At 45.8% G+C, this 576716-nt stretch overlaps 1 long non-coding RNA gene across 2 annotated transcripts; it reads left to right on the forward strand.

The window, feature by feature from the left end:
- Positions 1–22090: 22090 nt before the first annotated feature.
- On the forward strand, positions 22091–352777 carry LOC138467798 (uncharacterized). Of its 2 annotated transcripts, XR_011268146.1 has the most exons (4): positions 258049–258355; positions 261549–261834; positions 351289–351331; positions 352615–352777. It is a non-coding gene; the product is annotated as an uncharacterized lncRNA (long non-coding RNA). The 2 variants fall into 2 exon arrangements; XR_011268145.1 differs by lacking the exons at positions 258049–258355; positions 351289–351331; positions 352615–352777 and adding exons at positions 22091–22220; positions 255034–255080 and having other exon boundaries at positions 261549–261667.
- The last annotated feature ends 223939 nt before the right edge of the window (positions 352778–576716 follow it).

Genomic DNA, 576716 nt, shown 5'->3' on the forward strand with positions numbered 1-576716 from the left:
ACTGGCCCGGTCCTTCACGGCTAAAACCAACCGCCTCTGCGAGGAGGTCTCGGGCCTCCGGCAGGTGCTAGGGCACATCGCTGATACTTTGGGGGCAGGTCATCCCGCCCTACATCCCCAGCAGGAGGGCACACCATCCACCAGCAGTACGACACAAATCAGCCCGCTCCGCCGGTCTGTCCGTGCAATGCGCCGACGGGACATGCCACCCCCTGGCTCTGGGAGTGCTGAGTGAAAGTACTGGCAGCCTCGTGTAGGCTTCATGGACTCTATGGGACGTGTGTGGGGGAGTTGCGGGGGGAGAGGGGGAGGGAGTGTGGGGGAGTTGTGGGGGGAGGGGGTGAAGGTGTGTGGGTGAGTTGTGAGGGGAGGGGGAGGGGGTGGGGTGTGTGGGGGAGTTGTGTGGGGAGGGGGAGTGGAGGGAGGGTGTGTGGGGGAGTTGTGGGGGGAGGGGGAGGGGAGTGAGGGTGGTGGAGGGTCTTTACACTTACGTTAATATTGTTACTTTCAATACACCGGTTGTGTGAAAAAGAAGACCAGAGTGGACATTCATCATTGCGCATGTGTCATTTAATCATTCACAGTGCATAGTGTACATGTACCCCCACACCCAGTGCCCTATGTTCAACCATTATGTCACCCTCTGCTGACATGTATGTCAGAAATATTGTGCGATCACTGACTGGCACACAGCACGTCCCTCCTGTGCATCGCCACCGTGCTGATCTCCTAGCACATCTTCCTCATCCCCTTCATCATCATCAGGTGGTAGCAGTTCCATGTCAGGGGGCAGGGTCACGTTCCGGCGGATGCACAAATTGTGCAGCATTACACATGCCATGGTGATCTTGGCCACCTTCTCATGCCTGTAGAGGAGTGCTCCACCCGACCGGCTGAGGCAGCGAAATCATGCCTTCAACAGGCCAAAGGTGTGCTCGATGACCACACGTGTACAGGTATGGGAACAATTGTAGTCCTCCTAGTGCCTGTTCTGTGGGTTTCAGACAGGGTTGAGGAGCCACGGCTTCAAGGGATAGCCACTGTCACCTATATGAGATAAAAATGAAGGTAAATATCAGGGGAATCATGAAGGACAGCTGTACTAGTCACACATGCCTGCAGTTTATGGTTGCCCATATGCACATGTCCCAGGATGCATTGACGCCATTTACTGTCCCTCTATGTGTCCTGTGCCATGGTCTAATGGTGTGGGTTTTATCTTCATGATGATGGTGTGCACTGACGTCTAGTTGCACATGCATGGTGTATGCATACAGCTGTGTAAAAGTCAAAATAGTGAGGTGTTGTATCATGTGAGATTTGGCAGTAGTCTGTGCAATATTGGGCAATCAGCATTGGCATTCCCATGGTGACATGTAGCACTCCTGTGATTGTGCTGGCCCTGTGCCGGACTGTGGATTCCCTTGTAGGTTCAGTATGATGCACTCCCAGGGATGCTTGTCCTGTGTGGTGATATGCTGGAGACAGCAACATGGTGCATATGCACTGCATGGTGCAGGATGGCCTTACGGAGGGTGAGGGTCGCTGATGGGTGGTGGACGTGTCATGGGATGTGGGGTGGTTGTCCTGTTAGTCATGTTGTGATAGGTGTGTACCTTACTTCATTCATAAGGGAATTTTGTATCTTGTATGGTATGTGATGTTTTGGGGCACTATTTGGTGATGTGCACATTGTGCAGTCTGATCAACATTGGCAGCATGGTGGTGTGTGCATCTATCCCCCCCTTTCAATGCCATGTGCCAGTCCTGCTACTTACCAAGCAGCCAGGCACGTCATCCAGCATGTCGCTCCATGTAGCGTGGTAGCATGGAGTTCCGCAGGACCAAAGAGTCATGAGTTGATCCAGGATATCGGGCACAGCAATGTGTGATGATCTTGCTGGCGTCGCATACCATCTGCACATTGATGGAGTGGTATTGCTTGCGGTTGCGGTACACCGCCTCCATGGCATGCGGGACCACCAACTCCATGTGGGTGCAGTCGGGGGCACCTACACAATTTGGCATGCCTGCCAGTGCATGGAAGGCAACTTTTGTATCAAATATCTCCTGGGGAGTCCGTGGTAGGGATATGTAGTCCCTTGTGTGCTTGAGGAGGGCATCCAGCACTTGGGTCAGGATCCGGGAAAATAAGGGTTGTGATATGCCATGCATGTGCCCTACTGTGTGCTGATAGGTGTCTGTGGCAAGGAAGTGGAGTAGAGACACTACCTTCAGTTAAGGGGGAATGGCTGTGCGTATTTCAATGAGGCTCACTATGTCGTTGTGTATCAGGTCCACTATTGTGGTGATGGTGTCCCGGTCCACATGGTACAGGGTGTGGATCTGCTCAGGGGTTAGGTTGAAGGGAGTGGCTCTGATGCGAGGGATTGGGGGCTGCCGGCGTGGTAACTGTGGCTGCACTGGTGGGGCATGCTGGGCCTGTCTCATCCTCCTTCTCCTCCTGCGTCTACTCTGTGGTGCCGGCTGTTGTTGTTGTAGTTGATGTTGAGGCATTGCAAGCAGGTCCTCCAGCTCCAGTAATGCTACTACTATTGGTATTATCTTGGTGTGGGAGGGGGTGTGGTGTGTGGGTGTGATCCTTTTGTACTTGGCCAGACTCCATTGCCTCCACCTGTGCTTATTGTGTGCACCTGTGGCAGTTGGGAATACTGCTCAGGGCTCTTTAAGGCAGGTCGGCGATGCCGGTATTTACGCCATGCCGGTAGGCACTTTTTCCGCCTTCATGAGGCTGTTATTTGCATGTCCGCATCACTTGTGATCTACTCCGGTTTACGCATGGTGGGTCGCGTGCGCACGCCCAGCCCACTATTAATGGCATCGTACTTATGGTGCCGTTAATAGCGGTCTGGTTGGTCAGAATAGCCCGTAGCGGTAAGCGATGCCGGTAATCCTTTATCGGCATCGTTTTTCCCTTACCTCCAAACTCGGAATGAGGGCCAATGTGTCTAGACTATATTCCAATAAAAACACACTTATAACAACCACAGCGATACGCGTGAAATCCTTTCATAAAATGGAGGATCATAATGTTATACTCCAATTGCAAGGTAACCAGAAATTCCATACACATTTTCTCCACAAGAGGTATTGGGTTTACCTCTTCCAACCAGTGACACTGCAAAACCAAATAGAAATTAAAGAAAACCACTCACCACTCAAAGAGCTCATCACAGGAGTGTTCGCAATCTAGAACCCAACCCCCTTCTCTGTCCTCATAAAAGGCCTCCTGTTTTCCCTGACCAAAGCCTCCCATGTAAGTAGATATCTCAAAGTTAATAACTTGGCTTTAATTAGGGCTGGTCAAATTGGTGACACTTATTTGTATGCAACTATTTATCGTTGTGTGTTCCGTTGGCAGAAGCCAGTCCTTCGATTTTAAGTTCTCTGGCGTGTCCTGTTGAGTGTTGCGGTCAAAAAAGCCAAAAAAACACCCAAAATAACTTGAAACTAACAACGCTCATGCTCAGTGTGTTATAGCTGGTATAGCCCATAAAGACTTGGTTTACTGTCTCTGAAATGCTTGACTTCCACATAGAAAGGGGTGGGGGTGTCCATCTTCCCAAAAAGAAGTAATCCCTAAAACACCACATTTCAAGTCAGTGTGGAGGGTGTAAAACGAAATTCCCCATTCCTTTTAAACCAGAATTACTAAGTACTGTATCCAATCTGCATGTGTGGTGCAAAATGAACATTTTCATTTGTTTAATTTTTCTCTGACCTCAAACTATCAAGTCCTGCCTTTTATTTTCAAGTGTGTTGAAAAACAATTTTCATTTGAGTTCCTTTTTAATTTTAAGTTTTCTTTTTTTCCTTGCCTTTTAAACAAGCACAAAACAAATGTTCTCATTGAATTCCTTTACCAAACAGCCCCTTTTTTAAATCAGCAGCATAACAACTTGTCCATTGTGTCTGGGGCTCTCCGTCGGCTGCATGACTGATCTATAACTTATCCCGATTGCGACTGTCATCCACAAGGCTTATGTGAGAGCTTATCCACATCCTTACCTGGACCCTCTATAACTAGCACTAGTGGAGTTCCCCTTCCACACCGTGTTTAACAAGGTTTACATGATACAAACAGGATACATCACTCACTGTCTCTCCACTCATTTCTCTTCCGTCCTGATGAAGGCCAGCCAACCTTAAGCACCTAAGATCTCCTCAAAGTGGTCGAAACACACCAGGGTCAACAATTCTTTCTACAGTGTCAAACACTAACACTGTCACCTTGAAGCTGTTTGAATCTGCCAATGTTATAAGAATCTGGTTCCCAATAGATGAAATGGGACCCACCTGTTTTGTACAACATGTTTTGTGAAAATTGTTTCTGTTGTTTTCCCGTATATGCATTGATCATGTTGCCGATTCTATCAGATCATATATGTGTAATGTTTTCATTTGTCCTGTGCAACTACGATGAACTTCTTTTTTTTTAATTAGGCAACTGATTTTGTTATGACCAAACTCTTCTGGAAACTCGTCATGAGTAAAGCATTTTATTAAACGTCTCTGAGTCACGACCGTTTTTCATCCATTTGGGATGCCCTGATGAATTATATACATTATCACTTTATTCACCTGAGCAGATCAGGGTGGGGGCTGCTCTGAGAAAAGTATTGTTTTAAAGTAAGTCATTCCTGTGGACCCTGTATTATATTGTGAATGTTTTCTGTTGGTTAAATAGAAATTAAATCTGTCTAAGTTGTTATTACATGCTTCAAAATGTCACCTGCGTTGTTTTATATAACCGAGTCATAGTTGTGATTTTGACTGTTGCCACATCATTGGTGGCTGATGTTAGTCTGTCAAATCTTCATTAAATCAATTAATAAACATATATTCTTAGTACACACCGGCCTGCTTCCTAGTCCGTTGGTGACACAGGGTATTTGTTGGGGTTGGTGCGAGACGGGTTGGTGGCCTCACCAAACTGAACTTGAATAAAAAGTGCTTTATTGTGCGCCGCCTTGCTTGGGGGGAAAGGGACTCCCTGAGTTGAGTGTGACCTCATAATAAACCACAACAGGATGAGGCAACCCAGAAGAGCCAGCTATGTTGTCAGTGGGTTGACCCCCTTTCCACCCATAAAGACAGCCCAATAAGTTACTGAGAAGGGCTGACTGACTGCAGTAGTCGCCCCTATGTGACATAGTATATGTCGTTTGTAATGTGTGAGTAAATAAATATTTATATACTAATATATATAAATATATTTAAGGTATAAAGTATACGTATTGGTAGTTCACAGATTTATATATAGTGCACGTATAGTTGGAATTCGGTATAGAGTAGGTTAATGTTAAATCGGGAAACATTATGTAGGGGTAATGTTATGTAGGTGCAGGATTATAGTGTTAAGCAAAAGGGATAGAGTAGTTATGTACGTACAGTAAGTTGGGCGTGCCTGAGACCACTTACGGGGTGGGACCATTCACAGAGGCCATCCTATGGCCTCATGCTGGTGTGGGTTGTAACAGGAGTAGGGCCGGAGTCTGTTCAATCAGTCTGACCCTATGGGTCTCCCTGTGAACCCTCTAAGTAAGGGTGGGCTGACGGGACAGATGTATTTTTAGAAAAATCTCACATCAGGTGAAATGTACAGATAGAAATGTTCAAGTGTTTTCTTTTTTTAATAAATAATGAGGGGGTCCTTTGGGACCCTCTAAAAATGTACTTTGGTGCCTGTGTTTTATGGTGGAGTATTGTAAGAACTCCAGGTGTAGCAGCTCACCTCCTGCTGACTGCAATTTGATTTTGCAAGTGCAGGGCCCCTCCCTGTCCAGCTGATGTGGGGGTTGGGAAGGGTTGTTTCAGTGGGGACTGCCTGTGGTTTGGGATAGGGGAGGTGCACGCCTTTCCCGGACCAGGGCCAGAAATCAAGGGCTACACTCGGAATTAAAAAAAAAATATTGTGAAAGGAAATAGTTTAGGCTTTTTATAGTGATAAGCTAAGGAGCATATTTCTGAAAGGCAAAGAGGGTGTATAGTATAGTAAGAAAACGAATTACATGGGCAGATCAGACATTTGCACAACAGCCAACCAAAAACATATACATTGCAGAAGGCCATAGTCTGAGAGTACAAAAGACACTTCACTGTTATGTTCCGCCCTGCGTCCCGCTACGCGGTGACGCAGGGCGTCTCTAATAAAAGCCCCGCCCCTGCGTTTGGGAGGCAGTTCCCGGGGCAGACCAGCAACGCGTGCGGGTGTCTGTCTCTGCAGCTCGCGCTGGCGCTGCGCCACAGGCCGTGCGGCCTAGCCCGGACACTCCAGCCCCCGCGTGCGCACACCGCGGGCTGGAACACAACAATGGCGACGAGGCGGAACGAAGTTCAACACGCGCTCGGCGTGTAAAGCATACCGATGGCCCACAGCCATCGCGGTGAAATTTTTGGACACTCGGTGGGGGGTGGATCACTCGCGTGACCCCCCACTCTACGATCTCCTGCTGGGCATGGTGGAGCCATTTCAACATCTGGCACCCCCCATTTGAGTGCAGCGACACGAATTGCCAACCAGGACAACGTGGAGACACCAGGTCCTGCGCTTCATCACTCAGTGGCTGGGGACCGCAGCACGTCCAGAGAAGGCCCATTTCCACGGCACTGGCGATGATCTAAGCGAATCACGACAACACCGACAAGGTACACGTCGACATGGCGGCCGGCACATCAACCCCTGGGCCCACCACGCCATCCAGAATTGCGGCAAACCTGTCGCTGTCATCCCCCCAGCCGCGCACGCAAGGAGGGTCGTCAACTCTAATCCAGCCGTTTGACCCCTTCACGGACCCATCGTCAAGCGGACCCAGATGGCAGCTGTGGATCCAGAAGTTTGAAATGGCGATGAAGTGCAAGGAGATTACGGCGGCCAGGAAGATGAAAGCACACCTACTGCTCAGTGTGGGTGACGAGGTATTGCGCATTTTCAACTCCCTCAATGTTGATGAATGCCAAGATGCATACCAAAGCGCGAAAGATGCCCTCATGGCTCACTTTCTCCCTCAACTAAACCCGGACTACGAGACTTTTATTTTCTGCACCACCATACAGGCAGCGGACGAAACCTTAGACGCGTATCACACCAGATTGAGAAAATTGGCTATGTCCTGCGAGTTCACAAATGTGGAGAGGGAAATCAGGAGGCAAGTTATCAACGGCATACACTCAGAAAAACTAAGACGCCTGGTCCTCAGCGAGAGAGGTATTCCCTTCCAACGCATCCTTGAACTCGGACGCCAAAGGGAACTGGCTCACACCAGAGCGGTCAACATGGAGGCCACGCTACACAGATTGCAACCTACCCTCAACACAGCCATGGTGGCCCAGATTGCCAACAAACCATCCTCGAGGGATGATCACAGTAGGGGATATGGCCAGAACAGGTGGCAACCACGCATTCTTGGGCCCACAGAGTGCGGCTGGTGTGGTGGCCCACGACATGGCCGTCGCAACTGCCCCGCACAAGGAAACACGTGTGGAGCATGCGGCAGGAAGGATCATTATGCGAATGTATGCAGATCAGCGGGCAGCTCCATCCAGCCCCTACAAAATCTTCCTGAGAAGAATGCGACCAAGAAAAAGAAGCAAGCCAATGCAAGGAGGGTCGCAGTGGCCAACTCCTCCACGGAGGAAGAAGGGGATGACGTCTCGACGATGCAGCAGAATCCCAGTAAAGACAACGACAGAAAAGGAAGGAAGGTATATCTGGTGCATGCATTGAGCCAAGGTCAAGGACCGCAAAGAAAATCTGCCCGAAGGCGCAAATGCATGGGCACTGTCCAAAACCAGAGCATCCTTATGACCATTGATACAGGCGCCTCAGTGAATGTGATGCCCACAAGCACATTCCAGACTCTAAACCCTCCACCAGAGCTGAAAAGCACAGACACGCTGCTATACGCATACGGCAGCCGGAAGCCCCTACCAGTGATTGGCAGATTCCGCACCATGCTGGAACACGGTGAAAATAGACTATGGTCCAAAGTCTATGTCGTGAGGGCAGGAATTGAAAGCCTCCTGAGTGGGGACGCAGCAGAAGATCTGGGAGTGGTTAAATTCGTCTGCCACGTCGATGAGGGCGAGGAGGTGGAGAACATACTGAGGCAATACCCCCAGCTGCAAGAGGGAATAGGCTGTCTGAAGGCAAAACCATCAAACTACACATTGATGAAACAGTACAGCCCAAGGCCGTAAGACATCAGAGAACCCCATTCCACATGAGAAAGCAAGTGGAGCAGGAACTCAAGGCTCTGGAAGAAGCCGGCATCATAGAAGAGGTCACAGGACCCACACCATGGGTCTCGCCAATGGTGGTAACGAGGAAACCCAAACAGCCTGGAAAAGTGCGGATCTGTATAGACATGCGCCTCCCGAACACTGCCATTAAAAGAGAGCGCCACATCACACCAACAATCGATGAAATCGTGGCTGACCTCACGGGTTCCTGTGTATTCTCGAAGGTTGACCTGAAGGCGGGGTATCACCAACTCAAGATCCACAGGGACTCTCGCTATATCACGACATTCTCGACGCATTTGGGGCTGCGGAGATACAAACGCCTGAGCTTCGGGATATCGTCGGCAGCTGAGGTATTCCAGCAAACCATTCAAGAGGTCATCAGGGGCATCCCTGGTGTCCTCAATGTGAGCGATGACATTTTGATTCACGCCCCCGACACGGAAGAGCACATCAAGAGGCTTCGAACCCTACTGGACAGACTACAAGAGGCTGGGCTCACCATACACCGGGAGAAGTGTGAGTTCCTCAGATCAGAGATCACCTTCTTTGGCTACAAGTTTGGCATCACGGGCATCTCCCCTGACCCCCAGAAGGTCGCAGACATTCAGGCCGCAAGCCCACCGATGACCCCCATGGAAGTACGCAGTTTCCTAGGCATGGCCACCTACTGCGGGAGGTTTATCCGAGACCTGGCCACCCTATCTGAGCCATTACGGAACTGACGAAGGCCAACACCAAGTGGGACTGGGGGCAGAAATGCCAGGACTCATTCGAAAGCATCAAAGACTCCCTGTCTGTCGACACCAAAATGGCATATTACAACACCGAGCTGCCCACTGAACTGTTCGTGGATGGAAGCCCCGTTGGGCTCGGTGCCATCCTGATGCAGGTAACAAAGGAAGGGGAGAAAAGGCCGATAGCGTACGCATCGAGAGCCCTCACGGAGACCGAACAGAGGTACTCTCACATCGAAAAGGAGGCCATCGCCGTCTTGTGGGGGTGCCGGCATTTTCACCTCTACTTATATGGGCGTCGGTTCACGACAATCACCGACCACAAACCCCTGCTGCCCATCTTCATGGGGACATCGTCGCACCCTCCGGCACGAATCACCAAATGGCTCCTACACCTTCAGCAATACGACTTTGATCTGATCTACCAGCCAGGCAGTGGAAACCCCGCGGATTTTCTCTCGAGACATCCGCGAGCGGCGACCCACCAAGAGATCCAAGTGGCCGAAGAGACTGAGGAACACATATGCCAAGTGGTACGCGCAATGAGGCCTAAGGCGGTGAGCATCGAGGAAATTGAGTCGGAAACCCACAAGGACCCTTGTTGCGACTTGGTGAAAGATGCATCATCTCGAGTGAGTGGAAGACTTTCATGAGACACACCCACAACAGGACAGAGGAAGCGAAAGGGTTTCTGTCCGGCATGTTCACCGTCAGGCAAGATCTGTCGATCACTGAAGGTGGGGTGATACTCCGAGGAAACCGCATCGTAATTCCTCTCAAACTATAAGCCAGGGTTGTGGCCCTAGCACATGAAGGACACCAAGGACTGGCTAGAACAAAGGCCCGCATAAGGCACAGGGTATGGTTTCCCCAGATCGAGGAACGTGTAGAGGCACTAATCAGCACGTGCCTATCCTGTCAGATAACGGGAGCCCCGCCAGAACCGGAACCAATTCTATCGGCTGAACGTGGCCGCTCTCGGTGGGAGGCAATCAGCATTGACTTCTGTAAGCTACGAGAAGGCCTCTACCTACTGGTGGCCATTGATGATCACTCGCGCTATCCTGAAGTGGAAATAGTCGAATCCACCGCGGCGGAAGTGGTCATTCCGGCCATCGAGAAGATGTTCGCAACTCACGGATTACCCACCTCCATCAAAAGCGACAACGGGCCGCCGTTCACAGGGGAGGAATTCAAGAACTATTTGCAAGAACTCAATATACAGTATCACCACATCATGCCGGGATGGCCCCAGGCAAACGGAGATGTGGAACGGTTCATGAGAACAATTGACAAAGTGCTAAGGGTAGCCAAGGCGAATGCCAGTCCATGGAAAGTTGATCTGTACCGTTTCCTCAGAAACTATCGGGTCACCCCCCACAGCACAACCGGTATACCACCGGCGGACCTTATGTTCGGCACCATTATCAGATCCTCGATTCCGCACCATCCGAGCAGGACCCCAGACGGGGTCAACGAAGAACGCACAGAAATGAGGAGAAGGAGGGCCAATGCCCACATGAGCGGCAAGAGGAGAGCCAGGCCGTCCAACCATCAAGTAGGGGATCAAGTCATCATGCTACGCAACCCCACCAAGGCAAAACTCGACACCAGATACGATGAACTGCCATGCACCGTCATGGAACCATGGTGACAGTGACACGAGGACGCCGTCAAATGACGAGGAATTCGTCGTGGTTCAAGGCGGTGCCCCACACCATGTGGACAGACAAAGAGGACCACCGGGAGGAAGAGGATGCTCGGTCCAGCGAAGAGGAGCCCGGATCCATCCCGGACGAGACAGGATCGGGGGACAGGACTTGGGAACCGCCGGATGCCCCTAGCCTCGAGGATACCACCAATGAAGGTGAGCCAGATCAGGGGCCAAGGGGGGGTAGTCCCCGAGAAGGGCGATACGGCCTGAGAACTGCCACAAGGCCGCCAGCCAAGCTAAGTGACTATGTGTGGTAGCCAACACACCCCGTAGACTAACGGTGAACGTCCAGTTGATTGCAGTTGTATTGTGTTTGTTTGTTTTATAATAAAGGAGGAATGTTATGTTCCGCCCTGCGTCCCGCTACGCGGTGATGCAGGGTGTCTCTAATAAAAGCCCCGCCCCCGCGTTTGGGAGGCAGTTCCGGGGCAGACCAGCAACGCGTGCGGGTGTCTGTCTCTGCAGCTCGCGCTAGCGCTGCGCCACAGGCCGTGCGGCCTAGCCCGGACATCCAGCCCCCGCGTGCGCACACCGCGGGTTGGAACCCAACATTCACTGTCACGTCATTGTATTATTTTCAGTTTAGGCCCGCAAATGGCCGCCCATACCAGTTCTCATCCTGTACAGTAACGATCGCCACTTCCCCCGCGCAATAAGCCATTCCCCCAACCACGGGAGAGCTCAGGGTATCCCAGTTGCGGAGCCTTTTCTCGCAATAAAATGCGGCAATGGCTGACTATGGGGGCTCAGAGCCCGCCTCTGGCAGATACGCAGCTATCAATTTAAATAAAATGACGCCTTTACTGCTTGACCCTTGCCTTGGGTCCGTGCGCATCACGATTTGCATATCAAAACATTCAAAAGAAGCAGCCGGTGCACCCGCTTCCCTGAAGTGACCACGGCATTATCTTTCCCCATCCGAAAGGTCATTGGTAAGTGGCATGTTCTTTATTGCTACGGACATAAATAACATGCCTAATGCGCTGACTCTTGCAATTAACACTGAACCCAGCGTGATGGGTGGTGGGCAGTGCTTCCGCCAAGAAAGAAGCACGGACCACGGGTGTAGCATCTGAATGGTGCCGTGCTGGCTGTTCCCTGCTCATTCAACTACACTTCACACGCACGCTACTTTCAATCTCGCGTTTTTACAAAGGTTTCGAGATATCACATTTCTGCCAGGCTTCAAAATGCTCCCCAGAAGTGGCGCCAGTCTGAACAGCTGTAGAATAGCCTGCTTCTCCTCCGACAAAGAGGCTCGGGTTGAAACCGCGAAGAGTCTCCACAGCAGTGCCTCGGCTCGGCCTCTAAATAAAATATCATGGCGCGTGTCGTGTGTATTATTGGCCTGCAGCGGCCTACGCCAGGGCTGGCAGGGGTCAAAGGGTATGCAGATTAGTAGACCAGCTGCTTCATAATTGGCGCAGGCAGCTCCTTCGAATTGGGAAGACGCTGCCTCTCCTGCAGCTGGATTTCTGGTTGCTAAGGGATACATCCAGGTAAAGAAACCCCCATTTGGAAATGACTGTAACTGCGTACAGTGTGTCTCTTTGAAGCAGCGAAGTGTATATTTTTGAGGGAAGAGATATAGACCTCTTGCCGTGTCATTAAACTCGTATGTAAAAGTCACGTTTTTTGGCCTGTGCAGCTGTAGTCCTCGCAGGCTTCATTCAAAGCGTGGGTTTAAACCGTAGGGCAAACATCATGTGACCCTTTCAGTGCATTCGCTCGCTCGTGCTTGTAGCAAATTAAATGAAAACAATAATATGGCAATGATTAAATATAATTGTGCCCATTGTGAAAACGGACAAACATGACAAAATATGACTTCAGCTTCAAATGCCTGCCCTCTTACTTAAAGATGGAGTTGAAGTCAGCTTTTTTTAAACTGCCCAAATAATAGAGGAATTAAATCTTGGAGGCACACCCTTTACATGGAAGGACAATGCTTGGGCGATGCATGATATCTGAAAATATATTTTGTAAAAATGTCATAAACTGAAGTATTCACTGCGGACACCAGGTACAGTGAGAATTATGTATTTGTAGATTCAATTGTTTCCTTATAAACCCCACCAGCAGATCCCAATCTGGGGTGCCGTTGCCCCAAAACAAGTCCCATTGAAAGCATAGGCACTCTTACGCAGATTGCCTTTCCCGGTGCGCAGATGGTATTTCCTGTGGAGGGGCAGGCCTGGGCCCTGGAGCACCCTCGTCATCGGCGCCCCTGGTTCTAGCTTCTGCGTTCCACAGTCTAGCCTCTACATACCTCACTTGGAACTGCCAGCATACTACATAAATATTTTCCTCTAAGTGCCTTTGTGTTATTCATTAAATCAATTGATATTCGCATAGGTTAGAATGTGTGGAATTAGGTGTGCAAATCGAAATGTACGTGTGTGCAACCTAAGCCCCAATTGTGTACACTACTCACATGGAATTGGCATTAGTGGGCATCCCAAAGGCAATGGACCGGGCAAGAAGCAATTCAGAAGGGGAGAACACCCAATCAAGGATAACAAAATGGGCATTGCTAAATCTCTTGTAATGCAGTACCCACACATATATGCACATCACACTTACACTAGAGTCATGTGGGTTTAGGTTATGTTGTGTTAAGTTGTGTTAGTTTGCTGTTTTACTGCACCTGTCACCACCACAGAGGTCTTACAGCACAGAGTCCTTGTCTTTGAGTGAGCGAATAGTGACCACGCCCATTCTGTGTAACCTGACCCTAGTCTGTGTGAGGAGCGGAAAAAAGGGAAAATGAAGGCAGGAGAGAGTAAGTTGGGGGAGAATGGGTGAACAACATGGAACAAACTTGAGTAAAAAAAATGAGGGTAAAATAACACAAGCTAGAATGAAGGTGTAAGCAGGGATGCATGTAAGATATATGTAGCTGTTTGTTGGGAAATACATGGTAAATAGTGAGAAAGAAAGAACAACCTTAAGGACAACCTTCTCTTTTGGTGATTTGTGATATCTTGCGCGTCTTGAGGTCATTTATTATATTGGTCATGGATGCGTGCTGGCCTTGAGAGCTGCTCAAGAGTTCCAGATAGTTTGGGCGGCTATTTATACCAAATTGTAATGTCAGACCTCTCCCCTGATAAGAGCTCCTGCAGGCTAGAAGAAGCAAGTCCAACTGACAGAAGTGTCTCAGTGCTAAGAGTTGGCTATGCACTGAGGGTAGGCACAGGATACAATGGGAAAAGGAGACAAAAAGGCATTCCCCTCGCAGCCAAAATGAAAGGCCTCGGGTGTGAGAAAGACAAACATCTCTATTTTCAAAGGACAGGGTCCTTAGTTTCATTAAATATCCTTCAGAGACATCGGGTCCAAGCACCAGTTGTCCAAGAGGCATTACTTAGCTGTGTAAGGTTGGGTGTGATAAGTCGTACAACGGAAGTCAGTTGCTTAACCAATCAAGAGACAATGTAGACAGTGGACTCCAAGCAGTAACAATTATTTAATGACACAGGAGAGGGTGCCTATACATTCCTATGGGTGCAAAACACAGGCAAAGGACAGTCACAACCCTTGTGGCATGGCTATCTTAGGGTGCTAGTCACCTTTAGTAGACATTTGTGGTAAATGCAAAGGTGCATGATTAAAAAGTGTAAAACACAGAAGAAGAATATCCGCTACCAACAGCCCATCCTAGGCACCTCCTTAGGATAGTGTGCATTTAAATGTTTTTCTCTTTCCCATCTTGTGGCTTCCCACTCCGTGTGCTTGTCGGCACAGGCCTGCCTTTCCCCAACCACTGCCCTCCCTTACTGGGGCTGATTGGCTCTCCATGCATCACATGATCGGTTGCAGCAGTGCTCATCTGAGCTTTATCATAATTGCCATCTCGACTGTGAAGTGCCATTTCTCCGCAGCCGCCTTGGGTAAGCGTCATTTTAAATGTTTTCCTTGGTTTCTCTCTTTCCCATCGCATGCCTTCCCACTCCAGGTGCTTGCAGGCACAGGCCTGACTTCCCTCCACCAACTACCTGCCCCTAATTGGGCTGATTTGCTCCCCCATGCATCAGGTGATTGGATGCAGCCATCCACTGAGAACCGCTCAGGGCAGCCTTGCCTGGGCAGCTGGCTAAGGGCTAGCGGCAAAGGGCAGCTCCCATTCCTTGTTTGCCCCTGTTCGCCCGTGTGAGCCTGACGGGACATCCTACAACTACATTCAGGTAAGGTGGTATGGGCAGGGAGCACAGCCATTACTGTGCTCTGGTAAAACCCTACCACTCCTACATTACTACCACCTACTTTTAAAATGATGCTGTCTTGCACTGTGTTCTTTCTTTTGCCATAATTTTGCATATAGATGAATTGTGCGGGTTAGCCTATGTATTACATCTAGAAGAAATGTGAAGGTCAGCTTATGTACTGCACTTAGATATATTGTGCAGGCTAGCCTATGTATTGGATCTAGAAGAAATTTAAAGATCAGCCTATGCATTGCACTCAGATGAATTGCAAAGGATAGACTTCTAGTTCACCTGTTGAGTCTTGTAGGTTAGCCATTTCTTTGTACTTGGAAGAAATGTATTGGGTAGCCATGTACTGTCCTTAGAGGATTGTGAGGCTGGCCTGTGGATCGCACATAATAGATCTGGGAGGATGGCAAAAGCACTGCATTTGGATGAAGGTGCGAGGATGGCCAATGTTTTGCACTTGGAGCATTTTGATGGTGGCCCATGTGTTGCATGGTATTGAATTGGGATGTTTATTGGGTGTGACCAATGTGTTAAACCGGGATGTTTTGCAGGCGGCAGGTGCATCGAATCTAGATATGTACTGGGGCAGCCAATGTACTGAGTTTGGATGTTTTTTGAGGGTGGCCATTGGGTTAAATTTGGATTTTTCTTGGAGGTGGCCAATTTAGTGAATTTCGATGAACATGATACAAATGTCTACGTCCCCCCTAACAACCCTCAAATATTCTGCTTACTCACCCTAAAACACAGAACAATATACTACATACCTTTACCATAACAAAAGATAAGATCATCACAAACCACAACCAACTACAAACTACACTGAACAGGAAACCAAAAAAAACAAACTGCACATACAGCCACACACCAAGCATAACACAATGACCACCAAAAAACACAAACCAGCACACTGTGACAGCACATCAAAGCGCTTGTGCTTTTCCATCTCAATCCCACTAACAAAGCTCCCCCAACCCTCCATCCTTTCCAGATCCGCCTGAGCACAAGGAGACCACGTAATTGGCAGCCGTGTATGGTACAAGACCAAATAACATAACATAACACTGTAAATGTACCCAAAAAGCCATTACAGAAAAAGTTATGATACAAAGTAGCCTAACCGCACTTCACTTTAGGGTGTCTGCAAATGTAATAATACAAGACATTCACGAAGAGAGACATAGGGACTGATTCACAGAACATTTTCCAATGGGATTGCATTATTATAAAACGCTTCTGTGAATCAGGCCCATAATCTCTCAGCAGTTATAGTCTGAGTGACTAGTTCATTTTCCCATACGAATGAGTCAAAAGACAGGGGAAGTAATAGCAGAAGGCTTTACTTATCTCCAAAAAGTCAGGTCAGGATGGCAAACAAAGCAAAAAAGAAAGGGTGTCCCATAGAAGTCTATGGGAAGAAAGCAGCAAAAAGACAATATTTTCTAACCTTTCAAGGAAAAGTGTGCGTAAATGTCCCTTTGTCACTGGATGTGTATGGGAAGAGAAGATATTCATTGTATGATATCCAGCTGTATGCCGGTCCCGCTGACCTGGTCGGATCATTTTTTTATTCTGTTCTTGGTCTCGGTTCCGCTCAGTCCTTTAAAGGTTTCTCACGCTGTTCAACTTCGTAGGAGTTGGCATAAAGTCGGCTTGATCGAGTTTACTGGGTTACTTTCTGAGGAATGCAGACACCATAGGGAGGAGGGTGCTGACCCTCTGTACCTCTTTCTGAGTTCGTTGGAATAGGTAGCTGACAGAGTGGCTCCTAGCTTCCCTTATTTTGGCAGACTGAAACCGCCTGAGGCATGGTATACTCCCGAACTCAGAGCGCTGAAAAAGTTGTGTAGACGTCTTGAACAGAATTGGCACCTGAGCTATAATACAGACGCTTGTAATTTGTTTAAGCAGGTAGTGCTTTCAATTCATCAGTTGATCCACTCAGGCAAAGCGAGATAATATACTACTCAAATTACTGAAGCACCCTGTGCTTCTCGTGAGCTGTTCGCAGTAGCTTAAGAATTCTCAGTTTGTCCAGTGAGTAATTATGTTGAACCTCCTGACGCCCAACTTAGATGCAATGAAATTAGTACTTTTTTCTTTGAAAAGATTGTGGATATCTGCAAGTGCATCAAAGTTTGTCAAGGAGGAGAGGATATTCGGCAACCCTGTCTAACCTATGGTACAGACATTCTAATTACTGTAAACAACTTTAAACTCGACCCCATATGTGGAGAAACTGTTCGGAAAGCTCTTTTGGGATTTAAATCAGCTTCTCCTTTCGATGCAGTCCCTCTTCATATCTTTAAAGCCCTCCCTCAGGAGGCCATGGGCCTGCTGACTGATGCAGTACAAAACTCTTTTGCTATGGGGATTGTGCCGTTGGCTCTTAAGCACGCTGCAGTACTTCCACACTTAAAAAAAGCCAATCTGAACCCTTGGGTGCCTGATAATTACACGCCTATCTCTCTTCTTCCTGCTATAATGAAGCTGCTCAAGGCAGTAGTTACACCTGAGATTTCAAGATATCTTGAAGACAACAATTGTCTTCATCCTTTTCAATGGGCTTTCGGCCCAAAATGGGGATGAAGTACGTCATGATATCACTGCTGGATGACCTTGCACTGCTCTAGGACCGCAGAGAGACCGGAGTTCTTATTCTCCTGGATCTCTCTGGGGCCTTCACTACAGTCGACCATGAAATTCTAATAACTCGACTGGAGCAAGCTAGTGTTACTGGCATGGTTCAGGTATTTTTTGAAGGGTCATTCCCAAACAGTATCATTCCAGGCATGTCTCTCCTCTCTTGTGGAGTTGTCATGTGGAGCCCTGCAGAGGTTGGCTTTATCTCCTCTTTCGTTTAATTTATATGTTCGAATGTTGTCCAACCTCATTACTGAGTGCAGAGTACTCTTTTATTCCTATGCAGATGATACACAGCTGATTTTCCAGCTGGACTCTTCCCATGCTGATTTACCTAAGAAGCTGCATGACTGTCTGGAGAAAGTGGGCTCCTGGATAGCTGCAAATTGGTTGCAGCTTAACAGAAATAAAACTGAGGTTCTGGTTGTGGGGCCTCAGGTAAGGGACCACCTTTGGAATTCCCAATATTGGCCGGAATCTCTGGGCCCTTGCCCTTTCCCTTGTGCTTCTGTTAAGAGCCTTGGAGTGAAACTCCTCCCTAATGGATCACGGGAAGGCCAGATTTCCCCTATCTGTGGTGCTGGCTTTGGAAAATTGAAAGCTCTAAGGAAAATCCTACCTTTGCTTCCTCCGGAAAATCGTATTACATTGGTCACATCCACTATAATGGGCTCCTTCGATTATTGTAACAGGATCTATTTGGGGCAATCGAAGTACCAGATCCAGTGGCTGCAGGTTCTTCAAAAGGCTGCTGCGTGCATGGTACTCAAAGCACCTCGCCTGACTCCCTCTGCTGTTCTTTTTCATCAGTTGCATTGGCTCCATATCAGAGCACGGATCGAGTTTAAGATTTTGTGAATTGTTCAACAAGCCCTCCACAATGTAGGCCCCCAATATTTGTCAATGAAAATGGAAAGATACTGCCCTGTTCGCAGCCTCCGTTCCGAATCGCACGTCTAGCTTAAAATTCCTAAATTTCACCGAAAGCGCTTAGGTGGCAACTCTTTCTCAGTGCTAGCCCGCAGTTTGTGGAACGCTGTTCCGCTACACTTGAGAGCCCTGGATGATTATTTTCCATTTAGGAGGGATTTGAAGGCTCATCTTTTCAGCTTGTCCTTTGCTGTTTAGCATTCCTGAGGTATGTTTTATTGTATGTGAGCTGCTTTTTCCTTCCCTCAGCGCCTAGATACAGATACCTTCGGGTCATAGTCTGTGCTTTATAAATCCTATAATAAATAATAATAATTGTGAGTATCTTATTATAGAAATAAAAAAGTATTCCAAAATGAATGGTAAAGAGCACTATTATGTTTTATCTGCTCATGAGTACTAGATCCTATGCATAAGCTAATGACACAGCGGGAGTCTTTTTACATGCCCTGGTAAAGTGGATGTGTAGTAATTTACTGGTGGAGACGAGCTCTCGGCTGTCAAAATACCATAGGTGCCATTGAATTTCCATGTGGGCAGTAATGATGGAATCCCCCTGGATTTTATCTGTTATTTGCACCCGCAAAAACCAGGCAGAATCCATAGGGAGTCAAATGAATGCCACCCTCTGTCCCCACAGACCATCCCCACCCCCTGTGGTCCCCTGTGATGTTCTGTGTGCCCCACCTTCGCACACACACAGGTGTTTCCTGTTTTGCTTCATTATTCTACCCTGCTCCCCCTCACACCCTCTCCAGCCTACTTCTGCAGGAGTCTGTTTTCATACATTCTGGTTTCACCATCACCGTCTTGTGGCCAATGCTGGATTTGACGTTTATGGACTTCATTCATTCACGGTGCGTCACCCTTTCTCAGCTCTCATGCTGAACCTCCTTTCTATCTTGTAATCATGGTGCCACACTGACATGTAACTTAGTGATGTTATGTAACTAGGTGATGTTCATTCTCTGTAACAAGCGCCACGAGGCCTCTGGGCTGTTCTGAGCTCTACAAATGTGAATAAATAAAACAATGGTGGCCCTGAATCATGCTGTTCCCATCTTCATCGTGTATCCTGGCTTGCAACATTATGAGTTACTACAGACTTCTGCAATTGTATTCGCTCTCCCCTCTTGCTTCTCCACTCTTTTTGACTGCTTACTCTCTGTTCTTGCCTCTTCGCCCTTTCTCCCTTTTCCTATCTCCTCCTCTCCTCCCCTTACTTTCTTCTATGCTATCAGAATTGTCCCTGGCTCTACCAGAAATGTCGTCAGGCCTAGTACGGTAGTCGCCTGTCTGTTTCTATTTCCTACCCACTCTCCCCCTCCCTTCCTTATCTATGTCTTAGCTCTTGCACTATCTGAAATGTCGTCAGGCCGAGTATGATAGTCAATTTCACATCCTTACTGTTCATGGCCTGTAAGAATGTGGTTGTATTTTCCCTTGTTCCCTCCCTTGCCTTGAAGCGGTTTGAAACACATTGTGTATAGGCGCTATATAAATAAAATATCATATCATATCACCCGCCATATATGTATACAACGGGCATCATTAGCTATTGTTTTTGGGAACGGGTGAACCCAGAAACACTGGGTTTTCTGTCGCTTCCCAAAAACAAACAAACCTTCAGAATGAGGTTTTCAGACACCTGTGTGTTAGTGGTTGTGGCCCTCTCAGAGCAATTTACGGCCATTTTTTAAATGACCCGGTCAGGTTTCCAAAATAAACAAGCGTTAGTTCAGTTTACAGGAACACCACAAATGTTTGCAGGAAAACTATAAAAGGAATAATTTACTTATGTCTACTCTGGCCCAAAAGCTTTGAGAACCATCAAAACAGTTTTAAAGAGAGGCCTCTGTGTGCATTATAATTATCGTAGTTTACACACATATATATGCGTGATTGCTTTTTCGCTATTACATGCATGCCAACATTGTCCATTCAATTCGGGAGACTCCTATGCAATCCCCTTTTAAACTTTGCATTCTGGGGCTTGTAGTTCAGGAGTTCCCCATTATAAACCAAAGACTACAAGTCTCAGAATGAAATATTGAAAGCAGGACTGGACAGTCGTCTCCTAAATGGACTGGAAAATGTTGGTCTATGTATGGAATTTACCCCAGTGTGTTTGAAAGGAAGACAGATTGTGATTGTTAATATTGGCAACAGGCCATAGGCCTTTGAAAGCATTTTGGTTTATGACCTTACCTGTTCCCAGAGTACAATAGTTATGTTACATTAAGGTATGCGTCTACTTTTTACTATGTGCCCGATTCATGGAATATTTGCCCGGTTCAAACTGAATTTGCACTGCTGAAAAGTGACTTTTGCACTGACAACACAAACCCTGATTCATGGAACTGTGCAAAGTGTATGTTTGCCGTGCAAAGTCCAGGCAAAGACAGTGCATAGTCATTGTTGCAGTACAAAATGACTTTGCCCGGACTTTGCAGAGCAAAAATACACTTTGCACAGTTCCATGAATCAGGGTTTGTATCGGCAGTGTAAAGTCACTTTTCAGCAGTGCAAATGCACTTTGAACCGAGACAATATTCCATTAATCGGGCCCTGCGTTTTCATAGGTTGTACATGCACATTCCAAACCAAGGGCCTAATTCACAGAAACTATTTTTTATAATGGTGCAATCCCATAAGATTTGAATCAGGCCCCAAATCGGGTAGCAATGTGCTCCTTGCACTATTTGAGCTACCCGTCCAAACCGGGCACCTAGGCCTTCCTTGCACTATTTGAGCTACCCATCCGAACTGGACACCTAGGCCCTCCTTATTTGTGCTACCCGTTTTGCTTTTTGTAAACAATGTATTTATTGGGCCATATGTGAGAGCTTTCCTCTGGCAAATATGTTATTTCCGAATGCGGGTATTCTTGCGGTTGAAACGATTGCCATGCCACCAAGAGCTCTGCAGGTGGGCGCGTCATAAACAGAGCGACACGGCCCAAGCGGCCAGCGGGTTTAACTTTCAATGGATGAAATGGCGTTGTAATCGCCTCTTTCTTACAACCAAACGGTGGCTGAAATCCTGCTTTCTTTCTCTCACAAAAACCATGGGCTCTCGAGCAAAGAGGCAAGGGAAAAAATCAATACTTGCCATGTACCATGTAACCAATAGAATAAGGGCAATGATTTATGTATGGATGGATGCAGGCTGAATCAGCTGTGGCCTCAGTGAGAGGAAGGGAGGGAGAGAGAGGGAGAGGTGTGTGGGGTGACTTGCACTGCAGTGATTATTCCGGTGGTCAGATTTTTTTTCCTCCAACAGCAGTCCCCCCCCCCCCCTCCCCGTCTAGCACCCCCGGACCTGGGGGGCAACAGAAAAGCATCTGCCCATTTCTAAAATGGGTCGCCTTTTCCCCGCCGTGACTCAGATTAATGAAGCTGTATTAAAATTAAGGTGCAGTCATAAGAGGGACGAATGATGCCCGGGCTTCGCTCCATCAGCCTCCCTGCTTCCTTAACGATTACGAAGCAGTCCTTGGGTTTTGAAGAGAACGATTCGAAGGAGGCTGCGATATTCAACAGGACAAGTGTGCACCAGCACGGCCCTCCTACAAAAAAACCCTGGTACCAGCATGGGGGTGGCAGGAGCGCTGCAGTGAACAAGAGAAGACAGGCGAGTTCCCACCGACAATTCAGCTTTGGGTGTCTGGACTACAAGGAAACAAATGTATTTCGCAAAGGATGTGAAATAATGAAGGTAAATATTGGGCTGTTTCATCACTCAATGTATTTTCGTGTTAAGCCTTTGTCATGCAAGGCGTCTGCGCGTGTGCGTTTGCGCGTTAACAATATTTGTTTCGGCTTCTGTACCTGAGACGAGTGTGCTAGACACGGCAGTTGCCTGTTATGTGTAACTTGATTCTGTACACATATTATACGCAGCTTGGAAATGTGACACTTTGATGCCGCAACATATTGATGATGTGCCTTAAAAAAGCCTCAATTTCTCAAAAAAGGTTGCGGTGCCATAGGCTGCCTGTGGTCTTCTGTCATTGGTTCCTTTGACGCTGTTTACTGGGCATTGTATTATTTCGTATTTACTTTTTTGTAGGTGTGCATACATACACCAATGTGTACATACGTACCGATCTATGCTAACTTAGTTCAGGGGATGTTTTAGTGTCAGCACAAAACATGAAAACCACTCACTGGTTATGGTTCGTACAACAACCACAACTCAACCGCCGCAATCGTAATACGGCCCTTTCCCTGCCACCACCATACTGTGCTCAGGTGCCCGCAATCTGGTGAACATCATGCAACATCGGGTTTTGAAAATAATCTTTGTGCTGTAATTCTTGGTGGCTTTTTTGCATCGATCCTCCCATTTAATTTACAGCGACTCTAACCAGTTTGGGATGCAACTATTTTTTTCAGCCATTTTCCTGCTAAGGCGCGTGTCACTATTATTGGCATTTGTGGGGTCATAGGAAGTGTACAGCTGTGGCCGCAAATGGTTACTTGACGGTGGCAGTGGCCGAGTTATGGTTGCTTTAGTAACCACAGCTGTGGAATTGGTGGGTTTTTGTTGTTTTGCGCTCCAATTATAACGTGACTTTAATTATTATATTTTTTTACTGAATTGCAAAGCTTCTCTTACACTTACATGACAGCACTTTAACCAAAGATTTCCACTCAATTTCAATGTTTTCTTTTAATATAAGAAATCCTAGCTATGGTGTACACTGGCCATGCCATGCCACTGGACACTTTGCCTGGGATATGGCCTTCATCCACGACCCAGACGCTTCACAGCCACGCAATGTGCCCAATGGGCATTGTCTTTGGCCATGCCACTGGACACTTTGCCTGGGATATGGCCTTCATCCACGACCCAGACGCTTCACAGCCACGCAATGTGCCCAATGGGCATTGTCTTTGGCCATGCCACTGGACACTTTGCCTGGGATATGGCCTTCATCCACGACCCAGACGCTTCACAGCCACGCAATGTGCCCAATGGGCATTGTCTTTGGCCATGCCACTGGACACTTTGCCTGGGATATGGCCTTCATCCACGACCCAGACGCTTCACAGCCACGCAATGTGCCCAATGGGTATTGTCTTTGGTCATGCCTTGAATCCAAGTTTAAAGGGGATGGCCTTTAGCCATGCAGTGGCACCTGAGAGCCACCCTATGGTGCCAACTAGGAAACGCCTGTGGCTGTGTCTAGTGGCCAATTTGCCCCTGCCTGGATCTTTTGTCTGCCCCGTGCACCCATAAGCCACACAGAAGGCTAATTGGACATAGCCTTGGTCTGTGGCTAATGGCCACTGTGCCCGGGTCATGACCCTAGCACACTCCAACCACCTGATGGGCTCATTGGGCAGTGCCTCCAGTGAGCACAATTCTTACACCCCAAGGCACTCATAGAAGCAACTGGTCATGACGTGTTGCCTTGTCATTAGCCACTTTGGCCAGGACATAGAGTGCCAGTGGCCACTTTGTTTGGGAAATGGCAGGTAGCCATGACAATTCCCCAGTCTCCCAAGGTGCCGGTAGTGGCAGCTGGCCACCATAACCAGGGCATCAGCTGCCAGTAGCCACTTTTCTCAGTCCATTGCCTTTGGCCATACCTTTGGCCATGCCCCATGCCCCATGAAGTGACCACTGGGGGTTGCATGTCTTTTCACCAAAACCAAAAAGATGTTTCAACGAATATTTTCATTGAAAACCTTGTCACCTATTGTAGATTTATGACACTATTCAACGAAAACCTGTATACCGATTTTTTTAATTGGGGGGAGGCTCCCCCTAAACCCCTTTTAAAACACCCCAAACATTCCCAAATATATATATTTTTTAATTTGGGGGTCCCTCTCCAAACCCCCGTTTTCAAAATGTAACCCTTTACCCCACCCAAACATATATACATATATTTTTGATAACAAAATTCAGTGAAATATTTTTTCTATGAAAAATGTTTCAGTGAACATTTTTCGGTGAAACATCTTTTGATGAAAAATATTTCAGTGAAAAGACTGTATACCACCACTGGGTTTAGCCAGCAAGCAAATCCAGTGGTCACTTTTTCCTGGGACCCTGTGCCACTGACGATGGCATGCTCTCATGGCCAATGGCCGCTTTATTTGAGGCATGGCCAATTTGCCTCATTGCAGGTCGCCACACCAGTGACCATGACCTACGTCTAGGCCCAGTGGCTCCTTTTGTCCTGTGTTTGTCTGCAGGCCACAGCCAATGCCTACAGCCATTGCCAGTCGCCACGTTGCCCATGCTTTTTCCTTTGGTGTTGCCTTTGGCCATACCGTGGATCCCACCAAGCAAACCAAAGTGGCCACTGGCCATAGCCCAGTGGTCCCTCTGCCCCAATGTGGGTTCACTGGATAGTGGCCATGGTGTTCTGCCAAGGTCAGTGGCCACTGTTCCCGGGGCATGGCCTTTGGTCATGTTGCAGATGCTGTTAAGCCACCTGAAAGTGCCACCCACCAGAGGTCTGTGTGCATCTGTGGCCAGTTGCAACTTTGTCCAAGTTATGACTTTCAGCCAGGCCAAAGGCCTCTCCACCCTACCTGAAGTTACCACTCAGCCTTACATGTGGCCACGCCCAGTGGTCACTTTGCTCTTCATGTAGATATAGGGGCTACCTCTAGCTCTGAAAAAGGAGTCAACGGCTCCAAGGAGGGCCTAATTCCCATCATGAGCTCACAGATGCGGTTTGTGGTCTGCAAGTCCCACTTGCCCATAGACCCATGCTGCAGGGCTTCTGGTAGCCTAAACGCCAGTACAGAGGTCCCTTAGTCAAACCTGTTTTTTTCTGGGCTATAATCCACCCCTTTTGCTTTCCAAAAATAATTTTAAAACATCCTTTTGTTTGCCCAAACCCAGAGACCAATTCCACAGGCCTCAGTGTGGCGCCTCGGCCCTGTGAAAAAATAGTTTAGTGGGAATTCGTTCAGTGATTTGGGCTGCAACACACACTCTCTCTTTCTCTCTCTCTATCTTAATTTTCGGTTCCTGCACCTTGTGTAGTATCATGGCGCTTTGATGATGCCAATAAAGTGTTCTTACCAGCATTTCTGCCACCCTTATTAGAACAGATAGGGTAGTGATTTTGACATTTAAGAACTTTTGAATTATGCCGAACCGTCACAATGTGTTAATATTATTAAAAAGAGACAGGGTTTCAGTGCAAAGCACCAAACTCTTGCACTGTGTGGGTGTACTCTAAGTACTGTCATTAAATGTAAGTAAACGTGCAGTGATTGCACAGAGGGTGGAAAAAGCTAACAGGGGCCCATCCACAGCATACTTTACAGATGGGTAGCTTTCAACTACAGGATGTATTGCCCCTCTGGTTTCCGAGTGACATCCCAGACAACTTGAGCTTCGCTCTCATTTTCTATCAGATTGTGATAGTTTCAGTGAATGCTGTTAATATCACAGCCACAAAAAGATAGGTCAGGTGTATTGAGGTAAAATGCAGTTGTGAAATATCACACGTTACTTCGATACAAAGTAGACTAATAAGTGGCAATATATTCAAAATCCTTTATTCTCATTCATTTTCTTTATTTAATGATCAAAAAGGCATAATTTATTCACATATATAAATCACTCCATATAAAAGAAATAATTGTTAAAGGTACAGAACTATCCTGCAACTTGCATTAATTGTCTAAAGTGCTAAGGTGACTACAACATCCATATCAATCTTAGGTCTTTTCTAAATAACAGATCAAATGACCTCTGTTGGTTACTAGGCACATAGAATATTCAAGAGATCCTGCTCGACATGTTTCTGTTCATATTCCCACTTAATGGTGACCATTCCTCAGGAGCTACGTTCCTAGTCACTGGCCACCATTCAGTACAGTTCTTTTATTACCGTTTTTTGAAAAAAAAAATATTTGCTCACAATTTCTTCTCAAGAGAGAGCGCAATCCCCAAACTGCAAAATAAAACTTGAAAAATTGCCATTAGTGCTATACATGTATGGGGTGGATACATTTGACCAGCCCAAAACCTCTATGAGGTTAATATTACCTCTCAGGGTATTTTTGGCAGTTTCTCCTGGACCCGGCATTTGAATTGCAACTTGTTTAAAAGTCCATATCACAATTTGTAGAAAATACACAAAATGTGTATTTAGAAACGACATCCATTGTAATAGTTCACAACGTATCAGCCCTAAAATAGCACACACTTTTCATAAAAAATTACTCACCTGTACTTCCCCTTTATAACTTTACACAGATACCATTCCACAGACCAAAACGTCCTAATAGTTGACTGTGGAAGTTGCCAGGTATCTTAAGAGATACCTGGCAAGGAGAGATCTGTGCTCTCATTGCCTGCAAAACCATAAAGGTACTGATTAGCCCTCCTTGTTGTTACATACGTTCTGGTAGCTCGTGCCTATTAGCAGGCTCATATTTCACATTCATACTACACCACGGCTTTCTGCTCACCTGAGGGCATTATCTGTAATGCCTAGGTTTGTTTCTCCCCAATGTAACCAGCATTGCTTACAACCGTTTGAAACCACTCTCTTACTCAGAGCAGGTCATTGCTTCGGAGTTGGTGACTAACATTCTCAATACACTGTGGTGTTCTTGACAATGCACCATGGCGTCCATACATCACTGATCTCAGTCTTAACATCCCATAGAGGGCCCCGCTGATGCAGGCCAAGAAAGGTGTCATAGAAATTAAAGGCAAAAGATGATTGGGAAAATTTAGAAAAAATGTGTACACAGGACGTTACTGAATCTTTCTGTGAGTTGGGTGTAGGAGTCATTGGAATGAGATTTGGGCCAGTACTTCAGGAGAACCACTGAAATAATGAGTCCACATAATGGTTCTAAATATGGAGTGAGTTAAAATAAAGGGTTTGAAATGTCCCACTTTTGGATAGATACCGGTGGCAGGTGGGGTAGCCTCAGGCCAATAGATCTTTAGCAGTCTTAACACTATATTTACTGGACTCTGTTTGTTTGTGATTTTCTTCAAGCATTATTCTGAATATATTTTCATTATTAAGAATGAGCTAAAAAACAAGCCTGCGTACAATACATTTAATAAGTGCACCAATGTTAATGTACTCTGTAATGTCTAGGCAAATATTTAAGTGTCCTTTATTTTTGTTTGAAATATTTTGGCATCAAACTTGCTTCAGGACAAATAACACAGTACATGGGCAGGGGATTGGATGGATATGCATTGCCCAGATCTACCTGTTATGATGTCTTTTGTGTTAAGCAATTAACTTATGTAATGCTCAGCCAGAGTCTTCAGAGATGCAAGTTCACCTCGGCTTCTGTGTGCCCCTGCATTGAGGTAATTGTTGCATTTTCTGTGGCCTAATGCCAGTGCAGAGATCATTACATCACAGTGGAAGTCAATAAGAAGAGAAGAAAACATACCCTGCAGCAGTATGCATGTTGATTTCAAATGCCCCCAAAATAAAACATTGCTTCAGGATCATCTGTTGGTGAACATACATTGTTGGAGGGATAGAAGCAAATACAAAATACACCTAATTTGAATGCACCAATGGGCAGCGAGGCCAATCAACGTGGCAGATGGGTGCTATATAAGACCACAGAACTTTACTAATCCTGAAAGACCACATGCACTCATTCTGAAAGAACGCATACTAATGTTAATAGAAATACACATATAGTAGCATCAAATAATACTCAATAGAAGAGACCCGAGGCACATGACACGACCAATCTGGTCCTTGTGCAAATTCAGTGGCAAATGAATACATTAGTGCTATGCATTAAACACATCACTGCCACCACTGAAAATGCCATTCCCAGTTATGGCACCACCAGAGAGCTGTACGAATGCCAAACTGCTTATCTCATTGCATACTGTCCTCTTGTATAACTACTATAGTGCGCCAACGTTTGTAAACGGTTCTGGCATTATAGAAATGGTATACATAAGTACTGGATGTAGATCATGACATTTCCAGTGGAAGCTGCTATGTAAAGTGCAGCAGTCCTGGCGCCATAGAGTCCCAAAGGTCAACACTGCCACACGTTATGTAGCGGCTGTCATGGGACGTTTAAGGCCCTGATTCACAGAAGCGTTTTATAATGGCGATTTGCCATAGGAAAACGTTCTGTGAATCAGGCCCTTGATGGTTTACATCCCATGCTGCCTTAGATTCACACCACTAGAATTAGTTAACAAACTATTATCACAGGCTTTTATTTTTTTCATTGATGTTTAGTTCAGGTTTTATACTGGTTACCCCCACAGACTGTATACATCGAATTTCTCGCATAGGATACACTGCACGGATACATTCATAAAAAACAGTCCAGAAAATTAAATAATTTCATTGGTCATTTCCTGTGGGATAACAACGGATGGTTAGAAGTTATTTCCAAGGTTTTTGGGTTGTAATCCAAGATGGTCACCATCTGCTTTCCTGGGATGTAGCTGAGTGATCAAGCTCCTGCTATTAGTAGACACTGTGCATGCCACCCTGAGTGCAACGGGGCTATCCTGACTTTGTAGCATGTCAAGCAGGACTAATCCTCTGGAACTCTACTACAGGACCTTCGTCCTCTCTCTAAATCGTCTTATACATGCCCTCATTTTTCCCTCCCTTGTTCCCAGTCCAACTACGGAGGTGTACCTTGACATGAATGTACCATTTTCTGCAGTGGGGATGTAGATAAGGATTGACAGCCTCAGAACCCAGCTAAGGCCAACTATGCCCTGTATTGAAAGCTTGGCAGAAGACAGTTGGACATTTTGCCAATACCTGCAGAATTCATTGCACTCAGCGAAATTCTAGTAGATTCATAATGGACATGCCCACAATCTATGAAAATACCAAAGAGAATGGAGAGAGACAGAGGGAGAAATAGCAAGTGGGACAGCAAATCTCAATGGCTTGAGATTGGTACAAAGAGACCGGTTCCTGGGTTTGTCAGATGTCAGAGGTCTCATATTACACTCCATCAGAAGTTCTTGAAGCATTACCACACGTTGAGAGTATAAACGCAGAAATTCTTAGCGCATCACCCTCTGATAGCAAGGCTGGAAATGCCCTTCAATTCAGAAAAGAAAATCCAGTGGTAAGGAGAATGACAGGGGACTTCCACTCAGAATATTTCTTTTAGAAGAGACTTGTCAAAATAAAGACGATGTGTGTGACAAAATGACTGTTCCTCTGCAGGAGGATAGGGATGAGTAGTGGCAAAATGCCTGCTCAGGCCGGCACTGCTACCAAACCAGCATTGATTCCAATGACAAAGGTGAAACAGGCAAAGGTATTCACCTTCTGCCTCTTTTGGTCACACAGGCCGAGGGCAGGCTTTATTTCTTAGGAGTGGTGTGAGATGATAACAGTAGGAACCCAGACAGCTTTAGTACAATGGGACCAAAATATAAGAATGCCCAATGAAGGTGCTATAAGAAAAAAAATGCAGATACTTCAATAAAACAATCAATTAAAACTAGCCAAAAACACTGAAAGCAACCCCCTGTAAAAGAAACAGAGACTGCAGAACTTCACATCAAATAGCACTCTCGTCGATAAGCAGAAGTAATCAGGCAAGGATGTATGCAATTTCCAATGTGCAAGGATATGTTTTTTGCAGAAAAGGGTAAAGAAGGAGTCTAAAAATTCACTATGGACCAGAAAAGTTGACCAACAGGAGAGGGCCTCTTCACAGACACTTTGAAACCTGTCTTTGTTCAGTATCACGCTGGGCCTCTGAGTGCTTTAGCTGCAGTCGAGCTGATGTCCAGATGCTTAAGTCGATATGATCCCACTGGCTCTTGGTGTTTAGTCGATTCGAAGGTATGGGCTCCCGATAGATAGAATCAGCATTCGCAACAGTGAGATGATGGCTTCCAATAGTTTGAGCACCTGTCAAGTTGACAGTGAGCCGATGGCTCTTCTGGCTCCAGTTGGTTTTGAAGATGGGCAAGGTTGATGGCTTCCAGCAGTCTAATCAGCCCTCGAGTCAATTACCCCTACAAACCCCCCATCATCAGGTGGAGATGAGTCTGTCTGCTTCAATGGGTCAGGTCATCATCTAGAGGGCTGAAGTTGCAGCATGTGGTTGGAAGTTCTGTGGAGTTCCACAACTAGCACCACAGGTCCTGTGGTGTCTCAAAGGAAGTTGAGCATGTTCAATAGTGTTTGAAAATCTCTCGAGGCTATGCAATAGGATTCTAGCAGATTCCGATCTTCTGGGTTGTTTGGAGGTTCATTCCAGGGTCTCAGAACAATTTGAGTCCTTCAATTCTGAGCTTCCACTGCAGGTGAGTTGGCTGGTAATTATCAAGGCTCCTTCATCTCTAGTGCAGAATCTTGTTTCAAGTTCCACAACCAACAGAGTGCCTTGGTCCACAGTAGTTCACCTCCACTCTCGCCTGGTATAGTTAGGGAACAGACCTACCTCTGCCTTTGATGCTGTTTGTCTTCACCTCCCTTGCAGATAACTTTGGAATAGGCTGTGCCCCAACAGCGGTCAAGTGAATCCATCTTCTTGTCTTGAGAGTCCAAAGATGGATCAAAGAAAGAGTGGGGTCGCCTCCTTCTTAAGGCAAAATGTCACAGGGGGATTGGTCCCAAGCAATTCTGCTGTAGGTGGCCCACACCAGGCTGTTCTAACAAGTGCCATTTGCCTTCTGACCTCATACCAAGAGTGCCCTGTCCTGCAGGAAGTTAGTGGGCAGGGAGAGAAAATTGCAGAGAGCCCCAACACAAACCAAGATGGTGTAACCCTGCTCTCAGCCTACATCGCCGTTCTGGTTGCTTGGACTCTGCCCCCTTCCCATGCCTGTTGACGTCAAAGGGACTCCTGTAGTCAGCACCCTTGTGTGAGTGTGGCTTTATATCAGTGATGCCTTTGTTGTACAGGTTTCCAGGAGATTTCCTGGTGAGAGTTCCTGTGTCCTCCAAAGGGCAACTTGTTTCCCTTCCTGCAGGAGGATCACATGCCAGTTGTAGAGACCATCAAGTGTGATAGCAAAGTGCTGTGACTGTATGATTGAGTGATCCTGGTAGCCACCATCTCACAACTGGGCATGGCTTATATTTATAGATGTATGTGCAATGAGGCTGACGGTGCTACAAATTATTATATTTTAGGTCAGAGCTGCAGACAGTTAAATGCAAACTTTGCCTGCAGGAACCTTCTATTCAGCAGCAGCCAGGAAGGCACATGTGATCTTTGAACCCGCTCTGTGTCACAGCAGGGCTGGTGTGGAACATGCCAGAATGCTGTCCCAGCAAAAGCACATGTGTGCACTGTATTTATGGATTAATGCATTTATGAAAGGGGGCGTCTGTTTAATTTTCGCTTTCAGAAACAGAATTACCAGCATCATTTTATGCAATAAAAATAAAAAAGCTAGGGCTTTTACACCCTCACAATGGCCCTCCGTCACACTGTGAACAATCTAGCATCCAAAAAAAAGTTCATTTGTCAGGTTTTAGTTTATGCTGCAATCTAAAATGTCCATGGTTCTTACATGCAAAATCAGTGAAATGACCTCTGGCTAAAGTAGCAGTTGGTTGATTGTCAGTGGAGGCATCAGTTCAGTTACTCTGGCTTCATTTGAATCACCGTAAGATTGTGGGTTACTGCAATGCCAAAACACCTTAAATAGATCAGACCAGTTCTAAGAGGTCTCTTAGATCTGATACTCAGGTTTGTGTCGGGATTAGTGTAACCTTTGTGGTGACAACCACCGCACAAGAGATTCGGGCCCTCATTATCTGTTTGCTGCACTTTGCCCAGGAATTACTGCATGTGGTAATTACCATTACTTCATGCGTTACCTCTTGGAATCCACCTCATTGCAAGACATCTGACAGGTCGCTTGTAACAAATGAGGATTTCCAAAAACACCTCATGCCGTTTTTCCGAAAATGTGCATGCATTTTTGTTGAAATGTTTTAAACCATTCTTACCCTCGTTTTAAGGATGGAAATGCATTGTATACAGTAGTGTATCATGCGTTTCTGTACATTTTTTATCATTCAGAAAACGGTAATTTATTTACCCTTCTCTGGATTCCATTAAAATGATGGTGGAAAGATGAGCATCACAGATGACATTTTCACACCCTAAAGGGCAGAGACATCATTTGGGGGTTGCCAACTGGAAAGTCCTCAGTACTGGAGGAGCGGGGGTCCCGGCACACCATATATGGGGGGCCCTGGTCCAGTCCTCACCCACCAGTGTGAAGGCTGGGCCGGGGCTTGCAGTGTGAGAAGGAAGCGCTCAGTGGAGTGAGCTGACCATGACATGTGGCATGTGCCACATGCCATGATCAGCTCCAACCTCTTCTCCTCTGGCTTCCTCAAGGCTCATATACAGGAACCAGGAAGCTCTCCCAGCTTCCTAGTTCCTGTTTGTGAGAAGCACGGAGGAGCCGAGGGTGGCCTGGAGAGACGGACTGAAGGAGGGAAAACAGGTAAAAAGGCTTTTATTTTTTAAGTGATGTCTATTTTGCATGTTTGAATTGCATGTCAGATGTATGTATGTGCTATGTGTCGGTGAGTGTTGGGTGAATGAGAAGAAATGTGCTAGTGTGTGTGTTTGAATGTTCTGGGTTGGTGTGTGTCTGTGTGAAGAATGCAGTGAGTGTGGATGTGTTTCAAGGTTCTGGGTGAAAACACGGGTGTTAGACACATCTGATGGTTGTGTGCCATCACTTCCCGTGATGTCACTTGGAGGTGGGGTTAAATGGCATCACTGTCATCAGAGATCAACCGTCGTGATGTCACTCCTGCTAGCCCTGGAATTTGGTGAAATGACATCCCTGCTGAAGCTGTCCCCTCAACAAGGAAACCACTTGCACTTCCCTTCACATAAGTGAAAACATTTTAAAATATTGTAAGGCTTTTACAATTTTAACCTTACCTTTTCAGTGAAGATAAATTTGAGGGAGTTTTCATGAGGCATTTACCTCAACATGTGTCAGTATTTACTGCATTTGTGGTATTTGGGAGAATATTACATGCAATCAATACTCCTTACGCCATAATTTGATGAAGTGAAAAAACAGGTCGTGTGTGCAATTCTGCCTAATAAAAACAGTATCACCAAACATATCAGAGGGCCAGGGAGATGAGAACAAGTCAATAAAAAAGGTTTCCATAATTTGTCAAGACAAAATGATTCTCGTACAGGATTGTTTAATATTCTGAAGATATTAAGTGTGCCAGTGTCGACACTGGGACTAGAAGAGTTACCAGTTATTAATATATACAGTTACAGTACATTTGCACATATCTTTTTTTTTTAAACAGGCAAATCTGCCACATCGTCTACACATTTCAATTCTGCTTGGGTCTCAACAAATCTATGATACCTTTTTAGACATTTTTTATCATTCCAACACTAGGTGGCTCCTCGCCATTAAAGAGGTTTAGAGCCACCTACATTGTCATGTGGGTCAAAGCCACATGGTTATGAAGAAGGTGTTTGTTCACCCATCGTTCACTTTAGCAGAAATTGCAGCGGGTTTGAATGTATGGTCTACTTGAGATAGAATGGGGGCCAGGGTTCAAAACTGGCGTGAGCCTCATCAAGCTGCGAAGCCAGCGGTGATGTGCCGAGTGATAGAAACACACTAGCTGGGGGCTGCTACCTTGACCGAGCAAGCAGCTCTGGTCAAGGGGAAGGAGAGGACAGAAAGCCAATAATCCTCGTCGGTGAGTTGACCACTGATGAGCAGTGGTAGGTCTGGTGCCCAGCCACAAATGCCGAGACCCGAAAGAAGAGAAGAGCCTGAGGTCCCGAGGCCATGCCGACAAGCACCTTTCAGACAGTGAAAGGTACGGATGGTGGAACGAGATGCCCCGGGTGTGTGGAGGCGAACAGACATATGACTGCGGGTTTCCAGCAGGAGCGAAACTGACCCAGGTACAAAAGACAAAGTGAAAGTAACGTGCACCCAGCTTCACTAACCCAGAGAGAACGGGATATGAACAGTGTGATTAATTACTGGAATTACTGCAAAACACATGAAAGGTCATGCAAATGTAACAGGCACTCAGCCACACTAATCCTGTGAAAAGGGACATGAATATTGTAACTCTAGGCTGGAATAGCCACCAAAAATAAAAGAAGTGAAGAAAACAGCCCCAATAAATGGGAATGGAAAAGAGGCAGCAACCATTATTAGTATCAAGGAAGCACAGACACAGGGTCTATGTTGAAAGATAGTGAGGGGGGGAGGTGAATACTCTGAAACCCTGACCGCAAAGTGCATGAAATCAAAGGAAACTGTATTCCCTGTCTGGGTAAAAGCACTAAGCTAAGTTTGTACGAAGAAATAAGATACTTAACCACAGAGCTATCAGACTTTGGGAAGTCACAACACTATGAAGGCGGGAAAGGAGGAAGTGTAATTTTAAAGTATCCTCGAGGGATTGGAACATTTTAAAAATCAGAAACTCTTTCCTTATCGCAGGGAGAGGGAAACCCAGACTGACAATATTTGTTATTTTTTCAAAAGGATTTGATACTAAAGCTGTGAAGACAATCTGCAAGAACTGTGAGAATGAGAACAAGATTAATACAAGTGGGCCAAGCTGAAGTCCATACCTAGGCTATTCTACAAGCCTCCCTTTTCTTTTAGTTTGATATTTTTCTAAAGTGGTAGGGTCTGTTAGGAACTTCGTATTCAGACTGAAGACTTTTTGTTTGGAGTTGACGTGATGCAGCCTCAGTTTTACTTGTGTTAGGTAGGCAACTCCCCTCAGAGCAATAGGGAAAGTTAGGAGTTTTCTTTCAATTTAAATAAAACTCTTTTTGAACATGTCACTAAGTTGTCTGACTCCTTCTGGTTCTCCACATATGGTATCAGAAGTGGGTAAAAAAATCAGAGCCTCGTCCCTTAGCCCATGGCCATCCTATTGACCATCTCCTGCCTATAAGATGTTTAGGGATAAACCTATCACAAGAGCCAGCTCCCAGACGCACCAAGATAGAACAACCTGAGCAAAATGCCCTCCATACAAAACTCCCAATCGATTCTGAGGCGCAAGACCTTGACTTCCCTGCCTCAGAAATGTTTTAGGACCGAGAGATCTTTAGCCAATGAGTCACTATGACATCACTCTAGGATCTCCTGCAACGGCTAATATTAAATCAGGACAGTGCCAAACAACGCCACCAGCAGAGTCTCGACCAAAAAGGGGCAGGACAAATCCACAGGGTCCTCCCTCATGGGGTCTTCCAACCGTACCATGAAGGAGAAGAACTTGGTGCGTTCTATACCAATTTTAAAAGGCTTGCCACCCAATTTCAGTGGGACTAAACCCTAAAGATTTGCTATTTGGCCCCTCTACTGAGGGGAAGCCTCCAAATCTCATACCGCAATATCAACCCTGTTGGATTTACCCCCCTTCTGAAATAAAATTAGCCCTATTAGAAAGAGTGGGACAAGCTGAGTCCTTCTTTCGGATTAAATGTAGGAATTCACAGCTGCTTCCTTCTGAAAGCCCTTTAGAATTGGCCAGCCACATTCAAAACACTGTCAACCAGTGGCCATGGAAGGAAGGTCCACCTGAGGTATTGGAAGCTGTTGTCTTGGAACACTTCAACCACGCTTTACCAACTTTCCACCAAAAAACCATATTCCAACAACCCCAACTTCACTAGAAACGACAATACAAATAGTTCAAGTCCACTTAGAGGCATATAAATATCTTATAGCTGATGGGAAACAGGTAGACTACTGAAGGGATTCTAAACCCCCTTTTAAACTCCTGATAGTGGAGACCCTTAGAAAACCTGAGAAACCTATCCCTCGCAAATTCTACCCGAGGAATAAGACTGTACGTAAGACTGCCACTTTCCTGACAGTCAAACACCAATTAACACTAGGAGAGGAAATGAGATGGGCAAAATCTCTTGTTCTGACCTCAGAGACTTGCTTCCCCTGTGGGGAAAAGGGACACTTTGCCCGCCTCTGTCCCAATAATCAGACAGAGGAGCATATGGAAATAGGATAGGTGGGGCAGAAGAATGGTAGAGGGAAGAGAAGGAAGACCAGGAAGATAGAACAGAAGTGGTTGAGGTTTGGTACTGCAACCCCCAACCCTTCGAAATGCAAGGAAATCATCAGGGTTAACAACATCCAAGCTGAAGCCCTGATTGATACTGGGATCAAACAGACTTCCATCTGCTCTTACCTTATAACTCCCAAAGATCTAAAAGGGGTAGGGCCGTTAAGGATTACTTATGTCCGTGGGGATGTAGAGACCTATCCAAGAATATTCCTCACACTAGTGGTTAGAGGTTGTTCCACGAAAATAAAGACTGCAGTAGCCCCTGCCCTACCAGAGGAGGCAATCATAGAGACTGACTTCCCGCCTTCCCAGACCCTTTAACCATCTTCTTGAAATAAAATCCCACAAATACTGTCCCTTATCCTCTTGGGAAACTTTTTCAGGAAAAGAACCATCTGTATGGACCTGGGAAACCAATATCAAACCAGGAACTGTAGATGCCGAGAAAGAAAGATTCTCAGGGAATCCACAGGATATGAAAGAACAAGACAGTCTGGACTTTGTTTTTCTTTTCCCTCTTCCTAATCAAGGGGGAGATTATCATTTAACAGAAGGAGTATGTGATGAATCTGGCCAATTCCTCCCTTCTCCCCTGGGGGGAGCCACCCCTTTTGAGTATAGGGAGGTGAGCCCATGAGGCAATAACTTCCCTAGGGGTCTGGGCAAGTGGGACCTCAATGAGAGTGACTCCCCTCTTAGGGACATCGACTCCCATTCCAGCATGGAACTCCCTGTCCAAAGCACCCTTTCTGCATATATGAGTGTCAGAAAAACTGTTGCATTCCCTGTCACAACTATAATGCATGAAGATTCTTCCTTGACTCTATTGGCTTCTGGTAATGGTGGACCTCGCTGAGTGCCAACATCAAGGAAGATGGACATCCTTTCATTGATTCTAATGACGTATATAAGAGAAGAACGAACTATGAATGTAGGAGGAACTCACCCGCTGTGAGGAGAGCAAGTGCTATGTAGAGGAGAGCCCCTGGAACACTGACGTCCTGGAGGGGTGGAGCCACATCAAGCTTCGGAGCTAGCAGTGATATGTCAAGCGATAGAAACCCACTAGCTGGAGGCTGGAATGCTGTTACCTTCATTTGTTTTATTTTATTTATTTATTTATTCGTAGGGCGTAGGAGCCCACAGGCATCAGGACATGCAAAAGCAGACATAGGAAACTGCAACAAAAAAGACCGGACAGGCTGTTACCTTGACTGAGCAAACTGCTCCGGTCAAGGAGAAAGAGGCGACAGAAAGCCAACCGTCCTCATCTGTGAAGTAACCACTAAGGAGCAGTGGTGGGTCTAGCGCCTAGCAATCAACATCGAGACCCGAAAGAAGAGAGGATCCAGAGATCCCGAGCTCCTGCCGACAAGCACCTTTCCCACCATGAGAGATACAGATGGGGATATAAACGCTTTGGACGTGTGGAAGTGAACAACACACATGACTTTGGGTTTCCAGGAGGAGCAAAACCAATGCAGGTATGAATGACAAAGTGAATGTAACGGGAACCCCACCATCCCAGAGAGAAAGGGATACAAACAATGTGATTCAAGGCTAGAATAGCTGCCAAACATATGAAAGGTCATGCAAATGTATCATGCACCCAGCCCCACTTAGCCAGAGAGAAAGGGATAGAAACAATGTGATGCAAAACTGGAATAGCCACCAAACGTATAAGAAGTGAAGAAAACAAGAAGGGCACACAGCCCCAATAAATTAGAGTGTAAAAGCTACAGACAGGGTGTATCTAAGCTAAAACAACCATTACGAATATAAAGGAAGCACAGACACAGGGCCTATGTTGAAACAGAGTGAAAGCAAGGTGAAGACTCTGTAACCCTAACCGCAAAGTGAATGAAATCACAGGAAGCTGTATTTCCCATCTGGGCAGAAGCACTAAGCTAAGTTTGTACTGAGAAATAAGACACTTAAACACATAGCTATTGAACTTTGGGAAGTCCCAATGTTACAAAGGTGAGAGAGGAAGAAGTGTAATTTCAAGGTATATTTGAGGGATTGGAACATTTTAAAAATCAGAAACGGTTTCCTTATCAAAGGGAGACAGACCGACGATATTTGTTAATTTTCCAAAAAGATTTGATACTAAAGCTGTGAAGACAATTTGCAAGAACTGTGAGACTGAGAACAAGATGCATACAAGGGGGCCAGGCAGAAGCAATAGGGCAAGTTAGGAGTTTTATTTTAATTCAGGTAAAACTCTTTTTGAATATTTCACTAATGTAGGAGTGGACGCCAAATCACCTTAACCCAAAGAGGACCCACCACTTAAGAAGCGAGTGCATGTTTTGTATGTAAAGCAAGTTTATTGTACAATCATCCGTTGGGGAGCTGGATGATGCTGAAGAGTCAAACTAACCTGAGTCTCCCGGAACCACATAAATTGATAGATTACATACATTTTTGCAACAGTTGAAACACTCCCATACATCTTATTAGAATCCACCCCCCCACAGGTGATTGGAGAAGACATATACAATCGTTTTCCAATTCTCCCATTCTCATTGGTTGACATTATCTTAACTACCATCTTCATATCACAGTCCGTGGCAGGTCCGTGGCAGGTCATGGCAGCATCACACAGTTACACATTCACATACAAACATAATTCATTAAACGTCACAGCTAGTCTGAGACCTATTAACCCTAGATGTAATGGCAAATGGTTTGCACAAATACTTCAAACAACATGAAGAAGAGTAGAATAAACAGGTCCCCTTTGAACTGTCCATAACCATCTCATCCACCCTGGCTTACTGCCGTCATTGGAACATTCTAATTTATACAACTACCAATTCAACACACATGGCCTCTGGCCACATCCTGAATAACAATCGAAACACAATGAGTATCGGTCACTCTGGCCTCAAGCGTCACCCCAACACTAAGTTGTCCGACAGCTTCTTCTGCTTCACCAAAACACCCTCCTGATTTTCCAGTGCATATATTGGGCATACTAGTATGTACTACACAACACATACAATCTACTTACAGTATACTTCTTAATGAACTCTCTATCCACTACCTTATCCAAAAGCGATGTTCTGCTCAAGCTGCCTTGCCCTCTCCCAATCCCCTTCTCCAAGCTGTTCATATCTAACAGGATGCTGATGACTAAAGATGTGTACTCATCACTCGACAATAAATGGCACTATAGCACAGCAGCTGGGCCCCATGTTAAAAGGTGCAAAGTGCAAACATCCTGCAAGAACTCAGAGGTGGTATCAAAAAATCTGCAGAGGTTAACATTTCCGTCAGTGAGCGTTTTCGCCCCACAGCCACCAATATCCAAAATTCAAAGTAAGTATAAAAAAGGCAGGAAATGAAAATCGGCAGCCCAAACCATAGTGTGCCAATAGAATAGGCAAAAGTGTATGCTAGTTGAGGGAGAGCTGCTGAGACGCAAAACCCATTGCAATATTCAAAGGATATTCTTTTAAAAGGTGTCCCAATGTGTTGTTGATTTTGATTACATCAGAACCAAAAATGATGTTGCTTGTAAAGCAGTTCTGAACCTGTGCTATGTCATATCTGGAAGGAAGATGTCACCAATGAGGCAATTTCTTTTCTGCACCCGAAAATGCCTTACCCAAAATATTCTAGAACTGGTGTTATTTACTATTCTAAACTCCAGTACGAGAATTTGAGGAGCGTGCTTAATTTTATTCAGAGTGCAAATTTGGGTAAATATCGCCCCGTGATGAGAGTTCTACTTGCCGATTTTATCACTGGATATCATTTTAACCTGTTCTGGGTATTTTGATACATGGATGGACTATCTACAGTTAGCAAGTGAGTACACAGAACCTCTTGACGAACTGAGCCGCAAGTATGATTGCTGATCCAAGCAAGCTACATCCCCATACTGTATTGTCTTGTTGGTGCCCTAATAGCATTTTACTTGTTTGTTACTAGTACTTTTCATTAAGCAACCAAAATACGTTTTAAAAAGGCCAATTCCAAAAGACATGAAGTGAGAGTCAAACTCAGCACCTTTGTTTTTGTACAACTGAAGGTAAATTCTCTCACATCCATGATGTTGAAGCCAGAGCATCAACAGATCCTCATATGTCACAAGGCACTGAGTCCCAAAGTGACAATCGCGCTGCACCCTACTATATTAGGCATGGCTTATTGCCCGTCGAGCATGTCTGTTTCTGTTCATAGTGTTACAAAAGCAGAAAAAAGCACGGGTTAGGCAAAGCTTGGCAAATGGGCAGCACTTCTTCCACTGGTACATGTTGGCCCTGACCATAAGCCAGATTTCATCGCTAAGACTAAGGGGTTCGAATTGTGGCATAGCATGCATCATTTGTTGGTCGCTATTTCAAATATCGTTCATTCATTACATATATTTTGGTAGAAAATACCATAAAATCCAATCGCAATGTACATACAATAAAAAGGACATAATACAAAGTCATAAAATAACCAAGGCACTCATTAAATCTATTCAAATTTCAAGACTTGCCATTATAGCATGTTCATAACAAAGCAAGTTAACAACAATAAAGGACCGACTAACCTGTGTTTTATAAAGTGCCACAGAATAAAATTAGGTGATAATTAAACACATTCCCTTTATAGCTGGTGCAGTTCTCGCATAGGAAAGTAACGTCCATGAGATCAAAGGTGTGTCAGCTAACAAGATAAAGTGCATTGCATGTCTACACTGGTTAAAATTAAATGTGTGCAGTAATGGAATTAAAGTGTGTTCCGGACGTGATCATATGTTGGACAAAACAAATGAAAAATGTAACATCTCTACACAGGTCACAAATAAAGTTATCGAGAGGAAATGAGGCCCGTTTTGTTGTAACAGTCTTCAAAGGAAGTACATTAAAACTGGCTCTAGTAGTCAGCCATACGTACAGTTAAACATTTTGAAAATGCTAAATATTTTTGAAAACTCGTGGAAATTAATAAAATATGCTGTTGATTCACACTTTTTCGTAAATTCAGCGTGTTCCATATGTGCAGTCATAATCTCACAGATTCTATTATTGTACATTTGTATCGACCTCCCATAGCTCACAATTTAATATTTTTGACAGCTTACTAACAAGTCTGAACCAGAGGATAGACCTAATATTCTTTTCAGATTTTAGAAACCAAGTAATAATGTGTTGAGATAAGTACGCCTTAGAATTTTCCCAAACGCGTAAGCTATAGAAAGAATGGCTCTAGGGGGAGTTCCTCTTCCAAGTAGGAAAGGTCCAGCTCCTGGGGAACCAGAAAAGTTGCGAAAGACAAATGTAAACCCAACAACTGTTTGAAAAACTTGTTTTCCTGCACTTGCAATTAAGACAGATTTCCAGTGGCCCAGAGGCCCATTCCATATTTAGCAGTAGCAGTGACTTTAGTGGTGTATATTTTTTAACATTAGTTCAATCAGTGAGCATCTAGACGTTTAAGCAAAACGAAAAACACCACTAATAACCTGGGCCATACTATTTGCTCGTTTCATTCAGTGGTTAGTACCTGATGAAGAGGAAGTAAAAGTAATTCCTAGGTAATCATACGAACCAACTTGGTTTGGTACCGTTAACAAAGAAGAAAGGGGAAAATCCAGCTCGCCTTTTGGGAGGATTGGCCTGACATGTCATCACAGCTAATTTACTGACATTAATTCCAGCTCCAGACTATTCCAAAACTCAGTGTTAACATATACGAGCGGTTAAGCCCGTCGGTGTAAAGGGTGATCTACAGACGCTGTTTGCTGCTCTTGTGCCTCCTGTTGCTCTTGCTGAGCTTCTGTTATTCTGTGCCCCTGAATACCTTGAAGCGATTCCCTGTCACGCTCCGAATCGCGTCAGACTGTGGCTGGAGCCGTAGCAGTTTGAAGCGAGCGTGCCTAACAACCAATGTGCATCACGTGGTAACAACAAGCCACGCCCCCGGAAGCACAGACAAAAGAAAGACCCGACTGCCCTTGCGGCGTTAAGCCTGTCGGTGTAAAGTAAGATCTACAGATGCTGTTTGCTGCTCTTGTGTCTCCTGTTGCTCTTGCTGAGCTTCTGTTATTCTGTGCCCCTGAATACCTTGAAGTGATTGCCTGTCACGCTCCGAATCGCGTCAGACTGCGGCTGGAGCCGTAGCAGTTTGAAGCGAGCGTGCCTAACAACCGATGTGCATCACGTGGTAACAACAAGCCACGCCCCCGGAAGCAAGGACAAAAGGAAGACCCGAGCCCGTCGGTGTTAAGGGCGATCTACAGATGCTGTTTGCTGCTGTTTATGGCTGGTGACGCGGTAAGCACAATAACTTTTTCTTTCAACACAATTGTATAGTGTTGATCTAATTGCGAGATAGAGATAATGGATTCCACTAAGCCCCGCACTAGATTACAGGAAAAATTGGAAGAGACATTAGCTAATGCGCCAAAAAAACCCATATCTACTGTTCCAGTTGCAAGCCCCAGTCAAGATCAACTTAGCACTCTTGACAACACATAAACAAGACTGACCAACCGCCTCTTGCTGAGTCAAAGACAGAAGGTAAATTAATCACGGCCCTTATACACAACTCAACAGGAAAGGATGAACAATCTGATATAAAACCTGCAACGAAGCAAGACAAAAATAAAACTAAGCTGATGCTCTAGCAATTCAAAACAGCGTGCCTCCTTCACACACTGTGACATCCACACAAGCTGCAAAAAATTGTTCTAAGACATACCCGGATTTACCCTTTACCCCATCTTTACAGCAAAGAGCACAAAATGCAAAACAACAATGGCAAACGTCTTATTACCTGCTAGACTCCCCACAACGAAACACAAATAAACAACTGGAAAACCGTGTGGCCCGCCTATCTCTTGACTTCACGGAAATAGATGCAATTATGGACTCACAGTAACGAAGAAAAGAATTTATGGAGGCCCAAAGATCAATAAAACAATGGCAACAAACAGCACATCCACGCCAATCGACAATAAAATCAAATCCATGCACATTAAAACCTCTCCCCCCCATGCGTCCGCATCAAAATCCTCACCAATGAACAATACTCGACCTGCAATAGACGAGATTACAACAAACATTCCCACTGAGACTCCAGAAAGAATTCCAACCACAATGCTGGATCTCCAAAACACGCTAGTGGCTGTTCTCTCATTAGCCATGGTACCCTTCCTTAAGATCCAAGAAGCAATGGTAGATTCTACAAAAGATCAAGCGACCCTATTGGCTATGATCTTAACAAAACAAATCAATATTGAAGCCTTCATAGGTACGATACAAGAACGTCTCAACTATGAGGCAGAAGCTTCCAGGACCTGGCAAAGCCGACTGGCAGAAATCGCAAGAAGTCACTGGGTTGATAAACAAAACCTTACAGATACCCTGACGACGATCACAAAGAAAATGTTGGATGACAAATCAAAAAAACATCTTGGCACAGACAACAAACCAGATCACTTCTTAACACAACCCCAAAGTGATAAACCAGAAAAAGCTACATCTGAAGTCAAAATCAAAATAAACCAAACTACTCAATATGAAATTCAAGTAGACTCTGTAAAACCACCTATAAGTATGGCAAATACTGAACCCTCATCATGCACCCCTTTTGACATCTTTGACCTAACCAAACGAGACCATCTAGGAAACCAACCAATGCCAAAGAAAAAAAATGCAAAAAAACACCAGACAGGCCCCCGAGCGTTCCTAAGAAAACTCCAGGTGGTCAAAAAACAACAAACGACACCTATAACATCAACTCAAAAAAATCCTGCAAATATGAGGGAACAAGCTCGACTAGACATGAGGAAAGCCTCTACGACACCAAGATCAAATCCCAAAGAAGTAACAACTGGCTCGGAACAAACATTGATGCATAGAGAGGATGAACCACTCGATGCACTACTAGCTGTCATTGATCAAGACGCAGTAATCGATTTGACGAGGAACCGTCCTGGCAATCCTATAGTGCCTAATACTCCTATCGAACTGGATGACACTCTGACTGATCCTCAAGATGAGTTACTAATAGTCCTAGATGAATGTTCTGAGAACTCAACTGTCAATTCAATCTCAATTAACACATCCACCAATATCTCCTTCACATATTCTACAGTATCGATTGAGGAAAGTTGGACTTCAGTTGAAACTGAAAACTCCTATAAAAGCGAGGAAACGACTATGGGACAAGGCGAATGCACACCCATTCGACCAATCTTTGTGGATCCGAGGAAAGTAAATAATATCTTCCGGCTATCATTGTCTGCAACCAACCTAAATACTCCTGAATCATTAATTATGAACAGATCAAACATTTTACGTCTATTCACAGTTATTCCACAATTGACCCAAATAAAAACCAGATGGACCGAGTCCACATTGACTTCTACAATCAAAAGACGATGATGCATGTCCTGTCAACAAAGAATCACCTAATGAAACTGGGATTTACAACAGAAGAAGTCCTTGTAACCAAATCTATGGCCTCAAAAAAACTAAAAATAACTATGAACCAAGAGTATTCGAATCAAAATAAACAGAAGATTATCGAAAAAAAGCGAAACATTATGCAGTTAACACCTTACAATGACCTGCGGGACAAAGATACGCAATCAAGTTATCATCCGATCCGCAGGACAGACCAAATGCATCTCGACATGTCTTACAATGCTCAAATTAAACAAAAACTAACACAACAAGCCGACACTCAAAACTCAAGAATTAAGACCTACCTATAACAACCAAAAACTAAAGAAACAAAGATAGTAGAGATAACACTATGCTCCTGGAATACCAGAGGTTCAAACCATCTCTTCGAAGAAGGTTCTTTAAATCAAAAAAATTCAACTATAATCTGCCTTCAAGAAACTTGGCTGTCTAAAGAGGTAATATGTGAAGGCTTTTCGACCTTCATGAATCCAGCGATTACTTCACATCAAGGTAGACCGTCATCAGGCATGCTGATTATGACCAAAATAAATCCATCTTGGTCAATCGTATCAAAGCAAAATCTACACTCCTGGGCTCAATACATTATCATCTGTATCCAAACTCCAAAAAAGGAATCCAGTTATCTAACAGTCTTCAATATTTATTGGAACCCAACATCAATGAATGAGAACACATTCCTCGATTCAATTTTTGATGAATTCGACGCAATTGCCAGCTTATTTAACTCGACAGAATTTATAATTGCTGGTGATTTGAATATCCATCTCTATAGCCCAGAAGGTTTGAGATTAAATTCCTCCAAACTATCCCCAAAAGCAAAAAAATGGTCCAAAGAAACTTGGATTAGAAACCTAACACTTACTGAGCAACCACAAAATGATCAAGATAAACCTCCTCCAACATGGACCCGTGAAAAATCCAACTCAATTATAGACTATGGGCCTCATTACGAGTCCGGTGGTAACCGAGGCGGTAAAACCGCCTGGTTACCGCCAGACTCGTATTACCATTCTGCCTCCGTGAGTCCCGGGAATAGCAGGGCATTACGACCCTGGTGTCCCGGGAATTCCGGAGGCGGAATTAGGTAAATCCACATGGAATGGGGAAGTGGAAACACCGGCACCATCTCGTGATGGTGCTGGTGTTTCCACGTCCGCCTGCAGGCGGGCGGTGTTAAAACCGCCAGGTCAGACCTGGCGGGAACATCACCTCCCGCCTGCAGGACTCGGGATCGGGCGGTCCGGAATTAACAGTGGCGGCGGGTTTACCGCCACTGTTATTTCCAGACCGCCCGACCTGTAATGAGGCCCTATATCTTCATCTCAGAAATGATACTAAAAAACCTAACAGCAGCTGCAAATCATACACAAATAAATAGGGATCACCACCAAATTCTAATAACATGGACTGCTGCACAAACTCAAATTCCACGATTAAATCTCCCAGAGTTGGAACTAAACAATGGTTTAAACAAGCTTCGAATAAACCAACATCAAATGGCCGATCTGCTGACAAATTTTGAGTCCTCAAATTTACCAGACCACTCAAAACTCAACTATGAGTGGATCCTGCACAAATATCAGCAACCCAAAAAAACTTGTGGAAACCACCAAAGCAAACACAAACATCAGTTTAACCACGACATTAAATCAATGAAAAAGAACTTATATAAAAAAATTCGACAACTCAAAAAACAGAAAACAATAAGCTCTGCTGTAGAAATAAAAAAGAAAAACAAAAATATTCCAATTTCATAAAATCACATAAAGCTATAATGCGACAATCAGATGCAAAAGTGATTCTGGCGGCTTTAAAACAGAAAAACACCAGACAGCTGTGGTCGCTTCTAAACGAAAAATCTAACGGATCAACCATGATACAAGAGGTAGAAGCTGAAGAATGGTCACAGCATTTCAAAAACCTTGACTAAGTGAAAACAGACATTTCACCAGCAGAAAGCTCGAATAACCAACATGCCTCGGTCCTACAATGGGATAGAGATGAGATCAGAAAAACTATCATATCCTTAAATCCATTGCGAGCACCTGGTCCTGATGGGCTTTTCAACGCCAACTTAAAATCTGCCCCTGAAGAATGGGCTATCTTTTTTTCAAAACTGCTTAACCTAATAGGAGAAAACTAAACAAATTCCTCGCAGCTGGACCCTTGCGATACTGATACCGATCTATAAAGCTGGTTACAAGAAAATGGCAACAAACTATAGACCCATAGCCCTTCTTGATCCATTGGGAAAACTGTTCGCGGGATTTAGAATGAAAAAAATCAATTCATGGGCAGCAGAAAATGGTTTTCAAGAGAAGAGGCAGACTGGTTTTGCTAATAAAATCGGCACAAATGCCAATCTGCTACTGCTGAACATGATTAAGTATGAAGCAACAATAAAGAAACATCAAGTTTATGCTGTGTTTATAGACCTAAAAACAGCATTTGATTCGGTGAATAGAGAAAAACTATGGTTGAAGCTGACATCATGGGGTTGCCCCCCAGCCATTCTCAATCCATTTAAACAGCTCTGCTCTAATACATCGATCAGAATAATATTGACAAAAGACGGTGCAGTAACCGATGGAATTACCACCTGGAACGGCCTGAAACAAGGGTGCCCCCTTGCTGCTTGTCTATACAATTTATACACTTTTGGCTTTGTACAAGCGATTCATGATCCACTCTCAAATCCACCTAAGATCAATAACGAACTGCTAAAGACCTTAATTTACGCAGACGACATCATTGTCATGGACCAAACGCAATGAGGTCTACAAAAAACGTGAAATAAAGTGGGCTCCTTCATAAAAGAGAACAACCTACAAATTAATATTCCTAAAACCAAACTAATGAGATTAACATCTTTACATAGCACCAGACGAGAACATGTGAAACTACAACTAGAAGATAAGGAGATTGAAGAAACCAAAACACTCAAATATCTTGGTGCCTTGATAAATTTGTCACCAGTTGAGCAAGAATGGAAAGACCACATTGAGAGAAAAGCAAGATTCCTAGCTCGATTGGGGCGCTATTTTCATTGCAAATTTTGAACTTTTTCAATAAAATCAACAATCCTATTGTATAGACAAAAAGTGGTCCCCATCTTAACTTACGCTGGAGAAACAATAATCAACCAAGACACAATGAAATGGCAACAATATGAGGCCATATTCTGGAGAAAAACTCTTGCTTTACCTAACTCATTTCCAATCCCAAGAATTTGTTTCGAATTGGCCCTACAATCTCTAGAATCTATAATTACCTGGAAAAAAATGGATCTCTACAGAAAAATAATTTGTCAGGACAAAATTCCATCTTTAGAAATACTCAAGGGAAAAAAGATCCCTGTGTGTGTATTTACATCTCTTCAATACTGGACCAATGCGATAAAAAAGAAAATGAAGGCCGAAGACTTTAGTGAAGACATGCTAATAAACAGACCACAATATGCTAAAAGGAGAGTTCAACAAAATGATTGGATCAAAACAATAGAGGAACAATCAAAATATAAACGAGTGATAAACTGTTCAATAGAATCAAGAGCTCTTAACGAATTACCACCATATTTAGCATGCTTTCCAGAACAATGAATACGAGATCTATTCTTACGATTTCGCCTAAATATATTACCAACCCGCGATTACCTATCTAACATAAAACATCCAACAACAACGACCACAGATTGCTGGTTTTGTAAGATTGACAATACAAGAGAGACTCTCTTCCATGTAATCATGGATTGCCATGCTCTGACGGACAAAAGAAACTTGTTCAAGGACTTCTTTAAAATTTCCCAGAAACAGATGAGTACACAAGAACGATGGGCCCATCTCTTAAAAGGACACAATAAGAACTTAATTCTAACAGTAATTACATTTTGGACTGCGATCCTGAACAACAGCACGTCTTGAGAATCAGAAACATAAATGTCAATTATTTTATTTTTTCTCTTCTCTTTTTCTATTCTGTAAATGATATAATGAAAAGTTTGTATTACCAAACAAAACATTTATAATAATTAAAAAAAAGAATATGAGCGGTTCTGAGGTCCATAAAGGCAAGGTAGATCTGCTTCCTCTTTAACCACACTGAATTAGCCACAACCAAGAACAGATTCAATGTCTATTTAGTAGTCACAAGAGCTTCTCTAAATTCATGTTGGAATTTAGATAGTATAATATTGCTATTTACTCATGCTTGTAATTTAGCCTGATGACTCGACTCTGCCAAAGATTTTAAACTGCGAGTTAAGAAGAGAAATGGGCCTATATGGGTTAGAGAGGAATTTTGTAATCTTGGTGATAATAGCTTCACAGTTTTCGAGCGCTCCATGATAATGTGCATAATTACTTAGTTCCAGCATGGTTGAGGAGGCAGAAAACACTATTGATATGATATGATATGATATGATATGGAATTTGTAACGCGCCTATACACAAGTGTTTCAAGGCGCGACGAGGCAAGGGAGGGGGAACAAAGGGAGGACGGAAAACGATCCTACTAGGCCGGTGTCATTCAGATTGCGCAAGTGCGTGGGAAGGGGGCAGGGACAGTGCAGTACAAGGTAAAATTATAACAAGTAAAGTAACGGGCAGCATGTGGCAAGTGCATGGGTAAGTGCGAACATCAGGTGTCAAGGGCTGGTGGTGGACTGTGGGGATACAGAAACAGTCCCCAAATGCGGGGGTAGCCTGGTGGGTAGTGCAGGTGTGTGACGCTGGCGGGGGAGGACCTGGGCCCGAGATCGGAGCTGTCCAGGTAGCCAGGAGGAGAAATAGCAGAAGCAAAGAGAAAGGTTTTGAGGTGCTTCCGGAACCAGAGATGGTTCTCCTCAAGTGTAAGGGAGGTAGGGAGGCTGTTCCAAAGGGAGGCACCAGCCAAAGAACGAGATCTACCACCAACTCGTTACTTGGAGAAGCGACTGACCCTGAGGGAGTTGGAGGCGGATGAGCGAAGAGCTCGAGAAGGAAGATATTTTGGAAGAGAGAGTTGAAGGTATTGAGGCCCTAGGCCCCGGAAGGCTTTGTGGACGATGCAGAGAGTTTTAAACTTAATCCTCAGAGCCACTGAGAGCCAGTGCAGTGATTTCAGTCCTGGAGAGATATGATCCCTGGATTTGAGGCCAAGGACAAATCTTGCAGTCCTGCTCTGAATAAGTGGAGACAGTGGAGAGTGGAAGCAGGCAGATTTAGAAAGAGGCTGTTGCAATAGTCCAGCCTCGAGAGAACCACAGCTCTGGAGACAGTGAGCTTCTTCTGGGGGAAAGAGAGGAAAGGAAGAATACCTCTGAGGAGGTGTAGTTGGTAGTGTGACTTCTTAGAGACGTCAGAGATGTGAGGAGAGAAGGAGAGTGTGGAGTCGAAGATGACCCCGAGGGTTTTTGCCTTGCAGGTGGGAGCAGGAAGAGGGCCAAGAGAAGCCAGCCAGAGAGCTACAGGGAAGGAGGGAGCGGGTGTGCTGATGAGGAGAATCTCAGTCTTACTGGCATTAAGGCAGAGGTCATTGGCGGCACACCACTCCTGGATAGCAGGCAGCCAATCAGAGATGAGGGAAAGAAAGGAGGAGGCCGAGGGTAGCCTGAAAATGAGCTGAGTATCATCCGCATAGCACTGAAAGTTAGGGCAGAGAGCGGCGATGCGGTGGGCAAGGAGTACCAGGTGTTGGTTGAACAGCCAGGGAGAGAGGTTAGACCCCTTGGGGGATACCACAGGTAGAGAAAATGATAGCAGAGAAGAAGGACCCAAGTTGGACCTGGGAGGGTCGGTCAGAGAGAAAGGAAGTCAGCCATGCCACAGCCTGACCAGTGATACCCAGGTTATCACGGAGATGGTTGAGGACGATGGCATGGTTGACAGTGTCAAAGGCAGAAGAGAGATCAAGCAAAATGAGGATGCAAGGGGTGTTAGAGTCAAGGTTGGAGAGCAGGTCTTCAATGATGTTCAGCAGTGCAGGTTCTGTGCTTCTGGCAGCTCTGAAGCCAGACTGATTGCCATGAAGACACTCAACAGATTCAGTGTGGAGGTTAAGCTGGGAGATGGGCAGTTTCTCCAGGAGCGTACTCAGGAAGGGAGTGATGGAGGTTGGGCAATAGTTGGCCGGGCAAGAGGGGTCAGCAGAGGGTTTTTAAGAAGAGGGTGCACAAGGGAGTGCTTCAGGGGGGACGGGAAGACTCCAGTGGCAATATTGTCTCCCGTTATCCATCACCAAACCTCACCCCCCATGTACCCTGCACTTGAATTCTCTCCCCTCTCTGCCTCTGACTGGTCATGCTGCAAAGTGGCATATTCATTTCTAACTTTAATCTAGTGATGCAGGCATGAACTTTAATAATGTCCCTTGGGCAAGCCTTTATTAGTGAAGAGTTGCAGGTCAGGTAGCACAGACCTTTCCCCTCCCCTCTGACGCTGAATGCTATCTGACCAGCATCTTCATTTTAGTCTCCAATGGAAGTGATTGTTTTTATTGCTAGCATTGGTCTACCTGTTTCCCCAAAAACATTGCAGTTTCTATGGTTGCCAGTGGTCCTCAATAGTTTCCAATCAACTCATTGATTAGTGGCTGCTCTCAATAAACAACTGTGGTTATAGGTGGTGTGGGTTTAGAGTAGGGGTTGGAGACCAGCTAAAGCAAAATGCAGCTTTAGTCAGAAAAACAGTGAGTAGGCCTAGTTCACCAGTTACATAGACAGTGTAGGTCATTACTAGGTAGGAGGTAACCATGCCGCTATTAGCGGCATGGCTACCCCCCTTACCGTGTACCGGGTCTGGGTTCCTTGAATGAGGAATTACTGGGCCATTCCGACCTTGGAGAACCCGCTAATTCATCATTCAAGGAACCCATCCTCATTCCCATTCGAGCCCCCATAGGGCTCAATGGGAATGGGGAGGGTGCTAACAATGGGCCTGTTAATAACAGGGCTGTTGTTAGCACCCTTGTCTGCTCGCGGGACCCGCTAAGGACGCCTGGTAGTACATTTACGTACAATACAAGATTTTACTTTGGTGCATTATAGGCTACAGCAACTATTTGAAGCAGGTGCTCCTACACTACTCTACTTCCATTTAGCTGCTATACAACATTAAATAAAAGTGGATAACCACATAGTGGTTATTATTGCCAACTGTGATCTCAAGCACAGGGTGGCTGTTACATCAAAAAATTATTGTGGGGAAGATTTATAGCATCTGCATAGCAGAACATGCTGCTGTTCAGTGTTATTTAATTGTAGTACTCACAGGCCGAACAGCAAACCTTAACCATTAAAAAAACAATCCTACCATTATCTTTAGACCTTTCTTCCTCTTCAGGCGCTACGTTCGACAAGGCTTCTGACAGGAAAGGATCATTTCACTGGGCGAAATCTAGGTCAGGAATAACTTCTGTCTCTGGGTGTTACAATAGAATGGGGCTCCTCATCAGCTTCTTCAAAACCCTTAGTAATCCTTTCTGTGAGTTCTTGTTCCTGAACCTCTGTGGATATAGGAAAAAGGGCTGCTTCTAAAATTCCTTGGGCAACTTTCTCTCCAGTTTTTATATGGTAAGTGTGTTTCCTATTGATCTGCATTAATATATTTATATCACCCCTGTATTCTGGATCTATTACTCCAGCCAATACGTCCAGACCATATTTCCAGGCTAACCCGGATTTGGACATAACGCGAATATAAGTACCATTAACGGAAGACTGAAACGTGTTCCATAGGTCTAATCCCTAAAATGTTGTAAGGGTTGAATAGGATGTGTTAGACACATTTATAATTAACCATCAGAAAACATAACAAAAAAAACCTAGATAAAATAATGTCCCCCAGTTTATAAAACCTTCCAAATAGAACCATAATATCTAACATCAAAATACACATTTAATTGGTGGCAGTACTGAATGTTGCCAAAGCAATGCCAGAGGTTAGGATTAATTCCAAACATTGCAGCCATCACCTCTTTCGTTTTGCATAAATCACCCCGAGTGGGACAGGTATGCCCAGACGAGGGCCCAGGTCTGCTGGTTCTAGAGACCCAAGCTACTCCTCACTGATGATACCAATGAGGGCGAAACATGTCTGGGGATGCTTTTGGCCTTGATGTCCAGAAGGGATGTGACCTAGAAGTTTAGGCTGAATTTCCCCTTTTAGGGTGGGACCACACCTGATTTGCATATGGTCTTTCCCCTTCCGTAACATCTTGGCAACCTGAAAAATGATGGCTTGGAGGGTTGCCCAGATCAATGCCAGAGGTGATGATTAATTCCAAAACCTTCCAGCCATCACCTCTTTTGTTTTGCATAAGTCACCCCGAGTGGGACAGGTATGCCCAGACGTGCGCCCAGGTCTGCTGGTTCTAGAGACACAAGCTACTCCTCACTGATGATGCCCAATAAAGCCGAAACATGTCTGGGGATGCTTGTGGTCTCATACTGAATGAATGTGACCTAGCAGTTTGGGCTGGACTTCCCCTTTTGGTGTTGGACCAAGTCTGATTTGCATATGGTCTTTCCCCTTCTATAATGGCTTGGCAGGCTGAAGAATGATGGTTTGGATGGTTGCCCGGAGCTGTGCAAGAGATTAGGATTAATTCCAAACCTTCCAGCCATCACCTCTTTTGTTTTGCATAAGTCACCCCGAGTGGGACGAGTATGCCCAGATGTAGGTTCTGAGCCTGCTGGGCCTACAGACCGAAGCTTCTCCTCAGTGATGATGCCCAATGAGGCCGAAACATGTCTGGGGATCCTTGTGGTCTTGTGCAGATGGGATGTGACCTAGCAGTTCGGGCTGGATTTCCCCTTTTGGGGTGGGACCAGGCCTGATTTGCATAACGACTTTCCTCTTCTGTAACAGCTTGGCAACCTGGAGAATGATGGTCTGGAGGGTTGCCCAGCGCAATTCCAGAGGATAGCATTAATTCCAAACCTTCCAGCCATCACCTCTTTTGTTTTGCATAAGTCGAGTGGGACGGTTATTTAGAAAGAGGCTGTTGCAGTAGTCTAGCCTAGAGAGAACCAGAGCTCTGGAGACAGTGAGCTTCTGGGTGAAGGAGAGCAAAGGCAGAATACCTCTAAAGAGATGCAGCTGGTAGTGTGACTTCTTAGAGATGTCAGAGATTTGAGGAGAGAAGGAAAGTGTGGAGTTGAAGATGACCCAGAGGTTTTTAGCCTCATAGGTGGGAACAGGGAGAGGGCCAAGAGAGGCCAGCCAGAGAGTGACAGGAAACGAGGGGGCGGGTGTGCCAATGAGGAGAATCTCGGTCTTACTGACATTAAGGCAGAGATCATTGGTGGCACACCACTCCTGGATGGCGGACAGACAGTCAGAGATGAGAGAAGGAGAAGAGGTGGCAAAAGTGAGCCTGAAAATTAGTTGAGTATCATCTGCATAGCACTGAAAGCTGGGGCAAAGAGCGGCAATGCATTGGGCAAGAAGTGCCGGGTATTGGTTGAATAGCCAGGAAGAGAAGTTAGACCCCTGGGGAACACCAAAGGTAGAAATAGAGATAGAGGAGAGGAAGGACCCAAGTTGGACCTGGGAGGGCCGGTCAGAGAGAAAGGAGGTCAGCCAAGCCAGGGCCTGATCAGTGATACCAAGGTTATCACAGAGACGGTTGAGCAGGATGGCAGGGTTGACAGTGTCAAAGGCAGAAGAGAGATCAAGTAGGATGAGGACACAGGGGGTGTTAGAATCGAGGTTGAAGAGCAGGTCTTCACAGATGTTCAGGAAAGCAGTTTCCGTACTTCTGGCCGTTCTGAAGCCAGACTGATGGTCATGGAAACAACCAACAAATTAAGCTGGGAGATGGCTAGCTTTTCCAGGAGTTTGCCTAAGAAAGGAGTGATGGAGATAGGAGGATAGTTGGCCGGGCAGGAAGGGTCGGCAGAGGGTTTCTTAAGAAGGGGTTGCAAAAGGGAGTGCTTCAGGGGAGGGGAAGACTCCAGTGGCGAAGGAGTGGTTGCAGAAATCAGCCAGAGCAGGAGCCTGGGTGTCTATGTGGTCCTTTTTGGTTTTGGAGGAACAGGGGTGAACCTGTTTTGACGAGACTTGCATAGATCAGACTTTTCTATAAACCTCAGGGGAAAGGCAGAAAAGGAGGGAGGAGAGGTCGCTGAAGAAGGGCCAGAGGAAGAGCAGGGAGTAGAGGGAGGAGGGGGTGAGTATGTCCTGAGTTTTGGAGATAAAATGAGAAGCCAGGGCCGTGCAAAAGGTCCGGGAGGGGACAGGAGAGGTAGAGACTGCAGCAGGATTGGCCAGCTCCTTGCCGATTTTAAACAGTTTGGCAGAGTTGTTAGATGCCACAGAGACGCGGGCTTGGATGTGGGCTCTCTTCTTGGTGCGGGCGGAGAGCCGGTATTGCCTTCTGTAGCAGACGGCAGGCAGTTTGTTAGAGGATGTATCTGAAGCACACAATTTCCTTTCAGCCACCCTGCATTTGTGTTTAAAAATGACAAGGTCTGAGTCGTACCAAGAGTTGCACTTGGCTTTGGGCTTCAAGCGGATCCTCATGACAGGGGTAAGAACATCGAGAGTATCAGATATATCAGAGTGGAGCATGGAAAGGGCTGTGTCAGGGTGTGAGTCAGCCAAGGTAGTAGGGGTGGTGAGAAAGTGTCGGCAAAAGCCTCAACTAACACACGCTTTATGGGTCGGATAACCGAGAAGGTAGGTGGCAGTGCTGGAGTTGGCTTGGCCTGAGGGGTAGAGAGGGTGAGATGGGGGGAAAGGAGAAAGTGATCACTCCAGGAGAGAGAAGCGGTGAGAGGGATAGAAAGGGGAAGGTATGATATGATATGATATGATCGATTATTTATATAGTGCCTATACACAATGTGTTTCAAAGCACTTCAAGGCAAGGGAGGAAACAAGGGAAAATACAACCGCATTCTTATAGGCCTTGAACAGTAAGGATGTGAAATTAACTATCATACTCGGCCTGACGACAAGACGACAAGAGCTAAGACATAGATAAGGAAGGGAGGAGGAGAGTGGGAAGGAAATGGAAACAGACAGGCGACTACCGTACTAGGCCTGACGACATTTCTGGTAGAGCTGGAGAAAAACAAAAGGTGAGGGAGAGGGGTGCAGAAAGGGAGGGAAGGAACAATACAAGCGACTATCATACTAGGCCTGACGACATTTCAGATAGTGCTGGAGGGATGGTGGGGAGGAAAAAAACAGTAATGGGCAGTGGTCGAAGTGGGTGGGAGCGGTCGGGAGCGGTGCTCCTCTACTTCTTTTAATTAAGTTTTACCGTTCCTATACTTTTATTTTAAAAAGAAACCGTTCCGGAATGGTTTCGTTTTAAAATAAAAGTGTAGGAAGAAGTTGAAACTTGTACTTTCAGTGCACTGCACTGGACGTTCCCTTAAACATCAGCCATGTGTGTTTTAGGGTTTGAATTGTGCATGGGAGGGGGTTTAGCAATGGGGTTTGTGGGAAGTGTTGCAGACCAATAGGGAACATAGTTCCACTACTTCTTTTGGTACAATTCGACCACTGGTAATGGGAGGGTGGAGGAAACAGACGAGGTTGCTATCATATTAGGTCCAGGGACAATTCTAATAGAGTAAGTGCACAGAAGAAAGTAAGGGGAGGAAATAGGAAAAAGGAGAAGGGAAAAGAGGAGAGAAAAGAGTAAGCAGTCAAAAAGAGTGGAGAAGCAAGAGTGGAGAGCGAATACAATTGCAGAAGTCAGTAGTAACACATAATGTTGCAAGCCAGGATACAAGATGAAGATGGGAACAGCATGATTCAGGGCCACCATGAGTACAAGATGCAAAGGAAGTCCAGCATGAGAGTTGAGAAAGAGTGACACACCATGAATGAATGAAGTCCATAAAAGTCAAATCCAGCATTGGCCACAAGACAGTGGGCGGGTCTTAGGCCAGGTGACCTAGATCCACTTGCACCTGCTCCCCATCTGCAAAGGAAAAGAAGCTGGAGGGCTCCTTAAGTAGGGAAACAGAGCGGCAAGCAGGAAGGCACCAGGTGGGCATGGCTTGCTAAGTGGCCTCTGTCATTCCTACGCAGGCCTACTCCTCTTTCGAGTGTCTCGTCTGCAGGGTCTCTCTCTCTCTCCTAGCCATTCCCTTACTATGGCTACCATATATCGACCACCTGGTCAGATCTTCTCCTTCCTCTCTGAGTGGGCGGACCTCTCCTCTTCCCTCCAGGTCTCAACCACCTAACTCCTCCTTCTTGGAGACTTCAACATCTACCTGGATTCTTCATGTCCTGAATGATGTATGAAGAGATCAGAACATCCAGTGTGTGCCCTGCAGAGTGAGTCGGGCCAGAGGGGAGTATTGAGAGTGAGAGAGAGTCCCAGAGATCACGAAAGAGTCCAGTGGGAGGACAGGAAATTGTTTGTGTCACGTATTTATAAGTGCAAGATTTCCCTTTTCAAAGCAGTGATATTTTAATTTAAACATTGAGAATGAGTGATTTGACCATGATCGGAACATACCCAAATGGAGAAAGTGGGATCGCAATCCACATTCCTTGACTGAAGATCCTATGCTGAAATCGCTAAACTATTCAAATAGATGTAAATTGCAATGAATGATGTGCTGTTAGTTCCAGGAGTAGGCAGAGAAAGTATTTCACAAAGTCACAGTGTTCTTGTTATAAGGCTCCCCCATCAAATTTGCATTGTAAAAGAAGCTACTGAACGTGAGAAGAGAACTTTGTCTGAAATTTGGCAGCATTGTTCCGGTCTGCAAGTTAATTAGCAGGTCCCAGAGATCTTCTAGGATGAGCACACCTTTAACATGTGATGCGCTTCACAGTTCAGCTTTTGTTACAATTGTTGTTAAAATGTTAAGTTTTACCTTCCACCACTTCTCCCGCCAGCATTAGTGACAGCCAGTAGCAGCTGGAGAATGTATTAATTGGAGGGGTGTAAATAGTCCCTGCAAATGTTCCAGAGCAACTGAGCATATCAAGGGAGCACAAATCAACCAAAGATGGTTTGGGGTCCCCACCGAGAACATGTTGGGCATATTAGGTGAAAATGGTGCATTTTTTAAGGTAACTCCAATCCAAAACTGCAAACGCTGTAAGTCACCAACAGGGCACACAAGCATTTCCCAATGCATTTTCATGATTGCCTTCACCCATAAAATATGCCAGTAGAAAAACATTTTCACACTGTGCCCATACATTTCCATGCTGTCTGCACCATTATATTCCAGAATTCCTATATAAGAAAATACTTATGCTTGCTTATCACATAATGGCAGTAATGATACTATAAGAAACACGTACACACTGACTCTGCCAATATATGGCAGTATCCCCCCTAAAAGAATATACTCCTGTTGGTATTGCAATAATAATTACATAAACAGTGTGAAAACATGTCCTAACTGGCTGTACAATGTAGTCCAGTCCAGACACATAATAAAACTTGCTTGCATTAACATTGATGCCCAGAATAAAAAGAAAAATGCACAGTAAGAAAGAGCTTGACTGGCTGCCCCAAAATGCGAGTCTAGCCAAGTAACACATATTATGCTTGCTTTATTATAGATGACCAGAACTACAGTCATGCCACAGTAAGAAAGGGCTAGACTGGCTTCCCTAAAATGCCAGTCTAGACAAGTAATAATACATATCATGCTTAGTGTATCATTGCTATGCAGTAAAAATGTCATGCCACAGTAAGAAATGGCTAGACTGACTGCCCCAAAATGCTAAGTAATAGCACATTATCCTTTCTTTCATCAACCGCTGTTTGATGAAAGAAAGGATGATGATATTTTACTGGGCATTTATGAAAGATGCCCAGCAAAATAAAACATTGTTGCGAGCCACCACCCTACCCCCATCTACTCAGATACACATAAACATGATGCCTCAGGGCTGGGTTGCGCTCTATAAATGTATAAATAAATACATAAATAAACATTCACACAACACATGCACACACTAACATCATAATACAAAACTATAAACATCTTACCTGCATACATCTCAAGTCCAAGTCAGCTCCACCAAGGCCTTCTCTCCCGGCTCTTGCTTTTGCATCGGCAGGAACCAGGAACCAGGAAGTAGAGCACTTTCTGCTCATGTGCGAGCCTTTAGCACCAATGACGTGGCACCCTGCTCAGTTTGTATGTGTAAAGAGGCGCAGGAGCGTCCCCTCGCACATACAACGCCCCCGGCCTTGCATGGTTCATTAAGCATGCGCGGCTGGGGAACTGAATTGTTAAAGGGAAACAGCTTTCCATTTGACAGTTCAAGCCAGCCAAGGAGCGCTCCCTCTGCTGCAACAAGAAGTCGAGAGAGTGCTGCTGGGCTGATGCGGCTACTCCCTAATGGGGCAGAGTTCTGGTGGGTCGGTGACCTCTCGCCCATTATGGATGAGCCACCCCTTGTGACAGCTCCTCTCATTTATCTCGTTCCTTCTTAAATTAATTCATCATTGTCTCAGTTGTCTGAACCACCACTAAACCAGCTCCATTAAAATCAGTGGGGAAAAGCAAACCTCTTCTGCCATTCTTGTTTGACACTCATAGCAACGTTTAAAACAGGCAGTACATTTCTGTCCACACAGTAATAAGTTTAGACTAATAGGGACGTCAGAGGTCGCCATAATATCAGTCTTTAAAATACTTTAAAATTGTGTTTTTAACCTTACTTTAATTTCAACAGAATAAACGCTGATGTGCCTGGATTTTAGACCTCATTGATTCCAGTGTAATTCTTTTTCTACTCATTGGTTTCCCAAATCTATCTCTGTAGGGCAATTTATGGAATCAGTCTGAATTCTGAACTTGTAATGTGTGGGTAGCATGTATATTAAAGAAATTAGGAGTGTGGTGGGGATTGGGCTAGGGAATATAAACTGGTAGAAACACCATTGCACCCAGAGAAGTACAGTGCACCACATAGTCACTCATACATGTTGGACCAAGTCAACAGAACCACTTCGTAGCAAACAATCTCCAAATGAAATATTGATCCAGCACTTCAGATGATGTAAGAAAGGCCCCAAGTATTAGTATGGTACTTAGACATGCAGTCTGGGAAGCTGCTACATGAATATGCAACAACTTTAATCTAGTACAATCCTCCAGATAATAGTATTAGATCAGAGCTTGAGAGAAAAGCTAGGAAGTGTCAATGATATACCATGAGGCAAGTTAATTTAACAGCAGATGCCACCACACTTCTGGGTATAGTGACACTGCCCAGCATATATAATGAGTTTAGCTTATTGCTGGTGAATCAGATTAAACACTGCCACCAGTCTTGCAAAGCGGCCTCACCTCCATAGCCTCAAATGGGGTGGCTCCCCCCTGGGGAGAAGGAACAAATCCCCTCGATTCATCACATCACACATATATTAACATTTACAGATTGGCAATGTAACCTTAGAAAATTTGGGAACTTTTAAAGGTAACATCAGTTGCATGTAGAACTTTATCTATTATGAGAATTATGATGAACTAGAGGAATGGGAATGTAGACTGCATCTTGAGGGACGGTCAAGAATAGTTTGTAATGGTTAATTATTTTACCTAGCTCTTGTCAATTCTGGAGAGTCTGGGGAAGCTTTAGTTCCTGCAGTTAACAATTTTTCTGCCATTAGTGGGCTCCCGTCTAGAACTTCTGACTCTTTTCAGCCTTTTCAGTTCCTGTCAGCACTCTTTTCTTGACACTAATTTCCCTGTAGGCTCGTCCAGGTTTGCATTTATTAGGGTTTAGCACGGTTCATATTTTAAAAGTTTTGCAAATGTGGTTGAGAGAAGATTCCTCTGATCTTTCACAAGGTTGGAAATGTTCTTGTCTTCATTCTATTGCATGGTAAGCTTTTGTATTTCAGAAAGCTTCTTGGACTCACACTCTTAGGGATACAGAGGTTGGTTATGTTGCAAGGCTTTTGTTTTGTGAAGACATTTTGCATCTAATTCACGCAGCATTTTCCAATGGGGAGTTTCCATTATAAAACACTTCTGTGAATTAGGCCCTTTATGTCACAAGTTTAGGCAGTATGTTCTGTAAGTTGTTGTATCGCTTCTTTTCATTTTCCTCATGAATTAGGCATAATTGGGTGAATGAGATGGTAAGGGACTCTGATTTTCTCTGGGAGTATGGATTGGCTAAATCTGTATTTGTAACTATTCAGTCAAATTCCACATCAACCAAATTTTGACAGATTCAGGTGTGTTGAATTTTCCAAAACCACCTTAGAGGTTTAGGCAAAATTATTTTTGGGAATTCTACCTAAAATCATATACCTAGTCAGTAAATGTGTGGTTCATATTTGTGATGAGTCTTGTAGCAAAAGACAAGAAATTGATAGAGACGTGGAGGAAGAGGTAGAGCATTGAAATAGGATTTAGTTGAAGGTGCTTTGGGAAACATAAATAGTATTTTGATGAGGGTGAGCTTGAAAATTAAAATGGGACTACGTTGATGATGTAGACAATTGGAATGGATTCAGTAGAGGGAGAAGTAAACATTAAAATAGGATTTAGTCAAGGCAGATGTTGAAAACCAAAATAGGGCAGGACATATTTTTGTGTGTAACAAAAGAGACACTCCCAATGTCCACCTTGTATGACATACACACATGGTATTACTTGTTGGTTACTATGGAGGGAAGAGAAATCCCAGAATTGTTTCGAATCATGTAGGAGCACGCATACAGGGCTGTGCCATCTTTTTTTGGTGAGGCAAAACACTAGTTGTGAAGTGAAAAACCAAGTTCTGTTTTGAGGCAGGAGATTACTTACAGTGGTTATAATTGAGTATTCCAATTGTTGGTGATGGACAAGGCACAATATCAGCTGTGACTAGAAAACCATAGACTTGTTTGGTTGCAGGAGATTACAGCCATGACATGTACTTAAGTGTTTACATTTTTTGTGATTGTGATGTACAGGACAAATACTCATTGCAAATAGAAAATCACATAATTGTGTGGCAGCACTAGATTACTCGCAGTTGTTTTAACTACATATTGCATCTATTTGTGATGGATGAGGCAGCATATTATTTCCAAAGAAAGCATCAAGAAATTGTTAAGAAGCAGGCAAAGTTTCCATTTTTGTAACTGAGTATACCAATGTTTTGTGATGAAAAAAGCAAAACACGTGAAGAAAAATGATTTGAATCATTTTAGGGCAGTATTCTACATTACGAGTCTGTAAGTTTGCCATCTGTTTGTGATCAATGAGGCAAACTAATAGTTGTGAAGAAAACATCTTAGAACTGTTGGATGAAGGAGATTACATTACACTGAGTGTGTCACCTTTTCATGATGGTGAGGCGGCCGTTTGTTGACTGTAACTAGAGCACACCTCGAGTGGGACACTGAACAGCAGCCTCCACAGGAGCACCACACGGTCGTGCATCCCGCTCTTTATTTGGACAAGTTGCAACATCATCTGGCATTTGATGAAGCCTTCGGTCAATTTTTCTCGAACGGGACTACTTTTCCCTTGCAACCCGTTGCTGCAGGTGATCAGGTCACGGCGCCAACGGTATATCATGCACACTCTTCATCAATGTGAAAAACAGGAATCCAGTCATGATGAAAACTAGCCCACAATGTGGTTGTGGTTGAAACTAGGAAGAAAGAGAAGTTCTACACCCCTTTCCTTTGAGCTCAAGACATTGTCTGATTGAAGACAATCATCGTGATTCAGATTGTCTCGCCTTTAAGCTATCTTGACTTTTGTTAGTTTGCCTTTTTCCTAAAAATGTCCTCATGATGCTAAATAACAGTTGACAATAATGTTGTAGGGTCTTCCTTTATGTTGAATTTATTCTATCAAATTAGATTGTGATTCAGTAGGTGCATCTGCTCCTGAACCCGAATGAACAGGAGGGGAAGCTGTTTTCCTAGTCTTTACCATGATTGTTTTGCTCCCTATCCTTTACAGACTCTTATATTTCCCTGCACATTGCCTTTCTATTTCTGTGTGTATATGTTTTGATATATTGGTATATGTATTTCATTTGTGTTTTTTAACCTGGTTGTGTCAAAGCCAGCAAAATGCAGCTTTTATTTATGCAAATCAATCCTTTTTTTACTTTATTTGACCTTCATACCCCCACCCTTTTGTAGTTATCTTGATATGTATTTTGCCCAGGGAATGAGGGTAATGGGCATGCCTACCCTGTGTGTTTGTGGGTAAAATGTTTATGATGAAGATGACAAAATACTTTACTAGTTGTAAAGAGAAACTCATAGAATTCTTACCCTACTAAATACAGATGCAAACTATATGCAAAGGTTCATGCAAACAGGATTCTTGAAGTGCATGGCCATCTCATCAAAGAAGAGCAAGTTAGCTTTGTTCCAAGCAGAGATGGGTTACGCAGCACCAGCCTTCTCCAAGATACACAACAGCTATGTAGCGATATGACCAAGCCCTGTGCCACTGACTCTGTGTTGCCTCCCCACATCAACGTGGCCCCACGTGGGTTTGGCCTCGGAGGGCTGAAAAATGCAGGCGGTACATTGTGTGCTCTTGTCCGTGATTACCAGCCACCTGATTGGCTGAGCGCTCATTCCGGGGTGCACATATAGTATCAGACCCACCATGCTGGGCATGATCATACAGAATGACCTTGAAATGTGTGTCCATGCAAAGAGCAGCCAATCCAGCTGTATCTGGTTGAAGAGCAGAACATGCTAGGACTGTCCGCTCTCCCCACTTCTGTTTGACCTGGCACAAGATATTAGAAAGAAAACAGACATGAGAGATATTAGCGGTAAGGAACTCATGGTGGCAACCAGTAAAGACAGACACATGTGATCACAGTTCAAGGGTGTTCATTAAACTGTATAATGGGTAAGACAAACACCTAATCTAAACCTAAATCTAAGATGGGAGCAAGCTACGACCATCAAATTATAATAAGGCAGTTCCAGTGGCATCTTGTCAAATAAAAAGGGCCTATACTAAAAGAAAATATTGCCAATCCTTACCACTAAGTTACAAAATAGTGTGGGATAATGTTCAGAAGAAAAGAAAGAAGTGTTCACCAAATGATAAATCAGGATGCTATGACTCTGGTCTCCCTTCCCCATGTTTTTAGCATGGGACAAGGGGGCACCTCTGAGCACAGCACACTTCTGTGTCTCGCCAGCACGAGGTTACAGTTCTTTTCAACAATGCCAGGACCTTATGGTACCAAGTCTCTTCGCCCCTTCCATCCCTCCCAGCCGGGCTCTGGTCCTTCTTGCAATGTTAGCCCCCCTCAATCGGATTCACTATGGCCTTTAAATCCAACCGTATCATTCAAAAGTCCCAATGTCTTTTTAAACAACTATTCATTGTGGACATCCCTCAGCCGGGTTCACACTTGTCGCCACAATGTTCACCAGTATATCACTATTTACCCCCAATTCGCAGGCATCCCTACATCGGGTTCACATTTACCAATTTCACAGTTCACTCAGTTTTCTCCAATGGGTCAAAGAACTTTGAGTGTACGTGGGGTTTTGCTCAACCCTCGTAGGACTACTTTGACTCTTCATGCCGGCCTCTCCTAAGGCCTCTTGGTTCTCGTAGTTTCCAAAAAACAACACAACCCAAAAAGGCTCCAGTCAGAGTCCTTTGAATTAGTTCCCCGAGATGCCTGCAACCATGGGCTCAGCACAGTTTGCTTTACTATCAGTCTTCTGTGACTCACCGGCTGTGCTCAACAGTTGGAGTTTCTTGTCTCTGGAGTCTAGGACGGCACCACAGCACCACACGCTTCTCCCTGCTTTGGCTCTCAGCGTGGGAGGGCACAGTGTGCCGTTGACACCTGTCACACCACACGCCAGCTGGACCTCCCAGTCTTATGATTTCCCTTTCTGAGTTTTCGCGGGTCTGAGTTGAAAAGGGCAATGGCAGTTCCCTCCTCATAGTCCCTCCAGGTCTCGCCACCTTTCTTCTCCATTTGAACTGTCGGTGCGGAATAGCTGCTTCCTCCTGTGTTAGGCCTGGCTCAAAGTGTGCGTTTGTGCTCTGCCTTTTATCCCTGTGGGGAAGGGAAAGGGCTAACAGGTGTGCGTGGGTACTGTCAATTTGCCTGACTCTGCCTGACCCTTGTGTTGGGACACATCAGGTAAACGGCTCTGTTGTGAGTTTGTTATCTTTCACAGTGTAAGAAAGTGTTTGTGTCAGAAATGGGGAGGGGTACAACTTCGAAATATCCTAAAGGGGAAGATGAGGTAAAGATGTTACAAGGAAGGGGGTACCGCGTCTCAACCTTCAGTGTCTCACTTCCACTCCTCAAAGACCCCTGGTCTAGCTGATCCTCCCCCATTGGTCCTCCCCCAGGAACTGGATGCAGCAGCGATGCCCTTGTCCTGGCCACCTGGCCGACAAATCTCCAGGGACTAGCCAGTGAGACACCTTCAGGTTTCTCACATCCCTTCCTCCATGCGATGTAGCCGCATCCACTCCACAGGGGAACCGGGACAGGAAATCTACATTCCCCTACTCTATTCCTTTCCAGTGTTCCACTGTGAAGCAGTAGGGCTGCAGGTCTAGAAACCATCGCATGACACATTTGTTTGAGTCTTTGCGTTGGCTAATCCAAACTAGGGGAGAATGGTCAGTGACTAATGGAAACTTTCTGCATAAGAGGTAGTTTCTCAGATGGATAATGGCCCACTTAATGGCCAGGGCCTCGAATTCCAGCACAGAGTATTTTTTTTCACGTGGGAAGAGCTTGTAACTTCTGAACAAGATGGGATGTTCTAATCCATCGCAAACTTGAGATAATATTGCTCCTAACCCGGTAAGGGAGGCGACATTCTGTAATATAAAGTCTTTGGAGAAGTCTACTACCTTCAGGATTGGGTTCTGGCACAGAGTTTGCTTTAAGGTGTTATAGCATATGTCATTCTCTTCAGACCAATAAAGTTTTTGGGGTTCAGCGTTCTTAAGTTTATCTGTCAGCCTAGCTGTTTTGTCTGAATATTTTGGGATAAACCTATGGTAATATCCTATTAGCCCTACAAAGGCTCTACGATCCCTTTTAGTCTTGGGTGTAGGTTTATCTAGGACAGCTCTCACTTTCTCACGTTGGGGCTGTACGTTCCTGTTCCCTATAAAAAAAACAAGATATTGTGCGGCTGACTATACCAATCTGCATTTAGATGAATTAGCAGTTAGGCTGGCTTGTCTGAGGACTCTCATAACTGTTTGAAGGTGGAAAAGGTGGTCTTCCCAGGTTTTACTGTAAATTACGATATTGTCAATATAAGCTCCACAGAGATCGGAATAGCGACGTAAGATTTTATCCATTAAGCGTTGGAAAGTGGCTGGTGCGCTGTGTAAGCCAAAAGGGAGGACTTTGAATTAAAACAGTCCTAAGGGTGTTGAAAATGCTGTCTTTTCTTTATCTAGCCCATATACTGGTATCTGCCGGAATCCTTTTGTTAAGTCTAGGGTGGATAGAAAAGTCACTGCTCTGAGTTTATCAATTAGGTCATCGATGCGTGGCATGGGATAGGCATTGAAATCGGATATTGCCTTGACTTGACAGAAGTCTATACAGAACCAAAAACAAAGGGGTGATGGCTGGAAGGTTTAGAAGGAATCTTAACCACTGGCATTGCTCTGGGCAACTCTCCAGACCATAGCTCTTCACCTGCCAAGCCATTACAGAAGGGGAAAGACCATATGCAAATCAGGCTTGGCTCCACACCAAAAGGGGCAGTCCAGCCCAAAGTGCTTGGTCACATCCCTTCTGCACGAGACCACAAGCATCCCCAAACATGTTTCAGCCTTGTTGGGCCTCATCAGTGAGGAGTATCTTAGGTCCCTAGGCCCAGCAGGCATGGGACCCATGTCTGGGCATAACCATCACACTCGGGATGACAAAGAAAAAACAAAGGGGTGTTGGCTGGAAGGTTTAGAAGGAATCTTAACCACTGGCATTGCTATGGGCAACATTACAGACCATCATTTTTCACCTGCCAAGCCATTACACAAGGGGAAAGACCATATGCAAATCAGGCTTGGCCCCACCACAAAAGGGGCAGTCCAGCCCAAACTGCTAGGTCACATCTCTTCTGCATGAGCCCACAAGCATCCCCAAACATGCTTCAGCCTTGTTGGGCCTCATCAGTGAGGAGTAGATTGGGTCTCATGGCCCAGCAGGCATGGGACCCATGTCTGGGCATACCCGCCCCACTCGGGGTGACAAAGCAAAAACGAAGGGGTGATGGTTGGAAGGTTTAGAAGGAACCTTAACCACTGGCATTGCTCTGGGCAACCCTCCAGACCATCGTCCTTCACCTGCCAAGCCATTACAGAAGTGGAAAGACCATATGCTAATCAGGCTTGGCCCGACCCCAAAATGGGCAGTCCAGCCCAAACTGCTAGGTCACATCCCTTCTGCACAAGACCGAAAACATCCCCAAACATGTTTCAGCCTTGTTGGGCCTCATCAGTGAGGAGTAGCTTGCGTCTCTAGGCCCAGCATGCACGGGAACGACGTCTGGGCATACCCGTCCCACTCGGGGTGACAAAGAAAAAACGAAGGGGTGATGGTTGGAAGGTTTAGAAGGAACCTTAACCACTGGCATTGGTCTGGGCAACCCTCCAGACCATCGTCCTTCACCTGCCAAGCCATTACAGAAGTGGAAAGACCATATGCAAATCATGCTAGGCCAAACCCCAAAAGGGGCAGTCCAGCCCAAACTGCTAGGTCACATCCCTTCTGCACAAGACCGCAAACATCCCCAAACATGTTTCAGCCTTGTTGGGCCTCATCGGTGAGGAGTAGCTTGCGTCTCTAGGCCCAGCAAGCATGGGAAACATGTCTGGGCATACCCGTCCCACTCGGGTGACAAAGCAAAAACAAAGGGGCGATGGTTGGAAGGATTAGAAGGAATCTTACCTTAACCACTGGCATTGCTCTGGGAAAGCCTCCAAACCATCGTTCTTCGCCTGGCAAGCCATTACACAAGGGGAAAGACCATGTGCAAATCAGGCCTGGTCCCGCCCCAAAAGGGGCAGTCCAGACCAAACTGCTAGGTCACATCCCTTCTGCACGAGACCACAAGCATCCCCAAACATGTTTCAGCCTGGTTGGGCCTCATCAGTGAGGAGTAGCTTGGGTCTCTAGGCCCTGGAGGCATGGGACCCACGTCTGGCCATACCCATCTCACTCGGGGTGACAAAGCAAAAACAAAGGGGGGGATGGCTGGAAGGTTTAGAAGGAATCTTAACCACTGGCATTGCTCTGGGCAACCCTCCAGACCATTGTTCTTCGCCTGGAAAGCCATTACAGAAGGGGAAAGTCAATTTGCAAATCATGCTTGGCCCCACCCCAAAAGGGGCAGTCCAGCCCGAACTACTAGGTCACATCGTTCTGCACGAGACCACAAGCATACCCAAACATGTTTCAGCCTTGTTGGGCATCATCAGTGAGGAGTAGCTTCGGTCTCTAGGACCAGCAGGCATGGGACCCACGTCTGGGCATACGCGTCCCACTCGGGGTGACAAAGCAAAAACAAAGATGTGATGGCTGGGAGGTTTAGAAGGAATCGTAACCACTGGCATTGCTCCGGGCAACCCTCCAGACCACTGTTCTTCACCTGCCAAGCCATTACAGAAGGGGAAAGACCATATGCAAAACAGGCTTGGCTCCACCCCAAAAGGGGCAGTCGATCCCAAACTGCTAGGTCACATCCCTTCTGCACGAGACCACAAGCATCCCCAAACATGTTTCAGCTTTGTTGGGCCTCATCAGTGAGGAGTAGCTTGGGTCTCTAGGCCCAGCAGGCATGGGATCCACGTCGGGCATAACCATCACACTCGGGATGACAAAGCAAAAACAAAGGGGTGATGGCTGGAAGGTTTAGAAGGAATCTTAACCACTGGCATTGCTGTGGGCAACATTACAGACCATCGTTTTTCGCATGCCAAGCCATTACAGAAGGGGAAATACCATATGCAAATCAGGCTTGGTCCCACCACAAAAGGGGCAGTCCAGCCCGAACTGCTAGGTCACATCTCTTCTGCATGAGCCCACAAGCATCCCCAAACATGTTTGAGCCTTGTTGGGCCTCATCAGTGAGGAGTAGCTTGGGTCTCTAGGCCCAGCAGGCACGGGACCCACGTCTGGGCATACCCGTCCCACTCGGGGTGACAAAGCAAAAACAAAGTGGTGATGGTTGGAAGGTTTAGAAGGAATCTTAACCACTGGCATTGCTGTGGGCAACATTACAGACCATCGTATTTGGCATGCCAAGCCATTACAGAAGGGGAAAGACCATATGCAAATCATGCTTGGCCCGACCCCAAAATGGTCAGTCCAGCCCGAACTGCTAGGGCACATCCCTTCTGCACAAGACCGAAAACATCCCCAAACATGTTTCAGCCTTGTTGGGCCTCATCAGTGAGGAGTAGCTTGTGTCTCTAGGCCCAGCAGGCACAGGAACCACGTCTGGGCATACCCGTCCCACTCGGGATGACAAAGCAAGAACAAAGGGGTGATGGTTGGAAGGTTTAGAAGGAATCTTAACCACTGGCATTGCTCTGGGCAACCCTCCAGACCAGCGTTCTTCGCCTGGAAAGCCATTACAGAAGGGGAAAGACCATATGCAAATCAGGCTTGGTCCTGCCCCAAAAGGGGCAGTCCAGACCGAACTGCTAGATCACATCCCTTCTGCACGAGACCACAAGCATCCCCAAACATGTTTCAGCCTTCTTGGGCCTCATCAGTGAGGAGTAGCTTGGGTCTCTAGGCCCAGCAGGAATGGGACCCACGTCTAGGCATACCCGTCCCACTCGGGGTGACAAAGCAAAAACAAAGGGGGGTGGCTGGAAGGTTTAGAAGGAATCTTAACCACTGGCATTGCTCTGGGCAACACTCCAGAGCAGCGTTCTTCGCCTGGAAAGCCATTACAGAAGGGGAAAGACCATATGCAAATCAGGCTTGGCCCCACCCAAAAAGGGGCAGTCCAGCCCGAACTACTAGGTCACATCGTTCTGCACGAGACCACAAGCATCCCCAAACATGTTTCAGCCTTGTTTGGCATTATCAGTGAGGAATAGCTTCGGTCTCTGGACCAGCAGGGACGGGACCCACGTCTGGGCATACCCGTCCCACTCGGGGTGACAAGCAAAAACAAAGAGGTGATGGCTGGAAGGTTTAGAAGGAATCCTAACCACTGGCATTGCTCTGGGCAACCCTCCAGACCATTATTTTTCACCTGCCAAGCCATTACAGAAGGGGAAAGACCATATGCAAATCAGGCTTGGCTCCACCCCAAAAGGGCAGTCCAGCACAAACTGCTAGGTCACATCCCTTCCGAACGAGACCACAAGCATCCCCAAACATGTTTCAGCCTTGTTGGGCATCATCAGTGAGGTCGGGTTCACACTTGCCTTATTTCTCAGTTTGCAATCTTATTAGAAAGTGGGGTTCCCTTCCCCTAGCTTTCGCTTGACAGAGAGTCAGACACTTTCGATTGTACAAAGGATTTGACGTGACCTTTGTAGGACCACTCTGACATCTCAGGTCGCCCTTTCCTATGGCCCTCTGGTACTTGCAGTCTTTAACACAAAAGGGACCAGCAAGAGTGCTACGGCACCTGACCACTCTGCAGCTGGCCCTTCTCTGATCTTTCACAAAAGTTCAAACACAAAGAAGTTCTTTGCACCAGGTTCCTGCGTTCATCTAATGTTGCCACTTGCAACCTGGGGCTCAACACATGACGATTTGCTGTCAGCTTCCTCCGACTCACCGGCTGTGTTGAACCTGTTGGCTTATCTTGCCTCTGGAGTCAAGGGCGGTACCACAGTAGCCAGCATGCCTCCCTGCCTGTGCTATCAATGCGGGAGACACCTGTGCACCGTTGACATCTGTTCCTACACATGCCAGCTGTAACTCCTGGTCTTATGATTTCCCTTTCAGAGGCTTTGCTTGTCTGAGTTGAAAAGGGCAAGACAGTTCCCTCTTCATCGTCCTTCCAGGTCTCGCCACCTTTCCCTCCATTTGAATGTCTGGTCCGGTAAAGCGGTGTCCTTGTGCGGTCGGCCTTGCTCGTCATGTGCTTTTTATCGCTGTGGGGAAGGTAAAGGGCCGACAGTTGTGTATGGTTATTGTCAATTGCCTGACTCTGCCTTACTCATGTGTTGGGACATGTCAGGCAAACGGCTCTGGTGTTAGTCTGCTGTCTGTTACGGTGTAAGAAAGTGTTTGTGTCGGAAAAGGGTGGGTAGAGTTTCTAAATATCTTACAGGATAGAATGGGGAAAAGGTGCTACAAGGAAGGGGGTACCGTGTCTCCACCTTCGGTGTCTCACTTCCACTTCATGAAGACCCATCGTCCAGGTGATCGTCACCCACTGGTCCACCCCCAGGAACAGGATCCAAGAGCGATGGCTGTGTCCTGGCCACCTGGATGACAGATCTCCGGGGACTAGTGGGTGTGACACCTTCAGGTTTCTCACAATGTGTCTTTAGGTTCTGCCTTTTATTCGTATGAGGAGAGCTAATTGGTTTCAGGTGTATGCACTTAGAGTTAAGTGCCTGACTTTGCCTGACCCTATGAGCGGGACATGTTCAGTTCAATGTGTGAAAGTTAATGTTGTTACTCGCAGTCACCCGCTTCCTCAGCCCAGTTTTTTGTTAAAGGAGGGGTGGGGGTTGGGACCTCAGAGTATCCTAAAAAATAGGATGGGTTAGATAAACAAAATAGGGGGGGAATACCGCGTCACAACATCGGAGGCCTCAACCCCATGCCCAGAAGACCCATCACCCAGGTGATCCTCCCGCACTGGTCCACCCCCAGGGTGTGGATCCAAAGGCGATGGTTGGGCCCTGGCCACATGAGAGAGAGATCCCAGGGACTAGCGGGTGAGACACCCTCTGGTTTCTCATATATCTTTCCCCTATGCGGTGTAGCCACATCTGTTTCACTGGGAAACCATGAAAGGAAATTGAAGTTCTCCTGTTCTTTACCTTTTCGGTGTTCCACAGTGAAACAGTAGGTTTTCAGGTCTAAGAACCATTGCGTGACTCGAGGGTTAGAGTCCTTTCGTTGACTTATCCATACTAAAGGTGAGTGGTCAGTGACAAGTGTGACATTTCTACCTAGAAGGTAGTATCTTCGATGGACAATTACCCATTGATGGCAAGGGCCTCTAATTGCAACACAGAGAAGTTCTTCTCACGTGCGAAGAGTTTATGACTAGTAAATAGGATGGGGTGTTCTAATCCATCGTATATTTGCAATAAAACTGCTCCTAACCCTGTGAGAGAGGCATCAGTTTGCAACACAAATTCTTTTGATAATTCTGCTACTTTTAGGATTGGGTTCTGACACAAGGTTTGTTTTAGGTTGTTGTAACATGCATCATCCTCATCAGTCCAATGAATCGTCTGTGGTTGAGCATTTCTTAGTTTGTCTGTTAATATGGGTGTTCTATCTGAAGAATTTGGGATAAACCTACGGTAATAACCAATCAATACTAGGAATGCCCTGCAGTCTCTCTTGGTCTTGGGTGGGGGGGCATCTAGGACGGCTTTCACTTTTCCTTACTGGGACTGGACACTGCCATTCCCTACAAAGAAGCCTAGGTATTTCAGGGCCGATTGAGCCAGCTTACATTTGGATGGATTGGCAGTTAAGCAGGCCTCTCTGAGGGTTCTCATACTAGTAGAAAGATGAAAAAGATGGTCTTTCCAAGTTTTACTATAAATGACCATGTCGTCAATATAGACCCCACAGAAATCAGAGTAAGGCTGTAATATCCTGTCGATAAGTCATTGAAAAGTGGCTGGGGTCCCATGCAGTCCAAAAGGAATGACTTTAAATTTAAATAGTCCCATTGGTGTCAAGAATACTGTCTTTTTCTTATCAGGTCCATGTACTGGCACCTGCCAATATCCATGGTTAAATCTAGGGTTGACTGGAATGTGGCATTTCCAAGTTTATCTATTAACTTATCGATGCGTGTCATAGGATAGGCATCGAAGGCGGAGTTGATATTAACCTGCCTGAAATCTATGCAAAACCTCCAAGAATGGTCGGGTTTAGTTACCAACACCATGGTCTCGAAGAGGGCTTGATAATGTTTACCTTCAGCAGTTTTTTTACTTCCTCAACTACTATTTGTTTTCGTGCTTCTGGGAGTCTATATGGTTTCAAATGGACCACTTTTTCCTTTGGAGTTCTGATATAATGATAAGTACCATGTACTCTTCCTGCTTTCTCGCAGAATACATTGGGGAATGCCATAATAAGGTTGTTCAAGTTTTCTTGTTTCCTGTTTAGATAGTTCTTGGGGAATACGTTCAGAGTTGTCTTGGGGAATACGTTCAGAGTTGTCTATCTCCTCGAGTACCAAACAAGACAATACAGAGAATGTGGCAGCGGAAGGATTTTTTTGTCCACTCCTTTTTGCATGTTAGAGGTGGTGTTTTGCTTTCAAACAGGTTGGGCTATTTTATAGGTAAATGTTCCTGTGTGCTCTAGCCCCTCATAGAGCCCATACCACTTTGAGACAAGTTTATTTTCAGAGGAATGTACGAGGACTAATACCTTTTGTCGTACTGAAAAAGATCTTAAATTCACCTTCTTGTCATAGGTGGACTTCTGTTGGGTTTGAGCATTCTCCATGTGAGTGTGGACTAGACTCCCGACGAGTTTCATGTGCTCTCGTAATCGGGTAGCTGTCTGTGAGAGGGGAATAGGTGCCTCTTATCTCTCTTCCCAGGTCTTCCTGACCATGTCTAAGACATCTCTTGGTTCTCTACCATAGAGTTACTCAAAAGGGAGAATCCGGTGGATCCCTCAGGGGTCTTTCGTACTGCAAATAGGCCCCATGGGATCATACGATAACAGTACTTCCCATCCTCATCTACCCATTTTCTCAAGATAATTTTAAGGGTTTTGTTAAATCTCTCCAGCAATCCATCCTTTTGAGGGTAGTAAACTGAGGTTCTTAAGGTGGTAATGTGTAATAATTCCTTGTCTTCACCCATAAGCTTACTCATGAAAATAGATCCCTGATCTGTCAGAATTTCCTTGGGGAAACAAACCCTAGAAAATAATAGAAGTAGGTGTTTTAAAATTTGCTGGGTTGTGTTGTGATTGGGGAAGGCTTCTGGGTACGGGATAACGTAATCAACGATTACAAGAACATATTTATTACCCCCCCTAGAAGTTTCTAACGGTCTGATGATATCCATCCCGATTCGGGAGAAAGGGACATCTATTATTGGTGGGTTTAGAGGGGCAGGTAAGGGAATATGTGAGATGGTTTTCTGGCATATTTCACATGTTTGAATGAAGTTCTTTATGCCAGCATGGATACGTGGCTATTATAATTTCCCACTGATGTGAGCATGGATTTTAAACTGTCCCAAATGTCCCCCTCTCAATTGAGTGTCTGCAATCTCTACCATGATCTTGCAATGGTTTTTGGGTATTGCTAACTGAGTTTACCTTAGGTCTTCTCTGGAGGTTTCCCTTCTATATAGTAATCCCTGCTTTAGGAAGAAAAAGGGGCTCCTCTTCACTTGTCCTTCTCCCTCAGGAATCACTTGTAAAAAAGCCTCAGCAAGTACTGGATAATTTTGTTGAGCGAAGGCTAGATCGAGAAGGATGGTAGGTTCTTCTTCCCTTTTTGCCTCAGTGATACATTTCTCATCGGCCTCTCCAAAGCCTAAGCTACCTCTCTCTCTGGTTCACTTTCTTCCTCAAAACAGGGAAATAGAGCCTTTTCAAGAATTCCCTGTGCAATGTTATCCCCACAGTGTATTTCAAGCAGCGTTTCGACATGGTTGTGTAAGAGAACCTTCATGTCTCCCTGAAAGTCTGGATCTATAATAACTTCTAGGACATCTAGGCCAAACTTCCAGGCCAGATTTTGGGGCCAATCTTATATAACATCTTGCAGGGGTTATTAGGACTAGGTCTGTGGAATCATCCCTCTTTTCCCGGGAGGGATAGTGGCTTCTCTGCTGCTACAAATATCAAATCCTATGGGTCTTTTGTGACGGTAGAGGGGATTGAGGCTCTGTGACTACGTTTCTGGAATTTTAGGGTCCCCCAATTTGTCTCAATTAAGTTGCATCCCACTCTGACACCATATGTAGAGGAGGCCTATTATAACAGGTATGACACTGACACAGTGGGCCTCATTACAACCTGCCAGTCCGGGACCGTGCAAAATCCGTGATGGCGGTAAAAACGTTTCCGTGTCCGCAAGGGTGCGGAAAAACCGCCCGATTACACGCTGTCGGTCGCGCGCACCACACGGACTCGGAAACGTTGTTACCGCCGTCACGGAATACCCCACGGAAATGGAAATAACGAAGCCACAAGTGGCGCAAAACCCGTTTCCGCCTCCGCCGCCACGGACACGGAACCGGAAATACCATGATCGCCAAAACAGGAAACAGAGAGGCGGCCATCATATAAAAGCACAATCCATTGCCATCCAGAGCCAGCACAAGCACAATCCTGACTCTGAGAAGCCAAAAGGGACCACAAGCATGTCTGCCAGGATTCCTGCTCAGAGGCAGCGCAAACAGCGCTTCAGCGAGGCGGAGCTAACCGTCTTGGTGGAGCACATTGTGGACAATGCTGAGATGCTGTTCAGCGCCGACCAACGGCGTGCCACACAGCAGCGGAGGAAGGAGGTGTGGGCCGAAGCTGCACGCAAGTGCACCGCTGTGGGCGTGGCAGTGAGGAGCGTGAAGGACTGCCACAAGCGTTGGGACGACCTGAGGCTGAGGGTACGCAACCTCATTTCCACGCACCGCCAACGCAGCAGTGGGACAGGCGGAGGACCCCCTTCCCCACTGAGGCTGCAAGCATGGGAGGAGCGTTGCAGCAGCGTCCTCCACCTAGAGGGAATCCATGGGATTGGGCAGGCTGAGGCAGGAGTGAGCCCACCTGCAGATGCCGGTAAGTGCCCAAACATGAATGCCACATGTAAATATGCAGTTGTGAGTACTGGGCCAAAGGACCCATTAACAACCCCCCCCCCCCCAGGCAGTGCATGTGTGGGCCAAAGGACCCATTAACAACCCCCCCCCCCAGGCAGTGCATGTGTGGGCCAAAGGACCCATTAACAATCCCCCCCCCCCCAGGCAGTGCATGTGTGGGCCAAAGGACCCATTAACAATCCCCCCCCCCAGGCAGTGCATGTGTGGGCCAAAGGACCCATTATGATCCGTATGGCAACCAATATCACTGAATGCAGACACCAGCAATCAGATGCATGTGACTAACACTATTCAATGTACAATCTTAATGACGCATGTGATGCACCCATCTGCCACCACAACAACACTAATTGCATGCCCTTTGTGTCCCCACAGCCGTTTCAAGTGACAGTGATACTGCACAACAGGCCAGCCAATCAGCATCGGCAAGTACACTAGCCACCGCCACCACACAGGAGGATGCTGCCGGCAGTTCTGCACCTCTGGCCACATTACCAGCCACTACAGATGTGCAGCACACCACCACCAACATCCCCACCATCTCCACACTGGCTGAGTCCAGACAGGTGCCACAGGAACCTATCATGGCCACCCAACACAACACCGAAGGCAGCAGCACTGCAGAGGGGGCGGCCTGCAGTGATAACAGTGCCCCGCAAGAGCACTCGGAAACGGGGCCACAGGGGGAGATGCCCACATTGGAAGACCTGGGCTCCTTCCATGAGCTGGGGTTCAGCCCCACTTCACTGGGGAGTCCCATGAGGTCGCCCACCCCATCCATGGCCGAACTGAATGCCCGCATGCAGCGGATGGAGGACCAGCAGGCTACCCTCACCCAGCTGGTGGAGAGGCAGCTAGAGGAATCCAGGCTGCAGAGGGAGAGCTACAGCGCCTCAGTGCGTCGCCTGTCGAGGTCCATAGGACGCTTTGCGAGCACCATAGTGACCCTTGCACGCCATGTGCGGGAGGGCAATGACCACACCTCCAGGCTTGTGGAGGCCATGTTGGTTGGCCAACAGGCAAATCTGGCACGGATGCCCTCAATCCCTGATTCTGGCCAATCAAACACTACCACCCCATCCAGCTCCACTACTGCCAGTCCAAGGAGGCGCTCGAGTAGGCTAACGGGTCCCTTGGGCAAGGTTGCACAGAAGCGCACACGGAAGTGATGGCATGTGTGTGGGGCAGTGCAGGACACATGTGGACTACAAGGGTGTGAGAGGGGTGGTCACGTTTGGGTGGTGGGGTAGGTAGTTTTGGGGGTTTGGACAATGGGCTCTGGGTGGGGGTGGGCACGTTTGGGTGGTGGGTGGCCCCGGGTGTACACCTTCCCTAACCAATGCACCTTCTTCCCTGTTGTGATTACATCAATACATCACCATTTCAAATCAAGACATACATGTGTGGACATTGATCATTTATTTTGCAGTGCAACTATTAATTCATTGTCGTCACCATGTTTGTGCATTACTGTGAATGTGCTGTGACTCAAAAGTAAATGCGAATCAGGGCATCCCGTGCTCTCTGGCCATCATGTGCACCCCCAGGGGGAGGCGGTGCCATCCCATCCCCATCTCCATCTCCATCCCCATCTCCATCCCCATCCCCATCCCCATCCCCATCTCCATCCCCATCCCCATCCCCATCTTCCTCATCTGCGTCTGGTGGCATTGGGATGTTCCTGCGCAGGCATATATTGTGCAGCATGGCACATACCAGCGTGATTTTGCCCGTCTTCACTGGGCTGTACAGCAGTGATCCGCCAGATCTGCTCAGACAGCGGAAACGGGCCTTCAGCAGTCCAAATGTCCTCTCAATCATTCCACGTGTGCGGATATGTGCCCTATTGTATGCCTCTTCATGCCTGTTCCTTGGTCTCCGTACAGGTGTCATCAACCATGGCGTGAGTGCATATCCCGCATCACCTACATGGGATGTAGATGGGGGAACATGTCAGTGTTTGTGGCATCATGTCCTCATCTGCTGCTGTGCATTCTTGTATCATCATTCATTCATGCATATGAACCATGCAGTGTCTGGAGGTATGTTTTGGCCATCACGAGGAATGTCGCTGACTGCATATGGGCCTACACATTAACTTGCATGTTTGCTGTGCCCTGCGGGTGACATTTGATTGTGTGCATGTCATGGTGCAGTGCTGTCCACACATGGCAGAGTGACTCCACTGTACGGAAGTAGTAAATACTCGTCGTATCATTTACACGCCTCTCGTGCTTTTTGGGGCAGTGTTTCAATTGAGGGTGGGTGTCTGCAGTGGCACAGGGTTCATGGGACAGTGACGGGATTGGCTGTGGCAGCGTGTGCACGGGCACATTGTGGTGCCCTGTCATGTCTTCCGTCATGATGTTTGGCATCCGCTGTGTATTTGGTAGATGGAAGGGGGGTGATGCATGTGCGGTCACAGCGGCACACTCACAATGCTCATTGCCTGGACACACACACACCACTCCGACAGGGTTGTAGCATCGTCAGCTGTACTCACCCAATAGCCATGTGCTTTGTCCGGCATAGCGTTCCATGTACCGTGGCAACGTGGAATTCCGCAGTACCATTGAGTCATGTGATGAGCCTGGGAAACGTGCGCAGCAGTGTGTAATCAGTTGCATGGCATCACAAACCATCTGGACATTCAAAGAGTGATACTGTTTCCTATTGCGGAACACCGCCTCAATTGCATGTGGTACTGTCAGCTCGACGTGGGTGCAGTCAACTGCGCCTATGCAATTTGGCATGCCTGCCATGGCATGGAAGGCCAACTTGGTGGCAATGACCTCGGGGAGGGTGCGGGGTAGGGCTATGTGTTCCGACACATGGCGCAACAGGGCATCCAGTACCTGTACCAGGACTTTTGAGAAACACGGTTGTGATATGCCGTGCAGCTCACCAACCGTGTGTTGATAGGTGCCAGTGCCAAGGAAATGCAGAACTGAGACAACCTTCAAGAGGGGGGGATGGCGGTGGGGGTGTCAATTAGGCTGCTGATGTTGTCCTCAATCATGGCGGTGATGTGCATGATTGTTGCACGGTCCAGCCGGTATAGGGTGTGGATCTGTCCTGGGGTGAGGTTCCAGGGTGAGGCCCTGATGCGTGGTATTGGTGGCTGGCGGCGGGGTCGGGCTGGCTGGGCAATGGGGTTTGCCATAGCTGCAGGGTTGGCTGGTTGCCGCCTGCGCCTCCTCCGCCTACGCCTCCTCCTCTGCGCCATTGCTGCCACCATGTGCAGTACTGCCTGTTGGTTGAGTAGGCCCAGTCCCAGTGCTACTAGCCCTGCTGCCTGCATGGTTCTGTGTTGTGTTGGGCTGGGTGTGGCCCTTTTGTAGGCTCCCAGTGGCCTGCTAGGTCCAGCTGGGCTGATTTGGTGCACCTGTGCCCTGATTCAGTTCAGCCAGCAGTGTATAACGCCATGTTCGCGGTGGCGGCGGTTCCGCCACCGTGATCACGGTATTTCCGCCATTTTTTTCCCGGTATTTCCGTGTCCGCGCTAGTTGTGATGCTCACGGTGTTTCGTGTTGCCGGTAACGGAGGGGTTTCCGTGCAGGCGGAATTAAGGGGAACCCTATTTCCGCGGTGGCGGTTTAGGGTGGTGCTATTACCGGGGCCGCGGGTCATGATTGCGCGGACATGCAAACGGTGCCGGTATGGTTTTACCGGCAGTGTTAATTCCGGACCGGAGTACTTGTAATGAGGCCCAATGTATACAATTTTTAAAACTTTTATTGAAGTTGTTGGGGCTGGAGAAACTCCTACTATGCCCTATAACTAAGATGATATGATATCATAGGTTATTTATAACGCGCTTACTACCAAGTGGTTTCTAAGTGCGGACCCGGGCATCAAACCTTTTTGCTCCATGTCGTCTTGCTTCCCAGGCGAGTAAGTTGCCCCTGAACTATCCTCCCAAGACAGATGGGAGTAGTCATGACCATCAAACCATAAACAAAACAGTCCTATTGTAGCCAGTCAAATCAAAATGGCCTATGTTAACAAAACCTAATTCCTGCCCTATCTCTTGTACAAAAAGTGTAAAAAGGAGAAATGTATGCAAAGGAAAAATCTGTATTCGAAAGAATAAAAGTGTTTGAACCAGCTCTCTCCCCCCATGTTAGACCTCACGGAGTAAGGCTGTTTCTTGCAGTCAGGATGTCACACTCTGGCTCAGTTTCTGACCCAATGAGCAGATCCAAAACTTGGACATTAAAGTCTCTTTTCCTGACTTCCAAATATTTTTTTAAGAAAGCTTTCACATAGGTCCCCCTCTGTCGAGCTCAGACCCTTCAAAATAAAGTTCACTAAGGTACCCCTCTGTCAGGCTCAGTCCTCTCACAACAAAGTTTGAAAAAACTTGCAAGGGGGCTCCCTTCCCCAAGCTAATTATACTTCGGGTTTCCCCTCTGTCGGGCTCGGACCACTTTCAGATGTCGAAGACTTTCAAATAATATGATATGATATTTTATTTATATCGCTCCCATAGACAAGTGTTTCAAGGTGCGACAAGGCAAGGGCGGACAAAACAACGATCTTACTAGGCCTAGTGGCATTGAGAATGTGCAAGTGCAGGGGAGAGCGAAGGGGGACAGTTGAAGGGGCAGGGGAGGAGTGGAAAGTGCTGAGCATGTGATCAAAACAACAACAGGTAGCACAGCCAGCAGGTTGCAAGTGCAAGAATTAATCTCAAGAATTAAGCGCAGACAACGGGTGTCAATAAGTGCAAGTAAGGGGGCTGTAGGGTTGCAGCTACAGACCCAACTACAAGGGTGTCCAGGAGGCAGTGCGGGTATGCAGCTGGGTGGGTAGGGATCTGGGCCCGAAATCAGTGGGTAGCCAGGTGCCCAGTGCAGAAACAGACAGAGTTCAGCAGGGAGAGGAAGAGAGAAGGCAGAAGCAAAGAGGAAGGTCTTGAGGTGCTTCTGGAACCGAAGGTGGTTCTCCTCATGTTTCAGAGAGGCAGGGAGGCTGTTCCGGAGCGAAAGAAAGAGATCTACCACCAACTCGTTGCTTGGAGGAGCAACTGACCCTGAGGGAGTTGGAGGTGGAGGAGCGAAGAGCTCAAGTAGGACGGTATTTCACAAGGGAGAGTTGAAGGTATTGTGGACCCAGGCCCCAGAAGGCCTTGTGGACAATGCAAAGGGTCTTGAACTTAATCCTTGCAGCCACCGGGAGACAATTAAGAGAGTTCAGGGCTGGAGAGATACAATCCCTGGGCTTGAGGCCAAGGACAAGTCTTGCAGTCCTGTTCTGGATGAGTTGCAAAGGGCGGAGAGTAGTAGCAGGCAGATATAGAAAGAGGCTGTTGCAGTAGACCAGCCTAGAGAGAACCAGAGCTCTTGAGACAGCGAGCTTCTGGGGGAAGGAGAGGAAAGGAAGAATACCTCTTAGGAGGTGCAGTTGGTAGTTTGACTTCTTAGAGACGTCAGAGATGTGTGGAGAAAAGGAAAGCATGGAGTTGAAGATGACTTCAAGGTTCTTAGCCTCACAGGTGGGAGCAGGGAGAGGGCCAAGGAAGGCCGGCCAGCGAGTGACAGGAAAGGAAGCTGCAGGAAAGCCGATGAGGAGGATCTCTGTCTTACTGGCATTAAGGAAGAGGTTGTTGGTGGCACACCACTCCTGGATTGCAGATAGACAGTCAGAGATGAAAGAGGGAGAAAAGGTGGTAGAGGGAAGGCTGAAAACGAGCTCAGTGTCATCCGCATAGCACTGAAAGTTGGAGCAGAGTTCAGCAATGCAGTGGGCGAGGGGTTCCAGGCATTGTTTGAATAGCCAGGGAGAGAGGTTGGACCCCTGGGGAACACCACAAGTGGAGAGTGAGATAGAGGAAAGGAAGGACCCAAGTTGGACTTGGGAGGGTTGGTTGGAGAGGAGGGAAGCCAGCCAGACCTGGGCCTGATCAGTGATACCCAGGTTATCACGATGGTGGCTAAGCAGGATGGCATAGTGGACCGTGTCAAAGGCAGAAGAGAGACTGAGTAGGATGAAGACAGAGGGGAGATTAGAATCAAGGTTGGAGAGCAGGTCTTCATGGATGTTCAGTAGAGCAGATTCCATGCTTCTGGCTTCTATGATGCCAGACTGGTGGTCATGGAGACAACCATCAGAATCAGTGTGAAGATTAAGCTGGGAGATGGCCACCTTTTCCAGGAGTTTGCCCAGGAAAGGAGTGATAGAGATCAGACAATAGTTAGCCGGGCAGGAGGGGATAGCTGTGGCTTTCTTGAGAAGAGACTGCACAAGCGAGTGCTTCAGAGGGGAGGGGAAGGCTCCAGTGGCAAAGGAGTGGTTGCAGAAGTCGGTCAGGGCAGGAGTGAGGGTGTCAATATGGTCCTCGATGGTTTTGGACAACCAGGGAAGAACCTGTTTTGACAAGACTTTCATAGATCGGACTTGTCTAGAAATCTTGTCTGGGAGAACAGAGGAAAGGAAGAGAAAGAGGGAGGAGAGGCGGCTGCAGGGGAGACAGAGGTAGCAGAGAGAGAAGCGGGAAGAGAAGGAGACGGTGGACAGGAAGTCCTGGGTTTTAGAGATGAAATGAAAAACCAGGGCCGTGCAAAGGGCCTGGGAGGGGACAGGAGAAGTAGACACTGCAGCAGGATTGGCCAGCTCCTTGCCGATTGTAAAGAGTTTGGCCGAGATGTTAGATGCTGCAGAGACGCAGGCTTGGATGTGGGCTCTCTTCTTAGTGTGGACAGATTGCCTTCGGAGCAGGCAGCAGGCCAGTTTGTCAGAGGATGCACAAGATGCCCGCCATTTCTCTCAGGTACCCTACACTTTGCGTTTAAGGGTGACAAGGTCAGAGTCGTACCAAGAGTTGCACTTGGCTTTGCGCTTCAAGTGGATCCTCATGACAGGGGCAAGAACATCGAAAGTATCAGAGATAGCAGAGTAGAGCTTGGAAATGGCAGGATTAGATTCAGCCAGAGGTGGCAGAGGGGGAGAGAAAGTGGCAGCGAAAAGAGCTACAACTGACACACACTTCATGGGCTGGATGACCGAGAAGGTAGGTGGCAGTGCTGGAGCTGGCTTGGCCTGCAGGGGAGAGAGAGGGAGAGATGGGAGGAAAGGAGAAAGTGATTGCTTCAGGAGAGAGGAGTGGTGAGAGGGTTAGCGAGAGGGAGGTCAAAGGAGATGAGAATATCTAGAGTGTGCCCTGCAGAGTAAATCGGGCAAGAGGGAAAAATAGAGAGAGAAAGAGTCGCAGGGGTCGCAAAAGAGTCCAGAGGAGGGACAAGTAGCATCCAGGTGGATGTTGTGGTCTCCAAGGAGGAGGAGTTGAGTGTTCGAGGCCAGGAGGGAGGAGGAGAGGTCAGCCCACTCGACGAGGAAAGATGTAGTCTGACCAGGTGGCCGATGGATAGTAGCAATGGGGTCCATGAGGGTTTCCCACCGGGTGCCATCGTTAATGGGTGAAGAGGTGAAAGGAGAGAGCACAGAGACCATATGAGGAGTCCAAAGGTCTGGCGAAGGAACGACAAAGACGATGTCGGTGAGGGTCTGTCTGGAGGATGCTCTGGTGTAGCTGTCAGCGATAGGGAGACCAGGGTTAGAGACCAAGATATCCTTTTTGAACTTTTTCCTACCAGACTTAGTGAGAAGGGTAGGATATTCAATGGAGAAACAGTTAGAGAAGATAGGAGAAACAGAGAGCGCCATAGGTGATGTGAAGCAGGGGGAAGAGGAGAGGGAGGGGGGAGGGAAGGGAGTGAGAGAAGAGCTTAGGGGGGAGCAGAAGATGCAGAACAAGACAGGAACAGCAGGACAGAGTAGCACAATGCAGTCACTGGGCACAGCCAAAATCGAAAACACAGTACAGCCACAGGGCACACCTAGATTCACATATTAGCAAAAGGTGAAACACAATACAGCCACAGGGCACAGCTAGATTCGAATATTAGCAAAAGGTGAAACACAGTACAGCCACAGGGCACAGCTAGATTCAAATATTAGCAAAAGGTGAAACACAGTACAGCTACAGGGCACAGCTAGATTTGAATATTAGCAAAAGGTGAAACACAGTACAGCCACACGGCACAGCTAGATTCAAATATTAGCAAAAGGTGAAACACAGTACAGCTACAGGGCACAGCTAGATTTGAATATTAGCAAAAGGTGAAACACAGTACAGCCACAGGGCACAGGGTGTTTCCCTGGGGAGACACAGGGTTGCATCCTTGTTCCTCTTTATTTAGTATCTATGAGGAGGAAATGATCCCCGCCCTTATGACTGAAAGTTTGGATCCACCAAAGATGGGCAACGAAATATATCCTGCATTGTTTTATGCAGATGATGTCCTTTTGTCAACCTCCCTCCAGGGCCTGAGGGTTACATTAGTCACGTTTCTAAAAAAAAGTGTGAAGATCTGAGACAATCTCTAAATGTTCCCAAAACTAAATGTATGTTTTTAAGCCTACATTTGCTAAACAACAAAATGTAGAGGTCTGGGTAAGGGACAGTAGATTGGGGCAGGTCCCTTCATATGTTTATTTAGGGTCTGGATTTAATGAGACTGGCCAGTGGACTGCCCAACTTACTAAATGATGTGTTACATTGAAAAAAGCACAGCAAGGCTGTGAAATAATTTTTTAATAAACATGGTAGGAGATCTATTGCCCCTGCCCTTGAATTATATAAAGAACAAGCATGTACTTCTACATTATTCGGGGCAGAAATATGGGGCTTTTCAAGTGTCAAATCACTTATGAAGGTCGAAAATGAATTCCTCAAAAGCCTCCTCATGCTTCTGCAGAGCACTCCTAGCATTTTATCACAATTTGAGACTGATATTTCCCCTATTGCTGATGCGGTCATGTTTGGCCCGCTGCTGTACTGGCTCTGCCTCTATACAAATGAAGGGCTTGTGAAGTATCGGGATGTATTGAACCATTTTAAGAGCCTGCCTTGGGTAAAGCACGTCAAGGATACACTTTTCACGCTCAATGAATCTGCATTGTTGACAGATCCAGCCAGTGTGGACCAAATTGTAATTGGAAGAGTAAAGAGGGCCATTGTTTCCTATACAAGATCAAAGATGATGGAAGAGTCTTGTTAACTGAAATTAGGAACAAGTTATCAGGTCACTAAGGGAACTTTTGGATATGAAGGGTTATAGTCAGGCCACCCTTGGCATAAGCACTTTTTTTGAACTTTAGGTTGAGAAATTTGAGGGTTTCCTCATTTACAAAATCATGGGATTCGGGGTGTTCAGGCAATTGCCCTCTCTGCCACCATGAGGAGGAATCCATGGCACACTTTATGTTTCTGTGTCACATTTTTCTATATTTTGAGACATTATATAAAGCCTATGCAAAGAAAAGTGGGTGTGCGTACTATTGCGGAAGCATTGTTCTATTGCAAAAATTCTAATAACTCGCACACCATGATAGCTGTGGTGAAGTATGTTCCATGTAATAATGTCGCCACAAAAATCTCGCCATGCAAAAATATCGGCGAAAAATTGGCGTTTTTTGTGGCGACATTATTGCATGGAACATGCGGGGGACACCCCCGAAACCGCCAAACATCTTTTTTTTACATTCTTTTTTTTGCCCCTGTCCCCATATATATGGTCACCCAAATAATATTGCCATGACATTTTCCCAGCGATATTATTTACGCCGACCATATATATGGTGATATTATTACCTGATACCGTGAAGTATATTCACAGAGCATGGCTAGTAACATCGAATTTTTTAATAGGACATGCATGTTAAAATGGGCTGTTGTTGAAACATAAGGTATTGATTTTTACTTGTGTTTTATCGCATGAGTCATAGTTAAATTTAAAGCTCCAAGTCATATTACTGTTGCTGTTAATAATTTTAAATAGGAGGTGCAAGGTATCTCTCGCCTTCTGTTTCTTTTTTGAATCAATTGCATGTTCATCCTCCAAACTATTTGTATGTCTATGTTTTAATATATGTATATTATCTGTAATTCTTATACATTTTTTATAATTTGTATATATTGTACAGTTTTTGACTTCATGGCTAAAGCCAAATAAAATTATTGTAAAGTATACTGTTTGGAAGCGGGATATTACATTCACTGGTTGTGATTGAATGTGCAACACATGCCTGATCTTCTTATGGTTGCTAGCTTTAAGGAGGAAACATCCTTGCATGGCAAACACGTATGTAATCAGTGACTACTACTAGAAAGGAGAAACCACATAGTTGGAGATAGAAGATTATATTGGTGGATGTTACTGAGTGTGCAAGATATGTGCAATATTCTAGTCATTATGGAGGATAAGTATACGTTTTGAGTGCCAATATGTCTGAAGCACCTAACCATGTCAGGAAAGAGATAGGCATGTGGATAGAGGAGGTTTTGCATGAGGCACAGCAGTTGCTTTGTGAATTAGTATTCAAGGAGTGTGTGTGTGGTAAATAGAAGCATCAATTTCATACTCTGTCTCAGTAGCAGTGACTTCTGCCACACATCACTCTGACATGCAAGATAAAGTAGCACACACTCTGTATTGAAACTGGGGGACAAGACGGTTGACATCAATGTTACCGGTGTAGAAGGTGGAGAGGGGTTGCAGAATAAATCTAATGATGTGGAGCTGAGAAAAACATCACACAGTGTAGAGTAAGATGATATGGGAAGATATAGTCTCCAGCACCACCCACACCCATTGATGAGTCACAGGATAACAATCATGAGTAAGATAAAGATTATGGCCCATGTGTGTCCTGGACACAACACATGGTTTTGTAAACCAGTCCTAGAGAGGAAGAGGAGACAAATGCCACAAAGCTACTCCTCTAACGTTGTGGTGGCAGTTTGGCAGATCTGAAAGTGTAAAACATCAGCCTGTGACAGCCACACAACAAACTCCACCATTGTCACTTTGTTGTGCACATATGGTCTCACCAAAAGAATCAAAATGTTAAATCTCTTCATGCACAACAAAGAACAACCACCTCTTCCCACCTGCACTCTGTGCAGGCAAACTGTGAGCTGGGGATAAGATAGGACCACATTGGGTAGTGCATTTGTGTGCTCCCATATGATTCAACGCCATGTACAGGACTGGGATAATCCCAGAAGACATATAATACATCCCTATTATCAGCAGGCAATTACCATACTAACCCCAGTGTACACTGTCACCCCTAAAAACACTGTTGTACCATGCCTCTTGAGACTGAATGTTGGTGCTTCTAATTGTATGTGATGGAATTAGCACTTGTGCTGCTCCTATAATGTTCCGTGGCACTCAATGAGAGACGTTGAAGAATTGAAAGACAATGGTCTAAACCTCTGGGAGCAAAGAACCATCTGGCTCCTACACAGATCATTTGATGATCTTCTGAGAAAGGTCATTTTGCCACCTTGGACTGTATTGCCTTCATAGGCAAAAGTCCCAGATGGCCAATGAACGGAGGTTAAGGCAGCTCTCACCATCCTGCAATCCAACATACTAAGGAAGGTGACGTATTTTCTCTGTACTAAATGTCCTTGCCCCCCATAACCCCTAGCATAAGTAATGAGCGGAGTCTCTAGACTGCCTCATTCTCTCATCTGCCAATTTCCAGATCCTTGCTGCATATGGGGTTAAATGTGTCTCCTTGAAACTGAGAGAGAATAAGAGAGAGAGTGCGAGAGAGAGAAAGAAAGAGAAGCAGGGATCAACGGTGGAAATAGGAGAAAGGGAAGGCAGGTCCCATGCCTGCAAGAACCCAATGTTAGGCATTGAAAGTGGGCACTAGGTTGCATTGCCTTGTAAGGCCTACTCCCTTTTCCCCATTGAACAGGCTGTAAGCGATATTCAATCAACACTACAGCTAAGTCAATGCCTAGTCTGGGATGCTGAGGAAAACCCTTATTGATGTATTTTTATGTCCAGTTCAGTATTCTGGATGACACCCCTTGTATAACACCCCCCTCTTACAATCCCCCTGACCCCACTGAGCCAAGAAGTAGGTTTGTTTTGCAAATTAAAAGGTTTATTTGAAAATGTAAACAATATATATATATATCACACTTCTATAAATAAATTGATAATGGATATTACACTTGTGAATATGAGCAGTAGTCAGCAAGAGGTAACTATGAATAGGAACAGAAGAACAAGGTGGGAAAGAATGCTTTATATGGTTCAAGGAAACGCAAGGTGGAATAAAATGCAGTACAGAAATAACTTGTTATGATTTTAGCAAAAGGTAATATGATCACTTTTTCTTTTGACAATTCACTCCCCCCCTATGCAATGTAAGAAATGGAAGGAGATGGAAAGAGGAGCACACAGTTCTCAGGAATGCAATCAAATACAATACGAAATTCAGTTCCCCCCCAGCAAGTTTGGAGGAAACAGGTAGGAGTTTGAAACACAGGCCCAAGATGCTTTTAAATGTGATGGCAATGGATGGGAAAATGTGCCAACTGATTTTAATTCCCTCTAGAGATTCAGGGTGAGTGGGAGATGCGTGTTGGTATTAGTTCAGGCTCACTTTAGCAATGCTCTATGAGTTATTACCAAGTTGCAAACGGATTTTAACAAAAGAAAGAATGGAGCTGCTATTTTGACAAGTGGAGAAATTGAGCCAAAATCGCAAATCGCGGTAAATTTCGCGAGTGCGTGAATCGCGATTGCGGTAAAAGCATAAGGAGTAGCAGGTCGGTTCTAGGCTTTCAGATGAAAGTTAAATTTCGTTCCTAGCCCAAACGGTTCCAGAGATACGGACGATTAAATAAAGGTAGTTTTTCGGATTTAAAGTAAACTCAAAATGACAGGTGACAGCATGCAGCTGCAGAATTGACAGGTGACAGTTGTGCAGCTTTAAAAATGACAGATGACATGATTTCTATGAGGCAGTTCTACTTAGGTTAAAATAGTTTGGATTAGATTATTTTAACTAAGAGATTGGTTCTGCACAGTTCTGCTTGGTACTCACAATATAAATTTGAACTAGGCCTCGTCACGGATCTGGTCAACACGTCCTGCTGCGGTTCTGTCTGCTCGGCGGGTCAATCAGGCACCGGTTCTGCTCACAGCGATCTGGGTCAGCTCTGCTCTGCTGGTCTAGCCTCTCTGGATTCTGGATGTAACACTGCTTTCTGGGTACTGCTACAGGTTCTTGCAAAAATTCTCGGCAAAACTTCAAACAGCTCGCCCGGCTGTTGAATAGTTTGGTTAGTTTTGAGGCCTGCTGAAGAGGATTCAGCTGGTGGATTCAGGCCTCTCTGCTACAAATTCTGGAGTTAATTTCTGCTACAGGTTCTGGAGATTGATGGATTTGAAGTCTGGATCTCTGGATGTGAAGTCGTCGGTCAGCATGCTCCGCAGCAAATGGAATTGAATGTCTCTACCTGTCCCAGCAGTCTCTTTTTATGTGTTTTGGAAAGTGGGTGTGTGCGTTGGTCATAACTAAACCTGCCCCTCTCAATTATCATTGGCCAATTCCTCCTCTCTCCCTTGAGTTGGGGGAAGGAAATGTGAGTCAGAGTGATGCTGTAGGTTTTATGGTCAGAGGAACCTCCCCTTGTCAGATTGCACACAAATCTATTTCTTACCCAAATACATATTTATCTATGTACCATTTTTCTAATATTATAGGTCCAGTTAACATATTTTCTGTAGCACCAAACCATCCGATCCCTGTCTTTGTACGATGTCGTGTCAACTGATGACAGAATCCTCCCCTTTTATTCCAGATAACGACCTCTAAACCTTTCCAGATTTTACACAAATGTGAACGGGTGATATGGGTTACAGATGAAAAAGTGTGAGATTTTTAACATGCATACATTTGGAGTGAGACCCTATTTTCTGCTAGCAACCCCCCAGAATACACCACAGGGTCCTAACGCCTCTTAAAATGTTCACAGAAAAATCACAAAAATAATGATATTACTTATATAATTCTGACAAGTCCGCACTATGAGTTATCTATCTTTTTAAAATTATGCTCTGGTCAAAAAGGGGTGTGGCTTCCCACATCACAGGGTGGAATAACTAGGTTATCCACTTCCCCCAAGCCAGCTTGTTCACAGAGGCACAGCTGCCCCCCAGTTTCTCCCAAGAGGAAGCTATTTTACGACGCCCCCAATATAACATTTGCCTGAGTCCAGGACAGGCCTTTGTTCAACTCCCTGTAGTCCCCAGCTGCTCCACCCCTAATCTAATCAGAGAGGTGTTAACTCCTTTTGGCCAGGGGCAGAGTGGCTGAGCATCCAGTTTCAACTCCTGTCGGGGGTAGTTGTCAGGCAGAATTCAGTTTCATTAAGCCAGGTTTCAGCTAAATGTCACTTTTTGTTCCCAGTTTTCTACATTCAAATCAAACTGACAATTTTTACCTATACATTAAATAATTACTTCCTTCAAGTCATTTCAGAATATAGTTTTACATTGTATCCACCTCTTAGCAAGTCTTTCCTTGGTCCGGTTTTGTTTCATTTGTTCAGTTTTAAACAAAAGTCTGGTGGTTTTAAAACGCCGGCTTTCTGATAGTGGTGAGTACTGGTAATGCAACCATTTTTGGGATTAAGAAAATGAATTCCCCACAGTTCTGAGTTGCCTTTTTTGGCAATCAGCATTGCCATTCCCAATGGTTTCAGGCTACTGTGTGTGTAGCCCAATGGTGGTTTTAGGCAGTGCCCTCCTGTGCTCACAACATAGGCAAAAATGGGTGGCAGCCTATTCTTCATGTTTTCCCTGTGCACCCTCTGGGGAGTTCTGGCCATCATGATGTTTTCCATGCCAGTACTGCACAGTTTATGGTAGGGCTTGTATGCATGGGTAAAAACATCCCACAAGCCCCCCCTCTTGCGATGGCCATTCTGTCCTTTCGCTGATGGAACTCGCAAGATCTGGGATGTTCGCCTCCTCTTCTTCCAATTCCATGGATGGCACAGTTCAGCATCTTTTCCTCCCTCCAGTCGATCAATCATTTCTCCTTGCTGGTCCTGATGGGAGGATTGGGCGGTCCCCGGTCGTCCTCCTTGGTCAGTCTCCATGGTTTCATCTCTCCTAGGATGATAAAGCAAAGTGGCAATACCTATTCGTAGACATTTCTTCACCACTATTAATGGTGTGGTGAACATATACATTTTATGAATCAGAAGATATGAACATATACATTTTCTTTTTTTAAATTAGGAGACAAGAACATATAGATATATACAAGGATCACAGAATTTTATATGCTATATGTGGAATATTTTAGGGTTGGAACTGAATTACTCGGGAGCGGCCCCCTCTGGGATTCCAGTGGATTCCTCCAGTTGTTGCAGAGTGTGCCTGGGATGGCAACACTTTAGCTGATTTATATGTACCCACTTGTCTTCCCCTTCCGCCAGACTGCCTTTGGGGATGCAGATCTTCTAGGCAACAGGGGAGATCTTGTCTATAATTTCAAACGGTGCCTTCCATGTAGGCAAAAATTTTCACTGTTTGGCCTGGTTCCTTTGGAAATTGTATAGATAGACCCGGTCCCCCACCTTATATTCCTTTCGGGTAGTTTTCAAATCATAGTGGGTCTTCATGCTCTCGGCTGATCTTTCTAGATTCCGCTGAGCATAGGCAAAAGCATGCTGAAGGTGTTTCCTTAAATTCTCCACATACTCATGAGTTGTGGAGGCATTTATCAACGTTTGCTCTTGGGTTCTGTAGAGCAAATGCTGGGGAAGCACCATCTTGCGTCCAGTCATCAACTCAAATGGTGACATTTTGGTTGCAGATGAAGGGGTAGATCTGATGGCCATTAGGACCAGAGGTAATCGGATATCCCAACTTGGCCCAGAATCTGCCACAAACTTTTTTAAGATGCTCACAATGGTTCAGTTATATCTCTCCACTGCTCCAGAAGAAGCTGGCCTGTAAGCAATGTGTAGCTTCCTTTTAACCCCCAGTATCTCCCACATCTTTGTCATTACTTCACTGGTGAAGTGGCTACCTCTGTCTGACTCAATCCTTTGAGGTAGACCAAAACTGGAAAAGATGTGGTTAATCATCAGGGCAGCTGCTGTTTCTGCCTTGCAATTTGGGGCCGGGAGACATTCCACCCACTTGGTAAACAAGCATGTAACGGTCAACATGTACTTGTTACCTCTAGACGAGCGAATCACAGGGCCTACAAAGTCGATTTGTAAATCAGACAGTGTCATCCCCCTCTTTTGGAGTGGCGCACGGTGTGTGAGGGATGATGGCTGAAATTGTGCACACACAAGACACCCCTTCAAGTATTGGTCGAGGTCCTGCCCCATGTGTGGCCAGTATGCAACCTCTCTTAAGATTTCCAGTGTTGTGTGAAACCCCCTATGACCGGTGGTGGCCGCATCATGGGCGTGACTTAACATCAGGCTTCGGAATGAGGTAGGAACCACCCACTGGTCGTGGCAAGCTTTGGATTTCCTTACCAGCAAACCGTCTTGGATTCGGAAAATTTTTGGACATTTCATCAACACTCTTAGGTCCTCTTTCCCAATGTAATCGGTATCCGTCAGGGGAAAGTTCTCAGGGTCCTCAAGGTGTTGGTAAAACTTACCAATAATTGGATCCCTCTTCTGAGCTGTAATTAAATCAGCATTAGGGGTCTCCTTACTCCATTGGGCAGTTGAAAGATCATTGTGAGCATTTGTCTGGGACCTAGTGATAGCAGTGACCTGGATTTCCCCCAACAGGGACTCTATTTCTATTAGATCCCCGTGGATGGCCCTGATTTTGGCCAGCTGATCAGCTAAGTCATTTCCAGTTTTGTCTGGTCCCTCTACTTTGGAATGACCCTTGATCTTTTTCCAGTAGATGGTCATCCCATTCGATGTGACCAGATCATCTATGTTTTGGATTAACTTCCCATGTTTCAGGGGTTTGTTATTAGCACATAACATGCCTCTGGTTTTCCAATTAACCAGGTGCTCCACGAACCCGTTCCGTACATAATCCGAATCTGTGATTATGACCAGTTCGTGGAGTTGATGTTGGACAGCAGTGAGGATGGCCTGATGCACAGCCATCAATTCTGCCACCTGACTACTTCGGGGACCAATTTTGTATCCAGCGGAGGGTTCTGGAAACTCCTTCACCCATGCATTCCCTACGCCGGCCACCAGTTCTTTCTCCCTGTTGTTGTCAACATGGTAAGAGCATCCATCCACATAGACAGTGGGCATTCCCTCACATTTGTCTTCTTCAAAGACTTTGTGTGGGGAATTAAGGTATGCCTCCATGTTGTCCTTGATTTTTAGACTTTCGTCCTCGAGACAGTTTTCTCTGGCACAATCATGCAAGTCAGCCAGACCTTGCGCGAGGGGACTCTTCTTGTTTTGGCCATATCTGACCTCTACAGGAAAGCCTTGCATTGACAGAATCCAGGAAGTAATTCGGGAATTACTCACATTTCCGGCCCAGATTTTGTCACTTTGGAGGTATTGCAGAGGCTGGTGTGGAGTCTCCACTATGATGTGTTCCCCCTGGATAAACGGGCGGTAATTCTTCAATGCCCACACCGTTGCCAGGAGTGCCTTCTCACAATCATTGAATTTTTCCTCCACAGAGGATAAAGTTTTGCTCGCATAGGAGATTACTTTATTGACCTTGTCATGCTTTTGGTATAATACTGCCGTCAAGCACGTATTAGAGAACCCTGTCTCCAGGAAGTACTCCTTGTTTCTGACAGGGTAAACTAGGCAAGGCGCTTGTGAGAGGCTTCTCTTGAGTTGTCTTACTGCCTCGGCTTTTTCTGGACCCCATTCCCACTTGACCCCCCCTTCAGGAGATGAATCAGGGGTCTAGTGATCTCTGTGTAGCCCTCAATGAACTTTCTGCTGTAATTAGTCAGTCCAAGGAGGCTCCTTAGTTCCCGCAGAGTTGTGGGATCCTTCAGTTTCTGGAGTGCTTCCACTTTCTTTTCTTGGGGACAGAGACCCTGAGGAGTAATCTCATGCCCCAAGAAATTAACACGGGTTCTACACCACTGTGCTTCGGAAAGGAAAGTTTTGCTCCGGCGGCCCTCAACTGTGTCAGAACATAACGGATCTCCGCTATGTGTTCCTCCACAGATGAACTTTTGATGAGGACATCATCTACATAAGCCAGGTTACCCCTCGCACCCAGGTCGGGCATGGCCTTATGTAGGAAAATGTTTAATTAATTGCCAAAGTTGAGGTATCCGAAAGGAGTCTGGGTCCATGTGTACTGCTGGCCCCCAAAGGTAAAAGCCAGTTTGTATTGGTCCTCCCTACTGACAGGCACGGTCCAGTATCCATTGGTCAGGTCTATTGCTGTGAATACCTGTGACCCCTGAATCTGGGCCAGCCCTTGGTCAATGTAGGGCAGAGGCCATCGGGAAGTATGGACCCGTTTGTTGAGCTCCCTAAGGTCGGCACAGAGTCTCCACTGGCCGTTTGGCTTCAATATTTCCAGCACCAGATTATTGAAAGTGCTGTGGACTGGACGGATTATTCCCCGGGACTCAAGGTTCTTAATTATTTCAGTAAGGGACTCCATGGATGCGAGAGGCAAGCGATATTGCTTCACAAACACTGGAGTCATTCCAGGGTCCGTGGGAATCGTTGTGGTGTGGATGTCGGTGCGACCACAGTCATATGAGTCTACCGCAAAGAGATCTTGGAAATCCAAGAAAACTTGTTTCAACTTTTGCTCCTGTTCCAGAGTCACGCAGGCGTCAGCTAGGTTGACTCTCTCTTCCACCATCTGCCTGAAGCCTGGAAAGACTTCTGGTTTGGCTATCTCAGCAGCCTCCTCCAGCTGGGTGGAGAAGTCCATGGTCAGAGTGCTGATTTGGACTGGAGGCTTCAGGTGGGAAAGGCAGCCTTCATGGACCTGGAAAATCACCTCATCCCTCCTGAAGTCACAAGTCACATCTTCTTTACCATAAGGGCAAGAAGTGTACACCAGGAAGTCCCCCCCATGCCGGGTGAAAATCCTGTCTGGTGTTGGGTTGTCATCACTGTCAATGTCAAAACAGTCCTTGGGGATTGGTCCTAACAGTTCATTTGCTAGATCAATGGAAAAATGTTGGTCATCAACCGCCATTCCAATAATGGTGCCTGCTGCTAGAGTAATACTCTTTAAGCCGCTGTTATCCACCTCTATTGGAATGGTGTCATGTTCTATGTTGACTAATGGTGTTGGGTTTACCCCTAACCCTTGCTGTTGGAGAGAAGCATTTAGATGGATATAAGCATCAGGGTTTTTTCAATTTTTGTCCTCTTTTAACTTTCACTTCCAGGGAGAATTGTCGGGTCCTTTCTGGGATGGTGACTTCCTCTGTAATCTGAATTTCAACTGCATAAGGCAGCAATTGAGCTGACCTAAATGCTTTTTCTGAATCATCAAAGCCCATGGGATTATCCGCTAATCGGGACCAAGCTTTGAAGTTTATTAGGTCCAAAGTAATGGCAAAGCGATTGAGAATGTCACTGCCTAAGTAAAAGGCGGAAGTGACGTCTCGCACGACCCATCAATTGTGGACTATGCTCTTGTTGCCAATGGAGATTTTGAGCATACACCTGCTTGGCAGGAGATGTTTGGAATTAGGTGCCTCCAGGTCCATTTCCCATTTGTCTATCAGTTTGAATGTGGGAATGGCTGGATCTTTTGGGAGTTGGCGGAACATGGCTTTGCTGATGAAGCTCTTACCGTTGTTCACACACACTCGAGCGAGAACAGAGTCCTTCCCATCATTTAACTGAACAGGGATGAACAACTGATCTCCAATTTGCTGAATATCAGCCAGGCTCTGAGCTGATTTCACCTCTTTCTGGACTATCGGAGTGGGAATGTCTGATTGTGGATTAGTAAAGAATTTCAGAGTATTTCCTTCCAGTGTGGAGTACCACCTTAAACTGGAGGGAAGGTTGATTTTCAGAAATAGAGAGGACCCCCCATCACCAGTCTTTTGTCCTACTGCTATTACTGTCACGTCTAGAATCTGGTTGTTCTGGAAGTGAAATTCTACTTGGTCAGATTTTTGTTCAACCATGTGGCAGGTGCCGTTTAAACTAACATGGTTGACACTCTGTTTTAATTTTATTGGTCGGCTAGTCTGGGTCCAGAGGACCTTGTTTACACAATCTATTAGGGGTGACAACCTTCTCAGGAGGTCATTCCCTAGTAAACAAGGGGTGTCCTCTGGAGTCACTACTATGACCGGGTGTTTCACCATGTGTCGCCCAATTTTAATGTCCAAGTCTGCAGTCCCCTCAACGGAATTTCCTTCCCGTCAAAGTTCTGCAGTTGTCCAGGAAGAGAGGTGAGAGGAATTCGGTAATTCTCCCCCCTTCCTGCATTTAGTTCATCAAAGGCCCCTTTGGACAGAAGGGTAGCTTGGGATCCAGTGTCCACCAGTGCCAAAATTGTACCCTGCCCCTGTACTTGTACCGGGGCATAGTATCTTCCCTCCTTCTCCTCAAGGGGGCACAGATAATGCACATTTTTGGACAACTGGTGGGCTAACTTTCTGGTTTTGTACATTGCTAGTGAAGAGATTTGGGCAGAATTCTGTGGAGAGCCTGGGGAATCTGAAAGAAAAAGTTGGCAACTGGAAATGGTTTCGGGTTCTGGGCCACCCCCCCATTTTTGGAGGCAGTCCTCAGGATGGGTTTGACCCACGGGATTTTGGTATTGTTGGTTCTGGATGAGATGATGGGCGGCGGTAGCACAGTCTCCACATCTCCCCAGTCTGAATTGGCATCCCTTGGGACCCATCTTTCCTTGGGAGGAGTTCCCCCATCTCTGAATGAGAAGATCCTTTTCCCAGGATCTTCCGAGGATCCCTCTCCCTCAAATTGGAAGACCTGTACCTCCTCCACAAAGTGGGTCTGTTTGGGTCCTTTGTTTCTCCTACCTCCTCTCTGCTCCTTGGGTGGCAGACTTTCAGGGGTAGGGGATTTTCTTTCCGGTTCCTGGTTTTCCAGGGGCTGTTTACAAGTTGGGAAGGAAGCTTCCTCCAGGGCTTTACACCCCCCTTCCCCTTGTGCCTCCTCCCTGGGAACTGGTGGGTTATCGGGGTGCTGCCCCCGTCATTGTTCTGGAGCACCAGGTCCAGAGTTTGGGGCATTCTGCGGTGCATTGCTCATCTGAGGGTTCTGTTGAGCCCCCAGTATGTGACCCAGATCCCGTGCCATATTTTGTACCTGGCGCCCAAGTTGTGAAACCTGCTCAGGCTGATACGGGGCTTTATTTTCTCCCCTGGGCTGATCCCGGGAAGGGTAGCTATCCCTTCTCTGGTAGTACCCCTGGTTGGGAAGATTTTGGTACCCCTCCACCCTTGGCCTCCCCTCTCCCGGATTAGGTTGTCTGGGCTCAGGGAATTGGGGAAAGAAGGATGGATGATTTTGGGGCTGGAAATTGGGTGGATACCTGGGGAAAAGGTTCTGCCCAGGATTTGGAGAATTTATGCCCTCCTGTGGGAAGTTGGGAGGGAAGTTCCCTGGGTTAGGTGCTTGGCTGGATCCCCCCCCTTGGGCTGGAGGAGTCCACACATAACCCAGGATTGGTCGGTTTCCCTTGTAGCGGGGACTTACATAGTCAGGGGAGCGGGGGATCCTATTTGTGGGACTATCTCCTCGACTCCCTGTCTGTGACTGGCCCGAGGGCCTACTGGGCTGTGAATTATTTGGTGCAGGCAGGTTTTTAGGCCCCCCCATCTCCAAATCTAAAACGGGGGCAACCTTTACCTCTGCCACCTTGGCAGCAGCAGGGGTGCTGTTGGTTTTGGGGTTTTTCGGCGCATTATTTTTATTTTCGATGGGCTTCTGCACCTCATAGATCCGGGTAGCCTGTTCAATGACCCAGTCTAAAGATCTTTTCTCATGAAAATCTCTCACGAGCTGGGTCATTATGTATTTGGGTAAGGCATGGAAAAAGGTATTGATAAATTCTCTGCTATCCGTGCGCACCCTTCTGGTGGTCTGCGCAAAAGCACACTTTAATTCTTGCACAAACTCTTGTGGGGCCTGATCCTCCCCACATTGCAAATTGTAGGCTGCCTTGCGAGCCTCTTGAGGATTTCCGTGCACAGAAAAATGTTTCAAGATGGCCGCCCTGTATGTGGACCACCTTGAATGGTTTTGATCCTCCAGCCCCGCAAAGAAACTGGAGTATTCTGGTGACATGGTCCACTTTACATATTGAATACAGCTTTGGCTGTCCTCAAATGGAAAGTTTCCATCATTTTCTCATAGAGCTCCAAGTGTTCCCAAACAGAATACTTGCCGTTCTTATGATAAGGGGTGATGACACTCCTTATTGCCTTTATTTGTTTCAATGGGTCCTTAAGCAAGGCCCTTTTTGCCTTATTGGCCTTTTTGGTTCGGGTAACCCTGGTCCATTCATCCTCCGACTCAGAAGCGCTGCTCCCAGAGGTGCCCGTCTGATCTTCCAGGTTTTCCCAGATTCTGCGAGTCTGGGAATTGCTGGCAGAATGTGGGGACCTGGTCTCCTGTGTCCTGTGACACTCAGAGGAGTCTTCAGATCCCTCCTTGCTACCAGGATTTACTGGGTATCCCCCCCACTGACCTAACTGGGCAGAGGTTTTCAGGATGCCCTTAGTGGGCCTACTCTCCTGGGGTTCCCCACTAAATTGCACTGTGCTTTGGTGCCCATACCCGGATGCCCGCCCATCCATTCCTGGGAGGTACTGGCCTATGAGCCCCATACTTCTAGCTGGATAGTAATCTGCCATCCCCGTGGCCCTGGGCTCATGTGCGCGAGGGGACATGGGGGTGGCAGAGTCCAGGGACTGGGAGAGATGAAGGCCTCTGGTACTAGGGCTCCTGAGGTTATGCTCAGGAGTTTCTCTTTCCCAGCGAACCTCATCTCTATCCGCCCCTGCTTCCTGTTGCAATGCAAGAGCCTGCGCTTTCAGTTCCTCAGTTAAGGCCTTACTAGACCCTATCAGTCTCTCCTGCATGGCTACCTGTTGCTGGAGCCTATCATTGTGCTGACAGAGAGCCTCATTTTCTCTCTGTGCCTCCTGATTGGTCCTGGAGTACTGGGCCAGTCTCTGCTGCAGGAGGGTTACCTCCTGAGCTGTGTCCTTATTGGCCTGCTCCTTTCTTGCCAGAGCATCCTCCACCCTCCTGGTGTGCTCTAACAAGTTCTGGTGTTCTTTTTGGAGGTCACCCAGTCCCTGGAGGACCAGGTGATTTTCTTCCATTTTCCTTTTTAAGTGGCAGACTTCCTGGCCTAAGGTATCCCTTTCCTGACTAAGAGCCTGCATCTGTGCCGCCAGGTCGTCCCTTTGCCTTTGGAAGGCACCAGCTTTCTGGCGCTCCTGGTCAAACTCTGCCTGGGTATCCAGGTCTTTCAAAATCAGTTTATTGCTCTCTGCCTTCTCCCTATCTAGGTGGCTTTGCAGGGTGACTACCTGCTCGGCACATGCCCTATTGAAATCTAATTGTTGCTCCAGCTTTTTCTGGCTCTGCAGTAGGGAGTCCAAACCTTCTTGGTACTTGTTCTGCAAGGCCAGAAATCTGGTATCCTGGTCCGACTTTTCCTGTTGCAGCACATCCATATCCTCCTTTATTTTAGTGATGTACTGTCTGCTGTCCTTTTCTGACTCCTGGCTCCTGAGCAGCCTCTGCTCAGAAGAGTCCAGATCAGATTGGGCCTTCTCTAACGCCATCTGTTGCCTATTTGCCAGATCTTGGCCTTCAGCACATTTGTCCTGCATGGCTCCCATATCTAGATACAAATATGCCGCTATCCTGGCAATCTTATTATGTTCATCTTTGGCTTTAGGGGCCATATATAGCTCACTCAGGGCCACATGTAGGGGACCCTGATCTCCCCATATATCTGACCCTGTTTCAGTGACCTGTTGCGCGATTGCCTGCAACCAAACCGTTTGGTCCTGATGAGTCCACTCACCTCTCACAAATAGCTTATGTAAGAAGTGCTCTCTGGCTATTTTCATATCTACCAAGGTCGTCATTCTGGAATTTGAGTTCCTTCCTGACTTACAGAAGTTTGTATTTTATTTTGCAAAACAGACCGTTTCCTTAGAGCGTTCCTTTGAGGGATGCTTTCACAGTGTAAAACAGCGTGGTGATCTAACCGGATATGTGTATCTGGTCAGTTGGCACACTGTATTAATCTGCACAAGTGGTAAATCTAACCCAGAATATCCCGGCTCCGAGCCCCCACTTTTGTAAGCGATAGTCAATCAACACTACAGCTAAGTCAATGCCTAGTCTGGGATGCTGAGGAAAACCCTTATTGATGTATTTTCATGTCCAGTTCAGTATTCTGGATGACAACCCTTGTATAACACCACCCTCTTACAATCCCCCTGATCCCACTGAGCCAAGAAGTAGGTTTGTTTTGCAAATTAAAAGGTTTATTTGAAAATTTAAACAATATATATATATATCACACTTCTATAAATAAATTGATAATGGATATTACACTTGTGAATATGAGCAGTAGTCAGCAAGAGGTAACTATGAATAGGAACAGAAGAACAAGGTGGGAAAGAATGCTTTATATGGTTCAAGGAAACGCAAGGTGGAATAAAATGCAGTACAGAAATAACTTGTTATGATTTTAGCAAAAGGTAATATGATCACTTTTTCTTTTGACAATTCACTCCCCCCCTATGCAATGTAAGAAATGGAAGGAGATGGAAAGAGGAGCACACAGTTCTCAGGAATGCAATCAAATACAATACGAAATTCAGTTCCCCCCCCCAGCAAGTTTAGAGGAAACAGGTAGGAGTTTGAAACACAGGCCCAAGATGCTTTTAAATGTGATGGCAATGGATGGGAAAATGTGCCAACTGATTTTAATTCCCTCTAGAGATTCAGGGTGAGTGGGAGATGCGTGTTGGTATTAGTTCAGGCTCACTTTAGCAATGCTCTATGAGTTATTACCAAGTTGCAAACGGATTTAAAGAAAGAATGGAGCTGCTATTTTGACAAGTCGAGAAATTGAGCCAAAATCGCAAATCGCTGTAAATTTCGCGAGTGCGTGAATCGTGATTGCGGTAAAAGTATAGGGAGTAGCAGGTCGGTTCTAGGCTTTCAGATGAAAGTTAAATTTCGTTCCTAGCCCAAATGGTTCCAGAGATACGGACGATTAAATAAAGGTAGTTTTTCGGATTTAAAGTAAACTCAAAATGACAGGTGACAGCTTGCAGCTGCAGAATTGACAGGTGACAGTTGTGCAGCTTTAAAAATGACAGATGACACGATTTCTAGGAGGCAGTTCTACTTAGGTTAAAATAGTTTGGATTAGATTATTTTAACTAAGAGATTGGTTCTGCACAGTTCTGCTTGGTACTCACAATATAAATTTGAACTAGGCCTCGTCACGGATCTGGTCAACACGTCCGGCTGCGGTTCTGTCTGCTCGGCGGGTCAATCAGGCACCGGTTCTGCTCACAGCGATCTGGGTCAGCTCTGCTCTGCTGGTCTAGCCTCTCTGGATTCTGGATGTAACACTGCTTTCTGGGTACTGCTACAGGTTCTTGCAAAAATTCTCGGCAAAACTTCAAACAGCTCGCCCCGGCTGTTAAATAGTTTGGTTAGTTTTGAGGCCTGCTGAAGAGGATTCAGCTGGTGGATTCAGGCCTCTCTGCTACAAATTCTGGAGTTAACTTCTGCTACAGGTTCTGGAGATTGATGGATTTGAAGTCTGGATCTCTGGATGTGAAGTCGTCGGTCAGCATGCTCCGCAGCAAATGGAATTGAATGTCTCTGCCTGTCCCAGCAGTCTCTTTTTATGTGTTTTGGAAAGTGGGTGTGTGCGTTGGTCATAACTAAACTTGCCCCTCTCACTTATCATTGGCCAATTCCTCCTCTCTCCCTTGATTGGGGGAAGGAAATGTGAGTCAGAGTGATGCTATAGGTTTTATGGTCAGGTGAACCTCCCCTTGTCAGATTGCACACAAATCTATTTCTTACCCAAATACATATTTATCTATGTACCATTTTTCTAATATTATAGGTCCAGTTAACATATTTTCTGTAGCACCAAACCATCCGATCCCTGTCTTTGTACGATGTTGTGTCCACTGATGACAGAATCCTCCCCTTTTCATCCAGATAACGACCTCTAAACCTTTCCAGATTTTACACAAATGTGAACGGGTGATATGGGTTACAGATGAAAAAGTGTGAGATTTTTAACATGCATACATTTGGAGTGAGACCCTATTGTCCGCTAGCAACCCCCCAGAATACACCACAGGGTCCTAACGCCTCTTAAAATGTTCACAGAAAAATCAAAAAAATAATGATATTACTTATATAATTCTGACAAGTCCGCACTATGAGTTATCTATCTTTTTAAAATTATGCTCTGGTCAAAAAGGGGTGTGGCTTCCCACATCACAGGGTGGAATAACTAGTTTATCCACTTCCCCCAAGCCAGCTTGTTCACAGAGGCACAGCTGCCCCCCAGTTTCTCCCAAGAGGAAGCTATTTTACGACGCCCCCAATATAACATTTGCCTGAGTCCAGGACGGGCCTTTGTTCAACTCCCTGTAGTCCCCAGCTGCTCCACCCCTAATCTAATCAGAGAGGTGTTAACTCCTTTTGGCCAGGGGCAGAGTGGCTGAGCATCCAGTTTCAACTCCTGTCGGGGGTAGTTGTCAGGCAGAATTCAGTTTCATTAAGCCAGGTTTCAGCTAAATGTCACTTTTTGTTCCCAGTTTTCTACATTCAAATCAAACTCACAATTTTTACCTATACATTAAATAATACTTCCTTCAAGTCATTTCAGAATATAGTTTTACATTGTATCCACCTCTTAGCAAGTCTTTCCTTGGTCTGGTTTTGTTTCATTTGTTCAGTTTTACACAAAAGTCTGGTGGTTTTAAAACACCGGCTTTCTGATAGTGGTGAGTACTGGTAATGCAACCATTTTTGGGATTAAGAAAATGAATTCCCCACAGTTCTGAGTTGTCTTTTTTGGCAATCAGCATTGCCATTCCCAATGGTTTCAGGCTACTGTGTGTGTAGCCCAATGGTGGCTTTAGGCAGTGCCCTCCTGTGCTCACAACATAGGCAAAAATGGGTGGCAGCCTATTCTTCATGTTTTCCCTGTGCACTCTCTGGGGAGTTCTGGCCATCATGATGTTTTCCATGCCAGTACTGCACAGTTTTATGGTAGGGCTTGTATGCATGGGTAAAAACATCCCACAAGGCACACCTCTAAAATCTGCCAAAACCTTATACTATGTACATGCATATCTGCAGAAGGCCACCACTGCCTAGCTATTTGCACATCAACACTAATTAAGTTATTATTACATTCTCCTCTTTAGCTCTAGCACACTCCCACACATCAGTGTCTAACCAGACCAGGGAGATATTGTCTATGGGCCTCATTACGACCCAGGCGGATTTCGCGGTGCTAAATGCACCGCGAAGCATGGCGGAAAGCCGCCGATAGCGCCATGGGGGTTGGCGGATTTACCGCCCCATTCCGACCTTGGCGGGGCGGTAAATCCCCAATCCCCATTCTGCCCTTCCCCATTCCCATTTTTGCCCCATAGGGTATAATGGGAGTGGGGAAGGAGTTAATTACGCCGCCGTAAAGTACGGCGGCGTAATTAACAACGAGGTCCCGTAGCGCCATGGTTTTCTCCGCCTGGTAAAACCAGGCGGAAAAGGCCGCCATGGCGCTACGGGAACTCGTAGTATGGCGGAGAGGTACGCCATGCACTACGCTGGCGTAAAACCCTCTCCGCCAGGGTCGTAATGAGGCCCAATAACATCTTGGGCTATCACTTTCAGAAACCTACTCCCAAGTATCTCTGCAAATCCACAGAAAGGTGTTTGTTACTCAGGACATAGGTATTTCGGATCAACACCCATCACCCTCAAAGGTTTTACATCTGCCTCTCCCACTATCCCATGAATAGCCACCCTCCCTTTTCTTCACGGCAATTTGCAGCAAGGCCAACACAAATGGCGGGTAAATGCTATAGAAGACGACTTCACATACTGGTGTCCTGCTTCTGCTATTTTACAATCACAATACTGCATAGAGAACCATGTTCCAACAGGGCACCCCCAGTGCCTTTTGCAATTGTTCAGGTTTTCCTTGTTAATCAAGGTTGCAAACATGAGAATGTTCTCGCTTCTTCCTGTTACACGAGATCATCATACATGAGAATATTTCGGGTTTTCCCTACTAAAAGATCTGCCAACAGCTGTAAACGTGTTTTTTTTATTTTGGTTCTCCCTGCCACAGTACTGCCGGAAACATGCACCTTTGATTGCACATTGAAGTTTGTGTAGCACTGAAACACATACAATTTTTAGTTGGAGCTCTTACAAGCTTGTTTTCACAACATGTGGCAGTCAAATATTCTCAGCCAAAATGACCTGGCTTTAAATTCCCGGAAGGTTACACTGCTATCATTCTCTGGCGTGCATTTTCATGTTTTACAGTATCTATTGCTTTCAATTGTGCATCAATTGTGCAAACATCTGAAACGTTCGTCAAACATGTCCTCAGCCTCATGGCAAATTTGAACAAATAAAAAAGTTTGTTGTTCGAGCAACCTTTATGGACTAACTGGTTTGGTTTCTATCATCTTACATTCTATCCTATTCAAAGTGCTGCATGGTTGATTTCGTCTTTATTTGGCACAGTTGATATGACTGTTTAATTCAGTGGCCTGATACCTACGGTATTACCTACGATAATTAGACTACACAATTTCAACATACATTGTACTTTCTTATATACATGCCAGAAGAGTAATGAAATGGGCCCATTTCTACCTGGAAGCATTTTGCCGGCTTTGGGTGAAATTAACAACTATTTGAATACAGGTGAAATGCAATTATTTGGATTTCTGGCTTGAGAAGCTAATTTATAGGAACCACAACCATTTGTTGGCATGTGATTGTTTATATCGATTCGGGATTAACACATTTTTCAGCTATGTCCATATTGGTGCAACTTCTATTGTTGGGTATTGCTGAATTGTTTTACTAAAAAACAGGTGGCATTGAAAGAGGAATTTGCAATGAATTTGATTTTTACCCTCAATTGAAGTAACTCTCCTGCTTGATGTATTTTGCATAAAGCGCTATAGAAACACCAGTATATACCAATACAAATGCTGCACAGTCACATTTGCAATATTTGGAGACCAACTGATGGCCATCTGCCAGTGCAGGCAACATGACTGCTTGCCAATCAGTTGGTCCCTCCTTGAATGCAAAATTAGGGCCACACCAGCAATGCAGCTATCACAACCACCAACAAGCCGCTGCATTGGTAGAAACACAGCCATGCTGATGGACAATGCCACAGGTTCGGGATCTGATATGCTATGCACAGAGGTGCCTGGGTAGGCTTAGAGAGTGGATGAGCTGATAGCTGCTTGTGCTGATGTGTTTAGTGATGATCATATGGATCCTTCTGAGAAGGCACCATATGCAGTCACTCTTTGCTGTCAATACTGCTGGAGGGTGCAGTGGAAGAAGGATATTAGAATGTGAAGTGTGCATTCCGTAGTCAAGAACAAACCACCGTTGAATGTAGGTGTGCATTGCTGTGTATCCAAAAGTTTATCTCCTCTCAGTCCTTGCCCACTTGTCCACTAGCTTCTTTCACATGCTGCATTCTGCAATACATTCCTCCTCGTAACAGTCTTACCGTCCAAATATATAAGCTACTCCAAGGCAAATGATGAGATGGCCACTATCTCTCAAAATCTGCAGATGGTCCCTCTTCTACTTCCTCACCTGTATCTTCAGGAGATTCTTCTTCTAACTCACTCTTCTTCTTTCTTCTTCTTTGTCCACTCTTCTTCTTTTTTTTGTGAAGAGATAAGGACGAGCTCCTCCAGAGGCCACTTTGCCTGGTTGATCCACAACCCAGGCAGTATGGGCCCTGTAGGACCAACCCTCTCTAAACAGGGAAAATGTTTTGTAGCAAAAGACCCTGATTCTGATGATGTTTGACAGAATAGGATGGTCCGTAGCTGTACGTTGAAACCTATAGGCTCCAGGGATAGCACCTTAGATGGAACAAGTCCTTGTTTGAATGACAGATCCAGTAGGTGAGATGGTGAAGCGTGACTAATGGATTCCGGCAGCAGAATTAAATGACTTGGAAGAAGACAGGAACAAGGAATATGAAGCAGCGATGCAGAACCGTGACCAGCAGGCAGCAAACGGAGGAAAAGCAGAGAGAAGGAAAGCAGAACACAGCAAGCGGGTGAAAGCATGGGAGGAAGGCAGCGGCCGTCAACGTAAGGCAAGTTGAAGGTAGCACAGGAGAAAGGCAGCAACGAACAAGGAAGCAGCAAGGAAAGCAAAACCAAAACAAACTCGGCAGTGTATTACCCGGGAGAGAAAGAGGGTTGCAATGTTCTGAGCGTAGAATCGGGTGCTGGATAAACAGGCAGCAGCCTTGTTGGAAATGAACTAGACCATTAAGGTCCGTTCAAGTGGATACATGATGGAACATGAACTATTCCGCCAATGTCTCCATAAACTCCATCGTCGAGTTCCCTGCCCTGCTGGAAACCTGAGAATGGATGGCTGTGCCTGCCTTGCAAGGGCGGGCACAGGTGCAGCATCCTTAATCTCTTTCCTCAATAGCATCTGATGGGGGAACCACTTCTGTCTCCACCACCTGTTGCTCTTCAGTCTCCTGCAGCATCCCCACCCCCATGTGCACCCCCTCCTCGTCCTTCTTTGCCACACCTTAACATTTCTGAGTTACCACTACTTTCTCCCACACTCCAATCCAAATCTGTTCCACTAAGAGACATTAGATTGTTTACACATAGAACAACCTCCTCCAGCATTGCCATGATAACTGCAAGCTCCACATCCACCTCACTAATTCCTTCCACCATTCATCTGGAACAAGGACTCTGCACCATGGGGTCCCCTCTGATGTTTGCGCCACTTCCACCCCCACCTGTTCCTCCTCTTCTTGCTGCATACCGTCCTTTGTGAAAGCTGTCTCCTCTCCTCTTGCTGACTTGTCTCCCACTTACTCTCCCACCTGTGGCAACACCTGGTTTGGCTGTGGGTACTAGCAGTTCGACCTGCCCCCACAACCATAACAGGCATATTATCCTCCTAAAAGACGTAAAAAATCACCATCCTCAGAGGAGTGGACCGCCTCTTCTTGTCCCACCTTTCCCTTAAAATATAACACCTACATCTGCTTCATGGTGTTACTGAATTTCTGTAAGAGCTCAAATAATAAAAAAACAGAGACAAGTGACTATGGTTAACAAATGTACTCACATGAGATTCACACAGAGACATGGAAAGGGTTCGTGGACACACAAAGACAAAGGCAGGTGATTAAAACAGAGGAAGGATTCTCGGGTTCATACACAACTGGGAAAATATTTTTGCTATCGCACACCATAGGGGCAATGGCTTTTTGTTATGCATTTGTAAACTTTACTGGGTAGAAAATGAAGAGTTGTGGCATGTTTTTTGATAGCTTGTCCACTTTGCATGAAGGAGAGTAACGGTGAAAAAGGAAAACATTCAAAAAGGAGTACATTAGGGCAATAAACCGGAAAAAACTGCTAAACATCATCATCATGTTTTTTTTCCGACAGTTGTCATAAAAACACAATACAAAAATCAATTTCTACATATTACAAAAGACTTCAGATTAACAAAATAAACGCAAAACATGACAATTGGAACAATTTCCCTTCAACAATAAACTCATTACGTCAACATCGGAAATAAAAGTCAAGATATATGAATAATTTTAAAAGACCTATAAAATCATCTTGACCAATTTGGTTCTCCTACACAAAGCATATAAAATATACGCCGAAACCGCTAACATGCCATTTGGAATCAATAATATGCAGTGCAACAAAGGGAATATAACATTGTGAATTCCATTATTCCTCAACCACTGGGCCACATATCTTTTATGAATGTCGGGCACAAAAACAATAAATGCTGGACGCTTTCACTACTTAACTAACAAGCAGGACATGAATCTGAACAAGTTGGATTGCATTTCTTCATGTTTATCAAAAGGCAAAATGCCTAACTGCACCTTAATGACAAGGGGTCCACTAAAATGTGGTAACAGGTCCAAATACTGCTCAAATCCAATAGTTCATTTAATTGACATAATTAGAAGAATTACCACTTTTTGAACAGTGATGAGAATTCTCCTGGCACCAAGATATATGGTTCTCCTTAATAATTAAAGCAGTTCTCAGTTGTAAATTGGAGGGTATGTCTCACATGCCTGAACAATGGAAAAGAAAAGGATCCATTTTGATTAGGCATATCATTCACGACGTCCAACAATTCTAGAGGAAGGACAAGAGCAAAGAAGCGTCCGTGAGGGAGAAAGGGTATGTCCATGTGTGTATGAGTGTGTGTTTGTGTGTGTGTTCTGTGTACATGTTTGTGTGTATGTGTTTGTGTGTGTTTTGGTGGGGGTCTTGAGAGGGCAGGGAGGCGGCTGGTGGTGAGGGAGGGAGATTCAGGGAGTGAACCCCCCCCCGCTTCTGAATAAAACCAGGAAGAGAGGGTGGGGGCTAAAGAAATGCCATTATTTCCATTGTTGTAGGCTGGCTAAAATCGTCCAAAACTAATCTGTCTTTCGTTTTGGCGACCTACAAAAATCGAAATAATGACAGAACCATTCAAACACCTTGTGCTTGTTTTACCTCTTTAGGTATCTTAGGCTTGTGCCAAGGCTGGTTGCCTTGTAATATACAGTTGTGCTTCAGTCACACGTGTCACACTTTCCTGACATCGTAGTGTGGCTGGTTTCACCACCTTGTGCTTGTTGTACCTTCTTGTGTTTCCCTACAATGTACAGTTCTTGCACTTGCTTGGCTGTAGCCAGTATTAGATCTCTCATATGTTGCATTCAACTCTTTGTACTTTCTTGACTTTGCTAGCACTTGTTTCACTTAGTCTAAGAGTGCGAAGTGCCTCACTATCTGCGCTTCCAACCAGTGATTATGTGAATAGCCTATGTCAGAATAGGTATTTGTACCCGTACCCGTGATGTTTTCTCTGTGAATTAAATTCTTGTAACAACAAGTATAATACTGCTGTCAGCCATTTTACTTTCTAAGTGAAACATACGGGTACAAATACCTATTATGACATAGCCTATTCACATAATCACTGGTTGGAAGTGCAGATAGTGAGGCACTTCGCACTCTTAGTCTATGCTTTCCTACAAGGGGTACTGCGAAATTACCCTTCCACGCCCCACTACTGCAGCAAACCCTATAGATTACCTTTTACTCAAACCACACTATTTGTCAGAGATTGTGCGCAGCTACCCATATCGGGGCCATTTTGTCGGACATTCTCTTGTTTCACTTAGTGTATGTAGTTCATTATTTCCATGCAGTTCACGACTTTCCTTTCAGTAAATTTCACATTCTTTCTCTCACTCCTTTCAAGATGCCAGAGTGTTTTCAACGTGTTCTCAATTCATTCAATATTCACAATACCTTTACTTATCTTTAACTGGCTTTCAATTCGTCCAGTATTCAGTGATATTTTCATCTGCTTTCATTGCTTTCATTGCATTTGGTATTAAAAATGTGTTTAATCTGTTTCATTGCTTTCAGTCTTCAAAATATGTTGCATTCACTTCACTTCATTTCTGTCACCGCCTGCCAGCAAGATGTTCCCCCTTTTGCTGGTTTCACACACTCACATCTTCTCCCAGTTGTCTTCTTGTGGCTCGCACACACCCAGCAATGCTTCCACGTCCGCCACCTTCAGTCCTACCGGCCATGGTCTCACGGCTTGCTATAGGCTATAAGCTTCTTCTGTCACCACTTCCTGCTGTATACACTCTGCACTGCTTCACAGGCTTCCAGCGCTCATCCTGCCACACCACCACACCAGAGAGGTCTCCATGCACACAGATGACTGTGCTTACGCAGGTCGCCGTGTTTCCTCAGCTGACCTCATTTGTTTTGTGCTTCCTGCTTTTAAAGCTCCTGCCTTCAGTTTCATTACAAAAAGGACTAGATCGCTCACCAGAAAAGCGGTAGTCCTGCCTTCATCTTGGTGTCCTCCTCATCCAAGTACTTGGTTGAGGCTGACAATTGTTCGTTTTCATAAAATGAAGATGTGTTGGTCCAGTTGTCCTCTTTTTCACCCCAGTACCATATTGATGCATTTTGAGGAATATTTTAGGAGAATCACAGTGACAGGGCTGACAAAAGCCTATGAAGGCTTGGGGGATACCATGTCTCACATAAGTACCTCCTCTCCCCACTCCCCAGGTCTCCTCCGCCCAGGTGATCCTCCCTCGCATATCCACCATCAGAGTTGGGATCCAGGAGCACTGGCCTTTCCCTGGCCCTCTGAGCAGAGGATACTGGGGTGAAAGAAGTGAGGACTCCTTCAGGTTCCTCACAATACTCATACACCACACGATGTCTACCAATTAAAAACAAACCATCACACAGTGACAGTTTTTTCTGAACTGAATCTACCAACAGCACACCAAAGTTCTCTTGTGCTTTCCCTCTCAATCCCACTAACTAAGCCCTCGCAGCCCTCCTTCCTTTTCAGGTCTGCCAGAGCACATGGAGACCATGAAAATGGCAGCAGTGTGTGGTATAAATCAAAATAACATAACATAAACATATGGTACAATAAATGTAACAAGATCAGGGACGTCGTAATGCTTTTTTCTATGGCTCTGAGTATTTCCTCTGTTGTATGGCTAAGGTTGCATTCATTTCCCCTAGTGGACCTAAATCCCCATTGATACTCGTTTAATAGTGTATTCTCCTCATTGTCAGTCTGGGGTTGTTTTTGTACTAGATTTTCTAATATGGTACCCATGTATGGGATATTGTTGATGAGTGGACATTTTCTGGTATGGAAGGATCAGCATTAGGTTCCTCCAGAAGAGGCATAAAAGTTCTTTGTTGGTTGAGCTAGTATTTCTATATTTTCTTTCATTACATTTTTGGGATATGATTTACATGATCCTCAGAGGCCTTGAGAGTTTTCACAGCATGCCATAAATCCGTGGTGAATTGGCTCATTGTGAAGAAGATACCTGGCAAGTGATCTATGTTGAGTTATGATGGCTGTCTGAGTCTGCTAGATCTTCTCCTGAAAGAAGGTTGTCTAACTCATCTATGAGTTTGGGCTATAGTCTGAGAGTGTGCTGGTATTTATTGTGAGTGTCCGATATACAGTTGTGGTAGAACTTTCTTTTTTCTCTCGCTACTAGTAAATCGTTTCCTCTGCATTGCTTTCATGCTGGCTTGTCTGATGCAGGGTTAGATTTTCTCCATCTCCATTTACGATTGTTATTGTTCTGACATTTCATGAGGTCTACATCTTCTTTAAGCCATTGTGGCTAGTTTTGAGCAATTAGGTTACTCATTTTGTGGGTAATTCTCTTTCAAGATACATTTTGTTCAGAAACATATTGGTGAGTTTTGTTTTTCCTGGTGAAAGAACAGGGTGTTGAAACACAGATGAATACTTCATCTATAGCTTCTGCCCCTCCCCAGGTCAAAACCGCACAGGTGAGAAATGTTACTAAGACAACCATGTCACCCTTATCACAGGCAGGTACAGCAGGAGATGTGCATGATCTAAGCTGAATATGGCACCAATAACCAAACTAACATTGTGACATGTTCATGCATTAGACACAAACAAATGTGCACTCATTGTGAAGAACCCAGACACTAGGTAATATATGCACTTATACATGAAAATATTAACATAGCATCTGTAAGACATGAAGAATACTAAGATAAGCAATGTATAGGTTGAATGCAACATGAACAGCATGCGAATATAGCTCACTAACATAGAAACGCAACAGTAATGGGCAGCCATCTTTTCCAAAATGGAAGCCACAACATGCTTCTAAGTAAACAAAAGGCCTTGAGGCTTCATGAGAACTCAAAATACTGAAATAACAAAATACAGATCCATGCAGAGCTCACTCAGTAGCTAACAACCCAAGTCAAGGTTAGCTTGAATAAGGGACGAAAGAAACGGCAGAGAGAAAATACGAGATACCGATTTCCAAGACGCAAGCCATACATTCTTAGATTAATTTAGAGTACAACCAGCCTTTGTAAGCCAGGTGCAGGGCAACTAAAAGCCAAAAGACCCCATGAAGAATAACTCAAGAGTGTCCCCAGTGGTCAAATAAAGCATAACACTCACATTAATATTAGCTTAAATCCTAATAAATGAAGGGCAAAATAATTCCAAAAACTGTCCCATCACATGTGTACCATAATTGAAGAACACTGTCTATTCATTAGTAACCAAAAACACAGATAGGACACCTGCCTTACTCATTACACATATTCCCAGACACAAGATGACACACAAGGCCAAATACAAAGGGATCAACATCGCCTAGAGTGGACCTCTCTCCTCCTACTCCTGTTTGGTTCATGTCTTGAAGACCTGTCAGTTGTCCAAGGTTGGTTAGTAAGAAGCCAACCAATTAAAATCTCTAATGGTACTCCGCCCATGAAGCAAGGTATCAACCAGTTACATATTGTAGAGATAATGGGCCTCATTACGAGTAGCCCAGTAAAAACGGATTCATTACCGGCATGCCGGTAAGAGCGGGTCCGTGCTCGTATGAACCCGCTAATAGCGGGTGATTACGAGTGAGCGAGCACGCGCAAACCCCCATGCTGGTAATGGCAATACTGGCATGCCGCTAAAGGCCCTCCAACCCCCCAATAGTGGCATCACGGGACCCGCCGTTACCGGCACCACCTCGGAGCAACGCCTAAATACCGGGCCGGTAATACTGCCATGCTAATACCGGGTTCGCAAAACCGGACCCGGAAATAACGTCATCGCGCAGGAACGGGAAATTGGCCGGCGGCCATCTTTAAAAACACAATCCATTGCCATCCTCCCTAACCACCAGTCTTTTCGTGTCGTGTTGTGTTGGAAAACCCTGAGGATGTCCAAGGCCACCCAGAAGATGACCCCCCGGCAGCAGAAACAGCGTTTCCCTGACCCAGAGCTCAATATGCTTGCAGACACTCTGGCTGCACATGCAGACATAATGAAAGGCAACAACATGAAGCGTGAAGCCCAGATTAGGAGAAAGGAAATCTGGCAGGAGGTTGCCCGGAAAGTGTCGGCCGTGGGGACCACCCCACGTACTGTGCGTGACTGCCGCAAGAGGTGGGACGACCTCCGCTTGAGGGTGAGAAACATCCTGTCAAGCAACAGGGGGGCGGCCATGGTCACAGGTGGGGGTCCACACTCACCTGCTAAGCTGATGCCCTGGGAGGAGACTGCCAGCACATTTATTGACCCTGAGTCAATAGAGGGATTTGGAGAGATGGAGATGGGTGCGGCATCATCCCCAGAAAGAGGTGAGTGACCCTGCACATCCCTGTAGGGGAAACCATGACTTAGCACAAGTGACGTGGAAGTGAGACTAGGCAAGGCAATGCATGTCCCTACACCCACATCAACATATCCAAGTCAAGATTGCGGCCAAAACCCTGCCACACAGAAATGCATGCTGAGTGCCAATCCCAAAACCAACACACTGGCAACATACCAGGGCCGTGCCCATGTAACCCAACACACAACCCCCATATCAACGGCATGCCACCTGCCATGCATTGGTTGTCAATATGCTCCCTCAGAACACCAAATGCCACACACCTGTAAGACATGGATACATGAATGTATGAATATTGAACAGCACTATAGTATGTTGCTGGCCTGTGACACCATCACTGATGACCTGCATCTCTTCTAACCCCCAGGCACTGATGAGGAAGATGCCAGTCAGGAGCCGCGGCAAGGGCATCTACATCACACCATAGGCCAAGGGCCACCACCACCCCCCAGCCAGATAAACAGGCCAGACCCACAGGCAGTGTGCCTGACCGGGTGGAAAGCCAGCAAACAACACCTGCTGCCAGTGTGGACCAGCAGCACACACCCACAACAGATGGAGGGGTGTCCCTTCCTGCCCCACCAACCACCGCAGACGTTGTGGATACCAATGTGGCCCCAGAGGGTGTCACAGTTGTGTCTACTACACCCACCCCAAGCCCCCTAAACACCCCCCACAACCCATATGGAGGCCTACAGCAGTGATTATCCCTGCCTCCATGACTCCGACCTCAGGGATTTGGACGTGTGCCTCTTTGAGGAGGACAGCACCCAGGATGCAGGCCCCGTGCATGCACCATCCACCACTCCAACTACCACCACTCCAGCTACCACCACTACAGTTCCCACCAACACCTTGGAGGCACGCCTGTCGAGGGTGGAGGCACGGCAGGAGTCAATGCTCGACCTCCTGCGGCAGTATTTTGCCGATGGGGAGGACACTAGGAGGGCCATTGCTACTTCCATTGCGTGGACGACAACTGCCATTGGGGAGACCACAGCGGCCATTGCTGCGAACACTCCTGCCGTAAATGCGTCGGCTGTCCTCATGAGGGACTGTCTGGGGGGAGTCACCCAAGTCTTAACCTCCATCCTGCTCCATATGCAGCGACCACGCCTTGGAGCAGGCGTGGAACCTGCCTCGGACACATCCACTGCTACAACACCTGCATCCTCTGTCCCCGCAAGCCCTGCCACCCACGGACAACAAAAAAGGCCAGGAAGTAGAGTGCCCAGACAATGGGAGTGAGACACATGGTTGTGGGTGAAGGGAACCATTTCTTGGAAGACATTTGGGGATATTTGGGGTTTGTAGGGTGGGTTGGGGAGTTCACTGGGGGTTTTTGGGGTTTGTAGGGTGGGTTCGGGAGTTCACTGGGGGGTTTTGGGGTTTGTAGGGTGGGTTGGGGAGTTCACTGGGGGGTTTTGGGGTTTGTAGGGTGGGTTGGGGAGTTCACTTGGGGTTGGGGGGGGGAGTGTTCACATTTTTCCCTGTTTGAAAAAATACGCCTGTTGTGTGCCAAAAAAATCAATGTCTGGACATTGTTCATTTTGTGCATATCCATTTAATGTGTGATGGTGTTCAGTGGCCAACTCCCAACAATCCAAGTGTGCATGTCCACATGGAGCCAGTGTGTCACTGACACATGTGTTTCGTAGTCCCTGTGGTTCAGAAGTATTCGTGAATTAGTGCTTAGCGTACAACATGGCCATCCCGTGCATCACGTACTGGCAGGGGGGCTACTTCACCTCCATCTCCATCCTCATCATCCTCACCCGGGGCATGCATGTCAATGTCAGGTGGCAGTGATACATTTCTCCGGACGCACATGTTGTGCAGCATGACACAGGCCATGGTGATCTTTGCCACCTTCTCAGGCCTATATAGGAGTGCCCCACCAGACCTGCTTAGGCAGCGGAAACGTGCCTTCAACAGGCCAAAGGTCTGCTCAATCACATCACGGGTGCGGGTGTGTACACAATTGTACTCCTCTTCATGGCTGTTTTGCGGGTTCCGCACAGGGGTAAGTAGCCACGGCCTCAAGGGATATCCTCCATCACCTGCAAGCAAATACAAATAGGTGTGTGTCACTCTGAGCTGCCACCTTCAGGCAGCACAGTCATGGCAGCAGCTATTTGGTGTGGACATGCATATGCCCCTGTACGTCTCATAAATTGTCAGCTAGATGCATTCTATACTGTTATGAGGTGTGATAGTCTGGATGGCGTTCAATAGATGATGCAGGGTGTAATCATGCATGCTGAGGCGGATGTACTGTGGTAGTACGACAATGTATTGCCTCCCACTAAAGAAGTTAATTCTACACTATGCATGGTCACACTAGCCACATTGGCACAGTTGCAGTCCGGTACAGTCATGCATTGCTTGCCATCACCATGGTGGCCTGGTTGTGCCTCTTACTTGTTGTCATCGATATGCATTATTTGTTTAATTTGCGTCAGTGATGTGTCATGTTCCATTTGGGAGGTTCAGGTCTGGAGTGTTTAGCTCTGCATGCATTCTCCAATCACCGACAATTGCCACCCAAGTGGAGTATGCACCCCCCTTTCCCAACCAGGTGGAGTATGTACCCCCCCTTTCCCAACCAGGTGGAGTATGCATCCCCCCCTTTCCCAACCAGGTGGAGTATGCACCCCCCCTTTCCCAACCAGGTAGAGTATGCACCCCTATACATCAGTACCCCAAAGCACTGCCATGGGCCAGTTGTGCAACTCACCAAGCAGCCAGGTACGTGGTCCAGCATGTCACTCCATGTGACGGGGTAGCGTGGAGTTGCGCAGTACCATGGCATCAAGTGTTAATCTGGGAAATCGGGTGCAGCAATGTGTGATGAACTTGCTGGAGTCACATACCATTTGCACATTGATGGAGTGATATTGCTTGCGATTGCGGTACACCGCCTCTATGGCATGGGGGACTACCAATTCCACATGGGTGCAGTCGACGGCACCAACACAATTGGGCATGCCTGCCAGTGCATGGAAGCCTACTTTGGTGTCGGCTATCTCCTGGGCAGTCCGTGGTAGGGATATGTGGGTGCTTGCGTGCTTCAGGAGGGCATCCAGCACTTGGTTCAACATGCGTGAAAATATTGGCTGTGAAATGCCATGCAGCTGGCCCACTGTGTGTTGATAGGTGCCTGTGGCCAGGAAGTGGAGCACAGACACCACCTTTAGTAGCAGGGGATGGCAGAGCGTATTTCTATGAGGCTGGCAATGTCGTTGTGTATCATGTCCACTATGGTGGTGATGGTGTCCCGGTCCAACCGGTACAGGGTGTGGATCTGCTCAGGGGTTAGGTTGAATGGGCTGGCTCTGGTGCGAGGGATTGGTGGCTGCCTACGAAGCACTGCTGGCTGCGCTGGTGGTAATTGCTGGGCCTGTCTCACCCTCCTTCTCCTCCTGCGTCTCCTCTGTGCTGCCTGTTGTTGCTGCTGTAGTTGTTGTTGTAGTTGGTGTTGTTGCTGTAGTTGTAGCAGTATTGGCATGTCCTCCAGCGCCATGATTGCAACAGCTAGTGGTAGCATTTTGATGTTGGAAGGGGTGTGGTGTGTGGGTGTGCTCATTTTATACTGACCCAGCCTCCATTGACTCCACCTGTGGGGATTGTGTGCACCTGTGGCAGTTGGCTTCTTTCCTGATTGCTGTTTGTGGGTGGTCCGCGATGCCTGTATGGCCGGCATCGTGCAGCTCGTGATTACCGGCTTCGCGATGCCATTGCATGTCCGCGTGGGTTGGGATGTCCTCCTATTACAGGCATGCCGGTATTTGCTCCCCGAAGGGGCGCGTGTACGCGCCCATGCCGCTATTAGAGGCACCGTTATTTAGGGTGCCGCTAATAGCGGGTTGCAGGGTCAGAATACACCGGAGCGGTAAGCGATGCCGGTAATCCTTTACCGGCATCGATTTTCGCTTACCGGCAACATCGTAATGAGGTCCAATGTCCTTTTACTGATATCAATTTAGAGGTGGTTGTAAGAGGAGCCATCAGACAAGCGTTACCCGATTAGAAATCTAACCCCTATAGAATGTATATGCAATCATCACTATTCGCTAATCCCCGTACCCTGTAGGTTTTTGGAAACTAAGATTACTATTATGATGTCAGTAATGCAAATGTTGGATATACAATCCATTGTTTGTTATGTAACCAGCAAGAGCACCGGGGAAATAGATGTGCATGACTTTCATGGTTCCGAAATGTAATTTACATCTTGCACTGTACATGACTGTATATTTGTTGCACTGTTTATGCTCGCTGTTTATTTATTTGTTTATGTATTTTGTTTCTGGCACACTGGACATCGGCCACCATTGACATTGGGGCTCATTTCAACTATGCCGGTCTGGAAACAACGGTGCAGGTAAGCTTACCGGCACTGTTGTTTCCGGACCAGCATATTACATGTCTGTCTACCAGAGCCACTGTGCGAACAGGTCGGTCCCTGCCGGGCACAGCGACCACAATAGGCAGACTGTTACGGAAGCAACAGCACCGTTATTAACAGTGCCGGGGCTTCCGTGTTGCCCATTCCCATAGAGTCCTATGAGACTTTACGGGAACAGGGATTTACAATTTACCTGTGCCTGCCTTTCCGGAACGCCAGAGTTGTAATACTGCCGGACTCGTAATGAGCCCCACTGTGTCTTTAGTGTGTGTGTGTGTGTGTGTGAGAGACCCTGACTTGTATGTGGACCTTTGTTGGGTTTCTGACATTGGGTTTGGTCTACTCTGTCCCCTGCAACTGTGGAATGTGGGCGGGATTTGTGGAATTCCTCCAGCCCTGTGAAAGTACTACGCAAAAAAGTTACCCCTGTCGTTAAACCTGTTCCCCGCTGTGAGAAACCTGAGGGCATTCTCCCAAGTAGACCTGGGGAATCCCTTATTCAGGTGGCCAGGGGAGGGCTAGCGCTCTCAGATCCCAACCCTAGGGGTGGTCGAGTGAGGGAGGATCACCTGGTTAGGGGAGCCCAGGGTGGGGCTCGGGGAAGTACCCCAGGTGAGACGCGGTACTCTACCATGGAAGAAGAGAAGGAAGAAGTCCCGGAGATCTTCTTTGGTTATTCCACAGCTACCTCCCTTCTGCCCAAAGAAGTTCCCTTAATAAAATGCTGCCATCCCGACAACTCTGCGAGACCAACTAGGAACCCCAACAACTCCCAGAATCATTGTTTTCCTGTTTTCCGTCTGCATACTCCCAACTGTTCTTTTCCACGGCCCTATGATTATTCTTCACCCGAACACCCAACCTAACTGGACAAAACACTACCATACCCACAATTCCCCCTGTTCCTTTACTGATAATGATCCTGGTCAGTCCCGTATGTTTCACAAACCCTATCCATCTCATCATTCCGAGTTAACCAACCAACCCCTGTCTTTTAATACCCATTTCTCATCTTACCATGTAATATAATCAGATACACTAACCCTCCTTTTCCGACACAAACACTTTCACACACCACGGAAGACAACAGACCAAGTCCAAAACGGTTTACCTTACATTTCCCAAACCAAGGGCCAGGAAGAGTCAGGCAATTGACCAGAATCACACACACCTGACAGCCCTTTCCTTTCCCCACAGGGATTAAAGGTGGAGCAGGAGAGCATACTACGAGCAAGGCAGACCAGACGACATGAGAGCTAAGTCAGCACAGCAGTTCAAGAGGAGCAGAAAGACGGTGCAAGTCAAGAGGATACCACGGGTAGAAGTGAACTTGTCCTTATCGACAGAAACCTGTGAAGCCTCAAGAGAAGGAATCGTAAGGCCGCGAACAATAGCCAGCGTGTGTTGCAGCAGATGTCAACAGTGCCTAGGCACCTCCTCCACTGACAGCCAAGCCGGAGAGAGACGCATGGCCAAATGGTACTGACCCTGACTCTACAGACAAGAAAGCAAAGCAGTTCATCACAACCAGTTAGTCGAGGGGAGAGTTGGTAAAGAAACCGAACTGTGTTGGACAAAAGTAGCAAGCAGCTAATTGAACTTTGAATAAAGAAAGAACTGTTGATAAAAGAAAAGGGGAAAACCCCACATGGGTGTTCACTCGAGAAACACTAGGCGATTACCCCGCTATTGAATTACAGTTACCAGAAGGCCTTGGGAGAAAGGCGAGAAGAGTGGTCAAAGTGGTCATACAGGGAACTTGTAAAATCCTCTGTACATTCAAAAGTCTTTTACCGACGGATGATTGTGAAGTGAAGGGAAATGAATCCCACATGGTGAAAAGACATTAAGACTTGTGAGTGCAAGAGTCTAAAGTTCTATGAACAGTGTGTTGACATGAGTGAACCCAACAGAGGCATGTCCACAGCGAACTGTTTTGCAAAAGTTGACAAGAGTGAACCCGAAGGAAGGAGGCTGGCAACTGAAAAGGGGGCCGAACCCGAAAGAGGGAGACATATGTGGAACAGAACTTTATGTTTGTTTATTGACATTATCAGGCCCTTGAAGTCAAGAAGCTTTTGATTAAAAAAAGACTTAACCATCGAAGGACCTGATAGCTGGAAAAGAACTGTCAGCTCGTGCTGGGAAAGCTCAAGTGTGTGCTATGCTCAGGAAACCCACCTTGTCCTCTGCTAAAAACCTGGGCAAGGGAGAACCCTGGCAAACACATCCGGACTTATTTTTTGTGAACACTTCCTTCTTTATTGAAATTCCTATCCCACACTCTTTCTATAATTAGTTGTAAGCATTTGGCAATAGTTTTTTATTAGTATAGGCCTTCTTACTTTGACAAGACGACACAAGGACTCGATTATTTTTCATTTGATGGTCGATGCTTGCTCTCATCTTAGATTTAGGTTTAGGTTTAGGTTAGGCATTTTTCCAGCCTGCATATCCTTTAAATAAACACCCTTGAATCGTGATCACTTATGAACAGTGTGCTGACAGGAGTGAACCCGACAGAGGGATGTCCACAGTGAACTGTTTTGCAAAAGTTGACAAGAGTGATCCCGAAGGAGGGAGGCTGGGAATTGAAAAGGGATCAGAACCCAAAAGAAGGAGATCCAGGGGTGGAAAGTCACCACTCAAAGTTCATTGATAAATTGTGTTGTCTGAGACAAAGGTAAGGGGCCTGTGCCCGGAACAGGGGGACCCAGGGGTAAAATCATCACCCAAAGCCATACGTGGATCAGAACATTGTTTGTTTGTTGAAACTATCAGGCCCTCGAAGGCAAGATACCTTTTATTGAAAAGAGACTTAACCTTCGAAGAACCTGATAGCTGGAACCGAACTGTAAGCTCGTGCTGTGAAAGCTCGAGTGTGTGCTGTGCTCAGGAGACCCACCTTGTCCCGTGCTAAAAACATGGGGAAGGGAAACCCCTGGCAATCACATCCTGACGTATATTAGTGAACACTTCCTTCTTTATTGAAATCCCTATCCCACACTCTTTCTATAATTAGTTATAAGGATTTGGCAATAGGTTATAGTATAGGCCTTTTTACTTTGACAACGCCATGAGGACTGCCTTATTTTTCATTTGATGGTCGATGTTTGTTGCCATCTTAGATTTAGGTTAGGTTAGGCATTTTTTGAACCTGCATATTGTTTAAATAAACACCCTTGAATTGTGATCAATTGTGTCTGTCTTTACTGTTGCCATGAGTTCCTTACACCGACCAGCTATCAGAATTCCAGAGCTTACAATCTGGCCTGACCTTTTTACCCACTTCTCCTACCCTGCAATATCCATCTAGCCTTTGTCCTGTCCTCCCTGACCCCTGCAAAAAGGGTTCCACTTGTGTGTCCATCAAGGGTGGGGAGGCGAACTCTGGAAAACCACTTGTCCCATACCCGAAAATTAACCTCCCCTCTGGGCCCCAACAGCCCTGTACTCTATAAATTCAACTCCCCTTACCTGGGAATCACACAGATTATAGTTCCCATATTGTGGGAATGGGTGGGAGCAGGCTATAGAAGGACACTTGTCCTCCACCCTGTAATTACCTGAAAATGCATGCCCAGCTCTGCATCCCATCTCTGGGAAACCACACAAACACATGTCCCTGGCAACAGCCAAACAAACCAGTTGCACATGTGTTCCTGGGTGGGGGGAAGGCCCTGGAGGGGGCGAGAGTGACAACCTTATATAAGCCTGTGGAGAGAGGACTGGGGGATCTCTCTTTGGTTGCTGACAGTGGTGTGCTGACTGGGGACAGCAGAGCTCTGGAGGCCCCCTCTAGAGGTAACCTTGTCTTCCCTCTCCATCCTTCCGCTTCTTTCTTCCTCAAAATGATCTATTTTCCCCCAGTAGGGCTACTTCCCTGTCTGCCTTGCTAGCCCTGCCTCTCCCTCCTTGTGCCTGTGTGTGTGTGTCTCTCTCTCTCTCCCTGTGTCTCTGTCTCTCTCTACCCCTGGTCTCTGTCTCTCTCTCCCTCTCTTTGTATCTCTGTGTGTGACTCTCTCTCCTTGTGTATCTGTCACTCTCCCTTAGTGCCTGTGTCTCTCGCCCTCTTCCTGTGTGCCTGTGTCTCTCTCCCTCTCCCTGTTTTTCTGTGTCTTTCTCCCTCTGCTGGTGTTTCTGTCTGTCTCATTCTCCTGGTCTCTGTCGCACTCTCCCTGTGTCTGTGTGTCTGTCTCGAACTCCCTGTGTCTCTCTGCATGTCTCCCTCTCCCTGCGTCTCTGTGCCTGTCTCCTTCTCCCTCCCACTCTTTCTCTCTCTCTCTTCTGTGTGTCTCTCTCCCTGTGTGCCTCTCTCCATGTGTGCCTCTGTGTACCTTCCTCTCTCTCTTTTTCCTCCTCACCATCTGTACCAGCCCCCTCCTCCAACTCCCTCTCCAACCCTTCCCTTTCTCTCTTGGGGTCCAATCTCCCCCTTGCATTCAAGGGTACTCCCTAGGCCCCCGGGTTCATGCCAGTGGGGGTTCCTAGCTATTATGCCTGCCATCAGTGCCCTGCCTTGTGCCCACAGTCCAGGCCAGACAGTCATTTAGGTCCAGTGTGCCTAACATAGCCTGCTGGCAATGAGCCTATTTCACTTCCTGTAATACATCTTTTCCTGGTTTCTACAAATACTTTGGTGCCTTCATTGTGCTCCCACGTTTCAGGGCCCAGTCCCTCTGCATACACAACACCCCCCCACTGGGTCTGTTGACCCCCTGGTGCAAAGCTGTGGCCCTGACTGGGGTCTCCCACATGGCCTCCCCATTTTGGGTTGCCTCCAACTTCAACAGCACCAAGAATTCAATGCACGTATGCTGTCCCTGCTGTATTTTGATGATAATAAAGCTGGGTTTTGCCTTGAACTTTGTCTATTCCCATTATTGAGTCCGGTTGGAACTGGCTCGAGAAGCTCTGTGTAATGTAGGACTTCCCAGGCCATCTTAACAGATGGTAGCAGAGGCAATGGTTTGCAAGGAGTTGTTGCATTGTTGAGGGGTCCCCACCATGGTTCAAAGACTGTGGAGGAGGCCTGTGGAGAGCGGCATTTACGTGTAATGAGAAAGGTCGACGGGAGCCCCTTTGGAGAAAGTCCTGTCCGGTCCCCGCAGAGGACCCAGTAGGACAAAGGGCAACCGGCTGGTAGGGGAGACTCGACACCGAAGACCTTCAGCAAATCTATGGATGTAAGAATGACATAGGCCTGGCAAAACAGGGGAGGGGACTGTTCGTATATTGTAGGATTGTGATGAAATACAGAGATACATGATAAAGGAGATAGCTTCTGACAATGTTCATGAAAGTTCACATGATAAACCTCACTACAGGGTAATAAGAATAAGAGACAAATACCTCACCAGGAATTGGGAAGACAGGCACAGTGTATTTATTTGTGTAGTAATTGCTGTCGCCAACCTTATGTTGTAAAATAGTTTAGGCTTTGTAAAAGTGAACATTTGTGTATATTGTTATATACTGTGGAAGAGGTGAAGTTGTGGTATGGACCCGAGGAGGTGTGGTGTGGGAGTAGCAAAGTAGGGCTGCTCAGAATGTGATTGATGTGTGTGGTGTCACTAAAAAGGTTTGAAGGGGACAGCGAGGTGGGACGGTTCGGAGTGTTTTTGGTGGTGTTGTGGTGCCTCTCTGAAGTATTGGGTGACGACGGAGGTATGGTCTCAAAGAGAGAAGCAGAAGTATTATTTTTTTTAACAAGTATTATTGGGGAAAGGGGGCAACGGGCGCAAATGAGGGTGAGTGGGAATCGAAATAAAATTTGCTAAGTATTGGTATGTTGAGCTGTGGCGTATTATCATGGGAGACATTCCCATTATCCACCTGTGCAAAGCATTAGCTCGGTATAAGGACACAATTATTAAATACCACATACAGTGGGTGCAAGACACAGCATGCAAAATGTGTATGCCCTGACCACAGGAAAGTACTCACTCAAAGGCAGTACTGCAACACATGCCGAGTAAAAGGGAAAACAGCTATAGAATTGACTAGCCATTCTGGAACTATGGAAAATGTATGGGGAAGAGATAGAGGAGCCACCCGCGAATGGATGGATGCTTAATCAGCATGACAAAGGGGAAGTAGCACCCATGGCTCCTCCTCCTCTGTCCCAGAGAAATGATCCGTTTTAGGGAGCACAGAGATTATATCCATTACAAGCATTAAAAGCAGAGATAGGGTATACTCATCCCACATATGCGCCCCCCGCATATATTCGTGAAGACATTATAAATGGAGAAAAAATAAATAAGCAAAGATCAGTGTCCACACATGTAGAATATGACGAGTGCCACAACTTACAAGAAAAACAGACAGAAGTAGGATAGGAGGTCCAGAGAGAAAGGCAGGGTAACAGGCATGAGACAGCGATTGTACCGATTGAATGGGTAGGAGGACAGATAATGCTCAAGTTGTATGGAAAGGGTATGGAGGATTTTAAAGAAAGAGAAACGGAAGTTAGAGAAAGAGCTGGAAAAAGAGAAAAGATAGTAGAGAGAGAAAAAAGAACGAATGAAGACAGGGAGAAAGAAAGGAAGTAAGAGGCAGACAGAAAAAGGGAGAAGAGACGAGAAGAAGAAAGTAAATATGAGAAACAAAGAAGTGAGGACAGGGAAAGGGAAAGGAAAAGAGGAAGAAAGGGAAAAGAAGAGACAATGTGATGGGGAAAGAAGTTGGGAAAGCCGACAAAAAAAGTTGATATTATTGGGGAGCGTACGCTCCGAGACAGAGAGATAGACAGGAAACAAGAACAGAGAGAAAGAAAGCAGAGCTTAGAGATATGTTGCAAGGAAGTTGATGAGATTCTTAAAAAGCATGCTCTTCCAGATGAAGAGGAGGAAGGTGCTATATAAAGCAGGATTAGCAATCTGTACAGGTGCAGGAAGGATGGCACCAGTAGCATAAAGGGGAATAGAGGAGGATCTCTGCAAGATGGGGGATGGAATACATTGGAAGCAGTGGAACATATATGATGAGCCCCCTTGGAAGACTAGATTTTGAAGACAGAGAAGACGATAAAGGTGATGACAGTGATGACGCTATGTTGGAAAATGAAGAGAGAGAACAAAGCGGAAAGGAGGAGGCCACACAAGCCCATTCTACAAGCATGGGGATAGGGCAAGAGATAGCATGGTTATATTTGGAAGCAACAGTGAGGAGGCCAGAGCCAGTTGAATATCAAAGATGCCCAGAGATGCTATCAAACAGTTTAGAAGAGAGAATCCTAAATGTGAATAGATTGAGGAATGTATCAGGATGGAAGATAAATAGTATGACAGACACAGAGACAAAGACGAAGGGTTCGGCTGTACTCAGACAGGGCCACAGGTTCACACAATTCCCTGTAATTGAGAAAGGGAGAGGCCTGCAGCAATGTATCAGGTGGCCACAAATGAACACAAATAACTTAATTTGTAAATTGCCATCACTTACTTCAGGGGTAGGTAAATGGATGTATGAATTAGGGAGAATGATAACTGGGATAACCTTAGCAGTAGGTGATATAAATGTGTGCTTGCTGCTATATTAGAGGAGCAATCTAATGGCATTTGGAAGCAAGCGGGATATGCTGGGGTGACATCACAAAATACTAACCATGATGGAGCACCTTTTAATATTTGTCAAGCTGACAAATGGAGGGCACTTAGGGTCCAGTACCCACACTCATCAGACATGAGCGCAATTATGACTCATACAAAATGAGAGCAGGCGAAGATCCAATGGCTTATATTCAGGATATACAAGAAAAATGGCGGTCAGAAACTACAAAACCGTTGGACAAAAACATAAAAACATTTTACAACATTTTATGCCAGGGACTTCCTGGGGAAGTGCAAAGACAATTGAGAACAATTGTGGGAATGGAAGCGAAGCCCTGGACGGATATACAACTTACAATTGTTCACCCTTGGCGGTTGTAACAAGAGAAAGACAGAAAGAAAGTTGAGGACTGGAAGATTAACGAAGCAAAGTTAGTTCAGACGAATTTGTCAACGTTTTCAGGGAAAGGTGCAGTAATGACAAGGAGGAGAATGTTTTAATGCACAAAGGAAACAGCAGGCACAGCCAGCAGCGAATTCACATTTTGCAGGAAGGGGAGAGTATAATTATTTTCCATTAGGGCCAGGGTTTGCACCCAGAGGGAGAGGGTTCAGATTTCAAGCTCCACAAGGAGGATGGTTTAATGGGAGGCAACCTAGATTTGGAAGGCAGCCACAGAAGTGTCGGACATGTGGGAAGATTGCACACATTTCACGTGTATGCAGAAGTAGAGGAGGAATGCAACAGAATTGGCAAGCAGCAGATCCAAGAGGAGGTGCGGACATACACCAATGCAGACACAGGCACTACGTGTGAGGAATTTGACCATCTGCACAGGGAGTGTGCACTTGCCTTTGCTGTTTTGATATCGTTTTTTAAGAAATGGAGTTTGGGTAGATAAATCTCTGGGAAATGTGTTTGGCTAATCCGCACACATTTCCCAATGCTCACAGAACAACAAACACATAGTCAAGTGTACTCTGGGGGACAGAGCTTACCGGCGCAGTCCTCCTGTCATGTTCAGCTGGAATATGACAGCCACTGGTACATCAAAGCATCTCAAGAAGGGGGAAGGTGACACCTTCCACCCACCATGGCCACCCTAATTAAAATATCAAAGGTTCCATTGAACCCTGCCTATTGTTGAGTTCTGTGTGGTGGCAGCACATACTGATGAGAGTTAATTGAAGCAGGCATGCAAAGATGCCTGTTCACAGAACTAACAAAGGGCAGGAAACACCGTTTTGATATGCAATGTGTCAGCTTGAACCTAGCTCCCACCCCTCTTTATGAAGGCCAATGAATGTCATGCCAGAGACAACTATTTACAGTAGGCAACCCCTGGAGGGCGAACTCCTTTCAAAGCGAAGAAGTACGTGATTTGAGGGAGACAGAAAGTCTGTTCTTCCCACAAACTTCAAGGGAGACCTGCTCTTTGATCAGGAGTCACAGAGAGCTCAATTAACCAGAGAGAAACTTTGATCCACAACAGACAGGAAGATGGGTAGGACCTAGTAATACATGTTGTCACCCCTTACCTTTCCTATTACAAAGCACTCTGGTTATGACTTCACACATAACAGAAGATTGTTGGTGGGGACCCAGGATTGGTACATTAAGGTAGGCTTAGCCTGCACCAATCACTGAGGCCGATTTGGCTTTAAATGGGGGTTCAGCCCCTCTTTTGGCAGATCATCCATCGACTTAGAAAGGAGTAAGAAGAAGGACTAATTTGGACCCTGGCTGAAGGTACAGTCTACCTTACAGCTTCCAACAGTGAAGCTGACCTTCGTCAGGATTTACAAGAGGGAACCAAGATCCCTCCCCTAAACATCTCCCAGGGCACATATAACGGACTGAGAAAACCCATCCAGCAGCTCCAGAACCGGTACCCAGCCAGCACACAGCATGCCCTGCTAGGTTCTGCCAGCAAGCTTCCTAGGTGGGAAGTGTCAGAGAGTCTCTGACCAAAGGACAAGGCCGTTGCCTGCAAACACTCTCCTCAGCTTTGAGCCATCCACCTTAAAGGATGATACAAGCCCAGTGAAGAAGCTAGGAGCAGTGTCACAACAAGCATCATCCAGCGTCCATCATTTAAGGACATTTTCGAGGCGGTCGAGCCCTCCATCCGTGACCTTCCGCAACATGGACAGTTGTCATGCTGCAATCACCAAAGCCATCTGAGATGCTTTGACCAGCGTTCCAGATCCGCCAACCAGCACAGAGACAATGATTCTTCACCCCAAGCCACTGTGTAGGCCAGCCTGCAGCCATCCATCCAGACTCACTTGCAGAACTGCCTGCCGCCTGATAACCACAGCTGTCTCCCATCTTGAACTCTGTTGCAGGAACTGCAGAGTGTCCTGGAACTGACTCAACTCTGTCGAACATCAAGATCATCTCAATCACTGGGTGCATTGTAGTCTGTTTTCAAAGGTCCCTAGTGACATTTATGACCCCTTGCTCCCTTTGTGCTGAAACCAAATAACCTTGAACAGTTAAGACTGATTGCTTTACCAACTACCCTCCTGTCAGTATACAGAGTGCATCCCTTTCCTTCGTGAAACTGTCTGTCCTCTGTGTTCCTTTGTAGCGCGGGCTGTATTTTGTAGTGTGCTAGACTATCTGCTGTAGTAAATAATAAAGTACATATTTTTATTCAACCTTGACTGGACAGTCCCTTTTATCATTCGGTAATAATTGTATTTTCACTGTGTGAAAACTAACCATCGATCCATGACCTTGTGGAGATAAGCCTGCTGTTCCATCCAAATTACCAAAATTGAACAAGGAAGTTTATAATTTACTTGTTTTTCCAATCTGTCTGGATCCCTTCTTGTGTACTAGAGGTGTGGGCCTGATTGACGGTTTAGAAACCGATATTGATCCCTGGACCACTGGTGCCCTGGAAATTGATTTGTCATACTAGCACAGCAGAATGCACAAATGCTGTGGAACATGAACATATTGCCACATGCACCTACACCTAGAATAGTGTGTCTGACAGTAGTGGGAGGGAAACCTTTTACTGGAACAGGACTGGGCATGTATCCAAAATAGGACAGCCTGCATAAAGACTTGATGTGTTCCATCCATACCAGACCCACAAGAGGAACCGAGGGTAGAAGTGACCATAGGTGACAAAAATGTTTCCTTCTTAGTAGATACAGGGGTGACTTGATCTTGTGTTACAGAGGGTAGGTTCACAATGCCAGGCATTGCCATAAGATGCACAAGGATTTTCTGGGGTAACAACTACTGTTCCTTTTGCAAATGCTTTAACCATTACCAAATGAGAACCCGACATGTCCATGCCATTGTTGTATTCTCGTAAGGCACCAGTGAACATATTGGGGGGAGAGACTTGATGAGTAAATTAAACATGAGAATATTTTTTACTGACCAGGGGATAATATGTTCTACCCCAGGAATCCATTATGTGAATGCACAAGAATTGATAACTGCATTTTATGGTCATGAAGTGCAAAGAGGAGTGCCATTAAACCCTGAAGTATTCCTTTATGGGGTACACATATTGTTTGCATGCCCTAACAAATATTGGAAGGGGGTTAAGCAGGGCTGAGTCCTCACCCCTGTTCTGTTCAACCTCTGCTTGGCAGACATGGCAGTTGCCTCAATGATATTCATGATTTTGCTCCTAAATTAGGCCGGGAAAGTATCCCTTATTTAGCTTATTCTAATGACTTGGCTATTTTTGACTTTACTTACATCGATATTAGTAGAAGTGCTTATGCATTGGTTGTCTACACAAAAGCAAACGATCTCCATATCAACTTTGAAAAATCTAAAGTTATGAGGTATGGAGTAAGGAAAAGGAAAAATCAGAGACATATTTACCCCTCGAGGGAAATTTGTCACTGTTCCTTACTATCATTAACTGAGCTATGAGGTGACCAGGAATATAAAGGAACAGTTTGTTCAAAAAGCGACACTCTAAAGCTGTCTCCATAATGCTTTCATTGAAAAACATTATTTTTAAAGCAGGCTATAACGTATACATTGTAGCAACGATATATAAAAGTTGCCCCACATTATCTGAGTTTGAAAAGTTGAATGTGAAATTCTTTGAGCTAATTGCAAGGTCTCTGGATTGGGGAGAGAATTTAGGTGTCCTCTTAAACCAATTCAAGAAATGATCGCAGGAATGGGATTGGGCCAATAATCATGACCATGTGGGTCGTTTAACATCTTTAAATGATTATGTTGGGCTACACTTTCAATACTGTTGTCCACAGAAATATGTCTCACAGTTCCCATGTCCTGAGCTTCATAGGACATTTATGAAGATCAGACTAAATAAAAACCTGGTATTGGACATTACGGGTGCCTGTGTTGGCATGCCTAAAGAAGAGCATACTTGCCATCTCAGCAAAAAACTTGGTGTTTATAGAAACACTCAGACATGTGTGGACTGATTGCAGTGCCATGTACAAGTATTATATGAGATACTGTTGTCACTGTGTAGAAGGTTTTCGAGATATCCAAAGTGATCTATTTTAGAGGAATTGTATCTCTGGCTGCAGCATGCCAAGGGCTATTGCCTTTTCATATGTGTGGGTAGCCTTTGAGAAAGAATTGACATCAGTAAACATTGCATAGTGTGGTTTACCATTTGCTGTGTGGTTTGAAGTCTTCTCTAATGAATTGTTTGTTGATTGTATTCTTAATGTTATCAACAAAGTGGGGTATTTGGTGAATTGAGAAAGTGATGAATGTTCATCTTTTAATGTTTGTAGGTTTTTTGTGTAAAGTTTTAATGAATTACATCACATATATATCACATAAAAAAGAAAACTTTAGCATGGCTTCCAAGAATACAGGACAACACTATTGTGGTTACCGACAGAATTTCTCTTTTGACCAGAAGTACCCATGGACATAGAGGAAGGGCAGATAATAACAGTTGAGTCAGCAATAGTAATGGGAGACTGAGTAATTTTACTCAGAGTTGATGAGGAGGGCGCACACTGGACAACAGTGACAACTCTTGACAATGACATACATTGACTGACTTAACAGATGAAAGCTTGTTTACAGGTGACGACTCAGATGACAAAGTAATGTTTAATATATGTCTTGCATATCAGTTAAAAATTGAAAATGGGGAGATATCTCAGAGAATGCCACTAGTAAAGAAAGCATTGTCTTTTCTCCAGGAAGATTTGGAATATGTACTGAGCACATTGTGGATGAGCAGTCCATATGACGGTCTATTAAAAGGACTCGGTGCAGTCAAAATTAAATTATAGCAAGAAGCTTTTTTACCAAGACTAAGACATTATCCCATGTTAATAGAAGGTGACAAACTTATCTATGATACTATTGCTGCCTTAGTGTGGCAAGGGATATTAGTGCCTTCAGAATCCACATGTAACACAGCTGTGTATTCAGTGAAAAAAGCAACAGGAGCGTCGTGGAGATTTATCCAGTACTTATGCCCCCTGAATAATATTGCTAAGAGATCATTCCCATTAGTTCTAAACCCAGCCAAAATATTATGCAACAACCCATCCAAAGCTAAATATTTTACAGTGATTGATTTAAAGAATGCTTTCTTTTCCATCCCCTTGCATGAAGAATTCCAGCATTTGACTTTGTTAATTTACTGCAGAGTTAAACTAAAACTTACTCTCTTACCCCAGGGTTACTGTGAATCCCACTGGCTCTTTAACTGAGTGCTGCAGATGGACTTGGGAAATGTACAACTTGACAGCACAATAATACAATATATAGATGGCATGCAAGTGTGCAGCAACAAGGAGGAGAAGCGTGTAGGAGAGACTCAATAAAGCTGATGACAGTATTGGCCAAGAAATGGTACAAAGTTAACACAGAGAACATGCAATATTACCAGGAAGAAGTAATATATATATAGGCCAGCTAATATCAAAAGACGAAAGGAAGGTGACACATGAAAGAGCAGAAACAATCATGAAGACACCCAAGCCAGAGGCAGTGAAAAGTTTACAGCAATTTCTAGGGCTTTGCAATTATTGCAGGGCATGGGTTTTTGACTATAGCACATATGTAAGGCCACTCTTAAAAGGACTGATGGAGGTGCAGAAGGATGACAGTGATATATCGTGGACCGGCGAGATGATAGACGCCTTCGATGAATTGAAGCCTTTGATGAATTGAAGCTAGCAATCAGCAAAGCTCCTGTGTTAGGGATCCCAATTACAATGAAGCATTTTTATTCTCCCATTCAAATGGAGTAGTGATGACGGCTGTCCTCGAAACAGAAAACTACCATGGGACACAAACCATTAGCATTCTACGGTGGGATTTTAGATCCAGTCATGTGAGGTCATTATCCCAGCAAGCAAAAAATGGTGGCAGCAGCCTTTGTGATTGAGAAAACTGCCAGTATAACTATGGGCTGCACAGTTACATTACACGTTGAACATGATCTATGTGCCATACTTGAAAAGCCCACACGCACATTCACCACACAGAGAGACTCTGGTTATGAAGTAATTATATCAAATCCATCAATTAACATTGTCAGGTGCTGAGTAGTAAATCCAGCCAGATTGATAGCAGAACCAGTTTAAGTACACTGAATACCATGATGGAATACCACATGTCAAGGAAAATGCCCTAGGAGGGGGAATAATTCTCTTCATTGATGGGTCATAGTCAATAGACCAGAACACTTGTGAAAGGCACATTGGCACAGCAGTAGTGAAGGCAAAAGAGAATAACAGTTTTGAGACAGTGCCAAGTGCAAGATTCCTGCACATTTCTCAGCACAAGCGGTAGAATTGGTAGCACTGATTTTCAAACTTGACTTGCATGAAGATGAGGTGGTAACAATGTATTCGAACTCCACCTACAAGACATCAACAGTACACGCAGGACTGTCATGTGGAAGTAGGAGGGGCTTCCTGCACACAGACAGCACACCAGTGCAGCATGCACCACTATTGGACAGGCTCATAGACGCACTGCAACTCCCATCAGCCATCACCATGGTTAAGTGTGCAGTACACACCAGCGGTGTGAATTTGACTTCTCATGGCAACGAGGTCACTGAACTTGAAGAAAAAAGAACAGCATATTTTCTCAAAATATCTGACACTGTGACTGCACCAAATACACACGTGCACACAACATGGTGATGAAGGAGGGTTTTAATATGCTACCCATAGCACAAATTACCAAACTTCAGCGAAGGCCACCTCAGAAGAGCAAGAGTTATGGAAATGAAGGATGTGCTCATTGTCCCTCATAGATGCAAAATGGAGACAGGACAGCACCAGGGAACCAGTCATGCCCCTAGGGCTGCTTACAATAGCGCCAAAACAATTGCACTATCCAGAACACACATCAAGAGAGTGTTTTGCAGGTATGATTTCAGAGGATTGGTTTGTCCCGAATTTGGGAGAATACATAGCTAATGTTTTTGTAAATTTTTTTACATGCCAGAAGTTCACTGCTGGGCATACTATGCAAACAGTGAGATGAGCAATACCCCATCCTACTGGACCCTTTCAGCATTTGCATATCAGCTATGTAGATATGCTACAAATGTGTAATGGCTACAGGTACAGGCTAGTGGTTGCGTGTCCCTTTTCCTCGTGGATCGAAGCAGGTCCATGCACACATCCACATGCCACATGTGCTGAGAAGTTCGTAATATGTGAAGTATGTCCAAGATGTTCGAAGTGTTCTGGTCTGACAATGGACCCCACTTTTTAAATGAGGTGTTTGAGCACATAACTATCCTGTTGGGAATAAGGCTCAAATACTTATCATCTTATTAACCACAATCAAACTGAATTTGTGAGCGCCTCAATGGTCTCCTAAAGGAGCGACTTGCAAAACGAAAAGAGACTCAGAAAAAAAGTTGGCCCTATTCCCTTCCTCTAGCTCTGTTTACATTACACAATTAACCCATCTCTGACTATCACCTGACTCCACATGAGCTGGTGACGGGATGCCAAATGCATATGCCCTTTACTCTGCCCACGCAAGCTCAAACTGATGCAGAGAATGTTGCTGTTGTATTAGGGAAAGAAATGCATGATTATATGACAGCTATGAGAGCTATGACCTAATGTGTCGACAGGTAGAAGCACGGCAGGAGGGTTCAAAGAAGACTAATAAAGCAAATGAACAAATAGATCCAGATATCGTGTTGAGACCACTGTCATTGTTTCCTGCGGACAAGGACCAATGTAGGTACTTTACATGACAGTGGCATAAACCCCACTTCGAAGGACCGTTCATAGTAGAGGCGGTTACAAATTCTGCAGTGAAAGTTCAAGGAAGGTGTTTCTGGTTGCATCTCGGCAATGTCAAACTCTACAAAGGAGGGACCCCTGTCTGCCAACATTGAGCCCAAAGTTGAAGAAGACATGACAAGAGTCCAAATGAGGTCAATGATGAGAGCCAACCAGCAACAAGAAGAATAAAAGACACATTTGTTATATAGATACACAGACAAGTTAGTTTGACCTCATTCAATGATGCTTGCCTAAAATAAAGTGTGCTACTTCTACAGTAAAAGAAAAATAAGAGCTGTTCCCTATAGCTACTTTATTTTTCTTGGTCTTGTCCTTTCTTATGACCACTTATCCCTTTTTAGGAGCTTGGAACCTTTGCATAAATATATTGCTGTTAAATAAAGAGACTTACAAAGTATTGTAAAGACATTTTTTCATGATCTTGACAAGGTGTTTCTTGTGAACACTTGTTTTTAGGGATTCAGAGAAATGCTTCTCCTGATACAGGAATGCATATGTTGAATAATATAACATATTTTCTTTCAATGCCTAGAACAGATTTACTCAGAGAGATTTGCAGAAAGTAAATACCCTAGCAATAATGATAATACCAATGTTCTTTACACTTTGTAGTCTTTATATAATAATTAGTGCTGCAGCAAGAGAAATTATGATTTATAATACTGCTAGACCAGTAAACATGAGCATAAGTACTATAACAACGATACATGAACTGGCACCAGAACAATTCCCTGTAGTAAATATACAGATGAGGAGACTACAAAGTGTGCTAGATAACTCTAGGTACCTGAGTATATATATATATATATATATATATATATATATATATATATATATATATATATATATATTACTGATTCGGCCCACGTTACTAATAATTTGTGGTACTAGCACATGAGCAAAGTAGGGAGAAAGACGTTTGATGAGAGCTATTATGTGTGTTCCCTTATTCCCTACCGCATGAGCGCTTCCAGGACATTCGTGACCACAGAAATACCTGCACATACAGCACACTCTCTAACACACTTAGCACAACTAGGGGGCAATTCCAAAGAAGATGGGCCACATTGCGATGGATGACAAAAAAGGTATTTCCTTATGAGGATAGCTATGTAAAAGAGAAGGGTATGATGGATGATCCTGGAAGAAAGGGTAATGTGATGCAGTACAAATTAGAAGGTCCGAGAGGTTAGAATAATGGACCATAAGTTATTACAGTGCATAAATGCGGCAGGGAAATAGATATCTCGGTGCTGGAAAAGACCCCAGTTACTAATATACAGACCTCAGAAGGTTAGGCTGAAGGCATGATGGGGTGCAACGCACAAGCACTCCTGACAGTACCATTAGAGGTGGTGTAGAATGCAAATGATATACGCCTCAAATGATTTACTGAATATTCCAAAATGCTCACATGGGTAGAGGATGAAGCAGGCCCCCTACCCATAATACCTGTGAAGAACACCACATTATGTTTCAGGAATACCGGCCCAGTAAAAGTAGGCAAAAACAAAGGATGCAAATGCATTTTCGATGTGCCAGGCATGAAAATAGTTACTGCAGTATTAATGGACCACTATTGGGTCTATGGTTCAGGGGTTTATATGCAGCTCCCTCCAAATTAAGGAGGCGTGTGCTCCCCGGTGATAATAAGTACAGATTGGTGATTTTCCCAAAATAAAAACACATAGAAGGCATAAGAGGTCCTTCATATTTACGCATGAGGAAGAGCAACTATAACTCAATGAAGATGGAAAATGCATATGACGCTATACCAGATGAGCATAAATTGTTTGGTAGAGCTGAGATGTTCTTTGCATCCTTCTTAACTGCTAGGTTGCAAGCCAACATGAATGCAAAATGGCTGCAAATAACCTGCTGGGAGCTGTTGCAGACAATAAACATAACAGGAAAAGGCTTTAATGCCATAAGAGAAGAGCTAAGGGCAATAAGACGCATGACCCTCCAGAACAGGTACATTCTCGATCTGATAATGGCCAAGGAGAGGACATGTGCACAAAAATGAGGTCTTCTTGCTGCACATAGATACCCACCCACGATGAAGAGAATGGAACCCTCACAGAGGCCATAGCTACCTTAACAGAAATACACACAAGAATTATGGAGGAAGTAAATGATTTTGCTGATATTGACTGGTTTAAATACCTGTTCTTGTGTATTGCCTCCTAGTTGGCAAATGCATTCAAAGTACTGACGGCCATTTTAGTACTAGTACTATTTGCCTTCTGTGTTCTAAGAATTGCAATAAGCCAATTCAAAAAGACTGCCAAAAAGGCAGTAGGACTAAAATGAGTAATAAACTTGGATGCTTTCGCACACAAGTATACTCAAACAGATGACCTCCCCTGTGCCTGAGGAATGGAAAGCCTGATCACCCCCCAGGATCAATTTGTCCTCAGGCACCTCACAATTACACCGAGCACTGGGTATATTGGAATTCTAATGCTGCTATATGACCTGGAGTGTGGATGAACATGTTAGCCATACAGGCTGCTTGAGGGGGGTGACTAATTTATGGATACCCATGGCACCTTATCTGGGAGTGAGCAGAAGGAAGAGTGTGGTCAAGGACTCGACCAAAGGGGGAATATTGAGAGGCAGATGAATACGTCATCCATTGCTTCTGTCCCTCCCCCAGCTCAATGCCGCACAGGTGAGGAATGTTACTTGCTAAAACAACAGTACCTCCCTTATAACAGGCCTTTACAGTTGGAGTAACCAAATTAACGTTGTAACAATACATATGCATGCATTAGACGTGAAGCAAATATGCACACAACATGAAGAACACAGATACTAGGTAAGAGTTGCACTTATACATGAAAAGATTAACAGAGCATCCATAAGACATGAAGAATACTAACATAAGCAATGTATAAACTGAATGCAACATGAAGAACACACGAATATAGCTCACTAACATAGAATTGAAACAGTAATGGGAAGCCATCTTTTCCAAAATGTAAGCCACATCACGCTTCTAAGTAAATGAAAGGCCTCAAGATTCACGAGAACTCAAAATGCTGAAATAACTTAAGACAGATCCCTACAGAGCTCAAACAGTAGCTATCAACCACAGCCAAGGTTAGAATGAATTAGGGTGGAAAGTAACGGCAGAGAGAAAGTATAAGATAACGATTCCCAAGACACAAACCGTAAATTCTCAGATTATTTGAGAGTACAACCAGCCTTCGTAAGCCAAGTGCAGAAAAACTACAAGCCAAAAGATCCTTGAAGAATAACTCAAGAGTGTTCCCAGTGGTAAAAGAAACCATAACACGCGCATTAATATTAGCTAAAATCCTAATGGTTGAAGGGTGAAATAATTCCAAACATGGTCAAATCACATGTGACCCATAATTGAAGAACACTGTCTATTCATTAGCAACAAACACAGATAGTACACCTACCTTACTCATTTCAGGTATCCCCAGATACAAGATGCCACATAAGGCCAAATACAAAGGGATCACCCTGGCACATGGCCTAGAAATGAGGGATTGTATCACCTTTAATTGAAAGGAAAGCAGTCCGTGGACCTCCCTCCCCCTACTCCTGTCTGGCTCGTTTCTTGATGATCTGTCAGTTGTCCAGGGTTGGTTAGTAAGAAGCCAACCAATGAAAATCTCTAATTTTATGCCGCCCATGAAGCAAGGTGCCAGCCAGTTACATATTGTAGAGATGTCTGTTTACCATTATCAACTTACAGGCGGTCGCAGGAGGAACCATCAGACAGGCGGTGCACAATTAGAAATCTAACCCCTATATGTAATCATCACTATTAACCAATCCCTGTTCCCCATAGGTTTTTGGTAACTAAGGTTACAGTATGATGTCAGTTATGACAACTGTTGAATATATGAACCATTGGGCCTCATTATAACCCAGGCGGTACGGAGTTAACGGCGCCGGTAAAGGTGCTGGTGCCGTCAACCCCATACTGCCTGATTACGAGGTCCCCTCACGGGACCCGGTCTGCATGTCTGGTTTCACCAGATGTGCAGGGCAGGTCCCGCGAGGGGAGGAGGGAGCAAACAACGGGCCGCTCGTAAAAAGCCCCTTGTTTGCTCTCCCTCCCATTCCTATTCAGACCTATGGGGGCTGAAATGGGAATGGGGAAGGTCCGGGCCCGGGTTCCTAGAAGGAGGAATTACCGGGCCCTCCGAACTCGGAATGGCCCGGTAATTCCTCATTCTGGGAACCCGGACCCGGACGCTACCGCCAAGATCGTAATGAGGCCCATTGTCTTTAATGTAACCAGGGAGAGCGCCAAGAATTCAATGCTTGTTTACTGTCCCTGCTTTATTTTGATGATAATAAATCAGGGTTTTGCCTTGCACTTGTCTATTTTCGTTATTGAGTTTGGTTGAACTGGCTCCAGAAACAAGGGCCTTCACTGGTCTCATTGAGGTTAAGTTTAGTGACTCTTTTTAATGATTCTAAAGTGACTTCAGTTGCATTTGGGTTGTCTTGTTAGGTAAATTAGTAGGAGTGGTTCATCTTAATTGTATGTAGATGGTGGTCTGACCAGAACAGTTGGAGTCACTGGATGGAATGAGCCTAAAGTTCAGGGTAACTATTATGTATTGTATAGTTGTTTGGTTTTATTCACATATTGATAGAATTTTACAAAGGTAAGTTCTATGGCCCCATTGTGATTTGTGTCATCCAACCAAAGATTGAGGTCTCCCATGGTGGTGATTGTTTATGTAATGTACAGGATGTTGACCATCAATTTTAGTGATGCACTGAGGAATTTTGCATTATAACCTGTAAGTGTAAGACATGGTTATAGTTACTACAAATATACATTTGCAGGTTGCATTCTCAAATGGGGGCACATAAATGTAGTGGGAGTGAATTTCATTGGAAAGTTTTAGATAATCCAGAATTGTACACAATTCCCTAGTTCTGACTGAACAAAAGTGAATGGATTGGCTTTAAGGGGGGAACAGGAATTGTAAGAGTGATTGTCCACAGAGCATGATGGGCCTTGGAGTGAGAATGAGCCTAGAAGCAGGGATAGGCTGGGCCTCAGGAGCTGGGCCTAGGGCGCTAACGGCAATCAGCAAAGAGCATGAATGTTCCTTGGCTGAAGTACTAGGGCAGGCCTAGAAAGAAATATGTTTTACGGTTGATATTGGCTGGGGAGAGATGTGAAACAATGAAATGAATTGTGTTTACGATGTGAAGGTGCCACAACTATCCGATTATATTATAAGCAGATCGGCGTAATGCTGTAACTTACTAATTATAACATTATTTTGAACTGTAAATAATATTTCTATTATGTTACATTATTGCCATGTGGTATTTATACAGAGCACTTCAGCCATTTATATATTCTCATGATCTTGATGGTCTTCTTGAGTGATCATTAAGAGTGATGATCCTAAATCACCACAGCCCAGTCTGTGTTCCTCTGATCATAGTATTTCATTACATGCTGCAGGTGAAAGCTGAGAAATAGTAGGGTGGAAGAGGCTTTAATGAAACATTGAGACCACGCTTAACATGGGCATTTCCTTCCCCCGCTCAAGATGACCCATAGCACATTGATTATTTTTGTTTAGCTAGCCCTGTCTATGAGTTATATAGAGCCATGTAGATCCATCCCCTGTGCCAACAATGAGCCAAGAACCAGGCTGTTGTATAGAAAGAATAGATATTTATTTAAATTATAGGTTCAATTAACATTTGCCTTAAATGGTTACATACGCCACCTTCCCTTTGGCACAAAACAAAGCTTCAATACAAAAAACATTTGTTTTCCTTTTTGTCTCAGTTTCATGGAACACAGGCCAAATAAACAGGTCAAAACTCTTGTCCCACAAAGCCCTTTGATGTCAAAATTAAATAACATCTTGGAACATTACTTGAGCATAAGCATTGGCATTTCTGGATAAGGTTTTCATTTTAAAAGAAATGCACAGTTTTGGTTTTCAAAGCAAGTTCGCATGCACCAATTTGCAGATTTTAGTTTCCCTGATCACTTAAAAATGCTAGCAGTTTTGAAATCACACAGACTTTTGAGACTACTTTTGATTGATAGAACCCCTCTTCCTTCTTCACCCCAAAGCAAAACAAAATCTTTCTGCTATCAGGGTCACTTACTAACTCTCAGGAATGCGTGTGCATTGTTCATTGGAGTACTACACTTGGATTCCCTTGGCAAAGCACTCCTCTGTTTAAAGGCAAGGTCTGGGGAGTGGGGACAGTTAGGAATTTCATTTTGGGACATGGACACCCCTTTTCTTGAGAGAAATCTGTGGTTGATAGGAAAAATAGATGTACCCAATTACTTTAAATGACTATAACTTAACTTCCTGCTAGGAAAGAGGACAGAGATGTCAAACTCCCCAAGCTCCCCATTTGTCAATCTATATGGGAGTTAAATTAATATTCAGTAAAATATGCTAAGGGTCTATACAGTTTCACACCACCCACTATTCAGAGAAAATATGAAGGCAGGTAGATCCCCTACACACATGGTTTAATTTGGATGAATCCTCTTACATTGGAAATCTCCGTTTTTGGCACTCAGAAAAAGACACCAGCATTTCAGGACCCTCTCTTGGAAAAGCACAGAGATCTGGTCAGGGACTTCAGTCAAAGACAGCGACCATCATGCATCCCTCTGTTCCTGCTCTCCTTGTCAAAGTCCCAGCTTCTTGTTTCCTTCTCAATTGCTGTGCCCCATGCAATGTTAAATCTCCATCAATTTTTAGGCCTTTCCAACCCAGGTAATATCAGGCAGCATTGTCTGTATTCACCTAGGTGGTCTTAAGGCAAGTCTCCTTCAATATGTTTAGGCAACTCTCCCCTGTCTGGCTTGTGCGGAGAATTTTTAATGCCTAAATCCCAACCCCGAAAATATTGAGATGAGGAGGTGGTAACTTATTAACACTTAATTTCCATTGGATCTTTATGGTCCTCTCCTCCTCCAAGGTTCAACCCCCCTCTGACGATAGGTTCTGGGTGTTCTGAAGTGGAATTAATGCAAAGGATGGACCCCCCACCAGAGTTACCATTTAAAATGTTCAAATGTTTCACCCAAAAAATCAAAACATGAAAAAAATGTGCAATTTACAAATAAACATCATACTATCTATGTATTAATGTTCCCTAATCATGGTGGATCTATGAACATTATTTCAGTTTCAGCAGGACATTGCGGTTTTTCTCCCTTTACACAAAAATTATAATAGTTATAAATGTGATCTTTTCTACCCAGATATCTAATTTAATAAGCTACCAGCTCCCCAACTTTCGTCTTCAGAATATTTTCAGAGAAGCTAGAAACTAATTTTAGGTTGTAACTGAAATTCTCAAAATCACATTTTATTCAGAATTACATCAATGTGTAGGCCTGTTCAGCATTTTTTGGTGATACCTGAACCATTCAGTGTGACTTATTGTTCCTAAGAAAATCACCAGTTATGATAGACCATTTAAACTAATAGGAATCTTCACCATGTTTACAAATCTTGACTTTTACTTTACAATTTTCCTAAATTTCAGTTTCCATTTCCTTGAGACCACGTGTGTGCTGCAATGTTGATTTAGCCTGGAGTAAACTCATTAGCCCTTATTCTTGCATGGGTAATGGTCAGTGTATTACTTTTGCCAGAGACCAGGCCCTCATAATGTTCTTTAATCACTGCCTGAGTGTTCTCCCTAGCAACTGACTCTTTTCTCAGGAATCAAACCCTACAGTCTTGCCTTTCCTGGGCCCAGATGTACATGTTGCATCTGAAAGAAAATAGCCTTTTCAATCAGTGGCATCAGTGGCATGTATTCTTCATTGGAAGCCTTTTATTTATTTTAATAACTTGCATCTTGCTATCACTATTCAAGACCCTTCTCATAAGGCGTTCATTTTAGCAAGGGAATATTTTTCTCCATGCCTTTCTTTCAGCTGCGAAATGCACATGTAAGGCCTGTTTGAAGCAATTTCTCTTGCCCACATCATCTATTTTTCAATGGCCCACCCGAAAGTGAAACGCTGATGTTCATTTTGTCATTCACAAGGTGCCTTTTCAATTCATCTCTGCAATCTGGCTTCTCCTTTCACATACTCCTTGTTTCAACTGCAGAAGCACATGTACTTTAATTTGCTACGCACCTTGGGTGTGTTAAAGTTTGAGGCTGGCTTTTCATTCTGCCAGTGTGCCTTTCCAATAGAAGAATTTATTTTGCATTAGAGGCCTAACCTGGCCTTTTTGTTCATTTTCCTGGGCAAAAAATATCCCACAAGGCTTGCAAGGAGTTGTTTGTCATATTAGCCAGTGTCCAAGATTGCATATGCAGGGGTTCAAGGGGGAGTGGCGAATAGGTTTTAGTGCTTTCCTGAAGGTGAGGTGGCCCACTATGTGACAGATGGATACAGGGAGAGAGTTACAAATTGTGGGTACTTGTACTGAGAAGGAGGTACCTCCAATACAAGTTGATTTGGTCAGTGGAGTTATTAGTAGAAGTGCTGTGCCCGATGTGAGGTTTCTGTTTGGTCTGTAGTGAGTACATTTCTGCTGCAGGGATTCAGGCCCTTTGTTGTAGAAGGCTCAATGAGTGACACACAAGCCCTTGAAGTAAGTTCGCTGACAGACTGGAAGCGATAGAGAATTCAGAGGACGAGAGAGATGTGTTCTCTAGGACTTCATTCTAGAAGGAGTCTTGCAGCAGTATTTTGCACTCAGTGGAGTTTTGTCAATTGTGAGGTGAGAGCTCCCAAGTTTAGTCTGTTAGCATAATCTAGGTGTGAAAGGATGATTGAAAGAATAGCAGTGACTGTGTGGGAAGGCCAGGAAAGAAAAAATGCAGCAAAGGATCCATATGTGGAGGAAACCTGTTTTTTTACCACCAGGTTTATGAGAGGGTCAGGTCTGAGTCCATAATGCAACTGAGATCTTTACTCTATTGGAATTGGGGGGGTGGTGTGCCTAAAGAGGTGGTCCCGGACGTGAGATGGGGGAAGAGGTTGGTTTTCCCACATAGCATGATCTCGGTTTTGCCTCTGTCGAGTAGAAGGTGTTTGGCCATCATCCAGCTTCAATCTTGAAGAGGCAGGATGCGAGATCGGGGGAGGTATAGGAAGGCCTATTTGAGATTTTGAAAAGTAGTTGGGTGTAGTCAGCGTAGTTGTAGCGAGATAAACCAGGAGCTCAAATGAGGGCAGGCAACATGCTAGGGTAAAGGTTAAAGGGGAGAGAGAGGCACCTTGTGGTACTAACCTGTGGGGGACTGAGAGGGTTACCGAGGAGAACGGAGGCAAATTAATGATTTGTGATCTGTTGGAGAGTAAGGAGAATATGCATTTCAGAGCTATACTCCTGGTGTCTGGAGTGTGCAGTCTCTCGGTCAGGTTGGAGTGGTTTGTGGTATTGAATGATGCAGAGAGGTTGAGTAGAATTAGGGCAGTACATCCATCTGAGTCAGTGGGTCTTTTTAGATCGCCCCAAATGGAAATGAAGCAGGATTCGGTTCCTGTTAATGGTCTGAAGACTGATTAAGCAGCTTCTAGGATCTTGTTGGATTCTAAAAAGAGGCATAGTTATGAGCAAGCCACTCAGTCCGCTAGTTTGGCTATAATGTTTTTTTAATTGTTGACAAATTCTGACCTCTCTAAGTTTTTGTTTTACCTTTGTTGGCCAGTCTCTATTCCCAGCTTGTGGTCACTCAGTATATATTTGGTGAGTGAGTGCATGTGTTTTGGAATTATTAGTAAAATTACATAACCTGAAATGTTAAGGTTTTGCACGACTGATATGTAGTATACTAGCTCGTTGTGCCTTTCAAGTTTTACTTTGCAGTATATTGTATAATGCTTCTTTGGGGCCTGTACTACGTTCCTAGCCAATTCCGCCTCCTGTTTTTGGTTTGCTGTGCTCTCAAACTGTGATACACTGCTGCTGAATTAACACAATTCTGTAATATATTAAGGGATTGTCTCAAGTATTTTGCTGTTTAGTCTTGCAGTGCCTGTTAGTGGGGGGAGCTTGGTGTCTTGATATGGAACCATGATTTGAAAATGTGCTTTTGGATGTTGAGCAGCAGGGGGAATCTCCCTACTTCCCTCTGTGCCTATGATTCGGGCAGTTTCTAGACACACAAAGTACGTGTTTGCAGTGCTAAAGTTGGGAGATTTGCATAATTCTGCATAATCTTTTTTTTGTGTTGACCCTACCACCGCTCCTCACTCTTTTAAAGTAGGATTCAGTGATAGTGCTATGCGAAAGCATGTTACTGGCGGTTTGAAGCATTCTAGTTGCTTGGAACAGAATGTACAAAGGGCCTTTTCTTGAAGTGCTTTTATTACCACTTTTAAACTTCCAGAAGCACTTCTTCTGAGATCTAGTTAAGTGCAGTTTGTAATGTGCTGAATCTCTGTGCCATTAATGAAAGGTTTGAATATGTTGCTGTTTTTTGTTTGCTCCTTTTTTGGAAACCTTGATTTTGGCCTTTGTTAGCTTCATTTCGAGGTCTTGCAATATTCTTCGGGGAGGTTGAGAGTGAATTCTAGTCTTTCCTTGGAAGGTGCCAGCGTGACCATGTCATCTGCATATAGCAGGTATTAATATAGATATTGATCATGGTTGGGTTGAGGTTGCACTCTTGCCTCTCACCTCGTTCCTGTTTAAAGAATACAGTTTCATGTCAGTAATGTTCACCGGGTAGCTGATTGAGTTGTGCATGGATTTTGCTTTATCATAAGCCCCCCTCGCCCACCATGCAGAAATTTATGGTTTTGTGAGGGATACCAGATCAAATTCAACACTTTTAGGAAATCCAAAAACCAGCAAGTATTTTGTCCCTGCTTTGGTTTTTTACATATTTGATGATCAGAGCCTGCAAGGTGAAGATATGGCCGCACCTTTCTTCCATGCTCATTCTACATGACTTCTGCATTTTTTGACATGGTGGGCCAGCCCTACCTCCTTCCTCCCTATCCTGCCTGGGTTTCATGGACACCACCATTGATTGGTTAACTTTCTAGCTCTCAGAATGATCCATCTCCAGTTCATGGAAATCAAACACCCCCTCTCTGCTCACCTCTTACAGTGGGAGTCCCTCAAGGATAAGTCTGTGGCCCACTCCCACTAACTCTCTACAGCTTACGTATCACCTCTTTTAGATTAAACTACTGCCACTTTTCTGATGACACCCATATATTATCTATTTTCCCCACTTCACCCCTGCCATCAAAATGCAGCTGACTCACAACTATCCATCACTAGATGGATCTCTGCTGCTTGATGCTTATCTCTTCCAATATTGAAGTCCTCTTTCTACCTGCCTCCAATGTTAACTCAATTTTCCCATTTCCCAACTTCAATCTCTTCTGACCTCGGGCCTCATTACGAGGTTGGAGGTAAGGGAAAAACGATGCCGGTAAAGGATTACCGGCATCGCTTACCGCTCTGGTCTATTATGACACGGCAACCCGCTATTAGCGGCACCCGAAATAACGGCGCCTCTAATAGCGGCATGGGCGCGTACATGCGCCCCCTCGGGGAGCAAATACCGGCATGCCGGTAATAGGAGGACATCACAACCCACACGGACATGCAAATACCGGCATCCTGAAGCCTGCAATCAGGGGCTGCACGATGCCGGCCATACAGGCATCGCGGACCACCCGCAAACAGCAATCAGCAATCAAGCCAACTGCCACAGGTGCACACAATCACCACAGGTGGAGTCAGTGGTGGCTGGGCCAGTATAAAATGAGTACACCCACACACCACACCCCTTTCTACACCAAAATGCTACCACTAGCTGTTGCAATCATGGCGCTGGAGGACATGCCTATACTGCTACAACTACAGCAAAAACACCAACTACAACAACAACTACAGCAGCAACCACAGGCAGCACAGAGGAGATGCAGGAGGAGAAGGAGGGCGAGACAGGGCCAACAACTACCACCAGCACAGCCAGCAGTGCCTCGTAGGCAGCCACCAATCCCTCGCATCAGACCCAGCCCATTCAACCTAACCCCTGAGCAGATCCACACCCTGTACCGGTTGTACTGAGAAACCATCAGCACCATAGTGGACATGATACACAATTACATTGGCAGCCTCATAGAAATAAGCACTGCCATCCCCCACCATTAAAGGTGGTGTCTGTGCTCCACTTCCTGGCCACAGGCACCTATCAACACACAGTGGGGAAGCTGCATGGCATTTCGCAACCACTATTTTCACGAATGCTGAACCAAGTGCTGGATGCCCTCCTGAAGCACGCAACACGCAAGCACCCACATATCCCTACCACTGACTGACCAGAAGATAGCCGACACCAAATAGCTTTCCATGCACTGGCAGGCATGCCCAATTGTGTTGGTGCCCTGGACTGCACCCATGTGGAATTGGTAGTCCCCATGCCATAGAGGTGGTGTACCGCAATTGCAAGCAATACCATTCCATCAATGTGCAAATGGCATGTGACTCTGGCAAGATCATCACACAATGCTGCGCCCGTTTTCCTGGATCAACACTTGATGCCATGGTGCTGCGTAACTCCACGCTACCCCGTCACATGGTGCGACATGCTGGACCACGTGCCTGGCTGCTTGGTGAGTTTCCTGAGTGGGCCATGGCAGTGCAATGGGCTACTGACGTGTAGGGATGCATACTCCACCTGGTTGGGAAAGGGGGGGATGCACACTCCACCAGAGTGGGTAAGGGGGGATGCATACTCCAACAGGGAGGGAAAGGGGGGGATGCATACTCCACCAGGGTGGTAAAGGGGGGATGTATACATCACCAGGGTGGGAGGGGGGGTGCATACTCCACCAGGGTGGCAATTGACGGTGATTGGAGAATACATGCAGAGCTAGACACTCCTGACCTGAATCTCCCAAACCCAAAACGACACATCACTGGCAAACACTTTACCAATTATGCATATCGATGACAACAAGTAAGAGGCACAACCACGCCACCATGGGTATGTCAAGCAATGCATGACTGAACAGGATTGCAACTGTGGCAATGTGGCTGGCGTGAGCATGCACATTGAATAATACAGAGCATAAATGGGAGGCTAAACTTCATTGTACAACCACAGTACATCCGCCTCAGCATGCATTACTTCATCCTTCATCATCTATTGAACGCCATCCAGACTACCACACCTCATAGCAGTATAGTATGCATCTAGTGAACATTCTTGCATACGTACAGGGACATGTGCATGTCCACACCAAATAGCTGCGGCCATGACTGTGCCTCCTGAAGGTGGCAGCTCAGAGTGACACACACCTATTTGTATTCGCTTCCAGGTGATGGAGGATATCCCTTGAGGCCGTGGCTACTTAGCCCTGTGCGGAACCCACAGAACAGCCATGAAGAGGAGTACAATCGCATTCACACCCGTACCCCTGTTATGATTGAGCAGACCTTTGGCCTGTTGAAGGTGCGTTTCCGCTGCCTAAGCAGGTCTGGTGGGGCGCTGCTTAATAGGCCTGAGAAGGTCTCAAAGATCACCATGGTCTGTGTCATGCTGCACAACATGTGCGTTCGGAGAAATGTACCACTGCCACCTGACATTGACATGCATGCACCGGGTGAGGATGATGAGGAAGGAGACGGAGGTGAACTAGTCCCCCTGTCAGTATGTGATGCACGGAATGGCCATGCAGTACGCCAAGCACTTATTCACAAATACTTCTGAACCACAGGGACTATGATAGACATGTGTCAGTGACACACTGGGTCCATGTGGACATGCACAAAGGGATTGTTGGGAATTTGCCACTGAACACCTTCACACATTAAATGTATACACACAAAATGAACAATGTCCAGCCATTGAATGTTTATGCACACAACGGGTGTATTAGTTCTAACAGCAAAAATGTGGCCACTCCCCCCTAATCCTCAGTGAACTCCCAAACCCACCCCACAAACCCCAAAAACCTCCAGTGAACTCCCAAACCCACCCCACAAAACCCAAAAACACCCCAATGTACTCCATAGAATGCTCCCCTTCACCCCCCACCATGTGTCCCACTCCCATTGTCTGCCCACACTACTTCCGGGAATTTTTGCTGTCCGGGGACGGCATCTTGGAGGGCCGTGCACTCCTTCGGGTCTGGCGCACAGGGCTGGTGGGGACGGGGGATGCAGGTGTGGTGGGTGTTGATGAGTCGGAGGCAGGTTCCATGCCTGCTCCAAGGCGTGGCCGCTGCATGTGGAGCAGGATTGAAGTGAGCACTTGTGTCACTGCCCCCAGACAGTCCCTCATGAGCACAGATGATGCATTCACAGCGGCTGTGTTTGCTGCAATGGCCGCTGTGGTCCCCTCAATGGCAGTGGCGATTCCCCACCTGCTCTCCTCTCCATCAGCAATGTACTGCCGCAGGAGGTCCAACATGGCCTCCTGTCGGGCCTCCACCCTCGACAGACGTGACTCGCGGGTGTTGGTGGGAGCTGGAGTGGTGGGTGGTGCACTGACGGGGCCTGCATTCTGGGTGCTGTCCTCCTCGATGGTACTCAGGTCCGAGTCATGGAGGCAGGGATCACCACTGCTGTAGGTGGGTGAGGGCTTGATATGGGGCTGGGGGTGGACCGGGGGCTTGGGCTGGGTGGACAAGTCACTTCTGTGACTCCCTCAAGGTCCACATTGCCATCCAAGTCATCCTCAGTGGTGGCCGGCGCATGTAGGGACTCCCCTCCAACTGGTGTGGGTGTGGGCTGCTGGGTCTGATGTGTGTCCGGCACACTGGCAACAGGTGTTGTTGGCTGTGTTTCCACTCGGTCAGGCACACTGCCTGTGGGTGTGGCCTGCTTGTCTGCCATGGAGGTGGTGGTGGCGGTGGCCCTTTTCTTTTGGTGGGACGTGGATGCCCTTGCAGTGTTCTCTTGCCTGGCATCTTCCTCATCGGTGCCTGGGGGGTAGAAGAGATGCAGGGCATCAGTGATGGTGTCACATGCCAGAGGCATACAATTGTGCTGTTCAATATTCATTCATTCATGCATTCATGTTTTACAGGTGTGTCACATAGGGTGTTCTGAGGAAGCATTTTGGCATACACTGCTTGAAAGGTGGCATGCCGTTGATTTGGGGTTTGTGTGATGTGTTACATGGGCACGGTCCAGGTGTGTTGGCCATGTGTTGGACATGGGATTGGCACTCAGCATGCATTTCTGTGTGGCAAGGTTTGGGCCGCAATTTGGACTTGGATATGTTGATGTGGGTGTAGGGACGTGCATTGCCTTGCCTAGACTCTCTTCCACATCACTTGTGTTACGTCATGGTTTCCTTTACAGGGATGTGCAGGGTCACTCACCTCCTTCTGGGGATGATGCTGCATCCATCGCCATCTCCCCGAATCCCTCAATCGACTCTGGATCGATGAAGCTGTTAGCAGTCTCCTTCCAGGGCATCATCTTTGCAGGAGAGTGGGGACCCCCACCTGTGGCCACGGCCGCCCTCCTGTTGCTTGACATGACATTGTGGACCCTCAAGCGGAGTTCGTCCCACCTCTTACGGCAGTCCTTGACGGTACGTGGGGTGGTCCCCACAGCCGACACCTTGCGGGCAACCTCCTGCCTTTTTCTTCTGCTGGACCTCACGCTTCATGTCATGGGATTCCATGAGGTCTGCATGTGCAGCAAGAGTGTCTGCCAACATATTCAATTCTGCGTCGGAGAAACGCTGTTTACGCATCTGCGGGGTGGTCTTCCGCGTAGCCTTGGACACCCTCATAGTATTGCCACAGTGCTCAACAGGTATCAACTGGTGGTTAGGGAGGATGACAATGGATTGTGTTTTTAAAGATGGCCGCCGGGTCATTTCCCGTTCCGACGCAATGACGTTATTGCTGGGTCTGGTTTTACGATCCCGGTATTAGCATGTTGGTGTTACCGGGGTGGTATTTAGGGGTTCCTCCTAGGCGGTGCCGGTATCGGCGGGTCCCGTGATGGCGCTATCGGGGAGTTGGAGGGCCTTTTGCTGCATGCCGGTATGGCCATTACCGGCATGGGTGTTCCTGTGTGCTCGCGCACTCGTAATCACCCGCTATTAGCGGGGTCATACGAGCACGGACCCGCTTGTTCCGCAATGCCGGTAATGACCCTGCTTTTACCGCGCTACTCGTAATGAGGCCCCTAGTCTCTACACACCATTAACCAAGGCTTGCAAGCTTGGAGTCCACTTTGATAGCCACACAAGTCCCCATCAGTTCATTATGACTATAGCACCTGCAGCATGGATTAACCTTCTCAATATAAGGAAAATAACCCCTTCCTTGTACACCTTTTCAGCCAAATCTCTAATAGCCTCACTTTTGCTTAGCAAACTACACTTTTATGCTAGCCTAATCCTTGATCTTCACCTCTGTTCCTTCTCTCCCCTTAACAAATACATAAACTTCACTACACACACCTTCTATAACCTACCCAGGTCCTTTGCACACTGACATCGTGCTGGGTGGCGCTGCATGCATAAATGTTATCTCTTTAAATCCATGCTTCTAATCAACAAGTCTATATACTTGTGATCCCATCTACCTTGGTGACTGCATCCCTTTCTTCTCTCCCTGTACAACATTGTGATACTCTTCTCTTCCCAACCTCTCCATCCACCACTGTTTCTGCACCTCCTCAAACATCTGCTCTTTCTCTCTTCTCATCAATCCACTGGAATGCCCCACCCCCTTACATTAAAGTCAGGCCAATAGTTGAACTATTTGTATATAGGCATAAGCTCTACGTATTAAAAAAGGAAATGGTTTCTCCCATTCACTTGCTGCCCCTCACTATCTCACACAAATAATGTCAATATGTATATGTGGGGCAGAAATTCAAGTTGCATGCTGCTAGATAACCATAAAAAAGTAATTTGCCACATCAATTCTATATATACACACTTTGCACTGCAAAGAGCAAAAACAAAGGTGTAAGGGCAATTACACCTGCATTTACACCTTTGTTTTGCACTTCAAAGTACAAATGATTAAAATTGCACAGAGGGGACCTGTTTGTACGTATGTGTAAATATAAAAGGTCCCCTCCGTGCAATTTACAAATTCTTACAAATTGAGATCCTTTCAGTAGATACAATAACATAGAGCTGAATCACAAAAGTAAATGTGAACATTGTAGGGGTATGCTACCCTTCCAAGATGTTGCCCATGAAAGTACTGTTTTAGTTAAGCTGCAATGGATCAGTAAATGTCACTCTCTGCATCAAGGTTGATTGTTGTGGATCGTGAGCCTTGGTATTTTATGTATAACACTTGAAACACTTGTGTATAGGCACGTTAGAAATGCCATATCATATCATATAACCACACAAACAGTGGCAACCATAGAAACATAAAAAACAAATGCCAGTAGCAACAATAACAGAAAATACTTCAATCTTATATTTGCAGAATAAAGTAACGTTATGTTAAACAATACACACATCATGCCCAATGAGGCTCAGCACTAAAAACACTACAATGCCTTTATTAAAGACCAATCCCCCTGTAGATTGTTCTAAGGCTTTGGGGGAGACAAATGATTAGTTCTGGAAGAGAATATTGCCAATTGATGGAAAATGATTTATTAATTTGTGTGATCTTAAATTAAATGCTATACTGATATGTTTCTTACACTGAGCAAATGGTTTTTGGTAGGCATGATATTCGTCATTTGTATTGTGTTTGATTATGCATTAGCATTTTAGGTGTAAATCTGTTAGGGATGCATTTGCACTTTTTTGGGCAAAAGAGATGTCTTGTTTTTTAAATACTGTCTAAATGTTGTATTTGATCATGCAAAAGCACCTGGGGCACAACTAAAAGTGTAATCTATTGTTCTTACTTTCCTCCCATTATGGTCGGCATATTTTTATCACTGTGGAGCATGTATCACCGGTGAGTGGTCCTCACCGAACTATTGTCATTGAGACACACAGATAAAAACTGTCCCTATTCGGAAGCCCACCCTGACCCTATCAAGGCAAGCTCTCCCTAGAAAGAACGGTGATGCACCACCGATCTAAAAGGGATAGTAAGAGATCTTTCCCTAATCTATAAACCACATAGAAGTAAATCACAGATACTAAAAAACCAGTACAGGTAAGGTAAGGTTGAGATCATGTCTCTTGTATGTTATATCTATGGGAGGTAGCTCCTCATAGGAATTTATCTTTAAAGTTTTAATGACCAAATACGTGGAGGACTCCTCAAATAACATACCTAGTGCTGGATCGTTAAAACGAAACAAGTCCTACGCATGTAAGGCATGTAGGACCTCCTGATTACAAAAACCAGTGGGGGCTACTATTAGTTCAATTGTGTTCGCAACATCAAAACTGGTCATGAGATGCCTCATGAACCTAAGGTCGACCGGTTTCGATGACCATTTGTATTGGGATCATCTTCTTCAGGACCAAATGATCTGTCTTGTGTGTCACTCCATCAAAGGTCCGCAGGTGCAGATCTGGCAGGATCTCCATCCTCTAGGGAAAGAGAAAAGACAAAGGGGAACATAAGAAGTCCTCCCAGTTAAAAAAAAAACACTAGGTGTTTAGGACTGTTAGGAGAGCAGTCTCTGTGCCTGAAGATAAATAATTAATTTTTGCGCCATTTAATATTGGCATGTTCCACAGTTGTGAGCTTCTTGAGTGCCCAATTGTGGAAGTACAGAGAAGGGCGGGTGGGGTGGAGTAGTGGAAGGGATGAACCCAGCTGGCCCGATAATAGTCTGTGTGTTCTATGCATGCAAGCGGCAAGCGGTCACCTCGGTGGAGTGGGGTGTGAATCGCATGCAACTCCTTTTACATTATCACCACGTACCAGAGTTACTGCTTGTTAACAGCTCCTGGCGATGAAAGTCACAAATGTATCATTATTTGCGATGGAAGGTCCTTGCTTGACGTGGTATCTGGGTAATTAATATGTCCAAACACCAGAGTTACAACACGTCTCTGTATACATTATTTTATTTTAGGTAAGGCTAACACTGTGAATTCATCTTACCTTGAGTGCACACTTTTGGAACATGCGGTGCGCCTGAGGGGTGACTAGCTGTTTTTCTTCCTTATCTATGAATGAAAGACAAACGCAAAATGAACGAAGGTCTCGATCAAGCCTTACCATCAACGGTCACGGACAAGTTGTGTCAGGCTGCCTCAGCTCCATGCTGTAAGTCTGTGGCTAGGAGGTATATAATTGAACGTATATACCCCCCCAGAATGGGAGGCAACTACCACAACTTGCTCCTGCGTAGGGAACATCAATGGATTTTCAGACTTAATACCCACGAGACAGGTTTAAATGAGGCCACACAATGGCACGAATTGGCCACTATGAACCCTTGACTGTGGCACTTGTGATTAATGTGTGCCCTCTCTATTACTAGAGACCTCACGCACCAGCAGCGGCCCCCTCCCTACATCTACTGACAGCGGATTCCTTGATAGTGCAATATTCGCCCATTGTGGGCTTTTCTTATGGCTACACTTATCACAGCAGCACATATATTGAAAATAAAAGAATCACTGTATAAACGAACTTCAGCATCCCTCACTGAGGCATACAAGAAATTGCTACTAAAAACCACAAATGTTACGTTTTCATTCTCGCATAGTATTTGGGGTATAGGTAGAACCCCAATATGTGTCCGGTCAGGCAGCAGTTGATGTTAAGCTCCGACAGCAGCAAGGTTTCGCAGCCTAGGTGTGTGCAGATGCATGCCTGCTTAACAATACCCAGAGGTGCTAATGAGGCCTGCCTCCACTGCCTCAGTTTTGCTGCTGGCTCAATCAGAGAATCACTAATGGCGTAAGATCCGGGAGAGTCCTGTCACCGATCCTGGCAAGCTTTCTCTTATATTATTCCAGACTGCTGGCAGGTGGCGTATTGGGCACCAGTGTTGAGCTTGCTGTGCCCTTACTGCGTATAAGCAGCCATACGATTCTCTTACATCTTCGAAGGATGATGCTGCATATTATTTATACCAGGACGTATTCCGTGTTTCCTCGAATTTCAGCCGTAATTGAACACAATGGTTGATGGATAAAAACATGTTCACATTGCTAGCCTACAGCTGGTACCAAAGGAAACGAGCAATGCCTCGTTCCTATTCTCGCAATGTGCTGCCTGCAGAAACTGCAAGGGGCGGCTCGTTTCTGGCAGCACATGCCGTGCATCAGGCCCACGACATGCCCTGTTGTCACATTGTCTAGTCGCCCGACGCCATCTTGCTCCAGCTGTTTCTTGTAGGGCGCTGGCAGCGTTAGTGTATTTTCTACCGAGGCAGCGTGATTTCACAAGGTCACTGCAGAGGTCGAGCTGTATGAAAAGATGTAATGGTCCCCTGCTGGCCTGTTCCAGCTCCCCACAACCCCATTGCCAACCCCACAAGCAATACACACCCCTAAAGAAAAGCACCTGTTATTTAAAGAAAACGTCCAGTGCACTGAAGTGCAAGTTTCAACTTCTTCCTACACTTTTATTTTTCAAATAAGAGTATAGGAACAGTAAAACGTGATTGAAAAAAAAGTAGCGGATCACCGCTCTCAACTGCTCCGGTCCATTTCGACCACTAGGTCACTGGTGTGTTGTGTCTGACCTTTGGCTGTGTGCGCCAAGAGGGCATTTACTTTAAGTGGATTCCATTCGAAAGCGCGCAATCCCAGCTCCAAGTGTCATTGTAGGTTCAATTCCGCAATGTCCTGTGTGAGTATTTCTTTTATGAGGACAGAAGGTGCTTGGAGGGGTTATTGGTGAGAAACAAGGGTGTACCGCCCATTGCACCAACAATTCAATGCTCAGTTTTTTTCTGGGGAGATCTTTTGACATCTAGGGGTGTGTGGTCTACTTTTGCTCGGCATTTCTTTTAACCATCCTAGGGATATGGAGAGTGCAATAAATAATTGCTAACACACTACCGCCGAAAATGTCCCTGCCATTTGATATCTTTTAGCATAGTCTAAAATGCATTCAGGTTTGTTGTACCACCATGTCCACACTCTTCCTGACTCAAAGTGTTGTAGTACTTGACCCTTAGGTATGAATTTTGAGTCGGCTTTGCCACTGTGATGGTGTTTCAACCCTTGAATATGTTACCTTCAAGCGTAAGCATTAATTTGGGGGAAGTGAAAGTGGTGCAGACAGAGGGTCTCCACCACTTTAATGATGCCCAGGTATGCCATGACCCGTCATAGCAACAGGTTGTAGGTACGTAGTGTTTGTAGCAGCCACGGTACGCAGAGGACGACTTTGCCAAAAGACTAAATATTATTTTGAAACTACAATACACATTTCCGCTTATGGTCTCCTGATACTTAGGTCTGAACATTTCCTTATGTTTGAAGGCGAGATCCTGAGAGTAAAGCAGACGCAGGGATCCACGGTTAGCAACTGCACACTAATTACTCTTTCCTCACTGCGGACTGTTTGAGCGTACTCCATTCACATTCGCTTACAATTGCTATGGAACCTGGAGGTTTTCTGAAAAGGTAGCCCAGATGTGGAGAGTAAGGAATCCCCTATTCACAAAGGTAAGCATTCATGAAGGAAAGGACGTGTCTGAATGAATCGCCATATTGCAAGAAATCTAAATTTGCCCATATAATCGCAAAATCTGGCCTGCAGGGTCATGAGTTAATTTCTTTCCTAAGGCATGAGAACTGCACTTTGAAAATTACCTTTGGGTAATAAAATTACATATTATTGCTCTTAGAAGCGGGAGATTGCTGCTGTGGAACAGCTACATAAACAAAGACAGGTCTTGGTAATTCAGTTCTTATGGTTAAGCAATCCTTTATTTTAACATCGGGATTTTAGCTTGTGCTTCACCCTAGGTTTCCACTACTTCTTCTTCAAACTCTTTCTCTCCTTGGCTCCAAGGGCAGCATGCTCGATTGGTTATCCTCCCATCCCTCTGGCTACTCCTTTTCCATCCACGGGACTCCAGCACCTCCTACTCTACACCCCTTCCCATGGATGTTGCTCAAGGGTGAGTCATAGGCCCACTTCTGTTTAGGATTTAATCTCCTCCCTTGGCAGACTCATTTGCTCCTTCGGCTTTAACAATCACCTCTTTGCTGACAATACTAGGATCTTCTTCTCCTTTCCCTCCCTCACGCCTGCAATCTCCGAACACAAAAACAGCTGCCTAACCACCATCCATCACTGGATGGATCTATGCTGCCTCATACAAAACCCTTCAAAGACAGAAGTCACCTATCTCCCTGTCTCCAATGGCAATCCCACTTTCCCCTCTCCCATATCTTTCCTCCATGTCCTCCTCACTCCTTCCCCCATGGCTTGCAACCTTGTGGTTCTCTTTGACAGTGACCTGAAACTCTACCAGCTCATCATGGCCACAGCCACCGCAGCCAGACTCAACCTATTAAACATTAGAAAAGTGTGCCCATACCTTACGCAAAACTCAACTAAAACCCTTATCTCCACTCTTTTGCTCAGCAAACTGGACTAATGTGCTAGCCTACTTCTTGTTCTACCCCACTCCTCTTTTGCTCCACACAACAAAATCCTCACATTTGCAATATGTGCCCTTTATGAACTATTGGATCCGCCCTCATCTCTAGCTCCCATCAACATGCGGGATGGCTCTCGATGCAGAATCTCTCTCTATAAATTCCTGCTATTTGTCTATAAATCTATCCACAGACTTGCCTCTATCACCTCGCTGAATGCATCTCACTGTAATCTCCCTCTTCACCACCCCAGTATATGCCATTTAATCCAGCAATGCTCTTATATAAAGGCACCTTACACTCAGACTTCCTACTTTTTAAGTCACTTCTTTTCAAAATGACACACTGTTCTTATAACAGGGCTTGCGGTAGGGGCCCTGTAGTTATGGTTAAGTTTCACAACTGATAGAAAGAGCACTTTTTGGGCGGCTTATAACTTTAGCCCCCCCAGCCCCTGGACGAATCCTCGCCAAAATGCAAAAAGAGTAAATGACCCCCTCAGAATGACTTTGTATAAATATAAATGTACAAAAACCTAGATGTCATGATTACCCAAATATTTAGTACACAATTTATTCAAGTAAGAAGGATGAAAGGCTAAGTCAGCTCTGCTAGGATTCGAACCTGCGATGGCTGGTTTCAGAAATCTCTGGAGCATGACTTGCTAACTTATTTTCCCTGAGTTAACCCCCTGCTACAGGAAACATATGTAACGTAGGCAGAGATAAACATGCAATTGGAATGCTGTTGTCAGATTTTCGCAAAAGCCAATGTAAGGAACAATCTAACAGCAGGCATTTCCTGTCATTGCAACCGTGGTATTTCTGCTTTCATTGTGTAACGGCGAACCGTGGGACCAGAACGAGGCTGCAGGTTTCGATTTTTCTGGTCTTTCCACGAAGGTTTGTAGGGGTCATGCGATGTCAAAGGTTAATTATTTTCCCTTAAGAGAGGTGAAGGCAACCAGTTTGCGAGATGCATGGTTTATTGTTCCATTAATCATCAAATGTATTCGACCTTTGTATTGCCACCCTGCGTCCAGCCTTCCAAAATGTGGGTGAATCCCGCCTTATACTGGAAGAGAAACAACAACGTAGCAAAATAGGTTCTCTCCATTTCTTCTTATTGAAATATGTATACTAGGATGGGAAAGCCAATCCAGGACTCGTCTTCAGAGGCCAGGAACGAGTGTGAAGAGCATACCTAATAAGTGCACATCTCAAATGAGATGTTTTTCCGCTACTCCCCACTTGACCGATGAACACATTAACTGTTTGCCATCACCCAGGAATACCGTAGATAATGGGCGCATGTCACAGACAGAGGAAAAAACCCCACCAACACAATGGCACAACCTGTAAGTTATTCTGTCTGCAGCCACTTTTTGCCATAATTGTATTCGTGAACTCTCACAACAAGGCATACCAATAGGACATGGTTCACTCTCTCACTTCCACAGTAAAACATGTAAGTAAAAGATATAGGGCCTCTGTGTTTTCAGTGCCCATCGACTTTCAGCTCATCAGTATTCACTAAATGCAGTGCACCACAGGAATACCACACCTGGTAAACACAGCATGCCTGTAAGATTCACTGATTTGTCAGTGTCGTAACACAAAATGTGGGGGCCCCCCTACGAGCCATGCTGAGGGCCACACCCCCAACTCAGCAACAAATCAAGGGTCACACCACACTCTGTGCCGGCCTAGATTATCACACTTGAGCAATACGCACAAACGTGCTGCTGAAGGGATATGCCACACACTGCACTAGGAGAAAGATATAAATATGTGTTTTAACATTGCAATTGTTTTGTAGGGTAACACCAATCCAATACAAGCAAGTCACCAACAGTGCACAGGAACATTAATGCTTTGCTATTAAAAATGCCATGCCACAATGAAAACATGTCCCACTGGCTGCACAATGTAGACCATTCTAGACACGTAATCACAAAATAGTAAAGCTTGCCAGGCCACATTTAGACATATCTAGACTGGTTGCACCAAAATGCCAGTCGAAGCAACAACACACATCAAGAAGAGAACACACATTCAAGCCTGTGTCTCTGTGGCCTCTAATAACATGGCCAAACTCTTTAAAATCTGAAAGTAACTGGTCAATCCTGTTGCAGTCTTTACCTCTCCTGTTCCCTCCCATGCCCTCTGTAGGGCTCTGTCATCTCACTTCTCTGCTAAAACTCAGGACATTCTGTCCTCCATCTCCTCTTCCTCTCCCTCTTCCTCTCTCGGCCCCCCTTTGGCCATCTCTACCTCTCTTCCTCCTTTGTCCTCTTTCTCTCTGACAACACCTAACAAGGTTTCTAGACAAGTCCGATCTATGAAAGTGTCATCCAAACAGGTGCTCTCCTCCTCCACCAGAACCGTCAAGAACCATATTGACACCCTCGCTCCAGTCTTGACCGATTTCTGTAATCACTCTTTCGCCACTGGAACGTTCCTCTCTCCCATTAAGGACTCCCTTATGCACCCACTCCTCAAGAAGCCGTCTGACGATCCTGCATGCCGGGAAAATTATTGTCCAATCTCCATCACCCCTCTCCTGGGCAAACTGTTGGAAAAGCTGGCCATCTCCCTGCTTATCCTCCACATGGAATCTGTTGGTTGTCTCCATGACCATCAGTCTGGCTTCAGAGCTGCATAGGCACGGAAAATGCTGTCCTGAACACCTGTGAAGATCTGCTTTCTAACCTTGATTCCAGCATTCCTTCTGTCCTCATCCTCCTTCCTCTTTCCTCTGATTTCGACACGGTCAACCATGCCATCCTGATCAATCCTGATCAATCGACTCTATGAGAACCTGGGCATCTTGGATCAGGCGCTTGAGTGGCTGACCTCCTTCCTCTTGGACTTCCCCTCCCAGGTCCAACTTGGTCCCTTTCTCTCCGCTCCATCCTCTCACTATGATTTTTCAACCTCTACGTGGCCCCTTTGGCCCACCTGATCTCTACATTCTCCTCTAACTTTCAGTGTTATGCGGATGACACTCCGCATTCCTTCGGACTCCCCTCAGAGTCCTCTCCTCTCTCGCTCATTCAAGACTGTCTATCCGCGATTCAGGATTGGTGTGCCTCCAACGATCACTGCCTTCATGTCAGTAAGATGAGATCCTTCTCATTTGGATTCCTGCCCCTGCTTTCCCTCTCTCACTCTGGCCGCACGCCTTGGGCCCTCTTCCTTCGCCTTCCTGTGTGGCAAAAAACCCTGGTGTCATCTTTGAAGCCACACTCTCTTTCGCTCCTCACATCTTGGACGTCGCCAAGAAGTCCGACTACCAGTTGCTCCTCCTCAAAGGGACTCTCCCCTTCCTCACTTTCCCCCGAAGCTCACTGTCTCCAGAGCCCTGGTTCTCTCTAGGCTGGACTACTGTAACAGCCTCTTTCTCAATCTGCCTTCCTCTACTCTCCAGCATCTGCAACTAATCCAGAACAGGACTGCAAGACTTATCCTTGGCCTCAAGCCCAGGGATCGTATCTCTCCAGCCCTGAAATCTCTCCACTGGCTCCTAGTTGCTGCAAGTAGAAAGTTCAAGACCCTTTGCATTGTCCACAAGGCTTTTTGGGCCTGGGGCCCGCACTACATCCAACGCTCCCTTCCAAAATATCTTCCTTCACGAGCCCTTCGCTCAGCTACCTTCAACTCTCTAAGGGTTATACACTTTTCCAGGCAGAGAGTGGGGGTAGATCTCTCTCCTCTGCAGGTGCCTCCCTCTGGAATAGCCTCCCTGCCCCTCTCAAACTTGAGCCAGACCACCTGAAGTTACGGAAGCAGCTCAAAACTTTCCTCTTCTCCTCTGCTTTCTCTCTCTCCCTCCCCTACTGGCCTACCTGACCTACCTGTCTGCTGTACCGACTGGTTTCTTGGCTACCCTCATTGTCTCACTGAGTCCAGACTCTTTCTTGATCAGTCACCCTTGCACTGCCTCTAGGCTTACCATGCACTTATTGACTGTAAATGTAATCCTACAGTCCCTTGTTCTCCTTGCACTACCCAGAGCCATGCTGCCCTGGCCGCATTTACTCAGAGCATTGCTGCCCGGTTTTTACCTCCCCTCTGCCTTGCACTTCCCCACTCCCTTTCCCCTTGCACTTCTCGTTCTCGCACTTGCACGATCTGAATGACACAAGGCCTAGTAACATTGTTTGTCTTGTCCTCCCGCTATCTTCCCTCCCTTGTCTTGTCGTGCCTAGAAACACTTGTGTGCAGGTGCGTTATAAATGACTTATATCATATCATTTGATCACAGATGCCCAGAAAAATATACAGTGCCGCAGTAAGAAACGGCTAGACTGGCAGCACCCAAATGGCAGTCTAGCCAGATCATTCACTTAGCAGGACTGCTTTATCAAAAAGGCCCAGTTAAAAAAAAGTCATACCAAACTGAGGAATGACTAGACTGGCTGCACCAAAATGCCTCTCTAGCCACTAATACCACATATCATGCCTGCTTAGACTGGACTTGGACAGCCATTATGATTTGTCGTCCAATCCTTCCCTCCCTCCCCCCACAAATTCCCTCTTCCTCTCACCCCAACCTCCAAAATCAACTCCTTGGCCCACAATTACCTCCACGTCCATCTTCCTTGCCCCAGAGCTTACGGTTGAGGCTCCTTGCCTCATAGTTAAGTACTGGGATGAGGAAGAGTGGGACTAGTAGTAATGAGGATTACAGGTAGCTAAGTCAGACATTACCTGCATGTACCTCTGCCTCATCCCAGTACTTGTGTATGATGCAAAGTGGCTTATACACAAGAACTGTCTCATACACGCTGGGACAAGGAAGAATAGGGATAGGAGTAATGAAGATTACCAATAAGTAATCCAGGCATTAAACACAAGCATTGGTGCAACACCATTGAGTTGACTGGTATTCAGCACTCCTCCCCACCCCCTGAAATGTTGGGCTATGTTGACTCGACCTGGCTGACCTTCAGAGCAGTTGCCAGACAGAACAGGACACAGATGTTAAACGGCACCTGGGTTTCGCTGTTAACAAGAACCCAGCAATTAATAACATAAAGCATGTCACTGTTAGTACCTGCATTCAAATGCCAAATGTTTTAGGCAATTGAAATCATGATGTGGGTTTAATACTTGCATGCCAGGGGAGTGATTGGAAGGGTAGAGAAGAAACAGGAGACCACTCATTCTCACAGCAGTCCATAAGTGGGTGCTTTCAACCTTAAAGGAGAGAGTTAACTGCTTGTAACATTGCACCTGCACTAAAATAGTCTCATTAAAATGCGTAAAGAAATTAGATGCCCCAAACAAATAAGTTTGCCCATCCCCCACCGCCCATGAAGTTAGCGCCTCTCCCAACATTTGAAGGGTTAGCCCCCGAAATGTAGGTTTTGTTGCGCCCCTGAACGCAAGCACACACACCATTCACCATATACACACACGCACACCCAGCCATCCGTACATTAAAGTGTGCATTCTTTCACCATACTGGCACACCCAGGCAGCCATCCATGTTTTAAGGGTGCACCTTTTCACCATACAGGCACACCCAGGCACCCACCCATACATTTAAGTGTGCACCCGTTCACCATACACTCACACAAGCAGCCACCTATACATTGAAATATGCACCCTTTCAACATACACTCACACATGGACACGTCCATGGGGTTGAGGGGAGCCCTAACACTTCAAAAAGAAATTGGGCCTCATTACAACTACGCTGGACTGAAATCAACGGTGCCAGTAATCTTACCAGCACCGTTGTTTCCGGGGTGGCATATTACAGCTCTGCGGGCGGTTGCCGTCCTGCCCGGCAGGTCAGACCTGCCAGGCAGAATGGCACCCACCCGCATAGTTTTCACTGAAGCACCGGCACCGTTATTAGCGGTGCCGGTGCTTCTGTGGTCCCCATTCCCATAGAGTCCGATAGGACTTTATGGAAATGGTGACTTACCATTTGCCAGCGCCTGACTTCCCAGACCGCTGGGGTTGTAATACCCCGGTGTTACCGGGAAGTCGGGCGCCGGTAAATCATTACGGTCCGGCGGCAACCTGCTGGTAGCACCTGCACGGTTACCGCCAAACCCGTAATGAGGCCCATCGTTTCTTTTTGAAGTCAGTCTGACTTCATAAAGAAATTATTTCCGTAAAGGATCGAACCATAACCGAAATAATTTCTTTGTGAAGTCAGAGTGACTTCAAAAATAAACTATTTCTTTTTGAAGTCATAAGGCTCGCCCAACCCCATGGCAGCCCTTAGACTTCAAAAAGAAAGTTTATTTTAGTAGCCACTCTGCATTCATAAAGAAATTGTTTCTGTTGCAGAAATAATTTCTTTATGAATGCAGAGTGAATTCCAAAAAGAAAGAAAAGTGTGAAAAAAAAAATACTTTTTTTTCTACAAGTGGGGCACTCTCCCAGGACATGTGCTGGCAAGGCCCCCCGCACCGCCGGGGCACCGGGGGCCCCTGTTACGCCAGTGTGCTTTGTGAACTAGCACTGGCAGTAGCAACAGCTCAGGCTTTTGTGTAGGCATGGGAAAGGCACTTGCCAGGCACTGCCGCAGTGGTATTAACTGGCCATTGATGGTACAGGGGCATGTAGTGCCAGGCAAATGCCTAATACTTATACACAAGCCAACACTGTTGGCTTTGATTGTTTTTAACAGGACTTTAGTGGCGGATGCATGGTGCTTATAATTTGAGGGGCTCAAGGCAGACCTGGTTTAAACATTTCTATAACACCAGTAACGTGTTTACAGCTCCAATTAAGTCATTATCTCTCATAAGACTATGTTGAAAAAACACTAGATGACACTTCTAGTGTAACGTTTGATAGTAAGGCTTGAATAAAGCGAGTTCCAAGACTTCCCATGATGGGGTCTTTTGGGGGCGGAGGGGCAGGAACTGGATGGGAATGACCATCGGGATTAGTATGGCCATGGCCAGTAAATGGGTGGGCAAATAACCAAACAACACTTATAAGCTTTTTCTCCCTCCTCATATGCCATTTCTCCCTAGCTGTACCATAATGCCATAGTTTCGGCTTATGGGTGGCGCAAGTGTCACCTGATAGTCCAAACTAAAAATTGCCCTATTTTTACCTTCACATTTTTAAATGTATTAGGTGATTTACATAAACCTTTAATAAGCTGTACAAAACACTCATTCACAGTAAGAATATTTCATAAGGAATTTAAAAACATGCTTTGGCCCTGAGCAATCAGGCAAAATCATGGGGAATAGCGGACTAGGAAAGCTAGACTATGAAGGAAATTGAGTATTTTAACAGGAAGTGATAAACCCAAGTTTCCTCTGAAATACATGACACTACCTCTGGCACACTAATGCCCATTTTAGAATATATAGGGCCTCATTACATGGTAGGCGGTGAGCCATGGCGCTATTGGAAACACTGTGTAAAATACCGGCACCGCCAAGGTTGGAGGGGCGGTAAATCCCCCTTCCATCATTGCCCTTCCCCATTCCCATTTCTGCCCCATAGGGCTCTATGGGAATGGGAAAGGCGCTAATTACGGCACCGCAATTTTGCGGTTCCGTAAATAGCTCCGAGGTCCCTTTGCGGGTTGGATTTTAAAAACATTTTTTAAAAAAAAGCAGGCGTTAAATCCCCCAACCCGCAAAGGGACCTCGTAGTAAGGCGGTAAGGATTTACCGGTACCGGTATTTTACCGGTACCGGTAAATCCTTACCGCCATCCGTGTAATGAGGCCCATAGTGTGCCAAAAGGCAGCCATGTTTTGGGATTTTAGTATCCCCGCCATACGCCAGTTATCCCTGTTTAAACGGTTCACCTTAGCGACCCTAAGATATTGTTTGTAAGTGTACTGGATTTGTTTTTTCCTTACCACTTATCTTTCATGAGACATCCATTTCTGAGGTTGCTTAGTTGTTTTCTTCTTTCCCGTTTAGTCATAGAAATCCCCACATTCACGAAATGCAGCTCCCCCCCCTGAAATAACCTTGTTCTAACCAGCACCACCCGAGACATCCTCTTATCAGCTAATTACATTTTTCAATTGTGTTAGCCCCCTTCAGGAATTCCCCACTTACAGTCGCAACCTGAAGGGCCTTCAAAAAAGCAGAGCAGCTTGAGGTGTTCCAATTTATAGTCAGCCCTGCTCTACCTACATTCAAGAAGGCCAATGGAAGGTGAACTGAAGGACCTTCCACCCAGAGGTTACAAGAAAGATGCGAGGTCAAGTGGTTGCTAATACCCAGGTCTGTCAAAACTAGGGGCGAACAGTAGCCTTCCAATTCTCTGGAAACATAGATATAATTTATTCACGACTGTGTTTCACCATGATGCCAACTAAAAGTGGTCCCCTCCTCCAATGGGACTTCTGGAAGACAAATGCTCAAACTCCAGTCTGACAAAATCGAATGCCACTTCTGACCTGTCTAGACAAACTACCAACACATTGCCCGAGGGCGTGGCTATTTCAGAACACTGCCATCTAAAGGCTGTGTGTATTGCTATAACTAGAGCCCCCTGACACCCCACTCAGCCAACCTCTACTTTCTCTCCTTGTGTTTTTAGAGAAAAAAGTCACAAAGCCATTGATGTCCACATGTTTGATGGCCATTGTTCCTTGCAGCATAAGAATATTTTAGTCCTGAAATATATTGTCTCTTTGTGCTGCCATTAGTAGATTCTTGGGACCACAAACATACCATTACACAATAGACCCTTTTGCTGTTTTGTTCAAAGACAATTCTTAGGGTTATCATTTATAGCACTTGCCTCTCCTCCCCAGGTCCTTGTCCTCAGGACTTGGAGAAATGCTTAGATCTCTGTTGAGTTGTTTAATGCCTATATATTGAATCCCAAAGTTCTTAACATGTCTCTCTGGTCCCAGATTAGGCGTGCTACTAGGTTGGAATGGAGATTACAGATCAAGCTGTTCCCCGCCACTTCAGGATAAACCACTAGTTGTATATCATTCAAGTGTAACAATCTCAGTGCAGGGATGATTGAAAATATCTCGAGTAGTTTTCCCCTGTTTAGGATAATATCCCCACAGATGATCGGGATGGAGGTGATCACAGGACCGAGTTTTCATTCTGGAACCGGGTCGTTTACTTCACACCCCCCTTCCAGGTCTGTAGATGTTTATTTACCCACATGGCCAGCCCCCTGTCCAGCCATTTCCTGTAACAAATCTGTTTAAGCATTGTTGAATTCCTCAGTTGTGATTTGTATGGGGCAAGTGGGTGAAGGTAGTCTGTTTTTTCACTTTCTTCCAACTGCTGTCTATCTCTGTATCCCTTCCTTCATCTATGGTAGTAGGAATATATGCACTCTTAGACATGAGAGACACCTTTGCGTGTGTCAAATCACAAACCTCAGGAGCATTGTTTGTTTTTCCTGGCATGGCCCCTCCAAGATCTCCCATCCCCGATTTTCCAAAGTTCAGTGGGTGAATCAGAGGGATTTCAGAGAGACCACCCTCCAGAACTCCCAGCAGCTACTCACTGCAGACCTGCTGCTCGAGAGGAAAAAAAAGATGGGATCAATAACCGATAGCAAAATAGCAGGTGGGGACTAACTACAGACTTGCCACGCTCAAACAGCTGTACTTATCCTCGGGGAGAAGGAAGCCTCGCCTGCTGCAAGTGCGGTTGGCCTGCAGCCCAGCACAGCCAACCAGCTGCTCACTGCTCACTACTCTCTGTCTCCAACCTCCGTGAGCTCAAGCTGGAAGGAGGGCGAGGGCGAAATCTTCATCGAACATAGAACACAGATACACAGGCGCAACTGCAGCTCTCCACAAGTCGCTGCCTACACCTTGCTCCTTGCTGCATGCTACTCACTCCTCGCTGACCATGCAGAACACACACAGCAGCGCATCCCCCAGCTGGCTGCAGCTCAAAAGCTTGATTTATTCATTGTGCTTTTACTTAGTTTACACTTTTTAGCAAATGAATTTTAGCTTCTGTTTTAAAAAATAATTTTGGGGGCAATATATTTCAAATTTGTCTTGTAATTAGGGACAAACTCAGAAAAAAGTGTAGCGCTGTATTTTAAGGGGGGACACCCGGGGGGAACGTGAAGCGTTTCCTCCCGGGGTGATTTTTGGCACTGCACAGGCCAGCGAGATGGCCAGCACGTAGAGCGCCTCCCCTGGGGTATTTAAGGGGTCAGGGAAGGTTCGGGAAGCAGGCGACGGTTGGGACATGAGATTGAGCAGTCCTGGTCACCTGCTCCTGAGCCTTCCCTGATTTGGGGCCTGTTAGGTGTTTTGTGAGGTGAGGTGTTGATAGCATGGTTTCTTAGGTGGGTAGGTAGTTAGCATTATATATATATTAAAAAAAAATTAAAAAAAAGAAGTTTTAGCTAAAGTTACCGTAAATAAGGTACCTCATTTTACCTTGGTTGAGGCTGTTCCGTCGGGTCTGGTGCGGCCGGATAGAGGGTAGGTCCAGGGGGGCAGGGGGTTTTGTGGTCCCCTGTGGGCTGGGTATTGTTAGTTTTTGGGTTTTGGCACTTTCTTTCATGCCTTAGGGAATTTGTAGTGGGAGTTCAGTGGGGGTTCAGTGTGGTGGGCATTATTGGGTTTTCCGCTGGTTATTCTGTGTCAGCCACACGTTGTCCATTGCACATTATTTCCGCGGTGCAGGGCGCCTTGGGTTTCGGTACAGCAGGTCCTTTCCCCAGCCAGCAGGTGCTTTGCGGCTGTTTGGGGACCACAATCTCTCCCAAGCTCATTTCCTGCTACGTCGCGCTCCGCGTGGTAGTAGCTGTTGGTCGAGTGAGGCAGTGCGGATCCCTTAAAGGGACTGCACCGCATTTCTGTGTTGCTGGCCATTTAAGTTCGTTTTCCATGGCCTACTAAGGGGGCAGTGTTGTTACTGTCTTTTGGTCACATTGTGTGAAGGTAGCTTTGCCTTTGAAGGTTATTGGACACTCTGCTCAATATTGTGGGCCAGTATAGGGGCTACCAGGTAAAGAGGGGCATTTATATAAAAATATATATATATATATATATCAATTTGAAAATATTTTTACATAGGTTTTAATTAGTTATTAGTGATATAGGAAGAGTTCATTTCTCTTCTTATTAGGGTTATATTATTTGGCGTGCCCCCCTTTATTCTTGGGCATTCCTGGTTGTGAAGTTGTCCTCGGGTAGGCACTGGCTCGGGAGTATTAGGGCAGCAAGGGACTATTTAAGGGGCATATCTCAGGGTGCTTCCATACTATTGGGTGCACCATGGTGGGTCAAGGAGCCAGTAAAAACGGTTTGATGGATGCCAGGGCCCTGAGGGAGGCCCTAGAAATTATTAGCAGGGCATCTAAGGCCCAATTGGAAGGGGCGGTGGTTGAGGTCACAGGGGTGAGGGAGGTAGATGGGGGTAGGCCACAGCGTAGAGCAGCGGCAGATGGGGCCCTAGCGGCAGTGGTGGCTTGCACCCCTGCGGCTGGTAGAGGGGAGTTATGGGAATCCAGGGGCAGGAAGATGAGAAGGGAGATTGACAGGAGAGGATCCAGGGGTGAAATGCATTTGGGTGGGGAGTCAGTTAGGGAAGTGATCAGTAATGACCAAGGGGAGGTAGGGGATGCTAGGGGTGTCCAAAAAGGGGTAGGACAGAGGAGCCATAGGAGGTTATAGGGCGGTAGGAAGGAGAGGAAAGAGAGTAGGGGTTTTATTAGGGATTGGGAAAGACAGGAGCCAGGTGGTTGGGGGGCAAGAGGTTGGGGTTATAATTGGCTGGGTGAGACTGCTGATATGCTTTGTCCCCGCAGCAGGGGCCCAGTAAGAAAACAGATGAGGAGCGTCAGAGTGGAGGCCAGGCCGCAGACGGGAGATGGCAGGGCGGAAAGAGGTGAGTGGGAAAGGGACTGGTCATCTGCATAGCAGAGGGGGGGGACACAAGAACTGGGGTAGGAAATGAAGGGTCTGGTTTGCAACGGGTAAGGAGAGAGATTGGTGTTCAGGCTATTGGAGCCTTGGTGGGTGATTGCTCGGTGGAGGTACAAACGGACAAGTTGAGTGAGCCACTAGCGCTCGAGGTACAAGTTTCAAAGGAAAAAGAGGTTGAAGTGAAGGGCAAGGAGAAAAAGCTGCCTTACATGGGAACAACGAAACCTTTCGGTGCACACTTGATGGCAGTGACTAAGGATAAGATTCAGGCAGGGGAATTTGTGTTTTTAAGCTGCTTCATATGGAAGTGAGAGCAAAGGAGGGTTCCAAGGAAGAGGAGAGAGAACTGGCCTCACGCCCAAGGGTCCCAGTGACAATTGAAAATTGGACGTCAGCATTTATTATTTATACCAGTGTTTATTGTGAGAAATCTCCAGAGCGATGCGTGGTTTTACTAAAAATATGGATGTGATTAGGAAGGCGTTTACAGGTTTTGGAGGTTTTGCATGGGTGCGTTACGACAAAGTATTCAGAGCAAGAATGGCAGAGGACAGTCAGGCTGTCTGGGGGGAAATAGACATGGATCTATGGCTGCAGTGGATGGCGCCAACGAGGCCTTCCCTGACATTGCACACAGCAAGTAGTCTGCCTGTGCCTTTCCAGCCCTTTCTTGGTCGCCCTGCCCACGAGGGGCTAGTGGGAGGCGGCAGAGGGCAGACCTCAGCAGCGTGTTGGGCATTTAATAAGGATGGCTGCACAAGGAACGTATGTAGGTTCAGGCATGAATGTAGCAAATGTGAAGGAAAGCACCCTCTCACACAGTGCTTCCAACAAGGAGACAGGGGGAGAGGATCTGGCAGGGGGGTTGTGGGGAAGGATTTTACTCCAATTAAATTGGATGTGCTGGAGAAGTGGCTGGAATTTTATCCGGACAGGGAAGGGGCTCAGATTTTGAGTGAGGGTTTTTGTCATGGTTTCAGGCTGGGTTATCAGGGGCCAAAGGTGCGTTGGTGGGCAGAAAATTAGAAGTCAGCCAAAGAAAATGTTGAGGTGGTAAGACAAAAATTGGGCAAGGAAATAGCTGCAGGGAGGATAGTATGGCCATTTGAGGATCTGCCGGGTGATTTAGTTGTATCCCTGCTGGGTGTTGTGCCTAAGAAAGCCCCGGGGAGTTCAGATTGATACACCACTTGTCATGGCCCGAGGGAATGCCCGTCAATGATTTCATTGCCCCTGAGGAATATGGGGTTGTATATGCAAGTGTGGACCAGGCAGTGGATTTGGTGAGGAAAGAGGGATGCAGGGCTTTCATGGCTAAGTGTGACATCAAGGCGGCTTTCAGGTTGTTGCCGGTGCACCCGGAGGATTTTTGGATGTTGGGTTTGCAATTTGAGGAGCGCATATACATCGACAAAGCTTTGCCAATGGCGTGCACAATTTCTTGTGCCTTGTTTGAGCATTTCATTTCCTTCTTACAGTGTTTTTTTTAATACAGTTCCGGTTGGGAAAGTGTTCTGCATTACTTGGATGATTTTCTGTTCATTAGCGAGGCAGAAAGAGAGAGTGCGAGGAGATGCTAAAGTTGTTTCAGGATTTGATGTGGGAGTTGGGTGTGCCTCTAGCGGAAGACAAAACAGAAGGGCCGGCGGTGGTGTTGACATTTTTAGGGATTGAACTGGATTCAGTGGCCATGACCTCACGCTTGCCGCACAACAAGGTGAGCAAACTGGTAGGATTGCTGAAGAAAGCGGTGGGGGCCAAGAAAATGATGCTAGTGGAAATGCAGAGATTGGTGGGGCATTTGAATTTTGCATGCAAGGTGGTTGCCCCAGGGAGGACTTTTTGTAGAAATATGGCACGGTCTATGGCGGGAGCAAAGTACCCACATCATCGGATAAGAGTATCAGGTGCAGTGGGGGAGGATTGTAGAATTTGGCTGCGCTTTGTGGAGAGCTTTAACCGAGTATCCATGTGGTTGCAGGGTGATCCGGTGTCATGGGAGGTGCAGATATTCTCGGATGCAGCAGGGGCGGGAGGTTTTGGAGTCTTCTGGGGAGGAAAGTGGTGTGCGGAGAAGTGGCCATCGCTTTGGTTGAAAGAAGGAAGGACATAGCATTCCTTGATTTTTTCCCTTTACTGGTTGCATTGGAGTTGTGGGGGAAGGAGTTGCAAAACAAGAAAGTGAATTTCAACATTGACAACGAATGTGTGGTTCATGTAGTGAACAGGCAGTCAGCAAGGGATCAGAGGGTGACAAGACTGATAAGAGAGTTTGCTCTGCGTTACATGGAATGGAATGTTGTGTTTAAGGCAACACATGTGCCAGGGAAGGAGAATGGCATCGCTGATGCATTATCTTGTTTTAATGGCAGAGATTCCATGGATTGGCTCCGGATGCGGATCAGGAGGGGCAGCGGATTCCGGAGGAGCTGTGGAAAATAGGAAGCTGAGAGCGCTTGCATTGGTTGAGGGTTCGCTTGCTCCGGCATCTAGAGAGGCGTACAGGAGAGCCTGGGAGGATTTTGTAGGAGGGGGAGCTTGTAGTTGGAAGGGTAGGGGGGATGCGGAACAACGGAGAAGGGATGATGTCACTAACTTCCTCTTGAGGTGCATGGATAGGGGCTGGTCTAGGGCAACTATAACGGGGAAATTGGCAGGGATTGCTTTCTATGGGAAGTGGTTTTGGGGTTTTCAACTGAGCGGTGGAGAAATGGCAAACAGGATGTTGGAAGGATGGGCAAGGGAAAGTAAAAGGGAAAAAGATAAGAGGAGACCGGTATCGGCGGATTTGTTAAAAAAATTGTGTCAGGCTGTGGGGGGGCGGGGGGGTTGCTGGTCAGCCTGGGAAGGAGAGTTGTTTGCGACTTGCTTTACTTGGCCATTCTTTGGGGCCTTTAGGGTTTCTGAGCTGGTGGGGGGAAAAGTGGGGAAGGTGGTTTGCGATGGGAAGATGTTAAATTTACTGAGTTAGGTTTGGACATCAAGATCAAGAGGTCTAAGAGAGATCAAAAAGGAAAGGGCTCTTGGTTTTTACTGGGTCGGGGGAGCAAGGATTTATGCCCGGTTCAGACAGGTTTGGTGTGGAAAGAGCGTTGTGGGGGGAGGACAGGTTTGGTTTTTCAGCATGAAGATGGGGCAGCAGTATCAGCGGCACAAGTTCTGTGGGTACTACGAAAGGTTTTGGTAGGGTAAAAGGCAGAGGATTTTGGAACTCATTCATTTAGGATGGCTGCAGCATCTGAAGGTAGTAGGCTGGGCTTATCAGAGGATGAGGTGAAAAGTTTGGGGCGGTGGAAGTCAGGGAGATTCAAAGGGTACGTGAGGGACCTGGGTGAAGGGGACGTTTGAAAGAATTTTTCAGAGGATATCAGGAGAGTGGCATGTTGTAGGATGGTGGTGATTTATAAGTGATTTTGTAATTTCTTTTTCAGATGCTGCTCGGAGGCCAGGGGAGTTGGCGCAGATCTGGATCGTGGGGCACTCAATTGTTAAGTGGGCAGGGAAGGAAGCAGAGAAAAGGGTTTTTGGCAGGCAATTGGGTTGCAGCTATAAAAAGGTATTGGTAAAATGGTCTGGTTTAGGGGGGCTTCGCTGGGATCAGCTACTGCCTATGTTGGCAGGATTGAGGGAACGCTATGGGACTCCAGAGGGGGTGATCATTCATACGGGGGAAAATGACCTGGTAAGAGATACAGGTGTGGCTATCCTTAGAAAAATTAAAAGGGATTTGTTATGGGTCAGAGAAATGTGGCCTCAAACATGTGTAGTTTGGACTAAGTTGCTGCCGCAGAGAGTTTTGAGGGGAGCGAGAAGTGAGGGAGCGATAGAGCGGGCAAGGAAGGGGATAAACAGAGAGATGGTAAAATGTTGTGCTTCGGCGGCGGTACAGGTGTTGGACCACAAGGAAATAGTTTATGAAGGCTTCATGATATTTAGAGAGGATGGTGTCCATTTGTCCGTTTTTGGAAATACTCATTATTTGTCGGAATTGACCTGGTGGGTGAGAGATATGGTAAAGAGTTGGAAGTAGAAAGGAATGGTGGGGGGTAGGGCAGAAAGAAAACCTCGGTGGAGGGTTTTTCTGTTGCGGGGGAATGGCCCCTTTAGATGTTGGGGGAGGGAAGCACAATGGGGGGAAGGCGCAGGAAAGGATGGGGGTGGTGCTGTTTGCACAAACGGGCTACCCCGGGGGAACAGGTATTGAACCTGGAGGGGCATGGCCCCGGGGAGAAAACAGGACGCCTTGAGAAGTGTTTAGGAGACAGTAGGGGCCAAGGGATAGTTAGGGAGGAAGTTGAATTATTTAATTATTTAATTGTTGGGGGAAATGAAAGTGTTGTAGTATTAATTGGTTGTTTAAAATAGTTTGTTAGTCTGTACGGCCATGGAGCCAGGTAAGCAGTTATTTGTAAGCTTTGGCCTGTCACATTAAAGCAACCTTTTTCCACCATAGGCGAGTCTGAGGTTTTGTGCAGTAAGCCAAAATGTCTCGTAGCTGCAATAGGAAAGTCTAAGCTGACATTCGATTTGTTTCATTTTTATCTATAAACTACATCTCCAAGCAGCATTGTAGTCCTTGTGACTACTTTTTTGCTAATCAGGCATGGGAGTGCCGGCGCAGGAGTAACAAGGCAGTCAGTACTAGTATATAATGCTCTAGGAGCCTGTCTGCTCATCTTTGATTTATTCCTTGTGCTTTTACTTTTTTTTTGCAATTATATTTTAGCTTCTGTTTTTAAAAATAATTGTGGGAGCAATATATTTCATATTTGTCTTGTAATTAGGGACACCCTCAGACAAAAGTGTTGCACCATATTTTGATTCCTCGTTGCTGCAGTAGGAAGGTCTAAGCTGACATTTGATTTGCTTTGTTTTTATCTATAAACTACATCTCCCAGCAGCATTGTAGTCCTTTGGACTACTTTTTTGCTAACCAGGCGCTGGAGCACTGGCGCGGGAGTAACAGGCCAGTCTTTGCCGGTCCGTGCCGACCGTGTAGCAGTGTAGCTGTTGTAAGGTCCTAATAGTTATTATACTATTGTGCTGTGTCCACCTTTTAATGTACATCCCCTTTAAGCCATCAATTTGAATAAGAGTAAGGTGGGAACGAATGAAGCAATTAAGTTGGCCAGGAGTAAGGTGGGAACAAAACAGGGAGAAGATAGTAAAGCGTTGCATGGCACTATATGCTCCTATTATGCCATGTAACAACGTGAGCAATCTGCTTTTTGAAGCCCATGATGCGGACACTACCACTTCTGTACTTAATTCCAGTACATATGATTGTGAAGATAGGGCTTCTGATGTATGTTAAGGTTAACGCTCAGTGGAACAACTCACAGAAATCTCTGCTGCCAAGCTGGATGGCTACAAGGCCTAACTGGTCTCTTGCCAAAGCAAACAAAAAATCATGTAGATGACTATACATTGGACGGGAAGAATGGAGGCTATACCCTGCTCCTACCAAATATGGGAGATATTAAAATTGCTCTCCTTAATACACGCTCTCTTGTGAAACATTCCACTGAGGTAGCAGACCTGATTGTGAGCATGGATTTGGATATTCTTTGTTTAACAGAAACATGGCTTAGTGATACTTCAAATCATGATGACCCTCTGGCTCTGCACTTGGACTATATAAGCTTCATACCAGACTGTTAGACTGGAAAAGGTGGTGGCACTGCTATCATTCTAAGGGAGTCAGTTAGAGTGCACACTTGCACATTATCCAATCTGGATAATAGTGAATATACCCTATTTAAATTGGGTATACATTTTAACATCACAATTAGCTTGCTGTATCGGCCACCAGCATGTACACCGCTCTTTGAGGAACAACTTCTTACTTCATTAGAAGACTTTCTTAAGACTACATCTTTTGCACTTATTCTGGGTGACGTTAACCTTTGGGCCTACCATAAGGATGACCCAGAAGCAGACTGTCTGTTTACTGCACTCCAGGCACTTGAAATATACCAATTGGTTAAGAACGTGACGGATAAAGAAGGGCACATCTTAGATTGGGTGCTTACTGATAAATTACTTACCACTCCTAGGATGATCACATTCTGTCCTTGGTTAGACCATTGCTTGATTACCTTTTCACTTTCTTTCCCCACTAAGCTGGAAAAAACTAACAACCATATAAGGATAGAACCTAAAGTGAGGAACACCCATAGGGTTACTCCTCAAACCTTTGCGGAACTGGCTGTGTACCCCTTTTTGAAGGTCTTGCTCCATCTAACAATCCATGTGTGCTCGTAGAACAATTTGTTAAGATAACTTCTATGGTTATTAACACTCTTGAGCCCATAACCATAAAACAAATTAAAAAAGAAACCTCAGGCAAAAATGTGGTTCTCCCATAACACACAGAAGGATAAAAAGACTTTTGGAAAGGACATGGCGTAAAATCCCTTCTCAGGAGAATCTCCCTCAATACCAGAGTGAAAATCGGACCAAAGAGAATTGTTCACTATCTTAAGGGAAATGGACTGGAAAACTAGTACTTTTCTCGTCATTGGCAATAGTGATGCATGGTGTGCTAAAATTCAGCATGGTTTCGCTATGAAAATTAATTCCCACGAGCCACCATTGATGCACACTGGGCTGTTCCTACTTAAGCCCATACTGACATGGTTAGCACATCTAAAACCTCTACTAAAAATATAAAACATTCCGCCTAAGTTTCACCTTAATCAACTAACTGAGATGGAGGTCTTAGAGATTGTAAAGAGTCTGAAGCCATCTACCTGTAGTGGAGATGTCTGTCCAGCCAGTGGTATTCAGGATGCCATTAATCCCCTTCTCCCTTATGCTACTAATAGCATTAATCCCCCGTTTGTTTCCTCCATGGTGCCTCCTATTCTTAAGGATGTATGGATGAATCTCATTCTTAAAAAAGAAACACTGGATCCTGGTTTGATGGGCAATTATCGTCCTGCTACCAATGTCCCTTTTTTATTAAAGATTCTGGACAAGGCAGATTAGTTTCAGAACCACATGATTAAGCATGGCTTATTAGGTGAACTACAGTCTGGTTTCGGTGGTATGCACAGCACCGAAACTGCCATGCTGAACCTGAGAAACAACTTGGATGGCATTGTGGACTCTGGTAGGTTGGCTTTGTTGATGGTCTTGACCTCTCTGTCACTTTTGATCTCATCGATCATACTCGAGAGGCTGGAAAAGATTGCTAATGGTTCCCCTTCCTCACCGCAATGGATGGCCTCCTTTCTTGGATAAAGGATAGCACGTGTGACTGTCCAGGGATATCAGGCATCTCCAGAGCTGCTAACCTGTGCAGTACCACAGAGAGCTTTTCTCTCTCCTTCCTTATTTAACTACTATACCCGACCGCTCTTTGACATTCTGGGTGGCGCTGGCATTATATACACCAACTATGCAGATGGCACCCAGGTGGGCTTTGAGCTGTCAGGTGTCTACGAGAGGGATACCCAGCTAATCAATGAGGTATATGACCTGACCCAAGGATGGATGGATGCCAATTCCTTGGCTTTAAACCACTGTAAATCAGAATTTCTGCTGGTTGATTCAAGTCAACGTCTGGGTAAACTGGAGACTAGATTCGGTCAATTCACAGGAGCTGACTGTATTATTCCTGTGAGCCCCTGGGTGAACACGCTTGGGCTGCATCTGGATTGTAGTCTGAACATGAAAAAGCATGTAATATCGATTAAAGTCTCTTGCGCCTATACAACAAAGCTTATTATGCAGATCAAACCCTACTTGTCTCGTAACAATGTTGCTATGTTGGTCACGGCTCTTGCTAATTAAAGAATAGACTACTGTAACAGACTTCTTGCAGGTACCTCCAAAAATAATCTGAAAATTTTACAGGTGGCAGACAATTATGCAGTTAGAGCTGTTTGTGGACTGGCAAGAATTGCTCATGTCACCCAGTCACGGAGATCTCTCTACTGGCTACCGGTTTACCACTGGATCAACCACAAAATCCTTACATTGACACATAAATGTTTGGCAAGGAAAGCTTCATCTTACCTAGTGAAGAGTTTGAAGAAAGCCCCAGTTACATGCTCTTTATGTTCTTGCGAATTTGACCATCTATACATTCCTAGACTTAATCTCAAGCCCTTTGGTGGCACGCACTTTGCTGTTCTTACCCCTGGTCTTTGGAATTCTATCCCACTGAAACTGAGAAATAACCCCTCTCTCCTTGGCTTCAAAAAAGCCATTAAGACTTATCTATTTAACTCTGATGATTAGACCTCTCTGATTTTTTTACCCTCCAGATCTTGATTCCTGATTCTGACCTACCTTCATCCCTTCACTCTGTTTCTTTGGCTCTCTCTTCGGTTTCTTCCTCACTTGTGCACACTGAGGCCTTTGGGCAGTTTGCGCCCTACAGGAATTACTTAATAATAATAATAATAATAATAAAGTAAAACACCTTGTGACATCAAGCCGCACCGTAGGAAGGAAAGAATGAAAGAAAAAACATCTGCTTCTGACACCACTTAGTCCAAAGCACAAAACAGGAATGGTGGTAGGTCTTCAACGGGAGGAGTGGGGAAAGGGTGGCAAAGGGGTCAGGGGAATGGGAATAGAGATAGAATTGGCAGGTAGAGGGAGCTAGCAGGAACAGACAGTCTGAAGGAGTAGAAGCTGGAGCAAAGAAATGCTGTGAGTGGGGCAAAGTTTAAGAGAGTCAATTAGAGGTGAAGTAGGGTCCCTTAAAACAAGATCACAATGAAGAGATGGTTGACGGAGGATACCCTTCAAACAAAGGGAGCCGTCCGTGGCTGGAGCCTCACCGTGGAAAAAGAGGCACGCTTCAGTCCCGCCCTCGAAAGTCAATGTGGGAAAGGCATGGAACCAACAGCTCTTATGCTTCACTTCATTCCAAGAATTGTGATTGCTTTTAAATTCAATAACAACTTGTATGTGCTAATATGTACTTCACCTATATTCCACATTGGCATATCTGATGTTTGAGCAATAGTGGAGCATCAGAACCTGAGAGTGGTTGCAGATAATGACAACAATCTTCTCTTTCTCAAAATTCATGACCCTCAACAGGTAGTTGGGAAATGGGGTGTTTGATCTTCTTTCTTGTATCAATGGGGCAGGGCAAGTGAACTTGTTTTTATCATGGGCAGTAACTGGTACAGTAGGGTGTAAGGAGGAATCAGAATGGCTGATGAACCCATGTCTGGTACACAGCTAGTGTTGGTGTAAGGGAAGCTGTCAAGGGTAATGTTGTCAAGGGGAGAAGTATCATGGTACATGTTGCATTGGTACCATTGGGTTCAAAAGCCATGTCTGGTATTCAAAATGTGAAGAGGAGGAGTTACGCAACGCAGGGAGACATTCAAAGGAGTGGAGGAAAAGACAGCGCTGAGCATGAAGGTGCCAAGGTAGAATGCATGGAAAGATGGGGTTTCTGAACAAGAATTGTGGGACACAATTTATTGTTAATGATACAGTAGATATTTTAAGAGGTGAACACAGACAGCACCCTCTGTTTGCCTCCCTGATGCATGATCTGGATCGACAACTCTTCGTGCCTCTTTTCTCAGTCTCTTTTATCAAACACATAGGGCACCATTACAGGTTTGGCAGTATTACCACAGGTACTACAGCAAAACTTGTTTACCATTACCAAATGCAGTAATAGGAATGGTTTACATGACTACATAATACAGACCCTTTGATTATCCACCATTTGGAGTCACATTGGACCCCATTGGGGACACATAATATTATATATATATATATTGCAATATGGTGAGAAGGCATCATGAAGCAAGACACAGACAGCTAATTCAAAGTTCAAAATTAAATACTTTATTAAATCAAATGTCAGGTTGGTAGAACGCCTAATTTGCCCTATGCCAAGGTGGGATTTCCCTACCTGAATGAAACTAACAAAAGTCTGTGTCAAAGAGTTCAACTTAAAAGTACATCTGTGTCCAAAACCTATCCTTACCCACACAACTTAAGACAACCAATGTGTAGCGATGTCAATGATGAAAGAAATGGTGATTAACACAAGGTTATTTGCTTCGTCCAGCTCTTAGCTTCCTTTTCATCTCCCCTTCCCCAAGTTCAAGAACGTTCCATAAAAACCTCAAGATTACCTTTCTCAAGTTCAAGGCACTACAGTTCCACACAATCCTCAGGGATCCCTTCCCCAAGTTCCATGCAACACACTTCAAAAGAAAAGTGTCTTGAGGCTTCGATCTCAAGACAACACTTGCCGTTCCTGAAGTCTCAGGGTTCCCTTCCCCAAGACTGTATCTCGACCACTGGTACTTGTTTCAGTCTTTTTCAAAAAGTTGAGCACAGCTCTAGGTCAACCTGACCCTCCTTCTTGATTGCATCACCAGTTCGCTTACAGTGCTTCTCCTTGGCTTAGTTCACAATGCTTTGGTTTTCACAATTTAGGGCTCACTGGTCTAGGCACAGTTATCAGACCACACGGTCCACCCATCACAGGTTGCGCAACCTGGATCCCTAAGCTTTTCAGCACACACAGGTTCTTCTGTACTTGCCCTCTGTACAAAGTCACATTCACTTAGTTCCTCTTTGTAAGCCTCTTGGCTTTTGAGTGTTGTTCTACACTCTTCTGCCTTCTCCTGGTTAGTCTCTTGGCTTTTCCATAATGTGTCACACACCCCTTGCCAGTCATTGGCCTTGCCGCACTGCATGTATTCATAAAGTTCACTTTGTGGTGGTCTTGCTCATGCCTCACCTGTTTGTGACACTCTTTCACACTTGCGGTCCTTTCCGTAGGTTACTTTCACATGGGTACGTTCCCCTTGGCTGTCATCTGTTATTTTCTTTGCCTATAAAGTTTTATTCAATTCAGTATTCAATGTGCTTAATTTCAAGTTTTCATTTAGTTTTGTATTCAATATGCATACTTCAGCTTTGTTTCACATGTTCATTCAGTTTGGTACTCAACATGCATAATTCAACTTGGTTTCAGGTTTTCATTCAATTCAGTACTTTGTTACCTATCTGTAGCCCACTAGGAGTGCCCTGGCTTCTGAGTGGCTTTCCCCGACACACACCAGTCCTCGGCGTTCACCCGGCGGCTCTTGCGGCTTCCTTCTGCTTCTCAGGTCAAGGGGCAAGCCTCTGCGAGCCCTGCTAGCATGCCGGGTGCAGTCTTGCACACGCCGGCAACTACGCTGCCTCTGTACGGACACGGACAGCTTCCTGCCTTCTGTCATGTTCGTTCGCAGCTCCAGCTGCTTGTTCTCACATACGGAGGCTCCCACGCCTGTGGCAGCCTAACAATCCAACTAGCCTTGGCCTCCACAGGTCCTCTACGATGTTGGCTGGCATCCTAGCTGCTACTCAGACCCTGCCATGACTGCCTCCTCACGGAATGGGTCCCCTTCTGGTCTCTCCCACACAGGCCTCCCTGTTGCTTTCCTTGCAGTTCTCTGGTTCTCCCTTTATACACCTGCAACCACTTGACAGGTTGTAGATGTGAATCCTCAATTACGCTTGCATGACTATAATTTAAGGGACATGTCCGACCCTCACAGGACTCTGCAGGCATCTTCCTCGTCCCAATAGTAGAGTGGTGAAATAGGTGTTTAGTGTTCATTCCTCTCAGTCGCCTCTTCCTCGTCCCAGTACTGTCAGAGATAAAATGTGGGAAAATTAGGGGGCTGGCTTACAGTAGCCTATAAAGGCTGGGGCAGTGTTAGGTTGGTCTTCAATAGGGAAAGGGGGATACCATGTCTCTCCTGGGGTATCCCACTCTCTATCCCAAGGACCCTCCACCCAAGTGATCCTCCTTCGCTTCTCCACCCCCAGAGTCAGGATCCAAAAGCAATGGCCTTTCCCTGGCCACCTGAGAACAGGATCCAAGTGGAGTAGGAGTGAGGATACCCTCATATTTCTCACTATGGGTAATATTGCATGTTGTGATACATTTTTGTGGCGGCAATTATCTTTACATAAAATGTGGCACTTTTTAAGCGTTTCGGTTCTTTTTTTGGCTGAGTGGACAAACATACAGGGCCTCATTAGGACCCTGGTGGTATGGGTTTAACGGCGCTGTTAAACCAGTACCGCCCTATTACGAGGTTCCCTCGCGGGACCCGCTCTGGACGTCTGGTCAGACCAGACGTCCTTTCCGGGTCCCGCGAGGGGACTAGTTATTAACAGGCCCGTTGTTAGCTCCCTTTGCATTCCCATTGAGCCCTATGGGGACTCAAATGGGAATGGGGATGGTCCGGGTCCGGGTTCCCTGAATGGGGAAATACCGGGCCCTCCAAGGTCGGAATGGCCCGGTATTTCCCCATTCAGGGAACCCAGACCCGAGTTTGGAGGCAGCCATGCCCTTATTAAGGACATGGCTACCTCCAAACTCCTAATGAGGCCCAAAGTATTTGGAAATGCAGGATTTTTTACAACTGCAGCCAAACTCGAAATAAGACCCAAAGTATTTCTCAGTAAGCACAAATGCCACTTCTAAGTGCACAGTTTAATGAACATCCTCTGCATTCAGAGGTATGGGGAGAGGACAGCCCTGCTAGTGGGGTTCTCTGGGGGCAACCCAAATTCTCATTTCTGAATTCAAAATATTATTCCACTCACTTTCTGCAGCCTCCTAAAGTGTTTGCACCTCTACTCCATCAATATATTTGAGGTCAGGTTGCTCTGGCACTGTACATTGTCCCACTTGATTGTGTCATTGTGAAGGATTGTCAACTGTGAGAATGTGAAAGCCCTGTTTCTTTTATTTAAATTTTAATAAAATGATGCAGGTCATTTTGTTTCCAAAAGGGGCATGTGCTAATCACACTCCACTTTAAAAATGCATGACTACACAAGCTCTGCTGTGCCACAACACTGGTTCAGATGTCACCTGTGCATCCCTGACAGCTGCTGGGACACAAAGTCATTGCAGGCAGAGGTAGTAATGTAACATTGGCAACTCTAATCTATTTTATAATAGTTGTCTGCCTTCAACCGTCTGGTGACAGGTAAATCTCTACTTGTACTTTATTAAATCAGATTTCTCATTAACATCACATAATACACATAATATGAATATAACAAATAAGACCTTTCAAAAGACATCTTGTGAGCAAAGCAGTAACCTGCAATGACAGCATAGGATAAAATACCTAAAACACTAATATCAATTAGATAAAATTAGAAAGCATGACTTCTAGTTAGTTCTTCCCAGAAAGGTAATGCTTCTCTAACATACTCAAACAGTTTAAAAATTAAGTTCTCATCATTACAATTCAATATTAAAAACAATGAAAACAATGCTTCTACATAAGATCTAATATCACACTTCAAGAAGTGTCACTTCAGCTTCTTCTGTACAGCAATATATTTCTTGAAAATTAATATAAAATGCCTCACGTCTTCATCAACTCCAATTTCACAAATGTGACAAAGAACTCCCTTCCCCTTTCCTAATCCTCAACATTCTTTTCCTACAATCATGTGAATTTATTTTGCATATCTCCAAGGACGATTGCATTGTGTTATATAACTCAGGCTTCCAGTTTTATGGTGCTTATTTGTCTGTCATTTCTGTATGAATTTATCCTTATTTATTATTTGCCTTTTTTCTGTATTTATCCACATTTATTTTCTGTCATATAACAAGATCATTCGCAACTAGTATTTTTCTGCATTAATTCTAATAAAAATGTCATTTAGCAAAGCATGCATGCAGCTATATAGGAAATAAATGCTAGCTCAATGTTTTCCATAACAACAAACGGGTGCTCCTGTGACTGCTGCTGCCTTAAGATATATGCTGTCAGCAATTTGAAGAACTCTACTGCTATTTTTATACAACTTTTACACTCTCTATGCTGCCAATCTGCCTTGTGATTGGCCTGCGATGTATGAGTGACATCATAGAGAACCAGGCAGTATTTTTTTTCCATTTTTATAAATAAATACAGAAACAAAGCAGATTCATTTCCATCTATATTTATGTGTAAAAATCAGTAAACATAGATAAATGTAAGCCTTATAGATAACTAAGGGATGGTAGATGGCCCATCTCTTCCCTATCCACTTCCCTGTCATGTAGGGGAACTGTTAGCATTAGTTTCTTTTTTAACTTTATAAAATCAGGAAGGTGTAGTTCCTTCACTTAATAAAAGACCCACTTAGTAAAGAAATGATTTGCAACCTTTGTTTTACCATATATATGTATTTGTGGGTACTGAATTAGCATTTTGGAAATGTTTGATTCACTGTGGCTGAAGGTGGATTTGTTTTGGCAAAGACTGACTTTGTTGGACTCTGGCCTGGGGGGCAGCAGAGGCCGTCTTAAAGCAGCGGCCGCAGTTGAGCTTCTGTGCAATCTATGTAAATGCTCCACTACTGGGAGAGTGCTTCTGGCTAGTGCTTTTCTGCCTAGTGTCTCTGCTGTGACGGCAACACCACTGAACGTGAAGGACTTTCTTATATTCATCTCTTTAAGCTCTACTGCTACTACTACAATAATTGACTGAAGCGGCACCCTTGCTCCCAGCAGCCCAATATATACACGGGCACACGCACTTCTATGCGCGTGTGTCTGGAGAGTGCTTCTGGTGAATGCTGTTCTGCCTGGTGACTCTGCTGTGATGGGAACACTACTGAACATGAACAGCTTTCCTACATTTGTTCTATGAGCTCTGCTGCTGCTGCTACAATAACTGATGCGCTACTTTACTGAATACAAACCCTATCTGCGATTTAAAAGCATTGCTTTAACACTGAAATGCTGCTTCTGGCGAGTACTGTTCTGCTATTCAGCTGAGCATCTGACAGCCCTCACCTACACTCTCCCAATCAACTTTTGAATAACCCTGTTATTTCCCCTTGATCACTTTGCTGTAATATGACCATGTACAATTTTAAAACGGCAATGCCCTTCAAAATGAACAATCCATTTGAAGGAGTGAATGTTCTTAATGAAAGTGGAATACCTTGCCCTAATAAGGGCAACAAAACACTGAAAACAATACGATCCAAGTCAATGAGTGCTGACATTAGAAAATTCTGGCCTGCAACGAATAATGATCCATGCCCAGACACGACAAGCCTGCCGAAACCTGCCTCGTTCAATATTGACACCAATACGAATGCACTAGAAAGCGAGACACAACGGCCCCCTATTCCTGTCTTCACAACCGACAACACCACCTGCAACAATTTGCCACTGCATCTAATATCGGACGAGGAACTGCTAATGTGCAGGACACAAATCTCTCTCAGTGACAATGACCTGAGGCAATTGGACTGCCACCCTCTGACTGACCAACACACAACAGCGCAACTGCTAAAGCGTAACACCATGAAACATGCTGAGCTTTCTACAACCTCCATTAAACTTTTTTCTGAGATAGCAAAAAACACTGACTGCCTGATCCTAACTGGAACAACATTGCGAAAGTCTGACGAGACAAACTTAAAAACAAAATGCCCAACCCTGATATCACCCACAAGAAACATCATACCAAGGAAACATTGACATTTCCAAAGACAAGGAAACAAGAAATATTCCTCAGTCAAATACTGTTCTGGAAACACAACTACAACCAAGTGCCAACAGAATATTCAATCTATCACAATCTCCAATAATGCACCCGGATTTCCCCAACCACGCACTTAACTCAACTGTTTCATCAGCCATGTCCTTTATAAGACCCACGCCAAGGACATCTTTTGGTTTAAAGCAACTACCCATACCGGCCTATAAGATAACACTTGCGGCCATGAACAATGGTTTATTTTCGCTCTTCAAACTGTACGAACATATGGATTCAAAAATAGAAATAAAACACCAACCTGCTAAATAACATAATTTTGCAATTTGATCATATCTTTGCAGAACTCAACCAGCAAAACTTGAGACTTCAGTGAGTTATCTTAAAGAGAAAAAGTAGCAGAGACAATCACCTCCCGATCCCAACAAAATAATACCCCAAATTGCGAAATTAACAACTTTGATGCATCAAACAATGGTGCAAACAACGAGGCACTTCCAAATATAATTAACCATTCTGAAGTGGCCATCTACACACCCCAAATAGAAAAGGAAGAAAATCAGATTGACTGCAAAGGGGAACCAGGCACAATTATTTGAAGTATTCCTAAACTAAAAAAAGAAAAGAACATATATTCTGAATAAAGTAGAAATCCAAAGAAAACGAAGAAAAACTATATGGTGAAGGGAGCAAAAAAATTCATCAAAAGCTTGACCACCCCGCCACCTCCTAAAACCATCAACTCATGTGCTAAACCTCCTCAGCTACTAATAAGCACCGGCAAAGACACGAACGAGAAAATTAAAATTATCACGCACATAGATCCACCCTCGATTGACGTAATTCCACAAGTTCAAGACGAAGAGCCAAATAACATCATGAACTACTCGATGTAGTTCACCACATCTCCGAAATAAGCAAAAAAGAGGAAACCGCACAAGACTTATCTTCTGATATAATGAAAGCTCTAGCAAGAGATTATAATGGTGACAATACCTGCTTTAAAACCCTGGAACAAAGACTAACACCTCTACATAAAATTCCTAAAAAGGAAGATGAAAAGGCTCATATAAAAACATGCAATGAAAAAAACACAAGGGAAGACAAGAAATCTAATAACTTCAGTCAAAATGGTGATACGGTTGCACGACCTAAAATTAAAGAAACTGATGATTTCAATCTCAAAACTCAGGACAAACTATTTGTAACTATGTCCGACAGTGAAAGAAGGGATCCTTACCCTATCTGAATCACCTTACTTGCACTGTTTGGAACAATTCATAGTCTTAGGCAAATAGGATCAAACAACATTGAGTCTATATGTATATTTCTAAAAATAAAAAAATGGACTCTGCTACTTTGTCAATTCCATCACTTATCGTGAAACAAATAATATGGAAAGAAAAAGAAAGTCTAGCTAAGAAAGGGATAAACATCACAATTATAAAAAGAAAGAACTACAGAGGCCAGAACACAGAGAGCTGAACGATCATATGAAAATGCATCTAACACAACTCCACACAAACATAAAGACATCTCGATCCGATGTCATGAATCGACTGGCTGATATGAAAGATGAGTCTATTTTGAAGAAGAGAAAAAAAGACACAGAGAAACTAAATAGACATGGCTGCAAGAAACAATAAAATCAAATGCTCAATGACTGAACGAATAATGTCCAGCCATTCTAGACAGTCATGATTTAGGAATTGCATTACGGAATACCAGAGGTTTTACTCACCTTCTGAAACCCAGCAAAAATCATTAACTCGACACATATGACTTGATATTATTACAGGAAACATAGATAACCATGCAACCTACATGGCCTAATTATAAAATATGTTGGATCCCTGCCATAAAACAAGACAATGGGAGACCTATGGCCAGCCTTCTGACTGCTTTAAAAGTCGATACACTCAGGAAAATAGCTCCATGGCTATCACCTCACCCATACATAAAACGATTAAAATTAGATTTCAACAATAACCTCCATCCCCTGGCTCCACGCATAGTTATAATCAATGACTAAATGCCTAGACATGATAGCAAATGATTCACAAATTCAGACGACAATTATAGCAGGTGACTTGAACATAAGATGTATATCACAAACTGGGAAATTGATTGCCTCAAAAGCCAAAAGATGGATGAATCTCATGGCAAACAGAAATATGACTGTACTTAACGGAAATATTGAGGGCAATATACTCCCCACGCGACATGTAAAAGGAACAAATCCAAAGCTATTCTAGACTATGTATGTATGTCAAAGAACAAATTAAACATTGTCAAAAACTTCACTGTCATTGAAAAAGATGAAAGTGATTGTAACATCTTAGAAAAGACATGTATGTCACACCACCAACCAGTAAAAGAATACTACAAGAATGCCATGCACATTTCAGAGGGCAGAAATCATATTAAATAGCCGATACCTAAAATTGAAAAACTGCTGAGTAGGATAAAGCTAGCCCAAGACACTACAGATGATGATAAGAAACTGCAAGTTCTATACACGGAAAACCTCCATTTTTTTTCACAAACTCTGGCCCCCACCCATCGCCTGATATTTTCTGCATGGCAAATAAATGACCCGATCATGGGCCTCATTATAAGTTTGCCGGTCCGGGAACTACGGTACCGGTAAGCTTGCAGGTACCGTAGTTCGTTGACCGGCAAATTACGAATTGTGTTCGCAGGTGCCTTTCTGCCCACCAGGTCTGACCTGGCGGGCAGAACGGCATCTGCGAACAAAGCATGTCGGATGCACCGGCACCAGTGCCGGTGCATCCAACCTCTGCATTCCAATTTGAGCCCTATAGGGCTCAAATCGGAATGGGGAGCATCCCATTCCGGTGCCCGCGAATGGGCCGTAATGACCCGATAATTGCCCATTCGCGGGTGCCGGAATTATTCAGAAGTTTGGCGGCAGCCTGCCAGTTTTACCGGCAAGGCGGCTGCCAAACTTATAATGAGGCCCAAAAACTTTATAGTTCAACACAAAAATTGGAAAACACAAAGAAGAAATGCTCAGATTCATAACAAAAAAATCCAGCGCTCAAATATGGAGTCTGCTCAAAAAAGGAGCCAAATCTGGAACACCATTTCACTTTGTGAGCAGCATAGGTGGACCTATATGTAAATCCCACTTCACTGCACTATTCGCTGGAAATAAGGCACCTTCTAGTATACCCCCACTGAGGGAAAATCATGCAGATAAACTAACAATTGATATTCTGGACATAAAACTTCAAATAAAAAAAAAACTAAGCATGTCCAGGGCCCCAGACCCTGATGGAATATCAAATGTGACCATCAAAGCACACCCTGATCTATGGTCTGAAGTCTTGTTATAAATCTATTGAAACATAGCCAGAATAGGCACCATACCAACATCCCGGAAACAATCCATACTCATACCTATATATAAAAAGGGAGACCGATCAAACCTAACAAACTACCGGCCTCTAGCTTTGCTTGACACTACGGGCAAAATAAACGCAAGAATGCTCTTAAAAGACCTGACAACTTGGTTAAAGAACATGCTTGATCCCCACCAGTCGGGTTTCATTAGTGGAATAGGCATGGCACCAAATCTACTCATTATATCTTCACTCAAAAAAGAAGCGATAGCGAAAAAGCAACACCTGTTCCTTGCCTTTATCGACTTCAGACAAGCATTCGATTCAATATCAAGTGACATACTTTGGAAGAAATTAGAATTAGACGAATGCCTCGCTTATATAATAAATCTGCTAAAACAATTCTATAGTGGAACAACCATCAGGATTAAGCTAAATGACGAGGGAATACTTTTAGATGCCATCAACACACACCATGGGCTAAAGCAGGGATGTACACTTGCATCGACCCTGTTTAATTTCTATATAAAAGACATTGGAGAACATCTTGACATGGTGAGACACTTTCTGCCTAAGCCAAACAACAGGGCGGTGGCATGGTTGCTATACGCCAACAACCTCATTCTGCTGGACCAAATACCCATTGGCCTACAAAGACTGCTTGCTACTTTGGAAAAGCATGCTCTACAAAATTAATTTAAAAAACATATTTCAAAATCAAACATACTAATAAAGATTGAAACTCTAAATAAAAATAAAAACCTGAGGTTCAAATGGGTGATCAACAACATCCCTCTGCCGATCGTACATGAATATAAATACTTAGGAATAAACGCAAACAACAGCAAATCAGATGCCCAATACAAAATGGAAATTAAATATAAAATGACAACACTACGACTCCAAGCTTCCTTGATACACTGCAAATATGGCAAATTTTCTTGCATACCAATTCTTATATTTTACAAACAAAATGTTATTCCAACCCTGACATGTCAAGCACAATCGAAATTCTTAGCAAACCGAAGTGGGAATATCTAGAAGGCTATTTCTGGAAAAGATTACTTAAACTACCCAAAAGCTTTCCAATTCCTGATATAAGATATGAATTAGGACTCATATCTCGGAAGGCAATTGTTGAATGGAACTCAGTCACTCTATACAGAAAGTGCCTAATGAAAGATGAACACAAAACAACCATCATACCTGGCCTAATGCAAGCCCTGGAAAACAGCTCAAGAAGCGAGTTAAAAGCCTGGAACAGCGCTTGCATGGAAAATATGGAAAGAGCCAGCATAGATGATGATACTTTAATATCGAACCCACAATGAGCCAGGTGCACACTATGGTATAAGGATTGGGCTGAAACTGAAGAGTAATGCAAAAACGATAAATTACACTCCCATGGCATATTAATACCGAAAACGATTAATGAAATACCAAAATATCTACAAAAATGTCCGAACCATGTGTACAGATAGCAAATAATGAGACTACCTTTTAACTTATGGCTGACAAGAACTGTAATAGCACGAATAAGCAACAATCACCACAAAATAACAACATGCAGATTTTGTGGCAATACAAATGAGAAAGAAACTCTTGAACGTTTCATTGAGCAATGCCCTGAACTCCCAGAACTAAGAAAAGAATACTTTGGCAAATACCTCCAGTCTTTCCGCACCTTAACCACTGCCACTAGGCGGTCAATGAGTTTAAGTGCACGATATGTATCTTTGAGTATAACCACGATGAATTATCTTGTAAAGTTACAATTATGATGGAATACAATATCATGGAATAATTTAACACAATTTTAAATGAAATTAATCCATTTCACCATATGCTAATGCACATTTTTAGATTTGAAACAAAAAATATAAATTGTGATGAAATAAGAAAAACAAGTATATATATATATTCAATGAAAAAAAAACATAGTTAAAGGGACATTATGGTTAAGTTGCGCTACTAAAAACCTATCAAATTCAGTGAAAAAACTTTGTTAAAGGGACATTATGGGTACAAGTAAAACCGAAAAACCCCTGAAATTCGCCAGTTATGGTAAGCTAAGCAACCATAACTCACGCCACCACCGTGCACTGCTAAGAATAACTCCCATGACATCAAAGATGACATCACAAATATGATTGATGACACCAAAGGTATATTACTACTTTTTGTACCTACATCATGACACTTGTCAAAAAAACTTTCACAGGACACCGGCCGATGTCCACGAATCCAAGATGGCGGGCATTTCCAAAAATCTGATGCACCTCATGCTTCAAGCCAACTAATCAGCAAACACGTGTGCCCGCAGACATGACGCACGTCTATTAGCCAATCGGTGTCCTGTCCGCGGAGCGAACCGGGAAGTGTGTCCGTGGAGCGGACATAGATATAACTAAATTTTTTGCCTTATGTTTTGGTCACTTAAAAAAAAATAATGGACGGCTTTACACCAAATTAACAAAAGCACACTTTCGGGACCAAGCCGCCACTCCTGCCGCAAATTTGGTGAAAATCCGTCCAGCAGTTTGGGCTGTAGGCGTGAGCAAAGTTTTTTCCCATTATGTCTATGGGAAAAAAAATACATTTTGGGACCCCCCCTATAACTATACCCCCCCCAGACCAAACATTGCAAAAAAAATCAGAGTGGGCCATATACTTTTTTTGCAAAGTTTGATGAGGATTCGTCCAGGGGGAGCGAAGTTATAACCCACCCAATAAGTGCTGTTCCTATGGACTTAACCATAACAACATGGCCGCTACCGCTATTCCATACCAGTTCTGTATTTTCTGTATTATTTCCAAAGGCGTGGATTTTGTTGTTGTTTTTAGTTAGTTCGCTGCATTTTTGATTGTTTAGACTATGTAAACAATCTTCCATTCTCAGGCATACCCCAAAATACGTGCAAAAAACTATTCCACAGGCAAATGGCCATCTTTGCACGAAACAGGGGATTTATTAAACTCCCATCAGCTGGGAGAGCAATTAAGAAGCTATGGGGGCAAATTCGAAAGCAGCCCTGCGGTGGGCTGAATGAAAAGTTCTCAACTCCTCCTTTACAAAAATAAATTTTATAGACATGACTCAAATGGAATTAAAAAAGAATACATTAATAATAATATAGACACATCAAGCAAGCTGATTGGTTAGGTCATTATCAATAAAATACAGTGGGCCTCATTCCGAATCCGGTGGTAGCCCTGCCGGTGCTATCGGCGGGTCGCCGCAGGACTTGGGATTAATTACCGGTGCCTGACTTCCCCGTGCCACCGGGTTATTCCAAGTCTGTCAGCCAGGAAGTTAATTCGTTAATCCCCATTCCCATACAGTCCTTTGGGACTCTATAATAATGGGGACATAGGAGCACTGACACCATTAACAACTGTGCTGGTGCTCCCGTCACAAGTCTGCCTACCAAGGCCGCTGAGTCCAGCACGGTCAGATCTGTCTGGCACAGCGGCTCCGGCAGGCAGACTTGTAGTTCACTGGTACAGAAACAACGGTGCAATTAGGCTTACCGGCACCGTTGGTTCCAGACTGGCACACTTATAATTAGGCCCATTGCCCTCTTTTTACTGAACAAACACATTTCTTGGCATTGAACATACACCACCCATTTTCTAGCATCATACTTTGAAACCCCCTCCCTCTTATTGACATCACTATCTGCTGATCAGCAGAATTAGCTGGAAAGAATACTGGTTTCAACTAGATGTTGTTTGCCGAAACTAGACAGTGCCTGGTACCTCAAGGTCAAAACAAACTAAGCCATTGTCTTAGTGCATTCAGATTGATTCTCCTGTCTTCCCTAGCTCTTCCCTCAGTTTGTGTCAAGTCTAGTTCATAAAAAACTCTCCCGAAACACTGCTGATACCATATTTCCTACCATTTTGATTCTGTTTTTAAACTATATTTCAATGCCACTCTGAGCACCTGGCTTCTTCTGGGAAAACCACTCCCTAATTCCTTGCCTTAGGCACCATTGAAATCAGCACGGCTCTATTATTTAATTAATTTCAACATGTTGTACTCTCTGAAAGTCTGTAGGGAATTTATGTATTAAAGAGGCTCCCTGTGGTTTTCATTTTGGACAAAATGGCTGCTCATTACTGTTGCATTTCCATGTCAGTGAGCTATATTTGTGTATAGTTAGTGTTGCATCCAACTTGTACATTGCTTATGTTGTGTTCTTCATGTATTAAAATGGATGCAAGGTATTCTTCGTGTCTAAATGCATTTATGACCTATTGTCTGTGTATTTTCATGGTGAGTGCATTTTGCTTAATGCCTAATGGGTGTTCATTTTGCTGTGACATTGCTTATTCTCGCCATCTTTAACTCACATCGTGTTCAGCATTTGCTGCACCTGCTTAGAATATGGGTGCTACGGTTGCCACAGTGAATAACGATTCTCACCTTTTCAATATTGGACTGGAGGAGGGGCAGGGCAAGAACTCTGAGTGATTTGTTCATCTGTCCATTAACAGGAGGAGGAGCAGTATCTATTTGTCTACCCATTAACATTGCCTCCTCTGGTCGAAATCTTTGACCACACTGTCCTTTTTTACCCTGCCTCACATGAGGCATTTTATGTATCCATACCTTAGTCACCCCCCTCAACACAGTGCTCATAACAGGATGTGACATGGAGAGCGCTCCTAGAGGATTTGTAGCATATTGAACCATGTTGTTTTCTGTTGTTTTATTGTATTTGTCTTTTTTTTAGAGGTATGGCATCATTTGTCTTCTTTTATTATTTATATATTTTTTTTTTAGAAAGTGTCATCATTGTATTCCACCTTGTTTACACCTCCCTTACATAGTTAACCCCATCTAATATATGTACTGAGTGGCCATTGCAACCACGAGAATCGGACTGCCATTAGATGACCTTTAAAAACTTTTGTGGGGACCCAACAGCCCATTGCTAGTTCCACTTCTATGTGCCTATTTTTATTCTCTTTTTTATTCCATCCTAGTCACAATTATCATAAAGAGTGGTTAACCTCAAGAGCAAAATGTTCTTCCTCAACCCCAACAACCTTTGCCTTGATGCAAGGCGCACGCAGAAGTGTAAATCTGACAGTCAATTTTGCTGAAACTTCGATAGACCAACTTCAATCTGCTTCTCTGTTCTTCTCCCTGTCACGTTCAGGGACCTTTCATTAGTCCATTGTTCTCTCTGCTGCTTTGTGACAAGTTCAGAGGCCCCCTTAATTTGTATTAGGGCCATGCTTAGGAATGCTGGATCTTTAAGACGTGATAGTCAGTGAAGGTGACAATGTCACAATGAGGGACACAAGGGCGGGGGAGCACGTGAAGAAGGATCATTTTCTTCTTGGCCCGGTTTGATGACAGTTGGGCATTAGCACGGGTCCCACGGGCCCCTTTTATTTTCATGGGGCCACCATCCTTGCTCCTTACTTTGGGTGCTTTGGTCCTCCAGTGAACGTTCTCTCTATCTGAAACATAAAGACAGATGGGTGAGTTTCCTGCAGTGTAAATGCATGTTATTATCATCACTCCTGGCTAGGTTCTTGATACTGTTCATGCATACTACTACCTCCTCAACAACTACTAATAATATGTATTCTTTTCATTTAATAACTTCTTACATCTAATTAATTTTCTAATCGCTTAATCTTCAATCCCCCCCCTGCGGCGCCTTTATTCAATGCGGCAATACATGCTCGTCCTACTTAACGGATAACCCCATGTGCCCTGTGGCGAAATACTACACCTCCCGCCTCTGTTACCTATTTTAATGTTTATTTCTTTTCCATCTGTAACGTTCTTTTGTGTTTACATGATATGTGACATGGGAGAGCACATGCAACATGTGTCATTTTGCCCTCTTCTGCCCCACCTCCCTCACAAACTCTCACCACAGACTTCCTTGCCAAGCACCATGCCTACCTCGAATGCCATCTCCAAACAAATCTATCCTTCAACCCCCTCTCTCTTTTTTCTGACACAAAATCAGTATAAGATGTTACAATATTACTCCTACTGGAGATACTGGGGATAGATACACGGTCCCCTTTCTTTTTTAACCCAAAGGGGAAGAAAAACAAAGAATAAAACAAAAACAACAGTAATAAACATTCCGCTGCCTTGGAAGGTTGAAGCAAATGTGAGGAGCCAGGAATAACACACGGACACAGAGAACTCATGGTTTCGGCCTTACATGTTTATTGAAACAAAAAGGGGCTCGAAAAGGCCTCACCATCCCTATTCTAAGATGTATTTCCCTGCCTAAAACAAAAGCCAATGGCCTGTCCAATGTCAAGATGCCCAAAGCAAAAACGTCCTGTGTTTGAAATACTATTCTGGCCCTCACACACTAAAAATGATCTCCCTCAAGAGGAAATTGCCTGGAGGACAACCACACACACTTCCTGTTCACAGTGGAAGCAAAGAGGTCAATTTTCCTTTCTGCACCACCTCTGCTTTTTCTTCTTGGTAGGTCCATGGATAGATGTGGAGGGTCCCGAGCCCTGGTGCATAGGTAATTGGAGTGTTACCTTATTAGCGTTCAGTCTAGCCCTCTCGTTGGCTTGTGCATTGGGTTCTTGATGTTTTCTCTGTGATTCTTAGTACATGTTCTCCTGGGGTGAGAATATCAGCAGATAAAGTACTATAAACTGACTGTCTAATGCATGTACACGGATTTCTTTTTAGAATATGTGACATTTTATAGTTTTATAGCTTTTGCAATGGAGTATTATGGGAAACTGATCCCGAGATAAATGTTATGATGATAACGAATGCCCCCTAAAACAAGGACTATTTGGTGGTGTGATGTGGTCCCATAAGATCATCACTGGATGTTTTCAAGATGAAAAAACCGAATTATACCTATTATATTCCTTAAGAATGAACATGATAAAAAAACTCGACAAGCCAGCCACCTGTACTTTGCAGGCAAAATCGTTATATTCAAACAAAAATGTTTAAAAATATTCTCGTCTTCTTAACATCACAGTGCTGTCCTTTGAACTAGAGTAACGCGCCAGGTGTGATTACCACACGGGTCTAATCATCAAGCGAGAGACCTTGAAATGAATGGGCGAGTCTATTCTTAGCCCCTTGTATTTACGCGTGATAAGGGACAAAGCTGCATGAGTGACATATTTGACTCTACTTTGATAAGATAGTTAACATCCACCTGTGAGTAAAGGAAGGTTTTCTGTTATGAACTTTTCTTTGAAATGCCACTGGACGTAACAAATTACACATTTGAAGTAAAGCTCACGTTTTATGCACTCCCTACTATTGCAAACATTTTAAGCATCCCTCTTCCTTGCAACCACGCCTGTAGGGAAAAATAAAGTGTACAAATAATCGTAATATTTGCTCATTCAACTTTACTTTTGTTAGGATACATGAATGGGTGATGTGACCAAGTGGCGTTTTAGTCCCATTTAATACCCAAGTGATGAAATGGTAATGAATGGTAAAAGAGTGATGCTGCAAGGTGAAGTCAGAGACTAACAAACTTACTCCGAGTGTGGATGCTTGCTGACTAAAACAGCATGAACACAAACAGCAATGGAAGCTGGTACAGCAGATTCTGACCACGCCCTGCATGCGCCCATGATTATGTGCAATACGTCCATTAAATGGGCTAACACAGAATAATTCAAATGAATTCTCCAAACCAGAAATACTCAAAATTAGCCCACAGAAATAGCGCTGGGCTTGCATTACTTTTACCAAGCGAAAGCATGTATAAAAATGGGTACAACGTTGTTTCATCAACACCCGTTTTTTCGACTGGTGTTTTTACAAAGATTCTTTGCCGAAATAACTCATCGAAATGATGAAATTACACTATTTTTCTAATCATTTAGGCTCTTTGGGCTCCTTTCACAAATCATTGGCCCAGAGATCAGAATTGGGCTGCTATTAGGATTGCTATGATTGCAAGTGGTGGGGCAAGTGGGCAGATTAGACAGAGTGGTCATCATTTTCCAATAACATCGTCGGTAAGATTGGTGCCACAAGCTCGATAATCAAGCATTTGGCATTACGATTAATAACGCGCATTGGGAGGAAGAATCACTGCTTTTATGGGCAAAAAGGGGGATAAACTTACAAACAATTAGCAATGTCCTTTCTAATATGACTGCCACATCTGTATGTGGATACAAAAAGGTATGCAATGAGCAGTTGCCCTGCCCAATGGTCTTTAGCGGAAAGTACAATCCGGTGTGGATAGGAAAAGCATAGGTGGGGTTATCGTCAAAAGGCTACTTAATTCTAATCTGCCCTCTGCTGCCCAGCCCTGTGACCCACATCTTGCTGCTGCATTGGAGGGGGTACCGTCATGCCCTTTGCTAAGTCCTCCACCAACATTGCCAGCCAGTTCAGCCTCCGTAGCATCCTAGCAATCATCTATCCACCCGGAAGCATTGAGAATCCCTGATTTGATAGAACATGGCCCAGGGTACTGGGTTGCATCTAGGCAAAAAAGAAAACCCTCGTCTCATTTATTCTTTGCTCTTCTACTTCTTCCAGCTAAATTGAATGGGGGCAGTCATGCCACCCAACTGGCCTACAATCACAACCTGCTGAAGCCTCCGTGACATCCCCTAACGAGAACCATGTAAGAGCCTTGATTGGGTACAACATGGTGCACACATCTGTCTAGGGATTGAATGGGGGCTGGATATGCCAATCCACGAGGCCTCCTCTCCACCACCACCAGCAGCTGCTGTATCTGCAGCATGAAAGCCGCCTTCCACCCACTCAGGCACAGGAAAGATCAATTACAGTTATAGAGCACAATAGGCCCCACGTGACTAGCCCACGCCAGTTGAAGAATGATGAGGGTTGGACACCCAGCACCTGGGCTGCCAGGCAAAGGACAGCTTCGGCAAAAATTTAAAATATTTTACTGGCACACCTGTCTAGCCATATGTCAAGGCCGCTTTGAAGATGGATGCCTCTCACTCAACCACTGATAGGACTTAACATCTTTGCTTTCCAACGGGTTCAACATTCTCAGTTCTCAGTGGTCTGACTCTATAACAATGATTCTCAAAAGCAGGATGGAACTGCTGCAGTCACTCAAGATTGCAGTCTCGCTCTGCAACAGATGCTCCCATAATTAGGCATGATCTGCTGTAATCTTTCTTGCCAGTCGTCTGGATCCACATCAGTAATTCCTGTAAGCAGGCATGGGCTGCTGCATTCACTCCCGAGTATTCTGGATCTGCTAGGGCTGCTCCAGAAAGAAATCAGATCCCAGGATAGCCAGCTGTTCCAGTGGATTCTGTGTCTTGTAATGACCTAACTGCGGAAACACTATGTTCCTTAGGACCATGATAATTGCACTTTTCCACTTGGAGATCACCTACTCTGCCTTGCTTCACGGCAAAACTAAATCTCCTTGAAAATCAAATACCATACTGTACAGTCAAACATAAAAGGGCCAGGTGATGTAACCCTTTGTACATAAAAATAATGACTTGATACCTTTCATTTGTAATATAATATACATACAAAAGTTGAATTGCCAGAAACAATAGCACTGTCATTGAGAAAGTGGATAAGAAGCCGTATCAAAAGAGAACCATTGGTGTTTTGATAAAAATGAAGAAGGAAATAAAATGTATCATTAAACTTAGACTAATGTCTCGGAGGTGGGCTTTTTCTAACTTTGGGCTCAAAGAGAGTGTGACTGCCTGATCAAAGAGCAAATTAATCATTTCTGTGTTTTAATAGAGATATATAATGTAATGTAATGAAATTGTCATTGTTATAGCGCCTTTCACCATTGGTATGGTCCCAACGCACTGTAGGATGAACGCCCTTGGGGGACAGATGTCCAAGTATGGGAAGTTTGTCATAGAGGTATAGAATGCGTGTGTGCATTTTAGCCAATACGAAGGTAGGTATGGATGGCCAGGACCCTGCTAGTCACCCATGTCAAGTAAGCATGTAGATGGGTAGTCTGTAGATTATGCAAGAGAAACATTTGTGCAGCTAAAACAAAGTTTTATCGTGGGGGATAGCTGCCTTCTAATGGCATAGGTGTTATGCAATGTGTCTTCGAGTAGTGCGGGCAGTGGAAGGGTGCTGGTAGGTAGTCAGTCTGGAGAGTATGCAAGAGCAGGAGAAACGTGTCAATTTGCAGTGAACTAGCCAATCTCAAGAGAGAACGGATTTCACGTGGTATCTTAACTAACGTGTTTAGCCTCACTATAAGGCAGGCTTATTCCTTTCCGAATTTCCATTCATTAAACACTAAAACATTTGTCTTACTGTTTGTTGATTGTTTATTGTTAAAAAGTGTGATCAAAATTAGGGCAGGTTTTGGATCTTAATTTTACAGCATAACACAGGGGCTAGGATTATACAAGTCACTGACTTCCTGTTGGGCACCACATCTCCTCCTCTGCCAGGCTTCTGGGCCTCGTCTTCATTACCTCTAGGGTGATGTATCGGAGGCCCGTCCATTATCATACCGTGAAACACCTCAAGGGTTCCCACCTCAGGTGCTGTTGCCGTACTCACAATCCAGGTCTCCATCTCTGCCAGATTTGAGGCCTGTTTATGGCTTCACCTTATGTTCTGGAATGGCTATGTTTCTCCCTCTGCCTTGGTCTTGTAGACCAATACAAGCCAGGCAGTTTGGGGAGTTTCCTGCAGGACGAATTGTACTAAGGGAACCCGGAGTGCATCATAGTTGGAGCTGAACATCAATTCCTTGGAGCACCTTGCAGCACTCATGGGATCTCCATTTTCTTGAAGATGGGCAATGTCCGGCTATACATTATGTAAACTGCAGATCTACGTGATATCTCCATGGCAGATTTTCCTGCGATGGAAATGTTTGCATGGGAAATGCACGAATACAAAATGTTCGTACATTTCCCATGCGAACATGCAGGGGTGTCTCCCGCAACCCCCGCTCACTATACTGTGTAGTATATAAATACATAAATACCATATCATATCATATCATATCATATAGTGTGAGCGGGATGTTGCGAGGGATACCCCTGCAGCCACTATTTTTTGTTTTGTTTCTGTCGGGATTGTAACCCCCGCTCACGGTAGTGAGCGGGGTGTTGCGGGGGACACCTCCCAGCCCACCGCAGCCTTTTATTTTGTTTTACTTTTTCTCACACCAACCCCACCAAAACACCTAAACACATACCACGAAAAGTTCGAACTTTTGGTGATTTTTATTCAGACATTTCGTCCTATTCCTAAACTGCTAGGAAGGGCCTCAATCACAGGACATAGCAAGCTGTCCCACTCCTGCTGGCACTATTGTCTGTGGTAGAGCATGCACGTTTCTGCTCTATTCTTGCAAGGTTTAAAAAGCCATATTGTATATTTCACTCTTTCCATTCAGTGGCCACTAGTGAATGGGGGCAAAACAGGGATGTCATTCTCACCATCTGGGACTCAGGGAGCCCCTTTAGTGCCAATCTCTTCGTGCTCCCTTCTCAACTCCCTGGTCTGCCCTTTTTCAGATGGTGTCCAGACCCCAATACCAGTGTGGTGGATGTGTTCTCCCAACACTGGTCTACTCTTCACCCTATAGTCCCCCTCCCCTTTTTTCTGATCCCTGCCTCCACATGATGGTACAGGATGGAGCTTCTCGCTAGCAGCGATTGTCCGCTTGTGGTGCTCCTAGAGCAAGTTCCCCTCTGTTCTCCTCTCCGGGTGGATGTCCTCTTCCTTCTCCCCCTGATGGATCCGTCTGTCTCCCTACACCTGCTGTGTGCCCAAGGTCTCTTGGCCATGGCCGCTTGGAAGATTTTTAGGAACATTGGTCTATGCTGGGACTTTCTTCACAGGCTCAGGAAATTATCTGGTCTTCATGGACAAAGAGCACAATCAAGTACTATCGCTCACATTAACATGCCTGGTTTTAATAGGACTTTCATTTGAGCCTTGATAGGTAGTAAACTTGCAAACTAGTATCTTCTCATATCGGAGATCCTAGCATGCCCTCAGTCTTCTGGTTGGCCATCACGGTTGGCTACATGCAGGTCACTGACCTCCAGATAGGCTGGGACCCAGTGGTGCCACTGCTCCAGAGGAACATCCATTTTCCCAGGCCCCATTACTCCCATCTGTAGTGTGGGAGTGGTTCTCCATCTCCTTTTGTCTCTGGATAACAACCCCTCTGTTTGCCACAGGGATCTCTCCGCAAGCTTTCTACATGGATCTGCTTGGTCTAATTGAAGAATACAGTGGACATCACGGCCCTGTACTGGCAGGGCTTAAAACCTGGAGGCCATCTGCTTTTACATCTCCTGCCATACTAACACGCCCTCCACCTCGGTTTCTCACCCAACCTTTCTGGTGTGCCCCAAACTCTGCGTGGTACTCTGCCTGCATGAACTTGTGCCTAAGATGGCTTCTCTTTACACCCTCAGTGTCTCTTCACTCCTGCTATCTTTCTGGCAGCCCTTTCAACTGGCGTCTACCCCCATGCTTGCATGGTGGCTATGCTGCAGCCTGGAATAGGCTGAGGTGAACATCTTAATTTTCTGACACACTCCTCAAGAAGGAACATAGTTTTTAAGGCTTTAGGTGCTTTTGGTAGTTTGGCAAATTTCATGAGATCCGTGGATCGGGCTCCTGGATTCAATGTTTAAGTGATTTCCCTACTGTCTGATCGATAGAGTGTCATCTCTGATGATTGCAAGGCCATACGCTTGCCTAGTGCCAGACTCTTTCATTCTCTAAAATATAGATGCTCCCTCATAACTAGATAAAGCACGAGCATGGGTAACAAAAGCAAACTCTCTTCCACCACCAACAGTCAAAATAGTCATTTTTAAGAGGTTACTGTGCTCTAAGCTTATGAGACCGCTGGACCAGTGCCAGAGACATGAGCAGGGGTCAAGTCCTAAAAATTAAAGCGGGGGAACTCACCAACAAACACAATGGGATGTCACAGCACCAGAAATTAGCATATCAAGGTGAAATATGCACATTTAATTAAATTGGATTTGCATAACCCCCCAAATTACACAGGACTAATGTCTTTTTCCTTTCATAAAATCAACACACACACAAAACCAAGAGAGGATATTTTCTTCTAATAGTGTTTCTGAAAACATTAAAAGGTGTGCATGTTTTAAACTCCAAGAACTAATAGCAATGTTTTCCCTGGAACTTGCAGTACTGAAATGGCACATTGCATCTTTAGTTGTTTGTTATTTTTCATCAGGTTATATAGTGCAGTAGTTAAGTGTCTGGCCAGCTAACCTGAGAACTGTAGCTCGATCCCTGAGGTCAGCTTTAATTCATAAATTCAAAAAAGGACATTTAATGTTTCTTATATTAGCTTGGGGCGGGGGGGGGGTCGACCCTCTGAAAAAAGTGGGTGGGCTGTGTCCACCCGCGTGTGCCCTGGACATAAGCCCTCATATTAGACTCAAACACTTGCTGGGTCTAGGGGTATGTAGACCAGCATTATACCTTCATTATTCCTATTTAGCAATACTGGCCTTTTCCGCAATGATGGGGGGAGGTGACAGAGGGGGTGAGTCGTCAATGGAAGGGCCAGGTGCTGTGCCAACATCATATTGATTTCTCTGAAAGTATCCGCTGAAACCTTCCCAGCTAGCCCTACTCCTCCAACCGCCACCCCCCGCCCCACACTCAATTCAGCAACAGACACTATGCTCCCAATACAGCATTCTTGTATTTGTTTCTCAAGCATCATTATTGACAAATAGAAAAAGGAGCTCACATTTCTCCTCAGCTGTACATTGAATGTGATTTCAAGGAAGCTGTGGATGGGCAGTTTTAGTCAGGCACGAGCTCGTTTTATGTGTGTAGTTAATTGCAAAGCCCTCCTCATGAACATTTGGGAAAGGTCAAGCGGAATGTTCCTGTTTTGCTAATGTCATGAAGGGTCAAGTGAGTATTGGAGTAGTTGATTTCTAAACGACAAAAAGCAACGCAAGTGCAATCAATGCATCAAGACCAGAAGGGCATTCTGAGAGAGTGGTGGGCTTCTTCTGTGTCGTTCTCCCACGAGCTCGCCCATTTTAGTGCCAGAGCTGCAGATGGAAATGCACGCGGAGACAACGCCACTTTGAAGAAGAGGAAAATGTAAAATAGCTCGGGAAAGCTGAGAAAGTCAGGCGTCATGTATGGCCGCTCTGCAAGCGACAGGGTAAGAGTTCTTTTGTGAATGGAACTTGGGACTGCATACCTGCAAATAGAAATAGAAACCTTTTATATTTTCAGCACACTTGGAATGCATACGTCTTTACTCACAGACATCTCCTGCAGTGTTGTATGTATTAAATTGTATTGTGATCCTTAATGCAGGGTTTATGTCGAAAGTATATTTAATTTTCAAAGAATGCTGTTTCCATTTTTTTGAAACTTTTAAAAACGTATTTTGGAAGCGATTTCGTATGCTAGGTTACATATGTTCTTTTCAGCACATTCTGCAGTGTTCACATATAGTTGTTCACACCTGTATCAATGTAAAATGTGTGCAATTGCTAGCCTGAACCATCCTCTTTGTTGGATTTCCCCATCTGTATCAAAATTGGCATAGGAACTACAGAATCCTTATTTTTAGTTATCTAGTGAATTATCTTTTAACGAACCTGCATATCACATTGAACATGTTCATCTCCCTACCAAGCGATACTTAGACACCACAAACCAATTCCACACGTCGCACACCTATTAGGAGGAAGTCTGATATCTAACAGGGTCCATTTTTACTTGTGTGAAGAATTTGCAAAGGCATAATTTTAGAGGGGAAGAACAGTGTTTGTACCCTCGCCACACTTTTTGGCACACCATTTTGTCCCACTCATTTGGCCGGGCCCCTTTCATTTAGATGTCATGTCCCCACAAAAATGTTCAGCAAAGTTACTCCACATTTGGCTCCAGTCTGAAATGATCCCTTTTACCTGTGAAGGCTTAGAGCTACAAATATCAAAAATGCAGAAATAAGTATCGAAGTCCGAGTCATTAGAAGTTCAGTTTATGTTCCTGCAAAATAAACCCTTCTGAACAGGGAGATTGTACATTATTTACAATAGACTGAAAAAAGGGGTGACCAACCCAGAGTAAAATTTCTAGTTATTATAAAACTGGTGTTCCTATACAGAGAGACTATATTGTTCTAACATGGGATAGCAAGTATTAGAAAAGCAAGCAGATTTGGCATTTGTACAGACATGGAAATTGCCTAGTTACACAACATTTCACAGCTTATGGCCTGGTAGTACCATCACTTGCAATGAATTGCCATGATATGCCCAGATAATCATATCTAATGATAGGTATTGTTTGTATTTGGAGTTCAATATTGCAAACTTAATTGGACAGCAACAAAGCACTCGACAATATTGATTGAGGATTACAACAAAGCTGTTAATCAGCCCCAGAGAGGACATGTTCTAGCTGTGGCTGTGGGTGGTTCTAGACCACAGTGATGATTTTCTCCTGGGAGCTGGAACTGTAGGTCCTAGGTGTTCCCGAAGTACTCACTGAAGAGCATGGTTTTGTGCATGGTGGTTTTGAGTGCCATCTTAGATAGCATGTCGGTTTTGTGGTGGAGTAGGTGGGCATCTGGGCACTAGTTGCCTTGTATATGATACAGGCTACCTTGAAGAGTGTCCTGGCTGAAACAAGAGAGAACTGCAGATCTCTTTGGGTGGGGTCATTGAAGCCACATACCAGGCATTTTAATCATTTACTTGGGTACTAACATCATTGGCACTTATTGCCACTGAAAATGAAGACACTGTTTAAATTGCATTGTCCAAGGGAGCGGTCCTTTGTGTCACATTGTGTGCTTATTGCTGTAAAATAACTCTGTCAGTATTTTATACAGGATAGACCATCAGTTCCTAATAAATAGATTCACTCGATACCCCGCCACCACCAGTCATCTGAAATCTGCCCAAGGACTAAAACTAAAATGGAATAGAATAGCAGGCAGTGCTTTCTTGGTTGTGGAGGCAACAATCTTTTGAACTTGTCATACATGGTCATATCCTCTTTTGTATATATATTAAGATGGTTAGCCCATGGAGAAAAATAAAACTCCAATAAATAATAGCCTAATAAGAAGAATAAATATGTCAATGCTGGTTGTAGACATTGATCTTTCTGAATTTTGTGTGTCTCTCATAACCCTAGAAGTATAATCCCTGCAGTGTTACTCTAGAGCACAGCTCCAAAAGAGAACAATTTGGTGGTGATCAAACATTGCTTGGACTGACCCGTAGTTGGCGAGAGGGATCAATAAGCAGCTCAATATAAAAGTTCAACAAGATGTCTTTATTTTGGTGACACCAGTTGGCCAAACCCACAAACGTAACCTAAGACCATAAACCTGGGAAAAACCTAAGTGATTCTTTTAATACAGTGGAAAACTTCTCCAAGATTAAAGGGGGTTCCCTGGACGCTTTGGTCCCCTAAATACTCAGGTCAGGATGAGGGTCTCCTGCACCCTTCTTCATCATGTTAACGGGTTCCCACACACTCATATCCTTAGGCTTCATCTTAACTGGTTTCCATACCCTTCTTCTCCGTGCTCCATGGGGTTCTGTTACCACCCAGAGTCTGGGTCTCGGGCTTAAAGGTTCACCACTCTCTTCTTCCCCCATCAAAGGGCCACTTCTGTAGTCTTTAAACCAGGTCAAAAGGGACACATGCAACTTGTTCCTCCTAGGTCTTCCAATAGTTACCTCTGGTCAGTCTCACTGTCGCATACCTTGGCTTCTCACTCCACTGTCCATACTTGTTGCTCTATCTCCACCCCGAGCAACAGGTGCAGGCAGAGCTTTTCCTTGGTGTTCTGATTGAGGCAACTGGAGTGGCTTTCATCTTGATAATTGAAATATGCTGATTATGGGAGGCCCGCAATACGTTATGGACCATCTGCAAATTTTGCAAAATATAGCTGCCAGAATAGTTATGCATTCCACAAAAAATCCATACTTTACCCCTGTGCTGCCTAGACTGCATTGGCTTCCTTTTACAGCTAGTGTATAATTAAAAGCATTAACGATTGTTTACAATGTGCTTCAGGGAACCAGCCCAAAATACCTTTAGTGGAAGATTAAATTCTACTTCCTGTCCATATCCCTTCGATCCTCTGGCGATAGCAACCTTTGTACCATTCATTTTAAATGGACCAGAACACTCAGCAGAGCTTTTCAGGTGCTAGCATCTAGGCTCTGGAACTCATTACTGAAAGACCCTGTAACATCAGCACACTTACAGGGTAATTCATAGAAATTCGCACAAAAGTGGCGCACGCGACTGGCGCACAGCATGCCCGTGCGAATGTCTGCGCCAGCCGCGTGCGCTAAAATCGATTTCCGCGCACAGCGTATTCATGGATTTTCGCATCCAAAACCAGCCGTGGCGCAGCGTGGCGCAGCGACCCTGCAGCAGCGCCAGTTACGCCCCCAAGAATGCCCTCGCGCAAGGAAAAGCCTTCAAAATCCCCAAATAATCGCAAAGGGCTGCGCCAACCCTGGACCAGTTCACAGGGCTGGCAAACAGCAAACGCCAAGCGGGGAACGTGTATTTCAGTGGTTCGCGGGAAGTTCCACACGCGATTGTCCTGTGTACGTGTGCATCAGGGGTGCGCGGGAAGTATCACACGCAAAATCAGCTGGGTACGTGTATTTCAGGGGTGCGCGGGAAGTTCCACATGCGATTTCAGCAGGGTACGTGTATTTCAGGGGTGCGCGGGAAGTTCCACACGCGATTGGCCCCGTCCGAGCAGGGTACGTGTATTTCAGAGGTGCGCAGGAAGTTCCACACGCGATTTCAGCAGGGTACGTGTATTTCAGGGGTGCGCGGGAAGTTCCACACGCGATTGGCCCCGTGCGAGCAGGGTACGTGTATTTCAGGGGTGCGCTGGAAGTTCCACACGCGATTTCAGTAGGGTACGTGTATTTCAGGGGTGCGCGGGAAGTTCCACACGCGATTCCATCAGGGTACGTGTATTTCAGGGGTGCGCGGGAAGTTCCACACGCGATTTCAGCAGGGTACGTGTATTTCGGGGGTGCGCGGGAAGTTCCACACGTGATTCCATCAGGGTACGTGTATTTCAGGGGTGCGCGGGAAGTTCCACACGCGATTTCAGCAGGGTATGTGTATTTCAGGGGTTCTGGGGAGTACTACACGTGAATTGGCCGTGTAGGTCCTCCCAGGTGTCCGCTCTACAACCTCCACGGCCCCTGCAGGCAGCCCACACCACGGGGGACTACCCTGCACCCCTGCTCATGTCCCGCAGGCAGCCCATCCACCATGGGCATGCCCCCCAGCCAACCCACATGTCACCTTGCACTACTGATCAACAATGCATGTCTCCCACCACCCCCACCCCCCAGCAGTGCAGGGGCAGCCTCCACCAGGCCCCCACCCTTGTCTACCACCACCCCCACCCCCCAGCCACCAGGGGCAGCCTCCACCAGGCCCCCACTCATGTCTCCCACCACCCCCACCCCCCAGCCACCAGGGGCAGCCTCCACCAGGCCCCCACTCATGTCCCCTATTACCCCCACCCCCCAGCAGTGCAGGGGCAGCCTCCACCAGGCCCCCACTCATGTCTCCCACCACCCCCACCCCCCAGCAGTGCAGGGGCAGCCTCCACCAGGCCCCCACCCATGTCTACCACCACCCCCACCCCCCAGCCACCAGGGGCAGCCTCCACCAGGCCCCCACTCATGTCTCCCACCACCCCCACCCCCCAGCCACCAGGGGCAGCCTCCACCAGGCCCCCACTCATGTCCCCTATTACCCCCACTCCCCAGCAGTGCAGGGGCAGCCTCCACCAGCCCCCCACTCATGTCTCCCACCACCCCACCCCCCAGCAGTGCAGGGGCAGCCTCCACCAGGCCCCCACTCATGTCTCCCACCACCCCCATCCCCCAGCCACCAGGGGCAGCCTCCACCAGGCCCCACCCATGTCTACCACCACCCCACCCCCCAGCCACCAGGGGCAGCCTCCACCAGGCCCCCACCCATGTCTACCACCACTCCCACCCCCCAGCCACCAGGGGCAGCCTCCACCAGGCCCCCACTCATGTCCCCTATCACCCCCACCCCCCAGCAGTGCAGGGGCAGCCTCCACCAGGCCCCCACTCATGTCTACCACCACCCCACCCACCAGCAGTGCAGGGGGAGCCTCCACCAGGCCCCCACCCATGTCCAACTCATGTCTTAGAACCACCACCACCCCCAGCCACCAGGGGCAGCCTCCACCAGGCCCCCACTCATGTCCCCTATTACACCCACCCCCCAGCAGTGCAGGGGCAGCCTCCACCAGGCCCCCACTCATGTCCCCTATTACCCCCACCCAAAAGCAGTGCAGGGGCAGTCTCCACCAGGCCCCCACTCATGTCCCCCTGCTCCCCCACCCCCCAGCCAGCAGGGGCAGCCTCCACCAGGCCACCACCCATGTCTCCCACCACCTCCACCCCCCAGCCACCAGGGGCAGCCTCCACCAGGCCCCCACTCATGTCCCCTATTACCCCCACCCCCCAGCAGTGCAGGGGCAGCCTCCACCAGGCCCCCACCCATGACCAACTCATGTCTCCCACCACCCCCACCCCCCAGCCACCAGAGGCAGCCTCCACCAGGCCCCCACCCATGTCCAACTCATGTCTCCCACCACCCCCACGCCCCAGCCACCAGGGGCAGCCTCCACCAGGCCCACACTCATGTCCCCTATCACCCCCACCCCCCAGCAGTGCAGGGGCAGCCTCCACCAGGCCCCCACCCATGTCTCTCACCACCCCCACCCCCCAGCACTGTGGGGCACCTGCCAGCAGGCCCCCACCCATATCTCCCACCACCCCCACCCCCCAGCACTGTGGGGCACCTGCCAGCAGGCCCCCACTCATGTCCAACTCATGTACCCCTGCACCCCCACCACCCAGCACTGTGGGGCACCTGCCAGCAGGCCCCCACCCATGTCTCCCATCACCCCCACACCCCAGCACTGTGGGGCACCTGCCAGCAGGCCCCCACCCATGTCTAACTCATGTACCCCTGCACCCCCACCTCCCAGCACTGTGGGGCATCTGCCAGCAGGCCCCCACTTATGTCCAACTCATGTACCCCTGCACCCCCACCCCCCAGCACTGTGGGGCACCTGCCAGCAGGCCCCCACCCATGTCCAACTCATGTTCCCCAGCCAACATGTCATCACAATCTAGATCCCAGAAGGCCAAACTACTGCCCCCCAGAGCCCCGAGCACGCTCCCACCTGCCATCTGCTGCTGCCTGACTGCCTGCTGCCCACGTGCCCTGCCATTTGCTGCCTGCACATCAGCCAGGGGTGCTGTTGCTGTGACCACCCCTGCTGGAACCGAAGACTCCAGACTGGGATTCCATCGCTCCACAGCCCAGCCCCAGGACCCAGTTACTCACCCACTCCTGCCTCTGGGGTTGTCATGTCAGGGCAAACACCATCTGAGACCACTGACAACTCCCGGCCAGAGAGGCAGAGGGGCACCAGCTTCAGTGCCACCGAAGTTGGTGTCCTGGTGGAGCAAGTCCTGGGGCAGTATGATGCCCTCTTCGGAAGTTCCCGCGCCGACAAGGAAGGACGAACTCGGATCTGGACTGACATTGTGACTGCCATCAACGCGGAGGGGGTGGCAGTCCGCGACTTCCAACATGTCAAGAAGCGCTGGGAGGACTTCAGGTCCAGGACCCTGAACAAGGCCCGGTGCCTCTTGAAGGCAGCGGATGCCAAGGGGCGCCGGGGCCACTTGTTGGAAGAACATATGAGGGTCCTGGAACGCATATCCCCAGGGCTCCACGTCCAGGTCCTTGAGAGGCTGACCCATCTGGAGTCGAGAGGTAAGTGTACATGCCTCCTGATTGTAAGCTGTGCGTGTGGTGATTTTTCAGTAGTGTGCAGGTTGCACATCTGTTTGTATGGGGTTGAGTATGGGTGGGGGTGTAGAGGGCCGTGGGGCTAACACATGCGAGGGCTGGAATGTGTGAGACATGGATGGTGCTTGTGTGTGTAGGCTTGCATGCCAAATGCAGTTGTGTGGGCACACATGTTTGTATGAATGTGTATGTAAGTAGACATGTCCGTAATGTCACGCATGTATGTTGTTTTCAGCTGCATGTATCAGCACTGTGTACATGTGCATCTGTGTGTATTTGACAAGGGTGCAACAGTGATGCAACATGGATGCATGTGACAGCGGTATGTGGAAGCCTGATGGGCAGATGTGACATGGATGCCCATCTGAACACTGCGATACTTGGCAGAGGTGTACACATGCATGCAAGTGTGGTGGTGTGTGTACATGTGTGGTGCACTTCCTGTGTTGCATGTGATGTCTGGCTCACCTTTGCCTGCTCATGCTGTTGTATGTGTATGGATGGTGCTGGCAGTTGCGATATGGCTGTGGTATGGCTCATGTGTGCGAGTTGAAATGACATGTGTGTTGGGGATTGTGATGACATGTCTGAGGTTTGCCAATGCCACTCATGTACAACTTTCATGTGTGTATGTGTCTATTGTGCAGTGCCCTGATGCCTGTGTTTTATTTCTCCCTGTCTGCAGCGTCAACTGATGAAGAGGGCGGAGAAAGTGCTGTGGAGCACAGCGGCGGGGATCCCACCGCCAGCCGGAGACGCAAGGCCCGGCTCCCCTCCCATGTTGTTATCTCGTCGGGGAGTGAGGAGTCCGGTGCCGCGTCCCAGGCCGCAGCTGCCGGGGGGAGGTCCAAGAGGCGGAGGTTGGAGTTGGACTCCTCGGCAGCAGAAGGGGCAGCTGGGACCCCACAGGGCCCAACGGGGGAAGATGGCACGGAGTCATCCAGGTTGGTGGGGGGTTTGGTGGAGGAGGAGGCTGTGCAAGCAACAGAGACGGGGTCTGGAGGTGGGGATCCCACTGGTGCTAGTGGTGCAGTGCAGGACCAGGGACAGGAGGCAGCACAGGCCGCCGCGGAGGTGCCTGTGTGCAATCCTGTCCCTGATCCTGTCCCTGCATCATCTTGCACCAGCAGGGATGCCTACGTCCAGACCCGTTTTCAGGCAGGGGATGAGCTCACGACAACTGGCCTTCCTCTGCCTGCGGACGTGGCTATCCGGGTCCGGGTTGAGCCTGTTCTGAGTGGTGTGGCGTTGCGTCAACGGGCCATGCGAGGTGACCTGCAGTCTTTTCATGAGGAGACTGCACGTCATCTCGAATGGCTCGTTAACCACGTCAGCCTGCTGGGACAGGTCACCCAGGCCGGATTCCTCCGTATGATGGGGCTTGCTGCGACCCCCTCCTCAACTGAACCCCCTACGCGCTCTCGTCCTCCGTGCCATCTTCCCACCCATCAGTCACCTGGGTGCCCTGTGGAGCTGCATCTGACGGTGCGGCCAGGCTGGTGCAGGAGGCATCCCTGCCACAGTCGGGAGTCGGACGTCCAGCAGGGGTGGCCACATCAACGACTGCACCCCAGCCGGCGGAGGATGTGCAGGCAGCAGGAGGCAGTGCACGGGCAGAGGCACAGCAGCAGCAGCACCGTGGTGGGAGCCATGAAGGCTCGGGGCCTTCAACATCGGAGGGGCAGGCATCGGCCGGAGGGCAGGAGGACCCAGGACAGAGAGTGTCTTCGTGTGGCAGCGGTTGGCCACTCCATAGATGCGGAGCGGCAGCGGGCGGAAGAGGCATGGCTCACAATGGTCAGGGCGGAGAACTCCATGCGGAGCGCCCTGAGGCGGGCCGAGTGCCTCGAGGCAATCCGCAGGGGTTTGGAGGTGGGCACGTCGACGGCCCTGCGGACCCTCCGGGCCATGGAGGTGGACCGGCTCCGGGACATTGAGCAGGAGTTCGATGATGCCCTGGCCCGGGACATCCACAAGTGAGCCGTCAAACTAGCCCGCTGCCCTTGTACATAGTTATGTAGGTAGTGTTAGGTTTCATTTTTTTTGGGATTTATTTTGGACCTTTCGGACAATGGCCACATTTTTGTATATAGTTTATTTTATTAGTTAGTGTAGTTAGATAGGTTTGCTTTCTTTTGTTGGGATGATGGACCCTGGCTTGTTCGTATGTACATAGTTCATTGTTGGATTGTATTTTTGTTTCACATTTTAACCATGGAGCAATGGCTTTCAATTTTATTTCCCATTGGATTTTGTTTTCTGGACAGTGACTTTGGACACCATTACTTTGGATTTTGATTTTTGGTTTTGCTTTTTTTCACGAACATGCTTCTTTTCATTTATTTACATTCCCATTTCTGTTTCTTTATTTTTGATTCTATTTATGTTTCCTTTAATACCTATTTTTTTTATCAAACTTCAATGTGTAGTATCATCTCATTGGTTTCATGCATATCATGATATGGGTTTTGAGATTCACTGACACCCATTGGGTGTATGTGAGGGAAATGTGTTTGTTTCGGAACTTGCAATTGGTGTTCTGTCATGTAATTGCCAATTATGAGTGGGTGGATGCACTACTCGGGTGGGTGTTTTGCATTTGGAGGCTGACCATAGGGACCAGGGATCTAGATTGTGATGACATGTTGGCTGGGGAACATGAGTTGGTGGTGGTAGACATGAGTGGGGGCCTGGTGGAGGGTGCCCCTGACTTCTGGGGGGTAGGGAGTGGTGGGAGACATGGGTGGGGGCCTGGTGGAGGGTGGCCCTGCACTGCTGGGGGGTGGGGGTGGTGGGAGACATGGGTGGGGGCCTGGTGGAGGCTGCCCCTGGTGGCTGGGGGGTGGGGGTGGTGGGAGACATGGTTGGACATGGGTGGGGGCCTGGTGGAGGCAGCCCCTGCACTGCTGGGGGGTAGGGGTAATAGGGGACATGAGTGGGGGCCTGGTGGAGGCTGCCCCTGGTGGCTGGGCGGTGGGGGCGGTGGGAGACATGGGTGGGGGCCTGGTGGAGGCTGCCCCTGCTGGCGGGGGGTGGGGATGCAGGGGGACATGAGTGGGGGCCTAGTGGAGGCTGCCCCTGCACTGCTGGGAGGTGGGGGTAAAAGGGGACATGAGTGGGTGCCTGGTGGAGGCTGCCCCTGGTGGCTGGGGGGTGGGGGTGGTGGGAGACATGAGTTGGACATGGGTGGAGGCCTGGTGGAGGCTGCCCCTGCACTGCTGGGGGGTGGGGGTGGTGGTAGACATGAGTGGGGGCCTGGTGGAGGCTGCCCCTGCACTGCTGGGGGGTGGGGGTGGTGGGAGACATGGGTGGGGGCCTGCTGGCAGTTGCCCCACAGTGCTGGGGGGTGGGGGTGGGGGTGGTGGTAGACATGGGTGGGGGCCTGGTGGAGGGTGCCCCTGACTTCTGGGGGGTAGGGAGTGGTGGGAGACATGGGTGGGGCCTGGTGGAGGGTGACCCTGCACTGCTGGGGGGTGGGGGTGGTGGAAGACATGGGTGGGGGCCTGGTGGAGGCTGCCCCTGGTGGCTGGGGGGTGGGGTGGTGGGAGACATGGTTGGACATGGGTGGGGGCCTGGTGGAGGCAGCCCCTGCACTGCTGGGGGGTAGGGGTAATAGGGGACATGTGTGGGGGCCTGGTGGAGGCTGCCCCTGATGGCTGGGGGATGGGGGTGGTGGGAGACATGGGTGGGGGCCTGGTGGAGGCTGCCCCTGCTGGCTGGGGGGTGGGGGTGCAGGGGGACATGAGTGGGGGCCTGGTGGAGGCTGCCCCTGCACTGCTGGGGGGTGGGGGTAATAGTGGACATGAGTGGGGGCCTGGTGGAGGCTGCCCCTGCACTGCTGGGGGGTGGGGGTAAAAGGGGACATGAGTGGGGGCCTGGTGGAGGCTGCCCCTGGTGGCTGGGGGGTGGGGTGGTGGGAGACATGAGTTGGACATGGGTGGAGGCCTGGTGGAGGCTGCCCCTGCACTGCTGGGGGGTGGGGGTGGTGGTAGACATGAGTGGGGGCCTGGTGGAGGCTGCCCCTGCACTGCTGGGGGGTGGGGGTGGTGGGAGACATGGGTGGGGGCCTGCTGGCAGTTGCCCCACAGTGCTGGGGGGTGGGGGTGGTGGTAGACATGGGTGGGGGCCTGCTGGAGGCTGCCCCTGGTGGCTGGGGGGTGGGGGTGGTGGGAGACATGAGTTGGACATGGGTGGGGGCCTGGTGGAGGCTGCCCCTGCACTGCTGGCGGGTGGGGGTGGTGGGAGACATGAGTGGGGGCCTCGTGGAGGCTGCCCCTGGTGGCTGGGGGTGGGGGTGGTGGGAGACATGAGTGGGGGCCTGGTGGAGGCTGCCCCTGGTGGCTGTGGGGTAAGGGTGGTGGGAGACATGAGTGGGGGCCTGGTGGAGGCTGCCCCTGGTGGCTGGGGGGCGGGGGGGGTGGGAGACATGAGTGGGGGCCTGGTGGAGGCTGCCCCTGGTGGCTGGGGGGTGGGGGTGGTGGGAGACATGAGTGGGGGCCTGGTGGAGGCTGCCCCTGGTGGCTGGAGGGTGGGGGTGGTGGGAGACATGAGTGGGGGCCTGGTGGAGGCTGCCCCTGCACTGCTGGGGGGTGGGGGTGGTGGGAGACATGAGTGGGGGCCTGGTGGAGGCTTCCCCTGGTGGCTGGGGGGTGGGGGTGGTGAGAGACATGGGTGGGGGCCTGGTGGAGGCTGCCCCTGGTGGCTGGGGGGTGGGGGTGGTGGGAGACATGAGTGGGGGCCTGGTGGAGGCTGCCCCTGCGCTGCTGGGGGGTGGGGGTGGTGGGAGACATGAGTGGGGGCCTGATGGAGGCATGCCTCTGGTGGCTGTGGGATGGGGGTGGTGGGAGACATGAGTGGCGGCCTGGTGGAGGCTGCCCCTGGTGGCTGGAGGGTGGGGGTGGTGGGAGACATGAGTGAGGGCCTGGTGGAGGCTGCCCCTGGTGGCTGGGGGGTGGGGTGGTGGGTGACATGAGTGGGGGCCTGGTGGAGGCTTCCCCTGGTGGCTGGGGGGTGGGGGTGGTGAGAGACATGAGTGGGGGCCTGGTGGAGGCTGCCCCTGGTGGCTGGGGGGTGGGGGTGGTGGGAGACATGAGTGAGGGCCTGGTGGAGGCTGCCCCTGCACTGCTGGGGGGTGGGGGTGGTGGGAGACATGAGTGGGGGCCTGGTGGAGGCTTCCCCTGGTGGCTGGGGGGTGGGGGTGGTGAGAGACATGAGTGGGGGCCTGGTGGAGGCTGCCCCTGGTGGCTGGGGGGTGGGGGTGGTGGGAGACATGAGTGGGGGCCTGGTGGAGGCTGCCCCTGCGCTGCTGGGGGGTGGGGGTGGTGGGAGACATGAGTGGGGGCCTGATGGAGGCATGCCTCTGGTGGCTGTGGGATGGGGGTGGTGGGAGACATGAGTGAGGGCCTGGTGGAGGCTGCCCCTGGTGGCTGGGGGGTGGGGGTGGTGGGAGACATGAGTGGGGGCCTGGTGGAGGCTGCCCCTGGTGGCTGGGGGCTGGGGGTGGTGGGAGACATGGGTGGAGGCCTGGTGGAGGCTGCCCCTGCACTGCTGGGGGGTGGGGGTGGTGGTAGACATGAGTGGGGGCCTGGTGGAGGCTGCCCCTGCACTGCTGGGGGGTGGGGGTGGTGGGAGACATGGGTGGGGGCCTGCTGGCAGTTGCCCCACAGTGCTGGGGGGTGGGGGTGGTGGTAGACATGGGTGGGGGCCTGCTGGAGGCTGCCCCTGGTGGCTGGGGGGTGGGGGTGGTGGGAGACATGAGTTGGACATGGGTGGGGGCCTGGTGGAGGCTGCCCCTGCACTGCTGGCGGGTGGGGGTGGTGGGAGACATGAGTGGGGGCCTCGTGGAGGCTGCCCCTGGTGGCTGGGGGGTGGGGGTGGTGGGAGACATGAGTGGGGGCCTGGTGGAGGCTGCCCCTGGTGGCTGTGGGGTGTGGGTGGTGGGAGACATGAGTGGGGGCCTGGTGGAGGCTGCCCCTGGTGGCTGGGGGTGGGGGGGGTGGGAGACATGAGTGGGGGCCTGGTGGAGGCTGCCCCTGGTGGCTGGGGGGTGGGGGTGGTGGGAGACATGAGTGGGGGCCTGGTGGAGGCTGCCCCTGGTGGCTGGGGGTGGGGGTGGTGGGAGACATGAGTGGGGGCCTGGTGGAGGCTGCCCCTGCACTGCTGGGGGGTGGGGGGGGGGTGGGAGACATGAGTGGGGGCCTGGTGGAGGCTTCCCCTGGTGGCTGGGGGGTGGGGGTGGTGAGAGACATGAGTGGGGGCCTGGTGGAGGCTGCCCCTGGTGGCTGGGGGGTGGGGGTGGTGGGAGACATGAGTGGGGGCCTGGTGGAGGCTGCCCCTGCGCTGCTGGGGGGTGGGGGTGGTGGGAGACATGAGTGGGGGCCTGATGGAGGCATGCCTCTGGTGGCTGTGGGATGGGGGTGGTGGGAGACATGAGTGGGGGCCTGGTGGAGGCTGCCCCTGGTGGCTGGAGGGTGGGGGTGGTGGGAGACATGAGTGAGGGCCTGGTGGAGGCTGCCCCTGGTGGCTGGGGGGTGGGGGTGGTGGGAGACATGAGTGGGGGCCTGGTGGAGGCTGCCCCTGGTGGCTGGGGGTGGTGGGAGACATGAGTGGGGGCCTGGTGGAGGTTGCCCCTGCACTGCTGGGGGGTGGGGGTGGTGGGAGACATGAGTGGGGGCCTGGTGGAGGCTGCCCCTGGTGGCTGGGGTGTGGGGGTGGTGGGAGACATGAGTGGGGGCCTGGTGGAGGCTGCCCCTGGTGGCTGGGGGGTGGGGGTGGTGGCATACATGGGTGGGGGCCTGGTGGCTGGGGGGTGGGGGTGGTGGTAGACATGGGTGGGGGCCTGGTGGAGGGTGCCCCTGACTGCTGGGGGGTAGGGGGTGGTGGGAGACATGTGTTGGTGATCAGTGGTGCAAGGTGACATGTGGGTTGGCTGGTGGGCATGGCCATGGTGGATGGGTTGCCTGTGAACATGAGCAGGGGTGCAGGGTAGTACCCTGTGGTGTGGGCTGCCTGCAGGGGCCGTGGAGGGTGTAGAGGGAACACCTGGGGGGACCCACATGGCCAAATCACTTGTAGCATTCCCCGGCACCACCGAAATACACGTACCCTGCAGAAATCGCGTGTGAATCTTCCGCGCACATCGGAATACACGTACCCAGGCCAATCGCGTGTGGAACTTCCCGCGCACCCCCACCTAGCCAGGCCAATCGCGTGTGGAACTTCCCGTGCACCCCGTAGTACACGTACCCAGGCCAATCGCGTTGTGAACTTCCCGCGCACCCCGTAGTACACCTAGCCAGGCCAATCACGTGTGGAACTTCACGCGCACCCCTGAAATCCACGTACCCTGCCAAATCGTGTGTGAAACTTTGTGCGCACCCCTGAAATCCACGTACCCAGCCAAATCGCGTGTTAAACTTCCCGCACACCCCTGTAATCCACGTACCCGGCCAAATCGCGTGTGGAACTTCCCGCGCACCCCTGAAATCCACGTACCCGGCCAAATCGCGTGTGAAACTTCGCGCGCACCCCTGAAATCCACGTACCCAGCCAAATCGCGTGTTAAACTTCCCGCGCACCCCTGAAATCCACGTACCCGGCCAAATCGCGTGTGGAACTTCCCGCGCACCCCTGAAATCCACGTACCCGGCCAAATCGCGTGTGGAACTTCCCGCGCACCCCTGAAATCCACGTACCCAGCCAAATCGCGTGTGAAACTTCCCGCGCACCCCTGGAATCAACGTACCCAGCCAAATCGCGTGTGAAACTTCCCGCGCACCCTGAAATACACACACACGTTATTTTTCAGTCAGCGGGTGTCTGTGTTTGTGAGTAGCCCTTTGCACGTCATTTGTCCTGGAGGGCCACAGTATGGGACATTCATCATTGCTGTATATCGGTGCTATTTGTTGGCGCACCTTTTGGCGCACATTTATTACAGGCGCAGGGACGCTACCGCCTGCTTTCTTGTGGCGGTCGTGTTTGTGCCTGTGCGCTGGTTTGACCGTGCGCTGTTTTGCCCTATTCGATTCCATGAATACATGTTGTAGGCGAGCGTGTGGGCGTTCCGCGCACTTGCACCCTGTACTTCCCTCGTGACTCCCACATTTTGGCAAGTTGTTCCCCATTCCGAGTGTTACGCCCCGTGTTCCGCCTATTTTTGTTGTGTGCGCCGCGCTATGTGCGATTTTCGCTGTGGCCTGTGCGATTTTCGCTGTGACCTGGCGCACGCCGTTAGATGGCCTGTGCACCAACGTGCGCCGCGCACTTTTTTAGCGCACATCCGATGGTTTTCTCGCGCACGGCCTTCCATGAATCGATGTGCGCTGCTTTTCGTGCGAATTTTGCACTTGCACTGCGATTTTCGCTATTCCACTGTGAATCGCACGTTTTTGGCCACTTGCGCCGCGCTAATTATTCCATGAATCGGCCTCTTAGTCTTTTTAGACAAAACATCCTTACTGAATCATTCATATCACACTATATCCTTGTCTTGGCGTTTAGATGACGTTTTAGATCATAGGATCATTACTAATGTAAATGATTGATTGATTTATTGATTGATTGATTGAGGCTCCCCTGATGTTGGATTCCCTGTGAGGGTCTGCACCTGTGAAGGTAGATCAATACGTTTTGATTACTGATAGCTTCTAATGGCTTCACTGATATGTGATTTGGGACCTGGAGGTTTGACCATGCCTTCCTAAGGGGAAGCTGCCATTTTGAACTTGAACCCCACCCATTGTGTATTCTAGGTCCTTTCACCACAGTTCCCTGAATTGTCTGTGTCTTACACCCTGAGCTCTTGGAGAATGGGAGTTTGTATTAGTGGCAAGTAAAGGCAAAGAACTTGAGAATATTGCACAGTTTTCCTGTAAGTGATCTGTATTTTTCTTTTTGGGGAAATTAGTAAGTGTGCTTGGATCAAGTGGGCTTGCGGTGCAGCTGCTACTGGCAATTGTAGTAGCCCCTTTTGTGTGTTCATAGAGCTGGTAGCAGTGAACAATCAGTGATTCTCATGTGTTCTCTCTCTGTAAATTCTCTGATCCATCGCACAAACAAATGAAATGTGCTTGGGTGCCTTCCTCACATGCCTCTGATGCCCAAGTGGGGAACAGCTGTTCAGATAACAATACAATATTTATACATTACATGTTTGCTTTGATGCTGGAAGATCTGTTCACTTAAAGGGACAGTGTCAATAGCATCATCAGACTGTTGAACAAATTAATAGGTTATCTTTGAGTCCAGAGGAAACATTGTATCATTGCTGTCATGTGTGTTTCCCTGTTTCAGAGTAGATTGTTTTTAATGAGATACCTCCTACCCAAAAGAGTTCTCTTTTCGAAGAGGTGGGGCAGCTTATTAGCTATTAACCGGTGGTCAGGCCATCCAGGAAATGGGAGTTGTTTCTGTTAAAGGGACAGTGTCACTGACTGAGGAATTAGTGCTTGCAGGGAGAGTAATGTCATATAATGGTAAGGCCGGTGGGAGCAGGTTGTACGGAAAGTCCTGTTGAATAAAAGTCCAGCTAAAGGCAACCTGCTGAGGAGTGGGAGGGAAGCTGCATGTCACTGTCCCATACCCGGTGACAGTTTCTAAGTGAGGGTGACCTGGGGATTCTCCAATACCACCCCAGCCCTATCATCCACAAGCTCTGGGATGTGTCTGGTCCCCATCGTCACCCCACTACAAATCTCAATAATCATGCAGGGAAGGATTAGTCAAAGAACATGAGAACAGTCATTATCACAACCCTTTTGATTGGGAATTTATTAATACAACTAACTCCTTGTAATGCTAGTGTGAAAATTGCAAGCAAGAATAACATGGTGTCGATGCGCAGCCATTTTGAACACTCATCTCCCATTACAGTAATAAAGTCTGCATTTCCGCGGGCCTCACAGAATGAGCAAGTAGCAGGGAAAACAGAGCAAAGTCACGAAAACAGTATTTCAGTGGGCTAAATGCAGAGAATAGTTATTGTATTGTCCATTGAAGGACAAGTACAGAAAGGGAGTCAGAGCACACTGCAGGTGCTTGATAAGGGGTCTGGGAATGCATGTGAGAGAGAGGGGCGCTGGGTTTTTCCACTTCTGACTGGATTTTTCCACCCCCTGTCCCCTCGACTTGTAATCTGCTTTTTGGCTGAGAGCAGAGTGCAGTTGGGAGGGGCAGGGGGATGCCCCCATAAAGGAGAGAGCATTATATGGAGAAAGTTAGTTGGATCTTGAAACCCCGGGTGATGCAGTCTCGCTGAACAGGAGGACGCTCCGCTTCAGACCCTGTTGGATGCAATGATCTCTTTGCCTACCTGCTGAGGGACTAAGCAGTGTTGCTGGTGGCCAAGATGAAGGTTTCTTCTGCCTCTTTCCTAACAGTGAAGTTCCCTATATTCTAATTTCTACCTATCTACACATATATATATATAGATATATATATATCTATATATATATATGTATGTATATTTATATATATATATAGATATATATATATATATGTGTTCAAATGTGTAGGTTTATTGGTGTCTATATATTTACATGGTATAAATAAAGGGCCTGTAACAAACCGTTTTATAACTTCATTTGATGTATGCGTGTGTTTTCTGCTAGTCTGAGTCCAATTACTTGTTTTTGTGAGAGGGGCTGGGGAGACGTAAGTATTACTGTTTTCCCTATAGGGTCAAAACAACGCAAAAAACTCCTTCAGCTTGAAACATCTTAATAGAACCTGGTGTGGCACTGTGCCATCAGTGTCTGAACACTTTTCTGTCCCTGTGCAATACATATGTTTGGCAACAACGAAGCCTTTCAAAGGTTGTGCTTTTTATCTGTAGGTTGGACAGCACTATAGTCACTTGGTGCTTAGAGCAATTGAGCTATCTTGATTTCTATTTTCAAGACCTTGTGTTGCCCATAGTTCCAATACACCTGCCTTACCATTTTAGAGAGCTTCAACAAACAAACAGTAACAAACATGTACTCAGATAGAAACAATGTATAGTTCCAAAGCAACCTGTTGATTTTGGCATGTTCAAGGCATTATATGGCATGCAGAATGTACCCTTACTGGCCATCCCCTAGGCCAGGAAAGCCAATCAAGGGATGGTAAGGCACCCTTTGCAACGGAATGATCAACAAAGAGTGCTGTGTGATCTTGGACATGCACTTCTCTGCCTACTCCTACTACATACAACTGATGGGCTCTGACACCTGCTTTGTTAGTGCAATTGCTGCTATATGAATTCACCCATTTTCATTAAGTCATAATTATCATCATTAAATTCTTGTTATTGTACAAATGCTATAAAGGTGACCCAGCAATCATAAGGTAATACAACATAAAACGAGAAGAGAAAAATCGCAAAATCGTATAAAACCACCTATCTTGAATAAAAAGAGTTTGGCAGAAAAACCAAACATTATCTATCAAGCACGTTGACATTTGCCCTACTTGATATCTTCAGGGCCGTTTTACAAGCGGCCACACCACAGTTGGGTTGGGTTATAGTGTGAGATGCAAAAGCACCTTACAGTGCAATCTAAAACAGTGCAACCTCAAAGGCGCAAGGAGCTTTGAAGCACACGTGGGCATATTTTGGGCATGGAAGTAAGGAGTGTATATCTGATTCTTCCCAAGCTGGGCACAATGGGCAAATGTCTATTCCTTCCTTTGATTTTCCCCACAATACCAGTGTTTCGCCAAAAGGGAGCACATTGAATTGAAACCGTGTTAGCCAGGGCCTTGCTGTGTCTCCCGTACCCATACTAAATATCCTTCTGTGTGAGTATAAGTACTGATGCTAAAATGTAGCCAATGTATTGTGTTGACCAGCTCACCCTCTTCCTTCATGGCTTGATATTTGTTGTGTAGGAGTTTGCAAACCCTTTTGCTGTGACTGACCACCATCGTCTTGGGTTCAGAGAAGAGTAAATAATATATACACATAACAGGCCTGGTGCACATAACTAAGCCAGGTTATTCTTCTCGAGCATTCCTTGGTGCAATGATCTCCTAATATCCATCTTGAGAGTGGGGCATGTTGATTCGCCCACAAAGACAGCCATAAGGTGGCAGACCTGGGATTAACCAAATCTAGGGTGTTGTCTTGGCCAAATTTGCTGTGGGCAGGAAAGTTAGGTGTCAACATTGGTAGACCAAGTATTTGCTTAAATAATGTTTTTGCCATAGCCACAGCTAGAGAAAACATCCCCCAAAATGTGTGCATTGCTGTACTAACTCTAGCTTTATATCATCCAGATAAAAAAAAGATTACAGGCACCCCCTCTTCCCACCAATGGCCACGCATTTAGAATGTGTAACAGTTATGCGGAGATCACTCTACTTCATAGACTCGCCATAAGTGTTAATTACTCCCTAAAAGCCCTCCTGGGGTCCTTGTTTCCAGGCATGTGTCACCCGCACAGCTAAGAAGTGGAACTGCAACCCCCTCCAAATGGTGCATCAAAATGCTTGTCTGTCAGTTCTTTTACGAGAGAGTTGGTATACAGGTGAAACAGGAGGGAAGCCAAATCAGCCCTCCTTCCTCCCCTCCGCATGGCCCTAGTCACTCATTTAGTTATTGTGCCCTTGTTTTGGTTTATTTTGCCAAGCAAATAATTAGGAGCTGTTTCAGAAAATGTCATTTAGCAAGAATAAGCCACTTATTTTGGGAGGTTGGAAAGTGTTGGGGTAATGGCATTATTGACAACTGGCAGGGCATTCCGAAGGGTGGTTTTAATGCCACAGTTGAGCACATCATTACAACTTTCTACAAATTAGAGATTTGGCAACAGAGGAACACGGTACAACATGTGGTTTTCTTTTCTGATGACTCACTGTGTTGACTGCCTGCTGCAGAAATGTGTATGTATCTGACATGTTGAAGTTTGGAATCCATTGGGGATGGCTCCACACGTCCCATGTCAAATCATTAAGACCTATTACATTTGTTACGACTAATACCTATTTTACTGTGCTTAATTATAGGAGGAAAACTGTTAATACAATTGCAGACAATACTACATGCGTTTAAAGTATTTCTAATGTTTTCTTATCTGAAAATAACTTGCAGTACAGCATTTTATTCCACAATTCATGTGGTATTACACATCTTACTGCGTGTATACAGCTCAAATACTTCCTAATGTATATACTGTACAAAAAACGGCCTTAGTCATATATTGAATATAAGAATAAAACATTGCAAAAAACTTGGATAAGCCAAATTGTCCTTTGATTCATAAATCACACTCATTGGGCCTCCTTACAAGTTTGGTGGTATTTTGTCGGTACATCTGCTGAGTAACCACCAAATGGATTTTTGATTACTGCCACTTGGTCCGGCCGAGTTACCTTTGTAGCTTTTATGTTTAGGTTCCATGTGAAAAAGGTAAAGAATGTAACGCTCCAGTCAAAACACACCCCAAACTAGAAATTAGGTCAAGCTGCCGGGTCATGTCTGCTTGGCACAAGACAACATGTTATCCAAATAAGTGTTTGCTTCAGTTTACCTTGTTAATGACGTGTGAATGTAGTCATTTAAGCAAGTGTGTGTCCGATCAGTAGACAATGGCTTCCATATTGTTGGTGCACTGTTATGCTGCCCCAGCAATGGGACATGAAAATAATTCCACACCAGTGTACTGGCAAAACACCAGAAAATGACTCTCTCTCTCTCTCACCTCTCCCTGGGCTTACTGTTGGGAGTACTGATTGACTCTATAGGAATCCTGGGAGCCCAAAATGAGTTAGCGAGTAACCGAAAAAGCGCTTTTGTGGAAACTCTGTCTACTGATGCTAGCTCTTCCTATGCTGTGCATGTTAGGAGAGCATGGCAGCATGTGATTCGACCCGAAAGGGTCAGACGGAGAGAACAGACACTTTTCACTTTCTAGAAACCTTTCTTGCATCCTCATCACTAAATATGCACCCCTTAAGCACTGCACTTAAATCAGGAAACATTCCCCCGAACTGCACATCATTTAGGAATCATGGGGTCAAGGTCGAACCGGGACATGAAATCAGGTCCATGCATCAATAGAATAGTGGCCAACAATCATTTTTCAGAACAGATAGTTTCAGGACTACCCAAGAGGGGGTGTACGCTAAAAATATGTTGCAAATAAAGCACATAAAAGCCTACTCTGACCACAAACGTGGCCCATTCTGGCCAAAGAAATGGCCCATACTGGAATCCTGGACTGCGCTTTCTGCACTGAGTGGAAATACATTTCAAAGAAGGTAGCAGGCGCTCCTCTCCAGAAAGAACATGGCATGATAACCTGTTCTGAGATGAGAGTTTGCAGCACACGCTTTTTGCTCACTGTACCTTTCACAGATGGGAAATATTCATTTGCATATCAGTCTTTCTCCCGGAGTGGAAATACATCCGTTTTTTTTTTATAAATGGAAAGGTTGATGGATTTGTCAACACTCAAAATAGGATCCAGTTTGGTTTTTCAGAAGTACTAACATGTTTGGAAATAATAATCCATTCAGAAATAATGCGGATTCACTGTGAATACCATGAAAACCTGAATGGAATTTCCTTTTTGGTGTAGCAACAGACTGGGTCCTAACTGGAATGAATTCATTTAATTATGTCATAGGCACATGGCGACAAAAATGCAGACAAATAAATTAATCAGAAGTTACATTGTTAAGTACATCTGAATGTTAAAGGTCTGCTTCAGATGGCTGAGGATTTAGGGAGCACGTGTGATTTTCACATGGCTTTGGTACCAGTATATGTTTGATTTTATCCCATGTCATCAATTGGCGGTCTGAAAATTACAAAATTCAAGCATGGATATACATTGGAATGTTGTGTACTTCACTCGTCCATTTTTTTTCTGACACATAGATTTTAGGAATACATGTTTTTGAAGCCTACAGGACGTTCACTTGAAAAGGTAAATTTATATTTTGTTAAACATCCTGGAATGTTAAAAAATGTGAACTAGGAATCAACATTGACAGAGTGCACTTAATGATAACATTATACGTCATCAGTATTGTAATCTGGTATGAAGTCTGCTTTGTGTGTACAACATGATGCGCAACTAACGCTTACATTGGCAAGTTGCACGTTCATGGCTGATAATGCAAGTAGCAGACTGTAAAGGAATGGCGCTGACATACTTAGCCTAATTTCCAAAGGTTTGCCCTGAAACAAATAAGGGGAGGACAGAAAACATCTCTGATCTGCACATGCTACCACAAAGCCTAACACTGAGACACATATGGTGAGCCTGCAGCATCTGTGAGATGCTCACATGAAAATGGGATTCACAAAGATTTGCTCACGGGCAGCTCCGGGTTGCCCCATTCTTAGTATTTGTTAAACTGTTAAAGAGGAGCAGGTGCAGATCTCTGATGTGCACAGGTATACCCTCGTTTTCCCCATTGGAAATCTTGGAGAATGAGGCCCACTGTATTACTTACATGATTGGACAAATGAATTGGACTTGTTTTTATAAACTGGTGTAAAATTAGTATTGATAGTAGCATCTAGAAAGAGGATATGTGTGACATTTGCCCACTAAACTCATTATCTGCGTTTGTGACTGTATTACTAAGCCACCGATAACTTCTCACAGAGGCAGTAGGTATCAATCGTATCATTTCCTCCTTTAAAACAGGTTCCTTAAACATTTGCACAGTTCTGCCACATTGCCCGTCTGCATCATGGTGTGGAAATTCCACAGCAAAACGCACACCCTGTCAGAGCATCCCCTTTAATGTTTATCAATCCATCACCATAACATCCATTAGCACCCTGCCTGGGGGCTAACCAATTTGGTGCTAACCAATCAGAAAGCTCGGATTCGGAACGTGAGATGAATCCTCTTCTGTAATCCCGCGTTCTGGGCTCACCAGTGCCATGCGTCCCTCTCCTGGTGCCTCACTTGCTCTCCCTGCCTCCCCAAGACAAGGCTAGGAAATTACTTTAAAACAATTAAAAACGTATCTTTCTCCTGATAGGCACTGCCGCATCTGCAACGGGAGTGTGCTTTTTGTGTTTATTACGGCATCGACATGAACACTGAAAACGGACTCCTGTGGCAGACGAAGCATCACTGCACAAGAGAAAGGTACGTTTTCCCCTTTTTTAAATTTACTTGGCCATTAGCACCCGTGGGTGTTTACTTGCGGATGCTAATGCCAGTGTGACCCTTGGCGGCTGGCCGACCCTGATTCTAATGGCAACACCACAATATTGCAGACAGAAAATAGCCCATACTTTTATCCCTCCTAGAGGCAACCAACACCCAGCAGCAAAAGGACTGACAGAGACGGCTCTAGAAGGACAAAACAGCTCAACCAAATCAGGTTCCAGTGGCTTGGTGGGCAAAGGAAGGCAGCACCCCAGTAGAAGTGGTTCCAGCACAGAGGCAATGAAGGAGTTATCCAAGGACAGCCCAGAGGAGCAGTTGAAGGGGTTGTTGGGATCCTAACATCCTTCCAGGCGAAGGCAGATTCCAGCACCAAGGCAGGAAGTCCTAGGGGTAGATGTCAATATGAAAGGCCTGCTCCATGCTGATAAGAAGGACTAAAGGGAGGATGAGGAAGGTAAAGGAAGGACCTCCAGCAGCCGAAACCAGAAGGCCAGAGCTTAGCCCAGGACATATGGTCCAGCCAGATTCACCAGTTCTGGCTATAAAAATGCAGCAGCAGCCCAAATGGAAACATTCCTCCAGCAGGTAACTAAAACTGCCCCCCTCCAGAAAATGTGATCGAGTTGAGGTAGGGAGCATCGACACTGACAGGTGTAGATTTACAAGAGTTAGCCACATTGGGGGATTTAAAACAAATGTTTCTGCGGCCAGCCAATCATGTTGTCTCCAATAACTGCCAAACACCCAGAGCCGCCCCCGAATGAGTTGTGATGGCCACTAAAGAGGGTGCATGGCTGAGCTAACAATGAGTCCAATGTCCCTTTTAGGCCTGCTTCATGGTTCCCCCAAACAAAGGAAGCCCATGAAATAAAAATGACCTAGGGTCGGACTTGTACCGCAATGCCTACCATACAGGTACATGGGACTACCACTGTGTTAAATTAGCTTTCACCCCTCGTGAAGTGAAAGCTAAATTCCAGCTGCTATCAGCCTACTCCATAAAACCATTATAGGGTGATTAAATCACCTTTGGGAAGACGTGGCTGCTTAAACAGCACGGCTGGCCTAGGAGCCTTATGGGCAACCCAGGATCAGATTTTTTCAAAAAGGACTAACAGACTTAAAAATATTATCACTGCATAGGATTGTCCGAAAATGAATGATAGAAGAGTGGGATATAACATGTGCATGCAACAGTTTTTAATTTCTCTTTGTTCATTGGCATCTCTGGTTCTCTCTGTATTTAGTATCACCTTTTCTAATTTGCATATGTCTCTATGCCTTTTTCTTCTGCTCCTGCCTTACTTCCCCAGAGACGTTTCCTGAAAGTCAATGGCCCTCATTACAACCCAGACGTTAAGGGGTTAACGGCGCCGTAAAAAGTGGCGTCGCCGTTAAAGCCTTAACGCCAGATTACGAGGTCCCTTTGCGGGTTGGAGACTTTAACGCCTGCTTTTTGCAGGTGTTACAAACCAACCCGCAAAGGGACCTTGGTGCTAAGTACGGTGCCGCAATTTGCGGCACCGTACTTAGCGCCTTCCCCATTCCCATTGAGCCCTATGGGGCAAAAATGGGAATGGGGAAGGGCCATGGCGGCATGGGGAATTACCTCCCCGCCAACCTCGGAATGGGGCGGTAATTCCGCCATTCACCATGGCAGACCCCGGCATGGACCATGGTGCTAATAGCACCATGGTCCAACGCCAGGGTCGTAATGAGGGCCAATGTGCATTCTTCGCTTTATTTTAAACTTCCTTGTATGCAATTTATTTACAAATCCTGTTATTCTTTTGATTGTGTTACAATATTATTTAATTTGATTTTTATTTTGAAATAGCACTTGTATACCTCCTAAAAGACGTTTGGAGGCAGCTTTATGCAGCTATGATAAATATCAAGGTACAGCAAGAAGCATAATAAAAGACAGGATCAAAGACTAACATCACAAAGATTTCCATGGTATCTGCCAGAAGTCACGAAACCCGCATATAGATGTACAGTATAGAGAGAAAATTCTATCGGTTGTCCAAATGTATTGTAGTGGATTAGAAGAAGGATATAGACACAAGGTGGGAATGTTCACTTATTTTATTTAAATGATCAAGAAAAACAGACCTAACTTTCACTATCGCTATGAGTAGTTAGTTCCCTGCATCACCAACTAAACTAAAGGTTCTCATCTGTCGTCCGGAAGTCAGTAACAGAAATTTCCTCTGTCCAAACCTATATCTATCTATCCCTACCACTAATAACTGATAACTAAACTGGGCCAGATGATTGTCTGTCGTTATGTGGCCTCCCCTTAGCCTTTTTGTTTTGCGGCTTATTCTCTGGGTTTCTTCTTTTAACAATGTTTTTGCAAACACAAATGCCTCTCTTCCTCAATGTATCTCTTTAGGGTGATCACTTGAAATAAGACTGTCAGGTGTGATCTATTAGTTCCTGTAACTCTTTCGAACAGTCACTATATCTTAGACTCCAAATCACATGACTCTTGTCCTTAATGCTTTCCACATATGCTTTTTACCTTCTTCCTCTTACTGTATATGGTTTGAGCTTTTGATAAGCTTCGAGATTTCTGCACTCTTGAGAACTCTTTGATATATCCTGTCTGTCTTGTTTTATTTCACTCAACATTTTAGTACACACAGTGCCTTATCATTCTTTATTAGTGGCTTATACACTTGTCTTCCAGTAACTTTCCTTGCGATCTCTCTGGGGTGCTTCTAACCCCAAATGTCTTTCTACTCTCTGTTAATACTTCGCACTCATCATTATTCTTGAATATTTCCTCTAAAGTCTCAATGACTAGACTTGGGTTTCTCTTCCTTTATCACACTTATGACTTTTATCATCCCAACTCGGTAGTACAAGTCTTCCCGGTGGCCTCCCGCCACTTCAGCATACCCTGGCCCCTGTTTTCCTCTGGCTTAAGCTTGAAGGGCTCGGCATTTGCTGAGGTTCCTTGGTCAGCTCTCTCAACCGTCCATTCGCAATGGTTTCTCGCTCACCTTTCTCCAGTCTGGATTCTCAATCGCCCCCTCTCCAAGGCGTTATGACAGGCTTCCTCATCCTACTTTCGTGGTGCTTTGTTCTTAAAAGAGTATGCTTGAGGCAGCATTATCTGCATCAAAATAAGAGTAAGACACATTGGGCCTCATTACTACCCAGGCGGTAGGGGGTTAACGGTGCCGGTAGAGCTGCCGGTGCCGTTAACCCCCTACCACCTCATTATGAGGTCTGCTCGCGGGTCCCGCTAAGGAAGTCTGGTAAAACCAGGTGTCTATGCGGGACCCGCTAGCAGACCAGGATGCTAACAACAGGCCCGTCATTAACGGGCCCGTTGTTAGCATCCTCCCCATTCCCATTGAGCCCTATGGGGGCTCAAATGGGAATGGGGTTGAACCAGGTCTGGGTTCCAGGAAAGGGAATTACCGGGCTCTCCAAGGTCGGAATGGCCCGGTAATTCCCCATTGCTGGAACCCGGACCCGGTATGGGGTAGCCATGCCGCTAAAAGCGGCATGGCTACCTCCATACTCGTAATGAGGCCCATTGTTTCTGTTATAAGGCAGTCCCATATATGTGGAAAATGTGTCTTCCAAAGGGAGTTCACCTTGGGAATGGGAGCCCTTGTCCCCTAAGGGGAGTCTCTCCCAGTGAGGTCCAACTTGCCCAGACCCCTAGTGAGGGTCTTGCGTAGTGGGCTCACCTCCCTAGCCTCACAGGAGGTGGCTCCCCATTGGGGAGAAGGGACGATAATCCAAATGTGTGGCCATATCCAAGGACACATGGTACCCACTTCTGAAATAAAGACAATAAAATGAAAAAAAAATGGCCTGAAAAAAAGAGGAACCCCGGGTTGTTCGGCATTCACTATGCCACCTTCTAGAAACAGGTAACCCAAAACTAAAAATTGGCAGGTGGTTGAAAGAAGGTAAATCCATGGACCTTGTCTTAAATGAAGGCCTTCCATGTTACCCAATCACCTCACTGATGTCAAGTGGTGCTGAGAGTCCAAATTTACAGCCTGATTCATGGAATTATTTGCGTGAAAAACGCAGATTTGCGCGCCTTTTGCCCGAAAATCCCCATACTTCAAACAGGTATTTTCGGACAGAAAGGTGCGTAAATTGCATTTTTCACACAAATAATTCCATGAATCAGGCTGAAAATGTCAGAAACTCTAACAATAAGAGGATGGGGAGTCTCAGGATGAGATAAAAGGAAGGGGCTATTCATAGCACTAGGAAAACCCATGTAACAGACTCTACCCCTCTCCTTCCTTTAGAATGACCCAGGGATTATTGGCTCCAATGTGATTCCACAGACCTATGTGTAAGTCGCCATCAGTTCTCAGGTAAGCAGGATGGCCTTAATAGGCAGTTTTCCACTGCATATCCAGGTGGATACCCCAACGCTATCTTGGTTCTTACGACCCTGGCGGAACGGGTTAAACGGCGCCGTAAAAGGCTGCGGCGCCGTTCAACCCGTTCCGCCACATTACAAGTTCCCCTCGCGGGACACGTTAAGCACGCCTGGGAAAACCAGGCGTGCATACAGGGTCCCGCGAGGGGAAGAGGGAGCAAACAACGGGCCAACTCGTAATGGCCCGTTGTTTACTCCCTCTCCCATTCCCATTCAGCCCTATGGGGGCTGAAATGGGAATGGGGATGAACCGTGTCCGTGTCCTCGAGTGAGGAATTACCGGGCCATCCGGACTCGGAATGGTCCGGTAAGTCCTCATTCCGAGGACACGGACACAGATGCGGTTCTGCCGGCAGCCATGCCGCAAATTGCGCCATGGCTACCGGCATAACTTGTAATGAGGGCCAATATGTCCATAGTAAGAGTCCGTATGTATCCATATGCAGATTGGATTTCACCAAATCTCTAACAGGCTCTTTCATCTGATGTCTCCATCTTGGCTATGGCAGCAAACAGTTTGTCACTGCATTCGTGGCTCCCACCAGATGCCTGCCCACTGTCCCCAATTCACAGCTACTTCTGCACTAGCATATCTACACTCATTGGGCCTCATTACAACCCAGGCGTTAAGGGGTTAACAGTGCCGTAAAAGGTGTCAGCGCCGTTGAACCCTTAACGCCTGAATACGAGGTCCCTTTGCGGGTTGCACTTTAACGCTTGCTTTTAGCATGCGTTAAAAAACCAACCCGCAAATGTACCTAGGAGCTAATTACGGCACCGTAAATTACGGTGCCGTAATTAGCGCCTTCCCCATTCTCATTGAGCCCTATGGGGCAAAAATGGGAATGGGGAAGGGCCATGGCGGCATGGGGAATTACCGCCCCGCCAACCTCGGAATGGGGTGGTAATTCCCCATTCCGCCATGGCGGAGTCGGTAAGTTACCGGCATGGACCATGGTGCTATTAGCACCATGGTCCAACGCCTGGGTCGTAATGAGGCCCAATGCCTTTCCAACCCAGATCAAGAGAGCTAACCTAGCAAGAGTTCAGCACATCTGGCATCAGAGTCAACTTTCTACACCATCCGTTGGCTTGCTAGGGTCTCTCTGCAGTGACATTCATGACTTGCTCCTATCACCATAAGAGCTTGATTGAACACTGGCATAGCACAGCATAATGTGGTTGCACTTACTGAAAAAAACTGACATTTAATTTCAGTAAGATTAAATCTGCATCCATTCGATGCTGTTTGAGGCATTTTAGTCAATTAATAAATAATAAGGGAAAATAGAAGAGTACATGATTTGCAATGTGTGTTCACATTCAATCTGCAATTTTTAAATCCATTATTGAGTTCTGGGTTTTAGAACATTTTGCCTGATTCTCTAATATTTTAGCTGTGGTGTATGGACTTTTAACATTTGTGTTCAGAAGTTCAATATCCGGAAAGACTACTTTATTGTGAACTCTGATGACAGTTTGGCCAACTCATTACTGGAGAGATGATCTAATGGCAATAATGAACACGCATTGGTAAAGACAACAGTTTATTCTTTTGCAGTTTTCTATTTTATTGGACAACTTTAGGCATGAATTTGCGCCAACCACACAAAGAACGGTCTTAGATCAAAGAATGTGCAACCTGAATGGCAAGTCATCAGCTGACTATTACTAGATGCCCTGTTAGCATCTGATGGTTTTTTTAACTACTTTTAACATTTTACATGGGCAGCTGGCTCATGAAGCCTGCAGCTTCCACACAGCCTGCTACGGCAGCCCATAACATGATTTTGATCTTTGTACTAACCGGCATGGCATTACCAATAATGTAAAAACATGCCTTTGGCTCCAAGTATGCAGGGCAAGGAATAATGTACAGCAGAACTGTGTAACCCCTAACAATCCTTTCAGAACAGGTCCAAAGGGTAGGTTAATATGACTCTAAAATAGAATACAGTCATATATGACATATGAGCCCATGTGTAGGAGGGCACATACTACTTGGTAACTATCATTTGACGAAAGTTGATGATATTGTGCTGTACCAAGTCCCAGCACCAGTTTCCAGATACGCCCATGGAAACAGGGCCTTGACATTCATGTCAATTTGCTATTTATAATTGTTATAAGGAAGATCATAGAGCACTAAAGCCAAATGCCAATTTCTTGCAAATGTTTGAGAAATATTTGAGCAGCATGCACTCCTTACCATTTATCTCAGTATCAACTGAAGCAGCTGCTCTACTCACATATTGCCTGCAAGTGCTGTACCTGATATCAATGCTTATGTTCAATGCATACATTGGACATTTCACTTCATTTGTGAAATGTATCAGTACCACTCACATATCTCTGTGCTGGCTTGGAATGTGGTTGTTTCAGCATAAACAGGGTGACATTCTCTTAGATTACATCATTTTAGCATCCAGCACTCTTACAAACACTCCATGGAGGCTTGTATTCTTACTTCACATTCTCCCACTCCATTTCCACTGGGGTCATCACCACACTACCCTGTGACGACTAGGGCTAGAGACAGAAACAGAGGGAAAACAAGAGAGAAATTAAGACTAAGAGACAACTAAATAAGGACTTGTTTCGGGGGAAACAGGGGAAGCTGTGACTGAATGGGACATTGTGCCTGAGGGACTAAGACACTATTACAAAGAATCTAAGAGTGGGATGGAGACTGGGACTTGGATGAGAGTATCGGACTAGGGAAGGTGGAAAAGGGCAAAGGACAAAGATGAGGCACTAGGATTGGCAATAAGGAAGAGGGACTAAAACAAGAAAGAGTGAGAGGGACTAGAAGGAGGAAGTGGGACCAGATGAGGAAGATGGGATAGGCCGAGGAAGAGTAAGAGGAAAAGGGGATACAACATTAGACTGGAACAAAGAGGAAGACATGGGATGGATGAGCAAAATGGGCAAAGAAGAGAAAGGTGCCCTAGGATGACAAAGATGGACGAGGATGAGGGACTATGGAGAGGAAGAAGGACTAGGACGAAAGCTGGATCAACGAAGAGGGAGGTGGACTAGGCCAGAGTTTCAGGAATAGGAAGAAGGATGAAGAAGAGAAATAAGAAGAAGGATTAGTCTGAGGAGCAGGAATAGAACGAGAACTAAGGAGTAGGAAACGGAAGGTGGACCAGGATGAAGAGGATGAATTATGAAGAGGAGGGTCTAGGATGGGGGATAAAAATGAAGGAGAGGAAGAGGGACTACAGTGAGGGAGAGCAACTATGGTGAGGAAGAGGAAGGGAGACTAGGACAGTAAACAAATAAGATGAGGAAGAGAAAGAGAAGTACGACAAGATAGTACAACTAGGACAAAGAAGCCGAGCTACGAAGAGGAACACATGCAAGGAAGAGCGATGAGGACAAGGAAGATGATGAGGAAATAAGACCAAGAAGAAGGTGTAGTATAAGGAAGAAGAAGAGAGTTGAGGAAGGGGGACTAGCAAGAGACAGAGGGTATAGAATGAGGATGAGGTACTATGATGGGGAGGAGGAACTAGTAAGAGGCTTAGGGACAAGGATGAGGGACTAAGAGGGATGAGTGTGATGCTGGAAATGCCTCATGGAGGGACAGGTCCTCCTGTCCTTGTCCTATCACTTCTCTCTGTGTGTTTCCTCTATGTCCCGCCTAAACCTCTGGCAGTGCAGCTCTTCATTCTTATCGTTTGGTGAACATAACCTATGGGATACCCTTATGGCACCCATGGGTGGGGGTACAACCTTGTACCCCTGATGCGTGCTATTGGGCACCTGTGTGTTGCCCACAGAGCAGGGTATGGGCATGTTGAATGCTATATGCTGACTTGGCTATGGCTCGGAGTGACACCCATGGGAATCAATGGATTCCTGTTAGGAGGCAAGATGGCCCCTGTGGTCTCTTGGTTTCTATTGACTTTTGCCTTTTTTCCCAAAGTCCTTGGAAGCCCTGAGTATGTCCCTTCCTCCTGAATGGCTGTTGGGTGAAAGCACCATATGTGTCGCTGTTGTTGCCTTTCCCCCTGAATGGCTCTGGGGCTGCCTCCTATCAGACTGACTGGAGTCTTCCCAGGTGTTGTGGGGTGTGGGTACACCTTAGGAGTGGGACCTGTGTGAGTGGAGTCTGAAGTGAACATCCTCTGTCGACTGTGTGTCTGGTTTCTGTGTGTGACACAATGTATGAGACAGCCCTGTCTGAAACTGACATGAATGCAGTGTAGCGTGCCGAAAGGCTGGGTACTTGCACCAATCAACATCTTTTGTTATGGGTGTCTGGGTGGACTGAATGGCCTGATTGGCTTCCTGCCTGCATAAATGCCCTACTGTGTAATTGGCTGACTGAGCCTGGCTCAGGCAAAGTGAATGAGGGACCGATGTGTATATCTGGGGACCTCTCACTTAACAATTTGTTCAGTAGCTGAAGTCGAAGCTTAGCAAGAAGAAGCTGCTCCTTTAAGCCCAGCTGGAAGAGAAGTCTGCAGCTGTGTTTCTTCAACAATCCGAAAGCTGTTGTGTCTCCCAAGTACTGATCCAGAGAGGACCTTCAAAGGAGACCTCTCCCTGAGCTACAAGGGACCCTCATGCAAAACTGCTGCTCTTCATCAACGTATCCTGGAAGCCAGTCATGTGTGTCTGCCATACAGAGAAGGGATCTTCGAAGTCTGGAAAGGGGAGTGGCAGACATCTCGAGTTGGAGAAGTCCATTGGTTTCACCCAGGGTCCGGAGGTGCGTTTTGTGACTGCTGGAAGCAGTTGCTGTCTACCGCCCAGAAGAGAGGGGTACCCTGGCATAGTGCTGCTGGACACCCAGAGCTACGAAAGTTCCAAACTGCCTAAGGAAATTTGAAAGGACATCCCTGCAGTCACCTGACCACTTTTCACGCCAGAGAGAGTCCAGAGTCGTTGGGTGCCGTGGAAGGTTCGCCAGTGGCTTTCCCGCCACCAAAAGCTATCAAAGTCATCCTGAGGGTCCAGACTTGGTGAGGGTCCAAGGTCCACTGCAGTGATTGAGTCCAGGTTGCCAGAAGCCGTCCAAAGGTCCGTGCTGCGGCTGCAGTACCAAAGTACCAAAAGTCGGAAAACCAAGATATTCCGAAACCCGACACCAAAAGTGACCTATGCACCCGTTCCCGCCAGAAGTCATTGAAGGGTCCCAGGGGTGTTATCTTCATCCACCAAGCATTTAAGGAGTCCACAGCAATAGATTTAGGGATTTTACATTTGTCCAGTACCGTAATTGAGTACCAAAGTTTTTTCTTCACAGGACTACTACAGTCAGAGAAATCGTTGACCAAAGGAGAGCACTGCGAAGAGCCAATTTGCAAAAGACTTGGTTTCCTTTTTGTTCTTGGACTTAGCATCACAGTGGCTCCTTCTTCCATAGGGGGTCCATCCTCAGAGGGAATCGTTGAGTAAAGCCGATAAACTCTGACACTTTGCCTGCCAAGGCACCAAAGGTACTGTGACGAGGAAGAGCATCTTCTAACCTCAGGAGTCATCCGGGGGCCCCAGGTTCCTCTTGAATACTGTTCTACTGTGGCCTCTCAGGTACTTTGGGGGGGGGGGGGTAAAACCAAAGAAAGCACAACATTATTGAACAATATTGGACTGGACCGTAAAAGATAACATAAATTACTCCTAACTTTTCTATTACAGGTTGCCCAGGTGAGGGGATCCTCACTCAGAATTACTTGTCTAGTCTAAAGAAAGCATTCTGCCACTGTTCATAACTAGCCTGCATTTCTTCCCTATTCTATGCTGATTACACCTTATTAAGAATTCACCTGTCATTTCCAACTGTCTGCTGTCAGAGCAGTTGTTACTGAATGTAAGTCGTGTGTGGTACCACATAGATTGTATATATTTACCATTCTTTGAATAAGTCATTCCATGTCCAAAGTGTTATAATTTATATGTATATTTGGTAGAGGTAGCAAACCTTATTTTACATTAAAAAAGCAGTGTTATCATCTAACATAGTGTGTGGACATTCCTTTGTGGGGGCTTTGGGAAAATATTGTACTTAATAACCTGCCTACATCACCTCCTGAAAGCTTAATCCTTGCTGCTATCAAGGCATACCAAATTGAGAGCCTTCCTGTGGTTGTTATGTGCCTTTACTCTACCATAACGGGGGCAGACGTACAGATACCCCCCTCCAGTCTTTACAATGAGGAAAAGGAAGACAGACCAACATGAAGCACTGTTATGAGGAAGAGGTAATGGGCAAAGAAAGAGGAAGAATGTTGGACTAGTTGGGATAGGGATAAGGAAGAGGGACACAAATGAGGAAGAGAGACTAGGACAAGGAAGAAGGATTAGGGTGAGAAAGAGGGAGGAGGAGAAAGAAAGACTATCATGTGGGACTAGCATCAGGAAGAAGGACGAGATTGTTTTTCCCTTGTTCCAAACTGTAATTGCCAACATGTGCACATATTTCACAATCCGACAATGGAGCGATCTTCTGAGAGAAATTGTTATCAGTTTCCTACATACCCATAATGTTGCTGCATTCCAAAATTGCTTAGTTTCGTGCTTATTTATATCAATTGTTTAAGGCCAACATGTGCACCTGGTGACAGGGTTCAGTTTGGTGTGTGTGTGTGTGTCCATGGTGGGATAAGGCAATACAATTCTGGACAAGCCTACTCTAATATAATGGTGGAAAAGGGTACCTTGGCAGAACAAAAAGCTGTTTAACAGTTGCCCAACTGTTTTCTCATCTGCTTAGAAAAGTTGTCAGAAACACAAAGGGCCTAATTTACAAATGCATTTTGCAATGGTAAAATCTCATTGAAAAACACTTTGCAAATCAGGCCCAAAGTCAATAAGTTCAGATAGAAATAAAACACATACGTTTATTCCTATCAACATCTTTCAAAGTGAACTTGTTTGAGGTCTCAAGTGTTTCAGCAAAAATATAAAAAGGTCCGATAAAGATTGGACACCTTTGACAACAATTAGGGTTTTGACTGTGCCTGAGCTGCTTATTCTGACAGAAGGACATCTGACAAGTGTGTGTAAGCTCTAGCTTTTTCTATTTTTATTTACATAAAATGATGCAGATAAATCTGTTTCTGAAATGGGAGTTTGTTAATTAGACCCCACTGTCATAAAGCAACATGCCAAAAGCATAATGCTGCTATGTACTTTTATTGAATCAGCCTCCTAACATCTGCAGCCCCTGCTCTTCCGTGGCATAAGGCAGGTCCAAAGGTCACATTTGAGTCCCTGAAAGCTGCTGTGACCCAAAGTCATTGCAGGCAGAGGTGTCAATGTAACTCCTGCATCTCTTATCTAAAATATAATAGATGTTGCCCATCTGGTGGCAAGGTAATCTCTAAGAATAAGCCATGCCTGGTTATGTTAGTGACTGATAACACCACACAATTATAAACGCCACAACTATTTGATATCATACTAGTACCAACTTTGTCACCTCAGTTCAGTGATGTCAACATCAATGCATATTTATGGCTAGCCTGGCCATCTGTACTACTTCATGTGTGACAATAGCCAAGATGCTGTCTTCCTTTGATTCTCCATGAGAAAGGGTAACGCCTTACCTCAGGCACACAGACTTTCATTGGAAGATCTCATAGGAACCCTGCTTCAAATGGGCACTCACAAAATAAAGACCATCCTCACTCCAGGGTGCTGCACTACAGAGGGCCTTTGAAGTCAGCAGGCGTGGGAAAGGGGTGGAGTTAGAGTAGCCAGAGAAGGAAGGGTGGATCTCAGAAGTAGTTCCACCATCTTGCTTTTCTGTTTCGGCTCTTTCCATTCCTGTCCCCTCCATTTCCCAAGGCCAATGTACTCTGGGTACGATGTGATAAGGCAAGGGTCACTTGTTACTGCAACAGGGGTTGGTCCCCTTACAGCAGGCTTGTGTTTGTCCAGTCCCCAATGACAACTTGCTTTTATAAGGAAGGGGTCTTCCACTCCTTCCCATCTGTGGACTTTCAAGAAGACAAGTAGAATCGATGCAGTGCTTCTTTCGACACTCGATGATATTGAACTGCTTCCTGCCTCTTTGAACTTGCTAAACAGCACTTTACACCAGCAGCGCTCAGTACTACCCTGACATGAACACCGGCTCACTGCTGTGGAAGACTTCAACTTGATGCTTCATCGAGCACTGCATAAAACCAACAGGATCTCACCTCAACCCAAATCCAGCACCTATTCGAACTGCTGGATGCCATAGTGTCACACACTGACTTGACCCAGCTGTAACATTGCCTGAACCGACTGGACCACCAATACGAGCCTGTTGAGCCCTTTAAACCACCCTGCATTGAACTATGACTCATTCTGCATAGAGCCCTGCCTTCATGCGAACCCAGTGCTTATTTGTCACCTGAATCAATGTGACTTTCTGTATCTGGAACCTTTTTTGACTGCAAGGGAAGTACAGAGAAGCTTAGTTTGATGCTGTTGAAGCAACCAAGATTAGGAAAAAGGTACTTTTCAGGGGTCCTGTACCCCTGGGTCACTTTTGTGATGAAAGTGATGTATAAGCCCCTTTTATAACCCCTCCCTTGAAATACATAGCCTTTGAACAGTAACGTTGCTGCAATTGCTTGTCTGATCACCCCTGCTCAAGCATCCAGGGTGCTTGCTTTTGTATACTATTTCCATTTCTGTTTCTTTCTTGCAGGGTTTGGTTTTTGCTTTTGTTTTCTAGATGGGTATTTGCATTTTTATTGTTGAATTAAAATCTATCTTTTTATAGATCCTTGACTGGGCATTCTTTTATTTTGGAGTCTTTGTACTATTGTTGTTTGGATTGCTGCTGTTATAATTTCACACCCTTCCTAAGGGTATTCCCCTGCTCTCGGCCAAAGTTAGCACAAAAAGCAAAGGAGGTATATCCATTGTGCTGTGTCCATTTGACCTATATGAATGGGATCACTGCTGGTTTAGCAGTAGTTTGTGTTGACGAAGCAGTTTAGCCAGCCACTACTATGTACTCCCTCTACTCCTGCAGTGTAGTAGACATTTGGTCACACGTACATAAACATGCAACTGAAAGGTTAAAATTGAATAAAAGGCTATCCACCTGAAAAATTATTACTGCGTGTTTAATAGTCCACACGCATCCTGAAAATGCTTGTACTATCCTGGTCAGTCACTTTTTTGGCATGTGACCAGGGAAGGTTACAAACCTACAAAGGCAGAAAGACCTAACTACCTGCCTTTCTTGATGAAATACAAGGTGGCGATGAAAGGAGGAAAGAAAGTCCCTATCAAGACTAGCCACGCGTATGACAAAAGCGTGGTTGAAAAAAGAAGAATCCTGAGGAAACTGAAAACAATTGCCACTACGCTTAACACAGAAAGGGCCTGGTTTACCTGGCACCAGGAGTCAAAAATCTACAAATCATGGTTAAAAAACGACAGACACAACCTTTACCAAAACGATGCTGAGGTCATGCTAAGGACACTTAGCACCAAGAGTTCTCGTGACTTCTGGTCATTTTTAAAAAAAATCTGTCTCCTTAGCCGCGAACCAGCTTTCCAACTCAGTTCCAGAAGCCAATTGGGTAAATTTATTCTCAGAACTGTTTGCTGTTCCTCCCACTCGAACTGCGAATTTCGAGTCAGACACAGAAGTACCCTGGATTGACTTAACAAGCGAAGACGACATTAGAGGAGCAACATTGAAACTTAAAACATCAAGAGCACCAGGCGGCCTAACGAACATCGATTTAAAATCGAACATCGATTTAAAACAACATACTGAGGAATGGACCAACTTTATCAGCGAGATCTTCACTCACTGCAGGAAAGCAAAGTTAATCCCGAGCTCCTGGACGCAAGCAGCTGTGGTCCCAATTTTCAAGTGGGGCAATAGAGAAGACCAGGTTAATTACCGCCCGATTGCCCTCCTAGACATTATCGGAAAGATATTTGCCACCTTGCTACTTAAACACTTCAAAAACTGGGCCAGAACATCGCCAAGCTCAGATCCCTTTCAAATGGGCTTCCAAAAAATGCAAGCCTCGCAGTAAATATTCTACTTTTGAACATACTCAAACCAAACATCAAGGCAGTCGCTCCAAAAGTCTTTTTGGCCTTTGTAGACTTGTCTCAGGCATTTGACAAAGTGGACAGACTCATACTGTGGAGTAAAATGAAAACGTGGAACTGCCCCTCCACAATTTTAGAGCCGGTGGTCGCTCTCCACACAAACACCAAACTACGTGTCCGTCTAAACCGTCAAGGCTTACTGTCAGACGAAATACCTTCGGAACGTGGAGTAAAGCAGGGCTGTCCTCTTGCACCTGCCCTCTTTGTCACCTTTCTGGGTGACTACAAGGATTCAGAAACCACGACGAGGGCCTTTCCCCCCACAATAGGCAAAGTGACTGTATCGCGCATCTTAAACACTGACAACCTGATCTTATTAGATCAGACACACATTGGTCTGCAACGTCAGCTAACAAACGTAGCGTATTACATGGAAGCAAACAACCTGGAAATCAACCAATATAAGACAAAGATCCTGATCTTGGAAAAACACCCTTCTAAGAACAAAAAGAACTTAAACTTGTTTCTGGACAGCACCAAAATTGAAGTTTTGCCTTACTTCAAATACCTCGGGGTGTTAATTGATGGCTCCGGAAAGGAGCAGAAAATGCAGCAGATCCTTTGGGAAAAAACTAGGAACCTAGCAGCCCAAATGAGAGCCATCGATAAGAAATATGGCAGATTACTCCCTGCCATCCATTTCTACAAGGAAAAAGTGGTGACGACTTTAACATATGGGATGGATGCTACTCTAAACATGCCGTCCTCACTCTGGCCTAAACTAGAAGGCCACCCGTGGAAATCAGTTCTCGGCCTGCCTAATTCTGTCTCAATAGCAGCAATCAGGCGAGAACTTGGTCTTCTGTCCCTAGCTGCAACAGTGGAGCAGAGTACTATGCAACTATAGAGGAAAACTATGCTGCCTGACAGCTTACCTATATACAGGTTGATTGCTGAAGAAATTAAAAGCTACTACTGTAAAATACTGAACACATGGGTGGAGGGCTAAAAAGCCAAATTGATTGATATAGCTTGTACTGAAGACAACCTGAAAGCAAACCCACAAAGAGTCAAATTCAAAATGGAATGCCAAGACTGGATTGCAACATCTGAAAAAGCAGAAGCCAACAAACTTCTAAGACATCTGCCAACAAACTTCAACAGATTAAAAACCCCTTTGGCCTACTGCATAAAATTTCCAAACAAACTGTTGATGAAAACCTTTATGAGAGCACGTCTGAACTTGCTCCTAACTCATGAAATTTTAGCCATTAGGCTACAGACTAACATCAATGAGTGCAGATTATGCGAGACTCCTAAACAAACAGAAACTCTAAGACACCTTCTGATGCAATGCCCCCAAATGAGATAAGAGAGAGCACCGTACCTGACTCCGCGATGTGCAGACCTTTCTGGGGAAAACACAAAATGGACCATTGCCATGGCGAAGCTGCTTGAAATTGCTTGTTAAAAAGATTAAATCACGACCAAATTCGTTGGACTAAACGCTTTTCAAAACTCCTGGTGACTTTGTGTCGATGTTTGACACTTTCTCTCTAGACCTATCTGTTCTGCCTTTGCCCCACCTGCTGCTGCATTTTGTTCCCTTTTCTTCTTCTGTTTGTTTTTGTTTTGTTTTTTCTTCTTCTCAATTATCTTCATTGACTTCGTCGAGATCTTGTAAAAATCTTATTTTCATTATACACAAGTAAATAAAAAAAATAAAAAAAGAAGTGATGAATACCTGAATATGATGCAGTTTTGTTCCTATCAATCCTCCCAACCACAGTGCATTTCGAGTATGCTTCTTTCAAGTCAAAACATCCTAAATTTGAAGTATTTGACGCTTTCAATTCTGCGTTACAGGCCCAAGTGAAGTGAGGTCCTTAACATAAGCCCCCGGTCATTACCTGACCATTATTGCCTTTCCAAGGAGGAGTATAATGCTATTGGCACCCCAGCATGATTTCCGGGGTTCCAATAGTGTACTTTTTTAAGTCGAGGAATGGAACGGTTGATGTTTTTCCAATTTCAAAAAAATATAAAACCAAATGTCTGCCATGGACATAGGGAAAAGGGAACTTTCACTTTCTATGATAGCCATTGCTGCAGCTGGAAATTGCTGGAGCAGAGAGTGTTCCTGGTGCCAGCGGCGGAAAAGGCAGCCACAGGCAAGTGGTTCAGGGGTTAGCATGGGGGAGGGGCCTGGGAGGTGTAAAGCAAGAAGTCAAGGGAAAACCTACCTTGCACCCAGCAGGGAATATGGTTGCCTCCTCCTTGTGAGCATGCTCAGAACATGGGCAATACTATGAGGCATTCCTGGCTTTCTGACTGGTGCGGAGGTCTTATCCCTCCTTCTCTGGGCTAATAAATCATATGATGACTTAATTAACAAAAGCACTAGCCAGGGTCACTTAGGTTGTACCCTTATTTACCCGGAGTTGGGGGTGAGGGATTCAAGCATGTGATGTGGGGTGTACTCCTTATTATTCTAGAGCCACTAAAAAAACATAGCTACATAGGTGCACAGTGAAGTGACCACAAGATACCTACCTATCCAAAGGTAAGAGTCTGGGACCATCCATGAGAGAAGTGACTTGTGCACAATTCTGATCCCCTTGCCAGGAGGACAATGCAAAGCTAAGTAAGCCAAATTGTCGTTAGGCCCATTATCTGGGAATGTGTGGACAGATTCCCTGCCAATATTCCTAGGGGATGAGATGGACACGGCTGATCCCACAACGGTAGTTTATGAGAATGAGGATACAGTTGATGATGATTAAAAGGATGACTAAGGGAAGGGCCTGTTGGGTTTGCAAGTTGCCCATCGGATGCCTATGTTTGACCCTAATTTTTGGAACACCGTCATTGTAGGGACTGGATCACACTACAAATTATATATAAATATGCATACAGTGTTCTATGCAGCAAGATGGAGCCTAGCACTAGGAACAGGATCTAGGTAGAGTGCCAATATGCCAACCTGCCAAAGATGTCTGACATTTCTCCCTCCTACTGAGGAGCTCTCTGTTTTTTCCAAATATAGAAGGGATATGTCTACCGGTGTGGCTCAGGCTTAGCGCATGTGCCAAGACTGACATCTTAAGCCTCGGGCCCCTTGGCAAAGATATTCAATCTCACAAATGAGACCAAATTACAGGGAGTGCTGTTCTTCTTAGGCAGCACGTATTAGTCAATTGCCCAGGTGCAAAGAAAGGGTATTTTATTAAAGATCAACTCCAAGCCAGAGGGCTTAGCTGAGTCTTCGTAGTACATTTATGTCGAGAGAAATGTGTTTCTAATATCGTTTTGAATTGCCTTGAAAGCATATGATTACTTTCACATCACTGGTCAAGGCTCAAGCATCTATGAGGAAGATTATTTCCTGGCATGTATCTTCTAGTGCAAGCCTGAGGAGGGGATCACTCAGCCATTAATCATCAGAACGGCAGCTATCAATTTTTAGGCAGAGAATTGGAGGACAAGTCTTCAAACCCCCCAACCCAATTTTATTCCAGCAACACTAACAATACTAAAATAACAGAGGTGAAAGGTTGCAAGAGGAAAGTTTGCTCTGGATAGGATATTGCCTAGATTATCACCCAGATTTTTATTTGGGTGGAAAAAATTCAAAAGGTTTTGAAAAATACACTTTGGTTTCACAGATTGTTTAATGTTTTGTTCTGGAGTTTGTGCAGATGCCATTCCAGCACTTTAGGAAATGCAAAGTTATAGTATCTGCAGAAAATAATGTGCTGATTTTTAAGGAGGTGAAGGATTTGTTGCCCAAGGATCCAAAAGAGAGATGTTAATGTTAATGTTAAAGGTATTTCTACCGAGCATCGTCAACACCGGAGTGGGCCCCAGATCTCAGTTTCATCCACAGGTGATTGTGTGCAACATATTGCTGGTACAAAAGAAAGGGGAAGGGTTTCACCCAGTTTAAAACTCAGGAAGCTCAACTGATTTCTCATCTACCATGATTTCATGATGCTCACTTGAGAGACATGTTGCATCCAGGAGATTAGCTTAGTAGGTTAGACCTGACGCGTACATACATCATGGTTTCGATTTACAAAGCACATTCCCTCAGTCCTTCTTGGCAACGTTAATTTACCAGATCTCAGCCCTTTGCATGTATTGCTGTTTTGGGCCTGTTAACTGTATTTTGGTTGCCTATAGCCTAATTCTGGCAAAACTCAGGACATGCATCTGCTTCTCCTTAGTCATCCATCAACACCGTCCCTTACTGCTCACCCACCTACCCTTTCTCTCTCTTGGCCTGCATCCTTTCTTCATTGTCTTCACTTACCTATTTCTTTGACTTCGCTACATTGCTCCTTCTACTTACTCTTCTCCTTCCCTTCTCTCAGAGCCTTCAGCCTCAACTTGGTGTAACTTCTTCATCACTCTCATCCCTCATCTCTTTCCTTCCCCCCTGCACCAACACTCCTCAAATAAGATACTCTTGTATTTCCCGAATCTCCAACCTCATCTATCCCCCTCACCTACTGCCAAGACCTGCTCCTCATCCCCACCTCCTATCCCTCTTTTACTTGGCCTCTGAAATGCACATTTACTCTGCAACAAGTCTCCCTACATAAACCTCAACTTGCCCTTCTTGCTATTACAGAAACCTGCATCTCCTCTCATGACTCTGCTACACTAGCAGCTCTCAACACTGACTCTGCTACCTACTCCCACTCTGCCTGACCTGTTGGGAAGGGTGTTGGAGTGGCGTTCCATATCAATAAGTCCCCCAATACTGCACCCCTACCCCCGTCTGACATCAACACTTCTTTTTTTGAATATGCCACTACTCATCTTCTCCATCCTACTCCTTTCACGGTTCTGGCTCTCTATGAACTCCCTTGTCCTATAAACTCCTTCGTCTCTGATCTGACCCTTCTTCTCAAATCACTTCCTACCGACAGTCCCATTGTCAAATTGGGGGAATTTTACCTCCCCAAGCCCTCTGCAGTCACCTGTCTTGAATTTAACTCCCTCCTATATTGCCACTTCCTCTTCTCCCTCCATAACCAGCCTATCCACTCTGGTAGGAACTCCCTTGCTTTTGGCGCTCTCTCTAATTCACTCTGCTCCCCTGACCTCTCAATTGACTTCTCTCCCTCTGATCACTCCATTGTTCACTTTTACAATCTCAGCCCCTCCACCTTCTACTCCTCCTGTACCCACTTCAATGACTGAAACGAATGTCATGCAATACTTTAGTGCTCCTTATCTTAAAGATAAGAGGGCCTCTTTCCTGTCTCTTTAACCTATTCAAGCCTCTTCCATTGACTCTTCTTTCTCTGACTTTCACTATGAGCGTATGATTCCATTTGGCTGACATTATCCTGCTCACACATTCACACCTTCCTGTCCCCGTCCTCAACCTTCGATCATTTTTGAAATTCAGACCCTCAAAACAAACATGTGCCATGACCTATTTATTTATTTTATTTCTAAAGCGCTGGAACAAAAGCTCAGAGGCACGGGAGTGCTGACACTAACATACAACACAAAATATAAAAAGCAATAAATCAGGAGGGGGAACCAGTGGGAGGTAAGGCAAGGCGGAGGTCTATGATGCTGGCACAAATTACGGATATCTAATCTATTCCTAGCCTACGAAAATTCCCTTGCTGCCCTATCCTTTGTACTGGACTCTGCCACATCCTCCAACTTCACAACATTTTATCTCCTCCCCAATCTTTGTTCACACCTCCCAAGCCAATATCCATCACCCACTCCCTTTCTGTTAATTTGCTCACTACTTTTCCTCTAAAATCTCTAAAATGTGTGACGCGATCACAGCCCTCCTCTCTCTCCCTCCCAAACCTCCTCTTGTCATCCACTTCTCCCATTATCTCTTATATGCTGGACTACTTCTCCCCTACCTAACCTATTAAATTAACACCCATCCTTTGCAGTGCTAACCAATCTTGCACTCCTATCGACCCTTTGCTCCCCAAACGGTCAAACACGTAGTCTCAATCGCTTGCCTTTATCTCCCTGAGCTCTTTAACCTTTCTCTCTGTGCTGGACTCTTCCCTGCTTCCTTCAAATCTGCAATTGTCTTATACCTACTGAAGAAACCCTCTGCTGACCCAAATGTCCCAGAAAAGTATCGCCAAGCTTCTCTCTTTCCCCATTATTCCAAAGTCCTTGAACAAGTGGTTTTCGACTGGAACACAAAGTACTTTGAGGATAATGGCCTTGGAGAACCTCTTCAATCTGACTTCTGTCATGAACACTCCACTGAGACTGCACTCATGCACGTCTCCAACTTTCTCTCTAATGCCCACCACTCCAACACTTTTTATACTCATTCTTTTGAACCTTTCTGCTACTTTCGACACTATCGACCACTCCTCTTGCCTTCTCACTCTCCATGACCTTGGCTGTTGCAAATGTGCTCTTACCTGGATCATCCCCTAGCTGAAAGGAATCCTATAAAATCCCTTGCACCCTTTTAAATAGCCCAGACATCCCACATGCACTGCCATCAACTATAACATCCCACATACACTGCTGTCAACTATAGTACTATTATGTAGTGATAATGAAGCACAGTAAGGTGGAGTCTCAATGGTGATATTACGCCACTATTCATGATACAGAAAGGTGTGTGCACCAAGGGTGCGTATTAGCTCTAACACTTTTTGTATATTTATCAATTAGGTGATAATGACGTTATTATCTCTGGCTAAAGAAAAACAATCCAATATTAATGTACATGGATGATGCAGTACTTATATCATTTACCTCGAAGGGCCTACAAAATCAACTGAGTGCATTTGAAAATTGATCAAGGATAATGATTTGAAGATGAATTGCCCCAAATCAAAAACAATGATACATACTAGAAGAAAGAAAAAGATACCCTTGTTTGTAATTTTTCACAATAGTGGACGCATTGAACAAGTTAGTTCATACGATTGTTTAGGTATGAGAGTTACATCACAGGGTAACTGGAGAAAGCAAGTAGATAAGGCAGCTAATACACTATCTAGATAAAGTGGGGCGATAGCTAGATTTGCAAAGATACATGGGGTGGAGTCTCAATGGTGATACTATGCAAATATTTATGATACAGTAAGGTGTGTGCCAAGGGTGCAAATTAGCTCTGACACTCTTTTGCATATTTATCAATAGGTGATAACAACGTTACTATCTATGGCTAAAGACAAACATCCAATATTAATGTACATGGATGATGCAGTACTTATCATTTACCCCGAAGTGCCTACTAAATCTCTCAGGCTTTTAGTATGTCCGAAAATGTCTATTGGCACATATGTTTTGCAGGCTCATTGTGGAGCTGAATTGTGGGGCTTTATGAATGCTAATGCACTAGCGGTAATAGGAAATGGCTTCTTTAAAGATATTTTAGTGATGCCTTCTTGTCCACCAAATGTTTCACCTACTCACTGATCGTATCTCAGTTTATTCACCATCTCGTTCCCTCCGATCCTCCTCCACATTCAAACTCACTGTCCCATACCCTCCCTGTATCTCCTGTCAATTTGTGTATTCTCCCTACTCACCCCGCTCCACTGGAATACACTGCACATAACAATCAAAGCCAGACAAACTGTAGACCTTCTCAAAGGTCAGCTTAAACTTCACTTAGTTGCTGAAGAATGAGCTTCCAGTGCCTCTCCCGCATCCTCCCTACCTGACCCTGCCACTGCCAGTGGCGCTTAATAATGCAATTTTGTATATTTAAATAGTGCTCCTCTCTAGTTTGAAGCAATTGCACTTAAGATTAATGTTATGTTTATAAGTCACCTGGTTTCCTGTATATATTTATTTTTTGGTTTTGTTTTCTCCCTGTATATGTCCCACTTTTTTACACCCTCATAAACTGGTTCACTGCTTGTTCTCATCTTTGTGCTGTTGTATAGGCAGTCCACGTGGGAATGTCTCTGCCATCTGTAAATGTGTTATTGTAAGTCATTTCTGTTTGAAATTGACATCCCTGTTCTTCAAATAAATGTAAAAATACAGTCTAGCATTTGCTTCATGGCGTACAAAGCTTATGAGGCCAGTGGTAGCTTTTTAAAGACAAAGGTGGTGGTGCTTCTGAACATTTACCTATATACATTGTAATTGTGGCACATTCTCATGAGGAGGCAACTTCTCATTTGCACATGACAGTGAAACGTTCTTTTAGTTGGGGGTTCAGCATCAATTGGGAAGATTCAGAGTTTGTACCATCTCAATGATGCAGTTTCTAGCATTTCAGGTGCACTGCAGGAACTTCAAATTGTCCCTAGTTGTGTCCAAGTTTATATTGATAAAGAAATAATTTGAAAGAGTTTTTTGGCTGCAAGTAATCTCTGTCAAGTACCTTTGCAGGACTGTGCGACTTTGGTTCTCAACCATTCAAGGTATTTTCCCAGCACCCCTTCATCACCGGGCTCTGCACAAGCTAATAAATCATACTTTAAGAAGAGGTCTGGAATACTTTCACTGGGTTGTGAGACCTTGACTAATGATTGATCTGTTGTTTTTTTTAGACCCAGCAAAGGGCTGATTTTTGGGAGAGAGCAGGATCAAAAGCTAATGGATGAATTGTTTTTGAAGCTGGCTGTTGAAATAGACTATATGGCACTCTAGATGTTAATCTCTGGTGAAGACCACAAATGCTCTGTTTTTGATATTCAATTTACTTTTATAAGAGTATCCCCTGAACGACGCCCAATGGTGAGGGGACTACTTTTCTCCGAGTTGAAACCCAGGTTCACTTTAAGGCAGCACGATATCTGGCTGAATTAAACACCAATATAATTCAACCTGATACAAAAGGAACAAAAGGACCATTGGTTTACAACAAATTAGCATATATAACACATTCTTTACCATCTACTGTATTATTATAAGCTTTGGTCAATGAACAGAAAGTTATTGGAGAAATAAAACATTACATTAGAAAGACTCTGAATGAATGATGCATTTTCTTCACTTCATGAACAGTAGGGGAACTGCAAAAGCGCACCATTCAGAATACTTGAAAACATCCTACTACTGAAATGTTATCATTTTAAAACTTCTGTAACACAGTCCATATTCTGCGGTTAACATGATTATATTTTCAACACACACAAGCCTCTTTGCATTTTTAGAAATGAAGTTCCATTTTAAACTTGTACTTTCTCCATCTCCACTTGTCATTGGTAAAAAGAGACCAGTCTTTGGGTGAAATGTGCTAGGGCCCAAAATGGTTGTTTAGATGGTTTAGTTTGCGACACTATCCCCATGTGTCGAGTGCCATCTTTCAGGTGCACCCTTGTCGTGGTAGTGAGTAAGAGGCGAAAATCATAATAAAATGATACATTTTTCTGACACTTCTCTGACTTAAGCTTCAAACAATCTCCATTGGTCTTTGATTAGCTCAACCCTGAGCCATCTGCCTCACACTTAAAAGAAGCAGCACAGTTTGCAGTTTTTTGTCATCAGTTTGCTTTAGGGAAACAATCTTGGGTTCAGTTTACATTGACAGCAAAAATACTCATGCTTTTGTGATGTTATTACCATCCTAACAAGAGGAGCTGTGTTTCCTAAGGCTTTCTGGATGGGTTCCCGGCTTGAGTAAAACACCACTGGAAAGCAACAGGAAAAGATGGAACATAGCAACAAATGTCAAATGTGAAGTATGTGGAGTGTAGGAGGAAATTCAATGCCATTTTCGTGTCGTCTTCCCAGTTTATGAACCCTTGAGTTCAAGATCCATCTGTCTCCTAGCTAAGCAAGAAGGTTCACGGTTAATGTGGAAGCTGTACTTCCATTGCTTTTAGGGGGGTTTGGGGAGGCTATTGCAAAATCCACTGCTGGGTTCATATACGGGCATGGAATAGAGGTCCAGCAAGGTAAATGAGTGCAACTTTGAGACTACATGGGCTGCGAGTGATGAAGTTTACCATCTCACTGTATTACTTCATCTCTCCCCTGGAGCATCATTGTTCTATTAAACCAGTCTATTTATAGTGGAATTTGTATTTTTAGTTTCTGTTCTTAAAAGTTGTAGATATGTTATTATTGTTAAACCAATGTATCATGTTTTCTTCTATCACGAGAGGTCTAATCCGCCGAAAGTGCAATAAATGTACTTACTTACTTTCAGGACTCTTGATAGGTGTCAGGAGTGGGTCTCTCATAAGTTTTTTTTGCACATGCCGCTTCAGTTGTGATTGCGAGGCTTTGCATTTGTAGAATAACAAGCTTTAATGCTATGATATAGAATGTCGATTGCATGGGCGTAATTATGGGGGAGGACAGGAGGTTTTGTCCCCCCCCCAACTTCTGTGGCATACCTTTTTGTCCCCGCCATCTTTTGGAGGGAGGGCAGGGAGGCCGCAATCATGAATTATGTAATTGGACAGCGCAAGCCTGGCTGGGGTGCCCAGCAAGCCTTGCGTTGTCTCATTACATAATGGTGAGATGCCTGGCAGCCGCTCTGCAACACATTCAGGGCTGGGATGCACTGCGTGGCTCAGTCCCTCACCCTGGCTGGCCTGACTCAAAGTCAGCAGCCAGGGTGTTGAACTGGGTGTTGCAGGGCCTGGCGCCAGTGCTGCCGCGCTAGCAGCAGCACTTCCAGGGGCCGCGGCGCAGAGAATCTCTTTCCAGCTTTGTGTTTGTGTGGAATAGTCAGGAACTAGGTAGCTCATTCAGCTTGCTGGTTTCTGTCTGGAGGTGCGTGAGTGCTAAGAGGTTAGGTCGGCGTAACATGAGACGTGGCCCGGGCGGTGTTTGAAACCAGAGCAGAGATACTTTTTTTAAAATAATGTTTTATTGTATTTGTGTATGTTTGTTGGGGGGCTGGGCTGCTGGCTGACCCTAGTGAGGGCGTGTGTCACATTTGAGCTCACAGTATACATTAAGGCCCCAGGTATGAAGACAATAACAAATGGTGCATTCTCAACGCCTCTAAAATTAGTCTTGACACGTTTCCGATGCTACTAAAGCACCACCCTCCTAATTTCAAAATGAAGTTGGTGGAAGGTGCGCCCTCCCTAAGTAGAGTGGAAAGAGTCAAGCTGAGAAAACCTGTGACCCAAAACTGTTGTACTATGCAATTTCTGTGAAATGAAGCTCAGTGCTATACACCTTCCAAACATGGTGAACTTTTATTAATCAGTTTTTGCTCTAGGTGCGTAGAAGGAACCGTATGGGATTTTGTGTTAAAAACACACTTTTAGGAGCCCTGTATAACTTTTTACCCTGCCGCCAAAACTAATCTTCACCAGACTGGCAAAAAGTATTTCGAGTTTTTCAGACACTTTTTCAGGACGGTTTGGTGCAAATTAGTAAATGGGTGTCATGGTTCAGGTTACAGGCCACCAAAAACTGCTACACTTACCAAACTAAGCAGGGGAGTATCCAGCATTGTAAGAGTGTGGGTGGGGCAGGGGGGTGAGCAACGAAAAGCAGTGTGTGGAATTCCACATGGTCTCATTGGTGCCCCCAACCGCCCATCCCTGCCCCAATCCACATTTTTGATAGCGTTAATGGAAGATGGCATTTTAATGGCATTTTAACACACTACAAGAATAATAAAACTGCAGTATCATTCCAGGTGCAGGAAACTCATCTATTAGAGCTCTGTCCAAGCCCTCTCAGGCAAAACACATGCAAACTTCCTTATTATTGTATGGATTGCACCAACAAACGTGACTTCACTGAAAAGGACATTGCAAGGACCATCATCAGTCTTTGACACTTGGAGGCACCATGGAAGTGACTTCAGAATAAGTTGCCATAAATAAGCCAAGTAACAAATAACTTTGTGGTGCAAAATACCTAAAGTGCACTATTGTTATATGTGGAGCAAGTCTATAGTCATTAGTCCTTTCCATTATAATAACATGATACATTAACATAAGCTTTGAAGTGAATCAGAGTCACTTGCAGAGCTGCAGATAAGGCACAATGTGATTAAATGATTTGCTCAGGATCACACACTTGGTTAAATGGTGAAGCTGGGATGTGGACAATTTAAGCGACTACGCACATCTTTCCAGGTTTAGTTGATATTTATTTAAGGTTTTGCTTTGCATTTCATGTACTTAAATAATGATTTATAACAATGCCTTGAAAGCAAACCACATTACATAATAAACTAACCTTTCATAGTAAACTAACCATACACTATATACATTGGTATATAAATATGTTGAGCAATGGGAGTATGGCTTTAGTTGTATTCTCCCCATTCTGCAGGCAAAGTCACAATAGCATCATGTAGATTAATGCCAGCCTAACAAACCCCTTTGGGGTTTAAAGCCATAGTCATTATTTCATAAAGCATGCAACATTATGCACCCTTCTCACTTCTGGTCACTCCTATCTCGGGAGGAAAGCCCAGTGGCAACGTGCTCGCTTTGGAAACAAGACGACACGGAGGAACACAGGTTCGATCCCCGGGTCCATGCTTAGAAACCTCTGGGTATTAAGCGCGTAATAAATAACCTATCATGGTTACCGGTCATTTGGTCGAAAAAAAAGGTCGACAGGACAAATGGTCGACACCATTTGGTCGAAAGACAAATGGTTGAATTTTTTTTTTTTTGTATTTTCACTTTTTTTTTTTTTGGGGGGGGGGTCCCCCTCCCAACCCCGTTTTTTTGCTTAAAAACCCTTTTTTTTCCTAAACGAAAACCTGAAAAATATATATAAAAATAAAAAAAAATTCGACCATTTGTCTTTCGACCAAATTGCGTCGACCAATTTTCTGTCGACCAAATGACCGGACAGCACCTATAATATCATATCCCTCCCATTCACATTTCTAAAGGGACAAAAGTCCCTGCTAATTGTAACCCCCTCCCTCCCATCAGTGCATAATGGCTAACATTGTAATGCTTTGTTGATACAGAGCAACGTGAGGACCCTCTGCTGTCCGGAGCTCCTTGGGACATTGTCCTGGCAGCGGGACACCTCTACCATTCCGAACGGGTAAGGTATCCTGCTGCCAAGACAATGAGCGTGCTGAGCAAGAATTACTCAGCGCACATTGTCCTTCCAGCGGGACACCTTTGCCGTTGGGCGTCTTCTTTGAGGTGTCGAACGGGAGAGGTGTCCCAATAACAAATGTCCCAGTCTGGCTCGTAAAAGAGCCACGGAGGACAGCTTGCCCCCCGCCTCTCCCACTCGGTACTCCACTGCTTGGAGCCATTTGAACACAGGAAAACATACCTTAATTTTAATCAGTCAGAATCTTGTAGAAAAAAACCTATCAGCATGTACACATATAAGATGTTGTGTAGAACCCAAGTTTTGAGATATATGGCATTTAAACATTTATACCAAGTATACTTGGTCACCCACTGCATTGTATTAACCGATGGCTTCTGCCTTTGAATGAAAGGAAAAATCAAAGGAATTGCTGACATACCAATGAATCTGTTCCTTTCAGCCATGACTTTATAGTTCAGCTAGGTCAAGTCAACTTAGCCCAAAATTAAAGGGATCAAGGAGTGATAAAGTCCGGTCTGCTCAATGGACGTTGCGCCATTGTTTCTATGTGTTATTGTATATGTACATATAAATGTTGTATGCACACAGTGTGTCAGTGGAGGTGATGGGTGCATTTGTGTGTGAGTGAGTGTATGCAAACATTTGTGTGTTATCTTTTGTGTCTCAATGAATGATAAATAATGCATTGTTTGTATGTTCTATTGGAGTTAAGTTTGTGAATGTTATGTTGTGTCACTGGGTGCATGGCAGGCTGGCTGAAGATGTGTGGGGGCCCAATTGAATTTAAAAAATACACCACCCATCTTATGAAAGTTATAACAGAGTGTCAGCAATGGAGTCCTGTGGTGTAGTAGTCCAGTGTTATCCCTCAGGGATTTAGGTTGTTTGACCGAGGTACCAAATCATGGCAGAATTGACCTTAGTCCGTTTTGCTGCGAATACATTTTTACCTCGGTACAAAAAAACAAACCCATGTACCCCCAAACCGCCAGTACACCTATAACCCCCCACTTACCTTTTCTCCATCCGCTGCCTCTCCTGTACCTTGCAGCGTCAGATCCATCCATCTAACGCGGGTCGGATCTGATGCTGCAGGGTCCCTTTTTCTTTTTTTTTTTGCTGGGTCCCCTGCCACCAATGCTGAGCAAGCAGAGGACACCCCCACAACCGCCAAAGCCAAAAATACTGACCATGGGGAGTGGGGAACACCCCCGCAACACCAGCTTTTTGTGTTTGGTACTTTCGGCTTCGAACTAAAAGTGGCAACCAAATTCAGTCAAATCTACCATTTGACCAGATTTTGGAGCAATTTGGCCAAAAAGATCCCTAAGAGTCAACATCCGCCATCCCTCCACCCCACCCCTGCCCCCCCAACATTTTCAGCAAAGTTACTCCACTGGTCGATTGCCCCTAGAAAGTTATAAAGGATAGTCAGAATTCTCCTAAAGGCATGCAGAAGACGATTATCCTGCCCTTACCCTCCCTCCCATTATCTTTTACTTCAACCTCAGAGACTTTTACCAGTTGGTCTGGGTGGTCGGTGCAGACAAGTGATGCAAACAAGTTGTCTACATGCCAGTAATATCACCATGACTCTCCATAATAAATGATTAGGAGCAATCAACATTATTAACGTGTATGTGTGTGTGTGTGTGGGTGTGTATGCATGTGTGATGGGGTACATTCTCATGTGTAAACATAACATCTGTACTTGGTAGACTGTAAACCTTTCACTTCAAGATAAACATGTGCTTTGCTAAATGCTTTAAGAGACCATTCGAAAGGCCTGGCTGGTAATGTGCTTGTGACATTTGCAATACTTTTCTCTCATTTAGAATTTTTCCTGCGCCGATTTCCTTCAGCCGCTTTATGGGATTGTATATTGCACCCACATTCTGCCAATATAGGGAACATGTTGGTCACACCCCGGGACTCAACGCATCCATCAAGAGAGCAATTACCCTTTGCAGTCTGATCTAGGCGAAGCATGCAAATGAGGGAGATCTAATTTCGCACAAACAGAACAACTACCCTCTGAAATGGTCAGCCTGTTTCAAGTGTCTAACTCAATCACTATGCACTTGGTTGAGCACTTTGCATTGTTTGTCTAAATGCAGCAGGGACAGAGTGACTCGGGCAGTGTCACTTCAACTATACACAATCTACTCAAGAGCAGTGACAGAGTGACTCGGGCGGTGTCACTGCAACTATACACAATCTACTCAAGATCAGTGACAGAGTGACTCGGGGGGTGCCACTGCAACTATACACAATCTACTCAAGAGCAGTGACAGAGTGACTCGGGCGGTGTCACTGCAACTATACACAATCTACTGAAGAGCAGGGACAGAGTGACTCGGGGGGTGCCACTGCAACTATACAGAATCTACTCAAGAGCAGGGACAGAGTGACTCGGGCGGTGTCGCTGCAACTATACACAATCTACTCAAGAGCAGGGACAGAGTGACTCGGGCGGTGTCGCTGCAACTATACACAATCTACTCAAGAGCAGGGACAGAGTGACTCGGGCGGTGTCACTGCAACTATACTCAATCTACTCAAGAACAGGGACAGAGTGACTAGGGTGCTGTCACTGCAACTATACACAATCTACTCAAGAGCAGGGACAGAGTGACTCGGACTGTGTCGCTACATCTATACACAATCTACTCAAGAGCAGGGACAGAGTGACTCGAACTGTGTCGCTACATCTATACACAATCTACTCAAGAGCAGGGACAGAGTGACTTGGGCTGTGTCGCTGCATCTATACACAATCTACTCAAGAGCAGGGACAGAGTGACTCGGGCGGTGTCACTGCAACTATACTCAATCTACTCAAGAACAGGGACACAGTGACTAGGGTGCTGTCACTGCAACTATACACAATCTACTCAAGAGCAGGGACAGTGTGACTCGGGCGGTGTCACTGCAACTATACACAATCTACCGAGGAGGATTCTAACTCCTTTGTTGTATTGCAGATTTGGGAATCTGGCAAAATATCACTTTACGTTTTGTTTTGTTTTCTTTGGTTTAAATTTCTTTTAATGATGTGGTATTTCCAAGTCCACACATGTCCATTGTTTTGTGAAAGAACATTTGTAAATCGAACAATACCTCAGCAGGACAGTCTAGTGACCTCTTAAAATGTAAATCTTCGAAGGGCTGAGGTAGCAACCTTCAATAAAGGGCGCACTGAAGCTCTTCAAATTAGTTACTTAAAATGCTTACTGCAAGTACAGAATTCATCAGTAGGGGGTTGATTTTCCTATTCATGTCTGCTATTTTAGTTAATGTTCGAGAAGAAAGGGCTTATTTTCCTGAAAATCGTCCTGCATTTGCCTTTTGCTGAACTTTTTTCTAATCCAGTGCAATAATGCAACCAGTTTTCCTTCGGCTCTAATCATTAATGAATTATACATAGAAAAGAATCTGATGTTGGCAGCAGCGGCTGCGATAACCACAGAGGCCACTGCTGTGAAGTGAACATCTGCACATTAGTTAACCAACTGCCACGCTCCCAGCTTCTCTTGTTCCATTACAAGGCACCAGCAATTCTCAGGGGGGTCCACTTGGCAGCAGGCAGGAGAGGCAAATAGCCGGCGAGCGAGGAGAGAACAGGTGCACCCAACAGCTCTGCGAGTAATGATAAGAGTGTGCCGGGGCAGTACCCTTGCCCAACTACTGAAAATTACCCACCCGCTTGTGCATGCTGCAGGTCAGAATTGCCTTGCACTGGGTTGAAAAATTAACTATTTGTTTCAAGAGGACTGTGAAAAGCGCAGCCTAGTGGTTCTATTTGCAAGACGAATTATTTCCAAGTAATGCTGGAACTATGATGCAAAAAGAGAAGGTTTCAACTGTTTTTCTTTCTGTTTTTTTTGCAGCGGCATTGGAGCTGAGGCGGCCATTTTGATGATGACACTTTGAGGGGGTAAGTTATGCAGCAAAGTACATATGGGATGGGAATGAGCTGATGGCAGGAGGGTCTAGATTCCGCTTGCAGAAGATACTTGTTAAAGACACCATGGGAGAGAGGAAGGTGGTCTCACAACACCTTTCACTAACGAAGCTGTCTTTTTTGAAACTTTATTTAGAATAGGCTGATCACTTTGAAAAGTTGTACTTCCTATTCCGCTAAATGATAATCAAAGTGCAGCTCCGCCCGCTGCAGTGTGGCGGGATGTTGTTGATTTAGAACACTTGCCCTTGTTATATGTAGAGCTACCATAGATTCATAGAAAGTAACTGAGACCATTGCCTCTAGAGGCCTGTATCCACAGAGAGGCACTCTGGCACCTTTTAAGGACTGAGAAGTGTGTTGCTGTTATGCATTGACAGCCTACATCTTTGCCTCCCTCTTGAGGAGACCCAAGCAACAAAATTCCTCCTAGAAGGCAACTAAGTAGCAATGCGACCATTGATGAGGGCTCTTGCAAGTGCTTCCGTTAACTTTTTGGGAGAGGAGGCCACCAAATGCAGCACTTAAACTTTTGGAAGCCATTACATGTTTTTGAGTTTCTTTCTACCTCCAAGTAAAACATGTTGGAGGTTAATGGCTTCTAAATCTGTGATACAGTATAATGCAAAAGGAATTCAAAATAGATGCCCTGCTGAATACACACATTCCCAGGTCCTGGTACAAGGGCAGGGTGGTGGGTGGGGGGTGGTGGAATACAGTCAGGAAGACATTTAGGGAAAGAAACTGGACACCAACTCGTTTATGAATACTTAGGAGGCTCCACAGCTGGAAGTAATATTGTATACATAAACCCAGGCTGACCTCAATACCTTCCCGCACACTCCCCCTGATCACGGACCCTGGCTGATGCCTGCACCCCTGTTTGTCTTCTATCTGTGCTCTGAGGCCCATGGGCCTGTGGCTCTTTAAAAATAAAAAATAAATAATGGAGCTCATATTCCAAGTCCCCGGAAGGAAATGGTGCTAAAGAGAGGCGTAGAGCTCTTAACAACTGTATTTACGCTATGGGCCATTTTTGTAGTTTTTGAAGGCGGAGGAGGCGCACGGATCAGGAGTTACATTTAAGCCTCCTTTTTCCACTCTGCCTTTAAAAAACACTCTGTTTTACGCTAGCATGATATTTTCATGCTGACATAAAACGAATGGATTCCACTAGAAACTGCTGGCTTTTTACATCAGCAAAAAGGAAGCGGATTCCATGAGAATCCTGGGTAAACGCGGCCTGCCATGCGTAAATGGCAGGTAGCGTTTACCCATTTTGCAACGCGAAGTGAAAAAGGGAGGCGTAAGGGCGATTTTGCCTGCTTTTTAAAGCTATCTTTTGCACTTTGTAGTTCAAATGATGAAAATTGGACTGAGAGGACCTCTTATTTTAATTATTTCTAAAACGTATTTGACAAGAAAAGTCTTTAAAATGGTGGTGAAATCACCTCATAACTTTTCCATTGCGTGTTGGAAAAAAAGTGTAAATGAACGATTGTGGGGGTGCTTATGGAATCCTCCTACTTTTACCAGGTGTAAACAAAAGAAACAGGTAGATTCCCTAGCAATCCATTGTTTAAATGCCAGCATGAAAATGACAGACTGGCATTACACCAGGCATTTGTGCTGGCAGAGCAGGATTACGTGGTAGGAATGTAGGGGTTCTGAGAAGGATGATGAATGGCGAAAAGGCACTTCAGGCATTGAAACAGAAAAGTTGTTTTTAAAATGTAAGTAAAATGAATTCCTTTAACGACGCGGGTCAAATAAACTTTACTAAACCTCCTACAGTGAGCTACAAAGCAACCTAGAATCCAGGAATTCTAATTATAGGAGACTCTTCCCTTTTGGAACACGTAGGCTGGCATTGCTGCATAGGGCTGTGAGGCAGTAAGAGACTGCGTTATGTGCATGGCACAAGGCAATAGCAGCAATTGAAAGCTCAGAGCATTGCTCTGAAGGAGGTGGCAGGATGCCACGTGCCTTGGGTGTTTTACTAATCACTGAATTACATGAAATTGCCATTCCGTAAGACAAATTCACTCGTAGGCTATGATGTACGGGCACTTTTATGGCAGTATTGGCAGGCGTAGGGCCTGGTACTGGGCACACCGTTGACTTGTTAAAGGGATGTTACACCGGGTTTCTGGGCTGGTCCAACAAAATCATGACATGTAACAAAACGTAGGAAGACAGACAGCCTACGTTTCTTTATTATTTCATGACATATTTAAAATGTAAACACATTAAGGTACAATAAGAACTTTTGTCCCCAAAATTATTTTTGAATACACGTTTTTATTATAATCGTAAGAACAATTGAAAAGCGAAGACTTGTAACTATCATTATTTTTTTTATTTACGATATTGTACCGTTTATATGGTAGCAGATTAGAGCTTTTTAGAAAAATCGCTCACATGCTCCCTCTCACATGTGGGGTTATTTTAGTTATTTATTAATTTTTAGATCGACCTTTTGTCGCGTTTGATAACATTTTCTATTAAAGATGAAGTGTGTTATTCGACTGTTGGCACGATTTTTGGGTTAACTAATTACTGCTGTTTGCATTTCATCATAATGGAGATATTGTCTATTGAATTTATATCAATGGAGGAACATGAATTAAGCGATTTAAACGGAACTATGTCGACATGGTTTGCATTAAGAATGTCTTCATCTCGGCTAATCAGATTTGTCCAGTTTCGCTGCATTTGGTTTCGGCGCACGCCACCCTCGCCCTCCCCTCCAACAACCTGCCTAATCCGCGCCTCACTAACACAGGTGGCAATGCAACGAATTTCTCCCTCCAACGCGCCGATGAAAACGGCATTGAACAGGCCCGAGTTAATGGCCTGCTGTCCGGAGTCCAAGGCCAGCGGGCAGGCCCTCGCTGCCTTCCAGGCGTCTGGCCACAGCTTGTAGCAAAGGTGTGGCCGCAGATACGCGGCGCTGGCAGATGGCGCTCAGCTTCTGGCTCCAGCTGGGCTCAGCAGGGTCGGCGGCTCGCAGGGTTACGACTGTCAAAAGGACTCCTGTCTGCTAAACGAGCAGCAAAGTGCAGCCGGACGGTGTGCTTAATCACACAGAAACTTCCATGGCGTGTGTTTCCATTCGCAGAGGCCTCGCTGGTGGCTGTGCACGTCCTGCAGGCGCAGCAGAAACCAAAAGCACGAGCGACCTCCCCGAACCGACCCGCAAACCCAGGAAGCGGATACGGCAAGGCTGCATCGGGCCTGCTTAGTTGGTATGTAACCTTTAATTTATTTGCAAAATATTGTCCATTCACCTCAAAATGTGCCGCCTTTTCTTCAAGATTACAAAGGATGAGCACAGTGGATGGAACTAGTGTCGGGGATCTGCAGCGTTTGGCTCGCGTGATGTTTTAGACTACAACTCCCGCCAGATACGGGCATCGTAGTCAATGGTGAGGATTCACGGGGGTTGTAGTCCAAAACATCAGGCGAGACTCCGGTTGCAGGCCCGTGAGTACATGCTAATGAAATAATGCTACCTTCAAAAATGAAACCTGATTTCACTTTTCTTTAGTGATTATGCATAGTAACTGCGCATGTCTAGAATGTGTTTTGTTTTCTTACACTTCACTTCACATATTTGTGTAGTACCCAAGTCCATACCAAGATACTGGCACAAATGAGTCCTCTCTTCACTTTACATTAACTCATGTTAACCTGCTTGCCTGAGTGTGCAATGCCGACTCCATGTAAACACAAGCCAGGACCAGGCTTTCAGGGCTAGAATACCGGAAGCACGTGCACACTTTGCCTGTGCAGAATGTGATACAATGTCCGTGTGTTGACTTGCCACCTGTATCCCCAATGCACTCTTGGGTCGGCTGATAAAACCGTGAATTACAATATTAGCTTAGTGAGAGGCAGACTAGAGAAAGGCACCTTGATGCAGTGTGCTGCGAGGCCATTACTTGTGCTTGGGCCTGGCTTCGTTATAATGCTAACGCCTTGGCCTGCAAGTTGAGGCTGTGTACAGCTGTTGAGATACGTTTAGCAAATAATCCACATGCGAGGGACCCAAACGAGCTCTTGTTGACGTTCCCCACGGTGCAACGATAATGGACGGGGATATATATGCATGTCCACCGCCCCTTCCCGCACCGTCTGCAAAAAACACTTTTTTTTTATGCCAGTGGGAGATTTTCATGCTGGTGTAAAAGGAATGGATTCCTATGGAACCCGCCTGTGACCTGCTATAAGAAAGCAGTTTCCATTGGAATCCATAGTAGACGCCTCTTGCCATGTATTAAGGGCAGGCACCGTGTATATGTTTTTCATAATGAAGTGTGAAACCAAATGAGATTTTACCTGTTTTTACTGTTCTTTTGCACTCCGTTGAACACAAGTCGAACATTGCATGCCTGGGACCCAACAACACACGCGCCTGATTTACAAACGCGTTGTTCATTGACCTGCGCCATTGCAAGACATGTTTGTAAATCAGGCCAAGGTTGAAAGTCATATTTCAAAGCGAGGACCAAAGTCTTCTGTACCCTTGTATAATTACCGAGTCCGGTTTTGTTGACAGACGGAGCGAAGGCCACATCTATAAGGCATCAGTCAATATTTAATTATTTTGAGGACAACAGGGTGCTGTGCATTCGGGTCTGAAAGAAGACCTGGGGGGAGTGTGGGGAAGAGTGGGGGCGCCCCTCTCCAGCTATCACTTATGTCTGCCATTGACTAATGTAATTTGTGCCAGTTTGCTGTATGCTCTGCATCACACCGATGTAGATCCTTGCCCCCTGTTTCGTCACGCGTAACTTTGCAAAATCGGCTTGTGTACATTCAAATTGTTTTTGTCGTCTATTTTCATTTTTTAAAAAGGCCAGGTCTCACACCCCTTTCTGCGCGTAGCGTGTACCTGACCCCCTCAGTCCACAGTGCCAGCTGTACTCTTCAATCACACATCTGTCAAGTTAAACCCCACAGGAGTTCCACACTCATGTGGGCCTAACTCCGTGCGAGCTAGGTCGGTGAGTTCATTTAACAGAATGTCCCAGGGCACATCTGTTACTCAATAAATGTGCCCACAGTTCAACACACAAGGCAATGCGGAATTCAGGTGGGTACGCCCTGTACTGTACTCATGGAATACTATTCAACTGCATATCATCTAAACACTCTAGCTAGGGACATTTTTATGGGAGGGCAAAAGGAGCATGTGCCACAGGCCCCTAACTTGAGAGTGGCTCCAAAATGGCTACTTGATGGATTGAACTCTGCACTACCACTGGAGAACAAGGGACTAGTACACAGCGTGCTGCAAATCTAACTTCCACTTAAGATGCAAACATAACATTTTATCCATTACTTATGACCCTTATGCTTTTAATGTTGTATGACTGTGTCCTAATGTTTATTTATAGATTGTCCCAAAACGCACAGAATTAAATTCACATAGGTGTGTTTGTTCGGCATCAGTTGGCCTATGGAGATACAAATAGCTCCTATTAGTTGTTGGTGTCAAGCTAACCAGGCTCTTCTAGGCTACAAGCAGGAGCTAAATAGCTCAGAGCTCCCATCACATTCGAACCCTGCAGTGGACATAGGGAGTGGACTGGAACTGGGGGCTTCCAAACTGCCACCTGCCCCCTCTGAGGTATGAATGGCATGAACCCGGTTAGGCCTCCCGCCTCAGCCTCAGGGGGGTGTCAATCCCCTCCTGACAAGGTCAGCTTACTGACCATGTCACAACCAGCAGTTGCCAGGCTGTTTTCTGCCCTTCATGTTTAGGCCTTAGGCCAATCATTAAAATAGCCACTGCAGGGGGGTGGCTGCCTGACTGGCTGTCTTCGAAGATGGCAGATATTTTAAAATGCTGCAAAGATTCCCAGTAATGCATTTTGTTAGTGTCATGGCTAGACAGCAACATACGTGATGAACAATGTAGTTGTCGTGACTGGAAGACTTAATCATGGGTATGTTCCCTTGGGAGTGGAGAGAATAGCTGGAGAGCAGCAGAGTGACCCTTTGGGAAGTTCTGGTGGTGGGTGTTAGCAGGATTTGATCATTTAATTAGCTAGGGCATGGTCAGGAGACGCAGAGGGTTCTTTAAACTGTGACGCAGATTGACATTTCCTGCCATCCAATTAACTCATAGGCCATACAATGAAGGGGGTTACTAGTAGGATGATGGCCCGTGGGTCTGGCATAGATGTACATCCTGTCATTATAGTGTGTCTCAATAGATATATTTTGCCATTGTTCTGAGTGTAGGGCACTGCATTGCCTTTGAGAGTATTCGAAATTGGCTTGTGGAGTCGCTAAGTTAAATACATGTTTCCTCAACAGTTCATATAATTCTGCACATGTATAGATGCGTATGAGAATTAAACGTATATGTAACTATAGAGGAAATTGGGTTCGAAATTTACAGATCCCTTTTTTTTTTTTTTTTTTTTTTAGCTGATGACCTGTACTTTTGTGTGGAGAAATGATAGCTTGTGAGATGAGGCGCTGTTCCCACTACTCACCACAAGAGTGATCGTGACCGTCTGCCCATTCCCACCGGAAGCTGTGTGCCTACCTGCCAAGAGGAGAAGGTAAAGCCTTGCTGCAGTCAACATCAAAAGAAAGAGAAGCTTCTGGCATATGGCAGCAACGCAGCGACAACCCAGCCGTGTAGCAGCCCTGAGAGACCGGGAGAGCCAGCAACAAAAGAGGCAAGTCGCCCTCCTCCACATGCAGTCGGGTCAGTGACGCACTATTGAGGGGTCGTCTTATTCATGAGTTAGTTGTGCCAACAGGCAGTTCCTGGAACGGTCTACAAATGGTAGAGTGGGAGTGGGGGAAAGGTTGTTAAGCGATGGCAAGACAGGTGCGTGAAAGGCCTTACTTTTCTTAAAATAACATGTGAACTTGTGTTCTTGAAAACTAAACCACAACTCTACACGTGCTGAAAGAAGTATCAAGCAAGATATGAATTGCAAATAGTAATTATTTTTCTCTGTTGCTTGTTCTATGAGTCAGATCTGCGGGGGACTTAAAAGTTGTGATTTTTTTCTTCTGAAATGGCCTTATTTTCCAATGGGTTATGATATGATATGGCATTTATAACGCACCTATACACAAGTGTTTCAAGGCGCGATGAGGCAAGGGAGGGGGAACAGAGGGAAGACAGGCAACTATCCTACTAGGCCAGGTGACATTCAGATCGCGCAACTGCATGAGAAGGGGGAAGGAGGAAAGTGCAGGGGGGGGGCGGGGAGGGGACAGTGCAGTACATGGGATAATCAATAACAATAAGTAGCGTAGGGCCAGCTGGTGGCAAGTGCGAGGGTAGTGCAGACATCAGGTGACAAGTGCTAGGGTGGAACTGTAGGGGTACAGAAACAGTCCCTAAGTGTGGGGGTTTGCCAGGAAGGCAGTGCAGGTGTGCAACTGGAGGGGGGGAGGGGCTGGGCTTGAGAGCAGGGGGGTGGCCAGGTGACCAGTGCAGTTTCAGTATCGGCCAGGAAGTCAGCAGGGGAGAAGAGGAGAAAAGGCAGAAGCAAATAGAAAGGCTTTGAGGTGCTTCCGGAACCAGAGATGATTCTCCTCAAGTTTCAGGGAGGCTGTTCCAGAGGGAGGCCCCAGCCGAGGAAAGAGATCTACCACCAACTCGTTGCTTGGAGAAGCGACTGAACCTGAGGGAGTTGGAGGCGGATGAGTACCAAGGCCAGTGGATGTGCTTCTGTTAATATTGCCGGCCATGTCAACCTCCAGCAAGTAGAAGGTGGTATGTGTGGAGGGAGGAAACATGCAGAGAGGAGAATTCATGATTCAAAGGAGTTGCACTCAGACTCTGGTCCTTAAGACCGTGTTGTATGTAAAAAGGTGGTCCAGTGCAAATCCCACAACGTTTGAGAAAGAATTGTGTATGGGGGGCGGTAAAGGGTAGACAGTTTGTTTAGGGGTTTCTCAGAAAGCTGTCATTTTCTGAGACTGACTATTAGTACCAATTAGGGCAAAAGGGGATGCCGACTTGGCTACTAGTAAGGAATCGATCTCTTTGTGGAGTGCCAAAGATAGCATCCTTTCGGGTGTTGTGTTGCGCTCGCTGTGTTTCTATACCACTGCTCTCTTTTACCTACACATCACAGCTAATCTTTTAGTGTGTAATATAGACACAGCCCACAGTGGAATTTCAAGCTAAATAGTTGTTTGTTTAATTTAGCTCATGTTATCTCTGTGCTTTAAGACACTCGCAAGCCCCGGCGAAGTGAAGAATTAAGAAGTTTCTACTGCTGGCTTGATTGACTGTCTGCAAATACTCGGAAACCGTGGGTCGGGAAAGGTCCGCCAAAACTAGCTGAACCTAGCTGAAGTTATAAATCGGTAATAATTCCCCACACCATCGTGGACATATGAAGGGCCCAACAAAATATTCTTCTTTTTTGCAGCTTTACATTGCATGGAAGGGTTCCTCAGAGTGCTGCACATTTTCAGCAGGTGGTAAGTACAATCAGTGGCAATAAATAAATAAATAAATAAATAAATAAATAAATAAAATCATATCTTTCAGGAACTCTAACCCGCTGAGTTTGGTGAGGCAGAACTGAGCAGTAAAGTGGTGTGTTCTTCTTATAGTTTCACAATGGTGTGTTATGTCGATGGGATGGATACAAACATGCACCTCCCATTGCCTAGAGTGATTCAGCACTGTGCACCCCGGTTTAACTCTGCCTCGGTTTTACTCAGTCTGTTGGGAAATAGTGGGAAAGGCACTTCCAATCCAGGTTTTGAGGGCATTGAGAACCATGTGTGCTGAGAGGAGGGAGGGAGTTGGTAGCACAGGACCATGACCTACGGTGGAGATGGGGCATTGACCTAAAGGTGGGTTATTTTGCCAAACATCGACTTAGTGGGCTTCCAAAACGGAGTTTCCAGTATTTCACGTTGAATCTGCCCATTGGCATTTAGGATTTCCTGGGGGAGGCAATGGGGTCTGAAATCTCAGAATATTCAGTTGGCTCTGCGAGATTGAGTTTCTTAAACTAAAGGAGTTGGTCCAACCAACACAACTCTGTTTACATTCCTGCAAAGTCTGCAGTATCATACGTGACATAATGGGCATGATTTACAGAAAGGGTTGCGCAGCGCAGATGCATTTTGTGCCAAAAAGTGCACTTTGCGCTATGCAAATCTATATCCTCCGACTACAGATCTGACTTGGCGCTGGTCCCTGGCACATTGCGCAATGTTCGTGCACATTGAACGAGGTGTGAGGGACTGGCCAGTGCAAAGTAGAGGAAGCGCGGAATATGCAAACGCGCTTCCTCTAAAGTAGGGAAATGAAGGATAACATGGGCGTGGGGAGGGAGGCACTGTGCAAATATACAAACACGCCCCATGAAGTACAAACAGATTCGTATTTACAGTTTCAATTGTGAATCTGTACAGACTGTAAATGACTCAGATTTTACCACAACCGTTGACCTCCTTGAATTGGTCAGGAAGTGGGAGAATGACCTGGTGTCCCCAACCATGTGCTCACAGCCAATACCACCCTTGGTGAAAGTCGTAACTGCCCTTCACTTCCTGGGGACTGGCACATTCCAACAGATGACAGCCATTGTTGGGGGTATTTCACAGCCTACACAATCACGCTTCCTCAAACAGGTCCTAAGCGGCATCATAGCACGTGTGCACAGCCACATAGACATTCCGAATGGCTCAAGAATTCTGTGTAGTTGAACAGTTCCCACGGGTACTTGGGGCAATTGATTGCACACATGTTGCACTATAGCCTCCACTAGCCACAGAACATTTATATCGGAACTGAAAAAATTGGCATTCACTGAACATGCAGGCCATCTGTGATGCTAACGGTCACATCATGCATGTGAATGCAAACTACCCTGGATGCACCCACAATAGCTACATATTACGCCATTCCCCCATCCACCAGGGACTGGCATCGGGAACATTCAGCAACAAAACACACTGATTGAGGGTCACATCCAACCCAATACAAACCACTATAGAATCACATACCATAACAATAGTTGAAGATTGTCATTTACAGGGGACAGTGCTTACCCACTACCATCATTCCTGATGACGCTTATCCAAAATCCCACCACACCAGCGGAGGCCCACTACAATGAAGCGCACATTACCACCAGAGGCATAGTCCAGCGCACATTTGGAGTGCTGAAATCACGGTTCTGCTGTGTGGACCATTCAGGTGGAGTACTGTTGTATGCACCAGCTGTGTCATGTAAAGTCATATTGGCATGCTGCATCTTGCATAATATAGCCATATGTCATAGCATACCAATGGAGGTGCATAAGGGGTTGCAGCCGCAGCCACAGGCAGTACCCATACCATTAGCAGGTGAAAGGGTGAGGGGCAGGACATACGCAATCAGCTCATCCAGACATACTTCACATGAATACGATCCAGTGTTAATGTCACACCATAGCCACATCCCTGATGGCCTTCAATGATGAAACATGGCAAGTACAGTTGGGCCATAAACAACAACCGGAGGATGGCAGTCCAGGTTGCACATTTGGTGTGTGCCTCATTCTAAAAAAAACATATCCTCCACCTACATCCTTCACATGAAAACCTGGGTACAGTCTTTAGTATTACATATTGCATTCTCCGAATCACTTACCTATGCATACAAATACAGATAACAGGGTCACTGGGCTGCACAGATTAATCAATAAAGTAACATGGACATGACCCATTAAACAATGTCCTACAAAGAGCATAGCACACCATCCCAGATTGAGCCACATCCACAACCTGTTACCGACGCATGAACCCCAATACGTAGATCATCATTGGCTGTATCCCTGATAATAAGCATGTACCATTTAAATGCCAATGAATGCAGACCTACTCCCTGGGTGGAGGGGGCACAGGGTTGGGTAGGGCGAGAGGTGCCAGGGCAGCAGATGAACTGGCAGCTGCAGGCAGCAGCTGCACAAGACTGGCTGGGGGCAGCATGAAGGCTTCTCCAGCACAACAATGCATGCACAGCTGGTGGCCTGGTGGGGGTGACCCAGTGCCCCATCATACTTTGTGGCCTGGGGGTTCATTGGCAGGGTTCCATGAGTCTGCTGTCCAAGGACCAGGGCTCTGGGCTTGGCGCCGTGGTATTTTTCCCTCCAGTGAGGGCTGTGGCACCTGAGGACCTCAGCTGGGTTAGGGTGAGCTGCTTCCCTGCATCGTAGGATAGTGCCAACAGGGCTGGGTTCTTGTGGGGTGCAGACCCAGGACATCACTGCCTGTCTTGTGGAGCCCTGTCCAGGACCCAGGTCCCACCATGACTTCCTTCACCACACCTGTGCATCCAGCTGCTGGGCTTCGTTGGGATTGACTTTCCACTCTGGCCCTTTGGTACCATTTGGTGGATGCCCGGTGCTCAGCGCTGACAACCCACTTTGTCCCAGTCCACCTCACAGAGCCATGCCAGCTCTTCCACTGGGACCTCTGCCGGAGCCCAAGTCCCACATGGCCCACAGCTTCTGGCCTCGCTTCAGCCTCGCTCTGGGCTCAGTGCCATTGGGCGACGCCTGCACTAGGGGCACAGAGGCCACCCCAGGAGTTATTGGCTTGCTGCCTTCCCGGTTCACATGTTCAGGCACAGGGGGGGCATCCAACAGCTGCACCATGCAGGTGCTACCAGAGTCCCAGCTCAGAGACAAATGTATGTGTCAGCCATATGTCCTATGTTTCAATTTGAGGGGGATGCGTGCGTGGGTGCAGAGTCAAGCGGTTTTGGGGTGCTCCTTGTGGGTGGTTGTACTTTGTGGGTGATGTGTGGGTACGGTGTTATGTGTCTGTGGTGTAGATAATGGGCATAGGTGCAATTTGCATTTGGGGGTGCAGATTTGTGGCTGTACAGGGTGTAGGATGAGTTTGCACAGGTGTAATTTGCATTTGGCGGACGCAGAATTTATACACTACTGGGACTCTGAATGGTTGGAATAAGTGCAAGTGATGGTGATTACTTGTGAGTAATCTCCCTGTTGTATCGGATTATTTTTGCTGCATCTATTGACATGGTTCACATTACGCGCAAAACAGTCTCTTCCAATGGGTCGTTGGTTTGCTTTCCAAAGCCCTCTGTTGGAAGTTAAGACTGAGTGTCCAAGGGAGAGGCATGTTCTGCTCCCTAACCATTCTCAGGGCACATTGTGGATGACCTCCTCTTGGATTGAGACCTGCCTCTCTGCCAGCCACACTGGTACCCATGAATTCTCTGCATGGAAAGGCCCCTGCAGGTGGGTGCTAGCCTCCCTTGTGTTGGCAGCTCAAGAACAAGGACTATTCTTATCATCGTGTTACTGGATTGGGACTCTCAGCAACCTGAGAGTAAAGACAGCCAGGCCCCCTTATTTTCACCATCTCAAACCAGTTGAACTGCCTTTATACCACATTCGCTAAGTTCAAACCAGAGCATTCAACTCAAATCGACTGCTCATTGCCAGACCTTGACTCGAACCACGGCGGTGCCACTCGCCAACTCGAACCAGCCATTACCAAATGACTCAAACTAGTTTGACTCCGAAACGATCCTGGTGAGTTCCCTGACTTGCATTGCTTGAACAATGCCTTCAAACCAATTTGTCCCACCACATTTGAACTGACTCGATACTGCTTGGGCCAACACGACTCACTGCACCCAACCCTGGTTTGATCCATTCACACAACAACTGAAACCCTGGTTCCAACGCTGTTGAGCAACCTAAGACAGTGAACAGGTACTATTGACCCATAGCTGCCGTCTTGGTCCATGGTTGGTCCCTAGACAGTAGTTACGCTGCCTGTACCCTGTTTTAACTGCAAGAACATCATTTTTAAGAACATTGTGGTCTTTACTTGCATATCAATCCTGATTCATTAAGTGCTGCATCTTGCTAGCTTTGCATATTCTGTGCTCTTTCCTCAAAGGTGGGTTTTGTGTAGTGTTTTCCTATTTATTTATTATTATTTTGGTTGAGATTCTGTTTATTGATTTTCCTGCATTCAGCATACAAACATTGCCATAAAAAGAGGGCAAACAATAATTTATAACATCAAGGTGTCTACGGGTCCCCCTTCTCTCTTATCAGAGATACATTACATTCATGTTGGTATACAGAGATAACTGGCTGTTCACCCCGTGGCAGTAGCATAAACAGAACCTAACCCCCTACCCGTTGGCCAACCGGGCCTATCCCCCCCACCCTCTACCTACCCATGTTCACACTTGGTTACACGGGTATGTCAGTCTGGATAAGGGCTATGCATGGACGTCGCTATGGATATAGAACGCAGATCATCAGGTATAAGGTTATTGCGGCTGCAGTGCGGGTGCATCACCAATCGGGACCAGGGTCCATTCAGCTGCTGGTGGCACCCCAGGTGGGGCATCATACATCCTCAGTCTTGCCAATATTTCTATGTGAATGGGTCCAGCAGTTTCCAGAGCTTGTCCGCCCATGTGTTACTGCCGGGGTTCTGCATTTATATGCGGCCAGTTCCAGTGTGCAGATCTTGGCCAGTAGGCCTGTCCTTTGTAGTACAGCGGGTGGAGAGGGCGATCTACATGGTATGACTAGAAGTTTGGGGTGGTAAAAAGCATGATGCCTATGACCTTACAAGTGAGTGTATCGGAATGCCCAAACAACAGAGAATTAGGGGATAAAGATATGTCAGATTCTGTGAAGCTTGAGATCACCTGTTTTATGTATTCGTCGCCAGTATGTCTTCAGTTTTGGACAGGACCATAATAAGTGCCCCATAGTGCCCATGTCCTTACATCCACGTCAACAGCCGGGGGGGAAGATATCAGACCCATCCTATACAGTCTGGCCGGGGTATAATGTGTGCGCTGAATTATCTTAAATTGGATTTCCCTTTCTAATGTTCACTGAGGTCCCCGGGATGGCTGAAAAGTAGTCATATATACTCAACGGTGAGGCCGAGTTCGGTGGACCAGGCCAAGGCCAGAGCGCCGTTCCTATCTACATTGTTCGGGATAGTATAAAAAAAGGTGCAAAGACGGCAGTGTTTGTCTTGTTGCTGTTCCAATTCCAGTTTGCATGGGGCTGGAGGGGGTTTGATGGGAAATGTCTGTAGTGTATTGCAAAAATTAAAGCACAGAGCATCCTATACTACAGCCAATGTCCGGCCTTGAAATCCAACAGTTGACGGTCGGCCTGGAATGGTGTTATTTGGGGGCCTTCACATAAATCCATAATCCTAACCTGTGACCACAATGTGTCTTGTCGAGGGTGGAGCCTATGCTTCCCTCCGAGTGCCATCAGTGTTCCTACGCTCATCCATGTGGGTGCTACTTTGACGTCAATTCCCTATTGGGAGTGCAAATTGTGCCATTGTGTTAGTGTCGGGCCCAATATTGAATGGGATTTGATATGAGGTGGGAGCCGTGTCGGGGGAGTGGCTAGGATTTCAATGGGGGTCTGTATGGCCATCAGGGTTAGTTCTGTTCACTTACAGCTCGTGGTATCTCCTGCATTCAACCACCATTTTGCCCAGCAGATCTGTTTGGCTTGGTAGTAGCTCCGTCACGATGGGAGGCCCAATCCCCTGTCCGCTTTGTTGGATGTTAGGATAGGTGTCCACATGCATACTTTTTTTCCCTCGCCGTGTAAACCTGGAGACGGCAGTGTTGAGCTCTTTGTAGAGTTTAGGGGTGGGGTTACAGGGGAGCATCATTGCCAGGCAGATAAGCGTGGGCATGGAGTTCATCTTTACCATGTTTATCCTGCCCATTAGGGATAGGGATAGCGTGTCCCATCTTTGCAGGTCGGCTCGGATTCGCTCCACTGTATGGGGGTAATTGAGATCTCTAAGGTTTCTGATGTGTGCTCTAATTTTGACCTCTAAGTAAGTGATGTGGTGTGTTTGTAAACAAAAGGGGGCCACCCTACCTGGGTCCCAGGGAATATCCTGACGCAATGGGAGAATCTCTGATTTTGCCCAGTTAACTTGGAATCCTGCCATCGGCCCATATTTCTGTAATAGATGTTGGATGTGCGGGACAGAGGTTGGGCTGTAACCGATATAGAGCAAAAGGTTTTCCATGTACAGGGAGACCTGATGTTCCTCCTGTCCCCATAGCAGGCCTTCCCAGTGGGGGTCTGTACGTAGCTTGATTGCAATTGGCTCAATAGATAGGGCGTAGAGTAAGAGAGGGAGCGGGTAGCCCTGTCGCGTTCTGGAGTGAAGGCCAAATGGTGCCGACGTCATGACATTAGTGGTCGCTAAAGCCGTCGGGTCATTGTATAATAGTCGGATCAGGTTGATCAGGGATGGGGGGAAACCGTATTCTGCAAGAACCAGGAACATAAAGTCCCACTAGACCTTATCGAATGCCTTCTTGGCGTCAATCTCTAGGCTCGCATCCCCTTGTTCCGGGTCATCAGTGATAATATGTAGCAATCTGCGTACTTTATCCCCAGAGTGTCTTTTACTGATGAAGCCGGTCTGGTCCTTGTGTATTAAATGCAGAAGAACTACCTCTATCTTTTGCGCTAGACATTTCGCAAGGATCTTTGCGTCTGAGTTTATGGGCGATATTGGTCGATACGAGCTGCATTCGTCCGAGGGTCGTCCTTTCTTTTGGAATACCACTATATTTGCTGCTAGCATCGACTGTGGCAGCTGGCCCTTTTGCATTGCTCTGCCAAAAACTCCTTCCAGTCTGGGGGAGATCTCATCAGCCATGGCACGATAGAAATCTTATGGGGATTCCGTCTGGCCCAGAGGCTTTCCCTGGTGAAAGGGAATGGATAGCTCGATCTAGATCTGTCACCAATATTGGGGTGTCCGGAGCGTCCTGTTGGGCCCTGGTGAGCCTGGGCAGTGTGATGGAGCTCAGAAATTCTTGCATTTTTTGGCACGGGATGTGTTCTGGGGCTGCGTATAGATTAGCATAATATTCAGCGAACCAAGTATTAATAGCCCTGTCGCGCACTAGGGGGTTTACGCACCCATCCCGTATCGTAGTGATCACCTGGGTAACCTGCCGCCATTTCAGGGCGAGTGCCATCAGGTCCAGTGGTCTATTGTTTTCGAGGTAATATTTTTTAGATCATCCTGAATAGGACTTTTGGACTCTGGTGGTTTTTATAAGTGTAATTCTTGATCTAAGGGATCGTATGTGTACAGGAGTCTGTCGAGTGGGTGCTCGTTTGTGTGCTCTCTTGAGTGTGGTGAGGTCCCTGGAGAGCTGCACTTCCTTCTCCTTCCACTGTTTTAGTTTATGCGACCATCTAGATATACATTGGGCTCTCACAAAGGCTTTGAACGCATCCCAGCACGCGTATGTGTCATATGACTGGTTTAGATTGGTGTCCCAGAACCCTGCCATATCGTTCTTAATGTGATCTACAAAGTCTGAGTATGTCAGTGCCCTCATATTGAGACACCATGATATGATTTTACAGGGAGTGTCAGGGAACGTCATTCGGATTCGTACAGGAGCATGGTAGGAAATGGTGATGGGCAGTATAGTGCAGTCATCCGCCATACATAGGGCGTTTGTTGGAATAAACCAATAGTCAATCCTGGAGTAACTGAGGTGGCTGTGGGAGTAGTATGTGTAATCTCTACAGGACCCGTGTACGTGTCGTCAGGCATCCCTCAAGCCCAGGTCCAATAAGTGTGTGCTAAGAGCACACTGTTACTTCAATTTTATCAAGGCCTCTGTGCCAGTGCTTAGGCGTGCAATGTAGGGTCAATAGCAACTTTAATATCACCACCAACTTAGGTTAGATTCCCCAGGAGGGGTGCACAGACAGCAAAGGTGTGGGTAAAGAAGGTTGGGGTGTCCGTCATGGGGGCATAGACGTTAAGGAAGGTTACAGAGTGGTGATTTATTTGTCCTCTTATAGCAACATATCTACCCTCCTTATCTGCGATCGTGTCCTGGATTTGGATGGGAACCCATTTATGGATTAGTATGGACACTCCCCATTTACCATGGAATGGGGCATGAGCTGCAACACCAACCCAGCCACGTTCAAGTGTTATAAGACTGTCATTTAAATGCGTCTCTTGCAGGTACACCACGTCCCCCTGGAGATTCCGCACATGATTCAAAACCCGCCTCCTTTTTATAGGATGCCCCAGTCCCTGCACATTAAGGGTCATCAATGTGAGCGTACCCATCCATTCAGATGGTGGGGCCACCCCCACCGGGACCATGTGTTTGCCAGCTTAGTCACCTATCCCTCCAGATTCTGTTATAGAGAATAAAGCCCTTGCCTCGTAGTATCTCCCTCCCCTGCATACCCTTAACTAAACCCAAAACCACCAAAGGAGTTAACACAAAAATAACAACAAGTGGGGGTTAACGTCCCCCTCTAACATTGGGATCGAACATGTCTCTCCCAATGCATGGCAGTACAGCCCATGCATGGATCTGCTGGGCACAGGCAGATTGGTCCGCACCCATTTCCATGCATTCCATAGTCCCTCTACTGAGGGCATGATCTCATAGTGGTCGAAATGAACACTATACTCATGTCAATGAATCTTCCCACACTGCAGGGATCGCCTCCTGGGTAGTGTTCCGTTAGGCATTGTCGACACTGAGAGCATCATTGTCTGTCTAAACATGATTGTCAGTATCGAGGGGGAGCCAATGTGGCCGCGGGGGCTGGAGCCATAGACGTACCTGGGCGTTAGTGTCTCTCGCCACAAGTCTGCGCTGGTCGGGATGGGTACAGGTGACTGTGTGCCGTGCCAGAGATTCTCGACTGCATGACCAGGGCTCACCAGTGACAGTCATACTCGTAGGTCCAGTTTAACAACATGTAGGGCTTGATACTTTCGACGGCTTTTCATCTGATGGTAGCATGCTCATTTCGAGGCCTCCTTCCACAAGTGATCTGGGCCCCAGAGGCTTCTTCCAGCCTGTTGACGTCTTCCTTTATTACGGGAGTATCTCTGATTTGGCATCGGTAGCAACAATGGTGACTGTGCCCCCTGTGCCCCGTCCTGTGGGAAATCCATGGTGACAAGATTCTGCCGTTGCAGGAAGCGCCAGGCATCTTCCGGGTCCTCAAACGAGTGCCATTGGTGGTCGAGCTGAATACACCCTACCGCCGGGAACTTGAGATAATGCCTATGTTCTTTCCTTTTGTACACATCATATATAGGATTGAAGCTTTTCCGGCGGCGGAGGACTTTCGCAGAATAGCCATTTAAAAGGTGTATCGGAACCTCCCCGATTTTCACTTGGGCTGTATGCTGTCAGAATGGCCATCTTATGGTGGAAATTCAGAATCCGCAGCGTTATCACTCTAGGTCGCTCTCCTGAAGCTGGCTTGGGGATTGGTGCCCAGTGAATTCTCTTGATGATATAATCCTGGGGATTTTCTATGTGGAGCACATGCTGTAGGAAGTTGTACATGAAGGTTTTGAGATCTGGACCCTCTGGGTTTTCTGGCAGGCTGACCATCCTGAGATTGTTGCGTCTCAATCTATTTTCTTGGTCCAACAACTTAGCGGCAAGACATTGCACTTCCCGGATAACTCTGTTCAGCTCTGTCAATGTGGTTTCATAATTGTCCTCGAGGGAGCTAATGTGCTGCTCATTGTATGTCGTCATCTCCGCCTGTGCATTCAATCTCATCTAGACATCTTGTAGGTCGCGTTTGATATCCTGGACCTCTGTATTGGTCTCCTGAGTCCGTTGCACTATGATTTTCATCTCCGCCAGAATGGCCTGAGGCTGTGCCGGAATATCCATTATTGTCCAGTGCCGTGCAGAGTGGCATGGTAGAGAATCAATGTTGATGGTATCTGCTGATATAGTTGAAGATGCGTCCGGATGAGCCAGTAGCATATCACTGAGGTCGCCTGTGCATGCAGTCCGTGTAGACCGCTGAACCTCTATCACAGATCCAGATCTAGGCGTCGGCACAATATGGCGCAGTGGGCAGCGTTATTAGATGTTGGGCCTCTATGTTGAATGTGAATCAGGGGCTGGGTATAGCAAAGCCGGTGGGTGGATAGTGGTGATTGAAGGATGGTGCCGGCTACGCGCCCAAAAGTGTATTAGAAGCGGTTAATAGTAATCCTGCCGCTATTCTGCTGTTCTGGTGCAGTCTTGTGCCCCCTGTCCACAGGGCTAGTGGTCCATACCTACAGGGGATGTTAGGGGTACCATATGCTTCGCAGCCCACAGTGATTTTAATCTCCAGATCCGCCCAGTGTAGTTGGAGCCTTCTGTGCCCCCCGATGGCGCAGGGTGTCTGGACCGGCTGTCTCCAGGCCCTAGACTACCCCCCTGGGCACAGAGCCAGCTCCTCTGCCCCCAGCTATCTCGGGATGGTCGTTTTGTCGTTCCCCCTGTGGTGTGATCCCGCGGGAGTCACCACTGCAGCCCGGCCGCTGCTATCTCAGCAAGACCGCTATACCTGGAAGCAATCGCGTTGTGCTTGTGTGCAGATCCACGTGGATGGCGGTTTACATGTGCAGCATGCAGAAGCGCACTATAAGCCCCTGCTTCAGGGCTGGCTGATCGCCACTAGGTCAGTGCGTGTGTTTGCAGGGGGAGCCGTTTCATTGTCTACGGTGTCCCATTGAAGGCTGAGTAGCTGGGGAGAAAGTACAGAACAGCACCTGAAATGAAGAGCCACTCGTTCCCTGTGGTGAGCCCCAAAGCTGGCGCGGAGGCGTCCTGCATCGTCCCTCACTTCAGTGCGGGCCTGGGCTTATCCACAGCGCTGGGTTGACTATGTGGGTTTCCTTTGTGCCGTGGGTTGGGTGTGCGCCCCACCACCAGCGTCCTCTGTGGGTATCCTGCCTATGATCCATGTTCGGATCTAAGCTTGTTAGTGATTGCAGCTATGGGTTGTGTGTGCGTACACCGCACTCCAGCTTGGGCATCCCTCACTGCGCAGACGATCATAACTCCGGGGCCGGGGGATCCCACTGGCTGATTCTTGTGTTGGATGTTCCGGGGCCATTCTCCATCATGTTGATCCCATTAATATAGTTGTCTAAGGTCTGCAAAGGGAGAGAGTTGCCGGCATTCCTCCAGCATTGTCAGAGCTTCAGCAGCCCGTGACTATTTTGCTCGGGCTATCGAGCACCCTCTATTTATTATTTTTTACATTTATAAAGCACACTAAACCCTGGGGCATCAAGGCGCTGTTACAGTACAAGTTACATTGATATAATACCTCAGTAGGGGCTTACGGGCTTAGGTGAAGAGCCAAGTTGCAGATTGTATGTTGACTTATTTTTTATAGAACCTTGATTGGACATTCCCATTATTTTCGACTGTTATGCTTAGGTGTCTGGATTGCTACTGGATGACATTTACACACCTCTTGAGAGTATAGACTTCCTGCGTCCCACGTTACCACAAAAGGCAAATTATGTATATCTCTTAACTGTGCCTGTTTTACCTTTATGATTGGAAACATCTTCTGTTCTAGCAGTTTGAGGCTAAGTAGGCACTTTACCCACTGCTCATCCTAGTCCTCCTGCAGGGCAGAAGTCATTTCATCACACCCATAAAGTTTTCTCTTCTTAATGTACAAAATATTTTATTACAGAATGCTGCATGTGCAGAATATTTCTCTCATCAGATAACTGTCTTATTTAGTTTTGTGGTTTTCATCAGCGCTAACGCAGTACCATCGATCCTTTATAATTCTACACATATTTGTTAGGGTGTACCAACATGAAACGTACACTTGTGTCGCTTATCTAAGAAAAGATATGCAAACATGCAGTCATGCTCCAGGCACTTGCATGCATCGAATTTGATACCCGTTGTTACCATGTAATTTCATCCATTTAACATGTGTGCACGTTATCAAAGCATATCAATATAAATATACATTACCTAGTTGTTAGATTTTTGCATGTAACATGGATGGAGCCTGCATGACGTTTAGCAATACACCTATTTATTTGGAGATTTCTGAGCACTTTGTGATGATTGGAACAAATCATGTCATGACTGTTTGATCCTTTGTGGTCTTGTAAATTGAATAGATTATTTGACTGGAACCCTCGCTTTATTCATAAATAGCAAGGGTTAATTGCTATTTATAAATAGGTTCTAGGAGTGGTTTAATTGTTTACTTGTAGCAAACAGGTTACATATGACAAGGCTAATGGCTCTATTAGAATTGACACAGCTTTTTACAACTGTTTTCCCACATTGCTCCACTTAAGTCAGACTTTTGATAGGGCTAGCCAGGTTCATCTGTTAGTGTACCAGGCAGGAAATGAAAATAGACATTTCACTGTGCAATAGACAGTAGTAAACACAATCAAAAATACAATCTTTTAAGATTGACTCAAATTTGTTTTTAAATTGTAATGATACAGCAATCAGCCTTGTTAAAAGGAGATAGCTGTAGGAGCCTGAGGTATTCAGGAGTAATCTAGATGAGGGGAAAAAGGTGTGCACAATATCTCTGCCAATGGAAACGCTGTGGCTCTCATAGTTTCGTAGCAGGTGGGTGGTACATCTGTCCAATTACCATCAAACTCAATTACCGTTACCACCTCTGTGTCCCGTGGGGTTACCACAGGATTACAAGTGGTGCTAAAACCTCATTGTGTTACTACATGGGGATTGTTTTGCAGATGTGCTGCTGGCAGGATTACTGCACAGTAAATGTGCTGATTTTTGGAAATAAATTGGTGGATTCACCTCCAGCTTTTTGATGGAGGATTTACTTCCACTCCAAACATATACTTTCGTGTTGCAGAAAAAGCAGCCCTAATTCCGTTGCTGCCAAAAAAAGTGGCGGAAACTCAATTACCACTACTTTATTTTGTGCACCAACAAACTTGTAATGAGGCTCAGTGTTTCTTCAAAAACCTCTGAAAAATCTTGAGGAAATGAAAAACATTTGCTTGCAGCTTCCTCTTGCTTGCAGTGTTTCTAATATTTCAATTTGACCCTCCAAACAACTTTTGGCTGATAGTACAGAACCACAGTAGGATGAACTAATAATTTTGTAAGAGAAAGGTTGCTTTATGTTCCTGTACCATGGCCAAAAAGATCTGCTGCTCCTGTGTTTTTAGTGCAATAGTTGTTTTTAATCTTTGAATAAAGGTGATTGTTGTGAGTAAACTAGTCATCGAATCTGGTGCCAAAAACAAATTCAGGGGTTCTTCAAAGATCGTGTTATTTGAGAAAATTCTACCAAGGCCTCACTGCATTAGTTGCATTATCCTAATCAAGGAAATCATTTTTCAACATGGGTATGCTTTTAGGAACGGGTATTCTAAGAAGCAACCTACTGCTTAAAGTATGAAACCTCAGGAAACCCTGTCAAATAATCTAGCATTTTCTCCTTTATACCCAACTGCTCAACTAGGCCACATTGAATACATAAATTGTTTTCTCTTCTTCCAATTATGATTGCTGCTGACTAGCTCATAACTGGGGAGTCATTTATAGTGATCTTAGCGATTTATTTTTATATAGGTTAATTTCACTGCATATATATGTAGGGGGATGCCCCTGCAATATCCCCCACATTTATTATTACCCCAACCCACCGCCCACATATATATGCAGTGAAACTGGATGGAAAGAATTCAATACAATCGCATTCTGCAAAAAGGCTGTTCAGTAAACTACCTATAGCAAATGTCAAATATGGTATTGTGCTTATTCATCCCCACCAGTTTTTTCAATGTAATTTCTACCAAATAAATTACAGTGAAAATAGTGAATCAAAATATATCAGGGGGTGAGGAGGGTAAGTGGATAAAAAGGGTGGGGAGGTGGTAGAGAAAGGGAGATACATTTAGGGAAGGGGATCTTATGGGTGACCTGAACAAATATTTTTAAACAATTCGATGACCATTATTTTCGTGAAAATATTTTCGGTAAACATTACATGGAAAAAAACGAATGTCGGCAAAGGGACATAGAACCATCAAATATGAAACAGCTCTAACACTGTGCCCTAGAAAATGGATGAACATATATGAATATTGACTTATTTCTGATGTGCTCTTCAATGGAGGAGTTGGGATTTAGATACCCCAGTGGAGCGCTACCTGGTGTAATTATCTTCTACCTTTTCCTGAGCTCAGAAAGATTGAACATATTTGAGATTAGACAGATAACCCACTGCCTTGAGTATGGGAATACACCTCCTCAGTAACTGCATTTTCCTCCTTTTTGTACATCCATCTCATGAGGGGTTTGTCATCTGTGTGGACCATGAAGTGTCTTACAAATAAGAAATTCTTTAGGGCCCAGACAATTTTGAAACATTCTCTTTATACAGTTGACCAATTTCTCCCAGTATCCGTATTACACTCAACCATTCACTTCTTCGCTAAAAATAACATTATTGATGTTTGACATGTTAATTTAGCCACTCTGTCAAAAGAGCTGTGGTAAATTATCAAGCTCATTGTTATGTAGTGAAGCTATGTTTAAAAATGTGTAAATAATGTTACACAATAGCCATCACAGAATCCATCAATGTTGGTATCAAGTGGTCACTACAGAAGCATTGAAGCTGCATTCATAGCAAATTCCTGCTTCCTTTTGTACACAGCTGCATGTATTGTATGGTTTATGTTGATATGCTTAAACCATATATCATTTTATTTTGAGCACTGTGAAGGTGTAGAAGTGGGAGACTGACACATAGGTGGCATGCTTCTGGCTATATACCTTTATTAATGGGGAAGTGCAAGAGGAAACCCTGTCTGAACCCAGTTCCAAGAGGCATTTCCCTGTCTCAACCAATACTAAGGAATCTGTCTGGGTGTCAGTCTAAAGGAAGAGTTCACTGTCCTGTGTCCAAAAACCTATTTCCGACCCTTGCACTAGAAACTTAACTAAGAAAAAGAGATGGTCGTCTTGGTCTAGAAAAGGGCTCCATCTTCTGGACGACAGCCAAAGTTCACTTCCAGAGGATACAAAAACTAAATGGTCTCAGAAATCGCAAATCGAAGTTTCAAAAAGGATTCCTAGGGTTGGGATTTCCAGCAAGGATCTCGGAACAAAAAGTCTTGTATCTCCACAGTATTAGGGGGATGACTCCCTCCCCCTTTTGCCTTTCTCAAGTTTTCTCAATGCCAGGACAAGTGCCTTTCTTCTCCTGGCCTGTTGTCAATGTTCACTGTGCCAAGAGAATGACTCTGTTCTCTTTGATTTTTGTACACTGTTAAATAAAACCAGATGGTATATCTCCCATCGCTTGGTTTCTGTCCAACTCCTCACCATTGCAAGGGAATGACTGTCTTCTCCTGGCTCTTAATACAAGGTTCAACAACACCAAAGGGTATTTCTACCTTTCCTTGGTTTCTTTCCAGTTCTTCACAATGCCAAAAGAATGGCTCCCTTCTCCAGGGTCATTATACAATGTTCAACAAAACCAAAGGGTATTTCTCTCCTCCACTGGTTTCCTTCCCACTCTTCACAGTGTTCACCAAGGTCACAGCCCATCTGGTTCTCTATCCTGCCAGGTACTGTGAGTGAAGGGGTGATCTCGGAGGCAGTTTAATATTATGTGTGGTTCCCAGGCCCTCCTTGGCTCTTCTTGTTTCTCAGGACTTCTACCCGGTTCACTATCCTGCCAGGCATTCCCTGTGTTGGCTCCCAGGCTCCCTTGCCATTGGTTTCTCTTTCTCTCTTGTAGTCTAGGAAGCCTTGGTTCCCCAGTCTGCCAGGGACTGCCTCTCTCTGTTGGGTCCCAGACCCTTCTGTTTGTATTGCCTCCTTTTGGGCCCTAGGCCCCTTTGGATGGATTTCTTTCTCTCGTAGTGCAGGCTGCCCTGGTTTCCCAGTCCGCCAGGGACTGCCACGAAAAAGATGATTTCGGATGTCACTTCTTACTGGGTGCAGGCCCCAGACCTGTGTCCCAGCAAGCCTCCTGGTTTCCCAACCCTTTTCTGGCTGCTCAACGGTCTTCGTTTGTGGCTTCTGGGTCTCTTGCCTCCACTCCAGCACCTCCTTCTCTTACTCGACTCTGCAGCGGTTCCACAGTGGCTTCCTGCTTTCGGGTGGCATGCTCCACATGGATGACAAGCTCAAGCTCCTTTGTCCAGCTGGTTGCTTGAGCTCTGGCTTCCTTCTTCTGCTTGACTGCAGTAGATCTGTCAGGGATTCAACTGCCAGCTGTCAAGCGTCCCATTCTTTGCACTCTCAGCATCCCAGTCCCTCCAGCGGCTCAATTAGCTTCAGGTTTCTCAAGAGAGGATCTCTCTCTCGGTTTCGATTCGCCTCTTTTATTTCGGGTATGTTCTGACCAATAGAAAGTCTGTGTAGACTAGACTGCTCACAATGGTTTCTGAAGGTGATCTTCATTCTTTCATATTTCTTCCACGTCCCAGTACTGATCTTGCGAACTCCCACTGTGTCAGTTGGTCTCTCCCTCATCTTAGTACATGGGGATACAAGTCCCTTTTGGAGTCTAGACTCTTCCTTGGCCCAGTACTTTCTACATTACTGATATGGCAAAGGTACATGGGTACACTAGGGAAGGTGTTACAGTTATGGGAGTAGTAAGGTGTGTTAGGGCTAGGTGGGCTATTGGGATACCATGTTCTCCCCATGTCACCACTAATCCCATAGGGGGTTTCCCTCCCATGAGATCCTCCGCTGAGTACCACACCCAAGGGGACTATTGGATTGCGGCCTTACCTCCCTGGCCTCATGGGAAAGGGCTCCCCCTAGGGCAGAAGTGATGACAACTGGGGATTTGTCACAGCACTTATTTTTTCACTGCATTTGCTCAAACCCTCCCAAAAGTGCCATTAAGCAACCTTGAGAAATGTACATCTAATTCTTCATTAAATTATAACATTATATTATATTATGACATTCAGAAGAAAACTACGCACACTCATCGTACCTTATAATGGATGTAATATTCTAGAACAGACTCTAAGCATCTATGGGCCTCATTACGACTTTGGAGGTAGCCATGGTGCTATTAGCACCATGGCTGGCTCCAAACCGTGTCTGGGTTCTGTGAATGAGGAATTACCAGGTCATTCCAACCTTGGAGGACCCAGTATTTCCTCATTCACAAAACCAATCCCCATTCCCATTTGAGCCCCCATAGGGCTCAATGGGAATGGGGCTGGAGCTAATAACGGGCCCGTTAATAACGGGCACGTTATTAGCTCCTTGGTCCCCTTGGGAGACCCGCTAAGAACGTCTGGTCTGACCAGATGTTCTGTGCGGATCCCGCAAGGGAACCTCGTAATAGGGAGGAATGGGTTTACCGGCGCCGGCACCATTACCGGTAAACCCATTCCCCCAACCTCGTAATGAGGCCCTATGTTACTATAATCTCTCCACTGGCTCCCGGTTTCTGCAAGGATCAAATTCAAATCCCTCTGCATCATCCGTAAGGCTGTCTGGGGCCAGGGACCATGCGATCTACAACTTGCTCTCACCAAGTACTCTCCCTCCAGATCTTTACGCTCCTTCGGTGCCAACTATAAGTGTGTTAAGTGCTTCTATAAGCAGCAAGCTGGGGTCCGATCTCTGTACTCGGCTGGATCCCTCTTCTGGAAAAGCCTCCTCCTTCCTCTCTGTCTTGAGCCAGATCTCCTCAAATTCCAGAAGCTCCTCAAGGCTTTCCTCTTCGCCTCCTCCTTCCCCCTTTCCCTCACGTTCTAAACCCCACAGTCGTTGAGATTGGTGGCCTGGGCCCTTATGTTTCCTTCTGGGTGCTGGCCTTCCGCCCAATCACCGTCAGCCTTCCGCCCTCTCCCAGCGCTTGCCTATGGGCACCCACTGGCCTGTGTTATCTCACAGGCCTGCACTTATTGTATTGGCAAGTGCCCACTCTTTACCAATTAATCTCTGCCAGGCACTTACCTGTTGCCTGCAACTGATTCCCTGGCACTTCCCCCTCTGTGGAACTCCTAGCATTTACCCCCTTCCCTTCTCCTTTCTCTCCCTCTGTACTTGCACGTTCTCAATACTCACAAGATCTAGGAGGACCGCCTCTTTCTTATTCATCTTTTTATTCTGTTTGCCTTTTGTTCCCATGTTCCCTCCCTATTTGCCCTTTGGACAATTTGAAACACGATTTCTTGATGTATAAGTGCTGTCCAAATGCACAATAAATAAATAAATGAATAAATAAGTATTTTATATGGTGCCACCATGCAAAATCAGGTTATTTAATATTATGCCTAAGTAGTTCCAGGAACTATACTCATATCCCGTGTTCATACCTCAATGGATCTCATGGTACAGCTCTAGTTTGCTTAATTGAATCTTGTTTAATGACTCATTTTAGTGTATTGTCATTTAGCCATTTTCAAAGTACTCCCATTGTTGATAGGAAAGGTGCCCAGATGTACAGTGTAAAGACTGGAAGGGGGTTATCTGTGCTCCTGCCCTCTATATGGCAGAGTTGAAGCACAGAGCACTGCAGCCAAGGTTCTCTATGTGGTAGCAATGGACGAGCAACCAAGGCTTAAGCTCTCAGGAGGTGATGTGGGCTGGTTCTTAAGTATAGTGAAGTCCCGAAGCCCTCCACAAAGGAATGTCCACACATTATGTTACATGTTAACACCGTTCTTTATATATAAATAAGGTTCAAGATATATACATCAATTAATAACACACTTTGTACTTTGGCAATTCTAATATGGCAAAGATATACAATGGGCCTCATTACAAGTTTGGTGGTAGCCTTGCCGGTAAAACCGGCAGGCTGCCACCAGACTTGCTAATATTTCCGGCACCCGCGAATGGGCAATTGCCGGGTCATTACGGCCCCTCCGGATTCGGTAAATGCCCATTTGCGGGTGCCATAAAATATTCTTCCCCCTTTCTAATTTGAGCCCCATAGGGGCCACCATTCGTGAATGGTGCCTGTGCATATGACATGCTATGCTCGTGGGTGCTGGTATGCCCGGAGGCCAGTCCTGTCGGGCGGGAAGACACCTGCGAGCAGAACTTGTAGTTTGCAGGTCCGGTAACTACGGTACCGGCAAGCTACCAGTACCGTAGTTACCGGACTGGCAAACTTGTAAGGAGGCCCAATGTCTATGTGGTAACACACTTAGCTAATGACTCCTTTTAAAATGCATCAACTACTGACAGCTAAAATGGCATACAAATCATATAACGATGTGTATCAGCATAGATCATAGGAGGGAAGACAAGTTGGGTTAAACAATTTCAGAATACTGACCCCCTCTACCTAGAGGCAGTTCTGGGTGAGGATCCCCCACCTGGGCAACCTCTAATAATCAGTATTAACAAGCCCAATACATTAATGTTAAAATAGTCTTGTTTCCTGGAGAAAAAAAAATTAAACAACCGCAATGTTAGAAGTGTTTCTTTCACGGTTCCTCAATGTATCCCTTGAGATTAAACTCCTTTTAAAGCAGGACCCACGGAGTGTTGAGATTCCTTAAAGAAACATGAACTCTGGCGTCGAGACAGCAGCGCCAACCTTTGCAGTGCTAGTCGACGATTGATTGGGGATGTCCTGCGAAGATGAGGCGTGCAGTGCACTTCAATGTAAAGAGTTTGGCGCCGCACAGAGGACTCAGTGAAGAACGTAGGGCCGGCAGCAGGCGTTGGGTGTCGGCGTTAGCGTCAACGATCGGGACTCGACCACAGCTGGATTTCAGATCTTCACTTGTCAACGTCTTTGTGGACTTCGGGTGGCGGGAAACCCACCGCTGAATTCTCCTCAGTCGTCAACGACCTCGACTTTCTCCAGTGGGACAAAGAGGTCAACAGTGATGGCAAGAGAACCCTTCATTCAAAATCTTCTTATGCAAAAGGTTGAGCATTGCAGCTCCGGTCGTCGAGAAGCACAGCGTCAAGCTGTCCCCGTTTCTGGGCAACACGACTCAACGGACTTCCCGCGGTCACAGAGATCCTCCGAACCCCGGTCGACGATGATGGTCTTCAACGGCCTCAATGTCCTGGTGCTTTACTTCAAGATCTCTCAGCGGACCGCGTCTCCGGTCGACAGCCTTTCGGGACTGGCTTCCATGTTCCCTCGTAGCTCAGGGAGAGGTCATCTCTTGGATCAATCCTTGACAGACATAAATTTCGTCGACGGAAAGCAGCAACAAACATTCTACTTCCAGCTGGGCTTCAAGGATAAGCAGCTTCAAGTTTCAACTTCAGCTTCCGAACAAATTGGGAAGTGGTAAGTCACCAGATATACACATCTGTCCCTCATTCACACTGCTGAGCGAAGCTCAGTCAGCAAATCAGACTGAAGGGCATTCATTCATGCAGGCAGGCATCCTATCAGGGTCACAGTGCATCCAGGCCATTCACTTTCATCCAGACACCCATAACAAGACATGTGGATTGGGGAAAGCACCCAGTCTTTCAGCACACCACACTGCATTCATGTCAGTTTCGGGTAGGGCTGTCTCTTTCATTGTGTCACACACACAGAAACCAGACACCCATAACATGGAATGCATATTGGTCACACACTCCATTCACCAAGGTCCCACCCCAAGGGTCTACCCACAACATACAGTGACTGGGAAGGCTCCAGCCAGTCTGACCTGGACTTCCCTACAATCCATATATGGGTCTTCCACCCAACAGCCAGGCAGGGAAAGGGACAGAGTCAGGGCTTCCCAGCTCTTTGGGAAAACAAGGTAACAGTGGCCATCTTGCATTCTATCAGGAATTCAGTTATTCCTATGGCAGGGCCTGGGTATCCCAAAATGGAGGCTACTCAGAGAACCTGTCAAATTCATCATGGAGCTGCCTCCAGCCCATACCCTGCTCTGTGGGCCACACACATGTGCCCAAAATCATACACTCTAGGGGTACAGGGTTGTACCCCCACCTATGGGTGGCATAAGGGTATCCCAAGGGTCTCTGCTCACCACAACCAAAAAGAGGAAGAGCTGCACTGCCAGGAGTCCCAACTGGACTCCTGTGCAGAAAACATCACAGAACACACATGATAAGGGAGTACAGGACAAGGGCATGGAGACCCTGTCCCTCCAATGCACTTCCAGCATCACACACATAGGTAAAATGATTGGACAGGGATAACACAATATGATCAAGTGGTGGAGCCAGGAATGGAAACTAGGTCGCTTGACAGCATAGTCACCAATTTAGTCAATAGATCACATTTCTTAGACAAGTATTAGGTGGTAACTAATCTCTAAAAACATGTCATATGGTAATTTCAAAGCTCCCAGGCTGTGGAAGTAAGACACAAAAGCAAGGCATAAGTGGTTTATGCCTTACTTTTACACTAACGGAATTGGATTGCACGTGGAGGAGAAGTAGGGTCACAGAACAGGATGTACACTTCTGCCATACATTCCTGGCCCACCATCAAATGCCACATATTTTTCCGCCAGCATGATATTTTCATGCTGGCAAAAACCAATGTAATCCCATGGCATATAACTGTTTTTTCAACCTGCACAAAGCTGGAGGATTCCATAGGAATTCATGATACTGAGGTATATAGTGCCAGTATGCACACAATGCTGCCTCCCACGAAGACACCGTCCAGATAATAGTCCATAATCTTAGATCATTCGGGGAGATGAGGCTTCCATGGTTCCAGCCTGCAACTGCAGTTCTATTGATGGTTCCAACCTGCAACCTCCGTTCTATTGATGGTTCCAACCTGCAACCTCCGTTCTATTGTCTTGTACTTATTTGCGATATATGCATAATGGTATTTTACCCATTGCTAAGAGCTTCGAATCTTGATAGGTGATGTACTTGAAGAGCACAGGGTTGAAGAGATATTACCAGGATTGCAAAATGTTCCAAAATGGAGGAGACAGTATTAAACCCAGATCTGAGGAGATCACAGTCATCAACTCTGTAGCTAGATTGTTTCTCTTCCCAAGCAGAGCTTGGAGGCTTCTAGGAGAAACATGATATTTTCAAATGCTATGGACAATCTAAAAAATCTGCTTTTCTATAGGAACCAGATAGATGATGACTAAATGATGAAGTGCAAGTACTTAAGAACAATTGTAACAGTTCAGAACTCATATGCTACATGAATTTATAAAATCTGACTTGAGGGTGTATATTGTACAATTATGCAACACTATATATGGATACCTGTGGTGAAACAGAAGAAGTCGGATGAGTTAATGCCATATTCAAGTGTTTCTATTAAAAATAAAAGTAAAACACCTAACTATCTCTATCGCTATGAGGGAAGTTCACTACATAACAAAACTACAGCTAAAGTGGCATGTCAAAGCCCAAAGTAACAAGTTCTCCATCCAAATCGTAACCAAATGACTGGCTCTGCCACTTCAGGAAAAACAAACCAAATGAGAAAGCAGTCAGGACAAGACCTCTGTCTGGGACTGCTGCCTGGCCCAACACTTGGATACCTCCTCCCAGCATGTTTTAAGAAAGTTCATTAATCCTAGAGTCCATCTTCCCTGGAAACAAGATTCTTAATAGTTTCACAAAGTTCCAAAATGTTCTTGGAAATGTTTATCAAAATGTTGGTAACGTTCAACACTTGTGTATAATATTGATCTCAAGCCTCTCCATAGGTTCTATATGTCAGCCTCTCAAGTCTTGACATAAGGTTTCCTTCTTCTCACGCACAACAAGGTTTCTTTAACTTGAATACACCATTCCCCGGTTGGTGACTGACAAAAACCCTTCAGGTCAATTTTCCTCCCAATTATGCATGTTAGAAGTCAGATTTCTTGGGTTTCCCAAAGTCCTCGGGTACTCTGTCAGCCTTTCACGAGCAGAGTCTCGGTTCAGCCATCTGCATGTTCAGGATGTCCATACTCCCATAACCCCTGTGGCTTCTCCAGATGGGACTATTAGTGTCTTTTGTCTTCTCATGGCTTTCCAACGCCCTGTAGCCCACTGACAGTATTGCTTTTTCTCTACTCAGGTTTTTTAGGTTCCCGTAACCTCTTTAGCTTCCCCAGCCTTGATGATCAATGTGCGTACTTTTCAATTGCATTCTCTTTGGGAGCGTTTGTTTCCCTTCGGTGGTTCGTCACCACCAGAAATGTACTTCTCGAGGAGAGCTTTGGGTTTCCGACTCCCCTTTCCAGGCTGGTATAAGTGTCAGTTGTCAGGCCCCGGGCCCACCACGGCTTCCTCGTGGTCACACCTCCAGAAGAGATGGTTGCATCCCAATCTCTGTCTCCCTTCAGACCTTTGAGTCTCAGTTGGTTAGAGCACTGGCCTTCCGGCGTCGTAAGAGCTCCCTGCTCTTTCTCCATGCTGGTTTCGCAGTCTAGCATGGCACTGCCCCTCCAGGATGTCTTTCTGTAACAGTATTGCCTGCGTAGGAGTTTCTCAGACTCACTGATTCAAAGTTCCTCATGTTTTTATAAATGTCATCACAAACAAAAACGACGTGTCCTTTTTCCTTGACTGTGGATTTCAGGCAGGATCCTGCATTACCTAAAGCCAAAGCGATAGGAGAAATGTCCTGTTTGATGGTTTCAAAACAGAAGTAGCAACAGTCTTTTCAGTTCACAAATAGGCATATAACGTACGTTATGGGAGTCCTTGTCCCCGACAGGGAGTCACTCCCAGTGAGGTCCCACTTGCTCAGACCCTCATAGGGGGTGGCTTCTCGCTAGGGAGAATGGACAAATTGTCCAGATTCATAAGATACCTCTTGTAGAATTTGGTATGTAATTCTACAGGAAACATACAACTGAATGGACAAATTGCTCGCCTCTCATTCCTCATCTCTGGTTCATGTCAGTGACTTTCAATTACTGATTTATTATACAATGGGACTCATTAGGAGTGTTGCGGTAAAGCAACAACGGTGCCGGTAGTGCTACCAGCGCCTTTGTTACCTCGCCGCAACATTCCGAGTATGCTCGCGGGTGCTGCTCTGGAACACCTGGTCAGACCAGGCGTGCAGAGCGGCACCCGCGAGCAGTACCGGATGGCCGCAACGGTCCCGTTATTAATGGGACCGTTGTTGCCATCCACCCCATTCCCATTGAGCCCTATGGGGGCTCAAATGGGAATGGGGATGTACCGGGTCCGGGTCCCGCGAAGAGAATTACCGGGGTCGGAATGGCCTGGTAAAACCCCTTTTGCGGGGCCCGGACCCGAGTTTGGGGGTAGCCATGCCCTTAATAAGGGGATGGCTACCCCCAAACTCGTAATGAGGCCCATACATAAGATTCTACTTACAATTATAGATGAGAGTGGCTGCTGTCAGTTGAGTGCAATGTCAGAGTTTTCTGTAGTTGCAATGTGTGACAAAGACAGAGCTCTAGAGGGAACACAGACTACACCAGTATCTATATTTCATTCATGCCAGCACGTCTTTTATCTGTCAGAGAGAACAAGCAATTCTTTTCTGCATTTTATATAATGTGGTTTGCTGCTTCGTTTTTAGATCTTCAAACTGGTTGATCAACCACAGAAAGCCATCATTCTAATCCCTCTCACGCCGGTCAGGTAGTTAGCAATTTGCTCTCTTCCACATTTAACGCGATGCATCATCATGGTGGGGCATCATCGATTTGATGTAGAACATTGTGAGATGGCTTTCCTCAGCTAAAATATATTACAGAGCTCATCTCACTTAATCAAAATATTATAGGGACTTATCTATGATTTTAAAAAGGGCTTCAAATGACTGATGAGTCAGACTTACTGACTGGGCGTGTACTTCTGCAGGAACTTGGTCTTTTTGTGCTAGCATCTGTACGTCCTTTACTAGCTCTGTTTTGGACCTTAACCTCTTGCATATGCCACCCTATCCTAAAGCCTGGCGCACTACATACATTGCTAGAACACCACTAAGTGCTCAAACAAGCCTTAAATAAAGCACGGTCGAAAGTTAAACAACTCAGGTGCTGTAGATGTGATACATGACAGGCAGTGCATCAACATACACAGAAGCATGGTTCTGCACTGCATTACTTATATAAAACAAATAAGCATTTCACTACCACACTTCGCCCCCTTTATGCCAAACTATTGAAATAGACAAAAAATATGCATTAAATACAAATATCACTTAGCACGACATTGTCACATGTAATATTGTATCTAAACGTACCTGGCATACACCTAACTCTGCTCGAACGCCTTACCCCTTCTGCCTCAATATTCCCTCTCCTTGCTCCACTTATATTGCACATGCCCCCAGGCTGTTCCCACCTCTCCTTGACAAGTTCTTGTACACTGCCATGTTAACCCTGTTTCCGCTCTCTGCCTTGCTTTCGCATACATCCATCCACTATTCTTCCATAGAACCTTGATTAGAAATCCATCTTTTGGTCTATGTGGTACCATCGCTCAAATTTAACATGTCCAGACCCTATGACAACCACCCTCAAAGGTGGTAAAATCACTGGCAAACTTTTCTTCACAAACCTAGGACTCCCACCCTTACCACATCCTCAACTTTCACATAACATTCCTTGCCACACTTGCTATTATGTTTATTTGCTTTCTCCAATTATTTTTTAAAGCTCTTTGCAGCACCCCCTAGTCTACTTGGGATTGTACCCTCTTCCCCTAATCAAACTAGTCTCAACCTACTTCCCGGTTTACTTCCTGACATCATCTCAAATGATGTGAAACCCGTAAGATTGTTTGGTGTATGCCTATGTGCTTTTATTGCTTCACTCAACCAATACGTCATTTGAATCTACTAGTCAAAGCCAGTTGTACAACATCCTTAATTAACCTATTGACCCTTTCTACCAATCCATTAGCGCTGCGATTATATAAGGCAGTTCTGTGGTGCTCTAGTCCACACTTTTCCTAGAAAAACATCTGTTGAAAAACAAATTGCTACCTTTTATCTGTCACAGGCACTCTCAGGCATGCCTTCCCTGCTGAAAACCATCTGCAAAAAATCCATGACTCTATCAGTAGTAATAGAATGTTCAGGTGCAACCCTGACCCATCTGGACTTATAATCAACCAAACCCAACAAATACCTAGCTTCCTCCCCCAATATGGTGCATAGTAGCCATTATATCTGTGACCACTTTGCACCATACAATCACGACCTCGGTGGTAACCCTTAAATCTGGTGGTATTGCTATTACCGCCGGATTTAAGGGTCCGCCGAAGCAGGGCTTCGGCAGATTTCGCCCCAGCTCTTGGCTGGGGGGAAATCCGCCGAATATTTGCACTATTACTGCCGGCGGGAAATCCGCCGGCGGTAAGAGCGCAAATTTTCCCCATTGAGCCCAATGGGGAATGGGGTGTTCCCGAATGGGCTCAATGGGGAATGGGGACTTCCAAGTCCGCCCAACTCGTGATCCCGCGCTATTAGCGCCGGGGGCTATGGCGGTCGCGCTAATAGCCCCCGCGCTTATAGCGTTAGCGTTACCGCCGAGGTCGTGATCAGGCCCAATGGTAAAGAAAATGATGTACAGGTTTTGTTCTCATGACTTGAGTCTTCTGACTAAGTGAACATGGTGTACAATCTCTAACCACTTGTTCCACTTCACTGTTCATTGCAGGCCACCATATGACTCTCTCAGATGTTTTTGGGACAACTCTATCAAGATAATCTCTCACGACGCTAGGGTGAACTAGTTTGTTCCTCCTTGTAGTGGCAAAGTACCTTAGTTTAGTTTAGTTTATTTGTAGCATGCACAGAACCCTGAGGTAACTGGGTGCAAGAACTTTAGCAGTGTTACAGAAATGCAATGATTTACAAACAAATAATACAAATTTACAGAATATTTACAAATAGGCAAGGGAGTGCAGATGACCGATGGTTACAATGTGGTTGAGAGTGGAGCAGTGAAACGATATGTATACTCCTGTAGGGAGGACTCTAAGGTTGCAGTTTAGGCAATGCTAGGCTGAAAGATTTAGCCGATCACTGACGGTTATTACTTAGCTGGATAGGGGGCCGTTAGTGTTTTTGTTGAAGAGCCAACTTTTTACTTTGGCTCTAAAGGTCCAGAAAGAGGGTTCCATTCTGATGGTAGGCAGGAGGGCGTTCCAGGATTTAGCTGCTAGAACCGGGATGTTTGCTCCTCCAGCTCTTTTTAATTTAAATCTTGGGATAGTGATGCAGGGTGAATACGGAGTTCTGGACGGTCTGGTAGATTGGTGCTTGGAGAATCTGTCTGAAAGGGACTTGGGGGCTGCATTAGTCAGACATTTGTGGGTAATGACAAGAGTAGGGAGAGCAATTCTGTCACGCACAGGGAGCCAGTGGACATCCTGTCTAAAGCTGGTGATATGGGTGGATCTGGGGAGGTTCAGTGCAGATCTCAAGGCATTGTTTTGTAGGACTTGGAGCCTGTTGAGGTTCCGTTCAGATGAGCCTAAGAAGAGGGTTTTGCATTAATCGGTTTTGGAGAGCACTAAAGCCCTGGCTAGCGTGATGCAGCTGTTAGGAGACAGAAATTATTTGCCCGCGTTAATCAGTTTGTTTGGGTAGGCCGTGGAGGAGGCTGTGACACTCACTTGCTTCTTGAGTGAGAGTGTGGCGTCTAGGTAGACGCCAAGGGTTTTGATTCCCTGGGCCACTTTGATCGTGTTACCATCGATGTTGAAGGAGGAGTATCGCAGGTCGAGTTTGTTTAAGCGTATTTGGGAGCCGACAATCAGGAGTTCAGTCTTCTCATCATTGAGACATAGATTGTCAGGCCTGGATCTCTGAGTAGATATCATTAATCAGATTAGAGTCTTCTTCATATTGTCCTGACAACGTAATGAGAACTTGGGTGTTGTCAGCGTAATTCGTGTAACACCCAAGTTATCAAGACGGTCGAAGAGGAGCTTCATGAAGATATTGTAGAGTGTTGGCGAGATGCAAGAGCCTTGCGGAACGCCGCAGTAAATATGGATTGGGTCGGCTGAGGCTGAAGGAGCCAAGACCCTGGTGGTTCTGTTAGATAGGAATGACTGTATCCAGTTGGAAGCATTGCTGGAGAAGGCAGCTGCTGTAGTAATGTGATCAGTGAGGATTTGGTGATTGACAAGCTCAAATGCTGCCGATAAGTCTAGCAGCAGAAGCATAGCCAGCTTACCGTTATCCTTGGCTTCATCCATTTGAATTTTAAGGTCCAAGAGGGCTGTCTCTGTGCCGTATCTTGTCCTAAATCCAGATTGTCTAAGGTCAAGTAAATTGGTGTCCTCCAAATGTTTCTGGATTTGTAGGTAGGCCACTCTATCCAAAACCTTTAGGAGGTAGGGGACAGTGGTGATGGGCCTATAGTTAATGGGTATATTTGGGTCTACATTTTTAAAGGGGCATGACCCATGCCTCCTTGAGGTTGTTGGGGACTGAGCTAGTTTTAAATGAGGAGTTGATCAGTTTGGCAATGAAAGGGACCAAGTCCTTGGTGCCTTCCTGGATAGTTGTGGCAGGGCAGAGATAGCCTTGACATCTCGAAGGTTTTAAGCCTTTGATAATGCTTTCGATTTCTGCAGGGGAGACTGGTGAGAAGGAGAAGAGAGGGCAAGGAGGTGTGAGGTGGTTTGGTGGGGTGGCAGTATTTGTACTCTTGGTTAAGCTGCACTGTTTTAGTTAAATTTTGGTTTGGAGCAGTGTAATTTTGTCAGTGAGAGCTTTCTGTATTTTAGCGCACCAAGCTGTGTCTTTCACACAGGCTTCAGTGAGTGGGTGCCATGATGTGGTGGTTGAGGCCAAGCTGGGAGATCGCGTTTTCCAATGCTGTGGCATTAGTGTCAAGGAGTCCCCCCCCCCCTTCTCACCTGAGTTCGATCTTTGCTGGATTTCTTGATCGATGCCTTCTTGTGTACTGATCGAGTCTTGAATAAGGCTGCACGAGTCTCTTCCGACTCCAGCGTGTGTTCAAAGTACCGGGATGCAGGGATCCAGGAATCCGGGAAATAAACAGGGTGCGCAACTAGCACACGAGTCCAGGAATCAAGAAGGAAGGAAAGGAACTAGAATTGGGGTAGAGTGGAAGAAGCAAGGGAAACAATACCTCGAGCTACGGAGCACACGTTTGGTCGCTACTTCGCAATAGCATTGAGACGTGTGGGGCCGCGGGCGTGGCATATTTATGGGACGTACTACGTCCGCCGTGAAGGCTGGTGCGAGGCGTGTCACATGACACGGCCATGTTGGGAGAAACAATGAATACAAGCCCCGCCGTGACAAGGACCAGGAAATCCAGAAGGGACACGTTCTGTGGGTCATGACAATTAGGGTTATTGGGGTCAAGGAGACCTAAGTTGAAGTCTCCAAGCAAGATGATCATCTGTGATACTGGTTTAGTGTTACTAGTTAGAAAGTCTGTAATGTTTTCCTCAAAGGAGGCAATATGCCCTGGGGGTCGGTAAATGAGATGCATGAGGATCGTCTGTCTAGCTGAGAGTGTGAGTTTGACTGACAGTAATTCAGCAGATGTGAGGCTGGTATCTTCCGCTCACTCTTCCAAATCCAAGGCATATTTCCTACCCTCAAGTTTGTTCTCTACCTTGTTCCATCCTTTTTTCCGACCCTTGCAAATCCACATGCATTCTGGGTCTTAATCCCACCACTCCTTCTTCTCAACAGCTGGGATATCACAGGCTATGTGTGTCCCACCCACCTCTACCAACACCCTAGTTTAGGCAATCTAGATAAGCAATAGGCTACAGCATTCTTTTGTCCTGGCACATATTCCACCACACAATTGTAATCCTGAATATTGACCATCCACCTAGTAATATGGGGTGAGCAGACTCAAAACCTTTTGCTGTTTGTGCATGTACCAGTGGCTAGTGATCCTTCAATAATGTATAGGGTAAATATAATTATGGGAGAATTTTAAAATGCTTTAATGCTTTGTCTCGGGAGGATAGCTTAGGGGCAACGTGCTCGCCTTGGAAGCAAGACGACACGGAGGAACATGGGTTTGATCCCCGGGTCAGCGCTTAGAAACCTCTGGGTATTAACTGCATTATAAATAACCTATCATGCTCAGAACACCCCCAGTGCATCTTTCTCAATAACAGGATATCTTTTTTCTGGGTGCCTCAAATATCTCAACACAAAGGTTGTTGACCTATATTCACCTTCTTACCACTGTGTTAAAACTGCTCCAACTCCCACATCGCTCGCATCAGCAGTTAATACTGTCTTACTTTTAAAATCAAACATAGACAAGGAAGGAGCCTTGTCCACATCTTATTTCACCATATCAAACTCTCGCTGACATTGTACCGACCATTCAAACTTAACATTCTTCTTTAATAGTTCCCTCCTATGTATAGTCTTCTCCGAATACGCAGGAATTCATTTCACACAGCACTCGGCAATACCCAAAAATGATCATAATTTCTCCTTGGATACAGGAGCTGGTGCCTGTATTAAGACTCTTACCAAGCCCTCTCTGATTTGATCCCTTCCTTATCAATTGTGTGCCCTAAATAAGTGACACACTACACTTTCACTTGCCATTTGATAATTTTCAGTGTTAAACACTTTTCCTGCACTCTCAAAACTTCATCAACTCTCTGATTATGTTCCAATTCGGACTTTCCCCACACTAATTTATCGTCTTGCAAGTAACTTATTTTGGACAATTTACTAAGATAGCAGGCAGCAACGCCAACCCAAAAGGCATTCTATGGAATATATATGTCCCTAATTGTGTTATGAAAGAGGTGAGATGGGTAGATGATTCATATAGCTCTATCTGGTGATAAGCAGATGATAGATCAAATGTTGAAAACCAGGACACTTGCCCATATGTGTTTAAGAGTCATTAATATTTAGTGAAGGATACTTGGCCACCCAAGTCATGCAAATCCACACACATGTGCAATCCCCATCCTGTTTTCTAGCTAAAACAACCAGTGATAACCATTCTGACGCCTCAATCCCTTCAATCACACCATTGTCACTAGTTTGTCTGATTGTCTGATTCTGCATTGAGTACTTCCCTGCCCAATGCAGGTACATTCCACACTTTACGTGCTTTAGGTATTGCTTTCATCGTTCCTATAATCATCTGTGCAAAACCTTTTAATTTACCTAATGTATTGCTAAATATAATAAATACACCTCATCTTCAGTCCTTCCTGTTAAATTTAGGTCCACACATAAAATAGGTATATCCTTGCCTGAGCATATCTGCCCCAGGGAAGCCTGCTCTTCCTACCCCCAAAACGCTGGCACCCTTGAATGCCACAAAGAATGTTCCCTTAGCTTTCCTTCCTTTATATTCGACTTGTGCCCACTCATAACTCAATACTGTAATGGGGGCTTGTCCAAATGCACTGGGATTTATATCAGTGGGGCTGAGGGCAATGACTTGTTTGCCATAAATGCCTTCATATAATTCTGGAGATATAGTGTATGCTGATACAGAGTCTACCATAATTTCTATCATCATTTTTATATCCACTTGGTTTACTTTCACAATGCCCCATGGAACATTATTTTTCTGCCCTCTAATTTGCAGCAGAACCTCTTTCCCTCTAGATATATTGCTTCCCATATCTTCCACCATGTTTATGTTGCCCTTGTGCACAGTCGATTTGTCACGACCTATGTTTCTAGGCATCCCACATATGATCTGCATTGTCTGGCAAAATGCCCTTTGATGCCCCATCGCTTACACTCTATGCCCAAGCAGGACATTACATTGCCCCAATCCTATGGTTATACCACTTGCATTTTTTGCATGCAGGCTGCCCCACTCTGTTATCTTTAATTACCCCATGTTCTCTATTGTTCCTTGTTGCTGTTGGCCAGGATGGCTTTCCTGTGTCCGTTCTCCTATTTGTGTATACGGCTGCTTGTACTTCTTCCCCCATGGTATTGAAAGGAAGCGCCCCCAATTTCAGCACGATCCTCCCCGCAATGAGAGACAATAAGGGACTCTCCCGTAGTGGGAATAAGACCAAGACAGAGTGCGGGTGAGCGTAAGTGGGAGTTTATCCAAAGATTAGGGCATGCAAAGAACTCTGCAACCTCCGAGAGCGCTCTGTCTGACAATAGCAAAGACAGGCGTATTTCTAATACAAAAAACGTCATCAGAACCTACACACTATAGGGGGCACAAGTTAATTGGGATTGGGTGGCGTCGACTAACTATAGGTGTTGCTGCAGCGTGGTTGGTCTTGGCGTGAGGACGTCACTGGTCAGCCTCGTGGGTTGGGTTGGGCCTGGCAGGCCAGCTTGAGGTCATCCGAGCGGTGTTGGTATGCTGGGGCAGCCTGTGACAAAGATGAATACCTTTCCTGACTCGTTTGCCCTAGGCCATGCACACTGCAGTTATTCAAGAAACGACATCTAAGTTCATCAATAAATCGCTCAGTAGTTTGTCTTATAAAATAAACGCAACACATGAGGAATACACCTCGTGAGAGGTCCGGTGGTTGTCGGTTGGGGTGAGATTTACCTGTGTCCCATTGACCGGTATTTTAGGTCGAGGGGCTGGGCTCTGGGGCCTGGGCCGAATGATATATGTCTGTCTGCCGCGTTAGAAGTTATTATATAAATGGGTCTCTGTGTCTTGTCCCAGTGATGGGGGTCGTCATGATTCTTGGGGCGGTCTAGGGGGGTTGTGGGATTTACGAGAGGGTGCTGGTAGATCAGTAGATTCGAACGTGGGTTTATTACCGTGCTGTAAATAACACAGGTGGCGGGCTCTGGCCTTGGGTGCGGTACCGGGGCCTCTGACTCTCTGAAGCGGTTCCAGCTTGGTTGGGGGAGGTGAGGGAGCGCGGCACATGCCTTAGCTTCTTTATCTGGCAGGCTTGGTAGGGTGGGAGGGAGAATGGCCTTGCATATATTCACAAAGGTTTTTTCCTCGTGCGTTGCTAACTTTTGAATGCAGAACTTTTATAATGTTCCGCCTTATTTTGATGTTATTTAAACACACATATATATTTCAATTTCGTTACACATTTCTTTAATACAGTCGGTCCGAGTACCTTTTCATTACCTAACATTATATTTACTACATGGTGTGATTATTTTATGTACATTAGACGTTACACGAGGTAGTTCTAGGTTATGGCCTACAGAGATTCATGCTCGCTGCTTTAGGTGATTAAGAAAACATATATGAGTTCAGGTTTCTACATAAAATTGTAAGAACACTTATACAGATAAAGGCTACACATTTGGTCGACATCTTTCTCTGTGGTTATAGCAGCACTAGTCCAGACCTGGGGTGGTATCATGTAACGTTGCATCTTTATAGTTTATTCGCAGTTTACAGGATCTGTTTAAACAGAGGTAGTTCGTTAATACCAATACTTGAATTATTTTCTACTTTCTTCAGCTAGTGATGCTTCAGCTTTTTTCCCGTCACCCTGGCCTCGCGGACCAGGTCGTGCGGGGTGCAATATTACATTGTGAACGATGAAATGTTACAGTGTTAACATCTCGGGTTAGCTCATACCCGACTTTCTCATGGGAACGCGCTCGCAGCGGATCTACCAGGGCTACTGCGGCGGCGGAGATGCATGAAAGGCCCTCCAAAGGTGGGGGCCTCGTTACAGTGTGCTGAACTCACGCCATGTTTGCTAAACAAGATGGCCTCTAGGCCTAACTGAATTTTGGTATATGCAGGGAACGGATATGTGTGGGCAATGTCGTCGGCGGGTGACCCCTCCTCCACCTGGGCCCGGGTGGCATGAGGGGACGGCCACCGAGTCATGGTCCCCACCTGGGGAGAAGGCTGCAGGTGAGGAGGGCCTCGCGGCCAGTCCTCCCCTACATTTCCCCCCTTTCGTTACTAAAGTAACGAATTCTTTAGCTCTTCTAATCTTCTACATTCTTGCTCCTCTATCACTGCGTCATCCCATGCAGGTGTTCCTTTTCTAGGCATCCAGGCTCTGCATACCCCCCTCAAGCTCTCACCTCTTCTAGCATACTCATCTGGGGTACATGTTAAATATATACAGTCACCAGTTTCTTCCAAGTCTACCCAGACCTCCTCATACCATTCCAGTTCCACATCTCGGGGTTCTTTGATAGTGGTGTGCCATAGTTTATCTACTATGTACTTATCACGGCACATAGGCACTAACTGGTATCTGGGAGTGTTATCTGTTCCTGTCTGTACATGTACCTCTTGTGTCGCCTTAATTGTACCACCAGAGTTGCCCATTGTCACCATCATCATTGCACCGTTAGGGACTGCGTTAGCACAACATCGGAGGCCCACCTGGCACAGGCAGAACACCACGAGGAGGACCACCACAACTGGTATCAAGAACTTCATCGCCATTCCAAGCCATGAGGGAACCCAGGAGAAGATATTGTCGAACCATGAGCTATCTTTAGCCCCACCTTCCAGCTTCATCTTCTCTCCCAGGTTATGTACTGCTTCAATGACGTGAGACAGGGACCCATTTTCTGCGTCTTCAGAAGGTACGAACGTGCAGCACGCACTTCCTATTTTTCGGCAAACACCTCCATCGATCGCTGTTAGCAGGTCCAGAACATACCTGTTCTGCATGGTCATTAGTCGCAGAGCTCGTAGTTCCACCTTTATTATGTTGAACCCCTCTTTAGTGTCATTGGCCAGCTGAATCAGTTCCCACCGTGTGATCTGGAGCCATTTTGCATTTGCTCTTGCTTGGACACTTGAAACTAGTGAGGCAAAAAATGTTTCCACGGAGCTGAACAGGCGATACCTGTCTGGGATCTGTGCCAATAAATCGGATGATGCTTGTGATATGTAGTTTGATGCTCGCTTGTTCCGTGATAGCTCCTCTTCTTTCCCTCCGGAGGACAGGACATAGAGGTGCGCTTCTGCAGTGGGAGACGTCGCATCCTTGTTCACGTTTCCTTGCGTCCTTTTATTTTCGTCGACGTGACTTTCTGGAATCACCATTAGGGCCGAATGCAAAGTGGCCATTGAGCAGCTGCCACTCCATGCCTGGGGAAGGTGCAAGTAAGCCTGATTCCCGCATACCCAGTATGTGTCCATTAGTGCTGCTGTTCCTTTTTTCATGTCTGGGATGGTGAGAGTTTTGTTACAGTTTTTGTTCGCTCCCATTGCCACTTTTCCTTCTCCCTTGAAACATAGTTCGTTTTGTATTTCACTTTGTAGCTTGAAGGGTTTCTCCATCGCTGTTACCCATGTTAGTTTAGAGATGTGTTCTTTCCATATTGGTAAGCACGTTTTTTCCATCCACCGCAGCTTGTCTGGTTGGACACCTCTCAGTGCTTCCGCTTTGCACAGTACTTCTTCATCTTTCCATTTGTTTTCGGAAAACAGCGTCCCTTGTATTGCAAAGAAAGGTTCTTTAAGACAGACCACTCCAGACGCTTTTGAATAGCACGTTTTGTTGTCCTGTATCGTTTTGAAAGAGACATCGTGTGCTTGGAAGGTGTTCTTTATTCTACACAGTGTGAGATGAAGGAGACATTGGGCATCCACAATGGGCAATTCTCTTGGCAACAACACTTTGGGTGTACCTGATGCATGGGGGATGAGCGAACAGACATAGCAGCTTTCATTGGTTGTCTGTTTAGCTGTTGTACTCATATCTGCATACCATTTATTTGCTTGGTGGGGGTGTCGTGGGTCTTCCATCTTGTCCAATCCTAACCCATAGTACTCATCATACCCCCTCCTACTTGTCTCTCTTCTTCGCCTACTTCTCTCCCCCCTCCTATACCTTTTAGTTTCGATAGGTGAAATAATAGGTCCCCCTTTCTCATTCCCACCCCCCTTTTCCAATTCCTCATACAGGAGCTTGTGTTCTGTCATCGTAATTACCTTTCCATTTTCCTCAATAAACAACAAATCGCTGTTTTGTATTGGGGCGGGAAGGGTAGTGGGGCTGTTATATATTTTAGGTAGGGGCATTGTGTCATTTTCCATATCTTTATATCTTGATTGTGACGGGGCAGCAGTGGGTGGTGCAGTGTAGTAACCCCATACAAGACGTGATCCATCCCAGACCAAAAAATCACCTTCTTTAATATTCATACTTGTAATTGAATTCGTGCCAGGGGCAAGGGTGGTGTTACTCCCCCCTCCCCCCTCGTTCATCTCGGTAGAGATGAACGCTATGACCCAATATGTCACTAGGCAAAATATTGAGATGAAGAACACAATAACACACATTGATAAACCACATTCGTATGAATATGTCAATCTATCTACTAACATTTCTCTAAATCTAACAAATCTATTAGTTGCAGGCTGCCCATTCGATGCCATAGTAAATCCTGTTTGAAACATAAAAGTGCATTAAGTACAAGCATGTAAACATTTATAACGTTGTGACATTTTTTTTTTTTCCGACAAAGTATGGGAGTGGGTGAAGGAGGGGGTGTGTCCACAGACAAGGTAACTTTACAATCATTATTATCCGTACATTATTTCATATATAAAGAGGAAAGTCGAGAGGAAAAAAACTTCTCTAAAACAAAAAAACCACAAAAACCTTCAAAAGTTGTAAAAAATTATATATATATATACACATATTTATTTCAGTACACTTGTCGTGCGCCAGTCGCGTTCAATGTTCATCACTTAATGCACACAAAATTCCCATCATTCATTCTGCACCACTTCATTGTCCGCAGTTGCCTGTGCCTCGTCCTGCACCTCACTTTCCACGGCGCTATAGGCTCTGCGTACGTCTGTCAAATGTACCCAGTATCGTAGGCCCTTCACCTTTACTGCTGTGGGTGTGCAAAACACTACCTCATAAGGGCCATGGAAACGTGGCGCATTCCACCTTCGCACAAAACTTCTGACATATATGAGGTCACCAGGCATTAGTTGTAATGGTTTTTCAGGCAGTGTCTCTGTTTCTGTTGTGTTCCCCTCCTCTCTTGTAGAGGGGGGGGCTAGTTGCTTTGCAATTACGCGCGCTGCCCGTGTCAGTTTTTTCAAATACTCTGTGAACTCCTCTCCCAATATCGCTGCACTTCTGTGTGCATCAGAACGTTCACGGAGAGGCGAATGCGCTGTGTGCATTCTCCTTCCCGTGACGATCTCATGCGGGGACAAATGGTGGTCTTTACTTGGCTGATTTCGTAACTCAAACAGGGCCAAAGGCAGGCAGTACATCCAGGTCTTTTTAAGGGAAAAACACAGTTTTGACAATCTGCTTTTTAACAGACCGTTCATCTTTTCCACTACGCCATTACTTTGAGGATGATAAATCGAACATAATTTGTGCTTTATTCCCAATAGCGTAGTCACTTCCTTGAATAGTTCATTAACAAAATGTGTGCCGTTGTCTGAGCGAATAACGTCGCAAATCCCCCAGCGCGGGAATACTTCCCGCACTAGGAACTTCGCGGCGCCCTTCGCATCTGGGCGCGCACAGGGGCCTGCCTCCACCCACCTCGAAAATGGACATACAACCACAATCATGTAGCGAGCCCCGTTACAGCTTTCTCCCATGTCTACATAATCAATGTGGAGCTCTCTGAATGGGCCATTTGGTTTTGGTATCGTTCCTCTCAGTGTGCGCAATGTCATACCTGAGTTGTAAATCTGACATGTCGTGCATTCTAAAGCCAGCCTTGTGATGTGTTCATGGAGGCAAGGTGCAAACCAATCTTCTTGTATGTCCGCCATTATGTGTTGCTTTGCGTTATGTGCGGGAAAGTGTAGTTGTTGAAATGCTATTTCTAACAATGTAACTGGCATTACCGCTTTTCCTGAACTTTTTTGTCGCCACAATAAATCAGTCGGCGATTTGCTGCATCCCCTCTTAGTCCACAGCAATTTTTCTTCTGCACTAGCTCCCTCTTGCAGCTCTATTATTTCCTGTGTGGGCATCATGTTGTATCCGGTGGGGACCTCTTGGCTTGCTGTGTGGTGCAACATGTACTCTCCTACTACACCTTTCTGTAAATACGAAGCTTCTTTGGCAGCGGCGTCTGCTGCCGCGTTCCCCAAAGATATAAAATCTGTATTTGTGGTGTGGGCTTGGCATTTTACGATGGCCACTGCCGTGGGCTCTTGCAGGGCCTCAATCAGTTCTTTCAATAATTCTGCATGTTGAACTGGTGTTCCATCTGCTCGTCGAAACCCTCTCCGCCCCCACCGTGCCAACCCGCCGTGTACTGTTGTTGTCATGTATGCTGAGTCGGTATATATTGTCACTGCGCACCCCTTGGCGGCATGCAAGGCTTCTATTAGCGCTATTAGTTCTGCTGCTTGGGCTGAATAGTGTGATGGGAGGCGGTGTTGCACTAGTGTCTCGTATTCATCTTCCTCTAATCGTACAACTGCCATACCCACATGTTTCTCTCCTGTCTCCATGTCTATTGATGCTGACCCGTCCACGAAATACACCTCTCCCTCGTTCAGGGCATTCTCAAAAATCACTTGATCCTGACCTTCGTCACCTGTGTACGTAGCGCAGTTATGGTTCTGCATGTCCTCTACGGTGCACGCCTCTGTGATGAATGTGGCCGGGTTCACTGTTTTACATCTTACTATGTGGATGTTTGCGCTGGACAGTATTATTTCATATGCTGTGGCGCGCTGTGTCGTCAATGTGCTCTTTGATCGCTCTAATATTGCAAAGAGTGAGTGTTCCACAAACAGTGTCACAGGACAGCCCATCACTATCGTGGCACTTTTCTCAATCGCGAACGCGGCTGCAGCTAGGGATTGCTCGCACGCGAAATGACCTTGCATTACTGCGTCTAGGGTGCCACTATAGTAAGCCAGTGGTTTGTGCCCTAACGATGTCTTTTGTGTCAGTACTGCTGTCATCAGTGTTCCTTTGCAGTGTGAAAATAAGAAGAATTCGCGCCCATAATCTGGGTTTGCCAGTACTGGAGCGCTTGATATCAGTTCCTTTAGTGAGTTAAATGCTGTGTTCATCTCTCCTGTCCATTCTATGTGTTTGTTGTCCTGCTGTGCCTCTTTTAGTGCCTGTAACAAGGGCCTTGTGTACGCTGCATAATCCAATATCCATGCTCGGCAATAGTTGCACATACCCAGAAATTTCTGCATCTCTTTTACTGTTTTGGGCTCCCCAACTGTTCTAATCGCCTGTGCCCTGTCTGGTATGATCCGCTTGCCATCCTTTGATATCAGCTGTCCCAAGTATAGGACCTCTGTCAGACAGTATTGTAACTTCCCCTTGTCCACCTTGTACCCTTTATTGGCCAATAATGTCAGGAGTGTTATTGAATCTTTTCTACACTCTTCCTCAGTTTGTGCACAAACCAATAAATCATCAACGTACTGAATCACTGTGCTTTCTACAGACAAATTCCCCAGATCTTCATGTAGTACCCTGTTGAATATGCTTGGGCTCTCGCAATATCCTTGTGGTAGTCTGCAGTGTTCGAACCTCCTCCCCCCTAGTGTAAACGCTGTTAAGTACCTGCTCTCTTCTGCTAAGGGAATCGAGAAAAATGCATTTTTTAAGTCAATAACTGTGAAGTGGGATGCCGTTTTCGGAATGTTGCACAGTATTGTCGCCGGGTTCGGGACTAAAGGGAACTCCTTCTGAATCACATCATTGAGTGGGCGTAAATCCTGTATCATCCTCCATGAACCTCCCTTCGCCTTTTTAATCGGGTAAATGCATGTGTTGCATGGGGAGTTTGAGGGCACTATTATTCCTTGTGCTAGCAGTGCATCTAGTGTCTCTCTGATCCCTTCTTCTGCTTCGCGTGACAGTGGATATTGTTTTACCCGGGGTAGAATTGCTCCCGGTTTCAGTTTTATTACCACAGGCTGAACCCCATGTAATAACCCCACATCATGGGGGCCATTTGTCCATATGTTAGTGGGTACTAACCTCATGTCGTCATCAAAAAAGGCATGTGGTGCTCCTACTACTGCCATTAATTCAACTTGAGTTTTTCTGGCTGTAACTACAATGTCACACGGCATTGCTAGTTCCATCACTATTTCGCCATCTGTCTCAGTGTCAGAAAATAGCTCCTCGTCCGAGAGCTCCCTCAGTGGGATATTTGCATTTGTACACAGTACTGTCCGCCACTCACATCCTTCCATGTCAACGCCAATCACACATATTCTGTTTGCTGACACGTGTACTGCGTGTAAATCCAACGATAGCACTGACCCGGGAGCAGTGTCGGGGCTTGCTATGGGGCGGAAGAGGAACTCGGCTGGAATCCTCCAATCCATCCTTTTTAGTTCTGGTACTATGAGAGCCAATGTTCTCATGCCCTCAACAAACATCTCCTCGTTTCTTGGTAACCCTCTGATCTCTTGCATGATTGTGTGGCCGTGTATTACTGCTAATATGCGGAGGGGGCATATGCCTGGCGTCGAACATACGATACCGCTCCCTGTGAATGATATTGTCATATTTAGTTTGCTTAAGAGATCTCTCCCCAGCAAATTAATGGGAGAGTGTTCATAGTACAGTAAGGGTGCTTTCACTGTTTTACCCCCCACTGTCACATCCAATGCCTCTGTGTAAGGAACTTCAATTACAGCCCCAGAGAACCCCTGCGTCTCTAACGTTCTATTAGATAACGGGAACCGGCCCTCTCTAATGCATGATTTCTCCGCTCCCGAATCCACCATGAATATGAACTGCTTGTCTCCTATCTGCGCTCCTATCAATGGTTCCTCTGATGCATTGTGGGTCGTAGATAGTACTGGACACGCAAGTGCTCTCTGTGGGCTGTCCTATGCGGGGTGTCTCATTGCCCCCCCTTGATCAAAAATGTTCCCCGAAACTACTGACACCCCGCTGTAAGGTGCGGGAGCAGGAGCTCCGTTAGCTACTGTGGCGAAAGTGTTACCTGGCGTGTATTGCATATTGTCATTATTCTGTGGGTGGTTTTGTGTTCTGTACTGATGTCCGTGTAGTTGTGCGTTACTTCTTTGTCCTACATTTTCTGGTTGTTGGTATTGTCCCATGGGGAGGCCGTAGGGGCTTCCTGGGTGGGGGTGACCGTACTGTTCTATCTCCTGGAACCCGTTGATTTGTCTGCTCCTGCACTCTCTTGAGTAGTGCCCCCATCTCCCACAATTCCAGCAGCTCCCCTGTGGACCTCTGGGACCCTGCCACCCATTTCCTCCCATTCCTCCATACCCTTGTCCTCCTCTTCGGCCCCTGTACCCACCTCTTCCCCCTCTTGGGGCCCACTCTTGCCACGTTGGACCTCCGTTCTGCTCCTGCTCAGACCACTGTCGTTGTCCTTGTCCTGTCCAATTTGCTGCTATTCTTCCTTGTATTGCTATTTGCCCCTCCTCTCCTTCGTCTCCCTCCCTCATGAGTGGGAGCCCTGCTACCGCTGCTGCAACCTTCACCAGTTTTGATTGTACCAACTTCGCCTCGTCTGCCAACCTTTTCTGTGCTACTTCCCTCTCTCTCTCTTTGATCCTTTTGCAATGGTGCACTATTATACTTTGGATCTCTGGCCACCCCTTTGCCTCAACGCCCGCTATTTTATCGAGTGCCTTCTGCACCTCTTTTGGGAGCCCTCTCTTAATGATAAAATAAAATAGAGATGTGGATTGGTGCCAGGGCGTGCCCGTTTCCGCTCTCCACATCTCCTGCACCCGGAGAATGTAATCCATAGCATCCTCCCCGTCATTCATTGTACATTGCATTACTGACTGTAAATCAGGGGTATCTGGGAATGTCTCCCGCAGTGCGTCCCACACCCTTGCTCGTACTGTATTAAAGGAAGCCCCATCATGGCGATCACAGTCCAACGTCACTGCCGGGAAACCAGCCTTAGCCCATACTCTGTCCGCTTGATCTCCTACTGCTGTTACTAGTAGGCTTTTCACATCGCCTACTGCCAACGGTATGCCGGCGGTATGTTTCTCAAATGCATATATCCACTTGCTCGCCCCTCCTGACAGCTGGGGCAATAATTTCATTAAATTAGCCTTATCCATCTGAGCCCATGGTATATAGTTTGGTCTTCCCCCCCCTCTGTGTATCAATGGAAGTTGTAGCTTCCCTTTTGCGGTTGCACCCTCCCTTTCCTTAGTCGCTGCGGACTCCAACGACGCCATCTTCCCCACCCTATTTCTTAGTCGTCCCATCCATTCGTCGTCTATAGTCCCTAGCGAACATGCACCGTCCACCTCCTCGCTTTCCCCTCCTACTGCCATACTCAACCTATCACTCTCATCCAACCCTCCTCTGACATCACATAACAAGTCCTCTCTGATCCCTCTCTCTCGTGATACATCACCAATGCTCCCTTCTACTGCTCCTATCTCTATTATTCGTGTCGGCTCTTCCTCAATTCTGAACAGTATTTCCCCCTTTTTCCATCCTTCCTCAATGTGTCTACTTTCGCTCGACGCTCTAGACGTGCGTCCTGATTGTATAGGGGCGCACGCCGTGCGCTCACATATGTCTTTTATTCTTGAGAGTTCATCCCTTGCCACAGTAAGCCTTGACTCTAAGTCACTTGTTAGCTTCTCTATATCCACCCTCTGTGTGCTTCCCTGGGCGCGCTCTCTGGTGCTTTCGTATGGCGGGGGGGCTGTTGGTCTTTGTAGTGTACCAGTTGTGGGGGGAGGCACATAAGTAGGGTCGCTATACCCTGCTGCGGGGGCTGGTTTAGGTAATATCGGGTACAAACTAATCACCTCCGTAGGTTGTTCCGTACTTAGCTGTTCCTTTTCCTCTCTTGGAATCATCAGTGGATTATCTGTGGTGGAAGGTAGATCACTATTTGGTGCCGGAGCTTTGGGTGGGGGTACTTCCTCAAACAATCTCCAGAGGTCTAATATCTCCTTCCTATTTTGCCATTGTTTCCCCTTATACTTGAGGCTAATGCATGCTCGTACCATATCAAGAACGCTTTTGTCAAAAGACCCTCCCTCGGGCCAAATCTGGGGCAGACCCTCCCCTTTCAATTCTGTTACCCATTGATCGTGATATTTATTTATTCGTTCAGCGTATCCCGGTAAGCTCTTACAAATATGTGACAAGGGAGTTTCGGCCCCCATATTCTAAATCACTAACACAGCCGTGTCCACCTTTTTTACTTTTAGTTAGGTGTAGATATGTGTATGTATACCTGTATGGCACAGACAAGAGCGGACGTCTCAAAAATTATCACCCAATTTTATTCACTGCGCAAGTCCTTTCTCACTTACCATAGCTCATCTCCTTCCCATTCCCATACACTCTCATGGGATTTCACTCGCAACTGATCAAATACCAGTTATGGTCAACACTCTCTGGCGCCACCTCGCGGTCAACCGTTCGTCTCCAACACTCACACGGTGCGCGCACCCTTCACAATGCTTTTCCACTCACACCTCGTCTTTTTTCCTCCCTTTCCTCCCTGGCCAGCTGTCCCTGTTTTTCTGCTAAGGTTACTATGTTCACGTCTGTACGTGCCACTACTTAATCCCCACTCCTAAAAATGTGCTCCCTATTTTATAGTTCTTCTACAAGTATATTTACCTTATACCCTTTTCGCTTTCTCCCCCTGCCCCGTGGAATGGAAAAAAGAAATAGAGAGAGTAGCAATCACTAAAAAATATTCCCGGTGTCTCCCTTTGCCAGACACCAATAACTTATTTCTTACTTCTTCATATATTCCCAGTACTAGTTTAGATAGCACTATGCGGCGCCGCCTTCCACCCCCTTTCGGAGCTAGGTTTCCGTCACTTCTACCACTTCACTTATTTCTTACTCCTAATGGCCATATGCAAAGAAAAGATAAAGAAAGTTTCAAGACCCGTCTTTAGTAGACCCCCGTTATTCTTCTCCTCTACCTGTCCCCGTTCCTCTGTTCACAATTTCCCCTCCCTTCCCCTTTACGATCGCTCGCACTCAGTACTCACGTGCCCGTCTTGAACCGATAGTCTCCGAAACTGGGTCCGTCCAGGCGGTGTCACCGGTAACTCAACGGTCAGCCCCTGGCTCCGGCGAGCGGCACTCAAAGGGGATTTTTTTCCAATCGGGATCCCGTACCCTTTCTCATTGAGTGCGCACTTCTTATTGTGCCGGTCGCCGTTGGCGGGCAGCCTCCCGGAGCCGGCTCACCGTGCGTATCCCTTCTCGACCGGAGATTCTCGTGCTACAAGGGGGTCGTTAAAAAGGAGTTAGGAAAAATAATTTGGAGATATCACGCTATCGGGGTCACCACTGAAAGGAAGCGCCCCCAATTTCAGCACGATCCTCCCCGCAATGAGAGACAATAAGGGACTCTCCCGTAGTGGGAATAAGACCAAGACAGAGTGCGGGTGAGCGTAAGTGGGAGTTTATCCAAAGATTAGGGCATGCAAAGAACTCTGCAACCTCCGAGAGCGCTCTGTCTGACAATAGCAAAGACAGGCGTATTTCTAATACAAAAAACGTCATCAGAACCTACACACTATAGGGGGCACAAGTTAATTGGGATTGGGTGGCGTCGACTAACTATAGGTGTTGCTGCAGCGTGGTTGGTCTTGGCGTGAGGACGTCACTGGTCAGCCTCGTGGGTTGGGTTGGGCCTGGCAGGCCAGCTTGAGGTCATCCGAGCGGTGTTGGTATGCTGGGGCAGCCTGTGACAAAGATGAATACCTTTCCTGACTCGTTTGCCCTAGGCCATGCACACTGCAGTTATTCAAGAAACGACATCTAAGTTCATCAATAAATCGCTCAGTAGTTTGTCTTATAAAATAAACGCAACACATGAGGAATACACCTCGTGAGAGGTCCGGTGGTTGTCGGTTGGGGTGAGATTTACCTGTGTCCCATTGACCGGTATTTTAGGTCGAGGGGCTGGGCTCTGGGGCCTGGGCCGAATGATATATGTCTGTCTGCCGCGTTAGAAGTTATTATATAAATGGGTCTCTGTGTCTTGTCCCAGTGATGGGGGTCGTCATGATTCTTGGGGCGGTCTAGGGGGGTTGTGGGATTTACGAGAGGGTGCTGGTAGATCAGTAGATTCGAACGTGGGTTTATTACCGTGCTGTAAATAACACAGGTGGCGGGCTCTGGCCTTGGGTGCGGTACCGGGGCCTCTGACTCTCTGAAGCGGTTCCAGCTTGGTTGGGGGAGGTGACGGAGCGCGGCACATGCCTTAGCTTCTTTATCTGGCAGGCTTGGTAGGGTGGGAGGGAGAATGGCCTTGCATATATTCACAAAGGTTTTTTCCTCGTGCGTTGCTAACTTTTGAATGCAGAACTTTTATAATGTTCCGCCTTATTTTGATGTTATTTAAACACACATATATATTTCAATTTCGTTACACATTTCTTTAATACAGTCGGTCCGAGTACCTTTTCATTACCTAACATTATATTTACTACATGGTGTGATTATTTTATGTACATTAGACGTTACACGAGGTAGTTCTAGGTTATGGCCTACAGAGATTAATGCTCGCTGCTTTAGGTGATTAAGAAAACATATATGAGTTCAGGTTTCTACATAAAATTGTAAGAACACTTATACAGATAAAGGCTACACATTTGGTCGACATCTTTCTCTGTGGTTATAGCAGCACTAGTCCAGACCTGGGGTGGTATCATGTAACGTTGCATCTTTATAGTTTATTCGCAGTTTACAGGATCTGTTTAAACAGAGGTAGTTCGTTAATACCAATACTTGAATTATTTTCTACTTTCTTCAGCTAGTGATGCTTCAGCTTTTTTCCCGTCACCCTGGCCTCGCGGACCAGGTCGTGCGGGGTGCAATATTACATTGTGAACGATGAAATGTTACAGTGTTAACATCTCGGGTTAGCTCATACCCGACTTTCTCATGGGAACGCGCTCGCAGCGGATCTACCAGGGCTACTGCGGCGGCGGAGATGCATGAAAGGCCCTCCAAAGGTGGGGGCCTCGTTACAGTGTGCTGAACTCACGCCATGTTTGCTAAACAAGATGGCCTCTAGGCCTAACTGAATTTTGGTATATGCAGGGAACGGATATGTGTGGGCAATGTCGTCGGCGGGTGACCCCTCCTCCACCTGGGCCCGGGTGGCATGAGGGGACGGCCACCGAGTCATGGTCCCCACCTGGGGAGAAGGCTGCAGGTGAGGAGGGCCTCGCGGCCAGTCCTCCCCTACAGTATGTATCTCCTTCTGGGTTAGGCAAACTTTTGAAGACTCCTCTGTTGCTCTCACCAATTCTAGTGCCTCTTTCAAAGTTGGGCTCTATCAATCAACAATCTCTCTCTCTTATATTTGCATTGCATGTTTTCATCATTATCTGATCTCCAATATACTCCTGTGTTCACCTGTGAAATTGGAGGTTGCTGTTAGAGTTCTAAAAGCGGTAACATAGGGGTCAATGGACCTGTTGTTTCTCTGTGCTCTTGAGAAGAAATTCTACCTTTTCAGTACCACATTCAGTTGCTAACCCTCCCCAAAGCAGTTTCATAAACGCTCACTAGTTCTTTTCCTTCCCCACCACTTTCATGCACCAAGATATCTTCACCAGGAAGATCTCAGAAAATGTATAAACCTGCCTTGCCTAAGCAATTCATTAGTGCAGCCACTTTCTGATCATCAAATTAGTTATTTCCTCTTGCGGCTCTAATCTATACTTTACATGAGCCAATCAATAACTCCCAACTAATTGGAGGTTCTCTTAAGCTATTCAAGAGCCATGGGGGTGATTTTGGGCTGTTTGACTGCCTACTGTCCATTTTACTTGAACAATGTGTCCACTGATAGCTGATGCTCCTACACTGCTCCTGAATTCCCCTGTTGTTTGGTCCTGCTGTTTAACCCGTAGGGGAGTGTAGAACGTGTTGCTTAGTGATGAGGTATGGATCGTTGTAGAGTGACTTTAACTAAAAGCAATATGTCAGCTGGTGTGTCGTAGCATGGAACGTGCAGGGTTGTGGTGTCATGTGCACATATGCCTTACCCAAATCTGTCATTTGCCCAGGCCATCCGCTACCAGCCAATCACTTCGCTTTCTTCCGGTGTAGCAGCTGTTCCAGTCGCTGCGCTTCTTTTCGCACAACAGGATGCTACATGAGACCTCCTTGGGTCTTCTTAAGTGGGGTGCGACAAGCCTGCTCATCACCAAAGTGTATTGTGCGCACCTCATAAATTGCTAGGACACTGTTAACATTTTAAGTACAACTTGTGAACATTCCTCTCTTTATTACTATTCGTAGATGATATACGATATTGCAATTACACTATGGTGTTGACCTACTGCAAACTGCAATGTACAGCAGCACTTTCATGCCCATTCGACTTGGTTCACACTTTTGAGAAGAAAAAAAAGTGCTAATTGTGATATACAATCAGTTGAGTTGGGTTCCTTGGTGTTACACCTGCTGTGCTATGGGCATCACTACATGCCATTTAAATGATAAGTACATACCATTTTAATTAAGAAGCATGCAATAATGGGTTTGGATGTAGGTATAAGAAAGAGGTGGATGCTCAGGCAGATAACCATTTGGCAATAATTCATGGACAAGTACTAAACGTAGAGCAGGAAATGGGCCGGAACATGACAGAGTGGTCCTGCAAAGCATGTCTTGCCACCCTGTCCCTAGACCCAGGGGCTTGGACCCTCACACCCGTGGCACGTTTCACCAGATGCTTTGAGCAGACTTGGCATGTGCAACCGAATACAGAAACAGCCAAAGGCTCCCATACTTGTTACAGCTGTCCAGACTGGCATATATGTCCTGCAATGTACAGCCATTTTTGTGTTAGGGTAAGCAGTGTGATCAATGAAAACCAGGGCCGTTTGTAGGATTTGTAGTGCAAAGTGTGGCAAATTAAGTGCGGCCCCTTAATTTTCATTTGATGACCTCACAGGAAGTGACATCACACTATAATGACCCTTACCTATGTAGGATCGAAAACATGGTAAAAAAAACCAAATATATATATAAATAATCTGAGAGGAGAATTTTCAATAACTACACTAGCAAAGTATACAAGGTGCTGACCTTTTAAGCACAACAATTTTATAATTTAATTTAATTTATTAATAATGTGTTACAGTTTATATTTAAACTTTACACATAATGATAAATGTTATAAAGATAGTAAAAATAAGAACTAAAGATAGAATTTAAACACAACTAAAACTAAAACCTAGCCTAAAAAACAATCTCATAATACATATATTACTTATCTAACTAAAAAGAAATTACAGTTAAGCACAACTCAAGCATGTTATACTTATTGTTCTAATCATTAATCGTTAATAAAATTGCTCCTACGAAAATATAAAGATCACCAAACCTCTAATAGAGTCAGTATCATAGTATCAGACAAGTTCATATATATATATTCAGAGTTCTTTCGATTACCAACCAGACTCTAAAGGTAGCAATCTGCAGCTGCCGACTTTGCGTATTCATAAGGCGTAGCCAAAATGCAGATTCCCCAATGGATGCCGTATCATGGACAGAATTGCTATAACTTACTATGTAAGTATCCATCATGTTTACACATTTAGTTAGTACATGATTAGCGGTTTCTTTGCATCCGTTATCCTTACATAGTCGGCAATACCTCTCTGTGGAAGATAAACCATTATATTTACTTTTGTTAGACACCAGCGGTAAATTATCAACCCTCAATAGAAGTAAAAATCGCCTGAGTCTACTTGATGGACAGAGGGTTAGATATGGCTGCATTTGCTTAAAGGAATAGAGCATGTAGTGAATGAATTTGTATTTTGGAAGCTTATCCAGATGTGCGTAGTTTTCCAACCAGTCCCAGAGGGCAATTTTTTTGGACAGTGCATTTTTTTGGGGATCATCAAACTTCACTCCACTCTTAGTCCAGTTCATTACCCTCAAGAAGGCTTCAGTCTCCTTTTTAAGATGGCATTTGGTAGCTTCCTTTGTAGCTTCAATGGCAAATTCTTTCAATAACCGATTCTCTGGTTGATTAGAAATCCTAAGATAAAGTTCGGCTCTCCTTTTCAGGACGATGGAACCTAAAGAGGAAACCCCCACTTCCAATCTTAACAATGCCATTGGAATAGATTGGGGGAGCCCTAGGATTCTTCTCCAGAACTTCCCCTCTATGACTTGCAGCCAGCTTAAGTCCATTTGCAGCAAGGCTTCCAGCCCATAAACAACCATAGGGGTTAACACCTGGGTATATAATTGACGGATTCCGTACAGTGTAAATTCACAGTTCTGTCTTGCAAATTGGCTGATCAGCGACGTTACTTGAGCTGCCCGATGTTGTCTCATTTGAATACAGGAGTTATAGCCCGGCTTGGCGTCCATTTCGACCCCGAGATATTTGTATTGATGGGTGTACTTAATTTCGATTTCACGCAATAGAAGCCTAGGGCGTGCAATCTTCTTACTTGCAAAGATCATCACCTGAGTTTTCTCCTGGTTAATGATTAGATCATTATTCGCAGCATACTCCCATAGCTTCAATGCAGATCTCCGTAGACCACTGAACGTATGATCCATAATTATCAGATCGTCAGCATACGCTAACACTGCAAAGTGGATTGTACCGACAACAGGAGGACAATTATGCACACTTAAGATGGCATCTGGTAAATCATACGTATAAAGATTGTACAAAAACGGGGCCGTCACACAGCCCTGCTTGACTCCATGATTCTGGAGGATCTCAGCAGTCATATCCCCCTGGTTATTAAGTCTGCAAGCCACTGTATTGTCCCCATGCAATAATTTTAAATAATACAGAAGTATCTCAGGGCAGCCTAATAGCTCGAGTTTAGCCCACAGTTTTTCTCTGCGGACCGAGTCAAAAGCTGCCTTAAAGTCGACAAACATGGCATATAGTGGCAGATTTCCTTTCCTCGTGGCCTTTGAGCGTAAAGTGTCCAGGATAATTATATTATGAATCGTTGAGTAGCCTTTCCTGAAGCCGCACTGAAAAGTGTTGAGTATATCAGATTTAGCCACCCATTCCTCTAATTTATCAAGTAACAGTGAAGCAAAAAGTTTCCCTGTACAGTCGAGCATAGATAGTAACCTGAAGTTACAGGGATCTTTCTTATCACCTTTCTTAAAGATTGATATTAAATAGGCATGCTGCCATGATTTAGGGATTTTTCCACCCGCAAGTACTTACTCCAAATAATATTCTTAAAAATTTAGCCCAGAATTCCGGCTGGCTTCTCAACACAGCATTTGAAAGTCTGTTAGGCCCAGGAGCCCTAGATGATTTGAGCCTTCTAATTTTCCAAAGTAAATGCTCAGTTGTTATATTGAAAGGGATGGACCTTGGTGTCACTTTTTCTACCGACTTTCCCACCTCCTTAGTAGGGATGTTGCGACCCATAAGGAAGTCCGTCCATTGATTAGAACTTATAGGGTTAATCAGATCCTTTCTACCACTGCCCCTGGCTTGGCCAAGGAGAGACCATATGCTTCTTGAATTTTTGGAACATATGGTTTGAACCATATTTTGCCATCGCCTAAGTTTTAGCTCGAACCTTTTAGCTTTAACACACGATCTGTACTTATTTTTTAGAGCTCTGCAAATACCATGGTAGGCCCAATGAGATGCACTAGTACGTTTGGCTTGTCTAATGTTTGCTCTTAGCCTACGTTTGGCATCTCTAATGCTTTTGTCATATATAACTGATGTTTTGCCATCAATCGCTATCCGGTTAACTGCAGATGTCGCATGTGTAGTGGAGAATGATGTAACCCAATCTTCCATTTCATTTATGGACATATTTTGGAACTTGGACAGTATGTCATCATCTATGGCCTGCACCGAGGTTACAGCTGCATTGATGTTTTTATCAGACCAGCATAGACGGGTGCCCGAATGGTTAGTTGTCATGTCCCCCAGGGGCTTAGTACATATGGCCGGCATACCAATGTTGCACTTCAGCACAAGCGTTGAGTGGTCGCTCCAGTCGTTTGCAGAGATCTTCAGGTCGCTTACATTCATGGCCATCTGTGGACTCACAAATATATAGTCCAGGACGCTTTTTGCAGTCCCGCTGTGCCATGTATAATTTCCTGGATTGTCGCTTGAAGTTCTGCCGTTAATCATCTCCATTTCCCAGCCGTTAAAGAAGCTCAGCCAAGAGATACCAAGTGGGTCTTCGAGATTATGTACCATATTGTTTGTTGAATTCAAAAGAGGATTAATAGATGTGCCGACTGTACTTAACATATGGCAATTAAAGTCCCCAACAATAATTACCAATGTGTTAGACGAATCCATCACCCAGGCGGCCAACAACTCATGAATTGCTTCTTGAAGGGATTCAACCTCGTTACCACCCGGTGGACTATACAAATTAATAATGAGCATATTTTCTCTACATCCCTCGCTTATGCTCTCCAGTTCTACTGCGATCACTTTATCACTGGATAATGTCTCCAGCTGTCTTGATGTAACCGTATTCCTGATACCTGTGATCAGGCCACCCTAAGGTCTCCCTCTCCTTCCCTTCATCACCAGAGACTGGTAGATTGTATAACCGTTGAGTATTATAGGAGATCTCAACCAAGTCTCTTGTAGGCATATGCATACATTTTCCGTTAGGAGCTGGAGAGGACCCACCGAGGAGAACAAATGCTTGAACCCTCTGCAATTCCATGATACTAGTGAGGGGATTCAATTTGAGTTCACCACCTTCGGTAGCGTTGATGCTAACCAGGTTAGAACATTCTGGATGTCGGCCATCGCGACCCGGTCCCTTTTCAGATTTGGCACAACTTCTGTTGTTCCTTTTACTGCTGAGGGAGCTTTACGTGGCCATTTAGGATCCTCCTGATCGGGATCGGGATCCACTTCAATGTCAATGACTCGGAGGCTGTCTTTATAGTTATGTATCAATTGGGCAGAGGAGATAAACTTGCAATGAATGGCTGAAACGTTGGCATTAGTAACTTGTAGAGGCTAAATGAATTCAAAATCATCCGATCTTAATACACGTAGTTGAGGAACAGCGTGGAATCTGGTCATTAGCTCAGTTCTGGTGAGCCAACTGCTCTCACTTTGCTGGTATAGATTTTTAATGAGGCATATCCTGTTCTCTTTCTGAGGAGCCTCATTATCCTTAGGATTGTTCACCGGTTCCATTCTACTTAACTCTCTATCAACTACTGGGTTATCTTTGCCACCAGTTACATGATTCTCCTCAAGCTGCTCTAAGACAGGTATGTTAACGGATGTAGATGCAATTCCATCTTCTATTTCACCGTCCCCATCATTATCTGACAGTACCCAACTTGTTAAGTAACCTACTTGCTTATCCTTACGTCTGCACCCGCCTGCCGTTGGTTTACTTGGTTTTTTATTATTCTTCCCAGAAGGCTCAATATCCGATATTGGCGGTACCACCTCACAAGCCTTCTTCCTCATTGCCGCTCTTTTGGCTAGTCTCCGCTGTTTACGGGAGAAAAATAATTCAGGTGTATTGGCTGCATTGGGGGACGTTGCCAGATTCTGCACACTCTCAGTTGCTTCTGGATTAGACGCCGTATTCTCCCCTGGGGCTCTCGCAATAGTTGTCACTGCGGCAGGATTTTGCGGAAGCAAATTTAGTGTAGTTTCCAATATGCGTCCACACATTTTAAGAAGGATCTTAAGGGAAAACTGTACAGAGGCAACCGATGATTGTAGTTCAGCCAAATCCGTAGGGCTGGAAGAAGCTGTATTGCTGACCTCCGCCTCTCTTGATTCCAGCTCGGAATCATTATGAATGTTCAGGTTAGGTATGGTTGACAATCTCACAGAGCCAATTCTCGGAGATTTAGTAACTTCCTCCATTCGATTGCTCGGTGCCGGTTGCCCTACTTTAGCCACCGCAGGTGTCATAGATCTTTGCATGGAAAGACAGAGCTCCAGTAGAGAGTTGTTATCTATATCTCCATAGCTCTCGTGGTCCTGCGTGTCAATATTGATCGCCTCCCCCTCATCCATGGTGGTAGAATTATTCTCCGGGTGCCGATTCACTGGGAAAAAATCCGTTATTGATCTTTTAGTAGCTGGTGCTGGCTTTGTTTTTTTATCTTTACCCATCGCACACTCTTCGTCCACTGGACTACTCCTCATTTTCCGCTGTCGCAAGTTGTAGCGTGATTGGGACTTCTTACGAGAAGGCATGTAGTTATTTTGCTCTAAAGTGTTAGCAATATAAAAAAAAAAAAACTGAGCTATCTAGTTATGTTCCTCAGTACGCTCAGTTATATAGGCATAACAATATCAACTGCTTCGTAATAAGTTGTGTTTGCCTTCAGAATCTTGCTTTATCGGAGTTCAGATCCAGATTTAATCTATGTGCCCAAAAATACCCCACTGTATGGGCACTGAAAGATCTCGTTTTGTTTGGCTCAACTAGCTGTCATACACTGGAAGAGCTCCCACTAGTGGTAATCACAGCCCCTCTTACTCAAATAGGAGCCCCCGCTCTGCAGGCAATACCACTGTGTCTGCTCACACCTTTAACCATGGAGTGGCACTGCAGCGGCTCCTCACAGCCAGCCCCCACAAGAGCTGAGCCCAGCTTCCAGGCCACAGAACGACCCACCGCACTGTCGCCTCTGGGCCAAGGAACCCCGGGACACCTGGCCTCCAGCCCACCGTGCCGCACAGTGAGGTGCCACCTCGGGGCCAACCAAAAAGCAAGCGAGTTGGGACCACAAACCGGTACCTGCGTGCCTGATGACGGGGTCCAGGTCGCGCGCCCCACCCAGCGCCCGATTCCAGGGGCGCTCTCTCGGTCGCTCTCCCCAGGTGAGAGCTCCTCAATGGAGGGCGACAACTCCGGGCTCCGCTCCGCACACCAGACGTCGCTCGATCACCAGCGGTCAGCGGCGGCACAAGCGATGCAAGCGACGAGAGGGCTGAGCCGCGCCGCGCCGCACCAGCCGCGTCGCACAGACCGGCACACGTTCCAGACGTCAGGCAGTCAAGCCGCACCTCCTCCAGCGCACCAGCGCACCAACGCTAATGCAGGATCACGCAGAGGCCGCTTCCGACAACTTAGAGCCACAGCCACAATTTTATAATGAACAATTACAAAGAAAACAAAATCCAAGCATGAGACGTGCGCTTATATGGCAGTTTTATGTGTTCTTCTGGGTAAGCTCATTGGAAACATGACCACCTGGTGTGAAATTCTAGTAGATAAACACTTGAGCAAGCAAACATTTTTTTAAATGCTGGCCTCAAAAACACAGAAACAGGGTTGCGTCCACCCATTGAAAAAAATGGGCCGACGCTGTGCACCCACACGTATCTACTTGTGCCCTGAAAATCAGGGCAGGGCCAGAACCAGAGAAAATATCTCCTCCAGTCTCCAGGATGACAAACTCTCTCGTCACGTCCTTGGTAAATAATCACAGCTCACTTACAGGCTTCATATACAATGTGAGGAAAATGTTACATTCTATAGCTTGGTAAATATAAACATGTGGAAATAAGGCAAATAGCTAAAACAGTTTTGTGCAATATGTTTAATTGTGCTGGAGGAAGGCACAGATTTTAGGCAGCTAACTGCTGCTTTGCATGTGCTTTGAAAATAAAATGCCCCTTCACAGTTCTTAACACGTTAGGAACGCCTTGGCCCATAACAATGGTCTCTTAAATAGGCCGTCACTAGTAAATCTCACCCACTTTTAAAGTGATCAGTTGTGCTTAGAGGGCCACCGCGCCTATTGGTCCGCTGGGAGGGGGCATTTGTCTTGCCAGCGTCACAGTAGGAGGTTAACCTGCAACAAAAGATAAGCTTCCCCTTCATGCAGGCTGCAGCATGTTCTGCCCATGTGCTCAGAGTGGACTGCAGCAAGCATATGGACTATGAGCGCATGGCCCACGCTGCAGCCTGCAAGAAGAGGCAGTCAACGGCACCCTCGGAGCGGAGCCCTAGCAGGCACGGGGCCAAGCGCAGCTGCACATGCATAGCGCCGGCCCTGATTAAAACTGCAAAACCCAACTTCCATCATTCACTCAAAAGGGTTTCTTACTGAATCCCTATAGGACATGTTTCAAATTTAAAATTCTGGACATACTTACTTTCCCATAATGCTCTTTGCTTTCATGCAAATCGCCAAGATTGGGTTATATGAAGACATACTGTATGGGCTGGGACCACGCCCCTTAGCCCCGCCCCCTCCTCCGCTTGGACTCGCCACTCTAAGGATGAGAGGGTTCCCCCAGTACATTTTCCCCATTTTTAACACATAAATAAACATTATTTGGTTTACTTTCACTGTGTACATATTATTATAAAGCAGAAGGGGCACCAGAAATGTTTGAATTGAGGGCTGTAAACGGCAACCTTTTATTAAATTGGCCCACAACACTCCTTCGGCTTCCATTTTGCTTAGCCATAGTGCATTTGATCAACGTTATGCTATGCAGTGGGGCAGATCTAAAGATATAATTCATTCTTCGCTGTTTCATTTCTTGAGTTAAAGCAAACTTTATTTGCTACAAAGAACGTCAACTAGCACATTAGTAAGCAAACCAAAGAAGGTGTGGCCCAGTTCTTAAGGCTGGCAGGCACGTGCTAATAATCAGAGGGACTTAGCATGTTCCTGAAATCTGGTATTTGAGAAGTATACTACAGCGTTGACGATTGTGACTGCAGTCATGATTCAGTTGGACTCCCCACATCTGCATGAAAGTGTACCCCCAAAGAATGGACCCAACTCTGAATCTATATAGCATCCTGTGTCCCACATGTACAGCCTTCTCTTTTAACGTGAGACTCAGATCTTGCGAATTATAGTAAGAAGCCAGGAGAGGGAGCCACTCGATCAAGAAAACTGTTTTTACTGCGTCACGGTGGCATTGTTCAAGAGATTTACAAATGAAGGCGTTTGTATTCGTTGATGTTTCAAAAATTCGACAAGTGCCGTAGAATATTAACGCAAAACATTTTGTAAGTTGCATTAAAAATGTGCTTTCTTTGCTGGCTCCGAATTCCAGCAGAATTTGGTTTTATGTTCAATCCATTTAATTGCTGAGAGTGAATCTTTCCCGTGGGGGAAGGGAAGCACATGCTACTGTTTTCTTGAAATTGGGAATGGAAATGATTCTGGACTTAACGGCCTTCTTTGACCGACAGCAAGACTTTTGACCTGCAAGAGAGTCTCAGGAGGCAACGCTGACCTCTTCGAGCTGCTCCCAAATTGGATTGTGCCAAAGGTCAGAGTTCAGCAGAGAAAGGAATTGAGCTCGCTTGATTTATTTGAAAGCAAAAGATAGGACTCTGAGGCACCCATTGTGTTCAAGTCGTTGAGGTTGTGCACAGGGGCGCCGAGTACATGGGGCTCCGGGGCCCGAGCTCCTCCCCAACCCCCCCCGCAAAATCAAGTCGGGGCTGAGCCCCCGCACCCCGGCCGGAGATAAGTGATACAGCATCGATGGCCCTTTCCATCGATACTGCATCACTTCTCTCCGGCCTGGTAAAAGGGCGAACATGTCAGATTAAGACCTCCCCTCTATGACTCATATTGGTGTATGGTCTGGAGGGGAGGGCTTAGGGCAGTGGTATTCAAACTCTGGGGGCACCACTCTGGTGGGCGCAGCCTCATGCCCAGGGGGGCGCGCGTCCACAGTTTGAAAAAAAAAAGAGGATAAATTACCAAAGGATTGGGCAGCCCGATCCAAGGCCCCTGCCACACCTGCTTAGTGCGACAGGGGCCGGCCCTTTGTGAGGCCTGGAGCTCAATTAGCAGCCTATTTATGAAGACAAAAGAAGGTGTGTGCTTTTTATTTTCTTCATGAATAGGCTCCTAATGGAGCCTGAGGTCCCACAAAGGCCCGGCCTCTGTCTCACCATGGGTGGTGGCAGCAGGGTAGTTTCTAGCCCATTTGGTGCCCAGGGTGAAACACTAGGAATGCACCCCCCCACCTCGTGCCCCACTCCCACCGCACCCCACTCCCACCGCACCCCGCGCGCCACTCCCAAACTCAATATAACACTACACAACATTGGGATATGGGGACCAGTGGGGGCACACATTGGGACACAGGGACCAGTGGGGGCACACATTGGGACACAGGGACCAGTAGGGGCACAACAGTGGGACACAGGGACCAGTGGGGCCACACAGTGTGCAAAGGGGACCAGTGGGACAGGGGACCAGTGGGGGCACACACTGGGACACAGGGACCAGTGGGGGCACACATTGGGACACAGTGGGGGCACACATTGGGACATTGGGACACAGTGGGGGCACACATTGGGATACAGTGGGGGCACACATTGGGACACGTGGACCAGTGGGGGCACACATTGTGGCACAGGGATCAGTGGGGGCACACATTGGGACACGGGGACCAGTGGGGGCGCACATTGGGACACAGTGGGGGCAGACATTGGGACACGTGGACCAGTGGGGGCAGACATTGTGGCACGGGGACCAGTGGGGGCACACATTGGGACACAGGGACCAATGGGGGCGCACATTGGGACACAGTGGGGGCAGACATTGGGACACAGTTGGACATGGCGACCAGTGGGGGCACACATTGTGGCACAGGGACCAGTGGGGGCACACATCGTGACAGAGGGACCATTGGGGGCACACAGTGTGAAAAGGGGACCAGTGGGGGCACACAGTATGAAAAAGGGACCAGTGGGACACACATTGGGACACGGGGACCAGTGGGGGCACACACTGGGACACAGGGACCAGTGGGGGCGGACATTGGGACACAGTGGGGGCACACATTGGGATACAGTGGGGGTACACATTGGGACACGTGGACCAGTGGGGGCACACACTGTGGCACGGGGACCAGTGGGGGCACACATTGGGACACAGTGGGGGCACACATTGGGACACAGTGGGGGCACACATTGGGACACAGTGGGATATGGCGACCAGTGGGGGCACACATTGTGGCACGGGGACCAGTGGGGGCACACAACATGACACAGGGACCAGTGGGGGCACACATTGAGACACAGGGACCAGTGGGGGCACACAGTGTGAAAAGGGGACCAGTGGGACACACACTGGGACACGGGGACCAGTGGGGGCACACATTGGGACATAGTGGGGGCACAGTGGGGGCGCACATTGGGAAAAGGGGACCAGTGAAAACACACACTCTCATACTTTCATGCTGACACAAACACACACTTAGTACACGCACACGAGAGCAATCATGCATAGTACGGCTCCGACAGGGAAAACACAAACAAAGGGGTCAAGGACTAAGAAGAACAAAGCATAATAAAACAAACATGGCACCTACCTTCTTTCTGATGAAGCGGTGCACCGTGCACACAAACAAGCCCGTGCTGCAAAGAAATGTTTCTGCCAGGAATGCTGCAAGGAAAGCAGTGAAGTCTTCGAATCACAGAGTCCAACACCGGGAAGCCAGGAACGCAGAAAGGACAGCAGCCGTCTGGAGCACAGGATACAGCCAGCAGCAAAGGTGGGCAGCCATCAGGAAAGGCGCCTTTTCATGCCCCCAGCCCACCTCCACCCCAAGTGGCATGAAAGTCAAGGGAGGGGGTGGGCTGGAAGCATGCTCTGACTTCCGTAATGTCACGTAGTACTTCTGTACTACGTGACATTACAGTCAGAAGAGGCAGCGCCAGCACTTGCTACGGCGCTGCCGAACTCTCTGCCCTCAGCAATCGCCACCACAAACCCAGACATGTGAACCCCTCCAGCCAGGGGCAGGGACTGGGGCAATTGCGCCCATGGGGCAATTACGCCCGGGCAGCTGCCTGCCTCGCGCGGGCCAAGAAACGGGCCTGGGTGGCAGCAGTGGTGTGGAACTGCCCAAGTGTTCGCAATTTGGAATATTTCGGTGAATGCTGTTTTTTATTTTGCACACTTTAATTCTCTCTTCATCCGTCTACAGTAATCTCAAACAAGCATTGGCAATGCCAACTGTTTGGGCTTTTGTGCAGGCAGGGGAAAGGCACTTGCCAGGCACATCCATAGTGGTATTAACTGGCCATTGACTGTAGCAGGTGCAAAATGGTGCGAGTACCAGGGCCCAGGGCCGGTGCAAGGAATTTTGCCACCCTAGGCAAACTGTCAGATTGCCGCCCCCACTCCAGATTCTAACCATTCTCAATCAACCGTCCTCCCACCAACCCCCATCCCCCACAGCCTCGTGTTCATGAGATGTGTATTGCCCGGCAGGAGGGGGTGACTTGTAGGCCAGCATGCATAAAAAGAAATCAACAAACGAATGTGGGGCAGCTCAAAACAGCAGCTCCAGGTGCCCTGACAGATTTGGCACCATACCACAAAAACAAAAGAAACAAGCATTGGCAATGCCAATGGTTTGGGCCTTTTTGTAGACATGGGAAAGGCATTTGCCAAGCACTGCTGTCGTGGTATAAACTGGCCATTGATGGTAGCAGGTGCAAATGGTGCGGCTACCTGGGCATATAACTGCAGTGCCTGGCAAATGCCTAGTACCTATATACAAGTCAAAACTGTTGGCTTTGCCAAGGCTTGTTTTAACAGGACTTCAGTGAAGGACACTATAGTGCTTATAAATTGAGTGACTGTGGGCAGGCTTGGTAAGACATTCTTATTATATCAGTAGCACGTACATCTCAAATTAAGTGAATAACGCTCAGAAGACTGCTTTGAAAAAACATTTGCAACCACTACAAGTCCAATGTTGTATGGTAAGGCTTGACTAAAGCACACTCAAAGTCATGGTATGGTATGGTAATGTTTATTTAAAAAGTGCCTATACACAAGGCAAGTGCTTCAAAGCGCTCAAGGAGGGTGGGAACATGGGGACAAAACAACAGTCGTTCAGAGCCCTTGAAATTCTGAGACGATAATAGTCTTCACAGGCAGAGTAAGTGCAATAACACAATTAACAGTTGAGACACAGCAAATAGGCCTGCCGACAATTCTGCAGTTTTACCAAGTGTAATTAAGGGGGCAGACAGGGGAGAACAGACAGACAATCTTCAAACACAGTGCATTCAGATCGTGGAAGTGCACAGACAGTTCCAGGGGAGGTCCAAGTGCACCCAGTCAGTGGATACTAGGGTAAGTGCAGAGAGAGCCACTCTCTTGGGTCCTTTCTCAAGTGCATTGAGGGTGGGGTGAGTGCAGGACGCTGAGGCAAGTGCAAGAGGGGACTGGTGGGGTGCCAGGGACCTGTGAGACTTTGAGGTACACCAGGCGGCCAGTCAGCAAGCTGTAGAGAAAAGGAGGGAGAGAGGGAGAGAGAAGGAAGAGGAGAAAAGGAAGGTCTTAAAGAGTTTCCAGAACTTAAGGAGATCAGGCTCAAGACGGAGGGTGCCAGGGGGGCTATTCCAGAGGGAGGCCCCTGCTGAGGATAAGTATCTCCATCCAAATCTGCTTGGAGAACCGGCTCATTCACAGAAGGTTGGAGGTAGATGAGTGGAGGACTCGGGAGAGACAGTATTTAGGTAGGCAATGTTGCAGATAGGTAAGTTCAAGGCTCCAGAAAGCCTTGTGGACAATGCAGAGGGTCTTCAACTTGATCCTTGGAGCCACAGGGAGCCAGTAAGAGATGCAGTTGCTGGTCTTGAGGCCAATAATAAGTCTGGCGCTTCTGTTCTGGATGAGTTGCAGAGGGCGCAGGGAATAAGCAGGGAGGTTGAGGAAGAGGCTGTTGCAGTAGTCCAACCTAGAGAGAACCAGGGCTCTGGAGACAGAGTGCCACTGGGGGAAAGTGAGAAAAGGTAAAGTACCTCTGAGGAGGTCTAGCTGATAATTAGACTTTTTAGCGACGTCAGAAATGTGAGAGGAGATGGACAGAGTGGAGTTGAAGATCACTCCAAGGTTTTTAGCCTTGCAGGTGGGTGCAGGCACAGGGCCAAGGGAGGCCGGCCAGAGTGAAAGTAGGAAGGCGGGAGCAGGGGTCACTGAGTAGCGGACAGACAGTCGGATATGAACGAGGAGGAGGAGGCGACTGAGGGTAGCCTGAAAGATAGTTGTGTGTCACACTCGTAGCACTGGAAGTTAGAGGTGAAAGTGGCAATCACACGTGCTAAGGCAGCCATATCGACATTGAAGAACCAGGAGGATAAGTTAGATCCCTGGGTATGCCACAGTTTGAGAGAGTGATAGTTGAGAGAAAGGCTCTGAGTTCCACCTAGGATGGGCGTCGGAGAGAAAGGAGGTTAACCACACCAGAGCCTGAACTGTGATTCCCAGGGTGTCACAGAGCCGTGCAATCAGGATTTTGTGGTTAACTGTGTCAAAGGCAGAGGAGAGGTCAAGGAAAATGAGGACAGAGGGAGTGTTAGTGTCAAGTTTGAGAGCAGTTCTTCACAGGTGTTCAGAAGAGCAGTTTCCGTGCCTCTGGATACTCTAAAACAGACTGATGGTCATGGAAGCACCCAAAAGATTCAGTGTGGAGGGTCAGCTGAGAGATAGCCAACTTCTCCAGGAGTTTGCCCAGGAAAGGAGTGATAGATATCGGGTGGTAGTTTGCCAGAATGGAGGGGTCGACAGAGGGTTTCTTGAGCAGAGGGTGCACAAGGGAGTGCTTCAGAGCCGTTCGGAAAACTCCAGTGGAAAAGGAGAGATTGCAGCGATCAGCCAAGGCTCGGGCGAGGGAGTCAATGTCATCCTTAATGGTTTTGGAGGGGCGGGGGCGACCTGTTTGGATGAGGCCTTCATGGACCGGACTTGTCTGGCGACCTCAGCGGGTGAGAGGGAAGAGAGAGGAAGTGGTGGGGGGGCAAAAGAGGCTCCAGTGTAGGTGTATGTTGTGGTGTGGAAGGGAGGGAGGAAAGGATGTCTTCGGTTTTTGTGATGAAGTGTGCAGCCAGGGCCGCGCAAAGGTCCTGGGTGGGTGTGACAGAAGAACAGGCTGCTTCAGAATTGGTCATTTCCTTACAGACTGAAAAGGTTGGTGGTGTTGCTTGATACCACGGAGATGCAGGCTTGAATAAGGGCTCTTTTCTTGGTGCGGATGCAGAGTCGGTATCACCTTTGAAGGAGGCGGCAGGCCAGTTTGTCAGAGGGTTCGCCCGACAAATTCCATTTCCGCTCAGCTGCCCTACACTTGCGTTTTAGGGCTGCCAGATCGGAGTCGTACCAAGAGTTGCACTTTTTGGGAGACTTCAGACGGACCCTCATGACATGACATGACATTTTGTAAAGCTCAGGCAATATTATGTTACCACAGGTTGACAGAGCCTTTGAGCCACACATGGAAGTACTGTGGTTTAGGCGGACTTGGAGTGCTTGCTCCTGGGAAGCAAGCGGTAGAACCACCCACACTGAGTGAGGACTGCAGTCTGCAGGTGGGGCCGTAGGCTCCATGCTGGCCACTGCCCCCCACAGTAGTTCCTCTCTCAGCCCCTGATGCCCTGTGCCTCCAGCCATGGAGCCCCGGTGTCGGGTGAAGGCGCTGAGCCTGGCATAGGGCCTCGTCTCGCTGGCGGCAGCGTTGCTCGTCACCGACGCACTGCCATCTTCAGCAACCACACCCCAGTCCCCCACCCCCAATCCTGCTGAGATATCTCGCAGGCACTGACTCTGGCTTTGTTGATTTGAATAGTCTGCTTGGGGCTTGATGTGGAACCCATTCTTGAGCCGCCACATAGCCCTTCAATGCAGTTTTTCAGCATGTGTGTTCTGCAAGTAAGTAAGCACGTTTAACGTGGGTTTGCGCACTGGTACTTCTACTTACTTGGTTGGCAGTGTAGTCGGCACGGCACCTCGGTCCAGGGGTCCTCTTCACATGTCCTGACTCCTGCGTCGTGGTCGTCGCACTGCACTGCAGCATTCATACCATTGAGTTGATGATCGGATCGGTCAAGGGGGCACTTGTGGTGCTTGGTGGCATGCTAATGCACAATGCACAGGTGCCAGTGCTGCCACCACGCCCATTCACCCATCGTGACCCTGACCCGGTCCCAAGTCCCAACCTTCAAATGAGGTGTATGCTCGTTTCTTGGAAGGTAAGACGTTAAGTTGGGTGTACTTTTTTTACTGAATCCTTCATTTTTTGAATAAGGGGTGTTTCAAATGAATGTTGAAAACCAGGAAAGTGGGAGTTTTTAAAACGTGGAGACAACCATGGCTACAACATTTAGACGCGAGTGCTTCCATCAGTCCCAAACATCACTTGGGTGCAGGCTGAGCCTGAGTAACTGCTTTTTTAACATTGTACACTACTTTATCAGAATTTCTGGTAAACTACAATGTTAAAAGCATTTAACACTCTTTCCCCCGCCCCGAAAGTCTCAAACCACACTTGATTGCATTATACCTCAGCGAGGATTGCATTATACTTCAGCAGAACATCTGTTGTGTCCACTGAAAGGTTTAAGATTAAGCTACATCCCTAACTCTATCTGGTTACCCAGAGGTAACATTTTAGCAAATGTCACTTGTGGCTGGCCAATCTACAGCAGCACTATTGTAAGTTTGAATTGTTTTTTTTTTTTGATAAGACATTTTTTATTTATCAATTAGTCATAACGTAGACAAGACAACCAAAACCAAGGGAGAGGAACAAAAGAAAGAAGAGGCAGCAACATCAAATGAGGCCGACACAGCCCATTAAGCAGTAGTAATAGTACGTCTTAGATCACCATTCTTATGGGACAGAACTACAATTCACAGTGTAAATGTTCAAACTAGCGTCCCCCGAGTCAATATCTTCCAATGTCTTTCAGGGCCCTCCCTCCTCCCATGCCGCCCACATTTTAGAGGCCTTGTTAGGACAGCCCCTTGCGTTATAGATCCGTCTTTCGAGCATAGCACATGTGTCCATGTCCAGCGCCCACTGCTCCATTGTCGGAGACTCCGGGACTCCCCATTTCTGTGCAATGTTTCGGTTCATTAGGGCGGCCGCCGTGTGCAGTAACAGTTCTTCCCATTTATTCAGTTCGTACTCCCCTTGTACTCCCAGGAGTAGGACCTTCGGGTCAAGTTCAACTGTTTTGGAGAGTATCCGGGCCAGTTCCCGACAGCAGGCCTCCCAGAAAGTTTGGATGCGGGGGCAGGACCACAGAATATGGAAGCAGGTCCCCTCCTCGTCCCCACACCTGAGACAGTTCGGGTTTGTTGCTTTCTTCCACCCAAACAGTGCAGTTCTAGGGTAGTACACTCTGTGCAGTATTTTGAGTTGCACCAGTCTGAGTCTCGAGGAAATGGCAGTTTCCCGTGGGTGCATTAATACCTGTATCCAGTCCTCAGGGTCGATATCCCCTACATCTGTTTCCCACTTGGCTTTTAGACTGGTCAGTTCAGGGGTCGCGAATGATGTGATGGCATTATAAAGGATGGATGTGCATTTGGAGGGGATAAATTCAGGAAAAATGTTTCGTTCTATAGGTGAGTACTCCGGGGTGTTGTCTTCTGACGCTATGTGGACTCTTAGGGCGTGGGACATTTGCATGTGATGGTATCTTTCAGTATCCGGGAGCCGAAATCTGTGTTGTAGGTCCGCAAACGGGGCAAGATTCCCGTCTTTCAGGACATCCCCCACTTTCTGAATCCCAGCTCTTACCCAGGATGGCCAAGGTTCAAACCTCCCAATTTCTCTCAGGTTGGCGTTTCGCCATAGGGGCTGCGCCGCTGATATCTTGTTCCCCCATTCCACAAACTTATGTACGTTCTTCCAAATGGTGCTAATCTGTGCTCTTGTTGTTGGTGGGGATGGTCTAGGGGGGGCTTGGTACAATAACTGTATTGGATCGGTGTCGTGCATGGCAGCCACATTGGCTTTGATATGGGGTAGTTCCCGGTCCCCGTGTAGTAGGTCATTGATCACCGCAAGTTGTGAGGCCCAATAGTAGGTCTGAAGGCGGGGCACACCGATCCCACCCTCCCATTCCGACCTTTGAAGTGTGGCCAGTGCTATGCGCGCCTGTCCTCCGCCCCACAAGAGCTGCCTAAGGAGGGTTTCCACCCGGCCAAATTCAGCCCCCGAGATCTGCAAAGGGGAGTTTTGAAGGACGTAGAGGAATCGCGGGAGGGCCAACATTTTGAAGAGAGCGGCTCTGCCCATGAGGGTCAGGGGGAGAAGCTTCCAGTGTTGTACGTCGTTAGAGAATCGGTCCAGGATTGGTTTGAGATTGTGCTTGCTATAACTAGTTAGATCCGTTGTTATCCAGATCCCGAGATATCGGAAGCCAAGTTGTTCTATTTGGTATGGGCATTCCCTTGGGTCGGGCTGTCCCCCTCCCTTCACCGGGACGAAAACAGATTTCTTCCAGTTGATCCTTAGACCGCTAAATTCCCCGTACTGGACAAGAATCTGAGGTCACTATGGGGCAGGTTTGGGTAGGGTCTCCCAAGTATATCAGGAGGTCGTCATCGTATAGGGATATCCGATCTTCGTGACCCTCTGGCCATTTGAATCCCACCCAGGATGTGCTCTGGCGAAGCCATATGGCCAATGGTTCTATCGCCAGAGCAAAGAGAAGGGGGGAGAGGGGGCATCCCTGCCTTGTGCCCCTGCCCAGTCGGAAGGGGCGAGATGTCCACCCGTTCACCTTGACTTCCGCCCAGATGTTTGTGTATAGCAGCTTCACCCATCCCAGGAACCCCTCCCCAAAGCCCATCCGTGCCATGATCTCCCAGAGGCCATCCCATCGGACCGAGTCGAAAGCCTTCTCGAAGTCGATTGCTAGAAGAGCAAGCGGATTGTCAACGATAGGGGCCCTCTCTAACGCTAAGTGAAGTCGGCGCAAGTTCATCCTGGTCGATTTTTGTGGCATAAAGCCACATTGGTCCGGGTGTATTAGTGTATCAGCCACTGGTTGTAACCTGTTGGCCAGGACCTTTGCGAGGACTTTAGCCTCGCCATTGATTAGCGAGATTGGCCTGTAGGAGGCACACTGCTCCTGGGGTTTGTCAGGTTTAGGGATGACTACGATGGTAGCCTTACACAGGTCCTGCGGGAGAGCGCCTTGTTCCCGGGCCGTCAGTAACATTTTATGGAGGGAAGATGCTATGTTGACCCCCCCCCCCACCTTCTGCCATGTTTCGACTGGGAACCCGTTCGGGCCTGGCGTTTTCCCGGTCTGTAATTGGACTAGTGCTTCAGCCACCTCAGTCTCCGAGAGGGCAGAGTCCAAGCGCGCTTTTTGTTGCACTGAGAGAGTTGGGAATGTTATGTCGTTTAGGAGGGTTGGGTCCAGCCGCGAGGTCGGGGCCCGGTAAAGTGCTTCATAAAATTGGGCGAAGGCTTCAGCTATCTCTGCGTCCGACTGGAACCTCTCACCCCGTGGGGTGACAATCTCGCGAACACATCGTTGACCCTCGTCCCTCCTCTCCAACCAAGCTAGCAATCGACCAGCCTTGTCCCCATGCTCATAAATTCTGGCTCTGGAGTCCCAATGGGCTTGTTTGGCATTGTCTAATAAGAGGTTACGGAGCCGCTCAGTGGCACGTTTAAGGGAGAGTTGGGTCTGCGGGGATGGGTCAAGGATGTGTTCGTTCTCACATTGGGCCAGTTCGTCTTCCGACTTCGTTATATCCTGGAGTCTCTCCCGCCTTCTATTTTCCACTCAGGAGATTAAGGCACCCCGCAAAACGGACTTATAGGCCTCCCAGATCACCACCGGATCTTGTTCTCCGTTATCGTTAATTTCGAAGTACTCGGTGGAGACTTCAGTGAGGTGGTCAACAAGCTCAGGGAAACCCAGGTAGTAAGTGTTTAGTCGCCATGTCCTAGGGGAGTAAGCACCTTGTGTGCGAATCTCCACGAGTAGAGGCGAATGGTCTGAGATGCCCCGGGGAAGGAAATCCGCCGCAAGTGCCCTGTAGAGGTCCGTGTGTGGGACAAAAAGATAGTCGATCCTGGAAAGGGAGCCGTGGGCACCGGAGTGGAAGGAGTACCCCCTAATGTCCGGGTGCAACTCTCGCCATACATCACCCAAGCCCAAGGCAGACGCAAAGTTAGATAGTCTCGTGGGGGTGTCCAGGTTGCATTGTCTGAGATGTGTACGGTCAGTGTAATTGCACATGACATCATTAAAGTCTCCCCCCAGAAACAGCTTGTCAGGTTGGTGTTTACCTATGAGGGCAGTTAACTCGTCCAGCAGCTCCTGGCCCAGTCCGGGCGGGGAGTACACCGAGGCGAAGGCGACCTTCTCATTCCACAACGTACCAAGGATCAGTATGTAACGACCTCGTGGGTCTTGTTCCGAGCATTGGAGGGTGAAAGGAACACGTTTGTGTATGAGTATGAGAGTACCCCTAGATCCCATTGTGTATCCCGCGTGGAAAGCACACCTGTAATTAGTGCGTTGGAAGTAAGAACAGTTCGAGCCCGCTAGGTGTGTTTCGGATAGCAGGGCCACATCGGGGGAGTGTCTACTGAGTATTTGTTTAATCAAGCGCCTCTTGATCGCAGAGCCCACCCCGTTTACGTTCCAGGTGAGCACCTTGAGAGACTTGGGGCGTTCAGTCGGGATCGACTGGGGTTGTGAGGGTGCCATCCAGAGATTGGAGTAAATAGTTGGACAGGTGTTTTATGAGGAAGGTGTCTCTGCCAATGGTGATGTATTGCGGTGTGTGTCTGAAGTGCCGAGTATTGTGTTGCCTGGACCGTCTGTGGCCTCGTCCTACCCTGAACCTCAACATATTCCGGAGCCCGCGGGGACGCGTTGCTCCTAGGCTAACAAAGAACTTATTAGAACATTCCCTTCCCTCCCCCTCCCCATACTCCACCCCAACACGAAGTACCTGTAGCCCCAACATCATAACCCTCAACACGTGTAAGGTGTCAGCCTTACAAGCCCTTGTTCACAATAAAGCTAAAGAGATTAAAAATTGGAAATTGGGGGGGGGGGCCTGTTGCCTTTACCAGGTGCGATGGAGATATGCCCCGCAAGCCACATTAATAATGACATAGACGACTTACAATAGCTTGGTGGCGCACCCGAGCTTTCTGTAACAACAGTTTGGAGTGCCCCCGCTCATGGGGCTAGACCCATCCGCAAGAAACAGTCATGTTCAATCTCCAGCCTCTGCTGGCCGATTCGGCGAGGGTGGCCTGTCCGGTTCCCGAGGATGGTCCGGTGGCGGCCTAGGATTTCTGCCCCTGTTCGCTCGAGGCGCCGACCAGTCCCCCTAATGTGTTGCTCTGCCCATCGCCAGGCCTCCTTCGGGTCGTTAAAGTGGACCGTTGTGCCCTTGTGATATATTTTCAGCTGGGCCGGGAAGAGCAGGCCGTACTTGACTCCCATCGCTTGGAGCTGCCTTTTAAGTCTTTCAAAGGATTGCCTTGCCTTCTGGACCTCCCGCGTATAGTCCGGGAAGAAGGCGATCTTGGAGCCATTAAAGGTGGTCGTACCCTTGGTTCATGCAAGGTGCAGCAGCGTGTCTCGGTCCCGATAGTTTAGTAGCCTTGCTATCACCGTGCGCGGCAGAGCCCCAGGCACTGGTCTGCCAGTGGGCATTCGGTGTGCCCTCACTATCGAGAAGAATTTGGAAAAGGATCGCTGATCGAAGAGGTCCATCAGCCACTGTTCCAGAAAAAGTTCCATACAGGGACCTTCGACCTTCTCGGGTATACCGAGAATTCGAATGTTATTGCGCCTGGATCTGCCCTCCCCCTCCTCGACTCTGGCTTCCAGAGTTTTAAGTTTGGCGGAGACTCCTTGAAGTTCTTGCTGTATTGCGTGCATCCCATCCTCCGTGTTGGAAATACGCTGTTCCGCCTCGCCCGTTCGTGCCGACAGTTTCTGCAGATCGTGTCGGAGGAGGGACATATCCAGGCTGATTCCATCCATCTTCTGTTCCATCGACGAGCGGGAATCCGCTATGGCTGCCATGACGTCTCTTAGGGAGAGCCCAGGTGCAGAGTCCACTTCTACCGACGGCAACGGTTGAGTATCAGGAGATTGCGATGGAGGCATCGTGTACTGGTGGATTCTGTTTTGCATGGTGGGCCTTCTAGTTTTGTCTTTCCCCATGGCTGCCGTCGGGCCCCACGGGTGCCCCCATATCTTGGGTACTATCCTATTATGCAACAGCCCAGCCTCACCGAAGAGTCACACAGGACGGTAAGCGTTGCCGACGCCCTGTGGGTTTAGGCACCACCCCAGCCGGCAGGGAAAAGGAGGGCACAGAGCCAGATGGTGAACCCGTGATAGTGGGCGTGTAGGCCCAGCCGCAGGACGCTGGGAGTTTTGCTGTGATGTGCCGGGGGTGTTCGCCAGTTCCAACACCCGTTGTACTTTCAGTGGTCCAACAGCCCCTAAAGTGGTCACTCGGGGGGCAGGGGGGCACTCACCGGCGGGGCCGCCTCCGCCGCGCACGGGTCTCCGTAGCAGCGCTCTGTTGTTCTGTCGTTCGCGCCCGTCCCTCCTGGTCCGGGCGGAGCAGAGCCGGCGGTCCCCTCTCTCAGATTCCTCCAGGAGCCTCGCTCCGCCTTCGTTGCGGTCGCCGCAGGATGTGTGGGTGCACCGCTCCCCACTCAGTGCGCGCCCGATGGTCCGGCGGCCATCTTGGTTCGTCTTCGAGCCGAAATGGCGTAACTTTCCCTCGCTCCTGGTGCCGAAGCCCCTGCGCGTTTCGGGCTGGGATTCGCCCCAGATGTGCCCCTGGGTGTCAGGCACCGGGGGTCTTGCTTTGGGGGTCACCAGATATTTCCAGGTGGTCGTCTGTAGCAGGATGTTAGGCTGCGGCAGCGGGAGCTCCGAAGGCACACGTCTACTGCATCGTGCAGTCGGCCACGCCCTCGTAAGTTTGAATTGTTGATGTTTTACTAAACTATGGCACCACACACGTCTTGCTTGGTAGTTTTTAATCAGGAAACGTCTTTACTTCTCGTTTCCCTTGAATTGGGAACCTTTTTTTTGGTGGTGGTGGTACTCCACCTTGCAGCTGTACCTTCTGTTTAGCAAGCATTTCATTCTCCCATCCTTGTGTTGCTCTGCCTTTTGAGGGAGGGCTGCTACAACCTGGACGATTATAGAGCGATGGAGTAGTGGCAGTGATGTCTTACTGGAATGCAACTCGATGGCTGAAATCTCCTTCTTACTTGACTTTAATATATGCTGTTCATGCTAGCCAATGTTGCCACTGTTCTGCGCAGTGCGCACCTCCGCCTCCCTCCCCGCGCCGCCGTTGCACAGGCGGGCAACTACATGCAAATTTGCGGTCATATAACAGCCAGTGATGTCACTTCCTGTATTTGGGCCCCCCCCAGGAAATTCATAAATCGGCTCCCCTGGTTGTGCAGTGCGACAACATATATCGCTTTGTTTAAGACAAGAAGTGTAGTTTCAGGCTTTGATCGATGTTGAAGTTGTAGCTATGTCCTGTATTTCATCGATATTAGTAAAAAGGCTTTTTTTACCCAAAATAATTCCAAAGCCCTGCGCATTCGGTACAAGTTACCAAATATGCTTCTGAACTTCTCCCCTTCCTGTCAGCATTACCAAAAATGATCACATAGATCAAACATTAGCAAATCCAAAGGTTTTTGCTTTTGTATAGACATTGTTCTATGTATATGTGCCCTATGTGAGTGTTTGTGTACTGTGTGGAGGTTGTGCAGTGGGAAGTGTTTTTCCCTTTTCTGGTTGCATACGCAGTGCAGAAAGCATTATGGCGATGCATTTCGAAGTGTCTGTGGGGGTCTGTTATGTATGGGTGCACTTGCAGTGTGAGGATGCATGTATGGTGTGGGTATGTATGTAAGCACTGTGTGGATGTTTGCCCAGTGTTGCCATGTATTCTCAGTGTGTGGGTGTATGCACACTATACGTATGCGTAGAGTAGAGGTTTGTGTCTATTGTGCGTGTGTGTGGATGTATTTGTGATGCAAGATTCACTGCGCGCTCTTGCTTGGGTAAGTGTTATTGTGGGATTGGTGTGCTGTGATCCAAAGGTGCACTTTGGCTGTGCCCGAGTGCAGTATCCCACACTGAGCAGACCACCCAGCGGCCCATTCTCTCCTGATCTTGCCGTCTCCTCTCACCATCTCGCGACTCAGCAGAGCTCCTTCTTGAAGCTGAACATCCGCCACACCTGCCTCGACCTACCCACTCCCTGGTAAGAAAAAATCTATAAATCCCATACTCGAGGGGCCACCAAGCTGCCCCCTCATACCATTCGGACACGCACTACCATCAACAACTTGTTTTCTGTCTTTTTCCGCCCTTGGTGCATTTCCCCCACCCCCGGTTTGACACGTAAACCTTGTACTATGTAAACAATATATGTAACGTGTAATGCTAACAATGTAATTGAATCATCAACTATGTGACACAATCATGTAACTAAAATAACTTGTTTTATTAAATCAAACTAACCCCAACTGCCCACTTAAACTCTACCTCGGCTTCCTCCTCTCTGCCCTCCACCCAACCCCTCAGATTCCAAACTCATGCTTCACCGCACTCAGTGCAGCACAAGCCCCCTGGTCAACACAGCCCATCAGCAAACTCTCCTACACTCTCACATACTCCTGTGCCCCTCAAACGCCCCACAAATTGCACAGGCCATACTTATTGTAAACTGGCACCGACACACTACTCTCCCCATCTCCTCCCTATTGCATCCCTTGTGCTCCCTCCCTATTCTTCCCAGCCTTCCCCGCACACTCCCAACCCTGTCCTAGCCCTTTTCACCTCCCCTCCCAAAGCCCCATCCCAGACTAACATCCCTCTCAACCTCCCTCCTTCTGAACTTACCTCCTTGCACTCTCACATCCTCGCTCCCCCGCCCAACCAATCCCCCACCACTCCCAAATCCCACCATACACCAGAATTCTCTCAAAATGTCTTGCATCCTCAGATCGGTCACCAAAAATTAACACAGCATCTTTGACCTCATAGCCGTGAAAACCCTGACATCCTATTCACTACTGAAACCTGGTTCACTGATGACTTCAATCCCACCTCACACAAGTTCTTCCCACCCGGCTACTCCCTGCTCGTACGTAACAGGCCCAGAGGAGCAGGGGATCTTGCCATCCTCCACAAACCACTAGTTTAGGTAATATCCACTGAGAATCTACATTGCAGAACAGAATGCAGATCTATTCTCGCAAAGTTCCATTTTAGCCCTTCCTTCTCCCACAGTTTCCTTCTCCTATAAAGGCCACCCAGCTATAACTGGAATTTGCCTGACTCTCTCTGCGACTCCATCTAAACCACGCTGATCCAGCACCCCTGGCTCACTTTGCTAGGAGTTTCCAACATTTGGTTTCATGTTCCTGCCAACCCCATGAACCTCTCCCTCACAGACAATATGTAAGCTCTCGGCCTAACACAACTGCTTTCCCACCCTACCCACGTTAAGGCCCCACCATTTATGCACTATTCTGCACATCAGACCTAGTCTCGCCACTCCTGCATCGCCCACCATCTGGACTAATCAGCACACCATATATACTCTTTTCACTCCGACACCACTTCCCCACCCCACCACTTCCAACAAACATCTCCTCAACTACCCCCACCACCCACCCCTCTGGAAAAAAACATCATGAACCCATACCTTGAAAATTCCCTACTAATCACTCTTCCTGATCTCTCTAGCAGTGAAGGACACCCCTCCATTGACCTCTTCGACCAATGGCTCTGCAAAGATATGTCCCCCCTCACACCACCCGTTGCCCCTCCCAATGATCAAGCACACACCCCAAGTGGTACACCCCTTCCATCAAAGCTCTCAAAACCCTCAAGCATGGACTAGTGTGAATCTAGAGGACCAACCATACCCTACAAAACAAAACGGCATTTGCAAGACTGAACAGGGCACACCTGTCCAAAATCAAGGAATCTAAAAAAAAAAAATATTATGCAAATAGAATTTCCAACTCCAACAATCCATGCAGGGAACTCCACAAAATACTTGTGGAATTCAATTCTGCTCGTTGCCTAACCCCCACTCACTCCCCTAATACACAAGCTCTCTGCGATTAACTATCCAACCACTTCCATAACATTGCACTTGAAAGACATTGCACCATCACTGCAAAACTAGCTCTGATCACCCCCTCCACATCCTGGCTTCTCTCCAGTCCCCTGCTTTCCTCGCCCACGATAACAACCCTCTTTTCATTCTCAACTATTTCCCAGACAAATTCCAACAACCTACTAGCACTTATCAGACCCCCAGGCTCACCTGGAGATCCTTGTACATCCCCTTATAAAAATAATCCTTACCACGACTTGCGCAGGTAGCGTCGTCCACTCCATCATCAATAACTCCCTCTCATCTGTCACCTTCGCAGAGACCTTCAAAGCCTCTCATGTGAAACCGCTACTCAAAAAAGCCAGTCTCGACCCATTCTACCCATCAAGCTACTGTCCAATCTCCAAAACCCGCTTCATTGATAAACTAATTGTCCATGCTGCATACAAGCAACTTCACCTCTTCAGAGAAGCCAATAAACTACTCGAGCTAGTCCAATCTGGGTTCTCTCCTCTCTGTGGAACGGAATCCTCACTGGTCTCTATCTGGGACAGCCTTAAATGAACTGCTGATTCAGAAGGATGTGCTGCACTCATCCTCCTTGATCTATCTATGGTCTTTGACACCATCAACCACACAGTACTCAGGAACAGGCTCTTCAACCTAGGCATACAAAAATCTGCCCTCAATTGGATATCCTCATTCATTTTTAATTGCACGCAAATCATTATCCTCCCGCCTTTCTCCTCCGCCCCTCGCACGTCACAAGAGGGATCCTACAAGGAGCCTCCCTTACATCCCTCCTCTTCAACATCTACCTAAGCCCACTGCCAGCTCTCATCTGCTTTCACCAGCTTACCTGCTACAATTGCGCAGATGACACCCAGAACATTTTCAGAATACCCACAACTTCAGCCTCCCCACTTGCCGACCTCGCCTCTTGCCTCTCGGATATCGACCTATGGATGATGACCAACCACCTTATCCTCAATCGGGCAAATCAGAACTCCTAATATGCAGCACAACTGTTCTCATTCCCCAACCTTTACCATGGACACAACCCCCGGGAGCCCCGCGTGCCACCTCAACTCCATATTCAGCAGTTTCCACTTCCACTTATGCATTCTGAAGCAAATCTTTCCCCATCTCTCCTATTCTCAGAGTCTCTGCAATACTGACCATCATCTCCCGCCTAGACTAGGCCAACTCCCTCTACCTCGACATCCCAGCGCGCCAGCTCTGGAAACTCCAATGAATCCAAAACTCAGCAGGCAGTCTACTCCTCGCTGTCTCCCACAGAGAACATATCACCCCCTCCCTCAGAGTAAATCACTGGCTCCCTATCAGCCTAAGAGCAACCTTCAAAGCCATTTGCATCACACACCAAGCCCTCCATAATACAGAACCAGAGTTCCTACAGAAAAACATCATCCACTACCACCCACCAGAAACCTCTGATCGGGCTCAGCTCTCCTCCTTACCACAGCACCAGAGCTGGCGGCTCAGCCTTCTCTATCCTAGCTCCCACCATCTGGAACACTCGTCCTCTGCACATCCACTGCACAAAGGACTACCTCTCCTTCAAAAAAGACCCATCCCTAACCTTTCAACTCCCTTCCGAGCATATAAACATCCCCCACCAGGCAGCACTGGATGTTTTCGTGATGGCCCTGGCCTCTCAGCACCTGGTGGTGCCAAACGTTATCACGGCAGCCCAGACCTCACGCACTTTCAAACATCCTTCCTGACCTTGGTTCCTACAAGCACCACCAGCTGGAAACACTGGCCTTCCTCTCCTTTTCCATACTTTGAAATGTCACAGGATTGATTAGTCACTGCACCTGCCACATCCAGGGAAAACAGGCAACTTGCAAAGTGGTTGGGATAGAACAACAGCACTACTGTACTAGGATAGATTGGTAAGTGCAGCGGGGCATGATCATGGGAGGAATTGTGTGCCATGGCCTTGTCTTGTGCCAGAAGGCCAGGTGGTGGTTTCTCGTGCCTTACTCCAGGAAGCAATCGAGAACGAGTCCAGAATCGCACTAGAAGGACATGAGGGGTGGGCGGGTATCTCGCCTGGATGAATGATAATGATGCCCTCCCATGGTAAAGGCACCAATTGTAAAGGTTTAGTATGCATACAATATCTGGGAAGATTCACCATACTCTCCACCTGGAAGAGCCTGTAAGTATAGACCATGCTCCAATAGGTGCAATTTTGTGAATTACAGTCTGTTGCTAACCATTTTATCGCAGCCGCAAGAATCGACAGAGGACGCTGCTACCTGATCGGGCGCACATACAACAAATCACCACACGATCTACTAGGCACGTATAATGCACCACTCCTGTAGATGCTGGCTGCAAGCATGGCTACCTGCACACATCAGAATATAGCAACGACTATGACAAATTCGATCTTGCTGGTCACATAATTGTTCAGCCTACTTACACCAGACTACGCCTCAACACCTCTGACATCAGTATGAAGCAAAGACCTATGACAAATTTGGGCATGCTGGACACACAGTTAGTCACTAGCACTCACGCCATTTCCTGACTCCTCTCAGCACCCATCCACATGCCTGCCCTCATGGGTTGCTTTCTACTTATTTGGCCAAATGCACACATGCTTTCTAATCCTACTCCGTGACCTCCAACACTCTGGACTTCGGTCCTGAGGGTGTTCCCACCACCAGCGCATTGAGACTATAATAATTGTAAAAAGGCGCTATATAAATGACAACTACAATACAATACAGGTATGTAAGTGCAGTGTCTGGATGCATATGTGCATTATTAATGTACTTTTGTACAGTCTAAGATTTGAAGTGCAGAATGGGTAAGTTTTTTGTGTGTGGAGTGTATCGGTGCATGTGCGGTTTGAGGATGCAAGTGCAGAATATATCTGGATGTGCAGTGTGTGGGTGCATTTTCAGTGTTTTGTGTCTGTGTAATTTGAAAATGTTCCATCCCTGTGTGGTTATGAGACCACAGGAACACATATTTCCTTTTAGGCCACTAAGAGCCTTATGACGCTGTGCAATTATATATAAACAAGGTGTATAGTAACAGTCAATAATCACTGAATTGAATTGAATTGATATTTTATTTCTATCGCGCTCATACACAAGTGTTTCAGAGCGTGACAAGGCAAGGGAGGGGAACAGGGGAGAACAAAACAACAATCTTACTAGGCCCAGTGACATTGAGAACGCAAAGGTGCATGGGAGGGGGAGAGGGGAAAAGTGCATGCAAGGGGGGAGAAGTGGAAAGTGCGGAGCAAAGGAGAAACAGATAAATAATAATAAATAAATGATAAAGGCAACACACGGTGGTAGTGCAGCCAGCAAGTGGCAAGTGCTGGGTTTAAGGTAGCAGACAGGGTAGGCCTGATAAGTGCAGAAAGAAAAAAAAAGGGTGGGGGAGGTGTATGGCTACAGATACGTGTATGGGTACAGATACAGACCCCAGTGCAAGGGGTGGCCCTGAGGCAGTGCGGGAGGGTGGGAGGGTGAGCAGGTACCTGGGTCCCTTACAAGATTGCTTCAAAGCAATTTCCCCATTACATGGGTTACACTGGAGCAAGGTCTAGACATATAGCCATCAGCACCCTGCACTCTTGGTCTTGTAGTATCAATCTTATAATGGGAGATCATAAATACAGGTCCCAGAATGTAAACTGACTGAAAAGCCAGGATTACGTGTCTGGCATGGCATGGAGGCACACAATGGCTATGTCAATGTAGATGAGTTCCTTAGGGGAACTACTGGTTCAGGAAACCATTATGATGCTTTATAGTGAATTCGTTAGGGAAAATATGTGTGCTAGTGCTTACATGGTCAGGTGTGTTTAAAAGGACTCCTGCTTTAATAAAGCTGTAAGAAAGAAAGAAAAACAGAAAGAAAGAAAGAAAAGCATGAAAGCAACCTTGTGTGAGAAACAGAAAGACAGCTGATGACAGAGAGAGGGCACACAAGAGGGGTCTGAGCAATAGAGACAGTAGGAGACGTGGGAGAGAGGGTGTGTGAAAAAAAGGAAGACTCAAGAGAATGTAGAGTAGGAATGGAGAACAAGTAAACAAGGGAAAGAGAGCAAGACACATAAGGGTGGGGAGGGAGAAAGAGAGAAAGACAGAAAGAGCGATGGAGAGGGAGCAAGAATGGGAACACAGGGAGAGAGAAAGACAGAGAGATAGAGAGAGATTACTTTGCAAACAGATTTTCTTTTTCCATTGTTTATTTCAGAAATCGAAATTACATTCCATAACAACAATACATAATACAAAGTACAATTCAAATATATTACAATGAGGATAGAATCTATAAAATCTCTAAGAATATCCACACAAATGTGTGTCCTAAAACAGTCATACAAATTATTTTTTCATGTCCTACTTCTAACCATTTGTTTCCTCAGATAAAGTGCTGATTTTAAGTATGTAAGCAGGGACCAACCCACGCGAGGTGAGTCAGCCCACAATAAATATATTAAAGCAGGCTGATATTGCACAAAACCCATTTCACGCAAGAGCCGTAGAACAGAACCTCTCACTTTCATGTATGTGGGACAGAAAAATACCAAATGTGCACAGTCCTCGTGTGGCGCATCACATAGAGGGCAATACAGATTGGCATCCCCCCCAGACCAAGCTGCCACCACCGACCGTAATGGGACACAATCAAACATTGCCCTAGTTATGAGTACATGGTCTGTCTGAAATTCTGCCCACAGCAAATATTTCTGAACGCCAAGGGACATGGTGGTCATTAGCCCTCTGTTCTTGGCTTTCAGCAGCTCCACGCTTTCTCTATTACTACTCACATGCTCAAAAAAGCAGGCAATCCACAGACTCCTGAAAGATGGTGGTAGAGAGAGAGAATCTGAAAACGCAAGAGAGATAGATTCATAGAAATGGATAATGAAGTGAAGAGACAGAGAAAGATAACCTAATGAACAAATAGCTAGAATACCTAAAAAAATATGTAATTCATCTTTTTATATCCAAATTCATAGTTGTCCCACTTAAACTGCCGCCTTCACACAATTTTTGTTAAATGCTGAGTACAAGAACAATTTTTTTTAAAAAAATGCTAACAGTGCACACACTTTCAAAATTCACCATTGCCTTTTATTAATATAAACGCGTACACCACACATTGTTGTTTCATGCCTTGACATGCCTATATTAAAGACAAAACATTTGGGTTTGTCAATGCTTGCTTTCCATGTCACTGTGGTGAGCAATTAGCCCTGCCTTTGAGAAGCAATAAAAGCGGGTTTATCACATCTCAGAGCTGCTACAGGTCCACGCACGTGTAAGCACAGCTGCCTTACTCACCTACTACTCATATAAAAACAGACTTTCAAGCTCCAAGGAAATAAACAATTCAGTCCCAGGAAGGGGGCTGGGTGTTTTCAGGGGGTACATGCAAGGAAAATATCACAATGGGATTTTTTAAGAATACTACTGAGGTTCCGCAACAGGGAAAGTCATATTTTAAACACAGTGGAATATATGGAAGTCTTTGACTTCCTGTCTCTTGTATTTGAGATTTCTGGCATTTGCTGGACATAAAACAAAGTCATATGACTGCACAAGAAGGCAGAGCATAGAAACTGAATGAAAACTGTTGGTGACTGGGAGGGCAGCAAAACAGACCCATGTGACTGAGGGCCAGATCTACAAATGGTTTTTCGATGGAAAATACCGTTTGAAAATGCTTGTAAATCAGGCCCTAAATGTGTCAATTTGTGTAAAGTTTGAAAGTAGGCTGCTTATAATGGAATCACGTTACATGCCCTTAATTACACAATAAACAAATGTCACATCAAAGCCCATTGTATACAATCCTGGCCTAATTATATGAAGTAGCAGTCTCCCTTTCAAGTGAGTCAGACCTTCTAACCCTGTCCAACTAAATAAAAAAATATTTATAAATTCAACTTCAGATCATCCCCTAAATGTGCTCAATTAGTTTCATAATATCTACATCTAGAAGGAACTGTGGAGATTAGCCTTGCATCACATCTAGATAGAACTATGGAGATCAGCTTTGCGTCACATCTAGATAGAACTATGGAGATCAGCTTTGCGTCACATCTAGATAGAACTGTGGAGATTAGCATCTGTCACATGAAGATAAAGTGTGGAGATTAGCATGCATCACATCTAGATAGAATTGTGGAGATTAGTCTTGCGTCACATCTAGATAGAACTGTGGAGATTAGCATCTGTCACATGAAGATAAAGTGTGGAGCTTAGCATGCATCACATCTAGATAGAATTGTGGAGATTAGTCTTGCGTCACATCTAGATAGAACTATGGAGATCAGCTTTGCGTCACATCTAGATAGAACTGTGGAGATCAGCTTTGCGTCACATCTAGATAGAACTGTGGAGATTAGCATCTGTCACATGAAGATAAAGTGTGGAGATTAGCATGCATCACATCTAGATAGAATTGTGGAGATTAGTCTTGCGTCACATCTAGATAGAACTATGGAGATCAGCTTTGCGTCACATCTAGATAGAACTGTGGAGATCAGCTTTGCGTCACATCTAGATAGAACTGTGGAGATTAGCATCTGTCACATGAAGATAAAGTGTGGAGATTAGCATGCATCACATCTAGATAGAATTGTGGAGATTAGTCTTGCGTCACATCTAGATAGAACTGTGGAGATTAGCATCTGTCACATGAAGATAAAGTGTGGAGATTAGCATGCGTCACATCTAGATAGAACTATGGAGATCAGCTTTGCGTCACATCTAGATAGAACTGTGGAGATTAGCATCTGTCACATGAAGATAAAGTGTGGAGATTAGCATGCATCACATCTAGATAGAATTGTGGAGATTAGTCTTGCGTCACATCTAGATAGATCTATGGATTGGCCTTGCTTTACATCTCTGTTTATTTTCTCAAAACTAGAATCCAATGTTACTTCCACCTTTCGGTATTCTCACTTTTTACTTGTCTTAATACTGTGATACATATTGAGCTGTCACTCTAAGGTTAAGAGTCTTCCAGGGCTAAAGTCGAGGGTACACACGGGGGGATGGAGTCCACCTACTTTTTTTAGAGGGTGGACTCATTCGCCCGCAGCTAAAAAGAGAAACAATGAATGTCCTCTTTGAATTTATTCATTAAAGCCAACCACGGGTATTGCACCACAGTCATCAGATTTGTAGGGAGGAAACTTCACCACTGCACTATATTGCCTGATGAAAAACAACAATCAACTAAAGGTAAAATGTTTCATTTCGGTACTGCAAGTCCCAGGGAAAACATGTTTATTGCCTCTTAGAGTTTAAAACATGCACACCTTTTAACGTTTTCAAAAACACTATTAGAAGAAAATATCCTCTCTTGGTTTTGTGTGTGTGTCGATTTTATGAAAGGCAAATGCCATTCGTCATATGCAATTTGCGTGGTTATGCAAAGCCAATGTAATGAAATGTGCATATTTCATCTTGATATGCTAATTTCTGGCGACATCACTTCCCATTGCATTTGTTGATGAGTCCCCCCATTTTCATTTTTAGGACTTGACCCCTGGAGTCTTCTTTGGTTTCCCATTTACATCTCTTCCTTATAGCTGATCCACTATGTCCTGATAAACACATATTGTAAACGCCGAACAAAAACGTTTTTCAAATTCTGCATTATATGTGGACCAAAAAAGTTGAGGAGCAGAGGCCTGCTCAGGGGAAATTTAATATTTTTGAGTATGCTACTATCTATTATGCATCTTGAAATCCGGGAAGCAATATCAAAGCCCGACTCCATGGATGATCTGTGGGTTTTTTACCGCATGATTGCGGTAGTAAGTACGGCTGAAACATATTGGGAAAGAGAGGATCATGGGAGCGCTAAGGTAATAAGGAAGAGGCAACAAAGTGAGAGAGGAAAAGAAGAAATATATTTGTAGGTACCATAGAAAATGCCTACTGTTAGCGATAATAATAAGGAAAACAAAATAATTTAAACAAAGTATAGTGATTTAATTTAAGATTACACGATCCGACACGCAGGTAAGTAATGTATGGTAAGTTTATTACTTGTTACAGCGCCATCCTCAATCACGTTAGACGGTAAGCAAGTGAGCGACACCGGCACATCCCACCCGGCCGCAATATTTAGCTCCAACTGTGAAATTCAGAACGTAGCGCTGAACTCATACACTGCACGTTCTAAGCCATGCTCAGCAACATTTACGCGCACCTCATACCCAACACGTAATATGCCTTACGACACATCCTCCCCGTTCATTATCCTAAGAAAAAACATTCCTTATAATGCTCCAACCTTACATAACGTGTGGCCAGCACGAAATGTAGCCATTTCCACCAACTCCAACACCTTACATCCCAAAATGGTTCTCCCATCACATCACTGAAATATGCAGGCCCCAAACTACATGCCACCCACTAAAACATTGTTATAAAGTGGGTAAAACGCCAAATGTCTTATTGAACCACAAAGCAATCAAACACAACTCCTCAACCTGAGTATCCAAAACCAATCCGCTCCGGAAGCCCCAACCCACGAGAGCTAAAAATAACAAAACAGAGCATCCACCAATCCCAAGTTGCCCCTTGGGAAATGGGCCTGCCACACCCATAACATACCCCAAAATGAACACACTAACATTCTAACCCCTTCACGCACCAACACCACCCGTCCCGAGCTACCCCTCAGGACAACGGACCTGCCACGTCCGAGTACACTCCCGCTCAACCCAGAGCAACTACCCGCTACCTACTGAAGGGCCCGGCCACCCTCACGCACAATTCCTACCTAGTACCAACCAAAAACTTTCCAGAAGTTAAACACCACAAATCCCTACCACCACTAACTCTTGAACTCCCTTGGCCCCAAGCTATTACTAGAACACCTAACACATCCTTGGCCCCAAGCCATTGCCAAAAATTCCACAAGCACACCACATGCCCTCCAAGCTGACGCCAAATGTGCCACAAGCACACCACCAATAGCGGCCTCATCCACACCACAAATAGCACTCCTCAGCCCCCGTCAATAGCAATATGGCCACTGTCATGGTCCTCTATCCACTAAAAAGGACACCACCTGCACTGGCGCCCAACTAAGAGTCACCTACACCTAAACTCTTAACACAGTAGAAGCTCAAAACTACCACACGCAACGGAAGCACCACAGGTAATGCACTCACCACTGTTCCACAAGCATGCACAAGTTAACCACCCCTTAATGGTCACACACCTTTGAACATGAATGGAATACCATCCCAAAACACCCCAACCGTAAGAACTCCCTGGGGATTGGGAAAACAAAACCATGCAAAAGTTCCCAATGAACACGAGCTTGTGTTCCTCCCACTGTGAAATAAACATGTCAATTTGAATTTAAAGTCCATCGAACAGTTGAACCACCCCCAAAAAGTCCAACCTGTAAAAGAAAATTGCATGGTACAACAAATTCCGAAAACGCTCAGCTAACGTCCATGCTGAAAAATGTTAATACATTTTTTTCCAGAGTCCATCCTGTAAGAACTAAAAGACAAAATTCCCATAAACCTGAACCCATGCATCATTAAACAAGTACTACAACCCATGACATCAACGTACAAGGAACACCCCTTGTTGCAAAACACATTGGATGAATCCCACCTGCAAGGGAAAATCATCATGTTAATTACCATTACATTGCAGAAAACAAAATTCAAACATCACAGGACCACTACACATACCATTCCAGAGATATTCATCCACACCATACGCACCACACGGCCCACACAAGGACACAACAGAGGCCACGAGCGCTACCCACTCACACGCACTCACACTGGCCTCAACAACACATAATAACTCAACCCTCACTCAAGGTGAGTCCCTTTAGATCCATGTAAAAATTATACAAATCCGGATCAAAAGCCTTGAGGCTAGCCAACAAGCAACTACATCCGCCGCAAAAATCCTCCTTGCTGCAACCTTCAGCTCCACACGACCGACATCCCCTTTCACATGTCCTCTTTGGACACACACAGTACCTTTCTCCAGTGTCCCAGTCCACACACCTCTTCCGCGAAGGGTGGCTGCAACCCTCCTGCCTCTCCATTTCGACTCTGCTCACAGGAGTCTCACATTGACACCCGCTGTGTAACTCTCCTACAGACACTAGAAAAGCAAGTGCCTGGGCATCCATCGACCTGCTGGAGGGAGACAGAACATTGATGACACCAACAGCTGTAGACAGTGTCTCCCCATTCCCCATGATCACCGTCCTGTTCGCCATGAGGAATCAAATACAGTCCAATGCGTACGACGCCCTGTCTCTCTTCCTACCAACGGTCGCGCACAGCAGCTCCTCCTAGTGGACGGAGGGGCACACGACCTCGGAGGAACCAACGCTGTCAACATCAACGGCCTGGCGAAACAGCAGCTCAACTGCCCCCGACACCTCCAGACACAAGGGTCTTCAGCGCCCCAGTCCCGCACACCCAGGCTGCTGCTGACCGAACAGCCCACGAGAACTAAGGGCCCCAAACGTCTCCGAGCACCAAGACAGCACAGCTTTCCCCCGTAAGGACCAGGGGCACAGGGCACAGATCCTCCCAAACAGTCACCGGAGGCTCCAAGTCACCGGATACACCTGGCTGCTCCCACGTCGGCCTTAACCAGCCGAACCCCGGAAGGAGCAGGACCGGGACCCACGAACTGGGGAGCGCCGCACTGGACAGCAAACCTCAAGCTCCATTAGCTGCCCCCTCCGCAGCAGCAAAATCACATCCTCGTCGCCAGTGATGTAATTTAAGATTACACGGTCCGACACAGAGGTAAGTAATGTATGGTAAGTTTATTACTTGTTACAGCGCCATCCTCAATCACGTTAGATGGTAAGAAAGCGAGCGACACCGGCACATCCCACCCGGCCGCAATAGTTAGCCCCAACTGTCAAATACAGAACGTAGAGCTGAACTCATACACTGCACATTCTAAGCCATGCTCAGCAACATTCACGCGCACCTCATACCCAACACGTAATATGCATTACGACAAATAGCTTGCCATTCTCACATGGTGATTTGGTTTATCTCTGGCCAGAAATGACCCTGCAGTGACTGCCAGGATACAGAAGCATCTTCTCTGTTCAAGCATCATGTCATGTCAGCGGTACAAAGCTCCTGTAATGTCGTTACCTCTGATCTCATTATTATGGTAATGACTATTTTTGATAGTTGAAAGAGCCGACAGATTTTTGGTGTAGAATTTTAACAGGTATGGCTACAGTAACTACATGTATGAATGCAATGAACCATGGAATGTGAATGCCATCTGTCCTTTTGCTAAAGACAATTCGTTTGATCTCTTTAAAAAGAAAAAGGACGCTGTTTTGTTTCCCAATTTGTTGCAACATCTGAAAGTTCAGGGGGTTGTGAACCTTTCGTAGGAAAGCTGCCAGAAGCACCTGCCAAGTACACCAGGAACGCAGTCTGAAACAATGGCGCACGTGCTGGTTAACCGTTGCCATGGGGACAGTTATGGTTCACCAACGGCGAGGCTTTGAGCCCCACAGTGGCTTTGTCAGAAGGAGACATGCGCCAGCTGTTACTGAATGAGCATTGTCGAGGACCAGCAGCGGGAAACCCCAAAGAGCAGACAAGCTTGGACCAGTGTAATATCGTGCTGCGCCTTCACAGCTGGAGCTCATTCTGAGCATAACAACGTCTCTCTCACAAAACACCAATATCGTGACATGTAAAAAGAACAATGTAAACCTCATGTAAAGCAGGCTCGGACTGGCCTGTAAAACAGCAGGGCAATGCCCAAACCAAAAACGAACAATGCTAGCGTGGGCCAGTTTTTGTTGGTCGAAGTGGGCTACTTTTTGGGCCAATGTGGGCCAGTTTGATAAGTTAGTTCACTATACGGCTAGTAGTTTTGACCAGTGTTGCTACGTAAATAGTCTTTAAGTTGCACAATTGCTTTGTTTATGTATCCACATGTGGCATAGCTGAGGCCGTGATGTCTGCCCCTCATTACAGTTAACTCGCTTCGAAGGCAAACATGAGCACTTTGGTGGGGGGGGAGGGTGTAGGGTGGGCAGCAAAGAAACATTCACTCCAACCAGATGTGCTGTTAGGAAGCGCCGACGGACAGCGTTACTTGCCGGTATTGCTTTCATGGCAGGAAAGGGATTAAAGCACACACATCTAGAGGAGACGCAGGAACGGCTGGAAAACCCGGAGACTCCACGCTCTTCCCCAGAGACCGGGAGAAGAGCGTAGAAATCTGGAGTCTCCGGGTAAAACCCAGAGGTTAGGCAGGTATGCATCAGGGTCGGACTGGGGCATAAAAGCGTCTCAGGCACCAATGAAAAATGGGCCACAGTTGCAAATGGCAATTCATTCCTTTTGTGGTGGACTGTTTCAATAGTACCCAAGGTTTTTTTTTAATAAAATGTGATGCAAATTGTGAGGTATTCGAGAGATTTCATTATCACGGTGATAATGCACTCCGTTTACATACACGTTCACAATTGAATATATATATATATATATATTTGTGATGGATCCTTTAATATGTTTTTACATTACATATTACATTATTACAATCCTGTTAGTTTATTAAACACATACAACCAGCTTAACTATTTTGCAATGTGTGAGCGTGACCTTGCGAATGTGTGGGCGGGGCATTCTGGTGACGTAGATCTCCGGCTTTTTCATTTTGGAATGTAGGCAGGTATGCCCTCATGTAAAGTGTACATGCGTATGATACACCGAAGCTCATGCGTGCCATGTCTATGCCGATGGGAAGAGTTTATTTTCATGCAAGTTGCTCAGATTTCCTGCACTAGCAGGAACCCCGTGCGGGAACCCCGTGCGGTCTGTGGAAATTAATCGGACGGTGGTGGCTGCCACTGCAAATCTCTGTCATGTGCAGGCAGCAAACAGCACCTGTGTTCACTGTGTGCAGAGTGACACTAGCATGGAATCACGCGGATACTGGGGATCGAAGTCTTGCACTGCCCTAATGCTTTGAATTCCAGGTAAGGCAATGCAATGTGTGGAGATGGAGCAGAATTGCTGGGAGGGCAGAGTGGGCAGATATGCATTCCGTCATGTTCTTTCCATCAATTAAACTGGGCTTAAAAGAGCGATGCTGTCAGTGGCTGGCAATGCCGACAATATCAAGTGTCCACCACCCTTCAGAGAAACACTTGATCTGGCCCATATGCATGTAATGTTTGTAGGTGTGAGCTCAAATATCATGGCATGGACTGGCCAACCTGAAATCCTTCTGGAGGACTGCAGGTACACGTGTTAGATGCAAGGAAGAGGGGATGGAACTTGACAGACGTGCTTGGTGATAGAGATGTAATACGACGGAGTCAGGGACGTCATTTCACCAAAATGCCTCGGGTAGCGGAAGTGACATCATATGACCCTTGACCTCTGATGGCATTACAGGAAGTTATGTAATCTGACCTCACACCGAAGTGACATCACGGGACGCGATGGAATATGACAGTTTACCCCTTCACAGAACAGGAAGTGACATCACATAGCATTGGTTCTAAGTACGCTATGAAAAATATGGTAAGAATATAACTGCAACGTGATAAATATTTTATACAAGAATGGATCACCATATGTATCAGCAGAAAAAAATATGCTATAACTGCAACTTGCGAAAAGCAAAATATAAAGTCTGAAATGGATGCTTATTTTACTCTAAATGTTTTTGGGAGAATTTTGTCTGCATTTTGAATTTGAGGTGTTTAAGAATAGACTAAATCAGTGACTCACCCCGTGAAGTGTGCCTGAAATAAACCTTTAATGAGTCTAGCAATTATTGTATAGAATTCCAGAAAGACAAATGATTTGTAATTCCTATTCTTTCTTATTTAGGGTCACAGCTCAAAGTGTTAAACTTGTGGAACCCCCAGGTTTATTTATTTATTTATTTATTTTTTTAACAAGCCTGAACAAGAAAGCCATACACTCCAGAAACAAAGTGTCACATGGCATTGGCCACAACCCAGGAGCTTCAATTTGTAAAAAAAAAAGAAAACATGTTTTTACATTTTTTGGGGGTAGCAAGGGAGACCACAGGTGTAGCAAGGGAGACCTCAGGGGTAGCAAGGGAGACCCCTGGCGACCCCTAAATGATGTCCCTGGACAGGGTACCTCTGAATTGGGAACCCAGAAAAGCTTGCCATGTCACTGATTTCAGCCGACATCTGCCCTGTTAGTATGTCCCCAGGGCACCCCTTCACTTACATGCAGGCGTGTCATCTATTCCCATGGCCTGCTCTCAGGTGCCAGCCCAGCAACTGATTTGCTGATTTCTTAGCAGCTGATGAAGCCACATGGATGGTCTTCTTGCCAAGCCCATCTCCCCTTTTTATCCTCAGACTCTGGTGGAAGAGGACTTGCAATGGTGCGCATTGTCACACGTGTACGTTCTCAATGTAGCAATGTAACCATGATGCAGACTCTTTGAGTGAGTGGAGGCCATGTGACTAGTGCATCACCTTCATGGAAATGTGGAGAATAAGCTTTTCGTTCCTTGCATTTGATATTTTACTGCGGCCAACAGCGCGATGTATTTTTAATATGCAAAATGTGTTGATTTTTGTTTCCATTTCTCTTTCAGAATGAAGCATAATAAAATTTGTTATAAAGATTTCTTATATTCAGTAAGTTCCTTTGTAAACCAGCATTATGTGAGAGTACTGGTACAGCTCTTAAAAGGCTACATTGCAGAAAACATTGTGCATTTGCTGCATTTGCGTAGAAATGGGACTCCAATTTCGTCTAGAGAAGTAGTCATCTACTGCCAAATTGCAACCTAGGGTCAAATCATAGCTTCCCAACTTGACTAAATTGTGTTATTTTGGGCAAATCACTTTACATTTCTACGCCTTATATGTGATAGCTATTAAAGTTGAAATGACATGGAATCATTTCTAATATGAATGTGAACAAAGACCATTTTTAGGCGGCACACCACTCTATACAAAGTCACTCATGGCATGCATGGCTTTTTCCTAGAAACCGTGAGCAAATCCTATACTACACTATTTGGGGAATTGGGGAGATTGCCTGCGTCTCCAATAGACAGCAACAATGTCTAAAGTATATGAGACACAGGGGAGTGGGCAAATAACTACGCGGGGTCTACGGTAGTAAGTGTGAGTCCACCTGAAGTCTGACTCTAGTGCCCTTACAGGTCACCTGCTTCGCTAAGACATGCCAATGTCCCCTTTCACTCTACTCTCTTCTGTGTCTAGTGCTCACCATTTAATCTGCGATATCCTTTCATTCACCAGACTGATGGCAACAGGTACGTATATAACCATGATACACTGTTTTTGGTTTCAGGTTCGGACCTGATAAGAGGTGCACATACTGTAGCCAGTATATCCACCCATGTTACCACGGTATGCAAGTCAGAATATATGTATTGGCAACAAATGTGTTTGCCTCCTGCATGTAAATGATTATTTAACTGCACACGAAAGGCACAAGAGTGAGTCTCCGGGTGGACTCGCTTGGGGCACATTTAACATTATTGCCTTTTAGCAGAAAGGTTTTGCTGATTACTGTTAATGGCCTGTTAATATTGGTTGTCTGTTGTATCCTTACTATAGCCTTGAAGAAGACCTACTATTTGGTCAAAACACGAGTTGGCTGTCCCATGACAATGCTTTAAGTTGCTTATTCTTTCTTCACAATTTTGGAACATTCTAGTTTTATGATTTTTGTTGTCTATTACACCTCCATGCGCGTAGTTGCCCTCCATGCGCGTAGTTGCCTTTCGTACTATTTCGTAGTATATGTTGCTTTCTGCCTTCAGGCTGAGCAAGAAAAGGGATGCCAATCATTTCTACCTAAAGCACATTAGATATATGTGGGTGGGAGTGCTAGTATCAGATTTACTTACTCTTGACACAATTTTTTATCTTTCAAACTGTTGTAGGAGAAGTTGGAAAAAACCTGGAATCAGCAGACGCCCGTTCCAACCCCAGCTTCCTCATATTGACACAACTGTGTGATTCTGCGAAAAATCAATGTGCAAGTCAGTGCCTTTGCCCACGTATCCGGCAGAGCTGGCATGGAGGAAGCAGTGAATACTATAAGCGGTAAGTGCTGTCTAAAAACTGAAACGCCATGCCATTCTGGTCTGCCGGAAGGTTTTAGGGGGGGTTGCACAGATTGCTGTGTTGGCTACGCTGACATCTGATAAGTTAATTTCAGGCTCACTGATATAGAGCAAGAATTGTATTTGCGGCACCATGGACACTTAGTGTGCGTTGCCAGGGGTTGCCACTCTGTACATGTGTAAGGTTGAGATCCCCAACTTTGGCACAAAGCTGAATAATTTTCATTAGGACACACCGCCGCACTTCACATGTCTTGCTGCGTTTGTAATGCTGGAGGCTCCCACACCTTCTTAATCTCATTTAAAATGCGACGTAAGGCCGGTAACGACTATTCATTGTTTTCGTCACTGGAGCAGATTATTGTGGTGTGTTCAGTCTGGGTTCCATCTCCTACTGGGATAGTTATCTCAGACTGGGAAATCTCTGCAGGCAACTGCGATGTCACCAAGCAATCTCACAGTCGCCTGGAGAGTTTCAGCAGTCTGGTATGGTCCAGCACAATGACCACAGTGCACCAGTGCCCCTACTCACAAGCCATCTGCATGAGGAAGGAGGAATCCTACATTTTGCTGACCTAAAGAAGGAGCACGTTTTTCTTTCAGATCATTGACAGTGATTTTACAGTTAAAAATACACATTTCTACTGTACATTAGTACATGGACTGCAAAATTGACTGTCCAGCAGGCAATCCTAAACCACAGCCTACAACCACTGAGAACTGTCGAGAACAAGGCTAAGAGTGTAACACCATTTTCTTCCCTTCACTTCCACTTGTTCCCTCATTCCCACACCTTTCCCCTCCTCTTGCAGCCTTCTGGGGGTGGGTCAAGACTGACATGCAGTGGGAGGGGAAAGGAGGAGAAGGATTGAACGAGCTTAGGGGTTGAGAAGAGAAATGATGTGGGAAGGAAACATGTGGATGAAGAACGAGGGTGGTATGAAGGAATGAAGGCGTGGGATCAATAAAGATAGGGGAATTCCTCCCCATCCTTTCTACTGGTACGGCAAGGGGGTACTGGACGCATTTCCCTTCCTTCCTCTCACCCATCTCTCCACTCTTTCCTACCACCTTCCGGATGATACCACACCCATCGTTCACACTGCAATAACCCTGTCTGCTTAATCCATCCAACAGCATGGCCAGACTTGATTCAGGCCCTGTGCATTTTTGGAAGGAGGGGAGAGGCAGATTGTGGCATCACAGAACATTATTTTCCTTTTTTGTAGATTAATGAGCTCGTTTTTGCTTGGTCGCGTGATCTATGTCTTGACTGAATGACCATTATTGAGTCAACTTGTCAATTCAGGTTTCTGCAGAGACATAAGGAGCCTTCTGTGTAGGTGGGCTTTTAGCTGAAAGGAATCTGATTCCAAGTGAGGTTGTCATAGGGCTCCTCTGTCCAATATACCTTTTAATATTCATGTTGATGTTGACATATCCCATACATGTAATCTAGTCTTGTGACTTATTTGTAAGTACATAATATTGGGCCGGAATGTATTTCCTTGCATACTTGCATGGTCATTTTATTACAAGTGTACATTTCATTCAGGGGACCGCCAACATTAGTACCTATGGGATGTTGGGTCCCCAGCATGCAAAAGTCAACGTTTGTAAAATGGAATGCAAAAGAAAAGTCTAAAATCAGGTAGAGTCACAAATTTGCATTGGGTTTGTACTCTGTTTTGTCAAAAGTGTAAAGGCTGCCCCACATTTGCGCTTGGAAGACATTATTTACAATGGATTCCTATGTAATCTGCCTACTCTTAGAGCCAAATGAAGTCCTCCATTAGTGTAACTCCAGCATGATGAAAAAAGCATGCTGTTGTTAAACTATGTGCTTATTGGAACGGAGCAGGCTTCCTACCCCTGTTCTGCTTTCAAAATTAAAGAAAGCCCTCTAAAACAAGCAAGTAAGGCATACACTGCTTTACACCTCGGTTGTATGCCTTGCTTTACTGCTCTGATGCCTTTGAAATGACCCAAAATGTGTGTATCATCCACTTATAAGTCACTTATAGAGAAGCATGTTTGCAGAACTAGTGGATATTATGACTCACCCCAGAGTGTGTGGGTACTAGGCATTTGTAGCATGTATGCATTGCATCCTGTCCTCAGTCTCCTCTACACCACTCCCTTCTCCCTCACCTGCTCTCACGCCTCCCTTGGCCCACTCTCCCCTTCCATACTATTCTCTCCTTTCTCGCCAATATCACCGGATGAGATCTCTAGACAAGTCCTCTCTATGAAAGTCTCTTCCAAATAGGTACTCCCTGCTCCTCGATAACTATCAAGGACAACATTGCCTCCCTTGCTCCAGCCTTGACTGATTTCTGCAATCACTCCTTCGCCACTGGCTCCTTCCCAATATTCCTCAAGCACTCCCTTGTGCACCCTCTCCTCAGAAATCCGTTGGCCGACCCCTCCTGCCCTGCTATCTACCGGCCAATCTCCCTTACTCCCCTTCCTGGGCACACTCTTGAAGAAGCTGGTCATCTCCAAGCTGATCCACCACACTGAATCTGTTGGTTGTTCCCACGACCACCAGTCTATCTTCAGAGCAGCCAGAGGCACGGAAACTGCACTCCTGAACACACGTGAAGACTTGCTCTCAAATCTCAATTCCAACCCTCCTTCCATTCTCATCCTTCTTGACCTTTCCTCTGCATTTTGATATGGTCAATCATGCCATCCTTATACATTAGATCTGTGATTCCCTTGGCATCACGGACCTGGCACTGGGCTGGTTGACCTCCTTCTTCTCTAACCGGCCATCCCAAGTTGAACTGGGCCCTTTTCTCTCCTCCATTACGCTCTCCACCTGCGGCATCCCTCAGGCTCTATTCTCTCGCCATAGCTCTTCAACATCTACCTTGCTCTTTTAGCCCATTTGTTCTCTGCCTTCTCTCCTCACTCCTAGTGTTATGCAGACGACATGCAGCTCTTCTTCAAGTTTTCCTCCACTACCTCCTCTTCTTCCTCTCTCATTCCTGACTTGTATTCACGCATGGTGTGCTGCTAACAATGTCTGCCTTAATGCCAGTAAGACTGAGATCCTTCTCATTGGGACCCCAGCTCCCTCCTTCCCTCCTACTCTATGGCCGCCCTCCATGGGTCCCCTTGTCCCCCCCTCTTTTGAGTCAAAAAAGCATGGTGTTATCTTCAACTCCTCTCTCTCTCCTTCTCTCCTCACAACATGGACCTTGCCAAGAAGGCCCACTTTCAGCTGCACCTCCTCAGAGGCATTCTCCCTTTCATCATCTTCCTCAAGAAACTCAATGACTCCAGAGCCCTGGTCCTCTCTAAGCTGAACTACTGCAACAGCCTCTTCCTCAATCTGCCTAAATCCTCCCTTCGCCCCCTTCAACTAATCCAGAATAGGGCTGCAAGACTTTTCTTTGGCCTCAATCCCAGGGACCGCTTCTCTCCAGCCTTAAAATCTTTACAATGGCTCCCGGTTGCTGCGAGAATCAAATTGAAGACCCTCTGCATCATCCACAAGGCTTTCTGTGCCTGGGACCCTGCTACATCCAACATTCTCCCCCTAAATACCCCCAGCTAGAGCCCTTCGGTCTTCTAGCTCCAACTCTCTGCAGATCAGCAGGAGCCTGCCTCTGAATGGCCTCCCTGCCCCTCTCAGACTTGAGCCAGATCTCCTTAAGTTCCGGAAGCTTCTCAAGACCCTCCCTTTCTCTTCTTCCATCCCTCCCCTCCTCCCCTGCTAATGTCCCTTTCTGACGCATTTGACTGGCTACCTAGCTCCTTCTGATTCATACAGGGCACCGAGCCCTCCTCAGCGAGTCTAACCCAGTACCTCGGTCTACCCTAACCTCCAACCCCCTAACCTGCACTTTCCCTACCAGTCTCCCTCCCCCTGCAACTAGCCTGGCTGGGCCTCTATTGAGCCCATCAACCCGGTCCTCGCACTTAGAATGTGGACCTTCATTCCCCTGCACTCTCTGCAGTCCTCTGGCACTCGTCCGCCTGGCCTGCCTGCAGCACTCGCCTAGCCCAAGGGCCCTCTTCCCCCCTTCCTCTTCCCCACCCAGCGATTGCATGCGCTCCACTTTGACATGCACTTCCTTTCCCTACTTAGCATTAGCGCATTGCGCTCTGACCGGCACTTCCCCCACCTCACCACTCCCCTGCACTTACACGGTCTGAATGACACAAGGCCTAGAAGGAACGTTTTTGTTAGTCTTCATTCCTGCGCCCCCCCCCACCTTTGCTGTATAGGCGCATTATAAATACCCAATAAATAAAAATGTGATTCTGGCCTTCATCTCTGCATACATTTTCCTTGCCTTATCCTTATATTTCTTGTCATGGTATGTAGACTGCAGCCCAATTTGTATGTTGCAAAGTATTACAAAATAATCACCAAATCTAGAAAACCACGTTTATTAATTTCCAATTCGGCCCTCCTCGTGTGCCAACTATGGGTAGAGCATGACACCTTGGATGAAGCAACATTGCTGTGTCTTTTCCTAATATTTCTCAAAAGTTGCTCATTCTTTGTTGTTTATCAGTTTGTGGATTGTGTGGGGTGTGCTTTTATGTATGTCTATGTGTTTGTTTTTATTTGGATATGGTTAACCTGTGGGTGTGTGAATATGTATATATTGTTACATTTGTGTGAACATCTTTGGTTAAGTACGCTGCAAATGGTTGAATCTGTGTGCATGTCTGAATCTCTTTGTAGGATAATCTGTATGTGGCTCAGTAAAAGCGATTGCATCATATTGTCACTTTTATATGGATAAGTCATGCCCAAAAGCTGACTTTACTAATTGGTATTTCAATTAGATCTTTAAAGCACACTTTAACCTCAGAAGCAGTGGGGATTGTACAATACTGTAACATATGACCATTTAAGGAAAGTTTGCAGTATTTCATCAAAAAGGAGATTCATGAAAAATGAAGAGAAATAAAGACAGCATAGCAGTGGTTAAAATAGTGACGAAAGCTTGAGACAGATCAAGGTAAGTACAGAAGGGAACAACAACCTATTGATAGCTTAATTTCCAAACCTGGTAATAGAAAACTAACTTGAACAGATATCCTTGAAGGCTTTTCTAAAGGCTAACAGAGAGGCAAGCAAACAGATCCCAACAGGAAGAAAATTCCACACCCTAGACGCTGCAGCCGAGAATGCCTGGCTGGAATAGTTCACCCCTTTAAATGTGGCAATGATGGGCCTTCTTCAATCAGCACTCCTGGTAACTCCGAGCTCTTCCCACAGCGATGTTTGGTTTATCGGCAAAAGAGGAATGCATGCTCAGAATAAGAGCCTTTTAGATCAGTCAATATATTTTAATTTGAATGCAAATGTTTGGGGGAAGTCAGTGTGTGACAAATTACTTCTTCCTCTCAGGAGTACAAGTGGCTAAACCACCTACTCAGCACTCACACTTCTACAAAATAAGTGATACCAATCATAAAGGTGAAACAGGCAAAAGTAAGAGATGTACCGCCTTGACTTGGTGAAAACACATGAACACCTAAGACAATAGCTATGATCTGATCTCAGAGTTCTCTGCAATGACATCTTGCAACACTAAAATCCCCTATTCTGAATTATTTTGTAACTATGGCTGACCAATTCCCCCTCCACAGACAGAAACATTTACAAACAGATTGTGATGTTATGTTATCTTACATTTGTATAGCGCCTTCTGCCATAGTTTATGGCATCCAAGCACTTTGCCTGTCAGAGAGGAAAAGGAGGATTATGAAGAAATATTCAGTAGTGGTAGGGAGAAGCTAAGTCAGGTAGAAAGTTGGGATGGTGGCAATTAATAGATACAATACCCAGGAAGCCATGAGAAAGAAAAGGTAGAGGAGATACATGTACAATTGGACCAAATTAATTGTGCAACTCAACTGTATTCTATGGCGCTCAGTGCTAAGAGGAGAGATAGCTGGAGAGGATGTGTTCTCTGCATAAGCGGAGTGTGTCTGGAAATTACTCACTGCATGGTGAGCCTAGGCATGTTGAAGCCCTGCCCAAGAAAACACACATGGCAAAGCCCTACTTTTTGTTTTAGTGTTTATAGTTTTGTAAACATTTGTACACGCATTTCAAACCATACGACTCACATTCATCACAAATAACCATTAACAAGATTTCACTAAATTAAGTTCTAAAACCACAACATACATTATAAAATACACATTCTAATTCATACCATTATTTAATTTGTTTTAACCCTAGATATCTACCTCTAAATGCATTTTTATTTGTATTAATCTAGCTAAGACATACATTTTCTTGCAGCTTATTATGTATTATTATTAATATATTCAATAAGCAACTAGTCATCGGGGTGGAATATCCGTTCAGGAGCCTGGCTCGTGTGACTTCCGCATTTAAGTCCTCTTCATTAGTTACACACTTTCCCTGCAGCTTTTCACTTAGCCCTAATGTCTATGCACAACCCATCAGCCAGTGCTTTAATGTTTCTGTTTCCCCGAAAGTGCCACATATCCGGCAATTCCTGTCCTGACTTGGAATCCCACTTATTGGGCCCCACCTTTGTACTGTGGGGTATATTTGAAGGCCCCAAACATAAGTCCCTTTCACATGAATAGCAAGATTTTAAACACTGAAACAAAAACGGCCTGGCCTTTGTTTTGGTTTTTCAAGTAAAATTAAAGAGCCATTTGGAAAGGGGCCTACCTGTCATTACCAATGGGTAAGCAGCATTTTAATTTACAAAAGAAGGAGGAATCAAAGATCCCTGTCACATGGAAAACAGGATCTTTAAACACTGAAAACAAAAACGGCCTGCACGAAGGTGTGCAAATAAAAACGGTTTTAAAAAGTAAAAGTGAAATAAATATCACTGCTCACAGAGCAATGTCAGGAAAACAAAACATAATGGGTCTCATTTCGAGGTGGGCACAAAGGGGTACCGGGCACCGTTAAGGACATCAAGGCCGGTAATCCCTTTGCGCTCTATTCCGAGGTCCCTTAGCGAGAGCCGCTAAGGGACCAGAGAGCTAATAACAGTACCGCAAATTGCGGTACCATTATTAGCTACTTCCCCATTCCCATTGAGCCCTATGGGGGCTGAAATGGGAATGGGGAATGTTTTTTTTCAATGGGGACTTACCGGTCCCTCTAAGGTCGCAATGGACTGGTAAATCCTCATTGAACCAGGTCAGACCCGTTACCGGTATGGGAGGTAGTCATGGCGCAAATAGCACCATGATTACCTCCATTCTTGGAATGAGGCCCAATGTGTGGGTTGACCAAAAACAGTGCATATTATGTTTCACCTACACAACTCCAGTGACATTTGAAAAGCCACTTTGTCTTCATGGAAAATGTCCTTTTTGCTGGCTTATGGCAAAACTCCCACTCTCAGCCTGGATGTCACATCTCCCATCTAATGACCAACCGCTATAAAATTTCCTGCTAAAGTGTTGAAATTCAGTGTTCTCCAGACCTGCTGGCTCTGAAAGCATTGACTTCAAGAAAAGTTACTTGCCTGGAGCATGTCAAATATGTGTGAAAAAGAGGGCACCCACTAAAGCAAGTTTCCAGCACAAAGGAGACTGCTAAAAAAAAATTGTGGGCACAGCTGACTCAGTGAAAACAAATGGGCAGAAGGCAGGATTCAGGGCCATTTATTTGTCCCACATTATTTATTTATTTATTCGCATTTGTTAAGCGCACATCAGACCGAAGGCATCGTGGCGCTGGTTACAGTGTTTCTTAAAGTTAGTTACATACAGTTGTCCCTTGGTTACATTGGGCAATGGTTATGGTTAAGGTACATGTAAATAGAGAGCAAGAGGGTGGGCAGGTGTGCATGTTAGTTGAAGAGAGCAGTTTTGAGTTGTTTCCTGAAAGAGAGGAGGGATGTTTCTGCTCTGAGGTTAGTGGGCAGTGTTTTCCAAAGCTTTGGTGCCAGGTAGGGGAAGCCTATACCTCCTGCCTTGGATCTATTGATGCGTGGTATGATGAGACGGTTGGTGTATGTAGATCTGGTAGGTCTTATGGACTGGGATCTAGACAGGGTACATGAACATTGAATGTTTAGACCTCTGACATACACTCCAAAAAATAGACACCCCGCAAGGGAATAAAGCAAGGAGATAGCTTTGCAAGGATAACAAAGTTTATATAATATAAATGCTGGAAAAGAACTCTGCTGCCCGAGAGCGCTCTGCTAAAAATTGCATGGGCAGCACACTAAAAAGGCCAAACGCATGATCAGTGATGTAGACATATAAGGCAACAATTCACACAGCTGGTTGATGCGGACATATAGCAGGGCCTGCTCCACAGGGGATTCCAGGTGCTAATTGGCTGTCTTTTCCCAGTCGATCTTGGTGCACGTGGATCAGCTGGGCTCATCCTTGCGGTCAAGGTCAGGCCACATGTTAGAAACACTCTATCTAATCTAAGCTAACCATGTCCTGGCAGGCACCTGAATATCATATGAAAGGGATGCCCACCAGAATGGAGAATAATATATAGGTGTGTTGACACCTGAATTCAAGACTTCGTTAATACTGCAGTTCCCGCACCCAAGTTTCTCCCCCAGGGAGTTCATCTACCGTCTACCTTCCTTGGTGCCTTATGATACGAAAAGACGCGTGTTGCTATTAGAAAGAATTACACTTGCACAGAGTTTAGATCTGTGGTGGGTAATCTGAAATGGTCAGGATCAGAGGGTTGGATGCTTATCTGTATGCAAAGAGTTAGGGGGTCTGGGTGAGGACATGTGGTGGACTCTGCTATGGCTGGGTGGGGGTCAGGGGAGCAATGGCAGTTTAGTGGAGATGGATAGACACTGCGCTGGGGCCTGGTACTGTCTCACGCTCTTCACAAGGCACATTCTTTGGAAACAATACTAGATATTTGCAACAATGAGAGGATAGGGAAAGGGTGGACTTCTGTGGGAACAAGGCTTGTGCAGAGCATGCCTGGTGTGCCGATGACTGGGCACCTCAGTGTGAACTCGAGATGCTAGCTTTGCAGCCCTTAGAGTGGGTGTTCTGGACCTAGTAAAAAATGGTGTCATGGCCCAATACAAAATGCAAAGAGACAAAAAGTGGTTATTCCTAAAAGATTTAGGAACTCACGTCCCCTGCACACCATCTTTTATATGTAGAGCAGATTAATAATTTGATGAGGTAATCAAGAGTTCATGTAAACAGTTTGGTGTTATTTTTCAATACAATCCAAGATTCAGTTTGTAGGACAGTGTAAACAAAACACCCATCTCACAATTTTTATATCATAACAATCATAGTAATTTATTGTACAATGTTAGGCCCAATGCGTTTCAAGTTTGCACTCTTCTTCAGGCGCCATATCACAATTCCACAAGTTTTCTAGAAAAAATAGAAAGAGTTACAGCATGTATATGCACTTTCATATGTAGAAAGCGTCATTTTACTGTTATCATTTTGCAGATATCAATAGATATACTTCATTTGAAATAAACACACACCTTTGACAATTTTGTACATTTTTGATAAGCTTAGTCAGCTAATACTAAAAGTAAAAAGTCATTTTGAGACAGAAGAGTGGTCACACACACTTGTCACAATCAAGGCTAGAAGAGGAGTCTAACTAGTCAATGTAAGTTAATTCTAAAGGTAAAGAAAACTGGTTATGAGCAATAGAAAGGAAAAGTAGTGATCAAGATCAAGGCACCACTTACCACTCAAGATGAATACATAAGATAAGCAGAATTGTTGATAGTTCAAATCGATGGGATTTCTGGGAATACCAGTTGTCTCAATGGTAGAAAACCGTACTACGAACAAGAAACATACCACGAGTCATTAGATAATATGGTACAGTGTCGAGTCATCTATGTGAATATCCCTGTCCACACTTACATCAAATCCCAATAGTATCACACAGGATATGTATCAGGCAAGGGGATCAGTTTTCTAAAGTACAATTCACAAAAGAATCCAGAAAGCCACTATCGAGCGATCAACTGAAAGTATAGAAATAGAAAGAAAAGAAAATAACGTAACCTTAAATACTCTATGAAAAGATAAGAGGTACGACCAAGGAGCCAACAGTGTCTACTGTGTCTAATTGCAAAAATAGAGCTATCCCTCCTTCATAGAACTTCTTTCTGGTTTCAACGAATACATGATTCCATTTGTATTCACACGCTGTGAACCATTCCGCGCATGCGCGGAATGACGTCATTTATTTTCTTTACCTTTAGAATTAACTTACATTAACTAGTCAGACAACCTCTTCTAGCCTTGATTGTGATAAGTGTGTGTGACCACTCTTCTGCCTCAAAATGACTTTTTACTTTTAGCATTAGCTGACTGAGCTTATCAAAAATTTACAAAATTGTCAAAGGTGTGTGTTTATTTCAAATGAAGTATATCTGTTGATATCTGCTAAATGATAAAAGTAAGATGACGCTTTCTACATATGAAAGTGCATATACATGCTAAGATGTACCTCTTTCTATTTTTTCTAGAAAACTTGTGGATTGTGATATTGCCCCTGAAGAAGAGTGCAAACTCGAAACGCATTGGGCCTAACATTGTACAATAAATTACTATGATTGTTATGATATAAAAAGTGTGAGATGGGTGTTTTGTTTACACTGTCCTACAAACTGAATCTTGGATTGTTTTAAAAGTAGCATCAAACTGTTTACATGAATTCTTGATTACCTCATCAAATTATTGATCTGCTCTACAGATAACAGATGGTGTGCAGGGGACGGGAGTTCCTAAATCTTTTAGGAACAACCACTTTTTGTCTCTTTGTGTATCCAACCTAGATGCCAAGGTTGAGTTTTTCTCCCCCGCACCTCAAATATCTTTCAAACATCCCCAGAACCTTTGAAGGTTCCACTAATATACTTCCCCAATTTCTATCTAAAACAGGTGTGCCCTGGTATCTTCTCTCTCTTCTAAAACAAAATGTAGTCACGGGTCTGAGACATAGCTGGTTCTATTCTTATAATTCTATGCACTATAGGGCTTTTATATGCACCCTGACGGTGGGAGCTGCTCCCTCCTTATCTTCATATGGAGTCTGTTTAATAAGAGCATGGCTAGGGAAGTGAGATAGGATCATTTCCTTCCCAACAAAATTCACAATTAATTTAAAAGGACTAATATCATTTAGGCCTTTTTCTCAGCCATCATAAGGCGGATGGATTTCATCTATGTAGCATTTTTTATGTCATTTCCAGGCGATTTTTGGGGATATAAAATTCATCCACGTGTTACTCATGGAACTGTAATGGCCATCTAAGATGTGTTTCTGGCTGAGCTGAACATGGTCCAAATGTGAGTGTGTGAAAAATGAAACTGGGGATATGCTTAATAAATTACATATTCATAACTAGCTTTTTATGGAAACGGCAGAAAGGTGCCACATGGCTGTGCTACATGATACAGATTATGGTTTATCGAATTCCCCATGAGTGGTTGAAATAGAAAATATGTTTAGTCTGGCAGTTGCTAGTAAAATTATGAACTTGTGATATATAACTAGTTTTTTGCCAAAAAGTTGAAAGGAGAACAAAGGATGATGACAAATGGGAATTGCCATATGTTGCTCCAGACCCCTAAACCAATCCTGGCTTGGACACTAGGTTTGGGAGGGGAGAGAAGGGTAACTGTCTAATCCTAGTGGCAGGGATTATTGCAGGGTACTTCCCCAAGATTGTAAAATTGGTGGTGTCATCGCTGCTATATAAATGCGACTGCACTAGGACAGAGGGAAGGAAAAAGGAGAAAGACAGGAGGACAGAGAGAAGAGACAGATCATCAGGAAGGCTGCTGAAACTTACCATCTGACACCTGTAAGGAGACACCAGAGGAGATTGCTGTGAGTGCATTTGGGTGGAGCTGTCTATCTCTAGGAAGGCCTCTAAACTGACTCGGTCCTATGGTGGAGAGCGGGAGTCCATCTTTGAGAGTGCAGTGACCAGACCCCTGCCCTATCTGTCCTGAGGTGCAGCTGGCTTTCCTGAACCTTAAACAGAGGCTTTCTATGAAAGTAGACCTGTGCCATGGGAAACCAAAAGGTGGGAAGGCTGCTTGCCTTGAATCCTTTCCCCTTGTAGTGGGTGGGGAACGGGGGGCAAAACTGTGTAGATCCTTAGCCTATGTAACCAAAAATATTAATTTAATTAATTCCCCATTTGGCAGAACACTACAGGGTGGATTTTGTTAAATTTCAAAATTAACAAAGCTCACTTCCCAGTGTGCGCTGAAAACTATAGCCTATAATTTAATTGGGTAATCCTTGTTGTCCAGCTGGCCCCAACTTCTTCTTTGTTCTTAAATCAGTCCAACCTTTTTTTCCAGCTTCCCCAACTCAGGCCTTTCAGTAAGGCAGGGTCTGAAATCCAAAATTCTGCAAAGCATTTCAGTTTCTCTATCTGACTTCCCAACTAGACCAAAGCAACGGGGGGGGGGGGTCTGAAAAACAAAGCAATAAGTCACCCTGTGTTTATTTTAAACCAAAAGTGTGGGTGAAATTATAATTGGTATATGTATTTTACCAATCCTGAAATCCTACTGCGACACATTTAAGTCTGCAGGAAAATGAAAATAGCAGAAGATTACATAAGTGCCTTTGTTATTGATCAGTGTAATTATTTTGTGAAGTGACATTTGCAGAAAGTAAGACTTGTGATTGTGTTCTTTTTAACTAACTTTTGCAATTTATTTATGCTGAGAGAAGTTGATTTTGTTGTGCCATGGATAAAGTGGTGTTTTGACATTTTTGTGCTAATTTCTACTACTGTTAATTTAAATAAATTCCAATTTATTTCCTGTACACCGGCCTGATTCTTGGCTCATTGTTGGCTCATGGGAGAGGGATCCAAGGGGCATATGTGTATGAGATAGGGCTAAAAAAAGAATATTTTAAACAGTTTGTTGAATAACCACTTGTGTGGGTAGAGAAGGAACTCCCTGTGTTGAGAGTGGCTTATCAATAAAGCATTACAGTAGGGTACATAATACATTGAGATGGAATCTCATATAGATGTGGCGGTATTTAGGCCTGGAAACCTTGACATATAGGGCTGTACCTCTTTCTACTGCCTCACACATCTGGTTAGCTCTCTTTGTAGCTTATAGTGCCACATACACTTAATATCAATTCCCTGTTGTGTTACTTTCATTGTTGTAAACATCTTGGTCAGATTTTCTATAAGGGCACATTTATCTGAGTCCATCTCAGAAAGCATTACATCACAACTTTCGCCAGAATGATTCAATGCTTTGTCACTTTTTTAAAGTGCTAGACTCATGTCCTCGAAAAAGGAACCCTGTGGCAGAACCAATGCTTTATAGTAAAGTCTTAATTTGGCTGCCTCAATGTACGTTTTCCAAGCCATTAAGCCTAATTCAAATATTGTAGCCAGAGGGGTTGCCAAATGCAGGCCATGTAACTGTTTCCAATACCCCACCATCTTTTCTATTACTTTCCAGTCTATTCTATATAGCTCTAGCCCATATAAAGCTGTTAGTAGAACCGTGTTATTTTATTATAACATAAAATCTTATAATGAGCAGCAATGTGAATTTACAATATTTTAGATATATATATTTCTCGGCTGAGCACATAATGGGATGATTTTTGCTCCAATTCTTGCCATTATGTCTCTTTTCTATTGTTAGCACATATAGGGAAGTCAAGGTACATTAATTCACATACTATTCTGAGTTTTGTACATTCTAAGTACCATCCTCGTTGTAGATTCCCTTGTGCGAGCAGACTAATGTTGCTGTTTTGCTCACATTTATCTTTAGATTATTATTTCCAATATAATGATAAGCTGCGGTTATAGCTCTTTGCAAACCTATTGCAATTATGTCTAGCAGAATTATATCATCTTCATATATCAGTATGGGCATCCTTAGAGATCCGATTCTTTGAGGGAGAGGCCGGTAGCTGGCAAACCCTTCTATCATGTCTGATAGGTACAAATTAAATGGAAGTCGTGCCAATACACAACCCTGGCGCAGCCCCAAGAGTGTATTTATTGCTGTCCCTAGATTCCCATTGCTATCTATCTTATTTAGATCGATGTATATGAATGTAGTTTTACCAATATTTTTAACACAGCCACCGGGACTCCCTAAGCATATAACTTGTTCCATAACTTAACTCGATCGATCTGCCACATCAAACGCACTTGCTTAATCAATGCTGGCTACATAGAGTGGCGGGCCATTCTTATTTTAAGCTTGGTCAATTAAGAGTTGGATAATAAATCCAATAAATTTGGTACCACAATTTCTTCTAATTTCAGGTTGATATTTAGATGGCTTATCCACTACTTTTGCCCAAGACTCCAATTCTTGTAATAACAGAGAAGCAATTATTTTTGAATATGAGTCTAGTAAAGCTATCATAGAATAATTTCCTGGGACATTCGGGTCCTCTTTCTTTAAAGATATGGGATGTGAAACTTGATCTCCATGACAGTACAATTATTCTGCTCCTTACAATACCAAATATAAGTTGAAAAAAATGTTTGACCAAAGAGTGGGATCTTTCTTTAATTCCAGATTTGGTATCGTATCTTGGCTGGCTGCTCCAGACTCTTATCTTTTTGATTATTAGTTCAACATCATTCCTGTCGAAGTTGCTCTTCCATGGACCTTATTTTTTGTCAAAGGTTAACTGCTTCTTGCTAGGAATACCACATTTTGCCATCACATATCTATTCCACTCATTTTCCGAGATTAGATTTGCTTCACGAAAATCACAGTGAGCATTTTCATTACCCCTCTCATTCACACACTGCAAGAACCTTCGCAAAATACATTGTATTGCTTTTCTAGTATTCTCTTACCACCTCTGTTAATTATCTTATGAGGATAGAACTTTAGCCATTTAGCATAGCATTGTTTTATTAGTTTTATATGCTTACAATGTTTACCATATGCAATCATTTGGTCTATGTTAATAGACCTGGTTGATCTTATTATTATTTTTTGCCATTCTTGGATCCTTAAATCTAACCTATAGGAGCCTGCACATGTCTTGTGATGTTTTCCTTTAAAGTTAGCACCCATTAACTTTGTTGTCTTAACTATGATTCCCTTCCCTTATGCATGATTATCATTTGGCCAATTGTGTTGAATACGTTTTCCAAGGTGAACAAATAATCAATATTCAATCTCGGTCATCCCCTTTTCCAAGTTGACATGCCATACTTATGACGCTTGACATTTCCGTTTAATTTGTATAGGGCCCAGTGGTCCAAATATTTCTGCTAATCTCACACTACTATTGCTATATCCCGTCCCACACCCCTGGTTCCCATTAGTTTCTACCATCTGACTGCCTTTTGGTATAGTACAGTTGAAGTCCACCATTAGTTTTACCATCAGATCCTCAACCGTGTTATACCTTTCCTCAAGTAGAGTTAAGGCACTCAAAAAGCTTGTTTTCTATTGTTAGTATTGTGTTCCAATATATATTGATGATTAACATATTGATTTTATCTCCTCTCTTCTTATTTGGCCACTTTAACCTCACTGGTAAAATATGTGGGGAATCTAGTTCACACCTCTCAATGATGGGACACAATGTCATACTTACCCTGGTAATGAGCCAACATGAGGCTCTACCCATTCTCCCCTTCTTTGCTTTATTCAGGAATTTGCTGAACCCATCCAATTCCGTTGAATTAAAAAACCACACTTCTTGAAGGGTGAATATATCACAATGACCCATAAAGTGGGCACATTCTTCGGGGGAATATAAAGCTATTGTGCCCATACTGTTCCATGAAAATATACCACACTTCACAATTCTAAAGACAGTCTCTTTCTCTCGTTGGTTTGGTAAAGTGTTGATTGTGTTGTATCAGTACGATACCAACCAATGACCAGTCAGTTTCCTTTATGGGTAGCCTTGAATTCTTAACCGGCTTATACACTTTCCTAACACTGACTACAGATACCGTACATTTTATGTTTTCCATTTGTTCTTCTTGCGGCTGACACAACCCTTGATGTATCCCCTTCCTTGGACTACTCAATATGGCCTCTTTATACTGGAAGACTTAAAAACCCAAATTTAGCAACCCTTCAGTCCATTTTAAAATTAAGTTGAAGCTCAATTTTGACTTGATATGTAAAATGACTTAATCTCACTTGCTGTTATCCAGTGTAATCACCACTTGAACAATATCCTGTGAAGTTATAAAGGAAAGTAGACAAATATCTGAAAATAATGATAGAATGGTTGCTCTATTCAATGTCATATCATTGTATAATGATAGTGCCTTAGACGTGTAGATTGTTCCTGGGACAATCAATTTAGATGCTGCTGGTTTACTACATTTTCCTCGTAATGGCATTGCAATGGTCTGGCCCTCGCTCTTCAGATTTCCAACTTTCTTGTTACTATCTAATGCCTGCTCTTGTCATTTCTCTCTCGACCCCTCATTGCATGCCTCCACTGGGCCCCTACGTGTCCCACACACACATTTCATTTCAGACCATTCTACAGTGTTTTCCAGTATTACTTCATGTCTGTCCTGTAAGTCAATATCTGCCATTTCCCCCTCCCCAATGGCCCATTTACACTCGCCTCATGATCCTCTTCTTCCTCCCCCACATTGTCCAACTCGATTATATCTGATCTATGTTTTTTGTCCAAGATTCCCTCTTTCTTATTGAGAAAAGGTAATAGATGATAATTCCGTTGGCTTCTCTGTTTTTCCTTTCAGCCTTAAGTTAGTCCACTTTTTGCTGTTTTTACTTTTTCGTGCTGTTACACGCGGTTCAAGAGCTCCCGGTAGTACCACCACATCTGAGTTGTCTGGGTGTAGAGCTCAGAAAAAGCTTATTTGAATGTTGCCTTTTTGCAGCTTTAGTCAGCGCAGCTTTTTTCTTTGCTCGTTTTCTCCACTTTTCTTTCACCTGTATTGATTTTGATCGCGTTGATAGGAGGAGGGCAGTCTAATTCATTTCACTCTCATTCGGATTCACTATCAAATATAGAATTCTTGTATCATGGCTAATTAGTTCAACTAATTGGGTTATGTGTGGCATATCTGGCCTAACTGCCAGTCCATCAAAGCTAGGCAGAGTGGCAAGCGAAGGAGTTTTGCAAAACTCTTCTTGTGCTGCCTCGTGTCGCTCATTCCCACTTAACCCCCCTCCCCACCCCTTTACTATCTTCACCCATTCCTGGAAAAGAGATTTGATTTCTCCCCTGAAAGCGTTTTAAAGTCTCACCATTGATTCCAGGGTGACATGAACTGCCAGCATAGAGGTTGAGCCAGAAAGACCCCCATCTAATGAACTGTTCAGATGCAAGTTATGAGCTCCGTTCCTGTATTCATGTACACATGCACTTATGTCTGCCCTGCACCTTCCTTATGAACAATCTGCAGACATGTTTTTGGGCACCTCACGAATTAACTCACCTTCTACACTTTGGCAAAGTTGTATGAAAGAAATCTCCACCTCGTCCAGTGGTCTGTCTTCCCCTTTTGAACCTGGATTTTTTCCCATCAGTTGCTTATCCGAATAGTTTAGCGATTTTGAAGATGTTACCACCCTCACCCTGGTCTTCCTAATTGGACTCAGTGGATCCATGGGTTCACAATTTCAGCTTCTCATTTGTTAAAGATAGTTTCCTGGCTGGGCAGAGTGCGCCCTCCAGTTCCGATGCACCCAATAGCTGTTCTTTCTTGTTAATTTCATCAACTGTCTTGTTTAACATGGGCGCACGTCTTTTATTATATCTCTCAAACTGAAGCCATTACGTTTCTTAGGAGTTACAGACACCGGCATGACAGAACAAATAGAGCTTACCTTCTCCCCAAGTTCATGTGTTCCACTGCCTTCCGCTCGCCTGGAACTGCCTGGAACTGTGCACTCAGCTGTGCACTCCACTGTGCGCTCCACACAGGTAAACCGTTATAAAAGGGCTCAAGTTTTGCTTCAGAACAAATTCCTCCAGCAACACTACTCTCTCCACGTTCAGCCTGGAACTGTGCACTGAGCTGTGCATTCCACCCTTATGCGTACTTCTCTCGGCCCCCAGGACTGAAAATGAGCATCCTCCTTGCCATTTCTTATTGAGGTTGGGCACTAGTACTAGTGCAACATTGCTGGACCTAAGTTTTCTGGAAGGAGTGTAATGTTGAAACTTACTTCTGCAGGTGGATATGAGCAATGGGCGATGCACAAGGTTTTTGAAATGAACAGTTTTTTTTATGTGTAGCCAGTGAAGATAGAGGATGTTTTCATAGTTTAGTTTGGATAGTATTAGAAAAATGATGGCCATGGACCTATGGGTGAATGTTATGGAAGGGCAGATGTGGCGTAGCATGCACAGATATGAGAAACAGCTTCTCACGATAACCCTGATCTGTGGATCTAGATTGTGTTGTTTGTCCTTTGTCGTTCCAAGATTTCTTACTATGGTTGACGGATTTGGGCAATGGACCACCTTGTCAGGCCAAGGGATTGTGGTATTACAGAGCATCAGTTCTGTTTTGCAAGGTTTAATTTTTCGTCTGTTTGCTGTCATCCATGTGTCCACTGTGCAGGGCCATCTCTGCTCCACCTGACCTTGCCTGAGCACTCCTCATCATGTCCAATCCCTGAGGGGTTTTCACTACCCCTCCGTTCTCTTGTCTCTGTTGTCCTCCCCTCCTTCTTGTTTCCACTGGTCACATGCTTCCTGGGTTCAATCTATCTTTCTGGTTTCCCTTGAGGGTTGGCCCACAGCAGCAGGAATGTTTAATAATCCTTACTCTTAGTAGCCCACCCCCTTTTTGGACATAGCATGCACAGGTCTTAGAAGTGGGTATCTGGATGTCTGCAGTCAAAGCATTGATCATCTTTTATCTTCAGAAGAGCTGGGGATTAGTTTCCAAAGCATGCGTTGAGTCCTCTCAGCTGAAACATAACTGTGACCAGAATGGGGTGAATTGTGTGACAAATAGTGGTACCTGGAAACTGTACGGAACCTGCTCTCCTGAACATCTGTGAGGATATGCTCTCCAACCTTGACTCTAACATTTCCTCTGTCCTCATCCTACTCAATCTCTCCTCTGCCTTTGACACGGTCGACCATACCATCCTTCTCAACCGTCTCTGTGATAACTTGGGTATCACTGATCAGGCTCTGGCCTGGCTGACCTTTTTCCTCTCTGAGTGACCCTCCCATGTCTAAATTGGGTCCTTCCTATCATCTATCTTCCTCTCTACCTGTGGTGTTCCCCAGGGGTCTAACCTCTCGCCCTGGCTTTTCAACCAATACCTGGCAACTCTCGCCCACTGCCAATACCTGGCAACTTTTGCCCACTGCATTGCCATTTCCTGCTCAAATTTCCACTGCTACGCTGATGACACTCAACTCATTTATAGGCTGCCATTGGCCACCTCCTCTACCTCTCTCATCTCTTATTGCCTAATTGCCATTCAAGGTGTGCCGCCAACGATCTTTGTCCGAATGCCAGCAAGACGGAGATCCTCCTCATCGGCTTACCATCCTTTCCCCTCACTCTCTGGCCGGCCTCCCTTGGCCCTCCTCCTATCCCCACCTGTGAGGCTAAGAACCTCAGGGTCCTCTTTGACTCCACACTTTCCTTCTCCGCTCACATCTCTGATGTCTCTAAAAAGTCAAACTTCCTACTGCACCTCGTCAGAGGTACTCTGCCTTTCCTCTCCTTCCCCCAGAAGCTCACTGTCTGTCTCCCAAGCTCTGGTTCTCTCTAGGTTTGACTATTGTAACAGCCTCTTTCTAAATCTACCTGCCTCTACTCTCCGCCCTCTGCAACTAATCCAGAACAGGACTGCAAGACTTGTTCTTGGCCTCAAGCCCTGGGATCATATCTCCCCAGCTCTAAAATCCACCGATTGGCTCCCAGTGGATGCAAGGATTAAATTCAAAACCCTCTGCATTGTCCACAAGGCTTTCTGGGGCTTGGGTCCAAAATACCTTCAGCTACCCCTCCGCAAATACCTCCCCTATCAAGTTCTTCACTCCTCTAACTCCCTGAAGGTCAGTCGTTTTTCAAAGAAACGAGCTGGGGGTAGATCTCTGTCTTTGGCTGGGGCCTCCCCCTGGAACAGCCTCCCTGCCAATATAAAACCTGAGGAGGACCATCTCTGGTTCTGGAAGCACCTCAAGACCTTCCTCTTTGCTTCTGCCTTTGCCCCCCCCCCCCCCTGCTGATCTGTTCTCTCTCGGCACCGTGCACCTGGCCACACTCTGTCCTCCGGGCCCAGCTACCTGCTCACCCTGCCACCCTACCGGTCTGCCTCCAGGTCACCCCTTGCACTTGGGTCTGTATCTGTACCCATACAGCCCCCCCTCTTTTTCTTCCAGCACATATCAGACCTTCCCCGTCTGCTGCCTTAAACCCAGCACTTACGACTTGCTGGCTGCACTACCATTGTTTGTTGCCTTTATTATTCATTAATTTATTATTATTTATCTGTTTTTCCTTTGCTCCACACTATCCATTTCTCCCCCCTTCCATGCACGTCTGCCCTCCCCATCTCCCATGCACTTGCACATTCTCAATGTCACTGGGCTTAGTAAGATTGTTGTTGTGTACTCCCCCGTTCCCCTTCCCTTGCCTTGTTGCGCTCTGAAACACTTGTGTATGGGTGCAATAGAAATAAAATATCAATTCAATTCAATACCTGGGACATGCAAAATGTGACAAACAGGAGGGGCAGAGACTGGGACCCTCCCAACTCCCACACCCCATCTCTGGGGCAGGCCTGGCTCTGGTATGGACACTTGTAGGCCTACTTAACCATGCGGAAAGAGGTCCCTATCCCCCTGATGGGCGTATGCCCCTGACCCTTTCACAACTAACACTTGTTAGTGCGCCTGAAGGCATCACTCTAGGTTTCACTGGGTGTAGGTGTGCTTGAATGACATTTTTAATGCAATTCAGCAAGATGAAGTCATGAATCAATTTTTTTTAACAGTATGGATGTGATTTCGGTCAAAAATTACTTGCATAAGATACATTTATGGATGCCAGAGGGAATCCTCAGTGGGGTGCCTTTAGAATATGGCATGGTTATGGGCTCTGAGTAAACCAGGAAACAGAGGGGTAGTTTAAAGATGGAGACATATGTCAAGAACAGTGTTGAGAACATGCATAAATAGGATGTGCAAAAAGGGCCTAGGGGCCATAATATGTATAGGAGCAATACACAACTTCTATATATATATATGTAAAAGTGTGTTTGTATGTTAGGGGTTGGCTCCAGCCCCATAACAGTTGGTGGGCGGCCATTTTGGCCCAATGTCGGCATACCAGTCTGGGGTGTACTGGCGATAGTGAAACTCACCAACCCCACCCATTCGCCCTGCACAGGGCGGGGTCTGGGCCTGTGCTATCAGGATAGGCGATTTCGGGAGGCTGACGATTTTGCGATTGTTAGCTCCAGCCCCACAACAGTTGGTGGGCAGACATTTTTGCTCAAGGTCGGCATACCTGTCTGGGGTGTACTGGTGATAGTGAAATCTGACCAACCCCACCCATTTGCCCTGCACACGGTGGGGTCTGGTCCTGTGCTATCAGGGTTTGGCAATTTGGGGAGATGACAATTTTGCGACTTTTCCAAAAATAGGAAGTTGGGACACAAGATCGGCATACCAGTCTGGGCTGTACTGGCGATAGTGAAATTTGACCAACCCCACCCTTTCGCCCTGCACAGGGGACGAGCGGGGTCTGCCCTGTGCTATCAGTTTAGGTGATTTCGGGAGATTGATGATTTTGCAATTTTTCAATAATAGGAAGTTATGACAAAATAAAACATACACAAGGCTATAGCAGACTCCACGTGCATGTCAGCTACAGACCCGGGCAACGCCGGGTGGCACTGCTAGTATTCACATATTTATAGTCATGAGTGACCGCATCAGGAGAGTTTGGCTATGGGTTAGTATGGGAGGGGTAAGGTGGTAGTAGTAGAAGCCCCCTCACTGGCTATTTAGTAGTGCTTGAGTCAGATTTTGACAATTTCACTGATTAGCTGTCTTTCATGGCTGTGGAAAGAGCATTTCAATGGTGGGGACAAGTAAAGAGAGCAGAAGCAGGGGAAAGCACAAGGGGGAGGTTTGCAGAAAGACTGCGATTTGCAGAAAGACTGCGATGAGAGGACTACAGAGCTCTCAAGCAATGGCCTGAAATAAATATGGTCGTGATTTGGTGTCCTCGCCACCCACACTCAGTGTGACAAGGTTCAGGCTTAATGTCAGTAGGTGTGGCTCTCCCGTGAAATAAACTCTGGCAGCACATTTATTATCTGTCCTGTTCCAGTATGATTCCAGGTGTATTTATTTCCCTTTAGTGGAGAGGAGTGGTGGAGCAGGCAAGGTTTCAAGGGACAGCAGGGAAACCAGGTAAGCCCGATCCACCTTCTGGACGGCAGGGAATGGGTGATTATAATGCCATTATAGGAAGACTGCCTGGCCTCCCATTATGGCAGGGATTTAGGGGGCATTGCCCCTGCACAGGGGTTGGTTGGCAGAGTCACAGTCCTGTGCATAGGTGGCATTGGGATTGACCTCATTCTGTGCAAGGCAGGTTACACCTGGTCCAGTACAGAGAATGGGGCTGGGGAGCTTTTGACTGGCAGTACTTGAGGCGGGGATAGCGGCAGATCCTCTTGCATTGGTGTTTGTATGTTGGGTGGGGGCTGGACTGACTGAAGACGTGTCTTAGCTCATGGGGACCACTTTCAACATGTTTGTGGGTCTCCGTACCCAGAGTGGGAAGTGCAATCTGAGGCACCCATTGGATGCACGTGTTATACAGGTGGTTAGCACAGGATAGGCAGACAGTTGGGAGCTGAAACACTAAATGTCCCCTGAAAAGCTATTAATTGCCTTTGTCAGCAAGGGTCTAATGAAGACGAACTTTGAGTAAAAAGGCAGCGAGATGGTAAGAGAGATGAAGATACTGCAAACGCCTGAGAGAAGTGATGGCCGGTGAGTGCCAGCAAAGGCAGCTTGTAATGTGCATGCCTCAAAGTGATTATTTAATGGCCTGCAAAAAAAGGAGTTTGTTGTTGTGTCATGAAATTGCCAACTGGTATATTGGGGGCAGCTGCTCGGTACCCCTCCTGAAGTTTGGACCCGTTCTCAACTGAAAGGGTTGGGGATGGAGGAGACCTTGCTCCTGTGCAGTGGTGGGGGAGGAAGCCTTGGTCCTGTGCCTGGAGTGTGGTTCAGGGAGACTTGGATCTGCAGTATGGCAGGATGGGGGTGGCTGTAGGCTTACCCTGACCTCTCCCATCAGTGCTTTTAGTGCATTGGGTGAGGATAAATGAGCTTGCAGTTCACTCTTCTGCTATTTGATGTGTGAAGATGCAGTGCAGCGCAATTGCCAACATTTACTAAATGTGTGCCCCAGCACTGCCATTTGAGTCATCATTCGGCAGCATGTTATCGTTGATGGAGCTAGCTGTTTGAAATTTGGGGGGCCTGGCTTTCCCAAAATGTGCTCTCGGGGGGCTCAATGCAAACAAGTTTGAAGACCACTGCTCTAAAAACGGCTTAAAGAGATGTGCAGTCAGTGAGGTATTGGGGGACCTAACACATATTTGATTTGAAGACAAGTAGGAACTTGCAGAGAGAGTGATTTATTTTTCCTGGAGATCAATCCAGCTTCTTCTTGGGAAGCGGATGTCGGGGAGGATCTTGGTAGGCTGTAAATGGTGGGTGAAGAGAAGTTGAAATATTATTTAGGAGGAGAAGAGTAGACTGGAAAACTGAGGAGTAGGCTCGAACAATAGTCTAGGTTGCTGAGAAAAGCGGTAGGTGTGGTGGCCCTCAACGAACACAGGACACTTGAGTGAGGAGTAGGTGTTTATTGTCACCTTGCATAAACATCGTAGGAAAGGAGATTAGTCCAGAACAATGGGTAGTACTCACAATGCGGTCCTGTTACCCTAGTGCAGTTGGCTTCACTGCACAAAATATACGCTGTATGGCTTTTACATCCCTTGCCTGCTAGTGCTCCCACAATGATTGTCTTCAGCCATGGAATTATGCTGTGCAGCTACAGGGATCTGCTGGAAGAGGAGACTTCAGTAGGAGGGCTGATCTCATTCAGGAGAAGCGCTGAGTCCCGACTGTCCTCCTGGTGCCTTGCTCCCATTCTCCTGTGTTTCCAGTCCATTGCATGCTTCCTGCGCAAAATCTTGCGAGATCTCGGCTGGGCGAGATCTCACGTGATAGGTCCTCACAGTAGGGATAAGAGGTTCAATAAAGTGGTGGGTGAGGTGGGGCCGATTCTTCTTATAATGCAATGTTTTATGCTAGCAGTAGTGGCTGGGGTTTTGATTTATAAACTGTTCTGTGCTGTGACGAATCAACTTCTGGGGTACCAGTGGCCCAGGGGTCAATATTGGTTTCTAAACCATCAGTCAGCCCCAACACCTCTAATACATCAGAAGAGATCCACACAGATTGGAATAACAAGCACATTATAAACCTTCTTGTCCAATTTTGTTATGCTGAACAGAATGGCAGGCTAATCTCCGAAAGGTTGTGTATCCTTGGTTAATTGAAACGTAGCAAAAATACAATTATTACTCAATGACAAAAGGAGTGTCCAGTCAAGGTTGTATCAAAATATCTACTTTATTTATATCACAACAGACAGTCTAACAACACTACAAAATACAACCCACCCTGTAAGGGAATGCAGAGGACAGACAGTTTCAAGAAGGAAAAGGGATGCACTCTGGATACTGAACGGAGGGTAGTCGGTATGGTTAATGACCACAACAGTTTAAGTTTTCTTGACTTCAGCACAAAAAAAACACTGGGTCTTAATATGACTCTAGGGGCCTTCTGGGAAGGACCAGAGGGGCAGAAAGACAATATGCCTTGTGCTGTAGGTGTTCTTGGTGCTGAACAGGGTTGAGTCAGCTTCAGGGCATTTTGCAGGCTTCTTTGAGAGTTTGAGACAAGAGTCAGCTGCGGGTATCAGGCGGAAAGACGGTTTTGGTGAGCAGAGCTGGACGAACGGCTCCAGGCTGGCCTACAAGACAACTTGAGGGTCAGGCATCGTTGTCTCAGTGCTGATCAGTGGTTCTGAAGCAATGGTTGAGACGTCTCGTATGTCTTTAAGCGACGGCAGCTTGACAACAGTCAGATTTGCCATCGGTACCGGATCGAGGAACTTGACTGACTCGAAAATGTCCTTTAAGGTGGACGTTGGCAGATGCTCATTGAGGCACTTCTCCCAGCTTCTTCAACTGGCTCGTGTCATCCTTTAAGGTGGATGGCCCACAGCTGTGGAGTTTGTTGCAGGCAGCTGCCTTGTCCTTGGTGGTAGGTTCAGAAACCTTCTGGCACTTCCTTTCCAGTAACCTTCTGCAGAGCCTTGCAGGGCATGCTGTGTGCTGGCTGGGTAACAGTTCTGGAGTGGCTGGAGGGTCCTCTGAGTTCTGTATCTCCCTCTGTTCCCGGGGAGATATTTAGGGTAGGGATCTTGCTTCCTTCTTTGGATATCCTGGCCTTTCTTCACTGGTAGAAGATGTAAGGGAGACCGTACCTTCAACCCGGGTCCAAGGATGAGTTCTTCTTTCTGCTTCTAGTGAAGCCTTCAGATTATCTGCCAAAAGAGGGGCTCAGCCCACTTTTAAAGCCAAGTGGGCCACAGTGATTGGTGTAAGCTAAGCCTACATTAATGAACCAATCCTGGGGTCCCTACCTACAATGTCCTGTATGTGTGAGGTCATAACTAGAGTGATTAGCACCAGGAAGGTAAGGGGGTGAAAACGGGAACAAGGTGTTCCTCAGAACTAAAATGGCAGACTTCCTCTTTCAACAAAAGGAGCTCTGGGCTCGCTCACTTGTAACACTAAGTCCCACCCATCTTCCTGTCTGCTGTTTTCAAAGAGTCTCTCTGGTTAATGGTTCTCTCTGTGTGGTCCCTGTTAATGCAGTAGGTCTCCCTTGCAGCTGCTGCGGGACCAGACTCTCTAGATCCTGCAAGCCACATTCTTGAACCTTATCAATGGGACCCCCCCTAGTGGGGTGGCCTACTGTAACCAACAGTCCCAGACATGACAATTCACTGTCATTGATACTGAGGACGGGAGCTGGTTTCAGGTTCACACAGTCACATATGAAAGTGTGTTGGGTTTCCTGTCTCCTTTGTTAACCTCTGCAGCCAGCCCCATGTGGGCCTGTTTGAAGTACCCTCTATTGGTATGTTAATCGCTGCCACAAGCTAATAACAGTGACGGTAGGCTTTGTCCTGCCCGGAGTCCGCGGGTGTATGCTTTTGTTATGGTGTGTGCATAGGAAACTGTTGAATCAGCCCCACACATTTTCCTGAGTTTGGTCTATCATCATTCCATTTAATTAAAAATGTCAAAAACACCCGGGCGAGCGCATGCCCACCATGCAGATGTTCGAATTCCTCACAGTTGCTGTCTGACATCTCCGTCAACAGCGTAGCGTGGAATAGTGAATTTAATTCCCTGATCATTGGCAAGTCACATGCAGCTTTCAGTATAATGTGATAATTTTCCATTTAAGTAGAGATTGAAGAGCAGGGGAACCAAAATCAGCTTCTGTTTCACACCCTTGTTGTTCTAAAATCTGCTACTCCACTGACTGATCACCTCAGTGGTGGCACGTGGTGATCTGTCAGAGAATGGGCTTCTGTTGCACCTCAGCAGCTGTTGTTCCATGGTCATTTTGGCCAACTCCTTCCATGGATTTCGAAGGCCTTTGAGCAATCGGCGGATGCTGACGAGAGATTTCTAGGCTAATGGTCTAATATTGTGTGGATGCAGACATTGCCAATGACGACCCTTAGTAAACAGGCAGCTACTGAAATGAAATAATATGCGTACGAATACAAATATTCACCTTTTAAATGGAGACTGTTTCCTTAAATGCAATGAATACATAGCTTACACAAGTAGCATTTACCATTAGTGAATGACTCTGATATACTGAATGTTTCACGGAAGATGTCACAGTGCAACTGTTGTGTTAATTATCATCATTTGTCACCCACTATGTTTCTGTCCATGTAAGATGCTGTCTTTAGTGCATTTCTAATACTTCCCTTTTCCTCTGACCCCACACAGACGATAATAACACAATCGTTTTTTGTATAAAAATGCTGATGTTATTACGCAGAACGTTTGATATAGCATACACCATAAAATGATTCACTAGCTCCTGGGCACTCGAAATATTATTATTGCCCAAATCGATGCTTTTCATTGTGTTGATCTCCATAGAAAGAATTCTTGTACAGTCCTGCCGCAATGTAAGGTTGTGGCGTGCAGCTGTCTGCCCATGTGCCCAGTGCACCCAGAGACAGGGGCGTTGCTGGCGGGGGCTAAGGGGGCTATAGCCCCTGATCTTTTGGTTGTAGCCCCGGATAGAATCTCAGGAGCTACAGCCAAAAGGCTAGCTAGCCCCCAGTCCCAACAGTTCCGACATCAGCTTAGCCCCGGGTCTTTTCCATACCTAGCAACTCCCCTGCCCAGAGACAGTGCATATTAGGACGGGATTGCATCTCGCTTTAAATACTAGACCCCAATGCCTGGCTGCACTCCTCACTGTGACCAGACATCCGCACGTTTAGACACAAACTGCTGTTGCATCTCACAGTAGATGACAGCAGATGAAGCATGAATAGCGCTATGCATGCAGCAACCGCTCTATGTGCAGTTGTTTTGGAAGACCTTTGCTGAGTGGCCTGCACATTTCCCGAGGGGGCTTGGCAAAAAATCTGGAAATCGTGAACTAGTCTCATCTGATTGCATTGGAAGTTGGTATGCATTGCTCAATAAATGCTTGCAAGAGGAATCCCACATCAACAGATAGCATGCCATGCTTAATGAACTACTTGGCATCTGTGCAATCAGTTTATTAAAACTTTGGCCCACGTACATTTTTGAAATTCTTTAGACCTTTTTTCCTGGTGCGCATAAACTTGCTATTTAAGTGAACACAAGTAGGCTCTGGAGACATTACTAATATGCACGGATAAAACAAAACGTGTGTCTTTTGTTGCTATCTTCTACACTTTTCGCATTTGTGGGCTGAGAGATTAAATACCCACGCGGTCTAATACATTACATCTGGTTGGGGCTGCAAAATGGCCTCATTTGCAGTTCATGAAGTTTATTTTACTGGGATGGGCTTACAATGGAGGCTGAGGAAAATCCTTTCCTGGAGGCCTTTGGTGGATTTTGAATGTTTGCTATCTGTGAAGTGCATGTGCGCCCTTGGAAGTGCATGTAACATGTTTAATCCCTGGTTAAAGAGCCAGCTATTCACTAGCATTCAGAAGTGAAGCAAGTTATGTTCAGAACTAAGTTCATGGGAAGGGGCCATCCAAAGTTTGCCCAAATGAACCAAAGGGACCCGGCCACCACAATAGTCTTAGGCAAGTGGAGGAATGCCAGAAAAGCTCCTGAATGGAGGGTTGTCATGCAATTTGTACTAAACGAACACATACAAACCAATGTTTTTTTAAAAAAAAAATGTATTCATTTGTTATAGTTGGTAAACCAACTTTTCAAATATTTCCTATTAAATTTCCATAAAATATATTCAATGTTAAGTTTTCATAAAATACATGCAAATTCAATGCAATTTTAACAACATAAACATAATACAACCCATATTTGACAATTCAACAATTATCACAGGAGAATGAATATAAATGATACATTATCAGTTTTCATATCATGATCTCTGTTCACACTCATCAATTTGAAATATCAGGAAATATTATGTTTAAAAATTGCACAATTGCAATCTGTATGGTTATTCTCTGGTTGGAGAAAAGCATATTCCATATTTGATCATTATCTAGATAACTCTGATCAATCAATTTTCTCCCAAAGCATTTTATCCTTGTGTCATTCAACGCTGTACACTCAACTGCAAAGTGTTGTAAAGTTTCTCTTTGGTCCCTAGTTAAACAAAATCGACAATAATTCTGTTCCTTTGAAATTAGTCTCCTTCTAAACAAGATATAATTTGTTTCATACTGATCGCTCTAAATCTTGGAAATTTCTGTCGACATACATGTGATGGGAGTTTCAACAGATAATCCGATATAACTCCATACCTTTTGGTGCCAAATGCAACAGGGTTGAAGTCTTTGGGTTTTGAACATAATGCCATGTTTCCAACCCAATCGTATTGATAGATTTTACTTTTCGCACGATCAGGGTTAGCTAGAAGAAGCTCAATTGAAACAGAGGCATCGGATGCGGAATTTAAGGTGTGATTTCGCCACTTTCTCAACATGCCATTTTTCTATCTAAACAAATTTTGAGCTAACACATTCAGGAAGGTTGGTTTCTCTAATCCTTCCAGCAATTTGCACAGTAGTGCACACTGTTTCCATAACAATTGAGAATACAAAGATATCAGGCCCAATTCAAATCGCAAAATCACCAGCTGTGTTCCAGGCGAAAGTGATAGGACTGCTTTCCAATATCTTGCTTCTAAACTGTCCCAAAACTTTCGACCCTGTGGCAGCAATGCCTCTACTCCAAACAGAAGAATCGGCATTACCTTTGACTTATAAAAGGACACAATGGGCCTCATTACAACTCAGGCGGTAAGGGGTTTACGGCGCCGTAAACAGCGCCGACCCTTACCGCCTGAGTACGAGGTCCCTTAGCGCCATGGCGGATTTAACACCTGCTTTTAGCAGGTGTTAAAATCCATGGCGCTAAGGGACCATGGAGTTAATTACGCCACCGTAATTTACGGTGGCGTAATTAACGCCTTCCCCACTCCCATTATGCCCTATGGGGCAAAAATGGGAATGGGGAAGGGTAAATGGGGATTGGGGACTTACCGCCCCGCCAAACTCGGAATGGGGCGGTAAGTCCGCCAACCACCATGGCGTAAACGCAGTTTACGCCATGGTGGTAAAGTCACGGCCCAGGCGGTAAGTTACCGCCTGGGTCGTAATGAGGCACAATGTGTTTCAATGAGAATTTTCCACATTTTCTCAACAGAATCTTTGATTTAATTTCGCAAAAGTTTTCTTGTGTTCAATGTACACTCCAAGATACTTATATTTCAAGACCACATAAAGTTCACATTTTTGAAGAAGTCATCTTGGATGGTATTTTTTAGATACATTATTATTGCAAACTAATATTTGTGATTTAGAAGTGTTAATAATCAAGTTATTTGCCAATGCATAGGTTCCTAGTTGTTCCAACATATTTTGTAAGCCAATAGGTGTACATGACAGCAGAACCAAATCGTCTGCATATAATAAGTAAGCAACCTTTTGGCGGCCAATGCAAGGTGCATCCGCTATGCAATTCATTAAAGCAGGGCCCAGATCTAGAATAATAAAATGAAACAAGAATGATGCAAGTGCGCAGCCCTGCTTTACCCCTCTGTATGTAAGAAATGGTGGTGACAATTTACCTTCCAAATCAATTTCACTCGCATTGATGTGCTTGAATGCAATAGCATCACCAAATTTACTAGTGACGGGGGGCACTGATGTTGCCTAAGTTTAGCTAGGAGCATAGATCTATCTATAGAGTCAAAGGCAGATTTAAAATCAATAAAACCTAAGTATAACGGGAGTCCACCATCAACTTGTTCAGACTGAATCATTGACAGGGCCAAGATGTTTGGGATCGTACCCATGCCTTTCACGAATCCAGACTGTAGTGGGTCTTTTAACCGGCTTTCATCCACCCACTTATTGAGCTCCTTAAGTAGGATTCTACAGAATATTTTACCAGGAGCATTCAATAATGAAATTGGAGGGTAGCTCATCAGTAGTTGACAATCTCCCTTTTTATAAATGGGAACTGTAATTGCTTCAGTCCAAGACTTAGGCAATTTCTGGTGATGATTTATAGCAGAAAATATTTTAAACAGGATGGAACTCCAAATTTCGAGATTGTTTTTTCATTACAAAATTTGAGATCCCATCAGGGCCCACAGCCTGCGAATTACTTGAGGTCATAATTAATTGCCTTATTTCACTCTTATCAAAGTGTAACCAAAAGCACAACTTGCCTTGGGGGGGGGGGGGCATAGTCATGGAGTTTATAGGTAGTGCGTAGAGATGTTCAGTGTGCCACCCACTGGTGTACATCAACTACCATTATTTGTGAGTCTATTTGATGGTTATTTGCTTGAATTAATAAAGCCCACATTTTTTAAATGTTTTTCTCAGCCAATGTTAATAACATATTGGCTCCATCTCTTTGATGGAGTGAAGCTCGTTGCCTTTTTAACCAGTTGTTGTATCCCAATCGCGCTCTTTTAATAAGAACCATTTTGACAGAGAGGGGAAGCCTTGATAATCTTCTTACTTCAGCACCATATGCTCTTTTCCTAATATATATGGACCTGTCAAAGGTATGAAGATGGTTCCTTCTTTGCAAACTAGAGGTGTTCGATTGACTAAAAGTTTGCATAACATTGCTATATATCAAGCCCATGTTAGACATTTGACTGTTATTCAATTTGTTTGAATCATGGAAAATTTGATTGAAGTGCATCAAGGCATTCTCCGTCCATCATAAACGGTTCCTCCCACCATTTACCATCAAACATCCACCCTTCGGGGCCTTTGACTTGTTATCATTGACTACTGCCAATACTTGCCAACTGGCACACAACAGATCGTGATCACTTGCCACAGAGGGGAACACACAGAAAGATTGCATCGCTGACCATAGCTTAGAATTTACATAGATGAAATCAATTGTTGAAGAGGAATTACCTCTGTGCCAGGTTGGAGCAGGAGGAATGTCTGTATTTTATGCCCCGTTCAAAATGTGAAAGTTTTTAAGTGAGACAGCAGATTTCCATCGCAATAGTCTTTCGCTGTATCGAGCACCATTTTTTGCAAGACAATTCAAGTTTAAATCTCCAGCCAGAATAAAGTAAGCAATGCTTTCATCAGTAGTTGTGAGTGGCAGGTAGCTCATTAAGGGCTCAGCTAAAAATCATTGGGTATTTATTGATTCAAGCAAAGAGCAGGTAATGTGCCCTTTGAGAAAAATGTTTAAATATACATGTGCATGCTTGCAGTCTGTTTTGCCTTACCCATGTGCAGTTAAGACTTCGAGGCAAGGGTAGAGGGAAACAGCATGGACCCTCAGTGGTACCTCTGTGATACTTTAATCCAGCGCCCCAGGCCCAATGCCTGATAGAAGCAGTGCTTGTGGACTGCAGCATGAAGCAGAAAGAGCTTAGGAAGCTGGTGGTGTGACAGGGGCAGAGCATAAGAGCTGCTGCTGACCAGAGCTGGAAGTCGGGGAACAAAAGTGGCGAGTCGGGGGGTGAGGCAAAAAGTAAGTAATGGGGAAGTGTGCATTTTTGTGTGTGTGTGAGAGAGAGAGAAAGAGAGAGAGCACGTGTCTTAGGTGTATCAAGGCAACATATATCACCAACTGGTGTGTGGCGATGGGTACACCTTGGTTTCTGATCTGTGAGGGCACACCAAGCATCAGTTAGTACTACCTTGCAGATGAGAGAGTACCAGGAATTATGTAGTCACAACCCTCAAGTGTTTATACCTAAGGCACACAATAAAACAACCTGGAATGTGGCGTTGGAGGGTTCCTGCACAGATGATACCTACCTGATAATTGACAGTTACAGTAGCTGGGCATGTGATGCAATACCTTTCATGTGGTGAGAGGGTATACATGAGTGTTGTATGACATCGATTGACATGTTGATGTAGGTCTGTATCCGGGTGTAAAAGGAAACTGGTATGGTTAACTGAACCTCATATGACACATTTGTAGCTGGTATGGCATTCCTGTTTGGAGAATGTATTAACTGGCATGACAATATGTACCTAACTGGCAATGTGAGAGTGGACTCATAATGTGAAAACTGGCATAGCATGTTTCTGTTGCCAGTGTAGAATTGGCATGACAGTACGTGATTAATGCGACATGGTGTAGCTGCCATAGCAATGTGACAACTGGCATGCCAATTTCTTTAGGGTAGTGTGTGTCTGCCATGGCATTTTTCTGGGGCAGTGTAGGAGCTGGCATAGCAACATGTGGCCATCTATCATAGAAATAATCTGGATGCAATGAAGAAATTGACATTGTAAATGTGTCCAGATGGGGAAATGGTAATTTTCTGGGCACAAAAAAAGTAACTGGAATGGCAAGATGTGCCTAGTTTTGGAAACGTGAAAATTGAATGATGTTTAATCGTGGGGCTGTTATCTTGGGAAAATATTACAAATTGCCATGACATTATGTTTTTACATGAGGTAATGTGCAAGTGGTAGGGCGCCTTGGAAGTGTATGTAGAAACTGGCATGGACATCTGCTTAACTGGGTCGATACGCAACGAGTGTGCTAATGAGGAAATTGGCACAACAATGTAGATACTGGCAGACTAGCTGATGGAGCTGTACTGTGGTATATCTGACAGCACATTGGTGTATTTGAGTAGCATCCCAGGCAGGCATGAACATTTAGCAATGCCCAGATATTATTGTCAGCATCCTAAATCTTTTAGTGACTTTCAAAGGTATTTAGGGAGGACCTTGCATATGGTGGCAACCCCCTGCTATATGATAGCCTATTTGATGGTACTTTCTCTCTGCAGGAATTCTGAACGACCGATGATGCGCATAGGAACAGCAATGTGTATTACATCTCCTCATTGAGTATTTAAAACGGGTGTAATATGTCTACTGGCATACTGCATTAGTGATGATTGCCATGTCTTTTCTGCTGAGGTATTGGCACAGCCTCACTGATGTGGCTCACTGAACTGTTTGCGGTGCATACCTTGTTCCCAACAGACACATTGGTCACACAAATGGTAACTTTAACACATGCATCTTGGCATGCTAATAGTTAAATAGGTATCAATCATCTTTACCCCAAATAAACCACCTAGCATTATCTGCCAGAAACAACAGGCATGTGGTATTGTAAAAAAGAAGGTCATCATAAATTAATACAGGAATTGTGCTGGGCAGGTCCCAGATTTGGAAAAGAAACCTGTTGATTTTATAGCTGCCTTTCTCATCCTATTACTTGTTTTGACAAGCATTAAGCTTGTCTGACACCAATTAGTTTTCCAAGGAATTCAAAGAATGCACTTGCACATTGTTCATCCAGGCTCCAATGCCAACATAGTTATGCTTGTGCACACACCAGGGCTGGCTGATGCTGTGGATCCACCATGAGGAAAGCCGTGATGAATCAACCTAGGGGAGCATTATCATTAAGGCACACCTGGGCTGCGGGCAGCAGCCTGCGAAGAACCGAATCCAACTCGGTTTATTGATCTATCACTTGGCGGGGATGAGACATTTTATAGGGAATTGCCATTTCAGTATGCTTACGTATTTCTTTATTGTGTGTGTGTCTTTTACAGTTTGGGTTAGGCCGCTGGGGGCATGCATCAGAGCCCTGAGCAATCAAGTGGCATGGGTGGTTATAGTGTAGCGGTCGCAGTTCTAGCGAGTATCGAGATACATAGGAAACCACAAATATTTATTGCTAATAGCTTTTGACTTGCATGATGGATTTGGCTGAAAGTTTGCAAACCAACAGTTTGTCATTATCCGACCACCGTGGACATTGTGGGAAAGATCCATTAAAAAATAAAAAAATAATTAAGAAAGCAAAGAATGCACTGTTTCGCCCTTATACGTATTCATTTTCCCATAGAGAAAAAGTCATAAGCACACAGCCAAAAACGCAGGACAGAATTGAACCAGGAACGAAACACCTTGGGCACGAACCGTTAACTCGATTTCTGGGAGGGGCCTGGGGTTATTCCATCCAGTAGTTGTTGAAACCCAAAAATAAAGCATGACCTCCTATGGTGCTTTGCAGCAGAGAGGCTGAGCGGCTTTCCAGAAATGAAAAGGCACCCGTTTCCCCACAAAATTCTATTGCTAATAACCTTAGACTTTCTGGATGGATTTGGATGAAACTTTCAAAATAAAATGTTTGTCAAGGGCCTCCGAAAGGGAAACTGTTGGGAACAAAATGTGATCAAATGAAAAAGTTATTCAGAAACCAAAACACCACCATTTCAGTTTTCAGCCCATTCATTTTTTCATAGAGAAAAAAGTGCAATTATTGAACAACCGTAGCATGAACACCGCTAATCCGATTTGAACCAAATAAGAAACAACCTAGGCACAAAGCATTGAATGAAGTGTCTTGACTGGTCTGGGGTAAATCCATGCAGAAGTTTTTTAAATATTTGACAGAGAATGAGCTGCCCCGTACTCCTTAAAACCTTTTATATTAGCCTTGGTGCTTTTTACAGCAGAGAGGCTGAGCGCTGCTAATTACTTTTGACTTGCTGCATGCATTTGTATGACATTGTCTAAACCAAAAGTTTGTCAAGGGCCCGCCCAAAATGGATATTTTGGGAACTATTCACAAAAAATGAAAATGTGATTTAAAAAAACATAAAAACTCAGTTTATAGCCTACCCCCATTCATATATTACATGGACGCGGTAGCGTCCATGTAGTTATGGTTAAGTTGGTGTTTTCATAGGAAGAGCATTTTTTGGGTGGCTTATAACTTCGCTCCCTCTGGACGAATCCTCACCAAACTTTGCAAAAAAGTATATGGCCCACTCTGAAATTTTTTACAAACTTTGGAGAGGTTTGGTCCAGGGGGGGCAAAGTTATAGGGGGGGTCCCAAAACTTGTTTTTTCCCATAGACATAACTCCTACAGCCCAAACCGCTGGACGGATTTACACCAAATTTGCGGCAGGAGCGGGGGCTTGGTCCCGAAAGCGTGCTTTTGCAAATTTGGTGTAAATCCGTCCAGTAGTTTTTTTTTAACTATGAGGAAGTGCTGATAACTCTAATGATTATCTTCATGCACAGAAAGGATTACTCTCTTTCAAGCCTGTGTCTTCCGCTATATATATGTTTCATATGATATGACTTGACCCTAAGTCTACAAATATAGTACATTTTCAATTTTTACTTCCTGACTGTTACTGAAGAAAACTATGTGGCTTAGATATGTCAGTACAGGAAAAAAAAGGGAGAGCCAGCCATGTGATGTCATCAGTGTTGTCATCAATGACATTTGTGATGTCATCTTTGATGTCCTGGGTGTTAGTGTTAGCAGTGCACGGTGGCGCGAGTTATGGTTGCTTATCTTACCATAACTGTGGAATTTCAGGGTTTTTTTGGTTTTACTTTGAACCATAACGTCCCTTTAACAAAGTTTTTTTACTGAATTTGATAGGTTTTTAGTAGCGCAACTTAACCATAACGTCCCTTTTAACAGTTTTTTCACTGAATATATATATATATATATATATATATATATATATATATTGACTGAAAAAACATTAATTAAGGTACAGTTACGTTGAGCAGATTTAACGCAATGAAACACTTGAAATTCAGCAGATGTGGGAAGTCATGACCAGTTTATGTCCCCCATAAGTGAATCCCTTCTCTTATAATATGTATGTGTTCATGGGCTTTGCAAAGGGAGCACGCTGAATTAAGCTGATCATGACTTCTCACATCCGCTGAATTTCAAGGGTTTTGCTGAGTTAAATCTGCTCAACTTAACTAAACCTTGACTTAAGTTTTTTAAGTGAATTTTAAGGGTTTTGTTATACCATAGTTTTTTATGGAGTGCTTGTTATGGCCTTCAGCCAGGGCCAGTGGTCATGTCATTCATCTGTGTCCACTCTACATATTCCCCCAATATGTTTTTTTTTTAGACTCACTCAGTGGTCAAAGGCTTTGGCCATGGCGACTATAAATGTCTTTCATGCACACTGTATATTTTGAAGCACTACTGGGCCACTAGCCATGCCATTCAGCCATGTCCACTGGACATGTTCCCCCAATATGTTTCTTTTAGACCCATTCGGGTTCTCTAACCAGGGCCTTTGGCCCCAGCCAGTGAGCTCGGCCTTTGGCCGTGCCCACTGTATATTTTAAAATGCTTCCGGCCTTCTAGCCATGGCCTTTGGCCATGGCGGTGTCCACTATACATGTTCTCCCAAAATGTTTCTTTTAGACCCACTAGGTGGCCATGGCCTTGGCCAGTGAGCACGGCCTTTGACACTGCCCACTGTACATTTTAAAACATTTTCCAAGCTACTAGCAATGGCTTTATATTTAAAGGTTTTAAGCAACAGGGGGGTAACCTCATGTCTCTGTCAAAGATTTTAAAAATGACAGGATGGATTTACCACAAATAAGTCAAGGAAAAATAAGTCCATGATTTGTGCCCAGATTGTTTCTTATTTGGTCCAAATCAGTGGTTTTCACGCTATGGCTGTTAAAAAACGGCACTTTTTCTCTATGGGAAAATGATTGTGAGTAGGTTGAAAACAGTGTTTTAATATTTGCTTAATAACGTTTTCTTTTAGACACACTAGGTGGCCACAGGTTTTAGCCGTGGCCACTATACAAGTCTTACGGGACCACTAGCCAGGGACTATTGGCCTTGGCAAGTGAACACGACCTTTGGCCATGGACACAATGCATGTCTTTCAGGCCCCGTTGGCCAGTGAGCACGTCCTTCGGCCCTGCACACGGTACATGTTCCCATAATATGTTTCTTTTAGCCCCACTAGGTGGCCACTGCCTTTGACCGTGGACACTGTACATGTCTTTCGGGACCACTAGCCGGCATTCAGCTCTGTTCAGTGAGCATTACCAAGGCCCATTTATATATATATATATATATATATAAAGGTTTTAAGGAACAGAGAGGCACCTTCATGTCTCTGTTTAATATTTTAAAAACTACAGTATGGATTTACCCCAAACGAGTCATGGAAATTAAGTCAATGCTTTATGCCCAAATTGTTTCTTATTGGTCCAAATTTGCCCAGTGGTTTTCGCACTATGGCTGTTCAAAAATTGTTCCTTTTTCTCTATGGGAAAATGAATGTGAGTAGGCTGAAAACAGTGTTTTTTATGTTTTCTTAATAACTTTTCCATTTTCTGCCTAATTCTACAAATTTCCTATTTGGGGTCGTCCCTTGACAAACCCTTGGTTTAGAAAATGTCCTCCACATTCATCCAGCAAGTCAAAAGTTATTAGCCTCTTTCTACTACAAAGTGTCATGATGCCCGCTCCCGGGGAGCCGGTTCAAGCCCTGCGTCCCCGAAAGCGGACATCCAGTCCCCAAGGAAAGACCCAGCAACCCCATGTAGGGGCCCTTTGGACAGTATCCTGGCGCCTATGGCGCCAGGCTCATAAAAGACATCAGTCCTGGCGCAATAGGCGCCAGGCGCATTATGGGAGTGCTTGGGTGCACTTACCTGATGAAGACCATGCTGCAGGATCCCGGCCTCCTTGAGGTCTGAAGGGAACTACTTTACCTGTGGGACTAATTTACCATCCGGGCGTGGTCGGGGAAGGATACATACCTGATTGGAGGAAGGATACATACCTGGAACTTCTTCCAAGGCTATTTAAACCCCACCCGAACAGCCACACGTGCTTCGCGTTGTTCTGCATCTAGCAGCTGGATGCTCACCGTGTCTGCATCCTGACTTCTGCCACGCCTGCCAGCATCCTGGATCACCTGCAAAGGAAGAGAAGAAGAGAACAGAAGAAGGAAAAGTCCTTACCTGCTAAATCCGCATCCCGGAGACATCTCGCCAACAATCCTGAAAAGGAAGACTTTTATTTAAAAGCTCATTGCGACGATCGCTGCAGCGCCGCTTTCCACTCACCTTTACAGGGCGCCTCCATGTTCAGCAGCGACCATCCGGATTTGCAGTCACGCCCCAGCACCTAGGGAGAAAAAGGCAAGAACAAAAGGTGAGAGAGAGAAGGGAATATGGAAAGCTAAATCTCCATGTTAAGACTTACCTGTTGATTCATTCCCTCTTCATTTCGGGTCCGCGCCGCATCCTGGCATTTCCGGACCCCGGCCCCTAAGGGGAGAAAGGAAATCAGCGTTAATGAACGAATAAAAAGACATTACCAAAAAACGCTCATTAAAGACTTACCTGATTTCTACAAGGATTTCACCTCTCATCTCGGGTCGGTGACTGTTCCCTGACATTCCGTACCCCGGCCCCTATGGGGAAAAAGACACTAGCATTAGTACATTAATGCATGGACACAAGGGGAACCTCTTATCAAAAAAACTTACCTGGAAGCCAAGCAAGTTTGGTTCTCACCAATCCGAAAATCCAGTGAAGTAACTGGATACCAACGCGCCCCTGCATCAGAAGCAGGATGGAGAGCTCGTCCTTCCAGACCCTAAGGTGAGACGCTATGGGGAATCACAGAAGGGTTTCGAGGAGGGTGAGAGGGGAGAGTGGGAGGCCGATTGCATTACCCCGCAGACATTTAATCCCCTATTTTCGCCTACAGAAGGATACTTCTGTGAGCCAGACAAGCCAGATTTGGGGGCCCGGTCCAGACTGTCTTCCGAACCCTGCGCATCACCTTAGAAGAGGTCACAGCAACCCAGACTAGACCAGCGCCTCCGTGGGAGCCAGGTGAGCGTTACAGAACACAAAGCCTTCCTACAAATTCCCACCCAGGCGCTATGGAAACTTCTGAGACTGATCAGTTGGCCCAATTACTGGGGGAATTACGGGCCGAAGTACATGCCGCTCGTCAAGAGACTAATGCCCTCAGGAGGGAATTAATAATATCAAAGGAAAGAACTGATGACCTGGCCAGACAACTTTTGCAAGGTCAAGCTGGGCAAACTCCTCTACCTGGTTCCGGAGGGAACCCCGCTCCTGTGGTTTCCAGTAACCCTGTGCAGATTAATCTACCCGGAAACATGCCGCTGGCCCCACCTGAACGCTTTGCTGGGGACCCCAAACGATTCGCCGTATTCATGAATCAGTGTCGATTGCACTTCCTATGGAGACCTGGGGCCTTCCCTAATGATCAGACCAAGGTAGCCTTTGTATTGTCATATCTCAGCGGCTGCGCTGCCGATTGGTCAGTTCCACTGGTTACTCAAGATGACCAGATTCTCCGTGATTTTCAAGGGTTTCAAGCAAGCATGGAAAGGTTATTTGCTCGACACTCTCAGGGGCAGGCTCTGGATGATGAACTTCTATCCCTGCGACAGGGCAATCAGGACCTCCTATCCTATATTGCAACCTTTAATAGACTAATTGTGGAAACGGGATGGCCAGAGGATAAAAGAGTCACGTTGTTTTATCGAGGCCTACGCGGAGAACTTAAAGATGTCTTGGCCCAAGTTGTAAATCCGCCCCAAGAATGCACAGAGTATATAGACTTAGTGGTCCAATTGTATCACAGACTTCAAAACAGAAAAGCAGATCGGTCCAGGTTTGAGACCCGGGTGTTGGTCAAGACCCATGCTAATCCCAAGGGAGTTGATGTCTCTGAGCCTATGCAAATTGGAGGGGTTAAAGGACCCTTAACTCAAAAGGAACGTGAAAGGAGGCGGCAGTTAAAATTATGTCTTTATTGTGGGAATTCTGGACACTTTCTACGAGATTGCCTGGCAAAACCGCCCCGAAAGGCGGTAGGAGCCGCTGATAAAAACCATGAAGACTCTGTTTCGGGAAACGACTCCGCCTGACAAGCGTAGGGGTCCGCTTGCCGAGCTTGAAAACTAACTCTCAGACCTTGCATTTCATTGTGCCAATGGTTCTCGTAGATCCAGAACAGCCTAAGCGTTTGCATGCAATAAAGGCATACATCGATAGTGGGGCTATTGGAAACTATGTGGATCGTGAATTGGTCTCTAGGATTAACCTCCCTCTCCGTCCTAAAACCAGCAAAGATGTCATCACCACAGTCGATGGAACTGAAATTGCCTCTGGACCGGTAACACATTCCACTACTGAGGTGACTCTTATTGGTCCCGACGGCCATCGGGAGGGTGTTGTGTTTGATGTAATCAAGGCACCACAGTTTCAGGTTATTCTTGGAATCCCTTGGTTAGAGACACATAATCTTCGAATTGATTGGCGAGCTAAGAGAATAACCTTCCCGGATTGTACACAAACCTGCTACCCAAAAAACCTGAAGATTAATCTAGCATATGTAACCTCTGCCTCCATGCAACTACCTCCGGAATACCAAGACTTTCAGGACGTCTTCCAAAAGGAACAGGCCAACACGTTACCTCCTCACAGATCGTACGATTGCCAAATCGATCTGGTGCCCGGTGCACAACCCCCTTGTAGCAGGATTTATGCCCTTACGGAACCTGAGAACCTGCATTTGAGACAATATTTGGATCAATACCTAGCTAATGGTTTTATTCGCCCGTCAAAGTCCCCGGCATCCTCGGCTTTGTTCTTCGTGCCCAAAAAAGAAGGCGACCTTAGAACTTGTATCGATTACCGCGCATTGAATCAGATAACGGTTAAAAAACGTTATCCTCTGCCTCTGATCCCTGAACTCCTTGACCAGGTGAAGGACGCTTGCATATACACCAAGTTAGATCTCCGGGGGGGCTTATCATCTGGTACGAGTTAAAGAAGGCGACAAATGGAAAACTGCCTTCCGTACTAAATACGGATTATTCGAGTACCAGGTGATGCCTTTCGCATTGTGTAACGCGCCGGCTGCCTTCCAATACTTCATGAATGATGTCCTTCGGGAACTCATCGATGTTTGTGTTGTCGTATATATCGATGACATTCTGGTGTACTCCTCTTCGGAATATGATCACAGAAAACACGTCAGAGCAGTACTTGAAAAACTACGCCAACACAAACTATTTGCTAAATTGGAGAAATGTGTTTTCCATACCACAGAAGTCGAGTTTCTAGGTTTCATCCTGACACCCAAAGGAGTCCGAATGGACTCAAGAAAAGTGGATGCCATCCTCAAATGGCCATCACCTAGCTCTGTAAAAGGAGTTCAAAGTATGCTCGGCTTTGCCAATTTCTATCGCAGGTTTATCCCGGAATTTTCACGCGTGGTACAACCCATTACTGTACTCTTGAGGAAATATAAACGTTTTGAATGGTCTGAAGAAGCCGAGCAGGCCTTTCAGGATTTAAAAGCTAAGTTTACCTCTGCACCTATATTGAAACACCCGCGTCCAGATCTCCCTTATGTCATCGAGACTGATGCATCCAGCCTAGCCATGGGAGCTGTCCTGTCCCAAAGAGATCCCGAAACCAACCAACTGCATCCCGTAGCATTTTGGTCCAGAAAATTTTCGGCACCTGAGGTTAATTATGCAATCACTGACAAAGAACTGTTAGCCATTAAGTCCCCTTTTAAAGCCTGGCGGCATTATCTGCTTGGCGCTCGACATACCATCACAGTGATCACTGATCACCGGAATTTACAGTATTTGAAAACCGCCAAGGCTCAGTCATCACGGCAGCTCTGATGGGCTTTGTTTTTCGCTGAATTTGATTTTGTGATTACCTATCGACCTGGCTGCAAGAATGGCAAAGCAGACGCTTTATCCCGAATTGGAATGGGAGAATCTGATACAAACTCAGAACCAGTACCAATAATTCCCGAACAGAGGATTCTAGGCATGACTTTGTTACAGACGCTAGAAGACATTCAAGCCAGAGTGAAACAACTCCTGGACCCTACAACCTTACAGGATTGGATACAAAAGGGATCAGACTTTACCATAGATAATGGTTTACCTTATTTCCGAGGACGCTTATTCTTGCCACATAAGGAATTACACAAACAAGTTATTTCCGGTTATCATGATACATTAATAGAGGGACACCCTGGTATTGCCAAGACAGAGGAAAAGGTGAAACGACAATTTTGGTGGCCCTCTTGGCAAAAAGATGTTACATCTTTTGTGATGTCCTGTGGTGTTTGCGCCCAAAATAAAAGTCAAAAGAAAAGACCAGCCGGTCTCCTTCAACCTCTAGACATACCACCAGCACCCTGGCACACCCTATCAATGGATTTTATTACGGACCTGCCTCCTTGTTCGGGGTACAATACTATTCTGGTAATTGTGGATTTGTTTTCCAAAATGGCCCACTTTATTCCTTTGAAAGGTTTACCTTCAGCTTCTGTCCTAGCCAAAGAATTCCTCGAAAATATTGTTCGGCTACATGGATTCCCATCTGTACTAATCTCTGACCGGGGAAGCCAATTCATTTCCCACTTCTGGCGCAAATGTTGTCAAATGGCGCAGATCGACGTAAGATTATCGACCAGTCACCACCCTCAGACCGATGGTCAGACCGAGAGGACAAATCAGACCCTTGAGCAGTACTTACGTGTATGTTACAGCAATCTGAAAGCAACTGGAAAGACATTCTTTGGATAGCCGAATACGCATATAATAATTCGATACACTCTGGAACTGGCCACAGTCCTTTTTATACTTTGTTTGGGCATCACCCTCGAACCTCAAACCTTGACACACCTCAGAACCTCGGAATGCCTGCAGTAGAACATCTGCATTCTACAATTACCCAAGCATTCAAAGAGGCAACTACGCATTTACAACAAGCCAAGAGAAAATACAAGGAGAATGCTGATCTACATCGGAGTGAAGCACCTCAGTATCAGATTGGGGATCAAGTGTGGTTAGCTACCAGACATTAAGCACTCAAAGGTCCTCGAACTTTTAACCCGAAATATCTGGGACCTTATTCTATTACGGCAATAATTAACCCAGTGGCTGTTAAACTTGATTTACCAGCTAGTATGCAAATTCACCCTGTTTTTCATGTGTCACTTCTGAAACCAGTGGTATCCGGAACCTGACTACTCAAACCTCCAGAACCTATTCTAATAGATGGGGAGCCCGAATTCGAAGTGAAGAACATTTTAGACTCAAAAATGTTTAGGTCAAAACTGTTCTACCTAATTGATTGGAAGGGGTACGGACCTCAGGACAGGTCGTGGGAACCCAGCGACCATGTGCATGCACCTCGATTAGTCAGGAAATTCCACCGACTCTTCCCAGACAAACCAAAACCCCTGGAGGGAACAACCTTGGGAGGGGCCTTGGGGGGGAGTGCTGTCATGATGCCCGCTCCCGGGGAACCGGTTCAAGCCCTGCGTCCCCGAAAGCGGACATCCAGTCCCCAAGGAAAGAGCCAGCAACCCCATGTAGGGGCCCTTTGGAAAGTATCCTGGCGCCTATGGCGCCAGGCTCATAAAAGACATCAGTCCTGGCGCCATAGGCGCCAGGCTCATTATGGGAGTGCTTGGGTGCACTTACCTGATGCAGACCATGCTGCAGGATCCCGGCCTCCTTGAGGCCTGAAGGGAACTATTTTACCTGTGGGACTAATTTACCATCCGGGCGTGGTCGGGGAAGGATACATACCTGATTGGAGGAAGGATACATACCTGGAACTTCTTCCAAGGCTATTTAAACCCCACCCGAACAGCCACACGTGCTTCGCGTTGTTCTGCATCTAGCAGCTGGACTCTCGCCGTGTCTGCTCCTGCATCCTGACTTCTGCCACGCCTGCCAGCATCCTGGATCACCTGCAAAGGAAGAGAAGAAGAGAACAGAAGAAGGAAAAGTCCTTACCTGCTAAATCCGCATCCCGGAGATATCTCGCCAACAATCCTGAAAAGGAAGACTTTTATTTAAAAGCTCATCGCGACGATCGCTGCAGCGCCGCTTTGCACTCACCTTTACAGGGCGCCTCCATGTTCAGCAGCGACCATCCGGATTCGCAGTCACGCCCCAGCACCTAGGGAGAAAAAGGCAAGAACAAAAGGTGAGAGAGAGAAGGGAATAAGGAAAGCTAAATCTCCATGTTAAGACTTACCTGTTGATTCATTCCCTCTTCATTTCGGGTCCGCGCCGCATCCTGGCATTTCCGGACCCCAGCCCCTAAGGGGAAAAAGGAAATCAGCGTTAATGAACGAATAAAAAGACATTACCAAAAAACGCTCATTAAAGACTTACCTGATTTCTACAAGGATTTCACCTCTCATCTCGGGTCGGTGCCTGTTCCCTGGCATTCCGTACCCCGGCCCCTATGGGGAAAACGACACTAGCATTAGTACATAAATGCATGGACACAAGGGGAACCTCTTATCAAAAAAACTTACCTGGAAGCCAAGCAAGTTTGGTTCTCACCAATCCGAAAATCCAGTGAAGTAACTGGATACCAACGCGCCCCTGCATCAGAAGCAGGATGGCGAGCTCGTCCTTCCAGACCCTAAGGTGAGACGCTACGGGAATCACAGAAGGGTTTCGAGGAGGGTGAGAGGGGAGAGTGGGAGGCCGATTGCATTACCCCGCAGACAGTTAATCCCCTATTTTCGCCTACAGAAGGATACTTCTGCGAGCCAGACAAGCCAGATTTGGGGGCCCGGTCCAGACCGTCTTCCGAACCCTGCGCATCACCTTAGAAGAGGTCACAGCAACCCAGACTAGACCAGCGCCTCCGTGGGAGCCAGGTGAGCGTTACACAAAGCACAAAGACCAACATAAAGGTTTTAAGGACCAGGGGGTACCCAGTTATCTGTCAAATATTTTAAAAACTACTGGATGGATTTACCCCAAACCAGTCAAGAAAATGAAGACAGCGCATTGTGCCCAAATTGTTTATTTGTTCAAAATCTTCCAAGCTGTTTTCACGCTGAGGCTGTTAGAAAACTACACTTTTCATCTATTGGAATATAAATGCGAGTAGGCTGAAAACCATGCTGTTATGTTTTCTTAATAACTTTTGTATTGTCTAACAAATTGTTCCCAGCATATTCAGTTTAATGGGGCTCTTGACACACTGTTTGGAAAATGTCATCCATATCCATCCATCATGTCAAAGGTTATTACCCTCACTCAGCCTCTAGCACCATAGTCGAAATAAAGGTTTTATGGAGCAGGGGGCACCCACTTCTCTGTCAAATATTTAATAAAATAGTGGATGGATTTACCCCAAACAAGTCAAGAAATGGAGATCCACGCTTTGTGTCAAAGTTGTTTCTTATTTGATCCACATCTGCCCAGCGGTTTTTGCGCTACACCTGTTAAAAAACGTACTTTTTCTCTATGGGAAAATGAATGGGTTGTAAACTGTGAACTTTTGTTTTCCTGATAACATTTTAATTTTACAATGTGTTGTTCCCAGATTCTGCATTTTGGGGAGGGGGGGTGGGCATGACAAACTTTGTTTTGAACAGTTCATCCGAATCCATCCAGCAAGTGAAAAGTTATTAGCAATAGAATGTTGGGAAAAAATGGTTTTTCAGTTTTTAAAAGCCTCTCAGCCTCTCTGCTGCAGAACACCATGGGAGCTATAGCACTAATTTTGGGAGAAGGCAACCCCTTCCCGTCAAATATTTAAAAAACTACTGGACAGAATGACTGCAGACCTCCCTACCCCTGGAGGTTGAGTCAACGCTTTGTGCTCAAGTTGTTTCGTACCAGGTCCAATTCCCTCTATGGGAAAATCAATGGGGACTAGGCTGAAACGTTTTTATTTTTTTTACTTTCGTAATAACTAATTTATTTTTTAACTGATATTTCCCAAAATGTCAAATCTAAGGGAGGAGAGAGGAATCGGGGGGGGGGGGCTATGAGTACAATTTTAGTATCATTTTGTTTGCAAAATGTCTGCCAAATCCATCATGTGAGTCAAAAGATATTAGCAATTCAATAATCCTTTGATATTAATGGACTTGCAGTGACTATAATGTCTTTATTTTGAATGGGAAACATTAATCTATGAATCTCCCAGCATGCAAGCTCCAACATTTACTGAAGATGTCACTTATCCAGAATCTTCCTTGTACTTGACATCTACCTCAAAGCCGAAAGTGAATATCTATCAAGGCTCGGGGAACACATTTCCTAACTGTCCGACATCTTCCTTGACCTGCTCGTCGTAACCACCAACTACCTTATCTTCATCATCTTTGAACCTTGCTAGTTGGAATACTCGGGGCCATGCTCACTTACACACGTCCATGTCTACTCTTTCTCTTAACCATCATATCATAGCCCTACAGGAAACTTGGTTGTTAACTCCTCCTGTTTGGGATGGATTTGACCTTAATCTGCTTCCGGCTTTACCCAGTAAGGGCAGACCCTCTTCTGGTCTGCTAGTCGCAGTTAACTCACAGATGGGCCTCTCTGTTCCACCATGGGCATCTGTGCAAGCCCACATCCAATTAGTGAAAATCATCCATCGCACCTTCACCATTGTGTTAGTCAATATTTACTGCAATCCTCTTGGACAAACCGATGAATCTTTTTATGATGGTTTGGCATCCATCCTTGACATGGTTTTACAAACCCCACATATTTCACATACAATAGTCCTCGGTGACATTAATCTTGATTGTTGGAACCAAGCCCGATCCAATCAAGCCACATCGATGTGGTCCTCGTTCATGATGCAGCTCAACTTCCACATGGTAAATGGTGCTTTTCCGGGCAACCTCCCTCCTCAAAGCACTTGGCATCGTGGCTCTAGCTCCAGCATTATTGGTTACATTTACGTGAATGCTAAACTGTTCCAACACATAGACAGTCTCACCATCACTAACCTAACTCATAGTGATTATAATTTACTTTCTCTAAAGATTCAGTGGTCCATTGAATTGTAATCCGCCTTGAGTATTATTATTTACATGGTCCAGAACAACGAACCAGCCACATATAAAAACATCATTTTAGATTGGATAGTTGCTAGAAATCTTAAAGTCAATATCAACCAGACCATTCCTTGCATATGCTCGGACCACTACATCATTGACTTTATCATTCAACTTATAGGTCCCCCTCCAAAACCTGATAAACCAAAAGAGTAATTATCCGGAATTTTTAAAAGGTGCTCCCTCAAGATCTCCAAATCTGCCTAGACACTATCATGACCAACACGCAAACCACAGACTCAGCTGACTCTATGGTATGGTCTCCAGCATATTCAACGGAATGCTGGTTAAAACAGCACCTCTGAAATCTAAATTGGTAAGGGACAATCTAGGACACCAAAACTGGCTCACTCGACATCTTGCAGCCCCGAAGAGACACAAAAGTTCACTTGAATCACGATGGCTAAAACATCAATCAGATGAAAATAGATCAGCCTGGGAGGAGGCTAATGAAATATACAAATTACAAATACTGGACACAAAAAATAACATTTTAACTCCTTTATTCGACAATCCTCCAATTGCACCAGGAAGCTTTTTGAGATCCTGAAACTATTAGAAAAACCAAAGGCCTCCCAATCCACCTTCCAGCCCACATGCCAAGACTGCCTTACAGTCCAAGCTGCCTTTGAAGGTAAAGTTTCCAATGAAAGGAACAAAATAAAAAATGCCCAGAGCACCGTCCCCACATGGAAGAACCAGCCAATTGTCAAACCTAGGGGTCATGAACACCCTGATTTCTCATTCACTCCAATCTCTGTTCCAGACGTGCATAGAATGGTATCCTCTATACACCCCACTTCATGTCTGGAGAATATTCTTCCACCAAAATTGATCTTGGAACATAAAGATCTATTTGCCCTGTTTTTGAACAGATTTGTAAATGCTTCCCTCAAGGATGGCCTAGTACCCACCTCAATCAAGAAAGTAACAGTTACCCCTCTTCCTAAAAAACCCAATGCAGACCCAAAGGAACCAAGTAACCTGAAACCAATTAGAAACTTTCAGTTTCTCCTTAAGATCCTAGACAAATTTGCCACCTCGCAGTCTCCAGCATATGTTGAATGTAATAACATCCTCCATAATAGACAATCGGGCTTCCGAACGTCCTTCAGCACCGAGACAGCTCTCGTCGACCTCCAGCCCACATGCTAAAAATCATGGATGATGGGAAAGATGGGATGTTGATCCTATTGGCTCTTTCCACAGTTTTCTCTTTAATAGACCATGAATGTCTTCTGCACTCCCGGAGCCATCTTGGCCAGTGCTCTAAAGAGGCTGTTGTCTGGTTCCGCTCATTTCTCTCAAACTGAGAGTCAAGAATTCTGTGGGGATCAGTCTTCTCTTCATCAGCACCCATCACATATAGGGTACCTCAGTGAGAGTGCCTATCGCCCGTGCTTTTCAATCTTTATATCAGATCACTGTGCACACTCCTAGATAACTTAGGTGCATATTTTACAAACTATGCGGATGACACCCAACTAGCCATGGAAATGAGTGGTGACCATGTCAAGGACTCGACCACTTTAACCAACATCTATAGTCAAATCGAAAACTGGATGTCAGAAAACTGGCTATGCCTAAATGGCAGCAAAACTAAGCTCCTGATCTTTGGCTCTCGGCAGGCCCGGGGTAAACTCAGACTATAAATGTTCCCGAATAGGAAACAATGAAATCCAAGTCCAAACGAAGGTAAAAACCGTCCAATTAGAGGCCTCCTTAAATGCAGATGTTCACGTAAACCACGTACACCAGAAATGCAATTACCATCTACGCCTACTTAGGAACATTCACCCTTACATTACAGAAATTAATTGCGCTATCATCACCCAAGCAACCATTTTAACCAGACTCAATTACTGAAACTCCTTATTAAGTGGAGCCTCAATTTTCAACCTTAAGAAGTGTCAGATTATACAAAACGACGCAGTACATATTGTCAAAAATGTCACCAAATGAACCCACATGTCAGACCACCGAAGGGACCTCCATTGGTTGCCGACACAGGAGCGCATACTTTCCAAAATGGAATAGCCCCTCACTACCCCAAACCACTAACTCCTCCCTATCTTCCTTCTAGAACCCTTCGCTCCTCCAACCAAGGAAAAAAAGAGGGCCCAAGTGTCAAACGCACAAACGCCCTAGGAAGATCGTTCCCTGCAAAGGTGGCATCTTTCTGGAACACATTGCCACCCGCACTTAGACTAGAGATTGACATAAAATCCTTGCGAAATTACTGAAAACTTTACTCTTCAAGTGAACTAAGTATTTAGCACAGCCTTCATTCCCTAGACCAAACTATCCTGTCTCTTTGTGTTCTGTCTAAGCGTTTCTTTGTTTACTGCGCCCTGATGCAGGCGGACTGCCGGTGCATTATAAATAAATAAATAAACAAAACAGTTTCTCTGGTACCATAGTGTGAGCAAGTACTGACCAATTACTAAACTGCCTTTCCTTTGGAAAAGTTCATCTCCAAAAAATAGTTTACCCATTTAGATGTTTCTGTTTTCTTTGTATCAACCAAGGAGGCTTTCATAGACTGCACTGCAAGAAATCGCAACGCTTGAGGACATGAACAAGATCTTAGCCGCCCATAAGAGAAATGGATATCTAGTTCTAAATTGGTTCCGCTCATTCTTATCTGATAGATGTCAGATTATTCAGGATTGCTCAATCCATTCCCGCTCATTCTTATCTGATAGATGTCAGATTATTCAGGATTGCTCAGTCCATTCCTCCCTGTCCCCCTATGGTGTTGCCCAGGGTTCCATTATCTCACCTTGTTTGTTTGACCTGTGTGTAAAACCACTGGGGGACTTAACATCCCTTAAAAAATGTGATTGACAACCATCAATATGCTAATGATACCCAACTTTATATCTGCGTGTCATCAGCTGATTAAATTATAAAACGATTCACTTGTTTAATCAAAAGTGAGGCTTGGATGAATGCCCCTAATATTGAATTCAGTTCTACCAAACTGAATTGATTTATTTTTCTCTGCAGAATATCCCTGGATCTCTCAATTGTCCAAAGATGGCTTCTCACGCATTCAGCAAGCTCACATGGTTTCTGGCTGGACAAGAAACTTTGACTAAATGAATGCTCAGCCAAAAAGCCTAAATCTGCAAATTTCCCATGCTCCCAGCGCAAGAGAATTAAATCATTCATCCCATAGAACTATTCAGAACAGTCATGAAATCGCTAGTTTCATCACACATTGATGATGGGAATGCAGTTCTCATGGCAGCCCCAGAATACGTGCTGCTGCTAGACATAGGGGCTCATTACGTGTGTGCTGGTTCAGTAAAAATGCCAGAAATAATGGCGGTAATACTAGCTCCGGCATTTTTACCAGACTGGCACGCTCCAAGTTTGCCGGTAGAGGCTCTGATACACCGGCAGGCCTGGCCTGCCTGTAGTTCAGACCCCTACTGGCAAATCATTGCCACAATCACCGGCACCTGGCGGTGCCAGTGATTGCAGCAAACCTAATAGGAACTTACCGCCGTGGCCGGCTCGCGTTATATCCCACTAATACAGAGAAATCGGGTGCCGGTAACGGTAAGGCGTGTTTGCCAGTCACCCACAGGAATTACTGGTGGGTTACGGGCAAACCCCTAATGAGCTATTAATCCGGAAATAGGAAGTGTGATCCCATCTCTTGTCCTGGCTGATTTACAACGACTTCCCTTGCAAGCATGTACAGTTTTAAGATTTAAATATGATTATATGTCCTACAAGGCAATTGTTTTGCGTATTCTTGTCTACTACACTGCAGATAGATGGTGATTCTAGAGCCACCAGGAGCAAGGACCTTCTGCCTTCAAATATCCCAAGAGTCTCTACGTCCCAAACTGTGAACCAAGGGTTGAAGACACGTTTTAACAATACAAATGTGATCCTTCCATCCGTAATGTGTGGTCATCAGTGATCAGTGCGGGGTTCAATGTATTGTTTGCAAAGTGTTCACCTGCCAGAGCTGATAAATGCTAAGGCAGGAATAGAAATGTGTACCAAAAGGGAAACATGCACTGATTAAGAAGTAAGTAGAAAAGCATGATATAGGATCCTGAGGAATGTCCCAAACAAAACTGTGAATGAGTGGATGGATCGAGCTGCCAACAAGTGAGCAGAGACACAGTCTTTCCTTGTCTCCAGATCAACTGCAATATTGTGTTGTATAGTGCTACTGTGCAAAGTATTAGTAAAACATGAGAATCTTGTCATATTATAGTAGTTTGAATGGAGCTTTATTTCAGGTCAGTATATCACGGCTAGCATGAGTGAGACTGCACCCATCGGATTACCCCTCATGTGAACTGCACTTCATTTTTTAGTCATGCATTTCTGCCGATGGGCACAGCACCATTTACCTGCTTGGTAGGTTTAATCACATTGGCCTCTGTCCTCAGCGGGCCCCGGGAGAAAACGGGGCACCGACGACAGCCACAATGCCCATTTCGGGAGGCGGGAACCCGCATCAGTGCCGCCGTACATGGCCACCACCATTGTTCAGACAAGACACAGGGACATGCATTTAGTGTATTCCAGTAAGTTCATTTTCATACCGCCATATACTCCAGAACAGCCGGAGTTCATCTGTTTTCAGATAATGTTTCAGTGTTTGCACTGTCTGTATTGATAGGTCTGAGCTTGAATAAACTAAGAGTTTCACTTTAGGTCATTAACTTTTATTTCATCATACAGTTTGGACTTTTTTGTGTCATTCGGCTGGTGAATCGTTAATACTAAGGATTCACTAGCTTGTTCTTAGCATGCTTCAGCTGTTCCTATTGCCAAATACTTGTGTGTCCCGGCAGGTTTGCTCTAATGGCCCATCCTCTTGCACCTAGAACAAGTTCTTCCTTTCACAGGACATGACTGTTCATTGGCCAGATGTGATACCTCTCTGCACCTGAAACATTTATATTTGGCCGTGCAGAAAATGCCTTGTCCTCAATTCTTTCTTTTATGCATCCACTGTTTGTTTTTCACGGTCATGGCGTGTGCTTAAACGGCTTGCAATTTTCTTTCAATAACCTTGTACCTGGCAGATGCTTCTCCTGCTCTTTTAGCAATTGAGAACACTTAATCTGACATTGGGCTTTCCGCAGGTACATTTTTGTATTGGATTTTTTAGTCTTTGCAATGTTTGACTAGCATATCTCTTACTACACAGCAGTATTGACGCCACAAAAAAGCAACAATACTTAAGGCAGGAAAGAATGAGAGTTTGTAGTAAAACCGAAGTGGCAGAAAAAGCATGTCAATGTTGATTTTTCCTGATACTGTATATTTGATGAGGACATACACATGCAACAGCTAGGATCCGATCCTTATAGGACAAAGAAGCATTGAATATAAATCATACCATATTTATTGGTTGGAGCATAAATGCGCAAGGAATGAGGAGAAAAAGAAGTAGCCAGAAAAGAGGGATGGAAGCTAAAGCCATAAAAAAATATATAGTTTTTTACGGGGATTATTACAAAGGAAATTAGTAGACATCCAGGAGTTAATAGGTGAAAGACAATGTTATAGACATTTATGGAGTTCAAGAGTAAAAGTAGGACATAAACTGTTCACAAAACCCAAACTCAGAAATAAAAGAAGCAAGTACCTCTACCACTCCTCCATCCATACTCTGTCTCCTCGGTCCTCGCGACTATATTTCCTCCTCGCTCTCTCACCTTCGCTGGCTTCCCTTCCTCTCTCAACTTAAGTTTCAATTCCTCTGTCTGGCTTTCAAATCTCTCCATGACCTTGCTCCCCCTTACCTCTCCTCGCTCCTCTCATTCTACACTCCTTCCCGTTCTCTCTGCTCCGCTGATCTCTTCTTACTCACTGTACCCCCGTCACCATGTGCCTCTTCACGCTTCCATTCCTTTCAGCTCTTGGCCCCCCCTACACTGGAACTCCTTACCTCTCTCTATCCGCTCCATCCCCACCTACTCCTCCTTCCGCACCACCTTGAAAGCCCTGCTCCCCCCCTTGACTTTCCTTCTTTCAGCTCTCCTCCCATCTCCCCTGTCCTCCCTATCCCCTTCATGCCTCCCCTTCCCCCCTTTTCACACCCTCTGGAATTTAAATCATACAACTGAATTATTGTTCCCCTTCCCTGGCTACCCACCCCCCTCTCTTCCTTCTCACCCTTCCCTCGCCTCCTCCATCTAAGGAAACTGTTCTACATATTGTTACACTGGTTTGTCTTATGATTGTAAATGTGCTTCTCCCATTATTGTACCTTGTTGTTATATTGTAAAGCGCTTTGGATTAAAGCGCTACATAAACCTAATAAACATAAACATAAGTAGTAAATGATAAAGTGTAAACAAAGGAGGACCTAGTACTGAACCCTGTGAGCACCAAATGAGAGTAACTTATAAGAAGAATATTCTCCCTTTTAGAAAGAAATGGCAAGGCAAGTTAGGTCATCAATAATGAACAGAACCATAAATACCCTGGGAGGAAAGGCAACAGAGAAGATTATGATGGCCCACAGTATCAAAAATCGAGCATAAATGAAGAAAAGACGAATATTGGAAATAGTTTAATGTGTTGAGTTTGCAAGGTGGAGTTGGAGACAACCAAGAGAGCAGTCTCACTAGAATGTCCCGCACGAAAACAAGACTGAAATGGAGGAACCCAGTTTGGTGAGTCAATAAATAGAAAGATTTGTTAATGAAAAAAATTTGAAAGATAGGGAAGAAGGGAAACTGGCTGATGATTAAAAGGATCGAAGACATTGAGCTTAGGTTTCTTAAGAAGAGGAATAATTGCTTCTTTTTGTGAGAAAGATAGCAGACTGGAGTGAAACATTAAAAATAACAGCCAAATAAGGCAATAGAAAAGGAAGAACAGATTTAACCAAAGAGACAGGAAGAGGGAATAATGGGCCGCTGATTGGTCTGATTGAGCAATTTTCAGAGCAATAACAGCTGTGGGAATTTGAGAAAAAGAAGACAAAGAAGAGTCAGCAGAATAATAGTTACCTTATGCTCAGAAGCAGATCATGTATCCAAATTGAATGAAGAGCTAATGTCACTCACCTATTTGAGCAGGGGGAAAGGTTAATTTATTTATTGAGAAAAAGAGCTTTCATGGAGAAGATGATTGAAAGGCTATAAGAGACTGACAATAATGATATGTGGTATCATGGAGTGCATAAGAATAGGATTGATACAGGTACAAATAGGAACATTAATTAATAGCTCATTTATCTTTTTTCAACAACGCTTAACTCTGGAGAGCAAGACTCGATGATGTCCCAATGAAGCGGTTAACCGGGGCAGATGAGGATTACCCTTGTGGATGAAGAAGGTGGACATAAGGAGTCACAAGAAGATAGAATAGATGTATGAAATGTTGAAATATCCAAATCAAATGAAGAGACATTGCCATTAGATGGAAGATCATATAAAATCAAGTCAATCAAAGTTTCAGTGTAAAAGTGACGAAGATCCCTATGAAAGAAATAGAGGTGAAAGTAATACGAGAAGAGGGAGTTTGATGAGGAAGCAGTAAGGTTGATGAAAGTAGGAAGTGTTCAGCAGAAGGGCTATGCAAGGAATATATACAGGGTTAAGGTTTGAAATTTCAGATGTGACAGACCATATCTAAAGCCCCCTAAATGTCACTGGTTGAGGAGGAGAGTAAAGACAGATTGTGAGAATGAGTGGTAAGGAGTACAGGGCAGAATGTATGATTGACATAAGGGATGTGAATGTTGAAGTCACCAACTACCATAAAAGGAATAAAGAAGAGACACATGAAAAGGTCAAAGGCAGCATCATAATTTCCCATGGATCCTAGAGGATGATAAATAACAAGAAAAGCCATAAGAAAATGAACATTCATGGCAATGAAATGAAATTCAAAAGATTGCGCAGAAGGGCAAGAGCGCATGGATGTGCCATGCTTCCAAAAAGACTAAAATAGTATACTAATGCCTCCTCACATACCAGATGATCTCAGAGTGAAAAATAAAAATGAGGCAGACGAAGTAAGAGCAACTTGAGTAGCAGAATTATAGGGACGACGCCATGATTAAGTGAGACAAAGAAAAGACAGCTGCAAGTAGAGAAACACATTAAGAACAACATCAGTTTTTGCTACAATGGAACAAGCATTCCATAGACCAAAGAATACAGTGAGCAGATAGCAGGGAAACAGGGCGATGAACACAATGAGACGTGATGGCTTCTGCATTGGTTACATCATCTCCTGAACCACATGTGTGTCATCTGTTAGGCCCTTAAATATGCAGTACCACGCCTATTTTGTTGAGCAGCATGGCTCTTCTCCTTGCAGGTACAATACTTCTGCATATTTCTGGAACAGCTTGAGGCATTGTCGCCACAGAATTGCTGGTATGACTGATGCTTCAGTGGAGCAGTGGCATTTTGCACGGTGATGGAGTTGCTAATTCTTCTTAGTGCTGTGTATGGGGGTATGTAAGTAATCCAAACTTGTTGACAGTGTTGCACTACCTCACAATGTATTAATAAATCATGTGATTGTTGTATTTTTATTTTTATTTTATTTATTTATTTGTAGAGCGCCGAACTGCTCGCAAGCATCGGGGCGCTTACATGAAGACATAGACAAATAGTGAAGACGAACAGTATACAGGACGGTTCATTACATATAAGGGTTGTCCATCAGAGGTCGTAAAGCTTAATCTCGAATTACTTAAAAAGCAAGGTTTTAAGTTTTTTACGGAAGGAAAATAGATTTGATTCCAGTCTAAGGCTAGTCGGAAGTTTGTTCCAGAATGCTGCCGCACGAGTGGGGAAAACTCTTCCTAGACCTAGTTCTTTTTTTAATTTTGGAGTTGTTATCAGTCCCTTGGCTTCAGATCTTAGTGTTCTGGTAGGGTTGTAGGGTGTAAGTGTGGTCTTAAGGTAGGCAGGTGCTTTTCCATAAAGGCATTTATGGGTTAGGCACAAGAACTTGAATTGTACACGGTCTTCCATTTTTAACCAATGTAGGTCGCGTCTGGCTACGCTGATGTGATCTCTCCTTGATTTTAGTTTAATGACTCTTATCGCCTGATTTTGAATCAGTTGGTACTTGTGTAAGCTTTGCTTGCTGGCACCAGCAAGGAGAGCATTGCCATAGTCCAATCGTGAAAGAATGGTGGCTCTAGCAATGGTGGCACAATTTTTTTCATTGAGAAGGGGTCTCATTGTTTTGAGGAGACAAATGTAGTAGTTAGTTTTTGCTGACATACATGGCTTGAGCATCTGCATTGAGAGTGGCTTCCAGCGTCATGCCAAGTGTTTTCACTTTACCAACTACTTCAATGCAAGATTCCTTGATTTGAAATGCCTTGTAGTCAGAAGTCAGTTGAGCGCGAGCCTGGGTAGATCCAAAAACCATTAACTCGGTCCTGTTGCTATTGAGGCACATCCAGTTATTATTCATCCACTCTTCGATATTCTTATAGAGGGTGTTCAATTTAATACTGTCTTTAGCATAGTCACCACTCAATTCCATGACTAGCTGAGTATCGTCAGCATAGTTAGTGAAAAATACTTGAAGTTGTTCTAGTAATTCACACAGGAGGCATATGTATATATTAAAGAGCAAAGGAGACAAGCTGGCTCCCTGGGGAACTCCACACGAGATGTTATGTTCGATTGAGAATTTATCTCCCCAATGGACTCGTAAAATTCTATTCTCCAGGAAGGAGGTGAGCCAGCTTATTGCTTCTTTAGAATAGTTTGCAATTTTGGCTAGTGCTTTTTGTAAGAGCTGGTGGTCTAACAGATCAAACGCCGCACTAAGGTCTAAAAGTACTAGTAATCCTATTTTGCCCTTATCCATAATTTCCAGCATTTTTGTTTTCAGATCTAACATTGCTGTCTCTGTGCTATGCACTGCTCTGAAACCGGATTGTTGTGGATGTAGTAGCTCATTTTTATCTACATATTCCTGTAGTTGGGCTGTGGCAATTTTGTCCATGACCTTAAGGGTGAAGTTGCAGTTGGTAATGGGCCTCAAATTGTTGGGGTCGCGTAGATCTAAGTTGGGTTTCTTTACCAGTGGAGTAATGGTGACTTTTTTAATATTGACTGGCACAGTTTTGTCTCGGAAGGATGAATTCACAATGTTTGTAAATAAAGGGGCAAATATGTCAGGGTGTTCAAGGATAATTTTGGGTGGAAGCTTTCCGCGCAGGAAGACGGTTTCATAGATTCCAGTGTTTTCTTCATGGTGTCAATAGAGATTGGTTGAAATTGGAATTTCTCAATCCCCGTGTCCATCGAAGATTCGACTAAGGGGTTAGTTTGTGGCATAGTCTGAAGGGCAGATGTAATTCGTTCTCTTGCTTTAGTGATTTTATTAGCAAAAGCTGTCTGAGTGTTATCACATTCTGATTGTGAGGGATTAAAATTTGGAATCAGGGCCTGAGGTTTGTCAATAGATTTCAGTATATCGAAGAGTTTACTTGTTGAATTCGCTGATGTTTCGATTTGTCTGTTGAAAAAGTTCCTTTTAGCTTCGATAATACAGTTCTTATATGATTTATGTAGTGACTTCCAACTGATCTTATTGTCGTCAGTTGGTTTTTTTTGCCATTGTGCCTCTTTAAGGTTTTTTTCCTTTTTAAGATTGGTCAGTTCTGGTGTATACCATTTTTGGTGATTAGAATTGGGCCTGACTGTCTTTTCCCGGTTGGGAGCTTTTAGGTTTATCAAACTTAGCATATGATGGTCATATTTGCTAATGATAGTGTCACAGGAGTCTGTTTCTTTAATATCGGCCAGGATTCTGTTAACGCAGGATTGTAAATCAGTGCTTTCAATATTTTTAAAGTTTCTTGAGTGAACTTTCTTAGCGTCGTTTGCAGGTTTTTTTGCTAACTGAGGGATCAATAAATTGAAAACTACTTTGTAGTGGTCAGACCATATACATGGAGTAGTGATAACATTGTTTATTTTGATGTTATTGTAAATAACCCAGTCTAATTGATGCCCATTGGCCATGGTAGGGGCGTGGTTAGATACATTGAACTGGATTTTTTGAAGATTTTTTTCAAGATGGGTTGCTTCTTTATCTTTGGGGTCACCGCGCCATCGGTTCAGATCACCAAGGATAATTGTAGATTTGTTCTGTCCTATAAGTGAATTAGCGTGGTGTATGAGTTCATCATTGAACTCAGAGTCGAGTGATGGTGGTCTATAGACAAGTAGGAAGTTAATACAATTGTTATTTGTAGGGCAGTATTTAAGGTGTAATGTTTCACAACCTGAGCATGTTGAAGTTGTGGGGAACACAGGTATGGAGTCACGTGATATTATAGCGACCCCACCCCCTTTCCCACTGTCTCTGTTGGTGTAGTGGATTTTGTAGCCTATAGGGACAGCTATAGAGCATGTGGGACCTATTGGGTCCTGTAGCCATGTCTCAGTAATGCACATGATGTCTATATTATCTGCCAGTATCAAGTCGTGGATGCATTGAGCATGGTTATTGAGAGATCATGTGTTCAGTAGACATACTTTTAGGTCGTTCAAAATGGAGGTGGGTAGAATTGCCTCATTTAGTTTGTGTGTGTAGTAGATTGAACATGGCTTTATTGCAGGTAACAATATTGTAGCTGGCATGAGTGCAACCGCAACTGCCGCTTCACATTGTTCGATTGACCCATGCTTTCCTCTCTTTGTGACTTGACCTCACAATGTGATAATGTGCATCAAACTGAGATTGTCGGAGAGAGGAAAGACCAATCGCCACAGATTGTTTCTTTTTTTAAGCGTGCTACTTTTCTTAAGCTTGCTACTTTTCAGAAATAGTGTGCCTCAGCCCCTGAAATGTGCACAGTGACATGATCGAAATGTGTGCTATTGTTTCTGATGCAGGCACTTAAGCAGCAACTGGACAACTGTAGGCCTGCTGAGGTCAAATGAATTCTGGAATAATGGGCCAAAGTTTTCTCCAACCTCGTTCTCGGTGGACCCTGGGTCGCCAGATTCCTCTGTACCTCCCGGACATACCAGCTATCGTGATGCAAGGTATGTGTAGGCCAACGACCAGCCACTAGCAGACGGGCAACCAGGGGCCTGTTCCGAAGCCAGCCATCAACATTTACAGACCACATGCATTAGCTGGATCTGTGAGGGTGCCTTGTAGAGACAGCATCCGATGCCACGGGCAAATGCCCTGATGTGTTGCTGAGGATATGCTCAGCATGGTCCACACATACACTGGCTGAGAGTTAATCAATCAGCATTAATAGAATACGTCATCAGTCACTCATTTCAGAGAGTATCAAATATGACAAATACATTCCTGCAAAGTAGAAGCTAGAACACAAGCTCTGCCCTTCCTTGCTGCTGGTGTCGGTTCTCATAGCCACGCCCTTAATTAGGGGCAATTTCTTTGGCTACCTCAGATGTCACAAGCAATGGACCAGGGGTACCAAGCTGAAGCTCAGGGCAAACAGCTGGTACCACTGGTATCGTCCCTGCTGTGGATTCATCTTTCTGAACCCATTCCTTAAACAGGCCTGGCACGAGTAACTGTTGTCATATGCAAACCGAGCAACTACTCATCCATCCAGGATTTCGGGTTCACTGCTGTGTTGCACAATTTATGTGAAGGATTGCACAAAAATAAAAATCGTGTCCAATTCGGCCCCAGTAGGGCCATTTCCGAATTTCCCTTTGTGGGATTTCACTTACACAGTCCCCCCCCCTTGTCACTGAGATTCACTTGTAACACATTTTCGTTTTTACCAGCTATGTGAGCGTGAATAGCTCTCTCTCTGGTTGAGCTGTACACTGAGTTCCCCATCAGCATTTTCACAAATCAGATTCTTAATAGTGTTTTAACTGAAAATTTATGAAGAGTATGCATCAACAGCCATGACAAAAAACACATTGATGGCTTCCATTTAAACCTCCAAATGTATTCAAGTCATAGCTTTAATCCTATAGCGTTCGTGGTATTGCAATTTGTTGTGATAGGGTTGACCTTGGGTGACTTTAGGTCTATTGTAACTGTAGCTTAAAAATGTCTGGTTACATTTTCTGCCTTACCTATATGTTTTAGGCCTGGACCTCTGGTTTAGGGCCATGCATATATAATAAAGGTGGGCTGTGTCTATAGCAAACTGTAACCTCTGGGTATTAAGCGCGTTAGAAATAGTAGGCCGATAAAGGATTTTACCTGCTTCATAGGCTGTGCAGTTCATTTGTTCCCACCCCCTGTTAATTTATGTTGGGTGCCTATCTGATATAGTGAACTCACATATAGGCAGTGGTGTATGGAGGGTCCTTTTAGATTTTTTTTTATAGTATGCTATGTATTTCTCTTAATACTGTATATTATTTGACCTGATAGATCAGTTTGTGTAACATGTTAATGTAATTTCTTTTTCAGTTTATTGGTGCAGTGTATTTTCTATAGATAGGTGTGTGGACTAATTGTACCTTTGTGTTGGCCTGCGAGCCCTACCTTAAAGTTAAGCCTTGTCGCTCTTTCCACGTTACTTATTTTAAGAGAGGTTTGGCTTCCCTTTTTTGCCACATGTGTTAGCACCCCATTAAGTTCAGTGGGTGTAGATCCCTCAACAGAGGATTGTACAAAAACTGCCTTAATTGTCAGGAAAGCTATGCATAAGTAGTAAGCTTACGAAATGTATTCACATTAACATTTCAGGAGGTTTGCAGACCTTCAACTCGGCGGTTTCTCATGCCTTACATTAGTTTGTTTTCATTGAGCTAGTTAGCCTTTTGCCATGTGTGACATCTGTGGATGCTTGAGAATTTACAGCTCTATTTGTTTTGTGCATTGTTCAATCTTTGTGTGATCAAATACATTCATTTTCAAAACTACTTTTAGCTTGCCCAGGATTTCTGAATAAGTTGTTAGTGAGCAATTGCAGTTTCTTATTTCGGGTTGGTGAGAGCTTCCTTGCAAAGCTCTTTTTGCTGGGTAATTTTGACCCATTTCCTTATTATTCTGGTTGCTGTGAACTTCTCCTGTTTCTGAAATTATCTTTCTCTCCTTCTCGATCATGCTTGACCGACTTTGTTCCTCTATAAGACCTGTGGTGCTGGCTTTGGCACTCCAAAAAAGCTTTGATCTGCTTGCATACACTTCTCTACCCTCTGACTGCTGACTCCTCCCATTAGAGTCTATCACTCGACTCACCAGCCAGCTCAACCCCAAATAAGTAGTGGACTTGCCACGTCTCGACTGCTGAGTTGATTCAGCGAAAGCATATTCTGCATGTCTAGATGCTGTCTCGAACGTCTGGAAGCCATCATCCTGACCGGATGGGGAATTTTGGATCAGGAGGCCTTCTGATGCTCTACAACTGTGATCTCTATCCATTTCTTTGTGTGGGGTCTGTCACAGTATTTGTATATTGTGGTGCTACCCGCACTCTGCATTTCAGTGGTGATTTTTGGCATATACTACTGGTGTCTGGGTTTGAGCATTGTGCGCATGTGTTATGATGCTGTGCATTTCTCATTACTTCTTCATGTATGATTTTAAAATGTTGATGACTGTAGATGTTTGACAGCTCAGGAAATGTAACTTTATTCAGGCATGGTGTGCTGCCAATGAACTCTGCCTTAATGCCAGTACGACTGAGATCCTTCTCATTGGGACACCCGCTCTCTCCTTCCCTCCTACCCTCTGATCACCCTCTTTGGGTACCCTCCCCACACCCTCTGTGAGGCAAAAACCTGTGGTGTCATCTTTGATTCCGCTCGCTCCTTCTCTCCTCACATCGCAGTCCTTGCCAGGAATGTCCACTATCAGCTGCACCTCCTCAGAGGCATTCTCCTTTTCCTCACCTTCCTCCAGAAACTCAATGTCTCCAGGGCTCAGCCCCCATGCGAACGCACACCAATATTTTGGTTCCCATGTCAGATTCTTCGTGATGATATTCAAATGTTCTCCTTCCCCACATGCACCCCTGAACTTGCCTCATGTAGCAGCATCTGTCTTTCTGCAATCCTCACTGGATAGTGCTAAGTCCCTGATGCTCAATTCCTCCAACACTGAAGTGACCTATCCTCCATCAACTAATGCTTCACCTCTTCTCCCCCTCTTCTGGTAACTCGCCTTCTGATCTTACTACTCTTGCCCCAAAACTCAAAATACAGGGGAAAGTAGTCTTAAACTTCACTGCTACTGGTGCCAGGCCTCCTAAACATGTGTACAATCTGTCCCCACCTTTCATTTAATGCTACCAAATCTCTGATGCCCACTGTAGTCCATAGCAGGTTGAATAATGGCTCCAGGCACATCGTGGGACCCCCCTTCCCACCCTTTTATTCCTTTGCCTCTCAGCTCCCTCTACAACATTCCTCACTCCTAACCCAACTCCATGCAGCACCATCACGTAGGGTGGATTTCTATGCACAATCGGTCATCATTTTTGGCTAGTACGTGGTCCACCTATAAGCCAAAACTATTGCATTAGAGTACAGGTAAGGAGGAATGACATAAAAGGAGGGATACAAAGCTTGTGGGTGGTGTTTGGTTATTTACCAAACCCCATTGACTTCCCATGGCCATGTTAATCTCTATGGCCATCCCCACTGACTGTCTGAACTTCCATGCTCAAAATACATCCTCCTAGGATCTGATTGAGCTAGGTTTATCAAGCCTTACAATCACGCTTTGAGCTTGAAGTGCCTGCCAGTGTTTTTAAAAAAAGGAGTCTTCTCAAAGTTAATGGGCCTCATTATGAGTTTTCCGGTTGGGAAAAAGGTGCCGGTAGTAACGTACCGGCACCCTTTCCAGACTGGCAGACTACAACTGTGCCTGCCGGAGCACATGCGCCCAGCAGGTCTGACCTGCCGGGCGCATCGGCCCCGGTAGGCACAGTTGTCACGGTAGCACCGGCACCGTTAGTAACGGTGCTGATGCTTCCAAGACCCCATTTCCATGGAGTCCTATGGGAATCCACAGGAATGGGGACTAACATTTTCCACCACCTGATATCCCGGGCCGCCAGGACTTGTATTGTTGCGGTGTCTCCGGGATCTCTCACGGCGGAAACAGTGTTAAAGTCTGGCTGCAACCTGCTGGTAACACTGGCAGATTACCGCCAGACTTGGAATGAGGCCCAATGACTTAATTGGAGCTGTTAACCTGCTACTGGTGTAATAACAATGTCTTAACAAGGTCTGTCTTCAGCCGTTCCATTCATAAGCACTATGTGCGCCCTAAACTGTAGTCCTGTTAAAAACAAGCATTGGGAAAGCCAACAGTTGTGACTTGTTTTTAAATATTATGCATTTGCCAGGCACTGCCATTAGATGCCCACGTGCTCGCATCATTTTGCACCTGCCATCATCAATGGTCAGTTATTAGCACTATGGCAGTGCCTGGCAAATGCCTTTCCCACGCCTACACAAAAGCCAAAACTCTTGGACATTGCCGATGCTTGGCTTTTTAATTACTTCTGCTGGTATTTGAATCTACCCACCCATTTCTTTGCTGATCATATCTCACAATAGACATGCCCTTCTCAAATCCACCACACAGCCTGCGCTTCCTCCCGCTTTCGATCTTCACCCTCTTTGCTGCCCATTACACGAGGTCCCTACTCCCAGATATCAAGAACGTCCCCATATTGACATAGTTCAGTATTGACCTTAAAAAAGGAAGGAGCCAAGGCTTGTTGTGGTGATGTCATAGCCCGCTCATGAGTCACAACCCTGAACGCATTTGTGCCTGTGACTGAATATTGTAACCCGTATGTGACATCTATGTAGCGATTGCTTGTCTATGCTGTTCCCTTAATTATCTCAGCTGCTCACTTCTACACCACTAGATGAATGTATCGATCACTGTAACAAGGGGCTATTTCTGCAATCGCTATGACCTTATGACCAGTACTCCTGTACTCAGCACAGTTTTCATCTTAATAAATACATACTTAATAAAAAGACAGCGTTTTACCTTTAAGGTGTTCATTTAAACTTTTCAATTTGCCAATGAGAAGAAAGCATACTGTCTTAGTTTTTCAGTCTTTTTTTTCATAGGTCTGAAATTGGTTTTGAAATAATCTGCCTTCTAATGGTCTGAAGAGAATGCATTGAAATGTTCTCCTTTGCAAGGGCACGGAGACCCAGAAGGCTTCTGTTATCTGAGATCTCGGCGTGCCAGGAGGTGCCCGTGGAATGGAACGTGCCCGACGTGAAGCCACTTGCTGCTCCACCCAGCATGGCTGTGATTTGGCTTAATCTCAGCTGGCAACTGTGAGCGGGTAAATGGTTCCTCTCACAGTGGTTTCTGGGATTACACTAAACACAGCAATTTCCTCACTGTGGTGCACCGGAAGGCCTGCTTTACCATCTAGTGTGGGACTTCTTGAGATTCGTGTGAAGGGGATTATAACAGGTAAGAATGGACTAGTGCAGTCCTTATGTTTGTTGGGGAAGTAGTAAGCTTGTTGATGTTTTCTGACAAGGAAAACAGTGTTTCGTTTTTCCTTAGGATATTCACCCGAACTAATTTTGGCAAAATTCCCCAATCTTCTCCTTTCCATGGGGGAGTCAGTTTATTCCGCGTGACCTATTAAGGAGGATGTTGTCACTTTTCCTGTGCACATTTTTTTGATGTCGCAGATACTGCATCAGGAACTGATTGGATCATCTTCAGTCGCCATCAGTTCCTAATGCATTGCCTTCAGCATCTAAACAAACGCCTGTGCACCCGTGAAGTTTGAGCACTGTAACCTGCACATTAAGTCTAAGCACTGTTATGCCTGTATACACACAAGTGAGACACGATATCACTGCAGCTACTGTTTGCTATTTCAGTCCTATTTACTTTAATTGTGTTCAAAATCGACCTTCCTTGCTCAGACGTTATCCTCATCCAGCTACAGGCACAGTAGTGGCAACTTCATTGGTCTGGAGATGCCTTCTACATGTATGTGCCCAGACATTGGAACATTCTCGCTACATGAGACACCCTGTTTGTCTTCCCACATTCACACCACCTTTCTCTCCTACCTGACTTACTCCTGCCTCTTTACTGCTCACATATATATTTACCACACAATGGGCCTCATCATGAATTTGCCGGTAATCTGCTAGTAAATCTGCAGAATTACTGCAAAGCATGTGTTCTGTTACCGCCACTCAGTCCTGTGGCTTTACCATGTGAGTATGAGTGGTGGTATGGCAGTGTAAATACGCGTTTTCGGAGTCCATGGGAGTCCATGAGGATATGAAATGAATTTATCGTAAGTAGGTATACCGCACAATAAATCTGCCAGGTTTTGGGGGTAAAGTGGAGGATCTATCTCCAACAACATGCTGCCGATAGATCTTCCAGACCTGCAATATGGTGGTGCGGTCATGTGGCAGTAATGGCTTTCCTGCTACTTTACTGCCATTTTTACCACACTGCCATTCTTGTAGTGAGGCTCTATGTGTGTACTCCGTCAAGCTTTGCAAATATCCTTGCTTGCTCCCTGTGAAATTTAGTGAGCTGTAGGCCACTATGGATATAGAAGCAAAGAATACAATCTCCAATAACTTCTTCCTGTGTTGTGTAAAAAACTGTGTGCCACCAGGCAGAAGTTGCTGCTCTTAGGCCTTTGTCTATGACAGTGTGTTTTGATATTTTGCTCCCTGTGCCACCATTGCTGCTTTGGACGAGGTCCGCTGTATATGAATCTCTCAACCAAACTAAATTGATAAAATGCAATTATTTCTCGAATTTCTCAAAGGTATGATACAAATTGCACAAAATAGGTGCTTTTTTCGGTAACAATGAAAATCGAAGATATATATTGCTTCACCTGAAGACGGCCTTTAGAGAGCTTTCCTAGTTACTCATTCCGAGGCACACTCATTTCAACACACTTACCTCATACTATTTCCTTTGTTAATTAATATAATTTATCTAGCCCAGCGAAGTACATTTCTTAAAAGCTTAGTACCCAATGTTCACAGATTGAAGAAACCCTGTGACAAGTGCATGTCTGCCTACAGTGCAACACGGCTTCCTCAGCCATCATAGGAAAGGGTATGACATTAAAAAGAAAACTGAAGAATACAGCAAATAAAATACTAAAAAAAGTTCACTGACAATAAGCTAAAAAGGAATTATGAAAAACGATTCCATCTTAAATATATAATTAAAAAATATATATATTCTCGCAAAGAGCAGTATGCTTTTGTAGGGTTTAGGGTTGTTCAACTATGGGCCTCGAGAGCCGGAGTCCTGATGGGGTTTCAGGACATCCCTCATTAATATTGATGAGGACATATTTTCACACATTTAGAATCATTATACACACATTTATCTCATGAATATCTCATGAATATTAATGAGGGTTATTCTGAAAACCCAGCATGGATCCGGCGCTCGGGGCCTGGAGTTGGACTACCCGGTTTAGTGCGAAGAGCAGAGAAAGCCTCAAAAGAGAACACAGCATTTCTCACCTCCTGCTCCTCAGTTTCAAAAGCATATCTTAATAGGCAGATATAGATAACTGTGATAGATAGAGCTATGGACAGTGGTGTCCCTCATATTACTATATCAATAAGAAACTACAAAAGCAATAGTAAGCCTAAAGATCTTTTTTAATAAATGTACATATGCCTGGACAGAATTAACATTTTTGGAGGAAATGCATTTGGTTATTTTTGCTTTCCTAATATTTAAAACTATTTTTCTGGTTGTATTTCTTTAAATGTTATTTGCACCTTTTATTTTTAACTGTTCATGTTCAGAACAATGTATTTGCCCAATAGTATTATTGCATAGAGAGGAAAGAGAAATGGAAACCCAGAAATCAATGCTCCATCCTCTTTCTGTATTTAGCAGCAGTCAACTACAACTTAGACTACATACACTGAGAAGTAAGAGTTCTCAGGTGTGCTGCACATCTCAATTCTTTATTTCAAGTAAAAATCGTTTTGAACATGAAACAGACCAATGCCCATTTCGGGCGACATTTCAATAAAGCAGCAATAAATAGAAAAATTCAAGAAATATAACAGGTTGTTTACATTGTAAATAAGTATTGCACTGGATCGGTACTAGAAATAGAAATCTAGAGGACAAAACACATGACAGAGTCTCAACCATCCAGCAGGATCAACTTACTTCTGCTCCTTACATTTAAAGATGTGGTGCTTACACACAAATCATACAGATTTATGCTTTAGACTATTCGTAAAGGGAGATGACGCACACTGTCGTCAGTACTGATACAGATGTTCTGAATATTATCCCGTGCAGCATACAAAGCAGAAATACAACATCAAAAGTGACATGAAGCTGTGGCAGTTTTACTTTGCACAGGGTTGAAAAAGGCCATGTTTATTGCAACAGCAACAGCAACATCCAATAGGAGCAGGACCTGCAATCGACAAAGAGCACTTTTAGAATTAAAACGTGTGTGTTTTAAATTCACAGAAGCCATAGTTACTTAATCATGTTCAGTATGTGCACATATGTGAGTGAAATAAAAATAGCATACCAATGTTTCACTTCATAAGACACCTGCCTGCTCTCCTAGGAAAATGCAAGCATGCTGATGAGCTGGACAAGTGCTGGGCGAGCTGGAGAAGGAAGACCAGCAAAAGCCACAGTGATTTATCAAGTTGCCTTTGCAAAGTCCATGGATGGATCTTGGCAACCTTTGCTGGAATGGGACTAAAACTGAGATACAGCTTTGAGGACGGGAAAGCACGTTCCAACTGTTCTTCGCTTTAAGTTGTACAGCTTCCCTGGCGGAAAAGAGGAGGAACCAGGGAATAATGTTTGATTCCAAACTCTCATTCATTCGGCAAAAAACAATTAACGACAGCATGCCAAATCCGTCTTCATATGTTGAAGCTAGTGCTCCTCTTGAGAGGCTTAGATCATAACATTTATTTATTTATTTACATTTATATAGCGCGCAAGCAGCCCAAGGGCATTGAGGCGCTGAAACATAGTAGTGCCAGTTCATAACATAGGTGTAGTGCGTGCTCTAGTTCTTCCAAACGTGATAATCGCAGTAGCCTCCCTTGCACTCCCAAAACAATTCATTTAGGTTCGTAAATGCAAGGCCACATGACTCTCAACTTCAAAGCCCCCCGCTGGCTCCCTGATTCAACATAGAACGTCACTGGTTAAGGACCAAACTACCTACAGGAAGATTTGAAACCTTACTAACATACAATCATCATAAGCTTTTCCTTAATTTCTCTAAACAGACAAAGAACTGTGAAAAGACTTTTTACTTGAAGGGGCCTAATAAAGCCTGAAAAGAATCTACTCAAAGTCTGAACAATGCTTAAAACTATCCTGTTCTTAAAGTCGTTTGGAAACTAACCCAGCCAGACTATTAGAAAGTTCTAAAAAAGGAAAACGTTTAAAACTGTTCTTGCCACGATAACTGGAATTCAACTTAAGTTATAGTGAATGTTGTCTTGAATCCTGTATACCTTTTATGTTCTCCCTACCCCAATCCCAAGCACTGAACTGTCCTACTGATGTATAGCAGTTGTGTATTCCCATCTTCCTTAACCCCGCTTACCTTGTCGTGGATCCCCACCTGGATGATTTTGTATGTATGGCCATATAAAAAAATCTAAACAAGTAGCTTCTTCTTCTTCAGAACTCTTAATATGTATTGTATTCATTCTTTGTTGGTTTTACAGAAAGAAGAACACCAGCGGTCTATACCCATCAGGCACCTTCTATAGATTCAGGGTAAGGTTCTGATGCAGGTGATGACATAGACAGTGATGCTGTTCTCTACGAAATAGCAGTCATTCCAATCTAAAGCCTCTTTCCAAAACACTAGAACAAGACGGACAATTCCGAAGTATTGTTACGCCTCGCAGCATCACTTTCGTTGTCATCACTGGCATCAGAACCTCGCCCTGAATCTATAGAAGACAAGATCATGTGCAAGGCTTTTCGTTTTCATGTCTGGCGTTGCACTATTTTTAAGTGCTGATGGCTAGTGGTCTGTTAAAACGCCAATCTGCCAATAGGACTTCTTCGGTCACTAATCCTTTCTTAAGGACATTCCTCCATGTGAGCGGGGGCCATCTCAGACGCTCTCTGTGATTTAGGTAGGACCACCTGGTGTCACTATGCCACTGTACATGATAGGCTTCATTGTGATGGGTTGAACTTGTGGGTCTGTTGCAAATGTAATTGCAGAATGTTGTGTTCATGAACTGCCCATTCTAGTGTGTGGTCAGGCATTTCTGTAAGTGTCCTAACTTTTGGATTTGCATGTCACTGGTAAGGTCACATGTATTCAGACATGACCAGTGTGTGTGGCATATGCTGATAATGTGTCTACTTTTCTCTTCCTTTCACAGGTTTGAACATTTGTTTCCCCCTGGATTTTACAGATAGATGATCAAACTTTTAAAGATGAAAATATCCACTTTTGATATAGAGGTGATAAATGACATGCTTAAATCCATGCATTGCTGCAACCGTCCTGTGTAGTTGCTTGTTACTTGCCACTAATTCTCTTTATTTTTCCTTTATTAGGATTTAGGATCCTAACTTAGCCCAGCTCTAGTCTCTTGCATTGCCAGCATGTACCAAACTATTTGAAAATTTACCACTGTGGTGTTTATTCCTGAAAAATATACTCCCTCTGACTCTGTTGTTTTTAGGTGTGTTCCTCTGTAACACAAGCACCATGCACAACATGTGTCTCAACAGACTGTGATTGTATGATGTCAACACTAATGAGAGGAGATGAATACAGCCTCAGCTCACCATTGCTGTGCACCAGCTTAGGATGCTCTGCTCTACCACTTTACCACATTCGGGTTGTCCAAGGCATGCGCTTGCAATGTTTAAAGCCTGTCTGCATATGTGTTGTCCTTCTATTATGCGTTATCCCAAGATAAACCAGTTTGTGTGCCCTGTGATATTTTTGAACGTGTGTTCTGAAATGGTACTATTTGGTCTGGTACAGATAGGCACGTTATGCTAATGTGCAGTATGATATGGTTCACTACAGTATTTTACAAAACAGTACTGTCCAATACGGTCCAATATGATATGGTCCAGTGCAGTATTCTAAAATACGGGTTAATATGGTATGATTTAGAAAATTACAAGGCACACAACTTGCCATTGAACGTGTTTAGGATGATACGTTGCCCTATGCATTTTTTATTAATGCTTTTAGTTTACATTCAATCAAGAACAAACTTTTGCATTTAAATTCACAATATAAAAATCACATTTCCTAAAATAAAAAACAATTAAAATCACTTTCACTAAAAGAAAATAAGAAAAAACCTCCTTCTATTTAAATAAATTTGGTGGCAGCTTGGCTCATGTGCTTAGAGTCAAAGTTGTTGCCAAGAGTTGTCAAATCGTATATACTTCGTAGCTTTTATCCATATGTCGTAGGCTGCAGCGTATAGATTCTGCTCCAATCAAGTTCGACCAGAACTGATCCCTGCTTATATACTCCATGCACCTGACACGCCCCCCATTGCCCTATGAATGTTTGCAAATTCCACAAAGTGATGAAGCATCTGGCAGTGCACATATTTAACATCATCCCTGCCTGTGCTGGAAACCATATCTGGAAGGCATGTTCTTGCACAGGACACTCTGGTGGTGCATGTGCTTCTGCAGTGCCTCACGCACCCCCAACCGCTAGCCAGCAAGCACTCAAAAACATGGACAATGATGACTGGGCCTTTGTTATCCTCCGTCTCTCTTTATAAGGGTGGCCGATAAAATGAAAACAAAAATGTTCCTGCTCCCGCACATGGAGAGCATGGCAGAAAAGATATAAGGGAAACCTCACCAAAGTGAGTAAAATGCGCACTTCCCACGAGAAATTCCCTACGCAGTAAACAATTTGTCAAAAATCCAGATTGCTGTGTCACATTGTGTGTGTTTTAACGGTTTGCTCTTTTTGGATCAATAAAGCTATGTGAAAATATCACAGAGGAATGGGATTGGCATAGTGATTACATATCGGCAGAGAAATAAACGAGGTGTTTTGCCGCCATTGGAATCAGTACTTGCATAGATACTGATGCATGCGAATGCTCTCATTACTCATGGCTCATCTTCTTTCCCTTCTTAAGCTGTCTTCCACCCTCTATTATTTTGCAGTTTGTCAGCTAGTGCGTATGGATCGTGGGACCTCTTCATGATCCACCTGTTAGTCTTTTGGTGGTCTTTTTCCTAGCCCCACCACTTTCCTTCTCTTCTCACCGCTTAGACCACAGTGTAGCTGTCACCCAGGTGTCCGAATGGAAGGCAAATTCTGTTAGGACCAAGAAAGGACCGGAATCCCTTCTGCACGTAGTCAAGGTAAGCCAGCAGTGCACCACTTAGCATTCCCACTCTCTCACACAAACACTTGCAAACTCTTAATCTGCATCCCACTCCCATGCACTTCCAACTCAAAGAACCTCACTCAAATCCATCTCATTAACACCCACACTCCACCTCCAAAACAGAAATACAACCTCATGCTCATCTGTATTTATTTGGCAGTACTGCAAGCAGCAGACATTGCATACCCACCACCACTCACAACCTAGGTGCACTCTTTTTTAAAGAGACATGGCTCACCCCTACCTCCACACACATCCTGGATGTCATCATCCTCACAGGTTGCAGCATCCACCAGATCTTATGGACATGCACCCTCTAGGAGCACACGACACCTGCATCCATGGAGCCAACCACCCTAAAACCACTGCTTCTCCCATCCCCTCCGCCCAGCTGCCCACCATGATCATACCCGCTCCCCTCACTACCCTCCCAGGCACACCCGACCCAACGTCCTTTCACCCCCCACAGCTCTCATCAACTCCCACCATCATCCTCCCCGACCACACTCCGTCCCCTCCCTAAAAACTGCACACCTTGCCCTAGCAAGAACACAAGCCTCATCCCTTTCCCCCTGTAACCCCCTGCCCTCTCACACACCAATCACAACAAAGACACTGAAGAGGAAATGTACCTGGACCCCCTCAATCTCTCAGTACTCATCGCCTCTCCTGTCTGGACCCACCACAGCATCCCCCCAATAACCACCCTCCCCCCATGCCTCACCCTGCCTAAAACCCCTCTCCCTCGATTTCTCACTGACTACAACTGAAAAGCCTAACCCCCCACACACCACCTTCAAATCCCCCGTGCCAAACCCAATCATCCCAACACACGCGTCCATCCACTCCCACCCGAAACCCACCAACTCTTCTGCTCACCCACTCTTCCCATCAACCACCAACCACCCCACCCCTCTCGCCCTCAAGCTTCCACCCGTATTCCCACCCACCCATTTCGGCCACTCCGACATCATCTTCCTCTACTGAAGTGAATTGCATCCTTTTTAATGCCCGATCCGTAGCAAAAAACAGACACAGAATCTTTGACCTCCTCGCCTGCGAAAAACCAGACCTGGTCTTCATCACCGAAACCTGGTTCGCTGACCACTTCGCCCCTATCGCCAATGAAGCCTTCCCCCCTGACTACTCCCTCATCCCACTGAACCGTCCCTCCAAAGGTGGAGGCATAGCAATCGCCTTCAAGTCTCACTTCCACGCCTCAATCATCGACAACCAACCATCCATTCCTTCCTGCGAATCACCCCTCGTTAAACTATCCCTCCCCCCTTCGTTCTCCCACAGCTTCCTAATAATCTACAGACCCCCTGGTTATGATAGACAATTCTCAGACAACCTCTGCAACTCTATTGCCACCCTCCAGCTAAACCATCCCAACCTCACCCTTCTAGGAGATTTCAACATATAGCTTGACATTTCCACCAACCCTATGACACACTCTCTGGTTGATGGCCTAGACGCGATTAACCTCCAACCCCACATAAACAGCCCGACTAACTATTAAGGACACAGACTTGATGCCATCTTCAGCTCCCACAACCTTATACATCTAAACCCCTCCACCCCTATCATCTGGTCCGATCACTTCATTGTTTCTTTTGCCATTCGTTCACCCAACCCGCTCCCCTTACTGGAACCTGAACCTCCGAATCTATGCAAATGCTGGAAGAAACTAATAATCCTTCCTGACCTAGCCGAGGCACTCCTTCAGTCTCCTCCCCCTACTTGCCTACTCAATGAACAACTAACCCCCGACGCCTTTGACTCATGGCTCAACACCTCACTAATGCGACTCACACCCTCTTGCAAACAATCTGCCCGCTGTGGCCTTTTCCCTAGATGGTTCACACCTGAACTGAAGACCACTAAACAAATTTATAAATCCCTAGAACGCAAATGGCAGAAAGACAAAACACTCATGAGAAGATCCACCTTGGCCCGGCACCTTCGTCAGTACAAGGCTGAAAGCCGGAAAGCAAAAAAAGCCCATTACAACTCCTGAATTCTTAACTATAAAAACCCCAGCAAAGAACTCCACAAAATCATTAACGAATTCACCAACCCATCATGCACCACCACCCTCCCGACCCCCTCACAATCGCTGTGTGACTCACTCTCTCTCCACTTCTACACGACAGGTCTCGAAAGAACAAACGTTCTAACCAACAAACTAGCTCTCTTACACCCACCAGGCAATCCTCCCTCCATACCAGCCAACCCACCGCCTGCAACCACCACCCAACCAACGTTTGACTCCTTCAGTCGAATATCAACCGACCAATTTCTCAAACTTCTCTCTGCCCGCAAACCATCCGACTCTCCGCTGGACCCTTGCCCAGCAACAACCTCAAAGAAATGTTTGCATCTACCTGCGCAGGAGAACACGCAAGAAGCATCATAAATAACACCCTTTCCTCAGGAATTTTTCCCGACTCATTCAAAACGGTTCATGTCAAACCTCTACTACTGCCCCATCTCAAACACCAGGTTCCTTGCCAAACTCATTTACGAACCGCCTACTCTCAACTAAATGCCTTTGTCGAAGCTAACAATCTCCTAGACCCCGCGCAATCAGTTTTCAGAGCCTGACACAGAACCGAAACAACCCTAACTTCAATCTGGTATGACCTTAAAAACACGACAGATTCTGTGGGATGCACTGCAGTAATCCTTCTTGATCAATCCGCAGGCTTCGACACAATCGACCACTCAATCCTCCTTGACCGCCTCCACTCCAAAGGAATTCGTGGAACCGCTCTCAAATGGATAGCATCCTTCCTCGATAATAGGAACCAAATAACCCTACTCTTCACCTATTCCTCCCCAGCCCGACCAGTCGACACTGGAGTTCCTCAAGGAGCATGCCTATCAGCCCTCCTGTTTAACCTCTACATGGCCACCCTCCCACAAATAATTAGTTCGCACAACATCCTGTGCTACAACTACAGCGATGACACTCAACTAATTCTAAGACTCCTGAACTCGAAACCCAACAGCCGACCTGAGCTTGCTTCCTGCCTCCTCGACATAGATCTCTGGATGACCACAAACCACCTCTTGCTAAACCCCTTGAAAACTGAAATCATGGTATGTGGCAACACCAAACTTCTTCCACACCCACTAGCCTGGCCGTCTGCCGTGGTCAACTCACCGACACTCTCTAATTCAGTAAAATACATTGGATGCACCCTAGACCTAACCCTCTCGCGCCAAGTCAACAACGTCTCAAAGTCCTGCCACTACCACCTTAAAACTCGTAGGCACATTTTTCCATACCTCTCCTTTCCCAACAGACTCTCCGCAGTCCAATCAATTGTTATATCAAGACTGGACTATGCTAACCCACTCTACCTCGGAGTCCAAGCTTACCAACTGACCAAACTACAAAGAGCACAAAATGCTGCAGCCAAACTGCTACTAGCACTTGGCCCAAGAGACCACATCTCCCCAGCCCTCAAAACTCTGCACTGGCTTCCGGTTGCCTCAAGGGTGACCTTCAAAACCTTATGCATTTCTCACCGAGCACTGCATAAAACCGGACCTCAATATCTTCAAGACAAACTAAAACCCTATCACCCTGCACATACTCTCAGATCAACCTCAGCCGGCCTCCTAGTCATACCAAAAACAAACTCAGGCTAGGTGGATCATCATTCTCAGCCTTGGCCCCCACGCTGTGGAACACACTCCCACCCCACATACGACTCACCAAGGACCTCATGTCTTTCCGCAAATTACTGAAAACATGGCTCTTCCCATAAAACCAACCCCTAACTCGAACTAACTCAAACTGGATAACAGCAACTCAATGACATTAGCCCAACAAGCTAGATCATAAATAGTAATCCAGCATCATGCTCCGAGCGAAAATCGGAACTAATTACCTCTAAGGTAAACTAAAAAGGATAAACAAAATAGAATGTGTAAAAAGGATCAAAGCGGTGAAGTAGATAAAAAGAATAAGTTGTATGAGCGTAGTAATGTGGTTGAAATGAATGAAATGGATGAAATAAATGTAATGGACAAGAGGATCAAAGTGGACGAGAAGAATAGAGTAGTTAACAGAAATTCCACTAGCCCAAACTTACTAGATCATAAATAACAATAACATAAATAACAATCCAACATCTAGATCCAAGCGAGAAATCGAAAACTAATAACCTCTAATGTAAACTTAAAAGGACAATCAGAATAGAATGAGTAAGGTGGATCAAAGCAGTGAAGTGAATAAAAAGAATAAATTGTATGAAAGCAGTAAAGTTGAAAATAATGAAATTAATGTAATGGACAAGAGGAACAAAATGAAAGCAGTAAAGGCGTTGAAATTAATGAATTGGATGAAATAAATGTAATGGAAGAGAGAAACAAAATGGATGGGAGGAATAAAGTGCGAGGATGGAAAAAGATGAATAGAGGATACAGATGAATGCACAGAGTACACGGAACAGGTAGAGTGCATGAAACAGATAGATGGCATGAATGTAAGAGTGCATGGTATAAATGGAACTAACAGAATAGATGATTTGAGTGCACAAGACGGGTGTAGTGCATGGGACAGAGGGAGTGCGTACGACAAGTGACGTAGGTTGAACCGAAAATCCAGGATGAATGGATGAAATGAATGGAGCAAATGAAGTTGGTGGAGCAGATGAAGTCGGTTGAGTGGATGACTGTCGATGGAGAGGACGAAGTGCGTTGAGCGGATGAGTGCGTAGAGCGGATGAGAGCCTAGAGCGGATGAGAGCATAGAGTGGATGAGAACGCAGAATGAATGAGAACATGGAGCGGATGAGAGCGTGGAGCGGATGTAGGGTGTGATGCGTATGTAGGGTGTGTAGTGGATAATAGCAGGGAGCGGATGTTGGGTGTTTGAGCAGATGTAGGGTGTTGAGTGGATGTAGGATGTGGAGCGAGTGTAGAGTGTGGCGCGAGTGTGGTGTGGGTGTAGTGTGTGGAGCTGGTGTAGAGTGTGGAGCGGGTGTAGAGTGTGAGGCGGGTGTAGAGTGTGGAGCGGGTGTAGAGTGTGGAGCAAACAAGTGATATATATGGACTGAACGGGTGAAGGGGGTGGAAGGAATGGGTGAAGTGGGTGGAAGGAACAGGTGAAGTATGTGGAAGGAACGTGTCAAGTATGTAGATGGAATGTGTCAAGTATGTGGACGTAACGGATGTAGAGTGTGTACCGGGTGTAGAATGTGGAGCGAACAGGTGATGTATGTGGATGGAATGGATGAAGTATGTGGAAGGAACGGATCAAGTATGTGGACCGGGTGTAGAGTGTGGAGCGAACGGGTGATGTATGTGGATGGAATGGGTGAAGTGGGTGGAAGGAACGAGTGAAGTGGGTGGAAGGAACGGGTGAAGTGGGTGGAAGGAACAGGTGAAGTGGGTGGAAGGAACGGGTGAAGTATGTGGAAGGAACGTGTCAAGTAGGTGGACGGAACTTGTCAAGTATGTGGATGGAACGGATGTAGAGTGTGGACCGGGTGTAGAGTGTGGAGCGAACGGTTGATGTATGTGGATGGAATGGGTGAAGTGGGTGTAAGGAACAGGTGAAGTGGATAGAAGAATGGCTGAAGTGGGTGGGAAGGAACAGATGATGTATCTGGAAGGAACGGGTGAAGTATGTGGACGGAACGAGTGAAGTATGTGGAAGGAATGGGTCAAGTATGTGGAAGTAAGATGTAGAGTGTGGACAGAACGGATGTAGAATGTGGAGCGAACATGTGATGTATGTGGATGGAACGGGTGAAGTGGGTGGAAGGAACGGGTGAAGCGGGTAGAAGGAACAGGTGAAGTATGTGGATGGAACGGGTGAAGTCAATGAATCAAGTGAAGTATGTGATTGGAACGGATGAAGTATGGGGTTGGAACGGGTGAAGTATGTGAGTGGAACGGATGAACTGGGTGGAATCGGATGAACAGGGTGGAATCGGATGAACTGGGTGGAACGGATGAACTGGGTTGGAACAGATGAACTGGGTGGAACGGGTGAAGTGGCTGAATGGGTGAAGTGGCTGAATGAATGAAGTGGTTGAATGGGTGAAGTGGGTGGAATGGGTGAAGTATGTGGATGGAAAGGATGAAGCATGTGAATGGATCGGGCGAAATGGATGGATGGAACCCGGCGAAGTGGGTGAATGGAACAGGTGAAGCATGTGGATTAAACGGGTCAAATGTATGGATGTAATGGGTCAAGTATATGGATGGAACGGGTCAAGTATGTGGATGGAACGGGTCAAGTATATGGATGGAACGGGTCAAGTATATGGATGGAACGGGCGATGTGGGTGGATGGAACGGGTGAAGTATGTAGAAGGACGTGTGAAATATGTGGATGAAGTGAAGTGTGGACAGGTGAAGTGGGTAGAATGGATGAAGTAGGTGGATGAACGGATGAAGTATGTGGATGGAAAGGGTGATGTGGTTCGAACAGGTGAAGTAGGTGGAACCGGTGAAATAGGTGGAACCGGTGATGTGAGTAGAACGGGCGAAGTGGATGGAACGTGTGAAGGTGCATAGAATGGTTGAGTGCATAAAATGGTTGGAGTGCTTAAAACGGAGTGAATAGAACAGTTTGGAGTGCATAGAACAGCTTGGAGTGCATAGAACGGCTTGGAGTGCCTAGAACGGTTTGGAGCGCATACAACGGTTTGGAGTGCATACAACGGTTTGGAGTGCATGGAACGGTGTGGAATGCATGGAACGGCTGGAGTGCATGGAACCAATGGAGTTTGCTCGATCCCATTCACCTAAGGTTATCCACCATATCACATCTCCACGCTTACTCTCTTCTTTACACCACCACTCAACTAGAACACAGCAATACTATGACACCATTCGGTATAGCTGTTCTCATACTGGTCACTTGCTCATACTCCCCATCATCCTAACTCAACACAGCTGGTTACACACCCTCCAGCCTAGGCGTTCTCCTCAGGCCTAACACAGCCATAATTGGTCTGGATAACAACCTCCCAGAACGAACACATACTCTTAATCTCCCAACCACCACACCTACCGCTAAGAAGCAGCTATCACACGAATGCCACACCTGCTGCACACATATCCGGTGCTCACACGCACCTTATGACTCTCTCTCCTCTCTCTACTGACTTGAACTTCGGTTCCCGAGGGCGTTCAACCTACCAGCGCCTTGAGATCATACCAATGGTACATAAGGCGCTGTATAAATGCAAAATAACATAACTCACTTGGCATGTCCCACTCACACACAAGCAGTTAAATTCCACCTGATCTACTGACCACCCCAAACCAACAAGGCCTTACTGGATGAAAGCAAAGATCATATCACAACAGCATTTGTCAACAACACAACTAACATCTCCCTCAGAGACCTCAATCTGACAAGAAGCCAACAAGAAAACTATAGGGGCTCTACTAGAACTACTTTCAACCATGGACATCAAGCAACCTGTCACAGAACAAACAACATCAAAGGAAAAACGCCAGACCTGACTGTCACCACCTCTTCAACCATCGTATGACTTTCCACAGAGCAGCGTCAAGCATCAAGCACAGTGCGCAGCCAAATGTAGACCCACGAAAAAGGATTTTGGGGGCCAAATCATTTTGGTACATTTAAGTTGCTATTACACCGCCAGGAAATAATTAGGACTTTGGCAAGGAATAAGCAAAAAGCAAAATGCAGCAGAGGTAGGGGATGATGTTTCCATGCAACAATATAAAAAGGGGAAGTCACGTTGCTAATGTGTCTCCTATGGTGGCATCTGCATGCGAAGCAGCTCAAATTAACCCTTACCTTTGCCAATTGGAACATAGCAGGAATTTAGTTGAAAGATCTGCTGCCCAGTGGTGGAACTTTCCGCTTTTTAGTTTCTACGGCTTTCAAAATCCTGCCCTGTCATCTTCCAAAAGGATGCTAAAATCAATCTCTTCCGATTTCATTCTTTTGAAATTGGGATTCTTGTTTCTGATGATAGTGAGCCTCATTGCCCATGTTTTATTCTTCTCTCCCACCATTGATTTTTTTGTAATAAAACATATTGCTACTAAATCGCTTACCAAACTCCTCATCAAACACAGACTAGGTATCCCCTAGCTAGCAAGTCCCCACACAGCACTTAATCTGTTTCTGACACATATCTAAAACAATCCACAGTGCCATGTGCAGCACTGTGTATTGTGCATGATCGCGTCCTGCCATCCAGTCTGACATGCACTCTCACACTGCTTTGACCCTCATTGCCCAATGTTTGTCCGACTTTCTTACCTACATTGTCCACTTGTTTAACTTTAATATATCTTAAGACCTTAAAGTTAGTCCCCTTCTCACTACGAGCAAGCAACTATTCCAAACTCCTCTATCCTACAAAGCATTACAAGTATTGAACTGACCAATTCCTGCTCTTAGCACATCCCATTTTCAGCTACATGGGCTCACAATTCATCTTTTCAAGCAGACCTGTATCATCTGAAAGGCATGCATCAACATCAGGCAAGGGACATATATGCTCTCATGTGCTTGGAAACTCTCTGTTAGTTGGAAAGTCTGAAAGCCACAGTAAAGATCCTTGAATGTGGAAATCCTTGCCTCTGGAGCTCAGACCTGACTTGCATTTCTCATGAAGTAAAGTCATTGTGACCTGTAGCACTTATTTTATTTCCAGCTCTCTTCATCTAGGATTTTTTATTTAATTTCAGCTGGGCATGTAAATCTCGCTGGTTCGTCATTCTTTTCTGTACAACGTACAACCTTGTTTAACTCACATGTATACTTATTATACACTGTACTCCTTTAATCGTGTGAGGTTATAAATACCATACATTGAGCAATTAAATAATCATAAGCTTCTCAGGCAATCCAATCCTATTCTTACCTTTATTTCTTTTAGGACTAATGATATGGTTATTTAATTTGCAAGAGCTGACCAGGCCACTTGTTACGTAATCCAGTGTGACAAATGCTGTACGCAACCTATGGAAGCCAAAGGGTGACAGTATGGGCTGGTCCAGCATCTGGGTAGGAGAAGTAAATGAGGAGTGGGAATGGGTAGGATGCGGGCAAGAGGACTGTGTAGTGGTTGGGGTGGTGGGACCCGGGAGGCAGAGATGGAGAGGTGGGAAAAGTTCATAACTGAAATTTAGTCCATTGTTCAACTTCCATGCACTATAGACTGGCGCAATGGGGTGCAAAATGTATTAATTTCCCAATACACACATAAGACTAATCAGGCCACCCTTTTTAAGATCTAAGAAATCAAAGCAGGCTTCTCCGGTAAGATCTTAAATCTCACTGGAGATGAGACATCTACTGGGACATCTCCATTGGTAGTCTCAGAGCCAAGACAGCACATTAAGGCAGCAGTTGATGCAATGTTCTGCCTCCTCAAACCCCACACACTGGTTGAGTTTTGGTTTCTATATGGAGTAGATACAATGCTTTGAAACAATCTGGATTCCCTGACTGGCTCTTGATAGCTGTGAGAAATGGGAGATGGGGAACAACTGAGGTAAAAAGGTTACTCTAGAAACTTCCTGTGTGTGCTTGGGAAGCTGTTAAAAAATAAATTCTACACTGTAGGCCTTGGCAAACATAGTAACGACTTCCATTCACAATGTGGCATATATTTCCATTTATGCGGCCTGACTATGAGGCACTCAGTGAAGCAGAATACGTCAATAGTTTGGGATTGGTTGCTCTCTGTGTATCCCTCTACAGACATGACTGTGAAGAGAAGTGTTGGATGAAAAGTGCAGGTTGTCTTTTTTTACAGGAACTAGGTTTAATACATGTTCATTTTCTTTAAATGTATGCAAGTCAGGTTTTTCAGAATTGTATACCCTAACTGTACCGAGGAGTAGTAGATTTATCACTCATCTATCAGCTCTTCGGTACAGAAGCCTATTACTCCCCTTGCTTCCACAAAATTCAGCACAATCACACTGTCCTTCCTGAATGAGACCGAACTGAGCATAACCTAGTGTTTGGGGGCTGGATAGAGCAGTGGCAGCTTGTGAATTATTGAATTTTCAGACTGTAAAAGATGGCCACCAATATGGTGGATTAAACCAGTGTAGTGACAGAGCCCCAACCAAAACCTGTGGTTCGGGTGGGTTTTTCCCACATGACATTTTTTAAATAATTGGTGAAAAGTTTGCATTTTTCAATGCACTTTCTGTAAAACATTGGGTGAAATGCCACACCCTTTGCAATTAGTTTTGTAGGGTAACACATGAAACAAATCCCATAGATGCCAAGTGCCCAACTGTACACAGGAGCATTTATTTTCAAATGCATTTTTATAATGCCTTTTTCCATAATATATGCCAGTATAAACAACATGTTAATGCATTCTGTTCCCATACATGTCCATGCTGGCTCCACCAATATGCCAGTATGCCCATATAAGAACATACTCATATTATTATTGGCTACAATTCCAGTAAAAAGAATATTAGAAAACATGCCCATGTTGGCTGTGTCAAAATGTGCGATCATCCACATCTCACAACATAATCCTGTTGGGGCGTTGCCAGTATAAAACGCCATGCCACAGTAGGAAAACATGTACAGATTGGCTGCACCAATGTAGGCCAGAATGGCCAAATAAGGACACTCATCATGTTGGCTTTGGCCTTGATGCCAGTGCAAAATGACATGCCGCAGAAAGAAACCATATCCAGACTGGCTGCACCAATATGGGCCACTATGGCATTTTAAGTACATGCATCATGTTGGCTTTACCTTTGATGCATGTAAAAACATGTCACGCCATGGTAATAAAATATGTTCAGACAGGCTGCAGCAATATAGGTCAGTATGGCCACAGAACAGTCATCATGTTGGTTGATGTCAGTAAAACGTGCATTGCCAAAGCCAGTCTGGACATAATCTTTTACTATGGCCCAATGCCATGGTAAGAAAATATGTCTAGCAGCCAGCTGCACCAATGTAGGCCAGCATGACTACATAAGAACACTCATCATGTTACCCTTAATTCCAGTAAAACATGGCATGCCAAACAGTCTGGACATATGTTCTTACCATGGCATGATGCTATAGCAGGCGTCTGCAACCTCTGGATCTCCAGATGTTTTGGATGACATCTTCCATGATCCCCCATAGGTCATTATTCTTGCACAGGCTGATGGAAGTTGTAGTCTAAAACATCTGTAGAGGCAAATGTTGAAGACCCCCTGTGCTGTAGTATGGAAATATGTCCAGAATGGCTGCACCAATGTAAGCCAGTTTGTCCAAATAAGAAAACACATCATGTTGGCGTTACCGTCAGTGTTCATAACAAATGTTAGACCTCAGTAAGAAATTACCAGTGTAGGTTAGTATGCTATGGCCACATAAGAACACTCATCATGTTGGCTTTAGCCTTAATACAAGTACGAAATGACATGCCACAATAAGAAACCTATCCAGGCTGGTTGCACCAATATAGGCCACTATGACATTGTAAATACATGCATCATGTTGGATTTACCCTTAATGCCTTAAAGTAATATCACACTTTTGTAAAAAAAAAATATCTTCAGACATGCTGCAATAATGTAGGTTAGTATGGCTACAGAACAGTCATTGTGTTGATTGATGTCAGTAAACCATGCAAAGCCAAAGCCAGCAGTCTGGGCATATTTTCTTACTATGGCCAAATGCCATGGTAAGAAAATATGTCTAGCAGTCAGCTCCACCAGTGTAGGCTAGTATGACCACATAAGAACCCTCATCATATTGGCTTTACCATTAATGCCAGTGAAACATGTCATGCCAAACAGCATGGGTGTCTTTTCTTTCTATGGCATAATGCTAGAGCGGGCATCAGCAACCCGTGGCTCTTCATATGTTTTGGATTACAACTTTCATGATCTCCACCGGTGATTATTCTTACAAGGGCTGATGGGAGTTGTCGTTCAAAACCTCTGTAGAGCCAAAGGTTGCAGACCCCTGTGCTCTAGTAAGAAAATATTCCCTGAATGGCTGCACCAATGTAAGCCAGTTTGGCCAAGTAAGAAAACACATCATGTTAGCTTTAGCCTTAACACCAGTAAAACATACCATGGCAAAGCAAGCCAGTCTGGATATATATTTTCTTAATATGGGATTATGCCATAGTAAGAAAATATTGCCAGAAGACTGACTGCACCAATGTAATGATGGCAATAAAATTGTATGTGAAAGTAAGAAAATATCTCCAGACAGGCTGCACCAATGTTGCCCAATGTCTGCTCAGTGTGGATGCACATTTTATATATGTGTTGAGATGATTAACCCAATTGATAAACTCTTCTGTCTGTTTTTAATTAATGTTCCAGACAAGGAGGATGTAATCTGTATATTGTTTCTATAATACTATCTTCAATTTGTACGGAATTGCTATGTCATAGATCTAATTCTTCTCAAATGCTTCCACATAAAGTGTGGCTTGTTGGGTACTACCATAGCACTCATTACTGCACCACCTATCCTATGATATAAATGGTCCTTGAACCTATAGTAATTTTCTTGAATTGCCATTTCTGTGCAGCATAGAATAAACTCAATCAAAACATGTTCTGTTTGACTATCTTGATAATGCCACTGCCACTATTGCCTCATGAAGAAGTTTCATCAGTCTCTTCAGGGAATGAATCATTTGTCTGACCTGGTGGCCCGAAGTGTAGGAGGATACCCTAGTTTAGTGGAACAGGGGAATCTTCTGGACAAATCAGACCAATCTAGGGTAGCTTGGCAGGTGGTCATGGCTAAATCCCATGAGGGGTGAGAGTGATCGGAAGCCCACAATGAACACACACAGTAAAACTCCACAGATTACTCTTAGACAGATGTATCAAAAATACATTTATTATAGGCCTTATAATCAAAACACAATTAAACCACAGTTATGAAGAAACAATACCACACATTATCATACACTATCTAACAATATACAATAAGTTGATTAGCCTAAGGCTAATAATGAGGGGAGAAAATAACCATGACTTGTAACAGAAAGGGGTTACATCAACACAGATATCAGTTTAGGTAGTCCTTCATTCACAATCCTTAACTTATGTAGTCCAGCCCTACGAAGAGAGGAGCCTAGCGCTCAAAGTACAGTTGTGCATTAACAACCCGCGGTAGTGCGTAAATGAAAAAGCGGGTTCTCTCCACGGGGCTGTAGCTGCTCAGGAAGGGACCGCAAATGCTTGCAGTGTGGGGCACTCTTGTAAATCGCAACCCAGAGGAGCTAGGACAATGAGTTATGGTCAGAGAGGGCCCATGACCACAAGCTAGTGATTCCCAGAGTCTCGAGTCTCAACTCAAGACGATGGTGTTCTTGTGCGATACCCCAAGCTGGTCAATTCACTGGATGGCTCAGGAACACTTCGGAAGAGGCTCTTTTTGAGTGTAAATTGGAGAAGCTGAGAGTAATTGTTCCCACTGCTCTAAAGGGGCAAAGCACCCTTGCAGGCCTTCTTGGTACGATGAAGAAACAGGGTTCTGACGGGACAACAGCGGTATCACAGTGCCAAACCTTCCAAGCACGTCACCGGCGGTTCTTCAAGTCTGCTTTCTTGTTAAGGATACATGGCTCCTTTTGAGGTTCAGTATTGGCCTCAGTAGATCAACCTGGAATGGATGCAAAGCCCCTTCTCTTATGCAAGATTCGGTTTGTGCTCAAATCTCAGATAGCCAATTGAAGATCTGTTCTCTTGTATTGTTTATTTATTTAGCGCCTATACACAGGAAAGTGATTTAAAGCACTCAAGGTGGGTAGGAACAAGGGGAAAAAAAACAGTCGTTCAGAGGCCTTGACATTCTGAGACGATAATGGTCTGCACAGGCAGAGTAAGTGCATAAAATAGATTTAATATTTGAGACACAGCAAATAGGCCTGACAGCGATTCTGCACTTTTACAAATGCAAAAGGGGAGAAGACAGACGATCTTCGGACAGAAATGGCAACCAAGTTGAAGACTGAGGGAAACATAGTTTCCCAGTACTGACAGCCTGAAGGACGTGCCAGTTTCCACATAACAAATGATGAAAAGCCCAGGAGCGCAGCTGAAGGCTGTGCTTCACTGGAAAAAGCCAGGTTAGGTACTCCAAATAAAAGCAAAAGGTTTGCGGGTTCATAAATGGAGTGAAAATTGCACCTAAGGGAAATCTTTCCTAAGAGCATGGCAGGCATTTCATGTATCAAGACACACAATCAACCACAATATCTTGGAAATATATGTAATTTTCAAAATGTGAAAGAGCCAAGTCAATCAAAGGTATTATTACAGGGATGTGTCTATGATAAAACTAGATGGACTAATGCCATACGTGTAGCTGGTTACAATGTAAATAGGCAGGGAAGTGTCGGACTATTACTTGCTATGCCAATTTTAGGTCACGGTGTAACATGTTTTCTTTTTAAAAAAATCTTTTTATTTGGCAGAGTTATCAGAGTACTGTGGTTACAGTAGTCAATCATTTTCAGCAAAGAGACAGAATTACAGTGCATCATAACAATGACAGATCTTGCGGTACTTGAGGCAGATAGATGACATTTATCCTTGGAGTGAGACAGTTAGTGGGTCACTTTTGTGATTTTCGTAAGGTCACTGGTCAGGGGGGAGGGCCGCCAGGTAGGATCGGGACTCAGTCGAGGCATTGCTGGGGCAGGCAGTAGGAGATAATGGGCCTCATTACACGGACGGCGGTAAGGGTTAACGGTCAACGTTAATGGTACCGGTGACCGTTAACCCTTACCGCCTTACTACGAGATCCCTTTGCTTTTTGCAGGCGTTAAAAACCAACCCGCAAAGGGACTAGGGAGCTAATTAGGGTACCGCAATTTGCGGTGCCGTAATTAGCACCTTCCCCATTCCCATTATGCCCTATGGGGCAAAAATGGGAATGGGGAAGGGCAATGGGGGAAGGGGGAATTACCGCCCCACCAACCTTGGAATAGGGCTGTAATTCCCCTTTCCACCAAGGTGGTGCCGGTATTTTACCGGCATGGACCAAGGTGCTAATAGGACCTTGGTCCACCACCGTCCGTGTAATGAGGCCCAATGAGTCCAAGTGCAGTTCTTCACAGCTTTGGGCCCAGGTAAGTGCTGTCAACCAGGTTTTGGGACAGGGTGGGGCAACTTGCTTCCACTTCAACAGAATATATCTCTTGGCAATCATGCAACCTGTATTTACAAATGAGTGAAGACCTTTATTTGGGAAGTTATCCGACATGCCAAATAGGCGAGCGTTCAAGGGAGACATCTAGTACCGCAGACAGGGTCTTTAATATGGTGTCTTTGAATGTTCCCAGTTGGGCACAGGACCGCAATATATGTATATGCTCAGCAGGGCTAAGTTGGCACCTAGGACAGGAATGCTCCACATCATGGGAAATCGTACTGAGTTTTTCAGAGGTGTGATATAGTTTGTTCAACAATTTATTTTGTATGCATCTGAATCTGAAATTCAAGGAGCCTGTTTAGTGTGTGCACACATGCGTTTCCACTGGGTGTCAGACAGTTCAATCCCTAAGTCATCAGACCAGCTATGGTGTAAGTAGCACATTTTTAATTAGACAAATATCATATGTGAAAATAATTGATGAATTAATGTTTTTGTATAAGTAGGGTGGTATATGGTTGTAATTGAAACAGATGCATAAGGTGCATTTTTGAGTTGAAACAAATCCTGAAAAAAAAGCCAGAGTATCACTTGTGTGCCTATCTAGTATAGTTGGGGGTTGGGTCACCCAATGTTATGGTTTTCAGCACAATAGATTTGGAGCAAAATAAGCCCAAGAGTAAGGGCATTAAATAGAACAATATACAAAGATAGCAAAGTGTATATTAGCACAAGGAAAATTCAGTCAGCTCATTCATGGCTTTACAGATCCTGTTATTTCATGGGGAAAAGACACTTTTGTATAATCTTATTTTAAGCATTAGTGAGAAGGTATATAGGATTGAAGGAAAGATAGTTCTTATGTTATGTTAATTGGTCTTGTACGGCGCACTGTCACCACTTGCGTCATCAAGAAAAATAAATCTCATGCAGAATTTAACAACACAAGTCGGGGAAACAATTGTAAAACGATTAGATGCTAAAGGAAAAACTGCAAGAGGGCACAATAATCAGATGCCCAATAAATAGACTGGAACAAGCAATGTGCACACCAGAGCAGTCTCTCAGAATAAAGGAGAATTAAACCCACTGGGGCTCAACCTATAGTGAATAGGGAGAATGGATGAAGGAATACAACCATGAAGCCTAAGAGGAAATACATAAGAGGGTTGAGTTGCAGAGAAACCATAGGCTTGGTTCGGGCATTTCTGTCGCAAAACAAATATAGGCTTGCTTCGTCAACCACCACAGGCCAGCTCATTGTTCATGATCCTTGTACAACTAGCGCCTTAAGCAACCAGCAAAAAGAAAACATATGTTCATTACTTCTGGAAGCCATGTATTTTTTTAATTGTTGATGTAACACCTAGCAGAAAGTAAAGAAACGTGTATGCATGAAGCATAGGATGGGGTGGCCCTAATAAATATGACATAGAAATTGCATAGCGTTAACATTTAGGATGAATCTGTGACCCGTCTGTTGAAGAGTCGGACATCTACTACATCCCTTACTGATCAATATCCCTTAGGGTTTTTCTGTAAGCCTCCGGGTTTAGATCATGCCTGAATTAATCTGATAAAGGAAAGGAAAGGAAAGGCAAGCCAATCCTCTCTTGGTATGTCCTTCTGCAGAGCCATCTAAGCTAAGCTGATAACTATGACCAAATGACATAGTTTGCCCAAGGTATCCCATTTTCAAGTATAAATGCACTTGTGGGGAGCAACACACATTTCATGAAGATGACTTCCTCTCTTTCCAACTCACAAATATTTATTATGTACCCTGATCACCCGTGTAGAATGTGTATTAACCAGAGCAATTTCAGGCAAGTGGGTAGAGGCGAACATGGCGTACCTTGTCACAGGTAATACATGTGAATCTTATATAAACATCTTGGAAGGGAAGGGGATTTATCCCTGAGGAAAAATGCTGAGATCGCCCGTACAATTACCCTAAGCAGACAACAGAGTATGTCAGCATAAGCAGCGGAAAAGGACTTGATCAGGAATAGGTTTAAGGTAGGCATCTTGGCTGACCCAAAGATGAGTCAGGGGACAGATATAGAGGCAATTATTTCCAGCCTTAATGATTGAGTAGGCTGTTATGTAAAATCATGTACAAAGTTACACCAGGGGAATCTTCCCATGTACATACGGTCTGAAAGGTATAGAGCGTGAGTAAGTGTGGGAACAGTGATAGGCCTAGAGAAGACTTCAACGAAATATAAAGAAACCAATAATATACATCCTTTCATTTGCTAAAGAATCCAATATTGGTAAAAATAGTAATGGGACGAGGAATACTGCCATAAGGGTTTATCAAGAAGGATTGCTTCCCAAACTAGAGGAAAGACTTGATAAAGTTTATTAAGAAGTAGATCATCTTATTTCAAGCTACATGATGCCTCGATCACCTTGACCTACAGTGATTTACTTCACATCATGTCTGTGCTAGTCAGACTATAGAGACAGGTAGTTAGTCCTGCTTATTTGGGTAGCATTTAAGTTACATCTAACTGCTAGCCTACATAAAATGGTAACACACAACATGCTGGTGGTAGGTATTACAGCTAAAAGTAGGAAATTGGATATTTTACAAAGAAAGATACACTTAACCCCGTCCTGGGTCGTCCTACCTCCCTATTAGATAATGTATCCGTACTAGACGGCTTGATTTGTTAGAAAATACTGTGACGCTTTACAATATCCAATATTGGTTCTGAGAGGGTCTTTCGAACAGTGTTGCAGGGCCTACATTTTCATTTCGGCATATTAAAATACATATTTAGTGGAAGAGAGAGTGCAACTTAAACTCGTGCTCATAGATCTAGCATCTGCATTTCAGCATGTGGATTGTGTCATTATATGGACTTCTAGGGCTGAGATAGGCACTTCAGAAAGGGTAACGGCCATCTTGGGTGAAACCCATCAGTGGTGTAACCAGGATTTCTTGATATGATGGGCCGGTACCATATATGCGTCGGCCTGGGTCAGGGTTGCCACAAACTATAGGAGATACATTTATTTTATCAGAGCATTTTCTTTAGCTGACAAGCTGGAGGTTTCATCTCAAATAGATTATTGTATATTTTAAATGAAAAGTGAAAAGACACATTTCACTTTGGTGCTTTACGGTGTTATTAAGAATGCAATAATGGTTTTCTAAACCATAAAGTGAACAAACATATAGACAAACCCTTAGAAATTTACATTTGAGAGGGAGTAGGCCGGGGAATCTACTAAAAAATAAGGGAAAGCCTGACTTTACATTTCTAAATGTTTTTTCTGCGTGTGCATGCTGTTGTTTGAACTGAATAAAATGTTGTAATACAAAGGAGAGATCGTTCAAATTTCAACTTACGTTGTACCAGAACTCAAAGTGATGTAACACCCGATAGAAAATGTAATCTGATATTAAGACACATAGCACAACAAACAGCGATATGCCGGAACCTGCTTGTATTTATTGGTTGACAAATGTATGCAGCTGGTTGTGTGTGATCTGACAAAAACCATTGAAGTGGTACAAAATGTGTTTGCTTTTCTAACAAGCAGACTTTAGATAAATAAACTAAGCCGTTTTAAAAGAAAGGGAGTTTGCTTTTGAAATTCAATTTGTTGTTTTGGAAGATAAGATTGATATATGGGATTGTGTGCAGGCTTTGAGGTCATATGCATCAATTGCTTTATAAATTACTAAAACAAGCACATGTATGGATATGATACGTCACAGGCAAAAAAATGCTACTCCAATTGTCTGTTCTCCAGTGATTGTTTTGCCTCCTCGGGATGCTGATGCCCCTATAAGTGCTGGCTATCACGGGAATATCCATCATGGCAGACGTAAGGGGACAAACCATATACAAGGTCATGTTTTAAATGCAACCTGGGTATCCCAGTGACTGATCATCCCTCACCTCAAGCTCCCAAACTCTTGTCCAGTGGGACCAATACAGACAGACGGTTGCCTGGAGCAAGGAGGACACTGAATCACAGTAGGTTGACACCATTTGAGATATACATCAAATTACCCAACTCAATGGTATTCATTTTGACTGTCAGGATAAAAGAAAGAGACGAGCTGTCAGAATTCAAAAGTATATGTAGGAAGCACAGATATCTCCGAATATCATACACGTGTTAGAACAGCAGTATGCATGCAGATGTAGAATATGAACATCCAAAACTGTTCTAAAGCTAGTAATGTGGAGACCCTTCCATCCACTTTTCTCACCTATCATCACTACATCATGCACACGTTTCTAAAACAGCATATACGGAAACAGCTGTGATATATACATTTCTATACATCCTGGCGTTAGTACCAAATGGCATTGTTCATTCTTGTGCCCATTATAAATGCAGCGTTACATATGCCAAAATGCAGTATGATGTGAGCGTAAAAGCCAAAACTGGTTTCTGGCTTCTTTCCTGGCATGCCACAACTTGGGATTTCTGCAAACTAACATATGTTTTTTTCTAATTCCAGACTTAAATGCACCCAGAAGAGCTTCTTGTGTGCTAGTCACCTCCGCTCTAACTCATTCTTTGACAAATACAAGTGACTTTGTACTATGCATAATGTGAATAATGTTAGTAAATCGCAAACTGAAGGTGTTAAAATCACTTTAAAATATGCTTAGTTGAAGCCAGTTATAGCCTCCTGCATGGGTGTGAGCGGGGACTAATCAATTATTAATAAGCATTATTCATATTTGTTTTTAGCAGCAGTGTCTTTCTTGAGAGGCTTATCAGTGGCTGTTGTTTCAATAAACCTCCCTTCAATAATGTGTGTGGCCTCTTCTTCGTGAAGCTCAAGGTATCGGCTTGTTTGTCCATAGATCAGGATATTTCTTAGCAATTCGTTTTATCATTTTTTTTATATATATTTTCCAGTGCTGGCACACTTAGGTGATCAACTGCATTCTGTTATAGTAAAATTTAATGATCACATCTGATGACCATGTCATGCTGAAGAACCACCACCAAGCTGAGTCATTTAAGGTTGTGCATGCACGAAATGTTTACAAAATACTCCACTCTCCACACTAATTTGTCCTGATTTTGGAGTTAAATCCCGTCCTTTTATGAATCTGTATGAAGAAGTGGTTGGTTGCAATATATAAATGACATTTTGTTGATTGTGGAAAAATAGTAAAGAGTGAATCAATTGGATGCACACGCTATATAATATAATGTTAAATTTGACAGCAAAAAATCCATAGAAAAATACATTTGGACACAAGTAATTAAATAGCACATCACATTTTGTTTGAACCTGACAGAGGAAATACAATAATGTTATATGATTCATATCATCCTAGAGTAATGGTGAAATCTACCCTGGTAACATCTCTTATAAACATTGAACTACAACTAAGGAAGATTTCAAAGAAAGTATGAACATTATTTGACAGTCTATGGCATGGAAATACCAAAGAGACGTTCTGGTAAACTTGTCAACACAACCTGAAAGAGTACTCAGAGACAGGTGCAGGCTTGGTGCCGTTCCTGATTCCCGCGGGTAGAGACTGCCCTAATGGTGAAGGTGCATAACCCGACTTTTCTCATGTGGATGTTGGAGAAACCACAATTGGTAAGCACAAACACACCATTCATGTAAACAACCAAAAATCATCAGTGGCAAGAGATTTTCTTTTAAACAGCACGTCACCACCCTATAGCTGATTTTTCAAGTATTTGATATGATAAAAAACCAATCATATCGGAAAATGTTAAGTTAAGTGTAGGTTATCTGACGTAAACACTTTCTTGACTAATACCAGGAGACATGAATATGTTGTTAATTTTTCGATTGTTGCATCTAATTCACTAAGTGTATACATCAAACGTAGGTTTGGAATGACTCTCATGTGAGAGGGATGAGACCAATTGTGAAGTCTTGCTTCCGAGTTAATTATGGAAAAGGAAAAAGATTAGGGGCTACAATAATGCGTAGATCACTGCTGGTAGGACTGAAAGGTCTGTCATTGCAAGGAGGACCACATGGTGAGTGCCGCATGTCATGTTCCTATTCAGAAATGTTTTGAGATGAGTAATAAAGCGGAGTGGAAAAGTCTGTGCAAAGCGCAAACCATCAGAATTCTTGGTGCTTTGAATCCCACAAACGTTTAGCAGTTCCCCACAGATTCATCCAGAGGAGTCAGATTTACCCATGAGTATTAATTCAGGGCTCTCTTTCTCACTTTAACTCTGTGCCACCCTCACCTTTCACTCTGTCTCAAATACTAGCTATTGAGAATAGGTTCAAGGGTCACTGGTGCCTTTCCCATACCCCGCCTTGCAAAAATATGTATATTTCAATAATGTGAGAAACCAGGAGGTGTCTCACCTGCTAGTACCCAGGAATCTCTCTCCCAGGTGGCCAGGGCATGGCCATCGCCTTTCGATCCAGACCCGTGGGGGCACCAGTGCGGGAGGATCACCTGTGTGAGGGGTCTTCGGGGAGTGCGACACCTGATGGCGAGAGGCACTATCCTCTTCCCTGTAACACCTTTGCCCCATCCTACCCGGTAGGATATTTAGGAACTCTAACCACCCTTTCCCTACATGAACACTTTAACACAGACAGCTGGCTGTGGGAGAAAACAGACTCACACCCGAGAATTATACCTGGCATGTCCCACTAGTACAGTCAGGCAAGGTCAGGCATTTAATGGTAACCACTCACACCTGACTTCCATTAAGCTTCCCCACAAGGATAAAAGGCAGAGTATGAGGGTACACTCTGAGCGAGGCAAAGAACACGAAGGAACAGTGTTTTCAAGATGGCAGCTGAACGAGGGGAGAAAGACGGCGGACCAAGAAAGGTGCACCAGGAGGGAGACACCTTTTGACCTTTCCAGTGGAAAACCATTACTTTCCAAAGCCCTTCAGATTAAAAGGCGTGAGGCCAGGAAACAAAAATGAAGATTCATGTACTGTGTGTCGGAGAGACCCAGGCCCTCCTGCATGGCTGATTGAGTCGGGGAAGAGCAGCAGCCGCTGTGGTCCCATCCTTGGCTCCAAGATTAAAGCAGCACCAGTAATATTAACACAGCCGGTAAATTGGGGAAACCAATGCAAAACAGGTCTGTGTTGAAGTCATGGTTGTAAGTGGCAACATTGTATAAAGAGCACAAGAAGGAAGATTTGTAATACATGTGATGAAAGACCCGATGAAAGCTGAATTGTTGAGTGATGTTTGTACTAAGAGAAGAAAGATACAATACCTGTGACAGAGTGGTCCGTGTGATGCTGGAAATGCATTGGAGGGACAGGGCCTCCATGTCTTGTCCTGTAATCCTTTTATCATGTGTTTTCCGTTATTCCCTGCACAGGAGTACATGTGGGACTCCTGGCAGTGCAGCTCTTCCTCTTTTTGGTTTGGTGAACAGACCCTTGGTATACCCTTATGGCACCCCTGGGTGGAGGTACAACCCTGTACCCCTAGTGTATGTTTTTGGGCACCTGTGTGTGGCCCACAGAGCAGGATATGGGCTGGTGGCAGCTACATGGTGAATTTGACAGGTGATCTGCCATTGGAATCAGTTGATTCCTGATAGGAAACAAGATGGTCCCTGTGGTCTCTTGCTTTCTGTGACCTGTTACCTTGTTTTTCCCAAAGTCCTGGGAAGCCCTGACTCTGTCCCTTCCCCTGACTGGCTGTTGGGTTTAAGTTCCATATATAGTATTGTGGGAAAGTTCAGGCCAGACTGGCTGGAGCCTTCCCCATGACTGTATGTTGTGGGTGCGCCCTTGGGGTGGGGCCTGGGTGAATGGAGTGTGTGACCAATATACATTTCATGTTATGGGTGTCTGGTTTCTGGTGTGTAACAAAATGACTGAGACAGCCCTGCCCGAAACTGGTATGAATGCAGTGTGGAGTGCTGAATGGCTGGGTACTTGTCCCAATCCACATTCCTTGTTGTGAGTGTCTGATTGGAGAAGAATGGCCTGAATGCATTGTGACCCTGATTGGATGCCTGCCTGCATGAATGCCCTTCTGAATGATTTGCTGCTGAGCTTGGCCTAGCAGTGTGAATGAGAGACAGAACAGTATGTCTGGGGACCTCTCACTGACTAGAATCATTCAGAAGCTGAAGTCAAAACGTGATGCTTGATCTCGAAGCTGAGCTGAAAGAAGGTGGTTTACTGCTGTTTCCCTTCAACGCAATCTGAAAGCTGCAGTGCCTTCAAGGAACTGATACAAGAGAGCACCTGGCTAGGAGACCTCTTCCAGAGCTATGAGGGAACATCGTGCACCAGCTAACCTTCACTAAGGCTCCCTGGAAGTCAGTCATTTAAAGGCTGTCGCCCGGAGAAAGGGACTGCCGAGGAATCTGAAGTGAAGCGCCAGGACATCGAGGCCATCGTCATCCGCCCCCGTCGACCTAAGTTCGGAGGACCGTTGTAACCTCGTTGACCGCAGCCGCAACGTCCATTGCCTAAGACATTTGAAACAAGGACTCACTTGCTCATCACGGTTGATCGCTTTGTCCTGCCGGAGAAAGTCAAGGTCGCTGACGAACCGAGGAGAATCCGCCGGTGGGTTTCTCACCACCTGAAGTCCACAAAGACGCTGACGAAGATCCAAAAGCCAGCCGTGGTCGAGTTCCGATCACTGATGCCAAACGGTAATGACCTGACGCCCTTGCTGGGCCTACGTTCTTCATTTCACACTTTGCGGCAACAAACTATCGTCGTCAAGTCGCACCGCCCGCCTCATCTTTGCAGGAGGTTCACGATCGATCATCGACGAGCACCGCCAGGACTGAAGCTACTGCCTCAACGCCACTGTTCACCCTTTTCTTCGAGGGATCCCGACAATCTGTGGCTCCTGCCTTAAAGGGAGTTCACTCAAGAAGGATCCGTTGACGACCCGACGTCGAACTCTGATAAACAAGGTACATTGGGGTAGTAGAACATTTATAGAAGAAAATAAGACTCTGCTAAGCAAGATATGGACTGGGCTTGGTTAATATTATTCACAGGTTGCCCAGGTGGGGGATCCTAACACGGAACTGTATCTAGGAAACGGGACACAGTATTCTGCCAATTGCTTAACCAACATGTTTTCCTCCCAAGTCTATGGTTGATACCTTTTGCTATTGATTTGTAGGCCATTTGAAACTGTCGGTAGTAGGTGCATTTTAATGGAGTCAAAGAGTAATTGTGGTACCACAGAGAAATTGTACTTTTATCATTATAGTATTGCCTGAGCACAAAATGTGTGATTGTTTATGTATATAACTTCAACGTCATTTATATAAAGAACTGTGTTATCACTAACATAGTGTGTGGACATTCCTTTGTGGGGGCTTGGAGACTACACTGTACTTAAGAACCAGCCCGCATCACCTCCTGAGAGCTTAAGCCTTGATTGCTCGCCCATAGCTACCGAATAGAGAATATTGGCTGGGGTGATCTTTGCTTCTGCTCTGCCATATAGAGGGCAGGAGTGCAGATAACCCCCCTCCAGTCTTTACACTGGTGGCAGCGGTGGGATGCTTATGGTTTTAAGCAGTGTGTAACCTTGCCACTTACAAAATATCCACACTTTGTGAATATGAGGTTTAGTTGTGTACTAGATCACTAAATTACAAGCAATGGAATCTATTTCAAATGGTAAATTGACTAGGATGAGCTTAGAGGCTCCCCAGAGTGCTTGTGAAGCCAGGGAGTTAGACTTTGCAGATACGTCTAGGGCTGAGCTGATAGCTGCCCTGGTGGACTACCAGACTGATTGCGAAGCTCTTGATGGAGGAGGGGGGGTGAAACCATTGAGGATCCTGCCCCTTGGGTTGTTACTGAAACTGTTTCTCTGAGTGCCGCCATTTCTGCTGCCTCTATACCGAAACCCAGCATTTTTTCTTCAGGGACTTCCTTGGAACTTGAATTATTAAGGATGAAATTGGCCTTTGAATATAAAATGTTAGAAACTAAAGCTGAACTTAAGAAAGAGGAGTTGGCACAGCAAGTGATACTCAAAGACAGGGACACTGAATGTCAAAGAATCGAGTTGGAATGCATGAAATCTGCTTTGATTGCCAAGTTTGGCAAGACACCTACCCAATACCTTAAAAGGTTCAGGGACTATAAGAAAAGAGAGACTGTGCCTTGGATTGACTGGGTGAGTTCCGCACATATGTACATGATGGGGTGTGTTGATGGTTACAAAGTGAAAACGTTTGTTGAATTTTCCCACCTGTTGTTTTTTGAGCATTTCTCTGAAGCCTGTACACCAGAGCTGTGTAAGTATGTTGCTGACCAGAGCATTTTAGATCCCGTTAAGCTGGCCAGGCTGGCTGACAAGTGGGTCACTAGGTGTCCCCTAATGAACCAGTGGGAAGGACAGGACAAAGAAAAGGGGGCCTCTCAGAAGTCTGCGGAGCCGCAAAAAAAGTCACAGTCAGGTCAATCTAAACCATCCTCTCCTAACACCGACAAATCTAGTGGGGATAAATCCTATGTGGGTGGGAGTGGGAGTAGTGCTCCTCCTGCTGCAAAGCAGACTCCCAGTGGTTCCAGTACCGTAGCCCGCATTCCTGGCACTTGTTGGGACTGTGGGGCTCTGGACAACAGGAAGTGTGACCCCAAGTGTAAAGGTAAGGCACATGGAGTCCAGGATGTCAGCCTGACCTACCTTTGCTTCTTGCTGAGGTGGAGGCCACTGTCCTCCCCTCAACTAGAGGAATCACCTTTGGTGCTCTTGCAGAGATTTCCCTAGTGTCCATTGGGTCCTGGGACCAGTAGGCAGAAGTACTGGCTACAATCCCACAGAACACCCACCAATCTTTGAGTAGTGTCCTCCTGAATGGCCAGCCTTCTACTGGTTTGAGAGACACTGGGGCATGTATGACAGTGGTAGACAGGACCCTGCTTATGCCAGAGGACTATGTAGGTGCTCCTCTGAGAACTACCAGGTTAGCTGGTGGGCCTCCCCAAATAAACTCCTGTAGCCCTAGTCACCATCACGATTGCAGACAAGACAGCAATGCTTCCTGTCCTGATTTAGGACAATGCACCTGCTAACATTTTGTTAGGAAATGATCTAGTGGAGTTGGGGTTGTTCTCTGATGGTCTCCCCCTGACTGCTGCTGCAGTCACTAGGTCATAGGTTGCAGCGGGTCTGGCTGTGAGTCAGGTAACCAAGCCGAAGGGGAAACCCAAGGCAAGGAAAAAGAGCAATAAGGCCACCTTTGTGAAGGGGGCTCCTTCTTTTCCTGCTGCTTCAGCAGCACCCACTGGAATTCATGCTCCGGACGGGCTGGGTCCAGTGGTAAACCCTAACTCAACTCAGAGGGAGAAGAGCCCGAAGACCTTCCTGCAGGAGAGTTGCTCAACCCGGAGGATCACCCCAACCTTCAATGCCTGCTGGCTGAAGGGGGGCCCTTAAGGGGAGACTTCTGTAAGGGTCAGAGAGAGTGCCACTCTCTTGAGGGTCTGAGGAAACAGGCACTGGCCAAGGCACGAGGTGAAGTGCCTAGGTCATTCTGGATTTCTTGGGAGGGTGAGCTCCTTTCTAGTGAGCCCACTAAGCCTGAACATGGTGCGCTCAAGTGGTTTGTGGTACCCCAGGTTTACAGGCCCTTCCTGTTGCAGTTGGCGCATGAGATGCCCTTAGCTGGTCATCTTGGGACCAAGAAGACGAAGCAAAGGCTCTCTGACCATTTCTACTGGCTCTGGATGGGAGTAGAAATGGAGTCCCACTGCAGGACCTGTCCCACTTGTCAATTGTCTGGCAAGTCTGGAGGCAGTGTCATTGCCCCACTGCAGCCGCTGCCCACCATTTGAGAGGGTGGGCATCGACATTGTCGTCCCCTTGACCCTCCCACTTCAGGTGGACATCCGTTCATCCTGGTCTTGGTAGATGATGACACCAGGTAGCCTGTGGCTATACCCCTTCGGACTGTTACTGTCAAGTTGGTTGCCAGGACTCTCCTGGGCATCTTTACCCTGGTTAGATTCCCTGAAGAGGTTGTCTCTGACCAAGGATCCAACTTCATGTCGAGTTACATGAAAGCGATGTGGAAAGAGGGCAGAGTAACCTACACAAATTCCACCTCCTACCATCCCCAGACCAATGGTCTGGTTGAGAAATGTAATAAAAGTCTCAAGGGCATGCTGGGTGCTTTGGAAGAGCCCCTAAGCAGGAAATGTGATATCCTCCTGCCATGCCTGCTGTTCACCTACAGAGGGTGTTGGTTTCAGCCCCTTTGAGTTGCTCTTTGGACATCCTGTGAGGGGCCCCTTGCCTTGATCAGAGAAGGGTTACCCCTCAGATGGAGGATGACACAGAAGGTGGGCCAAGCAACAGCTAACCTTAAGGCAAGCCAGGAATTGAACAAGTACTGGCATGACCTAAAAGCATCACAGGTGGATTGGACTCCAGGACAGGAGATCCTTTTGATGCAGCCTACCAAGCCTATAACTTTTACATATAAGTGGACTGGACCCTTCAGGATAATCTCCAAGATGGGCAAAGTCAATTATCTGGTTGACATGGGAGTCCCTGGGGTAGCCCCTCAGGTATTCCATGTCAACAGGCTCAAGCCTTTCCATAGGTGAGCAGAAGTCTCATGTCTCTTGCTAGCTTCAGAGCAAGAAGAGGATGAGAGTGAGCCCCTTCCTGATTTGCTGCATAGCAATCCTCAGGATGGCTCAGTGGAGGGAGTGCATTTCTCTCCAGATCTGACACTAGAGCAGCAGAGGGCATTCAGGGCTATGCTCTGGCAGTACGCCCCACTGTCCTCACTGACACCAGGCCTCACCCCGTGGTGCAGACACAAAATTGACACTGGTGAGAGCGTACCTGTCAAAAGCAGGTGCTACCTAATGTCAGACACCATTAAGAACCACATCCAGGCTGAGGTTGTCAAGATGTTGGATCTGGGTGTTATTGAACCCTCAACCAGTCCCCGGTTCAGTCCAGTGGTCCTTGTCCCAAGGCAAGTTCCCAGGCAGGTACCAAGGACTGGCGGTTCTGTGTGGACTACAGAGGGGTCAATGCTGTCACCAAAACTGATGCGCACTCATTGCTCAGGGCTGATGAGCTTGTGGACACCATAGGTGCTGCAAAATTTGTGAGCACCTTTGACCTTACCTCAGGCTATTGGCAAATAGCTCTGACGGACCATGCCAAGGAAAAGACTGCGTTCTCAACACCTGAGGGACTCTACCAGTTTAGAGTCATGCCTTTTGGGTTGAAAAACGCACCTGCCACCTTACAACGATTAGACAACCATGCACTCAGTGGGCTGGAAGTCTTTTGTGTGGCCTACTTAGACAAAATTGCTTTCTACAGTTCCACCTGGGAAGAGCATTTGACTCATTTGGATAAGGTGTTCCAGGTCTTGAAAACGGCTAACCTCACTATCAAGGCCACCAAGTGCCAGATAGCTCAGGGGAAAGTCACGTATCTTGGTCATGAGTTAGGAGGGGGTTGAATCCAACCTCTCCCCAGTAAGGTACAGGATGTACGTGACTGGGAGACTCCCACTGCTGAAACCCAGGTGAGAGCCTTTTTGGGCCTCACTGGGTATTACCGCAACTTCATGGCAGACTGCCCCTCTGACAGCTCTGACTTCTCCCAAGCAACTGAATAAGGTTAATTGGAAAGAAGACTGTCAGAGGGCCTTTACTGGCTTGAAGGAAAATGTATGTAGGGCACTTGTGTTGTACGTGCCTGACTTCAGCAAACCCTTCATCAGTCTGACTGATGCATGTGACACCGGAAATGGAGCTGTCTTGTCCCAGTTAGATGACAAAGGGAGAGAATATCCGATCATATTCATCAGTAGACAACTCAAGGGTAGAGAAATTAGGTGGGCTACTGTTGAAAAGGAATGTTTTAGCATAGTTTGGAGTCTTAGGCATTTTAGGCCCTACCTTATGGGGTCTACCTTCAAGGTCCAAACAGACCATAAGCCCTTAAAATTTGCTTATGCAGATTAAGGGTGAAAACCTGAAACTGCTCAGGTGGTCCATTAGCCTGCAAGGGCTAGAGTTCACCATTGAGCATATGCCAGGGAAGAGTCATGATAATGGGATGGCCTTTCAAGAATGTATGTTGACCGTCTGGATGAGGGTGTCAATCTCGTGGGAGATTAGACAACCCCAACCTCTGTCTGGGTGGGGGGCGACTGTGGTGCTGGAAATGCATTGGAGGGACAGGGTCTCTATGTCCTTGTCCTGCAGTCCTTTCATCATGCGTGTTCTGTGTTATTTTCTGCATAGGAGTCCATGTGGGACTCCTGGCAGTGCAGCTCTTCCTTTTTTTGGTTTGGTGAACAGACCCTCGGTATACCCTTATGGCACGCATGGGTGGGGGTACAACCCTGTACCCCTAGTGTATTTTTTTGGGCACCTGTGTGTGGCCCACAGAGCAGGGTATGGTCTGGTGGCAGCTCCATGGTCAATTTGACAGGTGCTCTGAGTATCCTCCATTTTGGGCTACTCAGTCCCTGCCATTGGAATCAGTTGTTTCCCGATAGAAGATAAGATGCCCCCTGTGGCCTCTTGCTTTCTATTGCCTGTTACCCTTTTTTTCCAAAGTCCCGGGAAGCCCTGACTCTGTCCCTTCCCCTGACTGGATGCTGGGTGAAAGTTCCATTTATGATATTGTGGGAAAGTCCAGGCCACACTGGCTGGAGCCTTCCCAATGACTGTATGTTGTGGGTAGGCCCTTGGGGTGGGACCTGGTGAATGGAGTGTGTGTTCAATATACATTTCACCTTATGGTGTCTGTTTTCTGGTGTGTAGCACAATGACTGAGACAGCCCTACCCGAAACTGGTATGAATGCAGTATGGAGTGCTGAATGGCTGGGTACTTGTCCTAATCCATATTCTTTGTTGTGAGTGTCTGGATGGAGAAGAATGGCCTGAATGCACTGTGAGCCTGATTGGCTGCCTGCCTGCATGAATGCCCTTTTGAATGATTGGCTGCTGAGCTTGGCCCAGCAGTATGAATGAGAGACAGAACAGTATATCTGGGGACCTCTCACTGACTAGAATCGTTCAGAAGCTGAAGTCAAAACGTGAGGCTTGATCTGAAAGCCAAGCCAGAAGAAGGAGGTTTACTGCTGTTTCCCATCAACGCAATCTGAAAGCTGCTGTGCCTTCAAGAAATGGATCCAAGAGAGGACCTGGCTAGGAGACCTCTTACCGAGCTATAAGGGAACATCATGCACCAGCTAATCTTCACCGAGACTCCCTGGAAGTCAGTCATCGAAAGGCTGCCGACCAGAGACGGGGACCATTGAGGAATCTGAAGTGAAGCGCCAGGACGTCGCGGACATCGGCAACCACCGCCGTCGACCGTCAATACTCCATTGCCTAAGACATTTGAAACAAGGACTCCGTTGCACATCACTGCCGATCACTTTGTCCACCTGAGTAAATCAAGGTCACCAACGAAGTGAGGAGAATCCACCAGTGGTTTTCCCGCCACCCAAAGTCCTCAAAGACGCCAACGATGATCCGAAAGCCAGCCGTGGTTGAGTACCGATCGCCGACGCCAAACGCTGATGACCCGACGCCCTTGCTTGGGCTACATTCTTCATTTGATTCTTTGTTGCAATGAGCTATCATCGTCGAGGTGCGCAGCATGCTTCATCTTCACAGGACATCCACGACCGATCGTCAATGAGCACCGCCAGGACCGAAGCTACTGCCTCTATACCACTGTTCACCCTTTTCTTCAAGGGATCTCGACGATCCGTGGCTCCTGCCTTAAAGGGAGTTCACTCAAGATGGATCCATCAATGACCCAACGTCGAACTCTGCTAAATCAGGTACATTGGGGTAGTAGAACATTTATAGAAGGAAATAAGACTCTGCTAAGCAAGATATGGACTGGGCTTGGTTAATATTATTCACAGGTTGCCCAGATAGGGGATCCTCACAAAGAACTGTATCTAGGTAACGGGACACAGTATTCTGCCAATTGCTTAACCAACTTGTTTTCCTCCCAAGTCTATGGTAATATCTACTGTAATTGATTGCCTTTTGACTTTGGGCAAAACTGCTCTGAGCTCCTGTGAAGAAGTTCAGTGACTTTCGACATATTGAAACATCATTGATAGATGTAGTAACGGGGCAAATGCACTTGTCTGGACTTACAATTAACACAATTGCAAACAATTGTATATCTAGTTCCCCAGTGCATGCTTATTTTTATTATTTTCAGAAATTAGCTTTATGTTTAACTGAACCATACCAATAACTTGTGAAAATGACTCTGACACGTAAATGACATGTTTTTTTTACAGACTAACAATTTTGGCACAGAAGGTACAGTAAAAGAAAAGTATTTGTCCAGAATCACACACTTTAGGTGGAGAAGCGGGTATTTCAGTCGAGTCTGCAATTTATTCCCCTCCTTGACCACATATCTTCTCAGCTTCTTATAATTAAAAATACAATCTGAAAAATATATAACTTCTCATAGATTAAACAAAAATGGTTGTGGCATTATATTCCCCATTCGGAGTGGAAGTATACAAGAACAGAATGTGAAGTATTGTAAGACTAATCATTCTCCTCTTGGCTATGCAACTTAGTTTGAACATAAAAGGGAGCCCAACCTGAAGCATGTAATTATGCACAATGTTGGGAAAATGTGAAGTTCCAAAAAAAAGCAGACATATTTTGTCCATGAAATCATAGAAATGAACTGGGCAGTTTAAAATGTGACAACGGGATCCATGGTTTACTCCATTTAAGTGTCATGTGGGAAAATGCAGACATCCATAGTCAAGTGCTGGAGAGTTATATGGGCTTCCAAATGCAAAAGCCTCCTTCAGCTTTTATCACCCAAATGCTAATTTTAAATTGTAGGGCTTGCTGCCCTTTCAAACGTGCAGACAAGTTAAGTGATTTGGAAGGCCCTAATGCCAGGTTTGGGGGACTGGCATTGGAGGCACAGCATCCTCCTATTCACAATTTTGAAGTTGGGGTGGGGGTGGGGGGATGCAGGGCCCACAGAAGAGCAAAGCCCTGGCCCGTGCCAAAGTCTGCAAAGCTGAGGTCACAGGAAGCCAAAGCCCTGTAACTATTTACTTCATGAGATATATTGTAAGCCGTCTGCCCGGGCTTGTGGTTTTCTGATACCTTTGCTTCCTTGAGGGTTTGGTGTTTTATTGTGGGCCAAACCCTCAAGTTGCAGGTCCGTTGGCATCTATGCTCTGTACCACTCTCACCTTTAACTATCTACATTCACCCCTCCCCTTACTCACACATGCTGCTCTCCCCCATTGCCCTTATCTTATCATGAATTCCTTAGAATTAGCAGGCTAGACTTGAGAATGCTGGCCTTTAAAGTGGAGCATGCCCCCCGCCTGCAGCTCAGCTGTCAGTAAAGGAAGAGTACCACCTCACACGACATGGTAGCACATGGTCATTGGTTCAGATCCCCGAAGACGTCTCTCATTTGACTGAGATCAACACCATTTCATGCTCTGCTACTTACGGTATTATTGATTGGTTGGGTTTGTTTGCCTCATGGGAACTCAAGGCAGGTGCCCTCCTTCATCCCTTTCACATAAGCACATTGTAAGCAACCCTTACACCTCATAAAGTGTTAACACACACACATGTTAGAATGGGGTAGAGAAGAACAGAATAAACAAAATGGCATAATACACCAGCCCAACATTTGCATATTGAATCAAAAATGAATGTTGGTGTTTAGAAGAATACATTGTATTTACTATATAATACCTCTCACTTCGCATTCTACTGAATCACCATCAACTCAAACCCCTTGCAGGGTCTAGGCCATATTTCCCAAACCACGTGCATGAGCAGGAGCAACAAGAAACCACTTTTCAAAAAAACCCAAAGCTGCTCTGTTCATACCCACATGAGCATATCAAAATTCTCCTCAAAAAAGAACCAAAGGTTTCAATACCAGCTCAGGTAAGCGAAAAACCTGCCAATGTTAGGTGTTCAAACTCAATCTAAACAAATGCATGAATCATAACATCTCTTTGCAAGAGTAAAATGTAGCAATTAAACCACAATGTTGAATCAATCATGCATATCAAAATTGCAAAAATCAAAAGCAAAATGCAATAATGAAACCTCGCTGTTAAAGGAATAAATCATCTGTCTCAAAAATGTAATGTCCACCAAGAGCACACATTTAAGACAAGATATTCCCCAACAAAATCACCTATGGGATGCATACTTTCTAAGTCAAAGGGGGCCTTCCCTGTGGCTGTGGTCTGTCAGCGGCGACAGGACTTTTTAGCAGCATCTCCTCAACTATCTGATCAGCCAGCCACCCCATTTACGTTTGGATGGCACTTATACACATTCTATTTGAAAAACCCCTAATTATTTCCTTACATGTCACTTGATAGACAGTCTCCCTGGGTATAATGGGCCTAATTCAGATCTATGGCACAGGGACGCTAAAGTGCTCCCCTAAGGTGTGATGTGTACCAACAATCTAATTAGTATGCCCAATGCTCCAGATACGATTTTGAAGTAGAGTATTTTACTCCCTATTTTTGAAAGTTGGGAGTAAAATGGTTTTTTAGAGTGTAAAAACATAAGTACCGTTCCCAAAGGGTGTATTTTATAAACAAGTAAAAATATGTTCAACTGTAAAACTTTGTTGAATCAAGTTATCCATGCTATTAAAAGATTCATTTGCCCTCTTCCATAATTATAGTAGTTCTACCTGTGGTACTACATTCACTACTGGTCCAAACACATCCATGGAGCGGTTTGGATGAAAGTGGGAGCTTATACTCTAGTGTCCACCTCCCATTTTTTATTGGTAGTATTTGTACTACCTATTTTTATTTTTTGGGAGTATTTGCCTATTTTGTAGGGAGTAAAAGTGGCAGATAATCCCCTTATCTGTAGGGCTAGTTACGCCCCTTCAGCTTTCGGCTGTGGCAAACAATTTTCAATGCTTGTTGACTTATCTGTCACGCACAAAATGCTTAGTGAACCTCATGTGGCCTGCACACCTTTATTTTGGAGAAACTGGTTAGTCTGTTATAAAAGTGTATAATGATTGTTATGGGGTAATGACAGGTGTGGGGGAGAAAATTGCAGCTCTGCACAAAAAGATGTTACTGGGAACAGGTATAGAGAAAGTGCCCTTTAGTGTTGGACACTCTCGCCCCCTGCACACCATCAATACTGAACTAACCAGTCAATAATGTGTAGGTATAGTTATGAGTATTCAGATATTATCTGCATGATATCACACTATGTTATTTTAACACTGACAATTCGTAATAATCATTTTCACAATTTTGACTCTTTCTGTATCTTAAAGTTTTTAATTAGCAAACAATAAAATCATAAGCTGTACATGTTTCGGGCTGATTCTTCATCAGGAGAATATATCTTTTGGAGATTTTTTAATTCTTCACATTTACAGGCCGATTCATGGAATTAATGTGCGCTGAAAATTCCTGAGCAAGCGTGCGAAACCGTGCGAATCGCAGTGCAAGTGCGAAAATCGCAGCAAAACCTGCGCACATCGATTCATGGAAGTGCGTGCGCGAGTAAAATCTGGGATGTGCGCTGAAAATCTGCGTGGCGCACGCCGGCGCACAGGTCATCTAACAGCGTGCGCTACGGCCACAGTGAAAGCGCACATAGCGCGGCGCACATAACAAAAGTAGGCGTAACACGGGGGGTGACACGCGGAATGGGGAACAATGCGTGAAAATGTGGGCATCACGGGGAAGTACAGGAGGAAAGTGCGCGGAACGCCAACACGCTCGCCTACAACACATATTCATGGAATCGAATAGGGCAAACAAGCGCACTGGCGAAGACGCGCACAGGCCTAAACACGTACGCTACACGAAGGTAGGCGGTAGCGTCCCTGCACATGAAAAAAATGTGCGCCAAAATGTGCGCTAACAAAAAGCACATATATACAGCTCTGATGATTGTCCCATACTGTGGCCCTCTAGGACAAATGACGTGCAAAGGGGTACGCGACAAACACGAACACCCGCGATTGGCCTTGGGCGAGCGGGGTTCATGTAAATCTGGGGTTGCGCGGGAAGTTTCACACGCGATTGGCCTTGGGCGAGTGGGGTACGTGTATTTCGGGGGTGCGTGGGAAGTTTCACACGTGACAGGCCCGGTGCGAGTGGGGTACGTGTATATCTGGGGTGCAGGGGAGACCAACATGTGAATTGGCAGTGTGGGTCCTCCCAGGTGTTCCCTATACACCCTCCACGGCCCCTGCAGGCAGCCCACACCACAGGGGACTACCCAGCACCCCTGGTCATGTCCAGCAGGCAGCCCATAAACAATGGGCATGCCCCCCAGCCAAGCCACATGTCACCTTGCACTACTGATCACCAACGCATGACCCCTTCCACCCCCACCCCCCAGCAGTGCAGAGCACCTGCCAGCAGGCCCCCACTCATGTCCCACTCATGTCCCCTTGCAACCCCACCACCCAGCAGTGCAGGGTACCTGCCAGCAGGCCCCCACTCATGTCCCACTCATGTCCCCTTGCACACCCACCCCCCAGCAGTGCAGGGCACCTGCCAGCAGGCCCCCACTCATTTCCCCTTGCACCCCCACCCCCCAGCACTGAGGGGCACCTGCCAACAGGCCCCCACTCATGTCCCCTTGCACCCCCAACCCCCAGCACTGAGATAACCTGCCAGCAGGCCGCTACTCATGTCCCCTTGCACCCCCACCCCCCAGCACTGAGATACACCTGCCAGCAGGCCCCCACTCATGTCCCCTTGCACCCCCACCCCCCAGCAGTGCAGGGCACCTGCCAGCAGGTCCCCACTCATGTCCCACTCATGTCCCCTTGCACCCCCACCCCCCAGCAGTGCAGGGCACCTGCCAGCAGGCCCCCACTCATGTCCCCTTGCACCCCCACCCCCCAGCAGTGCAGGGCACCTGCCAGCAGGTCCCCACTCATGTCCCACTCATGTCCTCTTGCACCCCCACCCCCCAGCAGTGCAGGGCACCTGCCAGTAGGCCCCCTGTTAGGGAGAATTCTCTGTTAAGGCTGAATTTCCTAACCTAGTGAGTCCCCCAGCAACTTTGCTGGATTTCTGGAGTTTGTTTTTTTCCATCCTGCCAAGAGTGAGACTCTTTTTCTCCCACTCTTGGACATGAATGTGTGTAATTCCTTTGAATGTCAATGTGTTGTATGGGCTATGGGGTCTTTTACTTCATAGGGTCTCATATGTTTTGCTATGGTGTTACAACGCACCCTCCGTGCCGTAACACTGGGGCGTCCTAGCGGACCTCCACCATAGACTCCATACCCGGGGACTGAATACTGTCTCCCCGGGAATGTAAAGTCACCATTTGGCTTTACTAGACCTAAATTTACTAACAGAACTAGTACAAACCATCCTATTGTGGACGTACTAGTAGGGGTAATTCGATTACTCCTGGGTCTGTTATTCGAGGGGGCACTGTCCCGTCCCCCCTTGTCGAGTTTTGGCTGGTGGCAGTGGAAACTACTCGTTATATTCGACCCTGAATATAATCCTATGGGATTCTTCCCATTGTTGGAGGTTAATACTTTTTCTCGTTAATCTCTAACGTACCACCGGTTATTTTATCTTAAATAAATCTATCGGTTGGTATTTTCTGCCAGAACTTGGTTTTTAAAATGGCGTCTGTGTTCGTCTCTGTGACTCCTCAACCAAAGGTTGAGCCCTTTGTTCCACTTTTGGCGGGCCTCGACACAGAGGCCCTCCAAAGTGGTACCATTCTGTCTGGGTACCACAGGGGGTGTAGGAGGGGGTTTAGGCACCCTGGACTGAGTTGCCTTGCCAACTCAAGTCGCACTCTGGTGTGATTGGCCCAAGTGGTGAGCCACCCCGCTCACCACTTAGCGTGTTTTGATTGACAGCTAGGCTGAATGAATGGGGGTTTTCTGCATAAAAGCAGGGCTTTTTGGACTGGATCTTCAGAAGTCGCCACAAGACCTAAGAATCCGACGAGGGTAACGCTGAGCCGACCTGCAACGACGACACCTCCGGTGGAGCCCTGCTGAACCGACTCACCACTTCCCGACGACAGAGGAGATCTCCCGGCCGGAGTATCTTGTTCCCCTGATTGGTGGGAACAACCAGTCCCCTTTGCTTTTTCTTCGTTCCAGGACGTAGTGGTCGAATTGCCCGTGCAGAGCACCCCGGCAACCGGATAGCCACTACCCCTGTACCGCGACCAAAAGGTGGTGCCTTGTGACGGAGCACTACGTGGCTGGTCTCTTCCCTGGTGGTGCAACGATCTTCAACTTTCCTTCGACGACGAGATCATCTCTTCTCTTGGCAAAGACCCGACGTGCATCCACCACCAGGAACAACTGCCCCTGCCGGAGCTGTCTCTCCACAAACAAGGTACCGTGTCCGCCTGGCTTCCCTTGTGTCGGTTAGCATGAGGTGTCTTAATCCTCGCCTCTCCATTGGGTCGCCTCCAAGCTTTCTTAACTTTCTGTTCTGAACTGGTCCAATCTTTCTATAACAATTTGCGACAAAGACTCGAAGTGCATTTCCACTGTGATACTTTTTGGGACATATCGCCTTGCCTCTCTCCGAGTGGGCCTGGCCTCTGAACTTTACGATCTACAGTAGACCCTGCCTTACTTGCCTTGCATTTGTTCGTAAAAGTGTAGGTACCAAATTGATTTCATAACCTGCTTCTTTTTTCTCCCATCCTAACGAATACTAGAGTGCCATCTAGGTTAAGCATTCACCTCTGTCTGCAAATAAGTGGTGCCATTGAACTTAGACTTGTCGAACTATTGTTAGGGGGATGGATTTTCTGATAGTAATTGTTATTGAAGTTGTTTGCCGTATTAGTGCCATAGTGTTTTCCATAGATGTGTTGTTATAAATAAATACCTATATATCTTTACACCGAAGCTCTGTCCGTGTTTGCTTGTTCTACTGTGTAAATTGCCCTATTTTATATACTCCACATACTGCCTAACTCTTCTTGAGGGAAGTCTGACTGCTCAGCCACAGCTACCAAGTGAATCTGTGTGGTACAGAATACTACCAAGTGGGTTTACTGCCCAACACCTGTAGTCCTAAATCTTTTGCAGTGGTCCCAGAGGGAACTGCTCAGGTTTCCGCCTAACAGGGGCCTGCTGGCAGGTGCCCTGCACTGCTGGGGGGTGGAGGTGCAAGGGGACATGAGTGGGGGCCTGCTGGCAGGTGCCCTGCACAGCTGGGTAGTGGGGGGCAAGGGGACATGTGTGGGGGCCTGCTGGTAGATGCCCTGCACTGCTGGGGGGTGGGGGTGCAAGTGGGTAATGTGTTAGTGATCACTAGTGCAAGGTGACAGGTGGCTTGGCTGGGGGGGGCATGCCCATGGTGGATGGGCTGCCTGCGGGACATGACCAGGGGTTCAGGGTAGTCCCCTGTGGTGTGGGCTGCCTGCAGGGGCCGTGGAGGGTGTAGAGGGAACACCTGGGAGGACCCTTCTGCCAATTCATGTGTAGGACTCCCCTGCACCCCAGATATACACGTACCCCACTCGCACAGGTCCTGTCACATGTGAAACTTCCCGCGGACCCCCGAAATACACGTACCACGCTCGCCCAAGGCCAATCGCGTGTGAAACTTCCCGCGCACCCCAGTAATACACGTACCCTGCTGAAATCGCGTGTGAAACTTCCCGCGCACCCCAGTAATACACGTACCCTGCTGAAATCGCATGTGGAACTTCCCGTGCACCCCAGTAATACACGTACCCTGCTGAAATTGCGTGTTAAACTTCCCTGCACCCCAGAAATACACGTACCCTGTTGAAATCGCGTGTGGAACTTCCCGCGCACCCCAGTAATACACGTACCCTGCTGAAATCGCGGGTTAAACTTCCCCGCACCCCAGAAATACACGTGCCCTGCTGAAATCACGTGTGGAACTTCCCGCGCACCCCAGTAATACACGTACCCTGCTGAAATCGCGTGTTAAACTTCCCCGCACCCCAGAAATACACGTACCCTGCTGAAATCGAGTGTGGAACTTCCCGCGCACCCCAGTAATACACGTACCCTGCTGAAATCGCGTGTTAAACTTCCCCGCACCCCAGAAATACACGTACCCTGCTGAAATTGCGTGTGGAACTTCCCGCGCACCCCAGTAATACACGTTCCCCGCTTGGCGTTTGCTGTTTGGCAGCCCTGTACACTGGTCCAGGGTTAGCGCAGCCCTTTGCGCTGAATTGGGAATTTTGATGGCTTTTCCTTGCGCGAGGGCGTTCTTGGGGGCGTAACTGGCGCTGCTGCAGGGTCGCTGCGCCACTCTGCGCCACGGCTGGTTTTGGAGGCTAAAATCCATGAATACGCTGTGCGCAGAAATCGATTTTAGCGCACGCGGCTGGTGCAGACATTCGCACGCGCACACTGTGCGCCAGCCGCATGCGCCACTTTTGTGCGAAATTCTATGAATTACCCTGCTTGTGTTCTATCTGGAGAATAAGTGAAAGTAAACACACTGTACAAATCTCACTCATGTGTACATTTTCTCTGTAATTGTATAATTTTCTCATTGAGGAGTAATTGATTAATCACCTGGTTGACTTCACAAGCTAGATTGGGTGAGTAGTTTATTCTCAAAACTTCAAATCGCATTGTCTGTCTGTTTATCAATCTGCAGCAAAAAGTGCCCAATGTGTCTAAGGCCACGTTATCTGTGCCCATTAACATGTTTCTGGGGCAGGATGCTCCAAACAACTATCTCCTTGCTTTATCAGTCCCTAGCTCTGGGTTCCCAGTGACTAATGTCATTGTTCTGTTATCACAGCACAGCCAAATGCTTGTATGTACAAAGTGCAAGACCCTTTGCACAGTGCATCCATAGAGGACTGCTGTTCTAATCCTTTTTATGCAGAATTGAAAATCAAGTTGTCAGTGCCCCTTGCTGGTTCAATCTGGAAGCTATAACAGTATATGCAGAACTAAATATGCATATATGACTCATTCATAAGTGAAAAATAACCCTAAAAACACACACACCTCACTGGGGAGGTTGATTTGCAAATAAAAGCAAATACAGGTTAATGTAGGTGTCTAGCACTTTTAGTGTTTCCTGCCTGCTATTCAAGGCACTACGATGCTATTCTACATTCATCTTGTTTTAAGCACATAGCACATTACTTATTTAATAGCATCAGGACACTATACTCTGCTAACCGTACCTTGTCAGGCCTAAGCTAGTTGGCTTATATAAGGGGTATTCTAACAGGACATGATATCTCCTATGTTGTTTCCTTACTCAGGAGGGCAGAACGGGTGCAGACACATGTCAATCTCTTCACACACACACTTTGACAACTACAGCACACACGCTACAGTCTTTCAAGCTTGGTACCGCTCTGTCACACACTATACCTTACCTGCTCTCATTCAACTCTTACACAAACCTCTCTGAACTCCACTGCACCACTGTGCTTTGCAGTCTCTGATGCATGGTCTCTCAGTCCACCAATTCTCTTCCTGACCTTACCTGAACACCCCTCATTCATGGATCTGTAAGTTATGCTTTTGTAGCCCAGCTTTTCCTGTGTATACCTCCTACCCCTTCCCATAGTTCCTTGGTGTCACCTGTCCACTATGGCCAATCTTTCCCTGTTCTTTCTCCATTGGGGCTTGGTTTTCACACCAAAAGTTTTATAGTCCATTCTTAGCCCTGCACCTTTTTTTTCGTATGCTGATTTGCGCTCCATTTGGTCAACGCAATGCCATCTGTCTTTACTACTTTTGCCGCTCTTCCCAAGCATGGTGAAGTCTGCAGCTTGCTGGGCACTATAGTGATTGTTGGTGGAGTAAGGATCACAGCCAGTATCCCTTTTAGGTCATAAAGCTTCCTCTAGTGTGGTTGTAGGGATTCCCTTTAGGTAAATGGTCTCTGGTCGGAAAAGAGGTTGGAAGAAAAGGTGGAAAAGGCAGTGGTATTAATAGTTTTACAGTATGGTGCATTCTTAGGAGCTCATGGACTGGTTGACAGGGGTCCCTGCTCCCCCTTAACCGGGTCAAGACCCTAACGCTGTCACAGAAGGAACTTCATACTCAGTCATTACAAGTGTGGGTTAACTCTGAAATCAGCATACAAAAGTCCAGTGTTGACTGTTTTGTGCACACCCTAAGCACAGATATAGAAAATAATCAACCAGGTGTCAAGATTTCTTCCCACAAGAGGCAACACGCTTGTTGAAACGTTCATGCCTAGAAACACTTGTGTACAGGCGCATTATAAATGGCATATCATATCAAAGTATTTTCGATGGGTTCTTAAAATCATTTTGGAAATAATGTTTAAGCTTAACCACAAATATAATACCCCACAGAGAAACATCTCCAGAAAGAACAGGCGCCCGCTCTCTTGTAGATCTACATTCTATCTGATTCTTTACAGCAATCTCCAACCCGCCAAGCCCCGTGTTAAGGGGAACCTCTGACTGTTGCTCAACCATAACCAATCAGTTCCAAATGTAATCATTTGGAATAATCCCATCAGATTATTTAATCAATAATGTAGTAGCCTCATGGTATTTTGGAATACCAAGCATCCTTAACTAATCTCTTTACATAGTAAATACCAACCGACTTCCACCGTTCTATCATCTGCATAAAAAGGAGCTCCAGACTTCAAGAATCATCTTCAAGTCCAAAGCAGGAAAGTGTAACAGAATTGTATGAAACATCTACTAAAGTTGTCTAATTGGGTTTGTATTGTACCCTTCTGCTACTTATGGTAAGCTTGCTGTGCATGGCTATGTAAGAAAAAGGAAAACGGGGCATTACTGGGAGATGCTAATGTGAAAATGTTGGAGAGTCAGATGTGAAACCTGTGGTGTTGATGGGAGAAGGTTGGAGGTACCCAGGTCTTGTGTGCCAGTCTACTTTCTATGGGTTTGACAGAGAGACCTGATAGTATGTTAGACATAGGGAAGAGCCTAAAATCAGATAAACTAAAGCGCTTATTGTCTAATTTGCCACTTATATGGGGGTGTGTGATACAGATGGAGAGGAGAGCTTAATCATGGGCTGATAAGGGTTAATGTGTTAGATACTGGGCCTGTGGTGGATAAGTCTGTGTAGGGTAAAGTGGTAGGAGATTTTAGAGGGGAGTCAGTAAGTGTGGGGAAGAGGTAAATAGGCCTTAGACAGTAAAACAGCCTACAAACATGCACTACTATCAATGGCCTCCTGCATCAGAAAGATCCCATTTTAATATCTCATCTTGACAATATCAATTGCTCTCTTTCTCTTGCTTTATCTCTCCCAAATGTATACATTATAAACCATATGAAACAACAAGTATCTGTGAGATGGCAAATAGGGAAAGTGGGCATTCTAGAAACTACACTCATTACCATAAACTACATACTAAGTGTCATGAGAGACAAAGACCTTTGCTTCCGAGAAAGGGCTACTTCAGATATAAGTACCAAAGGCACCGTTTCACCTTCCTTAGTATGTTAATTGGCAGGCTGAGGGATCGCTCAAACCTCACTATAACATGCTCAGGTGCTATGTTCAGTGGCCTGCTGGGACATTTGCCAGTCGAAGGCAGCACCCAAGACATTTACTGTGAACACCAACTAGATTGCACAGAGAAAGTTAGATTTCTGGGATTAGTTTGAGTGAAACCTAACATTAGACGGGGCAATAAAGAACTGTAGCTTTGACAAACGGAGGCCAAACTTATCTGCAGGTTTAGGACAACTCTCAATCGCCTCAAAACTGACAACAAATTGAATGTGTTTCTATGATGGAATAAGTTGATTCGGCTTGAGGCCATGGCACAACACAAATGCCATCTCAAGGTCATCTTTTGGCCAATTCTTTTCCACGATGACTAACATTTGAAATACAAGAGAAGCTAATTAAGGTATATGTGACAACATTGTATGTATCTTGAACTGTAACAAGTACATAACTATGAGATATCCTTGAATGAAGCATTCTATGGTGAATGGAATAGTGAGGGGATATATATTTATGGTGAATGAGACTCCCATAGGAACCTCTTAAAATTCATTTTTAATAACTTTTGATTCTAGTAATGGATGTGGCCGAAATTTCAAAAGTGATTAGGGACTCACGCCCCCCACACCTCCAAGACTGCAAAGTTTTGTGAAAATTCATGAAAAAATAAAAAAGTTACTAAGAAGACAAAAAAGTTTTCCCAAAGTTGCGACCTACTTCCCATTCATTTTCACATAGAGAAAGAAGGTCAATGTTTGCCAAAGCGCACAGCCCAAACGCTGGACTGATTTGGACAAGTTCCGAAACAACTTGGGCATGAAGTGTTCAAAAGCGTGCTGTTGTGTTTTGGGGTTATTCCCTGCAGTAGTTATTCAAATATTTGACAAAGAAGTGTGTGCCCCATTTTCGAAAATTGATGGCTATATCTCGGGTAAATTACCAGAACCAGAGTATTTTTGCAATGAGGTGGCCACCATCTTGTTATTCTCTCGATGTAAGAGATAGCCAAGGTTATTGCACAGGTTATGGGGAAATGAAACGTAGAAAAAAAGCCAGTGCAGCTCATAAAATATGCAAATGTCATCCGGCTAGAGGTGGGGGGGTCGCTAGAGGGTACCAAGTGAAATTTGGGAGATGGAGGGGGTCTCGGGACTGAGTTTGCAGCACAAAGCTTTCTGTAGACTCGGCCATAGCCGCTAATAGCCGGCATCTCAAAGCAAACTGCATCACAAAAACAGCGTGTGTTAAGAGGGGAAAGGGAAAGGGCAGAGGAGGTGAGGAAGCCATCTGGCGAGTGGTGGGGCTGGCACAGATGAGGGGGGCACTTGGTGAGGTCCAGGGAAGAGTATGTGTAGTTCCGCAACTGCGGGTGAATAATCATTGGCCATGGCCAGTGACACTGATAGACATCCAGGTCTTCCATCCATGCAGTAACCAAGACAGATAATGCGTAGATTCAAAGTGAGAAAGGGGCCAGCCCCCTCAGGCCATACTGCCTGATAAATGTGCCAAATTTATAAGACCACTTAAGGAAAATAGGTGGCCTTTTCCTTGATTCGAAGCTAAGCAGGGTCAGTCCCGGTTACTGCATGGATGTTTGACATAATGGGCATCTGAATTATTCTTTTTTTTTAAATCATGCTACTGTCAGTCCTTGAACGTTTTTTACCCAGAGACCATTTATTTGCCTTTTGCTGAATTGCATTCTGGCAGGTGTAGTCTCCCAGTTAATAATAAAACAAAGATGGTTTTACTGCTACAGTGTGTTTTCCATCCATGCATTAACTGATGTCTTCTGAGAGCGCTTGGCAGGCAAAATCGCAATCAGAAGTACTGCAAATGGCTCAGTACTACGAGAACCGTGTCAATAATGAAAAAGATAGAGTTAAAAAACAAAAAGGTGATTTGAAAACTAAAGTGGTATTGCAGCAAATTGTTAGAGGCCCCAGAGGGGGTAGTTTCCCAGATTAGAGGTCAGTATGTCCCGCAAGGGAATGTGCCCTTGGGTTCTCTGAACATTGACCAGTGCGCCTATTGTCGTCAAGAGGGTCATTGGCATGCACAATGCCCCGTCCTTCGACAAAGGTCGAATAAACATTCGGGAATATGGGTAGACGATCCAGAGGTCGTCCGGGTGTAGGGGGCCCTGGTAGAGGTCAGTTTACACAGGATCCTCAGCAACCTTTCTCGCAGGACAATTAGATATCGAGTGTGGACACCAGGAACATATTTCATCATCCTTCCGCTGCATATTTATCTGAAGAGCTTCCTTTTGATGACATTCTGTTTCGTTAGGATTGCCTGAAGCAGGGTTTGGAACCTACACCTATTCCTGTCAATCAGAAAGGTCCCTACGTTGAAATGGTGGTGGGAAATAGGAAACATCAGTTTTTGATAGACACTGGAGCACAGAAGTGTTCCATTGATCATTCACGGGTTCCAAACATTCCACTGTCAGGGCACACCAATGTTTCTGTACGGTTTTCTGGCACACCAGTTGTTTGTCCGGTTTCTTTGCTGGTACCTATTTCTTTGGGTCCCTTTATGAACCACTGTCCATTTCTGTTGACTTCGAATTGTGGAGAGAACTTGCTGGAGTTCAATCTGTTAAAATAATTAAATGCAGTGATTTATTGTTCTTCTGATGGAGTGCGCTTGACGATTTCACCACAGCAATTTTCTGTCTCGCAATTCTTGACTAGACCTTTGCCGCCAGAATTCATTAATGTACCAGAGAGCTTGTGGGCTGTTGACGACAATGATGTCGGTGTTTTACAGATTGAACCTGTTAAGATAGTTTTGAAACACGGAATTGAGCTGCCACGCCTTCCTCAGTATAAGATTTCAGTTGAGGGCGCGCGAGCATTGAAATGCATTGTTTCCGATTTCGTGCATCGCGGGGTGATTGAAGAAATTTCAGGAAGTTTGTGTAATAGTCTGATTTTACCTGTGTACAAGAAAGGCGATAATGCAATTCCATTCTGTTTCATAATTGATTTACGTGCCATGAATAAAGTTGTGGCTCCACAATTTCCAATTGTGTCTGATGTAACGACAATCCTAACCATGATTCCAGCTACAGCTACTTACTTTAGTGTGGTGGATCTAAAGAATGCTTTCTTTTCTTATACACAAGGATAGTAGATACTTGTTCGCGTTCACCTTAGGGTGATGCTCGTTCACATTTACTCAGGCACCTCAAGGGTACACAGAGAATCCTAGCATTTATAGTAGGGCTTTGAAAGAACAACTTGATACCCTTGAATTGCCCTCTACTTGTACATTGCTTCAGTATGTTGATGACTTGCTCTTAGCTGCTGACTCTGAGAGCGCCTGAAAGTAGGGCACTGTGGTATTGCTTATCCATCTAGCTAAGCATGGTCACAAAGCTTTGCTTAAAAAATGTCAATATTGTTGCCAGGAGGCCGCCTATTTAGGCTATCTCCTGTCAAAGGAGGGAAGAAGATTGACACCTGAAATAATAAAACACATTTCTGGCATGCCTGTCCAAAATACACAGCAAAAACAAGGAGGTGATGGCTGGAAGGTTTAGAATGAATCTTAACCACTGGCATTGCTCTGGGCAACCCTCCAGACCACCGTTCTTCGCCTGCCAAGCCATTACAGAAGGGGAAATAGCATATGCAAATCAGGCTTGGCCCCACCCCAAAAGGGGCAGTCCAGCCCGAACTGCTCAGTCACATCCCTTCTGCACGAGACCACAAGCATCCCCAAACATGTTTCACCCTTGTTGGGGCTCATCAGTGAGGAGTATCTAGGAGTAGCTAGGGTCTCTAGGCCCAGCAGGCTAGGGCCCCACGTCTGGGCATACCCGTCCCACTCAGGGTGACAAAGAAAAAACAAAGAGGTGATGGCTGGAAGGTTTTGAATGAACACAGAAGGAAGTTAGAGCCTTGATAGGTATGGCTTCTTACTGTAGGTTGTGGATCCCAAATTTTTCACTACTGATCAAACCGATGTTGGCTTTGACAAAGAAGGGCATTTCTTCGCAGTTGCCATGGAACACGGAACACCAGCAATCGTTTGACTTGCTTAAGACTGCATTATGCTCTGCACCAGTTTTGGGCACACCAAACTATAAAAAGGCCTTTGTGTTGTTTGTGCATGAATGTGATGGATGTGCTTTGGCTGTATTAACGCAGGAACATGGAGGGAAGAATAGGCCGTGCGGTTACTTTTCTTCCGCCGTTGATCCTGTAGCATGCGCTTTGCCAAGATGTTTGCGAGCTGTCGCTGCTGCTGCTGCGTCTGTAAAACAGAGTGAGGGAATGGTCCTAGGCCATGATCTAACCCTGATGGTGCCTCACTCTGTAGATGTTCTACTGAACCGAACCCAAACGCCACACCTCACTTCTGCATGGTTGACAAGATATGAATTGATCTTGTTTGCTCCTCACATTCAAATTAAGAGGTGTTGTGTTCTTAATCCGGTTGAACTCCTACCTTTCCCGCAAGATACTACTTGCGGCGATGAAGAGTCACATGATTGTCTGTATACTACCGAACAAGAGACAAAGGGAAGAATTGATTTGAAAGACACTCCTTTGGATAATCCGCAAGGAGAACTGTTTTGTTATGGCTCGGGCTTCAAACTTCCGGATGGTCCATCCACAGCTGCTTATGCAATCACCACATTAAGCACAGTCGTAGAAACTAAGAGAATCACACATAATTCTGCGCAGGCCACAGAGATTATAGCATTGACCCAAGCTTGTGACCTTTCCAAAGGGCTTGCAGTAAATATATATACTGATAGTCAGTATGCCTTTGCGGTGGTTCACAACTTTGGGAGACTTTGGTCAGAGAGAGGGTTCCTAACTTCACATGGCACCAAAATCCAACATGGATCCCTAATAGTACAACTACTCTCAGCGCTTGCACTCCCTACTCAGTCAGCAGTTATGAAATGTGCAGCACATCGAAAGATTACAGATGACATAGGGAAAGGGAATGCTTTCGCTGATCAGATAGCTAGACAAACTGCTACCGATCCCCTTACAGAGATATATGTTTCAAGGGAGACTGTAAATGCTTATGCAATGGATGAAGGTGTTGGGTCTGTACGGGATATCCAAGCTGATGCCACGTTAGAAGAATCCAAGAGGTGGGCTGAAGGCTTGGGGAAACTTGATGATAAAGGGTGTTGGGTGGATATAGCGGAAATGAAATGGCTACTCCCTGACGCATTTATAATGATGATGGTCATCCTGGCCCATGGCCCTACGCATGTATGTGCCCAGAAGATGACAAAAATGTTAGAGAATGTTTGGGTGGATGACAAAATTTCAAAAATTGCCCAGCGCTACGTCCAGGATTGCATGATTTGCCTACAACACAATGTGGGAAAGGGGACAGTAACTCCAAGGGGAAGTTTTCAGCCACCCTCTGTCCCCTTTGAAGTTATCGACTTTGACTTTATTGAAATGGAACGATGTGACAATAAGAAAGATGTGCTGGTGGTCATCTGTGATTTTAGTAAATGGGTTGAGGCTTTCCCTGTTAAGGATGCTACAGCCATGGCTACTGCAAAAACCATGTTAAGGGAATACTTCCCGCGGTTCGGGCTACCAAGAGTTATCTGGTCGGACAATGGTCCACATTTTGTCACTGCTGTAATTCTGCAGATATGTGCGGCATTACAAATTGACAAACGGTACCATTCGGCCAGACATGCTCAGAGCGCCGGACTAGTAGAAAGACACAACGGTATCATCAAGAACAAGCTCGCTAGGATGTGTGCCGGCACCAAACTAAAATGGCCGGATGCCTTACCGATCGTGTTATTATCCATGCGTACAACCCCTCAAACTAAGACTGGGCTCTCTCCATTTGAGGTGGTAACGGGGAGACCTGCCAATATTTGGAACCTTCTGAAATGCAATTCATTGAAACATTTTGAACATTTATTACTTTCAGACTATTGCAGCCAGTTGACAAAAAACCTGTATTTGATTTATCACCAGGTAGGAGAAGCTTTACCTGTGCGATACGAGGGCCCGAGCCACAGTATACGGCCTGGCAGTTGGGTGCTCATCAAGGCATTTGAGCGCTCTTCCTGCCTTGTGCCTCGCTGGCATGGGCCGTTCCAGGTCCTGTTGGTCACCCAAACAGTGGTGCGGGTCTCTGGGAGAAAGAACTGGATCCACGCGTCCCACGTCAAGAAACTTACAGAAGAAACAGAACCCCTCGCTAATGCTGCAACCAATGATCCCAAAGCAGTAAGTAGCACTGAGAGTGTATCAGAGAATCTCTCTGAGCCCGTGAGGCTCGGGGAAGCCGCCATTTTTTCTCCACACTCTCCAAAAGATTTGCATCCAGAAACTGCTGTTTCAAATTCGGCATCTTCATTTGTCTCTAACACATTGCTTCCAACGGGAAGTGACGACATATTGTTTCCGGATCAATCAGTACCGGGAAAAGTAAGGTACAATCTGCGTCCAAGAAGATAGACTTACGGTACGGTTTTGCTGTGCATCTGATAGACTTACGGCACGGTTTGGCTGTGCATTCGAAGAAGAAAAGGATCATCGAGGGCTTGTTTTCGCCCAAAATTTGAGAAAGGGGATTCTATTGGCTAGGGTTGTGGAAGGACAAAGAAGTCGCGCGGCCGAGAGGTCTCCAGCAATGAACATTGGGGTATCCGTCTGAAGACTACAATGCCTGCTACCGCTCATATGGGACTTTTAAATGAGGGGGTGACCAACCGGGACAATGGACAAAATGCCTGGGCCCGAAAACGTATTGCTGTGTTTTTATAATGATATTTGGGTTTTTAATAGTCGCTGCCTTAGGGTTGTGGTACCTTGAGGAAACTCATTCTTTAGAAATGTTGTTAACTACTGAAAGTATACCTACTGTTCCTACTCCCTTCGTACATTTGCATACTCTGTCCCCTAGGGACTCTCAGCATAGACAAAGGTACCACAATAATACTCTACTACTTATCATGAATTCTACGCATGCCATTTTTAATAAGTCTAACTGTTGGGTCTGCTCACATTTACCGCAACACAGGTATAAGGGGTTAGGTTGGTATATTCATCCTTTACCTTTGACCTGCTTGCTATGCCTCTCTTAGAGCACTGTTCTTTGGCAGTTGGAATGATAGCATCTCAGGGAACTTTGATGGCACCAATTTGAATAGTTTTGAGAAACTTGTTTCAACTCCCCTGGGATGCTCGCTTTTTCGCAAACAGGAGTAAACCTAATGTTGCTTCTATTAGGCCTTCTGATAAACTGTCTCGTCCTTTCCAATCTTTGATTTCCTTTAAGATGGCTCCAATAGGCAATAAGGATGCCATCCCTCCTTCTTACACTGTTAATCATAGCCCCAATTCAGTTTCTTTTTGCATACAGAGGAATTGAACTCAGCCAATGGGAGATTTTCTAGGTTGTGCCAACATTGCAAATTTGACTGGGGAAAACAGACCTTTGTATGTAGGCGAACCTGTCTACTTTGTCTGCGGTAATGTAGCATTCCCATGGTTGCCCAGGGATTGCCAGGGAATCTGTTATTTAGGGATCCTGTTACCTGGGGTGTTTATAGCTAGTACAAAAGAAGTTTCAAAGGCTTGTCCACCGCGGGACGAGAATGGTGACACCCCAGCACAAATCTTGAGAGATATAGCAAAATCAGTTGTGCCATTTTGGGGGCAGATAGCGAATTCAGAAGATATCAGAAAACTAGCGAGAGTACTGGAGAGAACCATCAACCGGACCACGGACATACTCTATAATATGACGTTAGAACAGAAGGCGATAAGACTAGTAGCACTTCAAAACCGGATGGCATTAGATGTCATTCTGGCTGAACGTGGTGGTGTGTGTAAATTAGTGGGGGCCGCTTGCTGTGTTTTTGTTCCAGATTGCTCCCCAACCATCTTCAAGGCAATACAGAATCTGCACGTCCTTAGTTCAGAAGTGCATGTTCCCAAGGGGAACTGAGATCTTAGCGCTTGGTTCTGGGACTTCTTGCGATCTTGGGTTGGAAGATACTTTTGGTCTCACTGATTATTTTGGGAATCCTGTTGTTTCTTTGTTGCTGTATTCAGTGTCTACCTGGTATATGTTTGATGCTAGGGGGATGTTGCGCACAAGCGATAGGTACGATAGGACATAATGTGTATGCCCCAGATAAAACTTCTGTGTTGAAAGAAATTTTAGCGAATGACCTAATGGCAATAGATATTTCCGACAGCGATTCAGGGTGCATGGACGATGATGCATGGAGTTATTTGCAAGGAGATCCAAAGTAGTTTTAGCACTTGGCATAGGCCAAAAGGAGATTTTGTCAAAAGAAAAATCATATCTTGCTTCCTATTGCAATAAATATATGTATATTGGCCTACGCCAAGCTGCTCGTAAGTCACTTGCGAAGGAATCCGTGTTGCAAGGTCCTGACCTTAAAATCAATGTAAGCCGCCATTTTAGGTCAATCCGCTATTTTAGGTTTGCGTTATAAAGTCACCCTGTGAGTTAAAATGGTGGACAATGTCATTCCAAAATACAACATGGCCGTCTTGACCTCTTTACGTAGCTAATATGTAACTTGCCTGCAGGCCACTTGTTGAGGTCGTGAACTGAGACCTTATCCTTCATTGACCTGTGTGTAAAGGATTACTTGTGCAATGAAACTAATCCACGAGTATACGATAAAGACAATGGCCCTCATTACGACCCTGGCGGAAATTGAAAAACGATGGCGGAAATGCAATACCGCCATCGAATAGCGCTCGGTGCGACTATGACCCGTCACCGCAAAGTACGATGCCATTAGCGACACCGTAGTGAACGCCAACGCTAACTGCACCAAGTACGCGCGCGCGCCATGCCAAACCGTAAATACCACCATGGCGCAACGGTACGCGAATTCCGACCCTAGCGGACATGTACCTAACGCCATCAAGCACGGCGGAAAGTACCATTCCGCCATGGCGAGAAGTACGGCATCGCGAATCAACCGTAAACGGCCCCACTGAGTGCCTGTACACCGCTCCCTGCCCACAAAGTACAACTCCCCGTAGGTGCAATGAAGTCACAATGCAACCAGTGAAATGTACAAGTCACCCATGCATGCCAACGAACAAAAGAATCACAAGAGGGGCCAATGGGAGCCGCAGGGCACAGATGGCACGAATACAGAAGCCATCCCAATGGACATGACCACAGTCCCCCACCAAGAAACGCACGCAAACACAGGCACCTGTGACCAGCAATATTCCGAAAATCACATCATTCCACCAGTCCACCTGGCTGACCGGCATCTGTTACACAAACCCCAATCCCCCGCCCCTGAGCATGACAACATTCAAACAGTCATATTGGCAGCCCCCATCCCTGACCTCACTGGGCTTCGTAGGCAAACGCGCCCAGCACAGTACCACGCAACTAAACTCTGAAGCTGGAACCCAATGCAGATCTCCTCACAATACATCGCTCCCCAAATAGGAATATGCCACATCACTTGCAAAGAAGAACGCTACACGGGCCAAATCAGAATAGAAATTTAATGCACAACAAAATCACCAAGCCCATACAGCCATTAGGCCATGAACTCCAAAACACATTTCACCATTGTGGGCTGCATCCGCAAGAAATGACCAGCTACTACTTGTGTGACGCCCTGTTCCATCATGGTACACAGAGCCACATTCACGTACGAAAAGGCAACATGGAAGCGCACAGAACTGCAGGGCCGTCCCAATGGGGAGGCACTAGTCCAGCTGAAAGGCCGAAATGTTGCTCCGAGCCACTAGTACTGCGTAAGGGCATGTGGCCCATTGGCGATCGTCCCATAAGATCGTAATGCTGCTCCACTGATTAACACGAAGCAGCAGGTGTCGGGAGTAAAAGCCATCTGCAGGAGTGGCATACAGATGGCAGTGGCAAAAGGGGAGGAGATACCTGTCAACCAAAAGAAAAGAAAAAGAACAGAATGGCCATCAGAACTACATTCGAACAACTCACTTCAATGATCACACTAAATCCACAGCCATATGCATGCTAGCCCACTCCAAAGGATCATCACCACCCCAAAACCACTTGCGACTCATAACCATCTATATCGAGGTACCTGTGCATGCGTCTGTGAAAACAGAATCCATCAGATGGGAATGTTAACGTGCATGGACACAAGTGTCTGAAGGCGCGTCGAGACAGGGAGGGCTCAACAAGGCCAGATAGACGATGGTCCCACTATGGCAGCCCTGCATCACATAGCGCAGGGGAGGCGGACAGATTCCAAGAAGCCCTGTACATGGCAAACTCTGTATCAAATCATCTGCCCATGCATCCATTCATCATTCCCTCATCCCGGTATAAAAACGCCTGAATATTTACTCACATAACATTAGAAATATCCATTGAGTCTGTGCGTTATGCAGCCTGCAAAATCCACAGTGCCCCAGCCCGTAATTCCTGTGTTGTGAAGTAACATGTATTTGGGAACGTCCGGCCTCATCGCCCACGTCGCTATTGCGCATCCCAAAGTATTCATATCAATCATTGCATCCTCGCCATGGCCCCTGTCTCAAGGACATTGAACAATAGAACGTTATATTTGCAGTCAGACCTGTGGGCATCTCCTCGCCGCTAGCTGAAAACCGAAAGCGCCGCCCTTCGAATTCCTCATTTGCAACATCACGTCGAAAAGGCATCTGTGGCCGTTTGAAATCACAAATTAATCCATCTAGTGCGGCTGTGTGTGAAAATGGCAACTGCCTTCACCCACAAATGGGACGCCCCGCCCGTCGGTGCAACTCGGTACAGTGATGCATGAGGGCCCACCGTTACTCGAGTACTACGTTCCACTGACCCTTCACAAGTCTGTTCGCGACTGCAAAGATTGAATGTGAAACAATGGGACCATAGCCGAATGAACATATCAACCAATGTTACACGGCCATCGGGTACAAATACATGATTGCAATAGCAAGCTGCCATTCCTCGAATTGCAGCGTTGTGTGCGTGACGTGCTCGGCCAAAGGGGAGAGCAGCTTGCACAGGTGGAATGAATCACCACAGGTGGAGGCCATACAGCCTGAAAACACATAAATTGCACACCCAGTCTCCTCCCACAACCACACCCACTCCGAAATGCTACCGGCAGGACTCGCGATGTTGGCCCTGGGGGACCTGATAGCACTGCAAGTACTCCAACTCCAAGAAGAAGACGAACACCAACTACAACCGGCCGCACGGAGGAGACGCAGGAGGAGGAGGAGGCCAAGGCAGGGCCAGCAAGGGCCGCCAGCACAGCCACTACCACCACGCAGGCAGCCCGCAATCCCACGCCTCCGAGCACATCCGTTCAACCTCACTGCTGAGCAGATCCACACCCTCTACCGTTTGGACCGGGACACCATAGCCGCCATTGTGGACATGACACAGGCTGACCTTGTCAGCATGATAGATAGCCCAACCGCCATCCCACCCCTACTGAAGGTGGTGTCTGTACTCCACTTCCTGGCCACAGGCACCTACCAGCACACAGTCGGACAGTTGCATGGCATTTCTCAGCCACTGTTCTCACGGACACTATTGCAAGTGCTCGATGCCCTCCTGCAGCACGCAGACGACTACATCTCTCTACCACGCTCGGAGCAGGAAATTACCAACACAAAAGTGGGATTCCATGCACTTGCCGGCATACCGGGTTGCATTGGTGCCATCGACTGCACCCATGTGGAATTGGTCGTCCCACATGCCATGGAGGCCCAGTACCGCAACCGAAAACAATTCCATTCCCTGAATGTACAAATGGTGTGTGACTCCAACAGGATCATTACACATTGTTGTGCCCGATTCCCTGGATCAACCCATGATTCTATGGTCTTGAGGAACTCTACAATACCACGCTACATGGAGCGACACGCAGGGAACAGATCCTGGCTACTCGGTGAGTCTCATTTCATGCATGATGATGTGGGGTATGTGATTCGGCAATGACCTGGCAGGAAGGGGGGGGTGTGCGTACGTAGCAATGGCATTCCACATCATACGTTTATCGTCCACATACAGGTGATGCTGGATATCCACTGAAGAGATGGCTCCTCACACCAGTCCGGAACCCACGGGACCAGCATGAGGAGGACTACAACCATGCCCACTCACGTACCCGTGTAGTCATTGAACAGGCATTCGGCCTACTGAAGACTCGTTTCCGGTGCCTCAGCAGGTCTGGCGGGGCACTCCTGTACCGCCATGAGAAGGTTGCAAAGATGGTCATGGCATGTGTCATGCTCCACAACATGTGCGTACGTAGAAATGTGCCCATGCCCCCTGACGCAGAACTGCAAGCACCTGAAGATGGTCATGATGAGGGTGGGGATGTGGCAGCACCTCAAGGAGTCTGCGAGGCACCGGAGGGCCGTGACATTCGTCAGCATCTCATTGATGCATGCTTCTAGCACTCACGCCTGGTGGCTGATACATGGACACGGTACTCGTGGCACTGTGTGTGTCTGGTACATGCACAATATGGACTGTACGCCTATGATGGCCTAGTACACAAAGATCATTGTCCACACATCTCATTGGTTGATCGTGCATTGTTTATGGCATATGTGATATCATGTTGAACACCCTATCGACCCGCAACCCAAGTGAGCCCAAAACACCCCCTCCACCCTCCTACCTCCCCCCCGAACACCAGTGTCCAAAGATGCTCATCGTCAGTGGGCAGTCGCTATTGCAAGCCCCCTCTGCGGGTATCAGGGGCACCCCTGCCTGTGGAGCGCAGGTTCCTCCCAGATCTACGTTGGGGGCTGCCCTGGACGGAACTTGCAACGGATGATGTCTCTGCCTGCTCACGTCCATGCATGTCCCTAAGGGTTTGTGAGAGCTCAGTGAGCACACGGCGCACTGCGGCAAGTTCGGCACATACGTCTTTGGACGTCGCATGCAGTTCCCCCCTCAGGCTCTCGGTGCTTCTCTCCATTTGGACTCTCAGGCTCTCGGTGCTACTCTCCATTTTGACTCTCAGGCTCTCGGTGCTACTCTCCATTTGTACTCTCAGGCTCTCGGTGCTACTCTCCATTTGTGCCCTTAGTGTCTCTGTACTTCTCTCCATTTCTGCCCTAAGTGTCTCAGTTGATGTTTCTATGTCTGCCTTAGTGCCCCCACATTCATGGGCATGGTCCTTGAGGAGCGTGGCCAGTTGCTGCTGTTGCACGATTAACTGGTCGAGGGACTGTTGCCTCTGCTGGGCCATGGCCATTTGCGGTGGTGTCACAGAGGGGCTGGTGACCTCATGTTGCCTTGCCACAGGGCTTGTGGGGGATGGCCAGTCGTCGTCTTGTGGGTGCCCCTGCGTGGTATCCTCATGGTGTACGGGATGGGACAGACAGGGGGATTGGGACAGGTCATGGATGGATCTGACTTCGACATCCCCGTTTTCTGTGTCGGAGCATGCTGCCATCAATGGGGTGTCACCTATGGTGCTGCTGCCACCAGAGGCAGTGCCTTCTGTGGCATCCATTGGGGGGACCTGTGGTGGTGGTGTTGTGGGCATGCTGGCTGCTGGGGTGCCTGTTGATGTTCCCTCCTCTGTGCTGCCACCTGATTTGTGCTGCTGCCGTGTCTTGATCCGTGCAGCTGAGGTGGAGGGTCTTTGGCCGTTGGTCTTGGCCCTCTTTGCAGGTGTGCTGGTAGGGGTGTCCTGATGCTCGTCGTTTGGATCGGACCCTGTGGTGGAGTAAAGGAGGGCGAGGGTTAATAATGGGTCTGTGGGAATTGGAATGGCATTGTATCACATGCATTGGGGTGGTACCTGAGGGTGATTTGGGTCGGGGCCTTGGAGGTGCTTTCATTTGTGTGTGGAGTGAGGGTGCAGTTGTTTGGCAGCCTGCAGTTAGGGTGTGCCTGCTGCACGTGTAGTGGGTGTTTTAGGGGTTTTTAATTATTTATGTATTTATTGTGAGTTTTAAAGTGCGCTATCAGGCCAATGTGTGTGGACGTTCTCCTGGACATGTGTTTCTGTTGCACTATGGGGACACATGGTACTTCACATGATTGGAAATTGTGGATTTAGCATTGTTTTATTTGGGCCACCTACCTGATTCTTCGGATGTCTGCACTCCTTTCTCCATCCCTCCGACTCCCTCTATGCTCTCCATTCCAATGGTGGAGGCACAGATTTCTTCCCAGGGGGTCAACTTGATGGGTGATTCAGGACCTCCCCCGGTGGCTGTGGCAATGTTGCGGTTGGCAGAAAGTATGCTACGGACGCGTATCCGCAGGTCGTCCCATCGCTTTCTGCATTGCTGTGGGTTGCGGGGTGCGGTCCCCACCGCACTTACACGCTGTGCCACCAGGGCCCATATGGCCTTCTTGTTCGCAAGTGCCGTCCTGGTCATTTGCGTGGAGAAGACGACGGCAGCATTCTCCTGGAGGGTCTCTGTTAGCACGGTGAGTTCCTCACGGGAGAAGTGGACCTGCCGCTTGCGGTCGCACGCTTTCTTCGCTACTTTTCCCATTTTTCTTGGTTTCGCTAGGGTGGATGACGGGTTGGGGTGTGTCTCAGGGTAGTGTTTTTAGTGGTTGTGTGGATTTTGTGGTTTTATAGGTGCACGGCGGGATGTTTCCCGTTCCGGGCCCATGTTTTTACTTCCGTTTCCGTATATTTCCGGTCACCGTACTTTCCGGTTGGCGCTCACTGCGGTGTCCGCTGAGATGGGTGGCGGTATTGCACCTAGGGCGCCGTACGGCGGCGGTGTGGGCCGTTTTGGGGTCATTTCCGCCATCGCGGACTTTGCACTTCCGCCATGCCGTGGTGCTCGTGCCCGATGGGTCGGAATGGGCCGCACTTTGCTCCTTCGTGCAATGGCGGAAACGCTATTTACGCTGTGGCGGTCCGGTCAGTCACTTTCCGCCAGGGTCGTAATGAGGGCCAATGTATTCAAATACTGAACGTAGAACACTTGTTTAACTACATTGTATTAATGTTTAAGAAGACCTACATGGAAAATCCCAGAATACAGGGTTGCCGTATAGGCTTGTTGATATATGTATTAAAAGCAAACCAGTTATATGCGGATGTGTTAGACTTGGCATGAACCCTAGATCGGTGATGTATTAGTGGAACATTAACCCGAAGTGGGGCTGGACATCGTGCTCACAAAAAGTATAAAAAGCCAATGCATTCTAATGTACAGCATCTCTCACTGAACACATTGAACCACGCTGGAGTTTGTTGTGTTGTACTGAGGGCCGATAACTATCTGATTTTTGCTCTGTTCTTAGTGACTGGATTCAATATAAAATAAAGTACTTTGTATGTTCCTTTGTAACCCGTGTTCGGTGTGTTTCCTTTTGGGGTACTCAGCCTCGATATTTTGATTTTGTTTTCACACACCGACCATGGCTAGTGGTCTAGTAGTGTTCTAAAATGGACAGTGGACACAGCCGTAGGCCGTGGGCACAGGTCATGTGAGGAACGAATCTATGGAATAACAAAACCCTTGAAGTTCAAGGAAAAACCTTTAGTTGCAGGGACTTTAAGGTGAGCAATAAATTGTAAAAAAATCTTGAAATTCAAGGAACATACTTGAGTTGCATGTATGTTAAGGTGAGAACTTAACGCAAAAAAAACCCTGAAATTCAGCTAAAGCTACCTTAACTTCACCCGCCTGTTGCACAGCCTATGACCACAATGATGACACCACAGATCATTTCACTGATGGCATCAGTAATTGCATGCTGTAGGAGAACACTGATGACATCACAAATTGCTTCAGTGATGACGTCACTGGTGACAACACTAATTACATTGTGTATAACAGATTACATCAATAATGGCATTAGACATTACATGATTAATAAGTTAGCTAATAAAAACTTTGATTTTCTTAATAACAATTTGGGGCATGTACATGGCCATGATAAAGGCTGTGGTCCCTGGTCATCACCACACACCATAGCTAGTGCTCGGTTAGTGTTGCAAAATACCAAGGTGCATGCTTAAAAGTCATGCATAGTGGCCCATCACTGTTTTAAATATACAGTGGGCAACGTTATAAACGGTAGTCAGTGGCCGTATCTAAAGGCCAAAGCTATTGCCCATTAATATGTTAGAATTTACAGTCGGCGTGGCCAAAGACCGTGGCCACAGACTAGTATTGTGTTTAAGACCATGGCTAGTGACTGGTTAGTGTATATAATATACAGTGGGCATGGCCAAAGTCCAATGCTTATGGTATGTTAGTATTTTAAAATATACATTGGACATGGCCAAAAGATGTACAAACTGCTCATGGTCAAAGGCCATGGCTAGTGAGGCCCATTTATATATTAGTGAAATCAAGTCATTATTATATCTATCTATCACGATTTTGTGTACATTGACTGTGGTGAATCACTATGAAAACTTTTTTTATGCACTCCCTAATCAATATTGGAACTTTTTGTCATGCATTGAATGAACTATACATTGTTGAAGTAAATAATATTTGCTATGTGCTTAAATATATGTCATAAAATGACATATCATATCATATCATATCATGGTCCTTATACAATAAAATAAAATAATATGAACTGTACAAATAACAAACTAACTGATAGGTTTGTTAAACCGCAAAATTGTAGGTAACCTTACCAGGGAATCCTATTCTCCACAATACATACGACAACAAGGGGCATTTTATCACATGGTCCTGCATTCTAGGATTGTACTTAATACATAGAGGATCCTGAATGCAATATTGTTTACAAATACGCAAAAAACGAGTGACGTTGTAAGTGACACAATGATGTCAGAGTGTCACATCATAGAGACGTTACATACACATACAAAATGTTGGATCACTGTAAAGAAAGCTGATTAAACATTCTGACTGCAGTGTGAATGAAACGAATCCCACAATTTAGGTGAGTGGTTACTTTAGAAAGAAAATATTATCTCTGTACACTACCCTTAGGAACCTACATATTGCTACACGATTACCACGTAATACCTGTTAGTTAACCAGCGTAGATCAAATACACTCACAATCTCATTTCTTGACTTGCAGATATATTACACAGCAGGAATTTTACTTGTTTATTTCACACTTAAATGAAACCGCCATACTGAGTCTCTACTTTATTTTGCCATACTCTTCTTGCATTATCCCTTTGCTAAATACATATTGGAATTTGAGGATAAGTGATATGACCAGCCCATAAAAAAATTGCCCTATCTCCTCTCTCTCTCTCATAGATCCCGAAACTTGGATTGAAAAATTCATAGAGGATATCTAATGATATGAATACCCGAATATTATTAGTCAAAATACACATGGTAAGAGTAATCCTACTAAAGGTGGTGTGCCTGACAGCCACAACTAATCAATGTATTCATATTCTATACAATATACAATTCAAATAGAGCTCTTGTTTTCCATATTTTCTCTATTATAGAATTGCTAAAACACGCAGTGGATCACTATTGTACAATGACAAGTCAATGCTAATCTACCACTAAGACGAGTATGAAAACTGCCTTGATAAAGACCACTGGTTGAAACACATGTTGGCAGGCTAATTATCCACAGGAGAATCTTGGCCAGTTAATTTGCGGCAGCAGTAGATTTTAAGAAAGTATTTTTTGGGAGAACTTCCCCTGTGTATGTGTTTTGGGAGAAAAGACTGCAATTGTCACAGGTTTCCCCTTTTCTCACCTGTTTTCTCTGTTTTGCGGAGTCCTTTGTCGGGGTTTTCTTCCGAGCAGTTCGGGTCTTGTACAAGTCCGCTCGGCCGTCTTCGGATTCCAGGATTCGTGCAGCTTCTTCGTCCGGGATCTATGGAAACTCCAGGAAGCTTGGAATGGAGGCAGCACACGGAGGCGGTCTACGCGGAATGCGGAAGAAACAGGATCAAGGAAGGTAGAAGGAAAGGAGAAGGAGGAAGGTCCGGGAACCAGGAAGCAACACAGTTCAGGAGAACGAACTACGGAGCACGTCAGGCCACAGCTATCGGTAGCGTTGAGACGCGCGGAACCGCAGGGGAGTGGCTAATTTATAGAACATGCTGCATAGGACGTAAAGGTCGATAGACCGCGTTCCGTGTATACGGCCATGTTGGGTGTACTATAGCGAGTAACCCCCGATGTGCCAAGGACCAGGAAGACCAGAAAGGGCGTGATCGACGGATCATGACCGCATGCCTCCTTCTAAAACCTGTTCCACCGGGTTTACCTGGATGAATTCGGTGGAACCTTCTGAGCAATCTGGGGGAGTTCAAATTTGAGACTGGTTCCCAGGTGCGTTCGCTGGGTGGATAACCTTTCCATTCCACCAGGTATTGAAGTTTGCCTCGTCTATATCGGGAATCACAAATACGAGAAACTTCATATTCCAGCTGGTCATTGACAAGCACAGGACTAGGTCTAAGAGTAGTCCGGGTAGTTTGGATGAAAGGCTTCAACAGGGATTTGTGAAAAACTGGATGTATCTTCTGCCAGGAGTCCGGGAGTTGGAGTCGAAAGGCCACAGGATTGATGATTTCTTTTATAGAGAAGGGTCGATAATACGGGGGAGCCAACTTATTTGGTCTGAGATGTCGGAGTAGAAGTTTCGAGGATAGCCATACTTTATCCCCAATGGAGTATGAAGGCCCTGGTCTTCTCCTTGAATCTGCATAGTGTTTGGTTTGGATTTGCGTTCTTTTGAGATGTTCCTTGGCTTCTCTCTGAACATTTATGAGTGTTTCAATCCAGGAATCGACAGTAGGAACAGGTGTAGGGTGTGGAAGAATAGAAGGTAAGACCGAAGGGTGAAATCCTTGGCTGCAGAAAAAAGGGCTGGTCTTAACAGCCGAATGGTCTGAATTATTGTAAGCGAATTCGGCTACTGGTACTAAAAGTACCAATCATCCTGGACTTTGGTAGAGAAACAACGAAGATATTGTTCAAGGGTTTGATTTACTCGTTCTGTGACACCGTTGGTTTGGGGATGATATCCCGAGGAGAGAGCTCGTTGAATCCCTAGTATCCTGCAGAGGTGTTTCCAGAATTGAGATATATACTGGGGTCCTCTGTCCGATATGATCTTGGAAGGAAGTCCATGCAGTCGGAAGACGTGTTCCAGGAAAATACCAGCAAGTTCTGAGGAGGATGGTACTTTATACAGAGGAGTAAAGTGAGCCATATGAGTGAATAGATCAATGGTGACCATGATAGTGGTATAACCTCTAGAAGGTCTGGTTGGTAGTGTAGGCTGTAATAAGAGACCTGCTGGTTTCTGGTTATCATGTTTGTTCTGATTACAGACGGAGCAAGATTGAATATACAGTTGTACATCGGTCTTCATCTTGGGCCACCAAAATTGTCTTTGTATTAGACGGAGGGGGTTGGAAATACCACGATGACCGGAATGAAGAGTATCATGGCAGAGATGTATTATTTTTTGTTGTAATTTTTGTGTAGGAATGACCAGATTGGTATCTTTGAACAAGTATCCGTCCTTGACTCTTAAGTTCCATTGATTCCTTTCTGAAATTCCTTTCAAAAGTTCCGAAGTCTGAGTTTGCATACAAATCTCTTCCAGGAGGTTGTTTGCTTGCGCTACGAATATGGTATGAGGAAAAATCTTGGGATACGTCCGATCTTCTGGAAGTTCATAGTCTGGAAGACGAGAAAGTGCATCAGTTATTACATTTTGGGTTCCAGGGACGTGGTGAATCTGAAACTGATATTGGGCAAAAAAGAAGGCCCACCGAGCTTGGTGACTATTCCTACATTCCAGGGCTTGCAACACTTGTAGGTTTCGATGATCCGTGAGGACATGGACCGGAAATTTGGCTCCTAGAAGTAAATGACGCCATTCTGTGAAGGCTTGACGGATGGCTAGCAGCTCTTTCTCTAGGACGGAGTAATGGGTTTCACTAGGAGTTAATGTCTGAGAAAGGTAGGCGATGGGATGTTCCAAGCTATCCTCGAATTGCTGTTTTAGGACGGCTCCAATGGCGTAATTGGAGGCGTCTGTCTCCACTATGAATGGTCGATTAACATCAGGCTGACCAAGAATGGGAGCTTGTGTAAATTCAGACTTTAACTGTTGGAAGGCTTTCTCTTGGGCCATGGTCCAATGGAAGGGAACATCTTTTTTCAATAAGGCAATTATTGGTTGAACAATCTCGGAAAAGGAAGGTATGAATTTCCTATAGAAATTAGTCAAGCCCAGGAAGAATTGTATCTGTTTCACCGAGGCGGGGCTAGGCCAGGATAAAATAGCCTTAACCTTGGATTGATCCATACCGATACCATCAGGAGTAAGGAAAAACCCTAGGTAGTGAACAGTAGAAGTATGGAAGATGCATTTCTCGGGCTTCGCCAGGAGTTTATTTTCACGTAAGCGTTGTAATACTGCTTTCACATGTTCTTCGTGCTTGAGAGGGTCCTTCGAAAATATTAGAATATCGTCCAGATAGACAATCACAAAAAGGAACAGCATGTCCGAGAACACTCGATCCATGAAACGTTGGAAGACCGCTGGGGCATTAGCAAGTCCAAAGGGCATGACTAAGTATTCAAAATGCCCAAAGGGTGTTCTAAAGGCTGTCTTCCACTCGTCACCTGCCCTGATACGAATCAAACGATAGGCGCCCCTGAGATCCAGCTTGGTGAACACAACTGCGCCTCCTACTGCCTCCAGGATGTCTGAGATCAAGGGCAACGGATAGCGGTCCTTGAGAGTACATTGATTTAGACCTCGATAATCCAGAGACGGTCTGAGTTCTTTAGTGTCTTTTTTAGGAACGAAGAACAAGGAGGCCCCTGATGGAGATTTAGATGGTCGTATGGTGCCATTTGCAAGATTTGTATCCAGGTATTCACAAAGGGCTTTCTTTTCAGGTTCTTATATGATGAACATCCTTCCAAAAGGAATCACCGCGGAAGGTTCCATTTCAATAGCACAATCTTCAGGTCTGTGGGGAGGTAAGGCCTGAACAATGGCAGAGGAGAAAACATCGGAATATTCCTGGTAAGCCTCCGGAACCCGGATGATGTTTGAGACTGAGATTGTGTTCTGATGAGTTGTAGGAAATCCCTTCGATGGTGTAGGATGAAGGTCTGGATGTAAGCAGTGGGACATACAAAACTCAGAACCCAGGAACAAGGATCCCGCTGCCCAATTGATATAGGGGTTGTGTCTTTGAAGCCAGGGCATTCCCAAAACCATGGGGTAATGGGCTGACTTGATGATGTCAAATCTTATCCTTTCTCGATGTTGATTTATAGCAAGCTCGATCTCCTTGGTCTGCAGGGTTATAGGTCCAGAAAAAAGGGGTTTTCCATCAATTGCTTCTACAGGTTGCATGATAGTCCGGGATTCGTAAGGAATATGGTGTTTTAGGACCCATTCATGATCTATGAATACCCCCATAGCTCCACAGTCAACCAGTGCCAGGATGGGGTATATTTCTTTCTTGGATGTTGGCCTGTAAGATTACCAAGGAATTTTGTCCAGGAGTGTTTAAGGATGGAATAGAGGTGGAGCAGACATCTCTCTCCCGAACCTGCGCTCCGTTTAGGATCGGGAGCTGGCGTTTCCCGAGCGCCGTGGGGGGCAATCGGACATTCTCTTACTAAATGTTTGTCGGATGCACAATACATACATAATCCAGTATGAATCCTTCGCATCCTCTCTTGGGGGGTAATGGGTCCACGGAAGGCCCCTAATTGCATAGGTTCAGGCTCATTGCTTGGAGTAGAAATGCCTTCTGGGCTCGAACGGGTTCCAATGAGGTTTTTCTGGAGTGGTAACTTGGTTCTCTTTTTTTCTGCCTTTCTCTCCTGAATGCGAAAGTCAATCTGTAGAGCGAGATCCATTAGGGCTTGAAAGGAACCCGGGCGTGCCACTCTGGCTAGTTCGTCCTTGATCTCTTCGTTTAGCCCTCTTCGAAATAAAGTAAAACAAGCTTCAGAGGACCAATCCTCTTCCTTAGCCAGCTGTTTGAAGTGTGTGACATACGAGAGCAAATCCTGGGTACCCTGATGAAAGTCAAGTAAACGTTCCTGGGCACTGTAAACTTGTTCCGGGCGTTCGAACATGGTCTTGAGGGCCTCTATAAAGCCCTCGTAGTCATCCAGGATAGCATCACCAGAGTTAACCAATGGGGTGGCCCAGGTCAAGGCATTCCCGGAAAGATGCGAAATAATAAAGCCCACTTTAGCCCTGGGCATAGAAAAATAATAAGGCTTAAATGTAAAGTGGACCAAACAAGAATCTAGGAATCCACGAAGGTTCTTTGCTGAACCGTCGTACTTGTCAACGCTGCCGCCTAGAATTACACTCTCCTTCGTGGCGGAATCACGGGATAACACCAATTGTTTTAACGCGGCGTTTCCCGCCTTTAAGTTTTGCACTTCGGTCGTCAGCTCTTGCATGCCACGCATAAGATCCTGGACGGCCGCTTCCATGTCTGTATTGAGATCGGTCAGGTGGCGTCTCAATCTGTCACAGATTTCCCCTTTTCTCACCTGTTTTCTCTGTTTTGCAGAGTCCTTTGTCAGGGTTTTCTTCCGAGCAATTCTGGTCTTGTACAAACCCGCTCGGCCGTCTTCGGATTCCAGGATTCATTCAGCTTCTTTGTCTGGGATCTATGGAAACTCCAGGAAGCTTGGAATGGAGGCAGCACACGGAGGCGGTCTGCGCGGAACGCGGAAGAAACAGGAAGGTAGAAGGAAAGGAGAAGGAGGAAGGTCCGGGAACCAGGAAGCAACACAGTCCAGGAGAACGAACTACGGAGCACGTCAGGCCACAGCTATCGGTAGCATTGAGACGCGCGGAACTGCAGGGGAGTGGCTAATTTATAGAACGTGCTGCATAGGACGTAAAGGTCGATAGACCGCGTTCCGTGTATACGGCCATGTTGGGTGTACTACAGCGAGTAACCCCCGATGTGCCAGGGACCAGGAAGACCAGAAAGGGCGTGATCGATGGATCATGACAGCAATGGTTATGGGCTCTACAAGACCATGTCATATAATTAACCAGAGACTCAATCTTTGATGTACTACCATTGTAAATCTTAAGCTTCTGTACTTATCTTAGGCGCACACTGTACTAGCTATGATAATGTGTATCCTTATTAGAATATATAAGATGACACACTCTACATACGAAATATAAAGCACACTGTGGGGCCGATTCATGGAACAAATGTGCGCCGAAAATCGTGGCGCAAGCTGGCACAAGCGTGAAAAAGCAAGCACACGTGCACGTGTGCGATACATGGAACGGCCTGCGCATGTTTTCCCCGGGATGTGCACCAAATCTGTGCGTGGCGCACACGGGCGCACACGTCATTGCAACATCCGGAACGCCATGTGCGATGCACACAGCGAAAGCACACAACGTTAGCGCACACACCAAAAGGGGGCGGAACACGGGGCGGAACGCGCGGAATGTGGACCAACGCCTGAAAATAAGGGCGTAACTGGGCATGTACTGCTGGAAAGTACACGGAATGCCCACACACACGCGAACCACACGTATTCATGGAATCGAATAGGGGAAACCCGCGCATGGCCAAAGACAGGCACAAGCCTAAACACGTCCGCCACGCAAAGGCAGGCGGTAGCGTCCCTGCACATTACAAAAGTGTGCGCACACAACAAACACGTATATACAGCTACGATGAATGTCCCATTCTGTGGCCCCTTTGGAGAAATTATGTGTCACGCAATGCTCAGGCATCCCAAAAATGCAATAAAAAGAGATAAGAGACCCCTGTAGCCCACATGCTTGTAAAAAAACACACGCAGTACGCTGTGGCAGCCAGGAACACAAAAAATACGTATGTGATCAACATGCAGGCTAGTATGCCCGGAAAAAAAGGGGTACGTGACTAACAGGGACACCCGCATTATGAAAAATAGCGTATGCGACTCACCGTCTGCCTTGCGTGTAGAAGAAGAATGCGTAGCCAACACCCACGGCAAAAGAAGAAGTATGCACTGTAGCCGCTGTGAAGTAATCGCGTGTGAACCCCAATGCCTGGAAAACACACGCATCGCTTTCCACGAAAAGCACGTACAGAGTGATGGAAACCCACGTGGGACCTTCAACCCGTGCCAGGGAAACGCCCGTGCGCATGTTACGTAACCTATGCGCTTACGTGCCAAGGGCCTTTCCTCGGAATTCACGCAAACGTGCTTTTTTTCATGTGCTAAATCACTCCGTATCAAGCTGGCCATGCGACAACACACGGAAGACCACGCTCCTGCCCAGAAAGCCGAATTACTGTCCCCCAGAGCCCCGAGCAGCTTTCCATGAGCCAACTGCTGCTGCCTGATGCCACGGTGTCCTGCCATTTGGTGCCTGCAAATCTGCCATCTGCAGGGGTCCAGTTGCTGTGACCACCCCTGCTGGAACAGAAGACTCCCGACTGGTGTTCCATCACTCCACAGCCCAGCCCCAGGACCCAGTTGCCCACCCACACCTGCCTCGGGGGTTGCAATGTCCGACACAACACCTTCCGGCACCAGTGGCAACCCCCCAGCACAGAGGCAGAGGGCTACCAGCTTCAGTGAAAAGGAAGTTGGTATCCTGGTGGAGCAAGTTCTGGGGAATTATGATGCCCTCTTCACACCATCGCACGCCGACAATGAAGGACAGAAGAGGATCTGGAAGGACATAGTGGGTGCCATCAACGCGGAAGGGGTGGCACCCCGCGACATGAAACATGTCCAGAAGCGCTCCGAGGACTACAAGTCCAGGACCCTCAAGAAGTTCCCCCGATTACCACCCAGCAGATGAGGGTCCCGGAGCGCATTTGCCCAGTGCTTCACCACCAGATCCTCAGGATGCAGGCCCGTCTGGAGTCAAGCGGTAAGTGGCCATGCATTCACATTTAAAACAGTGCATGTTGCAGTGTGCTGGTAGTTAGCTACTTGGCTGCATGTGTGACATGGGTCATGTATGGATGTGTGTGTGCAGGGACATGATGGTGCTGCATGTGAGTCCAGTCAGGCGTGACCCACATGGATGGTGTATGTGTTACAATGCATCATGCGGAGCAGCATGCGGAATGCACACATGTATGCATGCCTGTGTCTGTACTTTGACATGTTTGGGGTGTGAGAGATGTGTGCTGATGTCATGGACATGCATGATGTACATGTCTGTGTGTCTGAGTAGTGTGTGCACCATGGATGCATGACACATGTCAGTGACAATGTGTTGAATCACTGATACAGCCTACTCATCCTTGTATCCTCTGTGTCTGTGGGCATACCGGGCCAGATGCATGACCCTCCGGTGATGTGTGTGCATGTGATCAGCATGTCCCATGATGCATGCGAGTTTCAGCCCACCATTGGATGTTTCTACGGTGTGGTGGACATGGATGCAAATGTTTGTTGCATGTGCCATGCCGGTTCCTGCATGTGTGTTCCCTGCACTGACCCATGTGTTGTTGGGAGCCATGATGGAAGTGATGTTTGACAGTGGCACTCATGTGCTATTGCTTTCTGTCTAGGGGACTATTGTACAGTACCCTGACCCTTGTTCAATGTCTCCCTTTACACAGTGGCGAGTGAAGAAGAGGGCGGAGACGGCGCTGTGGAGGAAAGCGGCAGGGATTCCTCTACTGGCTGGCAACGCAAGGCCCAGTCACCCTCCCAGGAAATTCCATCATCCGGGAGTGAGGGGACTGGTGCTTCGTCTGCCACTACGGCTGCAGCACTGGCACTCCTCTACCTGCGGACGAGGGGATCCGTGACCGGATGAGTCCATCATGATTGGTGTCGTGTTGCGCACACGTGACATTTGTGATGACGCGCGTGCTTCCTGGGGGGACCACACACATCATCACAAAGAGCTGTGTGCCAACGTGGCCCAATTGGGAGGCTCCATGGTCGGGGGTTTCCTCCATGTGTCGGCCAGTCTTGCGGCCCTCTCCTCCTCTGTGCACACTATACGCCAGTCGTTTTCCGTGCCGTCTTCCAGCCCAGATGCCACCAGGGCCCCCGTGGATCTGCCCCAACCAACGCAGCCAACCAGGTAGATATCCCATCCCTGCCGCAGTCGGGAGTCAGAGGTCCAGCAGGGGTGGCCACCCCACCAACTGGACCCCAGCGGATGGAGGATGTGCCGGCATCATCAGGCAGGGCACGTGCACGACAATGCTGGGGGATTCCATCAGCCCAGATGCCGTTGTGGTGGCAGAGGCAGTTGCGTCAGAGGCAGCAGCAGGCTCAGTGTGGGAGGCATCATGGCTCCGGGCCATCAACACCCCAGGGGCAGGCATCGGCCGAGGGGCAGGAGGACCCTGGACTGGGAGTGTCTTCGGTTTGGCAGCAGTTGGGCCGGCAAATAGATGCGGAGAGGCGGCGGGCAGAGTGGGCACGGCTCAGGATGATCAGGGCAGAGAACTCCATGCACCGGGCTTTGAGGCGGGCGGAGGGCCTCGAGGAAACTTGCAGGGAGTTGAGGGATTCCATGGCTGCATCCCTGCGAGACCTCGAGTCCAGGGAACAGGCCCGCCTCCGGAACATAGACATGGAGTTCAATGATGCCCTGGGCCAGAACATCAAACAGTGAGCCGTGGGACTAGCCCGCCGCCTTTGTAAATAGTTAGTTATGTAGTTGTAGGTTTCCTTTATTTATTTTTTCCTTTGGGGCGCATGGACTATGCCCCGCCTTTTTGTTAATAGTTATTTATTAGGTAGGTTTTTTCTTAGGTTTCCTTTGGATTGTTGGGCACATGGACCCTTGATTTTTACATTGTATATAGTTATGGACCTGATTTTACATATTTTCTTTTACCATGGAGGAATGGTTTTGTTTTTATTTTGACTTTGGATTTGGTGTTATGGACCGACACTTTGGAGGCATTTTTCTTTGCATTTTATTCATTTCACCATTAATAATTTTTCCTTCATTTCGGACATCCTTTTATTTCTCGTTTTATTCTTGTCTAATTTCGTTTCATTCATTCATTTTTGTATATAATACATTTAAATTTTTTACTTCATTTGTGTGGTCTTCTCTCATTGGTTTTGTGCATGTCACGATGTGGGTTTTCTCAGTCATGTGTCGCCATTGTGTGGGTCTGACGGACTTGTACTCATGCGCATACTGGTTATTTGGGATCTATCATGACATGGGGATTTCAATTTGGAGTTGATGGAATGCTTGGTTGGGTGTTTGGACTGGGGTGGCGTGGGGTGGGATTTGGGTGGCCATAAGGGCCATGGATCTGGATTGTGATGATGTTTCGGGTGGGGGACGTAAGTTGGGTGACTGCTGGCAGGTGCCCGTCACTGAGGGTGGGTTGGGGACATAAGTCGGGGCCTGTTGGCAGTTGCCCGTCACTGGTGGGGGGGTCACGCGGATATGAGTCGGGGCTCCCAAGTGCATGGTGCCATGTGGCCTGCCTGCGGGGCATGCCCAGGGGTGATGGGCTGCCTGCGGGGAATGCCTGGGGGTGTGGGGTGGTCCCCTGTGGTGTTGGCTGCCTGAGGGGCTTGGGGAGGGGGGGCACACTCAGGAGGGAACACACTGCCAAATCGCGTGTAAAATTTCACATGCACTACTCGAAATACACGTACCCCGCTCGCGCAGGCCTAGCGCGTGTAAAACTTCACACGCCCCCCCTTGGAATACATGTACCCCGCTCACGCCAGCCCTATTACGTGTGAAACTCCATGTGCACCCCCGGAATACGTGCAGGCAGCCCATCCACCCTCCCAATGCCCTGCAGGCAGCCCATCACCTGAGTCCATAGCCCGCAGGCAGCCCATCACCCCAGGGCATGCCCCACAGGCAGCCCATCATGCCAGTCCATAGCCCGCAGGCAGCCCATCACCCCTGGGCATGCCCCACAGGCAGCCCATCACCCCTCCACAGGGGGGACTTTTTCCACGTGGTTTCACTGGCACGAGCGGGGTACGTGTATTCCGAGGGGTGCGTGTGAAGTTTAACACGTGATTGGCCTGGCACGAGTGGGGTACGTGTATTCCAGGGGTGCGTGTGGAGTTTTACACGCGATATGCCTGGCGCGAGCGGGGTATGTGCATTCCGGGGGTGCACGTGGAGTTTTACACACGATAGACCTGGCGCGAGCAGGCTACGTGTATTCCGGGGGTGCGTGTGGAGTTTCACACATGATAGGCCTGGTGTGAGCGGGGTACGTGTATTCCGGGGGGGGGTGCGTGGAATTTCACATGCCATAGGCCTGGCGCGAGTGGGGTACGTGTATTCCGAGGGGTGCGTGTGAAGTTTTACACGCGATTGGCCTGGCGCGAGCGGTGTACGTGTATTCTGAGGGGTGCGTGGGGAGTTTTACATACGATTTTGCTTGTGCGAGCGGGGTACGTATATTCCGAGGGGTGCGAGGGGAGTTTTACACGCATTTTTGCTGGCGCGAGCGGGGTACGTGTATTCCGTGGGTGTGCGTGGAGTTTCACATGCGATAGGCCTGGCGCGAGCGGGGTACGTGTATTCCGAAGGGTCTGCGGGGAGTTTTACATGCGATTTTGCTGGCACGAGCGGGGTACGTGTATTCCGAGGGGTGCGCAGGAAGTTTTACACGCGTTTTCGCTGGCGCGAGCGGGGTACGTTTATTCCGAGGAGTACGAGGGGAGTTTTACACACGATTTCGCTGGTACGAACAGGGTACGTGTATTCCGAGGGGTGCGTGGGGAGTTTTACACGCAATTTCGCTGGCGTGAGTGGGGTACGTGTATTCCAAGGGGTGCAAGGGGAGTTTTACATGCGTTTTTGCTGGCGCAAATGGGGTACATGTATTCCGAGGGGTGCGCAGGGAGTTGGGGGGCTGTATGCTGGTCCACTGGCCTCTGTGCCATGCACTGGATTTGCGCAATGTTTTTGACCACACTGCAGGTTTGGGGGCATAACTGGCGCTGCTGCAGGGTCGCTGCGCCACTCTGCGCCACGGCTGCTTATGGATGTATGAATCCATGAATATGCTGTGTGCCTAAATGGGTTTTGGTGCCCGCGGCTGGCGCACACTGCCGCACGCGCACTCGGTGCGCCAGCCGCGTGCTCCACTTGTGCGCCGAATTCTATGAATTACCCCCTATAAATGTATGTGTAACCAATTCTTTATATCAAAACACTATTAATTCTTTCGAGTTATAGTGCTCTAGCTCTCATCTTTCAAATATTATTCATTCTCGGACATTTGGGAGGGTTTTCCGTAGACAAGAGCAGCTTCCTATCGGTCAAACTTTACTCACATAATTATACAATAGTTCTTGGCTCAAGTCCACTTAGGTCCTGTCAACTTACTTTATAGCTTGCTCATGGGAGGACACTATTACCTTTAGAGGAGACAGCCATTCTAGAACTTACCAATTGGACCCTGCTGTTACCTTTCGAAGAGGCAAACACTCGAGAGCTTGGCCATGGGAGCACACCATTACCTTTAGATGAGGCAATCGCTCCATTTCTAAATCATGATAGTACAACATATCTTTAAAGATCACAACCAGTTTAAAGTTTACCCGATGCAGCTCCCTATGAACGTTAGAGGAGAAAGCCATCCCAGAGCTCACCAATTGGATCCTGCTATTACATTTAGAAGAGGCAAACTTTGCAGAGTTTAGCTATGGAAACGCACACCATTACCTTTTGAGGGGAAACCACTGCAGAACTCATCCCTAGGAGTACACCATTACCTTTAGATGCAATCTAAGCTAAATGTTCTTGTATAGTGCTCTTCGGCCACTTTTGGTGGCCTTGTTATGCATGACTCTGTAAGAAGAAGTGGAGTCATTAGTGGGCAGTGAGAGAGTCAGATACAAAAACTCTGATATCCATGGGCACAGGTTGGAAGCACCTGGTTCCTGCTTTCTATGGGACGGATATGAGAGTATGTAATCCATAGGGAAGAGCCTAAGGTCTAATAAACTACAACATTTTGGGTCTCCTAAACTGCTGATGTGAAAGAGTGTGATAGGGCTGAAGAGGAGAGCTTAGTCATATCCCCATTGCTATTGATCTGGTAAAGGCTTGCTCTGTTGCAGGAATCTGTGGCAGATTTGTGTGTGTAGTCTAAGATGGTAGATCTAGACAGGGGTCAGTTTGTATGGGGAAGAGGCGAGTAAGCCTTATGTAGTAGCAGCTTGGACGTGGACCCCGAGAAGCTGACACGCGCCGGCAGCGATTGATAAAGAGTGTTTACGAGGCCATTGGAATGTAAACAACGTGTGTCGGCGGTCAGGAGCGGCAGAGTCATTCCTTCTCCACGTTCTTGTATCAACTCTCTGAATTTATGGAGAGACTCATCCTCATTCATCGCTTCTTCCCATTCCTCCCATGGAATGGGTGTGGTATCAATGCTGAAAACCACCTCATCATCAAGGTCCCCTTTGGCAGAATCCATTGCATTTGTGAGTCTGGATAGGCAATCAGCCGATCTGTTCATGACACCTGGTACATATCTGACTACGTAATTGAATTCTTGCATCTGCGTGAGGCACTTCCTGATTCTTCCTGACACCTATATCCGGTCCTTTGACGTGAAAATCTCAATTAACGGTTTGTGGTCCGTGCGAAACTCTAAATCGGTGCCCCATATGAAATTCCTAAATTTATCAGCAGACCATTTTATGGCCAAAGCTTCCTTCTCGATCATGGCATATGATTTCTCGGCATTCTTCAATAACCTAGATGCAAATGCTATAATAAATTCTTCTCTTTCACATTCTTGAGCAAGGACAGTGCCTTACCCAACATTGCTGGCATCAGTGGTGACAATGGTTTTGCGGTCGCTTCTGAAGTTCTGTAGAACTGGAGCCTGAGCTAAAGCCAACTTGATGACTGAAAATTCATCATCACACTCTCGGGACCATGTAAAAGCGTCTCTCCACTTGAGAAGCTCACGCATACACACTGTGTGTTCCGCAAACGTTTGAACAAATTTGAGTAGTACTTGCCCATTCCAATAAATGTGTGAACCTCCTCTCTGGAGGTCGGCCTTGGCATCCTCTCAATGGCATCAAATAGTTGTTTCTTTGGGTGTACACCTTCAGCTGAAATGAAGTGGCCCAAATATTCAATTCCTGTGCGATTGATCTTGCACTTTTCTCTGCTTAATGTCATACCTGCACTGTTTAACTTTTCGAGCACGTATTTCAACCTCTTGTTGTGTTGTTCTAGACTGTCAGCATGAACATGTATGTCATCTTGGAAACATATAATTCCATCTGTGCCATCAAACAGTCTATGCATAGTTTTCTGAAAGACTGACACTGCTGAAATCAGGCCGAAAGGCATTCTCTTGTATTGAAACAAACCACCAGGCATTTTTGAAGGTGTTGAGGACTCTTGATTCACGATGCAGTTTGACTTGATGATACGCGGACATTAAATCCAATGTCGAGAAGAATTTGCTGGGGCCAATTGTGGACACTATCTCTTGAATAATGGGAAGCGGGTGTCTCTCAGCGATCACACATTTGTTTAATTTGCGCATGTCAACGCATGTTCTAAGTTTTCCTGTCTTTTTTCTCAAAATGACTAATGGTGAAACCCATTCACTGGCATCTGTTCTTTCAACGATGTCCTGTGACTCCAATTTCCTCAATTCAGTCTTCACCTCATCTCTCATAGACAAAGGGTTACTTTGTAGCTTTTGCACTACAGGCCGGTGACCTTCTTTCATCTGAATCTTGTGGACAAACCCATGCAAACATCCAATTTCGTTGTGAAATATTCCTTCATTCTCAGTTTGCATTTTGTCACTGGGGGCTTACACTGACTCTTCTGCGTTGGGATCTAGTCTGACCTTGAGTTTCTGTTTCTGTTGATGTGTCCAACTCAATAAAGGGGTGCTTCCTTTGCACGTTACATAAATCTTTCCTCTGGCTACTCTCCCCTTAAATTTTAAATCACCCCAGAACCAACCAATTATGTCAATTGCCACACCTCTGTACGGCCTGGGGTTGATATCGGGTTCATGGAGATACTTATGCTTGAAACAATGCCAACAATTTATGGGAAGCAGCGTGTATTTAGCGCCAGAGTCTATCATCATGTCCATGACAATGCCATCGACAAATACTGCAGATCTGGGGCTAGCAATCTCTTTCTCATCATCGGCTTTGCCTGAAATCATATTGACGCATTCTTCTGCCTCACCTTCGCTGTGCTCCTCACCAATGTAATTTGCTGTGGTTTTCTTCACTTTACAGCACTTTGATAAATGTTCTTTGCCTTTGCATAGCTTGCAGATGATTTTTAAAGCGGGGCATTCAGGGTCATCAGCCCAATGACACACATTGTTGCATCTGTAGCATCTGCTGGGACTGTTCCTGCGCCCACGGAAAGGTGCTCCGCCTCTCCTGTCATTTCTGCGACCAGGCCTTCTCCCATACTCTCATAATATCTTCTCACTCCCAATGCCTCATCAACAGGCATAATGTTGTCCTTGCTGTCTGTGGGCTGCGCATGTGGTATCTTCTGTTTGCTTTCTTCATTAGATATATTTATATTTTTCATTCTTCCTTCCAACATTTTGATGCAGCTCTCGGTGTGCTCCACCTCTTTTGCTACACGTAATACAACATCCAACGGCAGGGTTGTCCTCCGCCCAAAGCCTTTCTCTGACGTTCGGGTTATTGTATTCGAGCATGAACTGGTCCCTAAGACGCTCGTCCGGCTGATCATTAAAGTTGCAGGTTCTTGCCAACTTCCTCAGACTCGTGATGTATTGTTCCACAGTCTAATTAGAAATTTGCCCTTCAGTCAAATGATGAGAGTAAAAAGGATTGTCAATGACCCAAGAACATGCGCGGTAGAAATTGAGAACATGGGGAGGAGGTTTGAAGCAAGAGGGTATAAACCAGCGGAGATAGAATCTGCTAAAAAACGAGTGATGGAACCTACAGTAAGTGGCACAAGGAGAGAGAAGAAGGAACCAAATATTGTATATGTGTCATGTTACTCAGTACAAAGCAACAAGGTAAAGAGTGTAATCAAGAAGAACTGGAGTACACTGACCAATGACATGCGAGTTGAACATTTGTTCAGGGAATTACCAACTTTTGCGTACAAGAGGAGTGCAAACTTGAGAGATAGATTGGTTAAAACAAGACCTGAAAAGAGAGCATTGGACACATTGAGAAAAGGAACTTATCCCTGCTTGCATTGCAGTAATTGTAATTTTATAACAAAAGGGGATACAGTTGATCACCCTCGTACAGGTGAAAAAATAAAACTTAAGGGATATGCGACATGTGACACCTCGAACATAGTATACAGTATTAAATGCCCGTGTGGCATCTACTATGTTGGACAATCTAAGAGACCTGGCAAGTTGCGATGGAACGAACATAGATCGTGTATTCGGAATAACAATCCGAATTCGGCAGTAGCCAGACATTGGAACACAATGAAGCACAACATCAGCCAGATGAGGATTCAAGTCTTGGAGGACATTAGACAGAACAACGCACATGAGGATTTGGGAAGAAAATTGAATCAACGAGAATCGTTTTGGATCGACCGGCTTGACTCCCTGAGACCAGGGGGCATTAATGAGGAGTTGAATTTTATGTGTTTTCTATGATGAAAAATATGTGTGCTACATAAGAAAGATTTGTTAAATGCAAAGAAAAATCATGACTGATAAAAATGCTGGAATTTATGTCCTGTGGAACTTAAGGCAGTTTAACACTACTTAATAATGGAGCCAATTGTAATAATGTGTCTAATGTTGGAGTTCACAGTATATCCCGCAGGGGTTAATTTCCCTGTGGGACGTAAGGCAGCTAATCGCTGCCTAACAGTGAACTCAGTGAAATAACAGACAGATATACGAGCAGATATATGTATAATATTTCTGAAGTGTTGAAAAGACACATTCGCGCATGCGCGGAGGAGATTAGTGAAACACATTACGGCATTGCACGCAGCGGCGCGCATGCGCGGGAATGAGTAGTGTTGATAAATGTTAGTACGAGTGGCGGCAGCTGCTTTTGGAATAGCTGTCGCGTACGGAGAGCAGGAGAGTAAAGGTAAGCACAACGGAAGAGGAGGTTAAGTGGGAATACTGAAGGAGGGGGACCACAGATAAGGAAGTAGTTATACATATATATAAATATCTGTTTCAGAGGATACGCGCTAGATAAGGATACCGGCAACAGAGGTGAATATATACTCTGGGGACGAAAAGCCAAACAGGTAGAAAAGCGTTAAGTATATCATGATATTATACTGTGAAATGAGGTTTAACAATGATCTATAATGGATGTTTTTGTATATTTTTTCGACTTGTTATATTGATGTGAACGCCATGATGGAACACAACTTTAACCGGGTATGTGCATGCATTTACTTTACGATTTCACGTTTGGGTGAATCATTGGGAATGGGTCATGGTGTTGTAAATATCATTGATTGATAACAAATAGTGTTGATAGCCCTGATGATGGACGGATGTCCGAAATGCATTGGCAATAATTTTGAAACACTGATTGGTTAGGAATAAATAAACAATTGAAATATTGGAAATATTATAACAGAAATGGTGGATTACTTAATGAAGAAATACAAATTACTAATGAGAATGAATTGAAACCCGTTGAGGGGAGTGAGAGTGAGCTCACCCAGGGTTGGAAGTTGTTCAGCCCTATTGTATGGATATTGTTCCACAGTCTCACCATCTTCCTGGATCCTCTTGCCAAATTTATAGCGTTCAATGATAGTGCTGATCTTCTTTTCATAATGCTTGGCAATTTTTTTACCCTTCACTCATATTCTTTGAGGTCTGCCCCTTGTTCTTCAGTGAGTTCCGGTAAATCTTCACATTTTTCTTGAACTGCTGATTCCAGGCAGTGCAAGAGGCGAGACTTCCTCTTTTCCACACTGCAATTCTGCCCACAAACAACATTTGCATAGTGTTCAAATGACTTTATCCACCGTTTCCATGGAATGATGGGCTCACCAACATCAGGCAAGAAAAACAAGGGGGTGGCACACCGCTGAAAGCCATTTCAGTTAACAATATCAGTGCTTGTGAGACTATATGCAATGATGAAACTACACAACATTTGGAAAACTGTGCGATACAGTCAGAGATCTGGCTGTGGCTCTATTTGTTGCAGTAAATGATATTGAGTGGCGGTTACCTATTTTGGGCTGGACCGATAGATTGTCCCGGGAGGATAGCTCAGCGGCAGCATGCGCGTCTTGGAAGCAAGACGACACGAAGCAACAACAGGTTCGATCCCTGGGTCCGCGCTTAGAAACCTCTGGGTGTTTAAGCGCGTTATAAATACGTAACTAAGACAAAAAAAACACACAATTACGCAACTAAAAAAAACAAACAATTCCTGTAGCAGCGCCTCGATGCCTGCGGGCTGTGTGAGCACTTTATAAATGTAAAATAAATAAAATTAAGGTTGGTAACTGCTTGTACTTGACTGGTGCAGTAAAATGTCAGAAGGAACTGTGGCAAGATTGTAGGTGTGCTTCTATTATATGATGACAGTAATTATCCGGTAACAAAATTGTATTGAGATGCTTCCTGGTGCTCTCCTATTACATGGGGCAGGTAGGTTCTGTTGCTTGGTGTGAGTGTAACGTTGGAAGACAAGAGGTCAAAATGCAGGCTTTTCAAAGTCCACCTCTATTATGTGGTTGTGATATTCCTGTAATTACTCTTTGCTGCATGAGTAGGAGCGGTGGAGAAGGAATGAGGAGGAGAAGTTATCTTGGCGACACAAGACTAGCACCTTATTGCAATGTCATCAATGAATTGAGTCTGCATAGCAGGGTGGTGATGCTTGGGGACAAAATCATTCCACCCTTAAATGTGCATTCCAGGATCATAGAACTGGGACAGGAGGGACATCAAGGCATAATCAAGGCCACACTAAGGATAAGAAGCGAATATTGGTGGCCATGATGTGATATTCAGATAGAAAGAGCAGCTAGGGACTGTTATCTTTTGCTCTAAAAGTGACAAAGTGTGTGCAAGTTCAAAGTATCCCATGGTTTTGACCGACATCCCTGTTAGACCATGGGACAAATTGGGTTTAGATGGCCTGGGTCCGCTATGGAGTGAGGGCGAAAGTTTTTTTGTCTGGTACTGATTGACTTATATACTCAGTGGGCGAAAGTTTTGATCAAACCAGAAATCAACTCGGTGGGCAGATGTTTTGATCAAACCTGAAATCACTGCAAACTCAGTCATTTGTTTTCTTAAGGAAATTGGTGAACGTGAGGGCCTTCCAAAATGTATAAATCGATAATGGTACTCTATTTCGGGCTAAGGAAATGGATGACTATTGTATAGCACATTCCATAGAACAAAGGTTAAGCGCCATTTACCATCCCCAAACGAATGGTGTCGTTGAGAGGTTCAATCACATCCTCAAGGAGGCCATTCGATGGGCATGGTCCAATGATCTAGATTGAAGAAAAGCTGTGAGGCATACTGTTGTTGCTCATCGTTTTACTCATCATTGCACAACGGGTATTTCTCCTTTCGAACTCAGTCGGGGGCGTAAGGTCAATACAAAGTTGGTTCCACCCTGGTTAGAGAAAAGTACAGAAATTGAGATGAGACCTGAATGTGTCAAGGAACACATCAGGAGTATTCAAGTTAAGAACAAAAGTTCACATAACGGTACAGGTATGGCAAGGTTCAAGAACGTTGAACCTGCTGTAGGAGACACAGTGAGGATAAAGCTACCTCCCATTCTTAGGGATGGCCCTTGCAGGTGCTCCAAACCCATAGTGATAGTAGAGGTGTTCAAACATGCTGTGAGGGTTGGCGATGGACATGTATGGAACATGGAAAAAGTGTATGTAGTATGAGGTACGGTTTGACTGGTCAGTCAGACAAGGTTGTTGGTGTAAGTGGCCAGAATGGATGGAATGTAAAAAATGTAGTTTTGATTTTTCCTTGCCTTGTGGAAAGTCAGAAGGTGATCGTCAATCAAGGTGGGGAAGATCCTATCGCAGACCTCAACGGTTGGCAGACTACTTATGTGACTAAGAAGAGTTTTCTGAGTTATGGCTTCACTGTGAAGAAGGGGAGATGTGTAGTATCAGCTTCTCGTGGTCAGCACGAGAAGCTGACACGCCCTGGCAGCAATTGACACGCAGTGTCTACAAGGCCACTGGAATGTAAACAACAGGAGCAGCTGATGAGAGCCACGACCAGTGGGGCTCTCTCTTGTTTTCATATAAACTTACCCCTACTTCATATTGTATTTGTAACTTCAATGCGTTGCCCTATCTTACACCTTACAAGTCAAAACAGCTTGCAAATCTTCACTCCTACAACGTGCCTCTTGCAAAATTGTGTCACTTCTTATCTCACATTGCCACACTGTTAATCTCCCTCTCCCTACTGCAACTCTTGTCTCACCCTCTCCCTCTCTAGCTCTCTCTCTCTCACTCTCTCTCTTCTCTGTCTCAGATATAGGGCCTCATTACAACTCAGGCGGTAAGGGGTTTACGGCAGCGTTAACAGCGCCGACCCTTACCGCCTGATTACGAGGTCCCCTAGCGCCATGGTGCTTTTAACACCTGCTTTTAGCAGGTGTTAAAATCCATGGCGCTAAGGGACCATGGAGTTAATTACGCCACCGTAATTTACGGTGGCGTAATTAACGCCTTCCCCACTCCCATTATGCCCTATGGGGCAAAAATGGGAATGGGGAAGGGTAAATGGGGATTGGGGACTTACCGCCCCACCTAGGTCGGAATGGGGCGGTAAGTCCGCCAACCACCATGGCGTAAACGTAGTTTACGCCATGGTGGTAAAGTCACGGCCCAGGCGGTAACTTACCGCCTGGGTCGTAATGAGGCCCATATACATTGTACCCCAGATGCAACAAAAAGAAGTGACTGTGAATTGCAGATGTTAGAATGTGTGCAGTCTGACCCTCTAGTTATTACTATTAGCTACATGCTAAGTGTTATGGGAGACACATCTTTTGGTTCAGAGAATGGGCTGCTTAAAATTTCATGACCACAGCCACCCATTCCACCTCCCTTAGTATGTTGGTTGGCAGGCTGACGCATGTTTTGAACCTGACTCTAACATGCTCAGGTGCTGTGCTCGGTGGCTGGCTGGGACATGCGCACATCAGGGCACCGCCAATCTGGGGCAGCGGCAGGCATTTGTCAGGCAGTCATGGCAGGGGCCAAAATCCGTGCTGTTTCTCACAGAGGTCTAGCCCCAAATTCCTCCCACACAGGGCACGCAGCCACAAGCCAAAATGTAATTGCCCCCACATCCAATGGCCACAACTCACCGGGTTTACTTCCACCTCCTACCATTCTCACTTCCCTCCTAATGTTAACACCTCATGTAATACCAATACATCCTTCTGTCCACTCTCATCTCTTGAAGTTATCAAATCCTTTAACTCCACATCCTTCTTTTCACCCTCTCCTTATGTTGGTTTTGCCTCCTTTAGCACGGCGTCCTTCTGTTTGCTCCCCTTGCTTTTGATTTTCTCACCTCCTGTATCACCACCTCCTTCTGTTGACTCTCGCCACCTGATGTTGCGGCCAAAATGATATGCGTCTCAGACGCCATTTTGACATTTTTTTCATTTCCACTAATCCTCCATGGGAATGATCAAGAGGTGAAGCGTGATATAGAACTGTAACCGGTAACACTCTGGACTCTTGTTCTCTTTACTAGGGCTGGGTTGGCAACAATGTCTCTTTGCCGGGAGTTTTTGGGGTAAGGGAACAGGGTTTTCCTGTCCCTGGGAACGTTGCATGGTGCAATGGGAAGATTGCATCGCCAGCGCTGGTTTCATGAGCTAGGTACAATGAAGATTCATTCCGTGCGTTTTTTCTGAAGGGACCGGGTGCTCGCACATTTCATAGAATGCGTCTGTTAGCCAGTGGTGACCAGGATCTTTACCAGTGCCTTAACTGGCACTGCTAAATGAGCCGAGCTCATCACGGGGGCATGGCCTAACGGTGGGGGTCGCCTGCTCGCCCATTAGGCCACGCCCCCTTGACGAGCCCCTGCTCAATAGGCTACTGGCACCCCTGCCAGCCAGCCTTTTGTAGAGATCTGCACCCTCTCCCCATGTGGGAGAGGGTTGACCTCTGTATTCATTTTCTATAGGCTTGCCTGGAAGGGGAAAGCGCTTCATCTATTCAGCCTTAATGGTGGCACTGCCCCTCGCCAGCTGGGGTGGGGAGGGCTGCTTTACCATTAAGGCTGAAAGGGTGAGGCCACTGGAAGCTGAGGCCTTTTTTCTAAAGACTGAAACTCCTGCGATGCGCAGGAGCTTCAGGAATTAGGATAACAAGACCTCTGCTTCCAGCAGCCTCACGTTTCTCTCCATAATGGTGGCGCCGGCCCACAGACATTTCTTGCTTGAAGGGATGCCACACAGGTGCGCCGCCTCCATTATGGATGAAAGGCATTTTTTTCTGAAGCCTGAAGCTCTCGAACACAAGCAAGAGCTTCAGGCTTTAGAAAATAATCCTTGTCATGTTGAGGCCAGAGATGCCAGGGGAGACTACTGAGCCCCAGCAGAGCCCCACCTCAAAACGCTTTTCCCCGCTGGCCCCGGTCCACTTAAAGCCCTGAGTTTCATCACAATATGTATATTTTCTACACATGCTTGAGATTATTTATGTTTCTGTTGAGAAGAGTTTCCTCCTAAATGCTAAGCAGCAGCATAATAGCTTGAACTTCAGGGCTCCCTTTAAAGCACTGCAGCCTGTATATGTGCTGGAGGTGGTAATCAATTGGAGCCTGTGAATGTTTTGGTGCCCTGAAAGAGGCCAGGCTTGGCTAGGAGGATTGTTTCAGTGACAGTGTGACCATGGCCCTTAAGTGTTTGCCCAGTGGGGCTGCAGGATGGATTTGCTTGCCGCATGAGAGTGTGCAGAGACATCAGGTGATGGTCTCCTGCCAAGTTTTGGCAAACGGGCAAGATATCCCGGATTTCACACCATTCCACACCCAGTCCCATCATTCACTACCTCAGGGTGGCACCCGTCCCTCTGAGTCACTGCCCTTGTCGTATTTAGAACCAGGAAGGGGGCGTTATCACAGTCCTTAACTGTATGGACATGTTGGGGGAGTGTCAACGAACCTTAGAAAAGGTGTAACTTACTGACAAACTATATCACCTGTACCTAACAGTCTATGTTGTAAGTGTTTGTTTTGTTGAGGAGTGTGAAAGTGATAATGAGTAGATGCAAATGAGTGGGTTGGATGGAGTAAGTGGGCATGTGTCCACCAAGCCCAAATAACTGAGGATTAGCCCCTTCCTCCACTCTGGTCAGTCCCATTGCTTCTCACTGTCCATGGCATTATCAATCAATGGGACTGCCAATGCTCCGCAGAAGATCCCATACTGCCACAAACCCTTAGTTCCAAAACATCCATCTTTCTGCCATGAAGAGTGTTAAGGGCCTCCCATTAGGCTAAAGGCGGAGGTCCAAAATGCCTATATCATGGAGGGAATCAAAAGATTGCTGAATTCTGAAATAACATTGGGTAACATATCGAAAAAAAAACATCACCTACATATCACATTCAGTGGCATATGTTAAAGGGCAATATATAGGTGGAGAACTCAGCAGTGTGATGTGTTGCTATAAAATAGGATAGCATCACACAGTTTCTAGATTAATTACAACAAGTACATCAAAGAATGATATCGCAGAAGGACTACGATGGAAATGTAATGGTTTAAATTGTGAAGAAAAAAATTGAAATGGGTGCTATGTCCCTCACCTGAAAGGATAGTCACCTGTGGATCACCAGGAGTAGTTGGTAGCTGGGGTTGAGTGACTGAAAAGTCAGCCACACAAGGGGTCACATGTACACTCGCCATTTATGTTCGGAAAGGCAACTCCTGGATGCCCAGGGAAAGTGACATTGCTCAGTCCGGGGGAAGCAAGGGCCAGCAAAGCATCCAAGTATGATCAAAGTGTGGCTCTTTAACCCTTCCAACACTGCATCCACATAGGGGCTCCTCCACTGAATTGAACAGGGTGACATCGCAGCTGGTGGGATGTCATACGTGCATGTCTTCTCCTCTTTACAAGATGAACCCAGAAACAGGTCACGAAATGCAAATGATAAACTTCTAGGTGATGCCCTATCATGATGGAAGAAAAAGTTTCAGATCAGCCTCATAAAAAATGGGCTGTCAAAGTTCTGTGTTGTGCCACATGGGGGGGGGGGGGTGGGGTGGGTCTCATACTAAGGCTACCCAAGATTAAGGGTTTATTGTGTCGGTCATGCCCATTCTCAAACCACATGCTCACCCCAGGTGTCAAGACATGCACACGTTTCACCCCTGCCGCCATCACTTTGATACACATGGTCTTCAACCATGCCAATGCACCTGCCCAGGGTCCACAAAGAAACCAAAAACGAGTGCCAAACTATGGCAGAAATAGTCGCCATAATTGCTGTAGTCCTGATGCCATTAGGGACATTCCTGCTCTGGTGGCCGACACGGACGGCCCATTAAATACCACTCTCACTTCTCCACTCAGTACAGATTAATGAGGGCATCAAGGTTTGCTAGGTGCTTATTTGTGGAAGGAGAGGACTACTCAGGCTTATTGCGACTACAGGACTGACAAAAGAGCGGGTATTTGCAGAAAACAGCCACAAAGAGCTGCAAAATTCCCCTCCAAGCACAAATCAGGATAAACCCCTGCCTGATGTGCAGCCCAAAACCACCCAAGCAGCACATCTGTCCTGCATTATGCTGGCCCCAGGTCCAGACCTCTCATAGCCAAGGCGATGGCCAACATGCTGGAAAGATGCTATGATGGTCCCCATTCCAATCTATGACCATGAAGAAGAAATGGCCTACCTCAAAGCCCTGGCCCTGTGTTTTTCCCAGACATATAGTTCCAATACATTCTCAGCCCTCACAAAACGACCTACAAGCCCTCCCCATCTAAGCACATGGCCCACACACCACCCTCCCCACTTTACTGCCTATGAGATGCTTGATCACATGAGACCACCCGTTTATGAACATACACATACTTCTCACCCAAAAAGGTTGCACTCACTCCACCTGTTTCCATATCTCAGGGCTTCACCCAGCTTTCAGCTAAAAATCTTTCATTTACCAAGAGAGACATTGGCGCTAAATCAACCCCTCACAACCTGGCCCCTTTCCAGGCTGCCAATCACGCAGCAGAGCAATCGCCCAACTATCTCAACCATTGTCTCCCATTCTGTGGGAAATACCTGTGCCACAAGCAATGTTAGGTTGGGTTATGCTCTGACGTACGTCAGAGATGTTGTGCGCTGTGTTTTAGACTGGTGTATGGAGTTCAGCGTGCAGGTGGACGGCCATGCCTGCTACTAGAGCCAAGCAAAGTGGTATGCAATACATACCCTTGAGCTGCAGTTGGTTCTCTGCATTTGGTGTGGCCTGGAGTCTGTTTGTCAGATCTGCTCTGAGTTATCTTGGGGAGGTAAATAGTGTCATGGCCTACGTGTCATAAGTGTAAGAGTGAAGTCCGGATTGGCTTGTCAAGTTGTAGAAGGGAAGAGCCAGGTTTTTAGGGCCTTCCTGAAGGAGAGGAGGTCCTCTACGCGGCAGATGCTGAGTGAAAGTGAGTTTCAGAGTGTGGAAGCTTTGATGGAGAAAGAGGATCCTCCTATTCTAGTGGAATGGAAAGTGGGGATGACAAGGTAGAGTGCAGAGCCAAATCTAAGGTTGGGTTGGTAGCATGTAAGATTTTGGTGGAGGAATTGCTTATGGTATTTCCCCTTTTGTAATGTCTTGGCAGGCAAAGAACGGTCATCTGGAAGGTTGCCCAGATCAATGCCAGAGGTTAAGATTAATTCTAAACCTTCCAGCCATCCCCTCTTTTGTTTTGCTGTAGTTACCCTGAGTGGAACGGGTATGCCCAGATGTGGGTCCTGTGCCTGCAGCGTCTAGAAACCTAAGCTAGTCCTCACTGACGAGGCCCAACGAGGCCGAAACATGTTTGGAGATGCCTATTGTCGAATTCAGAAGGAATGCAACCAAGCAGTTCTGTCTGGATTGTCCCTTTTGGGGGTGGGACCAAGCCTGATTTGCTTGTGAGTGCCAAGAAACCATGCAGGTGGCAACAGTGCACGGTATAAGAACCTTTAAGATAGCATAACATAATATAACATAACATATCATCTTTCCCCTTTTGTAATGGCTTGACAGGTGATGAACAATGGTCTGGAGGGTTGCCAAGAGCAATGCCAGAGGTTAAGATTAATTCTAAACCTTCCAGCCATCACCTCTCTTGTATTACTGTTGGAATTCAGGGCCTGTCTTGTGGAGGACACGGTGGGTAATACACATGGCCTTGAAAATGGCAGATCGGCTGATAGCAAGCCAGTGGAGCACCCTGAGGGCAGGAGAAATCTGTTCAGTGGGAGAGAGAGGGCAAGGAGGACCCTAGCTGCCAGGTTTTGGATCCGCTGGAGCTTTATGAGCTGATAGGCAGAGGGAAATAGCATAGTCTAGCCGGGAGAGGACGATAGCCACAATTGTTGAGAGGGTAGGAGAGATAGGGGAAGAGTCATCTGAGGATGCAGAGGTGGAAGTGGCATGATTTAGATGCAGCATTGATGTGGTGAGAGAGTGTTAGATCCGAACACAGGGGGCATCCTAGGTTCTTTACTGAGCTGCATGCTGTGGACAGAAGGCCTATGTAGGATGGCCAGGGGGTGGCTTGGGGGAAGAGTGTTGTTTTACAGCAGATCAGGATTTCAGTTTTACCAGGATTAATGAGGAGGTGGTTAGGCATCATCCAAATATCTATTTCTGTGAGGCAGGATGTAAGATCTTGATGGGGACCAGCCGGGATTTGGGAATCTTGAAAATGAACTGTGTGTCATCAGCATAGTTTTTGCAGGTTAGGTCATGTGAGCAGATGAACGCGGTAAGGTGGCTTGGTAGAGGTTGAAAAGGATGGGGTGAAGGGAGGCCCCCTGTGGCATTCCATTGGAAACAGGTCAGGGTGAGGCAAAGGGAAAGAGCAGTGTGATTTGTGAGCAGTTAACAAGGAAAGAAGAGATCCATAAGGCAGAGTGCCAGATGCCCAGCGAGTGGACTCTATCTGTGAAGATGTTGTGGTCGATAGTGTGAAAAGCTGGCGAAAGTTCAAGGATGCTAAGTGCAGCACAGTCTTCTTAGTCTTCCATTCTTTTCATTTAATCCCAGATGGAGAAAAGGGAGGTTTCAGTTCCTCTGAGGGGTCTGAATCCAGACTGGGCAGCACTGCGTAGGCAGTTTGATTCTGTGAAAAGGCAGAGCTGGGAGTATGATGTGCAGTTTAAGAGTGTGGCAATAAAGCGGTTGGTAAAGATTGGGCATTAGTTTGAAGGAAGGAGGGGTTCAAGGGAAGACTTTTTGAGTAAGGGTTTGACGTGAGAGGTTTTGAAATCTGCAAGGAAGATGCCTGATGTCAGTGAATGGTTAATTATTGAACTTGCGAAGCTGCCTGCACAGGTTGAGGAGAGTATATTCCTAAGGATGGAGGGGGCCATGGGTCTACAGGGGATCCAGGAGGGCGGATACTGGAGAGTAACTTCAGGCATTCTAGATGGGAGAGGGGAGAGCAGAGAGGGGCCTTAAATTCTATTAGCACCTGGGAACAGGGGGGGGCGCAGCCAATCAGGTTCCATGGTTTGCGGACTGAAATCTAAAATCTCAACCTGCATTCCACAGAACCCACAGGGTGCCTAAACTGCCACCCTCCTGTACCTTTAAAAAAAAAAATCCCAACCACCCTCCCCATCCCCACTTACCTGATTGCAGTGGCGACTCCCCACCACAGCCGCATCAGCTTCCCTTTTCCATCCGCTATGGTCACAGAAGAGGGGCTCTGTATGGAACCCCGCCTTCTATAACCATGGTGGCCATTTTGGATCAGTATTTTCATTCATTGAACTGGACATGCGCAGCGTCCCGTTCAATGAATAAAAATACTTTTTTTTTACCAACCCAGTTTACTAGTTTGGTAAACCGGGGTAAATTACCTTAACATCCTGTTCCAAGGGCTGGAACGGGGGTAATGGCCCAGAGCCCTCATTAACTACCCTAGCTTTGCTCGGGCCCTTAACCTGGGCTGCCGGGTCGTTACCCTCCATTACACCCCTTAACGCCACATGATGATCCTGTGGAGTTCCCTGCTAGAGTTTTGGGTGATTCGGTTTCCATAGAACGATCTTTTGGCTTTTCTAATTTCTGCCATGTAGGCTCTGATGTGCCTGCCATAAGTGGCTATGTTCTGGGGGGATGGGTTGGCCCACCATTTGAGCTCCAGGCAGTGGCTAAGAGTGCTGAGGCATTTGAGGGAGGGTGTGACCCATTTGGGAGTAGAGCCCAGTCTGTGAGAGGTGGATCTAGTCGGGCGAGAGGGATGAAGGCATTAGCGAGCCATCAGTAGAAATGATCCATAGAGGGAGGACCTCCTTGGAGAGGAAGTTTAGGAAACATGGAAAGGAGGGAGTCATCCATGTCAGGGTTTACAATGACCTTGTTCCAAAGACGAAAACAGGAGGAAGAGTAAGACCTGGTTAGGCAGGGGGTGGGGTGGAGGCCATAAGTGAGAAGAAGATGGCAGCGAGATCAGTCCAAATTAGAGGACGGGGAGGGAGAATGGAGATTGAATTGGTAGAGCTGAATATTGTGTCAAGGGTGTGCCCTGCTATGTGAGTGGGGCTTGATATCAGTTGGGTCATGTTGAGGGCTTCCATGTTGTCGATGAGTGGATGGGTCATATGGTTGGTAGGGGCGTCAAAGCAGATGTTGAAATCCCCTAGCATGGTGAAGGCAGGGTGAGATAAGAGGATGGCCCCTAAGGAGTCACTTAGGGTGTCTGCAAAGTTTCTATTGTATCCCAGAGGAGTAGGAAGCTGTAGGTGAGGGAGTGAGTTGGAATTTCATACTTACTTATTTACTTTATTCAGCTTTAGCCATAAAGTCAAACACAATTATACAATATTTATATGTATCATAAATTCATAAAAAGAATAGTGTATGATACAAATAAAATACATTTATTAAAAAGAGCAAATATAAGATGGCTTGGAGGATGAATATACAATTGATTCTGAAAGTAATTCACAACTTGCATCTTTAACTTAACTGTAGTTCATAAGGCGAAAAAACAGAGGCTCTGATTGTCGGGTCTTCATTTATCGTTTCCCTCTGCATGCCTGACTATTGGCCTCCATCCCTAGGTCCTTTCTCTCAGCCTGTACCAATGGTAAAGAATCTGGGTGTAAAAATATCTGCTTCCCTTTCTATGGAGGCCCAGGTTAGCACCGTTTGTCAGCAGGGTCATTTCAAACTATGAGTTCTGCGCAAAGTACTTACATTTCTTCCCGCCCCACTATATGCCCCAGTTGTGGCCTCACTGATTTTCAGCACATTGGACTATTGCAATGCACTTTATCAGTTACAACCTGCCTATCTTTTGGACCAACTGCAGGTGCTGCAAAATACCACAGCACGGGCGGTTCTTGGGCTTTCCTTTCGTGACCATGTCACGTCAGGACTTTGCAGCCTCCACTGGCTCCCGGTGGCTCATCGAGTTGAGTTCAAGGGACTATGTTTAATCCACTGTGCCGTCAATGGCCAAGGTTCTGTCTATTTGCAGCAAGTGTTCTGTTGCTATATGCCTGCTTGGCCGCTCTGCTCCTCCTTGGATTTTCGCATTTCAATGCTGAAAGTCTGCCAAGCTAGGATAGGCACCATAGACTGGATCTCTGACCACAATTGCAACATAGCAATCACAGCCAACACCAGCCTCCCGTGGACAGATCATAATCTCATTCTCTTCGATATCCCCAGCACCAAGAGCAGTAGAGTGCCCACCAAAGCTACGGCTACCCTAGCTAGAAGTTCCAAAAAACTCACAGCAGCCAACATCGGCGCACTACTTAACGTGCCCTGTCTAAAGCCCCCTTTCCCATCAGACCCTAATATACTCGCGGAAATATTCAAAGATTCCATCACAAGGGCAGTGAACACTGTTGCCCCCGTAGAAAGCAAAAAAGAGAAAAAATCCTTCCACTCCAACTCGTGGTTCTCAGAGGATCTCCAATCAATGCGCACAGACAAACGCCAAGCGCTCAAAAATTGGCAACGCATTCCCTGCGACAACACAAAAGATATATTCAAAACCATAGCCAAAAAATACAAAGAGGCCATCTTCCTAGCTAAATCCGAAGCATACAACCAACGCATCACTGCAGCGAACTCTCAAACTAAAGAGCTATTCTGCATCTTTAAAGAACTAACCATACCTCCCACATGCCCAGACGAGATCGTCAAGGATGAGGCTTGGTGTACAGGCATACAAACAGCCATGCTAGAAAAAATAAAACTCCTCCAAAAAAAGATATCACACCATTACAACTCCTTACCCAAGCAAAGCTCACTCACACCCATGAAACCTAATGTCAAAGCCAACAACATACCCAAGTTCACCTTCACCGAAATCTCCAATACTGAGGTCATCAACATCCTTAAACATCTCAAACCATCACTATGTAAGGGTGACGTATGCCCCCCAAAAATTATCAAAGAATGTGCGGAGCAGCTCGCACCCATCCTCACCGCGTTCATCAACGCATCATTTAGGTCAGGAATAGTCCCAGACACCCTCAAAGAGGCCTGGGTGCGCCCCCTCCTAAAAAAACCTACACTTGACCCCACGAACCCCAACAACTATCGACCCATAACCACAGTCCCATTCCTTCTAAAATTACTTGACAAGGCCGCCCATATACAGATCCAACACTACCTGGAATCGAACGCAATCTTAGGTAAAAGGCAATCTGGATTCCGTAAAGGACATGGAACTGAAACCGCCCTTCTAGATTTAAAAAACGAAATCACCAACATTCTCGACATAGGCAAGTCCGCTCTCCTCCTCCTCCTCGACCTATCAGCAGCATTTGACCTGGTAGATCACAGCACACTCACCAACCATCTAACACATGCAGCACACTTTTCTAAAGACGCTGCCTCATGGGTAACCTCATTCCTACAAAACAGAGCTATGAAAGTCTTCTCCAACACAGCTCATGCAGCGCCTTCCATCATCCACTGCGGGGTCCCACAAGGCTCGTGCACGGCCCCAACGCTATACAATCTCTTCACCAAGCCCCTATTCGACAAGCTAGACGCTATGGGGATCACCTACACAAATTACGCTGACGACACGCAGATACTCTTGCCCATGACGGGTAACTATCATCAAGACTCCACCGCCCTTCAACTAATCTACTCCACCATACAAGCCTGGATGGCCACCAACGGCCTCTGCTTGAATGGGGACAAAACTGAAATCCTCATCCTAGGACAGAAGCCCACTCTTGCCAACCTCAACCCACTATACACTAACTTTAACATAGACAACTGCATTATCCCAGTCCTATCATCAGTCAAAACATTAGGAGTCCACATAGATGCCACCCTATCTATGGATAAACAAGTAAGCGCAATAGTCTCAGCCTCGGCATTAAGTACCAAACTCATCAACGCAATAAAACCGTTCTTAACTAAAGATAACTGCCTGTCCATAGCAAGAGCCACCATTGGAGCCAAGCTGGATTACTGCAACGCGCTCCTAGCCGGCACATCCAAGAACAACATGTCAAAGCTCCAAACCACCCAAAATAATGTTCTCAGAGCAGCGCTCAGCATACCAAAAAGAGAGCACATCACTCTAGCTAGGAAAGCGGTCCATTGGCTCCCAGTCAAGGATAGGATTGCTTTCAAAATCCTAACCATAACGCATAAATGCATCAACCATACAGCACCTTCCTACCTATCCGACACCCTGTCTAGATCCCAGTCCATTAGACCTACCAGATCTACATACACCAACCGTCTCATCATACCACGCATCAATAGATCCAAGGCAGGAGGTATAGGCTTCCCCTACCTGGCACCAAAGCTTTGGAACACACTGCCCACTAACCTCAGAGCAGAAACATCCCTCCCCTCTTTCAGGAAACAACTCAAAACTGCTCTCTTCAACTAACATGCGCACCTGCCACCCTCTTGCTCTCTATTTACATGTACCTTAACCATAACCATTGCCCAATGTAACCAAGGGCACAACTGTATGTAACCAAGTATAAGAAACACTGTAACCAGCGCCACGATGCCTTCGGTCTGATGTGCGCTTAACAAATGCAAATAAATAAATAAATAAATAAATAAATAGGCGGTAGAGCCTTTTCTGTAGCAGCTGCATAAATATGGAACAAGCTTCCTTTAAGCCTTCGAAACATTACAGATCATTTGGCCTTTCGACGGCATCCCAAAACAATTCTATTCCAGTAACTGTGAATTTCTTTATTTCTCCTCTTCTTCTCTCCGGATCTCCATAGCGCCATGATGCCTCTGGGTGTAAGTAGCACTATATAAGACTGCATAACAACATAACATAACATTACAACAATAGAACACATTGTGACTCACTGCCTTATATTTCATCAGCAGCCCATTTCAACATATATGGCCTATTAACAAGTTCAGTCTTACTAACCATGCCGCATGAATGTACTTAGCTACTAAGACAATGAGCATTTTATTACAGTTTTTACAATAGGCCTGGGCTTTTACTATAGTGTGCACCCCTGCCACTCTTAGCATAGGCTTTATATATTGTTGTCTCAAAGTGTTAAAAATGAGGCACAAAAACATTAAGTGGCCCATGGTTTCCTCCTCATGATGGCATAAAGAGCAAACGCCTGAGCCCCCCAAGCGTCATGATTTTGCAAATGAGGAAATCCTCAGGGTTGCCAGTTTATAGGCCAGATAAAGTGCTCATGCATGGGGGAAGAGACAATAGACAAGAAACATTCCTATCCACAATATCCTTTGCTAACCAGATAGTCTGGTCGAGGTTTCAGTTTTCGACACCCGTCCACAATCTTTGTTCCTGTGTGGGAAATGATTGCCCTCTTTACCAATTGCAATTTGGTCCACCCCGCGGGATCAGTCCACAGTGCAATTTCATTGAGCATGAAAAGACTATCCTTGACGTGCTTCACCCAAGGCAGACTCAACCCCCCTCCAGAATCCTAACAGGGTCGAGTACTTCCCTATATTTAACAAGCCCTTCATTTTCATAGAGGCTGACCCAGTACAGCACGAGACGAAACCTAGCCGCACCAGCAATAGGTGAGATGTCATTCTCCATTTGTAATAATGTGGTCCGGGTTCTGTGCATTAACATACAAAGGCTTTTGAGGAAGTTGTTTTCAACGCTCGCAATTGTTTTAAAATAATTGAAAGCCCCAAATCTCTACCACAAAGAAAGCAGTGGTACATGCTTGTCTTGTATGTAGTTCAAGGGCAGGAGCAATTGCTCTCCTGCCATGCCTATTAAAAAAAGCATTCACTGCCCTACTGTACATTTCCAATGTAATGCAAGATTTGTTGAGTTGGGCAGTCCACTGGCCGGTCTCATTAAATCTAATCCCTACATAATCATATGAAGAGACCCGCTCCAGTCTACTATACCCTACCCAAGCCTCTACCTTTTGCTGTTCTGCAAATTTGGGCTCAAACACCATAGATTTAGTCTTGGCAACATTTATTGACAGTCTTAGTTTTTCATACTTTTTCAACAACATGGCTAAAGTAGCCCTGAAACCCTGGGGGAGGTTGACAAAAGGACAACATTGTCTGCAAAAACAATTCAAGATACCTTGCCCATCTTAGTTGGGTCCAAGCTTCCAGTCATCAGAGTTGATATCACTTCCTCCACATAGATACTAAACCAAAGTGGAGCAAGGACACAGCCCTGTCTGACCCCTACTTGAAACACTAAATGCCTCTGCGGTCTCACATCCCAACTCGTATCTGACCACTGCCTTATTTGATGAGTAGGGGGAATGCACTATAGTTATGAGCTGGTGGGGCATAATTCTTTTATTAAGGACCTCCCGATCAGGTCCCTTGGCACCCCATCAAAGGCGGTTTTCAAAATCCACATATACTATGTATAATTTAGCCTTCATTATTTCCGTGTATTTCTGCATCAGCAAGTACAAACAAAAACACTGATTGTCCATGGATTCACCACGCTGAAACCCTGCCTGCAATGGGTGAATAATCTCATTATCATCTGCCCAGGTCTGGATATGTTTTAAGATGGCTTTTGCAAACATTTTCCCAGTGCTATGAAGCAAGGAAATTGGACAATAATTTGATGGACTATACCTTCCACCCTTTTTATATATTGGAATAATTTCGGCAGATCACCAGGATTTAGTGACCAAATCTATACTAATCTAAGAATTAAAGAGTTTCAAAACTACTGATGCCCACACTAATGGTTCATCTTTAAATAGATATATGGCCAGTCTAACAGGGCCAGGTGCTTTTTCCACTTTTTTGACATAGTATGGCCTCCACTACTTCTTGAAGACAGAGCAATAAACCCCCACCTCAATATCATTCATGGGAAGATTATCCATGGGCAGGTTATTCGTACCATCCCCATAAAACTCTGAGGAATGACAGGTATAATACAACTTTGTAAGGCCGTGTCACCGCTCAACTCTGCATCAGAGACCAATTTCCAAAAGGATGCACAGTCCTTCCTTACATATGCTTTTATGAGGTTATCCCATTTAGCTTTGACATAAGACCCTTTCTTGGCACTAACTCTTCTGGGTATCCAGAGGTCAATGAGGAAGAGAGCCGTTGTTTGGCTAATCTGAAATCCACATCGTAACAACAGTTTTTAACAAGAGCTTGTTTTTTCCAAATCAGTCTAGAAGAGGTAACGTGTGGATTAATAACATTTACCATTTTGTCAAATCCTTTCAGAATTGCTAAATCAGGGATCCCCTCTTTGCAGCAGAGATTTGCAATGAACATTGCAGGATCGTTTCTCGGAGTGTAAGACTGTGAGGTGTACTTTGTGGAGGATGGCGAACCCCCTGCTCTGCTGTATCTGTTGTGCACAATCAGGGAGATGCAGGGAAAGCCTCATGCGCCGCGGGTTGAAAGTCGTCAGAGAACCAAGTTTCAGTGATAAAGAGGATATCCAGGCTTTCAGAGGAGATCAAGTCAAATATAATGGGTTTATTTTTTTGTGACAGGTCTGGCATTAATAAGGATGCAGGAGAGAGGGTAGGGTTGGTGGGGGAGAGATGGTCTTGGATATTGGTAAGGATGGGGACTAGGGGAGGGAGTGAGTGCATGATAGGTGGGCAAACTTCTTGGTGTAGTTCCAGTGGGGGCGGGGGCAGGCAGAGCGAAAAGGGATGTGTTTGGTGGGATCACGGGTAAGAGAAGGGAAGAGAGAGGGGGATGTTTCTTAGAAGGAATGGGGAGGGGATGATGGGATTGGTCTAAGATTGAGAAAGAAGAGTGCATGTGAAGGAAGGGTTCTAGGGAAGAGGTCAGGGGTGAAGGTCTATCTGAGGGGGAAGGAGGAGCATGCAAGAGTAGCTTGTGGAGTGGTGTTGGAATGGAGGGGTGGCTGGATAGGAGGGAGAGCGGTAGATGGGAGGGGAGGAAGACAAGGCGAGGAGGAAGGATGTGGAGAGGGAAGGTGTTGATGATCAGCGTGGAGTAGCGTGGGTTGCGAGAGGGTAGAGCTGGGAGAGGTTGGAGGGGAGGAGAATAATAGATGGAGAGGGTTGGGATAGGGAGGGGAGGACATGATGGTGTAGGAGAGAGGTCTGGAATGGGATCTGGGAGGGAGAAGAGGTGATGACTGAAGGGATATTAGCCTATGGTGGTTGTGGCTTCTGTATTTTGAAGGTTGTGCATGTGCCAATGATATATAATTGAGTGTTGGTGGGGCTCCTGATGCGATTGTATTTGCCAAGGCATCTTGAGCTGCACCTATAGATGAGAAAGGTGTGTGGGGAGGAGGTTAGAGTGTACATCAGGGAGAGTGAGATGTGCTGGGGAGGTTAGGGGAGATGATATTGAAGAGGGTGCATGCTGAGGTGTTTTGGGGAGTTGGAAAGGAAGTAGTTGGGGGGCCTGGCAGAGGCTGGCTGTGATGAAGAAGAGTGGGAGGGGCAGAGGGGTCAGGAGGGTCAGTGGTCTGGTTTTTGGAATGCCATTGTGCCCCTCAGAGCTGCTAGGCATGGTGGAGGGTTGCTGTCTGAGTTCGGAAGGATGGGGGCACGCCTAGGGCCCTGTCTGTCTACTCAGACCTGGAGAAGTGGTTGCAGGAGCCAAGGGTGGACAGAAGCCGTGATTGACTTCAAAGAGGAGTATGTGGAAGTGGTGTCAGTAGAGTGATGGTGTAATTACACGGGCGCCACTGAATTCAAAGATAATTGTAGTACTCAGATAACAACTAGATTCAAAACATTTACTACACCTGAAATGCAACTATATTCAAAGCATTCATTGTACCTAAAGTGCAACTAGAACTAAAGTATTCGCTGTACCTAACATGAAACCTAAGATGCAATAAGATTCAATAAGATTCAAAACATTTATTACACCTAACATTTAGCTAGATTCAAAACATTTGCTGCACCTAAAATGCATTATTTTCAAAACATCGCCTGGACCTAAGATGCAACTATAGTTAAAGCATTCACTGTACCTAAAATGCAATAAGATTAAAAACATTTATTACACCTAAAATTCATTTAGATTCAAACTATTTGCTACACCTAAAATGGGAAATTGCATAATAAGCAAAGGCCCCAGGGAAGCCATATCAAGGGAAACCCTCTAAACCATCAGGCACTTTAATTTTTGGAACACAGCCTACAGGAAGGCTGTAATAATATGGGACAGAAGCTCCCTATGGGCCAATAAACTGCCAATGCTAGAAACTCAGCCAGACCACATGGAGAAGGGGGAGATTCTTACAAGCCCTTATCAGCCCCCAACACGCCCTTCCCTTGTCAAACCCTTAGAAGGCAGGTAAGTTATTGGTTAGGGTAAATTGGCCAATCCGGGTAGAGGGTGGCATATTTAAGGGGACGCTTGGGATGGGTTTACTATCGGCCAGTTAGGTAAAGACAGGAATTGGAGGCGAACGTCCAACAGACCAGAGGAGGACAGTGCAGCAGGAGTGTGGAGGTTACTGTAGAGAGGGGTCTGGGTAGAGGTTGTGCATGAGAGTGAGGAATAAGTGTAGTAGTATGGTAGCAGGAGGGGGTTGTAGTAGTTGCTATTGGAGGTGGGAGTAGTCAAGTGGTAGTGGGCATAGTGTGGTAGTAATCGGAGAAGTAGTGGGAGGTAGAGGTAGTCATAGTCATAGTAGTAAGAAGTAGTGGTGGCAGTCATAAAGAGTCTTACAGAGGAGAAGCAGTAGTATTAGAGAAGTGGTAGTAGTGATAGTGAGGGGGATTGCTAGTAGCGCGGTGGTAGTAGTGAGAAGTGGTAGAAGAGTAAGAGTAGTGGCAAGAGTGGAGGCGTGGAAGTTATATTGAAGGGATAGTAGTGGAAACAAGGTAGAATAAGAGGAAGGAGGGAGAAAAAGATAACAGCCGAGGGAGTAGTAGCGTGCTAATACTTGCTAATTTAGGAGTAAGAAGAGGAGTACCATCAAAGGTTAGTGGTAGGAAGGTGGAAGGTAATATCAGACTGATAATAGAGTGGTGGGAGGATAACATCTTGCGACCCATGGTAGAGAATTGCCAGGTGAGACTGTGCATGTGTGATCAGTCTGTGGTAAGGGTGGAAGAAGGCACCATCCTTATAACTCCCCTAGAACACAAAGCGGGGCTAAGTCAGGGAAACGTAGAAGACCCTATAGAACTAGTTCTCCAATGACTCAGGGAAACCACGTTAGCAATTAGCAGGAAACAGGCAGATAGGTGTCACCCACCGGTCTGTAACACTGACATCCCTACTAAGGACACCTGGGCTAGAGAGAGGGTAAGCTGGTGTGAAGTAGTCATAGAGGGATGTCCCTAGCTCCAAACTTCCCCAGGAACCCGGTAGGCCCGGAAGCCAATTTACAAGAACCTGCAGCCTTCCCATCTGCATTAATCTAAATAAACACCCTTAGACTGACAAACAGCATCTGAGTGGTTGTTTGTGGCAGAAGCCCTGTCACACTTGGTTTCCAAGAGAAACAAACTGAAAAAAACCAAATGGCACACATCTGATAGGAAGCTGTTATGAAGTATATTTTGTGGTAATAAAGCTGGGGCTCGAGACACAAACCTGCTGTGGAGTCATTGGGTTTGTTCAATGTAGCTTTATTTACATAAGTACAAATGTACATCAATCCAGTGTCTCTTGTAAGTATACACAGTAGACAGGAGACAGGACATAGTTACAGAGCAGACCCACCGGCTATCCTTCACAATCCAGCTCAGGCCCCCAACTGACACACTCAGAACATTCACTCACAGATCCACCCAACATTCTCAACATTCTCAACATTCTCCTGAGATGCATTCGTGCATCAACATTCTGACATCAAGCACTCCAGGGCAGTGACATAACAAGACAAGACTACATTACAACAGAAGCCATCTCTCACTTAAAACTTGACACAAAAACAAAAGATAGAAAATAAGAAGTTCCAACTAAGGAGCCAAGAACTACCACAGCCGCCAATTACCTCCAACACCCTATACGAAAACAACAGTAAGTACTGGTCACATACATATGTACAAACCACTGCCTTGTGCATTGGTCCCAGTACCCACTAGGCTCACAACATCCGGCAATGCAGTCATTGCATCTTGGGGGCACAGAAAAAACACAAACTTCAAGATCTATACCAAGGTGGCATATGTAGTAATTGAACACCTCAAAGAAGTGACACAATCCCACATGCCCAAATCACTTTTTGAAAGATACCGCCACATCCTTCTCCTTGCACCCTTACAAAGATAGACAGAACATCCTTACCATACTTGAATTACAAAGACTATCAGGTTATAGACTTCTCCACTTGCTCACACACACCTCCCGCTAATGGTGCCTGGTAAAACCAATCACTCAGAAAGTGTGTGATTTTGTTTGGGTTGAACATTAGGTTTGTGATCGTTATCCACATTTGAATATCAACAGGGCATTTCCAGACATGTATGAAGTTGTATGAACAGTTCATTATGAGTTAGAGCTGGGAATCATCTGCGTATTGATGGAGAGAAATGTGTGGATCATCAAAGAGTGAAGCTAGAAGGTCCATGCACAGGTTGAAGATCACTCGGGCCTGTATTGAGGCCTGTAGAACTATTCAGTTAACATGGTGGCTGTTATATCTGAAGGAGCCCATCTGAACAGCTCGGCATCCATTTGATAACCAAAAGGAAAACAATTGAGTACAGTGCCTGCCAAACTCCTTCATTGTGCAAGGAGGCTGGTCAGTGTGGTGGTCGACCATATTGAAAGCAGCAGAAAGGTCCAGAAGGAGTAGGAGAAATTGCCCCTTTGTCCATGATCTGGAAAGCATCACCAATCACATAGCTAGAAGCTATTCCTGTGCTGCATTTGGGATGGAACCCAGATTGGTAAACCCAGAACAAGTTGTGGTGGCTATTCTGTTCCCAGAGTGGACCGGCTACTGCTTCTCAGGGATGTTACTGATACAAGGGGCACTGGTGATTGGATGGTAATTGGTAAGGCTGGGTTCAGGGTGGGTGTTTTAATGAGCTGGGGCATCAGGCCTATTATTAGGCAGCTGGGAAGGTGTCCTGACTAATGGAGACATTAATGATTTGGAGAAGAGCAATTAGGGTAGATCCTGTAATATGTTTCTGATATGGCAGATGGCAGGACGTTGTCACTGTAGGAGGTTGGCTTTAGTGAGGTGAGAGTTTTAGCGAGGGCCTTATGAGTGAGGGGCTGAAGGCAGTCCAGGGTAAGAAATTCAAGGTGGGATTGTTATCGATGGTGCAGTTTATTATGATGCATCAATGTATTGTCTAATCTTGTCAATTTTAGTTACACCGAAAATATTGGTGGAGGTTGCATTTCTCCAGGGGCTCTCACGTTTCTGGGTCTGGGAGGGGATTGGGTGTCAGAGCAGTGTTTGACAGCAGCAACAAGATGTCTGCTTCTGTTAGAGGCTGTCACAATCAATGCGTTTGCTTTGCAGGATTCTTTGAGTTCAATGACGAGTCCCTGACGTGCAGTACATAGGGCTTCATAACGGGTGTGGCAGTAATTTGGCAGTACATATGCAAAATTACCACCAAATTCGATTACTTTTACCCCCAGTTGGTCCTGTGAAGTTACCACAGGATTACAAGTGGTTGTAGGGTGGTGTAAGACCCAATTTATGGAGTCCATGTTGTTATACAGCTCATGGGTGCACCACAGGGTGAGGCATCATTTTAGTGGGCATGTCTATCTGCAAACTCCATTAAGGGTTGTCTGAGGGTTTCAAGTATGGTGTCAAGGGTCGAGGTGTCAGTGTCTGAGGGGTTGATCAAACTGTTATCCAGTGCTTATTACTGTATCCTCAACAAATACATATATGTATGAGATGCAGTGGTTGATTTAAAACAGTATTGAGCCATATGTTGTCCCCTTCCTCTTACATGTTTATCTGCTCCAGAAGTTTTGGCACTCAAGATGGTCATGAAATAATGTCCCCTCCCCAAGAAATTGTAACATTTTCTTTTCAAGCTACAGGGGCTATTTGTAGGTGCTAGGTTAACCCCTCCTGCCATCCTAGAATCAAGATTCCCTCTTTAGCCATGCAAAATGCAATAATAATGTGTACATTTCAATCTATTGCATATTGGTTAGTAAAATGAACTGTAGTTGAAGATTTGTCCACACATCGCGATGTATAGACACGGCTACGCCCACGTCGTATGACAAAATCTGCACAAAGAAAAGCAACCAATCAGGGTGTGTGTAGGTACGTAGCTGAGAATAATCACCCCACCCACAAAGAAATACATTTCTATTGATCATTGATATCAGTGCTTGTTTGTGAAAGGTTATCCAAGTAACTGCAAGAACATTTGGCACTTTAACCCTTTAATCTGTCCTCATTTTTACCCACTTTTAACCTAATCCTCTTTTCCCTTGTCTTGTGATTTGTTCAGTTTGTCAATTTTTTGTTTTACTTTTTTTTACTTTTTTGTATGTAACAGTTTTGCTTTTCCACTATATCTTGAATGTGTCAATTTGTCTAATGTTATCCAAGTAGACAGTTTAAAATACAGCTAGTACCCGACAAGGGATAATCAGATTGTTACAAATGATCTGATTGGCCCTCATTGGGTCCTTGCAGCCTGACAGGGCACCAGTCACCGTTACGTCCCTTAGTGTTTGTTTTGCTGCCATGGAAAGGGGGAAAGGACGGCGTGCACTCCCTTCTCCCTTTCCATGCGGCTATTTTCTTTGTTATTTTTCTTCTATATTTTTTATGGTCGCCATGGAAAGGGAGAATGGACTATATGAAGGTCCTTCTCCCATTCCATGGTGGCCATCTTCTTTGCCTACTTTATTTTTACTGTTTTAAATGGCCGCTATTGAAAAGGATGAATGGACTCTGATTCCCATTCCATTGCAAACATCTTTTTTTTTCATTTGCGAAATGCCAGTGTCTTGCACCCTAATAAAGACACTATTAGTACCCCTGTCTAATGGGTTAGAGTATTAATAGCAATAAGCCCCGAGCCAGGGGGGTATTACTGCATCAGGTAATGCCCAAGGGTCTTTGTTAAGGCCCTGGCGTTGCTTGGCCCTGTATCTATGGGCCCTGGGGCATTACCTGTCATGGTAATACCCCCCCCTCGGCTTCGGGCTTATTGTTAAATAAGAATTTTTGCCAACACAGATGTGCAATATATTACACACTTAGACTGAGAAGACAGTAATTCCCCAAACCCCCTGTGTAAGTTGTTTTCTTTAGATGTTCTTTTTTATTGAAAAGTGATATGCGTAGAAAAAGAGTTGAAAATATAGATCTTCTTGAATCTGCAAATAGAAATCTGTAAGAGGGTAAACAATAGTTTATCACAGAGCAAGCACTGAATAACACGAATGGACTAGTTTCCAATGCAAATAAAGCTGTAAATATTTATTGACACTTACTAACTGCTTATCCAAAAGATCCACAGATGTTTACATCAGCAACAGAGTCAGCATATGCACAGTGTGACTTCTGCAATCATAACCTAAATTGTTATTAGAAATTAAAAGTTTCTATAAAGATACTTATAAATAATATTATGTCTAATGCCATTATTGCTGTAATCTGTTACATACAATATAATTACTGTTGAAAAGCAAAAAAGCAGCAATGGATGCCGTTGGCGCATTGCCACCTAGCAGTGCTTACTTTGGTGTGTGGATGAGGTCATCCTCTTCTCCTGGTGTGGTCTACTGGGCATGGCTGGTTTGGGAAAAGTGGGGGTACATGCTCCACTCGCAGTTCTCATTGCCAGCCATGCCCATACCACACCGGCAAGGTTCCTTGGGCAGGCTGAATCAAGCAATAAGAAAAGGCCCCATTGGCTACTGCAGCCTGTCTTCTGCTTTCTTTGATTGCCTACCTCTTGCAAACACAGAGAGATAGATAATCATAGAAAGCGGACATTTGGCTCTAGGTGAGTGTTCGCAAAGATATTCGGGCAATGCTGAATACCTAGATTTTGCCCGAAAGAGAGCAGTGTGTCTCTTAGGCAACACAAACTACACCATGGCCGCACATCACTGGCATTCAATTCTACAAATAAAGCTGCATAGATGTATTTATTAAATTGCAGTTAAATTTCCCATAAAATGGATACTAGTCACACAAACAATTTATTTGTTTCCGCATTTTGTATTTTACACTTTTTTTTCCCTAAAGAATGGGGTAAAAATATGGTCACTTAATAATATTCCTACCATTGGCAACTGCCTGTATGTTCTGAAAGAGCCTTGCCCAAACCTTCTAGGGTGCAACCTCCCACCTCGATCAAGCTGTGACAGATTTTGCACATCATCACAAAGTTTGAAAGATCGGGAACAGGCAGGATGGACTGTGGTTGGGTGTTAGCTGGTGGAAAATAACTAGTGATCATATTGGAACTCTGTAGCGTATATGGAAAATACTTTGTGCAGATCTTTTGTGCACTTTGCTTCTTCCGTGGAGGTAAAGCCGAAGCCACCTACACCACCTCATCATCACTGCTGGTCGAAGTCATTTTAAAATTCAAGACCGTGGAGAAAAATGAAAAATGCAAAAATGCACAACACAAAACAGACTCTGCCACTTAATATGAAAAGATGTAAAAAAAAAATAGCAAGCTAAAATGACAAACTACAAACACAACACAAAGGACAAATAGGAAGAAGAAAGGTAAAAAAGAAATAGATAAATCAAGGTACTGCTTTTTAACAGTTCCTGAAGGCTTACATAGAAATTCACCCACCAAGAGATGAAAATCAATGGCAGAAAACATGAAAGAGGTGCTTGAGATAGGGGTATAACTACTGTTATCTGATATTGCCAACCGGAATGTGTTTTTTGTATGCATAGGTATGCCCAAGCGCAATGACGTGTTCACGCCTAAATTATTGACCAATCTAGCAATAACTTGGAAAGTATGAACAGTTTGCAATGCAATTACTTCAAACGTGTTACATTTTTGAAGCACAACAGGGATATTAGGCACTACCATGTTCAAGACACTTCTTGGAGCAATACTTGTTTATTTATAAAATCTTTTAAATCCATGATATTTATCATATACACTGTAGAAACTAAACTTTCTACAGTTCCAGCCAGAAGTGTTTTATTTAAAAGTGCAAGAGACATACTTGGTATTTTGCACTGATACAGTTTAACTAAAAGGTATTTCATTGTAGTATGATGTGCAGCCAACATCCTTATATGATGAAACTGATTCTTAGATCTACTTTTATAAAGACAAGCTAGAGAGTGACTCAGAAGTCCTGTTTTTTCTTGAACTTCACAGTCATCTATTTTCAATAATAATGATCAAATACAAATACAAATAAAGATGCTGCAGAAAATAAATGCCCAGACTGAAAAGTAACACATCTTTAAACATTGAACAAACTAACACTTAAACTAGGCTATTTTACTTGTTTAATTAAATTGGAATACTGTTTTAAAACGATGTGTGTGCCTTTATTCTGACCACCTACACATATAACAAGTAAGACACAATGGGGCCGATTCATGGAACAAATGTGCACTGAAATCCGTGATGTAAGCTGGCGCAAGCGTGAAAAAGCATGCGAATCATGGAAGGCCCTGGATGTGCGCCAAATCCGCGCATGGCGCACACGTCACTGCAACATCCCAAACGCAGTGCGCGACGCGCACCTCGAAAGTGCACAATGTTAACGCACACACTAAAAAGGGAGCGGAACACGGGGAGGAACATGCGGAATGGGGAACAACGTGTGAAAATAAGGGTGTAACTGGGGACGTACAGCTGGGAAATACACGGAACGCCCACACGCACGCAAACTACACGTATTCATGGAATCGAATAGGGGAAACACGCACATGCCAAAAGACATGCACAGGCCTTAAAACATCCACCACACGAAGGCAGGTGGAAGCGTCCCCGCGCAGTATAAAAAGGCGCACAAACAACAAACACGTATATACAGCTACGATGAATGTCCCATTTTGTGGCCCTTTAGGAGAAATGACGTGTCACGCAATGCTAAGAAAAAGAGATACGTGACCCCTGTAGCCCACGTGCGTGTAAAAAAACACACGCAGTATGCTGTGGCAGCCAGGAACACAAAAAATGCATACGTGATCAACACGCAGGCTAGAATGCCCGAACAAAGGGGTACACAACTAACAGGGATGACCGCAGTAGGAAAAATAGCATGTGCGACTCACCGTCTGCCTTGCGTGCAGAAGAAGAACGCATAGCCAACACCCACGTCAAAAGAAGAAGTACGTACTGTAGCCACTGTGAAGTAATCGCGTGTGAACCCCAACATCTGGAAAACACACGCACCGCTTTCCACGAAAAGCACCTACAGAGCGATGGAAACCCACATGGGACCTTCAACCCGTGCCAAGAGAAACGCCTGCACGCATGTTAATTCACCTACACGCTTACACGCTAAGGGCCTTTCCTCGGAATTCACGCAAACATGCTGTTTTTCACGTGCCAAATCACTCCGTATCAAGCTGGCCACACGACAACACACGGAAGACCACGTTCCTGTCCAGAAGCCCGAATTACTGCCTCCCAGAGCCCTGAGCAGCCTCCCATGAGCCATTTGCTGCTGCCTGCCTGCCTGCTGCCACTGTGCCCTGCCATGTAGTACCTGCACATCTGCCATCTGCAGGGGTCCAGTTGCTGTGACCACCCATGCTGGAACAGAAGACTCCCGACTGGTATTCCATCACTCCACAGCCCAGCCCAAGGACCCAGTTGCCGACCCACACCTGTCTCGGGGGTTGCCATGTCCGACACAGCACCATCCGGCACCAGTGGCAACCCCCCAGCAGGGAGGCAGAGGGCTACCAGCTTCAGTGAAAATGAAGTTGGTATCCTGGTGGAGCAAGTTCTCGGGCATTATGATGCCCTCTTCACACCATTGCGCGCCGACAAGGAAGGAGAGAAGAGGATCTGGAAGGACATAGTGGGTGCCATTAATGTGGAGGGGGTGACACCCGCGACATCAAACACATCCAAAAGCCTCAAGAAGGCCCGGCGCCTCTTGGACGCAGCGGATAGTAGGGCACCGGGTCCAGCTTACCACCTAGGACATGAGGGTCCTGGAGCGCATTTGCCCAGTGCTTCACCACCAGATCCTCAGGATGCAGGCCCGTCTGGAGTCGAGCCATAAGTGGCCATGCATTCAAGTTTAAAACAGTACATGTTGCAGTGTGCTGGTAGTTAGCTACTTGGTTGCATGTGTGACATGGGTCATGTTTGGATGTGTGTGTGCAGGGACATGAAGGTGCTGCATGTGAGTCCAGTCAGGCGTGACCCACATGGATGGTGTGTGTGTTACAATGCATCATGCAGAGCAGAATGTGGAATGCACACATGGTTGCATGCCTGTGACTGTACTTTGACATGTTTGGTGTGTGAGAGATGTGTGCTGCTGTCATGGACATGCATGATGTACATGTCCGTGTGTATGAGTAGTGTGTGCGCATGACACATGTCTGTGACGATGTATTGATTCACTGATACAGCCTAGTCATCCTTGTATCCACTGTGTCTGTGGGTATACGGGGCCAGATGCATGACCCTCCGGTGATGCGTGTGTATGTGATCAGCATGTCCCATGATGCATATGAGTTTCAGCCCACCATTGGATGTGTCTACGGTGCCCGTCACTGGGGGTGAGGTGGGGGACAGGATATGAGCCAGGGCCTTCTGGCAGGTGCCCGTCACTGGGGGTGGGTGGGGGACAGGACATGAGTCGGGGCCTGCTGGCAGGTGCCCGTCACTGGGGGTGGGGGACATGTATCGGGGCTCCCAAGTGCATGGTGCCATTTGGCCTGCCTGCGGGTCATGGTCTGGGGTGATGGGCTGCCTGCGGGGCATGCCCAGCGGTGTAAGGTGGTCCCCTGTTGTGTGGGCTGCCTGCAGGGCATGGGGAGGGGAGCAGGGGCACACCCGGGAGGGCCCACACTGCCAAATCATGTGTAAAACTCCATGCGCACCCCCGGAATACACGGACCCCGCTCGTGCCAGCGAAATCACATGTAAAACTCCACACGCAACCCCGGAATACACATACCCCGCTCGCGCCAGTGAAATTGCATGTAAAACTCCACGCACACTCCATTATATTCGCATGCAGCCCATCCACATGCCCCATGGCCCCCAGGCAGCCCATCCACCCCTGAGCATGCCCCGCAGGCAGCCCACACCACAGGGGTACTTTCTTCATGCGGTTTCGCTGGTGCGAGCCAGGTACGTGTATTCCGGGGGTGCGCATGGAGTTTTACACCCGATTTCGCTGGCGCGAGCGAGGTACGTGTATTCCGAGGGGTGCACAGGGAATTTTCCACGCGTTTTCATGATTGGGGGGCTGTATGCTGGTCCACTGGCCTTTGCGCCATGTTCTGGATTTGGGCAATGTTTTGGTGCACGGGGCGGGGTTGGGGGCGTAACTGGTGCTGCTGCAGGGTCGCTGCGCCACTCTGCGCCACGGCTGGTTATGGATGTAAATATCCATGAATACACTGTGCGCTGAAATGGGTTTTGGGGCACGCGGCTGGCACAGACTGCCGCACGCGTACTCTGTGCGCCAGCCGTGTGCGCCACTTGTGCGCTAAATTCTATGAATTACCCCCAATATATCTAAATCCATCCCTAAAACACTTATTAGTAGTTAGATATAATTTATTTTAGAAACATTGTATTTCACTTTTGTTATCTACATCATACTGTTGACTTGTTTCATATGTAAACAGTCATGATGTTATACACTCCCTAACACTGAAAATAATGTACATGGAACAATTTATGTAACCTAGTACTTAAAGAGAACACTTGTCATATTACAAATATACACTATTTTACACAATACAACAGAAGTAGAAGATTGCAGAATGCTTCTTTTTCTTCAGAATGTTCTGTACATTTCTTTCATACTAATTTCACCATACATCCTAGTAACAATCTATCTTGTACTTTACATAAAACACTTATTAGCCTATACTTCACTTAAAGTTTTTTTGCATGCCTTCTTTTTTAGTCTTAAGAGGAATGATTTTGTTTGAATGTGGTTTAACCAATTCCATATGTTTGGCTATTTTTGTTTCTAAGAAAGGGCGGTAAAAAATGCCACTAAGGATGACAATTAACATGGTTATCAGCTATTAACTTGTCGCAATCCTTAGTTGCGGCACCTCCCACAGCTACCCATTGGTGGCATAGATCACACATGACGCTCATAACTTAGACATTGGGAGCCGGTAAAATTGGAACATCTGGATTTAACACTGCTGCCTAAGGCGAGGGTTCATTCAGTGTCGGTGGCGTTGCACTGGTGGAATCTTGTGCTGGATGTGGTGCCGATTTCCATGCATGTAATGCATGAGCCCCATGCGTTTTAGTTTTGTGACGTTCATGCCATTTATGCTATCTGTTGTCCACATCATCCCAATGCGAGCGAGCAGTCCGAGATATTATCTGCTTTCGATCGCCACCACGCTGCACCGCCGCACACCCAAACAGCCTACTTAGGGATTACTTAGGGTGTGCAGTGGTTGAGGTAAATGTAGGATTACTAGGTAGAAAGGGGGCCGAGCCAAGTAGCGCAAGAAGGAACACTGCAAAAATGGAAAGAGGAAACAAGGTAAGACGCTAAGAGTGAGGAAGAATGTCAGAGTCCTCACAGCAGAGTCCAAACAAACAGGCAGTCCATGAATCAATCCAAAGATTATTTGATAATAACTCTAAGCTACCTCGTAGCGTTACGACACAGCTTCAACTTCTCCTTGAGGATGGCAACACCACAGAGCTCCGCAGCCAAACAGCCTACTTAGAGCTTACTAAATAGGGTATGCTAAATATTCGCCTTAACTCCCTGAAAGAACCAATGTGCCCAGAAAACTGTCACTGACAGCTGGCAGTATTTCTGTGTCAATTGCAATGCAGTAAGGCGGACATTAAAAAGTTCAGTTTGCTTCCTATTGTAAGCTATTGCAGATGGAAGCATCCAATAAACCATCCCAAAACCTCTAATTTGATTAGGCATCACATCCAGTTACATTACGATAATATAGAGGAACTCTATAGGAAGGCTAATTTCCATCAACATGTACAAACTCATGGCCTTTAATCTGCGCACAGGTATCTGCTGTAGAAAAACACATTTGTGCCACTCTCTCCTACTTTGATTGCTTTCTCTGTTCCAGCCACCTCCACCCAACCTCCTCCTATCCTACCTATACCCAATCTGCATGACTGCATAGTAATGTCTTTGAAATGTGATAACTGCATCATGGTGTGAGATTGTACCCTACATGGTTACAGAAAAGCTATTTTAGAACACCAAAGCAATTGCTGCAACTACAAATATATATACATTTTTATTAAGTGTCCATTTTTAAAATCCCATCATCTTACACAAATATAAACAGAAAAAACTTATGAAAAGAGTAGGCACAACAAACCCATACTTCAAATATTAATTGTGGACTGAAATTGCATTGCTGAAGCCCATAGAGTGGCTGTCTTTACTGGTGCAATTTGCACCAGAAAAACCATTCTATTTCTTTTTTACATAATAGGAGTTTGCACAACTAATACCATTCCTTCCAAAACAGCTTGCATTGGACATTGTCACTTTCTTGGCGAATTTGCAAATCACTTGCTCAGACCTTGCAGGAAACCTGCTCAGCACAGAGAAGAAAACGGAATGGAAAAAAGTTATGAAGATGTGCATCGGTATGCTAAATATTCGCCTTACCTCCATGGTAGAACCAGTGTGCCCAGAAAACTGTCATTAACAGCTGCCAGTATTTCTGTGTCAATAGCAATAGAGTAGGAAGAAAATCAAAGAAGTTCAGTGTGTTTCCTATTGTAAGCTGTTGCAGATGGAAGCTTCCAATAAACCATCCCAAACTTTTGCAATATCTGATTGTTTTCCACACCTCATCCAATTCCTTTACAACAATGTGGAGGAACCGTATGGGAAATCTAATTTCCATCAAAATGTACAATCCCACTGCCTATAATCTACGCACAGGTATCTACTGTAGGAAAGCAGGTCTGTGTCACTTTCCTCCATTTCTATTACTTCCTCCGTTCCAGCCACCTCCACCCAACCTCCTCCAATCTACCTATACCCAATCTGCACAATTGCAAAATAATATGTTTGAAATATGATAACTGCATCCTGGTGTGAGATCGCACCCTACATAGTTATACAAGACCTATTTTACAACACCAAAGCAATTGTTGACACTACAAATGTACATACATTTTTTTGGGTGGCAATTATCTTTTATCCCCTTATTTTACAAAAATACAAACAGAAAACACTCATGAATAGAGTAAGCACAACAAACCCATACATCAAATATTAATTGTGGACTGAAATTGCATTTCTGAAGCCCATAGTGCGCCTGTAATTATTTGGGCAATTTTCACCAGAAAAACCATTCTATTTCTTTTTTACAATATGGGAGTTTGCACAACTAATGCCATTCCTATATTCTTTATGAGTGTATCTTTAAAAATAGAACCAATCAAACATATTTTTCCTAACACTAGCTTTCACAAAACAACAAACAACAAATGAAGACAATATATTTTCTCTTATTAACACACAGTAACACACTCCAGCATAAACTATCTTTTTAAAGCAGACACATTTTCAGATCACCCCCAAAAAACTCTTTAATAAACATCAAAATAAATTGTAAATAAAATCACATTTCTACTGCTCTGTGACCATTCTTTTATTTTGAGTGCAGGAAGTATACTTAGTGATTCTATATCATGCACATCACAGAAATACATTTTCGTTCCTAATAAACAACTTACAACAATTGTTCCCACCCATTTTCTAGATATACAGTAGTACCACTTCATTGTTAACAAATACAGTAAGATACAAAAAAAATCACAAGGCCCCATTATCAACATATTATCAAATAAAACATTCAACAATACAGTGACAAACAACTCATGAATGCCAATTAATTTTGTCACAGGTAACACGAACAGCACCATGAGCACAGTGTGGGTTCTGCAGTCAAAATGAGAAAAGCAGACAAAAATGGTGGGTTATATACTTTTCAAAATCAAAAACGGAAAAACAGCACTATATTGTAATAAAACTAATAAAATGGCTGACACATATTTACTGCAACTTATCAAAAAGAAGTACACATTTCCAACACTAACGCCAGCCAATTACAAACACTGAAACACATGCAAAACCCTGCCCAGAATCTCTCGTAGCCGCGGCTATTCAATGCGGCTACAAATCTTGCCTTATAGCCACGGCTACACGTACATTTTCTACAAACTCAAAATCAAACTAAGCCAACTTTCAAAACTTCAAATAAGACAAGGCAACACCTAAGCACATAAAATAACAAACACAGATAAAAGTCTGACCTGTACCATCCAAATAAAATATGGTTATTGCACAGGAAATGTATGGTCCAATAGACGCGGCTATAATAATAGCCATGCCTACCACAACAACCAATGAAATGGTGAAAAGCATTGACGCGCCGACGCATGCGCTTGTTATAGCTGCGATTATAGCGAAGCATTGCCTGTGTGGCTGTTATTACCCGCGTCTAAGACACATCCACAAACACTCAATGTGTCATTTGCTAGTGGGTAGCTGCACAGGGTGCCACTTTTACCAGCTGGTAGCAATGCTGTGCACTGGGTGGGTGCTGGGTAGCCGTGGGTAAACACACCATCCATTACTGTGTCTAGGCACGATCTGCCCATCACTCCCGTTTTTGGATAGCTGTGGTTATACCATTATTTTCTTTTTTTCTATCTGAGTATGAAATAGGAATGTCGAAAGAGTCAGTAGTGATACAATGGTAGTTAAAAGGTGTCACCACAGTATATGACTGCTCATGGAGTTATGTAACTTGGATGATGATAAGGAAAGCACTGTATGCATAGTAGTTAGGATAAAGAACATGGGGTTAACTTGGTTGCATGCAAGCAAGTACAAAAACATTAGTATTCTTCTATCTATAAAAAGAAAGCACAATTAGTTGAAGCACACATTGCATGAAAAATAATTAAATACATTCTTTGACCCTCATAAATTGTGCAATATATAAACAATATAAGATACAACATGTGTGCACAGTACACTGTTGACCTTGGGTCATTGGGGGGAAAAATCAAACTTGGATTAAAAAAACACACTTCTGGATGGTTTGCCCCATATTGAGCTGCAGCCTTTTTTGGCTTACATGTGGTCTTCCCTCTTCACTGGGGCTGTGAGTGGTGGTTGTGCAGAATCAATATCCACACATTAATGGTGCTGCCACCAACAGCCAAAATCTTGAAGCACCTGCAGCACTGGAACACTCCATTTGAAGAATCATCAGAAATACTAGAGATGTTCAGAAAGGAGGCTTTTGATGAAGTGTCTACAGATGTGCGTCTCCCATCTCCAGCAGTACCACTTTGGATGAGCAAGAGGTCTTCTCAGGATCTAATGCCAATGCATCTCCCAGAAGTCTTCATCCCAATTTTTGTACCAAATTTTGTTTTGAAAGTAATGTGCTGCCTATGCCACAATTGGCTTCTTCCAGGAGATTCCACACTAGTTCATTGAATAATGAATCTGTCCAAATATAATGTACATTGCCATCACTAATTCACCAACACAATAGGGGTACAATAAAAGTATACAAACTGTTACTATAATCAATAAACATACACATATAAACTGGGTGAGAACAAACATCAGGCTAAGGAATTACAATAGAGCGAATGGGGTAGGTGAAGTAAACTTGGACAACAAGAGAAAATGGGTTAGGTTAAGTAAATATGCAGAATAAGAAACAATGGGGTAGATTAAGTAAACTTGGAGAACATGGGAAACAAAACAGTTACACAGATAGAAACAGTACCCAGGACCAATCAGGACACCCAAGATTCCATAGACAAGATATCTACCACACCCAAAGAAATACTAGGGACCTTGTGCACATATTTTACAATACTACTGTGACATTTTCCACCAAAAACATGGATCATAGGTAATGAAAGGAAAACAAAGCTGATCTCACCACGGTGAGACCCACTTCTTGAAATATTACAATTGAGACCTACACACCAATTCCTAAATTGAACAACATTGGCCTGCCTGTCCTGAACTACATTACAAGGGAACGATCACCGCACAAACAAGCCACAAGTATGTGATCGAACCAGACCACGACACCATGGGTCTGATTCACAGAGCGTTTTCCTATGGGATTGCAACATTATACAACACTTCTGTGAATCAGGCCCCATACGTCTAAATTACCCCATCAACTATTTGAGAGGGATTGAGTCATGACCATATCATGACTCTTATGATACCTTTTATAAATACATTTCCAACCATCAATATGAAAAAAACTAATATGCCTTGAGCTCAAGGAGTCTGTGCTGAGCAAGAAATGGTTGAAACAAAGAGCCCGATTCATGGAATAATCTGCGCTGAAAAAACAGAACTTGCATGTGAAATCACGAGCAAGTCCCCGTTCGTCGATTCATGGAACACAATGCGCAAGGCTTACCCGTTACTTGCGAGGAATCTGTGCCAGTCCACCACATCACTGCGACTTGACGGACGCTTTGCACGAGACTCCAAGAGAAGGCCCGGCCAGGCCTGCGCATCCACCTAAAAAGTGGGAGGAACACATGGAATGAGGAAGAACAAGCAAAAATGTGGGCGTTACGAGGGACTTACCACCGTCAAACAATCGCACCGCCCATACGTGCACAGAACAAACGTATTCATGGAAATGAACAGGAAAGTCCGGCATGCGAAAAAATCACGTGCAAATCTAGAAACACCTACGCCACGAGCCACGACAGGCATGAAGGTCAACACGCAGACTAAACTAATAAATGCATAAAAAGCATGCACGATCAACAAACGCACGGATAAAGCCATGATGAATGCACCATTTGTTGCAGCAGTCATCCAGGGACACCGCAGGAGCAGGAGGATGGCCAGGGCCCAGATCTTCCACCCAAGGACCAGCTTTTTTGGGATGCCTGACGACCAGGTCTATGGCAGGTATAGGCACCCCCATATCATCCTCGACCTGGTCATGGAGTGGGAAGATTAACTCACATCACCCACCATGTGCTCCCAAGCACTGAGCCCCTTGCAAAATGTTCTCAATGTTCTGCATTTTTTGCCCACTGGGTCATTCCAATGGACCACCGCCATAGTAGGGGGCATCTCCCAGGCCACGCAGTCATGCTGCTTACACTAGGTGTTGGCAATCATAACTGCACATAATTCTGTCCACTGGCATATCTAAATGCCCAGAACAATGGCAGAAAGGCAAGCAGTGGTCCAGGATTTTTATGGGATGGCACACTTCCTAAAAGTGCTAGCTGGCATTGGTTACACCCATGTTGCCCTATGTCCACCTCGAGCAACAGATAACATTTACTGCAACCAGAAACATTGGCCCTCCATCAATGTTCAGGTTGTGTGTGATGCTGAGGGAATCATTACTGAGGTGTATGCCAACTATCCTGGCAGCACACATGATAGTTACATCTTCCGGATGTCCCTGCTACTCCAGGCCCTGAAAGCTGGGAAGCATGGCAACACATGGCTCATTGGGGAGTATGAATGGCCATGCACATGGATTCATGTTGCACACAGACCAATAGACACTATCAACAAATGAAAATGACAACCATTCTCACCTCTACAGCGGACAGTGCCTACCCTCTGAGCACATACATGATGACGCCCATACTCAACCCCAACACACCTCCCAAGGTAAGGTACAGCACTGCCCATTTTGCAACTCTGGGCATAGTGGAGCGCACATTCGGAGTGCTCAAGTCATGTTTCCGCTCCCTTGACCACTCTGGTGGTGTGTCGCTATATGCACCACCTGTAGTCTGCAGAGAGGAGAAAGGTATTGAGGCTATATCTGAACTTAAGGAGGTCCTGCTCAAGAGGCAGAGGGAGAGGGAGGCTATTCCACAGAAGGGAGCCCGCCGAGGAAAGTGACCCACCACCATCTCTCTGTTTAGCAAACTGCTTCAAATGCATGGAGTTGGTGCCAGAGGAACGCAGGAGTCTAGAAGGGGAGTATTTGGTCAGGAAGGGTTGAAGAAAGAGTGGTACACAGCCCCAGATAGCCTTGAGGATGATACAGAGGGATTTGAATTAATCTGTGTTGAGACTGGATCCAGTGTAGGCTTTGTAGGGCAGGAGAGATGCGGTCCCTGGGCTTGAAGCCAAGGATACGTTTTGCTGCTCTGTTCTGGGTAAGTTGAAGGGGTCGCAGGGTGGAAAAAAGAAGAGTACGGAGGAGGCTGTTGCAGTAGTCTAGCCTGGGGAGAACCAAAGCATGGGTAACATTGAGTCTTTGGGGGAAGGTGAGGAAGGGTAGAGTCCCTTTGAGAAGAAAGATCTGAAAGTGGGACTACTTGACAATGTCCTGAATATGAGGGATGAAGGAAAGGGAAGGGAGGACTCAAATATGACTCCAAGACTCCTGGCTTCAGAGGGGAGTGCGGGGGATAGCACATGGAGGAAGACCAGAGTGAAGGGAAGAAGTAGGGTGCAGGGGATTTATTAGGGAGAATCTCTGTTTTGCTGGTGCTCAGGCAGAGGTCATTAGCAGTGCACCATGCCTGGATGGTGGATAGGCAGTCAAGGATGAAGGAAGGTGCAAGGGCGTCAGTATGAAGTTTGAAGAAGGGTTGTGTGTCATCAGAGTAGCACTGGAAGTTGGGGGAGAAGGAGGCAATGAGGCAAACCACGAGTGAAAAGGTATATGTTAAAGAGCCAGGGCGAAAGAATGGAGCCCTGGGGGCCGCAAGTGGAGGTGAAAGTAGGGAAGGAGAAAGGGCCCAGAATTGTTTTTGAGGAATGGTCGGTTAGCAACGAGGTAAGTAAGCCCAGTGGCCGCTCCAAGATACCGAGGGTATCATGGAGCTTTTTTATTAGGATGGAATGGTTCACTGTGTTAAATGCAGAAAAGAGATCAAGGAGGATGAGGATAGCAGGAGAGTTGGAATTGCGGGATGTGAGCAGTTCTTCACAGGTGTTCATGAGAGCAGTTTTTGTGCCTCTGAAAGCTCGGAATACAGACTGGCGGTCATCTAGCAGTTTCCCCAGGAAGGGGGTGATGGAAATGGGGCGGTAGTTGGCTAGGCAGGAAGGTTCTACAAATGGTTTATTAAGAAGGGGGTGCAGAAGGAGTGCTTGAGGGAGGATGGAAAGAACTAGTAGCAAAGGAGTGGTTGCAGAAATCAGCAAGAGCAGGGGCGAGAGAGGAGATGTTGTCCTGGATGATTCTGGCAGAGCATGGGCCAACCTGTTTGGAAGAGAACTTCATGCGGTTGACAACTCTGGTGACTTCTTCAGGGGAGACAAGAGCGAAGGAGGAGAAGGAGGTAGGAGGAGGGTGAGTGGTAGGGGGTGGAGGGTGAAGGGTTGGGTTGGAAGAGTATGTGACAAGGCTGTTCAGTATGTCCTGGGTTTTGGAAAATAAGAAAGAAGCAAGTGCATTACATAGGGCATGGGAAAGAGTAAGAGCAGAAGATACTGTGGAAGGGTTGGTAAGTTCCTTGCAGATTTTGAAGAGTTCAGCCGTGATGCAAAGCACAAGAATGCAAATACACAAATACTCACTGCCATGGAAGACATAATCAGACAAGAAAAAGCAAAGTGATACTGCAAGCAAGGATAAATGATTGCTAAACGTGCAGGGGGAATGCAGACTTCATTGTGACAGCATAGAATTGGTCCAATTCTGCATTCACTTGAATGCAGCAGTACCATGCACCCAGCTGCGGTCAACTTGAAGCTGCAAACACCCTGGTGCAGCATGAATGGGACATGCATGTGAAAACACCAACACTGCTAAACTTAATGTGGTGGTACACAACATAGCATCCCAAAAATCTCCATCATTTTTCCCATGGTTGTGGCTTGTAACTGAGGCTGCATACCATAATTGGGGAACCCTAAGCAAGAGAGGCCAAATGTGCTGTCAAACCATTTTCCCACAAACATTGCAAGGGATGTGAAGTGTCACTCAGAACACATGGTAAAAGTGCCATAAAACACACACCAGCACAACCATCAACACCTGTCACAGGCCACAAACAGCCGGCGCTGCCACCCACTCCCAAACACCCATGAACAGCCCCCACATTTGGAACTCCCAAAATGTTGAATATGAAACCAGTGGCCCCACGAATCCATAGAAGCAACACCATGCCCAGACCTATCACCAGAACCACACCCTGTGAAACATGCACCCATGAAGTTGTCCTAGTGCCTCTGAAGACAAATCAATCCCAAGTGATCACACACAGTACAAGACTCCCAGCCAAACACCACACAAGTGTCTGCAAATGCCCTTCACTTACCTGTACTGGGTACCCACCTGCCTTGCATACGATGCAACTCATCGGGAGACACATCCCCTAAATGCAATGGCATGCGTAGTAACAACAAAAGAACATGCACATCCATGACAATGCAAGAATTTATCCTGAAAATATGCAGAGCGTACTCACTGCAGAAGCACCACCGGGTGCAAGAGGGTGACAGGACGTAGATTGCGATCTGCCCATGAGTGCAGCATACCACAACAGAGAGAGGGAGAGAGAGGGACACTGAGAGGGAAGGCCAAGTTAAAAACACAACAAGGAATTCACTGCCTGGATTGGAGATGGCCGATGATATTCACTACACCACAGTAGGTGCGGCCATAGATGAATTGACCGAGGGAGGTAACACAGTGACATGAATACCACTTAAATAACCATCCCGGCATGGTAGCATGCAAAGCACATATAAGTAAAGTTACACATGCAGCAAACATGGTGATCAATGACGCATACTCAACATGCAAGACAGTGCTCATGCTTACCCGCTGACTGTGCCGACATGGTGTGAATCCTGCACCACCTTCACCATGAACTGTGTCTCCAAATGAGTGACAGGAGGGACAGTGCCTGGTAGAGGAACCCATAGTTACCTGCACATGCCATCCTGTGTACCACCATGCAAAATATGCAAGTTGATCTCACTATGCATGCCTGCATGTCCACCACAGCAAACGTCATGGCCTTCAGAGGTTAAAAGCACAACTCAAAATAAGTAACAATAAAAATAAAACCTGGAATCGGCAACTCAAAAATTAAATGGCAACATCTGGCCTGGGGTCAACTAAAGTATCAACGAATTTACAAAAAAATCAAAATGTCCAGCATGGAACGGGGGCAGGGAGTCCACCCAGGAGATGGGACGAGCAAGGTTCATGTCAACGTCCACCCAAAAATCCCCTCCAGGGGCTCACGGACCGCACAGCTATTGTCGACCATGGAGCATGTCTCTGCTGGTCCCTCCATCCTGCGTTGAATCAGAAGGTGGAAGTGGTGCTGGATGCTCACTACGCAGTGCCCTGGCCTGGTCCTCAGTGGCAGCGGCCATGCATGATACTGATAAATGCACCAGCAGACTGAGGGCTTGGAGGTCAATATGCACAACCTCATGGATTGCACAGAGTTCCTCCACGATTGTCTGCCTCAATGATAACATCTCCTGGCGGAACAGTCTTCTGTTGGCTGCCTCTTCCTCATGGAATGCAGCTCTATGTGCCAACAACTCAGGCCTACCCTGTGTGATTGACCCTCTGCAAGCAGGGATACCTGCAGACACTGCAGATCTGCCCGTCAGCCCCTGATGTTGGCCTTCATGCGCAGCCTTTATGAGCAGCATGTGGACCGCATACCCTGCAGCTGTTGCTCCACCTGTGTTGTTGCTGGAATCATGAAACTGGCCACCCTATCCATGCCCTCAACCAAACTCTCATAGGCAGCACCCTGATGGTGTGCAGAACGCAACATCTGCTGCTCCCACACTGTCTGCCCAGCCTGCACACATCCCCACGTGTGCGGGCCCACGCCTGCCTGATCCAAGGAGCATGGCCATTGCTGTGATGCTACTGGCTCTGGCTGCAGAACTGCAACCCTCCCTTGGACATCTGCTCCAGGACCAGAAACCAATACAGGGGAGTGTGGCCTTGCAGCCGCAACCACCACAGATTGTCGTGACACCACTGATTGGCCTTGCATTGAGGACTGCACATCTGGTTCAGCATCAGAGGTAATGCAGTCCAAAGAGTCAGAATTGTATGCAGCATGGCTCAGGATGGTCTGTAACACCTGTGGATTCTCACGGCCTGCCACTCCACATCTTCCACTGGTGGTCTGAAGTGCCACCAGTGGAGGAGGACTCTTCTTCCTCCTCCTCTGCATCTGGTGCCTCCTCACCTGCACATGGACAGAAAAAGACATGTGGAGTTATGTGCAACAAGTCTACAGTAAACATGTGTATGACATGCTGTCATGCAACAAAATACAGGGCATGTCACTATAAGAAATACAGCATCCACACACTATGTACAACAAGCTATCTGACCATGGCATATGCAGACTGGCAACAACATTCCCTGCTCAGGGCCATGCTGAGGTGTACACATTGCCAACAAACAGGGTCGTAAAGAAGCACATTATAGCCCATGGCACATCTAACTGTTGACTAATACCAGTGAAATGGCCGTGGGCATGTGACTTTGTGGCGTGCATCACATGGCAACAGGCAGACACACATATCCACATCCAAGTCCGCATCTATCACATGTCACACCAGTGTTGACCTGGTACCGGGACTGTGCGAAATGTGAACATGCTGTATGTGTGTGAGAAAGGAAACAGTCCCAGTTGATGCATGGCTGTAAGAGTACCACCCAGCCAAGGTCTGTGAAGTGGAGAGAGTAAGTCAATGGAGTTGTAAATAGGAACAAGGTACAGTGACCATCAAGAGGGAGAGGGGCATGGACCCATGGATTGTGGACTGAGTGTCGGAGGGTAACAGGGATCAGGCTTCACAACGATTTGCATCAGGAGTGATTGTGATTGGGGCAGCGGGGATGTGCACAGTCTAGACATATGCACAATCACTCAGGATCAGCCATAAGGCATGTTGGTTGTCATCTTGTATGTTCTATGTAGCATGGAAGCACCTACGTACATATGTGAAAAGATAATCTATACCCTGCAGGGCATGAAGTGTAACTTGTATTTCGGATACAAGCACATGTCTAGCAGAACAGAATCACTGACATCAAGGATGCAGCTAACAAGAGTGCACTTTGTGGTATCATGTTGCAGATGTTGTGAGGTTATGCTAGTGGCGGAAAAGTACTGTCACACAGCCATGTTCCACTGATGTGCAACACATGAATTGTATCCACTCTTGTGTGCACTGGACAGGGGTCAGTACACCACAACATGGTTCACCCGGGGCAGTCATTCAAATACAGCCAGATGTGCACCACAATTATACATCTTGGTGATGCTTCACCTTATGTACTCAGGATGCACAATCTTGGTCACTGACTGGACATGTCCCGTAATTTTCCAGGCCTTCCATGCCTTGCACCTGCTCCAGTAGAATGAATTGGCTCATAGCCTCTTCATGCTCGGTCAGCTCCTCCTCCTCTGGTGACTCCCCCTCCAGTTATCAGAGTAGAGGCTAGGTTGGCACCCAGCTTGGACTTGGTGCGATGGATGAGGTCATTCCAGTTCTTCCCTACCTGTGCAGCAGTGTGCTTCTCAAACCCTAAAGCGTTGATCTCATCCGTGACATGCTGCCGATGCACCATACGATGAGCAGGTGTATGTGTGCTCCCCGGTTGGTGTCACATGTCACGGTGGTGAATGGCCACGAAGTCCATGGGGATCTTGAGTTCTTCATCATGGAAGTTTTTCTTTCTCAACGTGCCAGTGTCCTGTGCATTGTCATAGGGTTGAGCATGTGTCTGCTATTCAGGCTTTGCCTTCTTGTCACGAGATTTGGCTGCCACCCATGTGTGGCTGGGACCACTCTGGGGTCCAGATGCCAGACCAAAAGTGGCCTGGAGCACGGCATTACCACCTGGGGCTGGTACAGCTGCTTCCGCAGCACACCCCTTACCATTTTGGGCTGGGGCAGCTGTTTCCGCAGCACGTCCCTTACCCTTTTGGGCTAGGGCAGCTGCTTCTGCTGAATGTCCCTTACCCTTTTGGGCTGGGGCAGCTGCTTTGCAGGACGTCCCTGAACCCATGGGGCTGGGACAGCTTCCGCAGGATCTCCCTGAACCCTTTGGGACTGGGATAGCTGATTCCACAGGACATCGCTGAACCGTTGGGGCTGGTACAGCTGTTTCCGCAGGACATCCCTGAACACTTGGGGCTGGGACAGCTGCTTCCACAGGACGTCCCTGACCCCGGCCACATCTGCCCCCTTTCCCACTTTGAGCCTTTCCACTCATGATCCAAGTGTAAGGGCAAAATGGAAGGCACACCAAGCCAAGCAATTGTCCTGGGCAATTTGAGTGAGGGGGCAGTCTATGTGATGGAAGACGTAGTTCTGTGGTCCAGCAAGGCTCAAATGTACCCCAGGTGTGAAAAATATGGTATGCATAATGCACAGGCCCCCTAAAATAAAAAAGGAGGCGAACGCGAGATCAGGATAGCTTCTGGAAAAATAAAAAAGCGTTATGCGATACGCAGTGGCACCCAGCAACACACAAAATGTGTACATGAACCCCGGAAAGCTACCCGAAAGGGAATTATAGAGGTACGCGATACACAGGAGCACCCAGAGTTGGAAAAATGAGTACGCAACTCACTGTTAACCTCGCAAAAATCAAAAGTAGATACGCGTATGTACAGAGGAAAATACTGCACTAAAATTAGAAGATTGTACTGTCCCTGAAGTGAACGGATTGTGTGGCACCCCAAAATCCACAATAACCTACTCGTCCATCTCCTCCCCTTTACACGCACATCCAGAGTTGCTTCTGCTCATACTAAAGTATCCCTGAATATGGCGTGCTGAATGCCTGTGCGCTGAGGGCCAGTCCTCTGATTTCACGTGTACCCCCATTCCATGAATCGGGCCCAAAAACTCTATTCTAATCTGTGTATCTTATCTGTGTATGTTAAAGAAAAGAGAAAACAGGACCCTTATATGATCATTCAAGCAAAGGTACCATTTTGTTAAAAACATAAGGGTGTAATCTAATCCGTGTACATTACAGAACAGAGAAATGTGAAATCCAGACATGATTGTTCTAACAAAGGCACAGACAAGGCAATATGGATAACAGTATTTTAGTGAGTCAGCAATATTAAAAGTATTGGATGCTTGTTGTTGATTCCTGTATGTTGAGGAAGAGACAATACGTCATTAAAAATACAAAAAAGATAAACAAAATTAGGACATACTGCATTGTCCTCAAAGTAGGTCAACGTTTCCCTATTGTAAACAATAAGAGAATAAGTTGAGGCGTTTTCCACTAGTCAATTTCTATATACTTCTTTCCTGGGGAAAACCAGAGGTCAAGTCCTGAAAATGAAAGTGGGGGGGCTCATCAACAAAGCCAATGGTGTGTGACGTCACCAGAAATTAGCATACCAAGGTGAAATGTGCACATTTAATTAAATTGGCTTGGCATAACCACCCAAATTGCACAAAACGAATGTCATTTGCCTTTCATAAAATCAACACACACACAAAACCAAGAGAGGATATTTTTTTTCTAATAGTGTTTTTGAAAACGTTAAAAGGTGTGCATGTGTTAAACTTCAAGAACCAATACAAATGATTTCACTAGAACTTTCAGAACCGAAAAGGGACATTTCACCTATGGTTGTTTGTAATTTTTCCTCTGGTTTTATAATGCAGTGGTGAAGCGTCCGCCCTACAAATCTGACAACTGCAGGTGGATCCCCAAGGTCGGTTTTAATTCATAAATTCCAAGTGGATCTTCAATGTTTCTAATTTAGGTGGTGGGAGGACTGAGTCCCCCCTCTAAAAAAAGTGAGTGGACTCCTCGACTTTAGCCCTGGGGAAAACATGAATTAGCTAATCGACGTAAGGCATTCTGACACCCATCAGCATGAAAGGGGAGAACACCATCTTGCTCCCCAGTAGTTTAAGTGATGGTTTCCAGAGGATTCCATTTTGTAACGTGTGCACGATGATAGGAGTTCCTGAATTGTGATTAATTCGGGAATTGCCAAAACTTCATCTTTGCTGTCCCGTTCATTTTGCCAGAACCAGTACTCTATACCCTTCCCATCCAGGTTCTTCCTTTGCTCTGGTCAGAGGACTTGTCTGTTGAATTGTCCTGTTCCCCAGTCTGCTGTTTTGGGGCAGGCTTGTGGGCAGCACGTATTCAATGTGGGCTCAAAGTGAAAGAAGCAATAGTAACTTTTAAAAGTGCAACTCCTTAATACCGACTGGCACAAGCGGGAATTGGAGGAAATCAACAAGAGGATCGAGGGGTGTTCCTGCAATCCTATTGTTGATTCTCCTCCCTTGACTCATTATGGTGGGGCTCTATATGATTGTTTGACTCTCCCAGCAGACTGGGCCATCCCTTGGTTCAATCATATAAAAGCAATGGCTTTCACACATCCTTTCTAGATGGGTAGAGCCAGGGTCAATTTCTCCACGCACCCAAATGGAAATGAAAGAAGCTTATGTTATTATGACTGGGATGCCGCACACATTTTGGTGGCAAGACAGACAAATCGTTGGCAGCTACCTTGTAGTGATGAATAAATGTTGCGGCCTTAAAACAACATAAAATGCAGAAGCGGGATACCAACAGTGAGGATTTAGGACGGCCTTCCTGAGAGTTAGTGTGTTATCAAAGAAAGTAGGAGGAGAAGAGCAAAAGGTGAAGTGCAAAACAAATGTGACTTTTTGGGAGTTTTGTGCATGAACCAGACGAGAGAATCAGAAACATTTTGGTTTCTGTCCACACCTAGTCCCAGACAATAATGTGATGAGCATTGTGAAAAAAACAGGTTCAATAATGTTTAGAATTCTGTCTTCCGACATACACCTAACCTACACTATAATTCCACATGTGACAAACTATCTGAAAGAGGCGCAGCAGTAGATTATTCTGTCGGTCTCCGCCTCAATGGTCAGAAGGCTGAGCCTGAGGCCCTATACATGGGCTCCCAGGGGCCCCTCCCTGCTCCCCTTCATCTGCCCTAACCCCATGCTTCCCTTCAACCATTCCTCCCTCAACACCGACTTTCCAATCAGGGGGAGTAACTATATTTAAAAAAATCTCTTTTTATATTGGAAAATGATGATGTAACATAATTCTTGGTTTTGTATTCCTATTTTTCTGGAGACAAAACATTTTATAACTAACGAATGACTTTGGAAATGTTATCTCCACGAGTAAGTTGTTAATTTATGTTTTTTATTGTGCTGAAGAACCCCATATAAAGGGTATGTATAGCAATCTGAAACATGTTTACCTATCATATGAAAAGGTCCTTCAAGTTTTACAAACATATGGCTAAGCCTTGAATGTTGTAAACAAACAGGTTGTGCTCTAACAACTTGAAACGGCTTTGTGCTAGATGGAATTACATATAAAATGTCTCAGACCAAATAAACGGACAGACTCAAAGGAGATGGTAAAATACTGCTTATATCTCAATGAAGAAAAGCAGTGTGCATCAACATTCATCAAGTTGAGTCATGCAGGATCACAATATGTTTTTGATTATACTTAGTTTATATAATGCTAGATGTGTCATCAATGACATCATCCTACGTGGCATATTACAAAAACATATCGAGGGGTGGGATTGGATTGGGGGAACATGTCTAGCTATAAAGTGGATGAGGGTTAGTCTCTCATTGGTGGCCCTTTGTTGGACACGCCCTGAGCTACTTCTAAATATGTATAACACTGATTACAGCTGAGAAATTGGCAGAGTAAAAATACTTGCATCATTGTATGTAAAAGTGCATGAAAGGCTTTTCTTATTGGTTGGCAACTCAAATCCAGCCTTGGACATTCAGCTCTCTAGCAGCACATACACAGAAACCAAACCCAGCTGCTTGGAGATACGTCAGCTCTCCCCTTGTTTTCCCAATTAGTCTACCCTCTCTCATGGGTAGGTCTCATGCCAGTGTCCTCTGTTTGAAGGCTGACCTTGCCAGTCTGCACTGTCTCTTAGTGTTTCAGTTACATCGGAATTCTTAAGTATTTTTATATAGTTTCAGCATAGGTTCTTACAGTTTCTTTATGACATTCTTTCGCTGTCGACAGACTTTGTTTTGACATACATCCATTCTGTTCATGGCTGCATTTCAACAGCTCGGCAAAATGCATCCTTCTTGGTAACTTTCCTCCATTTTGTCAGCTTGTGGGTAAACTCTAAATGATTCCCTGAGTGCATATCCTCTCTCATATACTCAGCGTGGTACAGGAATATTGCCAGTATTCATACATGGGTTCCCAATTGTAGCTCTTCGTCTGTCATTCCAATAGGATGATGCAAAGGGGGTGGAGACCAGGGAGAAGGTTTCCACCTGCTCCTCTACAAGGTAATCTTGCTAAATGTTCTTCACAACATTATCCACTTGTATTTTATCTGCTGTTGTATAATTCTCAGTTCATGTCAATCATTTGCACAATGTGTCTTCTAAAATAATTGGATTATAATAATAAAACATACTAACTTCCATTCTCCATCACTGATATGTCAACATTACAGATATGCCAACAAATTCAACATTCAAATGAAGCATGATTCTAAAAAATCAGTTCTCATAACTGTTAATAATTAAATCTTGACACCATCAACCCCATAATGGCTCCAGTATCCTTCAGAACTAATCCAAAAATAATTTCCTTGAGAAAATTGATTACACAAGATTTTCTCAACTAAAGTGGTTGCCCTTGCAGAATCTACTTCTGTTGATTCTGACTTAGTAAGGATCCTCTACATAGCTAGCTAATAAGAGTCTAAGCCTGAGGTGCTATTATCCTCTGCAAGTGCACAGAACTATTATACCATCTATGCTAATAATACTTCGATTTCTGTATCTCCGACCTAAACTATCTTTGTTTTCGCAGCTCGACTGACACAATACCAAACACCCAGGTCATCCAAAAAAGCAACTTGCTATTCTCCACAATCCCACAATTCAGCTCTTGTTTGGACTAAGGCATCAAGATCACCTCACAGCCTCTTTGATGATACTTCTCTGGTATCCATTGAAGAAAGAACACAATCACAGACCTATACCTAACAGACAAGGCACCTCTAGCCATACTCCGCTCCTCCAACCCTACCAGACACTAGACACCTGAGGATTGGATACATTTGCCAAGAAGCCAAACCAGATGAAAAGGATGTGGGAAGATTTCTTCAGGTAGCCAAGGGTGGATAGCTACATGTGTAAAGCATTGGTCTCTGGCATTAGAGCAGACTCAACTTTACAAGTTCACACTCTGTGGAAGGGCTGGTTTAACCTTTCAGCATTCCAAGGCTGATATATCAAGTGCTATTTGCTTTGGTAGATTTTAATTTTTATGCACGATCTCCTCCACATGTGAGTCCCCCAGCTCTTTTTGCAGGAATTATGGATTTTGTATCTGTTCTCCTGAGTGGGTGGGAACCTTTTTCCACTTTCTCTCATTCTATTACCCTATCTTTTGAGATACTTTGTATTTCTTTTTGTAACTCTCTCTTGAAGAAATGGTTTCTTCCAGGTTCTACGGCATATGTCATTGCATTTTGCTACATTCAGCACTCTCTGTGCATTGTGGCTGGGAGCCCCTTGAGCATCCCTTTCTTTTTCTGTTATGGGGGATATTTATATCCTCCCTATCTTTTATATTGTGAGATCAACACACCACACCTTTTGTGGAGGGCTGAGGGGTTACACTGTATCCCCTTTCTCACTGCTTCTGTCACTATTTTGTTACAATGATGAGCAAACCTGAATGGCTTGTGGCAGTGGTGTTATCCTACCCACTTTAGCTCAATTTTTACTCCCAAGCTGTACTTACAGCCCTGGAAATGCACAGAAGGATCCTCTTTGAACCACAATTGTGACAGCATTCGTTTTTTTGCCATTTCATGTTTACTTGTCCCTTCTTAGTCATTCTTCCACCATGCTGAGTGGGGAGAAGTCCTATTTTGACTTTTGTCTTTGGCGCAAATCCTTTGTGAAGCCCGCCAAGGCTCACGCATGCCTGTGAGGACATAAAGCAGGGGAGGAGTCTGAAACTCCACTGTTCTTTGCCTTCTGGTGTGCCTGCCTGGAACCAGTTCCAACGGGGGGGGGGCTGGCTGTCCTAAAAGGACAGCCACAACCCAGAGTTTGAATGGTGCATGGGTGCTAATTGGCTGGCTTCCTTCATAAAAGGCATAGATCCTGAGGCTGAGCACAAGCTTACCAGTGGAACTGAAGAAATGATGAAGAAGGAGAGGAGAGACGCCCACTGCCACTTCCAGGCGACCAGAGCAGCCTTCTGTGTAACTGCTGCTGTGCGACCCCTTCTGCCAAGGATGACTCTCTCCCTTAGGGCCTTAACACGAGTTAAGCAGTAGCCATTAAATGTGGCGTTAACGATCTTAGCAACGGGAATACCGCTCCATCCGATCACAACCCTGCAAATTAGCACCAGACTCAAAAGGGGCCAGTGTTAATACAGCTGGCAGTAATACTGCCGTCAACACAGTGCAGTAATGCAAGGCAGATTGTGGAGGCCCAGAGGCAAGTGCAGGACTGGCAGGGGAGCCTGGGACCTGTGAGGATCTGGAGGTGCACGAGGCGACCAGTCAGCTGACTGAGCAGATTGGGCAAGAGAAGGGGGGTGGAAAACGGGAGAGAAGAGCAGGAGGTTAGCAAGGGAGAGGGAGAAAGAAAGAGGAAGAGAAGAGAAATGTCTTGAGGAGTTCCCAGAACTTAAGGAGGTCTGGCTGAAGACAAAGAGAGGCAGGTAGGCTGTTCCAGAGGGAGGCACCTGCAGAGGATAAAGATCTACCCCCAAATCTCTGTTTGGAAAAACTGCTCGCCCGCAGAGAGTTGGAGGAGGCTGAGCGCAGGGCTGTGGGGGGAGAGTATTTAAGAAGAGAGCATTGTAGGTAGTAGGGGCCTCGGCCCCAGAAAGCCTTGTGGACTATGGAGAGGGACTTGAACTTGATCCTTGCAGCCACGGCGAGTCAGTGGAGAGATTGCAGTGCCGGGGAGATGCGGTCCCTGGGCTTGAGGACAAGGATAAGTCTTGCAGTTATGTTCTGGATAAATTGGAGAGGTCGGAGAGTAGAGGTAGGAAGAATGAGAAAGAGACTATTACAGTAGTCCAGTCTGGAGAGAAGTAGGGCTCTGGAGACAGTGAGCCTCTGGGGGAAGGTGAGAAAAGGTAGAATACCTCTCAGGTAGAATACATTGCATCCATCGACTTCACCTATGTGACATTGGTTGCACCCCAGGCCTATGAGGCAGTCTTTAGGAACCACAAGCACTACCACTCTCTGAATGTGCAGATGACCTGTGGGCCTGACCTAATCATCAACCACTGCTATGCCCACTACCATGGATCGACCCACGACTCCATGGTCCTACGCAAAAGCACACTGCCAGGATACATGGAAAGGCACAGAGGACAATGGACCTGGATAGTGGATGAGTACAAACCCTGCCACAAATCCATTTTAAGCACAGGTCAAAAAGGTTGGGATAGTCACATTAAGCATTGCATGATAGGAGGAGTCACTGGCAGAACCTGTGCTGCACCTGCACCATTTACATGGGGCATCCATGGGTGCATTCACACAGCGACCACATCTGGACCCACACATGGTGATGGACGCACACTGCTGTAAACACAACACATCAGACCACAATAACCACAATGCACCTTGATTGTGCTGCGCTGCAGATCCACACCCCATCACCCAACAGCAAGTCCACCCAGGGCCCCAGATAGGAATCGAAAGAGGGAGGACCCCAATCCCTATTCCCTAAAGTACTGTGTCAAATGAGTCCAAAGGAGTAAACATGTAAATGAATTGCCCTAAATGAATTGCCCAGCGATAGCACCCCATAAGCGCATAAAAGCATGTATCAACTGCAAAACGAATTTGTTGATGTAATGAACTTTAATCAGCATCTAGTGATACAGGCACATCAAAAAACGATTCCCTACTTCCCCTGATCAGCCGGTCATAACAGTAGCTCCATCCTGTAGTACTCCATACACCACTGGCCCAAACATATCCATGGAGTGGTGCAGGTGGAACCTGGGCACCTCTTTCCCGGTGTCCCTTGCCCAAATAATGCAGGGAGTATTAGTACATCCTATTACAATTCAATGTGAGTACATGCCTATTCATAATTAGGAAAAGTGAACCATACACCCCCTTACCTGTAGTGATGTGTCCACCCGTGGTCCAGCAGTCATCCCTTGTTCATTCAACCTTCAGCCACCATAGGACAGCCACCTCAACAACACAGGGTGCATGTACAGGAGAAATAATGCATGGCATGACATAGGAAGGATGCACACCCATCACACATACACATTGCATGACCCTGTTGCTCATAGGAATGCACAGAGTGCATAATCGGCAGATATTCTGATTATGCAGACCCATGCATAGTGCAAATGCCTGATGTTGTCATTCCCTTCCATGCAGATGACTCCGGATAGCCGAAGCTCACTTGTCTGATGACCCCTGTGCGTGACCCACGAACACCACATGACCACGTATACCACCATGCCCACGGCCTGACAGGCATCTGCATCGAATGTACTTTTGGACTTTTAAAGGCACGATTCAGGTGCCTAGATTGCACTGAAGGGGCCTACATGTATGCCCCGGACAAAGTTGGAAAAATTGTCTTGACATGTGCAATGCTGCACAACATTTGCCTCAATTGGAATGTGCCCCTACCCCTGACGCAGACAGGCAACCCCAATGGGATAATGGTGACAATGACCATGTGTCCGGAACCAGGGCTGATAAACACAAAGGGATGCAGTGAGTGAGGGGAGGCAGGCACGACAGGCACTGATAGATCATTTCTTTTAGCACAGTGACCGGACCCAATACACAACCTGCACATGAGTAAAGATCACTAACACAATCATGAATGTCCTTGCCTTTTTTCAGCTTTGAATGAGCTTTAATGTATATGGTTGTGACCCCTACCCCACCCGAGAACACAGTAGCCCCCGCCCACCACCAACTCCCCAGCACACAGTTCCACCTACCCCCACCTACCACCAACTCCCCAGTACTCAGTCCCCTCACCCAGCACCAACTCTCCAGCACAGTCCTCTCTCCCCCACCCACTACCAACTCCCCAGCACACAGTACCCACTCTCTCACTCACCTCCAACTCCCTAGCAAACAGGTCCCCTCCCCCATCCACCACCAACTCCCCAGCACACCGTCCACCCGGCCCCCACTCACCACCAACTCCCTAGCACACAGTCACCCTCCCCCACCCACCACCAACTCCCCAGCACACAGTCCCCTAACCCCCTACTCAACCATGTGTCCATGTGATGGCCCCTCAGGCCGACAGTGTACAGTCCATTCAATGGGTACATGGCCGCTTTCCATATGCACCAGATTCAGGAGAGTGCTGTAGCAGCCAGTGCTGCCACCTCTTCCATGGGGTTCCCTGTTGGGACTCCTTGGTGGGGGTGCTGGAGGTAGATGGGATGGAGGCAGACAGTTGAATTTGCTGCCGGAGGAGGTTATTGATTTCCCTCATTTGTTCAGAAAATGCAGAGAGCCCCTCGCATAGTTCCTTTACCCTCTTCCCAAACCCCGTGAAGGTTGCTGTGCATGCCTCCACCATCCTCTTGCACGCATTGTCCCTATCCATGGTCTTTGTTTCACCCCTGATAGCACGGCTGATGGCCTTCACATGCCTATTGTGTCCTCTGGCAAGGCCCTCAATTCTTAGCTGACGTGCCTCTATCACATTCGGTCATGCGACAGGACCAGTAGGGGGTGTTGGGGTAGGGCTGCGATGCCTGGTGGGGGGCTGTCTTGTCTGAGTGTCTGTACTGCCTGGGGGGCTGCCCTGCCTGGTGGGGCAGCCTGATGATGAGGCATACAACGGGGTGTCCTCATCAGCCAGCGGGGTATAGGCGCGGCCTTGTGCTGTGCGCCTCCACACGGTCATTGCTCTCCGGTGGGGTGCTCATTTCCAGCTCCTGCATGTATTCGGGTGTCGGGGCCGCAGCAGCCTGCTGTTAGTCGCTGCTTGCCCCTCCCGGCTCCTGGGTGGTTGTTATTGGAGCCGCTTCAACTGCCTCCTCCAGGTCGGCCCTGATGGGTTGGTCCCTTAGTGGTGGCGTGACCCTGGAGGGGTGGGCCCTTGGCGTTGGCATGGCCCTAGAGGGTTGTGAGCTTGGTGGTGGCGTGGCCCTGGAGGGTTGTGCCCTTGGTGGTGGCATGGCCCTGGAGGGTTGGTCCCTTGGTGGTGGCGTGGCACTGCTGCATTGTGGAGTGGTGGGATGGGTCTTTCGCCTTGGTGTGCCCTGTCAGCCCGGTCACAGGGATCTGGTGTTGGTGGAGGCATGGGTAGGTGCTCAATGGGATGGCCCCACTACCTAATCCTACCGGGACGCCTCAGGTGATGCCTGTAGTGGAAGGCATTAGGTCACATTCGTTCAAGTGTTTTGACATGCATAGCAGTACTTACACAGGGGTTGTATGTGGCGGTTGGACTCATGCACGGGCCCGGCCTGCTAGCATTTTGCAGTGGGTTGGTATACATGGGGCCTCGTGCAGGAGGAGGGATACACTTGGGAATGTGGCTTCGCGTTGATGGCATGGCAGGGTACATTGGGTATCAGGTAATATTGTCCCCATATATAATGTCGCCATACATATAGTCGCCGGGAAACGGCATAGGCAACATTATATATGGGGACAATATATTGGGTAAATGGGAGCAGGGGTGGCGGGGGTTTCCATGGTGCCATTTTTGCACAGACATTATCACATGGAACCGTACATTGTTAGCCTAAGCATTTCTTGTCTGGCATGCATCTGATTCACACGGCCAGCTGGCAATGGTGCACTGCTATGCCCTTGCCATGGCTGTGTGTTGCATGGCTCTTGGATGTGTACCTTGGCTGCCCTCCCCACAGCTCAGACTCACGGGGGTGGCCTAGGTGCACTGGTACATGAGTGCTGCTGTGGGTGTCTGTGGTAGCTCCCACACACTGCACCCAGTCATGGATATTCACACTGGGGGATGGTGTCGTGGGCTGTTGACATGACATTTGGTATTGGGGGTGGACACACCTTTGGCCTCCTGGGTGCCAGCGCCTGCCTCCGCTCCTCCCACTCCCTCTATCCCTGCCATGTTGATGATGTTGCTGCAGCACTCCTTCCATCGCTTGAGCTCTGGTGGTGGTGATCCTCCTCTGGTTGCCATGCAGTCTGTCTGGTACTGCACTAGGATGCCCCCAACCCGCAGGTCATTGAACTGCTTCCTGCATACCCTGGGATACTCCAACTGCAGACACCTTCTGGCTGATGGTGCCCCAGATGTGGTTGTGGTGCTTTGAGGTAGTCTTTTTCTGGTGTGCACCATACAGCTTGTCATAGCGCCCTATCACCTCCTCCAAAAGGACATTGAGCTCTGACTCTGTATATCTGGAGCAGACTTGCCCCTTGCACGCTCCTGTGACATTCTGGGTGTTCAGCTGCTCTGGATGGCTGCCAAGGGCTCAGATTTCTAATGGATTGTGATTTCCAAAATGACTGCCGCAGTGTTTCCCGTTCCGGCGGTGACACATTTCTTGCACGTGCTATTACAGCACACTAATAGCACACAATGTTGGCTACCGGCTATTTGAAATGAGATTTCAGGGGTAGTCCACTTCTCATTGTTATTTGGGTTGTGTGGTATTAGCATTAACGCCCAATACGTGTGCGCATGTGCGCCGACTCGTGATACGGCGGTTTCTGTGCGACTACTCCCGATGTTAACACTAATATGGCTCGACACTAATTACGCCCAGTTAACACCCAACTCGTGATGAGGCCCTTAGACTGGTGGAACCAATCAGTCTTGAGACTATCTGCATTTTGTAAGAGGATTCAATTCAGCACTACAGCCAAGTCAACGCCTAGTCTAGAATACTGAATGAAATATCTTTATGTCCAGTTCATGCGTTCTGGATGACTACCCCTATATAACACCCCTCCCTTGGAATCCTCCTGACCCCACTGAGCCAAGAAGTAGTTCTGTTTTGCAAGTTAAAAGGTTTAATTGATAATTTAAACAATATATATTATATCACGCTTTATAATAAATTAATAATTGGATATCACACTTAATCTGGTATGATAAAGATTAACAACGGAGAATCTGGCACTAGCACACTTCTTGATAATCACTAAGGAGTTGACATGAAATGGATAAGATAGCAACAATACTTTTATGGTTTCAAATGGATGCAATGTGGAATGAAATGCAGTACAGAAAATAACTTGATAGGATTTCAGCAAAGACAATGTAATCACTTTCTTGTACAATTCACCCCCCCCTTTTATGCAATGCAAGGAAATGGAAGGAAGGCACACAGTTCTCAGAAATGCAATCAAATGTGATTCAGTTCACCCCAGCAGCTTAGACTACAGAAGTTTAAAACACAGGCAAAATGCTTTTATATGTGCTGGCAATTAAGTAAAAAATATGCTAAAATGCTTTTAATTCCCTCTAGAGGTTCAGGGTGAGTGGTATCTAGTTAATATTAGTCCAGGCTCACTCTTGCAATGATTCAGGGATAATTAGCAGGTTAAACGAATTTCTGGCAAATGGAAGGCAAGCAGCAGCAGATTTTTACACGTGGAGAAATTTGCAAATCGCGGCAAAATGTCAAATCGCGGCAAAATTTGTGAATGCGCCGAGCGCGATTACAGAGGAACTACAAGGACTATCACTATCGTTTTGGGGTCCTAGGAAAGCCTAGGATCTCAGCTTCCAGATGAAAGTTACTGCAAGTCTCTAGCACAAACGGTCACGGAGATATGAGCGATTAAATAAAGGTCGTTTTTCAGATTTGAAATTTTAAAGTTCAAAAAGACAAGTGCAGCTTGCAACTAGAAAATGACAAGTGACAGCTTTACAAATGACAGGTGACAGGAGGCAGTTCTACTTAGATTAAATAGGATTGAATTATATTATTTCAACTAAGAGATTGGTTCTGCACAGTTTTCTAGGTACTCACACTATATTCTTGAGTGAAATGGGCCTCGCCATGGATCTGGTCAGGTTTTAGACTGGACTCTGGTCTCTGCACTTCACAGTGATCTGGGTCAGCTCTCTCTGGTTCTGCTAACAGGTCAGCTCTACTCTGCTGGTCTGGTCTGGGTTTCTGGTTCTGGATAGATTGAAGTCTCTATGTCTGCTCTCTGAAGGTTGATGGAGGTAAAGTATGGATTTTCCCGGCAGAGCTTCCAGCTGCAAATGGATTTGAAGGTCCCTATCTGTCCTGTCTCTCTGCTTTTATGTGTTTTTAAAATGGGTGTGTGTGAGCAGCATCACTAGCCAGCCCCTCTCCACTTGTCATTGACCAAGCTTTCATTTCTTCCCTGATTGGGGGAGCTAAGTTGTGTCAGAGTGATGTCATTTTACAGCCTGCAGAAAGTCCACTCCTCCTGTCAACTTGCACACAAATCTAGATTTGAACCAAATACATATTTGCAAAGGTACATATTGTTTTAAAATCATATGCACCCATCATGCATTACAGGAGGTATACCCTGTCCAAATCTGCTCTTCCTGAGAGCTTGCATTCAGAAATGGCAATATTTTGCACTTTTTAACTGGTTTGCGATACCGGACATTACCCCAAATTTACACACATGTGCGCAAGGAGTATGGACATTAGTTGATGAAGTGTCAGATTTTTCACATGCACACACTTTGAGTAATATCCTCTTTTCCGCTAAAACCCCCCTGAACATACCACCGGTTCTAAAAACCTCTTAAAATGTGGGCAGAAAAATCACAAGAATTATGGTATCATTTAAATAATTTTCACAAGTCCGTACTATGAGTTATTCATCTTTTTAGAGTTATGTTCTGGCCCCAAAGGGGTGTGGTTTTCCTCCAGCACAAGGTTGAATTTCTGGTTTTTCCAGTTCTGCCAAGCCAGCTTGCTCTCACAGGCAGTGCCCCTCCCCTGTGCTTCCAGGAGAAATCTCCATTTACGACTCCCGCCATAAAACATTTGCCTGAGTCAAGACAGGGCTTTGTTCAATTTCCTGCAGAGCCCAGGTAATTCAATCAGGGAAGTGTCATATCCCTTTTGGTGTGAGCAGCAAAAGGGCAGCTAGGCCTGGGAACACAGCTGTGACTCAAGTTTCACTCCTGATGGGGGTAGTTGCCAGGCACATTGGAATCTCTTTAAGCCAGTTTTTAGCTACATGTCATTTCTGTTCCCCAGTTTCTGCATTCAAATAAACTAACAATTTCACATATGCAGCTAGAATGCTGATTCTAAGTTTAAAACTATGACATTTAAACAATTGCAACCTATCTGACACTCAGAAATAGGTCACTCATTTCTTTTAAACATTTAGATTTTTTAGTGTCTTTCAGTCCAAATTTACTTAAACTGCTGAAATCCACAGGTCAGCCAGTCTTGTTATAAACCTTCAAGTCACTTCAGAATATAACTTTACATTGGATCCACCTCTCAGTAAGTCTTTCTTTGGCATGTTTTGGGTTCATTTATTCAGTTTTACAAAAAGTAAAATCTGGTGTTGTTTTAAAATGCCGGCTTTTGGATAGTGGTGAGTACTGGTACTGCACCCTTTTTGGGATTTAAGAAAATGAATTCCCAACAGTTATGGGTTTGCTTTTGGCAATCAGCATTGCCACTCCCAATGGTTTCAGACTACTGTGTGGGTAGTCCAATGGTGGTTTTTAGGCAGTGTCCTTCTGTGCCCATAACATCGGCAAAAATGAGTGGCAGCCTATTCTTCATGCATTTCCCTGTGCATTTTCTGGGAAGCTCTGGCCATCATGATGTTTTCCATGTCAGTACTGCACAGTTTTGAGGTAGGGCTCGGATGCATGGGTAAATACATCCCACAAGCCCCCCTTCTTGCGGTGGCCATCTGCTCCTTCACTGGTGGGAACCGCAAGATCTGGGATGTAGTTCTCATCTTCTTCCGGTGGATGGCCAGTTCAGCATCTCTTCCTCCATCCGGTACTGGTCGATCGGTTCTCCTCGCCGGTCCTGATGGGAATATTGGGCGGTACCCCGGGCCCCCTTGCGTCATCCTCCCAGTCTCCGGATCATCCTCCTTGGCCCGTCTCCAGGTTTTCTTTCTCCTAGGACGACAAAGGAAGAGCGGCAATACCTATTCATAGACATTTTTCCACCACTGTTGAGATAGTGGGGCAGCATATGCATTTCATCATAACAAACATTACATTCTTATTTTGAAAAAAAACAGTATAACTAAGAGACAGTTTCATGCAAATCACAATATTTTAGAGACTAGATGTGGTATGTTTTATGGTTGGAACTGAATTAATCTGAGACAGTACCCGCTAGGATTCCAGAGGATTCCTCCAGTTGTTGCAGAGTGTGCCTGGGATGGCAACATTTCAACTGGTTTATGTGGACCCACTTGTCTTCCCCCGCTGCCAAAGGACCTTTGGGGATGTGGATTTTGTAGGCCACAGGGGAGATCTTGTCGATGATCTCAAAGGGTCCCTTCCATTTAGGCAAAAATTTGCGCTGCTTGGCCTGGTTCCTTTGGAAGTTGTATAGATAGACCCGGTCTCCCACCTGATATTCCTTCCTGAAAGTTTTCAGGTCATAATGGGTCTTCATGCTATCAGCCGATCTTTCTAGATTCCGCTGAGCATAAGCAAAAGCATGTTGGAGGTGTTTCCTTAAATTCTCCACATACTCATGAGTTGTGGAGGCATTTATCAGTGTCTGCTCTTGGGTCCTGTATAGCAAATGCTGAGGAAGCACCATCTTGCGCCCAGTCATCAACTCAAATGGTGACATTTTGGTTGCAGATGAAGGGGTAGATCTAATGGCCATTAGGACCAGAGGTAATCGGATATCCCAACTTGGCCCAGAATCTGCCACAAACTTCTTTAATATGCTCACAATGGTTCGGTTATATCTCTCTACTGCCCCAGAAGAAGCTGGCCGGTAAGCAATATGCAACTTCCTTTTGACCCCCAGTATCTCCCACATCTTTGTCATTACTTCACTGGTGAAGTGGCTACCTCTGTCTGACTCAATCCTTTGAGGTAGACCAAAACGGGAAAAGATGTGGTTAATCATCAAGGCAGCTGCAGTTTCTGCCTTGCAATTTGGGGCTGGGAGACATTCCACCCACTTGGTAAACAAGCATGTCACAGTCAACATGTACTTATTCCCCCTAGCAGAGCGAATCACGGGGCCTACAAAGTCGATTTGTAAATCTGACCATGGCAGTGTCATCCCCCGCTTTTGGAGAGGCGCACGGTGCGTGAGGGATGATGGCTGAAATTGTGCACACACAAGACACCCCTTCAAGTATTGGTCGAGGTCCTGCCCCATGTGTGGCCAGTATGCAACCTCTCTTAAGATTTCCAATGTTGTGTGAAACCCCCTATGACCGGCGGTGGCCGCATCATGGGCGTGACTTAACATCAAGCTTCGGAATGAGGTAGGAACCACCCACTGATCGTGGCCAGCTTTGGATTTCCTTACCAACAAACCGTCTTGGATCCGGAACATTTTTGGACATTTCATCAACACTCTTAGGTCCTCTTTCCCAATGTAATCGGTATCCGTCAGGGGAAAGTTCTCAGGGTCCTCAAGGTGTTGGTAAAACTTACCAATTATTGGATCCCCCTTCTGAGCAGTAATCAAATCAGCATCAGGGGTCTCCTTACTCCATTGTGCAATTGAAAGGTCGTTGTGAGCATTTGTCTGGGACCTAGTGATAGCAGTGACCTGGATTTCCCCCAACAGGGATTCCATCTCAATTAGATCCCCTTGGATGGCCCCGGTTTTGGCCAGCTGATCAGCTAAGTCATTTCCAGTTTTGTCTGGTCCCTCTACTTTGGAATGACCCTTGATCTTTTTCCAATAGATGGTCATCTCATTCGAGGTGACCAGATCATCAATGTTTTGGATCAACTTCCCATGTTTCAAGGGTTTGTTATTAGCACATAACATGCCTCTGGTTTTCCAATTAACCAGGTGCTCCACAAACCCGTTCCGTACATAATCCGAATCTGTGATTATGACCAGTTTGTGGAGTTGATGCTGGACAGCAGTGAGGATGGCCTGATGCACAGCCATCAATTCTGCCACCTGACTACTTCTGGGACCAATTTTGTATCCAGCGGAGGGTTCTGGGAACTCATTCACCCATGCATTCCCTACACCGGCCACCAGTTCTTTCTCCCCGTTGTTGTCAACATGGTAAGAGCATCCATCCACATACACAGTGGGCATTCCCTCACACTTGTCTTCTTCAAAGACTTTGTGTGGGGAATTAAGGTATGCCTCCGTGTTGTCCTTGATTTTTAGACTTTCTTTAGTTTTCTCTGGCACAATCATGCAAGTCAGCCAGACCTTGCGCGAGGGGACTCTTCTTGTTTTGGCCATATCTGACCTCCACAGGAAAGCCTTTCATTGACAGAATCCAGGAAGTAATTCGGGAATTACTCACATTTCCGGTCCGTATTCTGTCACTTTGGAGATATTGCAGAGGCTGGTGTGGAGTCTCCACTATGATGTGTTCCCCCTGGATAAACGGGCGGTAATTCTTCAATGCCCACACCGTTGCCAGGAGTGCCTTCTCACAATCGTTGAATTTTTCCTCCACAGAGGATAAAGTTTTGCTCGCATAGGAGATTACTTTATTGACCTTGTCATGCTTTTGGTATAATACTGCCGTCAAGCACGTATTAGAGAACCCCGTCTCCAGGAAGAACTCCTTGTTTCTGACAGGGTAAGCTAGGCGCTTGTGAGAGGCTTCTCTTGAGTTGTCTTACTGCCTCGGCTTGTTCTGGACCCCATTCCCACTTGACCCCCCCTTCAGGAGATGAATCAGGGGTCTGGTGATCTCTGCGTAGCCCTCAATGAACTTTCTGCTGTAATTAGTCAGTCCAAGGAGGCTCCTTAGTTCCCGCAGAGTTGTGGGGTCTTTCAATTTTCGAAGTGCTTCCAATTTCTTTTCCTGGGGACAGAGGCCCTGAGCAGTAATCTCATGCCCCAAGAAATTAACACGGGTTCTACACCACTGTGCTTTCTGAAAGGAAAGTTTTGCTCCGGCGGCCCTCAACTGTGTCAGAACATAACGGATCTCCGCTATGTGTTCCTCCACAGATGAGCTTTTGATGAGGACATCATCTACATAAGCCAGGTTACCCCTCGCACCCAGGTCGGGCATGGCCTTATGTAGGAAAATATTGAATTCATTGCCGGAGTTGAGGTATCCGAAGGGAGTCCGGGTCCATGTGTACTGCTGGCCCCCAAAGGTAAAAGCCAGTTTGTATTGGTCCTCCCTGCTGACAGGCACGGTCCAGTATCCATTGGTCAGGTCTATTGCAGTGAATACCTGTGACCCCTGGATCTGGGCCAGCCCTTGGTCAATGTAGGGCAGAGGCCATCGGGAAGTATGGACCCGTTTGTTGAGCTCCCTGTGGTCGGCGCAGAGTCTCCACTGGCCGTTTGGCTTCAATATTCCCAGCACCGGATTATTGAAGGTGCTGTGGACCGGACGGATTATTCCCCTGGACTCAAGGTTCTTAATTATTTCAGTAAGGGACTCCATTGATGCGAGAGGCAAGCGATATTGCTTCACAAACACAGGAGTCATGCCAGGGTCCGTGGGGATTGTTGTGGTGTGGATGTCGGTGCGACCACAGTCATATGAGTCTACCGCAAAGAGATCTTGGAAATCCAAGAAAACTTGTTTCAACTTTTGCTTTTGTTCCAGAGTCACACAGGCATCAGCTAGGTTGACTCTCTCTTCCACCATCTGCCTGAAGCCTGGAAAGACTTCTGGTTTGGCTATTTCAGCGGCCTCCTCCAGCTGGGTGGAGAAGTCCCTGGTCAGAGTGCTGATTTGGACTGGAGGCTTCAGGTGGGAAAGGCAGCCCTCATGGACCTGGAAAATCACCTCATCCCTCCTGAAGTCACAAGTCACATCTTCCTTACCATAGGGGCAGGAAGTGTACACCAGGAAGTTCCCCCCATGCCGGGTAAAGATCCTGTCTGGTGTTGCGTTGTCATCACTGTCACTGTCAAAACAGTCCTTGGGGATTGGTCCTAACAGTTCATTTACTAAGTCGATGGAAAAATGTCGGTCATCAATCGCCATTCCAATAATGGTGCCTGCGGCTAGAGTAATACTCTTTAAGTCGCTGTTATCCACCTCTATTGGAATGGTGTCATGTTCTATGTTGACTAATGGAGTTGGGTTTACCCCCAACCCTTGCTGTTGGAGAGAAGCGTTTAGATGTATGTAAGCATCAGGGTTTTTCAACTCTTGTCCCCTTTTAACTTTCACTTCCAGGGAGAATTGTCGGGTCCTTTCTGGGATGGTGACTTCCTCTTTAACATGAATTTCAACTGCATAAGGTAGCAATTGAGCTGACCTAAATGCTTTTTCTGGATCATCAAAGCCCATGGGATTATCCGCTAATCGGGACCAAGCTTTGAAGTTTATTAGGTCCAAACTAATGGCAAAGCGATTGAGAATGTCACTGCCTAAGTAAAAGGCGGCAGTGACGTCTCGCACGACCCAACAATTATGGACTATGCTCTTGTTGCCAATGGAGATTTTGAGCATACACCTGTTTGGCAGGAGATGTTTGGAATTAGGTGCTTCCAGGTCCATTTCCCATTTGTCTATCAGTTTGAAGGTGGGAATGGCTGGATCTTTTGGGAGTTGGCGAAACATGGCTTCGCTGATGAAGCTCTTACCGTTGTTCACACACACTCGAGCGAGAACAGAGTCCTTCCCATCATTTAACTGAACAGGGATGAACAACTGCTCTCCAATTTGCTGAATATCAGCCAAGTTCTAAGCTGATTTCACATCTTTCTGGACTATAGGAGTGGGAGTTTCAGATTGTGGATTAGTATAGAATTTCAGGGTGTTTCCTTCCAGTGTGGAATACCACCTTAAACTGGAAGGAAGGTTGATTTTCAGAAATAGAGAGGACCCCCCATCACCAGTCTGTTGTCCTACTGCTATTACTGTCACGTCTGGAATTTGGCTATTCTGGAAGTGAAATTCTACTTGGTCAGATTTTTGTTCAACCATGTGGCAGGTGCCGTTTAAACTAACATGGTTGACACTCTGTTTTAATTTTATTGGTCGGCTAGTCTGGGTCCAGAGGACCTTGTTTACGCAATCTATTAGGGGTGACAACCTTCTCAGGAGGTCATTCCCTAGTAAACAAGGGGTGCCCTCTGGGGTCACAACTATGACCGGGTGTTTCAACTTGTGTCGCCCGATCTTAATGTCCAAGTCTGCAGTCCCCTCGACGGGAATTTCCTTCCCGTCAAAGTTCTGGAGTTGTCCAGGAAGTGAGGTGAGAGGAATTTGGTAATTCCCTCCCCTTCCTGCATTCAGTTCATCAAAGGCCCTTCTGGTCAGAAGGGTAGCTTGAGATCCAGTGTCCACCAGTGCCAAAATTGTACCCTGCCCCTGTACTTGTACCGGGGCATAGTATCTTCCCTCCTTCTCCTCAAGGGGGCACAGATAATGCACATTTTTGGACAACTGGTGGGCTAACTTTCTGGTTTTGGACATCGCAAGAGAAGAGATTTGGGCAGAATTCTGTGGAGAGCCTTGGGAATCTGAAAGAAAAAGTTGGCAACTGGAGATCAGAGCTATTGTGGGTTCCCCTGGCTCCGGTTCTGGGCCGCCCCCCCCTTTTTGGAGGCAGTCACCAGGATGGGTTTGAACCAGGGGATTTTCTTGCTGTTGGTTCTGGGATGAGATGGTGGGCGGCGGTAGCTCAGTCTCCACATCTCCCCAGTCTGGATTTGCATCCCTAGGGACCCATTTTTCTTTGGGAGGAGTTCCCCCCTCTCTGAAGGAGAAGATCCTTTTCCCAGGATCCTCTGAGGATCCCTCTCCCTCAAATTGGAAGATCTGTACCTCCTCCTCAAACTGAGTCTGTTTGGGTCTTTTGTTTCTCCTACCCCCCCTCTGCTCCTTAGGAGGCAGACTTTCAGGGGCAAGAGATTTTGTTTCCGGTTCCTGGGTTTCCAGGGGCTGTTTACAAGTGAGGAAGGAAGCTTCCTCCAAGGCTTTACACCCCCTTCCCCTTGTGCCTCCTCCCTGGGAACCGGTGTGTTATCGGGGTGCTGCCCCCGTCATTGTTCTGGAGCACCAGGTCCAGAGTTGGGTGCGTTCTGCGCCGGCATGCCGATCTGAGGGTTCTGCTAAGCCCTCAGTATGTGACCCAGATCCCGCGCCATGTTTTGAACCTGGCGCTCTAACTGGGAAACCCGCTCAGGCTGATACGGGGCCCTGTTTTCTCCCCTGGGCTGATCCCGGGAAGGGTAGCTATCCCTTCTCTGGTAGTACCCCGGGTTGGGAAGATTTGGGTACCCCTCCACCCTTGGCCTCCCCTCTCCCGGATTAGGTTGTCTGGGCTCAGGGAATTGGGGAAAGAAGGATGGATGATTTTGGGGTTGGAAGTTGGGTGGATACCTGGGGAAAAAGTTCTGCCCAGGATTTGGAGAATTTCTGCCCTCCGGTGGGAAGTTAGGAGGGAAGTTCCCTGGGCTAGGTGCTTGGCTGGATCCCCCCCCCTTGGGCTGGAGGAGTCCACACATAACCCAGGATGGGTCGATTTCCCTTGTAACGGGGACTTACATAGTCAGGAGAGCGAGGGACCCCATTTGTGGGGCTGCCTCCCTGGCTCCCTGTCTGTGCCTGGCCCGAGGACCTTCTGGGCCTAGCATTATTAGGTGCAGGTAGGTTTTTAGGCCCCCCCATCTCCAAATCCAAAACGGGGGTGACCTTTACCTCTGCCACCTTGGCAGCAGCAGGGGTGCTGTTGGCTTTGGGGTTTTTCTGGGCATTACTTTTGCTATCTACCGGTTTCTGCACCTCATAGATCCGGGTCGCCTGTTCAATGACCCAGTCTAAAGATCTTTTCTCGTGAAAATCCCTCACGAGCTGGGTCATTATGTATTTGGGCAAGGCATGGAAAAACGTATTAATAAATTCTCTGCTATCCGTGCGCACCCTTCTTGTGGTCTGTGCAAAAGCCCGCTTTAACTCCTGCACAAATTCTTGTGGGGCCTGATCCTCCACACATTGTAAATTGTAGGCTGCCTTGCGAGCCTCTTGAGGATTTCTGTGAACGGAAAAATGTTTCAAGATGGCCGCCTTATAGGTGGACCATCTTAAATGATTTTGGTCCTCCAGCCCCGCAAAGAAACTGGAGTATTCCGGGGAGAAGGTCCACTTTACATATTGAATACAGCTTTGGCTGTCCTTCAAATGGAAAGTCTCCATCATTTGATCAAACAACTCTAAGTGCTCCCAAACAGAATACTTAGCGTTCTTATGGTAAGGCGTGATGACGCTCCTGATCGCCTTAATCTGCTTTAAGGGGTCCTTAAGCAAGGCCCTTTTTGCCTTATTGGCCTTTTTGGTTTGGGTAACCCTTGTCCATTCATCCTCTGACTCAGAGGCACTGCTCCCAGAGGTTCCTGTCTGCTCTTCCAGGCTTTCCCGGATTCTGGCAGAATGTGGGGACCTGGTCTCCTGTGTCCTGCGCAGTTCAGAGGAGTCTTCAGATTCCTCCTTGCTGCCAGGATTTGATGGGTACCCCCCCCCACTGACCTAACTGGGCAGAGGTTTTCAGGATGCCCTTAATGGGCCTACTCTCCTGGGGTTCCCCATTAAATTGCACTGTGCTTGGGTGCCCATACCCGGATGCCCGCCCCTCCATTCCTGGGTGGTACTGGCCTATGAGCCCCATGCTTCTGGCTGGATAGTAATCTGCCATCCCTGTGGCCCTGTGCTCACGTGCGCCAGGGGACATGGGGGTGGCAGAGTCCAGGGACTGAGAGGTATGAGGGCCTCTGGTACTAGGGCTCCTGAGGTTATGCTCCGGAGTTTCCATTTCCCAGCGAACCTCATCTCTATCCGCCCCTGCTCCCTGTTGCAATGCAAGAGCCTGCATTTGTGCCTTCAGTTCCTCAGTTAAGGCCTTACTAGACTCTATCAGTCTCTCCTGCATCGCTACCTGTTGTTGGAGCCTATCATTGTGTTGACAGAGGGCCTCATTTTCCCTCTGTGCTTCCTGGTTGGTCCTGGAGAACTGGGCCAGTCTTTGCTGCTGGAGGGTTACCTCCTGAGCTGTGTCCCTATTGGCCTGTTCCTTTCTTGCCAGAGCATCCTCCACCCTCCTGGTGTGCTATAGCAAGTCCTGGTGTTCTTTTTGGAGGTCACCTAGTCCCTGGTGGGCCAGGTGATTTTCTTCCATTTTCCTTTTTAAATGGTAGACTTCCTGGCCTAAGGCGTCTCTTTCCTGACTAAGAGCCTGCATTTGTGCCGCCAGGTTGTCCCTCTGCCTTTGAAAGGCACCAGCTTTCTGGCGTTCTTCATCAAACTCTGCCTGGGCATCCAGGTCTTTCAAAATCAGCTTGTTGCTCTCTGCCTTCACTCTATCTAGATGACTTTGCAGGGTGGCTACCTGCTCCGTGCATGCCCTGTTAAAGTCTAATTGTTGCTCCAGCTTTTTCTGGCTCTGCAGTAAGAAGTCCAAACTGTCTTGGTGCTCCTTTTGCAGGGCCAGAAATCTAGTATCCTGGTCAGCCTTTTCCTGTTGCAGGATGTCCATATCCTTCTTTATTTAATGATGTGCTGTCTACTCTCATTTTCTGACTCCTGGCTCCTCTGCAGCCTCTGCTCAGAAGAGTCCAGATCAGATTGGGCCTTCTGTAATGCCAGCAGTTGCCTACTCGCCAAATCTTGGCCTTAAGCACATCTGTCCTGCATGGCTCCCATATGTAAATATAAATATGCCGCTACCCTGGCAATCTTGTTGTGCTCATCCTTGGCCTTAGAGGACATATATAGTTCACTCAGGGCCACATGTAAGGGACCCTGATCTCTATATATATCTGACCCTGTTTCAGTGACCTGTTGCGTGATGGCCTGCAACCAGACTGTTTGGTCCTGGTGAGTCCACTCACCTCTCACAAATAACTTATGTAAGAAGTGTTCTCTGGCTATTTTCATGTCTACTAAGGTCGTCATTCTAGAGATTGGTCTCTGTCCTGACTTACAGAAGTTTGTATTTTATTTTTGCAAAACAGACCTTTTCCTTAGAGCGTTGCTTTGAGGAGTGCTTTACAGCGTAACACAGCGTGGTGATCCGACCGGATATGTGTATCTGGTCAGCTGGCACACTGTATTAATCTGCACAAGTGATAAATCTAACCCAAACGTCCGGCACGAGCCCCCAATTTGTAAGAGGATTCAATTCAGCACTACAGCCAAGTCAACGCCTAGTCTAGAATACTGAATGAAAACCCTTATTGATATATCTTTATGTCCAGTTCATGCGTTCTGGATGACTACCCCTATATAACATCCCTCCCTTGGAATCCTCCTGACCCCACTGAGCCAAGAAGTAGTTCTGTTTTGCAAGTTAAAAGGTTTAATTGATAATTTAAACAATATATATTATATCACGCTTTATAATAAATTAATAATTGGATATCACACTTAATCTGGTATGATAAAGATTAACAACGGAGAATCTGGCACTAGCACACTTCTTGATAATCACTAAGGAGTTGACATGAAATGGATAAGATAGCAACAATACTTTTATGGTTTCAAATGGATGCAATGTGGAATGAAATGCAGTACAGAAAATAACTTGATAGGATTTCAGCAAAGACAATGTAATCACTTTCTTGTACAATTCACCCCCCCCTTTTATGCAATGCAAGGAAATGGAAGGAAGGCACACAGTTCTCAGAAATGCAATCAAATGTGATTCAGTTCACCCCAGCAGCTTAGACTACAGAAGTTTAAAACACAGGCAAAATGCTTTTATATGTGCTGGCAATTAAGTAAAAAATATGCTAAAATGCTTTTAATTCCCTCTAGAGGTTCAGGGTGAGTGGTATCTAGTTAATATTAGTCCAGGCTCACTCTTGCAATGATTCAGGGATAATTAGCAGGTTAAACGAATTTCTGGCAAATGGAAGGCAAGCAGCAGCAGATTTTTACACGTGGAGAAATTTGCAAATCGCGGCAAAATGTCAAATCGCGGCAAAATTTGCGAATGCACCGAGCACGATTACAGAGGAACTACAAGGACTATCACTATCGTTTTGGGGTCCTAGGAAAGCCTAGGATCTCAGCTTCCAGATGAAAGTTACTGCAAGTCTCTAGCACAAACGGTCACGGAGATATGAGCGATTAAATAAAGGTCGTTTTTCAGATTTGAAATTTTAAAGTTCAAAAAGACAAGTGCAGCTTGCAACTAGAAAATGACAAGTGACAGCTTTACAAATGACAGGTGACAGGAGGCAGTTCTACTTAGATTAAATAGGATTGAATTATATTATTTCAAATAAGAGATTGGTTCTGCACAGTTTTCTAGGTACTCACACTATATTCTTGAGTGAAATGGGCCTCGCCATGGATCTGGTCAGGTTTTAGACTGGACTCTGGTCTCTGCACTTCACAGTGATCTGGGTCAGCTCTCTCTGGTTCTGCTAACAGGTCAGCTCTACTCTGCTGGTCTGGTCTGGGTTTCTGGTTCTGGATAGATTGAAGTCTCTATGTCTGCTCTCTGAAGGTTGATGGAGGTAAAGTATGGATTTTCCCGGCAGAGCTTCCAGCTGCAAATGGATTTGAAGGTCCCTATCTGTCCTGTCTCTCTGCTTTTATGTGTTTTTAAAATGGGTGTGTGTGAGCAGCATCACTAGCCAGCCCCTCTCCACTTGTCATTGGCCAAGCTTTCATTTCTTCCCTGATTGGGGGAGCTAAGTTGTGTCAGAGTGATGTCATTTTACAGCCTGCAGAAAGTCCACTCCTCCTGTCAACTTGCACACAAATCTAGATTTGAACAAAATACATATTTGCAAAGGTACATATTGTTTTAAAATCATATGCACCCATCATGCATTACAGGAGGTATACCCTGTCCAAATCTGCTCTTCCTGAGAGCTTGCATTCAGAAATGGCAATATTTTGCACTTTTTAACTGGTTTGCGATACCGGACATTACCCCAAATTTACACACATGTGCGCAAGGAGTATGGACATTAGTTGATGAAGTGTCAGATTTTTCACATGCACACACTTTGAGTAATATCCTCTTTTCCGCTAAAACCCCCCTGAACATACCACCGGTTCTAAAAACCTCTTAAAATGTGGGCAGAAAAATCACAAGAATTATGGTATCATTTAAATAATTTTCACAAGTCCGTACTATGAGTTATTCATCTTTTTAGAGTTATGTTCTGGCCCCAAAGGGGTGTGGTTTTCCTCCAGCACAAGGTTGAATTTCTGGTTTTTCCAGTTCTGCCAAGCCAGCTTGCTCTCACAGGCAGTGCCCCTCCCCTGTGCTTCCAGGAGAAATCTCCATTTACGACTCCCGCCATAAAACATTTGCCTGAGTCAAGACAGGGCTTTGTTCAATTTCCTGCAGAGCCCAGGTAATTCAATCAGGGAAGTGTCATATCCCTTTTGGTGTGAGCAGCAAAAGGGCAGCTAGGCCTGGGAACACAGCTGTGACTCAAGTTTCACTCCTGATGGGGGTAGTTGCCAGGCAAATTGGAATCTCTTTAAGCCAGTTTTTAGCTACATGTCATTTCTGTTCCCCAGTTTCTGCATTCAAATAAACTAACAATTTCACATATGCAGCTAGAATGCTGATTCTAAGTTTAAAACTATGACATTTAAACAATTGCAACCTATCTGACACTCAGAAATAGGTCACTCATTTCTTTTAAACATTTAGATTTTTTAGTGTCTTTCAGTCCAAATTTACTTAAACTGCTGAAAACCACAGCTCAGCCGGTCTTGTTATAAACCTTCAAGTCACTTCAGAATATAACTTTACATTGGATCCACCTCTCAGTAAGTCTTTCTTTGGCATGTTTTGGGTTCATTTATTCAGTTTTACAAAAAGTAAAATCTGGTGTTGTTTTAAAATGCCGGCTTTTGGATAGTGGTGAGTACTGGTACTGCACCCTTTTTGGGATTTAAGAAAATGAATTCCCAACAGTTATGGGTTTGCTTTTGGCAATCAGCATTGCCACTCCCAATGGTTTCAGACTACTGTGTGGGTAGTCCAATGGTGGTTTTTAGGCAGTGTCCTTCTGTGCCCATAACATCGGCAAAAATGAGTGGCAGCCTATTCTTCATGCATTTCCCTGTGCATTTTCTGGGAAGCACTGGCCATCATGATGTTTTCCATGTCAGTACTGCACAGTTTTGAGGTAGGGCTCGGATGCATGGGTAAATATATCCCACAATTTTGAGCCATCCCATGATGATCTGTGACCTTCACGGGCTGCAAACCGCCAATACCCTGGGACCTGTGGCCACTGTGCAGTGAATCATCTTCCGAATACCAAATCCTCCAGAAACTTTGGTGGACTCCATTTGGACCTCCATAGACAAGATTGCACTCCTTGAAGTCCCCACAGCAGAGTGCTGGACTGTGAAAGCGAGACAAATCAAGGTGCCAAAATCACAGAACCAAGAAGGATCCTTTGCTGAGAGTCTCATCGCTCAACTGCTGCTGCAAGATCCATTCCAGTGTGCCTCCTTTCATCTGCCTGACCAGGAATCCAGTGACTGGGTCTACTGCTGCTGCATCATGAAAGCATGTTGCTGCATCCTCTTCTTCACTTATAAGGTACTGTGGGACTCAAGGTAGGACTTCCCTAGAGTTTCTTTCCTGCTCTTTGTTGCTGGAGTGCTGATTCTTGTGTTTGGGAGATTGCTCATACTCATTTGCCCACACCTAACACCCGTGGGCCTTCGGGGAGCCTTCTACGAAGTCCCTGACCCTTTTTCCAACAAAAACTGTTACTAACTTGCTACAGAAGACTTCCTCTGGAACATTTGGACTTTTCACAGCCTCTGCCTACCTGTTTGCCCTCCAGTCTGACTCTGAGACACTCATAACTAAATAGGGATGGGCTTTTAAAGTGTTAGGCCTCTGTGAAAATAATTACAGGTATTTTCTTACCTTATGTTGGTTTTGTTTCTTATTTCACCTGAAACAGATAGTCTGAAAAGTTATTACAAAAGTGTTACTTACCTTTGAATTGCACACTGCCATTTCAAAAGTATTCCAAAGTGATTTTCTTACTGTGAATAATGCATTGGTCTTTCGGAAGTTACTTAGAGTGTGTTGTAATACTTACCTTGCTGAATAATTACTTACATTGTATAAAATAAACCATTATGTTTCTATAACTTTTAATGTGTCAGTGTTTCTTTGGCCTATGTGTATACTCTAATTTCTTTGTACCACCTACAGCCCATTCTCCATTCTTAGGTAAGAATGGCTGCTCAACCATTGTTACCAACAACAATTGTGTAGTTTAGGCCTATTTAAGAGTTGGAGCCCTGCGTTCCAAGTGTGAGTTTTCACAAGTCCTACCATTGGTGGACATTTGTCGAACTCCCTAACACTATTCAAAATGGGGTAGTAATAACACCTGTTATTAGATAGCATCGAGAAGTCGGGCATGAAGCACTATATATATAAGACTGTGTTATTATTATTAGCATTGTTATTATAGTTTTTATAGGCTTTGTAGAACCCTGAAGACCCATACCTACCAAAGGGCCTATCATCTGGAGGCACACTTACAGTACAGGTCCTTGCTCACCCCTAGGCAACCATTCAGAAAAGGGCTTTTATCTTCGTTAGTCATATCCACCTGCCAGACAGCGAAGATCATCCTTGTCCAGCAATTTTCATGGCGTATGTTATGATATTCAATGGCTACGGCTCTCCCCAAGTCAAGACAAAGGGCCTCATTACGAGGTTGGCGGTGGCCCGCCAGTGCTACCGGCGGATTGCCGCCAACCCATAACACCCCACCGCCACCTGATATCCTGGTGCCACCGGGATATCACAAGTGGCAGCGGCAAGGGTTAGTCCCTGGCCCCGTTGCTAACGGGGCCAGTGTTTCAGTGGGAGACATGCCGGTAGGGGCTGGATTTCCCGCCTGGTCAGGCCTCCCGGGGAATACGTGCCCCTACCGGCATTCTCGTAGTACAGCAGTCCGGAAAGGGTGCCGGTACATTGCTCCCAGCATCCGTATTTCCGACCGCCGTACTTGGAATGAGGTCCATTATCATCAAACTCATTTCACACAAGTGGTCATCCTTAGGCACTGGCACGACAGAACCAGGGGCTACCCAAACTATGTATTCCCCCAGTCCCTCTAACAAACGTCCGCACCCTTCCACTCTTCCCCACAAATGCCCTCTGCTCTGGAGCAGCTTTTGGCAGCACCCAGAGCCGTACAAAAACCTGAATGCATGCATTAAACCATAAAATAGAGATAAACAGCCTCCTAATTCTATACAAATACTTTCTGGTTTCAGCCGACTCATATCACGTGGCCATTCACTGCCTTGCATTCAGTTGGCATGCTGAGGAGAGCGTTCTGCGTGATATGTGAGTCAGTGAGTGACTTTTATGAGAGCAGACTGTAAAGAATTACCTGGACCTAGGATATTTTGTTTTCAAAAACGATCTGGTCTCCAAAGTAACAAAAGTTGGAGATACGTGCTTTTTTTTCTTCAATAAAGCACTGTGGGGGTTAAATATATGTGCTGTGAATGTTCCTTGCGATTGGAGCTAGGTTTGGATAACCATTTACAGAAATTTTTTGAGCATTTCCATTTGCCATAACATTAAAATGTACACACGTCACAACGTTTATGCTGTATGAATAGTGAGAAACAGTCGTTCGCACGAGTTATAGCTCGAAAACTGCACTTCAGCCACAAGAGGGCGGCTGGGACATGTCTGCGGTATTGTACCGTGAATTCCTGTCCAGGCAAGCAAACTCCATCTGCGGTCAACGCTCCCTGTAGTGTTTACTATCCCATTGCTTTAATATTAGCTCTGCACCGCCCTGTATCACAGCACTCGATAAAACAAAACATGTTGGGTTTATTTAATAGCATAAAGGACCGATTCAAGGATTTATGGACTTTTTAGTGGTTATCCCAAAACATTGGTTGTTATCCACGTGCCTGTTCGGCACCTTTCACGTCACAGTGAAACCACTGTTTCTACGTTTTTTTACTTTTTTTTTTTAAGTGAAACATTCACACGTTTGAACAGAAAATAACGTATTTATTTACGTATAATATAATAATATATTATGTATTATTTATTTGCGTGTAATGCTTGCTATTTGGTTGGGCTGTGGATAACATATGTAACATTTGCCAAAATGAATAGAACTGATTTTTTGTTTCAGGTTTTAGGTGGTGCTGTAAGAGCTTTCTATAAGCCCAAACTATTGCAAGGTAAGTGGAGATTGGAGAGAGACCGGATGTGAGAAGCGATGGAGGGAGAGACACACATCCTGTTGGTGTTGTTTGGCTTTTTACCCGTCTGTTGACCGCCCATTGCCACCCTAAGTCCCTATGGCTCATTCTGCCCACCCCACCTCTTCCTGTCCAAAGCATACACACCTGCGAACTCTTTGCGCTTGTGCTGTGCTTTTCGAGTGGCTTATTGCATCTGTTAAACAGCTACTGATGCAATAAAAATGCCTTAACCTAGTACCGACAAAGCCAACAGTGTTGGCTATTGTATAGACATTGGCCTGTTACTGACCTAATATGCCCAGGCAAAAATCTATATTTAGGGGGAAATCCTCTTACCTTCAAATGTTTTACTTTCTCTCTGAAGTTCCTTTTCAGAATGTGCACACTCATGTCTAGTGTCAAGCTGAATGGCAAATACATTGCTGCCTCACTCACCAATGTGACTACAGGTGCAGTCACAGCCCGGGTACACATGTAAGCGTAGCGGCCCATCTGTTCCCATTCTCTACACTGAACTGTCACTGTAGGGCACTCTTCGCACTTGCTTCATGCCTCAAGTATCCGCATTTGCAGCAAACTTGTGTAACGTGTTGCTTGGCTCCTACTTGAAAAGGCGACCCCCTTTTGTCTATTAGTCTGTTTGTTGTCAGCATTAACGCCACGCTTTCCCCTGGGCTATTAACTTTTCTCACACACTTCTCCAACAATGTATCTATCCTTGCCATCCCTATACCCGATACATTGTATAGGATTTCAGTACCTTAGGACTGTAAGCCTTTATCATTGATAGGTCGCAGAAGAATTCATCATCAAACATTGCGAGGTTTCATATATAAATGAGTACACTTGATGTAGTTATGCATTGCGAGGTTTCATATATAAATGAGTACACTTGATGTAGTTATGCATTGCGAGGTTTCATATATAAATGAGTACACTTGATGTAGTTATGCATTGCGAGGTTTCATATATAAATGAGTACACTTGATGTAGTTATGCATTGCGAGGTTTCATATATAAATGAGTACACTTGATGTAGTTATGCATTGCGAGGTTTCATATATAAATGAGTACACTTGATGTAGTTATGCATTGCGAGGTTTCATATATAAATGAGTACACTTGATGTAGTTATGCATTGCGAGGTTTCATATATAAATGAGTACACTTGATGTAGTTATGCATTGCGAGGTTTCATATATAAATGAGTACACTTGATGTAGTTATGCATTGCGAGGTTTCATATATAAATGAGTACACTTGATGTAGTTATGCATTGCGAGGTTTCATATATAAATGAGTACACTTGATGTAGTTATGCATTGCGAGGTTTCATATATAAATGAGTACACTTGATGTAGTTATGCATTGCGAGGTTTCATATATAAATGAGTACACTTGATGTAGTTATGCATTGCGAGGTTTCATATATAAATGAGTACACTTGATGTAGTTATGCATTGCGAGGTTTCATATATAA

Source organism: Ambystoma mexicanum, chromosome 4q, assembly GCF_040938575.1.
Source record: "Ambystoma mexicanum isolate Mex_15411 chromosome 4q, UKY_AmexF1_1, whole genome shotgun sequence".
Taxonomy (NCBI): domain Eukaryota; kingdom Metazoa; phylum Chordata; class Amphibia; order Caudata; family Ambystomatidae; genus Ambystoma; species Ambystoma mexicanum.